Source organism: Anomalospiza imberbis, chromosome 27 (assembly GCF_031753505.1).
Source record: "Anomalospiza imberbis isolate Cuckoo-Finch-1a 21T00152 chromosome 27, ASM3175350v1, whole genome shotgun sequence".
NCBI lineage: Eukaryota > Metazoa > Chordata > Aves > Passeriformes > Viduidae > Anomalospiza > Anomalospiza imberbis.
In genome coordinates this window covers 3,054,775-3,604,639 of record NC_089707.1, presented here as the reverse complement: position 1 = coordinate 3,604,639, position 549,865 = coordinate 3,054,775, and the positions used below count along the sequence as shown (strand labels likewise).

The 549,865-nt window shown below is 52.4% G+C and overlaps 36 protein-coding genes, 1 long non-coding RNA gene and 2 other non-coding genes across 69 annotated transcripts; 17 read left to right on the top strand and 22 right to left on the bottom strand.

The window, feature by feature from the left end:
• Window positions 1-3,696: 3,696 nt before the first annotated feature.
• On the bottom strand, window positions 3,697-5,031 carry LOC137462871 (uncharacterized). The gene is made up of 2 exons (XR_010993796.1): window positions 4,815-5,031; window positions 3,697-3,965 (listed from the first exon to the last, which is right to left on the bottom strand). It is a non-coding gene; the product is annotated as an uncharacterized lncRNA (long non-coding RNA).
• Window positions 5,032-107,641: 102,610 nt separating this feature from the next.
• TINCR (TINCR ubiquitin domain containing) lies at window positions 107,642-108,709 on the bottom strand. Its single transcript, XM_068173839.1, is given in 2 exon segments — window positions 107,642-108,131; window positions 108,133-108,709. Coding segments are annotated over 2 exon segments (447 nt in total). The 5' UTR covers window positions 108,256-108,709; the 3' UTR covers window positions 107,642-107,807.
• A 10,399-nt stretch (window positions 108,710-119,108) lies between these two features.
• On the top strand, window positions 119,109-139,034 carry TPM4 (tropomyosin 4). 6 transcript variants are annotated; one of them, XM_068174071.1, is made up of 10 exons: window positions 119,109-119,448; window positions 121,378-121,503; window positions 124,384-124,517; window positions 124,782-124,899; window positions 125,321-125,391; window positions 125,611-125,686; window positions 125,980-126,042; window positions 126,128-126,197; window positions 127,415-127,475; window positions 138,860-139,034. In XM_068174071.1, exons 1-10 carry the CDS (start codon window positions 119,335-119,337, stop codon window positions 139,017-139,019), a joined length of 993 nt encoding a protein of 330 aa, XP_068030172.1. In that variant the 5' UTR covers window positions 119,109-119,334; the 3' UTR covers window positions 139,020-139,034. The 6 variants fall into 6 exon arrangements, with proteins under 6 accessions (XP_068030172.1, XP_068030175.1, XP_068030174.1 ...); XM_068174074.1 differs by lacking the exon at window positions 138,860-139,034 and having other exon boundaries at window positions 119,112-119,448; window positions 127,415-127,531; XM_068174073.1 differs by lacking the exons at window positions 127,415-127,475; window positions 138,860-139,034 and adding an exon at window positions 126,712-126,942 and having other exon boundaries at window positions 119,115-119,448.
• Window positions 128,026-136,248, top strand: RAB8A (RAB8A, member RAS oncogene family). Of its 2 annotated transcripts, none has more exons than XM_068174079.1 (8): window positions 128,026-128,187; window positions 128,450-128,510; window positions 128,756-128,816; window positions 129,683-129,760; window positions 130,186-130,275; window positions 130,948-131,013; window positions 131,368-131,418; window positions 135,472-136,248. In XM_068174079.1, the coding sequence occupies exons 1-8, from the start codon at window positions 128,028-128,030 to the stop codon at window positions 135,574-135,576; spliced, it is 672 nt and encodes a 223-aa protein (XP_068030180.1). In that variant the 5' UTR covers window positions 128,026-128,027; the 3' UTR covers window positions 135,577-136,248. The 2 variants fall into 2 exon arrangements, with proteins under 2 accessions (XP_068030180.1, XP_068030179.1); XM_068174078.1 differs by having other exon boundaries at window positions 128,027-128,187; window positions 132,321-136,248.
• Window positions 134,299-140,669, bottom strand: CIB3 (calcium and integrin binding family member 3). Of its 2 annotated transcripts, XM_068174080.1 has the most exons (6): window positions 140,020-140,669; window positions 139,669-139,703; window positions 138,789-138,900; window positions 138,303-138,450; window positions 137,377-137,572; window positions 134,299-136,880 (listed from the first exon to the last, which is right to left on the bottom strand). In XM_068174080.1, the coding sequence occupies exons 1-6, from the start codon at window positions 140,068-140,070 to the stop codon at window positions 136,859-136,861; spliced, it is 564 nt and encodes a 187-aa protein (XP_068030181.1). In that variant the 5' UTR covers window positions 140,071-140,669; the 3' UTR covers window positions 134,299-136,858. The 2 variants fall into 2 exon arrangements, with proteins under 2 accessions (XP_068030181.1, XP_068030182.1); XM_068174081.1 differs by lacking the exon at window positions 139,669-139,703 and having other exon boundaries at window positions 140,020-140,045.
• Window positions 140,670-142,678: 2,009 nt separating this feature from the next.
• Window positions 142,679-143,583, top strand: FAM32A (family with sequence similarity 32 member A). The gene is made up of 4 exons (XM_068174082.1): window positions 142,679-142,829; window positions 142,951-143,089; window positions 143,183-143,236; window positions 143,393-143,583. Exons 1-4 carry the CDS (start codon window positions 142,753-142,755, stop codon window positions 143,459-143,461), a joined length of 339 nt encoding a protein of 112 aa, XP_068030183.1. The 5' UTR covers window positions 142,679-142,752; the 3' UTR covers window positions 143,462-143,583.
• Window positions 143,584-144,605: 1,022 nt separating this feature from the next.
• On the top strand, window positions 144,606-154,170 carry AP1M1 (adaptor related protein complex 1 subunit mu 1). The gene is made up of 12 exons (XM_068174068.1): window positions 144,606-144,754; window positions 145,275-145,431; window positions 145,813-145,880; window positions 146,419-146,549; window positions 146,682-146,829; window positions 147,260-147,386; window positions 148,094-148,236; window positions 148,914-148,985; window positions 149,268-149,426; window positions 150,546-150,671; window positions 150,865-150,940; window positions 152,043-154,170. Exons 1-12 carry the CDS (start codon window positions 144,713-144,715, stop codon window positions 152,063-152,065), a joined length of 1,272 nt encoding a protein of 423 aa, XP_068030169.1. The 5' UTR covers window positions 144,606-144,712; the 3' UTR covers window positions 152,066-154,170.
• Window positions 154,171-182,661: 28,491 nt separating this feature from the next.
• Window positions 182,662-184,479, top strand: KLF2 (KLF transcription factor 2). Of its 2 annotated transcripts, none has more exons than XM_068174070.1 (3): window positions 182,662-182,817; window positions 182,956-183,847; window positions 184,237-184,479. In XM_068174070.1, the coding sequence occupies exons 1-3, from the start codon at window positions 182,743-182,745 to the stop codon at window positions 184,410-184,412; spliced, it is 1,143 nt and encodes a 380-aa protein (XP_068030171.1). In that variant the 5' UTR covers window positions 182,662-182,742; the 3' UTR covers window positions 184,413-184,479. The 2 variants fall into 2 exon arrangements, with proteins under 2 accessions (XP_068030171.1, XP_068030170.1); XM_068174069.1 differs by having other exon boundaries at window positions 182,718-182,859; window positions 182,914-183,847.
• Window positions 184,480-192,671: 8,192 nt separating this feature from the next.
• On the bottom strand, window positions 192,672-241,168 carry EPS15L1 (epidermal growth factor receptor pathway substrate 15 like 1). Of its 6 annotated transcripts, none has more exons than XM_068174059.1 (25): window positions 241,103-241,168; window positions 235,527-235,568; window positions 235,220-235,309; window positions 234,934-234,981; window positions 234,182-234,277; window positions 232,866-232,928; window positions 231,918-232,043; window positions 230,361-230,420; window positions 229,786-230,022; window positions 229,076-229,233; window positions 228,465-228,621; window positions 227,662-227,724; window positions 226,031-226,116; window positions 225,603-225,675; window positions 224,928-225,089; window positions 223,936-224,133; window positions 223,511-223,675; window positions 221,492-221,618; window positions 221,320-221,370; window positions 220,784-220,920; window positions 219,700-219,760; window positions 219,243-219,325; window positions 217,611-217,743; window positions 202,519-202,724; window positions 192,672-198,015 (listed from the first exon to the last, which is right to left on the bottom strand). In XM_068174059.1, the coding sequence occupies exons 1-25, from the start codon at window positions 241,103-241,105 to the stop codon at window positions 197,869-197,871; spliced, it is 2,772 nt and encodes a 923-aa protein (XP_068030160.1). In that variant the 5' UTR covers window positions 241,106-241,168; the 3' UTR covers window positions 192,672-197,868. The 6 variants fall into 6 exon arrangements, with proteins under 6 accessions (XP_068030160.1, XP_068030159.1, XP_068030161.1 ...); XM_068174058.1 differs by lacking the exon at window positions 241,103-241,168 and adding an exon at window positions 239,851-239,947; XM_068174060.1 differs by lacking the exon at window positions 241,103-241,168 and adding an exon at window positions 239,851-239,947 and having other exon boundaries at window positions 220,844-220,920.
• A 779-nt stretch (window positions 241,169-241,947) lies between these two features.
• On the top strand, window positions 241,948-248,378 carry C27H19orf44 (chromosome 27 C19orf44 homolog). The gene is made up of 8 exons (XM_068174066.1): window positions 241,948-242,232; window positions 242,965-243,576; window positions 244,154-244,538; window positions 245,101-245,177; window positions 245,260-245,716; window positions 246,887-246,982; window positions 247,105-247,271; window positions 247,612-248,378. The coding sequence occupies exons 1-8, from the start codon at window positions 242,194-242,196 to the stop codon at window positions 247,687-247,689; spliced, it is 1,911 nt and encodes a 636-aa protein (XP_068030167.1). The 5' UTR covers window positions 241,948-242,193; the 3' UTR covers window positions 247,690-248,378.
• On the bottom strand, window positions 248,256-261,115 carry CHERP (calcium homeostasis endoplasmic reticulum protein). Of its 2 annotated transcripts, XM_068174065.1 has the most exons (18): window positions 260,993-261,115; window positions 260,718-260,891; window positions 259,916-260,097; window positions 258,969-259,106; window positions 258,593-258,744; window positions 258,137-258,248; window positions 257,700-257,789; window positions 256,866-257,103; window positions 256,405-256,583; window positions 255,595-255,991; window positions 253,561-253,799; window positions 252,601-252,734; window positions 252,243-252,329; window positions 251,630-251,779; window positions 251,398-251,514; window positions 250,816-250,910; window positions 250,098-250,283; window positions 248,256-248,955 (listed from the first exon to the last, which is right to left on the bottom strand). In XM_068174065.1, the coding sequence occupies exons 1-18, from the start codon at window positions 261,015-261,017 to the stop codon at window positions 248,951-248,953; spliced, it is 2,700 nt and encodes an 899-aa protein (XP_068030166.1). In that variant the 5' UTR covers window positions 261,018-261,115; the 3' UTR covers window positions 248,256-248,950. The 2 variants fall into 2 exon arrangements, with proteins under 2 accessions (XP_068030166.1, XP_068030165.1); XM_068174064.1 differs by lacking the exon at window positions 248,256-248,955 and having other exon boundaries at window positions 250,090-250,283.
• A 5,595-nt stretch (window positions 261,116-266,710) lies between these two features.
• Window positions 266,711-282,194, top strand: ABCA7 (ATP binding cassette subfamily A member 7). 2 transcript variants are annotated; one of them, XM_068174004.1, is made up of 51 exons: window positions 266,711-266,785; window positions 268,175-268,454; window positions 268,570-268,663; window positions 268,855-268,996; window positions 269,079-269,206; window positions 269,280-269,401; window positions 269,475-269,669; window positions 269,756-269,845; window positions 269,945-270,170; window positions 270,256-270,395; window positions 270,472-270,588; window positions 270,694-270,873; window positions 270,950-271,158; window positions 271,257-271,433; window positions 271,632-271,854; window positions 271,958-272,179; window positions 272,290-272,494; window positions 272,563-272,679; window positions 272,854-273,025; window positions 273,175-273,306; window positions 273,391-273,530; window positions 273,607-273,744; window positions 273,863-274,074; window positions 274,200-274,272; window positions 274,525-274,727; window positions 274,842-274,890; window positions 275,094-275,156; window positions 275,594-275,611; window positions 275,759-275,913; window positions 276,000-276,124; window positions 276,200-276,298; window positions 276,482-276,677; window positions 276,798-276,892; window positions 277,070-277,102; window positions 277,433-277,538; window positions 277,621-277,695; window positions 277,925-278,094; window positions 278,161-278,338; window positions 278,424-278,539; window positions 278,693-278,837; window positions 278,925-279,048; window positions 279,137-279,269; window positions 279,875-279,995; window positions 280,093-280,155; window positions 280,232-280,338; window positions 280,576-280,717; window positions 280,787-280,921; window positions 280,998-281,101; window positions 281,232-281,324; window positions 281,407-281,644; window positions 281,720-282,194. In XM_068174004.1, exons 2-51 carry the CDS (start codon window positions 268,389-268,391, stop codon window positions 281,858-281,860), a joined length of 6,747 nt encoding a protein of 2,248 aa, XP_068030105.1. In that variant the 5' UTR covers window positions 266,711-266,785; window positions 268,175-268,388; the 3' UTR covers window positions 281,861-282,194. The 2 variants fall into 2 exon arrangements, with proteins under 2 accessions (XP_068030105.1, XP_068030106.1); XM_068174005.1 differs by lacking the exon at window positions 275,594-275,611.
• A 311-nt stretch (window positions 282,195-282,505) lies between these two features.
• On the bottom strand, window positions 282,506-282,612 carry LOC137463219 (U6 spliceosomal RNA). The gene has a single exon (XR_010993861.1). It is a non-coding gene; the product is annotated as a U6 spliceosomal RNA (small nuclear RNA).
• Window positions 282,613-282,905: 293 nt separating this feature from the next.
• On the top strand, window positions 282,906-295,141 carry TMEM259 (transmembrane protein 259). Of its 2 annotated transcripts, none has more exons than XM_068174012.1 (11): window positions 282,906-283,529; window positions 285,295-285,564; window positions 285,858-285,969; window positions 288,130-288,240; window positions 289,128-289,250; window positions 289,571-289,671; window positions 290,515-290,572; window positions 290,892-290,975; window positions 291,466-291,598; window positions 291,955-292,054; window positions 292,720-295,141. In XM_068174012.1, exons 1-11 carry the CDS (start codon window positions 283,305-283,307, stop codon window positions 293,521-293,523), a joined length of 2,121 nt encoding a protein of 706 aa, XP_068030113.1. In that variant the 5' UTR covers window positions 282,906-283,304; the 3' UTR covers window positions 293,524-295,141. The 2 variants fall into 2 exon arrangements, with proteins under 2 accessions (XP_068030113.1, XP_068030112.1); XM_068174011.1 differs by having other exon boundaries at window positions 285,858-286,023.
• Window positions 295,142-295,286: 145 nt separating this feature from the next.
• Window positions 295,287-301,539, bottom strand: GRIN3B (glutamate ionotropic receptor NMDA type subunit 3B). Of its 2 annotated transcripts, XM_068174008.1 has the most exons (10): window positions 301,045-301,539; window positions 299,712-300,310; window positions 298,222-299,272; window positions 297,667-297,812; window positions 297,356-297,471; window positions 297,066-297,217; window positions 296,822-296,986; window positions 296,534-296,601; window positions 296,084-296,419; window positions 295,287-295,686 (listed from the first exon to the last, which is right to left on the bottom strand). In XM_068174008.1, the coding sequence occupies exons 1-10, from the start codon at window positions 301,522-301,524 to the stop codon at window positions 295,650-295,652; spliced, it is 3,150 nt and encodes a 1,049-aa protein (XP_068030109.1). In that variant the 5' UTR covers window positions 301,525-301,539; the 3' UTR covers window positions 295,287-295,649. The 2 variants fall into 2 exon arrangements, with proteins under 2 accessions (XP_068030109.1, XP_068030107.1); XM_068174006.1 differs by having other exon boundaries at window positions 296,084-296,601.
• A 2,272-nt stretch (window positions 301,540-303,811) lies between these two features.
• Window positions 303,812-312,438, bottom strand: WDR18 (WD repeat domain 18). The gene is given in 11 exon segments (XM_068173764.1): window positions 303,812-304,089; window positions 304,360-304,428; window positions 304,941-304,973; window positions 304,975-305,108; window positions 307,910-308,034; window positions 308,137-308,201; window positions 308,402-308,545; window positions 309,120-309,261; window positions 310,101-310,234; window positions 311,571-311,681; window positions 312,165-312,438. Coding segments are annotated over 11 exon segments (1,299 nt in total). The 5' UTR covers window positions 312,375-312,438; the 3' UTR covers window positions 303,812-303,957.
• Window positions 312,439-314,377: 1,939 nt separating this feature from the next.
• On the bottom strand, window positions 314,378-334,813 carry ARID3A (AT-rich interaction domain 3A). Its single transcript, XM_068174016.1, has 9 exons — window positions 334,642-334,813; window positions 331,288-332,226; window positions 330,440-330,755; window positions 319,030-319,102; window positions 317,805-317,988; window positions 317,360-317,607; window positions 316,749-317,045; window positions 316,584-316,670; window positions 314,378-316,477 (listed from the first exon to the last, which is right to left on the bottom strand). The coding sequence occupies exons 2-9, from the start codon at window positions 331,704-331,706 to the stop codon at window positions 316,281-316,283; spliced, it is 1,821 nt and encodes a 606-aa protein (XP_068030117.1). The 5' UTR covers window positions 331,707-332,226; window positions 334,642-334,813; the 3' UTR covers window positions 314,378-316,280.
• Window positions 334,814-335,281: 468 nt separating this feature from the next.
• On the top strand, window positions 335,282-341,347 carry R3HDM4 (R3H domain containing 4). The gene is made up of 8 exons (XM_068174027.1): window positions 335,282-335,438; window positions 337,632-337,786; window positions 337,918-338,036; window positions 338,513-338,636; window positions 339,048-339,133; window positions 340,057-340,142; window positions 340,457-340,512; window positions 341,165-341,347. Exons 1-8 carry the CDS (start codon window positions 335,395-335,397, stop codon window positions 341,266-341,268), a joined length of 774 nt encoding a protein of 257 aa, XP_068030128.1. The 5' UTR covers window positions 335,282-335,394; the 3' UTR covers window positions 341,269-341,347.
• A 919-nt stretch (window positions 341,348-342,266) lies between these two features.
• On the bottom strand, window positions 342,267-342,373 carry LOC137463220 (U6 spliceosomal RNA). Its single transcript, XR_010993862.1, has one exon. It is a non-coding gene; the product is annotated as a U6 spliceosomal RNA (small nuclear RNA).
• Window positions 342,374-342,985: 612 nt separating this feature from the next.
• On the top strand, window positions 342,986-351,477 carry MED16 (mediator complex subunit 16). The gene is made up of 14 exons (XM_068174009.1): window positions 342,986-343,139; window positions 343,490-343,597; window positions 343,726-343,895; window positions 344,411-344,842; window positions 345,108-345,213; window positions 345,845-346,000; window positions 346,999-347,210; window positions 347,455-347,661; window positions 348,091-348,301; window positions 348,486-348,619; window positions 348,986-349,178; window positions 349,397-349,613; window positions 349,962-350,045; window positions 350,775-351,477. The coding sequence occupies exons 1-14, from the start codon at window positions 343,004-343,006 to the stop codon at window positions 350,899-350,901; spliced, it is 2,493 nt and encodes an 830-aa protein (XP_068030110.1). The 5' UTR covers window positions 342,986-343,003; the 3' UTR covers window positions 350,902-351,477.
• A 1,318-nt stretch (window positions 351,478-352,795) lies between these two features.
• LOC137463085 (complement factor D-like) lies at window positions 352,796-438,748 on the bottom strand. The gene is made up of 6 exons (XM_068174026.1): window positions 438,732-438,748; window positions 354,845-354,949; window positions 354,509-354,662; window positions 354,116-354,260; window positions 353,473-353,730; window positions 352,796-353,283 (listed from the first exon to the last, which is right to left on the bottom strand). Exons 2-6 carry the CDS (start codon window positions 354,909-354,911, stop codon window positions 353,110-353,112), a joined length of 798 nt encoding a protein of 265 aa, XP_068030127.1. The 5' UTR covers window positions 354,912-354,949; window positions 438,732-438,748; the 3' UTR covers window positions 352,796-353,109.
• PLPPR3 (phospholipid phosphatase related 3) lies at window positions 357,022-361,463 on the top strand. Its single transcript, XM_068174013.1, has 8 exons — window positions 357,022-357,271; window positions 357,953-358,071; window positions 358,225-358,410; window positions 358,546-358,675; window positions 358,874-359,069; window positions 359,145-359,202; window positions 359,411-359,584; window positions 359,839-361,463. The coding sequence occupies exons 2-8, from the start codon at window positions 357,997-357,999 to the stop codon at window positions 361,099-361,101; spliced, it is 2,082 nt and encodes a 693-aa protein (XP_068030114.1). The 5' UTR covers window positions 357,022-357,271; window positions 357,953-357,996; the 3' UTR covers window positions 361,102-361,463.
• Window positions 364,502-392,188, bottom strand: PTBP1 (polypyrimidine tract binding protein 1). Of its 3 annotated transcripts, XM_068174018.1 has the most exons (16): window positions 392,023-392,050; window positions 391,003-391,062; window positions 388,147-388,177; window positions 378,490-378,568; window positions 377,812-377,984; window positions 376,715-376,861; window positions 375,649-375,819; window positions 374,826-374,936; window positions 374,358-374,532; window positions 373,031-373,105; window positions 371,638-371,783; window positions 369,082-369,115; window positions 368,483-368,575; window positions 367,961-368,177; window positions 367,662-367,739; window positions 364,502-367,336 (listed from the first exon to the last, which is right to left on the bottom strand). In XM_068174018.1, the coding sequence occupies exons 4-16, from the start codon at window positions 378,512-378,514 to the stop codon at window positions 367,204-367,206; spliced, it is 1,578 nt and encodes a 525-aa protein (XP_068030119.1). In that variant the 5' UTR covers window positions 378,515-378,568; window positions 388,147-388,177; window positions 391,003-391,062; window positions 392,023-392,050; the 3' UTR covers window positions 364,502-367,203. The 3 variants fall into 3 exon arrangements, with proteins under 3 accessions (XP_068030119.1, XP_068030118.1, XP_068030120.1); XM_068174017.1 differs by lacking the exon at window positions 391,003-391,062 and having other exon boundaries at window positions 392,023-392,188; XM_068174019.1 differs by lacking the exons at window positions 388,147-388,177; window positions 391,003-391,062 and having other exon boundaries at window positions 392,023-392,154.
• LOC137463081 (uncharacterized protein KIAA1958 homolog) lies at window positions 392,596-413,166 on the top strand. The gene is made up of 6 exons (XM_068174014.1): window positions 392,596-392,683; window positions 402,156-402,236; window positions 407,972-408,056; window positions 408,259-409,426; window positions 410,972-412,374; window positions 412,998-413,166. Exons 3-5 carry the CDS (start codon window positions 408,054-408,056, stop codon window positions 411,814-411,816), a joined length of 2,016 nt encoding a protein of 671 aa, XP_068030115.1. The 5' UTR covers window positions 392,596-392,683; window positions 402,156-402,236; window positions 407,972-408,053; the 3' UTR covers window positions 411,817-412,374; window positions 412,998-413,166.
• MISP (mitotic spindle positioning) lies at window positions 414,520-420,705 on the bottom strand. Its single transcript, XM_068174010.1, is given in 6 exon segments — window positions 414,520-415,162; window positions 415,424-415,462; window positions 415,877-416,088; window positions 416,510-418,580; window positions 418,583-418,626; window positions 420,684-420,705. Coding segments are annotated over 6 exon segments (2,460 nt in total). The 5' UTR covers window positions 420,691-420,705; the 3' UTR covers window positions 414,520-415,075.
• Window positions 422,244-437,541, bottom strand: PALM (paralemmin). Of its 5 annotated transcripts, none has more exons than XM_068174024.1 (9): window positions 437,347-437,541; window positions 430,529-430,577; window positions 429,503-429,583; window positions 429,296-429,426; window positions 428,020-428,140; window positions 427,841-427,862; window positions 427,514-427,603; window positions 426,407-426,538; window positions 422,244-425,105 (listed from the first exon to the last, which is right to left on the bottom strand). In XM_068174024.1, exons 1-9 carry the CDS (start codon window positions 437,349-437,351, stop codon window positions 424,540-424,542), a joined length of 1,197 nt encoding a protein of 398 aa, XP_068030125.1. In that variant the 5' UTR covers window positions 437,352-437,541; the 3' UTR covers window positions 422,244-424,539. The 5 variants fall into 5 exon arrangements, with proteins under 5 accessions (XP_068030125.1, XP_068030121.1, XP_068030122.1 ...); XM_068174020.1 differs by having other exon boundaries at window positions 427,514-427,576; window positions 437,347-437,516; XM_068174021.1 differs by lacking the exon at window positions 426,407-426,538 and having other exon boundaries at window positions 437,347-437,515.
• PRSS57 (serine protease 57) lies at window positions 437,647-440,251 on the top strand. The gene is made up of 5 exons (XM_068174028.1): window positions 437,647-438,556; window positions 438,642-438,795; window positions 438,966-439,110; window positions 439,586-439,846; window positions 439,930-440,251. Exons 1-5 carry the CDS (start codon window positions 438,196-438,198, stop codon window positions 440,107-440,109), a joined length of 1,101 nt encoding a protein of 366 aa, XP_068030129.1. The 5' UTR covers window positions 437,647-438,195; the 3' UTR covers window positions 440,110-440,251.
• A 1,809-nt stretch (window positions 440,252-442,060) lies between these two features.
• On the bottom strand, window positions 442,061-449,817 carry FSTL3 (follistatin like 3). The gene is made up of 5 exons (XM_068173835.1): window positions 449,670-449,817; window positions 447,535-447,720; window positions 444,566-444,781; window positions 443,312-443,539; window positions 442,061-443,221 (listed from the first exon to the last, which is right to left on the bottom strand). The coding sequence occupies exons 1-5, from the start codon at window positions 449,725-449,727 to the stop codon at window positions 443,169-443,171; spliced, it is 741 nt and encodes a 246-aa protein (XP_068029936.1). The 5' UTR covers window positions 449,728-449,817; the 3' UTR covers window positions 442,061-443,168.
• A 7,604-nt stretch (window positions 449,818-457,421) lies between these two features.
• Window positions 457,422-467,551, top strand: RNF126 (ring finger protein 126). Of its 2 annotated transcripts, none has more exons than XM_068173793.1 (9): window positions 457,422-457,577; window positions 460,244-460,302; window positions 461,564-461,627; window positions 462,117-462,358; window positions 462,909-462,977; window positions 463,061-463,130; window positions 463,345-463,438; window positions 463,877-463,992; window positions 467,398-467,551. In XM_068173793.1, exons 1-9 carry the CDS (start codon window positions 457,503-457,505, stop codon window positions 467,428-467,430), a joined length of 822 nt encoding a protein of 273 aa, XP_068029894.1. In that variant the 5' UTR covers window positions 457,422-457,502; the 3' UTR covers window positions 467,431-467,551. The 2 variants fall into 2 exon arrangements, with proteins under 2 accessions (XP_068029894.1, XP_068029893.1); XM_068173792.1 differs by lacking the exon at window positions 467,398-467,551 and adding an exon at window positions 464,218-465,035 and having other exon boundaries at window positions 457,424-457,577.
• FGF22 (fibroblast growth factor 22) lies at window positions 467,063-470,979 on the bottom strand. 4 transcript variants are annotated; one of them, XM_068173798.1, is made up of 3 exons: window positions 470,742-470,979; window positions 467,858-467,961; window positions 467,063-467,617 (listed from the first exon to the last, which is right to left on the bottom strand). In XM_068173798.1, the coding sequence occupies exons 1-3, from the start codon at window positions 470,977-470,979 to the stop codon at window positions 467,423-467,425; spliced, it is 537 nt and encodes a 178-aa protein (XP_068029899.1). In that variant the 3' UTR covers window positions 467,063-467,422. The 4 variants fall into 4 exon arrangements, with proteins under 4 accessions (XP_068029899.1, XP_068029900.1, XP_068029897.1 ...); XM_068173799.1 differs by having other exon boundaries at window positions 467,063-467,614; XM_068173796.1 differs by having other exon boundaries at window positions 467,862-467,961.
• POLRMT (RNA polymerase mitochondrial) lies at window positions 470,930-485,387 on the top strand. 2 transcript variants are annotated; one of them, XM_068173789.1, is made up of 21 exons: window positions 470,930-471,233; window positions 472,251-472,346; window positions 472,639-473,267; window positions 473,579-473,709; window positions 474,711-474,897; window positions 475,322-475,471; window positions 475,587-475,754; window positions 476,084-476,254; window positions 476,661-476,900; window positions 477,135-477,914; window positions 478,204-478,326; window positions 479,964-480,086; window positions 480,975-481,154; window positions 481,258-481,344; window positions 481,614-481,727; window positions 482,302-482,351; window positions 482,623-482,721; window positions 483,043-483,115; window positions 483,574-483,656; window positions 484,029-484,108; window positions 484,683-485,387. In XM_068173789.1, the coding sequence occupies exons 1-21, from the start codon at window positions 470,954-470,956 to the stop codon at window positions 484,730-484,732; spliced, it is 3,894 nt and encodes a 1,297-aa protein (XP_068029890.1). In that variant the 5' UTR covers window positions 470,930-470,953; the 3' UTR covers window positions 484,733-485,387. The 2 variants fall into 2 exon arrangements, with proteins under 2 accessions (XP_068029890.1, XP_068029891.1); XM_068173790.1 differs by lacking the exon at window positions 470,930-471,233 and adding an exon at window positions 471,518-471,689.
• Window positions 485,388-486,795: 1,408 nt separating this feature from the next.
• HCN2 (hyperpolarization activated cyclic nucleotide gated potassium and sodium channel 2) lies at window positions 486,796-497,060 on the bottom strand. Its single transcript, XM_068173791.1, has 8 exons — window positions 496,577-497,060; window positions 490,893-491,316; window positions 490,024-490,185; window positions 489,164-489,382; window positions 488,850-488,996; window positions 488,348-488,588; window positions 488,009-488,173; window positions 486,796-487,876 (listed from the first exon to the last, which is right to left on the bottom strand). Exons 1-8 carry the CDS (start codon window positions 497,023-497,025, stop codon window positions 486,924-486,926), a joined length of 2,760 nt encoding a protein of 919 aa, XP_068029892.1. The 5' UTR covers window positions 497,026-497,060; the 3' UTR covers window positions 486,796-486,923.
• A 2,180-nt stretch (window positions 497,061-499,240) lies between these two features.
• Window positions 499,241-511,224, bottom strand: BSG (basigin (Ok blood group)). Of its 2 annotated transcripts, XM_068173795.1 has the most exons (8): window positions 511,068-511,164; window positions 506,816-507,163; window positions 505,198-505,354; window positions 503,905-503,993; window positions 503,331-503,458; window positions 502,466-502,739; window positions 500,572-500,596; window positions 499,241-500,260 (listed from the first exon to the last, which is right to left on the bottom strand). In XM_068173795.1, exons 1-8 carry the CDS (start codon window positions 511,147-511,149, stop codon window positions 500,203-500,205), a joined length of 1,161 nt encoding a protein of 386 aa, XP_068029896.1. In that variant the 5' UTR covers window positions 511,150-511,164; the 3' UTR covers window positions 499,241-500,202. The 2 variants fall into 2 exon arrangements, with proteins under 2 accessions (XP_068029896.1, XP_068029895.1); XM_068173794.1 differs by lacking the exon at window positions 506,816-507,163 and having other exon boundaries at window positions 511,068-511,224.
• A 2,147-nt stretch (window positions 511,225-513,371) lies between these two features.
• Window positions 513,372-517,989, bottom strand: CDC34 (cell division cycle 34, ubiqiutin conjugating enzyme). Of its 2 annotated transcripts, none has more exons than XM_068173810.1 (5): window positions 517,746-517,989; window positions 515,447-515,533; window positions 514,856-514,953; window positions 514,380-514,514; window positions 513,372-514,264 (listed from the first exon to the last, which is right to left on the bottom strand). In XM_068173810.1, exons 1-5 carry the CDS (start codon window positions 517,920-517,922, stop codon window positions 514,054-514,056), a joined length of 708 nt encoding a protein of 235 aa, XP_068029911.1. In that variant the 5' UTR covers window positions 517,923-517,989; the 3' UTR covers window positions 513,372-514,053. The 2 variants fall into 2 exon arrangements, with proteins under 2 accessions (XP_068029911.1, XP_068029910.1); XM_068173809.1 differs by lacking the exon at window positions 517,746-517,989 and adding an exon at window positions 515,627-517,159.
• A 622-nt stretch (window positions 517,990-518,611) lies between these two features.
• On the bottom strand, window positions 518,612-520,051 carry TPGS1 (tubulin polyglutamylase complex subunit 1). Its single transcript, XM_068173808.1, has 2 exons — window positions 519,683-520,051; window positions 518,612-519,605 (listed from the first exon to the last, which is right to left on the bottom strand). The coding sequence occupies exons 1-2, from the start codon at window positions 520,006-520,008 to the stop codon at window positions 519,077-519,079; spliced, it is 855 nt and encodes a 284-aa protein (XP_068029909.1). The 5' UTR covers window positions 520,009-520,051; the 3' UTR covers window positions 518,612-519,076.
• Window positions 520,052-520,075: 24 nt separating this feature from the next.
• On the bottom strand, window positions 520,076-522,885 carry MADCAM1 (mucosal vascular addressin cell adhesion molecule 1). Its single transcript, XM_068173807.1, has 4 exons — window positions 522,752-522,885; window positions 522,277-522,543; window positions 521,841-522,158; window positions 520,076-521,590 (listed from the first exon to the last, which is right to left on the bottom strand). Exons 1-4 carry the CDS (start codon window positions 522,801-522,803, stop codon window positions 521,031-521,033), a joined length of 1,197 nt encoding a protein of 398 aa, XP_068029908.1. The 5' UTR covers window positions 522,804-522,885; the 3' UTR covers window positions 520,076-521,030.
• A 2,585-nt stretch (window positions 522,886-525,470) lies between these two features.
• Window positions 525,471-534,815, bottom strand: LOC137462950 (hippocampus abundant transcript 1 protein-like). Its single transcript, XM_068173804.1, has 12 exons — window positions 534,533-534,815; window positions 533,992-534,087; window positions 533,471-533,533; window positions 532,414-532,541; window positions 531,893-532,007; window positions 531,216-531,434; window positions 530,876-530,989; window positions 530,345-530,416; window positions 529,991-530,103; window positions 529,790-529,887; window positions 529,088-529,254; window positions 525,471-528,999 (listed from the first exon to the last, which is right to left on the bottom strand). Exons 1-12 carry the CDS (start codon window positions 534,614-534,616, stop codon window positions 528,790-528,792), a joined length of 1,479 nt encoding a protein of 492 aa, XP_068029905.1. The 5' UTR covers window positions 534,617-534,815; the 3' UTR covers window positions 525,471-528,789.
• A 2,429-nt stretch (window positions 534,816-537,244) lies between these two features.
• Window positions 537,245-542,669, top strand: SHC2 (SHC adaptor protein 2). Its single transcript, XM_068173803.1, is given in 13 exon segments — window positions 537,245-537,314; window positions 537,317-537,801; window positions 538,240-538,310; window positions 538,693-538,753; window positions 538,936-539,055; window positions 539,149-539,202; window positions 539,370-539,421; window positions 539,579-539,705; window positions 539,849-540,029; window positions 540,114-540,180; window positions 540,270-540,434; window positions 540,663-540,964; window positions 541,145-542,669. Coding segments are annotated over 13 exon segments (1,884 nt in total). The 3' UTR covers window positions 541,274-542,669.
• Window positions 542,670-544,578: 1,909 nt separating this feature from the next.
• On the top strand, window positions 544,579-548,677 carry C2CD4C (C2 calcium dependent domain containing 4C). Its single transcript, XM_068173805.1, has 2 exons — window positions 544,579-544,671; window positions 545,029-548,677. The coding sequence occupies exon 2, from the start codon at window positions 545,048-545,050 to the stop codon at window positions 546,302-546,304; it is 1,257 nt and encodes a 418-aa protein (XP_068029906.1). The 5' UTR covers window positions 544,579-544,671; window positions 545,029-545,047; the 3' UTR covers window positions 546,305-548,677.
• The last annotated feature ends 1,188 nt before the right edge of the window (window positions 548,678-549,865 follow it).

The following is a 549,865-nucleotide window of genomic DNA, read 5'->3' as shown; positions in this document are numbered from 1 at the left end:
TTCCTTTCCTTTCCTTTCCTTTCCTTTCCTTTCCTTTCCTTTCCTTTCCTTTCCTTTCCTTTCCTTTCCTTTCCTTCCTTCCCTTCCCTTCCCTTCCCTTCCCTTCCCTTCCCTTCCCTTCCCTTCCCTTCCTTCCCTTCCCTTCCTTCCCTTCCCTTCCCTTCCCTTCCCTTCCCTTCCCTTCCCTTCCCTTCCCTTCCCTTCCCTTCCCTTCCCTCCCCTTCCCTCCCCTTCCCTCCCCTTCCCCTTCCCTTCCCCTTCCCCTTCCCCTTCCCCTTCCCCTTCCCCTTCCCCTTCCCCTTCCCCTTCCCCTTCCCCTTCCCCCTTCCCCTTCCCCTTCCCCTTCCCCTTCCCCTTCCCCTTCCCCCTTCTGCTGTCTCATGAGTAAATCCAACAAAATTGTGGGAGATTTCTCAGGATTAAGGTCAAATAAAACGTGAAAAGGCAATTGGATTTATTTTATGATTGATTATAGAAGGGGCAGATATTTATTAGCAGCCAACAGGATAACTGTCAAAATGATTCTTTATCAACAGAAAGAACCCCCAGCAGATGAGTCAAACGTTTCCAGCGTTGTGGGAACAAGATTCAGTCAAATACAATTGATGCTGCAAATAAAGATGCCAATGTTAACAGCTACTATATAATTTCAACTGGTCAATCTCTATTTATTTATATATATAAATGTATTATGCTGCTCTTTTTTTTTTTTCACTCTTTAAGGAGTCTCTGCCAATTGCAAATGCTGTGAGTGCCTTTGGTTAGAGGTTGAGTCATCTTGTCTGTTCAGCATCTGATACATGCCAAAGGGAGCAACAAAGAGGCCCCAAAGTCACAGGGAAGGGCCACAGGGCCTGGGAGACCTGCAGCCCTGCTTACTGCCAGGTGAACCTGGAGCAAGGACTTACCTGTTTCTTGACTCAGTTTCCCCAGTTTTCTGTTTGTTTTTGAAGGAGTGCTTTGAACTTGCTGGGTGGAACAGAGCTGGAGGGAACCCTGGAAGCTTTGGGTCCTGCCAGCTCCTGTGCCCACAACAGCCCATCCCCAGCCACCCCAGAGTGATTTTCCCTCTGCAGGTTCCCAAAAAGCCCATTCATGGTGCCAAGGGGTGGCCACAGAGGGTGCTGAGCCTGCTGTGCCTTGCAGCCCTCCCAACACCCCAGCCCTCCCTCCCCCAGGCTGTTCTGGTCCTCCTCCTTCCATCTGTGAGTGGCTCCTATTAGTACAGAGCCATTAAAATTCAAGGTCGGACTTGATTCTATATTGATCATTACCAGGCAAATTAAAGACATCTTTCTCCTGTTCCTCTGGTGTTACAGTGCCAAGAGGCTCCCACTGTTGGCTTTCACAGGAGGCTGCTGCTGCTCAGTGTCTCTTGGATGGGATCTGCTCCAGCCACCAAGGCCTCATGTCTCCTGTTAAAGAGAGATTCTCCAGGTTTTAACAAAAGCAAATTTAAGTCTGAAAGACTGGAAATGCTGTTGGTTAAGGTCTCTGGACTGCAGCTGAATGCAGGAATCCCTGTCAGAAAGGAAAAGTGCAGCATCAGGCCTGGGACAGCTCTCTCCTGTGCAGGGTTTTGGCTTTTCACCAGCACAGTGTGGGACACCTTGAGACTGAGATTTTGCCTCCTCCCCTCCCTGTTCCACCTAAAATCACCAGCACCCCCCCCCTTCTTTCCCAGTGCTTCAGCCCCTGCAGCTCTCAGCCTCTGGTGCCTGCAGGGGATCCCATCCCTGGCCATTTGCAAGGCTGGAGCACATCAAAGCCAGACCTGCAACTGGGAGCTGCTGCCCCGGGCTGTGCAGACACAGCAAAACAATATTCCCTGGCCTGAATGGAGCCCAAACCACTGCCTGGTGCTCTGGCTGTGTAGCTGCTGGCTCCCAGCTCTGTTCCCCCAGGCCGTGCCCCCCTGCAAGCCCCCCTGCCTGGTGCTGCTGTTGAAGCTGCCCTCTCCCTTAGCCCAGCTCTGGGTGACAAATGCCAGCTTTGACCTTACAGGGAGCACTTGGAGGGGAGTCTTGACGCCAGTGTGAGATCAAAAGAGAAACTCTCTGACAAGTCCCTTTGTAAAGCATCAGGACAGCATCTTCCAAATTATTTCTGTTTATACTTTGCCAGTGACTCATGCGTTGATGTTCTGTCCTGTAGGTTACTCTAAAAACAGGAATAATTACACTGCTAATTATCATTTGAATTATTCATTTTGTTTCCTTCTTCCTTTCTCCTGGAAGAGGGAGATGTATTGTCAGTTGTGGCTGTCTTTGTATGGTGTGATTAGATCCTCTCTTGTGCAGTGACAGGAGAGATCTCATCAAAATCTGCTTCCAAAAATGGAACCAGGATGAGGAATTTCACAGCTTTCATCAAGTTAAACACCTCTCCCCTCCAGCAATGTAAATATGAACCTACATCTCCTCATGGTACACACTTATGCACACACTCCTTAACCAAGCACAAAACCACATTCATCCCCTTCATCAAAACAACCCCCTTTCCTCAGCTGGAGGAGAAAGCAGGCTCTAATGAGACTGGGAGCATGTGGCACATGTGTTTGTGTGTGTTTTCCTAATTATCACCTTTCAAGTAAGATTAAACATCTCTCAAAGCTGGACATCTTTCCAATAGGTGAATGAACTCCAGGGCTGATGGTAACATGAAAAATTTTCCCTGTCACAGGCAGACAAACAAATTGTGGGGTGTTTTTTTCTTCCTTAGGAGAAACATTGCAGTGAAATTGTTATTCTCTGGCTGTTGCCAGAAGTCCAGTTGAAGGGAGCCCAGCGTTGTTCTCACTCAGGCTGGGGCAAATCAGGACAAAGCCCAAAGAAGGCTGTGACAGGGAGGAGGTGTGAAGCTGGTTTGAAAGGTAACTTTGGCATCTGATTCTCGCTCTCAGATGGAAGATCTCAAGGTCAGAGCCCTGCTTCGTGGATTCAGCATGGGCTGCGGATGGAGCTGTTCAGTGGCACTGTGTGGGTAGGTACTCCTGAAAGGTGCTCACCTGGAGGATGTGTGCTGGGGACAAACCCTGTGTCATCCCTCTTTTCCCTTCTCCAAGGAATCTGCTCACTTGAGGTGAGATCTGGGGCAAAGTAGCCAGACCTCACCTTGGGGTGAGATGTGCAAGGGAGCAACAGAGCTGCTGGTTTCTGTGTAATTACAATTAAGCCTCTGTGTGTGCGGAGCTGATGATAATTACCTGGACAGGTATTCCTTTCTTCCCCAGGGGATCCCTATTTCATTCCACGTACAGAGAGGAGGACAATGACCCAAAAGGTTGCTCTGTGATTTTTCCCTGCTGTAATTCAGTCTCTTGGCCTCAAGACCCCTGTGCACTGTCCCTTGCCCCGTGACTCTTTCAGGAAAGCAGCTGAGATTTGCTGAGGTCCAACACCCCTGACAACCCAAGAGCTCCTCTGCTGCCACTGCTGAGCAGGGCTGGGGCTGCTCCCAGTGGCTCATCCCCCAGCACCTCCTGCCCTGAACATCCTCCTGCTCCAGCAAAAGCATCTCCCTGCTGTGTTTGTGCAGGGAGGGATGAGCAGCAGCAGCCACTGCGAGGATCCCCATTCCCTCCACGCTTCCTCTCCGAGCAGCACCCGAGGATATCCATTAACTTGTTCCTTTATCAAGGATTCCTTAAGAAGATCTGGCTGCCTGGGAAGCCGAGCGTGTGCTTCAGACAATGTCTGCACTTCACAGCTTTATTTGTTTAACAGGTCTGATAACAGCGCTGCCTGTTGCACCGAGACTGCCCCGTTCAGGCAACAGGCTCGTTCCTTTATCATGCATCAATCTAAACTGATTTCACCCTGGAGACTCTAGAAAAAAAGTGCACAGTCAGGTTGCTCCCCTAACAGCTTTATGTTGATATCAGGTCATTGTTTCACTGTATTTAAATTATCAGAAAAAAAGGACATTATGTCTCTGTCTCTCTCTTTCTCTCCCATTATCCTTTGCTGAAACAAAGACACAGGAATGTGTCAGGGAAAGGATTTATCAAAGCCAACAGTCCAATAGTTTTATTTCCTTCTTGTCAGACACAGGGCCCTTATTCAGCTCTTTTATAGGAACCCTGGATTTGCCAGTCTGGATCAAACCCAATCTCTGTCTACGACAGCAGGCAGTTTTGTTGGCTTCCATGGCAGCACACAAACCCCCTGGAGCTGAGTGCTGGTGGCACCTCAGCCACCAGCAGGAATCCTTCCCACCTTGGGAAGGTGTAGGCAACGCACTGGAGAAATGAGGTTTATGTTCTTTCTGGAGATTTTAATGCCCATCGATGCAGTGCCTTTGCCCTGTGCTTTTGTTTACTCCAGAGGAAAAGCAAATAAATCCTATCAAGGTGGCTAAAAAGGCCATTATTCTGGTTGCAAAGCAGCTTGTGCAAACACTGCTCCGCTGTCAATGGTGTTGCAAGATGGGCAACAGGCTCATGGGAGGGTTTGATCCTTCCCATCGTGACCACTGAATATTTTAACGGTATGTTAAAATAAATTAATTCAATATAATTAATATAATATTTGGACTGTGTGTTATATTTATATGTACGGCCAAACATTCACCAGTTCAGGTTTTTTTTTGCCTTTGGCCCAAACAGAATTCTGAGAGCAAGCATCCCATGGTTAACAGAGAAATGATATCAAACCTTCTGCTGACTGCTCTCCTTGCACAAGCAGGACAACTGGTGTTGCTAACCTGGTTTAAAAACCTCCTCCCACTTCCCTCCCCATCTGCAGCTCCTTCCAGAGGCATGCCAGGGAGCCATTCCCAAGGTTGGATTAGATGTGACAAATAATAATGATTACTCTTATTATTCCTCCTAGATCTGGTCTAAGGCATCATCAGCTAGAGATGTGTCAAAGTGGCAAGACATTATGGCTTGTGTGGGACTCTGAAAAAGCTGGAATTTCTGTCTAAAAATCCATCCTGTCCTGGATAGAAAACCACACATTTTCTGCTGAGACTGTTGCTCCCTTTAGCCTCATTCCCTGAACAGCAGGAGCAGTGATCCCAGCTCCTGGGATCCCTTCTTTGTGACACCCTTGTGTCACCAGGGACACCTTGCAGTGACCACAACCCTGCCTCAGTTTACTGCTTCCTCCCCGTGCTGAGGGTGAAGCTGCTCAGGGAGACTCTCAGAAGTGCATCCAGGGCTTGGCAAGGCTGGAGGAAGTGACCATCCCCAACAGCTCCCCATCCCAACATCTCCCCATCCAAACATCTCCCCATTCCAACATCTCCCCATTCCAACATCTCCCCATCCCCAACATCTCCCCATCCCCAACATCTCCCCATTCCCAGCATCTCCCCATTCCCAACATCTCCCCATCCCCAATATCTCCCCGTCCCCAACATCTCCCCACCCCATCATCTCCCCACCCCATCATCTCCCCACCCCATCATCTCCCCACTCTAACATCTCCCCATCCCAACATCTCCCCATCCCAGCATCTCCCCATCCCAGCGCAGCCTACAGCAGGGATGGGGTCACTTAAATTTCCTCTCCTTGCCTTCCACGCCTGAATATGGAAGCTGAGGAGCAGGAACCATCTGTCCTCAGCTTCTCAGTGCTGACACAACATCCCCCTGACCCCCCAGCTCACACCACAGAGCTGGAAGGAGCAAGGTGGGCCCCGCTGGAAGCAGGGAGAGGAGCAGCAAAGTGGAAACCCCTCTGAGCAAAACAGGCACGGAGGGAAGGGCAGCAGGGACAGGGAGGGAGAGAAGGAGGGAGAGCACTGAGCAGATGGCTGGGGGAGAGATGGTGGAACAGGAGAGAAGCAGACAGATGGAGGACAGAGAGGAGTGGGGTGAGTGACATAAGCAATTCTCTGTGCTTGTTCATATTTAATCAAGAATTTGCTGCTGCCGCTCTTTGCATTTTGGCATTATTTACTTTAGAGGAGCACCTAATCTCTGCCAGGGGCCAGGCCCTGGAGCTGTGCCAGTGCTCAGGGAGCTGGTCCTGCCCCCATCAGCTGTGCCCCAGAGCCAGGGGCCTCTCACTGCTGGAACAGGGCAAGGAACAGAGATGCCTGGGCAACCATCAGGTGTGGAAGGCAAGGAGAGGGAACTTCAGTGGCCCCATCCCTGCTCTAGGGTGTGCTGGGATGGGAGATGTTGGGGATGGGGAGATGTTGGAGATGGGATATGTTGAGATGGGGAGATGTTGGGGATGGGGAGATGTTGGAATGGGGAGATGTTTGGATGGGGAGATGTTGGGATGGGGAGCTGTTGGGGATGGTCACTTCCTCCAGCCTTGCCAAGCCCTGGATGCACTTCTGAGAGTCTCCCTGAGCAGCTTCACCCTCAGCACGGGGAGGAAGCAGTAAACTGAGGCAGGGTGTGGTCACTGCAAGGTGTCCCTGGTGACACAAGGGTGTCACAAAGAAGGGATCCCAGGAGCTGGGATCACTGCTCCTGCTGTTCAGGGAATGAGGCTAAAGGGAGCAACAGTCTCAGCAGAAAATGTGTGGTTTTCTATCCAGGACAGGATGGATTTTTAGACAGAAATTCCAGCTTTTTCAGAGTCCCACACAAGCCATAATGTCTTGCCACTTTGACACATCTCTAGCTGATGATGCCTTAGACCAGATCTAGGAGGAATAATAAGAGTAATCATTATTATTTGTCACATCTAATCCAACCTTATATCCTGTGGGATCTCAGAGCTTGTTAGCAGAGCACAGGGCTAATTCTGCTCATCTCTGCCACCTGCGCCCTGCTCCTCAAGGCAGGGTTTAAAAAACTTGGTGTAAGCCTGTAGCATTCTGGATAAAAATACAAAAATAGCTTTAGCTCCTGGAGCGTCTTCCATTGCAAATGGGAAACTGAGGCACAGTAACTCGCCTCTAGGGGAAACAGTGGTAGAATTAATTACCAATCTAGTTTTGCATCTTCCTGGAGTTAATGTTGCCTGGTAATTTATCAAAAGGAAAAAAAAAATAGAGAGAGAGGAGGTTGTCTAAGGAAATAATATGGGAGGATGGACTTTTCAAAATGAAGCTTTGGCACAATGGTTTCTGCATCACAGTAAGATGAAACCGCCCTCTCCTCTTGTTTTTAAAATATGTTTTAAAGCAATCATTTAATTTCTGGGTGACAAAGACGAAAGCATCTGAAAACCTCTCCAGTTTTCTCTGGCTCCAGTATTTTTTTAAATTGTAATTATGAAACTGTCCCATTATCATATTGTGATGTGGAGCCTTTCAAGTAATGAGAAATTCAAGTGAAGTCTTGATTACCTCCCTTGAGAACTAAATGTGATGGGGAGGACAGAGGAAGGGGGAAGGGAAGACACAGACAAGTTTTATAATAATAAAATAAAGAAAAAAATTAATCACAGATCCATTAGTGTTAATACAAATGCTTTATGACTCACCTCAATCATTTCACATTATTTAATAACAGAAAGTCATTATTTCCTGGGAGAATTAGGATAAAGATTTTGGGGGGCGGGGTGGGTTGTGTGGGTTTTGTGTGGTTTTGGGGTTTTTTTACAATAACTAAAAATTGGGGTTTAGGTGTAGTTAGAGCAAGACAAGGTGTGTGGCAGGGAGATGTTTTAACCCCTCACAGCCATTACCCGTCTTGAGCTTATTGTGCTCCCAGGGATGGACTGGGAAGGTGACCCAAGAAATGGGAGGGTGGCACCCAGGGCACGGGAGAACATCCCAAGGCCCTCCCTGGGCAGTTCTCAGGGCAGCTGAACCCCTCAGCTGGGTCTGGCCGTGCCTCAGGGTGGGTGTTGGATTTGCAGGAGCAGGGGGGCTCAGCTGAGCGGTGAGATTGGTCAGGTGGTCAGTGCAGCACACCTGGGGCATCCCATGATGAGACACTTGTGGCTCCCCCTGTGAGCCTCTCAGGCTCTTTTTGTTGACCTCACATCTGCCTCCCAGACTTTAAGCGTGCTTTCTCTCTTCTTGTGTCCAGAGACGGTGCTACGCTCATTAATGTGGCTTTTAAATCGCTTGCTGTCTGCCTTCTGGCCAGTGTTAGGAAAGGATTGATTTTTATAGACAAGGCACCCCTAGAATGAAGGGAGGTGCCATGCTCCTGGCCAGGTGGGCAGTTCACAGCTGTACCCAAAAATACAGGAACCTCCTAGTGCTGGCCAAGACACCCTGCACTAATTGCAGTGGTCCAGAGCAAGCCAGTGTGTCATTTTCCTGGGGATGTAGATAGGGGAAAGATGGAAGAGGATAAGCAGGATATTGCTCCCATGCAGGCTGTTCTCCCCACCCTGTGGGGCTGTGGATAGCACAGGAATGTTATCCCCAGCTGTAGCTGATCCCTGTGTGCTCCTGGGAGGTGAGGGGTGAGTCAGCTCCTGGAAGTGGCTTCTCTCTGCAGATGCTGAGTGTCTTAGGTTGGAAATGGGGCTGTGTATTCTATTCCCATCTGTCAGACGTGGGGCAGTTATCTGCTGTTCAGTGGCCAGGTTTTTTTTATCTTTTCCACAACCAATCCTCCCTCCAGGAGATATCTTCTGTTCATGGGCCATTAATTATTAACTATTAATTATCTTCTGTTCATGGCCACTGAGTGTCCCTGCAGGGCTGAGAAAATTCCATCATCCCATGGGGAGATGCTCTGCCCATGGGGAGGAGCCAAGCATTCCTACCTGGATACAATCTGACCTTGGGAACACCACAGCAGCCTTTGCCCACTGCATTCCCAGAGGAGCAGCTTTCTTCCCCACTGCATTCCCAGAGGAAGCCCAGGCCCATCCACACCAGCCCTGGAGCTTCAGAGGAAAACTCCACCCTTGTCCAGGATCCCTGCTCCGGCAGAAGCACAGCTGGCACTGCAGGAGGGCTGAGCCACCATGGGATGGGACTGCTGCCACCACCCTGACCCACAGGGTGTCAGGGCCTGTTCTGACTCTGGCAGGGGTGTTTTGTATCACTGCATTGTTTATTTTATTTTTTTATTTCTTCCCCAATAAAGAACTGTTATTACTGCTCCCATATCTTTGCCTGAGAGCCCCTTAATTTCAAAATTATAATAATTCAGAGGGAGGGGCTTTACATTTTCCATTTCAGGGAAGGCTCCTGCCTTCCTTAGTACACACCTGGCTTTTCAAACCCAGACACTGAGTTAGAAGGGGCAGGAGCATCTCCCAGCACATAAGGTGGAGCAGCACAAGGGTGCTCTCTACTGATCCAGCTCTTCAGGCTGGGGGAGCTCACCTGAACTGCTGAGGGTGACAGGAGCTGTGCTTCCCACAAGGCAGGTTTCAACCAGATGGTTCTGTGCTACCTGCACACAACCCAGTAAACTCCAGCTCAGTCTGGAATCACTCCACTTTCCCATGCCTCAGTTTCCCCATCTGTAAAATGGAGATAAGTCATTTGATTCAGGTGTATGCTTGTGTAAAATGCCACAACACCTGACTGGAAAGCACTGCTTCTTGAAAATCTACCCTTCCACCTAAAAAGAAGGTTAAATTATATATATATTTCCACCAAACCCAGTTAAAACAGGATTTCTGTCTTATACTTGCAGGTTTGTGAGTGTCGACTTTATAACAGCTTGAGATGACTTGCTGTTGAAACTGAAGCTGATTATAGAATTAATATCTTCCTGCCCCATCAGGTACTGCTGCTGTGGGGTCCTGGGTGCTTTATGTGCTCAGGTCAAAATTCAGTGTGTGCCTTGAAATGCTCACAGACAATAAGCAAAGGAGGAATTATTCCTTTCACCTCATTGTGAGGAGCAGAAGGACAGAAGCAAAGGTAATTTTCTGGGGAGTTCAGCTTTGGTGCCAGGGAAGGTGCTGACTTCTGTGTGTCTCAGGTAATATTTTAAAGAAGAAAAAAATTCCATCCTTTCTGTCTAAGGAGAGACCAGCTGCTTAATCCAACCATGGGAAACATGGCATGTAACTGTTGAGTGAGGGCTGGGAAAAGATCCTGAGGACGCCTTGCCAGTGTCTGTTTACCTGAGCACTGTAATTGCTCAAGCTGTTTGCTACTCAAGGAGTTGAGAATGTGTCAGAGGCAAACAGGACACCCAGTTTTCAGTGGAAAGTTAACTTTTCCGATTGCCATTGAAAGCTTGGTTCTTTTGACCTAATTTCACACTCCAAGGGTTAACTGCTCTCTGTGGTACAGCAGCCCTCCAGTGAGTGCAGCCAGACAATGCCATTTAAGTGAATATTCCTAGCCTACAGAAGTCCTGGAGATAGCTCCATCTTGCTCACAGCAGGTGTTACATTAGCTGCTCAAACCATATTCCAGTAAATTAGAGCTGGGCTGATTTAGACAATCACTGGGTCATTCTTTCCTCCAATTCCCTGTCTCACACAGAGATAACAGCAGCTGGGGGAAAGCAGAGCTGTGGACGAATAGCAGTTTGCTTGCTTATTAGGGGTTAGATGCAGTCCTGAGTCTGTGATTTGCAGTTCACGACTGATACTAGCAACAAAAGCCTCCAAGTTAAATGATGTGGTATTTGTTTCAGGCCTAATAAAGACACTTAAACAAGCACCAGGCACTTTCTTCCTCAGAGGACAGTCAATGCATTAAAATGCCTTTATAAACCAGGATGAAGCATATGGTGAGCAGGAATTTAGAGGTGAGGGCTGGTCAGTCCCTGTGTGAAAGCGTGGCCAGAGCCCCAGACTAGGGGTCAGACCCTCTAAATCTGTGGTGTTTGCTGGATGGCTTCAGATGTTTGTCTTCCTCTCCACAGCCTTGAGCGTTTGCAGTGGTTTTGTAAAGCTTTTGCAGTGGTTTTGTACATCACCTAGAGCCAGAGGAACCTGATTTTCATCTGGCCTCTGAATAGAAGAATAAACTGCTGCTATTGGAATGATCTGACCTGCTCGTGTCAGCTAGTGAGTAAGCAAGAGAGCTTACAACCCTCCTGCAGCCCTTTTATGTGATTTGCTTTTTTCTTCAGTCAGAAACGTGTTCTTTAGGAACTGGGTGAAGTGATATCAGAGAAGTGTTGTACCAAGGAGTTTTGCAGGTGTTCAGAGCCCTTTTTTTTGGCCCAGTTTCAGCCTCCAGTCCAACCAAATATTAAGCAAATGCTTAAACACAAGTTCTCCCTCAGTGTCTGTGACTGAATAGATTCTTGGAGCTGAGCTGCCCCAAGGGAGGGCTGATGCTGCTCCCCAAGGCAGCCAAGCCATGACCTCTTTTTTTCTCACATTGTAATATCCCTGGCAATGTAAAAATGCAGCATAAATGCTGTGAGAAGCAGTGACTGCAGGTGTGCAACAGCTTCAAGGGATTAAGAACTGGGAGGAAGCAGCAGAAGACAGGAGCCAAGGTGAAGTATAAGTGCCTGTAACTTAAAGGGGAAAAGGCTGTTTTCTTAGCTCCGGAGGATTGGTTGCTGCTTACCTTGATTTTTTTTCAGCTCTGGTGTGAAATACTGTATTTCAGAAGGTGTGTCCAAGGCAGGGAACTGCTCTAAGCTTCAGCATACAAATAGAAAGGGCACCACAGAGAGAATTATTTATCTCTCCTATTCCCATTGCTCTCTTTAAAACTCACTGTAATGATGTTGCTGTGACCCAGGCCTCTGTAATACGTGCCTCAGGTAACATAGATTGATATATAAATACCTGAGTTTATTACACTTGAAAGACCTTTTGAAAACTCAGGGGGAGAGAGAAATTGTGGGATCTAATCTACTGTCCCTGAGGGAGAAAATTAGTCCATGGGTAGTGCCAAACGATGCAGCAGCATTTGGATGCTGCAGGAAAAGAGTGTTTATGAAATGGGTCAGTTCTGTCCTGGAGACAGCACTGAGGCAAGTGGGATTCAGCTCTGGAACCCCATTTTTAGGCTTGCCACCCTCTTGAAATGGCACAGGTTCTCCTAAAGCCCTGTTGTGTTTAGGTCTGGGCTGGCTGCAGCCTGCTCTGGTGTCAAGGGGTGAAGAGGGACATTTCCTCTGGCACCAGGTAAGCAAAGAGCCGTGGAGACTGTGCATCAGCAGGTGCAGAATCACACAAAGGTCTCACTGGGAATAAGGTAAAAAACCCTCACCCTCCTAGCTGCCTGTGCCCTAGGCATTTTCCAGTGCTCAGGGCAGAGGCCGAAGGTTGTTACCATTGAGTCAGAGATGACACGCAGTCAGATCAGAAGGCAAAGTGGCAAAAAGCCCCCTTTAGTTCATCCTCTCTTCTTTTATAGCTTAGTTTGCTACAGGTGGACCTGACTGGTCATTTAATCAATACATTTCACCTGATAGGTTAATTAAAAAGACACCCATTTGTAAACACTCTTATGGGAAAACCAGAAAAACAGATTATTAGAAAAACCCTACCTGCAGGTTGTTTTAATATTTGGCTATCATTGTTTATCTCCAGCTCCCTAAAGCTTCCCAGGCTGATTCTGGGAAAACTTACCTAGTTTTTTCTCTCTCTGACCAGGCTGTCACATCTGCAGAAAACATTGACTGCAATGAGTGTGACAGTGCTCTGTAGCTGCCTGTTCTGCCTGGCTCTGGTGACCTCAGCTGGTCTGATAAATTTTTCTCACGTTAAATCATGTTGCACCCATGATTATAAAGGTTCTTGCTACTACCAAGTCGTAAAGTTCTGAAGGATTCGTTTTTAGAGCCTTGTTTAAAAGTGACAAACACGATCCTGTGGTTTCCTCTTGAGCAACAACATTTACCCCAGGGACTGGTTGGGCTATGAGACCTCCTTCTCTGTGATGCCTCAACTTGCCTGGCTGCTCCTGTGCGTGTGAAATCCTCCTGGTTTGAGCTGGTAGCAATTCATACTCTGTCTGTTTTAGCACAGCAGAGGCCTGAGTTCCAGGGCATGGGGGATGAGCAGCCACTGCCTCCAGAGCTCCTGTGACACTGGGAGCTCTCACCTGTGAGCCTGCACAGCTCCAGTCGTGATCCAGGGGAAAATCTCGTTCCTGGGGCTTTGCACAAACGGGACCTCCAGTGGCAGCACCTCCCTCTGAGCTGAGCCCTGCTGAGCCCGGGGAAGGGGATTCTTGGTGGCACAGCAGCACTGACTGGGGACCAGACCTTGCAGCAGAAGTTGGAAGCAGAAATGTAGCCAGAACTGCATTAAGTGATTTTAAAAGTGCTCTTTAACACAGGACATAATTACCCTGAAACTCATTGCCACAGGAAGCCACTGAGGCCGGGCACTTAACAAGAGTCACCAAAGACAGGGGCACTGCTACAAAATGGCAAAAGTATAGCAAAATAATTTAAAAATATATATAAATATTTTAATATATATATAAATAATATATTAAAATTATATATATTATATATAATTATACATTATATGTATAATTATATATAGAATATATAATATATATAATTATATATTATATATATTATATATATTATATATAATTATACATTATATGTATAATTATCTATAGAATATAAAATATATATAATTATATATTATATATTATATATTATATATTATATATTATATATTATATAAATATTTATAAATAATCTATATAAAATATATAACTATATATATATATAATTTTTAATATATATTTTTTAAAAATATATAAAAATATGATGATACATTTTGCTGCAGGTTTATTAAACCACACATTTAGGCCAGTCTCTTCCTGGTAGAGTCCAGGATGCTACTTAATGTGAGGAGGAGAACAAGCAGTTTGGCAGCTGCTCACACAAGGGGAGTGTGTTTGACACAGACCTGATCTCCTCGTGCCTGGCTCACTGTCACAGCTCAGTCACTGCCTCTCCACACTGTGGCAAAGAAATCTTCATAGTTGATGAACAATAAAAGTGGGATCACAAAGTTGAAACCAGTTTTCTTACCCCTAAAGAGGAATACATTTCCCAGGTCATTACATTTTTGGTTCATGCGCTGAGGGTTTCTCTCCCTGGGAAGTTTTTACAGAAGATTGAATCTGATCATTGAAAAGCTCATCTGGAAAACAGGTTAGATGCAAGAATAAAATGCCTCCCTGCTTCTCTCTTCTTTCTTCTTTGTACACCCAGAGAGAAAAAAAATGATGGTTTAGCAGGTTTTAATTATCATTTACTGCCTGGGTGAAATCTCAAGCCTCCCTTTCTGGGTTCATCTCTAAAGAATGGGTCTTAACTTCTCATTACCTGCTTGAGGTGAGTGGGTGATTGAGGCACAGATTTCCCCACAGAAGCTGTGAGTTCCTCTCATTCCTCCTGAGCTTCTGCTTCAGTGTTGGAGGATTGATGGGCCTCCTTTTAATAGCTGGGTTTTTCCTTTGGTTATGGATTGAGAACCTGAATTTATGCCTTCCTTCCTCTGTGCTTATCTTTCAAGAGAGTAAAATATCCACAGAGACTGGAAGATTCCCATGTAGGAATACAACAGTGGAATGTTGCTGCTGATGGTGGGAGGAAAGAGGAGCTGAGATTTCAGCTCTCAGCTCAGTGTTTGCAAGTGCAGAAAATATCTCCTCCTGTGCAGATGCTGCCAGCCCTAGCAGGGCCTCGTTTCAGCCCCTGAGCAGCCCTGGTTTATGGCCCAGCAGGAGCCAATTCCAAGACCACTGTTGGCAGGTTTGTTGCCCCCAGAGCAGGAGAGGAGCCCTGCCCAGCTGGGCTTTCTGAGCAGACAAGTGGCACTGCTGGCAGCTCTGCTTTGTGGCCAGCTTCCCTTCGGGAAATGAGATGAGCTCACAGTCTTGTTCCATCTCTTAGTTCTTCCCAGCCTGGACTGGTTCTGAGCTGGAAGAAGGCTCTTCCACCCTTCAGCAGCCTTTTCTGGTGGATTGTCTTCAGCAGCACCTTTCAGGTCAATGTTCCCAGGAGCAGGTGCTGCTCCCACCAAGGCGCCCTCAGCTCTCCCTGTGGCCAGGAGGATGTAGTTAAATGTAAAATGGAAAGTACAAATTGTATACTAAGAGTTGTACATAGAGGAAACAAGGTTCGTTTTTTTTTTCAGAACAAGAGGACACAGTCTCAAGCTACATCAGGGAAGGTACGGGTTGGATATTAGGAAAAAAATTTTCACCAAAATAATAAAGTACTGGAATTGTCTTCCCAGGGAGGTGGTGGAATCACCATCTCTGGATGTGTTTAAAAAAAGACTGGACGTGGCACTTGGTGCTATAATCTAATTGAGGTGTTAGGGCATGGGTTGGACTTGATGATCGTAGAGGTCTCTTCCAACTTCATTGTTCTGTGATTCTGTGATCTGACAAAGCCCTTTAGCTGTGCTGAAATGCAGATTGCTGATAATGTCCAGTATTGGGGAAGATGAAACAGGAAAGCTTTATAAATATGATTGCTTGGTAAAATATTTTGAGAATGTGGAAACCATAAGCAAAATTGAAATGAAAGCAAGCTTTGAGATACTAAGCCTTAGTTAATGAATAAATAGAAAACAATAGTATAATTAGTTGAAGGTAATCTTTTTTTGATTAAACAATACTTTCTGCTTACAGGCAAGTCTAAGGGTCAAAGCAGACCCTACTAGCTTAGCAGAAAGGGTCCAAAGAGTAATTTTTAGGGTTTAAAATGTAACACAGTAGAGTAATGTCATGATTCTTATAAGTTGTATGTAAATGCTATAAGATTTGTATCTTGTACTAGATTAGTTAGTAAAAATTAAAATATTCAGCACAGAAGAATGGAAATTTGTATTTGTAATGGAAATTTCCTCCTCTTGCTCCCTCTCTTCCCTCTTGCTCTTTGAGGTCTCTCTTTCGGGCCTGCTCCGAGCTGTGGCTGGCAGCTCCAAACAAAGCCCCGACACCCACACCCTTTGCAATAAACCACAGATTCCAAGACCTGGCTTCAGAGATCTCTCGTCTCCGTCCATCCCAACCATCCTAGCCACCCCCACTCCTACAGTCCAGGCTGTAGGGTCAGTGCCAGCACAGGCTTTTTGCTTAAGTGTTGCACCTGATGATCCTTATGGCATTTTTCTGTGATGTTTAGGGGCTGTAACTTGGGCATGAACTGAATCCACCAGGTTCCTGTCGCTATTGGACATGAAATGAGTACACAGAAGCTAGGTGAGTTCAAAAGAGAAAAAGAGCCAATTTTATTTCTGATTTTGCAATATACAGAATTCCAAAAGTGGCAGTGGATTGGAGGGTGAAATTGCCACCTCTCCAACCACACAGGTCAAACCAACAGTCCATCAATTCTCTCCTCCCACAAAGAAGAATGCAAAACAATCATTATTTACATGAACAGTGTGTGAGAACTCCAGTAGAAACATGTAAACATTATCAGAAGGCTAAAGAAGTTTTATGAGAACTTTAAAACTTTTAAAAGAACTGTAAAAGAAAACTTAACACTTTTGAAAGTCAGGGCAACAGGTTCCCGTCCCTGTTAAACTGATCCTGTCCTCCACAGGAATTTGATCACAGACACAGTGAGATGCAAAGAGAGGGGACTTGGTGATGTTCCTGCATGTTCTGGGGTCACTGATGCTGAAGAGGTGACAAGTGGGGATTGTTCTGGTTGCCAACGTAAACAATGTGCTGAGCAGAGGTGAACAGGTGAACAAGGAGGTGTTTAACCCCTTTTGGCCCTTTTGGAACCCTGCAAAGGCACTGAGTAGGAGAAATGGGTGTTTCAGCTAAGCGTAGATATTGTTCCTGCAAGGTGATTCTCGAGAATCCCATAGCATTGCTCACTTCACACCAGCAAAAGGTAATGTTACAAATTCAAATGATTAAATTTGCACCTGGAGATACAAATCAGGACTCCTGAGAGCTAGGAGATATCAGACACCTTATCAGGAGACAGCAGTGGCAGGCTGAGACCCCAAGGTGCCAGTGTGGTGTAGGTGCCAGCTGTCAAACCAGTGTGGGTCTGGCTGTCAGCTGTGAGGGCAGGTGAGTCCTGGTGGCAGGAAAAGTCACCTTACCTGGCTGAGCGTGCTGAGCCACGTCCCTGGAAGTCAAAATAAACTGAGAACCCCTGCAGGGGTCTGTGCTGAATTGTGACTGTGCATGTAGGAGCTTGTCCCTGCCCCAAGGGTGGGGGAAAGGTGAGGCTTCAGTGGCCAAGCACCAGGGAGGAAGGTGAGCCAGGCCTTGCTAGGAGCTGTTTAAAGTTGCTGGCACTTTTAAAGCCAGGCCCAGCCTGCACCAAAATGCTGTGAAAGAGTCCTGGAGGGTGGGTAGAGTTAATGTGAAAGCTGCCCTGTCAGTGCCTGCTTTTATTCCCTGCACTGCAAACACTTGTTCTGGTTATAAATGGATCCATGAAGAATTTATTTCTTTTGCTGTTTCTGGGTTCTGTATTCCTCTGCTTATGTTTTTGAGCATAGAGGGATATCACTCTTGCTTTGTGCTTTGCTGTCCATCTCCTTCCTGTGCACTTTTTCTTTCTCTCCTACAGCAGAGCCATTTAGGCATCCATAAAACTCCCATAAAATTTTCTCTCCCACAACTTTTGCAGGAGCAGAAAAATGTCTGCTTCGCTTCACAGACATTCTGATGCGGGGGGGAACAGACTTTATGTTAAAAAAATGAACAGTGAGTAAAATAACAAGCCCAGAGAAAAAGGGCAGCTTTGGCAGAGCTGACATACTCCCACCAGCTCACCCTCAGAGCAATTACCCCATGTAAATCTCCCTTTTTTCAAAGAGAGCCAAAGAGAGCCAAAACCATCACCAGTCACTTCAGCTTATGTCCTGCATGGAGAAATAGCCCTGGTATTAACACAGCTGGGTGTGGGCCAGATGCCTGTGCATGGAAACATATTTAAACCATTGAATAAGCAGGGTATAAACAAGAATTTTCAAAGTTTGGTGGTTTTTGCAGCTCCGGGCAACACGAATTAGAGTCTACAGTTATTAAGTTCCCATCTGGTGGCTTCTTTATGAAGGAATGATATTTGCATGTTTCCAGCAGAGAAAAGCTGTTTTTAGTTCAGATAAAATGGAACATTTTGCGACAGTATGGGAAATAACAGACGATGCTGATTTTAGCAACTGGGGTTGTAGGTTTCACCAGCTGCCCTTTAAAAAAATTATTTATCTTTAAGTAATGTTTTTCCAAGCGCTCTTAACACCCATTGATTTGGAAGACTTTGGTCAGAGGAAATGATGGCATCCTGCAGAGAAAGAAAATAGCCCATTGGGTCATCTGCTCTAAGTGCTGGACCTCAGTGCATTTTTTCCCCCTCTAACTTGAGCAATATTTGGTGCTGGTGTAGCCACAGGTTATCAAAATGCAAGAGGATCTGATGATTTTCTTTCTTGCAGGAGAGGGGTGAGCAGGAAGGACTGGCAGCTGCTGCACTGCACTGCAGCTGTGGGGACTGTGAACATTCCCAAACACACAAGGCAGGAACTGCATGGATTAACCTAGAAGGAAGGCAGTGACTGGCTTGTTTTGAAATATCCTGCTCCACCACTGCAAACTGAGTGTAGTTCTGGAACCAGACACAGTTTCTAAACCAGCCTGTTCAGGCAGACAGTGCCAGCTTCGAGCCTTGAAAACCATAAATACAGCTTGGCCACCACACCACTGCTCACACACAAGTGCTTTCCCACCCAAACAGCTGCTCTGCTGTCACAGCCAAGAGCTAAAGGAACAGAGCTGGGGAGCAGGAAGCTGTGCCCAGGCTCAAAGCAGGGCCAGCATCACCTCCCCACCCTGAACTCAGGTAAGCAGCTGCAGTGGAGTTTAGGGGGGAGAAGGGAAGGGGTTTTGGGGTTTGCAGGGAGAGGAGAGTGAAATCTGCATGTGAGATTCGCAGTGGAACCACAGACTTGTTTAGGTTGGAAAAGGTCTCAAAGATCATCAGCACACCCAGCTCTTTCATTTCCCAGCTGTTCCCAATGTTTCCCTCCTAACATGGGTTAGGCCAGCCCCAAGTGTCATATCTGCACATCTTTTAAATCCTTCTAAGGATGGTGACTTTACCTGCCTATGGCAGGGCTGGAGAACATTTTGGTGAAGAAATATTCCCTAATACTCAGTGTAAACCTCCCCTGGGCCAGCCTGAGGCCGTTCCCTCTCCTCCTGTCCCTGTTCCGTGGAGCAGAGCCCGACCTCCCAGGCTGTCCCCTCCTGTCAGCAGTTGTGCAGAGCCACAAGGTCCCCCCTGAGCCTCCTTTTCTCCAGGCTCAGCCCCTTTCCAGCTCCCTCAGCTGCTCCTGGTGCCCCAGACCCTTCCCAGCTCTGTTTCTTTTCCTGGACATGCTCCAGCTCCTCAATGTCTTGCTTGGCATAAGGAGCCCAAAACTGCCCCCAGGATTTGAGGTGCAGCCTCAGCAGTGCCCAGCACAGGGAGATGATCTTTTCCCAGGTCCTGCTGGCTGTGTTATTGCTGATACAATCAACACAAGTCTCTGAATGTGTGTTTGCACTACCCTTTTTTCAGCCTTGGTGTAACAGCACCAGCACTGCCCTGCACTCCAGAACTCTGCAAGGCTGGAATTTTTTTATAGCAATTGAAGCTATTTGCAGCCTTCTGATAGTGAAGTGTTTTAGAAGGCAGCAAGTATCTTATTCCCTGAGAAATCTCTGGCTTCCCTCCAAGTCTTATAAAATCTTTGGGGTATTGCTAGGTTTGAACAGTGGCCTTTGGGGGAAGGTTTGTCTTTGCCATGCTCCTGCTCTCCTCTTCTCTAGGAAGGCACAGCTCATGGTGTATTTAAGACTTCTGCCAGTGGTGCTAGTAGTGTCCAAGAGAGCCCATGTGTGGGAATTCCCTCAGCTCTTTTCTCTTGCTCCTGTTCTAAAATAATTCTTAATCCTTCCTGCAGCACTGAAGAAGCTTGGACTGGCTCTGTGTGCAGTGCTGTGGCCTCCACATTTCTCCAGGACCTTTCTGGGCACAGCTTGGGGATTCACTCGGCTACTGGTGACAGGTCCTGGAATAAGAATGGTGCTGCCAATACACGTGCAAAAGAAGTCAGTGCTCTGCAGGGTACTCCTGAGGGCTGTCTGTGGCATTCACATCCTCTGGACACAGAGACACGATTCTGGCTCTCAGGAGAAGCACAGAGAGAAGAAGAGAAAACAATCTTTATCTCTGCTCCTTTGTTTTCCCCATGTGGAATGTGGTGTGGAGATTGTTCACCTGCAGTGGTGGCTGGGTTGGATCCTGGTGAAGGTTGTTTGGGGTCAGTGACCAATGGGACCCAGCTGTGGCTCGGGCTCTCAGCAGAGTCACGAGTTTGAGTTAGTTAGAGAGGTAAGTAAGAAGTAAGTATGTAGAATAGGATAATCTCTCTTTAAATAGTATATTAATGTACTAGAGTATAGTTTTAAAAAAGCTATCCTTCAGCCTTCTGACCTGGAGCAGACATCATCATTTCTTCCCTGCATCCAGGGTTTGCTGCATTTTTACTATAGCTGTCCAGTTAGACTTTTCTTCTTCTTGCCTCCTTCAAGGTTTTCTGTTCATGGAGAAACACGTGAAGCAACAAGTCTACAGTTCTGAGTGGCCTGGGACTGCTCTTCCCCCAGGTATGAACAACCAGACAGTGCCCAAAAGTGTGACAGTGCCAGTTGTGTGTGATCCTGGATCCTGCAGGCTGCCTCCTTCCAGGCCCTGGCAATGGAGAGTCCTGAGCCACTGGGCTTGTTTCACTTTTAACCACAGCCCAGCAGATCCCACGCTTTGCTCGAGGCTGGCTGGGCTGCTCTGCAGATGATCCTGGGATGTTCTGACAGTGCAGAGAGCCATTATTCCGAGCTCTTGCCAATCACCAGACTGCTGCCAGTCCGTGTCAAATGAAGCATCCCAGGCCCTGTCACATTAAATCCAGCAGCTCTTTCATTTACAGCAGAGCAGTTTGTTTATTTGTGTCCCTTCCTCTCCTTTTGGGATGCCACACTCAATCTCCTCTGGGGTTTGCTCTGCTTGTGTAAGGCCTGTGACCCCAGTGAGGCTCAGTGCCCCTTGAAGGACCCCTCGCCCTGGGGCAAGCACGGTGGTGGTGTTTTGAGAAGAGAAGGGGAAAGCCCAGAGTCCTGGTGTGGCTGAGAGTGTGCTTCCAGAGCAGTCACACACGAGTCCAAGGGCAGAACGTGTCAGCCTGAGGCCTCCCATGGCTGCTGGGCTCTGCTGTAAATGAGAAGAAATGATGCAGAGTCGTGGCACATCTGGCTGCCCCAAAAGGCTGTGCAGCACCTCTGTGCCTCCCTTTCTCTGCCCTGAGGACAGGAAGGGTGAGTGAGTGTGGATGCAACAGTTTAGTCAGAGAGAGAGAAACCAGATAAACTTTCCCAGGAATTGTTCTGGGGAGTTTGGAGAAGGCTGAGAGAAAGAATTGAAGCACTCTTGCAGCTGGTGTTTTGAACAGTTGTTTTCTCACAAGATCTTTACCAAAAGGTGTCTTCTTAATTAACCAATGGTGTTCATTAAATGACTAATCAGGTCCATCTGTGTCAGGAGGGTGTCTAAAAGAATGGGTTTCTAATAAACTCGGATATTAGCCTTCTGAGAAGACCTAAAATCTGTGTCACTCATCCACCCATTCCTGACTCAACGGTAACCAGTGAGGAGCAGCTCATTCTCTGGGGAAAGGAAGGTCAAGAGAGGTGCTGTGCCCACATGGACTGGGAAGGGGAATGGTGAAATTTCAGCTGAGGACACAGAGCTCACTTTCTCCACCAGCATTTGGGTACAGAGCTGGATTTTTCCAAGCAGGATTGCTTTTTCCAAGCAGGATTTATCCAAGGCAGGATTGCCAGTGAGACAGTGCCCCTGATGCTGATCCTGAGCAGCTCCTGTCCTCTGCAGCCTCTCCCTGCCCCACCAAGCATGGCAGTGCTGCAGCAGCTGGGTGGAAGGAGTGGGAGTGCTCTTGGAGCAAGGGTTTCTCTCTGATTCCCAGAGGAGAATTTTCAAAATCTCAATTCACGCATGGACTGCAGGTGGACGGTGCAGAGAAAGGGCTGTACAGAATGCAGAAAAGAAGGGAAAATGGTCATGCACTGGCTGGAAACATGATTATGGGGAGGAATCAGGGTCCTGCAGATGATATTCCTCCCTCATCAGCACAAATTCTCCTGTTCTTGCAGGAAACCTCTTAAATCAAGCCTCTCTGTGCAAAGGCTGTGAAGTCTGGTCAGCTTCTCTTCAATTCTTAGCTTGGGAACAGGAAAAAAAAAGAGATTATTTGGGGTTTTTTATTTATAATGCATCTACAATAAAAAGTGGTTCATTTCTTGTCATTGCTTGCTTTGGTGTCTAATTTGCCTCCTTTAGGATTTGAACTGAAATATTATGATGGGAATGTTTTTCTCTTTACAAGAACTAAAAGCAAATGCACAGTTAAAAGACAGAATTCCAGGGCTTCCAATCATTTGACAGAAAGAAGTATGTGAGCCAAATTAACTGAGCTTCCTCATTACTGGTGTCACTTTGTGCGCTGGCTGGATGCTCTTGAATTCAGCCCTGATCCATTACAAGAAATACTCTCCTTACCTTTCTTGTGAGGGCCCTCAAGCTGATTAAAAGCAAAAGGGATTTCCACTATCGTCCTTTTCTCCTTGAAGAGTGGCTTTTATCTGTTGCTGCTTGTTTCACAAGAGAGTTTCTGGTTGTTTCATGGTTATTGTGCAAATCCATGGGGAGAGCTTCCCTATGGATGAATGGAGATCTTTTCAAGGAAGAAAGATGTCTACTGCTTTTAAGGGGTGTCACACAAATCCCCATTTGAGGTGTGGTTTCCATACCAATGTCCCTTTAAGAAAGAGCAAGGATAAATCCAGCTTCATTATCCACGTCCAACAAGCTGCCTGGCGACATCCTTCCCTCTCATGACACAGAGCAGTGATTGACTCTCTGGGTGACTCTGCTTGCAGCTGAAGCCACATCCAGTAACTGGGAGCCCAGGGAGCCTCTGCAGTCTCCATGGAGACAGCACACTTACAACTTAATGTGATCAACAGATGCTGCAATAATCTTGAAAGATGGAGAAAATGTTTCAAACCGAGTGTTGTTTATGGTGGTTCAGTGGATGTTCAAATTTGCTGTGTTATGACTGAGCTCCATGTAAACACACACTCTGGAAAACACACAGATGTGTGTGCGAGCATGAGGGGAGAATCTCTCATGTGGCTGAAGCAGGAGGAAGTGGGCAAGCACTTCTCTGTTCTCAGCTTCTGCCCTTGGGGAGGTCACCTTCCCTCGCTGTTGGAGCCCAGTTTGTCTAAAATGGGGCAGTGCCAGCCACCCAGGTAATGGCTGCAACATCTTTTATGCTCTGGGGTGGATGAGTGTAATGAGATGAAACTAGTGAGACTCTGATGGATGAGCCTCTAATCTCAGTGATTTGAACAGGGATCTCCCTCTGTGCTGCATGACCTAATGCTGGAGCTGACGTCAAGATATGCAGAGCAGATTTATATTTCTGCTTGATTTTCCTGTGAAATCTCTAATGAGTGATCATTTCCCGCTGAATCTCATAAGCTGTTGTAAAGAAATGACCTGTTTTCTGTCTTCCCTGCTCTGATATTGGTGCAGCCCCTTTTACTGTCACATCTGGACCCTCACACCAGTCCCAGAGGGAGGGAGATGCACTCCTCAAACAGGAGGAAGGGCATGCAGATGCTAGTTCCACATCAGAAAAATTCCTGGAGCATTACTACCAGAAAGGATGTTCCAGATGTAAGAGCTGGCTCAGCCTTCATTTCACTGACTGGCTGGTAAGATAAAAATTCATGCTGTACTTGTTTCTTATTCTTTCCCCAAGCATCCTCTGCTGGCCACTCCTGGAGACGGGCTGCCAAAACCACACTGCCAGGCAAACTTTATTTATAAGCATACAAACGCTTGAATTAGTGGGTTGAAATGCATCAGGACAAGGCCCCAAAGGCAATTCATCAGCACTTTGATGAGGACCACTTTTGCAAATACTCTCAGTGCCTCTATCCCTCCCCTTTGAAGGGAAAACACAGCTGAATAGGAACTCCAAAAGTTCTGCATGATGTGGTATCCTCCAACAGGGGACAAGTTCTGGCTGCACTGAAGCTTTGCTGGTCATGTTTCATGTAGCTGAAAGCCTCTGCAGATGGGCAGTGTGAAAAACGTCTTCACTCTCCTGTGAAAATGTAAAAAGTTTAATAAAGGACAATAGGAGACAAGGACCATAGAGCCAAGGTTGTTATTGCCAGGTGCATTTTGGCATTCAGCCAGAGCACACCTGCTATTTTGGAAACACCCTTTGGATACCATTTCTATTGCACCAACCTGTTAAAATTCACAATTATGCACAGTAAACTTTTCCCCAAACTAGTTTACATGTTCCAAGAACTGCTTAGCATGGCTCCTCCTTGGGTCTGCCTTTTTAGAGCATGCACGTTCCTTGGGTGTGGTTTTAGTCCTTCTTTTGTCACCTCCAGGTTTTGGGTCTTGGCCCACAGAGTCTTCAGTCAGTGAGTGCTGATAATTGGCAGATCTGTACAGGTGTCCTCATCCTGTGTTCATGGGATGTTATCCCATCCCAGCAGGCATTTTAACACCAGCACACTGATATCAGCTCTTTCACCAAGCTTAATTAACAACAAGAATAAAAATTATATCTTTATAACAAAGTTACTTTAACACTACACATATAAAATCCATTTTCATATTTGTGAAAAGCCAATATTATGATATCTATCTATAACAGGCAGTGCTTAGGGCCTTCATCTACACAGCTGCATTAAGGAGGGGGCACCTTTGCATTAAGGGGAACACCCATGGGGCCTTCAGCAGAGCAGGATGCAGTCCCTCCCCCCAGCTGCTGATTTTCCTCCCACCCAGGGCCAACCTTTGCTTGCAAGGCTCTTAGCCAGCCTGGCTCCTTGGCTGTACTCTTGTCCTTGAATAAAGGTGCTCAGCACTGTGAGCTCTCCCCTCACCATGCACCCAGGGGTCAAGAATTTCCAGGGAGAGACCTCTACTGACACTTTTGGGGCATCCAGCCCTGGAGAGATCCTCACCCAAGCAGTCACCTCATCCAGCCACTGCTTCCCAGGTGACTGTACAGGAACTGTAACCCATAGAGCAGCCATAAATATCAGTAAGAATTATTGATCAGGGTCTGTCTCCAAATAATGACAGAAATGCATCTCCTTTCCAAACAGACAGGACACCTAATCCAGTGAAAGGAATTCCTTGTTGAAATCCTGGATAGGCCCATAAGATCAGCCTGATTATTTTTTGAAACCTTGGTTCTTCCAAATAAGACTGAAAATTGAATTAGCTCAGAGAGAGACAGCCCTGGCCAATCACTCAGGGAAGCTGAAGGACAGCTTATTGATTTTCATGTTTCAGAAAAATTAAATGATATCCCTTTTTGTTATTTAAAATGCTGCTTAAGCAATTTAGTAATGTGATGTTGGAGGCTCAGTTCCAGGCTTTGAATCAGCTGAAGGAGGGGGAGGAATTTCCCTTGACAAGAGAGTTAGGTGGAAGAAAGATTTAGTATAATTGCCTTCCCTTCCAAATAATTGATAGGGACCAAAAGAATGGCTATATTTTGCTGGCTTCCTTTCCTGCATACCATTTATAAAAATATAGTAATTAATTATGTAAATAGTTGATTTATAATCAGCAACACTGGTGGTTAATTGATTTTTTTGTGAGTGTGAATTTATATGACAGAGAAATACTGATAAGGTGATTATACTGTCCTGGCAGGCCAGGGAGGGAGGAGGTGGTCTGGTGAGCCTCAGCAGAAGGATTTTTGGTCCTTTCTTTGGGAATTTAAGTCTTCTCCAACTGCTTGGGACCCTGTGTGTCCAGAAGAGACTCCTTCCTCCAAGGGTGTGTGGAAAGAGAGAGGTTTCCAGGAGCTGCTGTCTCCTTTAGCTGAGAATGAGCTCAGCTCAGCTGCTTCTGAAGGGCTTGTGTGGAGAGTGTCACCCCTTCCCAACCTCTGCAGTGCTGCTGGAATTAAACTGTGCTGCATGATTTCTTTTCCCTGCTGCCCCACCCCTTCCCTTCCTATTGTTTCAGGCAAATCTTTCAGAAACAGCTCTTAATAAAATGAATGTGCAGTTATAAATAAAATATCTTCTCCTCCTTCTCCCCTCCAACCTCAAATCGTGAACCTTGCCTGAGCAGGAGAATGGGAATGGGAATGGGAGTGGGAATGAAATGGAAATGGGAATGGGAATGGCAATGGGAATGGGAATGGGAATGGGAATGGGAGTGGGAATGAAATGGAAATGGGAATGGAAATTGAATGGGAATGGTATGGGAATTGGAGTGGGAATGGGAATGGGAATGGAATAGAATGGGAATTCAGTGGGAATGGAAATGGGAATGGAATGGAATGGGAATTGAATGGAAATGGGAATGGAAATTGAATGGGAATGGGAATGGAATGGGAATTGGAGTGGGAATGGGAATGGGAATTGGAATGGCAATGGGAATGGCAATGAGAATGGGAAAGGGAATGGAAATAGAATGGGAATGGAATATTTCCAAATGCCATGGTGGCTGTAAGGTGATGTTTGTGCTGTTTCCAAGGCACTCATCTCATGCAGGAGCAGCTTGAGGACACCTGGCTGGTCTTTGTCCTTCAGCATGGAGGGAGGGAAGGTGTGGAGTGAGCTGAGTCTCCTTAAGATTATCTGAATGCCACTACAGCTGTTTCCATCCCCAGCCCAGGTGGGTTTTGTGCCTTTCTTAGCTGAGGCAAAGAAAGGCACAAAACAAAAAAAAGGTACAAGAAAGAAATTTTACTCAGCCTTTCTTGGCTGAGGGTAAAAATGCTCCTCCATCCCAGGGGCTGCCAGTGTGGAGGGAAGCTCTCTGTGTCTTTCTCCCTCTCCCACTTCCTGCAGTGCTGCAGGATTTAGGATCAGCCTTGAGCTTATCCAGAAAGCTCCATCCAACTGGGCAAAGGGCTCCTGCCTTGAGCCTGGCCTCTCCCTGTGTGCTGCAGGTGATTGGGAAGTTGGGTGCTGTGTAAATCCACCCGTGCTGCCTGAAGTTCCTTGACCTTCAACTAAGACCTGAGCTCCCTCTTTTCTGTGATGAGTCGACGCTATTAATTGGAAATCCAATTTTGGAGGAGAGCCAGGCTAATGCTGAGCCAGCATCACTTGGCTCTGCAGGCAGGATATAGGACATGCCTTGGTCTATCTATAGCCAGGGAAAGTCAGCTTGTTCTGCCTTATTGCAGGGGAAAGTGGGGTAAATAGGTCCCAGTTCCTCACCAGTCTGGCACCTCACACAGTTCTACTTTTTCCTATTTCTAGTTTGAAGCAATAAAAACTGTACAACAGAACTGCCAAGCAAAGTTTTTTTTTTTTTTTTTTTTTTTTTTTTCACTCAGACAGAAAACAGGATAAAAAGGATAAAATGGCATCATTCCTCTGCAAGGAGAGCATCCCATTGAGGTCCCTCCAGCATGGGTGAAGAGCACTCAGTGAAGGTCCTTCCACCCCAAAAACCGACCTTGGGGCAAGTTCATCCCCCCTCAGAGGGGCTGGTCCTGCCCCCCTTGGCTGATTCAGAGCACAGTTGTGAACTGTTGGATGAGATGGAAAATGAGCTGCTCCCTGGAGTGCTTGCTGCTCACACACGTGGAACATGAGATCACACTGCTGTGTCCCAAACAGGGACAGTGTATCCTCAAAAGGCAGAGCAGCTGCAGAGCTTCCTCTCAGAGGAGCCTGTTTTGTTACACCACCCAAGGGGCAAACAAGACATGCAGACCCTGGAGAGCAGCCCCTCCACTCTCAAAAGCCACACTTAGCAGAGACCTCACAGCCAGAAAAGTGGCTTTTACAGACATCCAAGCTGTCCCGGAATTCCAGAATGGTGATGTCGGAGTCCAGGACATCCCTCTGGCTGCCCTGGCTGTTTCCAGACCCTGGCAGGGGATTCGGATACCTTGGCACAAAGTCAAAAACACCTGTGGCTTCGATTTTAGCCCGTGGGAAAAGCTGTCAATTTTGTATGAGGAATCACAAGTCACAAGGGTTTGAGTAGTGTGATATTTGAGTTAACACAGGGTGGAAAAGTAGAATTTTGGGATTTTTAGAATGGGGTTCAGGGGGTACAAGATGGATTTGGGCGTGTCCTGACCTTCTTCTCCTTCTTCTTGCCCTCCATGGGCTGGTGTGATGGTGACACTTTTCTATTGATTTCAGGTGGAGACACACTGTCCAATATAAATTATAGATATTGGCATGCTATTGTAAACAGTCTGTACGTAACTTTTGATATAAAAGGTAAACACTGCCCTAGAGGGCAGACAGAATGCCGTGGCCTCCTTGCTAGACAGAGCTCAGCAGGTCAGAGAAAGAATGTTCTAGATAAGAAAAAATAAACAACCTTGAGAACGCGATCCGAAGCATTCCAGACTCCTTCTTTGGCTGTCTCGAGCTAGGAAGCAAAGACTCTTTATGATCTCGGGTTGACCTCGACCTTCTGAACCCCGAAACGTCGACATGGTTTGGGTTGGAAGGGCCCGTGGGTATCCCATGGTGTGGAAGGGTCTGAGGGGCAGTGGGTCACTCTTGCAGTGGTCAGTCCTGGGCTCAGACACAGCTCTGTCAGGCAGCCCGGTGCTGGCAATGAGCACTGAGGTGTGACAGGGGCTGACAAGGGCTGTGCTGAGCCAGAGCTGATCAAACTCAATCTGATTAATACTAACTGCTTATACAGTGTGTCAGGCCCAAACGTGTATCCAATATTAATTAATCCTCTCAACTGCCCTGGGAAGTGGGGAGGAAAGGAAATTTGTATCTGTTTTTAAAGGAAGAAAAGGGGAATATTTGATTTGGTTCCTGGGCTGTGGCTTCCCTGGCCCAATGCTTGCCTGGTGCTTTCTAGCACAGATGGCCCAAAGTTCCCCTCCTTTTTTCTCCTGGGGATGGGGCAGAGAGCTCCAGGGAAGGACCTGCACCCACAGCTGTCCCAGCCCCAAGGAGCTGAGCAGGGTCAGGGACATCTCAGTGCCTGGGGCAGACCTGGCCTGGGACCAGAACTTTGTGGCAGGTCGCAAACCAGCCCTAGCACGAAGTTCCTGATGTCCCCTCCAGAGCCTGGCAGCCTCTTGGCAACTGGCACTCAAAGCTTGGGGGGTTTTCCCCTTCTCCCACCATTCTGCCATCCATGTATGCACAGATGACTGATACAGAGCTGTTGTAAAGGGTTATTAAAGATTGAGGGTTTTTTTTTTTTCTCTTTCTCTCCCTTTGATTGATGCATGAGCAGACCTATACAGATGTGATAAGGTCAAATGTAAATTTAATCAGTTTTGTTAATTTTTCTTTTTTAATTCCTGTGTGATGCATAAACAGATCAGAGTGTTGGGAAGAAGCTGGCAGCGGGGGAAGCCTGTGATAACTTTCTCTCAGCTTCTGTCCAAATAATTTTAATGACAGACTGCTGAACTGCAGGGGTTCCAGAGCTTTGCAGGAAATCCTGGGCACAAGAGCTTTTAGACCCAGGAATTCCTGGAAAGCACCAGAAAATTCCTACCAATTTCCCACAGCACAGCATCACATCCAGCCCTAAAACAGGTCTGAAAAGGACACACTGTACATCCTGCCCTCAGCTCTGCCTGGTGCTCTTTCTCTTTTGGGAGGTGAAGGTCGGGTGCTTCAAAGAGGGGCCTTGCAGAAACACAGGTGCCTGGTGTTGGTAGCCACTCTCAAAAGGATTAGCCCTGGTTTCCCTGTGCTCCTGCTCAGCAAAGCAAGGCTGCAGTGTGGGAGGCTGGTGGGGTTTTGGCACGCTGCTGAGCCACAGGGACAACTTTGGGGCTCAGAAACAGCAGTGAGACAGTGGGGTGGGCAGGACTTGCAGCCACACTGGAGGTGAAATGCTGATGTCTTAGTCAGTGTGATGCTCCAAAACCCACCCTCTGCCATTGCCTCCCCCCTAAGCAGAGCAGGCTCTGCTGCAGACCAGCCCTGACAGGTGCCACGGTTGTGTGTGGCACCTGTCAGGTACTTCAGTTTGTACTTCAGTTTTATCTGATGAGTTTGGGCTGCTTAGAGTCAAGTGAATGCATCAGCCCCAGTCCCTTCATCATCTTCATAGCCCTCATGGACCAGCTCCAGGAGCTCCACGTCTGTCCCCTCCTGAGGAGCTCAGAACTAGACAGAGCTCTCCAGATTTGCCTCACCAGGACTGAGAATCACAGAATCACAGAACAATGAGGTTGGAAGAGACCTCTAAGATCATCAAGTCCAACCCATGCCCTGACACCTCAATTAGATTATAGCACCAAGTGCCACGTCCAGTCTTTTTTTAAACACATCTAGAGATGGTGATTCCACCACCTCCCTGGGAAGACAATTCCAGTACTTTATTATTTTGGTGAAAAAATTTCTTTGTAATATCCAACCTGTACCTTCCCTGACGTAGCCTGAGACTGTGTCCTCTTGTTCTGTCAGTGCTGCTCGGTGGAAGAGACCGACCCCACCTGTCTCCAACCTCCCTTCAGGAAGTTGTAGAGAGCAACAAGGTCACCTCTAAGTCTCCTCTTCTCCAGGCTAAACAACCCCAGCTCCTTAAACGTTCCTCACAGGGCTTGTGTTCCAAGCCCCTCACCAACCTTGTTGCCTCCTCTGGACGTGGGTGGGATCCCCTCCCTGATAGACACAGCATCCCAAAAGATGACTGCAGCAATGATGAGGACTTTGCGGGAGAAGAGTTCAGCCATATGGCCACGGGCCAAGCAATGCTGTTTACCCTCAGGCAAAAGAGCAATCTGTGGCCTGTTTGTTTGCTTTGCTGTATTTATAGCTGCAGCCAAAGTGCCCATGCTGGAGGGAAGAGCTGCCAAGTGCAGGCCAGCACTGGGTGGATGGTGCTGTAGGAGCTGGGGCTGATGCACTGCGTGTGCCTTGGCACAGAGCTGCTGCCTCAGCTGGGTCTCGCCCCCACCGAGCCCAGCCACGGGGCAGAGCCTGGCTCTGGATTTAAGAACAGGCTTGGCTCTGGCGTGACTGTCAGTGTAGACACATCCTGGATGTTTCCATGGCTGGGGGAAACAAAGCCTTTGGCTGTGCTTGCCTTCACACCCCGTGCAGATGCAGCTGTCTCTGCTCACGAGCAGATGGCGTGGGGAGAGCAGGGATCTCAGGTGAGTGGGGCTGGGAGGCACACGGAGACACGAGTGTGAAGAGATACATCCTTGCCTTGTCACAATATTGGGATGTCTAGCCAAAGCAGAACAGAAGGGATTGCAGAAGCCGGCAGCTCCCCAGGTGACAGCACGTGGGTCCCTGTGTAGGGATGTGTGTGCCCTGAGGGCCCTGCAAACAATAACAGGAACATTTAAATGCCATAAAGCTCGTTTTATCAGGGAGATGGTTTCTACTGAAAGAGGCTGTTGTGCACGGTTCCTTTGATGGGTCTCGGCAGATAGCACCAATTATAAAATTATTAACGAACCAATGTGCTCCTTTGCTCCAATTAAATGATAAGAGGCAAAGCAAAGGGGCAGATTTTTATCATTATCAGATTACAGGCCCATATTGTGCTGATAATAAAGCGGGCACGTCCTAATGCGTTACCTCCAATATGGCTCCTTAGATCATTGTTTGGCTGTAGAAGAAATAAAAAGAACTTTGCAAAAGCAATAATAATGTGGAAGTGTCTTTATCACAGGCCATTCCAGGGAGTGTAACAAAAAGAGCCCACAATGACTCAGGCCAATGACAATGAGGATAATAAGAACATCAGGAGTGGGGAGGGTGCCCACACAGCAGAGCACTGGGCCGGAACATCTCGAGTCTGCTCAAGAGATAAAGCCTTGAGAGGGAGCTCACTTCAATCGGGGAGGCAGTTCACTGCAGCCTCTGGAAAAGTGAAAAGAGCCACAGGAGGAGGAAGAAAGGAATATTAAAAGCTTTTCAGGGGGTGGAAGGAGTGTTTCTCTCCTATTCTTTTTCCCATGTGAAGTTGGGGAGGATTCTGGATGCAGCTACAAATACACGGCCCCTCTTTCACTGCCTGAAATCTGATGTTCCAGAGGTGATAAAATGCAATTAGGCAGTGTAGTACTAATTCAGCTGCCATGTGATATGCTGAAGGAGGAGAATACCAACTGCAAGGGAGGAGAGACAGAATGAGTTTCCCCTTCCTGACCCTGAAGCAATCATACCTAGAAGCCTGAAAGCTGATTTTATTTTCCTCTCTGCAGGTGAGAGACAGCAGTTTAAAAGAGTCCTACTCTGACTCTGCCTTGCTATGTGTTAGGTTGTTAGGCTGGTAAAATATGTAGGGGATGTGATTCCCTTCCTGTACTGACATAAATCAGAAGTCACTCTAGCTGTGCTGATTTACACAAGCTGAGGGTTTGCCTTACCAAAATTATAACATCATAAAGCCAGTGAGGAGGAAAGGTCAAGCCTGTCATATCTGTCTCAAAGCATGATGATATCAGCCATGAAGCTGTGATCATGACTGATCAGGGAACCTCGTCATTACGTGATTAATTATTATTAATTATTATTTATTACTCTAGCACCAGGGAGCCCTTGTCATATCTATGTTAAGTTCCCTTGAACCTGGATCCCCTCCAAGTTTTCTGAAGTCCCTGAGCTTGCAAAGCAAAGCTGCTGATCTTGTAGGAACAGGTCCTGGAGTTTAATGCTCCCAGGACCTACAGTCCTCAAAGGAAAAGTGCCATAATGTGTGTGCTGCTTGGACTGGGAGGAGAGGGGTCCTGGAAAAGTGTAACTGGGGAATAATGGTGGTGTGGAAATGGTGAGCTAGAGTTCTGCTTCTGCTTCATTCAGGGATAGTTCTTGGAGTGGGGCTGGGGAGACTACAGGCTCGTGTGCTTCTAGTTATCCATCCCTAATGATCAGACCAAAGCACCTCCGAGGGCTAATTCCAGGGAATTTTGCTCTCATCTTCACCAATGTAAGGCACCTCTCTCCTGTCAGTGAGCTGGGTTGGATTTACAGCCAGTGTAACAGAGGGTGGAAATCTCTGCACTGAATTCCTGCCAGCTCTTTTCTGAGTGCCCCAGCAGAGACTCCAGAACAAATGATATTGGCCTTCCTGGGCATCAGAGGGGCTGCTTTAAAGGCAAATTAATGTTATCTCTATGCCACATCAAGGAGGTAAAGGACTGTTTCCTTGTCCTGGTGCAGCACCAACATGTGCAGTTTTACAGCCCCAGCCTGTTGGCTGCTGATTCTGTTTTCACTACCTGTTATTTACAACCCTGCACACAACAAGGTCTATTTTATTCACTTCTATGTTTTTGCTTCCTGGGAAGATCTTCAGCCACGAGCTGAATCAGCAGAACCTCTAGTCAAAATGGGGAGCTTCTGTCCCTGCAAGACATTGAAACTGATGGGAGAGAACTCTTTCCTTTCAGTGTACCACATCACTCTGGTTTGTTTCCCATCTTTCCCTGCAAGCAGGAAGCAGCCCTCTTGAATATAATTTCTATTGAAAGCAAATGGTGTCTGTGTCTGATTAGTTCTGGCTTGAGGCTGTATCAACAAGCTCACTGTTGGTCCTGCATTTGCAGCCTGGAATATTTTAGGGCACTTGAGTCTGACAGATTCATGTTTATTACATTAAACCATTCTATCATTGACAGCAAGAGGCAGTGGGGAAAAAAACACAAACAGTGGTGTAAAACACCACTGGTGGCAAAGAGGTCAAACCCTGCAGCCTTCACTCAGAGCACTGGAAAGTCTGAATCTGCTCCTGTCCAGAGCCTGCTCCTGCCTCTGCTCTAGGAGGTGTCCAAGCTGTGGGAGAAGGGCCAGGCTCATGCACTCTGATGGTGCTGATCAGGAGAAACCCCTCTGCAATCAGTGGGATTAGACTGAGAGCCAGCACTGGGGAAGTGAGGGTCAGCCCAGGCAGGTCCTGCTGTGCTGTGCACACCAGGGACTCTTTGTCCCCTTTTAACCCAGAGCAGAGCCCTTCCACCCTTCCAGGAGCTACGTTTCAAGTCCTCTGGGTCAGCAAATAAGACTTGAAAGACAAGGATGGAGCTCTGAGGGGAAGTGGTTTTGCTTTTATTTTATTCTTTTGCTGAGTGGTTTCTGTAACTACAACTGAACAAACAGAGTAAGTCACTTTTCCCCAAAAAAGCCCAGGGCCTCAAGACAGGGCAGGATTCTGTTCACATTTCCTCTCTGGGGACAGGGTTTCCATTACACCCCTCTGCCTCACTCTGGCAGCCTACAAAGGTCTTGAAAGGATTGGAAAATGTCCCCTGCCAGCTTCCCTTGCCCAGAAGAGCTCCTGGCTCACACAGGGCTGGCACGAAGCCTTGGGCTGCCCCAGGAACCTCTGCTCTGTGGGAAATCCCAAGGAGGGGAGCTGTGGTCTTTATCAAAACAAAGGTGTACATTTCAAAACCCGCCATGGAAGGGAAAATACCAGCCCCAACCAGAAAAATGTTTAGTAGCAATCAGACTGTTTCATTTAAAACCAGCCAGAGTCTGGCAGCCTCCTCCATGATTTTTCTTTCTTGTTTAACATTCAGAAGTCTCCAAGGAATTTGCTGGTAGAATTTGCTGTGCTTCACCACCGGTCTCCAGAGTGACTGTAACAGGCAATGTGTGGCCTGACTTTGTCACTCTGCCCATCCTGTCGTTCTGATAGAATAATCAGAATAATCCTTAATATTGCCCAGAAGTAGCCTGTGCCTGGGGCTCCTGCAGGTGTTTCACCTGTGCTATTGGCAGCTGCACCAAATGGGAAAGACAAGGAGCCCAAGGAAAGGCAGGTGCTGAAGGTAGGCAGAAGTGAGCTGGAAGTTAAGAACTTTAACCCAAAATACTTGTTTAGGTTTTCCTTGCCAGCAAAGGTGAGACATGCAAACTCCCAGAGTACAGGTGTACTATTCTGTGGGGGTGAATAATAGTTTGGGGACCTGAGAGCAAGTGGATTCCTGGACTTGATTAGGGAAAAGGGTTGGTGCTACTTATCCCAAGTGGTTTGCTGTGTGGGGTCCCTGGGAACTGTATCTTTACCTTCATTTCATGGATGGAAAACAACTAGAGAAGTGACAAGAGTAGATTTGGGATGGAACATCTCAGCTGCATTTCAGGCCTCCTGAATCCCAGGCCTGTTCCTTGTCCTTTAGTCAGCACTGCCCTCCTTGCTGCATGCAGATTGTCCAAATCCAGTCCAAGGCTCTGCTTACAGTCCAAGCCATTTGCAAATGTAAAGAAGAGACAACAAACTAGATGAAAGCCAATCAGAAACTAAGCAAAGTCCATTAAGACCATCCTTGGTAACTCTCCATTTAGCCTGTTCTTTAAAGAAACTGGCTGAACATCTGAGATGTGTTTTCTCTGTCGACAGATAACTCTGAAAGCAGAACCCAGACTCCAAAGAGCTTTAAGCTTTCTTAAAAGGAAGCAAAAGACTCTGTGTCGTGCCACATAAGACATTAATCATTAAAAGTTACGCAGATGACTGGGGAAAGAGGCCATTTGTTACAGGAGGGAAAAGAGAGAATTTAGTAGGGATTTTTTTTTTTTTTTTTTTGCTGTGCTGCCAGGAGAGCCAATTCCCATCTGTGGGTTTGATGCATTGTTTCATAAGTAACAGTGCTGGTTTTGCACAGGAGCAGCTCTCAGAAACCATAACGTTTAAAGCAGAATGAAATGTATTGCAGGAGAGAGGTTTTCTGTGCTATTTTTGCTCTTGGTGGAGAAGGATGTGTCTCAGAAAGTTGCTCTCCCCAATGCCCTCTGATCCTGCACCAAAGACATCAGTTCATTTGTGGTCCTCGTATCAAATGTTGCTCTATGCACCATAGACCACCTCTGGGATATTTTTGTCTTCAAAAACTGTTGCCATTGCAGAAAGTGAGCCAGAAAATACACACATTGTGTTGTCCTGGGCAAGAGATGTTATTTTTGTTCTTTCTTTCTTCTTTGGTATGCGCCTTTGTGAAAGCAAAAGCAATTAGGGCTAATGGAACTTGCTGTTTGTGGGCAGGAAAGAGTGCACAGCACTGGGAGCACTGGAAAATGCAGCTGTCGTGGGGATCCTGGAATTATGCTGCTGTAGAGCAACAAGTTCTGGATATAGAGCAGTTTCCCAAAGGTGGTTCCCAAGACAGAGAGCCATGCTGTGAAACCTGGTCACCATCGTCCACAAAATGACTCAGGTGATGTCCCAGAGTGGGGAATTCTACATTTGGCCTCTCAATGGCTTTTTGACTACAGTGGGAGGTACTGTAGACTGAGTTGGAGATACTGTAGTCTGCTCTTGTTAGGAGGAAGCTAATGCTGAAGTCAAGAATCCTTGAGGCAATTTTCCTTGCATGGATGTACAAAGGTCTGGATTTTAGATCAGGGGAGAAACCCCACAGCCTAAAGCAACAGCTCCAAACTTTTCATACATAAACACAACTCAGAAACATGTTCTGTGTGCCTGCCTCCCCACAAGACACACATGGTTGTGTTTGGCTTTCCTCTGCTACTCCTTTTATCACTCCCTCTCCAAATTAAACAAGGAATTCTCCTCAAAGTATTCCACTCAGGGCAGTTCTGCATTTCCTTCTTATTTTCAGTGAGTGCATGCACTTATCTGCAGCTCTTACTGAGGAGTAACAGTTAAAGCCTTCCAGTTTCAGTGTGGTTTATCCCAATCTGGAGTAAAAGCCTGACCTTCCCATTAGAGATCCTGCTTTGAATGCAGGAAATATTCCCAGAATGCTGCGTTACCCTCTGGCACATTTATCTCTCCATGGGCATAATCAAAGCTCCAGCTATTGCTGCTCCACCATCTAGCACAGCTCCTCCAAATGATAATATTTTTCTCATCTTAAAACAACTCGAACAAGCATGACTAAGTACCCAGCAGGTCAGTTGGGAGTAATCAGGTTTCTGCCTTTGTCTTTCATTATGAGCAGTGCCTGGAAGGCATATCGGGGTCTCTGCATCACAAAATCAGGCTTTGGGGGAGTTGCCATTAATGGCTGGGGTGTCTTGGCTTTTCTCTTAATCTCCTATCACAAGATTAGCTAATGTCTGTGAAGCCCGGGAGGATTGGGTAATGATAAGGCATCATCAGGAGTGATGGAAAGATAAGTATTGTTCTCTAAGAAGCCAATAGGGTTTCTTCTGAAATAACCATCTCCTGCTCTCTGCAAGGGTCTTCTCACACAGGCCCCCACCCCAGAGGGTTCCCCTGAGTCCTCCCACCTGCGATGGGGCACAGCAGAGCCACGGGGTGGGGGTTGGTACCCGTGGAGATGGTGCTGGTGTGAGTGTGAGCAGCCCCAACCCTCCTGCCCAGCCTGGGCAGCCTCTGGCTCCGGGCTTCCAATTCCATGTGTGGCTGGAGATCATCCTCCTTGTGTGGGGCATCATCAGCCCCTCTGGCAGAGGTGGATTTTTCCTTTTCCCTGCTCCACAGAGGGCTGGAGGAGCAGAGCAAACATCCTGCTGGGTGTCTGTGCCTCGGCACTCGGAGCAGTTTGAGACATTCCTTTCAGTCAGCTGCTTATAACCTGTCTCATCTGAGACAGTCACCCACAGTGCGTGCACATTCCCAGCTGTTCCAGTGGAAAATGACTCTGATTCCTCTAATCTGCCTCTCCCCACGACTACAGCTCAGGGCTCCCTGGGGCAATTATTTCTTCAGAGCTGATGCTTTGGAGAAGAATCGTTCATACCCCGCCAAGCAAGTGTCAGGTCTCCAGCAGAGCAGGAAGGGCAGAAGCAGCCATCCTAAAACAGCTGGTGGTTTGGAACTGAGGAATTCGAAATGGCTTCAAGGTTTCCTTCACATTTTGGTGGTAGCAGCACAAGCCACAAAGGAGAGGGGATGGGAAAGCAGTGACTCCCCAACCACAGCATCTTCAGGGTTAGATTTGGGCTGCTCCCCTCTTCCAGGGATTCCAGCACACAGGACATGGGGCCAGTCCTGCTGGTTCTCCTTCCTCCTGCTTTTCTTTCTGTCATGGGCATGGTTACCTTGGATTCACTCTTTGGATTCACTCTGTGCTGCTGACTATCCAGTTTATTATCAGCTTGTAATTGTTTTGTCTTCTCTGATCTTTTGTTCACCTGTGATGAGTGTACAATCAGATTTGCTCTGCTCTGACATGAGTTACAGGCCTTTTGAACCCAGACTCATTACAGTTTCTTCCTTCTTCAAGTAAATTGGTTCCCATAGAGGTGTCCACTAGTGTAGACTCCCTTCACTATGTGAATCACATCTTCCCAGCTGACAGATGGATTGCTCGAGGCTTTGTGGTCATTGTGCCAGCCTTAGAAGTTTGGGGGTGATTGTGTTCCCAACCTGGTCAACTTGCTTTTGTTGTTTCCTGGCATGTTTCTTTTTCCACTCGATATATTAGTGACTGATGTCCAGCCTTCCACTTGACCCCTCTCATCCTGCTGTGAGGGAATATCACTGTGTTACGGTTTGACGCTGGCGCAATGCCAGCGCCTTCATGAAAACGTATTTTCTCAAATAAATGTTGTGAGATGTGATTAGGAACAGAGCAGAGTAGGTTTAAGTTTAATAACAAAGGAAAAAAAAAACTTTATTAAACTAATATTACTATAAAAGACACACACTCACTTTAGGATGAAAACTTTTTAAAACACTCTTCTTTTTCTTACTCAATTTCTAAAAAACTACAGTATCTACTACTTGGGATTTTTGATTAAGTTGTTACTCTGTAGATAATTAATACTTAGTTAAGGGAGAGAGGAGTTTTTCTCGTGCTATAGACCCCCAGGAAACACAGCTGTGACCTCTGGTGTTTCTGTGTCACACATGGCACTGCTTGGAGAAAATTTGTCAGTGTGACACACTGTTACCTATGAGCTGAGTTGCACTTTTGAGGCCCCTTCCTGGCCGATATTAGTGTGAGGAGATGCCCCCAGCCTTCACTGCAGCTCAGTGAGGAATGGATTCCTGAACAGGAGCTGAAACCTGCAAGGCACTGCACCATTGCACCTGATTGTTTTTATTTTTCTACATAATTGTACAGAGAACAGTGCAACCCAAAGAGAATTGGAAGGATTATGCTTGAGAGACTGTGCTGAAAGGGGCTGGTGAGTACAGCTGAGGTGAGGCCAGTGAACCCAGAGTGCCACTGTGCCCTGTGCTGCCTGGAAATCCCTGCCTGGTACACCCTGCAAGGGCTGGGGTGACATTTCAAATGTGCACAGCTCAACAAGGGTGGATTAAACTCAGCTTCATTTTCAGAGGCTTCTGCAGCCCTTTCCTGGCTAGCAAAAATGCTTGGGAATTTGGCCAGTAACTGTGTTAATTGGCTAGTGTGGTGGGTATTTATTTGAATGTCAATTTGAATCAATTAAAAAAAAAATTCTTAGTATGAAACTGAATAGTGAAGCAGTAGTACAATCAGACATTTTTAGCAGAGAGAAATGCTTTTTTATTACTTAAAACAAGCTTAAATTAACAACTGCAGATAATGATTCCCTGGAGCTAGATAAGGGGTTGAGGATCATTGCTCTCAGTGATGACAGGCTACTCACTAAATTTGGTGAGTTATGTTTCGAGTTGAGGTTTTATAGCTCAGATATATTGTCTCCAAGTGAGTGAGACTTGGTTGACTGGCAAGCCAAATGACTCACAAGTTGACCTGAAGAATAGCTTTACCCCCTCAGCCTCCGCTGGCTAAATAATGTTTGGAAACCACCAGCTACGTGACAAATTATAAGAATCATCTGACTTGAAGACGTGGAAAAGATGAGTGTGTTCTGGAGACAAAGCATCTTGTGTCCCAGGTTTTTGGCAGAGGAGCTGAGTGCTGATGTCATTGGGATGTGAGGAGAGTGATATCTATTTTGGGAAGACAGGTCTGGGATCATGCCATGATGACAAGAACAGACTGAGGGTGTCCCTTGCAGCTCCTTGCTGATCCATCTCCTCCCCACGGGCACTCTGCCCTGCTCTGGCTGAAAATCCACCCAGCAAAAAACTGGTTTGTTTTCCTTCTGAGCTGATCCCACTCTCCCAGCCCTTCTCTCAGCCTGTCCACACACCTGGATGGGTCAGCACGGTGCAGGACAGCGAGAGGACAGGGGGGAAGAGGAGAGCCTGGATGCAATTGGCTGCATTTGCCACTGAAGGGTCCATCAGGCAAAGGCTCAGCTCAGTTCTTTCGTTGCCTGCATATGCATTTGAGCAGAGTGATGCTACCCACTGCTTTCCAGAGGGTTCAGTGCCAATGCATGAGACTGCACTTAGATCAGAAGTGGGGTTTCAGTGGTGTTCTGCCTCAATAGCAGCTTTGTGAGACAAGATGAGAGTTGGTTTGTGATGAAAAGCTAAAAATATCAAACAACTCTGGCAAAATGAGGATGGCCAGTTACAGCAAACCTTCATGGAGACATTTGTCCCACCACAGGGTGCCTGTGGCCAGCCCAGAACAGGTGCCAGAGTCCAGCTGCAGGGCACCAGAAAATCCTAGAATCATTTAGAATCAGTCACATTTTCATCCAAATGTCACAGAGGGAAAGTTTCTTTCATGTTTCTGGTATATTTAATGGTGTCTGAGCTTAAAATAAACCTACTAAAGGCTCAGCTTCACCTTGGATTGCAGCTGCCCTGTAATTATTTGCATTGGTAAGAGTGGTGCAATTCACTCACATTTCATTTATGCCCACACCAAGGCAGGCAGCAGCAGGGGAATGTGGCCTCTTTTCCCACAAGAAACTCTGATATTTCTAGCTCCAAGTGCAATTGGACGCTGATGCAGGGTTTTGTGAGTCCTGTTTGCCTCTACATAGAAGAAGAAAAAGTAATTCTTAATTCAAGTGAAACTAGCAGTGAAAACAGAGCAATTTGCATTGAAACCTCCATTTACATAGGTAGAAAAACTCCATTTAAAGCTGCCTGGTCTGCTGTGCCCCTTGGCTGGGGTACCCCGAGGTGTGCACAGCCCAAAAATGAGCTGGGGCTGGTGGAACACCCAGCCAGGGATTGCTGGTGACTCCCACGTCCACGGGCTGCACATTATTTGTTACTTGGCCTGGAAATATTTGTGAGGGGACCCTTATCCCTGCTAGGATTTACTGGAGTCTGTCTCACTGTGAACAGCCCCTGCTGATGCTGTTAGATAAAAACCAGCCCGGGTAAATCCAGTGCAGACAAGGATACACCAGAGAAACACAGACTAAAGCCTGTCAGATTTCTTTTTATTTATGTTGATTTCTACACACATAAAGCAGCTCTGCAAGGCTTTGAAGGAGCCAGGGAGATTCATGTTGTATCCCCCCATACCCTCAGGAGCTGCATGCAAAGCGACACGCTGGGTTTTGACAGCAAGGATTGAGCCCACAGCCTCAGGTAAAAGCTAAATTATTTGAGCAAGAGAAACAATCCACAGCCTGTGAAAAACAGCTTAGAGCCACTCAGATCTGAAATACAGAAAGCTTGAGCCAGCTCTTACTGAAGCCAGTGGGTGTGGGTTACTGAAGCAGTGGGCTTGGCTGCCAGGAGATGGCCAGTTGTGGCAGCAACTCTCTGGCCACAGAGAGAAACACAACTTTCCCAGACATCATACTCGTCAGAAAAGTCTGTGAGAAGATCAGAAAAGAAGAATAAAAACCAATTCTTAACTTACAACACCTAGTGTTGCGAACATGTAGAATGTGTTCTAGAGATTTGTTTAGCAAAGGGTGGTTTCTTAATTAACCAGTAGTGATAGTGTTTAGATTGGAGGACCAATTAAGGCCACCTGTGTGGATATTCTCAGTTTAGTCAGAGAGAGAAAGAGAAAGATTTCTGCTAGGCTAAGCCTGGGAAAAAGTCTGAGAGGAATGTAAACAATCTATTATCTTGCTTTCCGTTCATGTTGTTTATAGATATGTTCTGCCACACTGCCCTAAGTCCAGTGTACCAATCAGGTGAAATGTTTTTACTTTAAGACCAATAGAATTAATATTCACAATGTTCTCTGTAAAAGAGAGAAGTGCTCTTAAACACTCATTTTACCATCTAAAATCGTGCGAGTCATTTCGCCCGTCCCTGACTCAACAGCGTCACACCTGTAGCGAACTAAGATATAAAAGAGCAATGGGTTTCCTAATAATTATCATTAATCAACCTTCTGTAATACAGGGAGTCTGTAAAACAACAACCAGCTCCCACCTCTGAGGTCTGCAGGTACCCAGGAAAAAGGGGCTGATCCACACACAAGTGTCTAAGAGCCATCTGTGGTTGCATGTCTAAAGCAGAGCTCTTAGTTTATTACATTCCAAGGAACAAACTGCCCTCGTCCTCCTTCCTTCAGCGCGTGGGACAGGGGCTGGCTGTCCCTACAACACCTACCCCCAATCTTGTTTCCATGTGCACAAGTAATTCCCTTTCAGTGAAAGGCTGCTGGAGCTGTTCCCTGTCCATCAGCCTGATAGTGGTGATTTATTGGTGAGATACAGAACTATTTCTGTCTTATCAACCAGGAGCACAACGCTCAGGAGCTGCTGTTCCTCAGTCAGGCCCAGGAGGATTCATAGCTGGGGGAGCCATGGCCTCTCCTGGCAATCTGGGGAACTTTGCTGTCCCCATGAGATGCATCTGTAGCTCATGCTGTTTCTTCCAGACCTAGGACTGCAAACATTTCACGTGTTGGGGCAAGAATAAAGCCTGTCTTTCTCAGCAAATATAAGCCCTGCATTATCTACAGTGCCTCTGACTCAAAATCTCCGCCTTTTAATTTCTGCTTCCTTCTCTTCAGTCATCCAGAAGAGCACCAGTGGATCCTGGATTCACTGCAGCCACCTGGTGAGGCTGAGGCGTCAGCTCTGGATGCTCTGGAGCTCCAGAGGCCCCTGTGTCCAGGAGGAGGGTGCTGGGTGAGCAGGAGCAGCTCCAGGGTAAGTGCTGGCAGCAGGAGCACAACGTCTCTGCTCTCTGGCTGGCACCCACACTGCCTCTCCCTCTAATCCCATGGCTAATGCTTCCTTAATTTGCTCATGGGTAAAGTCCTTGACATCTCTCCACTGAATTCTGGTTTAATTGTGTGAGCTCCCCTGACAATGCCATTCACTGACATAAGGCCTAGTAGAAAATGTTGATTTCTGGGTTGCCTGTAAGGGTGGTGGTGATGCTCCATATGGCAGTGACTGTGACTGTCACCTATAGCAGGTGACACTCCACGCTTCAACTGCTGAGTGAACAGAAACAGGCAGTGCTCCTGTCAGTGATGAGGGTGGGGAAAATGAGGCAGAGGACAGCTAAAGCTGATTCCCTGTTAGCAGAGTGGAAGAGAAAAGGAAAACATGGGATTTCCCCCTTAAAAAAGCCCTGGGACTTCGAAATTTTTTTTCCCAAAGAAATAATTTCTTTATTTTCTTTGCAAAAAAAGTCCCACGAAAGGACAAGTTTTTAATTTCAGGAACATTTGCTTTTAGGATCTTTCTGAAAGCCCCAAACAAAAGTTGAGCGGTCTGGACGCAATTTTTCAATACTTTGGAATGAATGACTAATGTTAAGTATTATAACACTTAACATTATTAACACACTGATTATTTGGGAGGAGAGATGAAGTTCCTGGATGCCCAAAGCATCTCCACCCCTGGAAGTGCTCAAGGCCAGGCCAGGTTGTTCTGAGCAACCTGCTCTACTGGAAGGTGTCCCAGCCTATGGCAAGGACACCTTTTTATATTCCTAACCTTTTTATATTCCTACAGGGTGGCACAAATGAGGTTTAAATTCCCTTCCAACCCAGGCCAGTCCATGATTCTGTGGCGTGTCACTGTGCCAGCAGGATTAGAAATCCTGAGGCTGAGGGCAGCTCACTCTGGGGACAAGGGGGGAGGTGGCACTGAGAATGTTTTGGAGCAAAGGTCTGTAGCAAAACCCCTTTTTCTGGGTGTTTTTCTGCATGTCTGGGACTGCACTGGTGCTGCCATGGCTGACACTGATGGAGAGGATGTGTTTCCCCATTAGAATTTCACTGACAGCCAAGTGATTTCCACTTTTGCTGGTAGTTCCAGGTCCCCTGTGGTTAAGTGAGGACTTTGGAGGTTAAAATCTGTCAGGTCTGGATCAAGGTCAGGGGACCTGCTTTTGATTCTAAAGATTTTAATTAACTTTGCACCACGTAGAACCTGGGCATGCTTGAAAAGAAATATAGATAAATTTTACATTCAAATATTTGAATAGTGTCTATATATTATGGTGGAGGTAAAAAGCCCTGTTCAGGCAAGCTGCAGGAAGAGAAGAGATTTGCATAGTAGAATAATTGGTTTTGCAAATAAATCTGGTTCTTGAAATTTGTAGATTAGCAATAATATGTCTCCAGATGAGAAGGAAAGGTCATGGATGAATAAAGCAACAATTAAACTTTCAGGAGATTATTAAACTAAACACAAACCTGGCTAAATGCATATGAGAGAATGTCAATAAAGGACAGGACTGGCCTGTCAGGACTTGTGAGCCTCCAGGATATTAATGTTACTTGGAGATCTTTTCTTCGCATGCAGCTGCTCTTCTTGAAGTAACAGCCTTTGCAGATTCCTCCCTAATCTGGACAATCCATTAAATAACCCAGTTAATTTAAGCCATTCAAATCCAATAAGGCTGGTGTGTAATGCTATAAAACTCTAAACAAAATCCTTGGAGAATTACCACGTTAACTGCTGCCCTGCAGGCTCCATCCCTGCCTGGTGCTGGAGAGAAGGTGCCTCACAGGGAGACAAGGAGGTCTCAGCACAGGGCAGGGAATACTGAAATTGTGAAAGGTGGGGTTTGTTCTGAGTCTGAAAGCAAAAAAAAAGAACAAAACTAAAAAGCAGTACTTTCCAAATGGACCATGAAATAGATCTTTTATGACAAGGGGAATAAAGGATGGTGGAAATTCTCATTTTAAAGTAGTGTCCAGACCACCCCTTCAACTTTTGTTTGAGGCTTTCAGAAAGATCCTAAAATCAAATGTTCCTGAAATTAAAAACTTGTCCTTTCATGGGGACCATTTTTTTACAAAGAAATCATTTCTTTGGAAAAACAATTTAAAAGTCCCAGGGTTGTTTTGTTTTTTGGTTTTTTTTTTTGTTTTTTTTTTTGAGGAGAATGTTCCATGTTCTCCTTTTCTCCTGCACCTCTGCTAACAGACAGCATGGGAGGCACTGGGCTGACCATGCTCCAGACACCTTCCAGTCCTCTGAAAAGGTGGAAAAAATCAGATGCAGTGTGGGAACCCAGCACATCCCTCTGGCTGCCCTGGCTGTCTCCAGACCCTCGTAGGGGGCTCGGAGACCTTGGCAAGAAGTCAAAAACACCTGTGGCTTCCATTTTAGCCCGTGGAAAAAGCTGCCAACTCTGTGTGAGGAATTACAAGTCACAGGGGTTTGAGTAGTGTGGTAGTTGAGTTAACACAGGGTGGAAAAGGAGAATTTTAGGGTTTTAAAATAAGGGATTCAAGGGGACAAGATGGAGGGATTTGGGCGTGTCCTGACCTTCTTCTCCTTCTCCTTGCCCTCCATGTGTTGCTGTGATGGTGACACTTTTCTGTTGGTTTAAGGTACAGACACACTGCCCAACAGAAATGACAGACATTGGCACGTTACTGTAACCGTGGCACACGGAGTTTTGGTATAAAATGTGAACACTGCCCTGAGGGCAGACAGAATGCCATGGCCGACCTGCTGGACAGAGCTCAGCAGGGCAGAGAGAGAATGTTCTAGATAAGGGAAAATAAACAATCTGGAGAAGCTGATCCTACTCATCCAGACTCCTCCTTTGGCTGCTCGGGCTGGGAGGAAAAGACTTTTTACAATCTCAGGGTCATTTTGACCACCAGACCCCCGAGAATGCAGGAGGTGGTGAAAAAGCCCTGGTGCTCAGCACTGTGTGAGCAGGAGGAATCACACACCTTCTCCAGCCCATTGCACCAAAGGTGGAACCTCCAGCAGGATGGGACTCCCTGGGTCCTGCCTGTCCTCACCTACCACAGCACCTCTGCTCCCAGGGAAAAAAGGGCAGTGGGAGCAGAGGGAAGGAAAGCTTTCAATGATTTTTTAATTCCCTCTCTCTCCCAGATCTCAGGAGGGGAAGACAAGGTGGAGAAATAAGGGTCCCAGTGGATTTTACTGGACCAAGGCTCAGCCCTTACCAAGCTTTCCCAAGCCTGGTGCCCTTGGGGTAGGGAAGCCTCCTCTTCCAAGTGTGTTTTGCCTCTAAATGTCAGGCCTGGATCACCCCACACTGTAAATGGCTGCCTGTTGCCTGGTTTTCTGAGCAGCTTCTCTCCCTCCCTTCCCTTGCACACAGACACTGTGGGTGACTAAAAACACAATACACACAGGGAGCCCTTCTCCTAGGAACTGAGCCCAGACATGAAACAACCCTGCCACGACAAAACACACCACCACATACCTCATTTTCCCCTTGGGGATGGTGGAGGAGCTGCCTATGACAGATGTGAGTCATATTGCTGGGTGCAGGTCTGGGAGATGCTCAGAAATTCACTTGAGGAGGGCAAGGAAAGGATCAGAGGGAGCAGTAACTCTCTGTGATGCAGTGCTCCTCCTTGTGAGCTCCGAGGGTGCTTTCCAAAGGAAGACAGTGTCAGGATCCTTGTTTTAAGAGGGGCATAAATTCTGCAAGGCCACACAGCCTCCAGTGTCAGAGCAAGGGTGAGAGCCAGGGCTACCCAGCCTTGCACTGTGCCCGGGGCCATTGTGGTGGTAAAATTTTGGATCACTTCCACGAATGCAAAACCAGGACAGCCATGCTGCCCCAGCCACCCTCTGACCAGCAGCCTTACTGTCTGAGCAAAACACTGCAAAACCCACAGGTTCAGCCTGCAAAATCCAGGCTTTCTTTTCTTTAATTGTGTTCTCTGCAGAGAGATCAGGGGGGAATAGCTGCCCTGCTCCTCAGGACAGGAGCATGGACACGCACAGGCTTGTTCAGGGCATTCAGCTCCTTAAAAGGATTCATTTATATGTAAAATTATATTAGCCTTTATTGGCTGTCTCCACAGACCCTCCCAGCACAGACAGACCTAAACCTTGAAGTGCCATTAATCTTTGGTGTGCTGCTGACCTTCAGCAGAGGATTTCTGTTGTTCTCTTTCCCCAGGAGCCCTGGCAGCACCTGCAGCAGCTGGTGCTGATCTTCCTGGAGTGGGAAGGAAAACAAGGGGTTCAAGGCACCTTCAGTGCACTGACAGCTGAGCACTGCGCTGCTTTTCCCTGTGCAGGAGATAATCAAGTCCTGGAACAGTGGGGAGGGCCAGGAAAATTCCTGCTGCAGTTCCTGCCAGGGCAGAGCTGCCAGACAGAGCCAAGGCAGTGGTGCTGTGTCTCTGCAGTGCCTGGCACAGGAGCTGCCTCTGCCCATGGGTCAGGGGCACCAGAGGCAGCCAAAGGTGATGATGAGGTGAGGCTGAGAGCAACCAGAAACTCAGTAATAGTTCTACTGCAGATTTGTGATCTGAGGCTCAGGGGTAATAAAAGTCAATCCAAATTTATGAGTGTCAATAAATGGGTGCATTCGTGTTGGGAGGCACTGGGTCTTTGAAGGAGACAGTGGCAAAATCTGTGTTTCTCTCAAGGTTAAAGGTGCCTTTTTGGGACTGGGGAGCCACAACCACCTCACCTGGTGAGCAGTTTTCCCTGGCAGCTCTGGAGATCTCTGGGTGCTGGGAAAGAGGCAACTTGGGAGGGAAACCCAAGGCAGAACTTGAAGCATCCTGTCCACCTGAGGCTCAGGGAGGGGCTACTGCAAGGATCCCTCTGGCTCAGCCCCTGCTGGGGTGGTGTGCAGTAAGGTTTGAGATGACATTTCAGATATTCCCTTCATTACAGTGTCTGCCAATCCTCATCAAATATGGAATTTTGCCATTTCCCTTGTAGCCTTTTTGAGACCTCTGCCTCTGTCAGATTGGAGTTGAATTGGCCAGTGAGTTCAGAATTATGGGGGAATAAGGCAAAAAGGAAAGGATATAAATGCACACACGAGTGTGCACACACGCTGATCACTTAAACTTGATAAGAGACCATGCTGAAATTAAATCAATTTGGCAATTTGTTGGCTCTACTGAGAGCAGGTGACGAGTTGGAAACTGGCTGTTTTAGGAAAGAGGAGAGCTGTATTGTTGCTGCTCGTGTCAAACCACATCACATCCCCCCTTCCCGTGCTGGCATGAGGGCAGCACGGGACACTCTGGGGCTGTGCTGTCTGCAGCCATGTCCTGCTCCTGGCCCCTACCCTCACTGCTCGTGTCTCTGGCCTGACTCAGGCTTCCTGCGTCACATGGAACCTTTGCAGATGCCAGAGCTGTGGCACTGTTTACAGAGAGGAACATGCTGTCTGCCTGAATTAATTCTCCCTTGCGCTCAGGCAGGATTGATCTTTGGAGGGGGTACCACGGGGAGCAGAAATAGATGCTGGAGTCTCTTGCCATTTGCACCTGAGGAAAGCACAAGGCACACTCAGAAATCAGCAGTGCTACATCAAGCTGACACTGCCATGGCCAGGAACTGCCTCTATTAAAGGCACTTCTGAAGGAGATGCTGCAGTCTTTCAGCAGAGAGAGGCTGCAGAGGACTAAGGGGAAAAGGTCCCCCTAATAACTTACTTGCTGAGTGGATGCAGGGACAGAAATCTCCATCCTGCCTGAAGAGTTCCTGGAGAAGCAATCCTGTGAATCAAAAATGGTCTTTGCTACCCTTTTTCTATACCAGAGCAGAGCTGCATCCCTTCACCTCTGCTATCACCTGCCACTTTCTGCCAGGTTTCAGACGTTGAAGACAAAAGAGATTTTATTTTTCGTCCCTCAGTCTTTGGGTGAGAGCCATCAGAAAGCAAACGAGGCAGAGTCAGTGACACAAAAGTTGTCAGCACTTGCTTGGTGAGCACATTGAAGCTGGGTCAGGTGTGAAGCAGGATTCGGTGGTGAAGGTGTTTCGTTCTTAGTCCCTGAAGAGCACCTGAGGTCTTGGGGGAGGGAGGGATTGTCCCACTCTGCTCTGCTCTGTGCTGGCCACACCTCCAGTGCTGGGGGCACTTTGGGCACCACAAGGTCAGAAGGATCCAAAGCTGTTGGACAGTGTCCCAAGGAGGGACACGGAGCTGGGAAGGGTCTGAGGAGCGGCTGAGGGCACTTGGCTCGTTCAGCTGCAGCACAGGAGACTGAGGGGAGGCTCCTCGGGGGCTGCAGCTCCTCCTGAGGGGAGGCAGAGGGGCAGGGGCTGAGCTCTGCTCTGGGACAGGGACAGGAGCCCAGGAAGGGCTGGAGCTGGGCCAGGGCTTGGCACGGAGCTCAGGGAAAGGTTCTTCCCCTCGAGGGTGCTGGCACTGCCCAGGCTCCCCAGGGAATGGTCCCGGCCCCAAGGCTGCCAGAGCTGCAGGAGCGTTTGGACAGCGCTGCCAGGGATGCTCAGGGTGGGGTGTTGGGGTGCCTGGGCAGGGACAGGGCTGATGATCCCCGAGGGTCCCTTCCAGCTCAGGATATTCCATGATTCTGTGACCCACACACACCCCAAAAAATCAGAGGCTGCTTTTAGAAACGTGTGGCATTCACATCCTCTGGACAGAGAGACACGATTCTGGCTCTCAGGAGAAGCACAGAGAGAAGAAGAGAAAACAATCTTTATCTCTGCTCCTTTGTTTTGCCCATGTGGAATGTGGTGTGGAGATTGTTCACCTGCAGTGGTGGCTAGGTTGGATCCTGGTGAAGGTTGTTTGGGGTCAGTGACCAATGGGACCCAGCTGTGGCTCGGGCTCTCAGCAGAGTCACGAGTTTGAGTTAGTTAGAGAGGTAAGTAAGAAGTAAGTATGTAGAATAGGATAGTCTCTCTTTAAATAGTATATTAATGTAATAGAGTATAGTTTTAATAAAGCTATCCTTCAGCCTTCTGATCTGGAGCAGACATCATCATTTCTTCCCTGAGCTGGGCTTTGCTGCATTTTTTACTATAGAAACGTTCACATGTGAATCACGGCCTCTCACTGCATGTTACTTTTGCATCAGATGGGAAACCATAAGGAGGTTTTCATAACCATCATTAGGAATTTGCTTTAGGAAAAATATCCTGAGAGTCAGTGTGGCTTGTTAGATAGCCAGACTGTGAGACAGCTGGGCTGAGGGCAGCGTGGAAATTGCTCTTCTGCCTAAGGAGTGCAGCTGAGTGAGAAATCTCTCATTTGTTTCTGGCTTTAACTGGAGGAAACTGGAGAGTGATGGGTATGGGGGGAGGGCCACCTGAAACAAAGTTTTTTCCATTATCCCTTGCCCAATAGAAGTAATTGGCCTCAAAGAATTGTGTTTGTTCCCCATTAAAAAAAAAGATTCTGTTGCTTTCTTGGATGCATTTACCATGTTACTGCAGTTCCAAACAAAATGCCCTTTTTTCAAAGCAAAGTATTGAGATGGTTTTGGTCTGGTTCCTTCAAAAAAGGAATTTTCCCACACTGCCATTTTGACCTAAGTGCATGAACAGTTCTTGCTGACCTGCAACCCAAAGTGCATTTAATTTTCAGAAAGTGGGGGAAAAAAACCCCAGGCAGTCTCTGAGGGATTAAATGTTTGGCCTGACTGAGTAATTGTTCCATCAAAACATCGGGTGAGAGATGCTGTCAGAGAACCTCCCATTTCATTGGCTGGGCCTTCCCTTTTGTATTTTGTTTTCTTGTTTGAGGACCTTCCCTTTTGTATTTTGTTTTCTTGTTTGAGGACCTTCCCTTTTGTATTTTGTTTTCTTATTTGTACCTGGCTGTGGCAGACACAGCAAGGTCAGGGCGTTTCATACAGTCAAGGAGCAAACTCACCAAGTCCTCACCATCCCTCGCCCTGCCCTGGATGTGACACTCCCTGGGGCTCCCTGGAGTTCCTGGGAATCCCAGGAGGTGGGATGCCCCTGTCTGAGGCTGGAGGACTGCCATCAAAGAGATGCTTTTGGGCTGGTTTCGGTGAATTTGTTGGTGGAAACCCATCAGTGCTCACTGCTGGGCTCCTCCTTACCTTTCTGCTTCTTTCTTTCTTTTGCAAACCCACAGTCAAAGCCCACTGTGCGAGCCCAGGGGTTCTGCCTGGGTGTTGGGGGCAGCAGAAGGGTTGGAGCACATGCTGTTTCTGCGTTTCTGCTTGAGCTGGCAGAGTGCTAGCGAGAGACAAGCCTTTGAAAAGCATAAAGCCTTCCAGGGGAACACTCAACAGGGATCACTGCTGTAGTTGGAGGTGCCGCATTCTCCACTGCACACAACATGTGGGCAAGCCCAGGGGCCCAGTGACTGCACCACCAAGGAGAGCTCCAAGTCAAGGATCATCATCTAATTACTCCATGCAACGCTTGGCAAGGTTATTTTTATCTCAAGCCCTTCAGAACATACATAATCATTCCACCTTAAGTCTTTCAAAACTTGGTCTCTATGGAAACCCTGATACAAACGACTGCTCCTTTCCTTTCAGAACGTCTGAGCTGTGCTGCAGCCTCCCCGTGTGTGTGGCCACACATCCCCGTGTACGTGCCCACCCCACGCTGATTTCCATCCTTTCCCACTGCTCTTCCTCTCCACCCTTCAGATAATAGTGCTTGGGGTTTATTTCTTCCAAGCACTGCATATTTAGATCTGCAAACCTCCAAGGAATCTTTGTTTCCAAACCAGAGGGAGGTGGGAGTGAGAGGGAAAGTAGAAATCTTCGTGGTGCTCGAGCTGACGTTCAGCTTGCTCTTGTGGGATTTGGGCAGAAAACTGTAGGATGCTGCTCATGGCTCCCTGAGCCATCCAAACGGAGTTTAAGGTATGGAAAAGCCACTTTTCCAATAATCCTCTCATATTCATGAGCAGTTGTTACTGGTTTCTCTGCATTTCGCTTGTGAACACCAGAGGGCCACGTTTGGTGGGGAAAAGAGGCTGCCAGCGACTTTGGGAAGGGAAGAGAGGGAAAGTGACTGGAAAAAACACTGAGCTTAAGTGCGCTTGTGGCTCTGAGATGGTCGGGCTGGGGTAGGATGCAGTGCCTGACTGAAGATCAGCTGCACCCGAGGCCCACAGCAGCAGCTTCCCTTCTGCTGGTCTGCTCCTCTGCCAGTCCCACCACTGGGACAGATGAACACATTTTGGATTTAACAAACCTGTCCTCCCAGCACTCAGTGCTGTCATTTCCTTTCTCCGCTGTGGGAAACTGAAGCATGGGCAGGTTGAGGTTTTGATCCACTACAGGACAAAAAAAAAAAAATTAGCCTTAGAATATTGTTTTTAAGCAACTGTACTTGTGGATGGCGACCTACAGCAGCACTGAGTTGCCTCAGGTCTCATGAGTGTGCCATCAGGAGATTTTCCTCTCTGTTCCTGGAAGATCTCTGCTTTTTTAGGTGCCTGCCTTTTCTTCGTGCTGGGGACAGCTGTGAGGGTCAGGGATGTGGCTGGCACATCCAGGGGGGTTGAGCAGGCTGGGCAGGTGGCAGAAGGGCTCTGCAAGCAGGGCCAGCTGCAGGCACCCTGCAGGCAGCAGCTGTGCAGCCCCTGCTCCACCCTGTGAGTAACTGCACAGCAGGGACACAGCAGGGACATACCAGGGACATAGCAGGGAGCAGCAGGGACCAGCAGGGACACACCAGGGAGCACCAGGAACACACCAGGAACACACCAGGGACACACCAGGGAGCACCAGGAACACACCAGGGAGCAGCAGGGACACACCAGGGACACACCAGGGATCACCAGGGATCACCAGGAACACACCAGGGAGCAGCAGGGACACAGCAGGGACACAGCAGGGACACACCAGGGACACACCAGGGACACACCAGGGACATAGCAGGGACACACCAGGGAGCAGCAGGGACACACCAGGGAGCAGCAGGGAGAACCAGGGAGCACCAGGGACCAGCACGGACACACCAGGGAGCAGCAGGGACCAGCAGGGACACACCAGGGAGCACCAGGAACACACCAGGGACACACCAGGGATCACCAGGAACACACCAGGGACACACCAGGGAGCAGCAGGGACACAGCAGGGAGTACCAGGGACACACCAGGGACACACCAGGGAGCAGCAGGGACACACCAGGGAGCAGCAGGGAGAACCAGGGAGCACCAGGGACCAGCAGGGACACACCAAGGAGCAGCAGGTACACACCAGGGACACACCAGGGACACACCAGGGATCACCACGGAGCACCAGGGAGCAGCAGGGACACAGCAGGGAGCACCAGGAACACAGCAGGGAGCACCAGGGAGCACCAGGGACACATCAAGGACACACCAGGGAGCACCACGGAGCACCAGGGAGCAGCAGGGACACACCAGGGAGCACCAGGAACACAGCAGGGAGCACCAGGGAGCACCAGGGAGCACCAGGGAGCAGAAGGGACACACCAGGGACACACCAGGGATCACCACGGAGCACCAGGGACACACCAGGGAGCACCAGGGAGCAGAAGGGACACACCAGGGACACACCAGGGATCACCATGGAGCAGCAGGGACACACCAGGGAGCACCAGGGAGCAGCAGGGACACACCAGGGAGCAGCAGGGAGCACCAGCCCTGCATGGCCCAGTCACCCTCTCCCCTTGTTAAATCTGCTCTCTGGGAAGGAGGCCACTGAACACGACAGTGACTCCTGTGGGCTGCTGGGTTTGTTAAAGCTGCTGCCACGTGCCTTCTGGAGAGCACTCTGCTTCCCTGTACGTGCTGGTAGGAGAGGGTATCACAGGGGGTGCTAGAGCTTCACCCTAGACCTGCTCAACCCTCGTGTTGATGGAAGATGTCTCTACCTGCACCATGTGCTGCTGGGCAGGAGTGAGGCTGAGAGCTGGAGAAAACCCTCTGAGAATAAGTCAGAATTGAATGGCTTTGAGCAGGGGCAGTGTCCTCCAAGGACAGCTGTCTTTTTCCTAAGAACTGGTCTTCTAAGCCTTCAGCTAATTAATTCCCTGCTTCTCCCCTGTCCTTCCACCCTTCCAGGCCAGCTGAATGGCTGCAGGACATCCAGGCAGATCTGGCTCCCTCACCCTCCTCCCTGTTCCAGTCTCCTCTTTGGGAAACTTTCAGAGCTTCTGCAGCAATTTGAGCCCTGCTAATGAGGTCTTTGAGCCAGACCTTATGAGCTCTAAGAGGAACCCATCACACTCAAGATAGCCCAGCTACTCTGAATGGCATAAAATTAGCAGGATGGCTTTTGAGGTAGTGTTGGAAACAGAAAAAGGTTTAATAAAAGGCAAAATAATGAAGGTCTTACTGAGAAAAGCTGAGCCAGGGGCGAGAGGTTCTTGCTTCTGCTAAAACACATCACAAAAGCGATTATTTCTTTTGTTCTCTTCCTTTTCTAGTGAATTACCTAGGTGGGACCTCTTCACCTCTGCCCAATTGGACAGCCCCAGGTCTGAGATGAAGTCCCAAAGGTCCTATGAGGTGTCTTCATACCAAATAGAGAAGAGAAACTTGTGGGCTTTTTGCCTTTTTAAGCAGACCAAGAATAATTTGGTCCCTCCATCAACAGGGAGGGACCACATTCCTGCACTGTGCCCTCATTTGAGTGTCCCATTTGCTGACAAGTCCATAAGGACCTGCCTGCCACCACCCCCAGAAGGCTGCCAGTGAGGAGGGTGGCCCATCCTGCAGGCAGAGGAGGCTGGTCTGCATGCTCAGTAGAAAAGGCAATTTCATTGTCTGCAGCCCTGGCTGGGAACCAGAGCTGGCACCAGAGGTTGTTTTTATGAATGACACCCGGGCAAAATAGAACTGGTAGCAGCTTGGGTGGGATTTATATTTCATCTGTCCCCTCTCATTCTTGGATTGGCAAAGTGGCAGGTGCAGAGTGGTGGCCTGTGGCTCGCTGTGGGTCACACCAGGGTGCCTGGCACACATCTGGGCTGTGCTCCCATGCTCTGCACGTCCAAAGAGCCACCAGCTGGCACAGAGACAGGGCTCAGGGTCTCTGTAGCACATTCCATGTGGACTGCTGGCATGCCAGACACTCAGATCCACAGAGTCATTGAGGTTGGAAAAGGCCTCCAAGGCTGTCGAGTCCAAGCTTTGACCTAATCCCACCGTGCCCTCCAATGATATCATGAAGTGCAACTTCTTGAACAAAAGTGCCTTGCTGACCAGGGTGTAGTGAGAAAGCCTAGAAAATGAGAGGGTTTTAAGAAACAGGTAAAACCAGATCACCTTCAAATTGCCCTCACTGGGCTGGTACATGTTTGATCTCTGCAGAGCCCTGCAGAGCTTGCAGCCTTTTGAGAGCGGGCAGTGCTTGGTCTTCTACACAATCAACCAGAAACTGGACCAGCAACACCAAAGACTTCATAGAGACACTCAGCATCTCAGTCTGTGAAGAAATCCTGTCTCAGGGGTATTTAGGCAGCATTCAAGAACCACTGCTTGTTTTCTGTTGTGAGCACAAGTGCCACTCGTTGCTGCTGCACAGAAGCACAGCAGAGGTTAAACTCCAGAGCTTGAGCATAAAGTCCCTGCCTTGGCTTCTGCTGCTGCAGCAGGCTCAGTTTCTCAGGCTGAGTGAGCTTTTCCAAGCTGCCAGAGTTATTTAGGAGCTCAAAGGTAAGTTCATGGAGTGCAGCAAGTTGTGCACCCTCTCCTTTGTGCAGCCATGCTGCAAGGCAAGGGGAGTTAGCTGAGGTTTGAACCAGGAGCAGCTCCCAAGCTGTCAGATCAGGGCTAAAACACTTTTCTGGCCTAGAAAAGGGGGCACCCAGAATGACCCTTTGCTCTGGCTCCATAAACATGCCCCAATCCCACAAAAGCCCTGAGAACCCCAGCAGGATTGTCCATGCTGGTCTCCAGTGGGATGAATGCTCTCACTGAATCTGGCTGGAAGGTTTTTCCCCCAAGAACCTTATTCAGAGTGAGAAAAATGCCAAGGCAAGATTTCTTAATTTGATCTTTAATTAGAAGAGGGAGAAATTAAGGCAAGAAAGGGGTAAAACTCTGGCAAATCAGAAGAGAATAGGCAGAATAGGAGAATAGGCACCCCCACAACCTTGGGGTGCTGCTCAGCCCAGCTGAGAGGCTGTTCTGGCCCGTGGGTTTATGGAGCAGAGCCTTGCCCTGTTTACAGAGATGAAGCACTTTCCAAGGTGACTCATTCACCTTGAATTGGAGGCAGCTCTCCTCACTGCTGTGCTGGAGAAATGTGTAAAGACCAGTGGCCTTCCCTTACCTGTTGAGATGATATCACTTGCCAGAAACAGCATCCAATTTCCTGATCCTTTGTTTGAACAACAAACAAATAAGATATGAGCACTGGAGCTACAGGCACATCTTCTTCATAAATATTGAGAGGCACGAGGCTCTGGCATTAAACATCCAACTCTAAATAATGCCTCGAGCCAGAGCTGTTACCCACTACCTTGAATACAGCCCCACTCCATCAGCAGGTTACAATAATAACAAATAAAACACGGAATTATAGCTGTGCAATACTTGAAAATGAGCCTGTCACTTTGCGTCTGGGCTGGAAATCAATCACCAAGTCTTGGAATCAGGTTCTGCTATTAAGGGCTGGAAGCAGGAAAGATTAAAGACATGTCCATGAGAGTCTCTTTCCTCAGGTATGCTGATCTTCCACAATTCTGAATGGATTTTTTTCCTTTCCTTTGCTGTGATTTCTCTCCTTGTCTGAGGGTTATCCTTTGGGGCTGTTATTATTAACTAGTACAAGTTAAAAGGATCTGTCTCATAGATGGGAAGGGAAGAGGGAGATTAAATTGATTTGACTTTGTAGGTAGGGTAACAGGCACATGCAAGACTCCCACTCTCTTACACAGCAGCAAAATGGGGGAGCTGATGGAACCCCAAAAGGTTTGCAGGTTTGCAACACCCTTTCCACTGACTGCAATCCCATTGCCTGCATCTCTTCTGTGGAATGCTCTTGGGTGTTGTAGGTTGGGCTTCAGAGCCAGTTCCACCAAAAGATCTCTGGAGAGCAGGACGAAGTCAGAGCAGTGCTGTGTTGAGGGCACCACAGGACATTGGCACCCTGAAATCCACCCAGTGCATCCCTGTAAATGGCATTTTGTTTTCTGTCATGAGAAACATGCCCACAACCAGGGAAGGAGTGAAATATCTTTGTGCAGGAACTAAATTTGCAGGGATCCAACACCTCTTGGCAGCTGTTCTTCAAGGTTCCAAGTGACACTTCCTCCTCTTACTTTCTTCTGACTATTTAAAAGAGGCTTTTTCCCTCCACTCCCATCAGCCCATGGTGGCTAGAGCAGGGGAAGGGGGTGTTCTGAGGTGGGCAGGAGCCCGACCAGCTCGAGGGGAAGGGGATTCCATCTCCCTGAGTGACAGCATTTGCCTCTGGCTGTGCCAAGCAGCACGTGCTGGAAGCACAGGCAGGGCTCTGCACCACTCAACAGGCTCCTCTGTTTAAATATCTTGTAAACTTACAAAACAAGGTGCTTTTTGCCTTTACTCTTCCCTCCCTCTGCTTCCCCATTGAGTGCTTTGAAGGAGCTTTGTTTTAACTAAACAGCATTTTACATTTCACGCAGAACCATCGTGTTCACAGCGTTTGTTTTCCCTCTGCCGTGACAGGCTCTGACATTATTTTGACGAGAAGATTCTTCAACATTTTGAAATTATGTTCAGTCTTCCCTTGCTTGGGGTTGCTTTTAAACTCTCTGAGCTTCAGCAGCCCCATAGCAGCTCCTGAGGGAATCTGCTGGAATCTGGGGAGCCCCAGTGACCAATTCCCTTTTCCTCTTCGCTTAGCAGTCTGCAAAGGGCCTACAAGATTTTGTCCACCCAGGGAAATTCCCTCATGTGGTTGTGCTGGATGGATTATTCTGCTGTAGATATGTGGGATTAGTGGCCTGCAGAGCTGAATTTTGATTGGAATAGTAAATCCTTGCCATATAGGCAAATCCTCATGGAGAAACACTTCCTGACCACAGAAGATAGGAAGAAAGCTGCTTTGCCAAATACAAGGAAAACCTTCACTGTCCTGGCAAAAGGCCACAATATAAATGATTCCTTCATTGCAGGGGCAAAGGTGTGTGGGGGCAATGTGTGGGTGGGTGTGAGGAGGGGAAGAAGGTCATGTTTTCTCAGGTCTGATCAACATGAGGTTCCCAGCAAAGTTGGCTTGAGAGTTTCTGTGCAGGGACTGGTTTTGGAGCAAGTTTCAGCCTGACTGTAGCCTGATTTCACAGCCTGATTCTGTAGCCTTTCCTCTGCAGCAGTTTCCCCCCGTAGCTGAGGCTGTCTGGCAGAACTGGAGGTCTGGGGGATGTCTCCAGGGCACATCTTTCAACTGCTGACACCTGAGGCTCGGTGCTTCTGCTCCCTTCTGCCAACACCTGACTTGTGTCACTTGTTGTCCAGTACACAAAGATGCAGTTGCCCATCAGGGTCTTGAAACCAGTCCCAATGGACCCCATAATCAATACAAACCCCAGTCATGGGTTCTTCAGCTTCATCAAACTGGTGGCTGTCCTAAAGACCTGTTTGGGAATGCAGGAAGAGTGTCCTGCAACCAGCTGCCCCGCAACCAGCTTTGGGGAGGTGAGTGTCCTCCCAGTGTTGCCCTGTTGCCATGAATTCAATTCCCTTTGCTTTCACTGATATCAGGAATTTAATTCTGTCTTCCTCTGGGGTGGGCAAAAAAACAGGGGAGGAAGAAAGGGAAGGCAAGGAAGGTGCTTAAAGACCAGTAGCTGCATTTTGTGCTTGAAATTGGAAGCTTTTCAAAGCCTTCCAAAGGAGCTTAGAGGAGTCCGCAGGTAGGACATGCTTTTAAATTTCCTGGCATCTCTTAATCATTAGCTGCATCCAAGGGGAATTAAAGGATGTCAATCAACATAAGTTATTCTTCAAGGGAGCATCAGCAGGGTGGGCAGTTTTTATTGTAACTTGAGCAGGAAATTGAAATATCAGCATCGGACTGTGAAATACACCATTGCAGAGAAATCTTCTTCATAATGCAGGAGGAGGAATGGAAAGGAGATTACACACTATTAGTCCCACTAGAATTTTGCCCTTAATCTGACTTAAATTCAAAAACTTGTTTGGAAGTGTTAACAGTTGTACCATAAAATGGAGGGGTGTGTTACACTACGACACGAAATAACTTACAGAAGCATGTCATGTAAAAGAGGGAAGAAAAAGAACCAAAAGAGAGATTTTATTTTCTGACTCCACTGTATATAGAATATCAAAAGTGGCATTGGATTGGAGGATAAAATTGCCACCTTTCCAACCACACTGGTCAAACCAACAGCCCATCGATTCTCTCCTCCCACAAAGAAGAATGCAAAACAATCATTGTTTATATGAAGTGTGAGAAAGTTCCACTAGAAACGGGTAAACATCAGAAGGCATGGAAAACTTTTAGAAGAACTTTAAAACTCTCAAAAGAACAGGGCAACAGGGGTATCACAGGCATGTGGCACCCGAAGTTTTGGGACCTGCGGGGTCTCAGCACAGAACAGCTGAGGTTCACATGTCCCAGGTGCGCTCACCTGCCCTGTCGCAGCAGAGCAAGGTGGTCTTCACTGGGGGACTGTGGCCCTTTGTGGGGCAGAACAGCAAACTCAGAGCACAGGACAGTGCTGGAGTGTCGGGATCTGTGATATTTAAATGCTCGCAAAATTGTAGAAAGTCTCTGTCTTTCAGCCCCGCTGCCAAAGAAGGAGTCGTAATTCGTCTGTGCTGGTTTTCAAGGTTGTTTATTTCTCCTTATCTAAAATATTTTCTCTCTGGCCTGCAGCAGGTCTGCCCTGCAGGACAGCGTGCGGGGCTCTGCCCCTCAGTGGGAATTACAAACATTATATACCAAAAACTACGTGTGCTATATTTACAATAAGGTGCCAGTACCTATCACCCATGTTGAACAGTGTGTGCCCAGCCCAAACCAACAGAAAAATGCCAACACCACAGTGAAACATGGAGGGCATGAAGAAGAAGAAAAAGGACAAGGCACGCCCAGTTTCCTCCATCTTGCCCCCTTTGAACCCCTTCTCTAGAATCCTAAAATTCTACTTTTGCACCCGTGCCACACTAATTACTACTTATATCAAACACTCAGAGCTTGGAATTCATCCTGAAAGACTGAAAACCTTTCCATGGACAGAGATCAGAGACAGTGTCTCTCGGGGCTCTGTACAGGGGGCTCCTGACCCCCTGCCAGGGTCCCAGACCTCCCAGGGCAGCCAGAGGGATGCCCTGGATTCCCACACTGGGGTGCCACGTGGCAGGGCTGGCCATCCTCATGTCCCACCTTGTCACTCTGTCCCTTTCTGGGCCATATCCTTTCTTCTCAGGCCTCAAAGCTACATCATACAGCAAGGCGAATCTAGAGTCACATTAGGGGTGTTTGTTTCAATCTGAGGCACCTGAATACTCTGTTCAATTGGATCCTTAATATTTTGAAAGTAGGGAGCGCTGTCCTTCCGTCAGAACAAAATAATGACATTTGGTTAACACTCAGGGAAAGAAAATTCCAAGAAAACATCTTCCTAGCCCTAATGGATTGTTTTGTTTCTATTGTGCATAATCATTTTGCCCAATAACATTGAAAGATTTCATTTGGGCTTTTATTGTATTAAAATATTAACTGCAGAATATAAAAATATAATAAAACCTTAGCATTAATATTTTAATACAATCCAGAGGTTGAAACAAAACATTAAAACTGCAGAGGAGGAGTAGGGTGGGGAGGGCCGTGTATAGACTAGGGAGATTTATGCACATCTTCAGCCAGGTCTGTCTCCTCTGCATCCCAATTATCTTGACTGGACCTGGGCAGGCCTGCTGCTTCCTCAGCATCTGGGAAGCTCCTTCTTTCTTTAGATTTAGGAAGAGGCTGGGGCAAGAAGGAAAAAAAAAAGCGTCCTCACTATTTTTGTAAATGAGTGACTCCTGATCTTTAAGTTCACACCAAGGAGACGGATGCACACAGAGGCTCTGTGCTCCAGGGCACTGTGAAGAATGTCACTGAGCTTGGAGTGCATGGAAGAAGAAATTTCCTTGCAGGGAGAGAGTTTATATCTACAGTATGTCAAGAGGAAAAGGAAAGAGAAAGAAAGCTCTCTGAGGGGTAATTTTTATAGCATGCATTGAGAGAAGAGACAAAGTTTGCAGGCTCCCAACAGCTGATGATCTGTTATTGCTGCACAATTCCTGTTACCTTTCTGCTCGGAAGAATATGAACGGTTCAGAGCAAATGAAGGCATAATGTTATTTACCAGCCCTGGCCTTATTAGGGACATTCATTCTCTTGCTCACAACCTGCCCTTTTATTTTGAAGGGAGCAAGGACGTGGGCAGATGTGTGGTGAGATTATTTACTCTGCCTCAGGTGTTCCCAGCCCACTTGGGATTTGGGGATCTGCTCTTGGTGGATCTGCACAGGGCTGGTGGCTGCACACACAGCCAGAAGAGCTGGAAATCAAAGCTGTGTCTCAGACACTGACAGTCCCCCAGAGGAGAATTGATTTCAGTGGGAGCTGCCAGGGAGCCAGGGCAAGGAAGGGCTCATACACAGGGTTCATGTTCTTTAGGTGTGCCCTAAAGACACAATTAGTAACTGGCCCCACTGGGCAGTAATGAAATATCCACTGAGGCTGGAAACTAGTTGGACCGTTTGAACCAATAAGCCCTGAATTTCCCCCTTAAGGTGTCCACTGCTTACAGAATTAAGCCTTACTTTACTGGGCAGAAGATTAATGGGTTGGAGAAGCCTCAAGAAATCTGCCTTGTCCCTTTTCTCTCAGGCATGGTATCTGTGGTCATGGATTTTCTGGTCTTTGCTATCTGCTGTCCTTATGCCAGGTTTCCTGGTGGGGGGCAGAACCTGGGACTTTTTCTTAAATTTCCAGTCAAAGCCTGGGAGTTTTGTCCTCTGGTTTGCTCAGAGGTGAGCTCCAGCCACAGAAACAGAGCTTTGGAGAGGCACCGTGCTTCCAGTGAGGTTTGATGCTGTATTTAACCCCTGCTGAGGAGAAGACTTTGAACAAGGAACTTCTTTTGACCTTTGGTTTTGCTTCTGAAGCTTTGTTCTCCAGACAGTGACTGATGATGGGTGAATAAAACTCCTGGAAAGTGGCCAAAGCCTCAAAGAAAGCAAGGAGCTTTAAACTAGAGCTACAGACCCACAGCAGGAAAGTGCTGAGGGACTTTGGGAGGGAGGGACACCTGGGACACTGCCTGGCAGCAGGTGACACTGTGTGCCACGTCCAGCCTGGCCACACCGCTCAGCCAGGCCAGGGGGACTGGTCACTGCATCTCCCATCCCTGCAGCCCTCTTCTTCTTCATCCTCACAGCTCAGGCTGCTCCAGTGCAGGGTTTGCAGGGCTGCCAGGGCTGTGGGCTCTGGCGGAGGCTGGGAATGCCCCTCAGACACCTCCCAGAGTGGGTTAGCCAGGGCTGGGTCAGAGCCTCTCAAACCCTCCGAGCTCATCCACTGCCAGCCTGGAAAATCCACTTTTCCCAGCCTGGGAAATCCACTTTGCACCGCTTTCCATTAGAGACTCCTCACCACCAGCTGCTGGGGCCGTGTTGGAGCCAGCTGAGGAGCGAGGAGGAGCCCCATGATTTCCTCTATTGGAAATCACAAGAGGGAAAGGCACGGGAGATGATGGAAGCAGTGCTGATCAGAAGAGGCTCTGCCTTGGAATCGTTATCACCTATTTCATGCCTTTCCTTGGACATTCCTGGATACATGGCAGCAGATTCCTGGAGCAGCAGCGTGGCTGTTTCACACAGCAACTGCCCTCATCAGATCCTCAGAGGTGGCAGTTTGAAGCACACAACCTTTGCGCTTTGGGGGTCACTTTTGGGGTCATGCTGGACCTGGCAGAGCTTCCAAGGAGCCGGGCTGAGTCCCCACCCAAGGCAGCTCATGTGGAGTGAGTCCGTTTGGAGCCATTTGTTGCTCTCCTCTGGTGCCTCAGGAACTTGGGAGGAGCAGATCAGTCACAGATAACTGGGATCTCCAGCACATTTGTGCCAGAAATCTGCCAGCTTATAATTAGCCTCTATGAATAATTCATGGCAGACACTGCATCCATCAGACCTGACAGCCATAATCGTTTTGCCAGCAAAATATGGGGTTTGTCTTATTTGTGAAAATTATTCAAGCAGAGTTTTTTTGTTTTGTTTTGTTTTGTTTTGTTTTAAATAAAAAAGGGAAGGGTACGTGTGTCCATGCCTGTATATAAATCTGTACATATATATCTTATGTACAAATATTAAATATTTGTACATAATATATATAAAATATATATATATAATATAAAATAAAAACAGATCTATCCCCCAGACACACACACATGCATGCTCACTGTATTATAGAATCTCTGTTTGGATGTCATGGATCAAACCTATCAGTGATGTAATTGATTAGGGCAATGGGATTGCAGCAGGAATGAAGACATATTTATATCTGCTCTCTTTTACAGTCTAAAAATACACTGTAACTCTGAATGGATGTGTTTTTAGGCTGATAGGTGAGTTTTTAGGGAGCTGTATTTAGAAATACCTCCAGTCTCATATTTTGTTGTTATTTTTGGAAAGCAGGGAAGGAGATCAGAATCTTGGGGTCCTGTCAGGAGCCTTCAGATGTCCTGTCTCTTTAATGCTCCATCACACTCTCTTTCTCTCTCTCTCTCTCTCTCTCTGTGCTTTCATTCTTAAATACGGGATGTGTCCAGGCTTTATTAATTTATAACAATAGCTGATGGTGCTGGGGAATGAATGGGGCTAGGAAATATCTGACATGGCAATTAGGACTGCTATCACATGAGGTCTGATTTTTGCTGGAAGGCAATTTGCTGTAAACCACGAAGGTTAATTAATTGCCAGGGTTGGGTTGGGGGGTGGGAGGGAGAGGAAGGGAAAAAAAAAATAAAAAGAAAAAGAAAAACCCCACACAAATGATTTGGTCAACAATTCTCTTCCTGCCACGGTGTAAATCTGGAGCAGAGCCCTGATGTTTGCATGGTTATCTGTTGTATACGACAAAGCCCTTTCAAGCATGCTGAGGATGGTATTGGATGCAAAGGTGGGTATCACAGACCAGCAGTTTCCTCAAAACACAGCCTCTATTTATTGCTGCACAGTCTAATTCCAGAGGCACACCTCAGGGTCAGTGGTGTTTCTCTCCACTGGAAGGGAGATGGTGCAGCCCAAGAGGCACCAGGCTGTCTGCAGGTGTCACAGGGCTTTCAGTCCAGTTGTGTCAGGATGATGAACAATCCATGTTTTCTCCTCTTGCTTTTTGGCTTTTTGCTTTTCTCCCTGCTCCTCTGAGTTGTGCTGCTCAACCCTTTGATGTCACTGCAGTTAAGTGCAGGGTTGGGTCAATGCAAACAGGGCTGAAAGAGCTGGGAATGATCTCAAGGGTGGAAAGAGGTTTAGTCTAGGGGAGCTGGTAAGGGATGAACTGCTAGTCAGCAGGGTGGAGCAGGAGACAGGATGTTCAGGTTCTGCCTCTGCACACCCTTGGGAAAGCCCACCTGATCACAAAGAGCACAGACCCCCCACAAACACATTTTGTGTGGACCTCAGAAAACACTGGGGAAATGGGCAAAGTCACAGCCCTGGCACAGCATCCCCAGGCTGCTCTGATGCCTTGTGAAGGCTGAGCTAGAGCCCAGGCTGGACAGAGCTAAAGAATAAAGCAGGGATTTATTAAAAGGCCTCCATGGATCCACCTTGGGCAGCACCAGAGCCCAGCCAGGGTTGCACCCAAGATGAACCAAAATGGTCCCAAAATGCACGAGCGCTCACGGGGGCTCTCACTGTGATCAGCTCTGCTCCATGGGCACATTGGAGTTCATTGTCCAATTCCAGCTCCAGCCCATGCAGTCCCATCCTGCTTGTTTTTCTCTCTCCAGCCCACGTTGTTTGTGCTCTTGGCCCTGAGATTGGGATCATTTGTCCTTGGTCCCCAGCTGGAGAAGGAATTGTTTTGTCTCCCTGCTCTGTGAAGAGAGCTCACCATCCCCTAATACGAAGCCCAGACCCACACACTAAAGCAGCACAGAATCTGAAAAATATAAAAACTAAAACCTGAGGCATCATCTGGACCCCAGGAAGGGAGCAGACACGCTGGCCCCAGAGCAGGCTGCTGGATGTGACTCCATCCCAACTCGCCTTTGCCTGCCAGCAGCTTTAAAGCAAGGCAGTGGAGGGTGACCTCAGTGATGCTCTGCAGTGACAAACAGCAGCAGGAGAGGCACTGGCAGAAGGTCACTTGTGTTTCCAGCTCCTTTCCCCATCTCTGCTCACTGATCCCCACCTGCTAACACACTGCTCAAATGACTGATCCAAGTAGAAGTGACAGCTCCTGGCAACACATCACAAGCCTGAAAATTCAACCCAGGTCCTCCAAAATGTTCAGCTGCCTGTTAGGTGAATTCTCGCTGCTGCCCCTCTCTCCTCATCCACAGCACAATGCTGGAGGAGGACAGAGCACAACACCCTCTGAGTGCTCTTGCTCTAGCAGGGCACATGGCCATGCCTGGGGGCTGGGGGGAAGGTCTGTCTGTCACAGCAGGCAGCTTAGGGCTGTTCCTCTGAGAGAGCCCCTGTCACAGCCTAGATTTGGTGCACAAACCCATCTCTTCCTCCCCATCTCCAGAGGAGGTGATCACAGCCATTGGGTTCAGGCTGTTTTGCAGCCAGGAGGGACACAGGTACACTTCAGGGCCAGGTGTATTTATCTGTATGTGCTCCCAGCCCAGCAGCATGAGCTCTGAGTGAGGTTACGGGGATGTGGAGAAGGATGGGATGTGCAAGTGAGGGTGGAAGCACGTCCCTGGGCATGCACGAGGAGCCAGAACACGATGTGGAGAGGAAGCAGGTGAGTGGAGGGCCGGGTGGCTGTGTGAGTGTTGTGTCTGCACAAGGGCTCCCAGCGGCCCCATTATAAAGAACACAGAGCACTGGAACCCCAGTTGCTTTTTTCCTCTCAGCCAGCATTTAAATGCCAGCACACTAATAAACATGATGCATTATTTAAAAGCCACCATGCTTGACCCTACCAGGAGCTTTTCAACCTCCTGAATGTCAAGGAGAAAGAAGTTGCTGTTTCACTGATGACTGGTGAGTCAACTTCCTTCTCATTAATGCGACCAAGGTGAGAGGCAAAGAGCTGCTGAGGGTGGGCGTGGGTGCATGAGGGGACAGCCAGGAAACCATCACAGTCACCCCAGTGGAGCAACCCATGGAGCTGATGCTCGGGACTGGGAAAGGTGCATGAGGAGAAGCTCAGTCCTCGGGGAAGGAATACAAGCCTAGGAGCTCTTAGAAGATGTTCAGTGCTGTCAAGGTGAGTCTGTTGTTTGGGCTTGGTGGTCCTTGGTGCTGGCACTGACTCACCAGTCAGGCTGACGTGTCTGCCCATCCTCAGAGCAAAAAGGCCACAATCTGCGGTTGCAGTGCCCACTAGGGCTGGACACATGCAGGGCTGGTGTGGGAAGAGGTGCTGGGTCCTCTGGAGCTGCTCCTCAGCAATATTTCACCTGCTTCCCCTCTCCATTTTCTTGGGGCAAAGCAAGTTTGACTGTGGGTTTTACACTGCTGGTTTACCAAGCTGCAAACCCTTCTTCCTTTCACTCACTCAGCTCTTACCAGGCAGCATATTCTTCTTCCCTGGGTATGGGGAAAGGAGCTGGTAGGAGAAAAGTGCAGAATTTACTGGGTGATGGCTCACATTACCAAGGCAAATGTGTGCAGTGGGGCAGCAGCATGAACAGCCATGGCAGATCCTCACTGCCAACATTACAGGGATTTCCAGATGAGAATTAATGGACTTTCCTTGGCTAGCGTAGGAGAAAATGTTCTACGTGTGGTTGTTTATTATTTCTGTTACAGTCCCTGTTCTTGCTTATTGCTTCCATCTGTTGGCATCAAGCTATTGGCTCTTGTCTCATCACTGGGATGTAAACCCTTCACGGGCAGGGAGCATGGTTTGGTGAGAGGCAGAACAAAGGCACCAGAGAAATGTAAGTGTTTAAAGACTGGGGTGCCTTAGAATCAGTTCCAGAGAGGAACTCAGGTACTTAATGCCCAGAGGTTTCATTTGGGAGGAAACATGTTTGATGGCCTGAAATATTAAATGCATAAATTGCTACCCTTTAAGTCTTGTGAAGTCATTTGCTCCAGAACAAGGTCTCTCCAGCTGGTGCCTTGGGACATCGTTACCTTTGTTGCTCAGGGTTTTTGGGGCACCAATCCACCCAGACCAACTCCTGCTTAAAGACCACTTGAAGTCCTACTTGGGCATAAGTTGTTCTGCTAACTCTGTGCTTAATGCTGCCAGATTAGACAGGACAGGATCAGGCAGGCCAGCTGGGAGATGCAGAACCATTGTGGAAAATAAAGCCACTCTCCAGGCTGTGTCTGCATGCAGTCAAAGAAATGAGGGCTGTTTTTGAGGGGGCCATGGGACTGGAAGATTCCACACACAAAACTCTCTGTCCATGCAGGTGAGCACTGTCCCTCCACTACCACAAAGGATTCTCTGGACAATCCCATGCCAGTGCCATGAGCAGTGCCATTTATCCACAGTACTCTGGGCAACTTGGCAGGAATGGGAGATGCTGCACTAGCTTGTGTGCTGTTTTATAAATTTTAATCCTCACTTTGAATTTTCCAGCAGAATGGGTTTGTTCTGCCTCTGGGCTGGAGGGAAACTACTTTTCATTACCCTGGAAACATGAAGACGACAGATCCGTCTTTCATTGGCAAGAGGGAGAGGATGAGAGAGAAGTACATGACAAAAAAGCATGAGGGGGAAGACCAAAGCAATAAAAAGAACTTTCAGAGGTGGCATCTTGACCTGTTGCTTCAAGGCTGGGAGCAGGGAGAGTGCTGAATCTACCACCAGTGCTCAGGATTTCCCAGCACTTGCCGGACTCTCCCATATCAGCTGACTCACGGGAGTAATTTTCCTCAACTTTGACAATAGAGCAATGGGTGATGGAATAATGTTAATATCTGCTTGCTCCCTTCCCAGCTTTTTATCCCATCCTCAGCCTTTTACCTCATTTAAACCTGGGGAGTTGTGTATGCAGAGCACACCCAAAGGTCAAAGAGAGGCTCTATGAGGAACTGACTGAGGTGCTGGACAACAGCTCGTGCCTGACACTGTAGAAGGGAACAGGAGGAATCCAGATATACGCACATAGAAGCCCCTTCCTCTCCAGGGAGCCCAGGAGGACACGGGGGCAATATCCCTGCTGCAAGTCAAGCTCACATCCCGTAGTTAATAGCCTTTGACAGAGTGGAAAAGGGGGGTTCTTGTCCAAGCAGCCAAATAAGAAACCAAATGCTAAGCCTAACAACAACATCGACCCTAACCTTAACCATAACCATAACCCTAACCCTAAACCTAAACGTAAACTTAAACATAACGCCAGCCCTAACCCAAATTCTGCCCCATTCCAAATCCTAACTCTAAAAAATACCTTAACTCTAACCTTAACCATAACCCTAATCCTAAACCTAACCCTACCTGTAATCCTAACACTGACCCTAGTTCTGATTCGAAACCCAATCCCAACCCTAAACCTAATCCTAATTCCAACACTAACCCTAGCCCGAACCCTAACACTTTCCCTAATGCTAACACGTGCCCTAACCCTAAACCCAGCCCTACTCCTAACCCTAAGCATAACCCTAAACCTAGCCCGAACCTTTACCCTAACCCTAACCTTTACCCTAACCCTAATGCTCATCCTAACTCGAACCCTAACCCGAACCCTAACCCTAACCCTGGCCCTAATCCTAATCCTAGCTCTACCCTAGCCCTAACCCCCAGTGGGACCCTGACCTTGGACACCAGACACAGAGGACAGGGAAGGGATTGGGCTCTGGATCTCTGTGCTGTTCCTGCAGACAGCCAGCAGTGCACGTGCCCTTGGCTCCAGGTGAAGCTGGAGCATTTCTGGGTGTTCTGGCAGCTTCAGAACAAACTGGAGAAGTTTTCTCTTCTGCATTCTGGAGTCTGGCACAAGCAACTGGGAGAGACCTCGTCATGAGTGTGACCCTTACACATCCACACTGCGAAGTTTGAACTTGGGACAGGGATCTGCACTCAGCTCCTGAGTTACTTGGTGTCATCCCTTGTCCTGGGGGGTACAGGGCAAGGAAATCCCAAAGAATGCCTTTTCTTTTGCTGTGAGCTGAGAGCTCTGGAGAAGACAAACCACTCTTTAGTGTCTTGGTGAGCTTATAATTAAATTATTCAAATAAAATAATGTCGATTTCTGTCCCTCCCACTGAAATTGCAGGAGTTAGACTCAGGTATATTCTTTTTTCCTGATGGAAATTTGAGTGAAGAGCAGGTGGAAAGGACACTGCCATGCAACATCCAGCTGCTTAACACCAGGATATGTAGTTCCTGCCCCACTAAGTTCCCTGAGCTCACCTCCTGGTTCCATGCCTTGATAATTCCCCTTCCTGCACTTTATCTCCCTTCTGCCCTCCAAAGCACCAGCTCATATTAATCTCCTCTCTCCTTGCTGAGTTGCAAAGTGTTTAAAGGTGAGAACTCCATTTTCTTGCTCTTATGAAGTCCCTGTGCTTTCCTGGCACCATGCAAATAAATACATGGTAAGGAGCAGGTGCCTCTCATCCACACTACTCCCAGGGACAGGGAACCTGGGGCTCACCCCAGAGCTTGCAGGAGTGCCATGGGAAAGGTGTAGAATCACAGAATAGTTTGGTTTGGTGGGATCTTAAAGTAGTCCCGCCCCTGCCATGGGCAGGGACACCTCCCAGTGCCCCAGGCTGCTCCAAGCCCTGTCCAACCTGGCCTTGGACACTTCCAGGGATGGAGCAGCCACAGCTTCTCTGGGAAACCTGTGCCAATATGTTCCCCTTTCCTTGCTAGGCAGCTTTGTTCTCCATCTGCCCCCCTCTCTACCTCGCACTGCTCCTCCCTGCTCCCACAGCTCTGCCTTTCTCTCTCCAATTTCCCACTTGTCGCAGTCCTGTGTCACTGCCTGCCATCAGCATCCTGCTCCTCCCAGCACTGCTCTGAGAGTGGCCTCGGCTCCTCTACAGTCCAGGGAGCAAGAGAAAACAGCAAGAAAACCTTTCCCTTGAGGAAGGATGATCACAGTGTGGGCCAGGTAAAAGTTGTTGGTTTGGTGGGGATCGGAGCAGCTGCATGTGCTGAGAGCTGCAGGCTGCAGCACAGCTCTGAGCTGAGCTGGATTTTAACCTGCCACTGCCATCTGCGGGGCTGTCGGTGCCAGCAGCAGAGCCTGGCAGTCCCTGGAGGATGCTGAGCTCTGCTGTGGTTATCATCCTCTTCCTCCAGGAAGTTTGCAGTCCCTTTTCCCTCCCTTGCCCTGATGCTGGAGCAGTGTCAGTGCAGCTGCCAGGCAGAGTAGCAGCAGCAAGAGACAAGTGTAGCAAATGCTGTTTGACAGCGTGGTTTGGATGCATTTCAGGTGAAAAGACTAAAATAACCCCGAGCCTGTTTGATCCTGGATGTACCTGCCTTCCATATTCATGTTCCTGCGCCTCCATGTCATTACGGGATTAAAGCATCATTAGCACACGAGGAAAGCCTTTGATAACACTCTGCCCTGTGCTCCTCCTTGTCTTTCCTTCTCACATTTCTCCTACCCCCTCCTCTTTCTTTTTTTCCCCCCATTTACTCTCTCCCTCTCCCTTTTTAAAATTTTTTTTTTAATTAATCTAGTCTTTTTTTACCTTCCTTCATTTTTCTTCCCAGTCATTTAATAGATGATCTGGAGCAACATCTCACCAAATACAGGGGAAATAACTGATTCTGACTGTTCTTGCACCACTGGGGATATCGGTTTCAGTGTGACAAACTGGAGGCAGCATCACCCAGTGCAAATCTGTGCAGCTGTATCCAGATCCACTGAGGCTGAGTTGGTGCCAAGAGGGTGGGGAACACAGGCAGGTCCCAGGCATAGGGTTCTGGTGTCAATCCAGGAATTATTCCACTGGCTTTGGGAAAGCTGCTTCAGATTTATACCAGGAAAGCAGTGATCAGTACATGGTGCTCAACATCCCCTTCCCAACTCGTTACTGAAAGCTGCGGCGTTCTGAGCAGCTGCTGAAGAATGCCAGGAGTATTTTTAATAAGGGTGCTGAGACCAATCTACTCCTGTATGGCAAACGTGACAGCAATTTAGATGGAAAGCCTCTGTTTTCCAGACAGACACTCAGCCAGTTAGTGCAAACAAAAAGGCACTTGTAACTCCAGTCCTTTAATCTTACTCCTTGCTTGGTGATAGATAAGGCGTTTTGACATCAAATTGCACTAATATGGTGCTCTGAAGATTAGCACTGTGGACAATGCTCGTCGTCTGGCTCTCCCTGATATGGTTTCTGAGTGTAGCAAGGTCTAGTGGTCAAAGCAGGGATGCTGGTATGGAAAATGGGCTGTTCTCACACTCCTCCTGCCTCTAACTTCCAGTCTGCCAGTGGCTGACCTTGCCTCTTGGTTTTTGCTGTTGTAAAATGGGCATAAAAGATACTAATTGGCAGGGTGGGGAGCTCGTTAGGGGATGGCTAATGATTATTGGCTTGAAACTTACAGAGAAGAGTGGAAAAGAAACAGAAGCAAGGTTTTGCAATGAGTGTGGGATGGAGGAACAGCTTCTCTAGAGATTCCAGAGCTGTTTCCTACATATGTTCTCATTCCTCTCATTTGAACTAAGGGACAAAAAACGTAAGGTCAAGGGATTTGCTCAAGGTCATGTGGGAAATCTGGAATGAACCCAAGTGTTGCAGGTGCTGGGTTGTGCTGCCTGTTCACAGACAGGCTGTAAAGGCTGCCACCACACACAAACCCTCCCCATCCGGGGTGCACTGGGCAGAGCTGGGACCAGGGCAGCAGAACCACAGCAGCAGACCCAGGGCAGCAGAACCAGAGCAGCAGAACCAGGGCAGCAGAACCAGAGCAGCAGACCCAGGGCAGCAGAACCAGAGCAGCAGAACCACAGCAGCAGAACCAGAGCAGCAGAACCAGAGCAGCAGACCCAGGGCAGCAGACCCAGGGCAGCAGAACCAGGGCAGCAGAACCACAGCAGCAGAACCAGGGCAGCAGAACCAGAGCAGCAGATCCACAGCAGCAGAACCAGGGCAGCAGAACCAGAGCAGCAGACCCAGGGCAGCAGAACCAGAGCAGCAGAACCAGAGCAGCAGAACCAGAGCAGCAGATCCACAGCAGCAGACCCAGGGCAGCAGATCCACGGCAGCAGAACCAGAGCAGCAGATCCACGGCAGCAGAACCAGAGCAGCAGATCCACAGCAGCAGAACCAGGGCAGCAGAACCAGAGCAGCAGACCCAGAGCAGCAGAACCAGAGCAGCAGACCCAGGGCAGCAGAACCAGAGCAGCAGAACCAGAGCAGCAGATCCACAGCAGCAGACCCAGGGCAGCAGATCCACGGCAGCAGAACCAGAGCAGCAGATCCACGGCAGCAGAACCAGAGCAGCAGATCCACAGCAGCAGAACCAGGGCAGCAGAACCAGAGCAGCAGAACCAGGGCAGCAGAACCAGAGCAGCAGATCCACAGCAGCAGATCCAGGGCAGCAGATCCACGGCAGCAGAACCAGGGCAGCAGAACCAGAGCAACAGATCCAGGGCAGCAGAACCAGAGCTGCACTGGATGGGGAGAAACGACGGCACAGTTGCTCTGTTTCTGCACATCCCATGTGAGGCCAAGGAATGTAGAGACTGGGCTAAATTCTGCTCTGTTTCCTTCCATTTATACCCAAAGCAGCCTCTGGGAGATGGGTGCAGGCTTGAAAATGACAGGAGCTTGGAGCTACTGTGCGACTTCTCAGGCTGGCCTGGGATAAACAGAGCTCTCCAGGTGCTGCTGTGTGCAGGAGCCTGGTGCCAGGCTGTCCAGCGGGACAGGGCAGTGACACAGAGCTGTCCCTGAGAAAGCTGCCTCTGCAGCACTCCCCCGGGCTGTGCCAGAGCTCTGTCCCACACCTGGACTGGTCACACCTGACAGAGGCAGCCAGGGGATGGAGGGGGGGGAGCAGGGGTGAAGCCTGACAGCTCTGTGTCAGCTCTGGCCACAGCACAGGGCCACAGAGGGGAACGGAGCTCATCAAACTGAAACTGGGAAGGTTTCCAAAATCTTGTCTTCGTGAAGCAACAGCGTGCAGGTTTGCATAAATATCTCTAAAATTCATCAAACAGCTCAAATGAAATACACTAAGGAAGGAACCACTTCTGCATTTAAATCTGCACACAGTTGCTCCCATGCCTTTGAAATCCAGCGATGCCCACCCCTCCATCAGCCCAGGAGCAAGGTATATTCCAGATGGTTCCCCCATCCTAAAAACTGCACTGCACAGCCGATTAAATTCTGCTTGTTGTAATTAAGCCCGACACAATTAGCTGTCAAGCAGGGCACTCATCTGTTTTATGTTGCAATCTCTTCAACAGGCAAGGCTGCTAGACAAGATTGTCACTTTTCGAAAAGATTTTCATTAGTTACCCTGGGCTCTGTGTCAGACACTGAAATATAAAAATCTGTTCTGTAGCCAAGTCAGGGAAATTCTCATTTAATGTTCCACACGGTATTATGAAAGTAATGTACTCTGAAAATGAATGCATTTTGGAACATTTTGGGAGAAATGCAATTTGTCTCCTAAGTAATAACTGCATGTTCATGAATTTACTGATTTTTTTTTCAATATGCCTTTCATAAAGTTGGGAAGACTTTTTCTGACCTAAAATGAGAGGAAGAGAAACTGTTGATTTTAGTGCTAGTCTCCTTCCCTCCCTCTCTCCCTCCCTCTTTCTTTCATTCATTCCTTCTTTCTTTTCCATCACTTCTGTGCACTCTCATTGTAAGGACCAGGCACTGTCCAATGGATGTGGGAGCTTGGCATGGAAGAAATATGTAGCTCAGAAATGGAAAAAATTAAATAATTGTGATTGATGAGGATCAAGGGAGCTCCATCTTTCCATTACTTTGAGAACAGAGAGCAAGAAATCCCCTATTTCTCCTCAGAGTCCCCCAGCCAGGAGATACAGTTTTCCCAAGTCTGGTGGGAAAGTGAATTTTCTGCATTGCTAATGGCAGAGGATAAGTGGGGGTCAAAAACAGTCATGGATGCATCTCACCACCAAAATTCAGATTTGCAGTCAGAGAAAAGTATTCCAAGCTAGTGGAGCCTTCTCCTTTCCTTATAAATAGATGCTGGATTCTAGGACAAACTCTTCAGCTCTCTCCAGGCAGTGCACTGCCTCCCTCTGCTCCAGCTGGTGTGAAATTGTACCTTCAGTTCCAGGGCTGAAGCATCCAGAGTGCATTCAGATCCAAAGGCCTGTGCTGGGGACCTTGCCCAGGCAGGATGACAAGAAGCAGAGCTGAAGCAGTGGCTGAGCTCCCATCAGAAGAGAAATAGATGAGTCAGAGATCCTGGGTTCAATTAGGCAGGAATTTGGTGGAGGGGAAGATGAAACACCAGATTAATGGCAACAAGTTGGTAAATAAGAAAATGAACGGGGAATTACAGTGATAATTGGGGCAGTAGTCGTCAGCTGGCATGAGTGAGCTCGGCAAACTTCTGCACTTACTTCAGTAGTTGCAGTATGATGTGGTGCAGAGCTGGGTGAGCAGCAGGGCTTGGGTGGTGGTCACTGCATCCCTCCCAGGGTAGAAATGAATCTCCTCTGATCTGTGATTGCCCCACACGCTGTACTCAGGGCTCTGTGTGCCCTCTGAACGGGAACAAGTAGAATGGCATGCAGCACTGTCTTGATATGCCTGTACAAATTGGGGTTGTCAGTTTATATATTGAGATGAAATATAGTTCTCAGCTCATAAGAAGTTATGTGCTGGAGTTTGAACCCTGCTGCGACAAGCATTACCCGGCTTTGTTTTCTGCCTGTTATTGGCCATTAACTCCCCAGGCAGACTCTCTGATTCAGCACTCAAGTGGCTTTAATCAGGCTGCACTTACCTTCCTCGGGAAGGAATAAAGTCCATTCAAATTAACACCACTTTATCTGCAGATAGGAGAACCCCCACACCAATTTCAGTGTGTGTTTTAAAGCCTTGCCTTCCATGGCACCCCTTTTCCTCACTCAATTTCCTTTACAGTGAGGCCTTTCCTTGTAAAAAACCTCACCTTTTCCCAGGAGCAGTTCTGGAAGTTGTCTCATTCCTGCCCTGGGTGCCTGCACAGGGCTGGGAGCTCGGAGCTGGAGTGGAGCCCAGTCCAATAGGCAGAAGGGCAAGAAAAACTCCAGAGGAGCACGAGACAGAGCAAATAACAGCAGAGGGGTGAGCAGAAAACACTCCCTTAATTGAGCTGGGGGAGAAGACAGGGCAGTGGTGAGAACAGAGCTGGCAGATCTTCGTTTGGGAGAGCAGAGAGCCCACCACCCATGCGGATCCAAGGAGCCCCTGGCCACCAGGGAGCTGAAGAGGGGCGGCTGGCAGAGCAGGACCTGCAGGGCTGGCCACAGCTGCTCCAGAGCTGCAACGCTCTGAAATGCAACGCTCCGAGCACTCCTTCTGCAAAAAGCAGAGTGGCTGCTGGCAGAGCAGGGGCTGCAGGGCTGGCCACAGCTGCTCCAGAGCTGCAATGCTCCAGAGCTGCAACACTCTGGAGTTGCAATGCTCCGAGCACTCCTGCTGCAAAGGGCAGAGTGGCTGCTGGCCGAGGGATGCAGGGCTGGCCACAGCTGCTCCAGAGCTGCAACGCTCTGAAATGCAACGCTCCGAGCACTCCTGCTGCAAAGGGCAGAGTGGCTGCTGGCAGAGGGCTGCAGGGCTGGCCACAGCTGCTCCAGAGCTGCAATGCTCCAAGCTGCAACGCTCCGAGCACTCCTGCTGCAAAGAGAACCTGCACCCCTGCTGCAGGGCTGGCCACAGCTTCTCCAAGCTGCAATATTCCGAGCACTCTTGCGGCGAAGGGCAGAGTGGCTGCTGGCAGAGCAGGGGCTGCAGGGCCGGCCACTGCTGCTCCAGAGCTGCAAGGCTCCGGACCTGCAACGCTCTGGAGCTGCAACGCTCTGAAATGCAATGCTTGGAGCACTCTTGCTGCAAAAAGCAGAGTGGCTGCTGGCAGAGCAGGGGCTGCAGGGCCGGCCACGGCTGCTCCAGAGCTGCAATACTCCGAGCTGCAATACTCTAGAGCTGCAATGCTTCTAGCTGCAAAACTCCAGAGCTGCAACACTTCGAGCACTCCCACTGCAAAAAGCAGAGTGGCTGCTGGCAGAGCAGGGCCTGCAGGGCCGGCCACGGCTACTCCAGAGCTGCAAGGCTCCGAGCCGCAATACTCTGGAGCTGCAATGTTCCGAGCTGCAACACTCTGGAGCTGCAACACTCTGAGCACTCTTGCTGCAAAGGGCAGAGCAGCTGCTGGCAGAGCAGGGGGATGCAGGGCTGGCCACGGCTGCTCCAGAGCTGCAACGCTCCAAGCTGCAACACTCTGGAGCTGCAACGCTCGGAGCACTCCTGCTGCAAGGAGCAGCTCCGGGGCTTTTCCCCTCTGGAGTCCCCCCTGCTGCAGCCAGGGGTGGGACGGGGCAGCACAGAGCAAAGCAGGGCTCTCTCTTGTGCCCGAAAGGCTGCCCAGAAGGATGGCCCATGCCCCTGGCAGCGGTGGGGCACAGCGCTGCGGGGTCACAGTGACAGCCCGAGGCAACCGAGTCAACGCGGGGCACCAGAGAGCCCAAGGTCCACGCCTGGCACTCTGGGCACCTGCTGCCACCCTGAGCACCACTGCAGCCCAGCTGTTGGACACGAAATGAGAACACAGGAACTTGGTAAGTTCAAAAGAAAAAAAGAGCCAGTTTTATTCGAACATCTGGTATTTATAGAATTCCAAAGGTGAGCGTGGATTGGAGGATGGGATTGCCACCTCTCCAACCGCACTGGACCAAAGATCAATCAATCAATCAATCAATCAATTAATCAATCATTTCTCTCCACCCACTATCTAAATATCTAAACTATTCTATTTATACATGAAATTGTGTGGGAACTCTGACTCTCAAAACATTACGTAAATATGTAAACATTATCAGGGTGTAAACATATGTAAACATGATCATAATGTAAACATTATCAGAAGGCTGAAGAAGTTCTATGAGAACTTTAAAACTTTCAAAAGAACTATAAAAGAAAACTTAACACTTTTAAAAATCAGGGCAACACAGCTGCTGAGGCTTTAGCATTGCAGGGAAAAGGCTCATGTCTTTTTTTTACACCAGGATGGGGTGCCCGGATCTGTGAGCAGCCACAGATGCTGGGCAGCTCGGCTGATTTTTTTTTTTTTGTGTCTGTTTCGCCCTTTCCTCCCTCTATTCATATTTGTCAGCAGGAGTTCTTCCCTTTCTAGTCCCTCCCTAGTCCCTCCCTTCCCCTGTTGTGGTTTAATGATGGGGGTCAGGAAGAGATCACTGGAAGAAAAAAGCCTCCAGGTACTGGAATAAAGCTGCAGGTGCTGCTTGCTGCAGGCTGGGGCACACAGGCAGCTTCCTTTGGGTTTGCTATAGATACTTATCATAATATTGGCTTGTCACAAATATGAAAATGGATTTTATATGTGTAGTGTTAAAGTAACTTTGTTATAAAGATATAATTTTTATTCTTGTTGTTAATTAAGCTTGGTGAAAGAGCTGATATCAGTGTGCTGGTGTTAAAATGCCTGCTGGGATGGGATAACATCCCATGAACACAGGATGAGGACACCTGTACAGATCTGCCAATTATCAGCATTCACCATCTGAAGACTCTGTGGGCCAAGACCCAGAACCTGGAGGTGACAAAAGAAGGACTAAAACCACACCCAAGGAACGTGCATGCTCTAAAAAGGCAGACCCAAGGAGGAGCCATGCTAAGCAGTTCTTGGAACATGTAAACTAGTTTGGGGAAAAGTTTACTCTGCATAATTGTTTATGAATATGCAACAGGCTGATGTAAGGAAAAAGGTATTTAAGGGGTGTCCCTGAAGGTAACAGGGTGCTCTTGGCTCATGCCATAACGACCTTGGCTCTATGGTCCTCGACTCCTACTGTCCTTTATAAAACTTTTTACATTTTCACAGGAGAGTGAAGGTGTTTTTCACAGGGTTCTTGTCTGGCTTTGGTTTGGGATGGCACATAAGCAGAGCTGCAGCATTTACCCCTGTGAGTCCCAGCCCATGCTTGAGGAGACTCTCTGCCCTTTTGCTTCCTCCTCAGCATCTCCCTGATGAAGGCAGAGAGTCCTGGTTTGGCACAGCAGACCTTCAACCACAGCACACTGCACAGCTCCCTGACACATCCAGAGCCGTCTTTAGGTCTCACTGAAACCCCACACGGGGGAGGCTTTTATCACAGGGACCTCCTACAACATCACAAAGCCCAAACTATCACCCCCGCTCTCCAAAAAGAGCCTGACGACATGGGTGAGCAGCTCTCTGTTGTCTTTCAGGTGAGCAAATTTAAATATGTAAGTCTGCCTGACAGTTTCAATTATTATTTTTAAGGGTGCTACAAGAGAGAAAAAAAAAAGAGATTTATCACAAAAGATTACTTTGATGAAGGGAGGGAGAAGGACGGGGGAACACTAGAATGTTTTATTTATGGGAAAACTGCAAATTACCTTAATAAATTCCTTTACTAAGCTGTGTCAGCTACTAAAACATTGTTCTTTGTGGGTGAATAACTTTTAATTTGAGTGTTCTAGTATTCAGCAGAGTGAGGTAATGGATTAGCAATTGCCTGTATTGTAAATGTCATCTTGGCATAATTAGGGTGATTATTGTTAACCAGTGGAGTTTAGTATTTATCTGTCACTGGGTGAGGGAATATAACAAAGCCCCAATTAGTTATAAATGCTGGTGGGTGGTGGGGATGGAACAGCCTTGGAAATGTTATTTTTGTTTTAAATTTATTTTAGTGTTTATTTGGTTTTAACATTGGCATTAATGTGATCTCCCTGACCAGAGGGATGGAGAACCACGTGCACACACAGATGCCATGTGTGTCAGGGCAGGAATTACAGCAGAAAAGATGGCAAAAGTGGGGTCAGCTCTTCAATTCACTGCACAGGCCAGGGGCTGCTGCTTGTCCAAACTGTCCTCCACTGTGCCCAGCTGGGAATACGTATAATCCCTGAATCCACCCAGTCCTGCAGGCTCAGGAAAGCATAAAAAAGTGTAAAGAAAGCTTTTTTAACTGACCCCATCCTGATGTCTCCTTTCCTGATCCACTCACCTTTGTCCCTTTGCCCTCATAGCTTTAAACTGCCAGAGGGCAGGGTTAGATTGGATATTAGGAAGAAATTCCTGGCAGTGAGGCCCTGGCACAGGGTGCCCAGAGCAGCTGGGGCTGCCCCTGGATCCCTGGCAGTGCCCAGGGCCAGGTTGGACAGGGCTTGGAGCAGCCTGGGGCAGTGGAAGGTGTCCGTGCCCATGGCAGGAGTGGCACTGGGTGAGGTTTAAGGTCCCTTCCCACCCAAACCATTCCATGATTCTTTGCCTTTGAAGAAGACACACTTGCCCTTCAAATGGCAAAATGAGCATTTGATCAGTGTAACAATCACTGCCTGAGAAACGGGAGCAGAGAAGCAGCAGAAGTTTCCACCAGTAGAAGAGGGTGTTAAGCTGCTGGGAAGGTACCAAACATTAGCTTACAGCCACCAGTGGTGCCTCTGCTCCCTCCGTTCCCAAACACCTGCACCCACAGGTTGCAGTGCAGCTCACTTTCCAAAGCCAGCCCCAAAGCTGTCCAGGGGCTGCAGCCCTGGGCCATCCCCTGTCACCCTGCTCTTTTAAAAGTTTTAAAGTTCTTCTAAAAGTTTTCTATGCCTTCTGATGTTTAAATATTTCCACTGGAGTTCTCACACACTGTTCATGTAAATAATGATTTTGCATTCTTCTTTGTGGGAGGAGAGAATTGTTGGACTGTTGGTTTGACCAGTGTGGTTGGAGAGGTGGCAATTTCACCCTCCAATCCACTGCCACTTTTGGAATTCTGTATATTGCAAAGTCAGAAATAAAGTCTCCTCCTTTTGCTTCCTTTTGCTCTTTCCATCTTAGTGTGAGTGCATGAGTTATTTTGTGTCACAGTGCAACAATCCCCTCTGATGCACCCCAGGCTCTGTGCCAGCAACAACTTTTAAATCTTAATTCCCATTTAGGCTCCCCACTGCTCGTTCACTTCTCCCACCACTGTTGTCCTGATTTTTAAAAGTGTTACGTTTTCTTTTATAGTTCTTTTGAAAGTTTTAAAGTTCTCATAGAACTTCTTCAGCCTTCTGATAATGTTTACATTATGATCATGTTTACATATGTTTACACCCTGATAATGTTTACATATTTACGTAATGTTTTGAGAGTCAGAGTTCCCACACAATTTCATGTATAAATAGAATAGTTTAGATATTTAGATAGTGGGTGGAGAGAATTGATTGATTCATTGATTGATTGATTGATTGATTGATCTTTGGTCCAGTGCGGTTGGAGAGGCGGCAATCCCATCCTCCAATCCACGCTCACCTTTGGAATTCTATAAATACCAGATGTTCGAATAAAACTGGCTCTTTTTCTCTTTTGAACTTACCAAGTTCCTGTGTTCTCATTTCGTGCCCTACAGCTACACACCACCCTGTACCTGCTGGTCAAATGGATTCTTGGAGAGGAAGTGGGCTGAGCTCAGCTCTGCAAGGGAAGGGATGTAAAACCCTATTACAGCGGCTGTGAAGCAGTTTTCCCCTTTGGAATCCTCATCTCCTTTCCCCCACAGGGCAGTCAGCAGCTGGCTCAAGGCTCCAGGGTTAATGTCCTTATCTGGCCTAATAGAACGGGGGATATTGCTATCACTCACAGATATTTCAAATCCTTCCTCTTAATCCTGACAAGCTCTTGCCCTTAATAACTTCAGTGGGACTTTTGCCAGAGCAAAGACTGTCAAGTCAGATTCTCAAATTAAATGCAAAGCAAAGCAGGAAGGGAAGTTCAAGGTGATGGGGGGTTTCTTTCCTTTGTGCTTTTTATGGATGCTCATAGCTGGAAACTGGGGTTTTTTCCCTTGTGATTATCTAAATGATGGATGAGTCAAACGTCCCGAGAAATGTTTCCAGACCCAGAGACACAAGTGACAGAGGATGAACTGAGCAAAGCCATCAGAGGCTGAGAAAAGACAGAGAAAGAAGACTTGGAGAGCTGATAGGGAAATAAAAGACTCAGTGGAAAGAAGGAGCTTTCAGAGGAAAGCAGGGATCATGTGCTTTGCGAAGCTTACACAGAAAGAGTTTATACATTTTTAATTAATGGTTATTTAAGTACATTGTAATAATTAGTTGGGTCAGACAACAGGTTGCTGTGGTCACAGTATCTTGGGTGGGAGCTCTTTAAATTCTTTGGAAACTTCTGGCAGTGCTCTGTCCCTTGTGCACAGATTATCTCCGTTTTCTTTAAAAATGAGAGGAGTATTTCTGTACTCTGAGCATGGCACAAAACCTGGAAAATATGAAGATGAGAGCCAAAAAGCAAATAAAAGCCTGGCTGTTGTTTGAAGATGTTCTGTGCTTGCTGGGATGCTCCTGTGCTGGAGAGGGAAGAGCTCTGATCGATGGCCACGGGCTTCAAGCACTGCTGGTGAGCTCAGGAGACAAGGAGCAGCAAGAACAGCAGATGTGAGCTGCTCTTAGGAAGAATGACCATTTTCCTGCACCTTTTTCTAAGTGCATTAGAGGCCATGGGATCCCTCTGGGCACCAGAAACAGGATGGCTCTTTCTCTGCCCAGCCCAGCACCAGGTGAAGTTTGGCCCCTGGGAGCTCAGACCCCTCTAAATCTATTTGTTTTCTCTATTTGTTTTCTCCCAGGGTGCAGAAACTCAGCTTTTTCGCCCAAGGAAGGAACTGATGTCACCACTGGAAAATCTGTGACATCTCTGGGAGGATCTGGGAGCCTGTGGCCACAGCAGAGCACTCTGCAGCAATCAGAGTCTTGCCAATAAAAACAGGAGTTGAGCTGGTTTTGGAGTGGCTGTGACCTGGATTTACTCCCCAGATGATTGCCCGTTGGAAACTATATAAAATCTGTAAATATTCAGTAAGCCTAACTTAGATCTCAATTATACCTGAAGCCCATAAATCAGGGTGTGGGTTTTGTTTGTTTATTTGTTTGTTTGTTTGTTTGTTTTAATTGCCTTTTTGCAAATGCAGCCAAAGTTCTGCAATTATTTACTTAGATTCATCTGGGAGTTTACCAATTTACGGTGATTTACCAGTACAAATATTTTTCAAAGAAAAAGGTTTCCCCTTTCTCTGTAAATATTCTGCAGCTGGCCTTTATAGGGGAAAAAAAAGATGTTTCAGCCCAAGTAGGAAAAAATATAAAAATCTATAAGCATTTTATAGAACTCATCAAGTACAATTTTAGTTTTGTTTTACAGAGAATCAGGACTTTCTATTCTCTTCAGTATCTATGGGAAGGTCAATATTACTCCTGTAAATTCAGCAGCAGCAAGGTTTTTTACTTGGCCATGTCCACTTTGTGTGGAAAGTCAATAGATACACTCAGAGCAATTCCTGAACAGAACAGGAGAGATCAAAAGGGAATTTTTGAGAGGTTGAGCTATGAACTGAAACAGAATCTAATTCCTGAAAGGCTTGATCCAGCCCCAACTAAAAAAACAGGAAATTGCTTAGAGGAATAGGAAATTTCACTAGAAACAGGAGCTGCCCTTCACCGAGAGACAAGCCGGGATCTGGAGGAGCCCTAGAAGCTGCCACCTCCTCACCCTGCTCCACCTGGATCACAGCAGCCCCTGGAGAACACAGAGATTGCTCAGCATGAGTGGAGTGGGAGCCTGGGCTCAGCAGCACCACTGAACCCTGGTAATCCTCACCTCAGCTGTGTCCCGTGTATCAGGCATGCCTGGAGGCAGGATGGCAGTGCCAGGGACACGTGATGGCAGTGCCAGGGACAGGTGATGGCAGTTCCAGGGACACGTGATGGCAGTGCCAGGGACATGTGATGGCAATGTTGGGCTCAGATGATGGCAATGCCAGGGACATGTGATGGCAATGCCAGGGACACGTGATGGCAGTGCCAGGGACAGGTGATGGCAGTTCCAGGGACACGTGATGGCAGTGCCAGGGACATGTGACGGCAATGTTGGGCTCAGATGATGGCAATGCCAGGGACATGTGATGGCAATGCCAGGGACACGTGATGGCAGTGCCAGAGACAGGTGATGGCAGTTCCAGGGACACGTGATGGCAGTGCCAGGGACATGTGATGGCAATGTTGGGCTCAGATGATGGCAATGCCAGGGAAACATGATGGCAATGTCAGGGACACGTGATGGCAATGCTGGGCTCAGATGATGGCGATGCCATGGAAACATGATGGCAATGCTGGGCTCAGATGATGGCGATGCCATGGAAACATGATGGCAATGCCAGGCTCAGATGATGGCAGTGCCAGGGACACGTGATGGCAATGCTGGGCTCAGATGATGGCAATGCCATGGAAACATGATGGCAATGCCAGGGACACGTGATGGCAATGCCATGGAAACACGATGGCAATGCCAGGGACACGTGATGGCAGTGCCAGGGACAGGTGATGGCAATGCCAGGGAAACATGATGGCAATGCCAGGGACATGTGATGGCAGTGCCAGGGAAACATGATGCCCGTGCAAGGAAAACATGATGGCAATGCCAGGCTCAGATGATGGCAGTGCCATGGAAACATGATGGCAATGCCAGGCTCAGATGATGGCAGTGCCAGGGACAGGTGATGGCAGTGCCAGGCTCAGATGATGGCAGTGCCAGGGACAGGTGATGGCAATGCTGGGCTCAGATGATGGCAATGCCATGGAAACACGATGGCAATGCCAGGCTCAGATGGTGGCAATGCCATGGACACGTGATGGCAATGCCATGGAACCATGATGGCAGTGCCAGGGACAGGTGATGGCAATGCCAGGGACATGTGATGGCAATGCCAGGGACATGTGATGGCAATGCCAGGGAAACATGATGGCAATGCCAGGGACACGTGATGGCAATGTCGGGCTCAGATGATGGCAGTGCCATGGACACGTGATGGCAATGCCAGGGAAACATGATGGCAATGCCAGGGACACATGATGGCAATGCCAGGCTCAGATGATGGCAGTGCCAGGCTCACATGGTGGCAAGTGGAGCTGTCAGCTCGGGGCCCCTCCGTGCAGGTTCTGCAGGGAGAGCAGAGCTGGCACCACACAGGTGTGAAAATTTAAGTTTCATAAAGGACGGTTGGAGACAAGGACCACAGAGCAAAGTTATTACAGCCAAGAGCACACTGTGACCTTCAGGGATGCTCCTTAAATACTTTTTCCCTTACATCAGCCTGTTGCATGTCCATAAACTGGTTTACATATTCCAGGAACTATTTTACATGGCTCCTCCTTGGGTCTGCCTTTTTAGAGCATGCACGTTCCTTGGGTGTGGTTTTAGTCCTTCTTTTGTCACCTCCAGGTTTTGGGCCTAGTCCACAGAGTCTTCAGTCAGTGAGTGCTGATAATTGGCAGATCTGTACAGGTGTCCTCATCCTGTGTTCATGGGATGTTATCCCATCCCAGCAGGCATTTTAACACCAGCACACTGATATCAGCTATTTCATTAAGCTTAATTAACAACAGGAACAAAAATTATATCTTTATAGCAAAGTTACTTTAACATTACACATATAAAATCCATTTTAATATTTGTGAAAATCCAATATTATATATTATGTTATGTTCTGTTCTGTTCTGTTCTGTTCTATTATGTTATGTTATATTATTATATTATATTATTATTATATTATATTTTAAATGTATCTATAACACAGGCCCTTCGCTCTGCTCTGCCCAGCTCCCACAGAAACGTCCCCACACTGCAGCCAGCAGGGACACATGTCAAAAAGGCTGGAGGGAAAAACCAGCCATGTCTGCAACTGTCAATGCCAACAGTCCTCCTGTAATAACAGCAAAAATCCAATATGGGCAGATGAAAGTGGCTGAAGTAAGCTGCTCACATCTAGAGGCACCAGAGGGAAGTGTTGCTTCGCTCCCCCCAGCCCTTCCATTTCAGTGTTGCCACTTGGCTCAGATAATTCACTTTTAATAGTCTGGTTACAAATGAGATTGTGAAGGAAGCACGTGGCTGAGAGCAGGGATTTCTGAGTCACATTCTCATTTCCCCCTCGTGCCTCCCAGGCCTTTAATAAACTACAAAGAGACATTAAGAAAACACTAAGAACTCTTTATCTGCTGAGATTTGGGAACTGGTGCAGCAAGCAGGCAGTAATGGATTCCATGTATCTGCCACACATCCTGGAGGCAGCGGCTGAACGAGGGGGACGGGAAGTTCAGCTGCTCAGGACAGAGAGTGCCCAGATGAGGAGGCTGGAGGAGGAAGGAAAGCAGTGGCTGAGGTTGGGTGAACATGGTTTCTCTCAGTCGTGCTCATGCCCCATCCCCTGGAAAACCCACAGGTGTGGCATTCACATCCTCTGGACACAGAGACACGATTCTGTCTCTCAGGAGAAGCACAGAGAGAAGAAGAGAAAACAATCTTTATCTCTGCTCCTTTGTTTTCCCCATGTGGAATGTGGTGTGGAGATTGTTCACCTGCAGTGGTGGCTGGGTTGGATCCTGGTGAAGGTTGTTTGGGGTCAGTGACCAATGGGACCCAGCTGTGGCTCGGGCTCTCAGCAGAGTCACGAGTTTGAGTTAGTTAGAGAGGTAAGTAAGAAGTAAGTATGTAGAAGAGGATAGTCTCTCTTTAAATAGTATATTAATGTAATAGAGTATAGTTTTAATAAAGCTATCCTTCAGCCTTCTAACCTGGAGCAGACATCATCATTTCTTCCCCAAGCTGGGGTCGCCTTTTTCACGATACACAGGGAATTAAGAAGCTGTCCTTGGTGCTTTGAGACATCTTCCACATCACCCCCAAACTGTGTCACTGGGGCCAAGTCAAATCACAGCAGGAAAAAGGGAAGAGGAAAGGGACCACATCCTACCTTTGCCCATAACACCAGTTCAGCAGATAACTGCAGGTAGTGGGAAAATCAGATGGAAGGAACAGATAAATGTCCCCCCAAGGCAAAGAAATCAATGCAAAAATCAAGTTGAAGTTAAAAACACATACAGAGAACTAATTACAGAAAGAGAGCTGAGCCTGGAGTGGGTGAAAGTCCTTGCTGAAGGAAATGTCTCAAGCAGGTAAATGGAGCAGTTGGCCTCAATGGCTTGGGTTATTTATTTTATTTTTTCTCTTTCTTCATGTAGGTCAGATGTCCTCCTGAGGGGGTTTCTCTTAACTTCCCTCTTAGGATCTCAATTACACACTCTACACAGATTAACAACAACAACAGATAATAGAACAGTTAGAGCAAAAGAACCTCAGAGGAAAACATAGTGCACTTAGACCAGAACAAATAGGAAGGGCTCAGGAGAAGGAAAATCAATGTGGCTGATATTTATTACACTCTTTATGGAGGGAGATGGGACTCAACCAGAGCCCATTTAGAGTTCTGTTCCACTTGGATTTTGCCATAAACAAAAGTAATGAGTCCAGCTCTTCATTACACTTTTTTTTGCCCAGCACATTTTAATTAGGGTTAAGAAAACACACAGGGAGGGGAAAAAAAAAAAAAAAGACAAGAAAAAGTAAGGACAAAGAAAAAAAGTGATAAAAATCTCCAGCTAATTCAAAATTTACTATCAGTTCTGCTCAGGCTTCAGTTGGATCTTCCAAAAGCAACATTCCCTTTCATTTGGATTGGGTAGTTTCTCTTCAAACAGCCTTTTTATGCTACACATGAAGAGAAAACAAACAGCCATGAGCAGGGAGGAGAAAGGGAAATAAAGAAGGCAAACAATGCAATATGTATGGAATCTAACACAACACAGAATCCCACACGGGGAGGCAGGAATGGGTCGTGGTGACTGTAATTCAGCACTAGTGGGAACAGCACAGAAAAAGCAAAGGCAGAGGAAAAGCACGTTGTGAGTAACAAAATGCTCTTTGCTTTCAGCCACAGGTGTGCCCAGACACTCTGAGCCATGCAGCAGGACTGCCCCGGACCCTGTGTGTGCACTGACACACTTCCATTGTCCCCAGGATCCCAGTGAGGGATTGCATGTCCATGGCGTGGGGCACAGGACCCTCTGGTGGGGAGCAGGCTCTCACCTACTCTTGCCCATGCTGACTAGCATGTCAAAGTCAAATATGTTTGCATGCAAGTGCCTGCAGTCACCCACAAAATGTGTTCTGCCTGCTTGAGCCATCCGATTCCACGACTGACTTTGCCTGGACTCAGTGGAGATTGATGGTGCTGGGATCGGACTGCGGTCAAGGAATTGGAAATCTGATTTGAGGTGAGTCCTGCTTCAAGTACAGCTCAAATTCAAATTATTCCAGTTGTGACAGAGAGGGGGAAGAGAAACAGAGTAGGTGAAATAATAGCGACTGCTAGCTAAGATAAGCCAGGCAAGACAAAATATTAATTCTGATTCTGTTAGCACACCAAACACAGAGAGATGTAATTCCATCCACCTGTCCACACCAGAGAACATTACTGTCACCCATGGTGCATAATTCAGGGGTGATAAATCATTAAAACCAGGTAGAAATGGTGACATTCTGCTATTAGATGCCATTGATAGTAAGCCTGTCTGAGACAGCAAGATTCTCAGTGTTAGTGGCTCACATTCCTTTGCAGCCGGAGCTGCGGGCTGGCTCTGAAGCTCCCAAGGGTCACAAGCCTCCCTGATAGTGGGGAACATTTCCAGCCCCCTGCACAAGCCCAGCTGAACATGACCCATCTCCTCAAGCTCACACTGTGCCCACATGTCCATGCTCTTGCTCCAAAGGGGGGATGAGATGGCTTCGGAGCTGGAGGTGGAACTCTGCCCTGCTGTGCTCTGCTGGCTGCCAGCTCTGCCAGTGACTCGCTGTGTCATCTTGAGCAATCACCAGGGCTAGACACAGCCCCTTCCTATCTGATGGCTCCTACAGGTGTTCTCATTAACCTCATTAGCTAATGAGCCAAAGCCATCACACAAGTCTGCAGATGAGACTCGCCTGGTGTCTTGGAACAGGAGTATTGCTCCACCAGCCCTCAGTGTTCCATCCAGCATGATCAGAAGTCTCTTCCTAAGGCTTGCCAGCACAGCAGGGGTAAAAGGAAATTGGACTGGGCTCACTGCTTGGAAAACAGAGGTTTTGCAGGTGAAACACGAGGAGTTCAAATCAGGATGGAGATGGAACTGTTCCCTACTCTGTGAAATTACTGCGCTTTGGGAGAAGGGCAGAGCCCATTTATGGAGCATCCTCAGCTTGTCATTTTCCCTGCTGCTCCAATCACTTTGGGCTACCCTGAAGAAGTGTAATCATAACCAAACACAAAAGAAAGCCAGGGGAAAAAAATCTCCTGGTTTAGGGAAGTAGGGAAACCTGGGACTCAAGCTGTGTCTGTGCAGGAGCTGGAGAAAGCTGCAGCTTTCTACAGCCACCTGGAGCTTAATTGCCACTTAAAGGAATTATCTTCTGCCTTTATCCCTAAGAAAAAACAATTATTTGTAGGGAGCAGACAGACAGGGAAGCACACTGGAAATTGCTTTGTAGACCAGCTTCCTCTCCTTTCCCCTCATTCAAAGTGACAGAAAATAGAAACAATAATTCAGTCAAGAGCACCAGGAAGAAGAAGAAGTGCTGGGGAGAGCATGAGCTTCCAGAAACTGGGATGGGAAAGGCCACTTGCATCTCCTGGTCTCGTGTTCCTTCCTCAAGCACCTGCAGCTGTTCCATGGCCTGGCCCTCCATCTCACCAAGGGCACCCCTCCTGTGTCACCTCTGAGTGCAGCTTGTGTTGCCTTTGGCATTATCACAATTAATTCTTTTAGGGAATCCTCCCAGCGTTTGCCAGCCCAGCGCCTTCCCTGGAATTCTGTCAGGAGGAGTATTTCTTCTCTCCTTTTAGGAGAAAAAGCAGCTCTGTCCTCTTTCATCCACACGAAATGAGCTCCTGGCTGTGGGAGAAAGGCACTGCACTGGCAGGCCTGAAAAGTGACAACCCACTATTAAAGTACGAAAGAGTCACCTCCCCAGTGATGGTGCTGGCTTGGCAGCAGGAGACTCCTCTCTCCCAGCATCCTTTCACTGTACTAAAAGCTTCAGAGGAAGCTGTGAGCAGCCAGCACTGAGCAGATCTAGCCAAGCCCATCCAGAGCTTAGAGCCTGGTTTAAACCTGAATTGTGTTTTTTCTACACTCGTCGTTGTCATACAGCCTTGCCTCATGACTTTGTGTCCAGAGTCCTCCTGAGCAGCTCTCCGAGCCCTTGCTAACGAGTTCAGGGCTAGACCTTTTTTCCCTTATTTTCTCCTTTTATTCCCCATGTTAGTGTCTCATTAGTCTATGGGTTGTTCTCCTTACTCCCACATCTGCCTTGTGTCCCTGTCTCTTCTTGATCCGAGCACATCTGTACACATCAACCCAGAAACATCATCTGTTGCACTCTCAGCATTTGGCATTTGCTTTTAGAAGCACTAAAAACATTTAAATAATCCAGACTCTTCCATAGCACCACATTCTCCATTTGGCAATCAGCAAAGACTTTCTATTTTTTTTTTAACTTTTTTTTCACAGTGGAATATTTTTATTCAAACCACCCAGCGTTTCCTGCACACACCCTGGGAGGCAGAGCAGGAGATCAGTGGGAAAGGTCTCAAATTAACAGCATTAAAAGGGATTGATAGAAGAACAGCACTGGGTCAGGAAGTCTTGTTCTAGACATCCATATCCCAAAGAATAAGCTTGGAATTTTAGAAAAATCTGATTTTTTTAAATTTTATTTTTGCCGTGTTTTTTTTGTTTTGTTTTTTGTTTTTGTTTTGTTTTTTTTTTGTTTTTTTTTTTTTTTTTTAGGAAATAATATGTTTCCTTCATTAACTATTCCCCTGGTCAAAAAGCTTCATTCCTAGCAGTTTCTTTCTTTCATTTTCTTGCCCCTGATCCTCAGCTCAGGTATATCAGAATCTTTTTACAGAAGACAATAGACATGCATCTGCTTATGTGAGCTAAAGATCTGGCCCAAATCTCAGTCTATATTACAAATAACATCCAAAGAGATTCTTGGCAAATGAAGAAGGGAAAATAAAAGTCGTTTTGTACTGTGAAATTTCCCAGGAATAAAACAAAGGCACAGTCAAAACTATTCAAATGACATTTCAGGAGATCAGTCACAGAATCCATTAATGCATTTCTTTTTAACAAATGGAGTTTGCAAATTTACTCTGGGTTTACAGGCTAACCTGTTCTATTGCCATCATGGCAAACCTGATTCGTGCTGTAAGAGCCAGCTCAGTGTTCACAGAGTCTCTGGGAGGAAAGGGACAGAATTCCTCCCAACATAACAGGGTTTAATCAGAATAATGACTTAAATAAGAATCTTATCGAGGTTGTATCAGCTCTTGAAGGCATGTTATATGCATATGCAAGCAAGTCAGGCATATACCCACCAAAAATCACTTGATTTTTCAGAAAATAAGATCAGAATCAAGTGTAGGGTCTCACAACCCTACTGGAATAAAGCAGTGCCATTCCCTGGGGAAAGCAGTTCTGAAATCAATGTGACTCAGTAAATCTCTCTACAGCACAGCCAGTCCACAGCATTTATAGCTAAATCTTGCAGCTACAAGCTTGGGCCTGATTCCCCACTGCATGGTGTGAGCAGTAAATTATAATTATTCCCACTTTTAAGGTCCCTGCCTAAAGAGTTTTACTCCTATAAACGCAAAAACCTGCCCCCCATCTTCTTGTATTGCTGGAGCAGAAAATGTCTCTGCAATTGTGATTCTCTCTTGACTGTTTGGTGGCCCCATTACATCCACCTCAATATCAGCTTTATTCTCGTGTGCACTTGGATCATTCACAGGCAGTGAGTAAAGACCAGTGATGCAGCTGAGACTCTCCAAGGAGGTTGGAAAATTGACTTTAGCTGGTTCCCCAGGATTATGGATATTTGCAAAGCCCTCAGGAGCAGAGACTGAGGAGAGGCAGAGGGGCAGGGGCTGAGCTCTGCTCTGGGACAGGGACAGGAGCCCAGGAAGGGCTGGAGCTGGGCCAGGGCTTGGCACGGAGCTCAGGGAAAGGTTCTTCCCCCCGAGGGTGCTGGCACTGCCCAGGCTCCCCAGGGAATGGTCCCAGCCCTGTCAGAGCTCCCAGGGATGCTCAGGGTGGGATTGCTGGGGGTCTGTGCAGGGCCAGGGGCTGATTAATGATCCCTGTGGGTCCCTCCCAGCTCAGGACGTTCCACGATTCCATTCTGACTGCATGTGGTGCAATCCTTCAGAGAGCTGGGACTGGGCTGAGACCCAGCTTCTTCTCATTAAAGCTCTCTCTCTGCTTCCAAGTTCAGCCATGCCAGCTTCGCTGGCATGATGGAATGAGCCTGTGGTACATGGCAAACAGAGTTAGAGAGGCTGTGATAATGAGTAAGCTGGAGCTGCTCTTTGTGTATCAACACCACCCCTGGCAGGTGCCTCCTGGCTGTGGGGATTCATTCCAGGTGATGCTGTGAAGGACAGAAACAAGGCAGAACAGACATTGCATTCCACACAGGGTCTGCAGCAGTGAGAAAGATCTCACAAATTAGGCAGAGCTCACCTGCAGGAATCATAGAATCCCAGAATGGTTTGGGTTTGAAGGGACCTTAAAGATCATTTAGTGCCCAGCACCTGCCATGGGCAGGAATGCCACTCACCAGAGCAGGTTGCTCAGGGCCCCATCCGACCTGGCCCGGAACACAGGCTTAGGAATAAGCCTAAGCACAAGTAAGCCATAATAATCACCTGCATTTACAATATAAAGCTATTAAAGGCTCTCTAATTTCATTAGAGAGCCTTTAGTAGCTTTATATTGTAAATGCAGGTGAACCCGGCAGGAAGAAATGCTGATGTCTGATTCCAGTTCAGAAGGCTGAATGATTTCTTTATTATAAATATACTATAATATATGAATATACTATTTAAAGGAGATACTAAAACTACAAACCTGCTTTTTTAAACTACCATATCTCACTAACTCACAACTCGTGCCCCTCTCTGAGAGTGCAGCCACAGGTGGGTTGGATTGGCCATCAGCTCAAACAATCCTCACCAGAATCCAACCAAGCAATCACCCCAGGTAAACAACTCTCCAAACACATTCCACATGGGAAAATCAAGGAGCAGAAATAGAAATTGTTTTCTCTTTCTTTTCTCTGTGCTGCTCTATGAAAAATCCTGAAAGAAAGAAGAATGTCCCCGGGACACTTTATAAAATCAGGAAAGTATGTATTTTATCAATTTACAGGTGGGAAAGCAATGACTCTGAGAGGGAGTGGCTGGCACATTCAGATCCTGTGGTTGAACCCACATGTGCTCTGTTGCTAATGGTGCAGCAAAGGGTGCTCAGGTACATCTCAGGTTGAACATCCACACATCACAGCAACCACAGACAGGGGCCACTTGTGAAAACCCTGCCCAGTTAATTTCCTGAGGATCACACGGAAAATCAGTGACAGAGAAACAGAAAAACAAAGACTGCTGACCACAGAGCTCCCCCAGCTCTTCTCCCCATGAGGCTGATTTCAGGTCTGACATCAGGCTCTAGCCAGTCCCTTTTTTCAGGCAGTTACCCAGCTTTCAGAAAACTCTTTACCTTTGATACACTCTCCATAACTGTTATTACCATGTTTGCCTCAAGATTTCTATTTGAATACTGGCTTTGCCCTTCCCTGAACCCATTGACTTAGGGCTTTCGTTTGTCTGCGTGTCTTCCTCTCCTCCTCTTGTTTTAATTAAGATGCATTTTACTAATTATCTGAAGAGAAACATGAGCACAGATTAAAAACTGGATTAAGTAAGAAGCTGGGGTACACGAGAATCAAGGCAAGGGTTGATGTGGCCGTGCTCTTGCTCAGATATTGTTTTTTTCCAGGGGCTTTCACTCAGGGAGTCAAATTTGTTGCTCAGGCATTAATTAACCCTCTTGCTTTCCCATGAAGAGTACCCACAGGTTCCCATGTTCCCCTTGCCTGTGGAAACAGAGTGTGACACAATTCCCTAATAAATTCATTGGATTGCCTATTAGATCCGTTAGGGAGGGGTCTGGCTCCATTCTGACCATCTGCCTGGAGAAAGAAAGAGTGAAAGAATGACAATATTTTGCTGATCTACTGAAGGGTGAATCCTGTGCATCCTGGGAAACTGCTGGAGAGAGGGCAATGAATTTGCCTTTGGGATTTCCCTCCTTTGGGGAAATCAAAATAGTTTTGTCAAGATCTGTCCCCCCATGAGCTCAATCCTGCTGCTCTAAAGTGTGAGCACAGAGGAGCAGGAGCAAGTTTAAGTGACTCTAAACCCAAGCTCCGTACTTCATATTCATCATTTAGAATCTGCAAATGCTAGTGAGAGCAAGGCTTATTTGTTGATGCCTGTTTGCAGGGGTTTATTCCTTTGAAAAGGCTAATCAGCCAACTGCTTAAATATAAAGGAAAAGGGAGAAAATATTCAAAGCTATTCAGATGAGGTGCCATGGTTTGAGTTTTGATGTCAGTGTGCAGCCAACTGACAAATGCTGAGCCACAGTCTGGTGTAAATCCAGATGAATTCCACTAGAATCAACAGACTTCCTTCCAATTTATTCTGATGTAACAGAGAGCATGATATTTCCATTCAGATTTACATTAGATTTGTTTCCTGTTTTCCATAATTCAGTCAGTTTCCATTGTGTACAAAAGCAGCGTGGGCCAGATCTTGATCTTATTTGCATCAGATGAAAACAGTTGTTTCAAATGGAGCTACACTGAATTTATAATTACATAAATAAGAGCAGAATCTGATCTATTCCAAGGGAGAATTTCCCAGGGTGTTGCTGTGTGAGAGCACTCCTGCTGTGGTGATCAGGTGCTTTGCCATTGATTTCAATGGAGAAATTTCATCTAAATCCCGGAGTGAAGCCCCAAGCTTGAGCTGCTTTGCACACCCAAGGTCTAGAAGCCCCTCGTTCCTCCAGAAGATCAGCCAATAACCTCCATCACCTCATGGCCTGACTCACAAACACCATGGATGGCCTGAGGAAAGCATCAGGATGGAAAGAGCTCAGCCTTGCCAGGCACAAATCCTCCTCCAAAGACAGATTTCATTTGTCACACACGTTCTTTATAACCCAAGTGCTCCATGTTGACTTTGCTTCCTACTGAGTTTCCTCCCTTGAGGCCCTTCTGAGTCCCCTTGTTCCATTTGAATTGGAATTTTAGGAGCAGCGCAGTTATTCCCTGGCAGATCAGACTGCCTGTTTCAGCAGCCACACTACCAGTAATGGATTGGGTTATTACTAATAACCAATAAGAGTGTTATTCCCAGCAACATGTGTAATCAAGTGGATTTACTCCTCCCCATTGAAGCTGCTTATTCCACTGCTAGCAGGAAAATAAGGCCATTTCAAGTCATTTATGGTGGCTGCAAAGGCTTTTCTGAGTAGATATACAAGTTATGTTGCCATAGCTTCTAGGAGGACTGTGAACTCAGCTCATCCATCTGGCTTCACCACGCCTCACACTTGTTCCTTGCTGTCCTCTGGAAGCCAGCATCCCCATGAGATATGGACAGGCATTGTTCTCACTTCGGGTCTCACAGGTAGGGCACAAGCTCAGGTAACCCTTACAACACTGACCTCCAGCTCTAACACTTGGATATTCCACCTCAGTTCTCAAGGATGAGAAAACGTTCAGCTTCATTCTTTGTTACCCATGGCCTAGGGAAATGCAAAGCAGATCTGCAGTAAAAGCAGCTGTATCAACAAAATATCATTTTACATGGCTATGACTTGCCATTTGAAATGAAAACATACTTCTTCCATTTGACTTTTCAGGCTCCTGTGTGTTTAATTCCACAGTAAATTTAGATTCCTTTACAAATCTAAATATTTCTCTTCATTTACAATATTTAGCACCAAACATGGGAAAACAGTGACAAGAACAACTGCAATGACACCAGTGACAGCATCACAATTACAAGGCCATCAGGATTAGGAGCACATTATGTGGCAGACTGAAATTTCAGCATCTCTGTGCTTCTCTCTCATCCCAGCCCCTGTGCAGAGAATGGCAATTACCCCATGGTTTGGCCTGTAGGATATAAAACAGAGCCTTGAAAAAACAAGGCAATCATCAAATTTCCAGTGTGGGTGGAATCTGTTAGGTTTGCACACACACACACACACTATCAGGGCTGCCAGTGCCTAAAGGCAGCCTTACTTCGAGCTGGTGCCTATAAAACACAAAGGCAAGACAGATTCTCTCCCCCTGATCCTTCACAGAGCAGGAGCAGAAGCCATCACACCATAACAAAGGCTGACATAACCACTTATTGGGGATTTTGTTCCCCACAGCTTTTATTCCACTGTGTGATTTGCATTACAACTGGATCCGAATTGTCCATTTTAGCAGGCAAAGAGCAATCTGGTACAGATTATAACATGTGAGGCAAAGCTGTGGTGTCACAAAATAGGTACTACCAGGCAAAGGCAGCCTTTGACACCAGCTGATTAAACAACAATTCCACTGCCTGCAATTAACAGGAGCCCCCCCACAAAAAAAAAAACCCAGTACAGAGGAAGTCTGCTGAAACAAAGCAAAAGTGCCAGAAATCCTTTCACTGGTGCTTCCTGACAGCAGCACTGAGCTGAGATGGTGCCACTGTCCTTGGAGAAGGGACCCCTGGAAGTTATCACAGCGGCCAGGTAATCATTGCTATAAGCTTTATGTATTACAGAAGGTTGATTAATATGTTTTTATTAAGAAACCCGTTGCTCTTTTATAGACTCTTTTCACTGCAGGTTGGCTTAATTGGGTTTTTACTTAAAAAACTATTGTGATTGGTTAATTAAGAAAGTACTTTTTGGTGGACAAATCTTTATAACACATTTTGCATGTTTCCAATACTAGGTGTAGCAAGTTAAGATAAGAATTGTTTCTCATTCTTTTCTCTGATCTTCTCACACTTTTCCCAAATCGATGCCTGGGAAAGTTGTGTTTCTCTCTGCTGGCACAGGACGTGACACACCCAGGGGCTGTGGGGGAGGCAAGAGCCCCTGCCAGGCTCTGCTGGTCCCACTGGGAGCCCTGGGAGGTGACGAGACCCCAGACACAGCAGAGCCCCAGCAAGAAGTGGTGTGTGGCCCTGAAAAGCAAAGCCTGGGGCTGAAACCCTTGAAGGACAGCACTTCCAGGAGGGAATGTCACACAGGCTGGGGGGGACAATGGGACAGAGCTGCCCCGAGCCCTGCAGGGAAATGAGGAGCGGCTGCCGTGGGCTGGAGAGTGTCTGCAAGGGTTCTGGGGGAGGGAAATCCATCATGAAGTGGCCTCAAAGGACAGTGACAGCCTGCTTGAGACCCTGGGAGTTCGGCCACTGCGTTGAATTCTCCCGGATGTGGAAAACCCGTGGTATTCCCAGAGCTGCTAGCGCAGACTCATTGATTAGTAGGCAGGGCAGGAAATTAAATGAGGTGGGTGAATTAAAGCCAGACTTCACAAGCTGCATCTGTTCCTCCATTCCCTCTGGATACAACACTGATGGAACTTTAAAAAGTAAATTTAGAGAGGAAAGCTGCCAGGGTGATGGCCCTGTAAACTGAAACATTTGATGCATGCATGTCTCAGGTACAGGAGAAGCACAGAGGAGCCTCTGGAACATGCCCCAGCCTGAGCTGCCTGACTGGAGCACAGCTCCTGCTGGAGATGACCTGCCTGGGCTTGTCTTGTGCTCACGAAGCTCAGGAGAAGGAGCTGCTGGAAAGGCCTGGCTGCAGCTCCAAGCAGGAGGTAAACAGCAGTGCTTTGGATAATCCTGTCTGTGATGCTCCAGCAGGAGCAGGATCCCAAAGGTAAACAGTCCCAACAAGCAGCAGTCCCATCCACAGAGCAGCACGGTGAAGTTTCAAACTTCTCCATCTTGCAGTACACTCAGGAATAATTCACACAGCTTCCAGTGCTGCTCCTTGGTCTTGTCCACACCTGTGTTCACAGACAAGGGAAACATCAATTTCACAATAGTTCTTACTGTCAGTGTCTTTTCTGGTATCCAGGCAGCTCCCCACACCACCACAGTTAATTTAGTCGTTACAGATATTCCCCTGAGCTGCAAAAAGCCTTCCAGAGCTGACCAGAGCTGCCAGCTACAGGCAGGAGGTGTTAGAGTAGATCCTGGACCTCATCCAGCTCAGGTCAGTTTGCCTTTTGCAGAAAGGCAAATCTCCAAAGAGCCTGGTTGGTTTTGAAGGACCTAGCAAAGCAAGGAGAGACAGGACATCTCAAATAAAAGACTTATTTTTCCCCTATGTGTGTCCAGAAGAGGATTGGAAACATCCCTCTGCTCATTTGGTGATCCAACGTTCTTGGCCAGACTCAGGTAAACCCCCAGTGTCTAAATTCCACTATAAAAAGTGGCTTCCACCTACTCTGACAGCAGCTGAGAGGTGTGATCCCACCACTCAGCAAACATAAGGATACCTGCAACCAGGAGGAAGAGGCAGCATGGGGAAGACAAGTAGAAGAGGCAGTGTAAAACCACTGAGTAAAAGAGATAATCCCTCTGTCTTCCCAGCACTGGGACTGGAAATGTTAGGGAACAGCTGGAGCTGTGTCAGGGGGGTTTAGACTGGATGTTGGGGAAAGATCTTCCCCCAGAGGGTGCTGGGCACTGCCCAGGCTCCCCAGGGAATGGTCCCAGCCCTGAGGCTGCCAGAGCTCCAGGAGCTCTCAGGGATGCTCAGGGTGGGATTGCTGGGGTGTCTGTGCAGGGCCAGGGGTTGGGCTGGATGATCCCTGTGGGTCCCTCCCAACTCAGAGTATTTCATGATTCATCACTAAAGAGTTGCACAGTTCTATTAGCAAAGCATTAAACAAATCCCCTGCAGTGAAAAACAACACAATAAACAGGCAAAGAAAGAAAGAAAAAAAAAAAAAACAAGTCAGTTCTTGTTCCTCAGAGCACAGCCCCTGTTCTCAAGTGTCTTCCATTGGATTGTGGCATAGAGGAGAAAAGCAGAAATACCTCAAATAGATCCAGTTAGTTTTACCTCTTTTTCTGCTGGTCCTGTGGCTCTTTCTAGATGGTCTGTGGTTTTTTTCCTACTCTTTGCCATGTGATGAGATGCATCATTTGAAGGACAGCAACCAAACCAGCTCTTCCTGCTCTGAAGAAAGGCAGCAACTGCACTTAGAATAAAAGATTGTCAGGCAGATTTGAAGTGTCAATCAAAGCCTATCTCTGAAAAAAACATTAGTCCAGGCAGCTCCCCACACCACCACGGTTAATTTAGTCTTTCCAGATATCCCCCTGAGCTGCAAAAAGCCTTCCAAAGTTGACCAGAGCTGCCAGCTACAGGCAGGAGGTGTTAGAGTAGATACTGGACCTAATTCAGCTCAGGTCAGTTTGCCTTTTGCAGAGCAAAAGACTGTGATTATCAAGCCCAGGGAAGCAAATCCTGTCTCCCAGGCTTTGTGAAGCAAACTGTACCTTTTACTAGACGAGGGGCATGGATTTAGAACTCTGTTGCTCAGTGTGTCCCATCTCCAGTGGCACACATCCACTTTAATATTATTATTCTAATTTTAATTATTATTTATGACTACACCCAGGGCTGTGTGAGGCACTTTCCAAGCACTCAGGAAAGTACTGGCTGTGCTCCAAGAAATTCATTATTTCAGGATAGACACGTAGAGGCACTGCATGGAGTGGCAGAACTGCTGACCCAACAGCACCAGGACCTGCCTTGTTGGGTGACCTTGGAAAACTCACATTCCTTCTTCCCACACTTAGTCCCACCCCACTCTTTGTCCATCCCATTTGCTTGTAAGATGTTCAGCTGTGACCTTGTTTGGGTTTTTGTCTCAGAATCTCTTTCTGTGCAAAGTCCAAGTATGTTCCTGGGGGGAATGTTTTTGTTCTTTGGGAAAAAGAAAATTTAAAATTCTATTTTCCATAGCATTTTTTCAGATGCTTGTGTTGGAAAAAGATAATCAAATGTTTTCTCATGACAAAAAAAAACCAGAAAATACAGATTTAGGGTGTTTGGTAAGAGTTGCCAGTCACTGGAATTTTCTGGGGAAAATACTGTATGGATGTGAAACATCCATTTTGTTTTCCTGAAAATAAGTTTGAACCTAAAAATCAAGTTGTTCTGTGAGTAAGGAACTGGTGAAACCCGTTCTTTGTCTGATTTGTATTACAACTGCTTTTTATTTCTTCTTTTTTTTGGTGCTCCCAGCTTACTGCAATATCCTCAGGGCACCTGATGCCCTCCAGACCTTCCCAGCAAAATCCTTGGCTGCTCCAGCAGCTTCTTGCTTTGCAGGAAAGGGGTAGGAAGTGCAGGGGCTGGTTTGAAGCTGGGCAGGAACTGATTGACCAGTCAAATCTAAATGCCAGCTGGTCACCTGGCTGCTGCATCCCAAAATAGGCAGGGAGCAAGAGGTGTAATTACCTTTCCTTCAATAGAATATTAACTTAAATGTCTCTCCTCTATCCAGCTGCTGTTTGTTCATGAAAATTGCAGGAATGCTGGGTCTGTGAGACCTCTCTCTTTTTCCATCAGATTGGGTTGAATCAGGTCAGCTGGTTCAGAAGTTATTGGAGCAGGGGAAAGTGAGGGACCAGCTGCAGATAGAAGAACACAAGGAGGCTCATTGCTGTAGAAACCCTGGCTCCAAAATGAGGCAGTTTTGGTGTACCTGTGGGTCCCTGAGATCTGCTGAGGTGGTGGCTGTACCAGAGGCCAACCAGTACCTGTCCTTTGGACACAGAGAGGCTGCCAAGCTCCAGGACTGTCTCTAGTGCACTGATCACTTTTTGCTGCACAAAGCCTGGTAACCTGGAAATGGGGCTCCACTGTACAGAAAGAGTTCTGGAGCCCAGACAGTCCATGACCTGAGTAATTTACACCTGGATGGACAGGCTGAAAGGGAAAAATAATTATCTCACACTTACATGTAGGAAAACAGAAGCCAAGACCAGCAACTTACTGCAGAATCTGGAGAAGGAGTCAGAAGGAGGCTCAGATGTCCCATGTCCCCATCTAGGGCCCTAAGCAAAGTCCTCCTCAGCTCCTTGTTGCTCCTCTGCCCAGGCAGAAATCCCCTTTCCTGGGCATTTCACTGATTCATTGCTCTCAGGAGCTGAGCCAGTCTCACCACACTCCTCCGTTGGCAGCTGGGTCCCCATGGCATGCTGATGAGGAAACACTATTTGTTGTTTTGTTTGGGTTAATTATTCATGGGCACCATGCTGGAAACACTTGGAGCTGCTTTCTGAACAGTCCTTGAGCTGGTGTGCAGGAAGGGACTTACCAACACTGGTGGCCAGGCTGCCTTTCCATGGGCAAGCTCTCTTCCATCTGCTTCCCTTCAGCCCTTGTCACACTCCCCATCCCTCATGGCTTTGGCTGTGCTCTTTGGCGTTATCTGAATAAAAAAAAAAAGGCAAATACTTGGAGCACTACAGAGATGCAATCAAAAATGGCATTTGACCAAGCAGGCACTGACCCTGACATGTAGAGAATGTAAACCTCATCCTCTGGCTGGTTTTGTTCTTCAATCCCACTATGTAACTCAGAATAAGCCACTTGCAGCGTTTCAAACCTGTTTATCCTTCCACAGAAGATGCCTTCACCCTCCTTCAGATAATCCACAGCTGTCTGGAAGCCTTTATCTCATAAGCAAGGCTCTTCCTCTTTAGTGCCTGCTCCTGGAAATCCATTTTTCATCTTAGAACAAGGGCAGTCTGTAGCTTTAGGAGCACTTTGAGAATGTTTGCAGTAAGACAGAGCTCGAGCTGCTCTCAACACATTCACCCTAAGGCATGAGCACTAAATGGTGGCTTTCTGGGGTTGTGGGTCTATCAACATCTTCTGACAGGGGTCCAGACCCTCCATACAAGGGCTAAACTTAGCAAAGTAGAATTATTTTCTAAGTTACCCTTCTGAAACCCTTAGAAATCACCCAGTGCTATCCCCTGGGGTCTCCAGACCAGAGCCTAAAGCTCTTCCAAGTTTGTAGGGGTACCTCTTCGGGGCTGGGATTTGCTTGGAAAGCTTATTATCCCACCTTGGACTGCAAAAGGAGCAGGGCTGAGTCTTTTGACTCCTGTGAATTGCTATTTGCAATTATGTTTTCATTTTATGACAAGAATCTGAGCCTGTGCTGCAAATACTTCATCAGATCTTAGAGAATTTCAAAGTCTGTGGGGCAGGAGTTTTTGCTGTGCTCTAGCAAAGGAGCAGTCTAGTGAGGCTGATATCAGTCACTGGCTGGGTTTTCTGTAAAACCCAGAACATTATTCAAATTTCAGCACTTTCTTCTTCACTTGAGATTTCAGGGGATTTTGATAGCCAAGGGTTTGCTGTGAGCCCACCCTGTAACACATCTGTCCCATAAAACACCATGGCACAGGAGAGGGGAATTTATCCCAGCTGGGCAAAATCCTCACCTGATACAAATCAGCACAACTACAGAGAAGTCCAGTAAGCTGGGCCATATCACACCAGAAAGAAACCTAGGATGGTACTTCCCATTCATTAATTCTTTGCCTAGAACCAAGACAGACCCCTGGGGGACACATTAGCTCAGTTTCATCTGCTGCAATCCCATGCAACTGCACAGGGAGGAATTCAAATCCTGTGGAGCACATTCCCTATCAATGTTTTAACAAAAACCCCCTGTGTTTTTGTCAAACGAGCTTCTTGGGCTGAACAGTAAGTAAATGAGCTAAATACAGGTGTGACTCTCGGACCTGTGTGCTGTGAGGTGTCAGCAGAGGTAACTGCACTAATGCTTGCAGAACTTAAAAATCACTTAACTGAGGACACCAGAAGAGAGCTTGGCCCGTGAATAATACACATAAATACTACCTTCAGCCACTGAGATGTAGTCAGCCCCCCCATCTGGCTGTTGCCTCAGTAACACATCTCTAGGAGGATATTTTTAAGCCAGTATTATTTATCTGGTAGGTGGAAGCAGACCTGTTAAGGCCATGCCAGGTCAGCATATGTCTAAGCATGTACTGAAGAACTTAATTAGCTCTCCCTGAGAAGAGAGACTCCCAGTGCTATTTAAAGGATCGTTATCCCACTGTGAGATGCCTCAGAGCCTGCTGCTAGGCCTCAGCTTAACAGGGCAAGGCTGTAAAAGTTGGATGGGGGTGAAAAGTCTCCCCTCCATGCTGAGGAGTAATTGCTGAGCAACTGCAGGAGCGGGAGGGTCAGTGCAAAGAGCAGGCATCACAAAACCACACTGAAACTCAGAGTAAAGAACTTACTTCAGGGTCTAACTGTGTAGATGCCATTACTTTTTGTTGCTGGAGGTCCAACATCACCTGCCGTGCTCGGTGACTGCGTGCCAGGCAATCCCAGTGACAGCGAGCAGGGCTGACAGGGCAGTGATGTAGGTGTGGAGTGAGCCACTGCTGAGTGCCTGTCATTGGTCCTTGTGTCACCGCGGAGTCAAACACAGGCAGGAGCTTAGCATCAGCTAAACTGGACCTTGTGCAAGTGGCTCAGTCATAGTCCAAAAAATCAGACACTCTAAACTGAATGCCAAGATGGGAATGCCATGGGCTCCCCAAGGATGGATGGGTTTGTTATTCTGACAGGAGGTAAAATATCCATCCTTGAGTGTGGGAATCCCGGGCATCCCTCTGGCTGCCCGGGAAGGTCTGGGACCCTGGCAGGGGGTCAGGAGCCCCCCTCTACAGAGCCGCGAGAGACACTGTCTCTGATCTCTGTCCATGGAAAAGAGTTTTCAATCTTTCAGGATGAATTCCAAGCTCTGAGTGTTTGATATAAGTAGTAATTAGCGTGGCACGGGTGCAAAAGTAGAATTTTAGGGTTCTAGGTAAGGGGTTCAAAGGGGGCAAGATGGAGGAAACTGGGCGTGCCTTGTCCTTTTTCTTCTTCTTCACGCCCTCCACGTTTCACTGTGGTGTTGGCATTTTTCTGTTGGTTTGGGCTGGGCACACACTGTTCAACATGGGTGATAGGTACTGGCACCTTATTGTAAATGTAGCACACGTAGTTTTTGGTATATAATGTTTGTAATTCCCACTGAGGGGCAGAGCCCCGCACGCTGTCCTGCAGGACAGACCTGCTGCAGGCCAGAGAGAAAATATTTTAGATAAGGAGAAATAAACAACCTTGAAAACCAGCACAGACGAATTACGACTCCTTCTTTGGCAGCGGGGCTGAAAGACAGAGACTTTCTACAATCTCTGGATCATTTAAATATCTCAGATCCCGGCACTTGAGCAGATGGACCTTTGGAGAACTAGACTGAGCAGCCTCTGAAGAATAAAACAGGTTCCCAAGCATGTCAAACTTCTATAAGGACTGGCACTCACAGGGGACACTGAGGCTGGATTGCAGGAGAGGGAGGAACCTGGACATACTTTTTTTGACCTAAGAGTGGCTACAATATACAACGAGGGACCCTGGCCTGCTCTTGGAGCTGTCAGGAGCTTTTCCTAGATGAGTTGTTATGGTAACTGAGCTAATGCCCTGAGATAGATGCTTTCAGGTGGCTCCAGGCCAGAAAATCAACACCAATAGATTCCAGATAATAGACTTCTGCTGAACTCAGTGCTGGTGTCTACTTTATTTAACCTATTCACCAATGACCTCCTGAACTCCATTCTCCAGGCAAGCTACATATGATGAGAAAAGCTGCCTGGCCTCAATGAACCTCAGCTTCCAAAAGGCTGAGGAGACCCATGTCCTGTGGCTGTAAATCAAATGTGCCTGGGACATCCTCCTGGGACATTTAGAGGACAGCTGGCACACAATGGCCAAGGTTTTCCTATTAAATTCTTACTCTCCAAACCTGTGTGGATACATCCAGGCATCCCATAAGGAGCAGTCCCTGGCCTGTGCTGGCTCCTGAAATGCACCTGGACTGAGCCAAAAATTGCAGTGCAATACTCCATCATTGTAACAGAGAGAAGTCCGGGCACTGCTTAATTTATCAGCACAGACCTTGCCTGGTTGGCTGCTAGAGGAGACTGCAGGAGAGGAGCCTGGAACCAAGAGCAAAGGCTCTGTCAATGTGCTTGTGCTTATACCACATACAGATCCAGCTGGAGCTGGGCAGCCACACTGGGCAGGTCTAAGGATCACCCTGGGTCAGCCACTGACATCCTCTGTTTGAAACAGCTCATGGGTTAAGTACAGGATTCACCAAGGCAATATTCCTCCACCTCCCACTGAACATCAAAACACAGCCAATAAATGATCAGCAAGGAGCAGCTAATTCCATGTGCCCACTACCCAGCCCTGCTGCTCACTGCCCCATTGTCACCATAAGGGTCAGGAACGGGTACAAGTGACACAAACTCTAGGCCAGAAGGCTGAGAGGCTAGAAGCCCCAACTTTAGTGAAACCACTTCTTTTATACCCTGGTCCGATACAGGTGGATCTGACTGGTCATTTAATCAATACATTTCACATGATTGGCTAATTAACAAGACACCCATTTGTAAACAAGCTTATGGGCAAAGCAGCTTATTACCAAACACCAGGTGCAGATTGGTTAGAATTCTTGCTCTCCAGCTCCCTAAAGTCTCCCAGGCCGATTCATGGGAAAACTTATCTAGCTTTCTTTCTCTCTGACTGCCTCCACATCCCAGGGGTGGCTCTGTTCATTGGTGCTCCAATGCAGCCAGCAAGGAGCTCCCAGGCAGCTCGCTGCAGCAGACAAAATTCGGGAAGAGTGGTGCCAGTTTCAGAACTCCCACGTCACCACCAGACCAGCTGAGCAGCTCCCTGGCTCTGGGGCCCTGCGCCGCCTCCAGAGCGAGCCAAACGGGTTCTGCCGTGGTGTGGTCCACAGTGCCAGCACTGATCATGCCTTGGGCGTTTGGGACAGCCTGTTGTATGCCCATGGATGCTTTTGCATCCATGCTGGGTGGCTGTTCTGCTCATGCCAAGACTCACTGCTGGTCTCCTGTTAGGCACTGATGGCTTCAACACCAGATGCTGGCCCGTGGCCACTGAGCTGGGGAATTTCTCTGCTTGTTTATTCCCATTTCAACTGTTGCTTTGCTTGTTTTACCCACTGGCAAACCATGTTATTGTAATACGTCACTCTCTAGGGCAGAAACTGTTTTTCAGCGAGTTCTTTGCTCTGCCTCTACTGCAACAGGATTGCAATTTCAGTCAGCACAGAAGTAATGTGATTAACAGGCTCTGCACAAAGGGGAATTGCATCCTAGGTGGATGTGATATCTGCAGTTCTGGCCAGCCCATGTGTTTTCCCAGGGCAAGAGGTCATGTTGACTGATCTCCAAAACGGCTTGCTCGAACTTTTAAACATTAAGGTCTAAATAAATTTTCAGCATTAGCTGGTATGCTGATCCCTTTCCTGCCAAGCTGCCGCTTTAAGTGAATTTTTATGACTACGTTACAAACCCCAGAAAGTACGAACAAGAACTGGAAATGCTGACTTGGCCTTTGCTAAATGCCAATTATCTACAAAGGCATTAGGCAGGGAGGGGAGGATGAAAAATAGGGTCATTTTCATGTTTTCTCTGGTTCAAAGCAAACTGTCCCGTGAGCCCATTGTAGGAACACACAGCATGCAGAGTGACCATTAATATTTATAGGCACGACACTGAGCTGCAGACCTTGGCAATCACAGCAAATCCACTTTTGGAATTAATAGCGCTCTGTTTGGCTGGTACCTCCGTACACAAGAGTAAGTAGGAGACATCAAGATTCTCAGGGAGAACTGAAGAAGTAGATGGGAAGGGGTCCACACTTTACTGAGTTGGTGAAACACTAAAACCAACCCTTCAATCCTCAGGACTGCTGGCCAAATGCAGCAGAAATTTCACTGTTCTCTCTGCTCCTGCGGCTCCCAGACACCCCAACAGTGCATGGGCTACTCTTGTTATAGTCCCCATGGTTATTCACTGTTGCCCAGCTGATACAGACCAGTGCATTTCCAAAGACACTATTGGTGCAACGTGGATTTATAATGCCTAAAGATCTGCCTGAGTGCTCTTAAGACTCAAATTGGTACTGTAATCTCAGTTACAATGCAGCTTTTTCCTACCCTGTACCCATTGGCAGTGAGAGACAGACATCTAAAATCCTCTAAAACCTCTCTGTGCTGAAGACCTGGCAAGGTGCTGAGTCACAACCTGCCCTCAGCCCGGGATTGTCCCATGCAGGGCGGTGACTGGCCACACATCTCAGCAATATCTAAGGGAACTATCCTACCAACAGCTCAGTCACCCCATGAACCTTTAGAGAAACGTGTCCCCAGTACCTGGGCATTTACCAAAATGCCTTTGGGAGTGGGTGAGGTTGGCACAACTCAATAATCCTTTATGTCAAAAAAAAAAAAAAAAAAAATCAAGGAGACATGACTTCAGGTAGAGACTGGGCACTCCCCATGTTGCACCCAGCCCTGAAAAAAGCAATAGGAGCTTGGCCAAAGGTGCTAGTTTAGGAACCAGGAAAGTTTGCAGGAAATCCAAGGAAAAAATATTAGAAATCCCACTCCCTTTTTAATGTACTCACAAAAATTGAGCTGGGACTTTGAGCAACAGACTCTAGATTTTCAAAAATGGCCAGTGACTTCATCTGGGCCCTCTGAACTCAGCACACCAGGGCAGGATCTCCTGGTGAGTTTTGCATTGCTGCAGTTACACCCTGCTTCTGCAGCATGTGGGAAGGAGCCCAGCACACTATGGAAACCAGGCATCTACCAAACAAGCATCAGTATGTGCACTCCATCAACTCAGACCCTCCAAATCCCTTTTTAACTTCCAAAAATTCAGACTGTAAAATTAGGAAAATAAATACTGGAAACAACAACAAATAGAAGTGCTTCTGCCATTAAAAACCAGGTGAAAAGGAGGAGCTGAGCCAAGTTAATCAGAGAACTGAAATGAGATGTTGGAGAAAAGGGCCGTGGGTGACTTGGGGTTTGCAGTTAGCTGAGTGATGTGAAATCTCTTGTGTCTGGCTGAGCTCTGAAAGGAAACGCTTTATTAAATCTTCTTTGTGTGAGATTTCAAGCTGCCTCTGGACTGGAAAATAGGACCATTCCAGCATGTGGGATATAATCAGGAACTGAAGTCTTTAGTGCAGGGTTTTCTGCAGAGGAAACTCTGATCAGCATCGACACATAACTCAGAGGGCCCAGGATTTAGAAAGATGAATTAGACACCACATACCCACAACATACCTCTTCTACCCAGTATCCCCAAAATGCTTCACAGAATTAATCACGCTGGCAGCAACAACCCAGCATTAGGAAAGACAGTGCAGGTGGACATAAATTCACCACACTGAATCAAAACTGTCCTGTGGGCCAGTGAGTCCAAGGTCCATTATCTCAGCTTTCATCCCCACTAGAACACAGTGCTTGCCGTGATTGATCTCCCATGGCCTGGCTCTCCTGGGAGTCTCTAGTCTCACTGTACTTTCTGCTGTGATTCAGACACATTTTGAGCAGCTGCAGCCTCTTGCCATCCCTGTCCACACTGCTCGTGCTTTGCTGTAAGCTGGCTCGCAGCGCTTCTCGTGTCACAGCAGGACTCTGCCACCCCCAAACACCTGCAGAAAGCATTTGCCACATAGAAGCAGGGAGACACAGGCACAAGAGGACAACTGAGAGGTTCAGAACACTCTCCCATGTCGCACAGTCTCCCCTGCCCTTTTTCTTGTCGTGTTTCTCTCTCTGTGCTTGGCCACATACCCAGGAAAACGAGACCTGACCAGAGACAGGACAAGCAGCAGCAACCAGATTTCCTCCTCTGAACTGCTTGTTTCACAGCACAGCATGTCTGGATATGAACAGCCTGGAGTCTTGATCCTGCTGGAAATGGCAGGATTTGAGTTCCTGGTCTGCCTTCCATGAACCCCGACAAGAAAGTGTCCCAAGGGGCTGAGACACACCGAGCATTCCCCTTCCTTTGCACCACCCCCACGGCAGACGAGCTCCTTGCCTACCTTTTATTGCTGACAAGGAGGAGGACAGAACCATTCTGGATATTGGCTTCTTTGAGGGTCTCGTGCTCCTCGAGCTGCCTGGAGTTGTAATAAAATGTCTTCTTCCAGGAAGTGATGCCCTCCCGGACCAAGAGAGCCCGTAGGTCCATCACCGTGTCCCTGGGCCTGACTGTCAGGGGCATCATCAGGTCCTCATCAGCCAGGTGCACCTTAATGTGGTACCTCTTCCATCGAGACAGGCTCCTGCGCAGCGTGTCCATCCTCTCCAGCTCAGCAGGGCCAGTGTGGCAGAGCAGAGCATCCAGCTGGGAGATCAGCAAAGCAGGGACGTGGCTCTGAAGAGGTTGGCTGCTGCAAACAGCTTAAAACGTCCTGCCAAACCTGTTTCTCCCAGTTGCCACGCTGCATGCTTCACATTCCAGGGAAGAGCTCACCTGGCTCCATGAGCCTGCTGGCTGGGAAACATCTCCATGAATCATTTCCACACACCCCTAAATCCCATAATAATTACAATGTCTTCAAAAGTGCTCTTCATTCCAATGGCTGGCAGAGGACTTTTAAAGTCAGATCTCCACAGACATTAGAAACGTGGGTGCATGTGAGAAATGAATGGGTTTAGCAACCTCATGTCTCCTGCTCTAAAAAGCTGCCAGCTGGGGAGAAGATCAGTTAGCAAAGTAGGCATTTAGCAACCTCACAGCTATTTAACATGGCCACTTTAATGAAGAGAAGTACAGCTGCATTGTGACAAATTCCTCACGGAGGAGAGCCACCCTATAGAGCCTGGCTGTGTGAACAACTCTCATCATTGCAGTGCAGATTCCCTCAGGAGACCTGCACTGTTACTGCTCACAAACAATCTGGGACCCTCCAGAAGGGGTAGGACTCACTCACTCACTGCTCGTCATATCCCCATACATCTGATATTGACTCACATGAGCTCCTCGATGGTTCATGGTCTTGATTTCCTCTTCCTTTCACACCGCTGTCTAATTGCAGGGCTGATGGTATCCTGTGTCAGTGGGATCAGCACCCCTGGGCTGCAGGCACAAACAGCTGGCACAGAGGCCTTGAGGTGCCAAGAGGAACCAGCCATACTTTGGGAAATACAATGCCACCTCTGAAAGGAAGGAGTTGATGTCAGCCACGGGCTGTAATTGACTGATCCTGCAAGGCAGTCTCTGGCAGTCACAAGATGATACTTCAGAGCAAACACTGTGAAGATAAGGAAGCCTTTTTTGCTCTTTTTCTCAAAAAGATCAAGTCACCCTCTTATCTTGTAGGTAACTTTTATGCAGCCCATATTACAGGCTTTAATTCCCTCGTCCATTCTTCTCAACATAGACCAGTATTTTCAGACCAAAGTACTGCAAGACTGTTGAGTTCAGGGTCTGCTCTTCACTAAAAAGGAGCTGCACTTGCCCAGCAGATAACAAAACAGTCTGATTTTCAGATAAGGCAGCAGTCAGCTCCCACTGAGAATAAGAGAAGTGTCCACTCTCCCATGGGGGAACAAGGAGGTTTCCACCTTTCTTCCACACCTCCCTTTTCCCTCCCCAGTGCGTTATGTCTCTGCCAAGAACAGCAGCAAATATCTTCTTGCACCACAACCACAGGCAGTGGAGACTTCCCTGTGAGAATTGAGAAGAACTGAAACTTCCATTGCAGCATTTCATTTCAGCTTGGGTCACTCCAAAAGTATGATTGCTTTGGTGGGGTCTGGGATTCTTGGGTCCTTGCTCTGCCACTGAGTTGCTGCAAAGGCGTGAGATGAGTCATGTCATGCTTGGTGTTTGTGTTTACTCACCTCATGACTGCAGTATGGTGTAACACGTGTTCCTTAAGCACCTTGTGGGAAACAGGAACTGCGTTCAGCACAGTCATGGTTTGGGAGCATTCAAGGATGCCTGGATTTACAAATATGCCAATAACCTTGAAGACAGAACAACATTTCCCCTATGAGAGATGGAGAAATTGAGGGATAAAGCTGTTAAAACCAAGAAAAGGCAAAAGGTCAGGCTCTGGTCCCCATATCCAGGTACCTCAGTGAGGGCTCTCATTTTCAGAGACCTGCAGAAACCCTCAAGCCCAGGGCCTGGTGATTCCTTCTCCACTGGGGTGACATTCACTTAGGGAGCCAAACTTCATCCCTGGTGTAAAGCCAGAGTCTCAGGGGTAAAGCAAGGGTCTGATCCAATTCCCAGAGCCATCCAAGGGCAGCCTCTCATTGACAGCAGCCAGACCTGGAACAGCCCCCAGACACACCGTGCTCTGATGGCTCTGGCCAGCAGAATTTGCCCAGTGAGTGCCAAGGGGAGCATAAGGCATTCTCACTTCAGCAGAGCCTGTCTGGTGTCAGCGAGTCCATCAGCTCCATCCTTCTAGCATACGTGACAGCCTGACAGTTGCCAAATACCTCCCTCAGACACCTTTCAGACAGATCCTGTTTATTTTTAGGACAGCTCTTTCCCATCAAGGCTCAGATGCAAATCATTAAAGAGAAGGGGGGGATGGTGGCAGGAAGAAAGCAGCTATAATTTTTATTTCTTTGCCTATGATGTGGTTGCAAGCTTTCCTCATGTACCCCCATCTGCCCACATTGGGACCCTTCATTTTATGAAAAGCGATGATATCCCAGCCTATGAAAGCAGCATAAGGAGAAGCATAGCAGTGAAGTCAGCTTATGAAATATTGAAGCAATGAAATCCTCACGGAACACGTGAATGCCTAATGCCAGTTTCAATTAATTCTGGATTTTTCATTAAACCACTATTAAAAGCAAAAGGACAGCAGAAATAAGGGAAATTGACTTGAGCAGTATATTAAATACCTTAGTTTTGCTTGAGGATGTTTTATTATCTGTCCAAAGCAATTATTTCACCGGCTCCTGACGGTTTGTAGGCTAAACAGAGGTATAGGGTAAAGTTCTAGATGGTCTTTCCTCAAAATTATTTTAATTTCTGTCCCCTAGCCTGCACCTGGCAGCCTGTCTCTGGTGATGTCTCTGGTATGTCATATCTGAAGGATAAGACATGGAGTCAGAGTTCTGGGAATCCGTAATAAAGTGTCATTCTGGCATTATTTACAAATCAAATAAAAACTTGTTGACTTAAGCTTTTCCTCATATTGAGGGCAAACAAAAGACATGCAAATATTCAGAGACATTCATTAGGAAAGCCTGAAAAGCAATTTAAAACCCAGGTGGGCTGTGATTTCTTTTACGGACAGAAGAAATAAAGCAACAGCATTTATAAAATGCCTCCTCTTCTGTTCTCAGAGCTTCCTTACTCCACAGACTAGAGCAAAAGAGAAACACCTGCCTAAATTAGGTGCTTCGTTAAGATGTCTCAAGATGGTTGAGATGATCTCGGGCCTTATAACTTCTCATAATGACAGAATAGAGACATTCATTTCTTAGGCAGGTGGGTTTTTGGTGGGGGTGGTTGTTTGACAGTGGCTGTTTTGCTGTTTGCTGTGCTGCTCTCCTTGAAAAGGGCAAGAGAGAAGTGGGGTGCTGCTCAGTGAGAAAATTAAGGTTTTGATAAGGAAATAAAGGTTTCAATAGGGAAATAAAGGTTTCTTTATTTTCTGGTAGCAATCACAGGGAAACTGAAACATCTGGGAGAAATCTGATGCTGATTCCCCTGGCAGAACCTGTAAGTCTTTGAGGAAATCACTCAGCCAGTGCTGTCGTTCTGCCAAGGCAGACCCTGTGCTGTTCCCTGAAGCCCTCTGATCCCAGGACCTGTGGTCAGTAGTGCTGAACACTAAGGATTTTCCTCTGATGTCTCTTTGGGGACACTTTGTGTTTGGAAGCAGAGAGAGAGCAAGGGATGAAGCATGAGAGGTGACCACCCTGCTCAGGCTGACCAGACTTTACACCTGCAGTCCTACAGCACTGGGTACTAAAGAGGGGCTTTTTGTCAGAGTCCCAAAAAGACTCAGTTCAGCTGGTGGGCACATTCTCAACCCAAACACTGTTCTCCTGCTCCATTAACCAAAGGTGCAGAGGAAAGGCTGCAGCATTGTGAGCTCTGACACCCAAACTAGGTGCTGGGGAGCAGGAGGCTGGGAAAGGTTCATTCATAGAGTGAACAGCTGTGCAGGCTTAACAGTGATAAAACAAGGTTATAATCTTCAGTCCAATATGCAGCTGTCACCTAATTATTCAGTTCCTCAGGTGATGGAGCAGCTTAAGGCACTGGTATTTATATTTCTGAAGTACCAGAGGCCCCAACTAGAGATGTACCACCGCGTGCCAAGATGAGTAAGGACTTTCCTATCACTCAGTGCTTCTCTCCTCCTGAGATGTGCTTGGTTATGAAATGACTGGGCTCACTTTATATGTCAACTTACATCTCCAGCAAATGAACAAAGAGATAATAAATGATTAATAAATGCTTTGAGAAATTAGTAATTAAATGCAACAGCTTTTTAAGAGTCCAAAGGATAAGGACAAAATATGTAAGCCCAAGTGATAAGGCTTTCTCCTGATACAACTTATCTGCAGCACACTGCTCACATCTGCAAGAGGGCTTAGGAACACTAGTAACTTCTTGTGCACCAGCAAAAAAGAGCCTTTCTGTGATAGAGGAGCACTTCTCCTGGGGATTAAGACAAAATCCTCTTTGTTTAGACATTTTAAATCCAGAAAAGCTGGAAGGTGCTTACTTTAATGTGTATGGGAGGTATGACTGTCAAGCAGAGCCCCAGCCTCCCATCCTTGCCTGGCATGGGGGAAGGTGTCAACATCTTCCTGCCCTGTTCTAAGCCACAATCAGGAGCTCTCCACCTGCTCCACCAGTATAATAGATGGGTTTTTTTTTTTTAAAGATGGTACTGTCATTCTTTCTGCTACAAGTGAGGATTTGTGCCAGTAACAGAGCTGAAGTCACCAAGTAAAGCAGATCCTGCTGCAAGTATCCAAATCAGATTCCAAAAGGCCCCACAACTGCTCTGGGCAGCTGCCCAGCAAAAATATTGCACCACTGGGAGCTGGTGGATTGTTTGGCATGGAATGGAACTTCAAACAGGCTCCAGGAAAAAAAAATAGTATTTATATTTAGTTTTGAAGGAGCAAACCTGACTGGGTTTGGAACACAAATGAACCTGCAAGTTTTCTGAGCAAAAGTTGGATGTGAGTTGGTGACATTTTCTGGTGGAAAAGGCAATGTGAAGGAAAAAAGCCCTGGTAATGCACATGTTAAATGAACCAGTCAAGTGCAGACAATGGAAAAGCTGAAAAATTGATATGGAGGAAAGCATTTTGTGGTGGTAGCTATTTCTCACTGCAGTTCTTTATAAAGTCCCAGATGGGAGATTCATGGCCCTCAGAAGAAGTGTGTATCCTTGGGCTTTGGCCTGAGGCAGCCCATGACTCACTCGCCAGAGAGGGTTGGCTATAAGCAAGACAACGAAATGGTGGTGGAAACAGCACAACAAAAGACAAATGAGTTAACTGATGGAAGAGCAAAAAAAAAAAAAAAAAAAAAAAACCCCAAACCTCTGCACACAAAGGAGGGCCTGGATGGAGTGACAGAGAGAATGTTTGTGCCACTGAGGACTCAGAGGAGCTGCCATCCCAGGCAGCCAGCTCCACTTCTTTCAGGCGAAACAAATTCAGGTGCCTCCGTCTTCAAAAGTGAGATGGGTGGAAATAGAAAAAAATGTGAGGCTCTATGAGCCATTCCAGCTGCAGCACCGTCATTTTTCAGAGGATCAAGGAAGAGACACAATCTGTGGATCTGCATTGCCATCTAACGGCAAGGCAGAGCTGGAAGCATTGGCTGGGGCCCAGCAATGGGCTGGAAGAGTAAAAAACAAGGAGGAGATGGCCCGCAGGGATAGATAGTCCTGTGCCCTAAATGCAAATCCTGCCTCTGCAGCTGAAAGGTCTCGCTGATGAAGACCAGTCCAGAGAAAAGCAGGGCAGCCAAAATCTTCTGGTAGAGGCTGCTGATTCCTTCTTTTCCAGGATCCTCTCCATCCTGCATTAGTCAGAAATATTAGCATGGATTTAGGGTGGTATTTGCTTTCTTCTGCTGTACCCTGTTCTTCTAATGCTGGCAGTGAGACAGGCTTCCCAAGCAGGGGTGTATTTCAGGTATCGAGTGAATTCTGCCATCCTATTCAAAACAGTGTAAAATTCATTATCTCAGGTGTTCAAAGATCCTGCTGGGAAATGCAGGTCACTGGGATTACTAAAGAAAAGAGGTAGATTTCCCTTGGATCGAGGCACAGGAAAAGCAGATGTACTATTTTCATCACACTCAGCCCAGTGTTCATCCGTGGTCAGTAATGGATACTTAATGAGAATGTATTTCAGGCTGGTACTGGCACACACACTGAAAAGGGTGAAGGGAGAACCCACAGAGCAAAAAATTCACTGAGATGTGAGGGTTTACACATCTTGTCATTTAAAAGGAAATGTCAGCAAGAGACAAGTTTGATGTTCAGTCTAGTGCCACCTTTTCTACTGATACACCACATTATATCGTTTCTACAACAGAAAATTTACAAGAGAGTGGATTGTTAGGAGATACTTATGTTAGTAAAATTAAGGAATTTGGTAAAGGGTTGTCAACAGCTTCTTTCTTCTGCTTTGAATTGCTTCTAGCCTTGATACATGCAGCTTTGTATATGAGGGGTAGGAGCTCAATCAGTGTGAAAGAGAAGAAGGAGATCTTTTATGACCGAAGTTTGGAGCAGAGAAGGAGCTGCCGGAGAAACTGGGGAATATAAAGTGTCTGTTTTTCCCAGCTAGAGAAATGGGCCTTGTTGTGGGTCTCAGCTAACTGCTGGGCCACAAAAAAAAGGAGTAGGGATTGACAGCAGAGAAAATGTTGAGACCTGCCAGACTTCAGGCCACAGGTCTGACCACCCCCAGTCTGTTCAGATGCCTGCTGTGACAAGCTTCCCATGCAGCCTGCTGCCAAAGGAATGAGCACACTCTCCAACAATCCAACTTCATTTCCTTCTGGTATCCTCTCATATTTACACACCAACCTTGCCAAGCTTTGCTCAGCCCAAACAATTCCTCAGAAAGAAAAGGAAAAACAAAGGAACCCTTACAGCCTGTAAAGCACCTTCCTGCCTGCCTGAAAAAAAAAAAAAAATAAAATAAAATAAATGGTTTAGAGTGCTCTTCTTTCTCTCTTGGTTGCTCACTGTTTCCCAAGCTAATGAAAACCAGAGGCTGTGGGACTGACAGGATTATCATCACTGAATTCTTCAGGTGTTTCTCTCCAGTTCATGAAGCAGGGAAGGGAAGAAGGGCATGCACCTGGTTGAAGGGTATAGAGACTGACATGTTTCTTGATGTTCCTTTCTAAATGTGGCTCTGAGTCATGCAACAGCATTGATTAGAAAAATTATCTTCCTCAGTTCAAGTAGAAAGGAAAAAGAATCGTGTTCGGTGTTTGCTTCCCCAGCCCTGAATCCAAGCCTGTCCGAAGCTGTGGCAGGAAGGGGGCTGGTGAGCCGACTGGAAAACCACTTGTGCTTCTCTCAGTCATAGAAATTATGAAGAGAGCAGCCACAGGAACAGCTCAAAATGCACACCTAAGGGTACAAGCAGCTGTTGTCCCAAGGAGCAGCACGCACAGCCTCGCATCAGCCTCCATTCCACAAGTTCCTACATGTGCTGGGTCAAACAGGGCTAACACAGTCCTTCCCACTCCATTGCCCTCCCTTGTGTCTTCAAACTACACCCTAAAAGCTGCTCCTCTGAGTCAGAGAGCCTGCGGCACATCCAGCCTCGTGGCACGCAGGACCTCGAGGTGAAACAGCTCCGGAGGCAGGATGGCAGCGGCGGCATGACTGAGGGAAGGAAGCCCTGGAGGAGCCATAAAACACAGCCAGCTGCTTGGAACAGACAGCAGCAGTGTGAGCTGGACCACCGGGCTGCGGCCAGCTGAGGAAAGTTACTAAAGGTGTATCTTGTCCCAGAGAAATCTTGTGGGGGTCCTGTGCTCACGCTGCGCTCACCAGCACTGAGCCTCGCTCAGCTCCTTGTTGTCATCCCCAAACCCCTGCAGAGCCCCTGCTGCCCTCCACCAGCAAACTCCCACGGCAGGAGGGCAAGGAGAAGTGCAAATTGTTGTAAACGTCAATCGCTTGGTTTTTAAAATTTTAAAAGTTTAATAATAATAAAATGGTTATAAAAATAGTAATACAATTAGAGTAATGAAAATTTAGAGTTAGGACAATTACAAGACAATAAAAAGCAAAGAATTACGGACGTCCGGATGCTCTCGGGCACTTAAGCCCGATAAGCATGCCTTGTGAACAAAGGAATAATCTTTAAAAGCAGTAGCCTGTTGCATATTCATACATCTCATACATGATGCATAAATTCCTTGCAAATTAAGAACTTTTCTGGTTTTTGTCAACCTCTTCCCCTTAATCCTGGTGGTTCCATAAAGACGGAGAGAAGGTGGAAGAATGTTTGTCTTTTCCGATAAGGAGGCAGTAATTCTTTATGGGCCCCCATCATTGTCATCTCTGTGTGAAGAGTTTCTTCATTATCTCATCTCTTGCTTGAGCTAGTAAAAAAAAAACCCACATACATAGGCTCTATTTTAACTACAAAACTACATTTACCATACTATTAAAATGTTAATACAGCACTTCTAATCAATATAACATAATACATATAGTATTCCATTTAATATTTGCGAAAAGCCAATCATAAAACATGCATTTTTCACACAAATGATTGTGATTAATGTGGTTTATAGGGCTGTAATTATATTTCTCAAGGTTTGGAAACACTGATAAAACAACGCTTCACCCCTACGCCTTAAACCCGCTCCAGACTGAGGTCCTATGTGATTTTACCTTCCACTGTTCAAATCACAGAATAGCTTAAAAGTCATCGGAATTAGACTTAAAAAAAAAAAAAAATGCCCAGGGGCCGCCTTGCTACAGAGGCACCCGGAAAAATCACACTTAATTTCCTGAGGTGTTCAGAGGGATACGGGCGCATACCAAGTGCCAGCACTAGTTTCCAAACACTGAACCTAGAGCTGTTAGAAATTCCGAATTTCTTTCTAACATTAAATCAAAAACGAACGAAGAAGAAGAAGAAGATAAAGAAAGGGTGAAACACACACACACACAAAAGAAGCAGAGCGCCGGGGCCGGGGCCGTCCCCACAGCCCGCCGGCAGCCGCGGCCCGCGGGCGCCGCCATCTTGGCGCCGCCATCTTGGCGCCGCCTCAGCGCCGCCCCTGAGGGCTCCCGGCAGCCATCTTGGGGTGCGGGGCGGGCTGGGTTTTTGTAAAATTCATTCATTTTGATTTCAACAGCAGCAACAAATCGTTGTCGTGTTTTAACCCCAGCTGGCTGCCGAGCACCGTGTAGCCACTCGCTCGCCCACGAGCGGAATCAGAGAGAAATGAGAAGGGTAAAAGCTGGAGAACTCCTGGGGTGAAGGAAAGGCAGTTTAATAGGGGAAACTAAAGCTGTGCGCGCAAGCAAAGGAAAATAGGGATTAATTCACTGCTGCCCGTGGGCAGGTGCTGCGCACTCCAGGAGAACAGGGCCACATCCCATGGAATGGTGACATGGGAAGACAAATGCCATCGCTCCAAAAGTGCCCCATTTGCTCCTCCTTCCCCCCATTTATATCCTGAGTGGGATGTCAGGTCTGGAATACCCTGGCTCTGGAATACCCTGGCTGTGTCCCCTCCCAGTCTCTCAGGCACCCCCAGCCCCCTCCCCAGCTTGGTCCCGTAAGTGGCAGGAAAGGCCCTGGCTCTGTGCAAGCTCAGCAATAACAAAAGCATCTCTATATTCTCAACCCTGTGTTCAGAAAAAATCCAAAACACAGCCCAGCACCAGCCACTGGGAAGGAAATTAACTCTATCACAGCCGCAGGCATTGTGCTGGTGTTGGCTTCGTGTCCGCTCTACCATCATATTTAGCTCAATAAAGGTCAGATTTTTCCTTAAAAGCCTCTCCCAAAGGCCTTTCAGTGCCGTGCCAGCTCAGCCCCGGAGGATGGGGAAGTTCTGGGTCTTGTGCCGAGTGTCCTGGTGCCCTCATGGCCCGGAGGCTGTAGGCGCTGGGGCTGAGGGGCTGTGCAGGGAGCTGGGGCTGGGAGTGACGTGGGAAGGGAGCACGGGGCTGCAGAGAGCGGAGCACGGCAGAACTGAGCAGGGAAGGGGCATGGTGTGGTCAGCGGGGCCTGGACTGGGCAAAGAACTGGGGAATGTGAAGGGTAGATACCAGGAAAGGGTTCTTTCACCCCCAGAGGGTGGTTGGGCACTGGACATATTGCCCAGGGGACGGCGCCCAGGCTGCCAGAGCTCCAGGAGTGTTTGGGCAACGCTCTCAGGCACAGGGTGGGCTATCTGTGCAGAGCCAGGAGTTGGACTGGATGATCCCTGTGGGACCCATCTCAGTAAATTCTATGGCTCTATGCAGGTGCCAGGGTAGCAAAGTCAGAAACTGGCTCTGGAAGGTGCCGTACATCAGAATATCAGAACATCAGAGCAGTCAGGACAAGGCTGTGTGGGGCTGGGAGGCTCAGCAAGAGCTTGTGAAGGGATGGAATGGTTTTGGGGACGTGTTTAATAGAGCTGCAAAAGGAAGCAGAGCTCATTCTGGGGCTGTTGGATGCTCTGCTTGGTGTCCTCTGTCAGTGGAGATATTCCTGCCCTCCCCAGAGCCTGCTCTTCCCTGGCAGAGTGAAGGTGACTGCTTCATACAGCAGAAGGAATAATTTACAGTGTTCATCAGACTGCAACTTCAGGTGTTGTTCAGTTCCCCAAGTATTTATTGAGGGAAATTTCAAGGACAGGCACTCAAACTCACTGAGTTTGCCTTGAGCCTGAACTTGACATCTAAATTTGAGTTCTGTTATGCGTTATACTATCACACATTATAGCTAGTTCCTTAACACCAGTGCTTATTTTTACAGCAAAAACCTCTGCTGTCTTATATCCTGCATCTTTTTATAACTTAAATTTAGCCTCCTCTTAAGCATAGATTTTTTTTTAATTATTTATTTTATGTCTGGATTTATTTTGGAGTAACGTAAAGAGATCCTTCCCTTCATTAGCCTCATGCCTTTATTCCAGGAAGGCAGGCCATCCCCAAGATCTGCTGGGTTGGTTAATTGCTCTGCACACACAAAGGGGAGCTAATCAGCTTTTCTTCAAGCATGTGTTCATATGTCAACACTTTTGCTTCTGTCAGAAGCTTAAAAATGGAAACAGTTTTCTCTTTAAGAAAACAGGACCCAAATAAGGAGATGGAGTGGTGAAGATTCCTCTAGTGAGTCTGTTCCAGCTCATTCCTTAGAAAGGCTGTGGATGGAGTACCGGAGAAGAGGCCAATAGATCTGGGTTTTGTCCAGGGGGCTCTGGGTTTAAAGCTCTCTAAAACCACTTGTAGCTCATTTTCCCTGTGACTTGCCTGGGTGCAACTTCTTTCTCTGTCCAAGCTGTTAAAAATCTAACATTTTACTAATAAGATTATTTTAGTTGCGTGACAGATCCAGCCTGCCCTTGAGCAAAAATGGAAGCTATCAAGAAAAAGATGCAGATGTTGAAGTTAGACAAGGAGAATGCCATTGACAGAGCAGAGCAGGCTGAGACGGATAAGAAGGCAGCTGAGGACAAATGCAAGCAGGTAAGTGGAAATAAAATCACTGGCTGTGTGTGTGCTGTGGAAATAAGTGTAACAAAATACTGTGTGGCAATGTTCTGATTCAGAAAGCAAAATAATTTGAAGTCAGTTTTCTGTTAATCTTCTTTTGAAGTTTTTTGCCTTTTTGTTATGGTTCTACAGTCAGGACTAGGCTGTAACTTCTCAGCCCTCTGTCTTTCCAAAATTAACATCATCCACAGATTATTAACAGTACTTTGTCTAAGTTTTCTTGAATCTTACATAATTGTCCTAAATTTCTCATGCTTTAATTCCATGCAAAAGGCCTTTACATATTTAAAATCAAAGCTGTAAACCCTGACACCTGTAGGACTAGTGCTAATAGAGTTGGCTGTGTCTAAACATTAATTAAGCCTCTCCTTGAAATGAATTAATAAAGTTCACTTCAAGTTCTTGGTGCAGATAGTGCCCCTTAGAGGTAACAGCTGAGACTCAACAGGAGATATGTTCTCTTATTTTTTGTGTCAAGAATAATGGAAAATATCTTAATTTGAATGCTGTTCTTTTAACTGAATTCTAATGATAACATTTTCATATTCTTTTGCTTTTCAATGTCTTTATTCTGGGTGTCTGTCTCCTATTTGAGCTTTAATATTTCCAGAATGATCTTGAAATGTTAGCTGAGTACATTCAAGTTTTTATAGCACTTCTAGTAAAAGTACCACATCTTTCCCTTTCACGTTCTCTAAATTTGTCTGCTTCTACATCTTCCACGCTGCTCTAATATGTTATAAGCATTCATCTGGCCTAATATTTCTTCTTCTTTAGAAAAAATAAATCTTTGATCTTACTCCTCTTTTCTGAATTGTCTCAAAATTTTCAGCTTCTTTTTTAATGTGGGCACAGTACTCAAATAATTACTTTAATATTCATACACAAAGCCAGCATCTGCTTCATGCTGCTCACTGTCCCTCTGTCAGAACCAAGCAAGGTTTGCAGTTCTCTCACACTGTCTGGTTATTCTCTGCAACACAACAACATTCCAGAGCAGCACACTACCAAAAATGTCTTTAAAACTATCAGTGAAACTAAAATGAAGGAAGTACGCCAAAACACAAACTATTTTGGTAGAGTAAATTTCTGTGAAGGTGAAGCTAAATGGATAAATCACTGTCTCAACAGACTGAGCTGTTTTGTGTTGCAAATGAAAGGATGAAGCAGATGGGTTTGCAGGCCCACCCTTATCAGCAGCAGGCCTTTGATAAGGCGAATTCTTCCCCTTATCACTCATGCACAAGGGAGCATGAGACTGTCACTAAACAGCCTCCCAGCAGGTTATAAATAGCACCATTCTAGTGAACAGTATGGATTTATATGGTATGGAGGAGTCTGAGCTTGGGCCACAGTTAGAGAATAATCCAGGTGGGAAGGGACCTCCCGAGCTCCCACCTAGAGCAAGGCCAGCCCTGTTCCCTCCCACATCCAGAGTACCTCGTTTGGGTTGAAGTGTCCTGAAGCACACACACAGATCATTAAGGAAGGACCACTAATTTTTTTCAGCTGTACAGGAATTGAATAGTTTCCGGGAAAATCACCAGGTAATAGTGTTAGAACAAACAGTAAAAGGACATAATTTAAAAACATCTCGAATTATGCTGCAAAACTGCTGCAGGGTATCAAAAAAACCTAAGTGAGGTGGAAAAGGGCTTATACCAAGATCCTGTGTGTGTGGTGGCAGGCAGTGTTACTCAAGGATGACATGTTTTTAATGATCCTTCCCTGGCAACTGCTACCAGTCATTCTCAGGCTGCTATCACTAGCAGAACTTTGATCTGGTCTTTTGCGGCTTTTTGTATGCTATATTGGCTTAAAACTAATAGTAAAGAGTGGTTTTATATTAAACTGTAACTGATACATCGGTATGCTCACGTTGGGGATTTTTTCTCTTGAAAGGTAGAAGATGAGCTGGTAGCTCTGCAGAAGAAGCTGAAAGGAACTGAAGATGAGCTGGATAAATACTCAGAGGCTCTCAAAGATGCCCAGGAAAAACTCGAGCAGGCTGAGAAGAAGGCCACCGATGTATGTATCCATGGCTAACACTTGCCTGTAACTCTGCTCGGTGTATTTTGTATGCACTTCACTGGCTGTATGCATTTTTGCCGGGGGACAGAAAGGCGGGGTTACAGGGTTTTAGAAGGTACAAGGTTTTGATCGCCTCTCCCCTCTGCTAAAGGGAGCGGGGCTGTTCTGCACCGAGACCATGGCACCCGCAGCTGCCCCCGGGAACCGGCACCACTTGAGGCTCCATGGGTACCCGGAGGGGACCTGGTGGGACCCCGGGGAACCTGCAGGGAGCTCTTTAGGAAAGGAGAAATCCCCTTTAACAGAACTAAGCAAAATGGTGCCTTTTGAAGGAAAATGGGACGGCAGCAGGACTATGGATGCCCTTTGCCTTCATCCCCGCGCCAGGGCTAAAGGCCAGTCCAGGCTCCCCGCCACGCCCGCCCCGTCGTGGCAGTGGCGTGAAAGCCTCCCCTTTGTGGGGCGGGGGGGCCCGGGCAGCATCCCGCGGGGGGCAGCATCCCGCGGGGGGCAGCATCCCGCGGGGGGCAGCATCCCCCGGGCCGGGCCGGGCCGGGCCGGGCCGGGCCGGGCCGTGCCGGGCAGGGCGGCCCCGGGCGCGCCCGTCCCGGCCGTGCCCGCGCCGCTCCTCAGCGCTACGTCACCACCTCCACCTCCAGCCGCGTGACGTCACCGGGCCATTGAAAGGCGCGGGCCCGCCACGTGCAGCACCTCCGCGCCCAGCCCGCCGTCCGCGCCGCGCCCATGGCCGCGCCGAGCTCCCTGGAAGCCGTCAAGAGGAAGATCCAGTGCCTGCAGCAACAGGCGGATGAGGCGGAGGATCGCGCGCAGGTCCTCCAGCGGGAGCTGGACCTGGAACGGGACCTGCGGGAGAAAGTGAGACCGCCCGGGCTGCCTGCTCGCCTCTCTCGGTCGCTCTCTCCCGGGCTGCTCCTTCCTTCCTGTCTCTGGCTCTCTCTCGCTGGGGCGCGCCCGGCTCTTCCCCGCTGCGGGAGGACGGCTTGGCCGCCGGCTGCCTCCATCCCTCGGCTGTCCCCGCGCTGCTCCGCTCCACTCCGCACTCACCGCCCGCGGGAGCCGCCGGCGCTGCCGCAGCGCCGCGCCCGCACCAGCCCGGTCCGGCCCGGCCCGTCCCGCGGGAGAACCGGGCGCGGCGGCGGCGGCTCGCCCGTCGCTTATCGCGCTTTGGGGCTCATTCCTGCGGAAAAGGCGTTCGAGCACCGATCGGCACTGGGGAGCGGTTCAGAGTTTAGTAGGAAATGGCTGGTTAATTAGGCAAAAGCGCTGCATGACACCGAGCGGGGAGTTCCCGCCTCTCGGCGCCGCACCGCTGGCTTCAGCACAGCTGGGAAATGTCCGAACTGCTGAAAAATAACTTTCCGTCCTGGTTTTCACAGAGAAATGCGAATTCTCCGCTAGCGTGCGGCTCTCCCGGGGTTGGACAGCTGGTTTCACTTAGATTTGTGTGCGATCAGCCTTCCCGGCATCTTCCTGCTATTTTATCACATGTCAGCGAGTTAGTTTTACCGTATAAGGACTGCGGGCTGCTGCTGGGAGAGGTGGAGCCAGGCTCACCCCAGATTCCCAGTGGCCCCGACTCCATAACTTTGGAATCTTGCTGAATTAAAATGTGACTTAAAAGTGCCCTGTCTAGTGGAAGGAGTTGCTGCCACAGAACAGATGCCAGTTTTGTACATGATCGATGCCTTGTGTATAAATCGGGAAGTTAAACACTGCACTGGGTAAAAACAGAGGAAATGTTGGATAATTTATGACTAGAGGAATCCTGTCAGCTTCCATTTGGATCAGCCACTGAACTCCTTTCCAAGATGGCTCAGAAGTGAATGGAAACCACTTCCTCCAGCTTAGGAGTGGTCAGTGACCATATTTGCTAAGCTGCAGCAAAACGCTTTTTTTTTTTTTTTCCCAAAGTGTTTTAACATACAGTGTAAAACAGTTGCCCCTCCAGAGTCTATATTCCATAAAAGTGTTTGGGGAATAAAAAATCTAATCTTGTATATGGCAATCCTCAGATTGGGGGACAATACAGTGCACAAGCTGGCAGTTAATAAAGCAGGGCTCTATTTTCCTTCAAAAACAAGCAATTAAAGGAGCTGAATCTTAATAAACACATATTTATGGACACCAATTTGTCCATGTTGTCTGTATCGAGCATTTCTCCCAACAGTCTCTTCCATTTATTAAGTAGTCTATCTTTTATACATTTATGGTGCTCCAGTTACTGTGCAGTTTATTCAGTAATACACAAACAGATCTTATTACTGAGGAATGCATCCTGCCTAATTCCTTAAGTACTGCAGGAAGCAAAGTTAACTTATTTTAAGAATAGATCTGATTTTGTCCCAAAAAAGCCTGACTGTGCCATGCTGAGGCCACTGTCTGTGCCCAGCTGACCACGTCGATTCTCCAGTGTCTGCAGGCTGGGGAGCCAGGATGGATCAGGAACTGGCTCCAGCTTCACAGCGAGCTGTGGCAGGGCGTCACTGAAACCAAGGGCAGAGAAACCAGCAGTGAAGGTTTTGGAACTAAGCCATCATGGAAACAGTTCGTTTTTTAAGTTTGGATAGTGCTCCAAAAATACCCCGATCTTTTTGCAATCCTGTAGATTTCCTTTTTGTGTGGCAGGAATGATAAGTGCCATTAAAAAAAGAAAGGACAGGCACACACTCCATACCTTGACATTCCTGAGATGCCAGAGTTTAAGCAAACAAAAAAGCAGAGGCAGAAGGGCCCCTGAGCTCCCCTGCACGTCCCAGGGAGATGCTGTTGTAGTTGTAAGGAAACTGATTTGCTGGGGGCGGTTGCCAGCAGCAAGTGCCCTGTCTAACCCCAGCTCTGGGCCATTGTTCCACGCAGGCCGAAGGTGAGGTGGCAGCTCTGAACAGACGCATCCAGCTCGTGGAAGAGGAGTTGGATCGTGCCCAGGAACGACTGGCCACAGCCCTGCAGAAACTGGAGGAGGCTGAGAAAGCAGCAGATGAGAGCGAGAGGTACGCTCCTTTTTTATTTTCTGTTGTTAAAAAAATGAATATATGTGAATAAAACATTCCTGTGTAATTAAGTATCTGCATGTGCTACTGCAGGTCAGAGACTTTAAACTTTTTTACAAGCTTGGTTGGGTAATTCTGTTAGCCTTGATGAACACGATGGTCATAATGGGCTGCTTTTAGTTTACAAATATCAAGTTCCACGTTGTGAAGTTGAGATACAAGTGCCAAAATGCTTCTCAGTTAAACATGCTTTGACTTCTGCAGAGGAATGAAGGTTATTGAGAACAGAGCGATGAAAGATGAAGAGAAAATGGAAATTCAGGAAATGCAGTTGAAGGAGGCCAAGCACATTGCTGAAGAAGCCGACCGCAAGTATGAGGAGGTAAAAGGGAGAAGGAAATGGTGAAATACAGGAGAGCCGTGAACAGTAACACTGCTCTTCAGTCTAGTCACTGTGTTCAGTTGGCACTGGGTGATGCTTCATCCTTGGAACATTGCCAGCAAGGAGGAATTTTAATAGTGATTTGCAGCATCTTAGGTACCTAATGCTAAAAATACTGCAAAATGTAACTAAGTGGGGAGGGCTGTTACATCTGTGGGTGCATGCTTTAACCCAATTTCCTTGCTCCAGAGGAAGCAGGAGCAGAGTACTTCTGAGTGCTGTCTGAAATCTGTAAGGAAGTTGTCCCACCCTGTGGCAGGGGGTGGAACTAGATGATTTTTGAGGTCACTCCCAACCCAGGCCGTGCTGTGATTCTGTGAACTGCACGCTGGCCTGATGACTGGCTGTCGTCTTTTTACAGGTTGCCCGTAAACTGGTTATTTTGGAGGGTGAACTGGAAAGAGCTGAGGAGCGTGCAGAGGTGTCTGAAGTGTGAGTAACTTTTTAGAATATAGGAAATACCAACACTACATTTCATTAAAAATAATCTCCTGGTAGGCAGGCAGGTAGTCAGTACTTGCAGAAAAGTTTGTCTGTACACTACATACCTGGTTTTCTTCTTTCAGACTTACTTCCTCCCTTGTGTTTTTTAGACTCCTCCAAATCATAACAAGAACACTAGTAATTCATACTTCTATTTTCCCCTTCTAGTAAATGCAGTGACCTCGAAGAGGAGTTAAAGAACGTCACAAACAACCTGAAATCTTTGGAAGCTCAGTCTGAAAAGGTTGGTTCTTTCAGTAAACTAAAGGATATGAGCCAAGCCAAACCTTGCAAATAGAATTCATAGAAATAAACCAGAAATACAAAGGAAATGAGAGCTTTTACCTGCCTGCTTGTGGATACCACTCCATCAGTTCTGCCCAAACAATCCTGAAGGTCTGCAGGAGAGCAGAAAAGCACGGAAATGGTGTTTGCAGCTGTTGTAAAAGGAAGAGTGCTTATAAATAGGTCACAGTTTCAAAAACATTTATTATTGTTGCTACCACTTCCCTTAAAGAGTGTTTATTGTTTTCACAGTACTCAGAAAAAGAAGATAAATATGAAGAAGAAATCAAGATTCTCTCTGACAAGCTGAAGGAAGTAAGTTTGGCCATCCCCATGCTGGATGCATCTTTGGGCATAATCTTTCTAGGAGCATCCAGTGATGCTGTTTCAACTTTTTTAGGCTGAAACTCGTGCAGAATTTGCAGAGAGAACTGTTGCCAAACTGGAAAAGTCTATTGATGACCTGGAAGGTATGGAATGAGTCAAGTTTCTTTAACAGTGGTCAGTTTCATATCAGAGAACAAATTCTAGGAGTGGGTGGTGGATTTAATGGGAAAGAACAGCAGCACTGGTCAGGCATATGGGTGTGATGTGTCCACTGGGCACCTGCCCATTGTGGTGGAAGTTCTCCTGAAAAAGGTTTCCTTCCATAAAGTTGGTAACAATTACCTGATTTTGGCCAACTAACAGACAGAGGGACTCAAGGGCTCAGGATCCCCACCCTACTTTATCTGCTTACTGGAAAACAATTGTGAGATTACAAAAAGACAGAAAGTTCACCCAGGGGAAACTTCTGACCAGGCAGCTTTGTGGGTGTTTTGCTTTCCTTCTGATACTCAAATACGCCTCTGTTTTCTTCTTTTGTTTTCCTCCCCAACTGCTTTGGCTGCTGTTGCCTTTTGCCTGTCTCCGTTCTCCTCCTGTGGCCTCTTCTCTTCCCTGCATTTCTTGCTGGCCTGTTCCTGCTGCCCTCGTGCCTGACAGACGAGCTCTACGCTCAGAAGCTGAAGTACAAAGCCATCAGTGAGGAGCTCGACCATGCCCTCAACGACATGACCTCTTTGTGACCTGCCCCTGTGTGGGGACACGGGGCTCCCACTCACTGTGTTTTCTCAAGCTTTTCTTGCCTGTAATCCCTGTCACTCCTGTGCCACTTTACAAGCCACCCTCCCACCTCTGTGGGAACTCAATAAAACATGATACCTCTACCTTTCATCTTGCAGGGTTTACTTCTGTATAATCAGCTCAAATACAGTGGTGATGACACCAGAAACACATTCAGCTCCTCGTGTGGGGCTGGGCAAGACACGGTCAGGACGGGGCAGGACCTGGCTCTGGCAAACACTTGAATTTTAGTGTTCCCTTTAGTCAGTGAAAAGCTTTAAGTGCATTCAGTGTCTACTCGTGCTCCACCATTCTGGTTAAAAACCTCTCAGTCCAAGGAGAAGCCAGGCTGAGGCCTATAAATGACACAGTGACACATTAAAACACAGGTGTTTCACGTTCCATGAGACGTGTCCAAAAACCTCCCTTAAGCACAGCAATTACAAAAAATCAGCCCCATTTTGATGATGTAGGTATAAAGGTGTCTTAAATGTGAAGGTAAGTTACCCCAGGTTTTATTTAAAGAGAAAAGGCTGTAAAATAACATGGATTTAAATCTTGTGCTTTTCTTCTTTCTCACCAGAAAAACTTGCTCAAGCCAAAGAGGAGAACCTGGGCTTGCACCAGACACTGGACCAGACGCTAAACGAACTGAACTGTATATGAGCGGCGCAGAGCTGGCGGCAGCCAGCGGCAGCCAGCCCTGCCCCTGCCTCGCTCCTCTCTCCTTTCTCTCTCTGTATCCTGGAAAAGCCACTTAAGTTATGACCGGCACAGCCGCCCCACGGGCTCCGGGCAGCGCTCGGGGCCGGGGAGCCCCCGCCGCGTGTGCCAGGGCCGCCGCGTGTGCCGCGCCGTGGCTGTTCTCACGGTTCCGTAGTCCTCTCCTATAAACCCCGGTAGAAGCTGCACCCGAGCGGTGGCGCCACCTCCGCTGCCGTTTCTTATTAAACAATTTCTCACAGTACCGAGGCCTCGTGTGGATTTTTGTAGCGTTCGGGGGGCGTGACGTCACGGCGCGGGCAGGTACGGGAGTGACGTCACTATATCACCGCCTGGCTTCGCCTGTGCGTAGCCGGAAATGACGGAACACCGACGGGGCGGACCGATAGCCAATCGCAGCGCCGCTTACACCCGTGTCTGGGCCGCCAGCCAATGGCGTGCCGGCTCCGTGCGCTCTCCGCCGGGCTGGGCCAATGAGCGTGTGGCGGGCGGGGCCGGCGCCCACCAACATGGCGAAGACCTACGATTACCTGTTCAAGCTGCTGCTGATCGGCGACTCGGGCGTGGGCAAGACCTGCGCGCTGTTCCGCTTCTCCGAGGACGCCTTCAACGCCACCTTCATCTCCACCATCGGTGAGCGCCGCCCGGCCGCCAATCCCGGCCGCGCCGCGCCGCACACCGGGGTCCCGCGCGGGGCTTGGGCCGCGGCAGCCGCGGGGCGGGCTCTGCCGTGCCGGGGCGCTCCGGACTGGGCTGGGGCCAGAGCCCCGCGAGCTGGCCGGTGCCGGGGAGGGAGCGCTGAGGGACGGGACACCGAGCAGCGGAATTGAGAGCAAAGCTTTGGGTTTGGCCGTTCGGCGGGACCTGTGAGTAAAGGGATTGGTTCTCCTTTCAGGAATCGACTTTAAAATTAGAACGATAGAACTCGATGGCAAGAGAATCAAGCTGCAGATCTGGTAAGGCTCCTCTGCTGCAGCGAGCGTCTGGTCGCTGGGGCTGTGTGCTGTGCGTGGGGAGGTTGGCTTCGGTTCGCTTCGGTTCCGATCCGGTTGTGCTGCTCGGTGGTTTGTGGTGCTTTAGAAGCCGAAAGGCAGTTCCTGGTGCTCTGAAGACTGGTTCAAATTAATGGAAGGCTTTTGGTGCTGTGAACTGGAGCTGAGCGGGAGCGGTTGGCGTGAGCCCCGTGTTGTGTCTGTTGCAGGGACACGGCCGGGCAGGAGCGGTTCCGGACCATCACCACCGCCTACTACCGGGGAGCCATGGTAGGGGCAGGTCGGGGCTCTGGGACGGGCGGCTGACAATCCCGGGTGGCTCTGGCGGGGAACACTCACAGCATGCTGCTCTGCCTGGCTGCACACCCACAGCTCTGCTCCTGAACAAGCGCTGCTGGAGCTGTGCTGGGATGGTGGATAACACCCTTTTCTTGGCTTAGAGATGGGGTAACTGAGAGGCGTTTTAAAAACTTTTATTTCATTTTCAGTCTCATGAGAAGGGTGAGACAATACACAATAAAGCTTTCCTCTAACCAGAACCTTGTGATGGTTTGTTTCTCTGTTTACTTGTGGCTTTTTAGATGTTATAATTCAAGCCATCACAATCAGAAGCCAACTATTTCCTAATTACGATACGCTGTAAGTGTTTCTTGGCTTATCAACTTTTTACCACACCATGTTGTAGATACCTTAAAACCAATCATCTACAACTGCCCCTCATAGGTCCCACTACAATATATCTCCCATAATTCTATTTCTCCAAAGTATCTAGTCTTATATACAAGACCATCTTTTGAAGCTTTTTTCTAGCTTCATTTCTCTCTCGACAATATCTATTCTATACTACAGTATTTCTAAGTCAGCATTTCTTATCTCAAAGTTTGCATACTGATGCATACTGTGTGGGCCTTCTGTCTCTGAGAGCTCTCTACAAATCCATTTCCCACATTGGGACGATCTGGGACTTTGCAAAGGCAGCTTCCCCCATGTTTCACTCTATAAATACATGTCCTGCACACCTTATCTCACTGCTCTTAGCTGGGAACCAGTTGTTAAAAATAGCCACCGTTGAGTTGTTCCTCTCTGCTATGGATAAACCTTTAACTCCTGCTGAAACAGTCTTTCTTTACCTTCAGGGCATTATGCTAGTGTATGACATCACCAACGAAAAGTCTTTTGAAAATATTCGGAACTGGGTGAGGAATATTGAAGAGGTAATTTCTCTCTTTCCTTATTACTGACTGTTAAAGGTGTCATTCCTTCCTCTGAAAGTAATTGAAGTTTAATTGCTTCGGAAGCATTACATTTTGTCATGTGCTGCGGGGTACTTGGAAGAAAAGTGGGATGGAAATCAGTAATAGCTTTTGGAATGCTTTGGCTGATTGTGATTTGTTGTGAGGGCTGTAGCCCCTGTACTTCTGAGGGCACCTAATGTGACAATTTCCTGCCACAACAATTGATCCAGGAACTGCCATGGTGCAGGTTACATGCTGGGAAGAAGGGTTGGGGGAGCCTGGAAATCTGTGGAAGATTCTCAGGACTGGCATCTCTGTGTTGGGTACTCAGTGGGTGCCTCAGCTGTCTGACAATGTTTATCTACAAAAGCCAAGCCCAAGTTTCTGGTCTGTGTTTGTCTCAGCACGCCTCTCCAGATGTTGAAAAAATGATCCTGGGGAACAAATGTGATGCAAATGACAAAAGACAAGTCTCTAGAGAGCAAGGGGAGAAGGTAAGTGCCGTGGCTTCCATGTATTTTGACTTAGGCTTTTCAGAATCCAAAACCTGGCCTGCTGATTGTCTGCACGTGCCGTGGCACCCCAGAGCTGTTCCTGAGTGCAGTGACTGCACATTCCCCAAGCTGCCATGGCAGTGCTTCTCCCCACTGGCATCAACAGCAGAACCTGTGTTAAGGATTCTTGTCAATTATCTAACAGATGCAAGGCAACCAGCAGGACTTCTCTAAAAGGATGCTAGAGTTGGACATGGAGAAAATGTCTGTTTTGGCTGAAAGCCACTGAGACAAGGTAGATGGGATTGTCTTTTCTGATGTCAGATGTTACTTAGTCGAGCAGAGTTTTTTCTGCGCTGTGGTTGTTATGAGACTGACATGGTATCTATGCAAGAAACAAATGAAAAATAGCAAGTTAAAAAGTGTGCAGAGTGTAAAAGAGCAGAGCAAAGGCAGTGAGAACAGATGACAATTGCAGTGGGAGTTAGTTCCTAATTTTTGCAAGTTGTTCTGCAGTGGAATTTAGTTCCTAATTTCTGCAAGTTGTTCTGGGGATTTGGAGTAAATTCCCGACTCCACTGCTGGTGGCAGCAGGGACAGATGCTGTGCCCAGGGCTGTGTTTGGAGCTGTTCCTGCAGTTGTTCAATAACATGCAATATGCTTTTGTTCAGCTTGCTGCAAGTTTCGGGATTAAATTCATGGAGACCAGTGCAAAAGCAAATATAAACATAGAGAATGTAAGTACTGATGCCTTTCTCTTGTATTTATTGTCCTCTTTGTGCAAACCAGCAGTGTGGGCAGTTGCCCATGCTGGTGGGATGCAGAACTCCATGGCTGGGTACCACAGATGCGTTGTTAAGCACTTCCCTGCAGCACAGACCCTGGCTGGGGGTGGCAGTGTGGCTTTGGGGTTCACAAAGAAGATTGTGGAGCTAGAGAAGGAGCATTAAAACCTGGAGCAGAGGGGGAAATACTGATAGCCTAACGTTCTTTTATAGTATGTCAAAACTTGGGAAGGCAGCTCATTGCTATACAAAACTGTTAGAAAACATTTTATACCCTGTAACACTGAACTGTTTGACTTGTCACAGGCATTTTTCACTCTTGCAAGAGATATCAAAGCAAAAATGGACAAGAAGTTGGTGAGTAACTTTGATTTCATCCATGCTGGATTTAAATTGGAAAAAAAAAAGCAACCCAAAAGCCACATTGCAAGAACTGTTTCACAATGTATAAAAAAATGTGTCATAGGCTCTTTCATGAAGGACCCCTGGAAGTTCTAGAAATGTATTTTTAGTTTGTCAAGCTGTGCTCTGACGTTGGCTGTCTCTTCATTTCAGGAATTAGCTGCAATGGTTGAGGTTTTCTAAATAAAATTATCTGTTATTTGTTTTATCAAAAGTCAGGTGAGGGGCGGAGCAGTTTAATGATACTTATCACTCTTGCAGTCTGAAAATCATATAAATTAGAGATAGAGGAGGCAGACATCATACTTCAGGGTAGAAACTTCAAACACTTTAAGAATAGGTAAAGAATTAATAGGTTTGGATAATCCTTGCACGAATATCCTGAGCAGCAATTGGGTTGTGTTTTTATAACAAATAAATGCACAGTGATGTTGGATTGTTCCTTAAGGAATATGAAAGGAAGCTAATGAAGTCTCTTTCTACTCTTACTGATATTTCCACCTTCATGTGACCAGACATGAACTGATGCAGTGGGATATTTTGGCTCTTGCTGATGATGCCTAGGCCTTCCAACAACATGCCCTGTAGTTTATTGGTTTTTAGTCTCAGCTGTCCTTGAGTTGATGGAAGCTGAGGCATAGGCGCAGTGTGAGCTGATTGAAGCCAAAAGCTGCAGATGCAGTTCTCCAGTTTTTGGTTGTGGCTGGTGTAACACTCAGATAAATGAGTGAAGCCTCTTACTGATTGTGGGAAAGGTTCTTGTGTATGTCAGGCTTGGTTAAGAGTGACCAGATGAAGTATGGATGGAAGAATCTGTTAAGTATAAATAAGTAACTGGATATTCTTTCCATCTTCAGGAAGGCAATAGCCCTCAAGGCAGCAACCAGGGAGTCAAAATCACACAAGACCAGCAAAAGAAAAGCAGCTTTTTCCGATGTGTTCTTCTGTGAGGGACACGGCCTTAATCCGAGCTGGACTGTGCCTGTGCTAAGTGAGGTTTCCTCTTTCTGTGGACTTAGTGCTCCCAACATACCTTGTCACTCTGTGACCATCTGAATAAGAAATGGCTTATTTTGGTAATTGTCTGACTCTTCAATTTTGGAGATGAAACAAGTTTATTTTTGTCAGATTGCCACTGGGCATGTGTATTGTCTAGCAGAGGAAGAGCAGAGCACATGTGACCTGGGATGCAGCACCATTGCTTCAGTCTTCATTCGTATCTGTCACGTATGCAGTTTAGAAAGATGAAGTTGTGATCAAAATAAGAAGCCTAAATACCACTGTTAATGAAGTACAGGTGTACATACATGGTACTTGTGCGTATCCAGTGTGTAGCTGCACATGGAACAGTGGCGTGAGACCATCCCAGAAATGCACCAAGGTGAGCAGTGCAGGCTGATGCCTTCCCAGGAGGTACGAGGGAGCTTTCTGCAGCTCCACCTCTTTACTACTACAGAGAAACTCCTTCATCTGCCTGTCTCTTACTCAGCTGTGTTACTCTAGACAATCCACAAGTACAATTGAAGTTTTAAAAAAATTCTCCTCAAAGGAATCTCTATTTTTTTAAAAAAAGAATGTGTGCTGTACATAGAATGGGTCCTTACCATTGGCAATTCATCCACGTTAGACTTGACTGTGCTTATTTAAGTACTCCAGACATTCAGACATGTTTAACAGGATCCGTTGGCTACACTGAGTCCTGTACAGATGATCTGATATCTGTTCTTGGAGAACCGGGGTCAGGCAGGGACCCTTACACAAATTGTCACCTTACAATGGGTGGCTTTACCACTCTCCAGCTGGGAATGACTCCAGACCTATCATGACAGAGTAGGTAGGTTTAAATCATGACAAGGAAACGTATTGCACTGCTCCCAGTCATGTGTTCCCAAACACACTTGCTCACATATGCAAATAAATGTTGCACATCAGAACACTTTGTGAAAAGACACTGGCTTGGACTGAGACTGGCCTTGCTGCTGGGTGTGGATCACTGCAGCCATCAGCCTGCTCACAGCTTGTGTCAGTGCACGTCCAGCCCTCCCAGAGCAGCCTGTTACTCATTCCCACAAACCCAGCCCAGTACATTCCCATGTGTGGAAGGCCAGAGCCAAGTACACCTCCTCAGTGGGTGCTGCTCACAGGGCAGGGGCTGCAAGCCTGACTCTGGATTAGACTGACAGAAGGAGCCAGTAAGAGCATCAGCCTCCAAGGCTGTTGCCCAGGGATTGCAGTGATGGTGTACCTGCCCCAGTGCACACACCAGCTGGGTCCTGCAGCTCGCTGGAACTGAAACATGCTTTGTTTACATTGACAACTGCACTTAAGGGTAAAATTAAAGTTGATTTTGAAGTTGTGGAATTTACTCACCAGTTTTGTTCTCTTCAAGTTTGTGGTATTGAACTCTGGGCCTCAGAGTAGAGCTAATAAGTGTCGCTGTGGATAAATATCTCTTGGGTTCACAATTAAACTGTATAAATCTGCAGCATGCAGTTGGGCCCAGCAGGAATACTGCCTGTTCTAAAGTGGAGGAAGATTTCACTCTGTAAGTTGCTGGTTCATAGAAATGCATTTTAGATGCATTTAGATGATCTCTGTCCTGATTAAAGCTTTCATCTAACCAGAACCTTATGATGGTTTGGTTCTTTGTTTACCTGTGGCTTTTCAGCATGAGGACTTGATGAACATGCCCTGTAGTGGATTTACACATAGATGTATTTGTAGGATAAAAACCATGTTAAGTTACTGAGGAGGCTTCTAGACAGTGTAGTTAACACAGACCTGTAGACTGGACAAGCAGCACCTCTGTCTTGAGCTAAGGATGTTTTTAAACAGTTTGTGTGTGCTTCAAGAAATGATTGAGGCACAACTGGGGTGGTGATAAGACAGGTTGAATTTCCTACATAACTCTGTAACAATTTGCTTCTGGCTTAGTAATAACTGTGGATTGTCTTGCATCTGTATTGTGCTTTATACAGCCAGATGCCGAGCCAGATTTATTTTTCAGAGTGACTGGAAAAATTGGTGTTTATCTGACTTGATACCATGGGTCTGCCACAATGCTATTTCTTGCCTGTGGACTGTATCAATAACTCATCCCAAGATGGGAAAGCAAACCATATTCATTTACAAGTGGGTAAAACGTGAAGGATGGTATTGTGATTTTTCACTTATTTTCTAAATCTGAAGTTTCTCTTGCATTCAGAATTCTTTGTACATGAATAACTTCTGTTTAAACTTACGCTGGTTGTTGCATGTGTTTATGTACCTAATTATAACATTATTTCCTTTGAAATGGTTGGGTTTATGAAAAACAACATTATTGCTTGATCTCAGGAAGTCTCATGCAGTTACTGTGACTACAGTCATCACTGTACTTCTGGGTATGAAGGCTCTACACAGACATGAAATCTGTGTAAGCAACATGAAACCTAAAATGCAAGTCTCAGAGAGGAAAAGGTTAAAGACACTGCACTGCACATGGGCTTAGCTATGTGTCACCAAACACAGGCATCAAATCTAGGAGAAGTACAGTGTGTTTCCTTCACATCATTCAATTACTGTGTTTATTAAGTATGAATGTAATGGAAAATGCGATTGTCAGAGAGGTACTCTGTAAATACATACATCATCTACATGTGTCTAAGCTTTCTTCAACTAAGGAGGAAAAAATCAGAAATTGGGTAAAAAACCTGTAAAACTGAGGAATTGAAGTAGGTCTGCAAAACTAACTGTGCTTACTACACATTCTCAGTGTCTAAATACCACTAAAATGTCAGGTAATTGATTAACATTTGTTTTGTAGAGAAACAAAGCCACTTTTGAGCATGTCCTCAAATTCCCTTATTTTAGTGAGTATCATGGAATTCTGTGGTTGACCTTATTTTTGAGGCTGTTTGCACATTCATCGCTCTTTGGGGTGGAGACCTGTCAGTCTGTCAATAAATGGTGGAGCTGCTGTTCTAACACTTATTTAACACCTGTGTTATCTTTGTCCTGTGCTGACAGGCACAGCTCATGTTTCCTGACATCCAAACCTTATGCCAGCATCAGACTTCCAGCCTCAGATTTATAAATCCTATGGATTATTGTAAGTCTCTTTACTGCTGCTGAAAATTATTTGGTCTCTCCTTTCCTGTGAGATGCTGATCATCTCCCTGATGATTGCTAAGGGGTTATTGTGGTGGAGTGTTTGGCTGATGATCATGCTCAAAACTGCCATGATTTCTTGTTCTCTTGGACTTGCCAGGGGAATGCACAAACAGCTGTGTGAGGATGGGCTCCTTTGTACTTGTAGAAGTTGTAGGGCTTGGGAAGAATGATGACTAACTTGTGTCTTCATTTCTAGCTTAACTAAGGATCTGTTCAAAGGAATGTGAATGGTAACTGCAGCCTGAGTGTTCCAGGCTGCCTTATTCCTGACCCATCCTTCACTGATCCCCGGAGTTGCTGTGGTTAATAAAGGTAACTGGCTGGTTAACTGGTCTCTCCAGCCTTTCTGCAGGAATCACCTGCTCTACATTGAGTGTGAGTTGGGACTTAAGAGTTTGTTTTGAAGGGAATTTAATGCATCCCAAAATTTGTAAAAATAACTGTAAATTGTATTTTTCAAATGATCACTTTTGGCTGCCACCCTTCCCACATTAGAACTGCTTTCTTAAACACTTCTCATTGATTTTCATGTTTGTATTAAAACAAAACTGTTGTTTATTACAGTATGTCTGTTTTTACTCTCTTGTACAGGACCCTAAGCACTGCATAAATAAACTTCTTATGAAAAGAGAATTTTACAACCTTAAGTTTTCAGTCCTATTCATCATTTGTGCGTAGGGACCCTGGTGGGTGTGGAAAATAGAGGATTTCTGAAAATGGAGAAGAGGGACAGGACCTGGGGTGGACTCTTTTGTCTGTAAACTATGCTGACTTTTTCATTGTAAATCCTGCACTGTGGGAGAATATTTCAGGAATTGATTCATTGGACCATTTATTAAGACCATAAATAATCAGAGGAGTTACTTATGGTTTTGAAACTAAAGGGATTTTTACTGGTTAAGGCATTTTTGGGTGATTTTTTAGAGGTTTTAGTTTGATACAAGTTTCTTTACTTCCTGGTGGTATCTGAACTTGGAAAAAAAATACTTCCCTTCTGACAGTCCATGCCAGGTTTGCTCTAGCTGAGGGTGGGGAGTAGACATTTTGCTAAATTACAAGGAAATCCTGATGAAGAGCTTAAGGAATTGTTCCTCTTAAAGAGATAAATGAAAAACAGTTCTCTGAGTGGTTCAGTTACCAGAAGTTGTCCTCGTTGCCCCTCTCAGCTTGTGTTCTCGTGGCTGGTAATCTCAGGTGTAGTAACAGTTGTTGAAAGCACTCCCATCCCTGTGGTTGACTAGATTCAGATTCGAATATGAAAGGTGCTGTTAAAAACAGAAGTCATGATCACTTATGTATCACCGTTTAAAGGATTTACTACAATTAATTGTAGGACTCTGTGATAAATTGGAAACTTTATTTTCAAAGGATTTGCAAAGATGAGGTACATTAAATAAATGCAAGATTTGAGTGCTGGTTTGTGTAAGATGTGCATCAGAAACCACATTAACACTATGTTAAGTACTGAGTGAGCAAATCTCATACATTTATCAATGCAGCCTAAGTGCTAATACTAACTTTTTAAGTTACAAGGACCTTGTATCATGTAAAAAGTACTTTGGAAGTTCAAAAGCAAGTCAAGAAGCCTCCAGACTTTTTCAAACATCTATTTTTGCAGTGTTTGCAGTGGGCAGCTCTGCTACAACCTGCCACAGAAGAGTGGTGATCTGCAAACGCATAGGAGATGTAAACACACACTTCAGAGCCTTCTGACAAGGAAACTAAGAGAATTTTGGGTTAGAAATTAAAAGCAGAAATTACCTGAGGAAATCTGGAGCTCGTACGATCATATGCTGAAAGTCTGCCAAGGACAGCTTGCCATCATTGTCCACATCAGCCTCATAAATCACCTTTTCACACACAAGGCTGACTTCTTCCTGGGTCAGTTCATTTCGGGTTAATTTGTTAACAGTTTTCTCTAGATCTGATTTGCATATGTAATCATCATTGTTGAAGTCTGACAAAGGAGACAAAGTTAATTTAAAGTGACAAAAGTCATCATTTTACATGGTTGTTTGCCAAGACCCAGTAGAAGGGTTTGGTTCCCAGGCTGTGATGGATTTTTATCAGTAGAACTCTCAAATCAGAAATGAAGTTACCTCTATGTATTTGTAAAAGAAATGAGCTACAAAATAAAAATCTCTTAATTTTTTTCTTTTCATACAAAGGGTAGTTTAATGGCTAAGCATAGCCTAGCCACCATTAAAGCATTCCAGCAAAATTGTGTTGGTTTGAAATATTGTTTCTCTTTAGCTGATCATAAAGAAAGTAACTGTAAATACACGTTTAAAAAAATCTTTACATTTGTCCTTGGAGAAAAAAAACCTGCAGTGTGCTTCCCTGCCTCCCCCTCCCAAACCCACCCTACAGATTCATGGGCAGCCAAATCCCCTGTGCTGTACTTTTCCAAGCAGCCCCTCAGACAGAAATATTTCTTAATGTTTATCAGCTCTTGAAAACTGCAGGTAATTTCAAGTTGTAAATTTGGTGGTAAATCTTAATACCAAATAAATTAGAGACAAAAGGATAAAGAAAACCAGAAGTTTTTAGAGGAGGGAGAAAAACATTCAAGTGGAATTAAAAGAAATGGTAACTAAAAATCACTATGCTGACAAAGTGAGGATTTTGCAGCCATACAGGAAGCTGCAGGATTTCCTCACTTAATTTTTATGCATGTCTCCACTCACCATAAATTTTAAAAGCATAATAAGCTTTCAAGTCTCGGGGAGCCATTTCACTTAGCACAGAAAACATGTCCAGAAAATCATCCAAAGTCATATTGCCATCGCCGTGCTCTGAGAACACCTCTGCTATCCGCTGGCGGAATGGGTTGTCCTGGGAAACAGCACAGGAGCAAGGGAAGGTCATCCTTACTAGCATTCATTTCAGTGCAGGCAAGGCAAGTGGAGTGAGATTATTTTAGTTGAAACACGTTTTTGGCAATTTCTCCCCTTTCTGCCTTTAAGTTCTTGTCTAATGCTGTGTCAGAAGCAGACACAGCCACACCCTCTTTAACCTTTGTGCTGTTTCAGCATGTTTTCTGGGAATTACTAGAAGCTTCCAGAAAGCCCAAATTCATTTCTATGGCAGCCTCCCAGCAATTAGTCCTGGATGAATTATTCAAGAAGGGTAGATGAAACTGAAATGTGTCACTCGAGTCGTGTGCTCGGTACCTTGAGCTCTGGCATGCTGCCGATGAGCTCGTAGGGGAGTGTCACAGCTGGTTTGTCCGAGTAGTCAAGGGGAACGAGCTGCGGGGCCAGATCTCGGTACCTGTGAAACAGCCTGAGACAGAGAGAAAGGCTTGTTGGCTCTTTGGACTTCTGAGAACAAGGTGGTTTGCTTTTCCACCTCATTTTTCACGCTTTGCATCCATTACCAGATGGAGATCAGTCACTAAGTAACAGTACGTTTTTGTTGGAACAACCGTTATTAAAACAACATAGTGTAACTGGTGAAAAATACAAAGCTTCGTTATAGAACTGTTAGGTGAAAATGCTTACACAGGACATGCAGCCAAACCCTTATGAGAGGAGAATAAATTCATGTTTTCAGAGAGGACTCTCAGTCCCACCCGATCCTGCCTTTATCAGATCCTTTGGCCAGAGATTAAATAGGGAGTTCGGTGAGGCTCGGCAAAAATGTGTCTTGGAGCAGCAGTGTGATCATTTACAAGAAAACATGAAGAAAACACAATCATTAAGGTTTTCATAAACCAGCAAAGTATTCCAAAGAGTAACAGTACACTTGGAAGCATCTGTCTGAAAACCGTGTGAGAAAACCGTGGATGTCGCTGCCACTAAGATGTAATTAATTACATTTATTTCTAATAAATAGAGAGGGACTAGTACATTAATACAAAATTTAGAATTCTGGCTCAGTTGGTTTGTAAATGAAAAAAAGCCAACAAAAATGCTCAGATTGCTCCAAAGTATCACTTTAAGTTTGAGTAAATCTATTTAAAAATTATTTTTTAAATATTTTACCCCATACGTAACCTGCCTTTACAGCAATCTCTGCCCTTTATTCACATCATGCATACAGAAGACTCACCTCAGAATTTCTTTCCTTGTGAAAAATGTGCAGTCCTATGGAGTAAGAAAAGGTATAACACGAAATGACAGTTTTTAGCATGCATTGGCCCAAACTTTTCCCATGCAGTGACTTAAATGAATTTATACTGTAGTGTATGTGTAAGCATTAAAGATTTATTTTTGGCATACAATTAGGCGTATTTTATAACCCTTCCTTTTGATATAAAAATCAAACTATGTTACTAAAATCTTTGCTGCAATTCAGTACGTCTATTTATTAATTTTTAAAAGATGTTGTTCTAAAAAACCCAGCAACACCTTTGCCATTATTCAATGTCCTGCCCAAAGAGCCATTTAGTTTGCTTTATACCTGATATGCATCCAGTTGCTCTTGAGTGAAAATGGTTTGCTTGTTGCCCATTTTGAGCTGGGAATACTGACTCTTGTCAGTTCTTTCCTCAAAGGCACCTTTAGAGCTCCTCTGGATATTCAGTTATTAAAAGCTGCAACAATGAGGCTCAGGTACAGCAGAGGATCAGGTAACCAACTGGTACAGGCTGCAAAGTATCATAATAGGAGCATTTCATCAAATCTTTAGTCTGGCTGCTTGAGGCTCTTATCCAGCAGCATTCACCCGTCTCCTGTGTGCACCACGAAGACTCGGGTTACAGGATTTAGCCAAATAAGTAATAGCTGCTCATTAGTGCCCTTCAGCTGCAGGTAGACCCAGTGGACCCTGCTTTTTCATGCCTTCAGATATGGTGAATGAACTGAAAAGTGTTAGTAGTGTTTTCCTCCTTTAAAATTTAGCACCAAATGATGGGAATTTGGTAGCCCCTCCTCCTTTCCGTCTCATATTTTATAGGGTCAGAATTATAAATGTTGGAAAAGCCCTTTTGGATCATTAATGCAGCACTGCCAAGGTCACCACTATTCCATGTCCCCAAGTGCCACATCCGCATGTTTTTTGAACACTTCCAGGGATGGTGACTTCACCACTGTCCTGGGCAGCCTGTGCCAGTATTTTCCTTTAATGCACATTGTTAAAATACACTAATGCTGATGGTAGCTTGTACTGGAGGTAGTACCCATCAAGTCCGCTCACTCCCTTCCTTCTGCATCATCTGCTGATGTACGTTACTACTAATTAATGGTGATTAGCATGACATCCATCCATACTGATACATACATGGCCTTTGCACTGAAAAGACGTGTGAGCGTATAGTTCATACATGTGAACAGAAATGTGATGCTATGAAAGGCTGTATGAAAGATGAAAAACTAGTGGGGAAAAAAGGAGGAACTGGAACAGGCTGCTTTTTTATGGATCTGTAAAGTTTCTATTTCTGGGTCACTGGTTTCCTCTGGCTGGTGGAAATCTGTTCCTGGGGCAGGCTTGCTCCTCAGAGCATCTTCACATAGCAAAAATGATCTGGAATGGTTCTGTTCAGAGTGCAACAAAAAGTGTGGGGAGGGATGGGGCTGGTCTCTCCTGGTGTAGCCTGGATCTCCGGGTGTTCTCCTCAAGGCGATTCCATCTTGTTGTCCTCAAAATCACATTTATTATGTGGTGTGCAACAAGCCAATAATTACACACTTGAGAGAGATATTATTTGCACAAGCCTGGATGCTTGGTGGGTTTCCACAAATCCAACACACCCCACTGGACTTTCCACGCCATTATTTACAAAAGTTCAGAGTTAGTCTTTTTCCAAGGTCAGCCCCTATATTAAGATTATTTTGTAATTTCCATACAAGTTAGCCAATCCCCAGCTAACTTCTCCACATTCAATGGGGAAGGGTCTGCACCTGGGCAAGATCTTTTTGACCCTGAGGCATGATCTTAAGTATTATAATGAAGATAGTTCAGCTGTAGGATATACAGACCTTGAGTCCTTTGCCAAATTATCGGTGTATGCACACACATACATCAGCATTTTGATTTACTCATCTCTAAAGATTGTTAATTCCCATATGTCGTTGACTAAGGGCTGCTAGCTGCTGTCTTCCCACTCATTATGTCTCATTTCTTGCTGATTAGGTTTGAAAGTATACAAAGAGTTTACATTTAAATAAAAATCTAAATTAAAATATCTTGATATACTCCACATTTTGCAAGTCCAGCTTCGGTTCCCCTCACGGAGATACCCCCGGACTGGGCTCACTGCCGGTTCCCCTCACGGAGGTGCAAGGCGGCTCATGGCCGCCTCGGTTCCCCTCACGGAGGGGCTGATCCCCCTCACGGAGGTGCAAGACGGCTTATGGCAGCCCCGGTTCCCCTCACGGAGGGGCAGATCCCCCTCACGGAGGTGCAAAGCGGCTTATGGCAGTCTCGGTTCCCCTCACAGAGCGGCCGGTCCCCGCCACGGAGGTGCGAGGCGGCTCATGGTCGCCTCGGTTCCCCTCACGGAGGGGCTGATTCCTCTCACGGAGGTGCAAAGCGGCTTATGGCAGCCCCGGTTCCCCTCACGGAGGGGCGGGGCGGGGGTCGTTCCCGTTCCCCATCACGAAGGTGCAAGTGGGCTTATGGCAGTCTCGGTTCCCTTCTGATAGGGGCCGGTCACCCTCACGGAGGTGCGAGGCAGCTCACGGCCGCCTGGGCTTCCCTCACGGAGGGGCCGGTCCCCGCACGGAGGTGCAAGCCGCCTGGGCTCCCCTGACGGAGGGGCCGGTCTCCGCACGGAGGTGCAAGCCGCCTGGGCTCCCCTCACGGAGCGGCCGGTCCCCGCACGGAGGTGCAAGCCGCCTGGGCTCCCCTCACGGAGGGGCCGGTCTCCGCACGGAGGTGCAAGCCGCCTGGGTTCCCCTCACGGAGCGGCCGGTCCTCGCACGGAGGTGCAAGCCGCCCGGGTTCCCCTCACGGAGCGGCCGGTCCCCGCACGGAGGTGCAAGCCGCCTGGGCTCCCCTCACGGAGGGGCCGGTCCCCTCACGGAAGTGCAAGCCGCCTGGGCTCCCCTCACGGAGGGGCCGGTCCCCGCACGGAGGTGCAAGCCGCCTGGGTTCCCCTCACGGAGGGGCCGGGCGGGGCTCGAGCGCGGCTCCCGGAGCCGGCCGTGCCGTTGCGGCGGTGCCGGCAGGGGGCGCGGGCGCGGCCGTTCCGCCATGGCGGATTACGAGGCGGTGCAGCGCGGTCCGCTGCGGCTGAAGGGCAGCGGCGGGGCCCTGGGGGCCGGCAAACGGTGAGGGGGGTCGAGGGGAACCGGGGGAGAACGGGGGGCGGTGAGGAGGGGCCGGGAGAACGGTGGGCGAGGAGGGGACACACAGCCCCGGGGCTGAGCGCTGACCGGGCGCTTCCCGCAGGAAGAAGAAGAAGGCGAAAGACAAGGCCCAGATCCTGGAGCAGATCGTGAGCAGCAAGAAGCAGGAGGAGGAGAAGAAGCGCGGGCTGGACAAGCGGACCCCGGCGCAGGTGGCCTACGAGAAGATGCAGGAGAAGCGGGTAAGGCTTTAAAAACCGCCGCCACCCCTGGGGTGCGGCCGCTGAGGGGGCTGCGAGTGCCGGGAGTAACCGGCCCTTCTGTGTCTCCTACAGCAAATGGAGCGGATCCTGAAGAAGGCGTCGAAAACCCACAAGCAGCGAGTGGAGGTGAGCAAAACCATCCCGCGTTCCTCAGACCGGCGTGTTTGTTGTTGGGCTGAAGGAACTGTTCCGCCTTGTGAAACACAAGCCGGGACGCACGGGGGCTTATGGTTCAATTTGGTGATGTCAGCACCCTGTTTTCTTTCTCTTTCCCTCCCCCAGGACTTCAACAGGCACTTGGATACTCTGACTGAGCATTACGACATTCCCAAAGTCAGCTGGACTAAATGACCGGGCTGCTTTTCACTGCTCTGGAGCTGGAGTCGTGTTTTGTTTGTGTCAAGCAGGGTTGCCATGTAAATCTGTCTTTTCTCCATATTGTCTAATACATCTTCTGAGCTTTTATGACTTTATACTGTCTTATCTTATAGACTTGTTTTTTTAAAACCAAACATCCAGCAATGTCTCCTCTGGGCTGAGGAGCTCTGGTTTACGTCGATACAGAGGGCTGGTTTTTTTTGTGTTTATAGTGAGATTAAGGCCAAAACTAATTGCTGTGAGCCAGATGGAAAACATTCCTTTATTTCTTTGGTTCTAACAGTTCTCCCTTTTTGAAGTGGAGAGTCTGGCAGTCTCACATTTAAGTTTCTGTTGTAAGTTATGTGAATTGTATAATTACTTTCTATCAAGTTCTGTCAGAGGCCATGTTGAAAAATGTGAAATATGTAAAATTGTTTTAGGAAAGGATATTCTTAGGTATTTGATCTTTGTATACTTTCAAACCTAACCGGCAAGAAGGGAGGTTTAATCCATGGAATAGGGAGCAGCCAACAAGCTCTGAGCGATGTCCAAGTTTCAACAGCTGATGTGCAGGATTTCTGGGATCCCACCGAGCATCCAGGCTTGTGCAGCTCTGAAATAAATAATCAGTGTGTCTCTCGAGTGTCTAATTACTGCCTTGCTGTGCACCGGGTACTGAATCCGATTTTTGTGGAAAACAGTATCATTTCTATCTTGAGTATCAACAGTATCATTTCTATCTTGAGTATCAACAGTATCATTTCTGTCTTTCAGAGGGGTCTGCTGCAACTTGTAAATTCGGTGTCATTTATTAAAACGCGGCTTTCATCCCTTTTCCGGTGCTGATACACGTATGAAATGGGGCGTGTGGAGTTCGAGTCTTACCCCTCTGAGGGATGACATGTATCATGGTGTTCGAACTCCTAACGCGCCGCTTAAACCGGGATATTGTTCTTAACCCGAATGAGTTTTTCCGCCGCGGGCGCCGTTGAGCCCTGGCTCCTCAGCGGGTGTCCGGGGCCCCACGTCAGCCTGGGCGGGCTGGAGCCGCCCGGCCCGCCGCGGGGGCTGTGCCAGCGCTCCCGGGACGGGCGCGGGGGAAAAGCACGCCGGGACTATTTAACGGCGCCGTCCGCTCGCGGTGTCCTTCCGCCGCTGCGCGCAGCCGCCGGTGCGGCCGGTGGCGTCACTTCCCGCGGAAGCGGAAGCGGAAGGCGGGCGGGACGCGGCCCGGCCGGGGCGATGTCGGCCAGCGCCGTCTATGTGCTGGACCTGAAGGGGAAGGTGAGGCCCGGCGCGGAGCTGGGGGCTCCGCTCCCCCAGCTGGGGGTTCTGCCAGGGCTGCGGGGGCCGCGTTCCGCTTCCCGGGCTGCCAGCCCCGGGTTAGCCGAGCGGGGACAGGGGAGCTGTGGGGAGCTGTGGCCTGCAGCCCCTCGCCGGTAGAGATGTTGGGTGAGGCGGCATCCCCGGGGTAGTCTCTGCCGGTATCGTAGCCGCTTTGCCTCAGAGGAGTTGCGTGTTTTCTTATCCTAAAATCATTCTTAGAGCCTGAGCACTAATAGAGGAAGGATAGGTCTGGAAAATACTAATACATGGCTTTGCAATTAAATGTTGGTATTTGCGTTTTAATTGGCAGAGTGCTTCGGCATTGTGATGCTTCGGCATTGTGATTTGCACTTACAAATGCAGAGAGGCTCGAGGGAAGCTGGATTATTTTAGAGGGGTTTTTGAAGCATTCGTGTGTCTTGCATGATAAAGCCCTTGTGAAAGAGAAAAAAGAAGGATTTGGTTGCTTTCCTTATAGGTCCTGATCTGTCGGAATTATCGTGGAGATGTGGACATGTCAGAGGTGGAACATTTTATGCCAATCCTTATGGAAAAGGAAGAAGAGGGGACGCTTTCTCCTATCCTAGCACATGGAGGAGTTCGTTTCATGTGGATTAAACATAACAACCTGTATCGTATCCTTTGTGCTGCAGATGTGCTCACCTGCCAAGGCTTGCTGGTTTGGTTTTTATTTTAATGTCAAAATGCAAGTTGGAGAATGGGTGAAGTGGTGTAAAGAGGCTATATTCAGTGAAGTAAGTTATATTAAACAGGGGTTTTGTGCTTTACATAGTGTCTTATATACTAGCAGCACAAGGTCGGGAAAAGTGTTGTAATTTTACTCTAATTAATGATTTCCTGAATGTTTATTTTCATATGTCCCTAGAGCATAGGTGCTGGTAAGTAGTTAATGCAGAATTCTTCCAGGCAACTCCAAGTGCCTTAAATTAGGCTTTTTTTAAAATGGTCTTAGTAAACTTATTTTAAAATGCACATTCCTGAACATCCTTTATCAGTTGTTGCAACTTCTAAGAAAAATGCTTGTGTTTCACTGGTGTTTTCATTTTTATATAAAGTAGTTCAGGTGAGTATATTTCAGAAGTAATTTTTATGTTCTGTCTAAATAGAAGTGCATAGAGCTTTCACATTTTTTAAGAACTTCAACAACAGCATTTTTACTTTATATTTGATTATTTTGTAGAGCTGTCTTCTTAACCACTAATAAGGGCACTGATATTTTGTAGCTGTGTAGGCAGAGGATGGGGGCACAGTGCTGTAAGTAGTTACACAAGACCTGAGCACCTGGAGGAGACTGGGAATTGGTGCATGTGTTGTGGTGCTTCACACAGATCCTGTGTTTGCCTCATCTGTACCTCTTGAGAAAAATATATTCTCCAGAATAGATATTTTTCATAATAGTTTCTTCTAGGATTCTCTGTATCTGTTTTAATTGTGGTGAGTTTCCTGGGGCTGATCTGAGCAGAATGCCGTTTGGGAAGTATGGGGTTGGGGTTGGAACTTTACAAGATTATTATTTTAGATGCAGGAATACCTTCTCTGTGTGCTCTGCTGCCTCAGTTAATGTCTTTCTTCTCCCTCTCCCTCCTCTTGTTGTATTTCAGGTTTTTTCTGAATATTTCAAGGAGTTGGAAGAAGAGAGCATTAGGGATAATTTTGTTATTATTTATGAGTTGTTAGATGAGCTTATGGATTTTGGTTATCCACAAACCACTGATAGTAAAATTTTACAAGAGTAAGTATCACTCAACAGTGACAAAGCCCTTGGAATGTTTTGAGCCTTTTTCCATAGGCAAACAAATGTTTCAATGTGTTCTAATTATCAGAAATATTATTTTTTTTCCATGCCAATTTTCTGGTTGTGAAGGTACATCACTCAGGAAGGCCACAAACTTGAAACTGGAGCCCCACGCCCACCTGCCACTGTTACAAACGCTGTTTCATGGAGATCAGAAGGGATAAAATACAGGAAAAACGAGGTGTTCCTGGATGTCATAGAGTCTGTTAACCTTTTGGTGGGTACCTTGGACTTCAACTTTTGTGTAAGAATTGTAGTAGGAAGTGTTAAAAAGGGCTTTTTGTGTGAAAACCTGCAATAAAAAGTCTGACTGTGGATGGTGTGCTGTGACACTCAAAGCAATGTAATCATTAAGTTCCCATTAAATCATTAATTAAGTAATGTAATAATAATGAAGTAATGTAATCATTAAGGAAATCCAGTACAAATAATGCTTTAATTGTGTGTATTGCTGATTTTTGGATATATCCTTTTATCCTCTATCTGTGCTGCTTCACATCCCTGATTTAATTCACTCTGCTGGATTAATTCCTGATAAGAAACACATCCAAGAAAACCCAGGGCATGGGGATAGGGTGGGAGTGTTTCTTGTATGTCACAGCATACCACATCAGAGAAGTCTTACCTCCCTCTTCATCTTTGTTCAGGTCAGTGCCAACGGGAACGTGTTACGGAGCGAGATAGTTGGATCCATTAAAATGAGAGTTTTCCTCTCAGGAATGCCAGAGCTGCGCCTTGGCTTGAATGACAAAGTTCTCTTTGATAACACAGGCCGTGAGTGTTGCACTATCATGACAATCATCACAGATGCTGTCAGGAGTTTTGAGTTCTGGGATGCCTGGGGAGCATGGTAATCACAGAATCGTGAAGGTTGGAAAAGCCCTCTGAAATCATGAGGTCCAACTGCTGAGCACCACTAAGCCGTGTCCCCAGGTGCCACATCCACAGGCCTTTTGAACACTTCCAGGGCTGGTGACCCCACCAGTGCCCTGGGCAGCCTGTGCCAATGCATGACCATCCTTTCAGTGAAGAAAGTTTCCCAGAATATAACCTAAACCTCCAGTGGCACAACTTGAGGCCATTTCCTCTTGTCCTGTCCCGTGTTGCCCGGGAGCAGAGCCTGACCCCACCTGGCTCCATGCTCCTGTCAGGGAGTTGTGGAGAGTGAGAAGGCTCCCCCCGAACCTACTTTTCTCCAGGCTGAGTCCCCCCATCTCCCTCAGCTGCTCCTTGTGCTCCAGCCTCTTCCCCAGCTCCATTTCCTTTTCTGGACACACTTCAACCCCTCAATGTTTTCCTTGTTGTGAGGAGTCCAAAACTGATGGCAGGATTGGAGGTGCCTCAGCAGTGCCCAGCACAGGGGGATAGTCACTGCCCTGATCCTAGAAGGTTGGCTAAAAGGAAGGAATGTCAGCAGGCAGCATCTGTGCTGTGGCAAGACTTGGGGCCATAGTTTGTGTGACCTGTGTGTTTCCTGCTAGGTGGGAAAAGTAAATCAGTGGAACTGGAAGACGTGAAGTTCCACCAGTGTGTTCGTCTCTCTCGCTTTGAAAACGACAGGACAATCTCCTTCATTCCACCTGATGGAGAGTTTGAGCTCATGTCGTATCGTCTCAATACCCACGTGAGTCTGGATGTTTGCCTTTTTAAAATGAGAATGGTTTAGGTTGTAGCCACAATAGCTTTCCCTTTTTATTTTTTTTTTTTTTTTTCATAAAACATGGGCAGCACATGGATCTTCGAGTCAGCTGTTAATAGCAAAACGTGGTGCTCACTCCTTCTGGAGGAAGAAGAAGGTTTAGACTTAGCAATAAGTCTCTGTATTTTCAACTGCTTTTGAAATACTGTGTTTTTAATCTAACTGCACAATGTCAGTGTAACACTTCGTTGTGCTTGTTAACAGCAGTATTTATGGCACTTTGTTTTATTGGAGTATGCCAGCCATGGTGACAAAGGTGGCATGTCAAAAAATTCAATCTAGAGAAGGTCTATAGCAAAGAAATAGTTCAGTCCCTAGTATGTAAAAATATCAAATATTTTCTAATGCAAGTGTTTGTTATTAGGGATTAATCTGAGACATACATTTTTAAGCCTATAATTGTTGTACATTTGCTCATTGGTATATAATTGCTTGCTCATTTGTATAATTATTTCTTAAAAACCACAATTCTATCATTTTGAACACCCCAGGCTGCATTTTCTGTGTGGTTCACATATTGAGTGTAGCTTTAAGGGAAAGCAACATTTTAGTGACTCTGTCAGAATAAAACTCAGAGCTGTGATGTGTTTTTTCACCACCAGGTAAAGCCCCTGATCTGGATTGAGTCTGTGATTGAGAAACATTCCCACAGCCGCATCGAGTACATGATCAAGGTCAGACATCCTTAAGTAATCATGGCTAATTTTAGTCTTCTTTTGTTTGTTTTCAAAGCTTGATGAGCAGTATATGCATTTTTGTGCAAGTATTCAGGATTTCTGTGGGACTTGGATACCTTTGAAGACTTCATTTGTCAGTTATGATCTCAGTTCCAGTTCTGGTTCTCAGGATACAGGTTGGGGTGGAGGGGAGCTGTGTGTCTCACAGCTCTCTGAGCTCACCAGCATCATGGAAATACTTAGACCCTGCTTTTCTGCTTTATTGTTTTTCTTCTTTAGGCAAAGAGTCAATTTAAGCGTCGATCAACTGCCAACAATGTGGAGATTCACATCCCAGTTCCAAATGATGCAGATTCGCCAAAGTTCAAAACCACTGTTGGAAGTGTCAAATGGGTTCCAGAGAACAGTGAAATTGTCTGGTCCATTAAATCTTTTCCAGTAAGTGTTATTTTTTGCTCTTACCACCAAAGAGTGTAATAATTACTTAACACTAATATTTCATTCACGTTTAGACTCTGCCTAAAGCAAATCCTATTGGTATCAGACAAGTAGCAGTGTCTCCTCTTTTTTCCTCTTTTTTCCTCTTTTTTCCTCTTTTTTCCTCTTTTTTCCTCTTTTTTCCTCTTTTTTCCTCTTTTTTCCTCTTTTTTCCTCTTTTTTCCTCTTTTTTCCTCTTTTTTCCTCTTTTTTCCTCTTTTTTCCTCTTTTTTCCTCTTTTTTCCTCTTTTTTCCTCTTTTTTCCTCTTTTTTCCTCTTTTTTCCTCTTTTTTCCTCTTTTTTCCTCTTTTTTCCTCTTTTTTCCTCTTTTTTCCTCTTTTTTCCTCTTTTTTCCTCTTTTTTCCTCTTTTTTCCTCTTTTTTCCTCTTTTTTCCTCTTTTTTCCTCTTTTTTCCTCTTTTTTCCTCTTTTTTCCTCTTTTTTCCTCTTTTTTCCTCTTTTTTCCTCTTTTTTCCTCTTTTTTCCTCTTTTTTCCTCTTTTTTCCTCTTTTTTCCTCTTTTTTCCTCTTTTTTCCTCTTTTTTCCTCTTTTTTCCATGGATGAAAGATTGGAACTTGCTAATAGATGTAGTTTATATTTATTTCACTTGGACACTTGGATATTTTTTCAGAATCCGGGCAGAGAGCACATTTTTGAGTGATGTCTCTGGGTGGTGTAATCCTTGGCCTGGCCTTAGCAGCAGCTGTTTGAGTTTTGTCAGGCTCTGCTTCTTGGGTGGTTCCATGAGCATGAGGTCTGTCCCCTGCTAATGGTGTGATAGTAGTGCAGCTGTGTGTCACTATTTGTTCTCAATTTATGACTATGAGGCTGGAAAAAAAATTAATTATGCCTCAGGCTGGATCTGCTTGTTTTTTTTTTTTTTTTTTTTTTTTTTTTTTTTTTTTTTTTTTTTTTAAAAAGGATTTTTAAAATTAAAATATATGTCACTTTGAGGCCCTGGAGAAGAGCTGGAATACATAGTGGAGTTCAGCAGTTTGATGTTAAGAAAGCTACTTGTATTGTTGCAAGTTTTTTATTATTTTTTTTTGCTTCAAAAAAAAAAAATGTCCCTTTTGGATAGGGTGGAAAAGAATACCTGATGAGAGCTCACTTTGGACTTCCAAGTGTGGAAGCTGAAGACAAGGAAGGAAAACCTCCCATCAGTGTAAAGTTTGAGATTCCCTATTTCACCACTTCAGGAATCCAGGTCAGTGATTGAAAACAGAAATACTGATAAATTCACATGCTGCCCTCTAACACACGAGCTGTTTCTCATCCTGATGATTCCTGTTCAGTTTTATCCCCAAGACAGATTTTTACCCATAAAAGGGTCAGGTTTTTTGCTAAATGCTGCTTTGTCAGCATGGGAGGCTTTATGTCTTACAAATCTTTCTTTCCAGGTTCGTTACTTAAAGATAATTGAGAAGAGTGGCTACCAGGCTTTGCCCTGGGTCCGGTACATCACCCAGAATGGAGGTGAGAGGAAGGGAATACTTTGTTTCTGCAGAATAAACCTGCCCATTGAAGCTCCTGTTTTTGAGTCTGGAACTATCTGCTTTAGATACACAGTAGATTAAAATGCACTGTTTCTTTTCTAGTCCCCTCTTTGGGGGATTAGAATGGAGGTGAGAGGAAGGGAATATTTTCTTTCTCCAGATATAACCTACAAATTGAAGCTCCTGTTTTTGAGTATGGAACTATCTGGTTTACATACACAGTAAATTAAACTACACTGTTGATTTTTTAGTTCCCTTTTTGGTGTAGTAATGAAAGACCCAGTGGGGTAGAGTGGTCATGCTGTTCAAATATTTTCTAATTGAGCTGGAATTTGGTAAATTTAAAAACAAAGATGACATTAGCAGTATGCTCACACATATCATTCTGCCAGCTTTAAAATGTATAAGACACTGTCTAGTAAAAAATACTAGATTCTTAGCAAGCAAAAATGATGGGATTTGGTTTTGTTGGGGATTTTTGTTGCTGTGGTGGCATTGTTGTTGTCATTTGGGTGTTTTTTTTTTTTTTTGTTTAGTTAGTTTGTTTTTCACTTTTTTTTGTTTCTGTTTTTATGAGTAATTTTTTCCTGGCATTTAAGCATGACTGCCCACAATTGCCTTGCTTCTCATGGCCATTCTAAGCAAAGATTTGAGTTTATTTTATAGAATTGTTGAATCCCAGACTGGTTTGGATGGGAAGGGACCTTAAAGCTCATCTTGTTCCACCCCTGCCATTGGGCAGGGACACCTTCCACTGTCCCAGGCTGCTCCCAGCCCCATCCAGCCTGGCCTTGGACACTTCCAGGGATCCAGGGGCAGCCACAGCTTCCCTGGGCACCCAGGGCCTCACCCCCACACAGGAAAGAATTTATTCCTAATATCCCATCTAACCCTTCCCTCCTTCAGTTGAAGGCTATTCCCCCTCTCAGTGTTTTATTGCTATTTGCACATTCTTTTAATAATATATATTAATACAAGAATGCATTTTATCACTTTATCCCAAATTGCTGCTCTGCTTTACTCCTTTGAATGAGAGAAATGATTAAAATTGGGTTTTTGTTGTTTTTTTTCCCCCTTTACAGACTACCAGCTCCGAACACAGTAAAACACCTCACAGGCACCACAGACAACAAACCTTCAGGCCTAGAATTCATTTGCAGAAGCTTCTGTGGTCCTGAGAGCTGTGAATGTTGTTGCCAAGGGTCTCGTTTCTGCAATCTTGGATTGACAGAAGAAAGATTGGAAATTTATTGATTTCAATAATGTGTTTGAGCTTTTGAACCATTAGTATTGATTGTGTGAATATTTATTTCATTCTTAGAACATGCTGATCTTGCTGCTAAATGCTAATTACATTAGGAGTAGCAGTTACATTGAGGAGCCAGGAATCCAGAATGAACCTTGGGAATGTCTTGTCGATGCCTTGTCCGTTACAGTCACAGAGTTTCTAGTATTTGTATTTTAGGATCCCTAAAGACATTGGCAGCATTATGCTACAAATTAGGGACAGGATTGTGCAATTAAATGACTGCTGAACACTTAGTTGTATTTAGCCCAAGGTATTTATTTTTTTTTTCTGGGCATTTGGGTGCCTTAACTCATTCATAGCTCTGTTAACTTAAAAAAAAAAAAATTACAGAATACGAGTTGAAATTATCTGAAGTCAAAAAACACCATTACCTTTTCTTTTTTTTTTTTTTTTTTTTGCATGGTTTCAAAGGAATTAATCTGAGAGAACAGCTTCAAGTGAAAGGTTTGGAAACAAAAATAGAGATCTGTTAAAGACTAAGTTAACTGAGAACAAGAGATGACAGGAGTAAATGCCTGTGGGAGAGTCTCTGGAAGCAGGATTGCTGGCTCCAGGCAGTCAGAATGCAGAGGAAAGAGTTCCAACCTTGTGACACCCCAGGGCCTGGAAACCCTCTGCCAACTGACCAGTACATGCTTTTTCAAATTTCTGTTGATCAAACGTGTTCCCAATTGTCATATGTAGGCATGAAGCCTTAGATTAGGGATTCAAAGACCAAAACACTTCGAGAGGTAATGTAATTTGGTAGGAAGATTGGGTGCTTTTGATTATTTTTCCAGATAATTGTAACATACTCCAAGCTCTTCCTGGAAGTTACTGTGAAAGAAGAGGCCGACAAAAACACAGTTGCCATCTTTCTTCCAGCTTGCCTTTTGTGTTAATTTAGGGCAAATACTTCCCCTTTCTGCTATAGTTTGCTAGAATTAACTACATTTGCCCTAAGGAGAGATGTTTTCTCAGTCTTTTCTGTTTGTAAGCAGCTATTACTGTATCTTCCTGGCAGAATGAATAACAGTTTGCAATGTTATTCTTACAGGTATTATTTTTTTTTACATGCCATTTAATTTTTTTCTGAGAAGCTACAATTGGCATGGGTGTACATAGTTATTTTAGGTTTTGGTGAGGTGTTTTTTTTTTTTTTCCAGGAAAATTGTGACGGTTATCAGTATTTTCTTTACACAACTTTCAGGATGTTTTAGGTTGAATTTAGTACTCCTGAGAGGTGCTAAACTTACACCATCAAAATCTAAATATCTATGTCTGCAGATGTGATGTGATAATACACTGTGTGCAAAATTCTCCACTGGTGGGAGAGTCCAGGAGTGTCCACAAAGAGTGAGAAGGTATTTCAGTCACTGTCCTCACTGAATCCTTGTTGACTGTACATACGTACACCTGTGTGTACAATTAGCCAAAAATCAGCTAAACTCCCCCCAGGCTGCAGCTGCTGTGACATCACAGAAGATATGCCTCAGGAAATCTAATGTCTGGTGGTGTTTGGCAACAACCACACACCCAGTTTTTGGCAACCATGGGTGTGGACAGGTGTATTCTGACTCTGTTTGTCACCCAAAAATCTTGATGTTGAAATGGAATCATCTTGTTCAAGATTTCAGTTCCACTACTCATTTTCATTTGAACAATTAAGCTTATGACTGGACTAAAACTTTTTATATTAAAACTGTTGACAAATCACTTTCTGCTGACTTTATTTTTCCAAGTGTTTGCTCTAATTATGCCTGTAAAATGTGACTCTCCATAGCTTTGTTTTCCTCTTGAAGTTTGGATCTTGTGGACCAGAACCATGTTTTCTCCTATTTTGTTGCAGTTTGACTGTTTTGATGATGGGGCATCAGCCATGCTTGTCCAGAAGGTAATAAAGGGCAGAAAGTCCTCTTTGACTCAGTTGTACTTTGCCTGATTCTTTTTCAGTTTGATCTACACCAGGTAGTAGCCTCTAATCTCAGCGTATGCTCACCTCTTATAATGTGAAGCCTGGATAAGTGGAGCAGAACTTTATAAAAGCAAAAAGTAACGATATTTGTTTACCAAATTCTGAAAAAAAAATCACTTTCCTATTCTCAACAAAATCCACCCATGCACAATAAAATTGACACTCAGAAAGCAAAATTCCCCCCCCCTCCTTTTCATGGCCGCCTCCTGAAATTCCAAACAGCGCAGGGTGTAACCCAGACCCAACCTGCCCCCACCCTGAATTTGGGCTGCCCTGACAGTCCCAAGTGCACCCTGCAAACTGACATCAGGAACCTGGGCTGGCCACTTTTCTTTCCCAGGGAAAAGGGCTGGTGTTTGTGTTCAAGAGCCCTGCGGCCCGGAGTGGGCAGCTGCCTCCTGAAATTCCGAATTGCTCAGGGTGGAGCCCATAAACAACCTACCTCCACTTCCAATCTGAGCTTCCCTGACAGTCCCAATCGCATCCTGCAAACTGACATCAGGAGCCTGGGGTGGTGGTATTGGTGCTGGGAGCCCCAGCGCCTGGGGAGAATGATGTCTGAACTCCAATGGTTTCAGAAGTCTAATTAATTATTTTATTATACTATAATTATATTACACTAACAAGAACTAACTAACTAGAAAACCCGTGACTCTCTCCTGAGAGTCCCGACACAGTGTGGATCCAACTGGTCAATGAATCCAAACACCAGCACCAGAATCCAATCAAACAATCACCTCGGGTAAACAATCTCCAAATCACATTCCACATGGGCACAAACAGGAGCAGCGAATGAGATAAGCATTGGTTTGATTCTCTTTTCTCAGCCTCTCTCAGGAGAACTCCTGAGAAAGCTAAGTCTCCCTCTGTTCAGAGGGCATGTGAATAGCACATGGTGAGTTTGGTTTCACAAGGAAAAGGGCTGGCGTTTGTGTTCAGGGGCCTGTGGCCCTGAGTGTGGCCACTCACTGTTGCACTGCGGATGCCTGTGTAGCTGCACTGGCAAAAAGACAGAAACAAGGGATGTTATTCCAGCACTTGATCTACCAGGAGGGCAGGTTTGGGTGAGACACTGAGATGAAACTTCCCTGGGAGGTTGGAGAGACCCCTGGATCCCTGGAAGTGTCCAAGGCTGGACAGGTCTTGGAGCCACCTGGGAATTTGGAAGGTGTCCCATGTAGAATGAGATGGGCTGTAATATCTCCTCCAACACAAACTACTCTGTGATCCTATGAGTAATTTTTTTCCCACAAGTTTTGTTCTTATCTGTTAAATCTTTATCTCACTGAACTTCGTTCTCTGCTTAATGTGGTAAAATGTAAATATCTTGGTTTGCCACCATGTTATAGGTAAGTGCCTGATACAAAAGACTTTTAAAAGAGGATTTGCATGATTGAAGCGTCTAACCTGTGTTTTCAGCTCGCTGTGGTTTCATAGTTGTGTTGGCAGTTGGCTGGATATGCTCGCAGCAGAAACATTCCCTGTCCCTCCCCAGGCGTGCAGACCTGTCTCTTCATTACGCGCCATTTAATTGCTCCTTGATTAGATAATTGTCTCTGCAGGTGCGTCAGCGGCGCTCCCTGTGCGAGTGGTTTCATTTCCTGTAGTAGTGCGTGTGTGTAACTCAATGAGAGAAGTACAAACACGCCTTGGAGCCGCTGCCCTGGCCGCTCTGCCAGAAGATGGCATTCCCAGCACGCTGCTCCCAGTACAGACCAGCAAGAGTGCTGCGAACGGTATGTACCCAACGTGCCTTGATTTTGGAAGGCACAACTATTTTAGTGACTCTGAGTGCATTAAAAACCGCCCAAAACATGTAATTAAATTGTTTTTTTAGCCTTATGCAGTGTGATTTTTTTTTTCCTTTTTTATTTTGGAGTTGAGCAACTTCGCAATGTAGCTGGATAGTTTTAACATTCTTAATTCTTGCTTTTTCTCTCCATGTGGCTGATACTGGTACTCCTGCAACGTGCAGTAGGGAGATTGGTGCCAAGGGAAGGGATGACCCGGTGCAGCATCACAGGAGCAATTACTCGGGGTTGTACATTGGTTCTGGGTCACAAATTAAACTTCAGCTGCTGGTCTGAAAGTTCCTGTGTGATATGATATAATATTAAAAAAAAAAAAAATAGGACCTTTTCACCCTCCACACACTTGATTAGCTCTAGAGAAAACTGGTTTTGTCTCGAGAAATTAAGTTAGAACCTACTTCCCAATCAAGTAAAATGGGTGCCTTAGAAAAGCTTCATTCCACCTTGGTCTTCCAGCTGAAGAGTCTTTTCTTATGTGTTTTTAAGGTTTTCCTACTCTTCCTTCTCTCTTGGCAACTCTTTCTGCTGGAATACTGTTTGGACTGCTTATATTTGCTTCCCAGTTCTAGTTTAAGCTGGTTTTGTCTATAAAACATCCTTACACATAAAGAGAAACCATGAGACTTTATCTGGAGTGGATTTGCCTCTGGTTAGGCGATTGCACCTGTTTATTTCTGACTTATTTCTGTGAAAATAAAAAGGCTAAACCTTGGCACCTCAGTCTTTATCTTGTGCCAAATGCAGTGTTGCAATATGTTCAGTGCTTTTTTTTTCCCCTCTGTGGTTGACACCCACTGCTGTTTGTAATTTCAGCAGACCTGGCAAGGTTGATGGCCTTGCAGAAAACAGCATGGGAGAGCAAAGTTAAGGGACAATATGAATAATCTTAATTGCCACGGTAATTAACTATACAACAATGTTATTTACACTACAGGAGAAGTCAAAACGTAAACAAACAATTGTGAAACTTTTTTCCACGGAATTTTGTGCAGTTCGATGTGTTCTCTAAGTCATGCCCTCCCTACACACAGACAAAACTTGTTTCTCCTGTAGTTACAGCACGTTGGCTTGACTCAGCATTTGTGAAAGCACACTTGCAGCTCGCTGCAGGCAGATGCAGGAGATTCCCTTTTGTAGCTATTGCACATTAGGGATTTAGTGAAAACTCCGTGAAAAATATTGCACGTTAGGGAATTAGTGAAAAACTTTGAGGCTTTGGGAGCTCCAGCACAGGAAGGACATGGACCTGTTGGAACAAGTCCAGAGGAGGCCACCAAGATGATCAGAGGGATGGAGCAGCTCTGCTGTGAGGAAAGGCTGGGAGAATCCCAATTCCAAATCTTTGGGGTGACCTAACTGTGACCTCCCAGTATCTGACAGGAGCCCACAAGAGAGTCTGGAGTGACAGGACAAGGGGCAATGGCATCACACTGACAGAGAGAAGGTTTAGACTGGATATTAGGAAAAAAAAAATTGGTTTTGAGGCCCTGGCACAGGTTTCCAAAGAATCTGCCCTATCCCTGGGAATATTCAAGACTAGGTTTGATGGGGCTTGGAGCAACCTGGTCTAGTAGAAGGTGTCCCTGCCCATGGCAGGGGATAGAACAAGATGGGTTTTAAGGTCCTTGTAAGATTCCTGTGTTGTGCCTGTGACCTCCCAGGCTTTGACACTGCAGGGCTGTGTGGGCTCTTCTGAGTGTCATCACTGCTCTGGGCAGCAGCACATCTGGCTCTGTTCCTTCACACCAGCTCCCAAAGAGAAAGATGTAGGGATTTTTTAAGAGATAGGAGTTATAGCTAAACTGGGATCTGTATTTGTTCTCCTGGAAATGAAGGAGTGCTGTTTTATCAGGATGCATCCCGGACTGAGTTCCCAAGACACCTAAAACTGAGACCTTCCACAGCCCTGCCAAATCCATGGCATTTCACTGCAAGACTAAAGCCACTTTTCCCACTTCAGCTGTTCTGCTGCTCTGCGATTGTTGACAAACTCATTAAACCAGAGGACTTGGATAATTTTGAGTTTAACATCAGAGATTGTGCCCAGTTTATAACCTCTCCTCATCTCTTTCCTCCGACTCTGCATCTCTTTATGTCCATCTGGTCTTAAGTCCTGCCCTGACAGCTGCAGCATTGCATCAATGAAACTTCATTTTGCTGTAGGTGGAATTACTCTGAGCTGGAATTGTTGGACTGGATCACGGAGCCTCCAAGTTTGTTTGTGGGCTAATGGTCAAATAAATAAACAGAAACAGACCTGAATCAAATGATCAGCAACGTGAAGAACAAGATGCTCCTAGAGTCAGCATGCTGGGCTACAGCCCGTTCTGGAGAAAGTTTTGTAGGCTTAGTTCAAATCTTGGCTGTGGATTTGTACCTTGGATCAAAGTTTTGTTGCAGGCCCTTCTCCAATATAAAGCAAAGAAACATAAAACAACAAATATCTAGTGAAATCCAAACACAATCTGCTCTATGTTATGCTACAAAAATGAATGAACTCTGCCTCCCACCCACTCCCACTGTGACTTGCTGTGAATAAGCACCACTCAAAGGAAACCACTGCAAAAAGTTCTGCCTCTTTCCAGCAGGAATAACAATGGAGCAGGGAAGAATGCTGACTAGCTTTACCTCTGCTATTCCAGTTGGGCAGGTGTAGGTGAAGAGCAATGGGGTGTTTAAAAACCATTGAAAGGACTCACTCTTAGCACTGAACTGAAGCCCAAATATTCAATATATAGGCTTTATATTCAATTATAAGGCTTTAAAAATGTTTTTTTCCTAGTAAGTTAGGAAAAGCTACCTTTTCCATCCTTCTCAAGGAATGTCCTGTACCTCATCTGAGAATTTCTTAGACCATCTGAGGCAGCATGGTGGTTGCACCACAGATTTTGAGGGATAGAAGAGTATCTAGGGAAATCAGGCACGAAGGGTAAATCCACCCATTTGTTATTTATGGATCCTCAAGCCACTGGGTTACAGGTCACTGATGTACCTGTTGGATTTCAGGGAAAGCTTTGCACAGTGATTCTTCATGGGCACACTGGATTGCACTGATGAGAACTGGGTGTTGCTCCAAATCAGAAAGAGGGCAAATCTTGATCTGAGTTTTCCCACTTTAAGTAGTTAAAGAGGCCACAGAAGCTGCTGGCTCCTCCCCAGCAGAGAATGAAGAATTCAACTATCCCACCAAGTTCAGAAGCAAGCAGGGGCACTGAGTTTCCTGTAGTACCAAGATCTAGGGGGCTTTACATAAGCTGTGGCAAATACCTGTTGGATGGTGGGTATAGGAGATCTCAAATGTGTGTTAGAAACAGCCAGTTATTGAGAGGTAATGCAACACCCAAATTCAGGTGCTGTTTTATATTTTCAAGAAGTCCTTTCTTAAAAATCCTGGAATGCTGCTCCAAGCTGTACCTGTCACTGCTGCTGTCTGGCCAAGGAAATGGGACAAAACTGCACAGGCAAGAAAGGTTTGAAGACATTTCAGTATAAAAGTTGAGGGGAAAGCTTGAGGGAAAGGATGATGAAGGAGGATTTTTCAGAAATGCTGACATTATAAACAAAAAAAAAATCTGCTTTTTCATCTTCAAACACAAAAAAGCAGTCTATAAAGTTGAAAAGGAGCATGTTTTAAATGGACAAAACATATTATTAGTGTAGAATTCCACCTTTGCACTGTATTTGTTTAGAAAAGGACTTATCAGTCAAGCACTGCCCTGCATCAGAGGTAGGAACCTGTTGCTCCTCTATGTTTCAGTCCCTAATTACTCTGACCAATAACGAGCACATGGCTGCAGAACAAGTGTTTATTTTCTTGCTTGCTTATTTATTTAAACAAAAGCACAAGAAGAGAGGCTTCTGCGTGTGGTGGACTCTACAATTGTTAAAGTTTCCAAGAGGTCACAAGGGTGCCAGATAACATTAGCAGCTAAGTGCTGTGTTGTCCTGTTGTGTTATCAACAGGAAACATCTTTACCAGCACAGGAACTACAGCTTTGTAATTGGCCTGGTGCAAGAACATGACAGTATTTTCTCATCCTATCAGGACTCGGATATTTTGGGAACTGGTATATAAAGCTTGCAGCACACAGTGTCTCTTGGACATTAGGAACAGGTTCATGTCAGAAATCAGTGTGCTTTGCTATTTTAGTAGTTGCTATAGTTGCAGCATGAATTTTCTTGCCCTGCATGGTTCAGGATGGTATTTCATTACAGTCCATATGTGTATTTTTATTATTTGAGTGCAGATGGACGTGTTTAAAGGAATTAATATGGTGATATAAGCCTTGTAAAGAAGCCTTTAGCATATAAACAACAAATCCATAAATCATATCAATGCAGGCCATGTTTAGCTTTCATTAAATACTCATAGACTTCTATGGTGAAAGATTGAGCTCTATCCAAGCAAATTTCAGATTCACTGGATGATAAAATGTTATATTTGGGCTCTGAAATGAGCAGAGTTCTGCATGATCCATGTGTTGAACAGAGCAGCCCTTCTGCCTCACACAGTTAATGGCAAAAAAAGTGCAGCAACATCTCTAACTAGTGTTAGATCAGAGCAAGGAGTGTTTCAATGGAGCTGTAAAGAGCTCTTTTGGAGGGGGGCCAATATTGCAATTAATATTCTGTGTGGAATTACACCACTTGTTGATTATAGCAAGCCTCACTTGGCCCATTTGATAAAGCTGGAGTGGGTTTTTCCACAGCTGTCGTCACTGTTTTCATCCAAAGTAACTGTAACTACCAAGAAGGAAAAACGACACCAAACACACAGCCTGAGGACTGCCCAAATTTTTCCTAAAAAGTGCATAATGAGAAATTCTAATAACTTGAGGGTGGTTTTGATCCTTCAGAATAATCAGTGCTACACAACCTTTATGCACTATTGCATGTTGCCCTTGGAGACCTCACAAAGCCAGATTTTCAAACTTCCACTCTTATTAAAATTTTTCTTAAATGTCTCTTGACATCAGAAATCAAAGATATCTTTTGTATAGCAATTTTTTTGGTAAATATGGACAAAAGGATCATTTAGTTACCAATAAAACTGGCTTCTACGACGAGAAAAGTCAGGATTTTCTTTCCATTTTATTCTATGTAGTACACACTAAAAAAAAAAAAACCAATCCAAACTAGAAGTCTGCAGGCCTGTTTGAGCACTTTCCTGGCCACAGAAGCTTCATTTGGTCCTCACTGATGCCTGTCTCAAAACATCCTGACATCTCCCAGCAAAGCCAGGGGCAGGAGCTGCAGCACTTGAAGGCTCAGGACTGCAGTGCAAAATCATGTCCCCAAACTTATCTCCCATGTATTGTGTCAAATACCCAAAATATCAGGGGCTGATGATGGCAGGTGTTATTTTGGGGGGGTGACACAGTCATAGATGGGGAACTGAGAGGTTTTTTCCTCCCTCTTGCTCACTCTTGAAACATGCTGGTGGAGGTGGTGGGAAGGAGGGAACATTTTGGTCTTCCTGACTGAAGTGTTGGAGTGCCCAAACTCTCTGAGGCAGCAGCTTTCTCTTTTCCAAGCAGGATTTTGTGACAGCAAAGCCAGAGGGGTTCAGATTAATGAAGTGACATTTTTTTTTGTAGCAAATACAAGATGATGGGTTTTTTTTAATTGGGATGAGAACGTGAATTCAGCAGAGAAAAGAAAGAGCAGCTGCAATGCCTGGAAGTTAAAGAAAAGTCAAGCTAGAGGAGTTGGCTTCCAGGAGAGCATTTGTTTGTATGCAAGCATTTGCTGATGGAATTGATGCAGGGGAGAGCTCAGAGTCCTTTGTGAAGATGGGGGAGAACTTCCACCAAAAAACACACCTCTTCCAAAAATTGCAGCCCCAGAACTGCTGCCACAGGTCCTGTCCTCAGGCGTGGTCTGCAGGTGATGCTCTCAAGGACTGCAGGAGCTCCTCACCTCCAAAACATCAGCGTAATCCTTCCTAGAGTCTTCTCCCCACGCCGAGCTCATCAAAGCCCGTGCCCTCACAGCACCACCACCTCCACACCCGCTTCAAGTTTCCTGCAGGTGCCCTGGGACATCCCCAGCTGTGACTCCCCACACGCTGAGTCAAGGCACAGCAGGGCAGGGAGGGAGGCTGGGCTGGGTGCAGGATCATTTCTGCTCTCGGGGAACCTCTCACCCACGTTTCCTGCACGAATCCTGGGTGAGAGTGCTGTCTCTGCGAGGGCAGGGGAAAGCCAGTGGGTGGGAAAGTGCAGTGGCACATGGTGCGTCCCATTCTGCCTTGTTGGGCAGCTGGTACCAGAAATGTTCTGCTCCCTGCCCTGGATCCACACCCACAGCTGTGAATGCTGTGAATTTTGAGCACCAGGTATTTTTCCCTTTCTCCTCCAGGCCGTTGGTTCTCCTGTCCCTTGCCATATGGGTTAGAAGCTGCTGGCTTGGTGCTTGTGTGGGGGATGCTGGCCTCACATCTCCTGGCTTCTGACCATTTCCTCTCCCCAAAGCCACGGAGTGAGAGAGAAAATAAATGTTACAGCTGCTTTTCCCTGCAGCCATCGTGCAGCTCTGAAGGGAGGCTCTCAGCCTGCTGTTTGTGGCCCAGCATTTAATGGTGCCCCATGTCAGATCCCTTCAGCAATAGCCTTTGGTTCAGAGCCATTAAACAGCTCCATCAACAGAGGAAAGGTTTAAATAGCACATTGTGGGTTCAGGAGCATCTCGGGGCACAGGAGGAATTAAGAGGTCAGTCATGATGGATCACAATTGTCAATCACAATGAATCTCCTCTAAGATCTTATTCCTGGCAGTGTCCAGGTGTTCCAGAAGGTAATTTGGACAGCAGGGCACTGCCCCAAGCCCATGTCCTACAAAACCCCTGTCCTACAAAGCCCCTACCCTGTAAAGCAGAGTTTAAAGGACTTGGGATACACCTGCTTGAACCTGGGGAATGGGCCACGACTGAGCTGTGCCAAGCAAAGATTCATGCCTTGGTGGAGCCAGGCAGAAGGGGCTGCTGGTTCCAGGAGGTACCAGTGAGGTATCTGATGCCTCAGGTTTGAGCTTTTCTATTTTTCAGATTCTGAGCTGCTTTAGTGTGTGGGTCTGGGCTTCATATCAGGGGATGGTGAGCTCTCTGCACAGAGCAGGGAGACAAAACAATTCCTTCTCCAGCTGGGGACCAAGGACAAATGATCCAAATCTCAGGCCCAAGAGCACAAACAACGTGGGCTGGAGAGAGAAAAACAAGCAGGATGGGACTGCATGGGCTAAAGCTGGAATGGGACAATGAACTGCAATGTGCCAATGGAGCAGAGCTGATCACAGTGAGAGCCCCCGGGAGCGCTCGTGCATTTTGTGACCATTTTGGTTCATCTTGGGTGCAGCCCTGGCTGGGCTCTTGTGCTGCCCAAGGTGGATCCATGAAGGCCTTTTAACAAATCCCTGCTTTATTCTTTAGCTCTGTCCAGCCTGGGCTCTAGCTCAGCCTTCACAAGGCATCAGTTCAGAGCTGGTGGTGAAGGAAGCGTGAGCACAGCTGCCCTTGGCTCGTGAGGAGGGTGAGCCATCCTCCCCAGCATGAGCAAACCAAGCCTTCTGCAGGGCTTGGAGAGGCTGCAAAGCGCCGTGTGGGCAGCACCCTCAGGGTGCTGAGGTGCCTGAGGCTGCGACTCTTTGCTTCTCTGGTTTTTTGGGTGGCTCCACCACTGCTTTTATCTTGGTCTGCGACAGGGGAAGGACAATTGTAGCTAATTCCCACGGGCCTGAAAGAGCAGCAGTGAAATAAATTGGAAAGCCTCCTCAGAGAAAGGCAGAGAACTGGTGCTACCAGCGTGGCTGAAAGTGAAAGGGCTGAAGGAGCCTTTGGCCCACATAGGGAGGGAACCATCTTCTTGTTTTTCTGATACTCTTGAAAAGAAAGAAACAGCTGCTTTTCATTTTCTGTGTAAAACAGCACCCGTCAGTGCCAGAGCTGCTGTAGCAGCCCCACCATGCTGCATGAAGCTGGGCTGAGCCCCTCTCTCAGGGGTACTGGGGGCACCATTCCGCAAGAGCAGGCACAGGGGCTAGGGCACAGTGGTGGGAAAATGGCCTGAATTTTAGATCTTCTTAAAAAAAACCCCACCATATATTCAGCTTGTTTGGAGGTTATTGCCTTTTTAGCCATTGTTAGAGTGAAAGCAATTGGGCACATAATAATTCCCACACTGTGGCATTGAACCTCTGCCCTAACAAGGAGCCATCACTGCGCATGGTGCAAAGGATAAATTAACTTTTTCTATTATTCCCTTGAAAAACATACACTCTTGCAGTCTTCTGTGAAGATACCTTCGGGCAAAACAGATTATTTTGACTTTGGACAGCATCATTCACGAAACACTACACCACAAGTTTGGTCTGAAGAAAACCACACATGATTTGACTCTTTTTATCTCAAATCGGCGGCGGAGAGCTCGGTGCGGTTACAGTTCTCCTCATTTCTCAGAAGAGATGATCATATTTAATCACTGTGTCAGTTGGCACAAACACCATGTTTGTAGTGAAATGCTAAAAAACAGCACATTTATCTTGCCCTCGATCAAGATTTGTACGATAGAAGCTCTTAACGTTAAAACTCATCAGTAATGAAATGTTTGAAGGGCTCAGCTACCCAGCTTGTTTACTGCAGCTTATTTTAAAGAATGGTCTGATCTCTCCTGCCTAATATAACAAATACAGCATCAGTAATCTCCACCCAAGGGCATTCATTCCTTGGCAGGCTTCACTTTGGCTCTAAGATATTATTTCTGGACTTTTTTGAGGGAATGACAACTACTAACTTGCTTCACTGAGCAGCACATTTCAGAATCCAGAGCGCCTGTAGGGGTTGCCTCACAGCATGTCCTTACCAGCTGCACTGGTGCAGGAGCCAAGAGTCATTTGGAGGGGAAGAGAGGATTGGAAGAGGACTGTGATTCCCCCTGTGACCCACACCAGAGGGGCCAGAGAGTTTCTCCTGTGTTTCCTGCAGTGAATCCATCACGTCTGCTGGGAGTGCTGCAGCTCTCAGTGGCTGCTCTGGGTGCTGTTACATCACCTGCTGCTCCTAGGACTGACCTGCCCTGATTCGTGTCATTTCATTGGCACCCACTCCTGCTGTGCTACTGAGGAGTCCTAAGCACATAAAACCTCCCCTGCACCAGAGAACGAGCAAGAAAATCAGTCCTTGCCTAAAGAGCTCGCTTGTCACTCACGTTTAAATCCAGCTGGGTTTGTGTCTCCCCTGTACAGCACTGTCAGTGACAGCACAGGCCCCAGGAGACTGGCAGTGCCACTGGAGAGGTGCATGGAGTTTTGTTTGTGCTCAGGCTGCAGTTTCAAAGGCGACAGTAAGTTTGGAACATTGCTTTTCTGTCAAAAAGGCAGTTTGAGCTCTCAGAAAACCAACAGGAGGAGGGGACAGCTCCAAGTCTCACTGCCTGGCACGCAGAGCTGTCCTGTCCTCCTCCAGGAGCATCTTCCCTGGCCATAGCAGCAGCCTCCAAAGCAGCTCCAAAGGCAAAAAGGGGCATTGCTGATAGTCAGTGTAGCTGAGAGCATGTCAGTTCAAACCCTCCCTCGGGTGCTGCTCAGCAGCTCGGGGCTGTGGCACCATTGCTTTCGTAGAGCGTTGAGTTTCGGTGGTTTCCAACGACTTGTTCGGTTGATATGAAATTGTGGAGGAGTTGAAAACTCAGCTGTGCCCTAGGCCAAGCAGACCAATGAAGAGCCATGCAAGGCCTGCACCTTGTCCCTGAACAAGTTGTCACACGCCCAAAGCTGCCAGTTTCCCTCCTGCCACTGAAACCCCAGCGCCAGCAACTCCTGGAAGGTGTGCACTCATGTTCTGCAGGATCATCCATCTGCAGAAGCTTCTGGGATGAAAAATGAAGCTGCTCCTCTGCTGCCACAAGCCCATTTACTCAGGAAGTGCTACCACAGAGCCAGAGGCAGTGACAAGATGGAAAAAGAACAGCACCGGCATGGCATCCCATCACAACGACCCTTCCCACAGCACAGCTGAGCCAAGGCATCATTGGAGGGGTGATGCTTGTAAGCAAAAACCCCAGTCAGGCACAGCCTCCCACATGAGCTTGATGAGATTCATGTCCATGGGGTAGCTACATGAACCTTGCACTTTTTTCTTCCACCTTTTGAAGGCTGGAGCTTTGGGCAGGTTGTTTGGGGAGGTTGAACTGGGGTGTGCTTGTTTTGTGCTATTTGATGCTGAGCTTGTGGTGGTTTCTGGTGTATTTATAAACGTGAAATGGATTTATTATATAACAAGGGTGTTTGTTTTTCCTAAAAAATATATGGAAACAATTTCAAAAACCTGAATTATGGCTAAATAGCTTCTTTTTGCACAGATGACTCTGGTCCTTCTCCTCTTGTAGCCTTCCTTCAGTGCCCTTTTCAGAAAAAATCTTTGGATTTATATATATGTGTGTATGTACATGTAAATATAGCTTATACAGAGATGGCTTGTATCTTTTAAATATATAAAAATATATATATCATTTAATCAGAATGCAATGACTTCACTATGCTTGCTCTAAAACACAGCTAAAAATGAGTTATAATATATAAAAAAATAAAATTTCTGTAAATTTCTATCAGACAGGAAGCTGGATCTTTGCTAATATTAATGAATTCAGCACCTCATGATTACTACCCATGGCACTATAGAAAACAAGAGACATTCACATTTCACCATGGCACTGGCATTTTACTGTAATTGGGAAGATTTTCTCTCTTTGGAGGCTTTCCCCTCCCCTCTCAGAAGGGAATTGAGTGTCCCATCAGATTAAACAGAGAGCTAATGCTCATATGGCTGATTTACTACTCTGCTACTGCATTGATTGAACCCAGATACAAATCCTAAGGACAAAGTTATACATCCTGAAGCATTAAAAAAATCCTTTATTTCTGTTGTCATCCTGTACTGAACTATTCTGAGTGCTTCAGGAAGGCTAAAGTTCTTTGGACATGCACATTTGGGCTGGATTGGGAAAGAAGAATCTACAAAGATAAATCTACACAAACAAAAAAAACTGTTGCTGTGCTATGGCCCCCAGTCTGGGAATATAGGGAAAGGGCAGCTCAAGCAAATATTGGTTGAAAAAAGAAAAAAAAATAAAAAAGGGAAAAGAAAAATTAAAAGGAAAAAGAAAAAGAAAAGGAAAAAGAAAAGGAAAAAGAAAAGGAAAAAGAAAAGGAAAAAGAAAAGGAAAAGGAAAAAGAAAAAGAAAAAGAAAAGTAAACTCGGGGAGGGAGTTGGTCATACACATATCTTGAATTTTTTCTGCAGGTAAAAAACTTTTCTTTCAGTTTCAAAGCTACTCATGTCCTTTACTACAGAGATGTGGCTGTCCACAGCCCCTTGAGGTTTTCTGATCAACCCTTGGGCTGCTGGAGGTGAGAGCAGGGATTTCCATGGAGAGAACTGACAGTACAGACCTGCAAACCAGCCCGGGAGAATTCCATTACAGCCTTGAGATGCAAGTAAAGCAACAGCAAAGGCAAGTCACCCCAGCCTTTGAAATGCCAGTTTACAGCGTGAGCAGGGAAAAATAACACTTTGTTAACTTCTTGTTTAGGAAAAAAAGCAGCAGAGCACTTCCTTTAATGACACATTAGCTGACAGTGGTGCTTTTATGACTCTTTCCTAGTCACTGATGAATCACTGGATGGAAGTGTGAGGACAGACTGTTCTTAATCCAAGGGTTTCAGTCCAGTGGTTCAGTGTCACCCAAAACAAGGTGCTTCTCTTGCTCCTGCTCTCTCTCATGTCATTGTCATCAGCAGTTCTTCCTGCCCAAGTCCTTGATGAGCCCAGGATCACCTCTGATCACCCTGGGGTCTGTGTGCCACCAGCAGCTCCCAGACCAGGCTCCCAGTGCCCCCACAGCTCCTGCTTCCCACCAGACAAGCCAAGGAGTCTCCAGACTTCACCAGGCATTTTTCCCCTTGTATTGCCTCCTAATGCAGTTCATATGTTTAGGCATTACCCTTCACAGACATCCATTCTTTCCAAGTCCCTTACATTTTAGATTATATATCCTTGGTTTTGATCCTTTGCATCAGAAAATAGGGTTTTTTGAAGCTTAATAGTGAGGGTTCAGTGCATCTGCCAGAGTTCCTGGCACAGCCAGCATCCTGCAGGAGCAATTACTTTCCAGTGAGTCTCTAAAATTGCTTATTTACTTCCACTTGTAGGCCAAAAATACTTTAAAATCAGGACAGTTTTTTCCAGTTACACAATCACCCAAAATATCTTGAATACATAGACTTCCACTGTGGTTCAATAGTCAATCTGAAAATAGCCAAAACAGTTTGTAAAGCATGTTAAAAGTGTTCTCTCCCAGAATCCAGCCTTTAGAAGTGCAGCTCTATGGTCCAAGTCAACCAACGTCACGAAGCAAAATCAATTCCCCTGATTTTATAAGAACACAGGGGAAAAGAGACAGCAAAGGAGAGGGCAGCCAGTCTGTGGTGCTCTTTAGCAGCTTCCTGGGCAGAATTATCACAACCAGCCACTTCCAGAATGTCCTTTCATGTCTATTCATGTTGGCTTTATTTGCTGCTCTTGGTAAAACAAAGCCAGAGTTGGTTTCTGACCAGCCATGAGATTTAGGATATTTTTCCATTAGAGCTTTTTAATTAATTAGAGTGAGTTTAGAGCATTAAGTGTGGGGCATCTGCTGCTCCTACCACTTTCATTGATCAAAAGCATTGATAAACCTGCTCTGGACTACAGTAGTTTAAGAATCAGAACCCTTCTCTGTCTTGAAGGTACAGGTAACAAAGTGTGCAGTGATCTTGTAAAGCTCTCCAGAAAATCTTCTAAAGATCTCAAGGCACTCTGCAAAGTGAGGCTCCATTTGTTTTCCTTACTCATGCATATTTTAAACTCCCTTTTAAGTTTCAACGGTTTGCATGGGTGTAATTCAGAACAGACTGGGGCCTTACATATTTTGCATACCAACAAGTTATGCGAGTCCAATTTCTGAAAAAAAAAAAAAAAAAGAAAAGATTATATGAGCATTATGATGCAGCTGTGGAGTAGCTCACTGGAAAAAAAATAATAACACAACAAATCCTGAAGGATTCACTTTGTAATTTTAAATGGATGTTCACAAATGAGAGCAAGCTTTGTGTTCATCAGCAATGTGCAGAAAGGAATCAGCCTCTCTCCAAACCTACTGAAGAACCATGGTCTTAATTTGTAGGTTTAATTAATTTGTAGGCACCCATATATGTGTGTGTGTGTGTATATATGTATATATACATATATATATATATATATGTGATCTAGACTTTAAATGTTATTGAAAAAGTAGAAGTAGTGTGATAAACCTATATTTTTTTTATATATGTCATCTAGATTTTAAATGATATTGGGAAAATAGAAATAGCATGATAAACCTATATATATATATATATATGCATTTTTAAATATGTAATCAAGACTTTAAATGATATTGAAAAAGTAGAAATAGCATGATAAACCTATATAAATATATATATGTATCTAGACTTTAAATATGTAATCAAGACTTTAAATGATATTGAAAAAGTAGAAATAGCATGACAAACCTATATATCTATATTTTTAAAAATATATGTCATCTAGACTTTAAATGATATTGAAAAAGTAGAAATAGCATGATAAACCTATAAATATATTTTTATATATGTGATCTACACTTTAAATGATACTGAAAAAGTAGCAATAGCATGATAAACCTATAAATATATTTTTATATATGTGATCTACACTTTAAATGATACTGAAAAAGTAGCAATAGCATGATAAACCTATAAATATATTTTTATATATGTGATCTACACTTTAAATTATATTGAAAAAGTAGCAATAGCATGATAAACCTATATACATATTTTTATGTATGTCATCTACACTTTAAATGATACTGAAAAAGTAGAAATAGCATGATAAACCTTCAAAGCTGAAAGAAAAAAGAACCTGTGTTTTAACTTAGCGTTGAGTATTTATACAGCCGGCACCGTTTAGTCCGGCATGTTTGAGTGAGTGCAAGTCTGTGGTTGCAGTTGTGTATAAAAATACTGCAGCCTGCTCCTGCTTTAGGAACTAAACTTCGGTTCCCAATAGCTCCCTCTGTAATTCTCTTTCCAAATAAAAGGACGAACTATTCCTGGCTCGTAACGGTGTATTTCTGTGGCTTCTTGGACTATAATGAAGGCAGTCTGGAATGTTAAAAATTACATACTCAATGCCAGTTCTGAAGCCACGGTAATTTAGGCTTTAAATGTTTTGAAGTTTACATTTTGAGTCTGTTATTGTACAACTTTTTAATTAAAATGTTGCTGTAGTCCAGATCACTAATGCTTCTTGCTCAAAGATCCATTAACATCCATCTTAAAACCACTTTGTAAGGAACTTGATAATTTTGGTATTGAGGGCTAAGGCCATCTGCTTGGAAAATTATTTGGTTTTTATTTGGCTCCTTCTAATTGTAGAAATTCAAAGACATCTTTGATATCCACTGGATTCCAACAATGGAAACATCAGTTCTCTTTCTGTAAATGCTTCAGATCTGTCTCTGCTGTAGACTTAATCTTGATGCAGTTCAAGAAATAATCTGCCAAGCTTGTCACCCAGGAATCAGGGCTGGATTTTCCTGCAGAGCCAATATGTACCATTGATGCACACTATCATCTCTATGTTCTCCCATTGGAATGCTACTAAATAAATCAGAAAAACGTGACATGCTCACTTCTAGATGTCCTCTTAACCCAGTAACAGCTATTCTTAGGATTAATAGCTCCACGGACTCTTCTTGTTACCATCTGTAGCAGAGAGTTTGTAGACATTTGTGCTTGAAATATGCTTTCACATTTATATCCTGTGGACAATGAAGTGAGACTTAAACCTGACCTTCACTCTCAAGTTAAAATTCCTCTCATACCCTTGGCTTGGTGAAAATTCTGCATGTTGAGGGGGAAGTCAGAGCTTTCCAGGTGTTTCTTGTGCCAAAAACCTCAGAAATCTATTTACATTTAGTTCAGGTTTAGATAATTTTGGTATTGAGGGCCTAAGGCCATCTGCTTATAAAGCTGTCTGGGTTTTATTTGGCTCCTTCTAATTGTAATTCCTGTACAATGTAAAATCATAAGCTTTTGTTGTATTTGCATTTACTAATCGTTGGGCAATAATAACAATTCCCAGTGTAGCATCCATGGGGTTCTTGCAGGACTGCAAACGTTGCCTAAATGCTTAGAGAGAGAGCTCTGGGCAGCTCTAAGGTAGTAAGGAAACAAAATCCTTTCCTATCTGAAACAGCCACTCAGCCAAAAGGTACATTTGAAAAATAGAGTGGACCTCACTAGTCTCTGCCTCTGAAGGCTTCAGACTTTGATTTTTGTCATCCCACACCTCAATATTATGTACTAAGAGAAACAAACCCCCTCTGACATGACCATTGGCATGAGCTGCCTTCACAGCAACCACACGCTTCGGCACCCAGCGCATCTCTTGCTGTGACACAGAATCCTGCGTTGCACCTGATTTTTGGCTATGAATTTAGGTTTTCAGGTGTAAGCAAAAATGAGGTGTTATTATTTCCACCTAATCAAGTCAAAACCAGTTTCACTTTCTTTGAAGCTTTTTATCTCCCTACAACTGGATTTGAATCTCTGACTTCACCACCACAACCCCAGAGCCATAACCACAAGGCCACATGGTTGCAGAGCTGTTTTTGGAGGTGGTAGTGATGTGAGTTATTTTAGAAGCTGCTAGCTATAAATTTCAGTTATATTTGAAGGAGGGTTAAGTGAGCTTTGAAAATCCTTGGTGAGTCTGTCCTTCAGTGACTAGCAGGCAATTACTGAGGCTGCTGGCAGGAGTGGGAATGGAAGGATCATCCTGCAGCTTCTACCAGAAACCACCGAGTACAAACAAGCAGCAATTGTGAACGGCTCAACTGATTGTCCTTGTTGGTATTGCTGTCCCAAGATGGGCTGTGACGCAGAGAGTCAATCTGCACAAAGTCACTTTTTCATTATAGTGAGCTCCAAATAGCATCAAAACAAGTAGTTTTTAGATCTCTGGGCTGTGCATGATAAACGCAGCCCAACCACCTTGGCTCTTTTTTAAAAAGGTTTCACCCTGACCCTTCGGTTCATGAGGCATTTTTGCACTGCTGGCTTCCTGCCTGAAAATAAACGTGAATCTGCTATTCCATACCACTTGTTCCATAAACTACAAGGGCAAATGCTGGGAGCTATGACTGGAACCATTTCATATTTGCAAAATAAGGATCGCTTGCCAAAATGATACGCAGGATTTAAAAGCCTCACTCGCCAAGATCCATTGAAAAGAGCAGCCTTGGCACAGCCAAAACCTCATTGTTGGGTATGATGTGAGATAAAAGCCCCAAAAAGCAACAACTGAACTGCACAATGAGTTCCTAAAAGCTAAAAAAAAAAAAAAAATGTGGAATTCAATTCTTTGACATGTAGGAACTGTTTACACTTCTCTGTTCTCATAAGAGTAACTTTCAACTGCACAAGTTAGCCACATCTGTGTGAAATGCAGATAAATCAGGGAGTAGAGTGATTTCAATCAGAATAAGGGTCATAGTAGAGATGGTGGCTGAGAGATGGTGGGAGTTACTTGCTCAAGATCATGCTTGATACACTCAGCTCCCTGTTGAGTGTTTCCTTGTGGCTGGTACAGCAAAGCACAGCAGTTTGAGCAGTGTAACCGAGACGCTCATGACACAGATGAGCTTTCCCACTGGAGATGCTCTCACACAACAGCCAAGCTCCAAAGGAAAGGCAGAGGGCAAAAATGCTGCTGCCACACAAACCCCACAGAGGTGGTCAGCCTCAAAAACAGAGTAATAGAAATAACCTAGTGGTTCAGGGCACAACTAAGGTAATCCTTTAAGGAGAAAAGAGAAGATAATTCCTTGGATTTGTGGAACTGCAATAGAATTAGCTACAGTTGCCTTTAGCGGGGTGAGAACTGGCCTTATCATCCCAGGGAGGGATGAATTTTCCATTATTTTCTCCTTCAAGCACAGAGCCTTCTCTGAGCCATTTCTGCGCCTATATAAGCTGGGGATGATTAAAATTGGGAGGAGAGAACAAAAACACCTTACTGAGGTGTTTGTGACTGCCCAGAAAATGGGCAAGTCAGGGAAATCCTCCTGCTCCAGTGAAGTTGCTCCCACCAACCACTCTGAGACGAACACTGGGACTACAAAAAAAGACATTAAGAAGTTACTGATGGCTCCTTTTCATGCCCAGGGCAAAAAATAACCTTTAAGGTGATGCTGATGCAGAAAAGGACGTGAAATACTATAAATACTCCTAGAAAATCAGTAAGTCCCACCAGCCTAATGATGTGGATTTATCACCTATGATTCCAGGTCATTTTTACTCACAGATACAAGAAGTCACTTAACATTAAGATTTCTTAGGATGCTGTACAATGGCAACTCAGGAATAAAACAGCATTCTCAGCCACGAAACCAGATCTATTTTGATACTTGAAAGCAACTTTGGAAGTAGGAGTCCCTTTGGAATTGAAGTGAAAACCCTGCAAGAAAAAAATTCAATACAATTTACGTTACATGTAAAAGGCATGTGGGAAGTCAGCGATAAAGTGCAGCTGACCTCTCCTGCTGTCTCTCAGGAAATCAGAACTCAGTCGTGCCTGTTATAACTATTATTTAAAAGTTGGGGAATGGCAGCATTTAGAGACTTGTGGACAGAGGTCTTTCAGTGAGGAACTCACAACAGCCATTTTGTCCTGGTTTCCAGGAAGAAAAGGTTGCTCCTGGAGCCTAAGAAAACTGTCACGAAATTCTCGAAGGAAAAAAGAAAACATAAAAATCCAAACAAACAAAGAAAACATTTCACTAGAACCCATCTTTGGAAAAATATAAAAATATTTTTCCACCCAGAGAAATAACTATAAATAATGTTTGAACTATTAAAAGAGTGAACGCAGAAAAAGGCTATTTACATAGGAGTGTTTTGTGCTGTTTCAGTCTAATTTGTCACTGATGTAGGAGCCTCATACGTTAGCTGGAGGAAATCCAGAGTTTTCAAAGGTTTTCTGTCAGGGCTTGAAAAGCTGCCAGTTTTTTTAATGGAGCCGAGCAGTCTCAGGCCTGTTGTTCTCAAAGATTTTGTGAGCCAGGGCTGAATGTTAGCAGGAAACAGAGCCAAGTGGGCTTCCTGAGCGTCTGAGAGAGGAAACACTGTAATAAGCATGGAGGCTGTGGTTAAAAATAACTCTGGTATATAAAGGCTGCAAGGATCCCCTCTCGCTCACACTCGCCGCTGCCTCTTGGCTGCAGCTTCCCGCTGACTCCATGTGAATGAGATGCTTTGCCATCCCCTCGGAGCAGGTGGTTTTTAAGCAGAAAAAGACAGAAAACAGCCCACGGAGAAGCTGAGCACAAGGCAGCTCTTATTGAGTTTCCAGCAAGCAGGATCCAGGCTTTATTTCGAGAGCGTTGTCAGGCTGAGCTGTGCCACGGACACGGAGAGTTTCAGTGTCTAACTTTAGGCTGAAGTAAAAGTTATGTTAGAAAAAAAAAAAAAACAAAACCCAAAAAACTCGGGTTTTTTTTCTGTGATATGAAACCTGAAAAGGGGAACAAGGCGAATCGTGGAAGGTTCTTGAGCAATAGGTGAAAGGGCCCCCCTAAATTGTTACCATCAGGCCCAGTGTGGCTTGGACCACTTCTGCTAGAGAAGGTTTAGTCCTACCCTGTGCCCCCCTCGCCCAGCTGGAGGAGATGCATGTGGCAACCACAAGCTGCAGGATTGGCCACCCACCATCAATCAGAGCTCTGCAGTCCCCCTGCCTCAGTTTCTCACCCTGCTTCTCCTCACCAAATTCATTTGGCATGGGATTAGGCCCATCTTTTCTCTCAAATAAGTGATTTTCCTTGCAAATGTGGGATAAAACCCACGCTGGTTATTTGGTAAATTAAGGCACCTTTTTCCCTGCTGTAACCTGACACTAACAGCCCCATGCAGTCCATGCTGAACACTTCTTTGTAGCTCACATTATGCTGTAATTGGCAAAACACATTCTTCCCAGGCTTGTGTTTTTATTACAAACATTTATTTGGCGCTTTATGTGGCAAATGAAAGGAGAATTTCACAACTCATTCTACAAAGTTGCATTGTATCAGGCTGTCCCTTGAAAAAGCATTTTATTGCTCAAGAATGGCTGTAACCGTTCAAGGGGTTTCAACAGCGTTGTACTCTTCAGCTACAATTTTTTTATATACTACAGCACCAAATATTAATAATTTTGATCAGTGTTAACCCTGACAACTGGCACTTGATTCAGCAGTGGGTGTGACATTCCTCACAGGCATCAGCTGAACAATTTGGAGCAAAAGTTCAGGTGTGTGGAAGAAAATAAGCTTAAGTTTTGTTTCTGAATAGCATTTTCTGTGAAACATTTTCTATGAAAGTATTTTCTGTGAAACACAAAGCACTGTTCCTAAGCTCAGACATAGCCAGGAATTTAAATATATAAATATCCTAAAATGTAGGCATTAATAGCTCAAGGGAAAAAAATTATCACAACAAAGGACACCAGCATCTGGAAAAAAGTCTATCCCGAAATATCCCACTGAAGTTTCAAAGCTTGAGCATAATTATATAAATAATTGTGATCATGGAAAAAAATTATATACCATACTGAATATTTCAGTGATCTAAGTCTGCAAGGACTTGAGAGGCCAGGAAGACAAATGAAATCAGCTGCTCTGTATATACAGCCTGTCCTGCAGAGGTGCCTGTCTTCCTCTCACTGGCCAATTCATGCCTCTGATTCACACTTCCATGTATTCAAACAGGGAAAGTCATTCCAGGCAGCCAGCAATGCCAATTAGCAGCGTCACGGTTAATGAAATGCTTGCTCCAATGTTTCCCATTACTTTACTCTGGGACATATGACTAATAAATCACACAGGTGCAGCACAAAGATGGTATTTTATAAAGGAGAACCAAACCCCACATGTTCATCACGCTAAACAAGGCTTTGCAACCTACACCCCACATGAGCTCCCACTTTGTATATTTGGTGAATAAAGCTCCACTTACCAGGTCCAACCATAACCTATAACCATGTTTTACTGGCCAACAAGGGAAACAGCCCCAAAGCCTTCCTCACTCCTCAGTAATTCTCTTCTGTTTAAGCTTTGTCCAGTCTTCTCTCCCACTCCCCCAGTTAAAACATGGAAACTTCAAAGTGGCAAAAAACTCTGCTGAGAAGGGCACCTGCATCTGTGCTGACTCAGACTGCAACAGATCTCACAAATTAAAAAGAGGAAAAAAAGCAGCTGATTAGGGCTTTGATGTCCCCTCAAACAGATTTTTTTTTCCCCCTGCATTTATTAAACCTCAAACACAGTTCTCACTTCTAAACCCAGTCAACTTGGCACATCTGACAACACTCGCTGTCCTAAGTGGACATGACAGATAAGACACCATTTCCCTTTCCCTGCTGTCATCTCCAACCAGTTATACAAATTTTCTATTAAAAATGGAGGCCAGGAACAACACAAGCAGTATGAACACTCAAAGTGTAACCCTCCTGTATTCCAGAATTAAATGAGTTTCATCTTCTTGGATTCCCAATGTTGTAGAGCCCATTAAATATTTGTTAACCATAAAAGTAATTTTTCTGAATGAAATCACACAGGTGCTTCTGCCCTATGCTCCTGTTATTCCATGACCCAACTGGCCATTTCTTCACTAAATATTTGCTTCTGTAATCTAAAGTATTTGGCAGCAACTGAAAACTACTTGTCATGATCAGTGACTGACATTTCAAGCAGTTTTGCTAATATGATTCAACATGCTTGCCAAGTTTTGGAAACTGTGGTATCACTTCACAGTTCTGTAAGAAGAAAAAAAAAATTTCAAAAAAATTTCAAACGTGTTTTTAATTGCCAGCTGAAAGGGACATCTGCAGAACAACATATGGGCATTCAGCACACGTCAGTAAAAGCTGGCAGAAACACAGCTACATACCTAATCAAAGCTGATCATTTAAAAAGTGGCATATGTTATTTAGGTTTGAAGAGTCCCCAGATCAAAAATTACAAAAAATCATTTACAGCTGAACACTATCATTCTTCACACAGCAAATTCAAGTAGCAATACATAATTACCTCAATTATATTCACTAAATATCTGAATTTTTGCATGATTTATTCAACCATGAACATATTTTCTTGCATATTTCTGAGAAAAGTTTTATTTATATAGTTTGACTTACGTATTGAAATGGAATTTAAGCTGGTTTTCCTCTGCATTGATGGGAGTCTGCCTTGCTAAAGCAGGTTGGAACTATCAGAACTTGACTTTTGCTAATCTTTTGGGAGCTAAGTTAATAAGGCTTTCACTAAGATTGCCATCACAGGGAATGGAAGGGATAGAACTGCCAATAATCACATTGAGAAAGCAGAAGTGCTAAAAAATATTTCTGTTCTCTCTTTGGGAAAAAGCCAGATGCTGTATCGAGATCAGACAATAATGATGTTGAAATACTTTCCATTACAGTAACTAAGGAGGATGTTAAAACAACTGCTACTCATCTCAAACAGTATTAAGTTGCCAGGTCTGGGTAATTTAGAAGTGAATGTTTCCAAAGAACCAACTAAGGACATATCCAGATGGTTAATGTTTATTATCAATTCATTTCAGAGCAGTGGGGAAGCCCCAGGTGACTTGGAGAATGTTAATATTATGTCAATATTGCAACAGGGTAAACAGAATGACCTAGATATGCCTGTCAGTGTTACATAAACCTGGGCAGAGACAGGGAGGACTTGAGACATAAAAAGAATTCTAAGTAAAGATGGTTTGGTTACTGGTGGTGGTTTGAATAAGTACGTGCCTGGGTGCAGTGTGATTTTCACAGTAGGAAAGAAGCACATGACAAATTAACATGGTGTGCACATGCAGACTGGTCCAGCCACAGGCCAGGACATCTGGAAATGGAATTTAGATTTTAATCAGGTAGGTTTATTGGTTCTTGATCTCTTTTATCAATGCTTGCCATTCAATGTTGTTAACAATAACCTGGAAGCAAACAGAAATTGTTTCTGATAAAGCCCTAGATGACAAGGATCACAGAAGTGCAACATAATTTGAAGAACATGTCATTGTTAAAGGATTATTTTAACTATCCAGGAAGACACAAACCCCACTCATGGCAATACAGGGAAGCTGAAGGCCACAGTTCTAGGAATGGAACATGCAAGCTGCTTTTTGGCAAGGACAAAAATAGGTTCCTACATAGGCCAACAGGGAATTATTCAGAAAAACCGGGACACCAAAATTGCTCTGCTCTCAGACATCCTGATTGATGGTGTCTTTCACAGCCTCTACCTTCCTGTGCAACCCTAAACCAGCTGCCTTTCTCCCAGTGGTTCCAGTTCTCTCTTGATGCTCCCTAGCCCTTCCACCAGCATTCCCATCAGGTCTCCCAGGGCTTTGCTCCACCTTCCAGTCTTCCCCCACATCCCATGTGCTCTGCTTTCAGCACTCTCATAAATTCAACCTTCTCAAGAAGCCTGGCAGCCAGCACTGAGTGCAGAGGGTGCTGCTGGCCTGGACTGGGGAGCTGAGAGAGTATCATGGAATCCCAGCATGGTTTGGATTTGAAGGGACCCCAAAGCCCATCCAGTGCCAGCCCTGCCATGGCAGGGACACCTTCCACCGTCCCAGGCTGCTCCAAGCCCTGTCCAGCCTGGCCTCGGGCACTGCCAGGGATCCAGGGACAGCCACAGCTGCTCTGGGCACCCTGTGCCAGGGCCTGCCCACCCTCCCAGGGAACAATTCCTTCCCAAAATCCCATCCATCCCTGCCCTCTGGCAGTGGGAAGCCATTCCCTGTGTCCTGGCTCTCCATGGCACAAAGCTGGGGGAGAGGAGGCCTTTGCCAAGCAGCTACTCAGCAGAAGACCATGACAAAGGGCACAAATCAAATCCTTAAAGAGAAGTGACTCATGTTTTGTCTGCTACTCCACTTTTCCAGTGCTCAAACCTCAAGAAAGACTATGGAAATAGCTCAGAGGAGAATCACTAAGGAAAAAAAAGTATTAAAGGAAAATAGGTTTTCCTAAAAACCTAATGAGCCACTTCAGCTCATCAAAGAGATGGCTCACCTTCATCTGTCAGTCCCTGCATGGGAATCAGCTCCAGTCATGAAAAGTCTGGTCAAAAAGGCTCGTTTCTCCAATTCAGTCCTGATGTTACTTTATTCAGACAAAAGACCTACAGGATTAAATCACTCTCCCCAAATTAAGATGCGTGTCTCTGACACATACCTGTATATTTCATTTTATGTGGTTGTTTACATCATTTTATCAACTTCCTTGACAGCAGATTCTAAAATGTGCCTACTCAGAACCTGCAGTTAAAAATAGAACAGAAATGTGTAGTCAACAGAACGGTGACAATTTGAGACAGGCAGGGAAATCCTCTGTCTCATTTCAATATGAGGGGTTGGTCATGGTGTTACCTGTACTGCGTACTCTAGGTGCCAGGAGGTGTCATTTTCAGGTGGTTTACCCTGGTATTACTATTATTACTCGTTTGCTCTAGGTGCAATCAGGACTTTCTGAGAACAATCCCTGAGAAAGGAGCTTTTTGTTTTTTTGAGTTCTGTAGTGACTCAGAGCTGGGGCAGCCAGGTGACCCGGGTATTGCACCAACCCACCCAGCATCGAGCTTCAGTGGGCACAGCCCTGCACAGCCTTGGGTTCTTCTATTAACGTGCAAAACCTTGATTGCAATTCCTTTAAAAGGTTCTCCTTGATCTAAAAGCAACAGGAGACAGCAGCAGCAACACCTAGGAAAATGAACTTTGCCATATAAAAAACGGCTGAGTCCGTGTTTACTTTGGCTGGAAGACAAATCACACATCATTTAGCTCTCCTCTACCCACAGAAGATTAACAAATACTTTCTAATCTCACATTCTTCACATTTATACACCAGTGGCATCACTCCTGATCTATGCTAAGTGAGATCACTGCCAGGATCTTGTGTTTAGGTATTTAAAATAAGAGTTGTGAGCAGCAAAAAGCCAGAAAATGTCAGCACAACTGTCACAGACCGAGTGGAAGGTCATGGCAAAGTTGTTCTCAATTTGTGCAGAACCAGTGACTCACAAGGTAAATAAATTCTCACATTTGTCTCCCCACGTTTAGTGCAGCTCTCAATGTTTAGCCTAGCTGCTTTTCTTGAAAACAAAAAGAAACTAAAGGCAGTGAATTTATTATTTTGAGTGCTTGGCTTTCATCCTCTCTGCCCACTAAACTTTTCCTTTACACAAAGAAAATGCAGAGTTTGGTGATGGAGCCATAAACAAAGTCCTTCCAGTGTCTGCTGGAAGGCAGCATCCAACTGGAGCTCCTCGGTGAAACCTACACGTCCAGTTGTATATCCTAGAAACAAAATATTTTGTTATAGCTTTGCTGAAATCACAAGCACATAAACTGACACAGACATTCAGGGTGTGTTATCAAGGGAGTATTCACATTCATTCTGAATTCATCAGAGTGTATTTTCTTGGCTGACTCACAGCCCCATATATACGTATCATTCACTTAAGGACGTTTTATTAGAGGAAAAGAGTTTACATTGAAAGATTACACAAGTGTGACATTACAGAGCCATGAGTCACACATCTTTGTGTACAGCGTTACCATGCATTCAGCGTGTTGATTCTGCTCCAGTCACAGAAGTTTGGCTGCTCCTTCTGGCCAACCTGTGAACTTTTAGAATGAAAACTATAGAAAGTTAAACAAGAGATATTCCTGATTTTAAAACACGTGTAGCTATTGAAACGATCATTTACTCGCCCTAGCAACTGAGTTTTCCCAAGGTGGTTAAACACAGCCACAAGGCTGGGATGGGCTCTGGTGAACAGGCTCAAAGTGCTTGGGAGAACCAGAGCCCATCAAGGGCATTGCTCCTTCCCCTAAATGTGAGAGCTGTTCTCCTGCACCCTCCTGATTTCCAGCTCACATAGAAACCCCTCTAAAAGTGATTGCAAAGGAAATATGGAGGGGGAAAGGAGAAAGCATAGCTCTTTCTTTGAGCAGGCTCTCAAAGAATCAGTCTGTCCCTTGACAGATCATAGTTTTTTCCCCTTTCAGATCTGTCACTTTTGCTCCTGGATGATGGCCAAGCAGCCATGATCCTCAGAAACAGGAGTCTGGAGCATGTTATCAGAAGTTATTGGAGAATTGCTCCTTCAGAGTCAGCATCTGAGCTAGAGGCCAAGGTAAGGGAGAAGAACAATCTTCCCTTCTGAAAAATCAAGACCATAAATTGCTTACAACCAGCAGAGATCACAGAAGCTACGTGCATTTTTTCTCTCATAATGTCACATTGCAGCATTGATTTTGGCAATCTTTGTGCAGCAAATGGAAATTCTGCTACAGATCTGGACTTCCATTGAATGCAAAACTCCAGCGAAGACCGTACAGGAGTGGCATCAAATACCTTTCTGCCAGCACCAAGATGCATCTGGGACTTTTAGGGTGACCAGTGCCAAGAGACCCCATCATCAGCTCAGCAGCTTACCCACAGGAGCAGGGCATGTCTCTCTCCCCCACTGTGCTCCTGACACCTTCCACTCTTCTTCCACCTTCTTTTTCTGAGTTTGCTCCACATGCCCCTGGGATGAGGCTGGGTTGTGGGGCAGCTGCTCTGAGGTGTTGGGTGATCAAACCCCTAATTCCTGGTGTTTTTCTTAGTGTCCCCAGGGCAAGGACCCCTCAGTGCTCCCCATCCCACAGCATAGTCCCTGTTGAAGCTTGTAGCTATCAGTGTCCCCTCATGTCACAGATGGTCCCTCGGTGTTTCCAGATCAGGAAAAAGGGCAGGTTCCAGGTCAAGGGCAGTCCTTGCTGCCCTCCACCCCCACAGCACAGGGTCCCCTCGTGTCGGGAAGGGTCCTGTAGGTGTTTCCAGGGCAGGGTCCCCTGCAGCCCCTCATCCCACCCAAGTCCCTCACGGTGTCTCTTAGCACAGCACAGGGTCCCTCAGAGTCCCTGCAGCGGGGACTTAGAGATCCTTTGGCGTTCCCCCAGCTCACTTGTGGCAGAGACCCCTCAGTGTCCTGCCTCCGGCCGCTGTCCGAGCCGGGGGTCGCGGCTCTCCGGACACTGCCCGAGCCGGGGGTCGCGGCTCTCCGGCCGCTGTCCGAGCCGGGGGTCGCGGCTCTCCGGACACTGCCCGAGCCGGGGGTCGCGGCTCTCCGGACACTGCCCGAGCCGGGGGTCGCGGCTCTCCGGACACTATCCGAGCCGGGGGTCGCGGCTCTCCGGACACTATCCGAGCCGGGGGTCGCGGCTCTCCGGACACTGTCCGAGCCGGGGGTCGCGGCTCTCCGGCCGCTGTTCCAGCCGGGGGTCGCGGCTCCCGGGCCGGCCCCGATCCCGCCGCCGAGGGGAGGGCGGCGAAGGGGGCCCGTCCCAGCTCCGCTCCGCCCTGCTCGGGCTGGGACCGCCGCCGCTGCCGTGTCCTTTTATACCGGGGCTAAATTTAGGCTGCGCCCGAGCCGCTGCCTCCCTCCCGCCCCGTCCGGGACGGACGCGTTTCCTCCGCTCCTGCAATTGGCCTGAGGCCGCCCGCGCCCGCGTTATAAGGTGCGGAGGGCGGCCGGCCGCGCTCGTCCCGCACCATGGCGCTGAGCGACACCGCCCTGCCCTCCTTCGCCACCTTCGCCAGCCCCTGCCGCGAGAAAGCCCTGCACGAAGTGAGTGTCCCCCGCGCTCAGCACCGACGGCTCGGCGCACCGGTGGGCGGCCGAGCCGCGCCCCGAGTCCGTCCCCCCCTCCCCCGGTTCCCCCAGGCGAACGGCACCTCTAACCCTCTCCCTTTTCTCTCTCCCCAGAGGTGGAAGTGTGAGCAGGAGGCCAAGACCCCCGCCGGCACCTGGGGCGGCCTCTCCCCACGCAAAGAGGATGAGGATCTCAACAACGTGCTGGATTTTATCCTTTCCATGGGCAGCGACGGCTACGGCCAGGGCGCTGCCGGCGGGGACTATCCCCCTGCCCAAGGCGAAAGCGGTGGCTTTTACCAGACAAACCCGTCCCCGGGATGCTACAATGCCCTGGAGCAGGGGAGCCCCCCGCCCTACAACGCCGGCATCGTGCCGGAGATGATGCGTTCCGAGATGGACTCCAACTACTGCCCTCCTGGCAGCGTCCACGGCCGCTTCTTTGTGACACCCACCTTCGGGGGCCCGCAGTTCGTTGAGAACATTAAGCCCGAGCCCGACATGGACAATTATGGACCGGTCCTGGGTCTGGTGCCCCAGGCTTGCCCGAAGATCAAGCAGGAGGGGAACGCGACCTGCATGATGGCCTACGAGCAGCCCCGGGTGGCCAGCTCCCCGCAGATCCCTGGGGCAGAGACGCCCCCGCTGAGCCCCGACGATCTCATGGTGAATGACTGCCACACGCAGATGATGTGCCCCTCGTCCGTGTCCTACCAGCAGAGTTACCACCCGGCCTCCGGCTTCCACCACCCGCAGACCCACCTCCAGTACCAGAACACCTCCCAGTTCGGCCTTTTCGAGGACAGCCTGCCCTTACAGCCCTCGGCTCCGAGGGGTATGCTCACCCCTCCTTCCTCCCCTCTGGAGCTGCTGGACTCCAAACCAAAGCGGGGACGCCGGTCCTGGCCGAGGAAGAGGACGGCCACTCACACGTGCAGCTATGCCGGCTGTGGGAAGACCTACACCAAGAGCTCACACCTGAAGGCCCACCTCAGGACACACACAGGTAAATGTTGCCGCTGGCCTTCGTGCGGGGATGTGCTGTGTGCCGGCTGGGATAGCCCAGTTTGCAGCCTGGGCATTTTTTACCCTGTAGTCTGTTAAATTCACGGCTGGTGGTCAGGTCTGTAACATCTAGGTGTTTACCTGTGTAGTCAAAGCTTCTCTAAGGGCTTCTAAAGCCCTTTCTCCAAAGATTTTCACTGCAGGTATAGGTGAAAATCTTTGGAGAAAGGGCTTTATGGCAAAGGAATTTCTAGTCATTTAGCTTAAAAGCACTTGCATCTTGCCGTGGAAGGGCTCGGTAGCGAATAAAGGGATACGCTACAACAAAACTCGCAGGTTGCCTGGTGTGTGGAGCCATGCTGAGTCACGCTCTCCGATTTCCCCAAACAGGTGAAAAGCCCTACCACTGCAACTGGGAAGGCTGCGGTTGGAAGTTCGCGCGCTCCGACGAGCTCACCCGTCACTACCGCAAGCACACGGGGCACCGACCCTTCCAGTGCCACCTCTGCGACAGGGCCTTCTCCAGGTCAGACCACCTGGCTCTGCACATGAAGCGGCACATGTAGCCCCAGGGAGCCCGCCCTGCCCACTGCGGACCTTATTTAACTGCTCAGGTGCAGAAGCGTTAAAAATCTGTAGCTGGTACTACATAGGGAGGCACCGACCGACGCTCCAGGACGGACACGGAGGATGCGACACGAGGAGGCTCAGCCAGGCATCTCCTGCAGGGAATCTGCCCTGGCTGAGTCAGTGACCTGCCCGTCCCGGTCAGGAGAACAGGGGTTAATTTATGCAGCTTCTGTGAAGGGTAAACTCCATAAGACTCCATACAGATTGTATAGAAGAAGCTGTAAATATGTTTGTTTTTTTTTTTTTTTCCCCAATTCTAACTGCCCATTCCTAAGCTTTACAAGACAATGTTTGTATGGAAACTGCCTGAAGTTGACCCTAGAAGAGGTAAAATGAATGTTACTGTAGCTAACATTGTTAGTTTAGATCTCAGTTGAAGGCATGGCTAAGAGAACACTCCTCTTGTTAGACTGTTTGGTTCACAGGTGCAATAGTATTCTTGTTTGCCATGATCTACACTAGAAGTACAGGGCTTGATGTCTTGTAAGAAAATAACCTATTTACTGTAATTTTTTTATATATTGTAAATAATTTTATACAATGAGAAATATTGTATATGTAAATAGAAGACAAATAGGTATTTTGCCTATTTTCTGTTTTTATAAAAAACATAATTTTTCAATGTTTGAAAACATTTCATCTTTTTAATAAAATAAGATTTTAATTACTGTGACTTTTATTCTCCTTTGAGATATCCCTGTTACTTTTTCCCTGATGGCTGGACCAGCAACCACCTGATTGTGTTGCAAATTATCAACAACTGTAATAAGACACTTAAAAAAATCTGAGCCAAGGATTTGTCTGAAATAGATAACAGAGTGAGTAAGGTATTCTCAGTGGTAAATAAGACATAGTACAGCGCTTTATCAAAAAATCAAATAGGAAAGTAAATGATATTCAAAATATACTTCCTAAAAATGGTTAAGTAAGCAACACTGTAATTTCAGTCTCATTTCTAGTTTATGCTAGACTATTTTAATGGCATTCTTAATGTTTTCCAGATGCAGTTATAGTTTTGCCAGCAGTGTGTGGGTTTTTACTATAAATTTAAACACTGCATTTTTGTAATTATGGGGGCTTATTTTAAGGCATTCTTGTACATAAATTATCCTTGTTCTCAAGAGCTCAGTGCAGAATTCCAATGGAACAGTAGTGGAATTCAAGCATGAATTCACAACACAGGTTAAAATGCGTTCATAACTCATTCCCCAAAACTTAAATTTGCTTAATAATTTGTAGTGCCACCTAGATTTCAGGAGTTAAGACACTTATTAATGATTTTGGGGGGGAATCAGCCAGGAATCGAGATTCTAATTGCAATTCTAATAGAAAACTAATTGCAAGTAAACTGGATACTGCAACAGCTATAGCAGTAAAGACAGCTACAAAAGTCAAACTGAGCCCCCAGAAAAATTCTTCACAGCTGTAACGGAGCAGGCAGTAAATCCAAGCAGTTGTTCTGACAGTCTGATGGGCATCCTCTGTCTTTACAGCTCCTGTGTTGTGGTGAGTTTTGATACTTGTGTATCACTGCTAATCAAATATGCAGATTCAGCTTAATACTGCTGCATTTTTTATCCTTAACGTATGGATTCTTGGAACTTGGTTTTAATCAAGATTGTGACCATTTTTTCTGACTTTACGTGTTCGAATACACAAGAATGAAATCAACATGAATGCATTTAGAGTAACTACAAATATAGCTGTTCTTCTGTGAAAGCAAAGGCTGGAGTTCTTCATGCGGAACAGATGTATTTTGGGCTTCTAATCATTGGCATGGAAGAACGAGTTCCACATTTCACTTTTGTAGTTCTTTCAAAGTGAAATATAAGGGAGCTTCAGCGTTTCTTCATCAAAAACAAAACTCATTTATTTGCTAGAAAAAATAAATTGCACAATCTAATTCCAGAAAGTGAGGATGACTTAAAGATGTTCTAAACTTGGCACATTCATTGTTGCAACAGTTCTAGGTATTTCCTTCTCTTTCCCCATAGCTGAATATTTTCATATTTCAGCATGTCCTTTGGACTTTAAGAAGACAACTTTTAAAATTCTTACCCTCATCTCTTCATACTCTCCTTGCTTTTTCTGAAGAACTAGAAATGGTTATAGTCGTTCCCAGTTTTCAGCATTCCCAGTTTTTGTTATAACCCAGGTTTCAGTAACACAGTGCAAGCTTAAACGATTCCCTTTTTTGTGATGCAATTTAAAAGACAAAGAGGTGTGACGCCTCAGCCCCATATCTGCCTTGGGAAGGGCCCAGCCACAGCTTTCCAGTGATGGAGATCTTGGAAGCATCACAACATCACAGCACACTTATCTGGCTCTGCTTGTCCCCAGCCCTCTCCTGACCTCTGGCTGGTCTGACCAGTTTCCTTCTCTTCCAAATCCTCAGCCTGGAGAAGAGAAGGCTCCAAGGAGAGCTCAGAGCCCCTTCCAGTGCCTGGAGGGACTCCAGGAGAGCTGGAGAGGGACTTTAGACAAGGGCTCAGGTGACAGGACACAGGGAATGTCTTCACACAGCCAGAGAGCAGGGTTAGATGGGACATTGGGAAAAAATTCTTCCCTGTGAGGGTGGTGAGGGACTGGAATAGAATCCCCAGAGAAATTGTGACTGCCTCATCCCTGGAAATGTTCAAAGCCAGCTTGGACGAGGTTTGGGGCAACCTGATCTAGTGGAAGGTGTCCCTGCCATGGCAGGGGTGGAACAGGATGGACTTTAAGCTCCCTTCCAACCCAAACCATTCTGGGATTCTGTGATTCAGGACAGCTGCAGGCACTGAGTGGCACGAAGGCATTATGTGCTGCTCAGGGCCTTTGTGCAGAAATAAATGTCACCACAGTCACCAACCCTTAAAAAACCCTCATGTGGCTACTCTGCAGCACCCCCCACACTGGGTGCTTCTCCTCCTCCTCCTCCTCCTCCAGTGCCTCAGCATGGGAGCATCCAAATCTGCCTTTGCTCCAGGTGAGAGTCTGGCTGTGAGGGTTATCACCTCTGCTGCCTCTGCTCCTGCTCACTAAAAAGTCTTCAGATAAGACAGTTTATATCTGCTGTCAGGCAGACATTTGTGTTACCAAATAGTGCTCAGACCCTGATGAGCAGTGGAGATGTGGAAAGAGAAGCAGGTGGTGCTCTCTGAGTTTTCAGATTTGTGACTCAACTGAAAATAGAGCACAGGAATCCTCATACATAAATATAAAAGACCTCATATAAAAATTATATAAAGTCAGTCCTCTGAATGTGGGAAGGGATGGGGGGACAAAACACTTATAAAAGTTCACAAGAAACTTTCTTGTCATTGTTTAAGGGAGGGCATCTGTGATAATAGATGTGTGGTCTTTACAGGAAACTGCACGTTCTTGAATCTTGAGATCATCTCGTAGCAGAAAAAAAAGAGATGCTGATCTCATTCTTCTCACATTCTATTATGAGTAATTGTCAACTCTCTTTTTTTTCCCCCCTTTCTTTAATTGTTCTAAATGAGCATCCAAAGATACTCTGTAATTCCAGTGATCTACCCAGCCTCTGCTAGTCAGCAGGAAACCACGAATGTTCCACATCTTCTAATAACTGACCGTCAGGTTGTCATCTCTTAAGTAACTTTGTTCTAATTAACCATCTGCCTCCCAGGCAGCATCCAGTGAGCACAACCTGCAGCTATGGAGGATTTGATTTTGACATACCGGGGAAAGGAAAAAACTACAGAAGTTGTATTTAAACCTGATGGGAGGAAATGTAGAGTCCATTGAAAACAAGATTTTCACACATATTAATATAAGATACCACAGCCATGGGCTCCATATTGTTGTAAGATGAGTTGGAGCAGTTTAAGTGCAGAAACAAGCAAATCCTGCACAATGATCCCAGTGAAAACTTTAGTAAATATTGCTAAACTCAGGTACCATCCAGAGCAGTCACTGCTCAAAGTCGGCTCATTCCACGTGGGGTTTCAGAGCATTGTGTTTCACTCTGCTGAAAAAGGTTTTTCCTTACCCACTGACCTGAGAAGAGTGAGTTAAACTCCTCTGAGATGGGACCTCACCGTCAGAACACACTGCAATTCTGAAACAGCCCAGAGCAGGACCAGGTCCAGCCGCTGCAGAGCTCAGTGTGGCTCGGTCACCTTTTGGCTCTTGAAGGTGACACAGCGCCCTGTGCTCACCCAGCACCAATCCAGAACCAATCCAGCACTGGTGAAACAGCCCAGCAGCACCCCAGCACCTCCCCAGCACCACCCCAGCACCCTGTGCATACCCAGCAGCACCCCAGCACCACCCCAGCACCCTGTGCATACCCAGCACCACACCAGTACCAATCCAGCACTGGTGAAACACCCCAGCACCAATCCAGCACCTCCCCAGCACCACCCCAGCACCCTGTGCATACCCAGCAGCACCCCAGCACCAATCCAGCACCACCCCAGCACCACCCCAGCACCCTGTGCATACCCAGCAGCACCCCAGCACCAATCCAGCACCTCCCCAGCACCACCCCAGCACCCTGTGCATACCCAGCAGCACCCCAGCACCTCCCCAGCACCACCCCAGCACCACCCCAGCACCCTGTGCATACCCAGCAGCACCCCAGCACCAATCCAGAACCAATCCAGCACTGGTTAAACACCCCAGCACCAATCCAGCACCACCCCAGCACCACCCCAGCACCCTGTGCATACCCAGCAGCACCCCAGCACCTCCCCAGCACCACCCCAGCACCACACCAGCAGCCTGTGCAAACCCAGCACCATCCTAGCACCCTGTGAAACAGTCCAGCAGCATCACCCCAGCACACTGGGCATACCCAGCAGCACCCCAGCACCAATCCAGCACCACCTCAGCACCACCCCAGCACCAATCCAGCATCACCCCAGCACCCTGTGCATACCCAGCACCAATCCAGAACCAATCCAGCACTGGTGAAGCAGCCCAGCAGCACCTCAGCACCAATCCAGCATCACCCCAGCACCCTGTGCATACCCAGCACCAATCCAGAACCAATCCAGCACTGGTGAAGCAGCCCAGCAGCACCCCAGCACCAATCCAGCACCAATCCAGCACCACCCCAGCACCCTGTGCATACCCAGCACCAATCCAGAACCAATCCAGCACTGGTGAAGCAGCCCAGCACCATCCCAGCACCAATCCAGCACCACATCCGCACCACCCCAGCACACTGTGCATCCCCAGCATCATCCCAGCACCACCACAGCACCACAGCAGCACCCTGTGAAACAGCCCAGCAGCACCACCCCAGCACCCTGTGCACAACCAGCACCCAGCAAGCCAGCAGGCAGGACACTTCCAAATCTCTCTTTTTTTAACCCTAAAGTGGAAGGCTGGACTAGAAACCCTCTGGCTTTTCTGGAAGTTTATTTTAGATTCAGTATTGTAGCTAATCACATCTGGGAGAGAAGATTTAGTGCTGGACATGGCTCACCTCATGAAGGATGGGGCATTTCAACCTGTGTGAGCCCTTGGTTACTCACAGCCATTTACAAACTGCCTGAAAACATTGCCTGGCTCTAAACTTTGGTCTTCCATCCACAAGAATGCCAAAATAAGTTTGTCCACTCTTTAAATTATAGGATTGTGTGGTTCTGTGGTTTTCTGTGGTAGAAGCTCTGTGGTTCCTTAAGCTATTTTGTGCACCTCTAACACAGAGTAGCTGTTAGGCTTTGCTTAAATTGAATTTTTGAAGCCAGAACCCCAAGCTCTAGCAATTTCTTTTGCTATATTTAGAAAAAACAACTACAACAAAGTCATGTAGCCATCACTATAGTAACTAGCAAAAAATGCATCCCAAACCCCATGGAATTTAACAGGGAGAAAGCCATCCCCATTGCTAGCATCCAAAACCTACTTGGTGGCATCTACAAACTTTAAAATTCCTGGGTGTCCTGGAAGCAGCTGCTCTCAGCTGGGCCTGTCCCAGGTCCTGCCTGTGCAAGACATGCCCTACATGCTGTGAGTGAAGCAGTCAGAGCTTTGAACTCTGGCACTGCAGCAGCTCCTCTGCCATGGCCTGGGCTCTGGCAGTGCCTCCCACTGATCTGGAGGAGTAATTGGTTTGCAAGCCAAACCCCAGTAACCTGAAGCACACAGCCACGCTCACTTCACAGGCCCTGGAGGTGACTTGTTCAATGTTCTGGTTCCCAGAGGCCCCATAAAGCTCTGTATCACTCGATCCCAAACCCGTTCCCTGGCACTTTGGCTGAGATTGGGAGCAGCCCCTGCCACAAACCAGCACCTTCCACTTGCATCACACAAAGGATGCACGGGTTTATCCTGAACTTGTTAGGCAGAAAATATATTTGATTTACTCTTTTGAGGTCTGATTTTTCAGCCACAATTATTTGATCTTACAATATTTACTGCAGACACTAAAGAGGAACCATAAGGACTGCTTTATAGAATGAAGAAGGGGTTAACTTTACCAAAACCTCCTTTCTATGCACAAGGAGAGCAGAAGCAACCAAGTTTTCATTTACTCTGTAACCACTGTTAGCATTAGTTACCTGCTTATTTACCTGCTCCCATTGTAAATCCTTTTAGCAAATCAGAAGTTTTCTGCCTGTTGTCGTGGGCATAAATTCAGCAAGACAGAAACTGCAGGTGAACTTACCTGGTACAGGTTTATAACTAAGTAGGGTATTGCTTCAAATCACTTTTATTTTAGTTTCTTCTTACAGCTCAGAGCATACCTGGAGTTCTGACTCATTATGTCACAAAGAAATATCTGGAATATCATTTTGGATATGATCTCCTGTGATATTTAATATATTAGGTGAATAACTACTTAGCCTGAGGCTTAAACACAAAACAAAAAACACACAAAAATATCCTCAGATCCCAACAATCACTTTTTTACAGCCTGTGTGCAATAACAGCATGAGTTTTGTTATCTTAATGATTTTAGATTATATTTGCAAAATAAGGGATATAGAGTGCCTGGATGTCCTTTCTGTGGAAGCAAGGGATAGGCAGAGTGCACAGGGCTTTTTCATTCTGAAAATTGTGATCAAGGGCCTTAATGGGAAGTTAAAAAGCAGAAATATATTATGTATGCTGCTGGCAGAGCCCCGTGAGATTTCATCGATTGGGAAGGCTACAGTAATTTTATGAGATGCTGCATCAGCACCAATAAAAAGTTTTAATTGTGGTCATAACATTGAAAAAAAACCAAACCAACCAGACAGGAGGGAAAAGGTACTCAGAGTGACTACTGATAGTGATGTACAGCAGATGAGAGATTCAGCAATTCCAGAGATAAACCTGACAGCAATTCCAGCGTGGGAGCTCAGAATTCCAAAGTAGAGCTGGGCCTGGGACACATTTAGGTTCAGTCAATAAATGATACATAAATAAATGTTTAACAGTTGGCCTCAGACCTTGGACAGCCTTTAGGGTGAAATTTCCACATCCTGAACACAATGGTGATGCTTTTCTTCCCTTCCCTTCCCAGTGAAGGGGCTCTTTCTCAGGCCATGCTGGGTCCAGGGGGCTCCTTTCAGATTAAGCCCAGACAATGTGGATGAGGAAAGCATTTGGGAAAGCACAGGGATGAGAAAGCTGTGTATGTCAGACCCCAGAAACTCAAGTGGGAGCAACACATGGAGGGCTGGGTCATGGTTTTACGAGAGATGAGAAGCACGACACGATGAGAATTGGGTAGGGATTGTGCCCCTCTGGGACACGCTGCAGTCAAATCCTCCAGAATGGGAATGTACTAAAAATAACTGCAGGGAAACCTGCCTTGGCAACCTGCTGCTCACTCTGGCCAGGTGAGCAGGAGCAGCCAGTGAAAAGCTGGGAGAAGAATGAGTCAAAGTGAGTAAATGAACAGCCCAGCAGTGAGGTGTGTTTTTCCAGGCAGCCAAAGGTTGTCTCCAGTGATCTCCCCAGCCACTCCCAGTGTGAATTGCCAGACACCCAGCACTGCTGCACACAGATCGCTTGGGAAGGGTGTGGTGCTGGATTTGGGACCGGTCTGCTCAACCCAAATCTGCCTGGGACAAGGAAGAAAGGGAAGGACAGGAGGGAAAACAGTGCAGAGGGCACCAGCCAACAAGAAAAAGATTTCAGTGCAGAGAATAGAGCTGTTCTTCAAAGCAAGATTCACAAATTTAACATAAAAACTTGTGAAATTGTGGACCAAAAAAAAAAGTAAAGAAAGAGTGCTGAAATCTCAGAGCTCCAAAAAGTAACTTTCATTTATTATATTAAACAATAACATTTCTCTTATTATATTAAACAATAAACACATGAGATGGGTTAAAATTAAAATACCTTACAATTTGTTATAACATTTGAAAGATAAATATAACCACAATAATGTACATATTTGGAGATATTAGTCAGATTTAGGTCAACATTGCAGTTTCCACTTTGTGTTTCCACCTTTTCAGGTCAGACTGAAGAATGATATATTAAAAGGGACACCAGAAGAGCACTCTGTACTTGCAACAGCAGAAGGAACCACAGTCACTAGGAGTTTTCCTTTGAAACTTAAAGGGAGCGGCAGAAGTTGGAAAAATGAAAATTCTATTTTATAACAAATTAGCTTTTATTTATAAAACTTTCAAGTAAAAAGAGCAGTATATCAACTGATCAAACAGGTGTGTCAATGAATTATAGTTAACACATTTACTCTAAAAATAAATCCTCTATGATTCCATCATACTCCAAGCAAAATTCCTTTCTAAGAAAAGATGGTTGTTGTGAAGTCTACATAGATGCAATATATAACCAAATATATAACCAAAAACTTGGCTGTTCCACTAGTACAGGATGATAATTGAATTAGATCATCAACAGCAAAGATCAATTCACATCAAGAGAGTTCCAGCTCTAAATGAGGATTAAGCAGAAATGAAATTCCTGAGAAGGAAGAATAAAATGCGGAAGAAAGGAGAAATCAAACTCTTACACAAGGGAAAGCAACAATTCTACTTGGACCAAAACTCCTTGGGCCACGGTTCTACAGAACAAATATTCTCCTCAATGGAGAAACACTAAAGAAGAAATAGTAACCCCAAAAGGATTATAAGAAGAATTCAAGAAAAGTGCGTTATCCTTGAGCGTAAGATGACATGACAATTTCTACAATAGTGCCAACAGATTTCACAGATGGGAATTCAAAATTAAAAGGCTTTACATAGACACAGCTTGGAATTTCCTACACTTTGAGAGCACAGTACATGGAACAAGATACAGGAAGGAGTGATGACCCTCACAGGGCAGAGGTTCCATGAAGAAAAAGTTGCCTATATAGAAATATTTCCTACAGCATCATTGTGGAAGTATGACTTTTATGAGCATCTGTTTTTATTGCAGGGGGACTGGGAGGTTTTGCAGCGAGACAATTTGAAGGTAACCGAGGGAAAGCACTCAAGGCAAATGTGAACACACAGTTCTGTGAGGGGCAATGTGGTAATTCAATATCTGTGCCCTGTGTGCACTGTCTGCACGTGCAGGTTGGATGTGAATAATTGTCTGTCTGTCCTGTTTAACTGCTGTGCCTCAGTGCCCTGTGCAATGCACCAGTCATTCCAGCAGTGTATATTCCATATAAAACACGTGTGCCACCATAAAACCCTGCCAAACTCTGAGTGATTGCCCAAGGTAGCACAGAGTCTAATAATTTATCTAAGTAGAAAGAAGAATCACCCCCACTCTTTCCTCTAAGCCAAATATGCAATGGATATTTGTTCCTCCTGAAGTAAAAGCTTAGGTGGAAATGGAGGAAAAACAGAACTGGAATCCAGATGGCAATTATGTGCAACCAATCTAACTGGAATGAAGCAAGAAAAACACGTTTTCCACCTTTGCCTGTGACTGTTTGGGGTGTGTGTATGGGAACAGCTCCCCACAAATAATTTTTTAAAAGGAAAAAAAAGAGGGAAGAGGGAAACTATGAGCAAACATAGGAGAAAATTCACTGCCTCAGCCCAGAGAAGAAAGATGACATGCAAGATCAGCAGTTGAGCCTACATTCCAAACAAATACTACAAAGAATGTGAAATAACATCCAGTGCAGATAATTACTACTTTCTGCCAGGGTTCTCTTACACCTGGCACAGCTAATGAACACAGTTTTTCATGTCAGTGAAAGAAATCTCCATACAAATTGATTAGAAATAATTTCTCCTCTTTTCTTTAACCAGGACTTTGAAACTCTCAGAGCCAGGAGCTAATCTGGATTTCTGTAAAGCTTCCAATTCTGTACCCATCTGTGGGTACAGAATTCATACATACACACAAGCTTCAATATATAGACTATATATGCATATTCTACATATTCACTGTATATACACATTTTATGTACAGCACAAGGAACTATATACTGGACATAGCATGTGGACATGTATATACACACACTATGATTACATTATACAATACTCTATATATATATATATATATTTGTATATATACACATAGACACAAATAATATGGATCTCACTGTACACTGTATATGCACTGGGGGTATTCACATTTTCCATATCTTACACTGTATGTATTTTCTCTGCCCAAATAGCAACAGGTCTGTTTGTGCTTTAAATTTCACTGGTCTGGAGGAAGAAGAGCAATGTCTTGCAAAGTTTTGCCTCGAAGAGCAAGTGCAGGTATTGTACAAACACTGAGTTACAGCATAGGGAAAGAATGTGGGGAATCTTCCTTTTTATATGGAAAACTGTATTAAATACAAAGTGAGAAATCACAGCTAGGTTTTCTTCCACTGCAGTGACAACATTTTGAATCAAGAGTGTTTCAGTAAATTTAAGGTTCCTAAACTTAATAGTGTGCATAGACAATATGTTGTGTTCTGTCCCTGTTCATTTGTTGATATGCAGTTACTGTCCAAGCAAAGATGTGGAAGAGTCAATAAGGAAATACAAAAACGAGCCCAAACGCTCTACAGAATGCTGGATTAATTCACATTTCTGCCTCCCTGCTGGACATCTTGAAAACATCATCTCCTTGGCCTAGAAGCATCATAAAGGCAGTGTTTTAGGGCCCTGACAAAGCAGCAGAAAGTCTTGTTATGGTACAGAACTTCAAAAATGCATCAAGCTATTTAGTCATGCACCTGTCCCACTGGAGTGGCATCATCCCACCCAGATCTGGTATTACTCTCAAAATTTTATTGTAGCAGAAGAGACACCACAAGGACTCAGGTCCAAGTGAACAGGAGGATCTTACACACGGGTACAGTTTGCATAACTGCACTGAGAATCCTGCAGCCACTTGCTTTTGAAAATTGCTCTTTCACTGCAAAAGTTTTATCATGTTACCTAAAGACAGACACAAGTCAGCTCTAAGAGATTTCGAGTTCTAGACACCAACAGAAGAGAGAAATTTTTGTGTTTTAGTATGTTTGATCTTGTAATCAAGCATATATTAGAGAAAAAAAATATTGCAGTGGGAGGGGAGTTCAAATCAGGTTCTTCAAGATTAGAAATAGCTTCTATTGCATCCCTAAGGGCTCATTAAAGGACAGCATTAAAGACCATGATATGGCTGGTTTTGGTATTAGAAATAAATCTTCTCTCCTTCTGAGGAGAATAAATGGTTTACATTATTTGTAGTACCATTAGCACAGGAGACACACAGTAAAAGGGAGTTGTGACTCCTAAAAATAACATCCTAAACACAAATAGATGTGTGTGTCTGCACACCCACCCATCCACCTACCTCCCCACAAAAGCCTGAGACTCCAAATGCCATGTCCTGGCTGCATTTCAGAGCTGAAAGCCACCAAGGTGCTAAAAATGATCCAATCTGACTCCTCTGTGTCAGGAAAGCATCCAGGATAAGGCAATCCCAACAGAACAGGGAAAGATTGTTTTCAGTCACTGAGCAGGCACTGTCATTGTGGCATGAAAATAAAAGTAAGGAAGCAAGGACATAAAAAATAGAAATGCATTAAAGATGATGAAGGAATATCACATTAAAAAAAAAAAAAGAGAAAATGTTGTAAGATAAGGGCCACATCAGTAAGAACACAGAATGTAAAGCTTTTGTATTCCCAGAGAACAAAGGGCAGGAAAGAAGACTGAGGACATTTAAAAATGCTGAGCTAGATCCCTACTCCATGAGACAGAAAACTCCAAGGCAAACACAACTGAAGTTTTAGAATTCCTGTCATCAGAAAAGGCATTTCTAGTAAGCAAATTAAATTCACAGACTTATTTTTTCTATGACATGTCAAACACATTCTGTGTTGTCTTTTCCAGGTAGAAGCATTCAGTGCATACAAAACCTGTTCCTACCTGGTCTGAGTCCTGCAACCTGGATTTTAGAGCCAACCCAGACAGCTCTGTCAGAACTGATGTGTGAATGTGTATTTGGCAACTAAAATCTGATTCAACTTGGCTTCATTTCAGCTACAGCTGCTTGATCTGCAACCCCAGAGAGGTGGAACTGAAGAAGCAGAGGTAGAGACTGTCCCAGAGAGTCACTTGGCTAACACAACCTAGTCTGTGTGCTGGCAGCTGGAGAAAATGAGGGTACAGTGAGTGGTAGGGGTGAGCACTCCTCAAACATGGCAACTTTTCCACCACTTCATTTCTTGATGTCACATTAAAGCAGCACCCAAATGTGTATCACCGTCTTGCAATCCCATTTGCGTACAATAAAGCAAATTTTTACTTCATAATTTAACTGCTAAATTATTTACCCATTTACTATAACTGAATTAATCCCCACTTTTAGTCTTATACAATAATTAAAAATCAATGCAGACAAATGTTTAAATTAGAAGAACTACTGATTTCTAGAGTCTTCAAATTGGTACTGTTTTATAGAGTTCACTGTATCCATCATATATAAATTGTCAGATTCTTTTGTAAAAGCCACAACTTCTGGATAAAAAGGGATCATCTACTAATGAATTTAGGCTTTGATATAGATGATGCAGAAGAAGTACTGATTAGCCTACCATGAATTATTAAATAAATGTAACAAGTGAAAGCTAATTCTATAAATATTCTCTTTTTATGACAGTTTCTTTGAAATCCACACTGCAGCCTCAAAGACCCAGTGGAATTCAGTGGAATTAAAAAAAAAAAAAAAACAGATTCACAAGCTGCAGTTTACTCTATGCAACATTTGTGTTTCGGATAAAGAAACTTTCAGTACCTTAGGATTACACGTTAGAGTTCTGGCAAGCAATAAATTTTCTCTAGAACATATAATACAGCTTATACAGTGTTTCCTGCAGATGATGCACTCAGGAATCCACACAGAGCCTGGTCAGACACAACCGGCCAGTCCTGTTTAGCTCAGAAGGTGACTAAAATTATTTTCACAAATATAAACCAAGGATTTAATATTTTTATAAAAGCTTTGTTCCAAGGTTTCTCTCGAACAGGGTGGAGGTCAAGACCCTCTTTAAGAGTTTGGCATGTCAGCCTTACTGAGAGCAATGGCCAACTCAAGGTCTTCTTGTTCTTGTCTCCTCAACCGAGCCAGTCTTTCCTGCTCTGCTTTTTCACTCTCTCTCTTCGCCCAGGCCAGCTGCTGTTCCTCATTTCCAAACTACAAAATGAAAATGGAAAATGAATTAATGAAGTAACCAACCAACAAATTATGCAAAAAAAAAAAAAATACAAAGAATCAGACTTATTAAATATACAGCTGAAGTACACCAGTTCTAGATTGACATAGAAATTCACTCACTGGTTTCCTCACTTCATCCTTTATTTCCTTAATTTCTTCCTCCTTCACTTCCTCCCTTGATTTATTTCCTTCATTTCTCCTTCCTTTACCTCCTTACTTAATTTCCTTAGTTTCTTCCTCCTCCCACCTGGAAATTAACTCACATGGGATGCAAGTCCCTGCATCTGTGGCTCAGTTGGGTATGAAAACTGCCAAAAAAAACCCCTCCACAAGCACAAAAAAAAGGAAGTTAATGGTTTGGAAGCACAGCAACTACAACCATTTTTAAGAATAAATAGCTGGTAATGCTAATAGTTATTTATTCTTGTGTAACTGCACAACAGAGAGTTTTGTTGTGGTAGTTCCTGCTAAGGGTGAGGGGTTTGATTTTGGACACTGCTGACGTGTGGGAAGTTTCATCACCGAATCAAAAGTTACCCGAAGTGCTTCTGTTGCTGTTCATAAAATACACACAGAGTTTCACCAGTAAGAAATAATGTGAGAGAATCCAGTTTACTTCAGCAGAGAACACTAAGAAAATATCACACTTTATAACATTCAGCTCCTAAACCTGTTTGGGCTCCCCAAAACACAAGCACAGTGCAGCAAAACATGTCCAAAATGATATTCTAGCATTTACCAGTGAAGGATGCAAAAGTTTACTTGTTTGAACTTTTTGAACAAAATCTGAAACTGTTTTATTGAAATCATAGCAATTTCAAACTCAAATATAATCTGTTCCCAGCTAATTTTAGCATTTGCTGAGGAGGAGGATGGGAACAGCTGCATGCAAATGTTTGCATTAAAGCCCACTTCTAAAATCTGCTTTTTGGTTTTTGTTTTTGTTTTGGTTTGGGGTTTTTTGAGGATTTTTTTTTCAGTGTGTGTGCAGGAAAACATATTATTTGAGGAGAAAAATTTCAGCTGGATGTATACTGCAAAAATTCCTTGTGGCCCAGGGCATGGTGACTCTGAGCACATTCTGCTGTGCCATGGCACAAACGAACACAGCTACACCTGCCCAGACCAGCCTGAAATATTGAACTGAGTGTTAAAATGAGTGCTAAACCCTGCCTAGCTGCATAAACATTTGTGATGGTCCCACCCCAGCCTCCTCCTCCACTCTTCAGTGTATCTGTAATTTTTATTTTTTATGTATTTTGAAATAAATCTATTTGAATTTCTTTTAACCCAAGGCAAATTCTCATTCACTCATAATTTAATCACGCCTCTGGATGTTCATCGTAATTTTTTTTTCTTCCAGTATGACTTTAGCGATGATTTGATGAAAAAAAACCTTTTCTTCATGCAATATCTCTGCTTTCATTGCTATAAAAATTTAGATGAGAATCTTTGCATTTGATGCTACTGAAATACAACAGAAGTGCAACACCTTTTGATATTTTACTTTTAAAATGGATAGACCCTACTACATTCCTCATTTAAATAATGTCAGCTGCTAGGTAAGATTGAAAAGCTGATTAAGATTTTTAATGGATTATTTTTTTCAAGGTAAAGACAGATACAAATGGAAGCAGGAATTCTCTGCTTAGTCCAGGAATTTAGGCAGATCCAACAGCTGGGATGGAAAATGAATGGTTACTATTTTCAGAAATACAAGATGCTTTGGTCAAACTATTTGGGATATTTTTTTAATGTTGAGAATCCAGTTTTACTTCTATGGCTTCCATTCCAGGATAAGGCTTCCAAAGTTTAAGAGAGCCCCAATTATAACTTGTTTATGGGACACAAGTTATATTTTTGCAGTTAAAAGTGCTGAGTGGAAAAAAAAAGGCAAAATAGGCAAGTGATTCATTGGAAACAAATCTGGATGTGCCTTATTACAAGTGGTTGGCACAAAGTACAATTTTCAGGAGATAACTCTCACCATTGAGTAGTGAAATAAATACAGAACAGTTCATTAATGCCACAGATTCTTGCACAGATTGTCTCTCAAAAGTCAATTTACGGGTAATTTAATACAATAACAATTTTTTGCATATGTCCAGGTTTCAACAAGTCTATAAATATGTGTGACACATGTAATTGCTTTAAACCCTTCCTTTCCTTTTTCAGAAGTACAGTCAGAACCAAGGCATAGCTGAAACCAGCAGACTGCAGCAAGACTAATCAAATCACAAAAAGCTCCACTAATTTGTGTGTACTCAATTTCCAGCTTGTTCTGAGACAAAAAGCTTAGTGCTTAATGTTCTGTTTCTCAGCAGAAAAATGGCTTTTCTTGTTGTTCTGTAAACTGCAGCTGGAACCCAGAAATACCTGAAATCTGAGCTGCCAGAAGACTGTTTTGTTCCAATGAATCATATTTAATGGCAGCAACAAAGTTAAGGATGCAATAAAAAAAATACACAAACTCTGGGTGCATGAATTTGCCAGTGTGTCAAAAAACCACCAGATTTTCCTACTAAAATACAGTGAAGGTTCTCATGTTCTTTCTTGCAACAGTCAAGGATTTCAATTAAAAATCAGGTTGCTTGATTATTCAGTTCTACATGATTCTGTTCTCAGATTCCACGGATTCAAAGTAGACATCAAAAACCTTCTGTAAGTAAAACTGATTTTCATTTCCATTTTGAATAAAGTTTCCCAACCACGAGGCAAAGAGAAGCAGAATATTCTCAATCATTTAAAGGTAACTGGTACATTTAAAACATTGTGCAGAAGGATTAGAAATTGTCAAGTGTAGCAGCATAATTGTGTCACAGAAAAGGAAAAAACCCCATGAATTGAGAAGAAAAGGGATCAAATTTGTCTTTTCAGCCAAATTCAGTCAACATTTCTTTTTTTCCCTACAGGAGGAGAAATTATTTCAGAAAACTGATTTTAAAAATGATTTCATTTGATGAAATGCCATTTAACAGGAATTATTAAGTGGCTACTGCTCATTATCTCATTTTTTCTACTTGTTCCTTATCTTCTAAAGTTAATCTGAGCTGAGAACCTGGTGGCACAGCAAATTTGACCCTGGAGCACCCACTAGGATTGGGATCAGAGATTTTGGTTAATCATTTGATACAATCAATCAGAGTAAACCATGGTTTAACTTGAGAAATACAGTCTGGAAAGTAAGATGACAACTGGGTAACAGTCATTCCATTCCATCATTTGTCTTTCATTGTGGGAAGAAATTAGATGTTGTTGAAGAAACTTCAGATAAAGCAGGTTTTGTGTCTTATTTTTATTAAGAATGTCACCAGTTTGTATACAATCAGAATTTAACTGTGCAAATCCAACTAGCTGTGGTCAAACATACAACAAATCTTGAACTTGGACGTTTCAAAAGTGATAAATTAAAGCCCTGAGGCCAACTAAAGTCTGCACAGATGACCTCAGCTAACAATATCAAATAGGAAAATGATACACATTTAATATTAAATAATAACTACGGGAAAAAAAAACCCAAAACATTAAAAAGAAACAAAGAAAGATTCAGCTTAAATATCTCCCCTTGTTGAACACTGACCTGTGTCCAGCAGGGTTAAGGAACAGAGTAAGTTTGCAATTTTACTGCGTGGCAACATGAGAAAACAAAAACATGTGAAAGGAGGAAGAAGCCTGAGGCTGTGGATGGAACAGATTCTATCCACTTCTGGAAGCAATAAGAACCACACCACCATTGCATTTACAATGGTTCCCAATTCCAGCACTAAAACCAAAGCCAGGCTTTGGAAACCCCAATATTTTTAATTGAATGGGGACCTGGCTTTGCTTCCAAACCTTCTGGGTCTGTCTTCTGGAGTGCAGTGTGGACCTTTCTATCTTGGTTCTACAAAACCATTTTGTTTTCTCTGTCTTTTCTACAACATCAGTAACAGGAACAAAATTCAACAGCTAAATTTTCAATTTCTGTCTCAATTTCTGTGTCTCTCCATGACCACATTCCATCATATACAGCAAATGTCAGAATTGTCTCCACAAACAGTTACAAGTACTTATTAGAAACTTTCCCTTCAAGGATTTGCTTCTCAGGATATGGTGAAATTGCTAGAGAAATGTTCAATATCAATTGGTTTTGAGTCTTTACATCATTGGCTCCCAAAAATCCATTTACAAAATAGCCTCCATGCAACAAAAACAATACACAGATTCTGCTACAAAGAATTTGAGAGTAAAGGCACACTGTACTAAAATAATTTAAATGCACGTAAACCCTTGAAAATTTAGTATGAAACTTCTTTTTTATTGAAATAACGCCTTTTTATTACAGAAATATTAATACAAAAAAAAACCAATGAGGACAGCATGAAGGTACTGAGAGACAGAAGGCAGGGAACAGTAGGTTTGCAGGTAAGACAAAAAACCCAACAGAGATTGCTGCAAGCAGAGCAGAAAGTGGTTTGCTCAGAGACAAGGAACTTAACTTACAGAGCTGAAGTCTGCAAACCCCAAGGAAGAGTCTTTAGAAGTTTTACTTGAAGAGGAGGGAGCAAATGGATCTTTTCCACTAAATGGGTCCCCAAACCCCTTTTTACTTTGAAACAGGTCACTGCTGTCAGCCCCAAACGGCTGGAATGGATCATGGGGCTTGGGAAAATCTGCAGACCCAAGGTGGCTTACAGGAGTACTTTTACCTGGAAAGTTTAGGGAAAAAAAAAAAAAGGAGAAAAAGAGAAGTTACTTACCATGGACAATGCAAAGCCCTGAAATAGGAAACTGTGCTGATACACTTAAGTATCATCCATACTTCCTGGGGTGGGTGAAAATTAAACCAAATATAATGGTGTTCATTTCTCAGTGCAAATCATCTAAAACAGTTGTTTTATTTAAATGGATTTATTATCTTATACATACCAAAATATTAATACCATCAAGATTTTAAATGATGAAACCCATTATAAAGACATTTCATCAGAAAAAAAAATTGACAAGTATGACTTTGATTTTCCAGGATTAGAGATATTTCAAGTTTAAGTTTGGTATTATATAGAAGACAAAATAAAAAACCATCACTAAAGATAAGTCATATTAAATTAGGATTAAAGAGTAACTTAGCTGTCACTTTGCAGAATGCCTACATTCTGCTTTTTTTCCTGGAACTGGTTTATCCTTCTACCGCCACATACACAAAGAAAAGGAGGCTGATTAAGAAATCACCTCTCTCTGGGGTGTTTGCTCCACAACCCACCTTTTGTAGGTGACTGTTTGTTCTTATATTCCACCCCAACAACAAATGACATCACAGAAATTATTGTGTATGCTCATAAATATTATGTGTATATTTCATTTGTTGCAATTAAAGCCTCAATGGGTGATTAATTCCCCTTGCCAAAAGACTACTTTGTGAGGTCAAATGACTAAACAGATAGATATATTTCTTCTCCTCCTGCCCCACCTTAAAAGAAAAAGATTGCTCCTGAGAAGTGTTCGTCCAGCTTCCAGGGAAAATATTCCTTGGGTGAACATTCTTGATTGCAATATGTACTTGATAAAGGAAAATCTAGAAATATTCTTAAAATAAACAAATACTTACAACTCTCTGCATAATAACCTGAATTTCATATATTATTTGTAGCAATAAAGCTGTTTTGAAATATCCAATTATTTGAACTATAATTTAATAGGAATCTTATCAGTCATTCCCATTATGATATACATACTAGGAAAGCACAGAGAAATGGAATCAAACCCCAAATTTCAGAGTGTACTTGGCACACCTAAGTCATAGCCTGGGAGCTTTTCAGAAAGCACTTTGGAATATGCTCACGAACTTCACAATATGTGCTCCGATCTGTGGAAATACTTTTATCAAAGGGAAATAAAGATCAGCAAACTTGCACTGAATAAATGACCTATCCAGCAACTTCCAGTAAATCCCAGCTCAGCCTCTCCTACCCCAGGGCCAGCCAAAAGCCATCCTCCCTTGCACTCAGCTGGCCTCTGCTCCCCAGAGTCAGAGGCACGTGTGGACAGGGAGCTGAAGGAATTGGGTGTCCAGGGAGCTGAGAAAATCAGGTTTACATGGATCTGAAGGAATTGGGTATTCAGGGAACTGAGAAAATCAGGTTTTCATGGAGCTGAAGGATTTGGGTGTCCAGGGAACTGAGAAAATCAGGTTTTCATGGAGCTGAAGGAATTGGGTGTCCAGGGAACTGAGAAAATCAGGTTTACATGGAACTGAGGAAATCAGGTTTACATGGAGCTGAAGGATTTGGGTGTCCAAGGAACTGAGAAAATCAGGTTTACATGGAACTGAGGAAATCAGGTTTACATGGAGCTGAAGGATTTGGGTGTCCAGGGAGCTGAGAAAATCAGGTTTTCATGGAGCTGAAGGATTTGGGTGTCCAGGGAGCTGAGAAAATCAGGTTTTCATGGAGCTGAGGGAATTGGGTGTCCAGGGAACTGAGAAAATCAGGTTTACATGGAGCTGAGAGAATCAGGTTTATATGGAGTGAAGGAATTGGGTGTCCAGGGAACTGAGGGAATCAGGTTTATATGGAACTGAAGGAATCAGATTTACATGAAGCTGAGGGAATCATGTTTATATAGAACTCAGAAAATCAGGTTTACATGGAGCTGAGGGAATCGATCAGGTTTACATGGAGCTGAGGGAATCACACAGACTCTTATTAGTGCAGTGTCAACGTCAGACTCAGGTGCAATACTGGCACCACTGGCAGGCATCGAGCTGCGTGCAAAGTGGGAAGCAAGCAAGTCCCCAGCTGAACAAACAGACAGAGAGAGACATGGAATACAAGGCACATGCAGAAAGAGATAGAACTGGATTTGTTTAGTCCTGACAGTGTTTGAGGGGAACTTGATCATAGTCCTGCAAGTCTTCCATCAGCAAAAAGGTGAATGGATTTAAACTGGACAAAAAGAGATTCACATCAGAAAATCCACAACATTTTTAGAACTTAAGGATACTCCAGAGTGCCCAGGGAACTTACAACATTCACAGAATCAGAGAACATCCTGAGTTGGAAGGGATCACCCAGTCCAACCCCTGGCCCTGCACAGGCACCACAACAATCCCACCCTGTGCCTGGGAGCATTGTCCAAATGCTCCCCGAGCCCTGGCAGCCCTGGGGCCATGACCATTGCTCTGGGGAGACATTCTATCAACACATCCACGAGGTTTGAGAAGGTTTCTAGAAATAACACTGGTTTGGCTGCCTTGAAGCTGGAAGATAAAGGAGATCTCTTAAAGCTCACCCCAGCACTATTTTCCATGGTTTAATACGTGCTCCACCCTGGATAACCTATGTGACATAGACAGATCCCCGTGGCAGCAGCCACCTGTGTGACTCCTAAAGAGAGGCAGATCAGGCCAGGGCTTTGTCCTTCATGGAAGGAAGTGACAGATTAATCAGGAAATTGTTCTCCTCACAAGCACAAACCCTCCCTCACCACACCTGCCCCTCCACAGGGCAGTTTTGCTCTCTGGAATGGAGTGTTGCACTTCCATCCTGCCCATCCTGGTGGCCTCTAGATCCCACCACTGCCACAGCCATCCCATGCCAGGGGACATGCAAGCCTGGCAAGGGATGAGCAACTTAGCATCCACAGAAAAGAGCAACTTATTTTAACTTGTTTTAAATTATAGTCATGGAATTCCAGAATGGTTTGGGTTGGAAGGTACCTTAAAGCTCATCCAGTTTTAACCCCCTGCTGTGGACAGGGACACCTTCCACTAGATTGGGCTGCTCCAAGCTCCATCCAAACTGGCCTTGGAGAATTACAAAGAGAATTAAAGTATCTGCATTTCCAACTTTTGGTCAAGGCAAAACAAGAACCCTCTAAGTTATTTCCCCTTCCTCTATTGCCAATAACCAGCAAGGAAATTGCCCCTCATACTTCACCCTGTATTGCCCAAAACCAATTTGGATTGATGGAGGTAAAACTGACCCATTTTAAGCTGCTTTTTTCTTAGGTTAAGTCTTCTGCTAGCGAAACCACTTTGTGGAATTGGTGACTGTTAACACAAATGCTGGGTTTGCAACGTATTTGTTCAGCAAGACTGTTTTTTCTAGGTGGCCTGTTTAAGGTTTTTGCACAAAGCCCTAGGTGGTTTTGAACCTGCACAGAGCATCAGGGTTTCTCGTGCTTCATCTTCACAAAAGATCACAAAGAATCACTTTGTTGTAGAGGAAATGTCACCATGTAATGAGAGTTACTGCTAATGATATTGAAAGCTTTCATTTTACACACTGAGTGCCATTTTCTTCAGATTTTTAGATGTTAAAGAATAGAACAAGGTGGTAATTTTTCTATTTTGAGAAAAAAAAAATGAGAGGGAAACCCTTATGCAATCAGGTTTATCTTTTGCAGAGCAATTTTAAGAGCAGCACCTACTCTGAATACATCAACCACGAGGTTGATGATCCACGAGGACCATCAAGTCCAACTCCAAGTCCAAATCTCTCTCTCTTTTAGTGCCCTTTGTACGTTGTTCACAGTTTGCTTTATCCTGCCACACTCTGCAAACGTGGCTTTGAGGCCTGGCAGAAGTTTGTTTGGTTCAGTTAGATGTTCAAATTTACTCAATTATTAGCCACAAATTAGAAAGAACAACACCAGCATTATTTTTCTGATGTCTTTGCTGACTTACAGCAAGTGTAAGTCTCCCATTGTAGTGTGTGTACACTTAATTACACAAAGATTTTTGTAGTCCCGTGTTTAGTGTGTCCAGAATGTGGGTATGGGATTTCTGCAAAATAAAGCAAAAGTACCCAAACCACAGTAAAAGGTTATCAGCTGTACTGATGGACATTGGTAAAATACTGCAAAATATAGTCATAACTGAGATTGCATTATCTTCCATTTGCTGGAAAATGTTGTATCTGTACATGACTCTGCTCATCGCTCTGAGGTATGGCAGGCCAACAGTTGTAACCCTTATTTGATTTTTCTGCTAATAGTTTCAGGGGAAAGAAGTTCAGAAAAAAGCAAAACAGGTCCTATTCTGAAACCACAGCAGTTTCAGCAGTTACCCAAGTGGTGCACCCAAACCACACCGAGGACTCACTTCAGCAAAAAGAGATGATGAACAAAATGGTTTACCACAGCAAGTGCTGTTACTTACAGTGAACTCCACCCATACAAAGGGCTTATCTCATTTCATACCCCACAGCTAACATGAGTTTGGAGGGCTGAGATCTATATTTCAAAGCAAATATAACCTCACTGGTAGCATGCAAACACAAAATTTGTCTTATTGAATTACAAGGTATTGACAACAAAGTGAAATATTTAGAACTGCCTTAATATTCTATGTTTCAGTGCTGGGCCTGACTTTCTGCTTAGAAGAAGATCTTGTTAATTGATGAGAAGCAGCATTTTTCCTGCCTTTGAAGCCTGGATGGATCATGCTCATGGGCAAACAGGAGAGAGTGGAAATGACACAACTTTAAACTTTCACTAAACAAGGGCTTTTTCCAGAATACTTTCTAAACTGAAAGGTAGCCTTTAAGAAGTCAGAGTTGTGCTGCAGAGGATAAGGAGTGATAAGGTGATTTAAGTCCATACCTGTGATTATACCTGAGCATACAATCTCAGGACTTCCACCTCTCCTGTTTTTTCACATGGCAGAAGAAGCCTCAGGTGCCTCCCAGCACATCTTTCTCCTGGCAGTTTACCAAATTTACATCTCATTCCCAACTTACTCAGCATGTTTTCCACCATCCTGTTAAGATTATCCAGCTCCTCCAGTGATGCAGAGTAACACCTTGATAAACTGAACTCACAGAAAAAATTACTAGTTTCAAACTTTGCCTGGAGGTTAGTTACATAAAACTAAATTTTCTACAGAATACTTGGGAGCTCTTTGTCTTCAACAGGGACTATTTCAAACTCAACTATTTGATAATGTTCTTTGCAAAAAATCACAACATGTTTTTTTGCAACAGAAGGGAGAAGTTTTCCCTTGCCAAACCCCCTCAGAACTGTTTTTGCTTAGTATTTGCAAAGTCTGCACAATGAGTTCACCAAAAACTTCTGCTTAAGAGAAACATTCTGACAATCTACAAACATCTTGAAAGGTGAGAAATCGTTACACATTCAGCCCAACAATCTGCTCTGAAACAGCTTCTGGACAACCTCTTTCAACCATCAGTACTGAAATATCTTGACTCTCAGAGGCCAGCATAAACAAGAGAATCAAAGCGTGAATGGAATTTTTAGCTTGTGGCCAGGCAGGTGCTCCACCCATGAGTCATTTATCCTACACAACAAGGGATGCCTGTGCTCTAATGCAACTGTCAGGTCTTCTAGAAGGCATGAAAAATAAAAAAACTTTTCCTGTCAGTCACAACTTTGAGGCTGATTTTCTCACTCTCGGCTACAGATAAGGGGAAAAAATAAAGGTAAACAGGCACCAGGGTACTTGTGAATAACTCTGGGTGCTGAAAAAGTTCTAAGGAAACAGGTGTGTGGTATCCTGCACAAATAAACATCCCAACACTCCTGTCATCTCACAATGAGTAAAGAACAGACCTCTACATACCCTGCTCTAGATCAAATGACTGATACCCATAACTTCAATAAATCCACATAATTTAGAGTTAAATCTAAATTAAATCAAGGGAATTATATTACTTTTTTTTTTCTCATTAACACAATCATTTCTTTTGTTCCTAACTCCTGATTACCTCCACTATACCTAACATGGCTTCTTTCTTTTAAAATTCATCTGACTAAATACATAGAGCAAATTTCTACATGGGGACACTGTACATGGTCCAAGTTAGAAAAAAAAGTCCACAAAAATCTGATGTGTTTAAACACTAAGTATTCACAAGAAATCATTTTCTTTCAAGAACTGAACTCAGTAAATGCACAAGACAAAGCATTCAGACTTTGGCCTGCATTTACAAGGAAGATACAAGCAAATTGTACAGTCTTGAACAAATTGTAAAGTCTTAATTTTGATGCAGTTGAGACAAACTCACATCTCAGGCAAACACACGACTAAAACCCATTTATATGTGCAACTCAAAAAGCAGCAAAGATCTAAGCTTTCTTTACCACACTGGAAAGTGTCAACATGAGGTCAATGTGCACTGCCAGTGCTCTTGGGCTGCCTTAAAGATGAGAAATAAGTCTAAAATTGCAAAAACAGTCAAACCATAAAATGCCTTAAATTTAGAGAAGTGACACATACAAAAAAGAACTATATTTATCGTTGGCATGAAGGAGGAGGAAGCATCAAACACAAAGGAAGGGAGCAGCAGAAGCTGCACAAACATTGCCTGCACTGCCCTGAGCTGAGCCAGCAGCTGGTTACACACAGAAGGAGCAAGAGGCTTCTGAAATGGTCCCAGGGGTACAAAAGACACCCCCAAAGAGTGAATATAAAACTTTCAGTTGGACAGTCCTGGTCCAAAGAAACCTGGAACACGTCTGCATGTGTGTGATTATCTGGGTACCTAATCACTAAAGCTTTGAGGTCAAAGTGCCTCTTGCAGGATCCCTCCATAACCATGAGCACTTGAGTGGGCAAATCCATCTGCAATTTCCCCTGCAAGCTCCCTGCACCACAGGAACAGAACAAAAAGATGCTCTGCTGGTAATTTTTCGTGCACTTCTAGCTTCTCTGGGGCTGACAACCACCTTCTGCAACCATACTTCAAAGGACAGGCAAAGGATGGCCACCTCAAATTAGGGAATTAGTGTTTCTGTAGGTGATGGATTACAACATTCAGCACAGCTCTAAGTTTGCAGACTGGTTCAATAAACACAATATTAAGATCCTGAAGACCTCTTAAGATCTTAAACCTATGACCCATTTTCATGTTTTTAAGCTACCAACATGTTCAGATATCATTTATCAGCCAACTGGCAAGATGAAAAACCAGGAGTTTATCAGCCAGATTTTCCTTGAATCAGCCTTTTCTGTCTTTTTTGGTAGGACAGCAAAATACATCTAGCAGTCTTGTAATTAGTGATTTGGTGAAATACTTCACCCTAACACCTTGATTGATTGAATTAATCAGTAACATCATTAATATTCTTTTGTAATAATTTCTAGTCACTCAATCACTCTGCAAACCTTTGTGTTTGCGCTGAGGTCTGGAGCTGCACAGAGCCAGGTCCCTCTGAGGGATCAGGGTCATGCTTCCTAACCCAAGGCAGGCTACTGTCCCCTTTATTTTTTCAGTATTTTAACATTTCAAAACCATAACAAGTAATAAAAACACTGTGAGAACAACACTGAAGCCCTAAACTCAAAAAGGTTAATACAGAGGTGTTAACCACTAACCTCTGAAAAGCCAATATTCAGTTACCATTATAGATAGACCAGAGCTACAAAATATAAATGGATCACTAAACAGAGCTGAAGTTTTTTGACAAACTCCCCATGTACAGTGTGGAATAGTAATTTACCAATGGAATTTATTTTAACACCTCTATTTCAAATAGCAGCTAAGTAACCCCACTAATTTATTTCTTATATAGGATGAAATCAATATGTTATTCCTTTAAATTTCCTCAAGAGGGGCTGTGGACTCCTCATCCCTGGAATTGTTCAGGGCCAGTCTGGAACAACCTGGTCTAGTGGAAGGTGTTCCTGCCCAAGGCAGGGTGGTTGGAACTGGATGATTTTTAATGTCCCTTCCAACACCTATCAGTCTGAGATTCTCTGATTCTATATATTCCAAGTTACATTGTATTTTTCAGCTATTTATACATTGGCACCCCAAAGAAAAACTCAATTTTTTAAGTGCACAAGCATTCTAAAAGTTCATTATTAACATAATATTCACTACATCTATTAATCACTAATATACAATAATAAATTACTTATACATGCTAAACATTATTTTAATAATAAAAATTATTAAAATAATTGTGTTTATTAAATAATCATTGCAAGAAAGCATCACACTGAAACTGAAAAGTGTATTTTCTTCCTGTGTTTTTAGGACTTTTATTATTTCAAGGTTAGAAAGGTGAAAACCACTATAAGCAAGCAATAAGAATTTAGGAAAGGTTGAAGGTTCTTCCATTAATATCACAGAACCCCAGAATGGTTTGAATGGGAAGGAGCTTAAAGCTTAAAGGTAAGAGTGCTGCCAGCACAAGTCATGGAAACACCGAGGGTGCCAGTTTGGAGGCTTCAGGGTGACTTTTGCATGAGAAGCCATTTTGAACCTACTGCCAGTTCTAGGGTTCTCCACGCATCCTGAAATTTGGGCACTTCATCCACCACTCCTGGAATCTGGATTAAGAGCCAGAATCACATTCATCCAAGAACTTGTTGATGGCAAAAAAATGTTGTCTCTGAGCTTCTCCAGCAACCATGTGTACCTGGACCATCATTAGTTGAGCAGGGCTAGTAACATTTGTTTGGAGGATGCCAACTGTCATTTTAGCACCTTGCAGGAATACTGAGTGGTGGGTATGAAACATGGGTCACTGAATGCACCAGCAGCCTTAAAGGCACTAAACTATCTCTCTGACTTAAGTGTGTTACCTCTCCCATCCCTAAGTAGGCCTACAGGAACAGTCAGTGCTAAAACCCAAGACAACGCAAGGTATCCCTGGGAACTGATTGCATCCTACAACTTGGTGTGCCTTGTCCCCTTGGAAGCCAGGTCAGACACACTCCCGCTGTGGCTGATGGGGAAGGAACTCTCATGTCTGAAAGGGTGCACAGGAGGCAGATACAGCACCACACCTGTGTCTTCTCCTCACATCCTTAATGAACAGCATCACTAAGGCAGGGCTGTAACAGCAGGGGTCAAGTGTTGCTCATCCTCCCTGGATATAAGAGAGGCTTTCCTCAGGAACTCAAGGGCCTGACAAGGAGTCCAGAGCATAGAGAGTAATGTGTCAGATGCTTGTCAGTAGTGGTTAATCTCACTGGTTAACAGCGCTGCTATAACCGCAATGTGGAATGCATGGGGCTGTGCCGAAAGGAAGTGGTAAGGGTGGGGCATGAGCTCTAGGTCCCACGATCAAAGCACTAGAGCATTTTACTTATAACCCAATCACTGACACCCACACAGCAACTTCCTGTACTTTAAAAAAAAAAAAAAAAAGAAAAAGAAAAAAAAATCTGTTTCTCTCTTTCTGTAATCAACAACTTTTACCTAGAAACTAGTTAGCGGCGAACTCTGACTGATTTCAATCTGCAGCTCACAGCAGAAAACATAATTTTTAATCTGTGAGAACCTACGAAAGCCATTTTAACTGACAGGTTTCAGTCTACCAGTTCTTTCATATTTTTTTTTATCCTTAATTACACTGAAGTCGCATAAAGGTTGAGAACCTCCATAAGAAATATAAAGCAATCAGAAGTTTGGTAGTGCTGACCAGCACAGGCAGTCCTCTGCCAGCAAATAAAATGTACTTCTATAAAACTCAGCAATGTTCTAGGGGAATTTGAGAAAATAATGTGCAGTGGAACGTAGATCCTTGTCACAGGGCACCTTTGTTTAAGAATGCTGAGATACTTTAGTATTATTTTCTTTCTCTTTATCCCAGTTCATTACACAAAGCACTGGCATTCCTTCGGTGCTTTTTTGAGCATTATTCAAGATATAACATCAATAAATTTACAAAACGTTCCACTCCTCTCCAAAGAAACCTGCAAGTTCTCCAGTAGCACCTGGTGAACATCAAATTACTCCAGCCAAGTCCTAGGGGAGCCCTATGAAACCTAATGTCCCTTAGGACCTTCATGGAGATGAATACCTTCCTGAAGAACACGCACACACTCTCTTGGGGATTTTCATTAGAAGAGTCTTGTCAGAAGAGCTAAAGAACTTTTTCTTGGCTGATCTTCCTCAACCTAAAGAGAATCTTAAAGCATGCATGGGACAGAGATAGTGATGTTCCAAATCTTTTCATGAGACAGTAAGTTGGAGCTTTGAGGTACATTAGTATCTAGATTTGCTCCTTCTGGAACACCTTCTCCTTGCTGTTCTCTACTGGGATTCACTGAGTTATTAACCTTCCTCCAATTCTCTTTAAAGATTCTGCACTTAACCTCCAAAAAGTTACACTGAATAAATACTCAATAGAGTATTTTACCATAAAAAGAAGCATGAGATTTCTCTTGGACCAAGCAAGGATCAGATTTGGCCTTTGAAACATCTAAAAGATCTTGACAGACTGGTCAACAATAGAGTAAGAAACAAAGAAAATTATTTATGATGAACAAAACTAGCATAAAGCTGAGATTTTCCCTAAAATACTAATCTAATTAAATAATCTTGTGATTGCCACACCCTCTCTTAATCTTCGTATTCAAGAAGGGAAAGATATGGATCTGAAGGGTGCCTAATCCATGCCACACAATAAGGGTTTACCTATCCCTGCCTGATAGTACCAACCAGAGAAAGCTGTGAACTGAACTATCTGCTAATACCCTCAGATCACAGCTGTTCCTCAATGTTCCAGCTGTGAAAAAACCCAAATATCAACTAAAACCAAAACAACCAACCCATTTTCACTTTACAAGCAGAACAGGTCAGGATGTGTAGGACCAGACCTGATGACCCACTGCAATCCTGCTACTGACAACCCCAGCAGCAGCAGAGAAGTTTCTCTACACGCTGTGCAAAGACTATGTCCAGAACCTGGATATGAGAGCAGCTTCCCTGAACCACTAACTCTTTTTAGAGGTCTTTCCAGGTACATCTGCAGGCCTTTTGCTCTGACCATTCACTATATGGTAAACAGAAGTTGTGTCCAAAAGGCTCCGTTTCAGGACCTGTGCTCTACAACTTCCCCATGAAGGATTTGGATGTGGGACTGGAAGGCAGACTTAAGTAAGTTTGGTGATGACATGCACTTGGGAGGAGCTGTTGACTCCCTTGAAGGCAGAGATGTGCTGCACAGAGATCTTGACAAAGGAAAGGGCTGGGCAATCCCCAACTTAACACGTCAAGTGCCAGATCCTGCCCCTGTGCCAGGGCAGCCCTGGAAGCATGGACGGACTGGGGAACAAGAGGCTGTGGACCAGCCATATGGAAAGGGACCTGGGAGTCCTTGGTTGGTGGCAAGTTGGATCTGAGTCACCAGTGTGCCCTAGCAGCTCAAAGTGTCACCATGTTCTGGAGGACACCAGGTCTGGTATGACCAGCCTGGCAAGGGAGGGATTGTCCCACTCTGCTCTGCACTGGGGCAGCCTCACCTCCAGTGCTGGGGGCACTTTGGGCACCACAAGGTCAGAAGGATCCAAAGCTGTTGGAGAGTGTCCCAAGGAGGGACACGGAGCTGGGAAGGGTCTGAGGAGCGGCTGAGGGCACTTGGCTCATTCAGCTGCAGCACAGGAGACTGAGGGGAGGCTCCTCGGGGGCTGCAGCTCCTCCCGAGGGGAGGCAGAGGGGCAGGGGCTGAGCTCTGCTCTGGGACAGGGACAGGAGCCCAGGAAGGGCTGGAGCTGGGCCAGGGCTTGGCATGGAGCTCAGGGAAAGGTTCTTCCCCCCGAGGGTGCTGGCACTGCCCAGGCTCCCCAGGGCAGAGCTCAAGAAGTGCTTGGACAATGTTTTCAGCCCTTCAGGGGGTGAGATTGTTGGGGTATCCTGTGCAGGGCCAGCAATTTGGCTCCATGATCCTTATAGATCCCTTCCAACTCAGGACATGCCATGATTTTAAGTGTTTCCCTGATCCTGTGCTCAGCTCCAAGGGTTTGCTCTTTGTTTTCATGAAGGAATGAGTCTTGATGCCAAACTCCTCATTCATCTGAACAAAAGAGAGACGCATGGGCAAGGTGAGAACTGTGGCACACTTTGGTCCAGGATATTGTGCAATCCCTCAACGGGATATCAGACAATGTCTGCATGTCACATGCAAAAGCTTCACGTAAAGAAAAGCACCAAATCAGGGCTAATCAGGAACAATCCCTGGTGGATCCTGTTTAGTTTCCACCATCAACTGCCTGGGAAATCAGACAGCTTCCAATGCTCTGCAAAAGTATTTCTATTTTCTACTTGACTGCAGAGGTATGAGGACAAGTAATGTTTCCTTTCAGAGCTTTTTGCACCTGCCTACCAAAATGCAATCAAACCACAAAAGTGTTTTTCAATATGAAATACCCTCCCAACAGAAAGAACAGTTTTACTAAAAAGAGTACGAGCATGGAACAGAAAGGCAAATTACAGGTTTGTCTGGTAATAATTAGCATTTATTCATCCTTCAGCAAGATCTTTATCATTTACTTGTTTTTTAATTAAAGAGACCAATAAGAAAGGTAAGAAACAACGGAAGCATCTTTCTGTTGTTTGGTTGCTGAGCCCATTCTAACATACATTTTATGTCTGTATCTCTTGCTACAATCACACTATATTACTATATAATTTCTCATGCTTTAAGTAACCACTGAAGATTGCCTTAGTTGTGGAAGGAAGGGAGGAGTAGAACTGCATAAACACACGAGGCTCATTTGCTTTAAAAAAAACCCTGTTGTTTCCTCCTTAGCCTATTTTATCATAACAACATTTGCTTTTGGTAGAGCAGCGGAACCTCACAAATATTTTATCTCCCTAAAGGGGGGGGAAGAGAAACACTTAAACCATTTTTAACCCACTGATTAAAGGCTGAGTGCACATGTCTAAATTAAAAACATATTAATACAGCTGTATATTCCTCAAATTCCTCAAACTGTACAAAAGAGGGAATGAGAACACAGAAATCCAAAAACCCTTAAGTAGGTAAGTCAGTACTCACCTTTCCTGCTACTATTACACTGCATTTGCTAAGAGTAATCATGTTTCTAACAAGAAATAGAAAGAAACCACATATAAGATATTACAAGGGTATATCTAGTTTTTATTTGAATCATCCAGCTTTATATAGGCCCCATTAACTCTAAAATATTTTATGTCGACTTTTTCTTTTGAAAGAGGGCCACTTGCATTCTTTTCTTGAAAACCAAATAAAGAAAAATAACATCATTCAAAATGTCAAATAAGATTCCCTTCAGCTTTCTATTTCTCCTTTTATTCATGTCTGTCCTAGTGATTGATATTTGTCTACATGACATATTATGTGGGGTTTTTTTTAATTACTGAAAACTCTTTAGTACCTCAGTACTAGAAAATACACAAAGCAAGCATGGAACAAACTTCTTCAAGGGCTTTTCCACAATCCTAGAGCATTTCCTGACAAGTTTGCATCTCTACTCACCTACCAAAAACCTCTCATTTGTTGCTTTCAGGGTTTTAGGGTGCACCATCATCTCTTTAAGCAATAAAATCACAGCAATAGGAACAAAGTAATGCTGCTGCAATGGTCTGCTTATAAGTCTACTGTGTGAAATGGTATCTTTCATATCTTGGATCCATTTATGGGATAGGTAACGACATTAAGGATACCCTGGTAATAAGTAAGCACTTTTCACATTATCCAAGGAGTTTGTTGTAGAATAACTGGTTTGCAAAACCAGCCAGATCAACAATACCTGTCACAAACAGGCTACCTGCTCTGCTCCAAAATGCACCAGCAGAAAGGCAGAGAATCCACACACTGCAGGAGACATTAATGATGGATCTGTTCTCTTTGTACTATGCTTCCTAATACAGTCTGTGGATATATAAATACATTATGATCAATGTGTTTAATGCAAAATTCTGTGTCTATCCACAAGCAGCATCTAGCTTCTCTTGTTTTTTTTGAGCCAACTGAAAGTTCCCTCTTGGTATCAAATGAACTCTACCATTGTTGTTAAAAGGAGACTTGAAACTACATGGCTTCAGTTCTTTAAACAGTTTCACTGGTAGCTGAATATCTTGAAAACAACTGCAGGGAGAAGAGAAATTGAAGCTCCACTAAGAGAGATCTTATTTTCAATTCATGAGATTTTTATATCTCCCAGATTTCCATAAATAACAGACTTGAAGCAGGAACAAAGCCATACATACTCAGAAAGTGTCTTCTGTTTAATGTGCAAATGCAAGAATGATCCTACCTGGACAGACAGATCAGGACAGGTCTAACAGTGTACCCTGTTAGTACCTAGTGGCAGAAGCCTCAGGAAGAACATCAAAACAAGACAAGGCTGCAGCCACAGTCATACTGCCCTGCTACTCAGCTACAAAGAAGCTAGAGCCAGTGTTTTGGCTTTTGGGACACCCCATTGCCTCTGTTTCTTCTGAGAATTATCTAGAGGTTTTTTAAGACTATTTAAACTTTTTTGCATTCACCATATTCTCTGGCAAACATAGAAATAAATCCCGAATTTAGATTTCCATATAAAAACAAACCTCTTTATTTTAAAGATGCCATTTACTAATCTTATGTGTTGCCCACTTAGAAAATACAGGTTTTTTCCTCCTGTTTTTTCCTGCCACATGTGATTTTACAGATCTGTAATAGCACTCTCTCATCATCTGTTTTCCACTTTGAAGAGTTTCAGTCTGGTTTACTGATAATTTTGTCATTTTACCAATAACTTCACATCTTCCTCCATGGTTGAAATATAAGATAGACAGTAGACTGTCAACTTGTTCTTACATCCAGCAATACACTGTAAATTGAAAGAAGCAGCTTTTAAAAGAAGAAAACCTCCTTACCACTGGGTGGCTTGGGTCGTGGAGGGACATTTTTCTTGGGTGGTAATGCTGGTGTGTCTGATTTGCTTTTGAAAGGGTCATCTGTGAATCCTGCCCCTCCAAAAGAGGAGGCAAAGGGGTCTGAAGCTACTGACTACATGAGAAAAAAGAAAAGAAAAGGGATGTAAGCACGCTGGAGAACACTTGTGGTTTCATGAAGCTACAGGTTAAGTCAAGTAAAAGCATTAACTTCAAAACCTGAGGGCAGATGTACAGAATTGTCACTGGTGTAGGAGGCTCATGCCCAATGACAGAGGGGTTAAGATTCCATTAACATTCTAAAGACCTTATGATTTAATCATTTAAGTACTTCCAGAACTTTTAGTCCTAGCAAAAAAGCTGATGAGGAAATAAAAGGAAGTAAAAGTTTACTTTTTACTATTTGGTAATGAACAGTCACACCACAGCCTGACCTTCACTCTAATAAACAGAACCATGACAGAACCCGGAAAAACACTGCAGACGGGATAACTTTATTCCAAACTTTTCTGAAGTTACACATAGGTATTTGACTTTTTAGTCAAAACCTTAGGGAATATCCAAAAGCATGTGTTTAAATCTTCCTATATTCAGACAGTTTTTCTAAAGGACTCTCTTATTGATTAAGAAGCACATAAGTATTATGCCATGCAGGGAAATTTATCATTGTGAAATGAAGAAAGAGGAATTTTGTGAGCAAAGGTAAAAATTGCAGTCAAACCTTTGCTAAAATTTCTGCCTCAAGCCAGCCATGTCTATTGGTAAAGGCTGTTGCCATCTAGTGGAGAGCTAAAACCCTCCTCAAAATAGTAAAAGTTAGGGGAGGGAAAAAACCACCAAGAAATATAATTAGTCAAAGTGAAATGATAACCTATTTTATTTTTAACATTTACTCCACAGTGTTCAAGTGTTACTGCAGAACTAATGTAAGGAGTTGGGCACTGATGTTAACTGTAAATTCCAAACTCCACCTCAGGAAAGCAGACCAAGACCTTTCCAATTATCCATTTTTTTCATGTGTGTCCTGAACCTTTTCCTTCATCTGCTATTTAAAATGAACAGAAATTGCACATTTAAAACATGGGAGAGACTGATTGACTGTTCAGAGTGAAGTAAGGTTAGGTTACATATTTAGTAGCACAGTATTTTGTTAATAGTTGGACTCAATCGTAGAGGCCTTATCCTTAATTAATTAATATCCAACCTTAATGATTTTATGGTAAGTTTAGAAACAAGTCAGGATACTTACTATGAAGTAACCAAAAAGCAAATTCCAGGACTTAGACAAAGGCTGGATACTGAAATACATTAATATCTGCAACAACTATCTCTTCTTACAAGTTAAAACTACAAGTTAATTTATTTTCTTGATCAGGTTCTTGAAAATATTTGTGAAAAGTCTATTTGTCCCTACTGAATCTACCAGTCTTAGTAAGACTTTGCCATATCTGACAGGGCTGGAAAATTCTTTGCTATATAGCTGGCGAGGCTGATTGGAAAAAAATGAACAAAACTAGATTGTCAGCTGAAAAATTACAATCATATCACACTCTTTTAAAAAAGTGTCTCTACATATATTTTTAAAAGGACAGTTGCTTTCCTTTTAACCTTTACCTTTGACATCTGACTGAAGTCTGCAAACCCCTCACCACCACTGAAAGCACCACTTCCAAATGGATCCAGTGTTCCAAATGGATCTGGAACAGATAAGCAGAAAAAAAAAAGTTATTTTGAATAACACTTAAGAATTACAAGGAATGCTTGGTGGTGCCAATGAAGCACAAAACTAGGCAGGTGATTAAAAAACACCTGCATTTTGACCTGCCATGAGATGTTCAAAGAGAATTCCATAAAACAATAGGTTTTCTGCCAGTTGTTTGGAGGGAAAATATGAGAAGAAAAACGTGACATACATAGTGCCACACAGACAGCCTTCATGAACTGCAACAAGACCATGCTGCTTGTTGCCAATGGTTCACCAGACTCTTTATTCTCAACTCTTATATTTGATTCTTTTCTCATAAAAAGATACCTCATTATTCATCTTCACGTGAAAATGTTTACTTCTTACCTGGACCTTTTGAAGAGATACTGGAAGACGTAAAAGGATCAGTGCTTTCAAAAGGGTCAGGCTAAATAAGAACAGAAATACATCATTATTTTTCTGCTGGATTGTGCACTTACCATTTTATGCCTATCAAAATCTCTTGCTTTAAGACAAATAGTTTCAGACCATTCTTTTCAGTGGACAGAGTAGGATAAAATCAACTGATTATATGGAATTTATATTAGTAGTGCATTTGGCTATTGATAGCCTTAAACACAACACCAGGTACCTACAAGTGAGAAAAACATCCCACTGAAATATATGCAACATTAGTTACCAGGGCAAAATATGAAAATACACCCAAAAGTGTTTAGTCTTTAAGCAACAGACAGAATATTCGGGTCATGCATTTATATAATTATTATTTTACAGAGTCTGTATACTGCTTCTTTTTAAACAGATGGTTTTAGAGCTGCTCTTCAGTTTGACAAGTCAGCTTTTATTTAAGTACAACCCTATACTGCAAGACAAATTAACTTCCCACAGACTGAATCTGGTCTTGGGTAGCAACACTCAATGAACTGCATAAGAATGAGGGAAATACTAATAAAAACAAGACCAGGAAATTCATACTCCCCCCCAGACAAGCACACACATGTATATCAGGACAGCTCAGAACTGCAACTATGGCTGTAACAAGCACGTTCTGTGCAGTCCCTCCACTGTGCTGGCTCCAGGGTCTGCTGAGGGCTCAGGAATCCTTTAGCCAGAGCAGCTCCTCCATCCCTTTCACTATGTGACTGAAGAAATCTATGGGATGGAGGGAATGGTGGGAATGAGTGGGTGCTGCTGGTTTGAAATTCCCAACAGAGAGAAAAAATATCCACCTAAAAGTACCTTCACGGTGAATGTATCTCATTATCATGGAACCAGAGAGAACACTGCTGATTGCCTAAGCAATCCATACTTACATTTTAAGAATACAATTAATGATATTTCATCAGTTAGGAAAAAATTATTTTGTGTTATTTCACTCCTTTTAGCTTTCAGACAATAAGCCTGTCAATAGTAAAGAAATCTATTAAGTGTAGATTTAAAAATTACTGACCTTTGAGGGTAAAGTGGGGGTTTTTGTGAATGGATCTGAGGTAAATGGGTCACTCTTCACCTGTTTCTTGAAGAAATCCTCTGGGGCAGTACTACGAAATGGGTCACTTTCCTTAAATGGATCTCCTCCAAAGGGATCTAGAAGGAGCATGAAAAGGTAAATAGAATGTAGCACTAGTGTGTCTATTAAAGAACTTCCTATATTTGACCTCACACTCACTGATACAATTTTTCTTACACAAACACACTGTTTTGATAAATCTGACAGACTTCCAGAGACATCTCTACAGGGGGTATTTACTAAGTTTGAGCAAGTACGGGTTTATATGAAGCTTTCAGGCTTCATAAGTAGTTCCACACTCCTCATTAAACACATTGATTCTGAATACACACCCTATTGGGTTTCTATGTTCCCACATGCAAAACAAAATTCTGAAGCCAAGGAAACCTTTAAGCTTCCTTTGTGTTTGTAGATCTTTGTGTTTGGCTACAAATTGTTTATGCCACATCTGTCCTGTCATTAAAAAGGGCTATTACCTGCTGGAGCAGGTGGTTGTTCTGCAAAAGGATCATGCTGGAATGGGTCACCTATGCAGAAGAGAAAAACAATTTCTTTTATCTACTATTTAGTAAGATGATAAAAGTTTGTGAAAATATAATTTACTCAACAACTGATCTTCAAGGTCCTAGATAAGCATTTGTCACTTACTGCCTTTGAAGGGGTCTGCTCCCTTAAATGGATCAGATTTGAAAGGATCTTCTGACTGGAATGGGTCTGTATGCAATTCTTGTGTATTATTGGTAAACATCAAGGCTTTATTCTTAAATGGATCATCCTAAAAATTAAGAGGAGAAACATCAGAGGAGCTTGTCATGATAAAAATAAAAATGCCCAGTTACCCATTTAGCAGAAATTGTATGCTATCTTGGTTCCTGTTTAACAGTCTTTAAAATTACTTCCTAAAGAACTTTCTGAATATGTGACTTCTAAGTAGAAGTAATTACACAGCAGAAGGAAATGTGTACCCCAAGGCTACACAGAACACCAAAAGATAACAGTACATCTAGCAATTCAGTGTTTAACTGTTGCCCATATTAATATATTCAACTCTCAAACACTTAAATAACAAAAGTAAACCAACCCCGAACATCACACTATCAAAAAATTCTCCCCCCCATTAGAGCTCAGCTTCACGTAAGATACTTCTTTAAAAGGAAAGGATATAAAAATAATCTGTGGACTGCAAATACAACAAATTACTACTGAGTAGTCAGATACTAGATTGCTTCTTGTTAACTCATCTTTGAGCTTAAAGCTCCAAACACTGATTTCCCATGATAAAGCACTTCATGCAGGACGAGTCACCCCAACATTTTGATGACAGAGTTTTCCCAGCAGAGGCCAAATCTACATTTGTCAAGTTGCAGAAAATACCCTGCATGAACAAGCAGCAAACTGAAGTTATGAAACCCCTTCATGACAATCATTTTCATGATACCCCTGGCTTGGGTCTTGTTTGAAGGTCTCTGATGAAACCCCAAGTGCAGACAGCATCTGCACAGCAGAATTCCAGGGACAATGAGAGCCCTTCCATCCCAGCAAAAGGAAACAACTACCCACTTACACTGCCCCCAACACCAGAAAGAGACAGCATTTCTTTCATCCCTTTACAAGATGCAAATGAAAACATCCTAATTAATAGTTTTCAGAACACAGGGAGGGAGGTGGGGATAGAAGGAAGAGGAAGGAAGAATTGAGAAACAGGAAAGTGGCACAATGGTTTAAAAAAATTGCTATGAACATAGACTGATATTTTCTGCCAGTAAGTGGCTCCTATGTTTTGCAAGAAAACATCTGGAAGTTTTCACTGGAAATTTAATATATTTATGCAAGCCATGCAAGCACAGAAACTAAGCACTAAAGTACTTTAGTACATGTTTCTCAATGCACTGCTCTTTTTTATCTACACTGTTCTTCTTTTGAGCAGTTTGTTTTTACAGAGCAAGTGTGAAGTACTGCATAAAGGAAGCAATGCCTGGCAAATATTTATTAACACATTATATATTCAACTTCATATTAAACCCATAGCAAATACTGTGCTTACAACAGTAAACATGTTTCCGTAATGAGGAAGGGCCACATAGATGTGCAAGCAGAATCAAGCAAGTATGCAACTTCTATCTTGTCATATTTAAGACAAGAAATAGGGTTAAAAAACAAAAGAAAATTCTTGTGTTTTAGAGGAATATTTAATACCCAAATCAACATTAGATACCCAAAAGAAATTGACTCAAAAAATGTTTAAGAACTTGGAAGATTTTAAGATCTGGGAAAAAATACTGATTAAATGAGAAAGATGATGCTGAAATTATTTAAGCAAAAGAGAACCATCCTTTTGGAAAGGGAGCATGAGATATGTAATAAATATAGCTCAACGTAAAGCAGAAATTTGTAGAGCTTCCTTTGGAAATAAGAAGGAAATACATGATAAAGGAAAATTTACAGCAAAAGAAGGTTTCACCTTAGTAATTGGAGAAGGAAAAATGCAAGAAAAATGAAACACTAAACTGGAAATAAAGCCCCTCCTCTGTCCTGAGACTGACCATGTGACAGGTTACAAATCCACAAGACCATGTGCCAAATACCAGCTAAACAATACTTCAGATAAGGTACAAGTCAGAAGCTTAATTAGTGTAAAATATACTAAATAACAGTATTTTTTTTTACCATAGCTCCATAATTGCTTCTTTCTGTCTGCCCAAGGCCTTCACTCATGTCTGCTAAATTTGTCAGACTCCCACCATGAATCCCATTGAGAGCTTCATTGTATTCTTCAATGCTCTTATTCATTTCCTGATGGCTCTCTTGCAGCTGAGAGAGTTTACTTCTTGCCTGAGAAGGAAAAATGCTTTAGCATGTTACACACTCAAGAACACTGTCTGTCATTCTTACACTCTCCTTAAACACTGGTGGCCTGAGTGTGGCATTTTAGTCCCACAGGAATTGAATGCTTCCTGACTCAAACCAGGAATTTACCTACTAAACACCAGTCAAAAAGGCTTATTTCATGAACCGGGACTTTTTCCTCCTCTGAAAAATAATTTTTCAACTCATTTCAAGAAGCAAAAAATTGTATAAAGCACAGTGAATACCTGGTTTATTTCTTCCTGGGTCGATTTTAAAGATTTGATTATTGTTTCAAGCTGCACTTTTCCAGCCTGGATACTCTGCTCCAGCTGAGTCTCTTCTTGCTGGAGGCGATTCAGCTCTGCTTTTGCTCTATTAAGGTCATCTTCCTGTAATTTTAAATCTGATTCCTGAGACTGAATCTGCATTTTTAGTGATGAAATCTGAAACAACACAGTAGAAAAACCAGAGTGAAATTCAGAATAAATGGGGCTTATTAAATGGTGAATTTACAGTAAGTAATACAAAGTGGTACAGCAACCTATCAACTACTAAGGAAAATATTTAGAACTTAATATGAAGTTATGCTGCTTCTGCTGTTTCACAAAATCCTTGATAAAAGCACATTCAATAAAACCTATCAATATTGTTTTAAATCAGAGAAATATCCCACTACTTATAAAGGTAAAGCTGTTTCCTAGATGTTCACCTTCAGAACTTGGTCCCATTCAAACATTTATCAACTAGTTTAATGTTCATTTTAAGAGTTAAAATTACAGAGTTGCTTATAATCTTCCTTATACACTTTCTTCTGTGACTTCCTTACACAGAAGTTTCTACCTTAAGGTAACAACCTATTTCCATTGGCAATTGCATCCACCTGAAAACTGAATCCTGATGACATTCAGAGTGATCAAAACCAGCACCACTGCCATGGACTGTCTCATGGCTTAGGAGTACTGATTTTCAACTGCCCTACTAGGCTGAATAAATGTTTAATATATTCTCAGAACAACAATTCCTGTAGAAAGGAACCCCTGGAGATCATCGGGTCCAACTTTTCTTTTATGACCTTTAGGGAAGGTATTAAGAATAGCAAAATCCTTTCTTGGACATCTGTATTTGTGTAAAAATTGCTATTTATGGTAAAAAGAAAGTTTATTCATTAAATAAATAGAATTTCCCTCAACAGAAGGCATTTTACCCTTGAGCAGGTCCAGAATTAACATCCACTTACCACCTGTGTTTCTTCCTGGCATTTCTGCCTTACATCATTCAGCATATCTTTCAGTTTGGCTTTCTGCTGGTCCATCTCATCCAGGCGGTCTTGGGCATCTTGTTTTTGAGCCTCCAGCTCTTGCAAGTTACTTGTTTCCCTATCTAAATCATTTTGCAGCTCCTGAAGAAAATTCCACAACTTGTAACTCATATTTAGCTGTTGTCTTAAGGAAGCATCAGCCACAGACAACTTAGCAAAATTCAGAATATTTTCTATATCATATATGCTACACCTTGCATTGGCCTATTTTGTTTCTGCAGGAACTTGTGTAAGACATCAGAAAATAAATCACTGCTCACAACAAAGAAAAGGGACTGTGACACAGAGCACATGGCATTGAGTTATCCTAATTGTCAAAACCAACACTCTCTAAACATTGATTTCCTAAATTACATGTTAGCTAAACATTAACAAAAAAGACATTCAAACTGTTCACATATACTATGCTTATACTAGCCAGCATCAGATGAAAACATTTCTGATGGAGAACAGTAAAATAATTTTTTCTGCCAGTTAGAGGAAAATCCCAACAAAGAAAGTGAGAGAAAGAATGATAGAATGACAGAAAAAATGCTAAATTGCCACATATTACTTAGATTAACATGGAAACTATTGATGAGAAATGGTTTTTACCTGAACTTCATTGGTTTTCTGTCTGATTGATTCTTCCTTTTCCCTGATGTCTTGCTCCAGAGAATATTTTTCTCTGTCAGATAAACAAGAACATGCGTTTGTGATTAGTTAAATAATACAACACACACGCAAAAATCAATTAAATATTATTCTGGAAACACCAGATAAAAATGCCAGCCTGTATTCTCATGTATTCTTTAAAGGAGAAAAGGTGCATAGGTATCAATTATTCTTTGAAAAATGCCATCTGTGCCCATCATCCATCTTCTGAAGTCACCTGATAGACCTGTAGGGTACCACTAGGAAATTCAGCCCCAATTACAGCAACAAATAATGACAAAATGACTAAGAGAAAATAAACTGACACATCAGTACTACAGACTTAGTTATTCTACACCACGGCTTTGTTAACAGTCCACAACTATTACCTCTGCAGCTGGGCAATTTCTTGACTAATATCATCCAGCTCCTTCACCCCTGTAAATTCTCCTGATCCAACAGAACTTGCACTATCCTGTTAAGAATGAAACAATCTATTAAAATGTCAAGTTGTAACAGAAGCTCTTTCTTTAACAAAGGCTGAGGACAGAGGTGGGATACAAAATCCTCATTATTTGCATTTGCAAAATTCCATAAGAGACATCAAATTATTCTGTAACAAGCAAGGAACATGCCACACAATTCTACCCATGAGACAGGACAATTTTTAATATGCCTGTTTAACAGACAGGACAGTTGAACACACAGCAATGAAAGGACAGGCACAATGCCAACTAGGAAATTGCAGACTGTGCTAGAATTAAAATTCAAAACATAAAACTCAGTTCTGCTAGAGTCAATAGTAAAGTTTACAGGGGACTTAATGAAATCAGATTGTAATTCCAGTCTTCTAGAGCCCTGTCACAAATCAATGGCAATTTCTGCAATAATACCCCATTTCCTCTAGGTTGTTTCTACATTCATTCAAGCATAGATTAGGGAAGATACAGAGGGCATCCTCTGCCTTCTAGATAAGAAAAGATGCCAGCATTAGGTACAAAACTGGTTGTTTTTATATTGTTATTATAAAAAGGATTGCTCTTTGGAAAAAAAAAGCAATTGAAAAAAAAAGCTCAAAAAAAAACCACAACTGAGGAAAAACTGCAGCACTGAACTTACTGCTAGTATGGCAAACCAGGAGACCTACAACTTTTATATAGCATTTCAAAAAGAAGAATGCAGAGTTTGCCTGCTTCACTCACTTTGTGTCTGCTGTGATAACAGCACAGAAAGCATGGCTTTATTAAATATTAAAAAACAAACAAGAACCCAACCAACAAGCCAAGACCAGCAGAGTGAGATGTGACATTTTTGTGGAAACAATAGGTGAATATACAGTTTCAATAATTTAATTAAGTCCTCACTTTTGGGGGATAGTCCTCACTTTTTGGTATTATGCCATTAAGTAATCACAAATAACAACAACAATACAGACTAATTCTTCAAATCAAAAATCACTTTTATACTGTCAGGCCAGATACAGATTTGCTGGGAGACCTCTGCTGAATGCTGGACAGGATCACAGCCACGTGTCACCCAACATGACTATGAAATAAATTAAAATGAGCTGCTGCACTGGTTAGGATAAGAGTCCCTTAACTAAGCTCACAAGAGCATACAGTTTATTTTATCTTATGCTCAGCTAAACACATACTACACGGAAAAAATAAATTGCAATTAACTGAAAATAGCAGGAAGCTTAAAGCTCTCACACCAAGATGTATTTACTGCTCACAGCTGCTGAGAACTAGTCCAGGAGTAATTTCTACAGCACTGAGCTGCCTGTCCCAGAACTTCCTGCCAGATCAATACATCTCCAGTTGTTGAAGGAAGGAACATCACCAGGTTGGCAGACACTGCTGGGCACTTCACATTGCTGTGACATTATCACCACACCAAGAGCAAGAGGCACAGAACTCAAGAGCAGAGACAGGCAAAGGTGTAGAAACAAAAACTTTTTTGAAGTTACAAAAAGCATGCATTAGAAATGTGCATTCCTTTGGACACTGCCATTACTCACCCGTCGCATTTCTGTTAGGGCAGAGATCTCAGTTCCTACAGGGGTCAAGTAACCTGATAGAGTCTATAGGAAAAGGATATAGGAAAAACCTTAGGAGGACCATAGCAAGAGCAATAATTAAAATATATTTCGAGTTCTGAAGGTTTCTGGTTAGGGAAAGCAAAGAAAAGCAAAGGAAAACACAGTATAATTTATAGAAAAGGTGAATGTAGTGACATGACAGAAGTATTTCTTCAATTCAGTTTCAGACAGGCACTGACATGCTATCAAGGAAAGGAACAAAGCAGGGTCAGCAAAGGATCAGATGCTCCAGTAAAGTGGTTACAGCAGCGATGGATACAGGACTGTGGACTGCTACAAAGGATGAATCCCAGAAACTAGGAAATCATCACTCCTCATCTAGCCATATTTTTTTGTTTGTTTGTTTCCATGGGAGGAATTAGTGCTGATCACAGTCAGGGACAGGCTGCTCAACCAGCTTTTAATATCTGCTGTTACAAGTTCCCTGACTCAACCTTGTGTGTGACAAAGGATTATTTATTATGCTAGATTTCTTCCAGCATTATTACTCCTTAGTTTATGGAATATTTTACTGCATTTTTCTTTACTTACTATCTTAGTTGTTTAAAAAATAGCTATATTTTCAAATGTTAAAAGAATTTTGTAAGAGGAGATAAGAAAAAATATTTGCAGTTCTTTATCATATTACTAAAAAAAAAAAACCCACATAAAATTCATACTCAAAGCCCATTACTTTTAAAACACATAAGTTCAGTGTTATCTACAACAAATTGCTGACTTACCTGGATGGGTGTGTTTCTGTCTGAGGGAGGGATCATATCTGGAGTTAACACTTGTGGAGGATCAATCCCTTTGCTGACCTTCTGCTGAATGAAATACATGGCGAGTGCAAACTGATCTTTGCTGAGCTTTCCCATCTGTCTCGTGTCTGCCAAAGACCTGATAAAAAACAGATCATACTTACAAACAAGAAAATCTTATTTCTGCACTACTAAAAAGGCTGAAATACATATATACATGTAATTTGTTCTTGGTTCATCCTCATCAGAGCTTACTTATTCTAGTCAGATTTCCATAAACAGTGCAGTATTTTATTAGACATATTTAACTGAATAGAGTAGTGTTAGTCTGAGAAAATATTTAGAGCACTAGAACTTCAAAAGACAATCACAATTCACAGACTGACCTATTGCCCTCCTCCCAGAAAAGCAAAGGGAGTATTTATTTCTCTCTTCATTTCCATATAGCATACATATTGCAGTATGTGGACAAGTAAAAGAAGTTGGGGGTTTTTGTTTGTTTCTGGCGTTTTTTTTTAATGTTAGGATCATGTTCTGAATCTGAGTTCCCAGATCAGAAAGTTACAAAAATACTGCTAGTACGAAATTCTTACCATATATGTGCTAGGAGATTCTGAGATAGACCTGAATGCATAAAAATGTCCTTTACTTCTTGGCCACTCACAAACCCATCCATGTCTGTGTCTGTTTTTAAGAATATTTCATCATATCGTACTTTTTCAGACACTGGTACCACCCAATTCACAGCTGGCTGCAAAACAAAGGTTGGTATTTCAAAAGAACAGAAAGAGTCTTTATGAACACACCGAGTATATATGACATTATCCAGAGCTGGATGTGCTGAACATCTTGCACACTCCAGTCTGACTAGTAAATAAGTATTTTCACTGCATGGTTTAACTTCACACGTTTTATTTGAATAAAAACATTGATAAAGAGCTATTCATCAGTGGAAAAGCATTAATTCTTCAGAAATACAGACCCAACTAGGCATATAAAGTCCTCATGCTAATAGCAGGAGATTTGGAAGTAGATGAATGATTTCTTTGGTATTAAAGCAGATACACAAACAAAACCTTTCTATGGTTTCACTTTCTACATAAAGTGAAAATTCCCCCTAAGATTTGCTACCTCGTGATCACTGATTAAAATTCACCCAATGTTCCTCCAAGTCTTACCATTCTCATTTCACCCTCCCTACCCAAATCACCCAAACACAAGGCAGAAAATCAAAAAATGTATTTCTTTTTCCTACAGCTTAAAAATGCACAAATCTACAAAAATAAGAAAGAAAGGCATGTACCTGTGCTGGTTTGATGCTGTGCTTGGGAGACAAGTTCCCTATGCTGTTCAGACTGGTGGCACTGCCATGGGATGGGGTGGAACGGAGGCTGTCTTTTGGGGGAGGACTTGCAGGGAGAACAGGAACTGCACCAGGAAAGACCGATGTCTTCTTTCTTTTAGAAGGTGGTATGAGAGAAGGGGGCAATTGTGAAGGAACTGACTCTTTCTCAAGAGCTCTATAAACCAAATGCATTGCCTGCAAAGGCAAAAAGGTCAGATAACATTTACAATTATTAGAAAAATCAACAAGATCTTTTGTGTCAGTCATTTACATATTAGTAAAACAAAGACAGTAAGACTAGAAATGCAAACCAGAACAATTAATTTTGAATGTAATTCCAACAAGTTTAATCTTGACACAGGCCAAGAGTCAGTAGATGAACTTGAGGAAGGTCATTAAATAGCTCCATGTGAACAATTTAGATCAGAAGAGTTGACTGTAGCATAGAAAGCTGCAAAGCTCTTGAGAAAGAAATGAGCTATTTGCTTCAACAGACAGACTAGGCAGTGAATTGAGAATTTAAAGCAACCTACCACAGCAAATTCATCCTTGTCCAGGTGACCATCTTTATCAATATCACTGAGATCCCAGACCTACAGCAATTAAGATTAAAAAATTATTTGCAGACCAAGTAACACTTTAGGTATTCATTGTATTACCATGCCCTCTAAAGACTCCTCATAGATTTTGGGGAAGATCATTTTAGTTATACTACCCATCTAAACATTCTCTGATGAAACAGGCTGGATTAGAGTTTTCTGGCCACATGAATCACCACTGGCTCTAACAAATTCTGGCTGCAACACAGGCAGGTTTTTCATCTTTCTGTGATGCAATTACAGAGTCATCAAGCTGAGTAAAAGCATTCAGAGGTGACTTTCAGAACTGCCCAGAGGGTGTGGGCTAGCAAATCATTCAAATTCCTCACAAGAAAGTTCAACAGAAAATTCAATACATCTCTAACTCCTATTCCATTCCTAGATGATTAGGGTTTTCTACTAAAAACTAAAACTATGTGCAGCTCCCTCTGGCCCCTTGAATTTCCTGTTGGAGAGAATTTAAGCATTTATCAACTTTAGTTCATTATTGGGTGAGGCACAGTCAATAAAACTTGCAGAAGATTTAGAGAGATACAAAACTTTGTGAACTCCAACACAGCACTGTTTAATCATCAGTATGACCTGGAGACAGTAGAGCCCACAAAAAGCCAAGACTTGAGGCTCAGTTGTGAGAACTCTGCTTTATCACTGGACCCTTAACAAATTTAAACTCCTTGATTAGTCCTTTGTCCATTTCCTCAGTGCCTTATCTTGTTCACAAACTTTTCTGGAAGAGGCAAAAGCTTCCTGAATTTCTATTGTGACAATAACAAGATAAAATCCGAAGCCTTTCAAGACTTCACAATACTCAAGTACAGAATTAAAACAAATCATACTTAGATGTTGTAGATAATACAGAGCAAGAGGCACTTCTTCCTGAAGAGATAGAAGTATGTAACGCAGACAGAACTCTTACACAGAATGTACTCAGAAATATCAATATGCAAAGCATTAAAGAGTGTGTTTTTAATGGAGGCAGAAAAATACTTTAAGGTCTGCTTCCCTTGCAAATATACAATACAAATATACAAAACTCAGACCTTGGAAGTATTTATAAGTACAGATGAAAGAAAAACCAACTTGAGAATTTGCACTATGAATAAAGGAGGATGTTTTAAGGTATTCTCCTGTACAAAGGCTGGATTTAATGGTACGTCTAATAACTCATATTTGTAAAAATGACAAAACAGCAGAATCTAATGTTCTAACAGCTATTATGGTTCAGAAAAGCTTTTTCTTGTTTTTAAGCAACCAAAATCAAATTTCCAGCTCTTAAGTGAATAGAGAGACAATGAAGCCAATCTACGCTAGGGCTGAAATTACTACTCTTACTCTAAGTGGAAGACTTCAGAGTCTTAATGTTCCTGCTTTATAGCATGCACATGATGCAAAATCTCAGCCAATCCCAATCTCTGTTGATAAATTACATTTTTAACATTGCAACTACAAGAAGTTATATAGAGAGTAGCTAAATCTAAACAACTTACTTACCCTTCCGAGGATGTCAAGAGGTAGCTTTGAATTCATCAGTACTGGTTTTACTTTGTCTCCTGAAAGTAAACCATTTACTGGCAAAAGGCTTTCAAAAATACCATCAAACTTTGCTTTTTCTTCCACCTAGTTGGTAAGAAATAGTCTGAATAAGTAAAAAAGTGTGTCTGTGTGAGTAATGAAAATGAGATCTTGCAAGAAATTAAGACTGGTCAGTAATGTATCCATCCTAAATTTCCAAGCTTTCTTGCAAGTGCCACTGTACTGTATTTAAGTGTAAGCCCATACAGAATGCTTTGAAATTAAGCTCCTAAATCTAAAGGTTATGACAGCTGGGAAATTTTACCAGGCAGCAGACAAGGCGTACTTCTGTTTTAAAGTAACTTTGATAAACGCTATAGAACTAAAACTTATTCTTCCCACTTTAAAGTACATGTAACTACAAGTTTTTTTATTAAATTTGTACTTTTGGAAATATTTGGAGTTGAAAATTACCTAAGTATAAATATCTCCACATATGCATCAAAGGTTATTTTTTCCAAATTATATATATTGCTTGTATCGTTGAATACTAATTAGAAACTAGGAATTCAAGCTTTAAACTAATAATTCAGACTGGATGTGGTGAAATACTTTGCTGTTCCCAGTGGGGTTCCTTTATACAAACAAAGTGCCTAATTGTAGGATTCTGGAAGAAATCCAGGCAGAAGATTAAAATTAATTTTCTTAAAAACATCCCACCAGTGGTTGCCAAGGGGCTGTTTAATACTTATTGCATATCTAAAACTACACCTTGGTGTCCTCTGTTGTGCACAGGTTTGCACAGAAAGGGAGGATTACTGAAATGGGAAATACATTTGATACAAAATTCTCTCACTGGGAAAATTACACACAAGAAAAGTATTTCTTTCTAAGAAATGGATGGAATGTGTTCTCTTTTACACTTACCCTAACAGCCCAGTGAGTCTCTGTTGAGGGTGGTGTGATCAGCAAAGGACTGCTAGTGTCATGCTAAAAATGAGAAAAATTTTTATTTATATATATATAAATAGATAAATATACACACTTCTGTCTCTAGTACTTACTAACTGCACTAAGTTTGAGATGGTTATAGACTTGAAGCTTAACTACACTGAGGAAAATAGGCTGCATATGTACCTAAACAGAAGTCACACTCATTTTATAGCATTACAGTACTTGGGTAAGGACATCCAGTAGATGCACTCAGTATCCAAACACAGAACCAACACAAGACAAAGAGGTTCTGCAGCACCTAGTGCAGGGCAAAGCTGCAGTCATGCCTTTTACTACTCATTCCTGTTGACCCAGCCCCAAAATAATCTTTTTTGTTTCCATTTTTTAGATGAATTCAGAGTTCAGCAACATCAGCTTTCTGACCAAGCTGACCAGACTTAAACTCACTTTGGTTTTGCAGTCCAGGAAGGGGCTGGTTTCTTGTCACTCAGCATGACAAGACTGAAAGATTCAGTCTTTCTGACCGATTTACCTAAATGACTGCATCTCTGTGATGAAGCAGACCAGACAAAATGGGTTCAAGGGATAAAAATAGCACAGCTCCCTATCTACCCGTCACCACATGTGATGACATCACCATCATCCAAGAGGATTCTGTAATTTGGTGACATCTGCTCATGAAGGACCTACCCAAGAATGTCAACACTGGCAGAGACAAAAATGGTCCCTTCCTGACCAAGCTGACCAGACTTAAACTCACTTTGGTTTTGCAAAGTCCAGGAAGGGACTGGTTTCTTGTCACTCAGCGTGACAAGACTGAAAGATTCAGTCTTTCTGACCGATTTACCTAAATGACTGCATCTCTGTGATGAAGCAGACCAGACAAAATGGGTTCACGGGATAAAAATAGCACAGCTCCCTATCTACCTGTCACCACATGTGATAACATCACCATCATCCAAGAGGATTCTGTAATTTGGTGACATCTGCTTATGAAGGACCAACCCAAGACTGTCAACACTGGCAGAGACAAAAATGGTCCCTTCCTGACCAAGCTGACCAGACTTAAACTCACTTTGGTTTTGCAAAGTCCAGGAAGGGGCTGGTTTCTTGTCACTCAGCGTGACAAGACTGCGGCAGCCCTGGCTGCTGTGTCCTAAGGAACTGTTTGACAGCAGCCTGAAGCCCCAGAACCATGACATTTATGAAACAGAAGATTATTCCAATGTTCCAACTGAAGCCTTAATTCTCATACAACACATACCTGCATTTAAGTGGATACTACTTACAAATTTAGGAGGTGGCACAGTCAAATTCAGACTGCTCAGGTTTACATCGTGGCCGTTCTGTGCACACGCTACAAGGCGCAACGCAACGTAGAAACCCTACAAACAATTGTGCTGTCTATTAAAAAACAGTTTCAATCACAAAAAAATAACCCACTTACCATTTTTACTAACACTGTATATGTGCAACTCAGTAAAAAAGAACTCTCACATGTACAGCCCCATAATGGCAACTACCCCTTTGCTTTTAAGGATGAGTCAGGAAAAATTTTACAGTAACAGGAAACCAAGAGGGGAAAAGTGGAAGTTAGTTTTTATGAAGAACTCTCTCCTAATTAAAATACAACAATTTTTCTTCAAAGTTAGTAATGTTTTGAAAGAGTTCATTTGTATCTACAAGTAACTTGCTATTTGGTATTCCGAGACATTTTTAGTAAAAATGCTAGATTTTTTCATGCACAAAAATCGTCTAAAATCAAATTACAGTTTTCATTTGTGACTCAATGACTGTGTACCTACACAGTACACACGCTGATTATTTACAAAACAAAAGAGATACAGAAAATTAGAACCAAACTTCTCCTGCAGCCTCACTGAGTAATACACTCGGATATGAGCAGTGCTGGGGAAAAAATTCACCTTGTAAACAAAAACTCAACCCTGACAAAATAACTACTAGTGGTGCTGGGGCTTGATTGAAACAAGGCTAATCTGGGAAAGGTAATACAGGAAGTTTACATGAACATTTCATTTACCTGTTTATCTAAGTATCCTTTACCCTCTGGGTCAGCCAAATCCCATATCTGTGGAGATACAAAATAAAAGCTGCTGTGAATTTCAAAGAAAACTTGACTCAACAGTTCCTACTGTATGTCTTCTTAAAGTGCTCATTCAGCTTTCAAGTAATGACACACAATGTTACTGAATTGTTGAGTTAACAACAAAAATGTTACACAAAAACCAAATTTTCTTTTTAAATTTTTTTTTCGCTTAGAAGAAGTGTACAGACAAGTACTGCATTATCCAATTCCTTCAACTTACTTTTCCAAGGATGATATCAGAGAGACCAGATTTTTTAAGAAACAGAGCAGCTTCACTTGCCCCAACTCTCCCTGTGTATGTTGGATCTACCTGAAGGAGAAAAATTAACATTTAATTGAAACATGGCTGTTGTGAAAGCAGATTTAAGAAATGCAATGTCTCTTGCCTCTAGATCAAAAGGAGTTACAGAAACTATATCACCACTCAGAATTCACACAGTTTTAGCACTGCAATGGGAAAAAAAAGAGAAGGAAATCTTAGGGAAGAAGAAACTGCACGTTATTTTTACTTTTTTTAAAGAACATACCTGTTTGTAATATGTTTCATATATTGGATTCCCAGTAGAAAACTGAAACACAAGCAAGAAAACAGAATAAACAACCATCAGAACTGACAGGAAAAGAAACATGTAGCACTTTGTGTATCACTTCTATTGAAAACCTAAAATAGTGTGTTAATTTGCTGTGTTACAAATTGGACACTTGAAATTTAAGTGTGGATAACAGTGATCCACCAAGACCACAGACTACTGCCATCTCTTAGAACTTCTCATTCATCAGGATTCCTACCTCTCCTCACACTTTTACTTAGTGACACTACATAGGGATAAGGTTTTGAAGAACAGCTTTGAATTATTTGCTGAAGTATTTCAGATCTCAGTATGAGAAGGACTGATAACAAAGCTTTCAACACAATGCTGATCTGACTACCTCCTGCACCCTATACATCCTTATAGACTATTTTCAGCAAACAATTATACACACACACACACAGAGCCCTGTGCCTGTGTTAACACATTTTCAAGACTAGGATCTCAAACTGAAACAGAGTAAACAAAAAAACAAAAAAAAAAACCCAAATAAATATGTATATATATGTAAAATTAATGGCAAAATAACAACTCTCACAATTGCCTGGCAGTGCTTTTGGAGGATTTCAACTTGGTGTAAGGAGTGCATTACACAAAAGCTGCAGACCCAAGGGAAACCCTGCCTTTTCAGTGTACTAAACAAGCAGATCCCAGTTCCTCTTGCTGACATTCCAAGCAAATGGCAACTGGAATGCCAAAAGATGCATTCTATCATCTTTTAAAATCTATCTTCTCACACATCTCCTAGAGTTGCCACATGAGTTCTAGCCCTGTGCAGGTTATCCCTCCACACTGTTCTCCTCAGCCTCAATGCCAACAGCAAAACCAATCTGATCAAAAACAGGTCAGTCCTTAGACCATTCAGAGGCTTTAAAAAGAAAGCAACAAAACAACACAATAAAGAGTTTAATGAGCAAAACACAGAGATGTCACAGAACCTGCTTGGGACAACAACTCTCCACCTCCAGGACAGCAGTTAGACACCTGAAAAGGAGTATTTCACACTAAGTCCCATCACTACTATGTCCCCTCCCAGATGTCACCTTCCTCCTAGTCATCCTCATGGATTTCCAGATGTTCTGCTTACTCTGAGAGGAAGGAAGGCGGGAACATAATGAAAGAAAAGACCAATCAAGAACACGAAAATTGTATTTTATGCCAAGAGAACCTTCCTGTGAGTTTACAATAAACATACTAACTCTTCATTTAAGGAGCTATCCATAATAACTAAGTTCTCTGAACCGAGCACAAGCAAACACTGACTCTCTGAAGATTACAGCTCTATTTGAATAGTAAAATCCTGCATTTTCAGAACAGTTTCCTAAGCATCTTAAATGTACTTCACTTATATACATCAGAAAACAAGCTGCTGCATTTTCCAACATCAGCACCGTCTGGAAGCTCTTGCTCTTCCTGATGGCGGACAGGATTTCAGAAGGATGCTGCAGACATAACTCATAAATCTGACTATTCTTTGTGCTGGCACGTAAATGATCAGCACATATAAGCATTGTGTTCCTGTCCAAGCAGGAAACACATCATTCAGAGAAAAGGTGGAAGTAGGAAATAGCCTGTTCCACTCTGAATAAAACCCAGCATGTTTTCAGCCAACTATCACCAAACTATACAGCTCTTGTTTATCAGAAAGCTCAGACAAGAGAGTCAACCACCAACTACAAGCTCCTCTAAGCGATGCAGTGAGTGACCTAGAGCATGCAGAGACTGGATTTGTACCAAGACAGAGAGCAAACCGCTCCAGCAGCAGGACTGAATGATCTCATCCCATCAGCAGACATTCCTGTCACCCCCATTTGATACTGTCAGCCATGATGTGGAGCTGACTTACCTGACAGAGGTGACAGGAAGCAAACTGATGTGCTTCAATGCTGTGAAATTTCTTCTACAGCAAATTATTCACCCAAGCTCTGCTGGGAAGCACTTCAAGATCAATTCTCTACTTGCAGAATTTTACAAAGATTCAGTCTTTCTGACCGATTTACCTAAATGACTGCATCTCTGTGATGAAGCAGACCAGACAAAATGGGTTCAAGGGATAAAAATAGCACAGCTCCCTATCTACCCGTCACCACATGTGATGACATCACCATCATCCAAGAGGATTCTGTAATTTGGTGACATCTGCTCATGAAGGACCAACCCAAGAATGTCAACACTGGCAGAGACAAAAATTTTGAAGAGCACACCGTTGATGATGTCAAAGCATAACCTGTTAGAGAGGTTCAGTTTGACTAACAGTGTATTCACCCCGTGGATCCTGTGCCAGTCTATACTCCCCAAAACACCTCTGACCAATGCTTTAGGCCATCCCCCAAACAGACCCTTCAGAGCCCTAGTGCCTTGTTGTTGAATCTCCAAGTTGACTTCTTGTTCAGAAGTTGAAGCCTTGAGCCTGCACACTCCCAGCAGATCAGCACACTGTGTTTGTGGTACGCAGTGCACACGCATGGATATTGCTCCAAGTCCCTAAGAGCAGCTCTGGCAAAAAGGCACGAGTGAGCACCAGCCACCAGAACAATTAATTCTCTTTCCTGAGGTCATCTCGGGGTCACAAAGAGCTCTGGATCGCATTAATTATTTTAAATAAATTATTCTTTTTATGATAAATGATTAATGATAAAATATTTTAAGCGGCTTGAATTACCCATACTGTTTGCAGCTCTTAATATGTTGGTATCAATAGTCTTATTTTATATTTTTCTGAGTGGACACGCCTCAGTGTTACAACACATGTACCCTCTCCTATTCAGTCTAATTCCATTTCTGGCATTTACTCTAATTAGCACACATCTCCTTAGTAATCACAAAACTGAGGCTATTAGAGGAGGAAGTTCATTACTTTAAAGGAAATTCTGTTTACAGCTAGATTACTCTTCACAGTTCAATATACAAAACCAAGTTTTAGAACTACAATGCTTCCACTGAATTGGTTGCAAAACACTATAAAAATAACAGATATGTTTACAGAATGTGGTCTTTATCCCCCTAAACATAACATTTTCTATCAAAAGGAATACCATTGATGGCAGCCTCTCAAAGATCAATGAGAAGCTAAACAATAGAGAAACTGGATTTCTAGAGTAAGTATTTGATTTTTACCAATATATTACAGAAGTTTCACAACTACAAAACCTTTCACATCCACAGTCTATTTGTCTTACAAATTTTGCACCACATTAATCACTTGAAAATATTTGATAACAGTTTGTGTGCACATGGATGTTAGTAAGACACATAGCAAGTTATGTTATCCAAGCATCACAAAACTCCACTGAGAGATAAATTTTTAGAGTATCACAATTCAAAGATCATTATTAAAAGGAAATCGATATATTTAAATAATTTGAACTACTAGTAGGAGTCATTCAGAATGCCTGACTGGCGTAGGCGCAGTATAGAAAACAGTTTTGGTTTTAAGACATTGAAGGTAGTGGGGTGGTGTTGCTTTTCTTTTTGCTTTAAAGCAAATAAGTAAACTGACTCTCTTCACAGGGCCATGGAAAATAATAAGCAGCGATCACACTGCTTAGGCTTGAATTATTTGGGTGAGAAATCAATCAAAAAAATTGTAACAACAGAAATCGACCCAGTGACCCCAAGCATTCCACCAGAGCTGGAAACAGCCTCTCCCAAGGGTCAGGGATAAGCGTCCTGAACCCTGCCCTGCAGAAGCTTCTCCTCCTCCTGACAGGCGAACGCCTCCCGCTCATCCCTCAGCCCCTTCCCGCTGTCCCCGCGCCTCCTGAACACCCCACACGGTCACGGCACCCTGGCACCGCAGCTCAGCAGTTCCAGGCGGCACCAACCCCCCGCTACCAACAGCAAAACGGGGTGACGTGCGGAGCACCAGCCCTCTTGCCTTCAAACCCCCGGCCCACGGTAATCCCGGCGGCTCGGGCTGGGGAAGCGCCAGGAGACCCTCAGCCCCTCCCCAGGGACGCAGCTCCGGGGCCTCCATGAGGGGAGGGCGCCGGCGCAGCCTGCGGCCCCCCAGCAGCGCCCGCCCCGGCCCCGCGGCACGGCGGGGGCCGCTCGCCGCCCTTGCCCTGCCCGGGTCCCGCTCCCCGCCGCGCCCCGACCCTCATTCCCCGCGGGGCCGAGCCCGTCCCGGGCACAGGGCCTGTAGCTAGCGCCAATCCCAGCCCGGCTGCACCCGGCTACGATGCAGCCCTGCTGCCGCTCCCCGCGGCCGCCCGGCCGCTCCGCCGGTGCGGGGGGCCGCGCGTCCCCGGCAGCCCGGTACCTGCTGGCTGAGGGGGATGAGCGCCGCCATCTTCCTCCCGCTGGGTCGGGCCGCGGCCGGGGCGGAGCGAGGGGCGGGAGGCGGCGGCACGGCCGGGCCGGGCTGGGCGAGGCGGTGGCGGCGGCTGAGGAGGTGCTCGAGAGCCGCCGGCGAGCGGCCGCGGCTGTGTCGGGGCCCGGCAGGCGCTCCCCGACGGCAGCGCCGCCGCTCGCAGCGCCCCACAGTCACGGAGTCGTTTAGAACGGATGAGACCTCTTAGGACATTGAGTCCAGCCTTTGACAGGTGAGGCAGAGCACCGAGTGCCACGTCCTGTCCCTCCCTAAACACCTGCAGGGACGGGGACTTCACCGCCGCCTCCCTGGGCAGTCACACAAACGCAAAAGGAGCGAGGTTTGAATGGAGCGCGGTGGAGCACCGAGTCCCACGTCCCTGCTCCAGCAGGGCCATCCCAGAGCACAGGGCGCGGGATTGTGTCCACAAATTCTGGAATGTCTCCGGCGAGGGATTGCAGTCTGTTCCAGTGCTCGGACACTGCGCAGTAAAGATGTTCTTCCTCATGTTCGGGTGGAACTCCTCGTCGTCGGTTTCTGCCTGCTGCCTCTTGTCCCGTTGCTGTTCCATGCTCTGACCCCTCCCTGCAGGCACTGACAGACAGGGTTCCTCTCTATAAAATATATTATAAATATCCTTCCCCATTGCTCTGTCCCTTCCAGAGTCGTCTTTGCTCTCTAATTTTTTTTTCTTAAACTATTGCTCAAAGTATCTTTCCTCCGTAGTCCTTTCTCTCTCCTGCTATTCCTCAGCCTGTTTTACATTCATTTCCTTTTCATGACCATAAAAAAAAATTCATTTTTATGCACCAATATCTTCTCAATCAGATTAGACAAGGAATCTTTAAAATGTGGAAATAAAGAACAAAAACACACATGGGAATTTCATGTTCATTTCTCCCCATGTTCCATCTCCAAAATCTTTTGCATAAACCTCAGCATCTGTTATCAAGAAATTGTCAAATAATCATGCCTTCCTCCTTCACTTTGGAAGAAAAACAGAAAAAAAACCCAGGAAGTCTGTTTTCTTAAGAGCCCTTGGATTACCCATCTCATTTGGTTTCCATTCCCCCAGGATGAACGACATGTTTGGAATAAAATCAGGCAAAGAAAGTGGCTCAAGGTGTTCCCCTAGCTAGGAGTTTCCTAATAGGAAATTATTTATAAAATGTATAGAGGAATCCTGACTACAGTATAATACCATTCTGCGTTATTATTATTCTTCATCCCAAAATTCAGGTCCTCAGCACTAGTTCCACCATGGGTTCAGGTTCATCCCAATCCTTTAAAAGACACAGGAAAATTAAAAAAGCAAAACCAGTGCACAGTTCAACTATATTAAAAAGAAAATAAATAATCCACTAACACAGAATGAGGAGAGCAAATCACCTCAGGTGTGATTTAGATAATAAATTTGGTCATTTAGGTCATAAATTCGGATTCATTCATCCCAGTCTGTGGGCTTCTTTGCTCGTTAATTTTCCTCAGTGGTAAACAATCTAAATCATCTTGTGGGTTGCCAGATGCATTTAGTTATCAATTTTTATTTCGTAAGTCTGATCTGGAATTTTAATTGAAATATATAATCGGAGTATATAGCTGTGTATATCTGTCAGCCAGGGTTTTAGAGATAGCAAGGAAAAGTTTTTAAGAACCTCAAACTCAAATCTTAGGGACTGACTTACAGCAGAATGATATCACTAGAAAGTACTAGAAAATTAACCTAGAAAAATAAAAAAAAAAAAACTAGCCCAAATAAAAACGATCCATGGCAGAAGCTCAATAGTTATATAATTGTATTACAACTATATAATGGTGTAAGATATGCCAAATTTCACTGTGACACGCAAAATACAAGTTTCGCCAAGTCCCTGGAAGCAACACACAGGTACAAAGGGCAGGTAATAGCCTACGATATGTTGTTTCAGTGAGGGGGTCTTAACGCAAATCCTGCGGAACAACTGGATTAATTCCCAGCTCGCTCCAATAATTAGCAAATCGCGGGTTTATAAAAATCCCTATTTATTGACCCCGAGGCATGCTGGGGCTTGTAGTCGGGGCTCCCGCTGCCGGCGGCTGTAAACCTGCTTGTGATTGGCTGGCCGCGCCGAATCGCTGCTCGGAGCCAATGAGTGGGCGGGATATTGGGGAGTCGCGGACTCCAGGACCCGGCCGCGCACCGCCCGGCCCAGAGAAGCCTCCGCCGCCTGGGGCTGGGCGGACCCGACGGCGTTCTCTCCGACCCTGTCCCGTCCGTCCTGCGCCGTTCAGCTCTGTCTTGTCCCTTCCCGGATGGCCGCGATCTCTCGGGCACCCGCGGGCCGAGGGCAGGTGAGGCACCGGCGCCCTGTCTCAGTCAGTGCCTGGGCAGCCTCGGCGCGGGCCGGTGTTTGTGGGGGCAGCCTCGGCGCGGGCCGGTGTTTGTGTGGGCAGCCTCGGCGCGGGCCGGTGTTTGTGTGGGCAGCCTCGGCGCGGGCCGGTGTTTGTGTGGGCAGCCTCGGCACGGGCCGGTGTTTGTGTGGGCAGCCTCGGCACGGGCCGGTGTTTGTGTGGGCAGCCTCGGCACGGGCCGGTGTTTGTGTGGGCAGCCTCGGCGCGGGCCGGTGTTTGTGTGGGCAGCCTCGGCGCGGGCCGGTGTTTGTGTGGGCAGCCTCGGCGCGGGCCGGTGTTTGTGTGGGCAGCCTCGGCACGGGCCGGTGTTTGTGCGCTGTGTGGGGAGGGATCTGTACAAGCCCTTTCCTATAGCTCCCTACCCAAGGGTGCAGCCGGGTAGCGACCAGCTCTGCTCCAGGGAACCAGCGACAGGACATGGGGACAGTCTTAAGCTGTGCCACGGGAGGTTTAGGTTGGAAATCAGAAAGGATTTCTTCACAGAAAGGGTGGTCGGGCATTGGAAGGGGCTGCCCGCGGAGTCGCCGTCCCTGTGGAGTCACCATCCCTGGCGATGTTGGAGGAAAGTCTGGATGTGGCACTCAGTGCTTTGGTCAGGTTAACAAGGTGGGGATCAGTCACAAGCTGATGGTAGCTCATTCCTAAGGTCAGCGACTCTGTGATTCTTGGCAGGCCCACAGCCATGTACCCCGCAGGAGCAGCACCCGCGGTGAGCTCACGGCGGTGGACGCGGAGCTGGGGAGCGCTGGGAGAGCTCCGTCCCACCACGGCGGGCTCCTGAAGGTGTGCGATGGAAACGCTGGAGGGATGCAGCGCGGCCAGAGGCCGGGAGGCGCCGTGAGGGCAGGGAGCAGCCGTACAGCCCCGAGCACTCCGCGCAGCGCCGCCCGCACGCGGCTGAGCTCGGTCCTGGACAAAGTGGCACAACTGGAAAGCAAAATCATGGGTCAAAAAAAGCACCTGGAATTGCAGAACACTGACTCGGGCCTGAAGCCTTTGGCTGAGGAGTGCACCTCGTCTGCCTCTGGGCATGAAGGTGGTGCTAGGGGCAGGAAGTACTGGAAGAATTATGGTAGCACCAGTGGGAATGGGACCCGCAGGGATGCCTGTTCTGAGGAAGGGGAGAGCATGCAAAGCCCTAAAAGGAGTGTTATGGTTAAACAACAGCTTGATCTGGATAGTGATGAAGAGGAAATGAGAGAATTGATGGAGAGCTCTTCGGGGTTTTCCAGTGGACGTGGGAATCTGAAGGTTCTGGGAAGTGATGCTCAGTGGGGTAGAAAGGTAAATACAAACTTTGCTGGATTATGTATTTTTATTAATGCTTTTATGTAATTGTTTTAATTGGTTGATGTCTTTTTATTTAGATAACACCAGCAACTAAACTATAAATTTGCATTTGTGTCTTGCTCATGATAGGATTCAGGTTCACATCTTAACATCTTAAAATTATTAATTAAATTTTACCCACAATGATTTGTTCTCCCTTTAGCAATCTACACATAACAATGAAGTATCACATGAATCTCTTTATAATTTTCTTCAAAGCACATCCTTGCTTGTCCAGATTTTTTGGAGGCGGCCGCCCACTCAGGGCCACAGGCCCCTGGAGACAAAACCAGCTTTTTTCCCTGGGAAAGAAAAGTGGCCAGCCCAGGTTCCTGATGTCAGTTTGTAGGGTTCCCTTGGGACTGTCAGGGCAGCAGAGGTTTGAGGTGGGGGCACGTTGGGTCTGGGACACATCTTTGATGGTTTGGATTTTTTGGAGGCGGCTGGCCACTCAGGGCCACAGCCCCTGGAGACAAAGACCAGCCCTTTTCCCTGGGAAAGAAAACTCACCACCCCTGGTTCCTGATGTCAGTTTGCAGGGTGCGCTTGGGACTGTCAGGGCAGCAAGACTCCAGTTCCATCAGGAAAGGCTTCTCCACCTCGTAAGGAAGTTTCACCAGCAGAGTTTTCTAAAGCATCTTCTTTTCACAACAAAGACTCAGCGAAAAGTGTGTTTGGTAGAATTAATTCATCAGCCCCTTCACCCACCAGCAGAAACCTGTCAGGTCATACCACGAGATCTCGATTGCTGTCATCTTCCATGAAAAACAACACTGTAAAGAGTGCTCTGTCTCAAGCAGGCTACACCAAGCAAATCCAAGAATCCCTTGAAAGTGACAGAAGTGAAATAAAGTCATTAGATGAATTATTTTCTGAAGGAGCTGATGCAGAAGATCTATCCAGCAGCAGCTTGAAATGTAAGTTTTCTGACATACTGTCTCAGTAGACTCAGTATGAATTGTACTGATAATCTCCTGATAAATTCTCTTAATAAACATGGGCAAATAGTCACTTTGAAAGGATTCACTGGTGAAATTTCACATAGACCAAGGCCTGATCAAAGTAATTATCTTGATCTGTTTCTTTTTTCTAGTGTTATAGGTTTGTATTTTTCTTAGCTTTTGACTTAATGGGTTCAGATTAATGATGCTGCCCTGGGTGACATCATGATGTCAAAACAATTAGAACATTTAGAGTAGTTTTCCTGTATCAGTGGCACATTGTACCAATGGGTCAGAGTGAGAACAGCTGGAAATGAGGGGCAGCAAAAATCTCTTTAACTTCAGGAACATCAGCTGATCAAAGGAGGAAATTTTAGGAGTTTCTATGAAGTTAAAGAATCAGTGACTGATTGCTATTACTTTTTAGTACTGAACTAGGAAGGTAGTACTGATTTTTTTCCCCACTTTTCTCACTTACAGGAAAGTGTACTGTAATTTTCATGCAAATTTCTCATGTGTAGGTGTCATTTGTTTGCAGACTTTGGACTGAATATCCTGAGCCTCGATGATTTGGCACCAGATACTACCAGTAAGGCAGAAGAATTAAAGCAGAAAGTAAGTAGAAATTCCCCACTAGCACATATTCCCAGTCTGCCTTTGGTAGAGTGTGGAGGTTCTAAAATAAATAATTTTACAGGAAAAAAACATTCCATTTACTCAAGAATCAAAGAAATATGTGAAAAAAGATACATTGCTGGTGGAAGAGGACCAGGCTGCTCTAAAAATGACCAGTGCAATAACTGTTGTGAGTGATTCTTCTGAAGAGGACGTTGAAAAATGTGTCTCTGAAGCTGAAATCTCTGAACATTTAAGTGGAGTTTCCTCAGCTTTCCCTCCACACAAACAGGATTATCTTAATCAGAATGAGAGTACTGTTAATTCAGAATATTCTGAAGACTTTGAAAGGTCTCTGTCTACAACAGACAGGCGATCTGTAGAGAGCCATGCTGAGAGCTGCAGTTCTGGAGCACACCCATCTTCGGGGTCATCCCCGTTGGTCACCCCAGGGCAGCACAGCCGGGGGCACCGAGTGACCGTCACAGAAAGCGCAGTGCAGACAGCAGAGCCTCCCTTCACCTCCTGCTGGGCCAAGGGTGAGTTCAGCACTTACTGCCCTCCTTAGGCAGGCTTTACACTTCCATATATGCCAGCCCAGTCAGCCTGGAGAGACTTCTTTGTGGATGTGACAGCCTGGTCAGAGAGTGAGAAAACTAGATAAGTTTTCCCAGAATCGGCCTGGGAGACTTTAGGGAGCTGGAGATAAACAATGACAGACAAATATTTAAAAACAACCTGCAGGTGTTGTTTTTCCTACTCTCTGTTTTCTTGTTATTCTCAAAGATTGTTTATAAAAGGGCGTCTTGTTAATTAGGTGGAATGTATTAACTAAATAACCAATCAAATCCACCTGTATTGGAACAATGTATAAAAAGGAGCAGTCTGAAATAAATGAGCACTATATACACCACTCAAACTTCTGATGACTTTATGTCATTTCTTACTAAACAGTAACACTTCTTCAGTGACAGCTTCCCCTCACTGGTGCTAAATAAAAAAAATTCTAAAGTAAAGCCCAGCACTTTAATCTGCTGTCTACATGGGATTGAATATCATAATAAGGAATGTTTTTTGCTTAAAAATACCCCCCACAGGACCTGAGGCTGGATGAGCAAGTGTTAGTGACAGAGCTCACAATAGCACGAGTAGTACTCTCAAATGAAAGGCAATATTCTGTTATCTTTACTATTGTAAATGATAGCATTATTAGTGCTGGTATTGGTAGTGTTACTAAAGTGATTGCTCATTCAGAGTTCTTTTGCATTGTACTTCTTTCTTGGGAAAGCATTATGGCCCCACGACAGGATCAGATATGAGCTTTCACATCCTGAGGACTAGCTCCCTGCCTACATCTCTTTACTAAAAGGAAAAAGTGCTAAGAGCCACCATTCCTTGCCACACCCGAGGACAAAGTAGAAACTTGAGTGTGCTTGAAAACAGCAGCATTGAGTACAAAAGTCTTTACTTTTGCTCTGCCTAGGGTTAGAAAAGGTGCCTTCTGCAATGGTGTTGTGAGCCTAATAGTAAAGAAACTGTGGAAGTTGTATAACTATGTCAACGTGTTTTTGGCTGACAGAGTTCTCCTGTTAGGCTGTACAGTGGTTTTAGGGCAGCTGCTGTCCCAAGAAACTGCAGAAGAGCTAAGCAGCAGCACTAAACCTTTCCCCTCTGCCCGGGCAGTAATTGTGATGCTATCCTATGCACAGCAAACCCCGCTGCAGTGCTCGGCCCCGCTCTGGGAACCAGCTACATCGATCCAGTGCCAATTGCCAGTCACGTGATCAGCGTGGATGCAGTAGAAGGTACCAAACCCACATTTGTTCTTCTTTCTTACTCCATTTTCTGCACCTGAGCCTGGCTTGCTTTGCTCAGCCCTTGCTGGCAGCCGTGCCTCACCGCAGTGCACCCTGTCCCTTTCTCACAGCCCTGACCGCATACAGCCCCTCGGTCCTCGTCTTGCACGCCATGTGCAAGCAGCACCTGATGCTGACCCAGCAGTTTGTGGAGAGCGTTCACCACCTTCACACAGCCCTCGTGGAGTCACTGGAGCATGAGAAGTTCCACTACCATACCCTGGAAGAGGCTAAAGAGGTATTTATGACAAACCAGAGACTGAGCGTGTATTCCTTTCCAAACGCTTGTGGTACTTGCAGCAAACCTAATTTCTCTGCATATGATTAATTAATAAGTTTAAAAGAAAAAGACTGAAGTCCTGCTGGAGGGCATAGTTTTTAAAGATTAAGGTTTCTGCTGTAGCATTTAGCTGTCCTCAAATGAGCAGGGATCATTCAGATGCTGCAACAGAAGGGTCACTTTTTGTTGCTAGTACAGAAACGTGCAGGTATCTTTAGTTGCTTTCTACTATTTAATAAATAATAATCTACATAATGAAGACATTAGCTTATTAACTTTTTTTTTTTTTTTTTTGCAGTACATCAAGAATAACAAATCCCCACCTCTAACAATTGAGCAAGCACTTGAAGAAATTCGGAGAGCCCAGGAGAAATAACTGCTTGGACAGTTATTGAACTTTAAGTGACATTTATATTCACAGCTCTAAGGCTGAAACAAGAAACCTTTCCAAGTTGCACAGATAAAAGGTTAAAAACTGTACTGGAAGGATTCATACAAACTGCTATGTTAGTATAAAGTAGTTAGTACAAGTTGCTAATTATTATATATCATTTACTTTTCTATACCTGAATGTTTTACTTATGTACACCATACAGGGATATGCAGGAACCTTCAGCCAGACTATATCAGCAAAAGAGACATCAAGGTAACACTTCTGTCTAGTGGGACTACGATAAGTCATCACAGTGCATGCATTTATCCAGTGAATTGTGAGATCTGTGATCTCACCTATGATGGTGGTAGAAGTGAAAGTCTGTACTACAGCCCCTGACAAATACAACCACGGCAGAAAATTACCATATCCTGACTTCAGTGCCATCATCCAAACAGCTTTTCTATATAATCAGCCTTGTCAGATTACAACAAAACCAAACACACACTTGGCTGTGTTTATGAAGAGAAATTCCAAACAAGGTACAGGAAATCTCAGCTGAATCTTTATTTTAAAAAAATTGTTTATTGGAAGGCAAAACAACAACATTCACAAGTTGGTAACATACAGGTGTTGTATGCTGATTCACAGACAGGTACAGTTCCACAACTACAGTAGATCTACCACAAACTGATATTCCACCTTATTAACTGAATGGTTTTAACAGGGTTTTTGCTCTACAAACAAACAACTGGAAAAGGGAACCGCCACGCAGACCTGGGGAGTGGAAGTGCAGTGTAAGGGCCTAACAGCTCTAGCTGGTGGTCTCTGGAAACAGTTACAAAAGGTTTGTTTCTTTTTTTCATTTAGATTCCATCAAGTTTCCAAGAACATCTCATTGATAGAAACGTGTAGAGCAGAGAAAATGGATTCTCTTTCTATTGAACTAATTAGCTTTTATTAAAGGGTATATACAAAAATATAAAAAGCTCAAAGACCGTGTTCCGTTACAAAGCATCGCCCATCCCTCAGAGTGCTGGGAAAGCTACCAGAGAACTGCCCCTTGTGTCCTGCCCCGAGTGGCGGCTGCAGCAGCTGCTGGGCGGGGCCTGGAGGTGGGTGGAAGGTTCTAAAAGCTTGCACAGTGCTCAGAGGTCACCTGCACTGGAACTAGATGCTTCATTCCCCATTTAGACATTAGGATACACTGCTCAGCATCAGTCTGACTTGATCCCAAGGCAGCACCCCTCCACTTCAAACAGAATTAACCTTTTGAGAGAAATAAACATACATTATGGAACTAGAGAATGTACAACCACATCAGATAATGTCTGTATTCCACAGGAATGAATGAGGCACAGTCCTGCACCAGGAACAGCCTGAGTGGGGTTTAATTCTACTATAAAATGGGGAACTAATTAGGAAGTTTTGCAAGATAAATGGAAATTTTTAAACTTGCTAGACATGTCATAGTAACAACTGGCATTTTTTAAGCCCTAATTGACAAGTGTTGAAGTACGTCATAGCTTTCCATTTTTCACCATAGTTTTAAAAGTAATTCATTTGTCACTTCCTCCAGACTTTAATCCGGATTTCTAAAAGTTTAATGTTTTGCAGAAGATGCAAGATATCTTTCTTCAGAGAGTCTTACTCAGGTGGTGAAGGGTCTTGTGTTTCACACTTCACTGAAACAATAGGGAGAAGAGTTCTTACACATTCCACAGTTACCTAAGCTGTCTGAAGTGTTTGGTGGAATGAGGGTTCTGTTAATAAGGAATTTTTCCTTATGGGCATTATTTGAACCCATTTGATTGCACAGATATAGAGGAAGAAGTGACATTTCATTGAGCATGCCAGCTTTTTCCTTTTAGCTGTTGGCAAGTGCCAATGTTCAGCGTATCACAGACTCTGCAAAAATCCATCATTTGGGTAATTGTCTTTTTCTGAACCCTTCCTGCACTACAGGGAATTTATTACCAATTCTGGCTTTGGCAGAACGTGACACTAATGGTAGGAAACTCTGAATAGGGCAGGGGTAAACAGTAAGCATGGCCTTGGTTCCAACCACAAGGACCTCCCTGCTGTGGCAGCTGTCCCTTGTGTGGCACAGCTGCCCCTCCACTAACTTTGTGACTGCTCCAAGTTTTTGTGGGGCAACATCCAAAGATGCAGATGCTCAATATTGCAGCCAGGAAGTGACTTACACAGAACACATGAATGAATTAGCATTCCAGAAATGCCTAAACAGGAAAACCTGCTGGGTTAATCAGAGTACATGTCCACTTACCTGTTGTTTTACTGTATCAGTTACATTAGAAAAAATTAAGAGTTACTGATATTTTGATTTGGGTTTGCAAAAATCACTTTCAAGTCCATAGAGGTTTCTAAATTGCTGAGAAACATTCACTTACATTCATCCCTGGCCTTCATGCGTGCGATAAATGAGTAACTTTTATTTCTTCTGTAGTTTTCATAAGGGTCGTCCAATGCAACTCCCACTCCTTTGTACTGATCCCATTTGTCTCGGATATCACCTCCTTTAATTGGATCTTGAATTCCTTGTTCCTTGGCTCCCAATCCACCAGATCCACTCCATCCTGCAGCAAGGATACAACATTGCAATCCTTTCACTGTTTTTTTATTATTAGAATTGTGAAGACAAACACGGACATTTTGGAAACAACCAAAGACAGCATCAGTTTGATAAAGCAGGATGGGAACAGATAACCTGAAACAACACATGAACTGTCCCATTTATTTCAAAAGCATTAATATGCAGAGATTCTAGGAGCTGACTGCAGCAGTATCCCTAAAAACTGTTAGGAGGATAAGAAGAAAGGCAGTGCAAGTTCAATCTGTCCAGCCAACGCTGCTGACCTGCACTGCAGGGAGATAAAATACTTTGGGTAGGGTGAGTTCTATCTGAAGCCAAGCTCACATCCCTGTCTTTCTGTATCTTTCTCAGAAAGGCAACTATCATTGCTCCATATACTTACATCTCTTAATATTTTTATGCTGACCTTGGAATGCCAAGGAATAATTCCTTATGACCATGCATTAATTATATCTAAGACTTCAGTGTCTAATTTTGTTTCCTGGCTTGTGTAAGATTCTAGAACAGCATCTTACCCATTTTCACTAGCATTTGATGGCCTTTATTTTCTTCTCCAAGTCTCGATTCTGGTATAGGAGGCCCGGAACTGGAGCCCAAACCAGCAGAAGAACTAAGAAAATAAGAACAAATTAAGAACCAGTGATACGATTCTGACACAAAACGCAGTCAGTTCTATTCTGTTAAACATTAACAGCCAACACAATTCCCTCCACTCTACTAAGCTATTCTTTATTAAAGCCATCAGTTTATGCAGTTATTGAGGTGCCAGAAACACATCACCTGCTTCTCGGCACAAGGGAAATCAAACACTGTACTCTTCCCAGTGGAGCACGTAGAGAATTACTCCTGCTCCCAATGAAGGCATACACAGACTTCACACTTGCACGCAGTTTTGTTGAAATAAAAAGCCACCACAATAAAGTAATATTCTCTCTACAAGCCCATAGAGCAGATAAATTGTTTCTAAATCTGCTCTCCATCATCTTTTCTGCTCTTTGTTGAAACGCTAATTCTCGCCTGGTAACGAGGCAGTGCCCCTGCAGGCTCTCTGTTCAAACAGCCCAGGTAAAAGGAGACGGGACCAAAGCAGAGCTTACGGAGGAGTGGGGCTGCGAGAGCGGGAACGGCGCCGCCTTCCTGGCGAGTACGATTTGGAGCGAGACCGCGACCGAGACCGCGATCGGCTGTGAGAGGAGCGGGACCTGCTCCGGCTTCTGAAAGGGAGAGCACACGAGTTACCAGAGCAACCCCCGCAGATCCTTGGGCCAGCCTCCAGGGCTGGGGTTCTCCAACTCCCCCACTTCCAAGGTTCAGCCCCCTGTGCCCTACCTGGACTGTGAGCGAGAATAGGATCGCGATCGAGAGCAAGAGCGGGAGCGGGATCTCGAGTAGGAGCCAGATGATTTTGAAGATCGTGAGTGAGACCGGGAAGATGAACGACCTCGGCTTTTAGACCGACTGCGAGACCGAGAGGGCCCACTGCACAAATGAGCAGAGAAACTCCAGTGAGATTCCACGGAGAAGCACCAGGAACACAAACCTACTCCTGATCAAATTCAAATTACACACAAGCACTGCTTCTGCAGTGAAAGTGAAAGCTTGAGTGTAAAAAACTGTTTCACAGAATCACAAAGCGGTTTGAGTTGGAAGGGACCTTAAAGCTCATCCAGTTCCAACTTCTGCCATTGGGCAGGGACACCTTCCTCAAGACCAGGCTGCTCCAAGCCCCATTTAACCTGGCCTCGGGCACTTCCAGGGATGGGGCAGCCATAGCTGCTCTGGGCAACCCATGCCATGTCCATTTTCTGCAGATTAGACAGAAATCCCAGCACAATGAAACTCACTTATTCCATCAGCATGTTGCTGAACAGACTTTCCCTCTGCATTTAGCCCAAGCACCTTGAACAGCACACAGCAGAAGGTGGCACACAGGAACTCTCACCTGTTTCTCTTCTCTTGACCTTTCCTCCGCCTTGCTCTCATTTTAGCTCTGAAGAATTCGTACAGTCCGTTCTGCTCCCATCCTTCACTGCAACAAATCAACCACACAGAACCCACACGTGTGAATTCCACTTCAGTGCTGACCTTAAGGATTTTCACCTGATTTTGTACAGAACAAAGGGTCTGGGCAAAACTGTCTTGCAAATCTCAGTATAAGATCAAACAGCAAGTGCAGTTGCAATACAAGAAGAGCATTAGGAGAACCAAGACACAGGCAAAAGAGAGGGAGGCACTTGGTGGTCTGAGGCACCTTCTTAGGGCATTTTCTTTACCGTTTTATTGGCTACACCTATTCTTACCTGTTTCTAGGCCTGTCATGAGATGGTGGACTATAAAATGCCTCAACTGCAGCCAGGAGTCTCTCACTGGGGGGCATTGGAGGTGGAAGACGTATATCTTTAGGATCTAAAGGTTTATACTCATGATCTTCAAGCTGCCGGAAACAAAACAAATTACATTTGTGTCATGTGTCATGGGGTGGCTACCTGAAGAGTTAAATACAGATTTAGCTGTGTAGAGATCTCAAATTTCAATACTGGATAAAAAATGATCTGGAAATAAGGATTCTGCAGATGACCCAATGCTTCCTCGTGCTATCATTATTGTGAGCTCTCTGAGAAAAGCCTGCACTGCACAGGTTGCAGTTTCAAGTGGGTCACCAGGTAGATAAAATGCAGATCTCATCCACCTTTGTGCTAATGTGTCTGCATGGAAGCCAGGCACAAACTGGTGTATGAGAATAACACAAAGAGATGGAAGAGGCTTATTTGGTCATCTCAAATACAGAATACACAAATGTAAATATCCCTGAAGATGCCGATACAGGTATGTTTCCTGTTCTCTATCATTCTTTGTCTATATAATATTGATACTGTAAAATGTCTTCAAGAGAATTCTGATTATGAAGAGTTAGTACAGTGCCCCCATCAGACCTGTGAGGTCTCTCTGTCCCTCTGGAAATCACTGGGGATTTCCATTTCCTACAAACAGGGGTCAGACTTTCAAGTATAATTTACTCTTTCAAGCTGTGAGTTCAACCAGCTTCCTCTAGCACACAACACACAAAAATTCTCACCATTTTCACTAGCTAGTCCCCCAAACTACTCCTGCTCTTATACCCTACACAACTGGTTTGTTGGATGGAAGGATTTGAAATCATACACATTGATGTTGAACTGTCCCTAACAACAACAAGAGGTTTGGGATCTGTTAATCCCACCAGTGTCCTGGTTTGAATGAGTCCCATAGCAAGCACTTACTTTGACAAGTGGAGCCATCAGGCCAGCAGGAAGATCGAAGTAGGGAACATTTGGCACCAGGCTGGGATCATCGTGGTTCATGTGAGGGGGCCCTTGGCGCCGCATGTGAGGGGGCTGCCCGTTAAATCCATGTGGGGGAGGCCCAAAGTCAGGGTGCTGTGGCCCTCCCCAGGGAGGATGCTCGCTGATACCGGGATGAGGCAATCTGTGACCAGGATGATGATGAGGAGGTCCAATTTCTGCAGAGTGGGAGGGTTAAAATGTTTTATTTAGCTGTCAAGGAAGGAAGGCAATCAGAGATGTTACTTCAATTACTGCATTTATCCTAAAACCCAATCTCAGCAGATCCAGGAAAGCACCAGAACTGAAGGACCAGAGGCTGGCTACAGGTCCACACTCAAGAAAACCCTGCAGTGCATTTACCTCCCTGGCCACAGCAACCACTCTCTAGACAACAGGATATTTCAGCCCCAAGCCACTGCTTCCTTTGGGACATACTGTGGTCAAAAGGACCACAAAAAAGACACAGTCAAGAACAAAATGTTTCAGACGCAGCAGGGCAGCTACTGGTGGGATTGATTTCTGAAGCTAAGTGCACAATCGTGGCTCAGCTTGGACCTGTAATTAGCTTTGTCTCTCTGCTAAATCAACATATATGAAGAAATACATATGACAGCAATTAACTGTCATCATTGGGTGACAAGAAATTAATTTGGAGAAGAGGTAGAGATAATAATTCTGTTAAAACAGGGAACTGAGTGACACTCATCCAACCACTGATGGACAAACGCCATGAACGCCAGGAGACCCTGCTGAACTCACTGCACTCTATGGAGAAAAATGCAAGACTGAAAATCAACACCATTTGCAGCAGAATTAACAGTTTTTCCAGAAAAAGCCATTGCAGCCACTTCCCAGTTTCGAGCTGGTACTATTTGACTGTCATCAGAACTTGAGTAGAGTCTGTATCGACCATGATTCACTGCTTTCCTAATTTTAACCATCTGGTTTAGTAGATCCCTTCCTCCAACAACTTTGCATCAAACAACAGGGATTTTAAATCACCACTAGAATCCAAAACCGAGCATCTAATTCTAAACTCCCTTGGACAAGAGGGAATTCTCCCTTTCTCCCTACTCACTACCACAGTTCTTAAGAGAAACACCCAAGCAATAAAACTCAAGGGAAAAAAAGGGAACAATCTCTACTAAAGAAATTAAACTCAATCCTAAATATATAAACTCTAATCCACTGGTTTTCAACCATTTTTGGACTTGTAAAATTGAGAAACTTTTAGGATTAACGTAGCAACTCCTACACAGAAACATCATCTATTTTCTAAATGACTTGTCACACAGAACCAGGGTGATCTTTGGCCTTCACACTGACAAGGATCATTCCAGAGTAACAATAACTCCTGCAGGTGAAATGGAAACTACCTCTGGCCAGGCAGGCCAGCAGCAGGTTCCAACAGGAGAACAGACCCAATGAGGAGGAAGAACGGGAGGTAGGGATCACTGCACCACACACACTACCAAGCCACACGACATTAAAGGCACAAAACTAGAGAGCTTGGCAGTCAAAATAAAAAGAAATAACAAATGAGTGTACACACAGGAACAAGTCCTTTCAGCCTTCCTCTTAACTTCCTCCATCTACTCAGGTCACAGCTCTCATCAGCTCTCACCTACGGGCTGATGTGCAGGTGATCAAATTTACAAGAAAATGCTGCTTCTCACCTTTGAACTTACTACTTTTAAAGGGAAGTAGTTGCAAAAGAGGTGCCTGTAGAGATGCTGACTTGAATTTGGACTACAATTTCTTATCCATTAGGGAAGACTCAAAAAGCAAGGAAGAATCCAACTGTGCATGCGTTTCCTACTGAGTTCTTAGCAGTAGCTCCCAAAACTAAACATTTCTTAGTAAAATCACAAGAGTCCACCAAGGATAAACTGTCACCCCAAATCACTAAATAATTTTGTAATGGCAATCAGCATTACAACGTAAGAAAACCTGGCCTGGTACACACTTTACCTTGAGGAAAATCCCCCTGGGGGTAATCAAAACGATGAGGATAAGGAGGCCTTTCAAAGGGATGGCGAGGTGGAAAATCATCCTGCATGAAGCGAGGTGGAAAGCGGTTGAAATTATGCGGATGCGGGGGCTGGTTGAATTGGGGATGTTGCTGATGTGGAGGAAATGGGCCTCTGAAGTGAGGTGGCCGCTGCATTCGAAATGGAGGTTCCCTCTGACCCCCACCCCATGGAGGCTGTTCATGCTGGTTGTTCCACGGTGCTTCAAACTGGTTGTTCCAAGAAGGATCAGGCTGGTTGTTCCAAGGGGTCTCTCGCTGATTGTTCCAGCCTTGATCTCTCTGTTCGTTCCACATGCCTTCGTGGTTGTTATTCCAGGGAGGACAGTGAGGTGGTCCCTGGAGGTGAAGGACAGAAGCCTGGTCATTTGGTTACAGGAATGAAGAACACAGTAACATACTTCTTGAGGAAATATAGCCCATAGGCAACATGCACAAGTGAAAGAACATTTCAAATACGAGTCTGAATGACTGCGGCTTCAGAAAAAAGATGGGAAAAGACCAACCTGTTACTGAACCAAAGAGCTCTTGTTCATAGGAATAGAAATATGATTAACATGATTAATATGATTAAAGGCAAAAGCCTTTAACTGCACTCAGAGTGATAATGGCATTGAAATCTGGATTTCTAACTTTCACAGCTTCTTTCTAGCTTTTCACTGCACTTCCACAACCAAGGTGGTCATTCCCTACCTCCATAACCAAGACAGTCATTCTGAACTTCCACATCTGTTTTCAGAACTGTTTCTTACCTGTTGTTGACCCCATGGCGCAACAGGGTGAGGTTGGTCAAACCAGGGTGGTTTATTTGGGGGAATCTGGTCATGAGATCCAGGCCCACGTGGTCCACCCGAGGCAGGATCCTGCACTCCAGACCCAGTTGTGTCATACTCTGTAGAACCAGCCAGAGGCAGCTGAGATTTACCATCATCTGGAACAATTTAGAGACTATTGTCAGCATCAAATTCACTTGCAGTTAATAAAACACCAGCACACCAGGCTCCAGATGAATTCCTTCTGCAGAAATCTAATTACTGGGAGACAGGATTTCTGATCCATTTTACACTCATCTCTTTGGTTCTTTTTATACTCAAGCATCAGCCTGCAGACGCTGCAAGGCTCTGAACAGATTCAAGCTTTTGCCTGAACCAACCAGCAGTGCATTGTGCCTCATTATTATAAAGGGAGGGGAAAAAAAAAATCAGCTCAGTACCTGCTTGTGTGACTGGAACAGATGGTGGAGCTGAGGCTGGGGCTGCTGTGGGGGCTTGAGGTGGGGGTGTTGATTTCACCTCGTTCTCTAGTGGGGGTATTTGGATCTGCTGTTGCTGCTGCTGCTGTGTTAAACTGTTCACAAACTCCTCGTGTTGAGTTTTCAGGTTCTGAATCTGCTGTTGGAAAGCCACTTGCACAGGCTGGACAACCGTTGCATATTCAGTGATCAAATTTGCCTGATAAAAGAAATGAAGGAGAACAAGTGAACACCGCACCTATAATACCTACCCTACCCACTTGTTCAGAATTCCCTGTATTGCCCTTCCCAAAAAACACATGAGGATGCAGGATGAGGGTGGCAGAACCACCCAGTCTCATTATGAAGCTTTGTGGAAATTTCCAAAATATTCTCTGCAGCCTGGAACCCACCATCTTTAGTACTGTCTTTCCAATACAGCTCAAATCAACAGCATTCATTATTAATAATAAAAAAGGAAACTTTCCTGCTGCCACAACAATTTTTATATTCAATGTATCCAATTTAAAGCCATGTTTGCTTGTTTCTTTTTAACCAAACACTCCCTGCTATACAAGACACTGTCAAATATGTACAGGACTGTATCAGTCTGTATCCTGTATCCAGGAACATATCAGCACCTGGATTATTAAATGTTTGAAATAACAAGGTTATATTTTACATTATTTTTTGTAATCTCTTGGAAGCAACTTCAAAGGAGGGGATGGGGGACAGAAATTAACATTATCCTTTGAAAAGGAAAGTAATTTTCAGAATATTTGCATAAATAAGAAAACTGATATTTTTGTGGCTAACCTGGTACTGGCCAAGTCCAAGAGCTGGGCTTTGTAACTGCTGAATAATGGACTCATCAAAGTACCCATTTTTCTCCCATAGCTGAAGAAGCTGCATGAATAAGAGTGAAAGGGTCTTAGAAATTATGAACAATCAAAGAAAAACTGAGCTACAGCATTTTTGTGTCTTCAGCTTTTCATAAGACCTAGGATTTTCATATTTATTTTGAATGACTAAAGATTCAGATACATTCATCATTGTGATAACTCTTAAATGAAGCCTAGGTACTTTGAAGTTCTATTTTAAATGTGAACTACAGCACCTGCTATAATAGACTTTATTAAGACAATCAGACCAGAAAAATCTCAGTGATCTTCTTGCAGCTGCCTAGTTGTGAATTTACATAGCACCAACCTAACAAAGCAAAAGTCACAGTTAAACCAGAACCAGATACTCACTCTGGCAATTTTCTGTTGCTTATCCTCCTCCACTGCTAGAAAACTGGTACAATAAATAGGCACAACCACCTTCTGTAAAGCAGCCAGAAGATCTCGTGCTTGCTTCCGCTGGCTTCAAGAAAATAATTAGAAGAAGAAAAGTTATCTTTTTCACTCTAACATTAAGTGCATTGGAATATGCAATTCACCTCAACTTCTGCTATACTAAAAGTAGTGGAATCACAAAATAGAGAGTTGTCTCCCTAACAACTTTATTGTAAAATTTTGTCTGGAGGAAAAATACAGTAGGTAAAATGGTTTTACCTAAATTTGATTACTAAAGCACTAGATCAAATCAATTAATATGTTAAAAAGATGAAGTGACTAGTCAAACCAATGAACCAACACTGTATCTAGAAGAGAATCTTCCTGAAATTAACCAAAAGAGCAAACTGAAACCCAGAACTGAATTCTTACCAGTGATGCAAAACATCATTGATTAAGTAGATGAGGTGCAGGCGCAGCTCGAAGTGAGCTCCTTCCGCCGTTATCCGGTTCCGCAGGTGCCCGGCCATCAACTCACAGTGTGCAGGAGACTTGGCATTACTAAACATCCAGTTCTTGCCAGCCTTAGAAAAGCAAATTTTAAAATATTTTAAGTCAGTTTGATGCGTTCCCACAACATGGGCTTCCTCTAGTTGTGAACTAACTGCAGGAAGGGGACTTTTCAGGTAACAGCTTTCATTTTACCTGCCACACAACACAGATATAAAGCTGTTAGTGTACAGAGAATCTCAAAATTCAAAGGAACCCACAGCACCACCAAACCCCTGTGCAGATTCAGATCACTTACTGAGATTGCATCTTTCGTGCAAGTGTCAATTATTGGCTGCAACAAGTTGTCAAATTCATTCATATCTAACTGGGTTTCCTCCAAAACCTTTTGCATTTGTTGCTCGATTGCAAGGGCTACTGCTGATGTGACTTGTTCCTGATAAAAAACAAACAAACAAAAAAAAAACAAAAAAAAAACCCAGAAGCAAACAAAAAAGAGAAAGAATTACATTATATCTAAAATTCCTTTAAAGAATGAAGCTGATGTATCCTTATCCTGTTGGACCTAAGTGGCTATCTCAAGGACCAAAATTCTTTACAAGCAGTGTGACCTCATGAAAGTGTTTCACTTGAAATGGTTCTGGAAAGACTCTTCATATTTTTACAGAGAAGTCCAGTTTATTTCTACTTCTAAAATCTATCATGTAATAAAAAATAATTGTAAGAAGCTCCTAAACGTAAGGAACATAACCAAAGCACAGGGAACTCTTCAGTTTTGTTTTCGGCAGCTTTAACAGCTAAACATCTCCTGCAAAAATCAGTTAGTTGATAGCACACAGTTCCTCTCCATCCCTAATCACATCTAAGTGGGAATATTACAAACTGGAACATCTTGCAGTTCCCAGCAATCTGCAGCGTTAAACCAAGGTTAAAGCAGCCACAATTCATTCCATTCTAAAACTAACAAGATTTTCCAAAGAGCAAATAGAAGGTTCTAATTACAGATCACTCATCCCATAATAATATAATCCATATGCAATGATAACCCAACCTACACACCAGATACATCCATTCCAGGGGAACGATGGCATTTGCCACACAACAAAAACAAGGAGAGCAACATCCCTTCTCCTCACCTCCAGCACCGCTGAGCGGCAAACCATCCTCTCTCCCCCTTCACTCCTAATTGCTGCAGCCACTGACACAGGCCAGGACACACGAGATGAGTGTCGATCTCAAACCAACCTGTCTCATAGCGAGGAGATGCTGCTCCTGCTGCTGCAGGTTCCACTGACTCTGCTGGATGAGCTCCTCCACAGATGGGGTGCCCTGAGGGGCCGGGATGGGCGCAGCCGGCGGGAGCGATGGCTGTGGCAGGGGCTGGATCTGTGCGGAAGCCTCGATATCTTGGCTTTGCTTGCACAACACTATCAGACAGAATAAACTTGGAATGTAAAGCTCCCAGAGAAACCTGCTACCACCAGCCCACGGGTGAAAATGGCACCGGCTCCAAACAGACCCTCACTCTGAGGGGGTGAGAGGGGTCTCCAGAGCTGCTTGGACAACGCTCTCAAACACTTGCTGGGATTCTTGGGGTGTCCTGCGCAGGGCCAGGAGTTGGACTCGATGATCCTGATGGGTCCCTTCCAACTCAGCACACCCTATGATTCTACACTTAACGCAAAATCACGGGCGGACGGTGCCAAAGAGGAGAGCCAGCAACTCCCTGTGCACTTCCAGAGGGACGACTGCAGGACAAGCCGAGCTCCGGCTCTGCAGCTGCTGAGCTCGGTCTCACCACGCTGCCCGTCCCTGCGGCTCCCCCTGCCCGCCCCCAACCCACCCGCGGGGCCGTGAGGAGCCGCGGGCAGCGCCGAGCCAACCACCGGGAACGCCGAGCGCAGGAAGAGGCTGCCAGGCGGTCCCGGCGGAGCAGGACGAGGCCAGGAGAGACAAAAGTGTCTCCGCCGGCCGACCCCGAGACAGCCGACCCCGGGGAGGGAGGCAGCCCCGAGCCGGCCCTGCCCGAGCCGCAGGCCCCACTCACGCTGCTGCTGCTCCAGGGCCAGCTTGTACTTGTAGTAGCCGTAGAAGTCGCCCCCGAAGAGGAAGGAGAATTTGGGGTTCTCCTTCTGCTTCTCCATCGTCATCTTCTCGAACTCGGGCCCGTTCCGCGCCACAAACTGCGCCAGCTTGTCGATGACATTCCGCAGCTCCTGGTCTGTGGGGACGCAGCGCCGTCACTCCCCACCGCTCTCCCCGCTCCCTCCCCGTTCCCGCGGCCGCCCCCCGTTCCCCCCGAAGGCCCCGGCCGCCCCTCACCCTCGGGCGGCAGCGGCATCTCCATGGCCGCGGCTCCCCGGCCCGCTGGGCCGCGCCGCGCGGCCCGCCCGACAGCTGCGACACCCGCGCGCCCGCGCTTTACGGCCCCGTCGCCGTGGAGACGGCGCGCGGCGGCGGTCACGCGGGGCGTGAGGGGAGGGGGCGGCGACAATTAAATAACGATTAAAAATTGACAATCAAACCGCGAAGTGTGCGGCTTTGTCCCTTTTTTTGTTGTTCGGTTGAGGTCGGCATTGAAGGTATTTGAGATGGTGTTTTGCGTTCAGGCTAAATTTTATTTTTTTTTAATTTATGTTACAGTCTCGCTAGTAGTGAGTTGTGTAGTATTCTACTAATGAGTTATAAATCGGCTAATTGTTTTTTTTTTCCTACAAGGTCTTTCAAGGTTTAACTAAGTAATTAAGAAATAACACAAATTATTTTTTATTTCTAATTCAATAACTAATCACTCGAACTCGGCAATTTTCTAATTACAAAATGCTACCTAAACTCGTGAAGAAGTTTCTGCCTTAAAACTATTATTTTGCTCTCTCTATATATATATATGTTAATATATTCTAAAAGTCTAAACTCCAAGTTTTCTACCCCGTGATATTACACATTTTTATTTAAACTACACACCCTTAATCTCAGTGCTGTCAATTTTGGAAGCTTTTTCTACTACACGTTTAGTACAGTTAATTTATTTTGTGTGTGTGTGTTCCATTGGAACATTTTAAGTTTTGGCCTCTCAAAAAGGGTTCCAATGCAATTAAAGTCAGTGGAATAGAGTCAGTGGAATACAGTCAGTGGAATAAATAAAGTCAGTGGAATAAAGTCAGTGGAATAAAATCAATGAAATACAGTCAGTGGAATAAATACAGTCAGTGGAATACAGTCAGTGAAATAGAGTCAGTGGAATAAATAAAGTCAGTGGAATAAAGTCAATTAAATAAATAAAGTCAGTGGAATGAATACAGTCAGTGAAATACAGTCAGTGAAATGCAGTCAGTGGAATAAATAAAGTCAGTGAAATAAAGTCAATGAAATAAATACAGTCAGTGGAATACAGTCAGTGGAATACAGTCAGTGAAATAAATACAGTCAGTGAAATAAATACAGTCAGTGAAATACAGTCAGTGAAATAAATACAGTCAGTGAAATACAGTCAGTGAAATAAATAAAGTCAGTGGAATAAAGTCAATGAAATAAATAAAGTCAGTGGAATAAAGTCAATGAAATAAATAAAGTCAGTGGAATAAAGTCAGTGGAATACAGTCAGTGAAATACAGTCAGCGGAATAAAATCAATTAAATACAGTCAGTGAAATACAGTCAGCGGAATAAATAAAGTCAGTGAAATAAATAAAGTCAGTGGAATAAATACAGTCAGTGGAATACAGTCAGTGAAAAAAGTCAGTGAAATAGAGTCAGTGGAATAAATAAAGTCAGTGGAATAAAGTCAATGAAATACAGTCAGTGGAATAAAATCAATGAAATACAGTCAGTGGAATACAGTCAATGAAATACAGTCAGTGAAATAAATACAGTCAGTGGAATAAAGTCAGTGGAATAAAGTCAGTGAAATACAGTCAGCGGAATAAAATCAATGAAATACAGTCAGTGAAATACAGTCAGTGGAATAAATAAAGTCAGTGGAATAAATACAGTCAGTGGAATACCGTCAGTGGAATAAATAAAGTCAGTGGAATAAATAAAGTCAGTGGAATAAAGTCAGTGAAATAAATAAAATCAATGAAATACAGTCAGTGGAATACAGTCAGTGGAATAAATAAAGTCAGTGGAATAAAGTCAATGAAATACAGTCAGTGAAATAAAGTCAGTGAAATACAGTCAGTGAAATGAAGTCAGTGAAATACAGTCAATGAAATACAGTCAGTGGAATACAGTCAGTGAAATAAAATCAATGAAATACAGTCAGTGGAATAGAGTCAATGGAATAAATAAAGTCAGTGGAATAAAGTCAATGAAATAAATAAAGTCAGTGGAATGAATACAGTCAGTGGAATACAGTCAGTGGAATACATAAAGTCAGTGGAATACATAAAGTCAGTGGAATAAATACAGTCAGTGGAATACAGTCAGTGGAATAAATACAGTCAGTGGAATACAGTCAATGGAATAAATACAGTCAGTGGAATACAGTCAGTGGAATAAATAAAATCAATGAAATACAGTCAGTGGAATAAATAAAGTCAATGAAATACAGTCAGTGGAATACAGTCAGTGGAATAAATACAGTCAGTGGAATACAGTCAGTGGAATACAGTCAGTGGAATAAATAAAGTCAATGAAATACAGTCAGTGGAATACAGTCAGTGAAATAAATAAAATCAATGAAATACAGTCAGTGAAATACAGTCAGTGGAATACAGTCAGTGGAATAAATAAAATCAATGAAATACAGTCAGTGGAATACAGTCAGTGGAATACAGTCAGTGGCATAAACAGTTATATACAGAATAAAGTCTCAGGGTTCTCAGGTGGGCACCTGAAATGGGTGGGAGATTGTTTTGCGTTACTCACTCTGAAAATGAGATTATATTTCATTTCACAAGTGAGATGTGAAGAGATTCCTTGGTGCCTGAGCAGCGTGCTTGAACCCCTCCACAGAAAATTAATTTAATTAATTAAAATTAAATTCAACCAGCAGAAAATAACAAAGTACTACAGAATTTTTTCGGAGACTGATAAAGGATCAATAGTGCTGAACTTGATAACCTCTTTGTGCTCAGTGCTGAGAGTTACCTGTGCTCAGGGATTTTTGTAAGTAAATACTTTTGTCATGTACAGATAAAAGCATCTTGTATGCTTTTCATTCATAAATGTTTAACATAATATAATATAATGTAATATAATATAATGTAATGTAATGTAATCAATATAATATAATATAATGTAATATATCTATTCAGAAATGTAATATTTATATTATATTATATTATATTACATATTGTATTGTGTTGTATTATGTTATATTGTATTGTATTATGTTATGTTATGTTATATTTATTATATTATATTATATTATATTATATTATATTATATTATATTATATTATATTATATTAATTATACAACATATAATTATATAATACATTATATATAATATATATAATATACACATTATATGTAATGCATATATATAATGATATATACATTATATATCGTGAATAGAATAGAATAGGTCTATTCTGAAATGTAATATATTATCTATATTATATTATATTATATAACATTTTATATTAATATTACAGTATATAACTTTATAATACATTATATAATTATACAATACATTATATATAATATATATAATATATACATTATATGTAATGCATATATATAATGACACATACATTATATATCATCTATATAATAGAATAGAATAGAATATAGATAATATAATATATATATGATATGTTATAATTGAGTTCTTGGTCTTAAAAGCCAGAGACAAAATCAACACTTAATCTCATTTATTTAGCATTGTTTCACCATGGAGGACAATCCAAACCATACCTAGACACCGTGGGCATGATGCAAAAAAAGGAACGTGGATGTGCGGAAAGCTCAGCGGAGAGCAAACTGAACCTAACAGAATAAAATACCGCTCAAACAAAGAGCAATGCCAACAAAGCCCACAGAATAAAATACCGCTCAAACAAAGAGCAATGCCAACAAAGCCCACAGATAAAAAGCCTGGCGTCCCCATGCTGGCAATTTTTCTTTCAATAAACTCAGCTCTCTGAAGTTTGGTGCTGTAATTCAAGCGAGTTCAGTTTCTGTGGAAAGGGAATAATGCAAATCTACGCCCAGCATCCCTTTCCCACTGAGCCTTGGCCCTGGGAGCAGCTTCCCCCAGGAGTGCCCGAGGGGTTTGGGACCCATCCCACCTGGGGACACAGCGCCCAGCCCATCCAGCACAGCTTTGGCATCCCGGGGGACCACATAGAGCACGAGCTTTATTCCGTGAAACAGGATCGCAGAGAGCCTCCAGCCCCAGGAGAGGGTTTGGGAGAGTTTGAGAGCCTCAAACTCATCCCACACAGAGCTGGGGCCCAGGTATCAGTGCTGAAAGGATCCAGGGAAGAGGATGAGCCTCAGGTCCCTCTTCCACCTCAAGGCGCAGCAGCTCCAGGTGTGACCAGCCGTGTCCCCTTCTCTGCCCCTCAGCCCTACCCGAACATCCATCGCTCCCTCCATCCTCCCTGTTAAAAACCACAATCCCGGTACTGGAAGTGATTTCAGCATTTATTGTGATGAAAAGAAAGGCCTAAAGCAAGGGGGCCCGCGGGTGAGCGTCGAGGATGCTGCAGCGCCGGCGCTGCGTCTTTGGAGCAGCGATGTCCCGATGTTCCAGGTGGAGCGGCACGGGTTGAGTGGGTCAGACACCCTTTTTATCCTATTTTTTTTTTTTTTTGTCCCTTTGGATTGGTTTCTTTTTGGATCCTTCATTTGCGTGAAGGTTTAAGGCGCTCGATTGGCCCATGACACTTCTGTCCAGGCTGGCTCGTTTCGCTTGGGGGTGGTGCACTTTACCTAGGCGTAATATGGTACGTAGAGTACCGCATTTCTTACAATTTGGACCCCTTTTACCCCCTTTAGACCCCTTTTACCATAACCAAACCAACAGTACCCGCTTCACAACTATCACCAATTTCACAATACTTTCTAACCTATTTTTAACACTCCCCCCTGCCCACCTGTGACTCCCCCGCAGCAGCAGGTGGGACCCGAACACCTGGGGACAGTGCAGCCCTCGGAGCACCACATAAAGCCAGCAGGGACAACGCCTGTGAGCTGCGGGGTGTCACAAAGGGGCTGGGGGCTGAGGGTGGCACAGAGGATGGGGGCAGCTGAGCGGCAGAAGGTGGGTTTAGGAGCAAAAGGGGGGCTCCTGGCAGGGCAGCCCGAGCTGTGAGTGGGGCAGGCTGGGGTTGGGAGGAATCCTGCGCCGTTCGGGATTTTAGGAGGTCGCAGCCCACTCGGGGCCGCAGCCCCCTGGACACGAACGCCGGCCCTTTTCCATGGGAAACAAAAGTCACCACCCCCGTTTCCTGATGTGACTTTGCAGGAGGCGCTGCCCGAGCTGGAGGTGGTGGAAGCTTTGGTCGGGCGGTGTCCGAGTGCAGCCGGTGCCCATCGACGTCTCCCCCCCGCACCCCGTGCGGTTTTTAATGCAGATGCTCTCAGACTGAAACCTTTTATTAAAAAAAAAATAAAAGCCCTTTCAACATGAACAGGAGCTGGTCTCTGCTGCAGGCTGCTTGTCAGGGCTCTCTGTGCCTGGGGGGCTGCGAGCTGCTGCAGACCTGGGTGAGACCCCCGAAATTCCAGAGTGCTGGGGCGGGATGCTGCGCGTCCCAGGGGGAGGAGCGGGAGCCGGGAGCGGGCTGCGGAGTTAACAGATGTGCGGCTGAGAAATGAGTGATTAACAATGCCAACGGGACAGGACGGGACGTGCCTCTCCGGGAAGGGATCCACCTTTTTTGGGGCGAAATGCTGCTTTTCGAGGAGCCGCGCTGCTCCGTGGGGCTCCCAGGGGTGGGGTGGGGTGGGGTGGGGTGGGGTGGGGTGGGGCGGGGCGGGGCGGGGTGGGGTGGGGTGGGGCGGGGCGGGGCGGGGCTCCTACTCCCCCCACACCTCCCTGTCCCTTTAAGAGCAGGCTCCCGTGACGTCACGCCCACGGCTACTTTGTAGCGCGGGGAGGGCGGGGCCTGCGCGCGCCCGGCGGAGCCGCGGGGTCTCTTAAAGAGGCCGCGCAGCAGCATCAGGTAACGGGGGTCCCGGGCCGGGGCTGCGAGACGGGAGAAGAAAGAGGGGAGGCTGTGTCCTGGCTGCTGGTCTCGGCCGGATGCGGCCGCTCAGCGTCCCCCCGAGGCTCTTAATGCCTCCCCGCACCCCCCCTTGGCTATCCCCGTGTCCCCATCGTAGCCCCGAACTGTCCCCATGTTCCCTCTGGACTGTCGTCATGGTCCCTTCGAGCTGTCCCCATGTCCCCCCCGAGTTGTCCGTATCTCCCCCGGGCTGTCCCCACGTCTTCCCGGCCCGTCTGCCCCCCGGTGACTCCGCACCCCGCCCAGAGCGGGGCTCCGTGCGGCCGAACCGGGCTGGGGGACGCGGGGTTGGAGGGCACCGGGGCCGGGAGCTGCCGGTCCGGCGGTTGCCGGGGTCGCGGGGTCCACCTAGCTCCCGGTTGCAGCGATGCTGCGCGTTTGTCCTCGTGGGATGAGTGAGCAGATTCCCACGCGAGTCTCCCGGGAGGATCCAGGGATTCTGTGGTTGTTTTGTCCCGAAAAGAGCCGCCGCCCCCGCGGGGCTGGGGCTCCCCCGGACCGGCAATTCCGCAGCACGCTCCGGTTCCAGCGGATGGAGACACTCAGACACCTCTGCCTCCCCGTGCCACTCCCACCTGGCAGCTGCTTCGTTCTCTCCGTGTCACCCCATCTGACCCTTGTGCATCCCCGGAGGAATCCTGCCCCCGGACCCACTCGTGTCCGGCCCCGCAGGCCGATTAGGCGGATTTCCCAGCTAGGATCCTAATCCCGCTGCCCCGTGCCCGTTTATCCCGGCTGCGCCCGGGACCCGGCTTAGCCCCGGGCGCGGGCGGTGGCGGCGAGCGCAGGGCGGCGGGTGAGTGAGCGGCTTCCCCGGGCCCGGGGAAAAACGAGGGGCAAGTCGGGGGTGGTGGTGTCCCAGGCTCGCGGTGACCGGGGAGCCGCCCCGGAGCTCGGTTCTCCCGGGGCGTGGGCGGGTGCACCGGGCGGATCGCTGCGGGTTGGGTCGTGCCGCCGCCGCTACCGGGCTCGTCAGTGAGCCGCCTTGGCAGAGCTTTGCTGCCGGGCCCCGGAGCTGCTGGCCCCGCTCCAGGAGTGGGTGAATTCCCAGAAACTGGCGGAGACGCGGCTGCTACCGGCGGGATCCGGGTGTCGGAGCTCGTGCCTCGAGCCCACTGCACCGGAGCGATTCCGTTCCTGGGCTGATGAGAGCCCCACCCACATCCCTCTCACGGGGAAACTGAGGCACGGGCCGGTACCTCTCCTGGGCTGCCCAGCTCGTCTAGAGCTACTCAGGGAGTGCCGGACTGCTCCCTGTGCCCGGCGAGGGCAGTGAATCGTGCTCCTGGACAGAGCTCGTGCCCAATTCTGGTGCTTTTGGTTTAGGAAAGAATGTGATTTGAGCCTTTAGCTGCGGAAAGGAGCTTTGCTGCCGGAATGTTGCCGGCCACGGAGCTCAGCCCTGTGCCCGGCACCGTGCCCAGGGTGTGATAAGCCCCGAAGCAGAAGGAAGTGAAAGCCCAGCTGTCGCCCTCAGCTTGGGGCTGCCCCCCCTGCTCTCACCCGCAACCGGAGCCGAGCGGGGCCCGCGACCCCCGCGATGGCCGTGGGCACCCAGCTGGGGCTGCTGCTCTGGAAGAACTTCACCTACCGCCGGCGGCAGCGGGTGAGTGGGCGATTGGCGTGGGGCTACCCAGAGCCGCTGGTGCCTGGCACAGGGGCAGGCAGAGCCCTGGACACTGATGGGGACCGGGACCCCACCAACCTTGCGTCTCCCCCAGATCCAGCTGGCTATCGAGATCCTGTGGCCCCTCTTCCTCTTCCTTATCTTGATCTCAGTGCGGCGATCCCACCCGCCCTTCAAGCAGCATGAGTGTGAGTGACCCCCGCAGGACCCCCTGAGCCAGCTAAGACCCCTCAGTGTGCCCCTGTACGGGAGCCCTTCGGGGTGACAAACACGGGAGGTGGTCACAGCGTGGGGGCTCGCTGGCATCTCCCTGCTCGGGCGCGTGTGGGGTCCCGGGGGTCCTGCACTCCCCCCCTGAACCTGCCTCCCTCTCCCTCAGGCCACTTTCCCAACAAGGCGCTGCCGTCTGCGGGGACCCTGCCCTGGCTGCAGGGCATCATCTGCAACATGAACAACCCCTGCTTCCGGCACCCCACGGCGGGAGAGGCCCCTGGCGTGGTGGGCAACTTCGATGGCTCCATGTGAGCGGCGGGGCTGGGGAGCTGCGGGGCAGAGCGGGGCTGGCCCGGGGTCTCATTGCCCGCCCCATGTCCCATGTCACAGCGTCTCCCGTCTCCTGACCGAAGTCCGGCAGGTCCTGCTCCGCGGGCACGGGCAGCGGCTCCTGCGCAGCTTCGCCCGGCTCCTGCCCGCCCTGCGCCGGCTCCGGGACAGCGGGAACCAGCGGAGGGGTGAGCACCGGGGGTGGGTGTGGGGGGGGGTGCCCGGGGAGCCAGACCCCTTGTCTGACCCCTGCTCCCCCAGCTCTGCCGGTGAGGGAATACTTGAGAGAGGACGAGACCTTCTCCCGGTTCCTGCGGACCAACACATCTCTGCCCCCGGCGCTGGTGGATGAGCTGATGGGGGCTCGGCTCAGCCCCCGCATCGTGAGTGTGGTCCCGGTGCCTCCTCCCGGCGCCCACTCCCGGTGACCGCATCACGACTGCCCTCTCCTTCCAGTTCTCCCTGGCGAGCATTCGCCTGCCGCTAAAGGCTCTGGTCTGCAACGCCTCGGTCCTGGGGGGGTTCCTGGTGGGCGGCGATGCCGACTCCACCCAGAGCCTGCAGCGAGGACTGTGCGCGCTGCCCAGCTCCCAGCTCCGTGCCATGGAGGGCTCCTTCCTCTCCCAGATGGACTTCCCACGACTCCTGACGGTGAGCCCCCAGCGCGGCCGGGTGCTGGAAGGCACCGAGGCAGAGACCCTGGCAGGACTGTGACCCCCTTCTCGTGCCCCTTGTAGGAACAGCTGAGCTCAGAGATGGGCGGAATCTCTGGCACCGTGGAAGCTTTGGGCAGCTTCCTGCGGGATGCAGCATCCCTGATGGAGGAGGTACACCCCTCATTCCCTTGCCCCCTGCCCATCCCCACCGTGCCCTTGGGTGCCCCTGTCCCTCACTGCCCCTCTCCACTCTCATCCCACTCTCCCCAGGTCTCCTCCATGACCAGCCTGGCCGAGCTGCGTCAGGAGATTGTGGGGTTGAGGGCCCCCAACACCAGCACGGGCGCCTTCACAGCCCTGTCACGCATCGCCTGTGGCCACCCCGAGGGCGGGGGGCTCAGGATCCCCTCCCTCAACTGGTACGAGGACAATGATGTCAAAGCCTTCCTGGACCGGAACAGCTCAGAGCAGAGACCCGTGGCCTCAGGCAGCACCAGTGAGTGGGGAGCTGTGGGAGGATCAGCCAGGGGCTGTGGCGGGCAGTGGGGGCTGGTGGTGAGGGCTCAGCTCTGCACCCCCAGGTCCCTTCTGCCGGGAGCTGCTCCGCAGCCTGGAGTCCAGCCCCCTCTCACAGATCTTCTGGCGGGGGATCAAGCCCCTCTTTGTGGGGAAGATCCTGTACACCCCACCTGGGCCCGGCCCCGACAGTGTCATGGCTGAGGTGAGTGGGGGCTGTGGGGGGCCTGGAGGGGTTTGGGGAGGTCTCATCCCAAATCTGCCTCGCCTCCCTCACACAGGTGAATCGGACCTTCCGGGAGCTGGCAGTGCTGGGGGAGTTGGGGGGTGCCTGGCAGGAGCTGGGACCCCGAATCTACACCCTCCTCAACAGCAGCCTGGAGATGCAGGTGCTCCAGGTGTGTGACCCCAGGCTGCTCCCATTGGGAACAGGGTTGCTGTGGGGTGCAAGATGGAAGGAGCGGGGTGGGATGCATGGCCTCCCATACCCTGGTGCTTTTCAGGACCTGCTGCTGGCCCCGAACACAGCCCAGCTCCTGGATGGGTTCCTCAACGGCACCTCCTGGAAGCTGCCGGAGCTGGTCACATTCCTGACAGGGCCAGTGGGGGGACCAGGCCTCACGTGGCACCAGGTGTACGCTGATGTGGACGCAGTCCTGAGCACGCTGTCACAGTTCATGGAGGTGTGTGTCACCCCGCTGTGGGGGGCTGGCCCCTTGCACCACCTGTGCCCACTGAGCCCTACCTGCCCTCCCACAGTGTGTCTGCCTGGACAAGATCGAGGCAGTGGCCACCGAGGAGCAGCTGGTAGCCCGAGCCCTGGAGCTGCTGGAGGAGCAGCAGTTTTGGGCAGCAGTGGTCTTCCAGCCCCCCATCAATGCCACGGCCCCCGGACTGCCACCCCATGTCCGCTACAAAATCCGCATGGACATTGATGACGTCACGAGAACCAACAAGATCAAGGACAGGTTGGGGGATGCCCCCCCTGCCTGTCTCCATGGCCAGCCAGGCACCCTGTGCTCATTGCCAGGAGATCCCTGGTCCCAGCACCATACTCTGCCCCCAGGTTTTGGGACCCAGGCCCCGCAGCTGACCCCTTCAGTGACCTGCGCTACATCTGGGGGGGCTTCGTCTACATTCAGGACCTGGTGGAGCAGGCGGTGGTGCGGGTGCAGACTGGGGCTGCCCCACGGACAGGGGTCTATGTCCAGCAGATGCCCTACCCCTGCTACGTGGATGATGTGTAAGTGGGCAGGGGCAGCCCCAGACCCTGGGACCGTTGGGTGACCCTCCTGCTGCCAGTGGGGACACATCCAAGCATCCTGCAGCATCGCTGCACCAGGGAGATGGCACAGGGCTGGTCGTGCCCTGGTGCCCCTGGCCCAAGAGTGGCCCCGGGAGTGTTGAGCTAAGGGTGGAATGGCTGGTGGTGTCTCCCCAGGTTCTTGAGGGTCCTGAACCGCTCGCTGCCTCTCTTCATGACACTGGCCTGGATCTACTCAGTGGCCATGATCATCAAGGGGGTGGTGCACGAGAAGGAGACGCGTCTCAAGGAGACCATGAAAACCATGGGGCTGAGCAGTGGGATCCTCTGGCTCAGCTGGTTCCTCAGCAGCTTCATTCCCTTCCTCCTCAGCTCTGCCCTCCTTGTCCTCATCCTCAAGGCAGGTTGCAGGTCTCAGGGGACAGCATGGGTGACACAGGGAACATCAGGGCTGGGAGCCAGCCTGCGGGGCTCCACAGGCTCCAACCTGCCTCCATCCACAGCTGGGAAACATCCTGCCCTACAGCGACCCAGCAGTCATCTTCCTCTTCCTCAGCACCTTCTCAGTGGCCACCATCAGCCAGTGCTTCCTCATCAGCATCTTCTTCCCCCGTGCCAACCTGGCCTCGGCGTGCGGTGGCATCATTTACTTCTCGCTGTACCTGCCCTACGTGCTGTGCGTCGCCTGGCGCGACTACATCACCTTCCCAATCCGTGTCTTTGTGGTGAGCCCGGAGCTGCCCCTCTGCAGTGCCCCTGCTGCTCTGGGTGGGGGGCTTTGGGCTGCATCTCCCAGGCCAATCTTTGCCCACACTGCCTTTCTGGCTGTCCTCAGAGCCTGCTGTCCCCCGTGGCCTTCGGCTTCGGCTGCGATTACTTCTCCCTCTACGAGGAGCAGGGGGTGGGCATCCAGTGGCACAACCTGGCTGCCAGCCCCGTGCCAGGAGACCCGTACAGCTTCGCTGCAGCCATGGGGCTGCTGCTGCTGGACGCTGTCCTCTACGGCCTGGCCACCTGGTACCTCGAGGGTGTCTTCCCAGGTGAGTGCAGCTCCCGTGATCCCCAGCTGCCACTCAGCCCTGGCCCCACTTAACCCCTTCTGCTGCAGGTCAGTACGGGATCCCCAAGCCCTGGAATTTCCCCTTCCTGAAGAGCTACTGGTTTGGAGAGTCACCCTCATCTGGGCACTCCCTGTACCACACCAGACCCAACACTGCACCCCAAGGTGAGTCCCTGCCCACCCTGGAGCTGCTTGGCTGAGGGCAGTGGCCGTGGAGCAGGGCTGGAGCCCTCCAGCCCAGGCCTTGGTCCCCATTGGAGGGCCCTGCACCCCATGGCAAGGGGTCCTGCCCCCAGCAAGGGGTCCTGGCCGGGGATGTGACCCCTTGGTGGCTTCCAGTGCTGGTGGAGGAGCCGCCTGCCGACCTCCAGCCTGGCGTCTCCATCCGCAACCTGGTGAAGGTCTATGGCAGCAGTGGCCGTGCTGCTGTCAATGGGCTGAGCCTGGACTTCTACGAGGGGCAGATCACATCCTTCCTGGGCCACAACGGCGCTGGAAAGACCACCACCATGTGAGCCACAGAGGGGCTGCGTGGCCATGGCTGGGGACAGGAGCTGAGCCTGACCCTGTCCCCACCTGGTCCCCACACGGGACAGGGTACCCTGGCCCCAAGCCCTGCTGCCCCTGTGCTCCATGACCCGCTTTTCTCACCACTTCCAGGTCCATCCTGACTGGCCTCCTGCCGCCCACCTCGGGCACTGCCTATATCCTGGGCTGGGACATCCGCTCTGACATCGACAGCATCCGCAAATCCATGGGGATGTGTCCCCAGCACAACGTGCTCTTTGACATGTAGGCAGGGCTGGGGTGGTGTGGGGAGTGAAGCAATCACTCAGTCCCTGTGCCCCTCACCCTGCCTTTCCCCCCGCCCCACAGCCTGACGGTGGAGGAGCACGTCTGGTTCTACGGGCGGCTGAAGGGGCTCTCGGAGCAGCAGGTGCAGGAGGAGATGGAGCAGCTGCTGCAGGACACGGGGCTGCCCCACAAGCGCCGGGAGCAGACCAGGAACCTCTCGGGTGCGTGTGGGGGTCAGGCTGGGTGCCCGAGCAGGGCTCAGTGGCCCCGAGCCCCACCAACGCTGTCCCTCTGCAGGCGGGATGCAGCGGAAGCTCTCGGTGGCCATCGCCTTCGTGGGCGGCTCCCGGGTGGTCATCCTGGATGAGCCCACGGCCGGCGTTGACCCCTTCTCCCGCCGCAGCATCTGGGAGCTGCTGCTCAAGTACCGCAAAGGTCAGGGTTGGACGTCCCCACTTCACCCTCTGAGCCCCCCAGCCTGGGGCGGGCTGGGGGCTGTGCTGGTGGGGGGTTGGGCAGGGAGTGGGGGGTCAAGCCCATTCCTGGTCCCCAGGCCGCACCATCATCCTGTCCACCCACTACATGGATGAGGCAGAGCTCCTGGGGGACCGCACCGCCATCATCTCACAGGGCCAGCTCTGCTGCTGCGGGTCACCCCTCTTCCTCAAGGCCAGGCTTGGCACCGGCTACCACCTCACCCTGGTGAAGCGGGAGAGGAGCGGCACAGGCGGCAACGCTGGCACTGCCCCCGGTGTCACCAAAAAGGTGGGTCCCTCGGCCCTGATGATCACCCCCCAAAGGGCAGCCAGTGTCTCCGTCCTGGGTATTGGGGGGCACTGGGGGCCAGGTCCTGCTGTGCAGTGCCAGGCTCCAGCCACCCTTTCCTGCAGGACGGCAGTGACTCGGAGCACAGCAGTGACACAGGCCTGGGCAGCGAGCGGGGCAGTGACGCCAGTGCCGTGGGTGAGCGCTTTGTCCCCTCACAGTGCCACCCCCAGCTGCTCCCCAAACATCTGCCGTCAGCCAGGGAGCCTGGGGGAGCACAGCCCTGCATCTGGCCCCTCTCCTCCTTTCACTGGAGGTGCAGAAGGGGATCTCCATCCTCTCCATCTCCCCAGGGACCCTCAGGCTGGGATGCCAGGCACATGGAGCTGTGGCCAGCTGTGCCGGCCTGTGGCTCCTGCCCTGGGTTTCCAGCCCTCTCCATCCCTCCAGATGTGGCCCAGCTGTCGGCGCTGATCCAGAAGCTGGTCCCTGGCTCCCGGCTGGTGGAGGACATCGGGCACGAGGTGCTCTTCGTCCTGCCCTACAGTGGGGCCAGGGACGGGGCCTTCGGGGAGCTGTTCCGTGAGCTGGACGCACGCCTGGGGGAACTGGGGGTCTCCAGCTACGGCATCTCTGACACCACCCTGGAAGAGGTACCCAGGGGGGCTGTGGTCAAGGGGCTCCTGAGGTGCCTGTGACCAGGGGGTTTCCCTCATTGGGCTGTGGGTGCTGGTGTGTGTTTAACACCAGCCCTCCCACACCCCCAGATCTTCCTGAAGGTGGCCGAGGACACAGCGCTGGACACTGACACCACAGGTAAAACCCCTCAGTCCTGGCTGGAGCTGAGCTCTGGGGTACAGGGGGGCTGGGGAGGTGCTCAGCAGCCCAGAGCAGTGGGGTGAGGTGTCCCCAGCACCCTGCCAGGGCTGGGGGCCCTGCTGGGAGCACCTGTGGATGCAGAGAGGTGTCAGAGCCTGTGGCCTTGGTCCTGCCCTGGCATCTTGTCCTCATTTTGTCAGGCACCATGAAAGGAGCAGTCCCTGGCGAGATGGGGGATGGGGATGTGGCCGATGGAGAGATGGGTAAGGACGGGGGAGGTGGGACCCCTGAGCTGCTGCTGAGTGCTCCCCACCTCCAGCCCCTGGGCTGGGTGATGGCACATGTCCATCTGGGCAGCTGTCCATCCCAGCAGGCATCCCTTTGGGCACGTGTCCCTTCGAGCAGGGGGATACTCAGGGACCCTCGTGCAGCATAGCTACCTGCCAGTTTTGGGGTGTCCCCAGAGCAAAGATCTGGGATGAGGATGGGTTTGGGGAAGCCCAGGTCTGTGCGGGAGTTGGGATAGGATATGAAATCCCTGGAGGCATATCCAGCCCCCTTATCCTGGAGGGAGAACTGGCATGGGGACAGCCACGGGAGTCTGGGGGGGCTGTGATGGTTTGGGGCACCAGCCCTGTCCTGGGTGGGCGCTGACCCCCACGCTGCTATAACCCCTCTCTCCTCTCCTTTACACTGTGAGCCAAAGGAGCCCGGCGAGGTAGGAGCCGGGGGCTGTTTGGGGGGGCTAGGGGGTCCTGCATGCAACATCCCCTCCCTGCCGGGGCGGGGGGATGGCCCTGCCAGCACCGTTCCCCGCACCCCGCCTGGCACGAGTCCCTTGCCAGACCCGTCTCTGCCCCGGCAGCGGAGGAGCCCCGGGAGACGGACCTGCTGCGGGGGGCGGCGGGGCAGGCCTGCGGCAGGGTGAGGGGCTGGGCGCTCACCGGCCGCCAGCTCCGCGCTCTCTTCACCAAGAGGATGCTCCACGCTCGGCGCAGCACCCGCGGCTTCTTCGCGCAGGTGGGGCCGTGGGGAGGGGATGGGGCAGGGCACGGGGCAGGATGGGGCAGAGCCAACCCTGATCCCCCCACCCCCGGCCTCCTCAGATCGTCCTCCCCGCCGTCTTCGTCTGCATCGCGCTGCTCTTCAGCCTCATCGTGCCGCCCTTCGGGAGGTACCCGCCGCTGCAGCTCCAGCCCTGGATGTACGGGCAGCAGTTCACCTTTTTCAGGTGTGTCCCCAGCCCTCTGCCCGCCGTGTCCCTGGTCCGCCACTGCCACCAGCTCACTGCCGTGTCTCCTGGCAGCAACGACGCCCCGGGAGACCCCGACACAGCCCGGCTGCTGGACGTGCTCCTGGCTGAGCCCGGCTTCGGCACCAAGTGCATGAAGGAAGAGGGGAAGGCGTGAGTGTCCGCGGGACGGGGGCAGCCGGGGTTTGGTGCCCACCCCAGTGCCCACCTGCCCACGGAGCAGCTCTGCCACCTGGTGTGATGCTGTGGGACCCCCAAGGTGCCCACGGTGGGTCCCGGTGCCCCTGGCTCCCACCACGCTGGTAACGGGGGTGTCTCTCTCTCCCCGTGTGCCAGGACAGGGCTGTGCCCACCAGCTTCCCACCCCGATGGCTTCTCGGCCCCCTCAGCCCCCCCCTCCCTGCTGGAAGTGCTGCAGCGTGGGAACTGGTCACGGGCCCAGCCATCCCCCCCGTGTCAGTGCAGTGGGCCGGGAGCACACAGGATGCTGCCTGAGTGTCCTGAGGGGGCTGGGGGGCTCCCACCACCCCAGGTAACCCCCAGGCTAGCAGGGGCAGCCCCAGGGCTCTGTCACTGCTGGATGTGGGGCAGGTGATGCTCTGGGGATGCCACAGGGCTGCCTGTCCTTCCAGCCCATCTGTCCATCCCACAGGTGCAGAGGGGCACAGGGGACATCCTTCAGAACCTGACGGGCAGGAACATCTCTGACTACCTGGTGAAGACCTATCCCCAGATCATCCGTCAGGAGTGAGTGCTGGGGCTGGCAACACCAGGGGCACTGTGGGGACACCAAGGGAACACCCCAAGGACACCTGGGGGAAGGGGACACTGCTGGGGACTTGTGGCTGGGGGGGCAGGTACTGCCCTAATGTCCCCTCGGGGAGTTTCTCTCTCCTCTGACTCCCCCCACCTCATTTCTTTCAGGCTGAGGAACAAGAAGTGGGTGAATGAGCAGAGGTGAGCTGGGCAGGGGCTGGGGCCTGGCACGGCCAGGGATGGAGGGAGACAGGAGATCCCTGGTAGGTCTGGGGAGAGCTTGAGTGGTCCCTGGGCAGAGCCATCATCCAGGTGCCTTCAGCCCTCTGCTGTGGGTCCCTTACTCTGGCACCTGGGTGAGTGGAGGGTTGAGTTTGCACAAGGGTGGCAGTGGGGAATGGGGGTCAGGTTTCATAGAATTGTAGAATCTCCTGGGGTGGAAGGGACCCACGTGGATCCTCAAGCCCAGTTCCTGGCACGCTGGCAGTGGGAGTCTCTCTGGCAGGTTTGGGAGCCCCGTTTCTCCTGCAGGTACGGCGGCTTCTCCCTGGGTGCTGGCAGCTCCCAGGCCCTGCCGTCAGCAGCAGAGGTGGATCAGGCGGTGCTGGAGCTCCGGGTGCTGCTCAACATCACCCTGGTACAGCTGGACTCAGCCCCTGGCTCAGCTCTGGGGTCCCAGTGCTGGGAGACCCCTCCTCACCCTGTGCTCCTGCACCCAGGGCAGCCCCTCGGATCGGCTCCTGGCCAACCTCAGCCGCTTCATCGAGGGTTTGGATGCCCACAGGAATATCAAGGTATGCCCAGGGCGGAGGGTGCCTCAGGGGTGAGAGGGATGTGATAGTGGTGTCCCCTCAAGGGGTGGAGCAGCCCAAGAAGGACTGAGTGTGGCTGGGGCTGGAGGGGAGCAGGAGCCCAGTGGGGAGTAGGGGTGCTCCTGGTGGGAGCGGGTGCTGCAGGCACAGCCAGGGGCAGTGCCAGGTTGGGTGGGGGGCTCTGAGCTGCCCGGCCCTCCCCATGCTGCAGGTCTGGTTCAACAACAAGGGCTGGCACGCCATGGTCTCCTTCCTCAACGTGGCCAGCAATGGGCTGCTGCGAGCCCGGCTGCCCCCCGGCACCGACCCTGCGCGCTTCGGCATCACGGCCACCAACCACCCCCTCAACCTCACCAAGGAGCAGCTCTCAGAGGCCGCCCTGTGAGTGTGGGGATGGGGGTCCCGCAGCCCCCTCTGGCCCCCGCTGAGCTCTCCCCTCCTCGGCAGGATGGCCACCTCTGTGGACGTGCTGGTCTCCATCTGCGTGATCTTCGCCATGTCCTTCGTCCCGGCCAGCTTCGTCGTCTTCCTCATTGAGGAGCGGGTCAGCAAGGCCAAGCACCTTCAGTTTGTCAGCGGGATGAAGCCCATCACCTACTGGCTGGGCAACTTCGCCTGGGACATGGTGGGGATGGGGATGGGGACAGGGACCAGTTCCAAGGGGTCTGGTCCCACCCCTGACCCTTTTCCTTGCTTTTCCATCCCCACAGTGCAACTACCTGGTCCCCGCACTGCTGGTCATCCTCATCTTCCTCTGCTTCCAGCAGGAATCCTACGTGTCCTCGGCCAACCTGCCCTCCCTGGTGCTGCTGCTGCTGCTCTACGGGTGATGGGGCAGCAGAGCCCAGCAGGGGCGAGGGGGTTGTGGGGCTGGGGGCAGCCGGGGTGAGGGGTTGTGGTGCTTGGGAGGGTGGGTGCACTCTCAAGCCCCCCAGGTTGGGAAGTGCACCTTGGCCAGCCCTTGCTCTCCCCCCTGCAGATGGTCCATCACCCCCCTGATGTATCCAGCCTCCTTCCTCTTCAGCATCCCCAGCACCGCCTACGTGGCCCTGACCTGCATCAACCTCTTCATCGGCATCAACGGCAGCGTGGCCACCTTTGTGCTGGAGCTCTTCGTGGACCAGGTGAGCCTTGGGGTGTCCTGCACCCCCCATCCCTTCCCTGCAGTGCCAATGCCAGCTCCCCCACCCGTCTCCTTGCTGCCCCATCAGAACCTCAATGACATCAACCGCGTCCTGAAGAAGGTTTTCCTCATCTTCCCCCACTTCTGCTTGGGCCGAGGCCTCATTGACATGGTGAAGAACCAGGCAATGGCTGATGCCTTTGAGAGGTTTGGTGAGTCCGGGGGTGTCAGGGCTGCTCACCCTCCCCAAAGCCCGGCACAGGGGTCCCCTATTCCTACAGCCCCTCTGGCTGCTTGCAGGGGACAAGCGCTTCGTGTCCCCCCTCTCCTGGGACCTGGCGGGGAAGAACATGTTTGCCATGGCCATCGAGGGCATCGTCTTCTTCCTCTTCACCCTCCTGCTGCAGTACCACCGCTTCTTCCTGCACCTGGGGTGAGTGCTGGCTGGGGGGGTACAGAATCCCAGAATCACTGAGAATCAGAATTCACAGAATCACCAGGTTGGAAGAGGGCTTTAAGATCATTGAGTCCATCCCATGTCCTAACACCACCTCAGCTAGACCATGGCACTGAGTGCCACATCAAGGCTTTTTCTAAACACATCCAGGGATGGTGATTCCACCACCTCCCCAGGCAGATGATTCCTCTACTTTATCATTCTTTCCATAAAAAAACTTTTGCCTAATATCCAACCTAAATTTCCCTTGGTGCAGCTTGAGACTGTGTCCTCTGGTTCTGTCAGTGCTGCCTGCAGAAGGAGACCAACCCCACCTGAGCACAGCCACCTTTCAGGAATTTGTAGAGAGTGATAAGGTCACCTCTGAGTCTCCTTTCCTCCAGGCTAAACACCCCCAGCTCCTTCAGTCATTCCTTATAGGGCTTGTGTTCCAAGCCCCTCACCAGCCTCGTTGCCTTCCTTTGGATGTGTTCAAGCATATCAATGTCCTTCCTAAACTGGGTACAGAACTGGACACAGTACCCTGAGGGTGCTCAAGGACATGGACAGCCCTGGATGTGCCCTTGCCACTGTTTCCACAGCCCACGGGCTCTGGAGCTGCCCTCGCTGGGAGATGAGGACAGGGACGTGGCCAGGGAGCGGGCGAGGGTGGGCAGCATCCCCCCACACGGCCACCTCCTGCTTCTGAAGGACCTGACCAAGGTGGGTGCGTGGGGCTGGACCCTGCTGTGAGCTCCAGCCCACCCAGAGCCCCTGGCAGTGACAGGAGGGAGCACCCAGGGCCACCTCTCCCACGCAGGTGTACCGGCGCAGGAAGGCTCCGGCCGTGGACCGGCTCTGCGTGGCCATCCCCCCCGGAGAGGTGCGGGACAGATGGACAGACAGACAGCTCTGTGGGCAGGGCCAGGGCTGCCAGTGACCCTGCTCTGCCCACACAGTGCTTTGGCCTCCTGGGGGTGAATGGGGCCGGGAAAACCTCCACCTTCAAGATGCTGACAGGGGACACAGAGGTGACGCTGGGGGAGGCCTGGCTGAAGGGGCACAGGTGGGTGAATGCAGGGACTCCACGGCTTGGCTCCCTCTCCCTGTCGCCACAGCACCTATGCCATCATCTCTGTCCCCACCCTGTGCTCTTCCTAGCCCTTTGCCCTGCAGCCTGTTTCATCCTCATCCTCATCCTTGCAGCTGCTCTTCCCTATTCCCACAGCATCCCTGGCACACGTCCCCATCCCACAGCGTGCTCACCTGTCCCCATCCTGTGCTCACCTGTCCCATCCCACAGTGTGCTCACCGACCTCCAGTCTGTCCACCAGCACATGGGTTACTGTCCCCAGTTTGATGCCATCACAGACCTGCTGACAGGCCAGGAGCACCTGGAGTTCTACAGCCGCCTGCGTGGGATCCCGGAGGAGGAGACCCCCAGGGTAGGGCCTGTACCCTGTCCTCCCCAGCCCAGGGGGAGCCCGCACCCTCACCCCCTCTGTGTCTCGCAGGCGGCTCAGTGGGGCATCACCGCTCTGGGGCTGGGCCCGCACGCAGACCGGCCGGCGGGCAAGTACAGCGGTGGCAACAAGCGCAAGCTCTCCACGGCCATCGCCCTCCTCGGCTGTCCCCCCGTGGTTTTCCTGGTGAGGGTGGCATTGGGATGCCCCACGGCAGCACCAGGGTCCTGCCCAGGCTGACCCTGGGCCGGGACCGTTGCAGGATGAGCCCACAACGGGGATGGACCCACAAGCGCGGAGGTTCCTGTGGGAGCGCATCCTTGGCGTTATCCGGGACGGCCGGTCCGTGGTGCTCACGTCCCACAGGTGAGTCCCCACCCGGGGCCTGCAGCCCCCCAAAGGGGAGCACTCCTATAGAGGAGCAGCCTATTCCTGTGGGAACCCCCTGGAGGGGAGTGTCCCTCTGCCCTGGGGGGGCTCACACGTGTCCCCCCAGCATGGAGGAGTGTGAGGCGCTCTGCACCAGGATGGCCATCATGGTCAACGGCCGCTTCCGCTGCCTGGGCAGCGTCCAGCACCTCAAGAACAGGTACCGGCTCGGGGGGCTAAGGGGGTCTCCTGAGGGTGGTGGCCACGGCCAGTCCTCACAGCAGTGTCCCCTGTCCCCGCAGGTTTGGGGACGGATACACGGTGGTGGTGCGGGCGGGGGGCCCTGGCCCAGCGGCGGTGCAGACCCTGCTGCAGCAGCACTTCCCCGGCATCGTGCTGCGGGAGCAGCACGGGGGGCTGCTGCAGTACCACCTGCCTGCCCGTGTCACCTCCCTGGCCACCGTCTTCAGCCTTCTGGCCGCCCACCGTGGTCCCTGCCACATAGAGGACTACTCCGTGTCCCAGACCACGCTGGACCAGGTGACAGGGGAGGCAGTGTGAGGGCGTGCTGGCCCTGTCCCATGGGTGCTGTCTCTCATCCTGCCGTTCCTGCAGGTCTTCATGCACTTTGCCCAGGAGCAGAGCGATGGCGACGCCGGGGAGGTCACAGCCCCAGGGCAGGATGCGGCCCCCAGCCCCGGGAGGAGGCTGAGCAGGTTCCTGGAGGACGACAGCTACCAGGAGAGCGCTGTCTGAGTGGGCCACGGTGTCCCGTGGACCCCCAGAGCCCCCTCTCTGGTTGTCACCGCAGCCTGGGTCACAGGGCTTTGGGGTACTGCAGCCCCCCAGAGCTGCACAGAAGAGGCCTGGGCACATCGTGCCCGCTGGCACGGTGTCACCATCGCATGGGACAGTGGGTGCTGGGGAGGGGTCAGAGTGCCAGGACAGAGCTGGCCCCGGCTCCCTGCGGGGGCCTGAGCTGGATGGGGGGCCTGGGGCTGGCCTTGGGACCCCACTGCTCCCCACCGGAGCCAAGCTTGCTGTAACAGAGCAATTCAATAAAAACCCGCGGTACTGCCGGCGGGCTCCATTGCCCTCGCCACAACGCGACAGCGGTGCGCGACAGGGCAGGGGCACAGCGGGACACGGGCAGCGCCGCGTCCATAAAAAACTTTTCCTAACATCCAACCCCAATTTCCCTTGGCACAGCTTAAGGCCAGGTCCTCTCCTTCTGCCGCCTGCTGCCTGGAAACCTGTGGGCCGATGTGTCAGGGCCGCGCCTGGGGGGGCTCCCCCGACTTCGCGGCGGGGCTGGAGCGCCCCGGGGCGACAAAAGGGTCCACCCGGGGAGGGGGTTTGATATCGTGCCCGGGGGAAAGAAATAAAAAAAAAAAGAAAAGAAAAAATATGGAACGCTTCACGAATTTGCGTGTCATCCTTGCGCAGGGGCCATGCTAATCTTCTCTGTATCGTTCCAATTTTAGTATATGTGCTGCCGAAGCGAGCACGAACTGCCCCGCACCCGCAGCGCTATTTAAACCTCCCACTCTTGACAACTCTTACCTTAGCACGATGTTCTCTTTCGAGGTCCCTGCGCCTTTCTCCATAGGATCGCTCTCCCGGGAGAAGCGTGCTGATTTTCCGTCCTAAACTTCGCGCTTTGCTGAAATGTTTTGCCTTTTCGAGGCCGAGCGGCCGCCCGGAGGGGCCCGCGCGCGCGCGGAGCATGGCGGGAAATGCCCTCATTTGCATGGAGGCGGGGCCGGGCCGGAGCGTGTCCTCCACCGTCCCGTCGTGCCCGGGGCGCACGCGCGTGAGCCGCCGTGGCCGGCGGAGGAAAATGGCGGCGGAGCGCTGAGGGACGGGACGGGACCGCGCCGGGACAGCTGAGCCGCTCGCCGCGCCCGGGCCGCGCCGCGCCTCCCCGCCCCGCCGAGGGACGCCCATGGCCGCGGGGACATCCCGGCAGCCACGTCCCTGATGCGTCTGCTCCGGCCGCGTAACTGCCGGGCCCCGCTGAACGTCCAGGCCTGACCCGTCGGGCCTGACCCACCGCCGCCCCGAGGCGTCTGCGCCGGGCAGGGGCCGGGGAAGGGGACGGAGGGCCCCTCCGCAGCGCCCGCCCGGCCCCAGCCCCGGCCCGGCCCGCGGAGGAGCAGCAGCCTTTTCGGGCCCAGCCCTCACCGGCCGCGCCGTCAGGATGTCCGAGAACCAGCCGAACGCCAACAACCACCACCCGGCCAACAACGCCGGGGCCGCCGGCGGCAACAACCGGGGCGTCCGCAACCCCAACCTCAACCAAAACCCCCTGATCAACGTGCGGGACCGCCTCTTCCACGCGCTGTTCTTCAAGATGGCAGTGACCTACGCGCGCCTCTTCCCTCCCTCCTTCCGCCGCGTCTTCGAGTTCTTCGTTCTTCTCAAGGTGAGGGGCAGCTCCTCCTGCCAGGCTCAGGGCAGGAGTTTCTTTAGGAGCACCAAAAGTCGCGCCTCCGCCGGAGGTAGCAGGCTGTGCTTGGACCGCGCACACCGAGCTGTCCCCGGAGCTCCCGTGGGTCCCTCCTGTGAGGGAGGCATTAGTCTCCGTGGTGGTCCCGGTGTTCCCTGCACTCCGGAACTCTTCCACATCTGTAAATCCAAAAGAAATTGCTGAGCCAGCTTGCTGGGCAGCCAGGCTGGCAGGAGAGGTTTCATTTTCTGTTTCCTAGCAATGGCACTTTTTGGATACATTTCCCACATGACCTGCAGGACTGTTGGAGTTTTGCTGGAGTGTTGTCTTTTCTGGAAGCAGTTCAGGCACAGCCCTGTTTCTTTCAGCAGTGCCAGGGATGTGTCACTGTGCTCTGGGGTGGCCCCACCTGCCTGCTGGGTGATGGGGACCTGTCAACGTCCCCTCAGGTCAAATCCTGCTCCACGGCTTCCAAGGTGGGAAATTAGAGAAAGGAGAAGGGGAGAGCGGCTTGCCATGCAACAGCAGCACACTCCTCTGGGTTTCAGCAAGAAAACATTCAGCACAGCTTGTCTCATGCTGCACAGATACGTTTTCTACCCTTTCAGCAGACATTTGGGTTTTTCATATCCCTGTTGCCTCTCCCATTTGTGCATCTGCATCCTGGCAAATCAGCTTGGACAGGGATGGTGCTAAAGGTGCAGTGGTCAGGCAGAGTGGCTGGGACCAGTTTGTTTTGCTTCTGCCTCTGGTCCCAGCTCCTCCCAGAGAAGGAAAAACTTCCTCAGGGCTCTGTGGAGAGCAGCCTGCAGGGTCAGGGGTCAGCAGCCTGCTCCCAGCTCTCCTCCAGCTGCTGGCAGGAGGGAAGTGGGAGCCCACATTCCCATCCCGAGCCCTGGAATTACCCCTGGCTCTTCTGTGGCTCCTGCAACCAGGGAGGTGGCTCTGCTTTACCTTCCCTCACATATCCCTGTGCAGCTCCTCTGCAGAGTGATGTTTACCAGGCTGTTTGCTCATCACAAATAGGTCAGGACGGCAGGGCTGATGAGGACAGAGCCGTGCAGGGTGGCTGGGAAGGGCAGTCTGAGCTCAGCTGTGCTCAGAACTCTGAACTTTGGACGTCTCTGTTCGCTCCAGGGAACAAGTGTTTTTAGTCCACCCTGCTTTGCTGTGGTTCATGGCTGTTCCTGGGATGGAGGCAGGACGGGGAGCTGTGGCGCTGTGTGCACGGCCTTGAGGGCCAGCTCAACCTCCCTGAGGCAGGACCTGTTCTTTGGGACAACGGATCTGATCAGGAGGGTGTTGGCTTTGCTTAGAGTTTTCTTTATTCTGTCTTTTCAAAGCTAGGCAGGCTTCTCTAGGTTTCAGCAGGAAGCTCTTTGTGCTGAGGAGGGAAGGGCTGGAAGGCACGGACATGTTTCCATTTCTTTCAGCGTCCCTCATGGCCTCGTCCCACACTGGTGCTGTGTGTGGTCGGTTTTGGGGACGCTGTTGGATGCAGGACCTGTGCTTTCAGAAGGCTGTCACTGTCAGCTCTCATGAGCAGGAGCAGTTTGGTGCCCTTGGTGCGTTCCCTGCTGGAGCTGCCAAGGTCTGGCTGCTGCCTTGTTGATGCAGGGAAGCATCAAACCTCTTGTCCACTTGCCAGTCCACTCACCCATATTCTGGTGTTTCACAGGCAGAGAAGAGTTGGTGATAACTAGGGGGCCTGACAGTGTCTGCCTTGTCTCCTGCCCTTTAGGCTCTGTTTGTGCTCTTCATCCTGGCCTACATCCACATCGCCTTCTCCCGCTCTCCCATCAACTGCCTGGAGCACGTGCGGGATAAGTGGCCCCGCGATGGCATCTTGCGGGTGGAAATCCAGCGCAACTCCAGCCGGGCCCCCATCTTCCTGCAGTTCTGCGGGGTCGACAAGTTCCCAGGAATGGTGGTTGAGTCCACGACTGAGGAAGAGGAGGAGGAGGAGGAGGAAGAAATGACTGTGGATATGTTTGAAAACAGCTCCATCAAGGTGAGGACGCGCTCTCTGTGTGCGCTGGAGAGAGGAGCCTGGGTGATGGGCTGGGGAGAAGTCTTGGTTGGAAGGAAGTCTGTGTGTGATCCCTTGGTCTCCTGGAAACAAAGCCTGTTCCTTGGCTGCTCCTGCGTCCCCACATTGTCCTCTGATGGTTAACACAGAAAGGAAAGCCAGAGCAAATGTCCTTTTGGAGGGGGGGGTAGGCCCTTGTGTGGATAGAGAGAGCATGGCAGGTGAGAGGTGAAGAGGCTGCTGATGTGGCTTTCCCTACTCTTGTTTTCCAACAGTTTGAGCTGGATATCGAGCCCAAGGTGTTCCTCAAGCCATCCCGGGTGAGCAGCACTGAGCTGCCTCACAACGACAGCCAGGAGTTCTCGTTTAGTGACGCAGCCACTAAAGGTATGCAGCCTCTGCGGGAGACTGTGTCCGAGTTTGAGATGCTAGCCCGAGCAGGTAATCACACCTTCACTGCTACCTGTGCTCCTCCTTCCTCCCATCATCATCCTCCCCACACATCCCGGCCTGGCTCCTTGGGGCACCTGCACAGTGACCTTAAATGTCTTCCCAATGTGTTTACCTGGGGATAATCCTGTCAGTACTAACAGCAAACCTACAGCAAGCTCTGCCCTGAGGCTGAGGGGTGCCTGGATTAGAAAATTTGCCACGCCAAGAGGCTTCAGATCAACCACAGGTGAATGAAGGCTCTTGGCCTGGCAGGTTCCTGTGGTGATCGGTGTTAGGTATCTCAGATGAGCCTGAACCCGAGTTCTGATCCATTCACTGTCCTTTGCAATCCACAGGGACCTCCTGACAGTGGCATTTCTTCTAGCATGAGCAGGGTTTGAGCTGTGTTCTGGGTGCTGAGCCAACACCAGCACTTGGAGCAGCCAATTTGCTACAATTAATTAATCCCAAAAGCCACCCAGCGGGTTTTGGTGGATTGCAATACTGCACTGCTGTTCCACTTGGATGTTCCCTGGCCTTATCCCACCCTTTTCCTGCCTGACCTAAGCTGCTCAGGACTTGTAAACTCCAGAGGGAGATTTAGTAGCTTTGTATTATTTAAAATGGAATTCCAGTGTGGAAAAACTTCTGTTTCTAGTGGTTAAGGTAGGAAATCTACTAAGGAATATTTATCTTAAAATAGAGACGTGGACTTAGATTCTTTGGTTTTCTCCACAAAATTTCCTAGAGGTTGGCCTCTTTCACCACACTGTTGTCCCTGTGAAGGCTGGAATTCTTTGCTCTACAGACACACTGGGGTTGTGGCTGTGGAGGAGGATGAGACTGGACACTGTCTTGTTCCTTGGTCTTGCAGTGGATTTGCTTGATGCTCATCCAGAGCTCATTAGTCCTGAATTAAAGGTCATTAAGACCAGAGAGCAGTAAATGTTTTTGGTGCAGGACCTTTATTGCTGGTGCCCGGTTTCTGAGAAGAGTCACGTTGTGCTGGGCTGGGGCACTGGTGGGAAGTCCCTTGTTTTGCTGAATGCCTGGTTGGAAACGATCCAGAAAAGGAGAGGAAGAGAACAGGCTGTTTCCCAGATTAGTTACAAAATTCACATCTTTAATTCAGTCCCAAATACCTGATCTTACTGTTTTTTCCAGGATTTCTGTCTTCTCAGTGCACCAAATTTTATGTTTAGTCAGAATATTTTATCATGAAAAAAAATTTTATTATACAAAGGAAGTAATTGTTTGTTGATATTTAAACCCTTGATTTCCTTTTGAGCTTAAAAGTGTTTATAATGGAAACAAAAGACAAACCAAACAGCCCAGCTTGTGTTTGCTGCCCAATAAGGGGATCAGGAGATCTCTGTCAGTGCTGGGTCAGGGGTGTGTCTGTTCAGTTCTTGTGTCCCTTTAACTGTCACTGTGGTGCTGGGAGCTGCCTGACAGCTGCCTCCCCCCTCCTGGAGATACACCCTGGCAGTCTGAAAGAGCAGGGATTAAATTGCTTGGCTCTGGCTTAGCGGGAGGTTTTGTCCTTTCAGAGATGATGTAGCAAAAAAGCATCTCATTGGAGCCTTTCTTGCAAAAAAACAAAAACCAAACCGGGGAAACTTCAGGCACCACCGGTTTTTGGGAAAGCTGTAATTGCTGCTGCCTTCAGTTCTGACATGTAATTGCAGCAGTGACCTCAGTCCCCTGGGAAGTGCAGGGCTCTTGCCTCTGGAGCATTTACTTGGTGTTCAGCAGGTGTAAAGTGGATTTTCCTGCTGGTTCCCAAACAACATGGGAAGCAGAAATTGAGCAAAGCAAGAACAATTGGCGCTGGGCTTGCCAGGCAAAGATGTGGGCAGATTCTGGAACTGCTGCCCTGAAGCTTTCCCAGAAGTCCCACATTAAAAACTGAGGTCAAGGGCTGTAATTCCAAAGAGTTTGTATTGATTTATGTTTAATTGGTTGAGGGAAGCCTAGAGCCCACATTTGCAACCAGTTTCCTTTTCAAGAACATGATGGGAGGGAGGGAGGGAACCCAGAGGGGCTGTTTCTTTGTGCTGGCTGTTTGCAGATGTGGTTGTTGAGTCTCCCTGTCTCCCTGTGTCTGTCTCCCAGTGTGGCCACAGGAGGAGTACATTGTGGAATACTCTCTGGAATACGGCTTCCTGCGCCTGTCCCAGAGCACACGGCAGCGCCTCAGCATCCCCGTCATGGTGGTGACCCTGGGTGAGTGGGAGGCAGCCCAAGCAGGGGCTCAGGGGTGGGTACCTGCAGTGCAGAGACCTCCACACCATCTCTGGGAACTCTTCCTGAAGATGATGGTGCTCACTTCCCACGCAGGAGAGCGGCGTTGTGCAGCCTGTCTGCCTTTAGTAGGTCACAGCTTTTCAGGAGGAGCTTTCTGAAATGGTGGAGCCTGGTTCAGTGAGCCCTGATGTCATGCCCAGCACAGTTTTCCCACGAGGAGCAGGGAAGAGCTCTCTCCCTGGCAGAAGGCACTGAAGATCTGAGCAGCAGAGTTAGAGCCTGGTGGCCAGAGCAGCTGTGCAGGAGCTGGGGACAGTGCTCACAGATCTGTCACACTGTGTGTGCTGCTGTGCCCTTGTGAGCACCAGCAGGTCATCTCCCCAGACAGTGTTCTCTTCTCCTGGCATTTGCTCTGTTAAAGCCTGTCCAAGTCAGGAACACAGCCTCAGACCTTCTCGTGCCTGTGAGCCTCTGTATCTGTTAGTGCAGCAATCAGAGAGGAGCTCATCACTTTTCCCACTCAAGCTGAAGCAGAGCTGGATGGGGGTTAAGCAGATTTCCAGTGAGTAATGAGCAGTCAGGGTGAGCCCCAGAGATAGGCCAAGCCTAGAGGGCAAATTCCCTTTGTGTCTGTGCCAGCACAGAGTGTGACATCCCTGACAATCCTTAAGGCCCTACTGCCATTTGCACTTTAGTGTGGCTGGATCTGTCAGGGGGTGAGATTTTCCCTCCCGGTCCTCCCAAGTTTGGTTTTACTGCCCCAGGTCCACATGCAGATGCAGCTCTGGTGACACAAGTATCCCTCACCTTGTGCTTTTGTGGCTCCAGGTGTGCACAGTGTGAAAGGCTTTTTGTGTTCTCTCTAGATCCTACGAGGGATCAGTGCTTTGGGGACAGGTTCAGCCGCCTGCTGCTGGACGAGTTCCTGGGCTACGATGATATCCTAATGTCAAGTGTCAAAGCTTTAGCTGAAAACGAGGAAAACAAAGGTAAGGCCTGGAGGAGTCTCAGCAGCGGCTGCTTGGAGCAGTGGGTGTTTGTTCTGTGCATGCCTGACTATCATCTTCTGACTATTGATTAATCTGTAATGCAGGGAGCAGCTCCCTGTGTTACTGTCAAGGACAAAATGAGAGAGGCAGGAGGGGAGAGATGTCTGGAAACGTGATTTCCTCCCACCTCACCGCCCTGCATGACAATGAGTGCTGCCCTGAGGATTTGCTCCAAATCCTGCTTCTTTAGCAGGCACTGGAGCTTGGTTCTTAGTATGTGGCTTAATCACACTGAGCTTGTGTTTGTGCTTTTTCTCCAGGTTTCCTTCGCAACGTGGTGTCTGGGGAGCATTATCGCTTTGTCAGCATGTGGATGGCCAGGACATCCTACCTGGCAGCCTTCGTCATCATGGTCATCTTCGTAAGTCACTGCGAGCTGGACGGTGCCTGGCCTCAGCCTGGTGCTGGGCAGTGAGTGGTTGGTGTTACAGCGGAGCTCTCTCTGCTTTTAAAGTGTAGTTGGTGGAGGATCAGGCCCTAATCTGGGGCATGTTTTTGTTTGGGTTTTTTTTTACAGTTCCTGACATCCACCAGTGAAATGAACAGTAGAGCTGACTTAAAATGCAGTGTTGTTTTTGTTGTCAAAAGGGAGCTGCTGTTCATTTCTAAGTGTCCTTAAAACACTCCAGCTGTCAGTACAGGGTGCAGACATTTGTCCTCTGAGACTTTTAAGAACAGCCCAGACTGATTTGCCAGGAGTGATCAAGATAAAACCAAGTGATGATGTGTGAGACAAGGTGTTTTCAGATACACATCAGACAAGATCCCAAGCCATAACTACTCCATGTTTGTTGTCTTGGGTGGCTGTGGGTGACTGTCACTTTTTGTGTGGCTGTCCCACCCATGGGGCAGGTCTGTGCACAGTCACACTGTGGGCACTGAGGAGAAACCGAGTGCAGGGAGGAGCGGGATGGAGCACAGGAAAATCCCTGCTCCCAGCTCTGTGGGTTGGTGTGGCCCCAGCGCAAACATTCAGGGTTGGTCCCTTTACAAACAAATCCCTTACTGTCTGTTCCCCTGCAGCAGCACAGAGATTAATTGCTGTTTGTGAAGCTCTAATTACTCTTTGGGAAATGGCTCTGCACAGCTCCAGCTAATGAATGTGGGATGTGCAAGCCCAGGCTCGCCTGGGTCTGTGTGATTCCAAGCGACTCCCTGCACCCATGGGGCTCTAATCTGCCTCCCCTTCTCTCTCCTGTTCCAGACTCTCTCTGTCTCGATGCTGCTGCGCTACTCACACCATCAAATCTTTGTCTTCATTGGTAAGGACTGGCTGAGGGGTTTGGGTTGTGCTGGGCACTGTGCCTGCTCCAGCATAGGGTGTTGTAGAGTCACAGCAGGTTTGGGTTGGAAGGACCTTGAGGATCATTAGTTCCAGTTTAGAAGAGTCCTACCTGTAGCTGCACGGGGAGTACATCCTTCTGCTCCCAGTCACTGCACTTGCCAGAGCTTATTCTCTTGTCCTGAAAAGTATTGGCTGGGGACAGAGGATGTGGCTGCACTGAGCAGACAGTACTGTGGGGTGGAGGGTTCTGTGGCCCTCCATCCTCTCCGTGCCTCAGCGTGTGTTTCCTCTTGCAGTTGACCTGTTACAGATGCTGGAGATGAACATGACCATTGCGTTCCCTGCTGCTCCACTCCTCACTGTCATCCTGGCTCTGGTCGGTAAGGACTTGCTTCACTGCTTGTGTCTGCAGCACATCCCTCTGGGATCTGTGGGAAGTCTCATTCCCTGTTCCAAGCTGGCCGCAGCAGGTGGTTACTGTGGCTGCTCATCACAAGGCAGAAGGCTCTGGAATTTGATGGCACAGTGAGCTCCATTGTCCTTCTGGGTTCCCTGGAAAAGCAGCAGTTTGTTGGGAAATCCCAGAATCCAAAGCTTTGTCTGTCCCCGGAGCTTGTTGCAGACTTGCACTTTGTGGCCACGTTGCATTTGTACAATTTTAATTTAAAAAGCAGCAGAATCTCCCAAAATGCGTGCTGCGGGATGCAGCTGATTGTGGGACGTGGCAGACAGAGCGTTCTTGGCTGTAGCTGCTACCATAAGCAGAGCCCAGTTACCTGCCCTGGGCAGGTGCAGTCACAGGCCTGCTCTGAGGTGACAGAGGACCCCTTCCCATGCCCTGCCATGTGTTGATGTCCCCTCTGTCCCCAGGTATGGAGGCCATAATGTCTGAGTTCTTCAATGACACCACAACTGCTTTCTACATCATCCTCATCGTGTGGCTGGCGGACCAGTACGACGCGATCTGCTGCCACACCAACACCAGCAAGAGGCACTGGCTCAGGTAAGGGCTGGCTGTGGCCACATTCCCTCTGCCTGTCCTCCCCAGCTGCTCTGAGTCCTTCCCAGCACCCCAGGCACAACAGCCTCCACTCCTAAGGGCATTATTTGTGTGGCTGCTTGGGGCCGCCCCACGCATCACAGGGTCCAAAGTGCGATTCTTCCCATTTGGGTTTGGGCCTGGATCTTGGAATCGCCTTGATCTTCCTCAGCCTCTTGTTTTGTCCTGTTCATAGACAAGGCAACTCTAATTATCTGTTAATGATCTGTGTCACCCCCGTGAAGCGATGCAGCTCAGGCTGGTGTTGGGAGGAGAAGGGAGCTCATCTTTTTCATTATTTTTCTTGCCTTCTTGTCCAGATTCTTCTACTTGTACCACTTTGCCTTCTACGCCTACCACTACCGCTTCAACGGGCAGTACAGCAGCCTGGCACTTGTCACCTCCTGGCTCTTCATCCAGGTGAGTCCCTGCAGGGCTGCTGCACCTTGGAGGGCTTAGTCAAACTTCTTCTCGAGCTGGGTTGGAGGGAGGGATCCTTATTTCAGTAAGAGATGGAATTAAGCCTGGTTTGGAAATGGAGCAGCAGAATGAGGCTGTGGAAGAGGGGAGGTTTGGATTGCTGCCTCCAGTCCAGCCGTGGGACTGACAATAACCTGATGCCATGTGGGTGTTGGGAACGATTGCTGTCCTGTCCTCCTGGAGTAAATCCTGGGGAGGGTCTGCCTTGCAGAGGAGCTGTTCTGGTCTGTGAAGTGAGGATACTGGCAAGACCAGCTCCAAGCTTATGTCTGATATCCTGGATCAAGCATACCTGTTGGGTGTCTTTGGTTGTTGACCTGCTGCAGGGTGGGGACAGAGAATAGAGGATGGGCCAGAGGAATGCTGTCATTCTTCTTTTCCCGGCCTTTGAAAGGGAAGAGGGGTTGTACTCTGTTGCTTGTCTTCAGAGAGAAACTATAAAGCAGCTTGCGGTAGTCATAGTGGAAGGGATAAGTCTTTCCAAACTTGCTGCTGACCTTCTGGGTGTCATAGCAGCAGGATTCTTCAGGAGAAGCTTGGTTTTCTTGGGATATCATGACCTGTGACCCAGGCCCAGGGTGACACCTTTCCCTTTCCTCCGCCAGCACTCGATGATTTACTTCTTCCACCACTACGAGCTGCCAGCCATCCTGCAGCAGATCCGGATCCAGGAGATGCTGCTGCAGAACCAGCAGGTCGGGCAGGGCACCCAGACCACGCTGCAGGACAACCTCAACAACAACACCACGGCTGCCCCAGTTGAGGCTGGGGGCCGCCGAGCCCCGCTGGCCACCGGGCCCCTCGGGGAGGGCAGCGGTCCGGCCGCCCTGACCCCCGGCGAGGCCTCCAGCGTCATCGCCGCCGCCGCCTCCGTGGGCAGTGACCTGAACTGGGTGGCCGAGACGGCCGCCATCGTGACAGAGGCCTCGTTTCTGTCTGACCTGAGCACGACCCTCCTGGAGCCTGCCGTGGTGCACGAAGCCGTGGCCAACGGGACCCCTCAGGAGGCGGCCATGGCCTCCGGGTTGGTCGCCCGCATCAGGGTCAGCAGCGACCACCCGGAGACGGCCATGGGCTCCATCACCATCGAGGTCACCTCGACGTCCGTGGTGGCTGCAGCAGATGCTTCCCCCGCTGCTGGGGCTGCCCCCCTTGCCCCGCTGCAGGAGGGGATGGTCCCCAGCCCATCCCTTCCCAAGCAGACTGAGGCTCTCGAGGGCTCAAACAGCCGAGTGAAACCCAGTGGCAAAAACTGCACGGGCAGCAGCAGCGTGGCAGAGCCCCTGCCAGCCCTGGGGGGGGACAGTGACCAGGACAGAGGTCTGGAGGACCGGGGGGAGAGGAGCCCCTGCCCAGCACCAGCAGAGAGAACGCCCAGCTCAGAGCCAAGCTCCAGGAACCTGTCCTGAGCCCTGTTGCTGTCACTCTGGACTGCCAGGAAGGCATTTGGATTTTGTTTGTTACTATTTCTCACTTCACCATCATCCTTAACCCATGGATCCCTCTGAGCAGAGCTGGAGCAGCTGGGACAGAGCAGGGCTGCTGTGACCTCCCTCCCCTAGGAAAGGCACTGGGGGGCTGTGGGAAGGATGAGGTTTTGGTCCCCTGGCCCACACGGCTCCAGGGCTCCTCTGAGGCCACAGGTGAGCCAGCTACCTGATCCTGCCCTGCCCTGCTCATGCCCTGGCTTTTCCATGTCCCCCTATCCCTGGCTTTGCCCCTGCAGCTGCGTTTGCAGTCCAGGTGCTGATCCCAGGTGGGAGCTGACCTGGGACAGGCCACTGGCGTGGCAGCTTTGTGGTTAGAGTAGGAGTGGATAGAACAGGCAGAGTGTCCAGCCCCTCTGGGAGAGCCACAGAGGCGATTCCTGGTCACCTTTCCTGTGGGGAGGAGGAGCTTTTACCTTCCCCAGGCACAAAGTCTGCCCAGGCTAGGGCACAACCAAAGCAGAAAGCTGCAGTTCAGCCCCTTTTTCCTGTCCTTAAACTTCCCTCGGTGGTTGGGTTGGGAGGTGGAAGGTGCTGTGTCCAGGTGAGAGCTGCCATCCCAGGAGCCATGAGTGATGCTTGGAGGGAGCTGTGCTGCAGTGGGTGTCTGGAGAGGTGTGGGGTGAGGGCAGCAGCTCTGTCCTGCACAGCTCTGCTCTGGGTGAGGCAGCTGCTTTCCAGTGCCTTGTCCCTCCTGGGGGACACGTCTGTGTTTAGGATCAGCCCCATCCCAGAGGAGAGAGTGGCTCCTCATGCCTGGATTGTTGCATGAGCTGGTTTAGCAAAGAACCAAAACACTAAAGCCAAGACATTTCAGCTGGTTTTCCCACATTTCCTTGGCAGTGGAGGAGAGGCTGGCAGAACCTGACCTCTGCCAAGAGGCTGTGCTGGGGGGCTGCCTGTGGACCCCTGCAGAGGGGCCAGATCCGTGCCAGGATGTGCTGGAAGGAGGGTTTGTACAGGGAGGTGGAGCAGAGTGAGGCAGGATGAAGCTCTGGGCGAACCATGGTGGGACAGGGCAGGGACAGGAGGTGACATGTGGGCACTTAGCTCTTGGGGACAGCTGGGTCCCTGCACAGATGTCCTGAGTTCAGTGTTTTCCCCTGTGGCTGAGCAGTGTCTGGAGTCCATCCCCCTCGGAGGGCTCCCTTAGATTCAGTGTTACCTTATCAACACGAGGGGGCTCAGAGCCCCTTCCTCACCCCTCTGCCTTTCCCACCTGGGTGCCCCCTTTTTGTTTTTTTCCTTTTTACCTGGAGCAGCTGTGGTACTGCTCTAGAGCAGGGGGGACTCTGCTGTGACCAGCAGGTCAAGTCTTGCTGCTGCCAGCACTCCTGAGAAGGGGCCTTGTGGTCAACTGGCTCCCAGCCTCTGGAGTGCCAGGAATGACCCTAGGCTTTTCAGAGGAGTGGGTGGGAGGGGAAGGGGGGACACCAAACCAAATGATTTGTTGAATGAAGAGTAGAGTTCATTCTATTTAATTAATGTACAAAATGTGTTTGTATATAATAATAAATATTATCTCTTAACAGCTCCTGCAGCGCTACCCCATGTCCTGCCCCTGGCTGTGCTGGGCTGATGTGTGGGAGTCCTGGGGGCAGGGGGGTGCAGCGAGGTGAATGCTCAATCCTGGGGGTGCCTCCTCCTGCCGTCCTGGGCTGTCCCCATGTGTCCCCTTGCAGTGTGCAGGGGCGGTGGCAGGGCAGAGGGCCGAGCACCAGCCCTGTCCCGGCCATGCTCGGTGGTGCTGGGCAGCCTCCGTGCCAGGGGAGGGGCTGCAGGGCTCCGGCTCCTCCGCAGCCGCCTGTAGTGGCATGGGGAGCTGTTCCTTATCCTCAGGGGGGCAGAGCCCTGAGCCGCAGACTGTCCCACTCCCTGTGCAGCGTTTCCATCCCTCACCCTCCGCCCGAGGAAGGCTCCGCTTCTGCTTTGCGGTGGCTCTGGGATCAGCCCGGTTTTGGAGCTGGAGCTGCCTCTCCAGAGGGACGTTCCGGTCTCGGCCTGTCCTGCCCCATCCGTGTGGGAGCTTCCTCTGCCTCCTCCTCCTCCTAATCACGGCCGTCCTGCGGCGGGGCTGAGCTGGGCCTGCGGAGGAAGGAGGGGAAGGGGAAGGGTTGCTCTCAGCCCCCTGGCTGCATTTGGGGAAGAGGAAACGCAGACTTCGTCTTCCTTCGTCATCTTTATTTACGTGGTGTAAAAACAGAGCAGGGGCGCGGGGCTGAGCTTTGTCCAGGCACTGCGGGGACCTCTCACCCCAACTCAACCCCCCAAAAAGAGCCTCCGGGCCCCCCAAACCCCCACTGCCAGCAGAAGGGACGAGGGGAGGAGACAAAGGCCTCAGAGCTGGGGCAGCCCCAGGACATCCCCCGCTCCCTTTTTTCCTTCCTCTCCCCGTCTGAGCCGGACGAGCGGGTTCCCAGCCCTGCCCCGGCAGAGCAGCCTGTCCTGGGCTGTTTTGCGGGGTCCCTGCCCCTCGCCTCACCTCTCCTCCCGGTCTTCCTCGGTGGCCAGCGGGGCGGGCAGGGGCCGGCCGCCCTTGCTGGTGCCCAGCACGGACACCAGCTCGCTCTTCCTCAGCAGCGCCGCCCGCAGCTGGTCCCGCATCTCCTGGATCTTCTCCTCCAGCTCCCGCAGCTCGTTCTCTCCTGCCGCTCTGTCCGGGGGCTGCGGCGGCCGCCCGTTCCCGGGGTGCCACGGAGGGGACCCCTCAGCCTCGGGGGGGGCTTTGTCCAGCTGGAAGCGCACCCGCCGTGCCTCCTTCCGCAGGGCGCCCCAGGGCTGCGCTGCCGCCGGTGCCGACCTCGGCTGGGGCTCGCACCTGTGTGGGGGAGGGCTGAAATGGCACCTGGCTGCTGTGGGGTCCCTCTGCAGCCCCACAGAGCTCAGGGAGGAGGAGGAGGAGAGCGGGGCAGGCTCCCAGTCCCAGCTGTACCTCTGCTCCAACTTCAGCTGCTGGCTCTTCCGCTCCTCCGTGCCCATATGGAGAGCCCGATGGATTTTCTGTGGGGAACATGGCAAGAGTGAGCTGGGGGATGGTCTGGAGGTTAACAGGCCAGGGATTGATTGGAGGGTGATGGTCTGGAGGTGATGGCTCAGGGTTTAAACGGGGGTTGGTGGTGCGGGGCTGGAGAAGGGCAGAGGTGGTGCAATTTAAGAGGGAGCAGCGACACGGGGTGAGGGGTCTTTGGGGCGCTGTGTGAGCCCCCTCCCCTGGTCCCACCTGGCTCGTGTGCAGCCAGTAGTTGAATTTCTTCTTGCGCCGGATGCGCGGCAGGACGAGGCGGTAGAAGACGTGCTCGCCCAGCGAGGTGAGGAGGGAGCCGCTCAGCCCGATGCACAGCAGCACGAACAGCCCCGAGAAGTGGTAGATGCCCATCTGCAGGGTCTGCGGGCGGCAGGGGGTGTGGGCTGGGCTGCGGGGGGGGTCAGACCCCAGAGCCCCCCCGGCCGAGGCGCCGCCGCACCTCAGTGACGGCGAAGACGCGTTTGCCGCAGGGCACCATCTTGTACCACTTGTCGTGCAGGAGGTCGATGAACCCCGAGGACTTGTAGCGGCTGATGAACTCGGACACGTTGGAGGTCAGCGGCGAGTTCTGGGGGAGGCCGATGCCGTAACCTGGCCCCGGTGAGAGGGGGAGAGAGGGGCAGTGCTGGGACGGGGGATGCAGCCCCCAGTGCCCACCATGGAGGGGGCACGACCCCAGCCCAGTCACACACAGAGCGGAACCCCCTTCCCAGCACAGCCCCCCCGAACCTTCGATGGCGAAGGGTTTGCCCACAGTGAGCAGTTTGCAGTCGGAGTCGATGGAGACCTCATAATCCAGCAGTGACTTGTCCATGATGAAGGCGTTGAGCTTGGCAGGCTCTGTCCTGTACCAGCATGGGGGGGATGCTCAGGGAGGGGCTGCTCCCCCTTGCCCAGTGTCCCCCCAGCCTGACACCCCTCCCAGAAGTGGGGGGCTCATGTGCACAGGCTCATATGCACAGGCTCCAGGGCCGGAGCAAAAGATGGCCTGGAAAGGGTAAAAGGTGGGGGGAACCCCTCATGCTCTCCCTGCCCCTCACTTGAGCATGGTGACGCCGTCGGGGGTGGTGGGGACGTTGTAGCGCCGCATGTACTCGTGCATCTCGGGGAAGCTCTTCTTGATGTACTCCTCAGCACTGCTCTCCCACACTGTGCCAAAGCGGAAGCCCTGTGAGGGGTGATGGAGCTGGAAGGAGGCACCAGAGCATCAGCACCCCTGGCCCCAGGAATGTGTCCCCGCTCCCTGGGGATGTGTCCCCAGCCCTGAGTCCCAGGCAGGGTGTCTGGGCAGCCCCAGAAGTGCAGCAGCTCTTGAGGGTGTCTGGGAAAGAGCTTTCCCAAGAGCAGCCTCAGCCTGAACTCAGCCCACTTCCCCCTGCCCTGGAGCTGAGGCTGGGATTTAACACCAGTGGGATACACACACAAAGCTTTCTGCAGGTCTCAAAGACCCCTCCACTCTTAGGAGGGGCCAAGATGCAGGACTGGGGCTGGAGAGAAGAAGGAAGGTGCAAAAGGAAGGACAGCACCCCCCTCAGCCCCTTCCCTGGCCTTCAGCCCTCTCCCAGCCCATCTGAAGCAGCAGGACATTCGCCCACCTTTGGGTCGTGGATGCCCGAGAGCTCCTCGAAGGTCTTGTCCCCCACCATGACAGCTGCCAGGTTGGCCGTGTAGCTGGAGAGCACCAGGAGGCAGAAGATGGCCCAGAGGTTCATGAGGAAGCGGCCGGTGCAGCACTTGGGCGTCTTGCTGGAGACAGTGCGCCCAAAGAGGATGGCGTAGCAGAGGTTGAGGGCTGAGGAGTAGGAGAAGATCTTCATGCGGTTGCGCCCGTGGGGGGTCATTCCGTAGGGGCTCTTCCACTCGTAGAGGGTGAGGAAGAGTGCGGTCATGTGCAGTGCCACGAAGATGCCCACCCACATGGTCCAGTGCAGGGGCCACATGAAGGCTCCGATGGGCGACGCCGTGTCCTTGGTCCTCACCAGGATGCCCAGGCTGGTGGAGAAGAAGGGGCTGGTGAAGTCGATGACTTTGCTCCGCGCCGAGTTGATGCTGAAGGAGGTGACGGCCATGTGGGCCGTGCCACTGAGCAGGTCCCCCACCAGCCCTGTCCAGCGCCCGTTCTTCCAGGCCCCGTATTTCCCATCGCCCACGATGTAGAGCTCGAAATCAAAGGCCATGTCCTCGGCCAGCTTCTCCAGCAGGTCGATGCAGTACCCATAGCAGCATTTCTTGTACTCCTGTGGCACTGATCCGTTGCCACTGCCAATCTTCTCAAAGAGGGCGTCCAGCACGGCCGAGTCGTTTGTGCCTGGGTCCAGGCAGAGCTGCCCGGCCGGGCAGTTCCCTTCCTCATCCACCTCCCTGGTGAAGACGAAGGGGTGCTCCACCAATGTCACCACCCGCAGCCGCGTGCGGGCCCCCTCGGCCGCCTCGCCGGGGCTCTTGTGCTGCCGCTGGCTCTGCCACACGACCTCCTCCAGCTCCAGCTTGCCGTGGCTCCAGGTGCCCACTGTCATCCAGGTGGGGACCCCCTGTGAGTCCCTACGCAGGCTCCAGATGCGGAACTGCTGCTCTGGCCTCACCAATGCCGTGTTCTCCACGCGCACCAGCCCCGTCTGGCCCTGGAAGGACGTGTTGGCCAGGAACCTGCCAAGGAAAGGGTTTCACTGCTCCAGTGTTCAGGGTCAGCAGGCACCAAGGGATGAGGCTGGGAGCTGGGAGCGGGATGTGCCCGACCTGGGCAAGGACAAGGGCAAGGAGGAGCAGCAGGATCCGGCCCCGCTGCACTGCCCCGCAGCTTGCTGTGCTGCCAGGGCTAAGTGTTATTAATATTTATAGAGTGACCGTGCTCGGGCAGTGTTAAGGAGATCTGAAGTGACACATCCCCCCTGTGCAGCACTAGCCATGTCCTCAGGGTCTGAGCCCCATGGTGGTGGCTGCATACGCTGGGGACAGCACTGCACTGAACCCAGGGGTCCCCTGCTCGGCCCTTACCCCATCCTGGGTCTGGGGCAGAACCCTCCCATGCACCCCAATACCACAGAGCCAGGATGGGGGAAAAGGGGAGCCCCCAGCACCCCCTTACCGAGCAAGGAAGAGCCCCGGGGACTCGCCGCCTGCCTGGTGCCTCTCATTGCAGTTGCCAGTGGTCTGCAGCTGTGTGGGGTCAGGGAGGCCGCGGGCAGCGTGGGCAATGGCCTGGGATACCAGTCCCACCGTGTCCTGCACGAAGAGCTCCAGCGGTGGCCGGCTCACCTCCCCAAAGGCCAGCAGTCCTGGGGGCAGGCCCTCGGTCTGCAGCTCACTGGTGCTGAGCGGGAAGCCCAGCATCCAGTGGAATTCCTGCGGTGGCAGCCCCAGTTCCTCAGCCGCCTGGAAGACGAGTCGAGCACGGTGCAGGTCACAGCCCAGCATCAGCACTGGGCTGGAGAGGGTCCTGACACGGTCCCCATGCTGCTGCAGGTAACGGGTGGCCCTGGGCTCATCCAGGTAGCCCAGGTCCAGGACAGTGCGGAGGAAGAGCTGGGAACGCTGGGCCCAGAGGTCGAGGAAGCCGTCAATGTCCCAGGGGTGGCAGAGCACCAGGCTGGTCTCCTGCCAGTCGTTGGCCTGCAGGACGCTCACCAGCACATCCACCAGCGTCTCCGGGGAGCTCTGCCGGTCCATGTGGAAGTGGAAGGGGCTCTGCCAACACACAAGGGTCGTGGCTGTGCCTCCACCCGCGGGAAGAGCCCAGAGGCAGTGGCCAGACATGGACTGACCTGCCCTGAGGTCATCCCGCACTCCCTGCCCATCCCCTGCCCAGTTCCTGTCTGGGATCCACTGCCAGGACACATCCCAGAGCCCTTTGGAGACAGAATGGAGTGGGGACTGGGGCCGAGGGTTGCAGAGCTTCCAGAGAAGCCAAGGAACTTACCTTGGAGTGAAAGCTGGAATTGGGTCTGGGATAGAGCTGGGCAAGGGGCCAGGAGAGAGCTGAGATGGGAGCTGGCATAGAGCCAGGAGAGGGCTGGAATGAGGGCCAAGAAGGGGCTGGAATAGAGCTGAGATGGGAGACAGAGAGCCCGGATGGGACACAGGATGAGGCTGGGGTAGAGGCAGGATGGAGGTGGGAATGAGGATGGGAGAGAAGATAGAGGGAGAAGAGAGTAGGGATGGAGCCCGGAGGTAGTCGGGATGCAGCAAGGATGAGTGGTTGGGATTCCGAATTGGAGCTGGAATCGGAGCCAGGATCGGAGGCAGGTCCGACCTGAGAGGAGGACCCGCGGAACAGAGCCGGTCGAGACGGGGATCGAGATAGAGCTGGTGTGGATCCGGGACTGGGATCAGGACAGGAGCACGGACGGAAGCAACGACGGAGCCGGCGAGCAGGGACAGGAGCGGGGACGTGTGCGCAGTGCCGGCGCTGCGGGTCTCACCTGCGCTCGGAAAGGCAGCGGCCAGCGGGTGTCCAGGATGCTGACGAAGGGGACCTGGAGGGCGGCGGCGAGGAAGTCGAGCTGGAGCAGCTCCCGGCGGGAGCGGGGCAGCGCCAGGACGGCGGCCACGCCGCGCCCCGCCAGCGCCCCGCACAGCCACCGCGCCAGCGAGCCGGGGTCCCGCGCCGCCGGGCCGCCCCCCACCACCTCCAGGCTGAGGTTGTGGGGCAGCGTCACCTCCCCGGGGCTCCCCCCGGGGCCGGTACCGGTACCGGTACCGGTACCGGCGGCTCGGGCCAGCGCGGCGCGGAGCCGGGCGCGGGCGGGCGCGGGCGGCAGCAGCGCTCCGAGGCGCACGGTGGGTCCGGGGCTGGGGCTGAGGCCGGGGCCGATGGGGGCCGCGACGCGGCAGGGATGCGGGTGTCCCCCCGCCGCCCCCAGAGCCGCCGCCAGCAGCCAGAGCGCCCGCAGCCCCGCCATGCACCCCGCACCGGCCCCGCACCGGCCCCGCCGCTCTGCGCTCCGCCGGGGACGGCTCCGGCTACGCGCAGGGACCTCCGGCCGGGTCCCGCCGGGGCCACCCCTCCCCGGGTAGAGCCGAGGCCCCGCAGCCCCCGGTGCGCGGCGGGTCACGCCGGACCCGGCCCACGCAGCGCCGGACCCGCCCGCAGCCGCCCCGTCCACGCCCACGCAGAGCGCGGGTCCCCCCCTCCCTGCACCCCGCAGCAAGCGGGCCCCCACCCGCGCGGTGCTGCCGTCCGACGGCTGCCACCGTGGGGTCCCCTGGCACAGAAATGCCCGCTGACGCCAGGGTGGTCCCAGCTACCTCTGGATCACCTGGATGTTCCTCCTCTTCCTCCTCCTCATCCGCCTCCTCCGGCCCCCGACGAAAAGCCCCTCGGGTCGGTCCCGAGCCGTGAACTGCCGCCTCCATCCCGGTAAATGCCCCCATCCCGAGCCCTCTATCCCTCCTCGATCTGAGGTGCAGCTTCCATGTCGGGGGGTCCCGAGGCCAAGCGGTTCCAGGGCTGAGCGATTCCTTCTGCTGCATGGGGAAGGGGAGAAGGGCAGCAGCGGTGCAGCCTTCCTCTGCTGAGGGAGGGGATGCGGGGTCACCCTCCTCATCCTCAGCAGGGAAACTGAGGCTCAACCCAGCCCAAGGGCCCCCGCCACCAGCACACAAACACCAGCAACCGGGGCCGGAGCCACGCTAAATTAATAAGGAAAAATGAAGGATGGAGCCAACATCCATCTGGCAAAAAGTATTGATTCATGTAATATTGATAAATGTAATGAGTCACGGCTAATGAATTCTCCTGCGGAGCTGGACCTGCAGGCAGGGCTGGACTCCCCCTGACCACGGGGCTCCTTGGCAGCTCCTCCTCACAGGGATAAGCACAGGAGAGCCCCCACTGTCCACACAGGAGGGGCAGCAGGGTCTTGGAATGAAAAAGCCCTCTCAAACACCAGGCACAGCACAGGGGGGGCTCTCTGGGAGGCCCCCTCCTCCCTTCTGCTCTAAGTGCGGCACCCCAACAGGAACCCCACTGGTGGGACTGGGGACGTGTGGGATGACTGGGAGGGAGCACTGGGGTCTGGGCTTGGCTGGGGGCTGCATCCCTGGGGGGTCTCAGAGGGCTCCCTGCAGCAGGGATGTGCCCCCATCTCTTGCCCCACCGCAGCCCCTGGCTCTGGGTGACAGTCCATGCTGCAGCTGATGAATGTTGATCCAAAACGTTGGGAGGAAGAGGAGGAGCAGAAGAGGAAGGGAAAGGAACAGCTCCAGTGATTAAGCTAAAAGCATCTTCTCAGGAACTGGCGGGAGCTGGGGATGCTCAGATGCTCAGGTTTTAAAATGCACTTTAAATCATCTGCACTTGGTGTATTGAAGGAGGAGGGGGGGATGACAGAGAGGGATGACCAGGGGACACCTCAACACCCTGCAGGGACAGGGAAGGACCCTTGCGGCAAAGGCAACTGGGCAGTTTGGGCATAAGGAAGCACTTTCCCACTCCCAGTGGGCAGCAGTGATAGGTAGTCAAGGTCTGTGGCCGTGCAAAGGCTGTTAAAGAAACCAACGCGGGCATCTTTCACTATAAAAACCAAATCTTTTATGTAAAAAATAAACCTAAACAAAACCCACAACCCCCGCTGCCATGCTGTGACAATACAAAAGGCCGAGTCCCCAAACACCGTGAAAACAAGAGTCGTTGGATCCAAATATATATAAATTGTTGACTGATGAGATTGGAAATAGCACCTTGCTGGTTCCCCCGCCCCTCCCAAGAGTGACCCTGCGCCCCAAAACCACCACCTGTGCTCCAAGTCCAGGGACTCCAAGCCTGCCAGACAGAGCAGGAGCCCCATCCTCAGCCCTGGTAGCCAGGGACCCCCCAGCATGTCACAGCACCCGCACTGCACCCCTGGAGCAGGAGCCACTCAGCCCCTGCTGTCCAGAGCGTGGGGTCCGGTGGCACTGAGCAGCAATCCCCAGGACAAGGGTGAGCAGAAGGGGGGTCTCCAAAATCCAATCTCAAACCGGTATTGAGAGAAAAAACACTTTTCTGTCTGCACTGCAGGGTCAAGTAACGAAAAGAAACAAAAAAGGGGCAGGGGAAGAAACGGGGAATGAGCAGGAGCTGCATCCTGAGCCCTCCCAGGAGCCGGCGACGCTCCTCCTGCAGCGGCTGCCCGAGCGCCCCCCGGCCCCGAATCGGAGTGTGCTGTCCCTGTGCTGTCCCCTCGCGGTCCCCGCCGGTCTCAGTCCCGTGTCACGGAGCAGGCGGCGTGTGCCGGGTCAGGGGAAGGTGAGCCGGTGCTCGCAGCCGGCTGGGCGGTGCCCGAGGGCGGGCGGTTCTTCCCCAGGAGCCGGACAGGGAGAGGCGGAGGGGTGCGAGGGCGGGGGGAGCCTCTTCACTTGGCTGGTTTGGTGATGATGCGAGTGGAGAAGTCAAAGAGGTCCTTGTTGATTTTCCGGAGGTTGCTCACCTCCTCCTCCAGCTCGCTCACCTGGATCGTCAGGTGCTCCTGGTCTCCCACCAGGTTCTGTGACACGAAAACACAACAGACAAGTGTCAGGGCCTCAGCTCTGACAGGCACAGACTGCTGCTCCTTCCCTAGCAGTAAACACCAAACCCTTTGGTCCCCTCCCTCCTCCTTCTCAAAGTGCAGCCCCTCCTGCTCATATCACCAGCAGATTTCAGAGCTCTTTTCCCCTGTGTCCCAACTTGCTCTGGGCCTCACGAGTCAGATCAGCTGACAAGGATCCCCCTCAAGGGGTCAGTACCCAACTCCCAGCCTGGGAGCAGCTCTCACCTTTTCCCTCGTCGAGTACATCTGCGAGTACATCCTCTCTGCCTTCTCCAGGTAGCTCTGCCCAGGCTCCTGCAGGGACCAGAATGGAGGGGTTGCTAGAGCAGACACAGACCCTCTCCCCATGCCCCTGGACTGGGCTCCCCATGGGAGGGACCCTGGGTGATCCATCCTGCTGTCCCCTCTGTCAGCCAAACAGCCCCTTGGCCTGCTGCCACCAAGCCAACAGGGAGCTTATCCATCAGCTCTGGCAGGACTGTCACTGTCACTTGTCCAGAGGCAGACGCTGGCAGAGGGGAGCAGCTCTGGGACCACTGGCAGAGAGGCTGGGATGGGCAGGACACTGATGGTGTGTGACCCTCCCTGCCTGGGGACAGCCATGCTGGGACCAAGGAAATGGTGGGACAGCAGAGCCAGCCCATCACGCTGCGGCACGGGGCTGGGAGGACAAATGACTGCAGCAGCCAGGATGGGGAGGAACGGGAGCAGGAACGGGTTTCTCCAGCTGGAGGAGAAGCTTTGCTCCAGCACAACCCCTCCCAGATGTCTGTCCCCCCTCCCCAGCTGCCCACGCCCCCCAGTACCTGCTGGTGCAGCCCCAGGCGCAGCGTCACCCCCCTCAGCGCCCGGCTCGTCGCTGCTCTCGGTGCCGTGCAGGTGTCTGCTGAACTTGGGCAGGGGCACGCTGGGCTTCCCGTCGGGGTTGAACATGTTGGCAGGCGCCAGCACGATGAAGGCGTTTGTCACTGGACCTGCGTGGGGACAGAGGGGACAGGTCAGGCTGGACCCTGGTGGGTTTGAGAGGCAGGGGCTTTGGGCAGCCCCGAGAACAGCGAGTATGACCCTGGCACAGACACTGGCCAGGATTCTTCACCCTCCCAGCAGCTCTCCCTGCCCGGGGCTGCAGCTCTCCAGGCTGGTTGTGACCCCCAGGGGAGCAGAGCCCAGCCTCCCCCCACCCTGAGCTGCCATCCATCAGCAGCTCCGTGCTGCCACGATCCACGGCAGAGCTGATGAGCGCGTTAATTACTGCATTGCATTAATTACTGCACTTACCCACGGCTGCTGCCGCCCCCTCCCAGCTCCTGCTTGCTGTGAGCTCCCACCGCTGTCCCCCACGCCCTGTCAGGCACAGCAGCCCCCAGCCCCCCTCCAGCAGGCAGAGCAGCTCGGCCACCACTACCACAGCCTGACCATCCATTTCCCCTAGCCAAAGGCAAAGTGAAGATGGTCCACATGCACCTGAGAGGGGCTGCCAGTGCCATGGAGAAGGGTGCAGGGTGAGGGAGGGGACATGGCGGGGCCTAGGGAGGCTCAGAGCTGCTGGAGGATTTTGGTCTCTGCAGAGCAGACAGACACAAGCAGCTCTGACATGGACGAGGGCTCTGTCATCACCATTTACCCTTCCAGAGCCTGCTCCTAAATCTGATCCTCCCAGGATTCAAGGTTGGGTCCCACCAGCAGAGCAGCAGCTCTGCTGAGTGCCTGGCCCCAAAGCTGTTCCTGGCCAACTCTGATGGCTTCACTCCCTCCTGAAAGACCAGATGATTGTGCTCCTGAAGAAGTGCCCATCACTGAGACTCCCACTGCTCATTGAGCAGCTCGAGAGGAAAGGTGGAGAAGAGAAAATCGCAGGAGTGAACCCAGAGTTCCCCAAACCTGGTCACCACCTGGACACAGCCCCCACAGCCACTCTGGGGCCCCAGTGCAGATGCAGGTCCTGTACCAGATCACCTTGCCCCAAGGCCTGGGGCAGCGAGCAGTGGGTGACCCTGGGCCAGCCTGGGCATGGAGACCAGGCTTAGCTAGGGGGGAAACAAATAACCCAGCTTCCAAGAGAGAGCTGCCAGCAGCACACATCAGCCAGAGCGTCCTGGGATGGCCTTGCAAGGGGAGCCCTCGGGGATAGTGTGCCATGCTGTGTTTGCAGAGACAAGGATGGAGCTCGTGTGACAGGATGGGAATTGAGGCCTGGAGGGATTTGGGGGCAGCACTGGCTCCCAGCCTCATCTCACAGATCTCCTGCTTCCCCCCGGCGTGGTGGCAGCCACACAGAATGACCAGGAGCAGCCCTGCCTCGCCAGCACTGCCACAGCTCATTACCCGGGAGAGCAGCCTGACTTCTCAAAGTCCACCCGCTCTGCCCCTGCCAAGGACAAGCCACCCTTGGTACACAGCCCCCCACACCCGGCCTGCTTGCCTGGCCCTGAGCCACACTCCAGCTCCTTGGATTTATTTGCAGCAGTGTTGAGGGGAGGGCAGGGGGTCCTGTGTGTCCCCAGCCACCTCCGTGCCCGGCAAGCGGAGGGACCGCGCTGTCCCGAGGACAGCCAGAGGCTGCTGTCACATCACCATGCCAGAGCCCTGTCACCTCTGCCCTGCGGAGGGAGCAGGACATACTGGAGGGGCAGCAGGGACAGACCTTGCTGGGGGGCTCACGCCTCGGCACAGAGAGGCCAAGGGGGGACAGGGATCCATGGAGAGGGGGCTGGGTTGGGGCAGCAGATTCCCCCACACTGGGAGGCTGCAGGACAGCTCGAGGGTGCTGGACTCTCAGCCTGTTCCTGAGCACACGCAGTCATGCCAGTGCCAAGGCTGCCAGGGAAACCAAATTCCTGCCCACAGGCAGCAGAGAGCCAGCAGAGACTGCAGAGCACCCACAGCTTGGGGTCAGCCTGGTCCTGCTCCTCCTGGGAAGAGCCTGGTCTGTCCATTCCTCCCTGCAGCCTCAGGAGGACTCCAATGCCCGGCTCACAGCCAAAGCCTGGCCCCCCTCCTCGGATGACTCACAGCTCCATTTGGTCTGTTTTCACCCTCTAGTGCCAGCGGCACCAGGCTGGATGGGCGCTGCAGTGGGTCCCAATTAGGGATGGTGCTTGGCAGCCAAAGGGAGGAGGAGAAGGGTCTGCAGGCAGCCTGGCTTCCAGAGACTGCCCTGAGGCAACAGCTCAAGCACCACAGAGGAACAGGGACTGGCTGTCCCCAGCATCACCTTTGGGAGGGGTTTGGGTCATGCCCAAGGCAGCCCCACTGGTCACTGCAGCACCAGGGGCCAGAAACCATCACAGCTGGGGGAGGAACAGAGTTAACAACAGGAGGAGTAAATCCCCCACTGCTCTGAGGTACCCAAATGCTGCTCCTGCAATTTGCTGGAGCCATCAGACTGAAATCCCAGACAGCTGCTCATATGGGATTCACTTCAGGCCCCATGAGCTCACGGGCACTCACTGCCGGGGTCACAGAGCTGTCTCCCCTCCAGACACAGCTGGGGTGTATGTGGGGTGACTGCTCCCTTGGGAAAACAAGGAGGAGGATCCCGTGTGGCCTCAGCGACAGGATGAAATCCATGACTCACTCCTGACAGTGCACAAGGGGTTGTTAACACATGGAGCAAGGTCAGGCACCACTCCAGACAGCTGAGGCTCCCTCCAACGCCTCTGCCCTTCCCAGGGCGTGAAGCAAGGGGCAGAAACACACCTGGAGTGCCCAGGGCAGTACAGGTGAGACACTGGGCCTCTGGCAGTGAGGATCCTGGAGATAAGGACATTCCTACCTTTGTGATTCATCGTCTTCAGGCACTGCTTGCTCTGGATGTCCCACAGCCGGACAGTTTCATCATGAGAGCCCGAGAGCAGGAGGCTGCCGTCTGTGGAGACTGACAGACACGTCACCTGGTTCCTGGAATGAGGAAGAGGATGTGTAAACTCAGGATGACCCCAGGACTGCCAGAAGCTGGTGAGGTGGGCAGGTGGTGGCTGGCAGGTATGTCTGGTTCCTCACCTGTGCCCTTTAAAGACCTTCCCGTTCTCCCGCTCTGTCTGGAAGGTCCGGTCTCTCTGAACCGGCTGCAGAAATGAAAGAAGGAAGGGAAAGGGGTTAAAATTCAGGAAGGCTGAATCCAGCAGGTTCATCACCATGTCTAGAGGGGGCAGAGGAGACACAGGGGAACCAGGCCCTCCCGTGCCCTGGCAGGTCACACCAGTCCCAGCAGGGAGGTGACAGTGGCTCACGGTGACAGGGCACACCTGCAGCACCACCCACTCACCCAGGCGCAGAGGTCGACCTGGAAGATGGACCCGTCCATGCCCCCGCAGAACATGTGGTACTCAGAGAGGTCCAGAGTCACAGCCATGATCCCCACGTCGAAGAGCACGGAAAGCAGGAGCTCCCCAGATGAGATTTCCCAGAGCTGGAGTGAGAGGGGACGGGAGAATCAGGGGTGAGAATGTTAACGGTTAATGACGGGATTGGAGGAACACTGACATCCTGGAATCCCCCACTGGCATTCCACACCAGCATCCCCTCCTGGCTGTAGCTGGGAAACTGTGTCCAAGGCAGAACCAAGGCAGAATCCAGGATCAGCCTCTCTGAGCAGGCGAGAAGTTTCCCAGGCAGCTTCAAAACAGCTTTGAACCCTCTCTGAGGCCATCCTGCCCCCAGGACATTCCCTGCCCCACAGGCTCCAGCCTGCTCCACTCCCTATGGACATCAGCAATGGAAAATGCAGGAGCTGACCCCAGCATTCCCAGGACAACAGGGACTGCAGCAGTCCAGCCTGGGGGCAGGTGCAGAGAAACTGCTGTTGTTGGAGAGGCAGAGCCCAGGTCTGGCAGCTCTGAGTCATTGCAGAGACAGCCAAGAAATTAAACCACTGCAACCCGGCAAAGCTTCGGGACAGCTTGGGGACAGGGACAGCTTCCTGCTACCTGGCAGGAGCCCGGCTGTGACCCCGCAGGGTCTGGCGCCTCCGAAATGAGCCTCACCTTGGCTGTCTGGTCGAGGGAGGCGGTGGCAGCCCGTGCCAGGGGCCCTCCGAAGCCGCAGCACAGGTCGGTGATGGGGAGGCTGTGCCGGGACCAGACGTGCCGGGGGTCAGGGATCTGGGAGGGCTCTGCCTGCAACACGCTGTGGGGAGAGCAGAGACAGGCAGGTCAGCCAGTGTCAGCGTTCAGGAGCACCCATAGTCACGGGATATGATTATATGCAGGTGCTTTTATTGCAGAGCTCTGGGAATCAGGGGTACAGACCCAAATCTCACTCCGACATGGCTTTCGAGCTGAACGTATTTCAGAGTCTATCATTATATAACTTGCATATTAATTATTAAACTTATATTGTTCTATTGTATACATTGACTTTATCCAAGCATGAATTTCTCATGATCTTTCTCAAGCCCCTGACCACAGTTTCCCATGATTATTCTTACAATTAAACGGTAATTATATTTGATTACTAAACAATCCTCACATCTAACAATTCCATCATTTATCATATACCAGCTACACAGGTGCAGTTACAGCAAGTATAAGGCCTATACTTTCCCAGGGTATTTTCCCAGGGCCTACTAAGCTTAGTTTTCCTTCTAACTCCCCAGATCCCCATGATTTTAAACCCTTTTACTATCACCAGGACAGAGCCCCTTGGGGAGCTGGGCCAGGCTCTGATCTCACTGGGAATGCCTCTCCTGGCTGCAGGGACCAAGTGGGACACGGGAGCTGCTGGCAGCCATGGCACACAGATACCGAGGCTGAGATCCCTATCCCAAAGGGACAAAGACCACGTGTAAAGGGAACAATTCCCTCTGTGTCACCCAAGGAAAGAAGTCAGAACCATTTGCCTGTTCCCAAGAAGCACAGGTGAGACCCCAAGGAAAGGCTCCCTGCCCGCAAGGAGGGCACAGACACAGCTGTGGGCTTAGAGGGATCTCCTGCTCCAAAATCCCTGTGCCCCCCAGCCCCCCTTACTTGTAGAGGTTCCACACCAGGGCCAGGCAGTCCTTGGCCCCTGAGAGGAAGTGGCTGCTGTCATCAGTGAAGCAGAGGCACGTGAGGTCCTGGTAGTGTCGGTTCAGGATGGCGAGGAGGTTCCCGTTGGACACCTGGAGTGAGGGGAAGGGCAGGAGGCTGTCAAGGATGTCTTGGGATAATGCACCCTTGGTGCAGTGAGAAGGGTGGGTTCTGTTGCCCACGCGAGCCTGTTGGCACCTCAGGACAGTGACTGACACCACTGAGGTACAGCTGGAACAGCAGCCTGCACTCAGGACCTCGGGGAAATGCAGGCAGTGGAAGAGGTCCTGGCACATTAACTCTGGGACCCAGGGATGCCAGAGCTGCTCCTCTGGTCAAGTCACGAGCGTGCAGTAAAGATTTCTTGTTCACTCTTAATATTCATATTACTTTGGTGGCTTCTTCCCTCCTCCCACAGGTCCTCAGGAGGTGGCACGGGGGTTAGGAGAGCTGCAGGACAACCCCGGGGTGGCTCGTGGTCCTGGGCCAGCAGAGGCTTTAGGGTGGACAAGGAATTCCCCAAGCCTGGAGCATTTCTTATTAAAAGGCAACACTGCAGATGGGGAGGGAACCAAGAAGAGAAAAAGCCTCAAATAAAATAAGAGTCTGCTTCTTCCCATGGTCTGAATTATACCAAAAAATCAAACCAAACCTCAGTTCAAGGGGTTTCACAGACAGCACAAAACCCAGCTCTAGGGGCTGGTTCCAGCTCCATGATGGTTTCCATGGAGCCTCTCCAACGTGCCAGAGGGACAGTGCCATACTCTGGAGCATATCTGTGGGTGACAGGAGCTGGAGCAGGACCCAGCTTGGAGCACCACAGGCAGCAGCTCCCACTGCAGGCTCAGCCTCAGGGATTTTTTTCTAGCTACAAGCAGATTGGTACAAACAAACCCTGATGAGTTCAGGTAGAGCCACTCACACCATGATGCTCAAACCTCCCCTGGCACGGGGAGCTCTCCAAGTGAGGCATCCTGGGGTTTAATCCCAGGCTCGGGACAAGATACTGCTTTTATTTTCTCATTGGTGTGCTGGGAACGCAGTGTAATCCCAAATTAATCCAGCAGCAACTAACCAGCAGGACAATGACCAGAGCACAGCAGGGGCTGCTGGCACTCTGGGCACACACAAATACGCAGCTCAAATGTGGGAGAAGTGCCGAAGGAAAACCAGGTCCTGTGCTGCTGCCTTGTAGGAGCAATGCCCGACCCCTGCAGCATCAGAGATGCTTGGAAAGAGGAGAAGGAGGCAGAGCGAAGCCTCTCCCTGAATTCCTCCCACTCCTACTTCAATGAGCTGCCCCACAGCACAGCCTTCACCTGCTGTGCCCACCTGGGATCAGGATTTACAGACATCTGAGGGATGGGGACACTCCCCGACGGTGCAGGTGCGAGCCTGCGTGGCCCCAGTGCCCCAGCACGCCCGTACCTCCCACAGGTAGATGCTCTCGGCGACGCCCGCCAGGATGTAGAGCCCGTTGGGAGAGGCCGTCAGGCAGGTCACAGGCCCGGGACAGATGATCTTCTGCTGCAGCTGGTCCTGGGACAGACAGAGCACAGCGAGGGCTCGCACAGGGGAAGGGGCGGCAAGCAGGGCCCCCCAACATGAGGTCACTGTGGGGGTCTCTGCGAAGAGAGGGATGGGGGGCACCTGCCCGTGGTGATGGGGGTCGGAATGGAGGGAGGGGAGGCCTGAGGGTACAGGGGACAGGGGGGGTCTCTGTGGAGAGAGGGGCCATGGGGGCCTCCGCAGAGAATTGGGCCGTGAAGGGGTGTCTGAGCACAGAGGGGAGTCTCCACGAAAAGCGGGGCCATGGGGGGTCTTTGTGGGGAGAGGGGCCATGGCGGGGTCTGACCATGGATTTGGGGGGGCTCTGCGGACGGAAGGGCTCCTCATCACAGGGCCGGGGGGTCCGCGGGGACGGTGGCCCCGTCACATCCCCCACGGGGCCAGGAGTCCCCCCGTGAGGCCAGGGGCGTCCCCCGAGCCCAGGCCGCCCGGGCCCGCCCGCCGCGCCGGTACCTTCCTCTGGAGCTCCCAGACGTTGATGTAGCTCTTGCCGAGCTGGGCCCCCAGCAGGTGCTCGCCGCCCAGCAGCGCCAGCCCGCGTGGGCCGCTGTTGCCGCCGCGGTACCCGGGCAGGGCCGAGCCCGAGTGCAGCTCCCAGACCGAGCAGTTGCACAGCGGCCCCGCCGCGTCCGACACCAGCGCCACCTCCATGGGCGCCGCCATCTTCGCGGTCCGCCAGGGCCACAGAGAGCGCGGCCGCGGCCCAGAGCGCCGCCTCCCCCGCCCGGCGCCGACCAATCAGCAGCGGCGCCGCCGCGGCCGAGCGGGGCGGGAGCTGCGCACGCGGCAGGAAGCTCAGCAGGGCCCGCCCCGGTCGGGGCTGGATGGGTGACCCGGGACGCCGCGTGTGCCGTGGGGACACCCCGGAGGTTTCTGGGCACCCTGTGGATACCCCAAAACCCTGCGGACCCCCCCCAGCCCCGTGGGGACCCTCCGGACATCCCAGAGCTTCGTGGGGACCCCCCATGAGCGCCCCACAAAAAGCAAGGGTGCTCCGGATACCTCCCGATCCTGCGGGGGCACCCTGTGGATCCCCCCTAACCCTACAAGACCCCCCAACAGGGACCGCATGGACACCCCAAAATCCTACAGGCACCCCATAGCTTCGGGGGAACCCCAAGAGCACCCCACAAAAGAACACCCCACAAAACCGGGGGTGCCCCGGATTCCTCCCAATCCTATGGACACCCCACAATCCTACAGGCACCCCATAGCTTTGGGGGAACCCCAAGAGCACCCCACAAAAGAGCACCCCACAAAACCGGGGGTGCCCCGGATTCCTCCCAATCCCATGGACACCCCACAATCCTATGGACACCCCACAATCCTATGGGCACCCCATAGCTTTGGGGGAACCCCAAGAGCACCCCACAAAACCGGGGGTGCCCCGGATTCCTCCCAATCCTATGGACACCCCACAGCTTTGGGGGAACCCCAAGAGCACCCCACAAAACCCGGGGTGCCCCCGGATTCCTCCCAATCCCATGGACACCCCACAATCCTACAGGAACCCCATAGCTTCGGGGGAACCCCAAGAGCACCCCACAAAACCGGGGGTCCCCCGGATTCCTCCCAATCCATACTATGGACACCCCACAATCCTACAGGCACCCCATAGCTTCGGGGGAACCCCAAGAGCACCCCACAAAAGAACACCCCACAAAACCGGGGGTGCCCCGGATTCCTCCCAATCCTATGGACACCCCACAATCCTACAGGCACCCCATAGCTTCGGGGGAACCCCAAGAGCACCCCACAAAACCGGGGGTGCCCCGGATTCCTCCCAAACCTATGGACACCCCACAATCCTACAGGCACCCCATAGCTTCGGGGGAACCCCAAGAGCACCCCACAAAAGAACACCCCACAAAACCGGGGGTGCCCCGGATTCCTCCCAATCCAATGGACACCCCACAATCCTACAGGAACCCCATAGCTTCGGGGGGAACCCCAAGAGCACCCCACAAAACCCGGGGTGCCCCGGATTCCTCCCAATCCTATGGACACCCCAAAATCCTACAGGCACCCCATAGCTTCGGGGGGAACCCCAAGAGCACCCCACAAAAGAGCACCCCACAAAACCGGGGGTGCCCCGGATTCCTCCCAATCCTATGGACACCCCACAGCTTTGGGGGCACCCCAAGAGCACCCCACAAAACCCGGGGTGCCCCGGATTCCTCCCAATCCCATGGACACCCCACAATCCTACAGGCACCCCATAGCTTTGGGGGAACCCCAAGAGCACCCCACAAAACTAGGAGTGCGCATCTCAATCCTATCGTCACCCCATAAATCCATTCCTACCCCAAATCCATAAGGAAATCCTATGGAAACCCCACAGCCCCGTGAGCAAGAAACCCCAAACAACACAACTTTTTTTTTTTTTTTTTTTTTTTTTTTTAATATTTCTTCACTTTACAGGGTTACAATTGTCTTAAATATTCTGACGTTTAAATACAATCTGTATAATAATGTTATTATAAAATGTAAACTTTCAGTGTTTTTTAAGTTTATTTTCTCCTTTTTTTTTTTTTAATTTTTTTTAAATTTTTTTTTTTTTAATAATAATCAAAAAGTCTCAATACCTGAATGTTTTGCAAAACTGAAATCTTTCACCGGTGGCCCCGGGTGCGCCCGAGGCCACCGTGCTCAGAGGTAGAATGTGGTTTATTTTTTTATTCCTTTTTTTTCTTTTTTTTTTTTTGTCTTTTGTGGTTTTTTTCTTTTCTCATTTTCCTTTTTTACCTGAGTTAAGATATGCAACGCTGGGGGGAGGAGGGCGGCTGCAGCTGGGGCCGCTCCTTTAGTTTAATTTTCTTTCCAAACCCCCCCCCCCCCCAAAAAAAAAAAAAAAAAACTGATTTAGGCTCTTTTTTATTATTTTTAAATCGATATGCAAAAAAGTAAAATAAAGTGGAAAGTCACCCGCTCTCAAAAACAAAAACAAAGGGAGGGGCAGGGAAAGGAGGGGAGGGAAAATAATAAAAATTAAAAAAAAAAAAAGCCCAAAACAACCCAAAATAGTGACTGTACAATGCAAAAAAATCACTAAGAAAATCTAAGCCTGCCCTGGGCATGAAAATTCCCCCTTGGAATTTCTCCTTATGGGGAGCTGGGCTGGACCCCAACAGCAGCAGGAGCTGGATGGAGCCTCCCAGGCCCCCCCAAAAAAGGGTCCATGGAGCCACCGAGGGGATTCCAGCACGGAAAAAACAACAAAAAAAAAAAAAAACAAAACAAAAAAAAATTGGCTGAAAACAACAAAAAGCTGGAAAAAAAAATACCCCAAATCCCCTGAGATCGCCACTTCCCCGAGTGAAATTAAAAATAAAAGGGGAGGGGGGAGGTGCCACCAGCCTGGACCCCCCCTCCAGGGGCACCTGGGGAAGGGGGGAAAAACCCTGTGCTCCAGGTGGGAACCTGAGAACGGAGATACCGAGGGGTTTTCGGGGGTTTCGGTATCGGCTTGGATTGTGTCTCACGCAGATGTGGGTGAATATTTCCTTTTTTTAAATTTTTTTTTTTTTTTTGGGGGGGGGGGGGAGGGGGGAAATAGTAAAAAAAAAAAGCAAAAAAAAAAAAAAACAAACCTGAGATTGTAGAGGGTTAAAATAAATCCTCAGGTCCTTCGGGTTGTCCGTGAGCTCCGGAGCGTCCTGCAGCTCCGAGCATCCCCATCCTCTGGATCCTGCTTGGTTTTGGAGGAAATAAGCCCAAATTGGCTTTAAACAGTAGTTTTATGCAGGGGGAGGAATAAAAATTAGGATTTGCCGGTGGGGGAAGGAGCAGAGCTGGACCCAACCACCGATAAGGAGAGGAGAAAGGAGATTCCAACTTTTTTCCAAGCTCCCATTTTCCCTGATGAAGACTAATATATATCATTTGCATGTTAAAAGATTGATTTTTTTTTTTAAGAGAATAAAATAGAAGCTATTTACAACAAAACAATCAAAAACAACCTCTTAAAATCCTGCAGAGAGTGGAGTTCCCAAAACAAAGGAGGGAAAAGGATGGAAATGAATAAAATATCTCCCTATTTCCAATTTATTTTTTTTTTTTTAGGATTTTTGTTTGTTTTTTTTTTTCCTTTAGAATTCCGGGGGGTTTCGCTAGAGCTCGCGTCGGCAGGCGTCCGTGCGTCTGTCTGGAGGTAACACGAGTTAAAAAATAACAATAATTATAATAATAATAATAATAAATGTACAGTGCAAAGTGTGATGTGAGTGAGGTAAACGGTCCCGGAGCGGCGCAGCCGGACAGCCGGCGGCTCCGGCAAAACCCCCCGGGCTAAAGCTTTTCTGCCTGGAAAAGGAAAATCCAACAACACGAGAACAAGGGCAGAACCCATCGAGAGCCTGGTAAGACCCCGGAGAAACCCTGGCAAGACCTCGGGCGAGACCCTCGGTGAGACCCAGGCGAGATCTCAATGAAACCCTGGTGAGATCCCGGTGAAATCCTGTTGAGACCCCAGAGAGAGCCTGGCAAGACCTCGGGCGAGACCCCGGCGAGACCGCGGGAGACCCCGGCGAGCCCCGGTGCGACCCCGTCCCCCCGCGAGGCTCGGGGGCGTTAAGGCGAAGCGCTGTTGGAGGTAGAGCTGGGGGGCACGGCCAGGCCGGCCGGGGCGGGGGGCGCGTTCCCACCGCCGCTCCCCACCCCGCTGCCGCCGCTGCTCCGGCTGCTGCCACCGTTGCCTTTGCTGTAGGCAGAGGAGGAGGAGGAGGAGGAGGAGGAGGAAGGGCCGGGCGTCTGGGCGAACAGCACACCTGGGGAGAGAGCAAAGCTGTGCTGTGAGACGGGGTGGAGGGCGGCGGGAGCGTGGCCCGGGGCAGCCCCCCGGCCACGGCAGCGCTGCCCGGGGGAGCCCCTCACCTGTGTAGACGATGCCGTTGATCTCCACGGACATGCTGATGCTGTTGGTGCCGTTGCTGCTGGCGGCAGCGGCGTCCGGGCGGTTCTCTGCCGGGGAGAGCCGCGTTACGGAGCCCGCCGGGGCCGGGAGCTCGGCCGGGGCGAGAGGCCGGGGCCGGCACTGACCTGGCGAGCGCGTGCCCTGGCTGTTGATGCGGATGCTCATGGGCAGCTGGGCCGTCATGGCCAGGAGGTTCTGCTGCAGCGCCCGCTGCATCAGCCGCTGCTGCTCGTCCGTCACCAGCGCCAGCTTCTTCTCCGGGGGCTCCCCCGACTCCAGCTTCTCCCGCAGCTGCTCCAGCGCCGCGGCCTGGGCGGCCGCCGCCACCTGCACCGCGGCCGCCTGCGCCGCCACCACGGGGTGACCGGCCAGGGAGACCGGGAGCCGGCTGGGCATGGAGATGGGGATGGGAGAGTCCTCCTCTGCCGGGGGAGCGGGTGTCAGGGATGGGGGCACAGGGGTAGGTGGGTGCCACCACCCCAGGCTGTCCCCGGCCCTGGCACAACAGTTTGGCGCCCTGCTGTCCCTCCAAAGGTCAGAGATGGGTGATTGGAATCAGGGTCCCTGGGCTGAGCCCTGGAGCCCAAGGAGGGGAGAGGAGCATCACTCCCCTGCCCGCTTCCCCCAGCTCTCCCCGTTATTATTGAATCTCCAGGGGTTAGGAGGGGGCTCAGCTTGCAACCGGACCCCGTGGCAGCCAAACCTTGGAGCAGGCAGACCCCAGAACAATCATTACCTTTCTTGATCTTCTGGCCCGGCGTGATGGCCCCGCCGTTGGTGGCAGACGCCAGCCCCAGCGCCGGCACTGGCAGCTTGGGCGAGGAGAGGAGGCCGTGGGTGCCGCCGGGCGAGTAGGCGAAGAGGGAGCCGCCGAAGCCCTGCCGCCGGCCCTCCCGCCGGTTGCTGTCGATGGCCGCCTGCAGCTCGTTGGGGTTGCTCAGCCCGCGCTTCTCACACTCGTAGGGGTACAGGTACTTCATGTACCTGCGGCCAGACGGGACACGGGCGGGGATGGTGAGGGTGACGCAGTGGCTGGGCACCCCTTCCCGTGTGCCACCCCGTTGCTCCCTCCCCACTGCTCCCACACAGGGCTGTGCTGAGCCTCCATCCCCGGCACGGGGCAGAGGGACCCCCAAGGACTCGCCCCTCTCCCCTCCCCTCCCCTCCGAGCCCCCGCTCACTGGGTGCGCAGGGTGAAGGCCGCGCTGGTGATGGAGGTGGGCAGGCTCAGCCCCTTGGTGATCTCCCGCCACAGCTTCTTGTTGATGACCTCCACCAGACCCCCCTTCTCGGTCACCAGCGTGTACAGCATGTACAGATCCAGCACCTGCTTGGCCATGATGGGGATCCGGTTCACGGGGGTCCCTGGGGAGCGGCGGGAGGAGAGAGCGGCTCTGGGGTGCTGCTGTCTTACCCAAAGTGGGGGCGCAGCTGCTGAGACCCCTGCGGGGCAGTGGAGGGGCTGGGGGGCTCATGCTCCTCCCTCCCCTTCCACTGTCCCCTTCTTCCCCCACCCCGGGGCCCTCCCGCCGAGATCAGCCCCGAACAAAGGAAACAGAAACTCGCAGTTTCCAGCCACAGCCCCGTCGTGGCTGAGCCGGTTCCTCGGGCTGAGCCGGCACCCGGCAACGCGGGTTATTTATAACGGGGGCGGCACGATCCGGCTGCGAGGGTCTCCTGTGAGCCGGGGGTTGAGGAGGGGGCTGGCAGCACCTGCTCCCTCATCGGGGTCCCCACCCTCCCAGCCCTGTGGTGAGGGGGCTCTGGGGGACCTCAATGGATGCAGGTGGGCCATGATGGTGGGGGGACCACAGGGGACACAGCCAGGGGACAGGACAGAGGCAGGGGAACCCTGGGGGACCCAGCCAGCAGCCCCAGCCCCCCTGTGCAAGCACTCGTGCCTTCCCAGCGCTGTCTGACAAAGGGCCGGAGCCAGCCCTGTGTCAGCACTTCCAGAGCTGTTTTCCACGCAGGAACCAGATCCTCGAGCAGCACGCTTGGCTTTAGCCCTTCCCAGCCCCTGTCCCCCCAACCGTGGCCTCTCCCTGGGCAGAGAGAGGGGACAGCGAGGGGCCTTGCCCCCTGCAATAACCCAGGGAATGGGCAGAGGGGGCACACAGCCAGGGGTGTTGTGTGGGGAGGGGCTGCAGGTCTGGGTGCGATGGGTGAAGGGAGGGGGCCGCAGGCTCTGCATCCAGCCCAGCAGGTTTGACCCTGCTGCGCTGAAGGGTTAAAGATTAACCAGCAGCTCAGCCGGAGCCGTGACCTCAGGGCACTAACGAGGGGCAAGGAAATGAGCCCCTGGCCCTTGGGGGGGATGTGGGGGGTGCAAGGTGGGTGTGGTGGAGCACGGTGGGCACAGAGTGGGTGTGGGGGCACAGGGTGGGTGCACGGCTGGATACTCACCTCGTTTCTGCATGAAGCTGAAGAGGTCGTCCAGGAATTCCTTCCTCCTGGGGTCACCATCCAGCTCGTACAGCTGCATAAGAAGAGAGAGATGCTCAGAAAAATCCTTAACCCGTGTGTCCCCCAACCTGAGACCCCTGGCTTCCACTGCAGCAGCCGTGTGGCACAAAGGACACCAAATGGCTCGGGGGTCCCTGCAGAGGTCCAGGGGGTTCCTGCAGCTTGGACTGACCTTGTGCCCCACTGTGCCATTCCCTGCCCGCCCTGCTCGGAGCTCAGCTCCGGGATGCAGGTGCTGGGATCACGGCTGGAGCGGCTCCCAGGCTGCCAGCACCGTGCTCGGCCCCGGCTCCTCCCGGGAACGCTGATCCCGGTTATTTTTAGCATCCGCTGCCTGCTCAGCACAGCGTGGTCCCTCCACGCTTGGGGTGCCACAGAGAGCCATGGCCAGGAGCCAGTGCCTCATGTGCCTTGACATGAGCCTGTGTGCCATCGCCCTGCAGGGACATGTCCTGCACTGGGAAAGGCAGAGCTGGGCCAGGCTCTGACATGCTGCACCTCAATCACCAGCTCTGCTTGGGGCATCTTCAGCCGGGACCCCCCACCCCGCCGGCCCGGCACATTCCTGCCTGATTTATGGCGCAGGATCGGCCGGTTGGAGCGCCCGGCACGCCGGCGGCACACACCACGCCACGCCAAGCGGCCTCTCCCGAAGCCCAGCGCTGTTTCTGCCCGGAGGCGGGTGGATAATCCCCCAGCATCCCGGGAAGGGGGTTGGAGCAGGGGCTGTGGGGGCAGGTGTTGTCGGGGGTGGCGGCCACAGGTCCGCTTTCCTCAATGACAACTCTGAACAACTGCCAGTGGGGCTGGGAGGGGTCTATAAATACCCCCCATAACACGCCAGGCACGCACTGCGGGGACACCGCTGCCGGTCACTGGGTCACCCATGTGCCCGCTCCCTCCACGGCTACGCCCTGTGGCACCAGGACCGTGGGCAGGTGGATGGGTGGGCATCGTCCTGGCTCGAGCCCCCTCCTCCTGCAGCCCTGCAGGGAGGATCCGGATCCCACAGGGCCTGACTCGCCCGCCGGCGCCGATCAAAGGGATCAATGGGGCCGCACGATAAGCGGGACCATAAACCCCCCCCCAGTTCCCCTGGGAAACTTGGCAGGCTCGACCAGCCCCTTGCACACCCCCAGGGCAAGGGCAGGAGCCACCAGCACCACCGGCAGAGACCCTCAAAGCCCCTCTCCCACCCCAGCACCCCAGCAAGGCGTCTGGTGTGGGAGTGCTGTGGGGGGAGTGAGCCATGGCACAGCAGCAGCACTGTGATTTTTGGGGCTGAGCTGCACAGGGCTACTTGCGCCAGCTGAGGGATGCTGGGCTGGTGCCAATCCAGCCTCCCCGGTTTCCTTGAGCAGCTCCAAAAGCCACACACAGAGAAAGGGCTTCCCCGGCGCCCGATCCTGCGGGGTGCGGAGCCATCCTGGGAAGCGCTGGTTCATCCACTGCCAAGACCCTCGGGGTCATGATCCACCACCACCCCCTCCCGCGGACTCAGTCCCGAGAGGAATGGACGCGTTTAAGAGGATGAAAGAAAATTAACTGTCAGCTGAGGAGAGCGTGGCCGGCCAGGACAGGGGGATTAGTGGCCGCGGCAGGCGGCTGCCCCACCAGCCCCGGTGGTCTCATGCCGAGCTCAGCTGGCTGCAGCCACTCTCACCCCTGCCCAACTGCGATGAGGCCATGGGGGTCCCCAGGGATGGTGAGCAGAGGGATCCCCGTTTTGGAACCTTGCCAGCACACCCGCCACGGCTGCCGGGCAAAGGATGTCGCACAAGCTGCTGCTGACGGTTACCGGCGAGACTTTGACAGCTTCGCTGCACTTGGCAGCTGCTCATTGACCACTGCAGTGCCAAGCAGAGAAACAGGCTCCCCTTGGGACCCCCCAAACCCTGGTTTAGCTCTGCCACTGCCATCAGAACCAACTGCCAGTGATGGGCACCTGCCCAAGGTGCTCATCCGGCAGCACGGTGGGGTGAGGACATGCCCGGCCATGGCCGGGACGTGCCCGTTGTGCACTGTGGTGTGTGACAGAGTGCATTTGCCAAGCTGCCCCTGTCCTCCCTTACCACCCCTATTCCCCCTCGAGCACAGGCAGGACACGGAAGGGGACAGAGATGAGTGACTCCCAGCTGCCCCTCGCAGGATTTCCTTGCATTGACGCCATCCGCAGCCAACGGCAAAGCAGCCGGCGCCCCGAGAGCCCCAACGGCAGCGCAGGACAGCTGGGACAGCGGGGCTCAAAATGCAAATTGAGGAACAGAAACGTTCTGGTTTTGGCAGCGTGCGAAACCCAACGCGCAGCTGAGCTTGGCACAGGCTGGCGGCTGCTGGCACTGCTGCACCGAAATCAGCAGGTGCTGAGTCTTATGCCTGCTTGGTGCTGATCCCTGCCCCGTGCCTGTGCCCTGCTTCCTGCTCTCAACCCTGGTTTCTGCTCAGCTCAAGGCCAGCTCCTCGCAGGGACACGCAGCGTCTCGGTGCTCGGTGCAAAGGTACCGGCGTGCAGGAGCCGCAGGCAAGGCCGCCCTGTGCCGCTGAGTCAATACATTTATGTCTCATAATTAGGGAGGTGGAAACGACTTAATCCATAATGCAGCTGCCCCAGGAATATCCTCTTACCGTGGGGTCCCTACGGCAGGGTGCGGTGCCAGGGGACGCTGCGGCACAGCCACCCCAGCCTGGCTGGGGGGAGCAGGAGATGCCCCCCACCTCCCTGGGAGTCCCCTGGGCTGGGGGAACGTGACTCCACGCACCCAGTGCCCCCAGTGCTGACCCACCCCAGAGTGAGTGCTTGATGCCAGCGGCACGGCTGGCTCTGGGCACAGTGTCCAGCCCACCTGGCCGCAGTGCAGCCCCCTCGGCCCCCGGCCGGCTGAGGACACGGAGCCAGATGGCCGTTGCCAGCAGATCTATAATTAAGTGGAGGAGGAATTAGGCAGGCGGTGGGCGGGTGGCCCTGACCCCGGCCCAGCGCCCCGGCAGGATGCCGGCCCGGCGTTTGGTGTGGATGACCGGATTAATGTTTCAAACCAGATTACAGGAAAATCCCAACCCGCTGGCTTTCAAAGGGCAGGCGGGAGGCGGCCCCTTGGCAATGCCAGGAATGCGGGAGAGCCCTCGGCACGGGCCGGGCTCGGTTCGTACCGGGGGTCCAAAACCCCCCCACCTCCACGGGCTGGGGCAAGGGGGACAATCACAAGTAGGAGGGGAAGCGCCATTTCACAAAGCTCCGGGAATGCCGGGGGTCATGCTGGTGCCAGGCAAATCCCCCTTTCGGCAGGAGTCCCTTGTCTGCCCCATGAGGGTCATGGAGGAGTTCGTGTCCCTGCATCCCGCGACGGAGTTAAAAACACCTCCCCTTCCCCCCCGCTTGGCTTCAGGTTTTCAGGCTTCAGGAATTAATTTTCAAGTTTCTTTTCCATTGCCAGGAAGTGGCAACACTCTCGGTTTTCCTCCTTCTCTCCAAAACCGGTCTGGGACGTGCACACCGTGACGTGAGCCTGGACTGGGGACAAGACCCAAGGGCCACTGCAGCAGAGATGGGGGCTGGTGGCAGCCTCCACCTTCCAGGGGCTAAACTCCCCCAAATTCCTGTATTTAAGGAAAAAACACAACGCAGGCAGCGGCGGGGAGAGCCCACCCTGTCTCGGCAGGTAGCAGGACCAGCGGTGAGAGGCTGAGGGGCTACTTCTCTCCTTTTCTTTCCTTCCTTCCTCTGGCAGCCCCCGGGGATGCATCCCTTTGTCCAGCGGACAGCCGAGGGGCCACGCTGGGCTGGGGAAGAGCCCGCGCACACTAACGAGTTCTTCAACGAAGAATAAACACATTTATGGCGCGTTTCCCGTCCCACTCCCAGCCCATACACAGCCCCCGGCCTCTGGCACGCCGGGACCCGCAGTGGGGTCGCAGAGGGCACTTATTCAGAATAAGAAAGTCATTTGTAAAAACCAGAGCCAAGGACTGACGAGGGCCCCGGGCCGCGGCGTTTCGGAGGCGCTGGGGATGTGATTTCCAGTAAGGCGGTGGCTGACTCAGGGCTGGGGGTGCCCAAGGCAGCAGCCCCTCTCCAGGAACAGCCCCCCCGGCTTGGGGTGCAGGGTTTGCTGGGGCCAATCCCTCCCGGTGAAGGGCAAAGGGAGCGTCCAGCCCCGGAGCAGATTCCTACGCAGATAAAGCGCTCGGCTTAGGTACAGGTCACCCCTGGCTGTCCCCATCCCTAATCCCCTGCGAGCCCCCCAGGGCACAACCCCCCGTGGGAAGGGGCTGCTGGGGGCAGGGACGTGCGTGCCCCCTCCCCAAAATCTCCCAACACTTTGCTCAACATGTGCTGGCTGGAGCCTCGCCCACATGGCCAGGGCCGGCGGGGACTCCACTGACCGGCCCGGCGGGATTCCTGCCGCCGGAGCATGGCCGGGCTGGGGGGCCGCTTCCGCGGGGGCAGCTGGGGAGGGGGCCCGGGAGCTTCCCGTCGGCACCATTGTTCACACCAGTTCCCAGCATTGTCCCCTCCGCGGGGGACACCGCAGGTGCCTCTTTGCACCAGCGCCTCCTCCTCGGGCCGGGGGACCCGGTGGGCACAAGGATCCATCCGTGACAAACCCAGTCCCGATCCCCCGCCATCGGCACGGGAGGCTGGGGGTCCCCGAGACCACCCGGGCCCCCCGTGCCCACCTCCTCCCCACACAGGCCGGGGGAAGGAGTCATGCGGGTGACCCTGGGGGTACGCGGGCGGTGTCACGGCACGGCGGGTGTCACGGCACGGCGGGTGTCCCCGAGCGGCGGAGGGGACGCTGAATGGGCGAATTAGTCACCGTTTAACCTCGCTGACCCCCCATTGTCAGTGCGCTGTCGGCCGCCCTCCCCACCACGGCCGTGCCGCCGTGCCCGGCCAGCCGGCGGCTCCCAGGATCCCAGGATCCGTGTCCCAGCCGCGGGCCGGGCTGACACCGGCTCCCGGGACGGCTGTGCCGCTGCTGTTTGCTCCCTTCCCACAGAGGAGGAAGCGATTCCTGCTGCCGTGGCGTTCCCAAAGGCAGCTCGCTGCTGGGCGGCAGCGAGCCAGGCTCTGGATGGAATCAAAAGTGGTTCCGTGTCTGAATGCAGACGTGTGGCACAGGCTGGTGAGGGGTCACGGAGAACTGGGGTGCTGGGGCTGTTGCCTCGGCGGGCCGAGCCGCTGGCTGGATGGGAGCCAGCCCGGCAGCTCTCCCGGCCCTTGCTGTGTGCGTGCTGGTGCATGCCCTTGACACATGCTTGCTATCACACCGGACCTTGTACAAATATTAATCCAGTGGAGTCAGGCGCTGTTGAGAAAGCTTGTCCGAGAAAGGACACCAGGCTAGCTCCAGCCACCAGGGAGAGCCAGGGTGGGTGAGCTATGCAGCGCTGAGCTGGGGAAATGTGGCCAGAGCAGCCAACTCAAACTCTTGGGGCACCTGGTGAGCCCCCAGCTTGGGCTGTCCCCCCTGTGTGACTCCCAAGCCTCGCAGGGTAGAAGCCCCTGAAGGCTGGAGGACCAAGACCCTCATTCAGGACCTGACCCGGGTGAGGTTGCAGCAGCGGCAGCAGCGAGGCCTGGAAGCCAAGACGGGGGTTTAAATTCCACCATATGTAAATGATCGTCTTAGAAGGGGATCGCGGTAAGCCCCGGCAGATGAGTCACCGGGGCTTCCACCGCCCGCTGGGATTTGGCTAATTGCAAATCTGTTCCTGAAATGCGAGGTCCTGCACCTCTGCCCTCCGTCAGCACCGCGGTGGGGGTCCCTGGGGTCTCGTGGGCAGGGCCAGGGGGCACGGAACGCCTGGGAACCCCACTGCAGAGCCGCTGGAGGAGCTGGAAGGGGTCCAGCAGCCACAGATGGGGTTGACAGGAGGCAGCTGTGGGCTGTCAGCCCCGGGAACCATCACCGCTGAGCTGCTCTAGCACTGCCGAAACCTCACGGTTTCCTCGCACTGAGAGGAGGGGGTGGTGGTGGGCACTGTGATGGCACCACAGTGACAGACCCCATCCCACTGTGGCACCCGAGCAGGTGGCAGCGTGGGACAGCATGTCCCAGGTGCTGCAATCTCTAAAATCAGGCACTGGTGCCCAAGTGGGATGCTCCACAGTGGATGTGCACAGGTGGGGAAACAGAGGCAGGAGGTGAAGTCCTTTGCTGAAGGGGTTTAGGGCTGGTACCTGCCTGGGTGCTCCCACTGCCACCTGTACCAGGCTGAGACCCCGAGCCAGCTGCTGTGGGGGGACAGGGAAGCCCTTTCCCAAAGGACTGCTGCCACAGAAGTGACTCGGCCACTCCCTCCCCGTGGGACACACGGGGAGCAGGGAACCCTCCTCAGGGGTGAGCCCCGGCCTGCAGCAGCCCCAGCACGGGGTGGATTATGCTGAGCTCCAGCCAGAGCGGGAACCCAGGCACAGGCAGATTAAGGGTCAAGGAGAGGGTCAGGAGCTGGGCCAGGAGCTGCACCCTGAGCCCCCAGTCTGGCTGCCGCAGGGGCTCAGATCAGGGGGCCCCCCAGCCCCAAACATCCCCCACCCTGGCCCCTGATTGCAGCACGTCCGGCTGGGCCCTGGGACCAGCTGCCATTTCTCCTGCGGTTTGGGCCAGAAATAGGGTGATGGAGCAATGCTGCCCTTGCCCAACGCTGTGGTGGGGGCGGGGGGCTCTGCTGACAAAGGCCCCACTCCCTGCACTGCTCTTTTCTTTTTTTTTTTTTTTTCTTTCTCCTTTTAAATAAACCCTGTTAGTTCAGCTGTGCCGAGAGGGGAGGCGGCCGCCACCTCCGCAGCCCTTGAGTCAGCCCGGGGGGCTGGGGTGTGGAGGGAACAGGGCTCTGGGAGGGTCCAGGCATGGGGGAAATGGGGCTTTGTGGGGACACAAGCAAGTGATGCCCCCGCTGTGGGGAGCCGGCCCAGCTCCCGAGACGAGGGGTGTCGGGGGCATGGTCCAGCTGGGTGAAGGCACTGTCTGGGCACCTCGAGCAGAAAGGACGTGTCCCCTGTCCCTCAACCTCATTAATCATCCTGGGTCTTGTTTGGAGAAATGGCTTCATGAGTGCTCAGATGCCGGGACCAGCACCTGTGAGCACCCAGGCGTCTGGCTGGGGGAGGCACTCGGCGGCTAAGCCGCTCTCGCCGAGAAGTCCCTGACCTCTGGCCAGGGATCTGGTGGGATTACAGCCCCGGGAATGCTCCCTGAGCTCTATGAGCCAATTACTGCGCCGGATCCCCGGCTGGGAGCACCCCTCGGCACGCCGGGCAGCAGTGCGGGGTGAGAGGGGGGTGAGCAGGGAGGACGCAGCCCTTTTCCCAGGGCAGTGGTGACTCCCCCACTGCCCCCAAAGTCCTGTCCTGCTCAGATCCCCTCTTGCCTGTGTTATCTGCTCCTGGCCTGGCCAGGCACCGCAATCACCTCTGCGGCACAGCAGCGCCCAACCAGGGGCCCCAGGGCACTCCCCCTTATCTGGGAGCCAAACTGCCTCTGGGTGGGGGGCAGTGGCCCCCGGCCGTGTGATGACACTCGGGTCCCCCTTCCCTGCGCCCGGGCCCCCTCACCCTCCCTGGGGGCGGCTCATCCACTCGGCTGGCTAATGCAATAAAGCTCTAATCAATATTTTAAAGAAAGTAAATGGACCCTCCCGCCCTCGTTAAGAGGCCACGGGGCCCCTGCTCAGGCCCCACGCCCCCAGCTGGCTTTGGGCTTTGAAAAGGAGAATAATCCACGGGAGAAAGGGGTTCAGAGGAGATCCCCCACGCCTTAACCAGCTCCTGGGGATTCAGAGGAGGTATGGGCTCTCTGCTCCTGCAGACCCTCCTGGAAAATCCCAGCTCCACCAGCCATGTGTGCAGGGCTGGTCTGGGCAGAGGGGGGTCCGGTTTCACCCACCCCCGCAGCCCTGCCGAGGTCGCCGAGTTGCTTTCGGTTTATTTTTCCCCCACCACTGCACTTTGAAACGCCCTATCTCGGGCTGCGCTGCACCACGCGAGATAAGAGCTGAGGTTTTCGCGCCCGTGTGCCACCGGCACGGCTCCGATGTCCCCAACACAAGAAACCTCTTGCCCCACTAAAGCAGCAGCACTCCCTGAAACCCCCCTGTCTGGCACAGCCTCCCACTGGCACTGTGGTGACTTCTTAAATCCTTCCTGAAGCAGAAATGGGGTGTTAAGCATCAGCCTGAGGCAGCCACTGCAAGACACCCCAAAAGGGAGCACCCAAAATGGAGAACCCCAGAGGGAGAGTGGTGGCTGCTGCAGCAAGATGAACACAGGGAGATGGATTCCGCAAGCTCCTGCGATGTGGGACAGGGTACTGGCGTGCAGGGCGCCGTGCCTGAGGGAGCACCGGCAGCACAGGAAACTCCAAAAGAGGTAGAGGCTGGAAACTCCAGCTCCAGGGGCTGCCACTCCACCAGGGGCTCCCACTCCTCCCACTCCCAGTATTAGTGGGGAGCAGTAATAGAAATAATGAAACATAAAGACCGGAGCAGGGATCTTGGGGGGCAGCAGCAGAGCCCTCACAGTGCTGGGGTACAGAACTCCGAGCAGTTTTACCCCAAGCAGCCCTTTGCTGCCAGGAGCTTGCTGGATTTTTAGCCATTTCCCATGGGGAGCCTCTTACCACCCAGAAAATGCCCCCTTTCCCCCCCCACCCCAAGGAGCCACGGTGCCCTTGGCAACTGCTGCCCCCGAGTTCCCGGTTGCGCCGGGGGCTCCTTTGTTCTGCTGCCCGCGCCGGCAGCGCCCGGGTCAGGCTGAGCTGACCTCTGCCTGTGCAGTAGCCATCCCCGGGGACGGGGAGGTGCCACGCGCCGGCTCCCTAACCTCCCTCACCTCCATAACTCTTCCTCACGCCCTCCCCTTCCTCCTCCCTTGAACTGGGCCCCATCCTCCTGCCTCCGGCCCCCCACGGCTCAGCCGAGCACCAGTTCACAGGAATCTGTCCCAGATGGGTCAATAAAACCTGGCAGTGGAGGATGGGGGCTGCCAGGGTTGGGGTGTGGAGACAGGCACGGGGGCTTGGATGGGGGAACTGCCCAGTGAGAACGGAGTTCTCAAGCACGGAGACCCATGGGCCAAGGATGCCGGCAGCACCAGCGCAACCAGAGCTGAATCCAAACTGGATCCAAACTCCCAGCTGGGAGAACTGGACAACCAGGGAAGTTAAAAGGTTGGTGGAAGAGAGGGGCTGCTGCCAGTGCTGAGAAGCTCCTTGGCAGAAATAAACAGCAACCCCAAAAGAGCCCATCCCTCACAGAGCAGGCAGGCAGAACACTGGCACAGCCATGCACAGCACCACGTCCCTGCTGGCTCACCCACACAGGGACCCTGCTGTGCTCCAGCATCCCGGAGCTGCCAGGGTTCCCCCTAAGGCGCCTCCACGCCAGCGAGGAGCGGGGATGGGGTACGGCATCCCCTGCCCCGTGCTGCCCTCGCTGTTTACATTCCTGCTGCTCCTTCCCAGGCCGCGCCAGCTGGGCTGGGATGGAGCCCGGCGGCACGCGCTGGAGGCCAGCCAGGAGGAGCTCCCGGCCAGCACCGGCTGCGCCAGCAACCCCCTGGCCCCGGTCCAGGGGCCGCGATCCAAGCGCGGTCGCACGGGCTGACGTGCCGGGGAAAGCCTCTCCGGGCCCAGCGCGTCGCCTCCGCTCCTCCACCCACGGAGGCTCTCCAACCCCCTCCGGCTGCTTCCACGACTCACCACCGAGCCGGGCTCTTCCCAGGGACCCCAGAAGTGACACGGAGGGAGAGGGAGTGCTCAGGGAGAGAGGGCACAGCTTGGGGGGCCGGGAAAGCGCTGGGAACGGGGCTGGTGTTCCCAAGTGCTGTGGCTGTGATAGGGGACCTGGCAGAGGCTACGGCCTGGGCCACGGCACTGACACGCTGACGAACAGGAAGATCAGAGCTGCGGTATTGAAAAGCCTTTTCACAGCTACGAGTTCACGGCCCCGGCCCCTCGCTCCCCGGCAGCAGGAAGCACAAGAGAGAGAAACCACAAGAAGAGCAGGTAGCCTGGGTGCAGCAAGGGATGTCACCACTCGGAGGGATGATCCACTTGGAGTCACCCAACCAGGGAAAGGGCGAGACTGAGCCCAGCACTACAATGAGGGATGTGCAGGGCAGGAGCATCCCTCCATCCCTACAGCTGGGCAGGAGCATCCCTCCATCCCTACAGCTGGACAGGAGCATCCCTCCATCCCTACAGCTGGACAGGAGCATCCCTCCATCCCTACAGCTGGACAGGAGCATCCCTCCATCCCTACAGCTGGACAGGAGCATCCCTCCATCCCTACAGCTGGACAGGAGCATCCCTCCATCCCTACAGCTGGACAGGAGCATCCCTCCATCCCTACAGCTGGACAAGAGCATCCCTCCATACCCACAGCCAGGCAGCACCAGGAGGATGGCCACATGCTCCGTGCTTGCTGGTGCTCCCTTCGCCAGCCCTTTTCTGAGCCTGCCCACACCCACATGTGCCAGCAGATCCCAGCAGCTCCTTCCTCCATGTCGGAAGGGATGTGACAGCCTCCTGAAGGTGAAGGGGCAGAGGTGGTCGCATCCCTCCTGAAAGGCCACCATGCCCTGGCCGCTCCATCTGGGTCCCATCTGCTGCTGCTGGTCCTGCCCCTTCCCCCAGCCCCAAACTCCGATGCATTTAAACACACATCAAAGGTGCCGGGCAGCCCCCGGGGAGCCCCGGCTGCAGCACGTTTTCTTCTATCAGCAAGAGCGGACTGCAGCCAGCTCTGGCACCAGGAGAGTGGGAATGTGCTGGCCTCGTTGCCTGGGGAAGGCAATGAAGGGGATAGCCAGGTGTTTTCTCCCTGGTTTCACTCTTTTCATGGCATTTTGGCAGCAGCAGGGGTGCAGCTCTGCCCCCCACCATGCATCCACGGGGCCAGAGTCGTCCTGCCAGGCATCAGCTCTGTAGTGATGGTGATGGGAGACAGACAGGTCCCCACGGAAAATGGCTTGGGGAGAGTTGAGAAGAGGAGAACCGTAAGATCCATCAGATTTGCAAGTATGGGGTGATTTTTTCATAATTTTCAGCAGGAATCCTCCCACATCCCTGCAGCAAACCCAACCACACTGCATGCCTGTGGCAGAACAACCCGGACACAGGATCCACTCGGAGTCACCCAACCAGGGAAGGGGCGAGACTGAGCCCAGCACTAAAACCCCGGAGAAATCCCACGCATTCCTAATGACAACAGCAGCTGCATCCGAGGAGAACACTGCCGGAGGCGGCACTGCCAGAGGCATCTCCCCACGCTCGCGAGGACACACGGCTGCGCAGGAGCAGGAGAGGGATGGCAGGGCAGGGACACGCGTGTCTCGGTGGGCACATACCTGCTTGAACTGCTCCTCGTAGGTCCAGTCGCCGTGGTCAGGTGCTGGTGGTGGGGGCTGAGCGTGGCCTAGGCCGGGGGGCAACCGCTCCTGTCCCCCTGGCAGCCGTGGTGGCTCCCCCCGGTAGTGCTGGGGTGCTGGGGGCTTGCGGAGCAGCAGGGATCCCGCACCCGCCCGCACCGCCTCTGCTGAGCTGAGCCCTTCCTCTCCCATGTCGTCTTCTTCCTCATAGTCTTCCTCTTCCTCCTCCTCCTCTTCTTCCTCTTCCTCCTCACCCAGGTCCTCTTCAAAGTCATCTTCATCCCATTTGCCCTTTCTGGAGTCAGGAGGAAAGGAGAGGTTTGGTCCCACGCTGGTTCCAAAGGCCCGTCCCTCTCTCCTGCCCGCCCCAGCTGTGGGGCTGGGACCACCCACCCAGCACACAGTGGAGCCCCGGTACAGCCCATCGGTGGGGGCAGCTCTGCGTGGCATGGCCGGCCCCCAGTATCCCAGGAGCAACTCTGCCATGGACTTCTGCCAGATGGCTCCTGGCCTGCCCCTGCCCTGAAAGGATGCACGCTGGAGGCAGCCGAAGGTCGTGCATAATTTAACACTAGCCTGGGGTCCTCTGTCCCAGCCCCTGGCTGCTGGGCAGAGATGGCATGTCATGCCAACCCAGCACGAGGAACCGCTGCCACAGAGCCGAGCCGCTGCTCTCAGCACCTCCTGCTCTGAAATATCCCAATAGCTCTAATCCACAACCTGCCCCAAGCCACAGGATCCCCGCAGCCTCCCCAGCACGCTGTGCCCAAACCCACCAACGTTGTGCCCCTTCCCCAAACCCATGAGAGCTGCCCGAGTACACTCACAGCTCCTCCTCCTCCTCAGAGCCCATCTCCTGCTGGTACCCGCCACCATCTTCCTCCTCGCCGTGCTCCTCCTCTTCATCCTCCTCGGAGCCTTGGCTTTCATCCGACAGCCCCGGGCTGGGTGAGTGGCTGAGGCCGGCGGCGGCCGCCCGCATGGCAGCCAGGGCGGCCATCTGTGCCCGCTGGATGTGCGCGCTCTCAGGCTCCGCTCCCTCCTCCGAGGGCGCCGGGGCTGGATCCTGCCCACGGCCCCGGGTGCTGGCAGGGGGCTGCCCCTGGGGCTGCGAGGGCTGCGCCGGGGGGGACGTGCAGCGGGGAGGCTGCTGCTGCTGCTGCTCCTGCTGCCGCGCTTCCAGCGCCTGCTGCAGCCGTGCGCGCTGCTGCCGCTGCAGGTTCTCCATCACCGCCTGCAGCTTCATGGCTCTGCCGGCAGGCGGGGGGTCCCCGGGGGGGCGGGGGGCGATGCACCCAGGGGGCAGTGCCCGGGGGGCAGCGCCCGGCAGGCTGCCGCGCTCCAGCGGGGCTGGGGGCCAAAGCTGGGCAGCGCCGGGGGGAGGCAGCCCTGGAGGGGGCTGCCGGGGGGTGAGGGCAGTGCCGTCGGGGTGTCAGGGCAGGAGCTGACACTGGGTTAGGAAAGAAGGACGTGCTCCTTGACCCCACTCAGGCTTGGTCCGATGTCTCCTTGGCTTAAGAGCTATGGTGTGGCCCAGGCTCAGTGCTGCCTGTTGGGATTGGGGTGCTGCTGTTGTTGGGGGGGGTGTCCCAGGTAGTCTCCAAAACTCCTCCTCAGGCTCAGCAGGCAGCAGCTGGAGCACGGCGCATCACCCTTTCCCTTGCAGACCTGGCACTTTCTGGGGCTGGCAGCCTCAGGGTCCCCTGCTCACAGTCGGTGTCCCTAATCCTCAGCTGGGTCAGTGTCCGGCAGGCGTCGGCGCAAACCTGTGGGAGAAGTAGAGGAGAGGGTCAGTGGAGCTGGGGGCAGGAGCTGGTGAGCAGGAAGGAGTTAAAGACAGCGCAGGAGCCTCATTAATCTCCAGCTAATGAGATAGGGTGGCTGGGCCTGCTGCTGGAGGGGGAAGGGGCCTGCCGGACCCGATAGCCCTGCCCGGCCCTGCAGGCAGCGGATACCGGTGGACCCACGCCCCGCAGATAACAGGCCCTGGAGAGAGACGTCCACCAGGTCCCCCACAGGGGACAAGGCCCATCCCCAGCAGGGACACACAGCATGGGGAGCACTGGGCTCATCGTGATGGCACTGGGGTGTGGGCAGCACTGGGGTCTGCGCTGCACAGCGGAGGGGCCCCAAAGCACCCCGGGGCAGATCCCAGGGGATGGACAGGCAGAGCCTTGAAACCCTGGCAAACAGGCTCAGCCAACCGTCCCCAGAGCCCCCTTGCTCCCCTTCCCTGGGGGCTGGGAGTCCTCCAAGGACACGTGAGGCTGCCACCAGCCCATCTCTGCTTTGCCCCACTGGAAAACGCCGAGGGGATCAGCACATAACAGCTGGGCCCTGCGGAACCCCCACACCCCAGCACCCTGGTCTGGACCTCTTCTAGCACTGGGCTCCCAAGCCCCGGTGTGGCCGGCAGCCCCGGTGTGGCCGGCCAGCTCCCAGCTGTGACCTCGCCTGCACTGAAGGAGCTCACCGCAGCACCGCGGTCGTGCCGCGTTCGCGCAAACCCCGTTTCAGCTGCCCGGGGGCACACACCGCACGACCCTCACGGGGACTGACCGTGGGGCCGGACCCGGGGGCTGCGGGGCCAGGACAGCCGGCAGCGCGCCGGGGCCGGCAGCTACGCCACGATCCCGCGCATTCTGGAAAGAGGAACCTGCTGCCAGTGTGGGCCGGGGCCGCGGACGATCGGGCGGGAGCCGCTTCCCCCACGCCTCGCCGCGGCAGCATCCGCTCCCGGCCCGGCCGGGCTCGGCTCACGCTACCGGACGGACACGTCGCCACCGTCACGGCAACCTCAGCAGCCACCGCCTCCACCGGGAGCCAGCAGAGGCGCGGCACAAGAGGGCCAGCAGTGCCCGTGCCTCAGTTTCCTCGACTCCGATCAGCGCCGTCTGGCCCCCGCGGAGGAGAGGTCGCGGCAGGGACGCTCCCCGCCCCGGAGCAGCCGCTCGCCAGCCGCGGCCGCGCTCCTGCCCTGCCCCGCACCTGAACCCCGTCCCCTGCGCCATCCCCGAGCGAACCGGAGCGAGACCGAGCCGGGCACGTGCTCCTCGCCGCCGCTGTGGCTCTGCCGGGCCACGACTCATCCCCGGGTGACACGGTGCCAGCACCAGGTGCGGAGCTGCCTCCTCGAGCACGGCGGGCCGCGGCCGCGCCGGAGCCACGCTGCCAACTTCTCCACGGGGAAGCCGGAGTGGTGAGGCCACAGCCGGGGCCCCGTGGCACCCCGGCCCGGCGGCCACGGTGACCTTGAGCCGTGCCCCTTTGTCCCTCCGGTCGCTCGGGGCCACGGGGCCCGGTGCGTCCCCGCCGTGGGGCGGTGGCGGGGGTCCCGCGAGGGATTCGAGGCGGCGTCACCCGCGTCCCCGGGGCAGGTGCTGGGGAGCGACAGCGGCTAAAAATAGGCAGCGCGGGTGTGACGGAAGGCCCTTTGTGCCACCGACACCGGGGCTGGGCTGGCCGCGGCCGGACACCCCCAGGCGGGCTCCCGGCATTGCCGGGAAGGGCTCCGGGGGTGTCGTGGAGGCTGAGGGAGGAAGAGGAGGAGAAGGACAGGGAGGCCGGGCCCGGTGGGTGCCGTCCCCGGGGACGGACGGGGCTGGGGACCCGAGGCGAACATGAGTCCCATCCCCAAAACTGAGCCCAGCCCCGCTCCCGGCGGCACGTGGCACCGGCGGCCCTCAGAAGGACCGGGCACGGAGGCGGCGGGGCCCAAATGGGCCCTGGTGCCACGAACGGGGGGAAACGGCCGCCCCCGACACGGAGAGGCGAGCCTGGGTCGGTCCGGCCTGGTCCCTCCACCGTCCGGACCCCGGGAGACCGCGGGCCTGGGGAGGGGGGGGGGGGGCACAGGGCGGGGCCACGGGGCTCTGCTCGGCCCGGAGAGCAGCGCCCGGGGAGAACGGAGAGTCAAGGCCGAGAACGGCCGCGGGGGAGGAACCCCAGCCCCGCGTGGGAGAGGCGCCCGGTAACCGGCCGCGGGGGGAGCGGGCGTCACGCTCCCGCCCGGCACCGGCAGCGGAGGGCCCAACCCACCTCGGAGAGGCGACCCGTCCTGGGCTCCGGTCCCCGCTCCCGCCCAGCCCCCGACTACCGGTCCCGGCTACGGCCGCAGCGGGGGTCCCGTTCTTGATGTCGACCCCATCCGCGGGACCGTTGCGGCGGCGCGTCCCCCTTACCCGGTACAGGCCGTGCGCCGCGAAGCCGCATAGCAGCCGCGGCCGCCCGGGCTCGGGCTCGGGCTCGGCGGGGCCGGTGCGCGCGGGGCCCGCGGCGCTGCTCTCCCCGCGGGCGGGCGGGCGGCGGGCGGGCGGCGGGACCCGGCCCCGCCCCGCGCCGCCCCGCCCCGCGCCGCCATTGGCCCGCCGCGCCCGGAGCGCCCCGCCCCTCCCCGCCCCGCGCTGTCATTGGCCCGTGGCTCCGGGAGCGCCCCGCCCCCCGCCGCCATTGGTCGGCATGCAAATGTTGCGCGCGGCGGGGGCGCGGCCGCAGCGCCGCCTCGCGGACGGGCGGGGGAACGGCGCCGTGCAGGGCGCGGGCCCCGGTAGAGCCGCGGAGGGGGGGCGGTTAACGGGGGGAACGGGGGGGTTAACGGGGGTTAACGGAGGTTAACGAGGCTTTTCCGGTGGTTAACTGGAGGCTCGCGGGGGCTAACGGAGGAGCTATCGGGGGACAACAGGGATTCACGCGGCGTTAATGGGGTCCGGCAGGCGTCGCGCCCCGGTTCCTGGGGCTCCCCGAAGCACCCCCGGTGCCCCACCTCCCGCGACGCCCGGGGCGGGATTCCCGTGTCCCCGCCCCCGTGACGTCACTTCCAGCGGGCGGTGCCGGGCCCGGTGCCGCCGGTGCGGGCCGGGGGTGGAGGCGGCGGAGGGAGGTCCCGGTCCCGGTCCCGGTCACCGTCCCGGTTCCGATCCCAGTCCCAGCGCGCCATGGTGGTGCTGCGGGGCGGCGCGGGCCCCGAGGAGCCGTTCCCGTGAGTGCGAGCCCGGGGCCGGGCGGGCCGTGGGGCGGTCGGGCCGGGCAGGAGCCCCCCGGGCTGTCAGTGCGGGCGGGGAGCGGCGGCGGCGCCTCCTGGGACAGCCCGTCCCCGGCTCCCCGGCCCCGGGGGCGGTGTCAGAGCGGAGCCCGGCACCGGCAGAATGAGCCTTATAATTAGTGTTTATCCCTCGAGGTCACGGTGCTCCCGGTCACCGGGGCTGGCCATCCGGGCCGGGCTTCCTCGTGGTGCCGGGGGTGGGCTGGAGCCCCCCGCTCCTGCACGGGGATACCGGGGGCCCGGGACGCTGCGGGACGGAGCTGACCCTGACAGCCCCGGCTGTCCCGCGGCGACTTCGCTCTGCAGGTCCGTGCCGCGTTCTGCTGCCAAAGGGTAAATGACAGGAATAGGTCCGAAATCCCCCGGCAGACAACAAGTTCCTCTTCCAGGCGCGTTCCCTGCCTGGGAACGGGACGTGGAGGTGAAGCCACGAATCCGCGCTCCGGTGTCCCCGCAGCTGCCAGGCCCATTGCCCCGGGGTTACGGTTTGCTGTGGTCCCCCAGGAATGACCTCTCCTGGGGTCCCATGTCAGCCTGGCACGGGACCCTGGCTCAGAGGGTACCGATGCCTGTCCGACACCGGTCACTCGCTCTGGGGGCACTGGCCCGAGGTCACTGTGCCCTGTGAACCTCCAGGTTGGCACTGGGTGGAGGTGGCAGTGCCAGGGCAGACGTGGCAGTGCCGGGTGCCAGGGCAGCCACGAACAGCCTTCAGGAGGAGAGTCGAGTGTGGCTCAGCCTGTTCCCCTCCCACGGGGCTCGGGGGGTCCTGGGGGTGCTCCCACCCTGCTGACACTGGTTTTTGACATCTCTTTCTGGAGCCGTGCTGGCTCCAGGGAGTGCCGGGCTTGCAGCTGTGTACTCAAACCCCCCGAGCTGGGGCCAGCGTAAGGTGACTCCCTCTGTTTATTCAGGTTTTTGTAACCGTCTTTGTATCACAACTTGATCCACCAGCCCTGGTTGCTCGCTGTGGCAGGTTGGGTTACTGCTCCCCACCCGTCCTCTGGGCATTGCCTTGATACCTGAGTCTCTTTTATTCTTTCCAAACCCACCTTTGCCACTGTTTTCTCTCCGGCTGGGAAGGGATGGTTGTTTTTTTACCCCCCGCCACCAGCCAAGACTGTATCGCTCCCCCGATGCAGGCAAAGGGAAAAAAAAAATCAGGGTTTTGGCAAGGGCAAGCAGCTGGCTGTTGGCCCGGGCTGCAATCGGACAGCACAACCTGCTCTGCCCTGTGCCCAGATCAGCTCTGTCGGGACCTGATTGCAGCACTGGGGCTCCCATGAGGCCTAGAATGCTGGAAAGGAGGGGACACGGTGGGGACACGGCCCTGTGGATGGAGCAAGGCCGTGGTGCCGCCGTGGCAGCGGTAACCGTGGTCGCTCTGGGCAGCCGTGCTGCAGCTCCTCGTCCTGCATGGACAGTCCTGCGGGTTGTTTCGGGGGTGTTGATTTTCTCCCCCACCTTCTGCTGCGCCAAAGGAAACCCACACAACCCTGAGGGGAAGCTTCTTCGCAAGTGAAGGCAGTGAAACTTCCTGTCTTTGGTGTTTAGTAAACTTTGAAACCCAAGCAGTTGCGTTCAGCACCCGGCGAGCTTCTCGCTCGTGGTGTGGCTTCATTTTCCCATAAAATGCCTCAGTTGTTTTGGTCATTGCTAAGCTGTGCCTGTGACTAATCAATGCCCTGACCATGTTGTGAACATGTGAGCAGCTTTGGGTGCCCCCAGGAGCTGGCAGTGCCAGGCTGGGGTGGTGTTCCTGCTGCCCTCAACAAGGAGTGCCAGGGTCAGTGCCAATCCACTCAGGATGATTGGTGAGCGTGAGGTGCAGCAGGGGCCCAGCAGGAATGGATCCATCGTTTTGCTTCCTGTGTGGCACGGTTAATTGCCCGGGTTAATTACCCAGGTTAATTACCCGGTCCTTCCAGTGCTGACACACAGCTGCTTTGAGCAGAGCCAGCCCTTGGAGGTGACGGTGACCCGAGGGGGACAGGCCCCGTGGGAGGAGGCGATGCCAGTTGCAGTAACAACGGGACTGATGCTCTGCTGCCCCATCTCCCCCCATCCTCCCGCTGCTGTGGCTGCCCCAGGCCCCTCAGGTGGGCTCATCCCTCCCGCTGTGTCCCCCAGGAGGATCGAGGACTGCCTGCCCCTGCTGGAGGACTCCCCGTCCAAGCGGTTCTCGCCGTCCAAGAGGAAGCAGTATTACATCAACAAAGCCATCCGCAACTCCGACCTCATCCCGAGGGCCAAGGGCCGCAAGAGCCTCCAGAGGCTGGAGAACAGTAAGGACCAGGGCAGGGTCTCTTCCCCAGGGCAGCCTCCCCTGAACTGTGTGGCAAGCGGGGATGTACTGCGGGCAAGGGGCCTCTCTGGAGGTGCTTCCTCCCCTCTCAGGCTTTGCTCTTCGCCCCAGCTCGCTACCTGATGACGCTGCTGGAGCAGGATGACTGCGGGAGCGACGAGGGCGAGCTCACCCACTCGGCCACCCCCAGCATCTTCACCGAGGCGTGTAACAATGAGACCTATGTGGAGGTGGGTACACACCCACTGGCTTGGGGACACTGGCGTGGCATGTCATGCTTGTACCTCACTCCTCCATCCCTCTGCCTCCCTGGCCTGAGCTGCTGCACCCCAGCTTCTGCCCGGTCTGGTGTCAGGTTGGGATCTGTGGGATCTGCTGCCGTGCGTGCCGGGGGGTGATGGGGTCCTAGGGTGGGGGAATCTCCAGGCAGATCCTCTCATGGAGAGCTGTGGCTGCAGAGCAGCGGGTGCCTGGTGAGCTGCAGCACTTCCTCTGGCACAAGCCCCTTGCCAAACCCCCGTTGCCTCACGCTGGCCCTGTAACCGGGTGTTTTGAAACGTGGCCTCTCCCTGGTGTGGCACTCAGGGCCACCCCTGGGGACAAGAGGGTGAGGAGGGGGCTCATGGGGTGTGGGGAGGGGCCCCCCTGCACTGCCAGGCGCTCCCCACAGACCTCTGCAGTGGGGCTTGGTGGCTTGTGTTGTCAGATCTGGAACGACTTCATGAACCGGTCGGGAGAAGAGCAGGAGCGGGTCCTGCTCTACCTGGAGGAGGAGGCCAGGAAGAAGCACAGGAGGAAGCTGCCTGTCAAGAATGAAGAGAAGTGGAAAGGTGCTGGGAGGGGACGCAGGGTGGGGACAGCCTCTCCCTTTCCTTCCTTGTGTACATTCTGGGAGGGCTGCACCCACTCCCTGTTAATGGTGGGGCCAGGGGATGCCTGAGCCCACCCCCTGGGTGTGGCAGTGGGGGGGGTTATGCCTGCAGACCCCCACCATGGACCAGGGAGGGTTTGTGGGAGCCAGAAGTGGCTGGGATGATGGCACAGCAGCCATCCCCTAATGTCACAGCCCCAAATCTCTGCACCCCCGAACCTCCTGTGCTGGGGAGGGCATTGCTGGTTTAGGGGTGACTGTGAAGGGGGCCCTGCTTGGCAGCTGGAGGGGGACGCTGGCTCCTCCCAAAAAGTGACACTGCGGGCTCTGGAGCTGTGAGCTGTGTCCAAATCCCTTCTCCCTTGTCCAGAGCTGCCTGCCTACACACCCCAGGAGTGCTTCCAGCGCATCAGCCGCCGCCTGCGCGCCACCCTGAAGCGGGGCCGGATCCCCATGGTGAGCTGGGGGCCTGGGGCAGCAGGGCTGGGGCTGGCAGGGGTCCCTCCACAGCCGTGGCCCCAGAGCTGTGCCCTGACCCTGTGCAGGGCAGGGCCAAATTTCAGGGGAGCTCCTGGAAACGCACTCCGGTGCTCGTGTGACCCCGCAGTGGTGGCTGCTTGCAGGCAGACATCCAGCTCCCACATGGGGTTTCCTGGCTCAGTTCAGATTTTTCTGGCAGCTACAGGGCTTTTTTTAGTGGTAGTTTCCCAGTCTCTGTGCAATGACAGCAGGTGACAGGTGAAACCAGGCGTGTTTATGCATGGGGACAGCAGTGGAGCCTTTGGGGTCTTCACAGTGACCCACACAAGGCTGTCTGGGGAAACTCCAGTGTATTTTGAAAGGGGGTAAAAGTGCACCAACTGCTGAGCAGGAAGGAGAGAGGTGAGTGCAGCCCTGCACTGCCTGCCCAGACACTTGCTCTACCAGCCCTGGGGGTGCTGGCTCCCTGCTCCCTCTGCTCTGTGGGGCTCTGTTTGTTTTCCTGGTGCTAATTAGAGCCTCTAAATTCAGCCTGGGCTCCTCCTGCCCACTGCCTTGTTTGTCTTCAAATGAGACACGTGTGCTGCTCGTCTCTGGGGTCACAGAGCTCTGCAGACCAGCAGAGCACTGAGCTTTGACTGTTGGGAGGCACGAGGCTCCCCTGGCTGCTGTGAACACGAGGGATGGTGCCAGCCCTTGGCACACACAGTGTGGAGTTGGCAGGAGCTGGATCCTTCCCTGCCTCAGGGGCTGGAGATGGGAGATGTCTCCTCTCCCTGCTGTCTCCCGTCCAAATAACTTGCCCGGGAGCTGCTGGCAGTAAGTCTTGGGGAGTCATTTGTGCCAGGGCTGTGCCCACCACTGTCCCTTCCTCGCTGAGCCCCTGCCTCTCCTCACAGGGGACGCTGGAGGGGCTGGAGGAGGAGCTGCTGGCCTTCTTCTCTGTCACCCCCCACTCCGTCTACACAGCACTGATGGATAACAGGTATTTCCCCATCTCGGGGTCCTGGGCTCTGGGGTTCCCCGTGCCCCAGGGCCACCCCAGGCTGCAGAGGGGCTTTGGGAGCACAGGACACCCCTTGGCCTCCCCTCAGCCGGGCCTGGGTCTCCACCTGGGGACGCCCACCTGGCCTGGTCCCCGTGGAGCCCCTGGGGGAGGGAAGCCCCCGGGGATCCCTGCGCAGGCCCTTGTGGCACTGTGTGCTCCCCATCTGCTCTGCGGGTCCCTGGGGAGGATGGAGGGCAGGGCAGCCCGTGGGAGACGCTGGTCAGGCTCTAACCCTGTCCCCTGTCCCCCAGCTTTGAGCGGCTCCTGCTCCACGCACTCTGCCAGTACATGGATCTCGTCTCTGCCAGTAAGAGCCGCGTGTCTGCTTGGTTTTAGTTTTGATTTTGATTTTGTTTTTGTTTTTCCCCTTCCCTCCATCACTATCTCTCCTCTCCAGCTCAGCCTTTTCCTCCCTTCCTCCTGCCGGCCCCACCTCGCCCTGGGGCTCACTGATAACCCCGCGGTCCCACCCCTGCCTGCTTCCTCCCCACCAATGCCTCCACGGCTGGCTGCAGCCGCACACCCGGGGGTCGGCGGGACCCAGCTCTGACGGGAAATTTGGGTGGTCCAAAGCAAGAATCTGCTCGCGGGGTTCCCTCTCCTGCAGCTGCTTCCTCCTCCCGAGGAGCAGCCGTGCTCTCGTACTGCCCTGAGCGTCCCCAAAGGTTTTGTTGCCACGGCAGAGAAGGCATCAGGCTCCATCCCTCCAGAGGAGGCTCCGCTGCCGAGCGTTTCATTAGGAGCCGCTTGTGGCAATCAGCCTGAGCGCTAATGATGGGGAGCGAGCCCGTGGTGCCGGCAGGGACTCGGCTGGGGACGGAGGGGACAGAAAACGGGGGAGCCTGCGCTCACCACGAGCCCCAGGGAGGAGGGGAGGGCGGTGGCTGGGCTGGGAGCGCCTGTTGGAGACCCCCGAGGAGGGGAGCAGGCATGTGCTGACCGCTCCGTCCCACCCGCAGGTTCGGACATCGAAGGGAAACGTCAGATGAAAGTGAGCAACAAACACCGCGTGTTCCTGCCCCCGGAGCTGCTGCTCTCAGACTACCTGGGGCAGATGAGCTGATGCCCCCAGAGCTGCCCTGCCCCTCCTGTGTCCGCTGCAGCCTCTCCCGGACCCTCGGCCCTTCCTTCCCCTGCTCCAGCAGCCGCTGCCCGGCGGGGCAGAGCCGGGGGTTGGCGGCTGTGCCCTTCGGTGCGCTGGGAGCGGGGCGGGCAGCACGGCCCCGGCTGCGGGGCAGGTGCCTCTCGCCCGCCCCGCTCCCCGCGCAGCCCTCCTGGAGCTGTTGGTGTGTCTGTTCATAACCCAGGTGTTTTTAAAAATAATCAGGCGGGGCCAGCCTCCCTCTGGCGCTGACGCTCGTGGGGTGATCTCGGTCCAGATTTTTCTGCGGTGAAACAGCTCCCGGCGGCTGCTGAGCAATCGCTGAGCCGGCGGAAGAGCCTGGGGGCTGCCGCGTTCCCGCAGCCCCGTGCCCACCGGGTGTCCAGGGGGGCTCGGCCCCCTCGGCCGGGGCGGGGCGTGGGGAGCTCCGGGTGCTTTTACCCCACGCCCTGTGCCCTGCCCGCACGACGGGGCTGTTTTTAAGTGTAATATAGCTTGTGTTTTTTTATCACGTGTGTGTATATTGACATGTGTGTGTGTGTGTGTGTGTGTGCGTGCTGGAGGGGTGCAGTCCCCTTCGGGGCTGTCTCTGCTTTTCCACAGCTGCCATGGGGGCAGATTTTTGGGGGTCCCTCTGTGTGCCCCCCCCCCCGCCTCCCTGGCACGTGCCAAGGGTCGCTCGCAGGGCGTGCCCCGGGGATCTTTGCCGGTTGCTCTGTCCCGCGATGACACCGACTGCCATTAACCGTGGGCACCCCCAGAGCCGGGCGGGGAGCCCCTCGCCCCTCCTTCGCTGGCGCGGCTGGGCTGCGGGCGCGTTCAGAAACAATAAAAACGGTGCTCCCCCTCCTCCGGCTCTGTCTCTCCGTGGGGACGGGGAGGAGGAGGCTTTTGGGGGGCGGGGGTGGGGGGGCACCCGGTTGGGCGCGGGATGGAAAATGTGGGTGCGGGGAGGTGCGAAAAATATGGAACGCTTCACGAATTTGCGTGTCATCCTTGCGCAGGGGCCATGCTAATCTTCTCTGTATCGTTCCAATTTTAGTATATGTGCTGCCGAAGCAAGCACGAACTGCCCTCCGCCCGCAGCGCTATTTGAAGCCTTGAGGAAATAACATTTTTCACATAGGGTGATCGAGGTGCGGCTCGATACGAAATGCAGAATGAGCCTCCCAAGTGTTTCTCAGTCTTTTTCTCCCTTATTTCGCTCGGGTTTTCCCAAAAGTGTCCGAAATCTGCCGGTTATGTTGGCTATGGCTGCCCGGTGGCTTCTGGGTAGTTTGTTATGCTAATTAGAGCCGCTGGCTGGATCTCTGGGGGTGTCCGCGGCAGTGCCTGAGCGCGCGGCGCAGGCGCGGGACGGGCAGCCCGCGCAGGGGCCGGGGTCCTGGGGAGCGGCGGGAGGCGGCGGGCGCCGGTGAGTGCGGCCGGGCCGGGCCGGGCCCCCGGGAACCTCCGGCACCTCCCCGGGGAGGGGGGACGACCCTCCCGCCCGCCGTAGGGTCGGTACCCGCGGGCCGCTCCCTCCGCCTCCCCCCCCCGGGACCGCCGGGGTTTCTCCCGGTGCGGGGCTGTTCCCACCCGTGCCCCGAGAGCTGTGCCCCCCCCGCCATGGCCCCTGAGGCTGGGGGCTCCCGGTGTGACCGGCCTTGTGTCGCCCCCAGGCAGGGCCCAGGCTGTCCCGTGTCGGGCCGCCGGGATGGACCTGGCCTACGTGTGCGAGTGGGAGAAGAAGCCCAAGAGCAACCACTGCCCCTCCATCCCCCTGGTGTGCGCCTGGTCCTGCCGCAACCTCATCGCCTTCACCACGGACCTCCGCAATGAGGAGGAGAAAGGTACCGCGAGCCCCTCGGGAAATCCCTCCTGGCAGCTCCCGGTGCTCCCGGGAGGGGCCCGGATCCGTTGGGCCGGAGCTCTGCCCTGCCCCTGGCAGCTGCCGCCTGCTGCTCCTCCTTTTCCTTCCATCCCTCCGCCTCTGGCGGTGTCTCACACGCGTTTGTTTCCCCTAAACCAGGACCGACATCTCTAAACTACACCACGCTGGTGTCTGGCCCCTCACTGAGTTCCCAGCACAGTTGCTACGCTGCCCCAAATCATTTCTATAAAACATTTTATGTTTGCCCTGCATCAGCTGAGGCTCAGGAGCGGTGACAAGGGACAGGGAGTCACTTCTCTGTTCACACAGATCTCACCCACATGGTCCATATCATCGACACCGAGCACCCCTGGGACGTCTACTCTGTGAACTCGGGCCACACCGAAGTCATCACGTGCTTGGAGTGGGATCAGTCAGGTGAGCTGGGCTCCCTCCTCCTTGTCACCGTGTCCCACCCCTGCCGTGCATGTCCCGAAGCCATGGGCTGTCATTCCCTGTGGGGTTTTGCCTGTCCCCCCTGTTGTCACGCAGTGTCATTGGCACAGGCTCCAGGCTGCTCTCGGCAGATGCTGATGGCCACATCAAGTGCTGGAGCATGACAGATCACCTGGCCAACAGCTGGGAGAACACGGTGGGCAGCGTGGTGGAGGGGGACCCGGTGGTGGCCCTGTCCTGGCTGCACAACGGCGTCAAGCTGGCTCTGCACGTGGAGAAGGTTTGTCTCAGCTCCGTGAGGGATCTGGGCTGGAGCTCTGCCTCAGGGCTTGGCAAAGAACTCAGGATCCTGCCTGTGTTCCGTGCTCTGGGCTCTCTTGTGGCCTTGGGGAGTTTTTCCAGTCCAAGAGAAGTCAGGTTCCTGGTTCCTGCTGAGTTCTGAGGGGGGTTGGAGCCTTGTTTCTTTTGGTGTTTCAGATGTGTCTCCCCTAGTCTGGTACCTCAGTTCTAGGCAGGAGCATGGAGATAGAGCAGTTCTTTCCTTACCCGTGGTGACTCAGAGCAAATGCATTCGGGGTGCTGAGGTTTGAGCTGGGCATCTGGGCACAGACATGAGCTCTTCGTGTGTGATCCTGCAGACTCTGAAAGCCCAAAGCTGCCAAGCACAAGTTCCCTGCTTGTGTTTTCTTAACTCCTGGCATGTCCCACATAAATCCTGCCCTTCTCCCACCAGAAGAGCTCCGCAGGCACAAATGTTGGCTGCAAACACTTAGGTTTTGTTGACCTTTGTTACAGTCTGGAGCCTCGAACTTCGGCGAGAAGTTTTCCCGGGTGAAATTCTCTCCGTCGCTGACGCTGTTTGGTGGGAAGCCCATGGAGGGCTGGATTGCTGTGACCATCAGCGGGCTGGTCACCGTGTCCCTCCTCAAGCCCAACGGGCAGGTGCTGACGGCCACCGAGAGCCTGTGCCGCCTCCGCTGCCGCGTGGCCTTGGCCGACATCGCCTTCACGGGCGGGGGCAACATCGTGGTGGCCACGTCTGATGGCAGCAGCACGTCCCCCGTGCAGTTCTACAAGGTGTGTGTCAGCGTGGTGAACGAGAAGTGCAAGATCGACACCGAGATCCTGCCGTCCCTCTTCATGCGCTGCACCACCGACCCCGCGCGCAAGGACAAGTACCCGGCCATCACCCACCTGAAATTCCTGGCTCGGGACATGTCAGAGCAGGTGGGCAGCTGCTCTTTGCTCCACCCGGCCTTCCTCGGAGGGTCTGGAGGTGACCAGCATGTCCTGCAATACCCTTGGCATTCCTAGTTGCCCTTCTGGTGCGGCTGGAATTAGGGACCTCGCCTCCCACTGATTTGATCCTCTGCTTTTTGCCGCTGGAGCATGACCTGAATGGGAGCAGAACCTTAGAAATGGGAGGGTGAGAATGACCAGGGCAGTGTCCTCCCTGTTGTGAAGCTTGTGATGGGGGGGCTCTGTTCCACAGGTGCTGCTTTGTGCCTCCAACCAAAACAACAGCATCGTGGAGTGCTGGTCCCTTAGGAAGGAGGGCCTGCCTGTCAACAACATCTTCCAGCAAATCTCTCCTGTGGGTAAGTGTCTGTTCTGGCGACTCTCAAGAACAGGAGCTCGGTCTGAGGGAAAAAGCAGCACAGTTTCTCACATCCGTTATCCCATATATGAGATTACTCAGAATCTCATGTTTATTTTCAGGTGTTCTCAGTCCATTCTGTGTGTTTGCATCATAGGCAGCAACTTGCAGTTTCCAGGAAGGGGTTTGGTTGTTGCTTCATCAAAGGCATTTTTTTGTGTTTTGCTGCACAGCCGCCCTTCCTGCCACCAGTGGAGCAAAGGCTCCCAAAGGACCAGGATTGAGCAGCAGAGCTGGATTAATCCCCTGCCCCGGCTGCCTGGGCTCCACCTGATCTCAGATAGAACAGAATTAATCAGGGCAGTTTGTTTGGTGAAATATAAAGGATTATTGTATATAAGGATCTTAGTCACCCTCAGCAGAGCTTCCCATCAAGAGAGATTTAGCAAAACATGTTGTTTGTATAATTCAGGGAAAAAATAGGGAACTATGAGGGAAATATACTGGAAATATATGGGAAATATACCAGTGCCTGCTCTGTGATCCTGCTTGGGGGAGCCCGGGCAGAAATGGGGGCAGATTTTCTGATCTCTCTGGGACAAAACCCTCCCTCATTTGCTTATTTTCCCCAGTGGGAGACAAGCAGCCCATGATCCTGAAGTGGCGGATCCTGTCTGCCACCAACGACCTGGACCGGGTGTCGGCCGTGGCGCTGCCAAAGCTGCCAATCTCCCTGACCAACACCGATCTAAAGGTGGCAAACGACACCAAGTTCTTCCCTGGACTGGGTGAGGAGTTCCTGTTGTCTTCATCCTAAACACATGACTTTTGCTTGAAATGTCACTACACACTGCACTTGATCTTGGCTGGACAGTGTTCAGGCAGAAAGGGACCTGGGGGTGCTGGTCGACAGCCGGTTGAATATGAGCCAGCAATGTGCCTTGGTGGCCAAGAAGGCCAATGGCATCCTGGCCTGCATTAGGAATTGTGTGACCAGCAGGAGCAGGGAGGTCATTCTTCCCCTTTATTTGGCGCTGGTGAGACCGCATCTTGAGTGCTGTGCCCAGTTCTGGCCCCGCAGTTTAGGAAGGACATTGAGATGCTTGAGTGCGTCCAGAGGAGGGCAGCAAGGCTGGTGAGGGGCTTGGAACACAAGCCCTGTGAGGAACGTTTGAAGGAGCTGGGGTTGTTTAGCCTGGAGAAGAGGAGGCTCAGAGGTGACCTTGTTGCTCTCTACAACTTCCTGAAGGGAGGCTGGAGACAGGTGGGGGTCGGTCTCTTCCACCGGGCAGCACTGACAGAACAAGAGGACACAGTCTCAGGCTACGTCAGGGAAGGTACAGGTTGGATATTACGAAGAAATTTTTCACCAAAAGAATAACAAAGTACTGGAATTGTCTTCCCAGGGAGGTGGTGGAATCACCATCTCTGGATGTGTTTAAAAAAAGACTGGACGTGGCACTTGGTGCTATAATCTAATTGAGGTGTCAGGGCATGGGTTGGACTTGATGATCTTAGAGGTCTCTTCCAACCTCATTGTTCTGTGATTCTGTGATTCTGTCACCACCTGAGCTGTAGGTGAAGTAAAGCATGTGGAATGCTGAGGGAAGACTTTCAAAGAGGAGGTGTTCCCAGCCATCCCATTGTGGGAAGAGGCTGTGCAATGCTGTGAGCCCCCAGCCCTTTGGCTTCTCCATAGGCTTCCGTGGTGGCCACTGCTTTGGCTGAAGGCTCTGCCACGCTGGGAGGAGCTGCTTGCTCAGCCTCACTTGTCTCCTGTCCCCAGGCCTGGCCTTGGCTTTCCATGATGGCAGTGTCCACATCGTGCACCGGCTGTCCCTGCAGATGATGGCCGTGTTCTACGGCTCCTCCTCGCAGCGCCCCGTGGATGAGCCGGCCCTCAAGCGCCCGCGCACCACAGGGCCCCTGGTGCACTTCAAGGCCATGCAGCTCTCCTGGACATCACTGGCCCTGGCTGGTGTGGACAGTCATGGGAAGGTTGGTGCTCTCTTACGGTGGGGTTATTTCTCACCCAGGCTCTCTGAGGGGTGATGGGTTGCTCAGGAAACACTGGGAATTCCAGCTGTGAGATCTGTATTGGAAAGGGATGTATCCCATCAGTGTCCGAAACTGTCACTAGGTCAGGGTTGAGCTTCATTGGCCCCCAAGTTGTGTTGTAGCTTTGTGGGACAATTTTAAGCCCACTCCTGAAGCCAGTTTCCCTTTGGTTTCTCCCTTCAAGCTGAGCATGCTCCGCATCTCCCCCTCCATGGGCCACGTGCTGGACATGAACATGTCCCTGCGGCACTTGCTGTTCCTGTTGGAGTACTGCATGGTGACTGGCTACGACTGGTGGGACATCCTGCTCCACGTCCAGCCCAGCATGGTGCAGAACCTGGTGGAGAAGCTGCACGAGGAGTACATGCGTCAGAACGCGGCCCTGCAGCAGGTGGCTGGGTGGGAGCTCTGGGCTCACTCCCAGGGTGGGCATGGTGAGGGCTCAGGGACTTGGAGTGGGGACAGCCAGTGCCGGTCCTCAGGACAGCGGTGGCTCTGCCTGGCTGCGCTCTCTGAGCGCCCTGCTCGGGCAGTGATGGAGCTGGGAAGAGCTTCCACGTCAGCAGCATTCACTTTCACTGATATCAGCGGGGTCTTAGCTGTTGGAAACTTGGGGTGAGATGGTGAAATCTATTTTTGGCAGATTCTGGGAACAGCAGCACGTGCCCAGCACAGTGCTCACGTGCGTGGCAGTCACTGCTCCTGTCACTCCTGCAGCAGAAAGGGAGAGCAGAGAATAAAGCAGCAGCAGCAGCTCTAATGAGCTTATGCTAATTCCTGCCTTTTCTTGTGCCTTTTGCTGCGTTTCCCCGTGGCTCAGGTGCTCTCCACACGCATCGTTGCCATGAAGGCGTCGCTGTGCAAGCTCTCCTCCAGCACCATCGCCCGTGTGTGTGACTACCACGCCAAGCTCTTCCTCATCGCCATCAGCTGCACCCTGAAGTCGCTGCTGCGCCCACACTTCCTCAACACCCCTGACAAGAGCCCCGGGGACCGGCTCACCGAGATCTGCTCCAAGATCACGGATGTAGGTACTGACTGCTCACAGCATCCTGCGCCGCGTTCCCAGCGTTTGGGGTTGGACTGTTCCCTGTGGTGTCACAGTCTCATAGTAACTCCTGGGTTTGAGGAGGAGGACAAGGGTGACCTCCGCAGGGAGGGTGTGAGGTTCGGATCCATCTTCCTGAGCCAGGCAATGTCTTGGCTCTCTTCCAGACATTGACAAGGTGATGATTAACCTGAAGACGGAAGAGTTTGTCCTGGAGATGACGACATTGCAGTCCCTGCAGCAGCTCATCCAGTGGGTGGGGGATTTTGTGCTCTACCTGCTGGCCAGCCTTCCCAACCAGGTGAGGCCTGGAGTGCCAGGAACACGCTGAGAGGACAAAAACACCCATGGGCAGTGCTGGGGAGCTTTGTCAGGGCACATAGGGCCGCATGTCCCTGTCAGCACAGGCACTGGGGAGGAGTAAGGAGCAGCAGAATTAGAGAATGGCCCTTCCCATGCTCATCTGGGTCTGGTGACCAGCACGGTACCTGGGGGATTTGGGGACACTTCTCTTGCAGCTCTGCAGAGGTGTCCCCTTCAGGTGACCCTCCACCATCCCCAGCAGTGGGTTCTGTAGGCTGTGTGCTGCTGGAAGCAGGAGCTGTCTGGATGCAGTGTGGTGGCTGGGGCTGGTGCCACCCCCACCCACGCCGCTGTCCCCCCGCAGGGCTCCCCGGTGCGCCCTGGCCACAGCTTCCTGCGCGACGGCGCGTCCCTCGGCATGTTCCGGGAGCTGATGGTGGTGATCCGCATCTGGGGGCTGCTGAAGCCCAGCTGCCTCCCCGTGTACACGGCAACCTCAGACACCCAGGACAGCATGTCCCTGCTTTTCCGGCTCCTGACCAAGCTCTGGCTGTGCTGTGAGTGTGGCCGGTTCCCTGAACAGTAATTCCTGCAGCAGTGGGGTGGGACGTGACTCCGAGGGGGTCTGGCACACTGAGAAAGGGCAAGTGCAGCTGCCAAAGTTATTGTTTTCCAGGCTGACTTGGCAGTGGAGGAGGAGGCTGCACGCAGCTCTCTGGAGGTCTGAGAGAGAAATGTAAAGGTCACGGGGTTTTTTCCTTCATTTCCCACGCAGGTCGTGAGGAAAATCACATCACAGAGCCTGATGATGCCCTGATCGATGAGTGCTGCCTCCTGCCCAGCCAGCTGCTCATTCCCAACATTGACTGGCTGCCCATCAACGATGGCATCATCAGCAAGCTGCAGAACAAGCAGCTGGTCCGGCTGCAGTTTGGGAAGGCTCCCGGGCTCGTTGGCCACACTGTCTCTTCCCAGTTCGATGCCTTTGTCAGGTACAAACCCCTGGAAAGAGTCAGTGCCGTGGTGAGGAGTCTTGGCAGCTCTTAGGTTTGGCTTGTCTCCTTGCTGCTGTGACCCAAGAGCAATTTGTCCTCTCTGCTCAAATCCCTTTCTCAGCTTCTGATGGGCTGGGAATTTTAAGTACTGAAAAGTGATAGCAAATGGGGGGAAAAACCCCATTAATTAATGTGATTAATTGTGTCGTTGTGACAACGAATCTCGTGGCACTGGGTGGGTAATTGGGCAGAACCTCTGCCAAGTTGGCCAGTGAGGTACAGCTCCCTGTCCTGGGGGCAGCTCGTGAAAAGTGACACTAGGAAAGTCCTGCTCTCCCTCCCCAGGGCCCCTGGACAGCCCAAAATTGACCACCTGAGACGGCTGCACCTGGGTGCGTACCCAACAGAGGAATGCAAGTCCTGTACCAGGTAAGTGACACTTGGACTGTCCTGTGTCCTTCAGGAGCTCTCTGAAGATGGCTGGGGCTGTAGTTAAGGTGTCCCCAACCTGGGATGCCCATGTCATTGTCAGAGAGTGGCACTGTTGCATTCTGGCCCTTGGGTTAAAAATCAGATCAGATAAAGCTCTTAAAGTAATCTGGCCTGGAGGAGACCCTACAGCAACTCCTTTATGTGATGCCCAGTTCTGTGGGTCTGGTCATTAAAGCACCTGTGTGGTCATGGCAGGGCTGGAGGAGGAATCACCCAGCTGCCCCTGCTCCTCTTTTGGGGTCATCTTTTCACCAGGCTTGCATTTCATGCTGCCCTACTCATCCACCCTCATGGGAGAGCCTGGATTTCAGGATAATGGCTCAGGGAACAAACATCCATCTAAGTCATGTGATTGAATTAGCTTTAATTACTGATTTTAATAGAAAGCCTCTGTAGCAGATCATTTTTGTGAGATGACTGTCAGTTGTTTCATGTATAAACAGCAGCTGGGGCTGTTCCTTGCCAGGCTCCAGCTCCAGCAGAGCCCTCAGCGGGATTGTTGCTTGCTGGTTTCAGCTGGTTTTGGTGCTCACAAGTGTCATCTGCAGATGACAGGAGCTGGTTTCCCCCATGGATACCCAGATCCCTGTGTGATCCATGCAGCTCCCCAGCAGTGCTGGCTCTGCACAGCCCCCCGGGCTGGCTGCACCCTCCATGTCCCCCCAGGTGTGGCTGTGTCACCATGCTGAAGTCGCCCAACAAGGTGACAGCAGTGAAGCAGTGGGAGCAGCGCTGGATCAAGAACTGCCTGTGTGGGGGACTGTGGAGGAAGATGCCCCTCAGCTACTCCTGAGCTCTTCCCGGGGTGCAGTGGGGGCCAAGAGTTGCACAGGACTCCCTTCATGGAGGTTTTGGGACAAGGGAATGGCAGCTCCTCTTCCTCATGCTGGAAAAGCTACTGCTGCTCGCCCTTGTTTGAGCTGTGCTGGAAAGCAGAGCTGAGGGAGCTGTGCTTTTACCAGGGAAGAGCTGGAAAGGAATGCCAGAGGTTTCCCCATCATTTGGGGCCCGGAAGGGGAGAGCCTGGCTGTGTTTTGTGTCTGTGCCAGCAGAGCAGCAATGTTCTGGCAGCTGCCCTGGCCTGGGCAGAGAGTGGTGATGGGGCAGCTGGCAAGGAATAAAGTCCCAGCTGAGGGGAGCACAGCTGGTACCTCACATCCATCCTCACATCCATGCTGTGCCTTCGGCTGCTTGGGAAGTGCCACATGGGCTGGGCACTCCTGATCCCTCAGCAAACTTGTCCCTGAGACAGGAGTTGGCTCCTGTGTGCCCATCAGTGTTGGATGGGAGCAGGAATATGAGTGCCGCTGCCTGAACCCTCCTTTTGCCTCTTGCTGTTGTAAATAAAAATTCTCCTGATTTTGTACAGAACCAAGTGGTTTGTTTCTGTGGTGTGACGTGGCTGCCCAGTGTGGGGCCAGGGCATCTGTCAGGAAAGGAACCAGCATCGTTGGAAAAAGGGCAAGGGGAAACGGACGTTTTCAAGGTTCGCCTTACGGACACTCGAGGAAAAAACATCAGTTCCCTGGGGTTGTGCAAGCCTCCAGCTTCAGCAAGGCTGGACACTTGAGCATGCCAGAGGAGGAGCATTCCTGGTGCAGCCAAAAATCGTTCCAGACTTTTGCCCTCCCTTGCCCTCAGCTGCTGCTGCCCTGGGCAGGAAATCACAACCTCCTGGAGCCAGCGTGGCTGTGCCTGGGGAGCCCCAGCCCCGGGGGTGATCTGCGCCCGCTCCTCTCCCACAGGTCCTTCAGCTCCTAGGGGGATAAGCCTGGAGCCTTCTGCTGCTGCATCCCAGCCAGCAATTCCAGGTCCCCACAGACCGTTTAAGAGGGGGAGTGAGCCAGTCTTAGTACATTCCTTTCCCTCTGGAACCATGATTTCATTATTCTTGAGAACTGGAGCTGGTGACAGAGTTCATCCCTCGACTCCAGCAAATGTTTCGCTGCACAGAGCTGTGAGAGCTGTACAGACCTCTCCCCCTCTCTGCTCTGCTGGTAATTAGGGACAATCAAATGGCTAATTAGGAAACTGCACCTTATTAAGGCTCTTTTCTCCTGTAAGTAAAACTCAAACCGGGCCCTCTGTGAGCTCCTCATAGAACAGGTTTGGGATTATTAATGTTTGATTTGGAGCAGGGAGCAGCAGCACAGCAGGGGGATGGAGACACATTCGTGTCCCCCTCAGGCCCCTGCTGACCACAGATCTCCTGGGGAGGGACTGGAAGGGTCTGGCAGTGCCCTGGGCTGTGCTGCTGCCCTGCTCCCAGCTCTTGTGCCTTGGCCCTGCTCCTTCCAAAGACAGGGCAGTGGGAGAACAGGGCTCTGGGGGTGACCAGGGTTGTGGTGGGAAGATGGCTCTGCCCTGCCCCTCAAGAGGGTCCCAGTGAGCATCCTGCTGGGTTCCAGCACGGATCCCACCGTGCGAGCCAGAGCTGCCACTGCCATATCAGCAACAGGCAGATCCTGCTTTCCCAAATATTCACACAATGACCCTGCGGGAGGTCCCAGATCTCGATCATATTGTGGCCACACTGCAGGATGTGTCCCCTGCTCCCAGCCAAGGCCATTCCCAAGGGTACAACCTCAGCATGTCCCACCTCATGTCCAGCTCCCCCCTGGGCAGGGCCTCCTGCACAGACCCCCCCCAGCTCCCACCTTCACCCCACTCCTCCAGCCCAACAGCTCTGCAGGAATCATCATCACTTTATTGCAGCGGTCGCAGGCAGCATTCTGGGCACCTTCAGCAAAGCCTGTTGAGGGCTGTGACCCCCAGTTCTCCCCCACGTGGGCCCTGGACTTTGTGAGTGGGGAGCCAGGGACCCCCTTCCTTGGTTCCTCACCAGTCCCCTGGCCCAGCCCTCCTCTTGGCTTGTGGGGACACCCTGGCAGCAGGGTGAGCAGCAGTGGGAGCCCGTGGCATGCAGTGGGGCCGCACTGTGTGTGCTCCGGCCGTGCTGGCAGCAGCAAGCCGTGGCATGGAGCAGGCCCCTGGGGTGCCCTCAGCGAGTGTCCCCCTCCCCTTCGGCAGAAGCCATGACCCTGTCGATCCAGGCTGCGTAGGGGGCGATGCGGGTGTAGATGGCCGGTTTCTTGTAGTTGCCACAGACACGGGAGCCGGCCGTGACCACCCCCTCGGCCACCCCGCCACAGACCAGGGGTCCACCGGAGTCTCCCTGCAGGACCAGACCTCATCAGTATGGCCAAGGCTTTGCTAGGACACCCCAGCACAGGGGGCACCCACCCTGGGGACGCTGTCCCCTCCTGCTCCGCAGCCCCTCTCCCAGGCTCTGGGCATTGTGCCCTGTTGTCCCCTCCCAGCCCTCCGGGAGCCGGGCCGTGGATCCGAGGAGGGTGTGTGGTACCTTGCAGGTGTCCTTCCTGCGGGAGTCGGTGCACATCATGTTCTGGGTGATGGTGCCGTCGTGGCGCGTGCGGTGGTTGCAGACGTCGCGGCTGATCACCGGCCGCTCCACCTGGTGCAGCTTGTCCGGCCGGGTGCCGCTGTGGTCCGTGGTGCCCCATCCCGCCACCTCGCACACCGTGTCGGCCGCCACGTCCCTGTCCTCCCGCTGGAAGGGCAGCACCCGCACGTCCGCGTTCAGCTCCGCTTTCTCCTCCAGCTGCCACAAAGCCAGAGGGGACCCAGGTCACAGGGACAGCTGTGTCCAGGACCCAGCAGGGCACAGTGAGCCCAGCCCTGACACTGAGACCACCCTTCTCAGCCATGCTCAGGGCTTCGCCTCCTGGTTGGAGCCCCAGGGTGCAGCCAGAGACCAGAGCTGGAGCTATGAGGAACATGGAGGCATTTGGACAAAGGTCTTTGGTGGGGGAAGCAGGGATGGTCCCGTTGCACAGGGAGGGATGGACAGGGGAACCAGGCCCAGGCTGACCGTGAGGACTTCCTCCGGCCAGTCAGTGACCCTGCAGGGTCCCAAGGGACAGTGGGATTTGCAGGAACGGGGCCGTGCCTGGTGGGGAGGAGGGTCCCATCAGCCACCAGCCCACCTGGAGGAGGAGAAGGTCGTCCTTGTTGTTGTGGATGTTGCTGCCAGGGTGGGGGAACTGGGTGCGCACTTGGTACAGGCGTTTGTGGGGCTCCGGTTCCGTCAGCGAGTGGGCTCCCAGCAGCACCTGGAAGAGTTTGCCATCCCTGGAAGAGAGTTAGAGTGTGGGACAAACAGCCCGGGCGTGTCACTGCACCCAGCCATGGAAATGGGGTGCTGTGGGGGGTTGGAGAGCCCAGCAGGGAGCTCCGGGAGGTCCTACAGCCGCTGCCCAGTCCTCTCTGCAGGTGGGAGCTGAGTCCCACGCTCTGAATGGGGGTTGATGCTCCAGAGTGGGATTTGGTCTTAGTCCAGCAGCCCCCCCAGCCATGCACTGACCCCCACCCCCACTCACGTCTCCTCGATGCAGTGGGCAGCGCTCAGCACCCACTGCTCGGCGATGAGGAAGCCCCCACAGACGTGCTGCCCGTCCAGCTGCAGCGAGGCCATGTACGGCTTCAGGTGGGGCCGGGCTTCGGAGCCCCTCAGGATCCGTCCCCGGGGCTGCCCTGCAGGAGAGAGGCCGGCTCAGCTGAGGGGCATGGAAAAGTGTCACTCCCGTGGTCCCTTCCCAGGATCCCTGAACCCCTCCTTGTGGGCTGCACCAGCACCTGGCTGCAGGTGGAGGCAGGAACTGGGGATCTGGGCAGGCACCCCCGTGCCATGTCACTGCCCTGGGGGGTGCACTCACCATTCACTGGGGCCCAGAGGAGCAGCAGCAGAGCGAGGACAAGGACGGGAGCAGGGCTTGGCCCCATGGCTGCAGAGCCCGGCGATGCCTCTGCCCGGCTGGGGGGTGTGCAGGGGTTTTGGGGTGCGCGGGGGCTGCGGGGTCTGCGGGGCGGGCGCTGCTCAGCCGGGGCTGGGGCTGGGACTCGCTTTTATGTCCAGTTTGGGGCGGCGGGGGGGCAGGAAAAGGGGGAGCGGAGGGAGCGGGGGGGTTTCCGTAGCGTGGGCTGAATGTTTTGAAATATTCAGCTTATAAAAGGGGTCAAGGGTTCCCGGCACAAACAGCGCGGGAGGAGGAAACAGCCCGGCCCAGCTGCCGGCCCTGGCACCCGCCGCCGGGGATTTCTGCGCCAGGGTTTAAAATGCCGAAGAAGTTCAGGCTTTTGGCAAAAGAAGGCTCCGGCAAATTCTCTCCCCGCCCTCCCAGGAGCAGGGGCCCCCGGCCGGCCTGGGGGGCCGGTGCTTGGTGGGTGCTGGGTGCCAGCCCGGGAGGTGCCCAGGGATACAAACCCGTCCCCTCACCCCTGCCCCGAAGGGGTTCCTGCAGGGCTGGGGGCGGCGGTGGTGGCAGGGGTGATGGCAGCGACAGGGGCGGCGTCCGGGACGCCGGTGGCGGTGGCAGCCCCGGTCCCCTCTGCCTTTCTCCCCGGTGCCACTAAGCGGAGCCACCGCCTCGGCTCCCGCCCGGTCCCGGCGCGTCCCCGAGCTCGGAGCCGCCCGGAGCCCCTTCCCGGGCTCGCCCCCGGTGCCTCTCACCGCGCCTCGAGATCTCGCTGCCCTCGCACCTTACCGGGATGGCCACCGGCCACCGTGGCTACCCACGGCTGGGTCCGGCCGCGCTCCCGATAGCGCAGCTGGGACCGAGCAGGGCTCCAGGGGACACCCCGCGAGGGGCTGGAGCCCACCCTCTCCTTGTTTTCCTGCTCCACGAGCTTTGACAGCTCCGAGCTGCCGCATTCCCTTTGTCCGGCTGCACAGACGCCCAATCGCCCCCACCTCTGACCCTCCGAGCCCCCAGGCCAACGGACCCGTGGTCAGCGGGTGGCCGGACACATCGGCGAGGAGGGGGCCGGGCGCTGGGGGTCCCCGGAGGCTCAGGTGTCCCTCGGTAGTGGTGGCTTCGCCTCCCCGCTGTCCCCACGTGCTGGTGGCACACGCTGGGCTGGGGTGGGAGCACGCAGTGTGGTGGCGTTGTGGGAGGGGGCTGAGCCCGGCTCAAAGCAGGGATTTTCCGCAGGGAGAGCAGCTTAATCGCAGCTTCCAGGGATTCGGGATTTCGATGTTAAATACGCCGGGAGATTTCTGCCCACTTAGGGCCAAAAATGGAACAAGGGCACCATGTGGAGCCCGGGCTGCTCAGACCCCGGACAGGACCATGAGAGGGTGGTTTTGGGGAACAAGTGAGTGTGAGGTGCAGGGAATGGGGTACAGGGTGGGATGTGGGGTAGGGCACAGCCGGGATCCTCCGCAGAGCGAGGGCAGGGGCAGGTGGGGCCGGGGGGTTGCTGCCTCTGCCAGGAGGCGCCGGGAGCCTCCAGAAAGCAAAGGGAGCTGCACCCACCTCCCCAGGCCCAAATTTGGGAGACACAATGCTCCTGCTCGAGGAGTCCCTGGCACAAGGCTCCTGCTGAGGGTGGCCCCCGGCACTGTCCCTGGGGCTACTCGTGAGCTTGGGTCCAGGAGTGTCCTGAGCCACTCCCCGAAGCCCTCGGATGCCACGGGCAGGGCAGGCACTCGCCGGCCGACAGAGCCCAGGTGGGGGCTGGCAGAGCTCTGGGGCAGTGAGTTTGGGGGTCACGCACCCCCATGGTGTGGCAGCCCCGCTTGGCCACCCCTCGGGTCCCCACAAGCCAAGGCAGGGAAGGGAGCTCTGCCGGGCAGGAGGGGCAGTGGGCACCCCCCCGCAGCACAGGGGGACAAGGATGGATCGGGGCGTCGGCGGTGGAAGCAGCCCGGGTCGGGGGCGGCCCCGGGACCCCCCGGGCCCCTCGGTGCCTGGGCATGGTCCGGGATGCGGAGCGGTGCGGAGAGAGGTCGGTCCCACGGCTGTCCTCGGCCCCGCCCGGCCCTTTGTCTCGCCTCGTTCCCCCCCTCGACCTTCCGACCCTCTCCCAAACCCTCCAGACCCCCATCCCTGGACCGGCGGGGGCTCGGCGGGGGCTCGGCGGGGGCTCGGCGGCCCGGGAGGGGCCGGGGGCAGCGGGGCGGAGCGGGGGGCGGCGGGCGAGGGAGGAGGAGAAGGAGGAGGAGGAGGAGGCGGCGGGGGCGGAGGAAGCCGCCGCTCCCCGCGCTCCGCCGAGGCAGGAGCATCCCGGATCCCGGGGACATCCCCCCCTCGCCGCCGCTACCGCCGCCCCCTGCCCCGCTGCGCCCCGGGGCCGCCGCTGAGGTGAGTGGGGCGCACGGACCGGCACAAAGGGCCGCTCCTCCTCCCCCGACACCCCCTCCCATCCCTCGGCCCCGACCCCCGCCCGCGGCTGCGGCACGGTCCCTGCGAAGGGGAGGTTCCCCGCTGCGCCCCCGCCCTCCCGGTTATACCCCCGGTCAATCCCCCGTTCTTTCCCCCCCTTCACTGCCCCTCGTCGCTCCATCCCCGTTATCCTCCCCTCCTCATTTCGCAGCCCGGGCTCGGTGCAATCTCGAGGGGCTGGGCCGGGAGGGTTCGGGGAGCCCCATCCCCGGCCCGGCTCTGCGGGCGGCACACCCCCTCTGCACGCCCTCCGCAGCAGCCTCGCCGCTTGTCGCGGTAGTGACCGCCTGTCGCGACAGACGAGCCTCCGCCTCACCTGTTGTCACAGCCCCCGGCTCGGCTCGGCACCCCCCGGGGAGCTGGGGGCCACCCCTCCGGGGTGCTGGCACCCCCAGTTCCAGCTGTGTCTCTCTGGTGAGCGGGGGCAGTGCTGTGACCTGGGGGTGGCCGGGAGTGACATGGGCTGCCCGTACCCCTGCAGGGTAGGATGGTGGCTCGGGGGTGCCCCTACCCCTGCAGGGTCAGGGACTTGGAGGGGTGACCAAGGGTGACCATGGCTGCTCACCTCCCTGCTATGAGGTGACACTCGTGCCCCCACAGGGTGGAGGCACAGCCCGGTGGGACCCCTGCACCTGCCCAGGACCATGATCCCCCCCAAGGAGAAAGCCCGTGCCCCCAAGGACAGCATGACACTCCTGCCCTGCTTCTACTTCGTGGAGGTGGGTGTGGGGTGGGTGGGCACAGCGTGGGGGCTGTGCAGGGGGCTCTGTCCCGGGCCCTGGCACAGCGGGTCGGGTTCTGTGCCCCGTTCTGGTGGGGCTGTGCTGTGCCATTGCTCCGGGGGTCGTTGGTCCCCACTCTCTCCCCCACAGCTGCCCATCGTGGCCTCCTCCGTTGTGACGCTCTATTTCCTGGAGCTGACGGACCTCTTCAAGCCGGCCAAGGTGGGCTTCCAGTGCCATGACCGGGCGCTCTCCATGCCCTACGTGGAGACCAACGAGGAGCTCATCCCGCTGCTGATGCTGCTCAGCCTGGCCTTCGCCGCGCCCGCTGCCTCGGTGCGTCCGGGCTTGTCCCGTGCTGGGGGTCGGGACAGAGCTGGGTATTGGGGTCCCGGTGCCTGGCGGTGTCCATCATCCATCGGGTGGCTCTGCCCAACCCCAGTCCTGCCTGAGCCAGCGGTTCCTTCCCAGATCATGGTCGGGGAGGGCATGGTGTACTGCCTGCAGTCCCGGCTGAAGGGCCGCGCCGGTGCCGAGGGCAGCATCAACGCTGGTGGCTGCAATTTCAACTCCTTCCTGCGCCGCACCGTCAGGTTTGTGGGTACGTTGTGCCACAGCCTGGACAGAACCTGAGGGCTGGAGGCGATGTGGGGCCACCCTGGCTGTGAGACCCTGTGGGTCTGGCCCCACCCAGACCCTGGACACTGCAGCAGACCCATCCCAGTGGGTGCTCCAGGGCTGGGTGAGTCCTGGTTTGCCCGACATGGGTGACCCACTGTCCCATTCCTGCCATCCCCAGGCGTTCACGTGTTCGGGCTCTGTGCTACAGCCCTGGTGACAGACGTCATCCAGCTGGCCACAGGCTACCACGCTCCCTTCTTCCTGACCGTCTGCAAGCCCAACTACACACTGCTGGGCACCCCCTGTGACGCCAACCCCTACATCACCCAGGACATCTGCTCAGGCACCGACAAGCATGCCATCCTCTCTGCCAGGTGCGTGCCAGGGGAGCCCTGTGCCACGCTGCCAGCTCTCCTGCCCTGTCTCAACCACGTCCCTTCTCCCTGCAGGAAAACCTTCCCATCCCAGCATGCCACACTCTCGGCTTTTGCTGCTGTCTATGTGTCGGTGAGTTCCCAGCACTGCCTGGCACAAGCTGGCTTGGCACAAGTCCCATGCCATGGGCAGCTGTGTCCCTCTCCTGCTGGCATGGACAAGCTCTGCCCAATATTCCTGTGCCCATGCTGGGTGTGTGCGCTGGCACCTGCCGTCGCACATGCACCCAAGAGCTCTGTGCATGGCCAAGGTCGTGACTAACAGCCTGTTCCTGCCCCAGATGTATTTCAACTCCATCATCTCAGACAGCACCAAGCTCCTCAAGCCTATCCTGGTCTTTGCCTTCGCCATCGCTGCCGGCATCTGCGGCCTGACCCAGATCACCCAGTACCGCAGCCACCCCGCCGACGTCTACGTGGGCTTCCTGATCGGCGCTGGCATTGCCGCGTACCTGGTGGGTGCTGGTCCTGCCCTTGGCCCAGGGAGGGGGCTGGGGGATGCTGCTGGGGCCATTTGACTCCACACTCTCCAGAGCAGCTGTGGCTACCCCATCCTTGGAAGTGTTCAAGGCCAGGCTGGACAGGGCTTGGAGCAACCTGGTTTAGTGGAAGTTGTCCCTGCCTGTGGCAGGGACAGTGGACTAGATGACCTTTAAAAGTCCGTTCCAACACAAACCATTCTAGGATTCTGTGGTTCCCCTTCCCGCAGGCTTTCCATGCTGTTGGCAACTTCCGTGCCCCAACGGAGCGGGTCCCGACGCAGGCACCGGCCAAGGACGCACTGCGGGCACTGACACAGCGGGGCCACGATTCTGTCTACCACCAGAACAAATCGGTGAGCACCGACGAGCTGAACCCGCAGGCGCGGCTGGAGGAGGCGGCACGGCCGGTGCCGCGCGAAAAGAACTCGCTGGGCAGCCTGAAGCGGGCCAGTGTGGACGTGGACCTGCTGGCCCCCCGCAGCCCCATGGGCAAGGAGAACATGGTGACCTTCAGCAACACCCTGCCCCGCGTCAACACCCCCTCCATGGACGACCCTGCGCGGCGCCACATGACCATCCACGTCCCCGTGGACGCCTCCCGCTCTAAGCAGCTCATCACGGAGTGGAAGCAGAAGTCGCTGGAGGGCCGGAGCATGACGCTGGCGGAGGAGGCGGCGCAGGGCCGGGCTGTGGGGGAGCCCAGCGAGGACGTGCCCCCCTCCCTGTACCCCACGGTGCAGGCGCGCTCAGCCGAGCGGGCGGCCATGGGGCCCCGCGTGCTCATCCAGCCCCGGCCGGGCGCCTCGCAGCTGGTGCACATCCCCGAGGAGAGCCAGGCAGGCGCTGGGGCCACGGCCGGCAGCGGGGCGGCCGTGCGGGCCAAGTGGGTGATGGTGGCAGAGAAAGGGGGAGCGCAGAGGGTGGCCAACCCCCCGCGCCTGATGCAGGTCATTGCCATGTCCAAGCAGCAGAGCCTTGTCTCTGTCACCCCCAAGCACTCGGAGACGTCCTCGTCCTCCACCAGCTCTGACTCCTCGCAGTACCGCTCGCCCTCCGAGCGGGACAGCTCCAGCATCATCACCATCGACGCCCACGCCCCTCACCACCCTGTTGTCCACCTCTCTGCTGGCAATGGGCCCTGGGAGTGGAAGTCGGGGCCGAAGGGGCCAGAGGGGCCAGATACCTACGAGCTGGGTGAGGTGGGGAAGGATTTCCACGGCTTCCGCCCAGCCAAGAGCGCCGGTGTCTCCCCTGGCTCCTCTGTCAGCGACATGGAGCAGGATGAGCCACGCTACGGCAGCCTGGCCGCCATCCCGGGGGCAGCAGGGGGTGGTGGGGAGCGGGTGGAGGCCCCCCCTGAAGGGCTGCTGGCCACAGCCAGCCGCGACTCCACGCTGCGGAGGAAGCCGGCCGAGCGGGACGGGGCGGTGGACAGCGAGGTGGACCTGTACTACAAGAAGATGCAGGCAGGCCGCAGGTTTAAGGACTGAGCCCCGCTGCCTTGCCGGGGCCCCACAGCCCTGCCCTGATCTGGGGGGGCTCTGTGATACCGGGGACCCTCTGCGGGGGATGGCAGGATGGGGCTGGCTTTGCTCTCGAGCAGCACGGCCACGCTGGTCCTGAGCCAGCTGAGACATCTCTGGGACCCCCGGCATGGGACCCCACTCCTGCTCAGGCAGCTGGTGGGGCTCTGCTCGCCCACAGGCTGTGGGGCTGGGCAGCTCCAAGCACTTTTGACTTTTTTTCTCTCTAACACTGGTGCTGACATTTCCGAGGGGTTATTTTATTCTGGCTCTGGAAGAAGATGTCTGTAGGAGGGTGGGGAGGGACAAATGGTGCTGAAGGGCTTTGCGGGGGGACTAGATTAAGGGGTTTAACAGGGGGAAGAGGCTGCTGTGGGGCAGCAGGCCATAGCTCCTGTGGGGGTTTGTGGGTGCTGGGGGTCCTGTGACACCCCCCCCATCCAGCACCCCCGGTCTGTGTGAGGGAGCCTGAGGGTGGACAGACTGGGGGATTGGGGAGGGGGCTGCCCTGCGCTGTGGCTCTGGGCGTGAGAGGCTGTAAATACTGCAGGGACTGGAGGAGAGGGGGGTGATGGGGTGGGGGTGCAGTGGGGGCTGAGCTCTGCCCCAGGAGGAGCAGCCCTGGGCTGCAGCCGAGGTCTGGGGGGAGCAGGGAGGGGATCTCCAGGCTGCGAATGTCGGGCAACAGCTGGAGCTACTGTGGTTTGAAAAGCAAATAAACACGTGGATGTTCCCTGGCTGGGTTATTTTGGCAGGTGGGGCAGCTGAATCCCACGAGTTGGGGGTGGGGGATAGGACCAGGGCTCCGTGGGAGTTCCCAGCCCCGGGCAGCAGTGGCAGGGGCGTCCCCCCCCACCACAGGACACTGTGCCGATAGCACCAAACTGCCACTGCCAATTGGATTAACAGTGGATATCCCAAAGCCTTTGCCTTGCAAACATATGGATTATCCACATAACCCTGACTCGGTGCTGGAAAAGCCACCCGGGATTAGCAGGAGGATTGTGGCAGCAGCTCGTGGTGTGCGGGGTTGTGGGGGGCCCTGGGGGGTGGGAGACGAGGGAGTCCAACTCCAACCAGCTCGAGAGCCCTGGGGCTGCTCCATCCAGCCGTGGTGCGGGTGACCCAGAGAGGTGACCCGGAGCCGCTGGCCAAGGTCAGCGGGATTGACGCCACGCTCCGGCGGTCCTTGGTGGGGGTCGGGGCGATGCGGGGGCTCCCAGCCCAGCAGCCCCACGTCGCCCCCGCGCTCACGGCTCATTGCGGTGCCGATGGCGTCACACGCCGCTTCCCGCCGCCTCTGACCCAGCGGTTTCCATGGCAACTGACAGCCCCGCATCGCTCTCGTAGTCTCGGGCAACCCCCCAGCCCCGCACCCGCTCTCGCAGCCCCGACTGGCCTCGGGCAGCCCCCCAGCAGCCGCTGCTGCATCGCCTGGGGACCCGCGGGGTCGGGAGGGAGCGGGACCATCCTCATCCTCATCCTCATCCTCATCCTCCCTCCACCCCCCCACCTCAGGTTGCAGCAGGAGGGGCTGTCAGCCCCCACCTCATCAGCTCCAGCCTGGAACTCTGCCTCGGCACCACACGTGTCCGGTGTCCCGGCCTTTTCCGCTGGGGACACCCTCTGCCAGGAGTCCCCGGCACGTCCGCGTGTCCCCCGGGTGAGCCCCAGGGGCAGGGCCCTCCTTTGTGACACACAAAGGGTTCAGCCCCACTCCCGGCCCCGCCCCGGGGCTCGCTTTACGATTTGGGATTCCCAAATCGCTCCCCGATTTAGGGTTCCTGCTTTGGGGTTCCGGCTGGCAGCTAACTCCCTTTCTGCACCCCTGGTGCTGAGGGCGGGTGTAAGGCCGGGCTTTAGGGTGCTCACCCCGCGGGCAGCACCTTCCCCAAGGCCGGGCTTTAGGGTGCTCACCCCGCGGGCAGCATCTTCCCCAAGACCGGGCTTTAGGGTGCTCACCCCGCGGGCAGCACCTTCCCCAAGGCCGGGCTTTAGGGTGCTCAGTCTGCGGGCAGCACCTTCCCCAAGACCGGGCTTTAGGGTGCTCACCCCGCGGGCAGCATCTTCCCCAAGGCCGGGCTTTAGGGTGCTCACCCCACAGGCAGCATGTTCCCCAGGGCCGGGCTTTAGGGTGCTCACCCCACAGGCAGCATCTTCCCCAGGGCCGGGCTTTAGGGTGCTCACCCCGCGGGCAGCACCTTCCCCCGGCTCCGGGCAGGGGCTGGAAGAGCCCTTTGGTGCGGAGCCCACCCCTGCAGCAGCTCCCACCTCCTCTGCGTTTTCCCGTTACAGTGTCGGGCAGTTTGGTCAGAGCCGGCCCGGGGTGCGGGCTCTGCCGTGTCTGGGGCACGGCCCGTCCCGGGGCCGGGCTGGGGGTGGGAGGGGGATGGAAGAGCAGAGCCGGGGCAGGACGCGACCCCCCGCAAGCCACCGCTGTTCCCATGGGGACCGCATCCATCGCTGCCACCCCGGTCGGATCTTTCAGCCGCACCAGCAGCCGATCAGTGTCCGAGGGGCCAGGGAAGGGCACAGGGATGCCCGCGATGGTTGCAAAGCCTGGGCTGGGCCCCAGAGAACTCAGGGAAGCAACCCCGGAGCGGTGACCCTGCTCACTCTTGAGGGGCAGCAACGCATCGCCCTCGGCCCAGCTTTCACAGGCAGAGGCAGCTGTTACAAATCCCATTAGCCTTTCAAGGAACAACAGTGGTCCCTTTCAGCAGCCCCCGGCTCCGGCAGGACCCCCTCGGTTACCCTGGAGCCAGAGGGCCGTGCAAACGCCTGTGGAATACGCTGGAGCCTAATGCCAGCTCAGCCCAGAGGGATGGGCCACAACGGCAGCTCCAGGTGGGGATCAGCTCCCCCCAGGACTCGGTGACTTTGGGACAGGAGTTTGAGCAGAGCTGAGCGTACAGAACCAGATCCCTAAGGAAGCACTACGCTCCTGAGGGAGGTCATGGAGAGATGGGAATTGCACCTCATCCCACAGGATGGAGAATGCCACATCCAGCCCCACAGCTACAGCACAGGACTACAGAGAGGAGGGTTTGACTCAAAGTGGGTTATTTTTCATGGATATTAGCCAGAACATATGGAAAGTTTAGGAACATGAAGTAACAAAGTGCTGGAGTGTGACACAGGCAGGGCATCACTGAGGGCCTGGCAGCCTCAGGCCTTGGGGCTCCAGCCTGGCACGGAGAGGCCGGAGGGCCAGACCCCATCCCATGGCTCCATGGAGACAGGGACACGCACTGCCAGCCCAGAGTGTGTGAAAAGTCAAAGTTAAATAAAATGAGGCAGCTGGAATTACATGAGAAGGAAAAATCAGAAGCAAAACAGGCACAATAAAGAGGAGGAAGATCAGGAGTGAAGGATACAGAAGAATTTATTGAAAGCACAAGTACAGACTGGGCACCAACTGCTTCTACAATCTCAACAGGAAATAATGGAGCTACAGAAAGGTACAAAGGTTGTTATAAAATAGTTTTAATTTCATTTCATTTTGCATTACAAACATTCTTTGAAAGAGGCAATGGAATTCTGATGGTGTGTACACTTCCCCTCCCCACCCACCTTCCACAATACTGAACCTGGAATTGCTGTTATCAAAATATACAATACATCTGGTCACCATAAAAAACTGGGTTTTGCTGCCCCTCATGTCTTACAACAGGTATAAAAAAATTATAAATATGTACACCCTTAGTTACTCACATTCTTTACATGCAAACACAGGATCCGAAGGGAGCACCCGCCGTGCTAGGGGGGCCTGGTTACCCCAAATCCATCTGTGATTTCCATGGGACACCCAGAGTGTCCCGGCCGGGGCCCGGCCCCGGGAGCCTCCCCAGCGCTGGGGAGGGTGATGGGGGGCACTGACCAGTCACCCCAGTGCTGCTGGGCTGGGTCCCCTGTGGCAGGTGTTTCACTAGGGAAGGGGACGAGCCAACAGCCACAGAGACCCCTGGCTGTGCGCTCCTGCAGGATGATGGCAGGGCCCTGGGGAGCTTTGCAGGGGCAGATCCCTGGCTCCAGCACAGCTCACCCAGATGTAGAGGTACCCAAGAGCAGCTGGGGTGATGCTGTCAGCGGGGGTCTTGCCCTCCTCGGGGGTACCCAGCACACCACAGCACCAGCCGGACCCTCACTCAGACCTCACATGCTTCTCCAGCATAATTCATATCCTTGAGAGTCCAGGGAGGAACTACAGAAAGTTAAGACTTTTCCAAACACTCAGTGCTAGGCAAGTCAAGAGCTCCCACACCAAGCAAGGAAATCAGAACTTGCAACACTAAGACAATTAAAAAACAAACTTTGGTCCACAATTTGCAGAAAAACCCTGAAAAAAAGTACAAGATTCTTGTTATTTTGCATCCGAACAGGTTGCAGGTTAGAGGGAAATGTAAGGCAACATCGGATCACACGGAATAGAAGGCAGAATGGCCCGGGAAAGAGTTGTAAGCCAGAAAAAAAAATAAAAATTGTTGTATCATTGGGAAAAACTGATCTGCTGCATTCTACTTTTAATAAATTCCCTTCCTAGAACAACATCTGGGCTTATAGGTTCAAAAGGTAAAAAAAAAAAATCTTTAGCCTGGGTCCTTTTCCTTCTATTTCTGAGCTGTTTTGTGCTCATTCTCTCACACCCTCGGCTCTGCTCATCCTCAGCCACGACCTCAGCCTGGAAACTACTCCTGCCCTACAGCTTCAATTACAAAACAAAGAAAATAAAGTACAGTATACACGGGTAATACCACAAAGGAGTAAATTTAGATTACGTTTATACCATCTTATCATTCTATAAAAGGTACTTAAAACTATTTCTTTTGCATATAAAGAGATTAGAATATTTGGTCAACTGGAAATATTGCTAGGCACAGAGGACAGCAACGGCATCAAAGTATAATACAAGGATTCAAACAAAAGCTCAAATGCTGAAGACATGCTCTAAGAACGACGGCGGAGCTACAGCAGCCTCGTTAATCTCCAATTAGGGGCACAGTGGTACCTCTTGCAGGCACCTTTCTAATTGTGGGGTATCCAAGGATTCTCCAAATCCTAGCCAAGCATTTAGGTATATACACACACAATTTTGACAAACTGATTTATCTTCACAAGTGTCCCACAGCGGCTCTTTTGTCCCTCGCCAATGCTCTGTGAGGGCAGAGCCCGCGGGCTCGCTCCTGACACTGGAATGTGATTTGGCCTTGGGAATGCTCCCCCACCCAGACCTTTGCTCAGCCATAAAGGCTCTCAGGTAACTCCCACCTGAGCTCGCAGGTGGCAATGACCCACGAGCAGACTGGGAAGCGGCACAGGGCACACGTGCAGATCGACACACACACGGGGCAGCGGAGAACGACTGCCCTGAGTCACAGCCCATAATTGCCTTTATTCACTTTGCCAGCTCCCCCAGCTGATCGTCAGCCAGAGCCGCTCCCCCCCTCAGCTCTGCCCATCCCCTCCCTGCAGCTCGGATGTTTTCCCCGAAGAAGTTGAAAGTTTAAGGCACAGGACAGCAGGTGCACAGGTAAGGTGGGATCAACGCAACTGAGTGTTGTGCTGGGCAGGTTGGGAGCTCCTGGTCACCACAATCCTGACTCCAAGGCGCTACAGTGAATTCACACAGTGGTTTTAGGTCTTTCAAGGCATGGATGGGTAAGGAAATTAAACAAGGCATCAATGTGAAACCTGATAAAACTTGTTGGGATCTGCTTTTTGGGGGAGGAGGAGCAGGAGGGGAGGGGAATTTCCCAGAGCAGGTTCCATAGTGTAAACTTGAACTTGTGATTTTTATTGGAACAGTCAAGATTGTTACCCATCACCGCAAGGTTAGCAAGAGGAATTAATTTTCTTTTTTTTTTAAAAACCGGTAAACTGATTTCTCTTTAAAAAAATAAAATCTCTGGTCTTTTAAGGTCACTTCAGCTGCATTTTAAAGTGGCTTTTTTTTTTTTTTTTTTTTCTGGAATGATGGAAGTTGAAACCCTGGTGTCCAGCCTTTTAAGGTCAAGGCTGAACCCCAGAGGTTTTAAGTCAAGTCCATTTTTACTCAGGCCTTCCCAAGCTCTAAATGGTGGACTTGGAGAAGGACACACGCAGGTGATGGTTCTCCCCCAGGTCATGATTGTGGAGGTCAATGAGAGACTGAATGGCTTCTTCCACAGAGCCCATCTGGATCAGAGCCATTTTACGGTCCTTCCTGACAAGACACAAGTTTCAGGCATGTTTAATTCCAGGAGCAGGAGCTTCCCCAACTTGATCCAAGTTCTCCCACCTAGCAAAGAATGAACCCCGCAGGTACCTGCAGCACAATCTTTAGAGGAGTATCTCTGTGGCAAGCACATGTAGCCCTACTGCTCATTCGGTGCTCAACACAAGGTTACTCAGGAATTCTTTATTCCACAGTCAAACACTGTTAGTAAGGATTCTGCTCACCTTTGAGCCTTCTGACTGGAACCAAGTACTGCCACCCTTCCCACATGAAAAGCCCAGAGTAAGGAGAGGACATAATAGAAAACACTTACTGGAAGAATTTGAATCCTTTGACCATCCCACCATTGCTTGAAAATAACAACTTAAGGTCTTCTTCAGTTACTGAAGGTCTGAAATAAAAAAAAAAATCCCAGTCAAACAGACATTGGCAGACCAAGGTAATCTCGAAAAACTAATTTTCATGATAGAGTTTTTAAAATTCCCTACCAGCAGCCTCTGGGCATGGCAAGACAATGGAACAGGGAGCTGAGTGAGCTCTCCTGACAGCAACACCGAGGCCACAAACACTTCAATACTCAGCCACACAGGAACTCTCCCTGCAGATACTTACGGAATATTGGACAGATGAAGAGTGGCAGAAGGGGGAAAGATGTTTTGGAAATTTTTGGAGCCTGGCTTCTTGAAACGATGTAGAGGAGAAGTCCCATAGTCCTTGGTCAGGCCGTGGTCCTCCTGGTTCTCACGGGGCAGCTGCACTGTCTGGTGCTTGGACAGCGTGATACGAATCGGCTTCCCGTGGAGCTTCTGCCCATTCAAGTGGCTCATGGCTGCAAGGGGAGGACAGACCTGACTGCAGGGTACTTCAGTTTTGTCCAGACATGAATTCAAGGCCAGAATTTCACTGCCATCGCAGGCACCACACCCTGCAGGGTCCCTCTGCTTCACTGTGTTCTTTGCCTACTTCCCTCTCGCACCCACGAGCCACCCCAGCCCCAGAGCTGCCCCACAGTCACACCCCACAAGGCCTGGATACATTTGGGTCTTCTGCTGGAAAAAAAGAAAGTGCCAAAAATAAAGTTTTAACTACCCGTTTTGTCCCTAACCGCCCAGAGTCTGACCCTGCCAAGCTTACCAAGCTGGGCCTGGTTCCCATCAGCCATCTGAACCAGGGCATTATCTTTCTTATTAAATAAAATCTTCACCCTCTGCACATCACCATAGACTCCTTCAAAGAGGGAGGAAACAAGAACAGTCTTAGGCAGGGAAAGAAAAAGTCTAATTCAACTTAACATCAGCTAATCAATCCAACAGCAAAAACATCCATTCCCAACCAGAACTGATCTCATTCCAACCATGGCTACAATATTCTGCTCTAATTAAGGGAATTCTTATATAGCAGAATAATAATGGAACAATACATTAAAGAAAAGACATTGGGTTTCAGCAAAAAGCCAAAATCTTACTGCCAGGAGACTGGACAATTTTGCATGCTCTCACAATTTAAAACTCTTATCAAAGACATGCAAAGCAATAACCCATGCAGAACTGAACCAAAACCAAAAGCAAACTAAATTAAACAGCAAACTAAGTAAACAATGTAAAACCAAAATTATGCATTCAAAACAAAAAAAAAAAAAAAGGCAAACTGCAAACTGTACATTTCTGAAGTATCAAAAAGTAATCTCAAATAAATGAAAAACAAGGTAATAAAAAGTGTGAATAATAACATACCGAAAAGAATAAAGAGGCATTGGGGTGTAACTCTCTTTAGAGAACAGCAGAGCAAGGCAGCGGAGGGACAGGGAAGAGGTAAGGAATCGAAGGGGAGAGCGAGGTTGCACAAATCGTCCACAACGAGGAAGGGCAGAGTCCCCGCAGGAAATGGCGAAATTGGTTGATGGATGATGAAGTTTTCAAGATGGTTAATATTGAAGGGCAGGTTGGTTTCCGAAGAGCAGGGTTTGTTTTATTTTTTTTTTTTTTTTTTTTTTTTTTTTGGAAGGGGAATGTTTTTATTTTTTTGTTTCAAGCAACAACAGGAAGCAGAAGTACCGTGCAGTCAGTTGGCAAAGAAATTCCGGATCGGGGGAAGAAAAAAAATTCAGGGATGGGGAGAAAAGAAAAAAGTAGCAAAAAACACAGGTCAGTAAATACATAAGGAATATGTAGTGTTCCATCAGTCAGATTTATAGAATTCTACATACAATAACTTGCTTACAGAAACAGTTAATAGGTTTTACCTAGTGGAACACAATGATAAAGAAAAGGCATTTTTACTTCAGATATACAAAGGAGTAAGAGACAGTATCCCCCCAGAGTGACTTCAACAGGCTGCAATAACCAATTCAATTGCAGTGGCATTCCCTAAAATTCGACTAAAAATATTTTCTCTGTTTACAATTATTGACTTCATGGACCAAGTCACAAACAGCTTCATTTGCTGCTTTGGGGTCAGGAACTGCAGGAAGCAATCCACGCCATAACACTTGGCTGGAAAAAAAACAAGGAATGTCCACCTTGGATATCAACCACTGCTTTAAACAAACAGATCATGTGGATGAGCAGCTGTACTGCCACAAATCCCACTCCAAGGTCTGCTGGAAACACTCAGATAAGGAGCTGGTACCTTGTTTGTGGAGAACTGTTCCCTTCCTGCTCTGTGGCCTGACCTCACTGTGCAGAAATTCCAAGTGCTGGGTCACCACAAGCTGAAATGGATGGACTGCTCCCACTCTTGTGGAAGAAAAAATGGAGCTATTTCAGCTCCCACGATTCCCACTCAGGAAAACCCCATGGCAGAGCAGTCACTCTGGGCAATACTGTCTCTTTACTAACTGGTTGTGGCACAGGTAAGTTTCTACAACACTGATTACACAGGCAGTGGAAAAAGTTTCATGTCTGTTAGTTTACAGCTTCAGTCCAAGTCCCAAAGTCTCTCTAGCCCAAAGACAAGCTGGATGGAGAGTGAAGAGCTCCTCAAAAAAAACGCAGGGCATGAAGTAACTGCTTGCTCCTGCCTAAACAGAGCTGTGAGAAATCTGAGAGGTGCAGCACAGCCTCTTGTCCTGCCACTACCATCCAGGCACCCAACAGCTTCCTGGGAACACACACTTGGAAGCATCACACTGGTCAGGTATAATGATGCCTGCAATTATCAGGGTAGAACAAACCAGAGATGAGAGTCCCTGGAATGGCAGAGCAGTTTCCAGGCAGCATGAGCAGCAAATCCCAAAACTGTTCCACAGCCCCTGCTGTTATTTCATGCCCTGGAGAGAACAGCAATGACAGGTAAGAGCAGTCTGAAACATGATCCAATTGGTTCATCTCATTAAGAGTTAAAACATTTTGATCATTCATCACATCCAGGCTTCCCCTTTGATCCAAAGAGGTTTTGTGGTGACTCTGCCATCACTGGTAAGTTTTACAGCTTTGCAAAGTGCTATTAAGGTGTGTGCACAGTCCCACCAGTTACAGCTCCTCAGCAGAGCCTCATCACTCTGCTGAACACCAGAGGTTCTACACTTTCAATCCAACCAGATCCAGGGGCTGACTGAAGGAAAATTCAAGCCCCCTGTATCCAATTCCCTTATCGTGCTGTCTTTCATTAAACAAGGTTTTTTTCAACTATTGCTTGCATTATTTTTAGAGAAATCGAAATATTTCAACTCACTCAGTTAAGCAGAATTGAAAATGTAAACTGTGAGCTGTTAAGGGGTTTAGCTAAGGAAAAACTTCCAGGAATCCTGGAAGGGGGAAATGTGCAAGCACATGGCAGAGGAAATACTGCACAGGTACAAGGTCAAGCTAGCAGGGATTCAGACACTACACAGAAAGAGCAAAGGTCAGCATGAAGCCTCTCTGTAGTTCTGAATTAATGTATTAAAAACTACAACATGCCAAGGAAAAGGAATGGACATGGCTATTTTGTGACCCAAATGACACTATTCCATGGGAATGGTGGGGAGACTCCACACAGAAGAGGGAGGAAGGGACAGGCATTGTAGTCTTGGGGGACAAGAGCAGGCAGGCAGCATCCTTGGCTTTGAACCAAGGAAGAGCAATTTCAATCTGAGATGGACTTTCCCATTTCCCTTCAGCAACTAGAGTACTGCTCTGCCCTGCAACTGGGGCTGTCAGAGCACAGCAGCGGCTGCTCTAGCAGTGCTGCTTCCTTTGGATACAGCAGGATTTCACTTTCAATGAATTTCAGCCCAATCCGTGTTCAGAAAGTGAAAGCAGAGATAACAGGAAGGAGAACAAAAAAAGTAAAGTCAGGACTGCACTAACCTCTGGGATCAGATTGCTAACCAGCAGCACGGAGTGCCCTGTCCCAGACAGGCCGGGAATGGCAATCCGTCCTGCTGCAGCCGCCGCAGCTGCTGCTGGAATAGCCAAAGGAGCTAGTGCTCCAGGAACACTTGGAACTGTCAGGCCTGGAAATTAAAGAATATTAACCAGTAAAGAATTAACAGCATGTACTCTAGTGTATTTGCTGCACCAGAAGGGAGAACAGCACACTCTCTGAACCATGCATCATTCCCAAAAGTGCCCATGTAATCCTAAGGGCAACAGGAGCCTCCGCTTCTGGTGCTGCAGGAAATGTTCTGGATTCTAAGGGGATTTGCTCTTGCAGTGCCTGGTGCTGAGCAGGTGCCCCAGCACTCTCGAGCGTGTTTCACAAGCAGCGGATGAGCACAAAGCCTCAGCTCTGCTGTGCAGGACAGGTGTCACACACGGGGCATGGGGAGGGTCCATCCAACCAGGGCATGCACAATGTGCTCTCATCACGCATGCAACCACCAGGTACCCTGTGCCACGATCACCCAGCTCTCCTGAGCTGGATTGACAGGCATTCTGGATTGACAGGCATTCCTAGACAGCTCCCAGTACCAGCTGGCACCTCCTGTACCAGCCCTTCAAGGGCAAGAGCTTTAGAGCTCAAGAAACAACTGCTAGCAGTCAATTCCATGGATTAATACCCAAAGCAGACCTTCTTGTTTTCTCAGAAGGGCTGGATGCTACCAAAACAGCAACACCTCAACAGCCCACTCTGCTTGTTTGTCATAAGCAAGGAAATTCCATCATGTTCCCAGAGAGCCAACATGGCTTAGAATGCTGAAAACCACAGCAAGGCTTGTTTAGGCTGGCACTCCTGCAAGCATGTTCAGCACCTCCAAGTTTTCAGACTCTTGGCTACTTCTGGAAGCAGCAATGATCTTTTACCTACAGCATGAGCTGTGAACTTCAAAGTTCACCTTAAATATCAGCTTTCTCAAAATATTTAGGAAAAAAAATGACAGATTCCTTGCTTCTGACCACATTTATAGCTGTCAAATAGAGGTCCCAATCTCTGTAATGACATGAGGAAATTCAAACCACAAGAACTTGTATCTCCTCACCGCTTCCCCATATTATTTCAAAGTTTGCCTTTACTGTTTCTCCCATCCTGCTTTATGCATTTCTTCCCATCACCAGGACATTGCCCAGAGGTGCTACAGCTGCACTCAGCATTCCTATCTGAGGTGATGTACTGGATCACCAGTCCCTTCCATGTCTAAATGCCAGTATTTAGAATTTACACGGCTAACCTAAACAAAACCATCACTACCTTGATTTAAAACATGAAGATGCTTCAGCTACAGAAAACCTACATAAAATTTCAACTTATGAAATACAGTACCTGTAGCCTGAGGAATGGCAAAAGTAGGAGGAAATCCAGCTCCAGCATATGGAGGAGAGATTATTCCTGGGGCACCTGGGAAAGACAAACACATTATTAAAAGATGCCCAACAGCAGGAAAACTCTAAATTTCACCAAACAGTGTAATAGTCTGAGTTGGAAGAGACCAACAAGGATTATCAAGTCCAGGTCTTGGCTCTACATAGGACAGACCCAACAATCCCATCGTGTGGTGCAGAGTGCTGTCCAAATGCTTCTCCAACTCTGTCAGGCTTGGTGTTGCGACCACTGCCCTGGGAAGCCTGTTAAGTGCCCAGACACCCTCTGGGTGAAGAACTTTTTTCCTTATATCTAACCTAAACCTCCCTAAACTTAGCCAAAATGCCTTGATCTGTCCTTCAACAGAAGCATTTAGTTGAAAGCTAAACCCTAAAACACAACCAGCAATTCAAAAATGCCTCTCATGTAACAATAAGACTTCCAGAGAACACCGAAATAATTCTTGGGCAAACACCAGGTGGCATCAGAGGCACCGACCACAGGATTTGGCACTAATCTGATCCTCAATGATCCCCAAATGTTCTGCCTCAGTTACACTCTATTCAAAGTTTTTGACCAAATACACCAGGGAGACATCCCCTCCCGTTCTCCTGACACACTGTCCCAAACGACTGTGCTTGAGATTGCCCAAAAAATCACTAACAGAGCTATAAGCAAAAGTTCTATTTAATATTAAACTACAAAGCACAACAATTGGCAAAATTCGTTGGCAAGATTCACTCTACTTACAAAGGACAACTAAGGCACAAGAAGGGAAAGCAAGCAACAACAAAACCAAACAAAATCCAGGCAATCAAAACAGAAAGCAATCGAAGTCTACCTAGGTGTGTGTGTGTACAAAAAACAGTGTAAACAATGATGAAAAGGAATGCTGCCTAAAGCTCAACAATACTCAAACTTAACAGTACTTTAACTTGACTTAGATCTAAATTTAGAGCTTAACTGTTACAATCTATAAGAGAAATAACAGCATTTAGCCTAAATTATAACTCTAAGTTGACCTAGTTTTCAGATTTGCTACAGTAAATATGCAAAGGGTGTGCAGACAGAAAACAGTCAGTGCAAGATAAGGAACCTTTGGAAAAAATATCCCTCAGAAAGAGCTGAGCCCAGGTGGTGTTTGCAAGGACAGGCCTAACAAGCACTTCTCAGAGCACAGTGAGACTGAAAAGAAGTCAGGGGTGTGCGGGTGGGAGGGTTCACCATGACACACACACACACCCCCATCAGCTGGCTTTGTCCTGTTCCCAACTTGCTGAACACTCACCAAAAGCAGCTGCCATGGTCTGGTCCAGAGTGGGCTGGCTGTCCCCAGAGGGCAGGTCTGGGCGGGTGTAGTCTCTGCTCTTGTCGTTATTGTACTTTACATTGAGACTTGTGAGCTTGGAGAAGTCGATGCGCAGCGTGCAGCAGGCGTTGTAGATGTTCTGTCCATCCAGAGACTGCGAGGAAACAAAACCAGTCCTCACCCAAATGCATTCAGACCAAGCTCACAGCTATTGCTCTCTGGAGAGAGAAGGTGTTAGGCCATCCCACAGCTCCACCTGAGAGCAGGAATGTCATGTGGAGACAGCTCTGCTTCATTCAGCCCCTCCAGCAGCCTCCAAGTCACATATGGGAGCAACTCCCTCCCACTCATGCTCTGTCCTTGGGGTAATGCTGGTGTCAGCCCACCCTGAGCTTGGATTAAACAAGGCAAACCCAACTGAGAGTAATCCAGGTATGCAGCACTCACCAGTTTGGCATGCTGAGCACTCATGGGGTCAGCATATTGCAACAGGGCCTGAAACTGGTGGTTCTTCGTGAATGTGATGATTTTCAACACTGTACCAAATTTGGAAAAGATCTGCAAGATAATATTTGCATATCTTATCACATTTCCAGTAAGACAATTTCATATTGATCTCTTATTACAAGCAGAAACAAAAGTTCTTTCAGCCTGTCAGCTTTCAACTGCAGCACTGAAGGTTTTAAACCACACTGTGGGCATTGCTTGACTGGCATCATGGCATTGGCCTAGAACACACCAGAGTGGCTCAACTGCTCCCTAAGTACAGGTTGTTTATTCTGGGTTATTAAACAGGAATATTCACAAACACCTTCAGGAACTCAACCTCTTCCAGGAATTTCAGGAATTCTTAAATGCAGTCAGGCTTGCAGTTTAAGCATGAAGATAACATTAAGCAATCGCAGCAGACAGAGGCAACTTTCCAAAATGGCCACTGCCTAAATAGCTCCTGGACACTGTATTTGTTTCCCTGGCCCCAGCAGAAGGATGAGGAGCAGCTACTTTTGCTAAAACTTAATCTGAAGAACTGTAATTGATCCAATAAAATGGACCAGGACTCAAATCTCTGGAAATTAAAATCATGCAAGACTGGGGGACCAAAACTAGCAGCATCTTCTGCAGGTATAAGGTCTCCAGAGAAGTCTGACAGCTCTGTCCAGAACTTGCATTGCACAAACACAAACCAGACTTTGCAACTACACCAACACATCAGTCACTGCTGCCCCTTCCTCCAGGACGATCTTCAAACAGTTGTGGCGACATGTTTTACCTGGTGCAGAACATCTAGAGTGACAGGGTAGAAGAGATTCTCCACAATGATCCTCAGGACAGGGCTCTGGCCAGCCATCGCCATCCCCGCATCGACGGCCGCAGCCGTGGCGGCCAGCGCCACGGCCCCGGCCTGCACCTGGGTCACGGCTTGCAGAGCTGCTTGGGCACGCTGCAGGACCACAAAAAGCTGTCAGACCCACACTTCTGCTTCCAAAAAACACACAGTCAGCTCTCCTTGAGCTCCCTCTCTGCAAACAGCCTGCTGGACTCAGCAGTGAGCAGAACAGCCACATGCGGCTCCAAAGGCTGGGGCACATTTGAGACAGTGCCCATAAAGACCACCCCAACCAGAAAGGGCAAAGCAGAAATACCAACTAAATCAACCATGCAGTACCTATGCTATGGCAAAACCTTGCTCTGCATAAACTGATGCAGCAATATTATCCCATTTTTTAGAAAAAGAGAAAACCAGGGATTTTCTGAATGCATCTCCACAATCCTAGACAAGGTGATGAGACTGAAAGATTGATGTACATTTGCCACAGGGATCCGGAAGTGAGAAGTGCCTGGGGGTTCTGCAGAGCCCTCTAACACACAGAACTCTCATGCTCCAGCTGTGAGAGACACCCAACAGCAGCATTCCATCTGAACAGCACTGGCTGCTCTGATCCTGACTGGAATCAGCTCGAGAAGTGAGAGCAGACAAAGGGGATGTACTGGCAGCCACAAACTTGAACTTCTTTCCAGTGTTCCTGTCCCAAAAGGGGCTGAGCTGAAACTAGGAACTTTTTCCCCTCTGCAGAGCATGTGGTGCAGATACCCTTGAGACCCACTGGGTTCAGGTGCTGCCACCTCAAAGCTGCACCTACCAGCACCAGGCTGTGCTCTACCACAGGTGAGTTCTGCCCCATCATGGCTGCACTTGATAGAAATCTTTTAAGCATTAGAAACAAACATCCTAAAGCACCAGATGTTACTCAAGTCCATGGATCTCAAGCCAGCAGCAGAGATCTGACTATGTGTGTCCCCCCTCCCTGGGATGACAATGCAGAGAACAAACTGACTGCTTGGTTTGGAGAGTTGTCTGTCTTCAGCTCCTTATGGTTGGAGAACTGGATGTAGATGGGCTGGCTCCGGAGCACCGGAGTGACTGTGGTGTAGTAGTTCACCATGGTGTTGGCTGTCTCCTCCGTGTTCATCTCTAGGAAAGCCTGGGAAGTGAAACCCAACACGGACACGTCACACCAGGACAGCACCAGGTCACACCGAACCTCCGTCAGAGCCGTAATGGGATTTATTTTTCACAATTGCATTTACACATGTGGTTTTGCACACAGAACTGGTTAAAATCCAACTATAAGTAGAACAAATCAGGATCTTCCCTCTCCAGACTGATTTAATGCCAAGCTTCAGTCACACCCTAAGATCTCCATGCTGTCTGTACTTAGATGTAAGTGTCTGCAAGAACATAAAAATACAGCAACAATCCAGCCTCTTCACTTCTCTCCAGGGCAGGAAGCCCCCCCATTGCTCCACACCCTTAGAGGCTTCTCTCCTTCAGAAGAGAAACGTAAAGGATTGTAGCAAGTCACTGCAGTAAGCACTTGCATATAATCACACCATGCAATATATGAGAGGCACCTTTTCATAATTAAGATTAAAGACAATATTTTAAGCAATTATTAAAGTTGGCTTGCTTTTTTACTCCTTAATTTGCAAGACAATTTTAGTTACCAAATTAGTGCACACCGCCTGCATTACCTAAGAGTTTTTCAGCCATACCCAGCTCATTTACTAGATCTGTAAAGGTGTCCTCAATATGCCACGTTACACAGTGGTAACTCAGCTGTCAAGCAAGCCTGAGTGAAAAAGGCCAACTCATGGTACTGCTGTTCAAATAATCCCTGGCCTGCAATTTCCAAACCAGGCCTAACGCTAATTATAAGTGACAACCTGTAATTATGGACTGAGCTTCTTCTGCAGCCTGAAAGTGGTATTTTCTACAGCTCATGGGATAATCACAGAAAACTAAAATAGGAGTATGCAGAAGTTATTGACTCGTAACACACGGCAGCTGTTTAAACAACGTGGAGCTGGTTTCCTGATGGCAAACTTATCAAGCCTTTGACACAACCCATGCTTCCAGTTATGGAGACAATACCTGGTTTTTTCCTTTCAACATCAGAAGATTGGTGACCTTGCCAAAGGGTAAGCCCAAAGAAATGACCTCTGCCTCCGTGACGTCACTGGGGAGCTTGCGGACGTGGATTACTCGGGATGGGATCCCGGCACTTCTGTTATCACCTTTGAACTTTTTGCTGTCGTTTCCATTAGCTGTAAGAAGCAAGAATTACTGCTGATGAGAAGGGTCTGGAAGAAGAAGCATGCATCTCCCACTGCTGACCCACAGGCTCTGCTCCCCAGCCAGTTACTGCACTATTACAGAGAAATTTCCATAGTCTAAGTTAACTTGAGTCTGAGGATACACGGTTTTACTCTTTTTTTCCCCCAAATTACATGATGGGAGTGACACAGCCAAATGCCACTGCAATGGAATCAATTCTCCAGTGGCCATTTGCTAGTTTGTGTAAAGCACACACCTACCCACCCATATTTTTAGTGCAAGTCTGAGCCACTTATCCCAGACTGGTGCTTTATTCCTTTCCACCTGGCCTGGTGCTGTTGGCAGACATCTATTATTATTATTATCCAGCACCGTCCCACAAAAGGCCTAGTAAGTACTAAAAATAAAGAGATTTTAAAATTATGACTAAGAAGAAAAATCCAGGCCTCCTTGCAGTACTTATAAATTGCTGTGCTTGTTTCCATGCAATATTACCTGCAGAAGGAGAGTTGCTGCTCATGATAAAGGGTCCGTTAGTAGTAACACAAGGAGAGAAAAGCTCCTCAGCTGCCCGCTGGAAGAGAACAGATGACAGGTAAATGGACAGCATTTTACTCAATTCTATCCAGGCACTCCTAAAGCAGAACAACTGAGAAAGCTGGAGAAGAGTTGAACACAATTGTAAGTGAAAACATACTGAGAGTGGGCAGTAAAGCTCACCTCCATGAATTAAATATCAGTCAGATCCAGTTTGGTAATGGAGCAGCACTATCCCATATCTCTTTTCAGCTCAGCATTAGGGATCTCAGGGCTGGAGTGTGTGAAGCCACTACACGCAGCACTGTGCACCAACAGGCACCTTCTCCTGTCATACGTGGCAAAACAGGTTTCTGACTACTCCCATCCCACAGAATTTTCACTCTGAAGCTGCCAAAACTATTAGTAATGACATGGCAATTATGAATCAAAGCTGTGCATTTTGTGCCCCATTCCTGGAAGTGCTCATACCCAGGCTGGACAGGGCTTGGAGCACCCTGACCTGGTAGAAGGTATCTTCTGATACAGCAATCCCTGTAAAGTCACCTAAACCACTTCAACTGACTGGTTCAACCCAAGTATTAGATAGAAAAAAACTCTACTAAGACAAAAGCAATCGTGCCTATGAATGACTTCGTAGCACAATCTATACTTGCATACACATGTGACAATCAGCATGGCTTAATTTCAAGTAAATTACATGGAAGACTTCAAATTCCATTGTAAACTGTGAGCAAACATGATACTACAGATCTAACACACAAGAGAACTTTATCACTTTTTACATTACTCTTCCACAGAGGCGCCACACCAAAAAGCTTTCATCCACAGAAAAAAGCTCAGAACTCATCCCTGCCTTGGCAGCTCCCACCCACCTCAATGGAAACGTACCCTGCTCCACAGCATGGCACCAGAAACCCTTATCTTCCACACACCCTGTATCTGGTGGCACCTGCAGAAACAGGAGCCGTGCAACAACAAAAGCTCTGAGCGCTCCCCCAGCAGACAGGCTGGGAAAGTAGGTCACCGAGAGCCCCAGAACACCCAGCTACAGACACACGGTTTAGGTTATTTTCTTTCCCCCTCAAATCTTGAATTTCTTGTTTGACTACTCACTGCCAGCTCTTCAAAGAGGCTTCCAGGACTTTGATGTCCCGAAGATGAGAATTAGGCCAGGTTCCAAGCCGCGGTTCATGAGCTGCTGCTGGTCACCTGCAAGCACTGACCAGCTCCCCACCAAGGCTCTGGCCTGGGCCTCCTCCTCCTCACATGGCACAGTCATTAGGAATGGGCCTTTTAACAGCTGTTCTAATTAGCACTTCGATTCCTGAGTGCAGCAAGAGGCAAGCTGGGCTGGGAGGCTATTAGACTGTGATCCCATCCTTTGATGACTCAAATTAAGGCATAATTCGAAGGCTAGAAAAAATCCTCTGGTTTGCTGTTAGAACACTCTTGTGCCTGCACTGCTGCTGCCACTCCAGGTATGGCTTTCTGTGCCACAGCCAGGGATACACCTGGCAGCTACTGACAATAACCACTCACCAAAGCACTGCCCTACCCACATAATCAGGTGTTTCTGGCTTTATGAAAGCCTTTGCATCAGGCCTTAACGGGACTTGAGTATTTTAAAGCATCTTCTTAAATACTAACTTGTAAAATTCTGCACATCCAAAACTTTTCCAGTACAAATTGGTGTGCCTGTGCAAACATAGTGGGGAGCTCCTGCAATCCATCATGGAAACGCTGGGAGAATGAGCCACATATTTGGCTCTCATGGAGGCAACACTAAGAAACTATAAACTGGAAAAACAAGCATTTATACCATAATGGAAAGAATTTAGCTTCCCTAATGGCTTGTTTAAAATAGACATTTTCTTGTGTATTTGAGAACTTCCTCACAGACAAGGATGTCACTGCAGCCAGGCTCCATGTCTCTTTAAGGAGAGCAATTTCCAATCCACTCCCCTCTTATCTTGGAGACAGCCTGTGCTGCCCACTGCGAACAGAGCCGGGAGGCAGAGGGGGGATGATTGTTCAACATCAAAAGCAGCAGCAGTCAATTTGTAAGCTTCCCAGCTGGAAGTACATGCAAACGAGGAGGGAAGACTGCCATGGTTGGAAAAAGGCAGTTATTCAGTTATTCCAAAGTCTTTTCTCTATGCACAGAAGTTTAAAGATGGTACATGTAGTGCTGTGCAGTCACACCGAAGTTATTGCCCACATCTCCCAGTGCAGGAGTGGCTGCTGAAGTGTGACAGGAGCAGACTCAAGAGCCCCAAGGAGCCTCAGTGGTCACCCTGTGCTGCCATGCCCATGCCTCCCCAGCACAAGGAAGCTGCATGAACCATGACTTTTCATCAGCGGGTGCTCTTCCTCCATTCCTGTTGGAGCTGATATCGGATAACCACAGGAAATAGTTGCTTTTTTGAAACTACCAAACTCGAGGCAACTGAAACACAGTTCTTTCTCTATGACCATGCCCACAATAATGAGCACTCAACAGCCTCCATCAGCTCTTTGCCCTTATACTGCAGGGATCACCAGTCTCTTTCCAGATTCTTTTCTGTCTTTTCCTTCAGTACATGTTTGAAACACTAAAGAGATTCTTTAAAACCATGGTATAAATTCAAATGTTTCATACCAAGTACCCAAGTCAGTAGAGGCAGAGGAACCAAAGCAAGCCTGGTTGGTTGAACAGGTTTAAAAGAGCTTCTCACCAACAATGCACCCACTGGGTATTTTGAATTATACTGGGAAAAACAGGAGAGAGGTTAATGATTCTGAAGTTTTATATAATTTAAGTTTAAAATGGAAGAAACCCAGCCAAGGGCTGTGAGGGTGCTTGGTGCTCAGCTCTATCCACTCACAGCACTTCTCTCCCAGTTGCACTCTCTCTGAGTCGCTCAGGGAGGCCCAGCTGCACTTCAAGACACAATTCTCCAACCCCCAGCTCCCATCCCTGCTCACAGAGCCATTAATTACACTGACATTTCTGCTCAGCCATTCTTTCACAGCTGGTATTTTTATGACGAGATTAACACAAGCCACAGTGCACTCACAGCACATCAAATTCCTCATTTGAACTAACAAATCTCCTCTTCATGTTGACTGAAAACAACCACTTCTGGAGTTACACAGCCAGATCCTACCTAGAGTAGGGTAGGGCTGTTTCCACCACACAAATCCCCTGTCAGCAGCACACTGGCACCAGGGAAACCCTGCTGGGAGGGGTTTCCATGCCAGCAGCCTCCTCTGGCCTGATGCTCCAGGCTACAGAAGGCCCCTTGCCCAAGCTGCACTAATTTAATCACACACCGTGCTCCAGGCAGCCCTGCTGCCAACAATTCCCTCATTCTCTTTTCAGACACAGGGAGAGGCAGGCTGCTGCAAGGTACAGCTTAACATTTCATATCTCCCCCAGTTGTATTTTTAACCACGCCCCAAACTCTAAGCCTTGCCTTGCTTTAAAGTTTTAACAAGTAAAGACTAAGAATTTTTAGTCTGTGCAGGCTCTTACTTAAAGAGCAACAGCTCATTCACATACACTACATACTGCCTCACTGCCAGTAGGATTTTACCTGGCTTACAATACTTTGGAATGAAGCCAGAGATTGTCTCAGCTTCTATCAGCACACCTAGAAGTGCTACAGAAATTCCCAGCTGCCCTATATAATCCTTTATCTACTTAAGATCCAGCACTTATTTTAAATGGATTACAGTAAGTCAACTGCATCCTGCCTGTGCAAAAGGCTAGCAACAAACACAAACTAAACCACCATAAAAATACTCATTTCAAGTCAAACACATGATATAAATCAACTTTCAGGCAGAAAGCAAAATTAAAGCAAAGGCAAAAAGACCACGTGGGAAGGAAGGGGACAATGACCAAAAAGGCCAGAAGCCACAGGCTGGTCAAGCTCAAGATCTACAAAAACATGTTTCTCTCCATGCTTCAATGAGGAAGCCCTACAGAACAGCAGGACTATCTCTGGATGTGGAGCACCTTACACTGCTCTGACAGACTTGGGATAGCAGTACTTTGAGAGGGAAAAGGTGGATTTTGGAGGCAAGCAGGCCATCAGCTAACAGACACTTACAGAAAGCAAAGCAGGGAACAGCAGCACCTGGAAACCCCCTCTGAAAAGAAATCAAAAAATCTGTCCTGTAAGAAGCCAGAGCACATGGGCATTGTTGTTCTTCACTTTCTCTGCTTTTGGAAAAATATTGTAGAGCAAATAAAAGACCACTGTAATATTTTTTAAAAAATTACTCAGACCACTGAGCTCACAAAAACCCTCTGCTCTGATCAAAGAGGAAAGAAAATGCCTCTGAGCACAGGAGGAGCAAGTGGCTCATCAGGGGCTGTCCGAGGTCAGTCCCAGAGGGATGCAGGAATGCTCTGATCCTTCAGTTCACAGCTCAAATCTCTGTGAAGAAACTATTAAGAGAAATCCAGTCTGATGACATCATCATCACACTCATGTTACATTCCAACATTTTTTGCTGAGAGATTCAAGATTCAAGAATGGAACTAAATTTAAACTACTAGGAAGGATGCCAGTTTTCCTTGCCTTCCACCAAAGACTCCTGTCCAGCACAGCTCACTTATGTTTCCCCCTATTCCCCTCTCCTGCCTCCAGCACTCTTTAGTCACTTAAAAGTAGTGTGAAAAACATTCCAGTTTGGGTCACAAACAAACCATGAGTCAACTTTTTTTGTGAAACACTTCTAAGAACACACACACCTGCATCCCCAACAGTCTCCAGGAAGCTGGGAGGTTAAGGCCAACACAAAGCAACTTCCAAGATTCCACAGTGTGATGATGCTGCTCCCACTTAGGTGTCACTCACACACTGGACACACAATTTATCATTTGATCAGAACCAAAGCAGTTGGGATCAATTTAGTTCACTAAATTGTTCATGGCTGATGTACCAATTCAAACCCAAGAACACATATACCATTAATCAAATTAAGTCCAACCCAGCAGTCAGCATATTCCATAGACAGTGGATCTGTGGCAGAGGCATCAGCCTATCTGGCAGGCACAGGGGACACTTATTTTCAACCCACGCTCTGCTCAGCCAACACCAGTCACCTGCCACTTCAGGCTTTTAAAACTGTTACAGCCTCCCTCTTGCCTGGACAAGATCGAGGCTGATATCCCTACAAAGCAGCCAATGGCAAGCTCAACACTGGGATCCCCAATGGCACACACACGCTCCCGGCCCCTTTGAAGCTGGGTGAGACAGAGCATGGCAGTTTCCTCACACAATTCTGCTGCAAGTGCCAGCACCGTTTCTAGAGGTTGCAGACAGGCTCTGGAGTTCCTAAAAGCCGCCAGACCCTCTAGTGCTGCACCTGCTCACCCCGTGTGCTTTGGCGATGAGCTCTATTAGAGCTCGAGCACACGGCAGCCTCACAGCAAAGCCGGATCCTCAACCCACTCATCCCTCAGCCCCTCCTAACTTTCTTTCTCAGTCTTTGCTACTATGGAGACACCCTGCGAAACAAACCTGCCCTTTGAGCAAATAAAAGGTGTGGCCAGTTTAAATAGCCCAAAATTCCTAAACTCCAAGTGCTGCAGCAATGCAGTCATGCTGGCTCAGTAGGGCAGCACACGCCCAGGCTTTATGATCCACCGCTCCCAAGCTGAAATTTAACTACTTAACCTTGAGTTTTCAAGTCATTGCCACGGAGCAGAGAGGCCTTGGCAAAGCTCAACAGAAATCCTATCAGGGAGAAATAGTGCTGGATGAGTCACTCCAGGAACACAGAACACATGGAAGGACATTTCTGCCCCATCTGTCAGGGGGCCAGTGGAACACAGGGGTTTAGCAGGAGCTCTCCAGGCAGCACAACTGCACCTGAACTGTGGCTGTGCAGAGGCAGCACCACAAATGGGATGGCTCAAACACTGGCACAGCACTCAATGTGCTCTCACAGGAAGCTTGAAAGAGTTGTACCAGAGCCATGGGGAATGTGTAAATAAATAATACTTCCTCTTCTTGCTGGTGTGAGAGGACAACATATGTAGCACCAGCATACCTGCATTTTCCAGTCTGATAGTACCTGAAACAGATGTCAGAGACCAGAGTCCATCCCTACAACTTAAAAATGTGCAGTTGAGTTCACATGTATTAAATATTCTCCTATTTTTTTAATCATCACAGATTGAAATCAAAGCAAGCCTGAGGTTTAAATCCAGTATTTTCTAAAACAGTTTTATTAACAGATATATGACTTGAAGACCCAGGTGCACAAAGCAGCATGCAGCACTCTCAGGTGAGATGGAGCTATTGGGCACACCCAGGTGACCAGATGCCACCTAGCAGCCACTGGCATCCCTGTCCCCTGCCACCGACATGTGGTTCCCATGTGTGCTCACGCCTGATGGGGAGGCCACAAGAGCCAGCTTGTTGCAGCCTCTAACTAAAACCATAGGAGGGGACTGGAATTTCCTCACAACATTCTTGGCCCACTGCCTGAAGCCATAATTACTGTTCCCATGGCAAAGATCCTGGCTTCACCACAAATCACTTCTATGCAGTCAGCCTGTATCACACTCCAGCAAAGCCTGTTTTAAAAATTAACTTCTCAAATGCCACACAACTGTACTTTTGGTTTCTGGAAGGGAAATCTTTCAAGCAGAGTTGGACTTAGCCAAGAAAGTATGTGGATTATTCAGCACCTAAACTATTCTGAGACTTTTCCAATCACCAAAATGTAATTTCACTTAAAGAACAGCGACGTGTCACAGTTCAAACTCTCTCTAAAGGAACAGTGATATGCAGGGAAATTAAACAAAGGGCAAGGAGACACAACAGAGTGAGACCTTGATCAGACTTCTTGCAAGAGGCAACTGCAGGGTCAAAGAGCACCTCAGAGCTCAAACACCATGCCTCCATCTTAGGGCCATACTTCCTTCCCTTTCAGACAGCAGTGAAATTATAGGAAGAAATAAGTCTTAGATCATGTGTTTCTGATCTGCAGGACATTCCAGAAGGCTGTGCATCAGGAATCCCCACACCAGAATGGCAATGAGCTTCCTAAACAAATGCACATACTTTAAACTAAGGAGCCTGGAATGGCTACTACAATTACACCTGATTAAAAACAAGACCATTGGGCAGTACAGTACTCAGAAGAGTAAGCCCTTGGAACACCTGGGGGCTTCTTTAGTTAGAGAAACTAAATTTAATTAAGACCTCAGAAAAGTTAGTAAGTGGGTGTAAATACTCTTGATATGTAAATTAAGGATGTGAGAAAAAATTTTTAAAAGCCAGCAGTCTGCCTTTTAAAGCAATAATGTTGAGCAAACTGAAAAAAAAAAACTTTCATAAAGTCTTCAACTTCCAAGTTAAGCTCAGCACTCACAGCAAGAAGACACCAAGAGGCCACTGGGAGTTTGCTGTGACACATTGCTCAGCAGTGGTTTGAGTCACAGGCACTTTTCCTACTTGTCTGAGCCAGCTTTGGGACATTCCAGTCACGGTATCAGATCATGGACAAGGTTACTGGGGGCTCAGGAGCATGTCACTGAGCATAGCAAGAGCTGACAGATTTTGGGGACTATTATCTTCCAAAATCCAAACAAATTCCTACCTTCTGTGTACATCAGGAATGAGTAAATTTACACCTCAGATTAAAAACCATTTTCCAGCTCCGATCTCCATGTGTGATTTGGTAGTTCAGCCAGGAAGCTCTCATGAGCACAGGTGACAGAGTGGACACCTGAGTCTGTGCTGGATCCCAGCGCAGGGGAAGCTGTCTGACATTGCTTACCCAGGCAGAGGATGGGAGCACAGGAGAAGCTTTACTTTGCTCTCAGATGTGCACAGACTCCAATTTACCTACAGAAACTCGCGACACGTTACATCCAAACACTAACGAAGGGAATCCTATTACAAGAGCTAGACCTGCATATTCAATGACTTAAACACAATCAGATAACGTGGCTACAACAAAAATCAGTTGAAAGCTTACCTTTACCAAGATGATTCAGCTTTCCTCCTTGCTTCTGCCACTCTTTAAATTTAGATTCAACTTTCTTTAAACCTGCCTCTCTTACTTGACAAGAAACCTCAAGTTCCATGCACAATTTAGTCTCACCCCTCCCTACCTGCTGTCTGGCCAGCCCAGCCGTGGGTACAATGCTGTCCCATGCCAGAGGTGAAGGCACTCAGAGGGGATTGCTCCCAGACCTCATCTGAGTGCAACCAGGGTCTGGAATCCCCCCAGATGGGTACAATGAGGCGGGCAATCCCACACCTCAAAATTCCAAGCTTCACTGAGATCTACAACTACAGTTTCAGAAGCTTCCTGGTTAAGTTTAGTTATGTAAAACCACTTTTAAAAAAGTTACAAATTACACATTGTTAAAAAGCAGGGGACCTTAACCGACATTAACCAGTTTCCCAGCAGACATTCTATCAAACTGCTCTAGGGATGCCTTGGTCCACCTTTCATAATGGCTATGAACTATTAACCAACCTTATTTTCCAGGCTCAAGCCTCTCCTCCTCGTATCCGATGGCAAACTGAGCTCCTTGCATCAGTCAGCAGTTTTACTCGAACCAGACACTATTATTAATTCAAATTTGAGATTCCTGCAGGAGGAAAAGTAGGAGCGACCTTTTCCCCACAGCTGTTAGAGCCCCTTCAGACCCCCAAAGCACTGCCAATCTGTCTGTGCTTAACACAGATCATTCTATACTTCCAACACAAAGCTCTGCTGGTCAGCAGCACTTTCTGTGTGATGCTCTTACCCCATTCTGTAGGGCTGCTGGTGCTCCCAGTGTACCAGCTCTGCTCCACATCAGCCCCATCCCACAGCATCACTTCCCTGGCCCTCCCGAGTGGCCACTCCTGGCTCTCAGTCTCTGGCAGCTCTTGGTCACTGCCTCCCCATGTGCCACTCAGCCACACTGCCAACACACACAAACAGGGCTGAGTTCACTGCAGTCCTGACCCCAGAGTTACAACATTGGCCAAATCAAACCCTAACCCCTCAGCCCACTCTGGCCTTGCACGTTCCAGCTCGGTGTTTCAGGGCACCGGTGCTGATCCCGTGAACGTGACGCCTGTTCCACCCGTGGCCGATAAGGAGCCTCCTGTCAGCACTTTGAGTTTAGGGCTAAGGCTGCCCTTTCCAAACCTGAGACTAGAAGGGCAAAGGTCATATTTACTGTACCCACAGGAGATAAAAATCAGCTGCTAAACCGTCCCTTTTGTGGCAGAAGGATTTTTGACATATAACTGAGCAGGAATTCACACAAACAAAGGAAATGGAGTTCTCCAAAGGAAAAGGACCAGTTTCTTCATGGAGAAGCATTGTCTAGCACACAAGTAACAAGCATGGCTTGACATTTTAGCAAGGGAAAGGACTGTTTCTAAGTGCAATAAAGTCGACTGTCAATGCCTAAATGACAAGAGCTAAATGCTGAGCCATATCATAAGTTTTAAATGCACATGAAACTGAATTACCTTCTGGTTAAAACTGATTTATATGGTACCAGAAATAACCCTTTACAGCTGAAGATCTACATTGGGTGAGGCTAAAACCAGGTCAGATGCTGAGCAGTGTAAAAAGAGAGAAAAAGTGAGAAGTGCCTACCTTTGTACCAACTGTTATATCTTGGACAATGCTGTAGAAAAAAGAAAGAAAAGGATTAAAAAAGTTAGATAGGTTTGCCACAAAAATCCAGCATAGTTTACAGTAGTAAGAAAAAAGCAAGTCAAAGTGCACAGTTGTCTTTGCAGGTGAGCCAAGGACAGTTTATACAAGGAAAAATTATTAGATGGTGATGGTGGAGACCCAAGACCCAGCAGTGCCAGAAAACTGCAGCTCTCCCACTCCCTACAGCAGCACCTGCTCCTCCTGCAAGGGCACGGGGTGGGGGTGAACCCCCCCAAGCACAGCAACGTGACCTCAACTCTGACCACACCGAGAGGAAAAGCATCACGAGTCAGCTTTGTCAACAACATCCCCTTCTGAGGTTCCTGTCCCAGACACCCACAGAGCCCCAGCCAGGCTCTAGCACGGCTGAAGAGACCAAAACCAGAGCTCTGGTGGTCCCAGGGACAGAGCCCACTGTGTCCCAGCAGAGAAGTAGCCAGGGCTCACAGCAGCCCTCATGCCACACCAGCACTGCCAGAGCAGGGCCACACCAACAGAGTGCCCAGAGGTCGAGGCAACCCCAGCCTGGGGTACACCCTACATAGGATTATTCTATCAATTCTACAAAAAAAAACAGTTATTAAACTCTACCTTAGACACTTAAGCCTCCTAAAATGAAGACTTTCTGATTAACTAAGATGAAAAAGAGCACCACACCACATCCTGTCAGCACTGAACACTCTTACCAGAACACACACCTCCTTATAGCAATGTCCACCAATGCAGTCAGAATGGCTTGCCTACAGCCTGGCATGTTGGACCCGGGTGATCTTCCAGAGCCTTAGAGCATCTCCATGTTACTGTTTCATGGGAGTGCTCCAGACAGCTTAAGAATTTAGTTATACCCTTGTACTGGTGATGGTATTTTTTTCTAATAAATTCAAACCCCCTGCAAAGCAGCAACACAAAATGTAGAGCAGAAGGGAACCCTTTGGACTGCCATGGACACAGCCCTGCCTGGTTCAACTCCTCTCAAATAGCTGCTCTTAATTCCAGAGCACAGGAGGCAGCAGTGGCCAGCTGACTGACCTGCAACAGCTCCAAAGAGCAGGGTAACACCCAGCAGGTTGGGCAGTCCTTCTTGTACCAGCAATAAGAAACCTGAAGTACTCAAGTACAACTCTACATAGTGATTTATGCGAGAAAACTTGCATTTACTAGTTCTTGCTTGCCTCCCCTCCTGCAGCAATTCTTAACTTGCACCAAAGTCCTGTCCGATCTCGTGAGGCTGCTCGAGTGTCCCCAGAACCGCAGCCCAGCAGGAGCCAGCTCAGCTCCTCACACTTCCTCTTCCCCCCAGCCTGCCGTGTCATCATAACCCTGCTCTGCAGCTGGAGCCACAGCCCGGTCCAACGGCTGCTGCGGGAAGCCACTCGATAGTTCTGTATTTTCCAGGGAAGTCCTGGGAGAAGGCCGAGTCCGACACCGCTGCACGGGCCCGGCGCTGGTCACCCACCGGGCAGATGGGTTGGCTGCACTCGAGGGTCAGCTCTAATGAACTAATGAAACCCATCTGCATGGAGCACTTCAAGGAACCAGCATCCCTTAAACACAGCGCACATTCCACAGCTAACACATAAACACTAATCCAGGCATTTCCAGAACCTTAAAAAAACTACTGCCAACAAAGCACAGTAAGAACAGGGAATGCCCCACATTTCCCAAACTCCCAAACTTACCCCAGAGCAGTTTCTCCCACTTCCTGTTCCTCCTGTGGGCCTCTCACACAGGAAATGTTTTACACAAAGTGCCTTAGCAGGGGATGGCATTTAGAAGTATGCAACAGGAAGAGTCATTTTATTTGCCAAGAACTATCGATTCCTGGGATATTGTTGTAAACCACTTGATAACACATTTCACAGGAAACAAGCTTCAGTATTTCAGAACTTTTATTCAAGAAAAAGTGCAGCGTATTTCCAGTTCACACACCCCGTCAGTAAATTATCCCAAACTTTCTTCTGTCCTGCACATCAGCCTTCAGGAGGGGATTAAAACTCTTCCGAGTTCCAGAAGGTGAGGCAATAAAGCCCTTCATAAAAATTATTTTTCCCGTGGAAAAATGGGATAATTCCTATGCAAAAGGACAAAAAATTAAGCAGCACCAGTAAAACCTCCAGGTCATTTTCCAAAGCAGGACTGCCCATAAGGACTCCTCGCATGTTTTAACAAAGCAACTTATTCAAAGGGGATCATTTGGGCACGGCTCAGGATCATTTTTGGGAGAAGGAGATGGGAGCAGCCTTGAGCCAGGGGCCACTCGCTGCCAACTCAGCAAGAACCTAAAACTATTTTCCGAAGCAGCTTTTGAAGTTTCAGCAGGAGACACTTTTACAGGGCAAATCGATTCTGCACCGGGATCGCCAAAAGATGAGGGGCAACCGAGTCTCATGTGTTGTAACTACAACTTCTACATTCAAATAGCAACTACTTTAACATGCACAATACATCCGCCTTCCCTGAAACTACGGCTGATAACAAACCGATTTTTGCCACTAGAATGTGTGATCTCATGTGCTGAGAATTTGTTGAGTTTGTTAGTTTGTTGGTTTGGTTTTTTTTTTTTTTTTTTTAATAGTATCATTCAACACGATGAGCAACTGGTTAAAAGCAGCACAGCGATCCTGGACTGCAAAAATTGTAAGATACAGTACTTTTATGGGTTTTAAGATGAAAACAACATTGAGACGCCACTTTTCAGCGTGTAAAAAAGCCCAGACATGTGACTACGCCCAGACCAGTGTTCTGAGGCAGAAAGCGAGAAGGCACTAATTTGGGCTTCCCGTACTTACTTACGGCTCTGGGAAAACAAACTGCTTACTCGGAGGCCTTTAGAAATATTTTAACTACTGCGCGCTAGAAGAAACAAAAAACCACATCACTAAAAAAAACCCCACGCCAGACAGGAGAAAAGAAGCACGGAGCGCTCGTTTTCGAGAGAGATCCCCTGAGATAAAACACCCGCTTCAGAGCGAACTCTGCCGCAGAGAGGCCCCGCCGGGCGGTGGTGAAAGAGGAATCGACGCAGCCCAAGATAAAAGTTGAGCTCTGGAAACTCCCCGAGTCCCAGCGTGCGGAGGGAAGTTTTTCTTTCCCGGAGTTGCGCGGGACAACGGGAGCGGGGCCGGGCCCGCGGCTGTACCTGCGGCGGTCAGGTGAGGCGGCGAAGGAGCCCTGCCCGCCCTCCTCCCCCCTGCGAAACTCGGGCGAGCGAGAACCGGTCACAAAAGGAACCCAGCGAGAGCCCCCCCCGCCCCCGCCCGCGGAAGCGCCAGACAATGGCAGGGAGCGCGGCCGTGAATCACCGCCCGCCGCCCCGCCAGGTGCGCCCGCCCCGCCCGCTCCACCCCCGCGGGGCCGCGCCCGGGCCCCCCCACCCGCCCCCGCGGCGCTCCCGGGCCGCCGCCCCCGGACTAGCCCCGACTGTTCCCCGTGAGCCCCCCAGGCCGGCAGCCCCAGAGCCCCCCCCTCGGCCGGGACCCCCGGAGCCCCTCCGGGCGGGACCCCCGAGCTCTCCCCGGCCGGGACCCGCGGTGCGGTGGGAGCGCACGCGGGGCCGGCTCGCACGAGGCGGCGCACCGGGCCCGCCCCCGCTTCCCCCGCCGCCCGTGGGGAGGGGGCCGGGCAAGGGGGGGTGGGGGGCAGCCCCCACACGAGGGCCCCCCCCGCCGCCCGCCCGCCCTGGCCGCGCCCGTGGGCCCCCCACAGGTATCGCCCCAGCCCCCGGCGCGGGTGCTCGACCCGGGTGCCCCCGCACCACGGGAGGGGCCCGGCAGCGCCGCTCGCGGCCCCGTCGCGGCGCCGGGCGGGACTCACCCGTCCATTGCACACGGAGACGACCCGTCGGGAGCGGAGTGGAGGCGCCGCAATAGCGGGACGAGCGAGACCGCTCCGTGTTATAGACTCACAAAATGGCGGCGCCGCCCGGCCCGCCTCGCCCGCGCCGGCGCTCCATTGGCCGGCGGAGCTGTCACCCTGATGGGGGGGCGGGGCCGCCCGCCTCCCGGGGTTGGCGCCCTGGCTCCCCGCGCGAAGCCGATTGGCCGCGCGCGGGGCAAGGGGCGGGGCGAGTGGACGGTGCGCGGCGCCATTCGGTAGGCGGAGGGAGGCGGCGGGGAGGAGCCATCTTCAGAGCGGGAAGGAGGCCGGGATGAGGCCCAGAGGCGCCATCTTGATTGGGGGCAGGGCATCGGAGGCGCGGCGTTGGGCGCCATCTTGGGTACGGGCAAGCGGGTCCCCCGCGTGCGCGTTGCGCGGGCCGGGGCCGCGCGGGCGGCTCGGCCGCGCCGCCATGTTGGGGGCGGGCAGGGAAGCCACGCGCCGCCGCCATCCCGTGTGAGGGGCGTCCGCCCGCGGCGCTCCTCGGGGTTCGCGCAGGGCTTAAAGTACAGGAGTGTGTGTGATCGCAGTTAATGTCTTAAGGATAAAGATTACCAGAGAGTGAGAGAGAGAGAGAGAGAGAGAGAGATCTCGTGAGGTAAGACGTTAAACGTACCTGCCGGTCTGGGACTCAGGTACCGTTGGGACGTTTTGCTGCCCAGCTCTGTGGCCCATCAGGGGCACTTCAGTGCAGAATTAGATCGGCTTGTCTCACTCTTAATGTCGGTCATTGCCTGCAGGCCCCACTTGTGCAGGGATTCGTATGTATTCCGAGGATTTGGGGCTTGTCAAGCCTCTGGAAGATTGGCTTTGCAAGTGCTGGGCTACTTCTGGTGAATTTCAACCGACTGTGGTGGCGTTGTGTGAGATCCTTCTGTGGCTCCCGCAGGGTGACCCGGGCAAGCGTGCGGGTCTGTGCCCATGCCCGACCGTCGGGCACAGCTGGATCCTCCCCACCCCTGCTCCGTGGATGAAACTCTCTAAATGCAGTATTTGCTCCCTGGGGATTCCAGTGGCAGTTGCCCGTTCTCTGAGCCTCACTTGCCGTACCCCCACGGGGATTAATTGGTCCGTTTCTAGCTGATCTCTAGTTCTGTCCTCAGCCAGGCTCCTCTGCCCTGCCAGCTTTTCCAACCAGGGCTTTTCTGTGAATATATTTGGTAGTTTTGCCAAAGTACCTCTGCCAGTGATAACCTGGGCTGTGACATGGCTGTGTATGTGAGGGCTCAGAAAATTATTTTAAAAATAAGAGTGCAAATGAAATCCCTGGGCAGTGTTTCTGCTTTGTGTCAGGGAGCTCTGGCAGGTACAGACATGCATTTTGCATTCTCGTGGTTCTCTCAAGTGCAAACTTGACACGCGAGTAGGGAAGAGAAAAATCTGGAAGTGAAGTGGTCTGTTTTCTCCCAAACACGTGTTGCTGTGCTAGGTTCTCTGGCCAGAGCCCTCATTTCTTATTGGAGCAGTGCTCAGGGGTTTCAGTGGCCAGGGTCAGACATTGCCTGCCTGCCTCACTCTTGTCACCTTCTGTGAAATGCAGGAGCTTCCCTTGGGCTTGGGTGTTTCCAGGAGCTGAGAACTCTGATTCCCGAATCTTTGGGTTACTGGGCCTCCAGTTTGGCCCATGTGGAGTTTAAAACTGAGGAAAAGTGTGTTGTGACCTATTGCTGAGGGCAATTAAACCCATCTGAAACCACTGGCTCCTGCATATGAAAGGCTCAGCTGCTGCCTCAGATAAGAGATTTACAACTTCGATGAGGCAAAGAATGGGAAAATGATGAGATTATAGATCCACTGTAGCTGAGAGCCAGAGAGATAAAGTGATGTGATCAAAGAGAGCAGGAATTTAGCTGCCAACACAAGCTCCCTGTCTCCCTTGAACTGTGCCTGGTTTAAGGTGTATTTCCCATGGAGGTGTTTCTTCCATAAGTAAGGAATCCCTTGATGTTAGAGGATGCTGTGGAGATAGAATCAGTTGTTTTGTTGGTTTTTTTTTTTTTTCAATGTGGGGTATTTCTGTACCCTAAGGAAGAGTACCCTGAGCACCCCACAACGACTGAAAACATTCATTAACACTCATCACTGATCACAGGCCGGGCCAGGGTCTGATTTTCTAGTTGCTGCTGAGTTTATGGCATGTGCAGGTATTCCAGGTGCTTTTCAGGTATGTTTGGCAGAGTAAACAGGTAAATTCCACCACAGGATTCCTGATTTCCAAAGGCCTTTCCTTTGCAGGTTTGGTCTGACTTGAAAGCCTCTTTAAGGTTTGTGCAAGCTCACCCTGATTTTCCACAGTTCTTGCAGAAATGATGATTGAGCAACATTTTATCAGCCATTTTCCTGCAATAGGAAGATAATTTTTTAGACAACATCTGTTCAGGTACTATGGGACTACAAGTGACTAGTGACACTGTTGTGGTTTTCTCAGGGCCAAAGGGGAAAATACTTTTAAGAACAAATTTAAGCTTGATATGAAAACACAGCGGGGAGCAGGACCAGCCCCTGTGTGTCCTTGTGTTTGTTTTGAAAAACAAACCCAGATGAAAATGACCATATGAAAAAAAATAGGAGGGCAAAGGGAAAAAAAAAAGAATCAGCTTCTTTTGTATGATCCTACAGCAGTGTCCCACGTCCCACCCTGGTTCTGGCTCTGGTTCCTCTGGCCGGGAAGGGCTCTGGGGCACACCCAGCTTATTCCCTTTTTGAACCCTTCCTGCATGTGTTATCTTTTGGCATTTAATTCACCAGCAGGGAAGAAAAACTCTGAAACAAAACCGACCCTTTCCTGCCTGTTCCTTTTGTATTGTTACACAGCTCCCCAGCCCGTGTGGGGTCATGGACGCTTCTCTTTTCAACTGTGTCCTTCACAAACTGGCAAAACTCTTCCCCTTCTCCTTCCTCTTCCACCCAACGTTTCTGCCAGCAGTTTGAAAACCAAAAACAGGGGCCCAGTTCATGAGCCCAAACACTGGGGCACACTGGATGCTGCTGCCAGCGAGTTGTTTTCCTGGAAGTTCCTCTCCTGCCTCATTATTCCCATCAAGGCCCTAAACCAGGGAAGTCTCACAGAAACCAGGGAGCAGGCGGTGTCTCCAATCCTTCTGCTTCTCTCTGTGGCTTTTATTTATTTTCAACCCCTCTCAGCGAACACGGCGGTTTTATTTCAAAGCGTATTGGCAGCTTCAGCAGCATCTCATGGTGCCAGAACATTCTTCAGTGCATCGTTCATGATGCCACATCACCGCTCTGGGAATGGTTAGTGCAGGGCGGGCGGAGCAGGAGCACAATCCCTGCAGGGTTTGTCAGTCCAGCAGACACGTCTGGCTCTGACCCACGGCCTCCCCTCCTCGTGCCTGAGAGAAGGGACCAGGAGAGGGACCCAAAGTGCCTCTGCAGCTGGGGTGCTTGGAGGAGGAGGGGTGGGAGAGCTGGCTGTGTTAGTTCCAGCATCTGGGAGAGGTGCAGCTCATACCTGCACACACGTGGCTTTCCGAGCAGGACACAGCATGAATGAGGGGAGTGATTCTTCCATTGATCTACGAGAGTTCGGCAGTGTGGAGTGCTATCAAAGAGTGTTCTGACTGGTAGTTGATAAATAAATGGGTTTGGAATTGAGCTTAATGTGCTGTCAGTAATAAAAAGAAGTGTTCTTGGAGACTGATTTTTTTACAAGGACCTGGACAAGGGGGAATGACTCCGTGATTCTGTGATTCCTAACCTGTGTATGAGCTCCCTGAGCGGGGTGTCTGTGACAGCTCTGCCACCACAGCAGCGTGAGGCCTCCTGTGCAGGGCCAGAGCTGAGCAGGTGAGAAATGCTCTGCAAGGCAAGAGAACTGCACCTGGGCATTGTTTGTGTTGCCATTGCACACCCTGAGTCCACTTTCTACAGCTGTGGGTATTTCATGCTGCAAGCACCTACATGAACTTCGAATTTGAAGGAGAATCACAAGAGCTCACATTTTACATCTTTCCTTCTTTTTAATTCACGACACAAGAGACTTCTCTGTATTTCTCCATGTTATTTCAGCACTTCCCTGTCCCCACGGCTCCTCCCGATGCTCTGGGGTGACTCATTTCCTGTGTGGGACGAAGCAGCCATTTCCTGGCTGTTCAACACAACAGTTTTTTCCCTCCTAGTTGGGGTTAGAGTGCTGAAGATTAGGCTATGGTTTGATGAATCTCTTGATTAATCTGTGGCCTGATTATACCCCCTGCAACTCATCCCAGAGCTGCTGCTCTTCCCCAGAAGTCACCTGGCAGCACCTGGGGCTCATGGCTGCCCCTGCTCTCCTGGGCACCAGGGTCCCTGATTTGGACTCTCACCTTAAATTCATCACTCTAACAGTGCCATCCTTCCAGTTACTGCAAACCAGATTTTCTCTTCATTCAACCCATTTCAGCTCATAATAAACAAGATTTTGAAAAAGCACCACAAGGCAAAGCCACTGATCTCACAGCACAGGTCAAAGCCAGAAATTTTGATTTATCCCCTAAGTGCTACCAAAGTTGCTTATTGTCATTTGAGAAATCCAGATAAAACCTGTGCTGTGTTAGACACAAGCTATCAGAAGGCTGGGTTGGTTCCTATATTGATTCTGTGCCCATCATTCCAGTTCTTCCCTCCAACCTGTGCTCCTAATTTCCTGAGCCACTTCTTATTCCCATCCCGTGCTGTGGCGAACCTGTGCACAGCTCTTGGAGCTCAGACATTGCCTGGCCATTGGAATGCCAGCCTGAGGTGTCACAGCACTTTCAGCAGATTTTTACTACTGGATTTTCAATTTTTCTTTTAATCTTATTGGAAAATTTGGACTCATCAGCCTGCCATAGACCTGGAATGTTGGGGAAGAAACCCCCCACACAGTAGGGATGCTGCCCTGGAGTCTGAATGGAGCACATGTGGAGGGCTGAGCCCTGAATAATTCATACCTGCAATGATTTATTCATGCCCAAAGCTGGATACCTCCCTGTGACTTTCCATTATCTCAAAGAGAAGGTGGGTTCCGATTCCATTCCACTGTCCCCAGCCTGGTGCCAGCTCCTGTGCTGAACTGACATCTCTGCTCAGCACAAACAGGCAACTCCCGCCCTTCAGTGCCACAGCCGTGGCCCCTGACACCCAAACTGAAATGTAGGGACAGGTCCTTACACATTTTTCAGAAAGGACAGTGAGTGAGCAAGCAGGTAAAGCTCTTTTCCACGGATACACAAGGAAAGTGAGACCCTGAGGTCACGATGCTTGCATGACAAAAGGTCACTTTCTGAGCATGGAAAGCAGACAGGCCCTGACTTGGTGATGTGACACCATCGAGCTGAGCTCACTCTCCACCAGAAATTGCAGTGTTTTCCACTGTAAAGTTACAGATTCAGACAGAGTTGATGCCACATTGCAGGATGCTTTTCTGCCTTTCCAGAAACCTTGCAAGAAAGCCTGGACGAAGAGAGCAGCAGCACAGGCTCATCTTTCCTGCCTCCTGTGTGCTTTCAGAAAATACCATCAGGAGAGTTTTACAGGGCCACGCTCTGAGTTCCTGACCTGGGGGAGGATTCTGCAAGACATTCAAATTCCGTCTGTCTAGAAAGGCTGAAAGATGATCCAGTGTTTCAGAGAGTCTCCAGACCCCCAGGCAGCGCTGCTCCTCACTGTCTGGTGTGAAATTTCCTAATAGTTTAACCTGGAATCCTGACTTTTTTTGTCCTTGAAATAGGCTCTGCATCAGCATAATTAAAAACGTCAAAGAGGCTTGAGAGCCTCTCCAAGTTGCTAAAAATGAATGTGAATTTCCTCCCTGCAGCCTCACTCCTCTCTCCCTTGCTCTGGCCTCAGCTTTTCTGAGTGCCTGGTTCCAGCCCCTCAGCATAGTTTGCATTCCACTGCCAAGAATGAACATTTATTTATACAAACAACCCTTCTTCCAAGCACATCTCCAGCTATCCCAGGGCAGGGAAGTAAATGCCATTGCTCATCTATCCATAGCTCCAGCTCTGCATTTCCTTCTTGCTTTAGTCAGGGGTTTGTTTGCAGAGAGAGCTGAGTGCCATTCTGTTGCTTCCTTTCTGCTGCCATTTTGGCCTGAGAAGCTCCTTCCCTTCCTTACAATGATTTGGTTTTGTGATCATTTTAAGGATAATGCCAATTTCCTGATCAGCCTCTCAAGGGGGCTCAGTGGCTCAGCAACAATTTCCAGAGCTGGAACCTGAGGGGCTCTGCAGGACTTTGAGAGTACTCAGCCCCCCAGATCTGCTTCTCTCCCAGCACACTATGACCTGGTGTTCCCAGTCTGGGCCACTGTGCTTTACTGGTTCTCCCAGCAGTGCGGGTGGAGCTCAGAGGGAAGTGGAGCAGCTGCTCCCAGATGAGCAGTGCTGCAGGGCAGAGGGGAGGCAGGTGCAGCTCATGCATTATTGCTGCAGCGTCTCCATGTCTCCATCGCTCACCTGCCAGGCTCTGTGATTGTTCCTGAAACCTTAGCTCTGCCCCTCTGTCCACAGGTGTCTCCTGTTGCATCTGCCATTCAAATGGATATGGCACAGATGCCAGATGATTCCAGACAGGAGAATGTCACAGTCTGAGCACAGGTCATTTAAATGAAAAAGGGCCCTGACAGAGAGGCACCTGCAGAGCATCTAGGGATGCTCCCTCGGGTGTGGAGCCTGCCTGCTGCTTGCTCCCTGCTCTGAACACAGGATTTTACAGGTAGAAATCGCAGCAACATTTGAAGAGGTGTCCACAGTATAAAGTGTGTGTGTCCCCAGAGCACACAAGTCACACAGGTATGTGTGCCCCCACCTCAGTCACGTGGATCACATAGGTGTGTACAGCCCAGTACTGCCCATGTGTTCCTCCATGTTTGTGTCTGCAGTCCCTAATCTGTGCTGTGGTTCCCCTGGAGCTGAGGGGGACACGAGAGACTCCAAAGGCTGAAGGAACAAGATGACAAGAGGGATTGCCCAAATTCTGCTCCCCCCCCCCCCCAAATCCTGTATTTTGGTGCCACACATGGCCAGTCAGAAGCCTCAGCTGTGCAGCTTGTTTCCACACTGAGTCAAGAACAAAGATGTCCAAACACCGCCAGCTCAGAGAGGATGGGTACAGCCATGCTCTGTGCCCAGAGAGGATGGGTACAGCCATGCTCTGTGCCCAGAGAGGATGGGGATAGCCATGTTCTGTTCCCGGAGAGGATGGGGACAGCCATGCTCTGTGCCCAGAGAGGATGGGGATAGCCATGTTCTGTTCCCGGAGAGGATGGGTACAGCCATGCTCTGTGCCCGGAGAGGATGGGGACAGCCATGCTCTGTGCCCGGAGAGGATGGGTACAGCCATGCTCTGTGCCCGGAGAGGATGGGTACAGCCATGCTCTGTGCCCAGAGAGGATGGGGATAGCCATGTTCTGTTCCCGGAGAGGATGGGGACAGCCATGCTCTGTGCCCAGAGAGGATGGGGATAGCCATGTTCTGTTCCCGGAGAGGATGGGTACAGCCATGCTCTGTGCCCGGAGAGGATGGGGACAGCCATGCTCTGTGCCCGGAGAGGATGGGTACAGCCATGCTCTGTGCCCGGAGAGGATGGGTACAGCCATGCTCTGTGCCCGGAGAGGATGGGTACAGCCATGCTCTGTGTCCGGAGAGGATGGGTACAGCCATGCTCTGTGTCCGGAGAGGATGGGTACAGCCATGCTCTGTGCCCGGAGAGGATGGGTACAGCCATGCTCTGTGCCCAGAGAGGATGGGGATAGCCATGTTCTGTTCCCGGAGAGGATGGGGACAGCCATGCTCTGTGCCCAGAGAGGATGGGGATAGCCATGTTCTGTTCCCGGAGAGGATGGGTACAGCCATGCTCTGTGCCCGGAGAGGATGGGGACAGCCATGCTCTGTGCCCGGAGAGGATGGGTACAGCCATGCTCTGTGCCCGGAGAGGATGGGTACAGCCATGCTCTGTGCCCGGAGAGGATGGGTACAGCCATGCTCTGTGTCCAGAGAGGATGGGTACAGCCATGCTCTGTGTCCGGAGAGGATGGGTACAGCCATGCTCTGTGTCCGGAGAGGATGGGTACAGCCATGCTCTGTGCCCGGAGAGGATGGGTACAGCCATGCTCTGTGCCCAGAGAGGATGGGTACAGCCATGCTCTGTGCCCAGAGAGGATGGGTACAGCCATGCTCTGTGCCCGGAGAGGATGGGGATAGCCATGCTCTGTGTCCAGAGAGGATGGGTACAGCCATGCTCTGTGTCCAGAGAGGATGGGTACAGCCATGCTCTGTGCCCAGAGAGGATGGGTACAGCCATGCTCTGTGCCCAGAGAGGATGGGGATAGCCATGCTCTGTGTCCAGAGAGGATGGGTACAGCCATGCTCTGTGCCCAGAGAGGATGGGGACAGCCATGTTCTGTTCCCAGAGAGGATGGGGACAGCCATGCTCTGTGCCCGCCCGTGAGCCCCATTGTCATCCCAGCCAAGATCGACATCATTTCCCCAGGGCTGCAGCTCTATTAAACACAAAGCTTCAAATTATTTCCTACTTGGATCAAAGATGTGTTTGTTCCAGTGGCACTTAAGTTTAAAAGGCAGTGCTGGGGATGAATGAAAGCTTCCCAGAGGCAGCTGCTGTGGCTCAGTTGGTTTGTCAGTGCTGTAGTTATGCTGTGGGCATCTCATGGTGGCCAGCCCATATGTTCCTGAAGGATGTTGTGCGGGGGAACAGCTCAGGGAAGCCTTTGCTCTATGGTAAGGGGCTTTTGCTTTCATGGTGTGAAAGTTTGCTCATGCTTCAGATGGTGAAAGTGTTCAGGAATCTCACATTCTGATTCCAGACTCAAAGCCAGAGCACTCTGGATCAAACTGGGTGCAAGTGCATGAAGACTCACATTGGCCTATGTGCAGAACCATGGAATTGGTGGTTTGATTGTAGTCTGGGGTCTGGGTGAGCAACCTGCTCCCTAAATGCCGTCTTCTGGTCTGGATTGTACAGCAGATGCTCCCTGTGACAGACAGGAGGTGAAGGAAGCCCTCTGGAGTATGAAACGAACCATTAAAAGAACATGAAGGCAGGAACATGCAGCTTGTGAAGTCAGGGAGAACTGAGAACACTAGTGATGCCAAAGGAACAAAAGAAACTCAATATCCTTTAGAAGTTTTAATATTTAATTGGTGAGCTCTCTGATACCAGGGCAGTGAGTGTGGCAGGCAATGACAGGGGCCCGTGCAGGGGGTGTCTCATGGGGCCCCAGCATCCTCAAAACACAGGCACAGGGGTTCCTTGTGGGCAGAACCATCAGTGCTGTGTGCAGCTCCCTGCTCTGCACCACAGCACTGAATTCCTGGTTTTGGGTAAAACCAGCATCACCACGGCCCAAAAGAGACTCCCACTGCCTGGCAACAGGTCTGGAAGTTGGGGATGTATCGGTCCTGGCTCCCTCCTGTGCAGGTACTGCCTGCACCTTCAGTCAGAGGAGCATTTCCATGAACTCACTCACTCTCCCTGTGGAGCTAAGTTCCCTCCAGAGGGGCAGTTCAGGTACATTTTCTTACTTGAAGGTCAGGGCACAAAAATACATGATAATACTTTATTTATTGAGAAAATACTTTGTTCCATAGTGCAAGATGACAAGTTCCTTCTGCAGCAGGTGGAAGTCAGTTCTCAGAATCCTTCCCTCAGGAGCACTTTCAGCTGAGAACTCCAGATCCAAACCACCCATTGGCTCTGGTTTCTCTGGAATCTGTTGAGTGGAGTTGCTTGGTTTGCTCCTCCTCATGCTCTGGGCAGGGTGTTATGGCTGCAGCTCTCCTGGATCCAAGGCCAAGTGTGTGTTTCTTGTCCAAAGCATCATCCAGCTGTGCGGTTTTCATCCCTAAGGCTCAGCTGTCCTCTCGAGGAGTGGGGGACAGCAATGGGGAGCCACTCTCCAGATCCTGCCAATCTTGGCTGCTACCCCAGGTGGCCACTCAGAGCCCAACAAAACTGAGGGCTCTCAGGGCAGAGAGCTTTGCTCGTGGCTTCCATCCCACCCCAGGGATTGGCAGGTTGCTCTGAGTTCCCTTTCCTAACAAACACCCGTCTCCCCTCTCTCCTAGGCTGCCCTGTGCCCTGGATGAGATCTTGTCCTTGGGCAGTGCTGTGCTCTGTGGGAGGCTGCCTGCCTGACCTTGGAGCAGGTAAGGGAGACAGGCACACATCAAAACAAGGACAGAGTAGAAAATTGAGCAGGAGCCAAGGCTCCAAAGGTGGGAGCCTCTGAGTCTCACAGATGGCATCACCAGGGATCATAAACAAATGCATCTGTTGGTGACCAAAATCCAACATCGGGGGGATGTGGCTCCTTTTGTGCTCCCCATGCCAGAGATCCAGCAGGGACTGGAACAAGCCCTCCCACAGCCAGGGAGCTTCCCCTTCCCTGCAAGGTACTTTGTTACTAACGCTGTTACCAACATTGTTTTTTCCTGCCTCCAGGAGCCATTTCCCATCACGTCCCAGCAAACCTCTGTAAACACCTGGGGTGCAGAAACAAACATGAGCCTGGTGCTGGTGACACTGAGTCCTGCACCCCAGGCTGAGTCACCTCATCTTCAGAGGCTTTAGACAGGGGTGGGATGGAGCTGAGGTGTCAGTCACTAAAGATGGTTTGTATTGCAAAAGAAGTGGGTTAGCATGTCCCATTGTGAACAATTACATCTAATTACAAGTCACAATAATTTATTTAATAACAAATTGCTGCCACACTCCAGCCAGAGCGTGCTGGGGGAACACGTGAGCTCCGGTCTGTGGGCAGGTGGGACAGCAGGGGAGAGGGTCTGGCTCAGCTCAGGGAGGGGCAGGTGCCAGGCCCCAAAACCGGGGTAAAACTCTGGGTGTTGTGTCCTGTTCCCAGCAGTGGTGTGTGGGTTTGGATTAGGTTGGATCGGTTTGGTTCAGTTTAGCAGATAGTTGACGAAACACCTTGTGTCATACGATGATTTTAGTTAAACTTTAAAAGGCTGCTCAGAAATGTAAAAAACCTCAACAAACTTCCTGACAATTAAATGAAGCAGGATTTGCGCCCTCCCCTCGCCAGCCCCAGCTGTTCGCTTTGGCTGTTTGGTACCGGTGGAGCAGCACCGACCGAGCCCGGCCCGGGGACTCGCTTCTCTCGGCCCTGCCGCACCGGTGCGGGCTCTGCCTGCGGCGCTCCGGTTCCCGGCAGCACCCGGCGGGGCCGGGGCGAGCACCGGGGGCTGAGCGCCCCCTGCCGGTACCGGGGCCGAGCGCCCTCCGCCGGTACCGGAGCCGAGCTCCCCCTGCCGGTACCGGGCGGCTGCGGCCGCGGGGAGCAGGAACAAGAGGGTTCCCGTTCCACGTCGTTCCCGGGTGATTGGCGAGCCCGGCGCGCTCAAACACGGCTGTACCGGGAGGACCAAAGGTGCTCGTGCAGCGGGAGGTACCGGAGCCACCCGGTGCCCGGCGCTTGGCGACAAACCCCGAGAGCAGCGGGTGAAGCAGCGATGCTCCTGCACGGGCCTTCTGGTCCCCAGCAGCTGGTGGGCCGGGTGAGGGGACAGATCACTGTCGCACGACCAGCGACCAGCGGTGGGGGACATGTCAATCGCCATGGCTGGGCTGTGCTGGTCACGTCCGGGTGCTTATGTGCCACAGTTTGCACATGGAATCGTGGGGCCAGTCCAGCCAGCTGTCCCCAGGGCACTGGCACAGGTGTGAGGTGCCCCCAGACTCCACCTTGACCACTGTGTCAGTGACGCTGCAGCATTTCCTGCCCAGGTCACAGATTTGGCCATTGCTGATTGCAGCTTTCCAACTTCCTCCTGGGAAATTCAATATGAGCTCCTATTAATAGAAGTTCATGGTTTCCAATGAATTTTTTCCTTCACTCAGGCTGGTTTGGTGGCTGATCCCTGTTGGTGGCCCAGGCAGTGTCGTGCCAGCTGCCCGTGGCTTTTATTAGCATTTTTCAGAGGCCTTGATTTAGTGCTCACAGTTGCATCCCAGGCCAGTGGCTCCGGAACGCAGCCCCTCAGGAGCAGAGATAATTAGAACTCAGGGAAAAAGTGGTGTCCGAGTCTTTGAACAAAAAAGGTCTTGTTTAAGGAATGTGGTGCTGGAGGCCAGTGTTTGCCAGCAGGGTCTGTCTCCAGCTTGGAGCTGGTGCCTGCAGTCAGATCCTGCCTCCCACAGACACTCCGGGTGGGATTTTCTGGGAGCAGCTCTCAAAATGGAGGCATGGTGCCCTGTAGCAAGTACAGGATGTATCCTGGGAATTGTATTTCTGCAAACAGGGCAGGAGGGGCTGGGGAAGGATGTGGGGAAGCAGGAAGAGAGCTGAAGAGGTGCTCAGAAGATTCTTGTACAGGGCAGATGAGGAGGGAAACAAACAACGCAGAGAACAGGAAAACCGATGTGCTAGGAAATGATGGATCCATCCCCCGGGCTCCTGCTAAGGAGGGTGGGACGAGCTCCATGATTTCTGGCAGCCATGAGCTGCAGCTGCTCCACTCAGCTCCTGTCCTGCAGCCAGATGTGTTTGAGTGCAGCTTCAGCCCTTCCTTCCCTGACACAGCCCCAGCAGTGCCTCCATGCTCTGGCAATGCCGCACACGTGTGTTTGGGGGCTGTCCCAGGTCCCCTCAGCTCCAGGCAGGGTTTCCCAAGGGAGTGGGGAAGGGGGCAGGAGTCAAGTTTAAGCACTGCTGTTCTGTATCCTGTTGTTTTCCTACCAGGATTGTTGCAGTTTCCTGCACTGTCTTATCTGGAGCGGGGAAATCAGCGCTCTCCAGTTCTCCGGCTCTGTGCGTGTCCCAGGTTCTAATCTGCAAAACAGGCGTTGGAGCCCGTGAGAGGCACCAGCCAGGGCTGCCACAGGGCACTGGGACAAGGTCAGAGAGGGCAAAGGGCTTTTAGTGCCTCCAAATTAGTGTCTTTATGTAGTGCTCCTGTTTGCACAAGGGGTTCAGGCCTTCAGCACAACTGGGAGGGGGAGAGAGGAAGATCCCAGTGGTGAAATTCTCAGGTCACTCTGTGTCTGACAGACCTTACAGGAGGATAAATCTCAGAAAGTGCTGAGTTTGCTTCCCCCCCACCAAGGACTCAAAGGACACACATAAAGTCTTAAAACCGAAAAAAGCATTTCCGTGTTTCAGTCAGCCCAAAGTTCAGTCTCCCCTGAAGTGCTGGAGGCTCTTGTGAAATTACCTGGCCACATTTTCTGGAATACAGAGGTGAAATCAGCACCCACAGCACTGAGGCCTGGAAAGCTGTGCAGAGCAGGGCCTGAGAAAGCCAAACCTTGTAGATAAAAAAAAAGGGAACCCCCCCAAAAAAAACCAACCAAAAAACCCCACAAAAAAAAAAAAACCTTTTTTTTTTTTTTCCCAAGAGGGAGACTGAACTCACCTAGCTGTAGGTTTTAGCAGTAGACTGAATTCCCTGTGGGTTAAAAAAAATTAAAATCCTTTACTGTACAGCTCTGGAATGTCCTGTTTTCCTGCAGAAAGGTGTGGGTCCTGTACACAGTGTCCATTATCAGATGGGAGCCTCTCCTGGAAAGAGGATTAACCCACAACATCACTCCCAGCCACACAGACACTGAATCAGGCACAAGGCTTCAAAACAAACCTCAGCCCCAAACTCTAAGCCCAGACTCTTCTTCACAGGGGTCCCAGGTAAAAACTGTGGCAATGATCAGGGTGGATTTTTATTATTCAAAGGGAAGACACATACGCCAGTTCAGCCTTTGGGGGAAGGACAGTGGTCATTTTTCTCACTCAGCTGTGACTGTGAATCCAGACTGATTCCACTTGCCATTCCTTTGAGGGAATCTCAGCTGCTGGAAGTCTGAAGGCTACAGCAGCCTAAGGGGTCTGTAGCTGAGCACCAGAGCCAGTGCTGGCAACTAAATAGCAAGACAAAAAAAAAGGCTTTTCTTTCAAAGAGATCAGGAAGAGGAAGACATGTGCTTGGAGATAAGGAAAGATAAAAGCATTCCATTTGCAGAGGCCTGTGATAGGGATCAAGATGTTCATCTGCCAAGTCAGTAATTTTGTGGCCTATGACCATGCGGAGCTTCCGTTCCTGTTACCTTTTCCCACACTGACTGAAGGCACCAGATTGTTGGCATGGAAGTTCCTTTGAGTCTGTCTTAATGGCTCAGCCCTTTTGGGGAATTGCACAGGCTGAACTTGAAGATAAAACTCTCTTTTGCTTCAGGAGGGAAAATGGTTCTTCCCCAAGTTCAGCTTGTAGGGGCTCAGTGGGAGCAGGCTGTGAACTCCCTGGCCTGGGGAGGTGGGAACAGGTCAAACACCTCTGGGGAGAAGCTTGGGCAGAGCCTGTGAGGAGTCAGGGCAGCTGAAATGGCCATTGGAGATTACTCCCTGCCCTGTTTGCTGGGGTTCAGCAGGAGTGAGCTCACAGGAACAGTAGATCCCATACAAGGCCTTGATTAACATCAGGAGCTCAGATTGCATTTGCTGCTTCCAAAAAGGCTTTTATTGTCTGATTTTTTGTTAAAGCAGCAGCAGCAGATTTCAGTAAAAAATTCTCAGTAAATCCCGCCTTTGCACATTCCACGTGCTGGCACGTGCAACAGCCAAGCATTTGGGCTAAAATTATCTGTGCTATCATTAGGAAGGAACATATGGATTGATGGAACCTAAGTGCAGAAAGGAGCTGTGTGCTGTGCTGCAGGCTCACCCCAAAGGGAGCAGTTCCTGTGCCTCCTGATCAGTGTGACCTGTTCTCTTTGGACAGGAGAGCCAGTGTGTTGGGCTGGTGCTGGATGGGCACCAAAGGCACTGGACACCCAGGGCATTGGGCACTGAGGGCACTGGGCACAGCACTGCCACAGGGCCAGCACTCACAGCCATTCCTGCCCCTGTGCTGCTGGCTTCACCCTCAGCCAGCACCCTCAATTTGCACCTCAGCCAGCCTTCACCCTCACCCTCTGACTACCAGACTCCTGAGATAAATCCCTGTGGACAAGCACCATGTCCATGGATTGCAGAGCAGCCCTACAGCTGTCAGCTGGGATGGGCTTCTCCCATGTTGCCCAGCTCTCTGGGAGAGCAGGAGCCCCGGGGCTGGAGCTCCTGTGCCTGCTCAGGTGTGCTCAGGGGTGCTCAGGTGTGCTCACAGACTGCCAGCCAGGGCCTGTTCTCCCCAAGAGCTGTGTTCCATGTAGGCCAGAACTGCTCAAAAAACTGCTCAAAGAATCACTTTATACAAGGTTCTCGTGTCCAGCTTTTTCAGCCTTGCCTCTTTAACCATCACTAATTGCAAAACTTTTAATTAATCGTGGACTGAGATGCAAGTGTGCAGTGTCAGTGATGGCTCCTGGGCTGCCATGGTGCTGAGGGCATGCTGCATGTTCCCTGTGACACAGAAACAGGGATGACTTCCAGACTGCTGCATGGAGCCTTCCAAACAGATGGGAGAGTTTCAGATTTAGTCTCTAATATAAATACAAGTTGCATGTGCAAGTCCTTCAGTTGGGAAACTGCCTCTTGTTACTGTTTGCAAAGTCAAAGAATGTCAGGCTGAACCAGCCTCACTATTCCTTGTTCTCTCTCTGCAGTTCAGCACTTGGAGACACAGAGCTTGCCAACCCCTGAGCGCTGAAGGAATGGCTTGCAGAGTTCAGTTTGTAAAATTCTATTTTCAGTGTTTATATTTCGTTTCCGTTTTGTTGGTGTTGCAGAGGCTGATCCTGCAAATATTTACCCCAGTCAGGTTTTGTGTGTAGAGCTCCTGGGAGTGCAGTAGGAGCTCAGCCCGGGGAGGGCACAGGCCTGCAGTGGGCTGAGCATGGAGAAATTCAGTTGCATCTTCTGGTCAGGGTTTTTATATATATATATACTTATACACTTATCCATGTATATAGCACACGCATGTGATGATCCTTTCAGGTTCTGAGAGAGAAAGGCCATTCAAAGCATCACTTACTGATCCCCACCTGAGAGAAGGCTCAGTGAGACAGAAAGCAGCAGCATGGTGAGTGTTCTGTTACAGCATAAATGATAGCACAGACAAGAAAGAAAGAATAATTTGATTTTTAAAAGGAGTCCTGAGATGAGATTGCTGGTCTACAATTATTGCAGTGTTGGGGAGGGACAGAAACAGCCCCAGAACTGCTCTTGTCTGCACATCCTCTCTCACTCACACACTAAAGGTGTTCTCTCCAACACCTTTACAGAGTGAGAGCAGCAGTGACAGAAGGGGCGGCAGTACCAGTTCCCTTCAAGTGGATCTCTCCAACCTTGTGATCTGGGCGCACACTCATGGGACCATATGCAACCAGATCCCAGCCCTGGAATTTATGCAGAACACAGATCACGTGAGCAATGACAACGCTGTGCTGTGGATGTGCAGAGCTGGACATGCCTATCACTGGCACTGTGGGAAGTCACACAACAGAGGTGAAGAAGTGACTGAGGCTGTAGGAAGGAGAAAGAGGTTCCTGTCTTCTGAGTCTTTGGCAAGAGAATCCAGCTTTGAGGAAAAGAGGCTCAAGCTGACCCCATCACCTTTTGAGATGGATCAAGGAGATTCTGGGAGCACAGGGCCATGTGGCAGACACCAAGGGGTCACTGAGCAGAAGGCTGACAGTGCCTACACAATGAATAACGAGCCCAAGGGGAGTCAAAATAGCAGGAAACCCAAAACATTATTCTCTGCAGCAGAGCAGCACTTCTCAATGTCTGGTAATAGAGTCCAGACTGGCGAACAAGATGTGAAGTCCGAAAGTGACGACATACAGATCATCATCTCTGATGAAGAGCAGTATGAGGCAGATGAAGACAACCAAGGAGACAGAATCAGCCCAGATAATGTGTCAGAGCCATCTGCTGAGGAGTTGCAGATGCACCACTGCCAGAAGATGGCATTGCACCAGCCAACAGCCTCCCAAAAACCTGCCTTTGCCCCCACGGCAAAGCCACCCCTAGCCCGTGCCTACATTCTGGAGACTCCTGCCAGCAACTCAGAGGACCTGAGCAGGAACATCCTGAGGCTGGCTCCTTCCACTGCTGCAGGGCCCACAGCTGAAACTTCCACAGCAAGGAGCCTCCCGGGGTCCGCAGCACCAAAGGAATGTTTCAAACCCCTTCCTGTCCCCAGCACTGAAGCCAAGGCCCAGCTTGAATCACAGCCCTCGGTGATATTCTTTGAGCTCCAAGCCACTGCTGCTGTTCAGCAACATCTCCAGACGAGCCCTCAAGAGCGTGGCACACCGGGAACGGGCTCCAGTGAGAACAGTGGTGAGAAGGTGGATGAGGACAGCGAGACATCAGAATCTGGGCAGACACCTTGTTCTTCAGCCTTCTGGAGTCCAGAGAGCCATCCACCTGCAGCTTCAAATGGAGGTAAGACAGCGTGGAGTTCTGTGCCTGCAGGGGTATGGGGGTGTTCCATTAATCACTTTCCTAAAATATCCAAGGAGGGTGAGTTCACATCACTGCCAAGATCTGTACTGCAGCATCTAAGTAAATCTCTTGGATTTGGGGCACTCCTGTTTCTGCTCGAGGGGACTACAAAGCTCCCTGCCTAAAGAAATTGGTACTTCTGTGGGGAATGCCCTTCTCTGGGGTACCCAAAGGTGTTCTTGGCTGTGCCCCAGCCCCAACATCCCAATTTGACTGCTTTGGTCTTCCATTTTACCCAATACCAACACACAGTATGTTGGCTGTACTTGAGAGAGTCCCTGTGAGAAACTGGAGCTAGAGCAGGGAACTCAGTTCTCAAGAGAAGGAAACAAGAGGCAGTAACACAGAGAAATTGTGGCCAAAGCTCTGGCTGCACCAAGGCCAGTGGTAAAACCTCCCAGCCCTGGCAGTGGCAGCAGAGTGTCAGTCCTGGGTAGGAAATGCAGGACTCCACATACTGCTTTAGTCCTCTCAAGAATGAAGGTTTTTGTATGTGCTGTCCTGCAGCACAGGTGCCTGGGCATGTCCTTGCAAAGGGCAGGGGTTGCTGAGGCAGCAGTTGGGGTCTGCCTGGGATGTGCTTACAGCACCAGTGCTGGTCCTGAAAAGGCTTAGGAGTTGTTGTTCCTTGTGGAGCCATAACCACACAAACTGTCACAGTTGGGGTTTGGGAGCAGTATTTTACTATTTTCATAACTGACATCATGTGTCATGTGAAGGGATTGGGAATTCTTCTGGGAATGTCTGTAGTAGCTGTTTCTGCCAAGGTAACTGGCTCATGGCTCAGAGGAGGCCTCAGCATTATTGATTCATGAGCTGTTCCTCTCTGCACCTGGAGCAGTCAGTACAAAACAGGCCAAAACCCCAAACCAGTGAGACAGCCATCAGTCTTTTAGGATGACAACTAAGCCTGTAAAAAAGAACCTGGTGCAAAAAGGGGAATCTCTAGGTGTTGGCTCATGAGCCCTTTTCCATCACCCCATCCTCAGCCCTGGACGAGTCACAGGCGAGCAGATGGAGCTTTCCAGCAATCCAAAGAATTAATTTCTCATGCTACATTGAACTAGGTAGATGTGGTATTGCCATGGCAACTTGAGAGAGAGCCCAACTAGAATCCTGGCAATCCTTTAAACAAAATCATAGTACACTTTTACTCACCTGTTTGTTCTCCCTCACCATCCACTCCAACCTTTGGTTCATGCTGTTATTTCACAGTGAAAGGGAAATTTCCCTGTATGGCAGTGAGCAGGGCCAGCTGCCAAGGGAGAGGGAACACGAAGGAGCCCGACTTTCCCTGGAAATCTGGGCACTGCTGTCTTGTGGAAAACACAAATATGACCCACAGTTCTAGGGGAAGGGGTTTGGGAGAGTCCTGTCTTCTCTGAATGGCTTCCAGAAGGCAGGTAGACACTATTCTGTATCTCCTTGTGTTTTACTGATCTTTGTGGATTCTTCCTGTCCACAAAGCTGTGTCTTGTCTTTTAGATGTGCTGAAGAAGCAGGAGAAAAAGAAAAGCTCTACAACTGGAGACATAAAAGTGCTTGAAGAGTGGCTGAAGTTGCACCACCCCTCCGAGATGCGCAAGATCCACATGCTGCCTCCTGCAGAACTCGACCACTACCTGGTCTCGTTCTTCAGCTCTGCCAAGAAACAGAATGGCATGGATTTTTCTGCCAATTCCTTAAGCTTGTTCCGGTGCAACATCAACCGGTACCTCCAGGCCCACAACTACCAGTACAACATACTGAGAGGGCCAGAGTTCAGAGCCTCTCAGGAAATCTATAAATTAAAGTATTGGTACCTGTATCAAAAGAAGGAGGAAGGGTGGAATGTTGTGGAGAACCTGACAGATGAAGATGTGGAAAACCTTATTAAGAAGGGAATTTTAAGCAAGACAGACCCTCAGGGCTTGCTGCAGCTCATGTTCACCAACCTCATTAGGGGGTTTGGGGCAATCACCCACCACCAGGCCCACCAGCTGCACTGGGGACAGGTGGTGCTGAGGAAGACCAAAGGAGAGGTGGAGTACTTGGAGTGGAAGGATGATCTGAGTCCCAGGGGAAACGAAGGGAAGCTAAGCCCACAGCTCTTTGCCAAGCCTGAGTATCCAGAGAGCTGCCCGGTCGCCAGTTACAAGGAGTATGCCAGGAAGAGGCCACCAGACATGCTGGATGACAACCACCCTCTTTACCTGTCTCCCAAGTCAATGTGCTCCGTCTGGGACAAAGTGTGGTACAGCAGGAAGGCACTGTCAAACGCCAAAATTGATAAGATCTTGAAACTTATTACCCAGGAAGTCAAAGGAGCCGTAAGGAAGAGCAAGAGATAGGGGTGTCCCTTCAGCTTGGCCCCTTCAACCACTCCAAGGCTGCTCTAAAACACAATCCTACTGCAATATTTGGTGTCGGTGGAGAACAAACATCCTTCTGCTGGGCTTCACCTTGGCACTGAAGGTACCTACAGATCTGCAATGCCTTGACTTTCAGGGAAGTTCTTTTGTTGTTGTTTCTGTTACTGGAATTGATAATTCAGTGAGTTAATGAGAGTCTTCAGTTTCACATTTGCCAAACAAGTTAATGTTCTACCGCATGGTCAATGCTGTTAGAAACCACCACTGCTGATACAGAGAGGGCTTGGGGGTGGCAGAGCCTGGCCAGCAGCATCAGCCGCACCCACATTTTGAGGCTGACACCCCACACAGCTCAGGCTGGGGCACAGACCTGCGGAGAAGGATGAGCGACATGAGGAGAGTGATGACACTGCCAATCCCAACCTTGCAGGAACGCTTCTGACAAGGTTCAGGTCATTTCCCTTAGGGAAAGAGTCGTAGATTGAAGAAGTTGCGGCTGTTTTAAGAAGTTATTTAAAGTGTCTGACAATTGTTGCAGTGTGATGCTACCTTAGAAGTATTTGGGCTTATCCCAGGTGTGTCAATCACTCCGCCTTTCCCCACCCTGATCCCTGCTGAGCACTGTCTGTCACTCCTGGCATTCCAGCAGTGCATTTAGTGATTGCGTAGATTCAAAAGATGCCCTCTGCCCCCGGGGGGCATTGGGCCATCCAGGTGTCCTTTGTCCCTTGAGACCTCCTCTCCCATATCTGGTTGGTGGGCTCCCTATGCCTTCCCTCCTCCCCTCCCCCGGGTAAAAGGATGGACAACCACGCGGTCCAGGGAGTTTTGTTGGAGCTCAGAGGCCTGTGGGCCAGAATAAAAGCTCTGGATTAAAACCCTCCATCAGAACCGACTCCTTTCCTTCACCATAGCCTTAAAGCCTTTCCGGCAGAGGGAATCCTGAGGGAGCCGACCCTCTGCGAGAGGAAGCTCCATCCTGCTGCCACCGGAGCTCTGGCATGTCTGGACTTGTCTCCAGGTGCCCAGCTGCAACATCCAGCTAGCCAAAGGTGTCTCTGGGGTGAAACACCACAGTGGCTGCTATTTGGTTCAGCAGCAGGGCCAGACAAGCCAAGGCACATCCCGTCCTCAGTAACACCAATAGACAATGTTGGAAGGTTTTATGGTTAAGTGGTTTCCCTGGAGTGCAAAACACAACTCCACAAAAGCACTGGGAGGTGTCCTCAGCTCTGCTCAGCTGCCCCAGCACTGTTTAGTGCCTCTTACAGCTCGGTCAGGTTTTTGGTTGCATTGTTGGCAGAGCCAAACAAAAGAACCTTTAATTCAGTTCTGTGTGTGAAGAGGAGGTGATGCTTTCCTGGACCACTGGTGTGTTCCCTGTTGTGCTCAGTCTCCCCATCTCCCAGCCCAGTGGCACAGAGCTTTGGGCTCTTTAAAGCCCTGTGAGCCATTCCCATGGTGTCAAACAAAGCCTTGGGGGTCAAGCTCTTTGCCCCAGTTGGTCCCATTCAACCAACTGAACATCAGGAAGTAACTTAAGGACGTTTGAAGAGACAGAAAACCAGACAAACTCAGGTGCTGGAGGGCGCCTGCCGGCTCCTCTTGTGCTTTGGAGCACCGGTGGCATCACCATGACACCACGACTGAGCAGCTGTACCGAGGGTCCCGCTGCTCCCGGGTGACCCGGCCGTGGTCACACCTCTGGTCCCCGCTTCCCTCAGCCCCCAGACCACCCCGGCTCGGGCTCTTTCCTCCCTGTTGCTGATCGGTTCGGCCCACACCCAAGGCTCGGGAACGAGCGGCTGCTGACGAGAAGAGCAGGTTGCACCATCTGCCCGCTGTCCTGTCACAGCACCTGGGCACTTCCATGGGGCTCCACCGGGGAAACCCCCGGGCAGCGCCCACCGAGCGGGGCAGGGTCCGCACCGGGAACCCCGTCAGCACCGGCAGAGCAGGGTCTGGGTCTCAGAGGGGTCAGTACTGGGACCCCGTTAGCGCTTGCAGAGTGGGGTCGGTACCGAGGTCCCTACGGGTCTGTACCGGGCTCTCGGCGGACCCGTACCGGACCCCAGTCAGTGCTTGTGGACGGGGCCGGTACCGGGGTCCCGGCGGGTCCGTACCGGACCCCGGTCAGCGCTGGTGGAGGGGGCCGGTACCGGGGTCCCGGCGGGTCCGTACCGGACCCCAGTCAGCGCTTGCAGAGAGGTCGGTGCCGAGGTCCCGGTGGGTCCGTACCGGACTCCGGTCAGCGCTTGTGGACGGGGCCGGTACCGGGGTCCCGGCGGGTCCGTACCGGACCCCGGTCAGCGCTTGTGGACGGGGCCGGTACCGGGGTCCCGGCGGGTCCGTACCGGACCCCGCGGGCGCTGCCCGGGAGCCCCCTAGCGGGGGCGGGCGGACGGGCACGGACAGCAGCGCGGTTGGGGTCGAACGGGACTTTCAAGCCCACCCGGTGCCATCCCCCGGTGCTACCCTCCAGTGCCGCCCCCGCCCCCCGCAGGGACTCCTCCCACCAGCCCCGGTGCTCCGAGGCCCGCCCGGTAGGACCCCGGTGCTCCCCCAGCTGCAGCCCCCGGAAGGCTCCAGCCCCAGCCCCGCATCTCAACCACGGGGGCTCCTCTGAAACACCGGAGCAAAACCAGTGGAGCAGGTGGACAGAACAGGCCTGGAAGACCGAGGGAGTATAACAACGCTTTAATAAATTAGCAAAATAAACAGCATTTATATTTATTTATTTATATATTTTTTTATATTCCATTGCTGCATCTCCATGGATCACAGGAGTTAAACCAATGTTGATTCCCAAGTCCCATGGCAACACTGATCCAGAGGCCTCAGTTCAGGTACCCCAAGGGAATGCTCAGCCTAGCGGTACTTAAAAACCTAAAACCACTGAGAAATAAAACAGCTTTTTCATAAGCCTGAGACACAGCTCTCGAGGGGCAAAGTGAATTATCGGGTGATTTCACCTGGCTGGCTCCAGGCGGAAGTGATTAAAAAGAAACTGATCCAATTTTTTCCCTCTTAAGAAAAAAAAGTGTTCCTCCACCCCACAGGGAGGAGGAGGAAGGAGCTGATCTATTGCATGGGAGGATTATCAGTTTAACAATAAACCAGATTGATTTGCAGGGTTCAAGTCTCTGATTGTTGTGATGGCCAAGGGTGGAACAGATCGAGTATTTAGGTCATGCATCAGCTGGTTGTGATCAGGGCCGGCCCCCAACCCGGGGGTCCCTCAGTCCTCATCCCGGACATACTGCCCGGCCTCCCAGCGCTGGGCCATGACGCTCTTGTGGCGAAACACTCGGGTGCTTTCCACCACCTGCAGAGACCAGAACGTGCAGGATCTTTATAAATAAGAGACTTTCATAACAATCTGATTTGCAGAGCTGTCCCCCCTCCCCCCCACCAGCTCCCCAGCCCATTTTGCCTGACTCAGTGTCCACCCAAGTGGTCCCCGTGGCCCTGTGGGAGCCAGGACCATCCTGTCCACCCCTGTCCATCCCACAAGCCTCCAGGAGTGTGGGGAGCCGGGGAACGCAGGAGGTGTCAGGGCAGCCCCCGCGTTCATGAAGGGCTTTACCTCTGTGTTGACCTTGTCAACGGGTTCAATGCCTGCATACTGTGGAAAGAGGAAAACACGATTAGATAATGGCAGCCTGGCAGGGGAATATCCAGAGGCTGCTGGATCTGGCTCCCAGCAGGGGCACAGGAGAAGCAAGGGAAGGCAGCACATGCAGCCAAGCCCTCCCTGGGGTTGGGGGAACATCCCAGGCCAGGATCCCCCACAGGAGGAAGCTGCTGCTCCTCTCCAGTCCCACCCAGTGCTGGCAGTTCTGAACAGCAGGTGCTGCCTGGGGGGTTCACATGGTCCCTTGATGGTGCCAGCACTGCTGGATCTCCCACCGAGCTGAGCAGCTGGATCTCCAGCTCCAGGTGGGAGTCAGGAACAGCTACTTCCAGCCCCAGAGCCACCAGTATTCCCCCAGGCTGAAGCCCCCCAACCACTTGGCACAAGCAGGGTGGGCATGTTCACCTTTCCATCCTCCTTCACCCTCCTCCTCCGCTCCTCGAAGGGGCTGGAACACGACGAGTCAGGGGTGAGGGTCTCTGCACTGCCCTGGGAGGAACTGGTCACTCTCAGTGGGGTGAAGGATGAGATCAGCCCCAGGATCCCCGTCTGGTGTGAGGCAGGAGAGGAGGCAGGAGACTCGGACACTGAGTAGTTGCCACTGGCACCTGAGGCAGCTTTGAGAGAAAGAGCATTGGGGGTGGGGGGGGGGGGGTGACCTCAGTTCCACTCCCAGGGGGTGGAGACCCACAGGAGCATCAAGCTCCTGCCACAAACCTGCCTCCATAGCAGGTCCAGCAGGTTTGGTCATAGCTGGGACCCCATGCCTGGGGCCCAGCCAGGGACTGCAGGGACAAGGGGTAAAATGCATTAGCTGGGCCCTTCCAGCCCTGTTTGCTGCTGTAATGTGACACAAACTCATCGAGACCTGAGCAGCTCTGGAATCCTGCAGAGCCTATTCCTCCCCAGCAGCAGTTCTGCTGACTCCAGTGTGCTGGTATCAAGTTCTCCCAGGACAACTTGCTACCAGCACACAGGAATCCTTACAGGCATCCCACTAAATCATTTCTCTGCCACTCTGTCCCTCTGCTCCCTTACCAGAGCTGTGCCGAGAGCGGGAGCCCTCCTGGGCAACAGCATTGCTGTAGGTGTCCATCAGCCGCCGCCGCTGCTCCTGGAGCTCCTCTTCCCTCTGCAGGTCACTCCGGATCTCCTCCTCGATCAGCGCCGATGTCTGCGGCTTCCATGTCCGCAGCCGGTACTGCTCCTCCCGGCTGTCCTCCCTCCGCAGCGGGCTCTGTGTCCCCATGTCCTCCACGAAGGACACCTTGGGCTTCCAGAAGGAGAGGTTCAAGTACTCTCTGGGCAGGACAGCAGTGCTGGCAGGGCTCGGGGTGGAGCCGGGAAGCTTTCCTCCCCAGGAATCCTCGCTCCCCCATTTGCTGGCGCTGGCGGAAACGTGCTGGGACACCAAGGGCTGCTCCCGGCTCCTCTCGCTGGCGGCGAAGCGCGGCTGGGACAGCTGGAAGTGGGCGATGCTCGCTGTGTAGCTGGGAATGCTTCTCCCAGCCGTGGTGTCTTCTGCGGGACTGGGGCTCGAGGGCTGCTCCACCACAAGCTCTTTAACCCAGCTCCTCCTCTCCTCTGCCCGCTTCAGGGGAGTGGGCTTCTGTGGGGGGGCTTCGTCCTGCTCGAACACCCTCCTGCGCTCCTCCAGCTCCTGCTGCGTCCCCCTGTCATACGCCCCCAGCAGCCTCCCCTGCCTCTTCAGGTCTTCCTCACGCTTTGTTTCCTGTTCAATTTCCCTCTGGACGTAAAGGGAAGCACGGCCTCTGTCCTTCCCTTTCCTGCCTGGGCCGGGAGACATGTGAATGTTGAGGACAGGCTTGGTCTGGATCTCCACCAGCTCGCTGCTGGAGGTCAGCCGCTGGATCCCCCTTTCCTTCCAGAGGTTCTCCTCCCTTTCCATCGCCATGCGGATCTCCCGCTCGATGGGTGTCTCATTGCTGACCCTCGTCTCCTTGCCCATCCCATTGCTGCTGGCCCTCAGATCCACATTGAAGGTCTCGTTGGAGGTGCTTCCATCGCTGGCGTAGCCCGCAGTGGCTTCGTTATACATCTCACCCAAGCCAGAGTCCAGGTCTTCTCTGGACCATGCTTTGGTCAGGATGGATGTCTTCCCGATGGGATATGACCTTTCTGTGTGAGCTTTTCTGGGAGTATAAGCCTCCTCTTTCTCGGGTGTCTTGTATGAGGACACACCATCAACCTGGTAAACGCTCTTGTCTGTCCTGCTCTGGCTTGACGCACCGGCACTGCTGTAGCCTCTCGTACCCTTTGTGGCCAAATCGGGGCTATACCACTCTTCTCTGGAGACTTTTGTCACTGACTCTGGCCTTGGGGACATGGCCTGCTGCCCTGGGCTGAAAAATGAGCCCGGGTTGGTCTTCTCCAGCATCAGGAACTGCTGCCGAGCCGCAGAGAAGTTGATCTGCTCCGTGTCAATATTCTCAGGGTCAACGGGCGTTGCAGCCCTGCCTGGGGAAGATTTGTCAAACCAGATGGCAAAGCTTGTGGGGACACTGCCTGTGTGCCTGCCTTCACCTTGGCTGCCCACGCCCGTGCTGATGGAGCCCAGCTCATCCATGGAGCTCCACCTCTCCGCAATGGTGGAGCTTTTCCTCATCACCTGGCTCCGGATGACCTCTTTCCTCTCATCTTCGAGCTCCCTGGCTTTCTCAGGTGAGATGTTGGGTGGAGGGACCCTGTACAGGTCTTGCTCATCATCATCATAGAGCTTTGAGGGTTTCCTCTCACCCTTGTAAGCCCGGAGGTCATACAGGCTTCCTGATCTCACCACCTCTAGCTTGGACTCCCTGTCTGGGGACGGGGTCCAGACATCTCTTCCACCCTCCAGGAAATAGGAGGGTGACTGGGACCTCCTCTTCCAGCTGTAGCCATTTTCCACCCTCTGGATGCTGTGCTGAGCAGAGCCAAACACATCATCATCACTGTTGGCCCTCAGGTCTGCCAGCGAGTCGTGCCTGTGCGAGGCCTGTGGGAGCTGGAACACAAGGTGCCTGGTGACCCTGTCCATCTCCTGGGAAGAGTCACTCCTGTGCCAGCCTTGTCCCAGACAGGGGCCACTGCTCAGTTTTGAGGTCACCCTCGGAGTCCCAGTTCAGCAGAGGCCAAGGGTCTTGACCTGGCTGGCCCTGCAAGCAGGAGGGGAGAGCAGCCATTAAGAACAGCAGAAGGAGCAGAGGTTGAGATGCAGCCCCTCTCCCAGCCTGGTACCACTGTCCTCAGCGTGGGACAGAAACTGCCACACCAGCCTGCCCCATGTGGGACAGGAGCAGCCAGAGCACAAAGCACCATTCCCAACAGGAGCTGCCACAGAACCCAGAAGTCCACCCCACCTCTGTCCCCCAGCCTGGCCGGGTTCTGAGGGAGCACAGCCAAACCTGCCCAGGCAGTCAGTGCTGCCTGCACCGCCAAAGGCAGCAAGACCTCAGCCACAAGCTCCTGGTGACACCACATCCAGCTGGGCACCGCTCCAGGCACGGACAGCCTCGGGCCTCTCCACGTGCACTGGGCACGGAGGGACCTCCAGTCCCGGGCAGCACCGGCAGGGAGAGGCAGTGCCAGTGCCTGGGCCACTCCTGCATGGAGTATCTTCTTGTGCCGTTTACAGAAAGGAGCCTCCAAATAGCCCAGCTCTAGAAACAGTAGGGTCATAAAAACAGTTTCATGGCTCATAAAACGAGGGGACTTTAACCCCCCTGGCACACAGGGCAGGAGTGAACAGCCCCAACCTCGGGGTCAACCCTCCAGAGCCGGCTGGAACAGCGGATGCCAGACAGGGAGGGGCAGCACAGGTGGGTCCCCCATGAGACAGCAGCTGCCACCCCATCGCAGACGCCATCCCTGGCTCCAGAACTGGTGACACACATGTCACCTGCAGACAAGCTGGATGTGCCTGGAGCCAGCACCACATCCTGTGCCACTATTTGCCGAGATTTAGCCCCGGCTTTTCCGTCACCTGTCACTCCTGTGAGCCCTAGCAGGTCAGGGTGTGTCACCGCTGGGCACCGCTCCCGGGCACTCACGGCCTCCTGGGAGTATGCAGCAAAATTGGAGCAAGGCCACAGTGACAGCAGGGGCAGCCCAGAGCCTGGGGCCACGGTCCTGGCAAGCACAGCTGAGGCTGGCCCAGGTGGAGGCAGGTGCCCGGTGTTCCCTGCATCCGGAGCATCCTGGCTCATCCCCAGGATGATGAGCACTCTCTGCCTGCCTCCTTCCTGCAGCGATTCTGGTGACCTCCAGCCCTCCTGGGATGCGCCATCCTCCCACAAAGCAAGCGGGGCTGGGCCCCAGCCAGGAGCTTTTTAAACCTTTCCTGGGGCAGGAGCGCGTGGCTCTCATTAGCTGGGACATCCTGGCCAGCCCCAGGAGATGCCTCACCGCTGGAACTGCTGCCCAGCCCTGTGCCCAGCCCTGGTGGCTCAGCCTCTCTTCCTGAAGCTGTGCCCAGCTGAAATTACCTTTTAATTCCCCTGCTGTGATTCACTCTTGCTCTTTTATTGCCCCCAGTGACGAGGATAATGAAAACCATCTGCCCACGCCTCTTACCATGTTTGGGGGGGACGAAATCCCGGCTCGAAGGGGTCCCCCTCACCGGGGAGCACTGGCGGCCGGCGCAGGAGGGGAGCAGGGACACAGAAACCAGCTGGGCTGTTATCAGGGCTCCCTGCCGGCTCTGCGCAAGCGGAACGGCCCCTCCCAGAGCTGCACCCAAAACATTCTACCTCCCTCAGCTCCGTCTGGTGCTGTGGGACTGCAGGGGCTCGGGGCTCCTGGGCTTGCCTCCCCCATGCTGGGCTGCCCCCAGCCCAGCCAAGCACCGTGGGAGGTGCTGGGCAGAGCAGATGACATTGCCACCAGTCTGGCCTGGGACCCCCACCATAAGGAGATATCTGGGGCACCTTCCAGGGTCCCCCCATCTCGGGGGGTCTGCACAGGGCTACACAGCTGCAGTGCCCCCACCCTGTGCCCACCCTGAGCCATGGGCTGCCCCCAGACCAGCTGATGCACACGAACATCCCAGCACGTGTCCAGTGTCCCTGAGCTGCCCACCCCAGACAGCGCCAGCCCTCACTGCTCACCCTCACTGCCACCATCCCTGCGTGGGCACCGCTCCCTCCGAAGCCAGGGGGACACAGCGTCCCCCCCGTGCCTGGTGCTGCCCTCGCCCCCAGCACGCTGCACTTACTGTCCATGGAGCTGGCAGGGCAGGGGTCCCCATGCTCCGGGGAGGCCACACGGGGCACCCAGCTGAGCTGTGTCTGCTGGGGCGTGCCCGGGGTGGCAGCGGTGGGGTGTGGGGGGGTGCAGGAGGGTGGCTGCGAGGCCCTGATAAGCTCAGCACCAGGGAGCTGTGGGGAATTCCAAGAACCACGTTGGGCTCAGCGCGCTGTCCCCAAATTCCTGTGCTGCCGTCGCCTTGCTGCAGCTGGTCCTGTGCCCGGGGGGCTGCCCTTGGCCCCGACCCGTGGGACTCACTCTTGCCCTGATGCACCGACGTGCCAACACACCCAAGTGCCAATGCACCAACGTGCCTCAATCCACTGGCAGCGCGGTGTGGCCGTGCAGCCACACACCTTGCTCCAGGCGCTTTCTGCCCCTCCGTGAACGGCACAGAGGAGCCCTGAAGCCTCAGCCAGAACCTGCATGTCCAGTTCTCCCCCCACGGAGGACATGGCAGAGCAGGGAATGGCAGAGGAGCCCTGAGCCAGGAGCAGCCCGGGCTCTCCTGTCACACCACGGGGCCTCCCAGCTGATAACCCCGTGTTTGCACAGGCCAGTACCCTCGCTGCCACAGCAGCCCTGGCACTGCTGGGCCCAGCTCCTCGCAGCAGGGCAGCTCCCTCCTTCCCCGGGGACACGCCACCTGCTCTGGATAGCTCTGGCACCTGCCAGGATAAAGGCAGGGCTGTGGCACAGTGTCCTTGGTGCCCTTGGTGCCTGGATCTGGCTGGATCCCAGTGGAGTGGGCGACATCACCAGTGCCCAGAACTGCCCTCCCTCCTGGCACGGGGCGTCACAGCCAAGCGGGAGATGCCGTGCCAAGACGCTCAGCCCTGTGCTGTGGGACATCCCTGTCCTCGTCCTCTCTGCCCCCACTGAAGCCCACTCGTGCCAGGAAGCCCCTCCCGGCCCCGCTGCTGCCCGAGCACGGCATTGGTGTCAGACAGACCCCGGCTCGCCCCAGCTGCGGGTGCTGGGGGTCCCACTTACCCCCTCGGTGCCCCCGTTCCCGCTGGGGCTGGCACTGCCTGGCCTGGGGACGCCGGTGGCTGCGGCTGCCAGGCTGTTCTGCGTTTCCGGGCAGGTGAGCGGAGCCTGTTTTACCCTGGGGCTGAGCCAAAGTCCACAGGTGATGCCAAGGAGCCAGGAGCACTCCACGCCCGCCGCAGGGTGTGTGTTGGCGCCCGGGCTGGCACCGGCGAGGGTTGAGGCCCCACTGCCCCAGGAGAGAGCCCTGGAATCTCAGCCCTGAGCAGAAGCAGGACCTGCACCAGCCTGGGGATGGACAGAGACCCGTGGCCACGTGGTGATGGCACCTGGGGGCATCCAGGAAACCATGTCCCCTTTACCTGGGCAGCATCGCCCCTCATCCCTTTCCTCGCAGCATCCTGGGTGCCACATAACCCTCTCTCCCCACATCCTCTGCCCACAGAGTGAGGGAACAGCAGAACCCATCCCAAACCTTCCACCCCCATCCTCCCAGGATCCCCAGCCCAGCCTCCTCCCACCATCGGTGGCTCCAGGCTGGTTGTTCACACAGTTTATTTGCTCGGTTTGGGTGTTTTACAAACAACGGGGTGGGGGGGATGGGATGGGAAAGGGAAGGGAATTCAAACGGCTTCGGCACAAGTGAAAAGCTCAGGGGCACGGGAAGTGCACTTCAGCAGAGCTGGGCGGGGGACAGGGGGCTGTGGGATGGGGTGGGGACGATGCCAAGCCCACCGCCCACTCTTTTCACACCCCAGCCCCGGCCCGGGGGCCAGGGCCTGCTGCCCACCGCCCCAGGGGCCAGACTGGGCTGGGGGTCAAAGCCAACCGAGGGGCAGGGGGTGCCAAGGGTGGGAGGAAGCCCCAGCTTGGGGCTGGGAGGATTGCAGGGCCCAGGGTGGGATGGGGTGGGTGGTGTTGGCCCCTGATGTGGGGTGGCAAGAGGTGACACTCCCCCCAGGACTATGGGGGCAGATGCCCTGTGGCACCCAGCCCTGGCCCTGCTCTGCAGCAATGGGGCTCCAGCGATGCCCAGCAGTGGATGGGGCAGGAGAGGCCCCCCCTTCCCCTGGCAGTGCCCTCCCACAGCCCCCCTTCCCCAGCCCTGCCTCTCCCAGGGGCTGTGGGTGCCTGGCCAGGGCTCAGGACAGGGGTGGCACCATGAGCCCTGCCCCCCTCAGCCCTGCAATGACTCTGCTGGGGGGACAACTGCAGCCTGGGCGGTAACTGGGGGACAACGGGGACGTCATGGGGACAGGGGGGCATCACTGCTCACACAAGGGGAGTGTGGGGGAAGGAAGGCCCATCCTTGGGGGAGCTGAGCCCCGTCCCTGGCTGCTCGACCACCGGTGTCCTGGTGGGCTGGGCAGCTTGGATGCTGCTCCACACACGTTTTGGGCGATCCCTGGGGACTTGCCCAGCCTCACAGCAGAAGGAACCCTCTCACACTTGATCAAGGACCCTGCACCCTGCCCAAAGCTCCTGGACAAGTATCTGGGCACTTCCAGTGTGGCTGCTGCAGCTCAGGGCCAGCTGATGTGGGCACTGGGGAGCAAAAACCATGGGGGTCCCCCCTGCCTGTCCCAGCTGGTCTCAGTGGGGAGAAAACGCTGGTGCTGGTGGTAAAATCCCCACTGAAGGGCTGGGGTGCAGGGTGGGGCAGCAGGGAGGCTGCCCTCTGTGGGACACCAGACCCCTGGAAGCTCCCAGTGCCACTACTGGGGTGAACTGGGCTGCCCCACTCCCCTGGGGGACCCAAAGCTGCAGCCCAGCACCCCAGAATGTGGCTCTGCAAAGCTGCTGCTGCTGAGTGGCAGAGGCAGGAAGGGGACAGGATGCTGGGCCACGCTCCTGCTGCCACGAGGACACACAGGACCCCCACCCCATTCCTGCCCCACAAGGCTGGGTCCCCAAGGTTGCCTTCCCTCGCTGGCGTTGCCCCAGGAGGACACGGGCACCGGCCACAGCACAGTTCAGCCCCCTCAGCTGGCAGAGCCCAGTGGTACCAGCCGGCAGCCGAGACAGAGGAGTGGCTGTCACTGCCAGCACCAGAGTGAGGGGCTCCAACACGCGGGGCTGAGCCCGGGAGGAGCAGAGCAGGCCTGGGGACAGGCTGGGTGACCCTGCAGGAGCCCCACGTGGCCCCGGCCATTACCACAGCCGAGTACCAGGGAGGGGACGGATGCTGCCCTCGATGCCCTCCCCTTGCCTGGACACGCTCTGTCCCCGAGGGCTTGGGGAGCGCGGGACCGCAGGGATGAGGACACGAGATGGAGCAGAGATGTCCGTGGGCAGCCAGCGGCCAACAGAGCCAGGCCTTTCCCCGCTGGAGAAGGGGATGATGGAGGCACAGAGGGAGAGGCTGGCACAGGGCCGGCTCCGATGCCCACCGTGGGCTGGGCCAAGAGTGGGTCCCGCAGGTGGCGGCTCCCGGGGAGTCATCTACGGACACAGCGTCGTCCTCCGATCCCCTGCCCGGCGGCTCCATCCCCCGACGGCGGGTGGGACCACGTCGGTGACAGAGGGAAAGGCCCCGGTGCCGGTGGCAGGTGGGGATGAGGCCGGGCCGTGGTGGGGTGGGCGCACTGTGGGGCGAGGGGGCGTCACTAATAAATACCACAGGCAGTGCTGGTGGGGGGCGGCACGGGGCTGGCATCGGGCAGATGGGGAGAGCGTTGCCACGGCCACCGCTCGCCGCTGCCCGCTGCGGCCCCATTGGCACCACGTTGGATGTCCCCGGTTCTGCAGAAAGAGGGTCTGTGTCCGGTGGGGGGGAAGCCCGGCGTGCCGGGCCTGGCGAGCGGGGGCCGGGGCGGAGGGGGCTCGGCGGGGGCTCACATCACCGTGCAGCACTTGCAGCGCTGCTTCTTCACGTCTGTCTCCTGCTCGGCCTCCTTGGCATCTGTGGCGTTGGCACCCGGCTTCTGCCCGCCCGCACCCTCCTCGCCCAGCGGCTGGGCGGCCGCCGGCTCCAGGGCGGTGCCGTTGGGCGGCGTGTGGTCCTTGTGTGCCGGCTCCGGCTTGCTCTCGGCATCCTCAATCACCACCAGCTCTGCCTTGATGGTGCCCTCCAGCCCCAGCACCTTCTTGGTCTCGTTCTCATCCTCCACGTTCTGGTAGCCCATGAAGATCATGGTGACGGGTTGCTCCTGGCTGGGCTCTGTCCCCTCGCCCGGTGGCACCTTCGCTTGCAGCCCCGTGATCTCCCGCCGCGGCGTCGGCTTCTGGCTGCCCGGGGCGCTGCCGCCCCCCTTGCCAGCCTTGGCTGGGGTCTGGCGCCCGGCAGCTTCACTCAGGGTGGCCTCGTCCGCCTTGTGCAGGAGCTCGTCGACCTCGGAGGAGCTGAGGGGGTGGGCCCCGTTCTGCAGGGCCCCGTCCTCGGCACTCACCGCATGCACCACTGTGGGGACAAGAGCAGGGAGGGTGAGGGGCTTGGGATGGGGGCACGAGATGACCTGGCAAAGCTCCTGCTGGCATGACCCACGCAGCCCCAGCTCCCGTGTGGTCACAGAGCAGCCCCTTCCCCTCTCCAAAGGTCCTGCCACTGAGGCTGGTACTCCACAGCATCCCAACCCTCCCCTCAGCGGAGCTGCTGCCAGACCCTCTCTCATCACCTGGCTCCTGCCCGGCAGCAGCCAGGGAGACCAAAATAGAAGCCCATTGGAAGGAGCTGTTCCCAGAGCCTCGGGCTCAGCGAGCCCTGCGGGAGCCACGGCTGTTTGCCAGGCCACGGAGAGCCGGCCAAGCTGCCCATGGCAGGACGGCGTCTGCTGGCAGCTGGCTCGGCCAGGCTGGCGTGACACTTTGCAGCAGGTCACCACTGCCACCTCTGAGACCCCAGTGATGCTCGGCAGTCGCTGCCCCACTGTGTTCCCACCACATCCAGCAGGACCATTGCACCTGGTGGCCCCGTGCCCAGAGGAGATGGGGCTCTCCCACCCCGGCGCCGTGCCGGCTGTTGTGGCACTGGAGGCAGAGCTGTGCGTCATGGCCAGAGTGGCCAAGGGCTCGTTGCGTTTTCCACTTGACCTGGGGCATGATGTGATGGCCAGTGCAGCTGCCTCAGTGGGCAGCCAGTGAGTGAGGGACAGTGACCAGCCTGGCAGGGCCAGCACGGCCATGGCCACACGGAGGGGGTTGAATGGGAGCGCTGTGTTTTCCTTGAAGAGGGGGGTTGTTCCACTCAGCCACCACAGTTCCCACTAGGATGCCCCACTTCCATGGCTGGTCCTTGCCACCACGATGGTCCCTTGGGTTTCACGAGGCCCTCTGGAGCGGGTTCCCAGATGTTCCCAAATGCAGGAGCTGCGGACAGAGACCAGTCCCTAGTGCTACACTTCTACTATACCCATCAGCCATGCTCCCTGCTGCCAGCCTGGGGGACAGGTGCTAGTGCACATTCCCTGCTCATGGGACAGGCTCCTGAGTCTTGGACACCACAGATCCTCTTCTCTGCTCTCCAGCAGTGCAGGGTCACGATGTGCAAACCAGGGCTGACCCATCTGAACCATCCACACTATGCTGCCATGACGATCCTGCAATCCACTGGACTGGGGTTGGTGAGGGACGGCCCTCACAGAGCTGGCAAAGCTGTCAGGAGCAGCCCCCGCACTTCCTCACCCTGCTGGGGGCCTGCTGGGATGTCCGGGTGGCCGCTCCCTCGGCCCCTGCCACCGGCCAGCGGTGTGGGCTGGCCCGTACCTTTCAGCTCATCCTCGTACACTTTGACCCCCTGCAGACAGTGGTTCTGGGGGAGCATGGTGGTGCTGGACAGGACCTTGGTCTCCCCAGTCACTCTGTCCTTCTCCACTGTGATCTCCACCGAGTACATGGCTGAGACAAAGAGGACAGCGCGTGTTACGGTGGCCCTGGCCCTCCCCGGCCCTTGCTCTGCGGCTGGCGGCGGGACGGCACGTGGCGGTAGCGCTGTGGTGCCCAGCAGGGCTCAGTGGTGCCCAGCAGGGTTCAGCGGTGCCCAGCAGGGCTCAGCGGTGTTAGCAAGGCAGCAGCGAGGAGCGGTGAATGGCAGAGGCAGGTGTGACATCCCTGGCACATCCCTCCTCTCAGTACCCGTGTCCATCCTGGTGCTGCTGGCATCACCTTACCTCCACGGCTGCTGTGGTTCTCGGGCTGAGCCGTGTCCATCTGTCCAGGCAGGGAGCAGTGCTGCCCGTGGGGCCTGGGCCGGGAGCCAGGTTCATGCTCAAGGAGGGGCAACCCCCACTGAGGGTGCTGGCGCTGGGACAGCCCCTCTGCCCCCCACAGGATGGGTGATTCTTGGCATCTCTCCTTCCACTCCTGGCCAGCCCCTGCTAGCAGCAGGGTCCCCTCAGCCCTGTGCATGGTGCTTAGCTCCGAGGATCCCAAGGTGGGCTCTGCCCTATGCTGGTGCCATGGTTTGGTCTGAGCCACTGCCCCAAAGCAGAGCAAACCCCTCCAGCAGCAGAGCTGGCTGCAGCCCCCCCAGCTCAGGCAGCCTGGCCCCGTGTGCCCTGTAGCTCCCTGTGGCTGGCACTCTGCTGCCTCGCCCCTGCACAGAGAAGCTGCAAACAGAGCGGGAAGGATGAAACTGGAGCAGAGACATGGAACAGGGCTGAGGCAGAAGGGCCCTGAGCCACAAACCAACTGTGGGGTGAAAGCAAAACCAAACCCTGTGATTGCAATGAGGGATGTTCTCTGCCCTGGGCTTGGAAAGGCATCGAGCGGCACGGCGGGGAGCGGCTGCGGTGGCAGTGAGCTGAGGGCGGTGCGGAGGGGAGGGGGAAGCAGCCTGGAAGGAGCGCTCCTCCCAGGGCAGCGGGCACCTACCCGCCTTCATCATTTCACTGCCTTCCACTGCCTTCACGGGGCTGCTGGAGACCCTCTTGTCGGCTGGAGATGGAGAGGAGAGACGAGCGCCTGAGCCCAAACGATCGCCTGGTGTGCCCACGGGTCCCAGGGAGGGCAGCGTGTCCCCCCCATGGCTGCCACCTGGGAGGGCTCCCCCACCACAGGGTGCCACTGCCCGGGAGGGGACACGGGAGGGGACATGGGGACAGGGCTCTTGTCTGGCTGTCCCCACCCATCTGGCCTCAGGGCAGCAGGAGGGCATGGCTGGTGCTGAAACACGGCTGAGGGGGATCAGGATTCACCTACCCTTAACTGTGCCCAGGGGACTCTGCAAAACAGAAGGGAGAGGTTATAGGAGCTTCCAGGACCTGCCACAGACCCGCTGCCTGCACACCCACCACCCGCACACCCACCCATCCCCACCAGGGCCAGGGACCCTGACCCCACTACGGGCAGCCCTGCCCATATGCAGCAGTCGTGCCCACCTTCTGCGTGTTGGGGACAGCCTCAGGCTTCTTCTCCTCCTTGGCTGCTGCCTCTGCCAGGTTCTCCTTGGTCGAAGCCACTGAGCTGCTGTTCTCCAGCATCTCCAGCTCCTTCTCCAGCCTGCAGGGAAAGTCAGGGCTGAGAGGCCGAGGGAGTGTGGGACAGGTAACTGTGGCGCAGGCAGCCACAGCAGACCTGTGAACACAGGCCAGCAACACAGTGCAGGGCAGAGGGGAGACACAGATTGTCCCCTGGGCACACAACGTGCACAGACTTTGGCATGGCCATTACTGTCTCTTTGCAGAACAAAAGCCAATGGGTTCAGCACTGAGTGGATGGCACAGACCCTGCCATGGGCACTGGGCAGGGGGACCGACCCCTGCACACTGGTGGTCCCTCACTTGGTGGCCAGAGCGAGGCTGCTCCATCATCGTTCCGCTCCTGCGCGTGTCCCTCCAAACCTGGCTGAGCTTTCACGAGGACAACCTCCTGTTCTCAGCCACCAGCCTGGCAGCACAGCCCCACTGGGATGTAGCAGAGGTCTGGGGAGTCCCCACGGATTGGCGAGGCGGCTGCTGCCCCCGGCAGCCTCCCCCGGGCTCCTCACCCGGCGCCGGCGAGGAATGCACCGCGCCATTAGCCGGACACAAAGGCCCCTTCGTGCCTGACCCCTCTCTGCACCGATGCTCGGTAATTAGCGGCACCGCCGTGACTGATTGCATTCCTGCTGCGCTGCCGGGACACCTCCGAGCCGGGGCTCGGCCCCGCCTGCGGCTGTCCAGGGACGAGGGGGGTGGGCAGGGGCTGAGCCATCTCCCTTCTCAACCTCCCCCAGCCGCCCCTTCCCAAGAGCTGGGCCACCACGATGAGGACAGAAGTCTGTGGGAGCCAGCACTGTGCCATCGAGGGTGCTGGGCACCCAGCAGCCCCCCGGGCATCCCAATTCAAGGCTCCCCACCCTGTAGCTCCCACTGATACCCGACACAGACGCAGAGCACAGCTGGGGATGACCATGTCCAGAGGGGCCACAGGGCTGGGCAGGCTCTGGACAAAAGTTGGCAAGAACCCAGGCAGGGTTCAGGCTCCAGGGTGAGCCCCAGCAGCACTGTGGGGGCACCTCCTCTCCCAGCAGTTCCAAGCTCAGTGTGTCCTGCCTCGTACCCAGCACATGGGATCCTCCTGAATCTCAGCACCCACCTGCCCAGGGGTCTCTGGAGGGACTTGGGTGCTATCTAACTGCACCCCAAACATCTAGCCCCACACTGGCTCTGTTACCTCTGGATGGTTTCCTCCAGCTCCTTGGTCTTCACCTCATCCTCCTGCATCTGTTTCTTCATGGCCTCTTCCTCCTCGGAGGCAGAAGCTGGGGCCCCCTCCAGGAGCCATCTCTCCCGCAGAGCCTTGGACTGGGGAGCAGAAGGGGGTCACGGTCCTGCCCTCCCCAGCCGGGGAGGCAGCCTGGGGTTCCCGGGGGATCCTCACCTTGAGATGCTGCAGCTGCCGCCTGTCATCCTCGAGCTGCCGCCTTTTGTTCTCGATCTCCGTCTGACGCTTCCGCTTCTCCTGGAGGGACAGGAGCGGCGGAGCCGGGGTCGGCGCGGGGAGGGGGTGTGCGCCGGGCATTGCCGGGCAGGGAGGAGCAGTGCCAAGGGGCTGCCCCCAGGGACGGGGGTTTGCGGGACCAGCCTCGGGAACACCCCACAGCAAGCCTGGTATCAAGTCCCTGCCTTCTCTGGGACTAACTGAGGCATTGAGGGTGGAGAGAAATTGGGGCAGAGCCTGGGCTCTGTTCACCATCTCAAAATGTCACCTTCCCTTCGGCCGGCCCCACTGAGCGAGCTGCCAGCGCGGGGGAAACAGCCCCCGCAGCCTCTACCTCGTCCCCCCCTCCCTGCCACCCGTCCTGGGGCTGCTCCAGATCATTTCAGCAGAGTCAGACCCAGCCCGGACGCGTCACCCGGCGCTTTCTGCTCTGGTCCAGAACAATTTGCCCTTTGTGCAGCAGAGATCGGCTGGTTGCCGGCTGGGCTGGGCAGTGGGGCTGCACTGTGTTCAACCAGCCCCGTGCCCTGCTCTGAGCTGGGAGGGGTCGCTCAGCAGGGCCCCCAACTGCTCCCTAATTAATATAATTACTAGTGCCCATACCAGGCATGGCTGGAGAGCACCATCCTCAGCCCTTCCTGGGGAAGGGAGGCGGGGAATCATCACTCATTTCCCTCACTTGGGGCTCATCAAGGCGCTGCTTCGTTAATTAAACCTCCCAGCTGCCTGTTGCTTGCTCTGTCCCTGTTTCAACCCTGCAGCCAAGCCATGACACCCCAAGAAGAGCCCCCACAGGGACACACTGGCATGGGCCATTCTGAGTCCTCGTTCAGCTGCTGGAGACCCCCTGGTCTGTGGCTGAGCACCTGCCCCAGCTCTCCTGCACCTGCACCCTCCTCCCCGCTGGTGTCTGCCCCGTGTGCTGCAGGTGACGACGCAGGGATGCTGGCCTGAGCAGGGACTCACCGCGATGGCCTGCAGCCTCTCCTGCTGAAGGGTGCTGGCCTCCACGACCCTGCAGAGAGCAGAGAGCAGCTGTGAGGAGTGACACCAGTGGCAGGTCACTAGGACACCGTGCAAGCAGCAAACCAGACACTGTGGTACACGGACAAAGGCTGAGCCCTCCCCTTTTACCAGCTGCTTCCTCCTCGCTACCCTGGAGCCAAGCACCCCTCGCTGCACGGCTCCTCCAGGCACCCCTTGGCCCCTTCCCAAATCCCCCGGGCCAGGCGCCTTGCCCAGCCCCTGGAGCACTCATGTCATGCAGACCCACTCCTGCCGTGGCGCAGATGGAAACCGTGAGCACGGAGGGGCTGGAGCAGGACGCTTCTGGCCGCCCTGCGTTCCAATCTGGCTCACGCTTTCCATTCCAAGCCCATTTCTTGGCTGCTGACACCTTTCCCCGACTGTGACCTTTCCGGGCTGCGCACACAGGCACACGCACGCCCGCGTGCACAGACAGACACACTGACACACTCAGGCACACACGACAGCAGGCTCTGCTCCCCATGGCATCCGTGTTCCGGGCCCAGCACCTGTCTCTGCAGCACAGCCCTGCCAGGATGCTGCCGGCGGCAGCCGCCTCTCTGGCCTGGCACAGCTCTCCCAGGTGCACTGGAGTGCTGCAAGGAGGGGTTATTCCCCAACCCCGCCGCCACCTGCCCACGTACCCGCCTTCCTATGTCCCCATGGTGTGGTGACCCGGCCGGTGCAGCCAGCAGCACAGCCCCCGGGGCCCGGCAGGAGCCCCCAGGCCGCGGAGCACCAGGTGCAGGTTCAGTGCTGGAAGCCGCAGCGGGGCCGGGGTGGCTGGTGGGGCCGGCTGGGACCGGGATGCTCCAGCGCCACAGGAGCCGCTGGCTGCTCGCCAGACGGTGCTAACGAAGTGCTGAGCTGTGGCAGTAATTAGGGTGGGAGGCACTGAGGTATTGTCAGGCGATGGATCATCTCCGCTTGCTTCCTAGAGCAAGGGCCAGAGAGGTGGACTCCGTGCTCCCAGGGAGGGAGTTTGCCCAAGGTGGTTTTACACACAGGGTGGGCTCGGGGTGCTGAGCCCCACACATGACACCCTGGACTCTGACCTTACGTGCCACCATGTATGTGCCCTCACACGGGCTTCCCACGACTCAAACAGGCTCTGCAGGGTGAGAGGAGTCCCTGCCTTCACCTGCTCCCTCTCCTCGAAGTCAGCAATTAACCGGGAGCTGCTCAGAGCCGCCGTCCTCCCCTCACCCCACACCCTGGGGATCCCAGCGATGCGCAAAATCCAGGCCAGGAAAACAAACGGGGAAGGTGTCGCTTTTGTGGTGGTTATTTTTGTGCTGTTTGCAGCGACGCTGTGACTGTTTCACCGGCGCAGGCGCACGGCACTGCTGTCACACCCGTGTCCCGTGTGTCCCTCACCAGCCCCACACATCCAGGGCTGCCCATCATCACGGGCTCCCTCCTGGTCTGGGGCCACAGGACCCCTCAGTCCAGCCCTTGGCACCCCACACTCACAGGGCTGAACTGGGCCCTGTTTCTCTCCTGGATCTTGCCCTGTTCCATGGATCCAAACTTTTACAGCATTCCTGAAACATTCTGTTCTGCTTTTCCTCCCTCCTCCATCCTCTTTATTTTCCATTATTTGCTGCAGTCTCCACATTCCCAGGTCAGACGCCAGGAATCTTCCTGGCCCAGGGAGAGACGCAGAACAGGCTGGATGCCCCTCGCTGCAATCTCTCAGCCTGCTTAGACCCTGCCCTGGGGGCTCTGAGCCATCCAGGGGGGCTGAGCAGGGAGCACCCCGGCACCCCCAGTCCCTGCCTGCTGGGACCTGGTGCTGAGGTGGAGGCAGGGGGTCCCACGCTCCCCAAAACCCCATCGTGCCTGCCATGACCTGCCTCTGGGGTCGGTGTGACGGGGCCCCGCTGCCGCCGGCCCTTGTGACTAATGAAGGCGGTTCCCTGGCAATGGTTCCCTGGCAACAGTGCCATGGCAACGGCGCTATGGCAACGGGCGAGTGCCAAGGGGATGTGGGGGGACACTCAAGGGGATGTGGGGGGATACTCGTGGTGGCAGAGGGACCACAGGGCCCCCCCAGGGCCGGGGTGCCCTCCCCAGGCCTGGCACCCCATGGCATCACTGGGGCTTCCTAAGGGGTTCTGGCGCTCCTGATCCATGCTGGGTGCCGGCAGGGGTGGGAAGGTGATCCCAGGGCCACCGAGCTCCTCAGGAACCACAAGGAGCAGGGAGAAGGAGCCCTGGGAGCTCCCAGCAGCAGTCCCCAGGCCCGAGGCCGGACCCACACACACACGTGTGAGCACACGCACGCCCGTGCACTCGCCCGTGCTCTCCCTGGGCTCTCCAGCTCTTTCCAGCCCTGCTGATGCTGCCGTTTCCCACCATCACAAGGGAAGCCCGTGACCTTTTGTCTCCTCCCGCCTGACATGAAACAATAATGTTTATTTGCCTTCCTCCGTTTTTTCCCATTAGCTCATCCAAATGTGTGAAGAGCCGTTTCAAGCTGCTCCTCTGCTCCCCTGACCTCCTCTCCCTCCCCACCCACTCAGCTCCAAGCTGGGGGAACGCAGGAGAGCGTCCTGCATGGGCACCACCCCGTACAGGCCCAGGGTGTGTGGTGAAGGCACCAATCGAGGGATCAGCGCTGATTTCCAGCTCCATTCTCATGCCAGGAGCCGGGCCCGGAGCGACGCGGCCGTGGGGAGGCTGCAAAGCTCTGTCACAAAGCCATTAACAGCGGGGCCGGGATCGAACGCCCCCGATGGCAGGCGCGGGAGGGAAGGGAGGGGAGGGGGAGGGGAGGGGAGGGGGCTGCAGCCGCCCCGGGGCCGCCATGCATCGACCATGAAGGCAAATGCATCAGAGGCAGCGGCTCGGGCAAGGATGGCCACAAATGTGCGCGGCCAAGGAGCCGCGTGGCCAGCACAGGGTCGGGACCCTGCTCAGGTCCCGCTACAGGGGGGCTGCTCCTGCCCTGCCCCACACTGTCTGCCTCCTCCTGCTGCTGCTGCAACCCCCAGTGTCCATCCCACTCCTTCCAGCTGCCTTCCCCACTGCCTGCGCAGCCTCAGCCATCGCCGCTGCCCGGGGAGGGGACAGGGACAGGGGGAGGCGGGGGGGGAGGAGATGGCAGCCCCAGGCTCCCGAAAACGCAGATGCATTAGAGCAAGCGGAGCTGTCTGATTGATTCTTCGGGCTGAGACGTGGGCTGGGAGTGCCAGGAGAAAATGGATCCCATGAATATTTGATGAACGGAGGCTTGGGGAGGGAGTTTGATTGGAAAATTACAGATCTTTCAAACAATGGTTCAAGTGCCCTCCAAACACTTGGGTTCTCAGCTCCCTTCCAGTTAGAGGAGCAAGGCTCCACCAGGAAACTCCCCCCACGATTCATGAATGAGAGTGGAGCCGGCCGCTCCCCACCCCCAGGAGCACCGGCCGGCCAGGACAGGCAGTCCTGGCACTAGCCAGGATGTGGCACCTGTCTCCTGCCACCAGCCATCCCTGGGTTCCTGTTCCTGTGTGCCGGCATGGCTTTCCCACAGCAATGCCACAGACACACATGATGTTCCAAGGAGCCAGCAGGAAGGTGGATCCAGGCACGGGCACCCCTGTGAGCCCTGGCAGCCCACAGGGAGCTCAGTCCTCGGCGGCAAGCCTGGGGGCTGGGCCCAACCCACGTCAGGAAACACCTGTCTGGGGCAGGATCCACCCGGCTCCTCTCCCTCCTCCGGGCTCGTCCTTGCCCCTGACACCGGCTCCTGTCTGGGACCTGGGGGCTGCTTGTCTCCGGATGCAGTGAAGAGACTCAGGAATCTGGGCTGCGCCTCCAGCCCCAGTCCTGGCGCCTCCACTCAGCCCTGTCCCAGGGCACAGCAGCTCCTCAGCTTTCCTGGGGCACCTCCACTGCTGGAGGCCCGGCTCGGCTCCCAGCACAGCTCCCAGCACAGCTCCAGCCACATGAACCCCCAGCCCCTTGGGAATGGGGCTGTTTCTGGCCAGGAAGCAGGAACACCAACACCAGCAACTTCCCAGGAAACCTGCTCCAGTTCCTCCCAGTTCCTCCCAGCAAAGCAGGTCCAGCCAAGAGGCCCCGTCATGCAGCTGAGCTCTGAACCCCATGATCTGCCAGCCCCAAGCAGGGCTGGGTGCTGTTGTGGGCTCATCTGTGGTGGAACTTTATGGCCTCCTCTGGGAGAGCTGCTCCAGCTGGACACAGGGACAGGACAGAGCTGACTCCTTCTGGTTCCTTGCTGGCCAGGAGGCAGCGGGGTCTGGCCTGGGTTTTACTTCTCCCTGGATGCCAGCAGAGAGCAAGGGCTTGAGTCCCTTCCCAAAGGACTCATGAGTTATTTCTCAGGCAGAAATCTCCCTCCTTCCCCTGGGTACAACTGTCACCTTCGGATCAGGGAAGGCAGGACCAGGAGAGCCCTCGCTCCAAGGAGACCCTCAAAGCCAAGGGGCGGGCAGCAACTGAGGCAAACCACCAGAGCAGCCAGATGTGAGATGCAGGATCTCCAGCTGGTCACGAGCACTGACAGCAGCGGGAGCAGAGGGCACAAGAGCAGCTCCAGTGGGACCAGCACAGCCTTTACCAGAGTTGGAAAGTTTCTGCCAAATCTCTATGGGCACCAGTGGATTGTGGCAGCCAGGACCCTCCTCCAGCCACTGCCCGTGCCAAGGCAAAGCAGCAGCCAGGGCAAAGGCAGCAGTGCCCGCCCCAACACCCGTTGGCTGCCGCAGAGCCAGGCCAACAGCAGGGCATCGCCTCGCCATGTCCCCAGCTGCCCTGGGGCCCCCCAAATCCTCCAGCCCCACGGCCAGGCTCTGGAGCTGTGTGGCTGGAGGGGTCCTGTTGTTTTGTTCTGTGGTTGTGCCGCCCACCCGCGGTCACTCACGCAGTTTCAGTCAAAAGAAAGAGACGTGAGCAGGTCCAGTGTACAGAGCTGGCAGGGGAAACCCTTTGCACCCCTCCATGAGCTCTTGGGCCCTTGCTGGTAGGGCTGGTCCAGAGCAGCGTGAATGTGGAGCCCAGGGGCAGGAGCCACCAACCTGTCCAGCACCATCCCCCACCTCAGCCCCAGGAGAGCCCGAGTCCAGCCCGGCAGCTCCTCACCCCCTCCCCAGGGCACGTCACACCCCTCGGCTCTGCCCTTCCCCTCGCTGCTGCCTTTTGGCAAATCACTCTCGTTTTCCTCCCCAAAGAGGCTCTTTCCTGTAGGGACAGTGGCGCCGTGGAGCTACCCGAAGCCTTGACCCTGCCTCTGGCCCCTCCAGCAGCACGGGGAGCCACTCTGCCTCCCCAGCCCCGCAGCTGCTGCACCCCAATCTCCAAAACATCCCTGCATCCCCACTGGTGCTCCCAGCTCAGTTCCAGCCCCAAATCAGCCAGAGCCCCCGCTGACTCCAGGACACCCCCAGGACACCCCCAGGACACCCCTCGCCAGTGCCCCATGGCCTCTTGGGGCTCCCAGGTGGGAGACAGGCTGTGCTGAGAGGGACCTGTTGAGCACCCGTTGTCTCGGTAGCCGGTGGCAAGTGCATCGCTGCAAGGTGAGGTGCCCACGAGGAGCAGAGGGTGGCTGACCCCGAGCTGCCTGGAGGAACACCCAGTGCCAAAACCAGGCAGCTGCTGGGGTGTTCACCGTGGTGAGCACCAGAGCCACGGGAGGGAAGGAAAGGCCTGGGTGAGACAGGGCCAGCGCTGGCTTCCAGCACCTCCAGCAGCCCCCCAGCCCTGTACCCTCCTGGCAGCAGCTGCTGGTGTCCCTAAAGGGGCAAAACCAGCACGGGCGTAGGACAGTCCGTGGCCACAAGCCCCTAGTGGCCTCTGCCTGTTCCGTCCTTCCCCCACCCGCCCGGCTCCAAGCTCCCAGCGACCGGTCAGGGCCCCACCGCAGCACACAAAGGATGAGGCCGGGGTCCAAGAGTGTCCGTCTGTCCAGACTTCTCTGCTGGGACCCGGTTCACGAGGATCACCCGGCCACAGCCGGTTCCCTGGGCAGGGGCTGGGGGTGCAGTGCAGGGAGGGGTCCGCAGCTCTTTCCACCCACTCACCCCACCACACGCAGCAGCAACAACAGGTTCAAAACACAAAAATAAACGCCCTCCCCACCCCCCGCTTCCTGCACCTCCGCCAGCCCCGACACCCCTCGCACCCTGTGCACCCCCGCAGCCACACCGGGGCCTCTGCTGCTGCCCCCCGAGCCGGCCCTCCAGCACCCCACGGCGGGGCAGGGGCCGGGGAGGGGCCGCACCTGCTGAGCGGCACCGGGGGGAAGGAGGCCCCGGAATCGGGGTCCCGAGCCCCAGAACCGAGGGGGTGGGAGCCCCCTGTATTGGGGTTCTGAGCCCCAGTATCTGGCGGGATGTGAGCCCCCAGTTTTGGGGTCACAAGCACAGGAACGGAGGGGGATGCGAGCCCCACCCCCGGTTTTGGGGTCCCAAGCGTCAGCATAGGGGGATACAAACCTCTAGTACTGGAGTCCTGCATCCCCAGAATCAGGGGGATGCGAGCCTCCGGTTTTGGGGTGCTGAGTGCTCAGGAGCAGGGGGATATGAGACCCCAGGTTCGAACTCCCCAGCCCCGGCTTCGGGGGTGTACGAGCCCCCGGTACGAGCTCCGTGAACCGGCGGAGCGAGCTTCCCGCAGCCTCGGCGCGGGGGTCCCGAGCCCCGGCCCCCGCTCCCCGCTCCCCCCTCCCCGGTACTGCGGTCTCAGCCGGCGGGGCCCGGGGGAGCCGGGGCCCGGTGCCGGGGTCCCGGCGCGGCTCCGGTACTCACTCCATGGTCCCGGCGGCGGCTCCAGGGGGGGCGGGGGGCGGCGGAGCGGGGCCGGCGGCCGCCGGCGTCCCGGCGCTCAGGGCCCGGCGGGCGGCGGCATCCCCGGCGGGGCTGCGGGATGCGCAGGGATGTCGGGACCGCGCCGGTGCTCCCGCCTCCCTCCCGCACAGCTCCGTCTGCCGGGCGCGCCCCGCCACTGCCGCCGCCCATCACCCGGCCTCGGGGCGCGCCGGGGTTTCGTCTGCTCCTGGGGGTCCCAGCTGGGCCCCGGCCCTCGCCCGGCCTCAGGGGGCCCCCGGAGCTGTGGCTGCTGCTGGGGGTCCCGAAGCGGCTCCTGGCTGTGCAGTGCCTGGTGCGGGGGCGGGTTGGAGGGGCTGCATTGAGAGCCCCTCCATGAACACAGCCTCTGCCAGTGTGTAACTCCCTCCTGTGAATGCAGCCACTCCGTCCTGCCCCACTCCAGGAACCACCGACTCTTTGCTCCCCCTTTCCACTCCCCTGTTTCCCAACCCAACGGCCATAATGGGCAAACTGCCGCAGGAAGCCCTAAGCCACCCTCCGTTGGGAAATCTGCCCGCTGCCGGGCAAGAACTCTGCACTTGGCCCCAAAGCAAGCCGGGCTCTGCAGTGAGGGTCAACGTATCCGCCTGCTTCCATGCCCCCCACCCCCTACACCCCTTTTTTCATTCCAGGTTGATGCAGAGCAGGGGGAGGAAACTGCCCCTCTGCCCACAGCATCATCCCAGAGCCACCGGGGCTCTGGAGGGGCTGCAAGAGGTGTCGGATGGGACCACAGCACAGTCCCTGTGTCACCCACAGCAGTCCCGGGGACACTGTCGAGTCTGAGAGATGTCCTGGGGCCCCGCTGCTGCCACCTCCCTGCTGAGAGGGGTTTCATCCCAGTTAGCTCAAGGCACAAGAGGAATCAGGGCTGAGAAGCTGCTCTGCTCCTCATCTCCCACTCCGGGGGAAGCTGCACGGAGCTCCCCGACCCCTGAATTGCACAAAGCAGCAACACCCGGAGGAGGAAGCAGGAGGGAAATACCCGCCCCCATCCCAAGGCTCAGCCCCTGGAGGGATTTAAGCACCCCCAACCCGAGCAGCCCCAGCGGCGGTGGCAGTGGCCCACTCTGTGCCACCATGGTCACAGCGGGGCTCTTCATCCTCAGCCTGGGAGGCTCCATCCTGCTCCCAGCTCTGGCCCCGGCAGGTAATGAGAGAACTGGGGTGCCAGGGCAGATCCCCAGGGTGGGAGACAGGAACCCTGGGCTCCAGCGATCACCTGCACCCACCAGGCACCCAGGGGAGCCAGATCATCGGGGGAAAGGCGGCAGCACCCCATTCCCGGCCCTTCATCGCCTCCATCCAGATGGATGGGGAGCACGTCTGCGGGGGCTTCCTGGTGTGGCCCAAGTGGGTGATGACAGCTGCCCACTGCTTCATTCCCAGGTGAGCCTTGTCCCCACGTGGGACACGTGCCCTCTGGACACGGTGTGGGCCCTTCTAACCAATAACCCCATCCCAAGGGGTTAAGCTGCCCCCTCCCACCTGTGACCCCCTTGAGTCCCCCGATGGCCACCAGCCACAGCAGCGCCCTCTCAGCCCCGCCTTGGCCACAGGCGCAGCCCCTCGGTGCGCGTGGTGCTGGGAGCCCAGCGGCTGCAGGAGCCCGAGGAGTCCCAACAGATCTTCAGCGTGGCCGAGTCCATCGCCCACCCACTCTACAACCCCCGCGCCACGGACAACGACATCCGCCTGCTCCGGGTGAGCCTGCACCGGGCACCCAGCGGCCGGGCAGGGGGGTATCCCGCAGCCTGGGGTGCGAGAGGGAGGTGGGGTACCCCACGGCCCCACGGCCCCCGGGGCACTGGGAGGGAGGTTGGGGTGCCCCACGGCCCCGAGACACTGGGAGGAGGTGGGGTGCCCCACGAGGGGCCGAGCCGACACTAGATGTCAGTGCTTCTCCGGAGAAGCAGGACGGCTCCATGGGATGTGATGGAGGCACTGAGGACACACCGACCCCGGCCGGGTCAGCGGCTCCCGGGCAGCCAGTCTCTACAGCAGACTGGGACCAGCGCACAGGGGCTGACAGGGAGGGTCCCAGCCTCTGCAGAGGGAAGGGCAGGGCTGGGGAGGTCAGCAGGAGCGGTGAGCTGGGGTGGGAGGGAGAGCCAGGCAGGAGCAGCTGGAGGGCTTTGCCCCATCAGCAAAGCCACCCACGCCCTCGCTGCCCACCCAGCTGAACGGGTCGGCCACGCTGAACAAGTACGTGAAGCGGATCCGCCTGCCCTCCCCGCACATCGACCTGAAGCCCGGCACTGTCTGCTCCGTGATGGGCTGGGGGGACACCTCCAACTTTGGAGACCAGCCCACCGAGCTGATGGAGACCAACACCACCATCATCAAGAGAAGCCTCTGCCGGACGCTGTGGAGGGGCAAGGTCTCGGCCAACATGCTGTGCGGGGCCAGCCGCAACACCACGCTGCAGGGAGTCTGTGCCGTGAGTGCACCCCCGAGCCCCTGCCCCACACTGTCCCCCTCTGGGAGACCCTCAGATCTCCCTCCCACCCCCTCATTTTACAGGGTGACTCCGGGGGACCCCTGGTCTTCAAGGACAAGGTTCATGGCATTGTCTCCTTCTCTGGGCAGAGATGTGGGGACCGCCGGTTCCCTGACATCTACACCAAGATCTCCAACTACATTGACTGGGTGCATCACGTTGTGCGAGGGTTCCGCCGTCGGAAGGGGTGGCTGAAGCCCTAGGGTGGCTGGGAGTCCTGGGGGCAGGCGGGCTGTGGGAAGAGGGGCTGAGATGTCTCATGGGAGGGGAGAAAAGGGCCAGAACTTCCACATCCTCCAGCTCTGGAGGGGCTGGGAGCTGATGCTCAGGGCTCCTTGACCCAGGTCAGGGTCAGCTCCTCTCTGCCCATTATGTACCCCCTAGGCTACACCAGAAGCCCATCCCACATCCTCTCGCAGTGGCAACATTTACCTTCCTCAATAAACCCTCACTCCCCATCCCACTGCTCCCCCTCTGTGTTTTGGTCCCCCTGACTTGTCCTGGACATGTGTGGATGGAGCAGGGGATGCAGGAGGGAGGGGAGTGCAGGCTCTGTCCCAGAGGAGCCAGGATCTGCATCCAGCTGCTGCCACCCCAGAAACATCCCCAGCTGCCTTCCCGCCGGGGTGTGGCTCCCCATCCCGTCCCAGCCCGTCTCATCCCATCCCATCCCGCCTCATCCTGTTCCATCCCGTCCCACACCGCACCCTCCCCACCGCGCGACGTGACCCCCCAAAGAGGGGAACCACAGACACCCCCCGGGGGCAGGCGGGCTCCCAGCTGCGCTGGGCTGGCGGAGCCCACAGGGATCCCGTCTCGGGAGCCTCACCCGCCTCCCCCGCGCACCGACGGGCGCTCGCCCCGCCGGAGCTGGGTGCCCGCAGTGGCCGGAGACGTGTGGGTCTCAGCTGAGACACGTGTGCCTCTGCCCGGTGTCTCCGGGGACAGACCCAGACATTCCCTGCTCCTGGCTGTTTGTTTTATCTGCAAATTGCTGGCACAAATTGCCGCGGCTGCTGCAGGGCCTTGCACGGGGTCAGGAGATGCAAGCCGCGGGCATCGGCGGCCTTGGGGACATCCAGCAGAGGACAGATCCCTGCCAGGCTGCCAGCCTCCAAAGAAGCCCCAAATCCCAGTGGGGTGCGGGCAGTGACAGCGTGGGGCAGAGACCCCCTGGAATGCCGGGACAGCACTGCCAGCCCGAGGGCATCCGCGCTGGCAGGGAGCCTGGAGAGCCGGCGCCTGTCCCGGCTTGTCCCAGACCACCCAAAAACCGGTGGGAAGGCGGCGCCTGACTCACAGCCGTGTTTTGGAAGCTGAAATCTCCCGCTCATCACAGGAGCTGCCGTTGCCGCCGCAGCCCGTGCCCGCGGGCTGGGCACGGAGCCACCCGCCAGCCGCTCCGGGGGCCAAGCCCTGCGGCGGGGCGGGCAGGACCGGGAGCTGCCGTGGGCAGGAAGCGCTGCGGGCGGCCGTGGAGGAACCCAGGCCACACACCACCGCCTGTGGTGGCACCTAGAAAGGCATGGGCAGTGTTTTGAGAACTCCTGGACACCCACCCTCAAAAGCAGGGGGACACTGCTGAGCTGGGCGAGCAGAGAGGGGCTCTAGCAGAACCCTCCATGCCCACCCTGGGTTGCCTGAGATGTCTTTTCCGACCTAAATGGCTCCACGATTCTCTGTGATGCGCTCCTGGGCTGGTGATGGCTCTGAGGGGATTGGCCGGGGGTCAGGGGCGGTGCCATGCCGGCCCCCGGCACAGGGGATGCGGCCGAAGATCCGGCAGCAGTTCCTGTGGAGCTCAGCACGCCAAGCCGCAGGCTGCTGCCCGGGAAACATCCCACATCGGGACCCAATTACCGGCAGGAATTGTTTTGTGAAATACCAAACCCTCATGGCACGGCCCGAGATTGGGAACAGATTTATCTGCCGAGCGGGTTTGCTCTTCCCCGCTCTCCCCTTCCCTCCCACCGCACGGAGCAGCCTCTGCTGGGCTGGAAAACCCCAGCATGGAGCTGAAGCAGATGGGATGCAGCTTCTCATGGCTGCGGGGGGCTCCCCACATCCCCAAATCCTGGTGTGGATGCACAGCCCCAAGGAGAACAACGTTTCCTGCGACCCCAGAACCCGCCAACAAAGCCAGACACGCACCACTGTTTATTCTGGTTTTTAATTGTAATCCAAATCATAACACAGCCGTAAAATGCCCCAACAATATGGAATAGGGAATGTGGATGTTTCCAAAGCGTTTACCTCAGGGGTCAGAACCCAGTCATACAAAAATAGAAAATAAGGTATTTTTATATATAATATATATATGATATTTATATAAAGTCAAGAGCTTTTTGGTGTCAGAGCTGAGCTGGTATTTACACAGGTGACAACGGAAGAAATGAGAGAAGGAGTAAAAATAAATACAGGTGTGGGCAGAGCAGGGGGTGCGGGGCCACGCAGCCACACTGAGGGGTCCTGGAGGGGGACAGGGCCAGCTCCCCCCGCAGCCCGGGCTGTGCCCAAAGCTGTTCTGGCAGGCAGGAGTTAGGGGGGCTGGGGGCAGCTACCCCAGGCGATGGGCTTTAGGCAGGAGGATGGTTGTGCCCCCCAGTCAGGGCTGCCACTGCGCCAGCCCTCCGGGCACCGGCGTCGCCTCCAAAGATGGTGCGAGCCTGGTCTGAATGGGCCTAGGAAAACCTAAACTGAAATCCATTTGAACACACACATGCTGAAACTTTAGGAGACAATAACATACATGTATTTTTTATATATATATATATATAAAAATATATATCTATCTCTCTCCAATCTGATGCAGCGTGCACTGCCTTTCCTGCCACTGGCAGCTGGGGCCGAGCCCCTCAGGGAAGGCGAAAGTGCAGATTCCCTCTAGACCTCGAGGTCCTGGCCAGAAACGTCAACAGAGTACCGAGAATTAATCCAAAAATAAATAGGCCCAGGGCTGCCGGCCAAGGACACGTGGGGGGGGGCCCACGGACACCCCTCCACACCGCACTGGCAGCAGGGGAGGGCACCGGCCACTCTGCCGGGCACCAGAGCATCCCAGGGCATCTCGGCCTGGCTCCTTGGCCATGAGCCCCCTCCCCTGCTCCCTGGCTGGCAGGATGGGAATCGAGCCCCCTGCGACTGCTAAACATACACAGGGATAAATAAGGATCTTTTTATCTTAATAAATATCAGGTATATGGTTTGTACAATATACACATAATGCCCCTGTCTCCCAGCTCCGGCTCGGCCGAGGGACGATTCACACATAGTTCTCCTCCACGCTGTCCGTCTCCGCGGAGAATTTGGCCGCAGCTGGAAACAGAGGGAAGTGGTGAGGGGGGTGTGAGGGGCGAGCGGGCGCTGGGGGTCCGTGCCTGCTGCCCCCTGCCCCGCCCTGCTCACCTGAGCAGCTCCCGTAGTGGCGCACGCCGATGGAGCGGCCGCGGTGGCAGGTGGCTCGCCGCAGGTGGCACGCCGAGGGGTAGGTGACGTTGTTGTTGCCGCAGAGGGCGTGGTCCAGGCTGGTGGGCTCTGGGCAGGGGGCCGTCCGGCACATCACACAGTGGGCACTGCCTGTCTGGTCCACCACGCAGGTGTGCGTGCCAGGACACACCACGCTGGAGCAGGACTCTGCAGGGAAGCACAGGGTTGGAGTGACCCCAGGGGTGGCCATGCCCTTTCCACAGCTACTTCACCCCAGGCAGGCTTTGGGCATCATCCCAGGGAAACCCAGTCCCCTCCCTCCTTTTGCTACCAGGGGACAGAGCAGAGCCAGAGGCCGGAGGGTCCTGATCTCCCCATCAGTGCTGTTCCCAAGGCCAGGGGCTGGCGGGGGCCGGCATCCTGAGCGCAAGGGAGCTCATGACCTTGAGTCCCCAGGCTCGGCCCTGGCCAGAGCTTTGCCACGCGGGAGGAGCTGAGCCCCAGCTGCAGCAGTGGAGTGCGGGGCTGAGCCCGCTCGGCGCAGCGGGACCTGGCTGGGCCAGCGGCCGCACGCAGGTGCCTTGGCAGGGAAGCAGCAGCCACTGCGGCCAGGCTGGCAGCTGCTGTGCTGGCCGCGGTGAGAGTGAAGGGCAGGGTCACCCTGGACCAGACCCAGCACTGGAACGAGGGCGCACGGGGGTGGAGGGAGCCTGAGCAGCAGGATCAGGCCCTGCACAGGGCTCTGCTGGGGAGGGTGGAGGCTCGTGCACCCCCATCGTCCCTCCACCCTCCTCTCTTTCCCTGATGGATTGGAAGATTTGGCATCTGCAGCTCCCAACTCCCATTTCTTGCCCCGCGTTTCCCTGCGCAGCCCAGAGCTCGACAGGCAAAGCCTTCCAGAAAGGAGGGCTGGAAAAATAACCATAATCCTTCTGACAGCTCTTGGCAGGGCTGGGTGGATCGCTGCACTCTTTACAAAAGAGGAAAAAAAGGGGCTTGACGTTTGTAAATGACATTTTAGGGACTGTTACTGCTCAGCCTGTGGCAAGGGTGAACCCCATTGCACCAACAAGCTGCTTGAGGGGACATTTCCCCTCAAGGGACAATGAGACCCGTGTCCTGCAGGGCCCTATAGCAGGACAGACCTTCCCTCCTTGTACCACAGGGAATGGGGGCAGGACAGGGACAGGATGGGGATGGGAGGCAGTGGGGTAGGGGCACGACTGCACCTACTTTTGCATTTCCCCTGGTACATCACTTCGAGGTCGGGGTGGTCTCTGCACTTGGCTGTCAGCAGGTCACACTCGTCCCGGTAGGTGTAGCCATCGGAGCCACAGACCTGCAGCTTGCGGGGCAGGCTGGAGCAGTCGGGGGCACAGGCACACTGGGGACGCCCGTGCTTCATCTTGCAGACCTTGTCGGGGCCGCACACCACCCCCTCGCAGCTCTCTGCAGACAGAGGACAGCAGCACATGAGTGGGCTGTCACCCAGCAGGGAAGGCTCCGTGCTGCCCGGGCCCCACAGTGTGACACCGAGTGGGACAGGGTGTCCCCCTTGTGGTCCCAAACGCCCCCCGGGTGACGGCACGCGTGCTGACGCCGAGCTGTCCCAGCAGCATCTGGATCTGCTCAGCTCTGCCAAGGAGCAGGTCGTTGGCTGCGGCTCCACGCAATCCTCCAGCGCTCGCCCCAGCCGGAGCCCCGGCTCCGCTCAGCACCAGCTCACTCCTTCCCATCTATTTATTCTTTGGAAGGAGACATTTCTTTTTCTTGTGCAATGGAAAAATCTATCTCTACAAGGCCTCAGTTCCTCCAGAAGGAGCCGGGCTTCGCGAGTTGTCCGGGCGATGGGGAATGCCGCTCCCAGCAGACAATGCCCGGCCCTGTCTCGCTCCGTGACTGGAACACAAGAGCGGGAGGCAGCAGCCAGCGCCGCTCCCCAGACAGGCAGATGCTTTGTCCCCCCAGGTCACCTCCCGGCCAGCGCGGGGGCCAGGTTCAGGGGGTTCTGCCAGTGCCCCAGGACCGTGCCCACGCCGGCGGGGATGGAGTGAGGCCGCCAGCTCCAAGCAGGGGCCCATCCTGGTGTCCAGGGGCCCAGACACTGGTGCCTCTGCAAGGACAGGCAAAAGGGTCAGCAGCAGGGACTCTCCTTTGGAATCCCCTTTGCCACCTAAAGCACACACGTCCCTCACCCCAAAAATGCCCCCAAAGCTCCCAGGACACAGGCACTGCTGGGGCCCAGCAGCACCCACCAAAAGGAACACAGGGCAGGACCAAAATGCTTCCCAAGATGGGGATTCACCCCCAGCAGGAAGGATCCCCGCAGACAGGGTGTGTGCTGGGAGCTCTGGGAGGTACAGAGGGGGATTTCCCTGTGGGAGATGGGCCACCTTAGGAGACATGGAGGAGGAGGAGGAGCGGGGGGAGAAAAAGAAAGAGGAGGAGGAGGAGAAGAAGAAGGAAGAAGGGGAAATTCCCTGTCTGCTTGGCCCAGCTGTCCCTGGGGAAAATTCCCTGCTAGGAAACACTTTCCTATTTTGCTCCCTGATTTCCATAGCTGGGGCTTGTTCCAGGGAAGCGAAGGCCGAGACTGGGGGACCCCAGGACAGAGCAGGGCAACTCCATGTCCCAAGGCTGCCAGAGCAAACAAGACCCTATCACCCTCCACTCTGATGTTGGCAGCAGTGCAGAATCCAATCATCCAGACTATCCCAGCAAGGGATGGTTGGAGCAGTTGGAAAATCTGCCCGTGACCCCAGGCCTGGAGCCTGGCTTCCCCCTGCACTGGGTCCTTGGGGGGACACCGTGTCCCCAGCAGCTGGAGCCAGGAATTTCACCTCCCCCCAGAGACCCATTTGCAGAGCCCCCAGGGTCAGGCCAGCACCATCCCTGGCCGCCCCGGCTGCAGTCCACTTTATCCTGGAGTAACCTCTCCCAGCCTCTCAAGCCCGGGGAGTGGGAGCACAGCTCCTCTTATCCACCCTCTTCCAAGGCCTCTGGAGCCTGGTGAGGAGCAGCACCAGCTCCATCTGGATGGGACAGGCAGGGGCTGGCTGAGGGTGGGGAGTTGTGGTGCACGTGCTGGCCAGGCTCTGCAGCGGTTTCCTCAAAACTCCTGCTGCCAGACGCCAACAAACCCCAGGAACCACAGCCCCCACCATGGTCTGTGGCCACTGTCAGCCCTCCCCGGGTCCCCCAGACTCCTAGCAGAGATAAGTGAGGCGAGTGCAGACTCCTGGTTGAGGGCTGCCTGTCCCCACTGCACTTTGCCTCCAGCACAGGGGAGCCCCTGGAGAGGGTCCCAGTGCTCCCAGCTCCCTCCAAGCAGGGCCGGGGCTGGGGCCAGGATCTCAGTCAGCTTTTAGCTGGCACAGTGTGCAGCCCCAAGCTGCAGCAGGATGGGCCTGAGGGCCTGCCATTGCAGCAGTGCTGAGGGGTGCAGGGCGCTGGGGGAAGTGGTTTTGTTAAAAACCTTTTCCCCTTTAAGCAAATAACAACATGACCTTCCAAAGCCCTGCTCCTGCCTCCTGCGGGCAGCAGGTCCTTGAGCGTGTTCTCACACAGCCACGCAAGTGCTGGAGGAGCCGCAGCTCCGGCACACGCCAAAACATCTGGCGGGGCTGGAACTCACAGCTGGAGAGTTTCCACTTCTGGAACTGCCCGTTACATAAAGCCATTTCACACACGCGCTGGGAGGAGCGAGGGGCAACGGAGGGGAAGAAATAGATCTTTTTTCCTTAGAAAAACCTGACAAAGTTTCCTTCTGAGCAGCCGTGGTGAGGGCAGGGGAGGGAGGCCCCAGCGCAGAGGGGTTAACTTGGGAACAGCCAGCTCCAGATCCTCTCCCTGCACTTGGCTGCCCGGCCAAGACCTGGGTCATGCATCCCTCTCCACTGGGAGAGCAACTAAAATACACTCAAAACGAGAGCAGCTGAGAGACACAGGCTGTCCCGCCAGCCCTGATCCACAGCAGCATCCATCCAGGAGCTGCAGCAGCAGGAGCATGGGGTCAGCAGTCCCTGGGGTCCCTGTGCTGTCCCAGACCACCAAGGAGAGCCCTGTCTGGTGAGGGGCAGCCCAGCTCCGTGCTGCTGCATCACCCGCAGCTGCAGACTCAGAGTATTGCCCCCAGGGCTCCACGCATTCCCCATGGGGAGAGCTCAGCCCCACAGCAGCCCCTCACTCCCCAGCATCCTCACCTTTGCAGGGGTGGCAGGTCACCAGCCCCAGGAAGCCCAGCAGGCTGATCTTGTTGCCTGGGTAGGTGTAATTAGACCAGGCCACGTCCACATTGCCGTTGGCACAGCATTCCTCCCACGTCACGCCTGTCTTCAGGATCATGGTGCACTTGGCCTCCTTCCCCTGTTGCAGCCAGCAGATTCCACCTGTGGAGAGGGCAGAGGGTGAGAGATCCCTGCTGTGCCAGGTCCCCTCTGAAGGGCAGTGAGATCCTGGCTGTGGCTGGACCATCTTGGGGCAGAGGCACAGGGATCACTCCAGTGCCTGGGACAAGTTGGGGAAAGTAGAGATGCTCTGTGTTGGCTCCTGTGGCACAAGAGCTGTCCCAGAGCAGGCATCCCCAAGGGTCCCTGGCATGGCAACTCAGTGCCCTCATGGCCACCCCAATGCTTCTGCCAGCCCTCTCCTGCCAACAGGCTCCAAATCCAGTGCTTGGAGCACAGGGATGGACCAGTTATCCCAGCACTCCCCGTGATGCTCTGGGAGATGCCCAGCTTTCCAGTCAGGATCTGGGCTTGTAGCTTGCCTCTCCCTTGCTTGCTTGCCTCTCTGCCCAATTCCTGCCTGGTCCCACAGAGAGGGGGTCCCAGCCCAGGGCAGCAGAGTGGGGCTGTGGGTGGCTGCTGTGAGGGCTGGATCTCCTGGCATGTGCCACTGGCCCCACAGAGGGATGGAACTGTTCCCTGACACGGGAGCCTGACACCCACAGCCTCTGCAAGGAGCATCTGAGCCAGTGGCTGGAGCACAGGGCACTTGCCCCAGCCCTTGGGTCTGGGCCAGACCCGCGGCACTGATCCCTCTGACTCAAAAGCCTGTTTGTTCCGTGACCCACCAGCGAATCAGTTAGATGATTTTTTTTTTTTTTTTTTTTTTTTTTGTGAGTGATTTCTTTGCAATTTCCGCCTCTGCAAACCAGCCTCTTGTGACGCTTATTTGGGTTCGTGCTCTCATTAGCTGTGCTTGAGGTTTGCTAAACGGCGAAAGATGGAAGGGAGGGATGGGGGCAGGGACGGGTCTTGCGCTGCCAGGCGGGAGTCGCTCCCCTCCTGAGCAGGATTCACCCGGCTCCAAAGCGGAGCCCGCCCCCGCCCTAGACCCTCTGTGCCCCCCTCTTTCCCCACGCACACGATTCTGGTTCGGTCACAAGTACGTGGGGCTCCCAGCCCGGCTGCATCGCGGGACAGCCGTGGATGGAGCAAAGCCTCGGGCTGCGGGAACCAGCGCCTGGACACCTCGGGCAGCACCAGCCGCTCCAGCACGCGGGTTTATCCTCCACGCATTTGTCCAATTGCTCTTCCAAGCTCAATTTCCCGTTACAACACAGCGCGGTCCCCACTCCCCACGGAACATTCAGCATCGTGCGAGGGGAAGGTGGAAACTCCCGCGCCGCTGCGGGAAAGGCGACACCGGCGGCACCGCACGGCTCCGAGGCGCTGGGAAGGGCTGATAGAGCCCCCGTCCGGGCTCTCGGGACGGCCTCTCACTCTGTCCCGACACCGCCCAGGCACGGCGAAAGCCGCTAGCACCGGCAGCGGAACCGGGAGGGTCCAAGCTCCGAACTCCACTCCCCGGTCATGGACCGGCCCCGCTCCCGGCCCGTCCCACCGGGGGCGCGCAGTCCCCAGCCGACTCTGCCGCCCGCAGCCCGGGAACAGGGATCCCCCGGGACACAGATCCCGGTGCGGGATGCCGGGAACGGGCAGCGGCATCGCCGCGATCCGGGACGCGGCTGCGAAGCCGGGCGGGACCCGGTGGTCGCTCCCGCCGCGCAGCCACGGGACCCGCCCGACGGAGGGACGGCGGCGACCGGGACACCCGAGCGACACCGCCGGGCACCCGGCAGCCGCCGCTCCGCTCGGTAAAGCGGGTTTGCGCCGCCGAAAGCCCGGCATCCGCCCGGCGGGACGGGACAGCGGAGCCCGGGACTGCCGCCCGATAACGGCGCCGCGACCCCGGGCCGGGCCGCCCCCGCCCCGAACACCTGCCGGCGGGAGCGGCGTTACCGGCGGGAGCGGCGTTACCGGCGGCCGCGGCGGAGCGGGCGGACGGACTGCGCCGGGACCCCCGCGGGGACCGGGACCCCCGTGGCTCTTACCGTGCGCGGCGGCGGGGCTGCAGAGCGCCAGCAGGCAGAGCGCCAGCCGCAGCGGCATGGCCGGGCCGGGCGGGACGGGCCGGGACGGGCCGGGGCGCTCCGGTGACCTGTTGCTGTGAGGCGGCGGCGAGGCCGACGGAGCTATAAAGCGGCGGGGCGGCGTGAATCACCGGGCGGGGCGGCGCGGGGGGGCCGGGGCGGGGGCAGCGGCGGTGGAGTCGGGGGGCAGCGAGGGGGATGAGCGCGGGGGGGCGGCGGGAGGCAGTGAGGGTCTGATCGTCACCGAGTGGGCGGGGGGGTTGTGTCCGTGCGTCCCCCGGAGAGGGCGGGGACCGGCACCCCCGCACTGAGATGGGTCGGGGGAGGTTTGGGGGTGATCTCCGTGATCGGGGTGGAGCGGAGCAGAGCAGTGTCTGGACACGCCCCGAGGCGTGGGGGACCCCAGAGCGCTCCCCTGCCCGACCCTGTGCTGCCCGCACGGCTGTGCCTTCCCCACCCATCCTCGCATGAACCCGAACCTGCCTCCTCCCCAGGCAGCCCCGGCTGGCAGCAGGGGTACGGTGTGGGCTGTCTCATCTATGGCTCCTTTCATCTCTGCTCCCCAAACGCTCCCACAGCTCGGCTGGTACCCAACATCACTCCCAGCACACAGAGGGAAACTGAGGCACCACCCTGAGCCTTGCCAGGCAAGGAGAGGAAGGAGAAGAATTGTGGGGCCATACCCCTGTGGCATGTGCTGCCCCTGTGTTCCACAGATGTCCCCATCACCACGAGAACTGCTTCGTCTGGCTCCTGAACAGTTCCCCTGGGCTGGGGAACTGCAGCTGGGCCAGCGCTGCCAGGCTTTCAGAGGAACCCAGGCTTTGTGGGGCTCCTACAGGACAGGGGAGGGCAGCAGAGAACCCAGGGCAAGGCAGTGCAGGTTTGCCCTTGCTCCTTGCTTGGTGCCACCGCAAAGAGATCACCCACATGTCTGCAGGGGGGTCAGGATGCACCAGGGACCGTCACCCCGCTCCTGAGGCAGAGCACTGGGGACACGGGGCTCTCTGCCACAGGCCAGGCCTTGTCCAGCTCCCGACCACGCAGCTGAGGAACGTTTCACCCCGTGCACTGGCCCCAGCTGAGGTCATGTTTTCGGCAGGGCTGAGCCGGGCTCTTTCAGAGAGGGGCCCTGGCCGCAAGGCCCACGGGACCCTGCACCACCCCTCCGGCCCAGCAGCAGCCTCCTGGCTCCGAGTGGTGCCAGCACAGCACGAGCAGCTTGGTTTGGCGTGGGATGGGGCTGGACACAGCTTTAGTCCAGTGGGACACGGAGCAGCCTGGGTTCCATGACAGGGGGAGCGGGTGCAATGCCGTGTGCCAGCACGGACAGAGAGCAGTGTCACTGGCACTGCCACATCTCCATCCCTCCCTCCATCCCTCCAGCCAGCATGCAGGCTCTCACCAAGGCAGATCTTCCTTCCCTTCTCCACTTACAGCCCTTTGCACCCCCAGGAAGGGGTCAGGAAAGGGGAGGGCTGGGTTTACCCAGATGGCATTGGTGCCATGCGCAGGTACAGCAGCCCTGCAGCACCTGGCACCTCCTGACAGTGTGAGGTGGGGACAGTGACCGTGCGACAGTGGAGGGTCCCGGAGGGAAGGACAGGGCCAGCAGCCCCTGGCCACCAGGCTCCCAGTGTGCTGCTGGCCCTGGCCCTGACCCTGGCGCTGCTCCTGGCCCTGTCCTGGCTGGCGTGACCCAGGCTGGCTCGGCCGCCTTGGAGCAGTTGCCCATGTAAGGGCAGAGGGCTGGGGAGCCAAACTTCCAAGCGGGATGTCCATGAGCGAGTGGGTGGTGATGCACTCGCTCACTCACATGCTCCAGGATGCGAGAGGAGCTCGCAGAGGCCAGGAAGGGATTTTCCTTGGCTGCGAGTGGGGTTGCACAACCGCAGTCTCTGGCAGGGAAGGGGTCAGACCTCGCTCGGAGCAGCCAGGCTCCTGATATAAAGGCAGGAGGAGTCTGGTGGCCAGGAGGGAAGTGAGCCCCTGGGCCAAAGGGTGCTCAGAGTCCTGATGAGGCTGCCCTGCTGCCAGAAAAACCATGCTGGGGGCTCTGCTTGCCACTGTCCTGGCTGTGCCTGAAACAACTTGCCTGTGGTGATACCACAATGCTGGTTCTCAAGCAAAGCTGGCAGCAAAATTCCACTGCCCAGTCCCATGCACAGGGTGATGCTGTCTCCCTGAACCGCACGGACAGCCCAGGGCATGACTGAGCCCTAGCAGCACCCACGGAGTGAGTGGGGTGAGGAGCTGGCCTGGGAGCTGCGGGAAAGCAGCCCTACAGCACCCAAAGGGAGAGAGAGGAAGGAAACCCTGGGCCAGGGCTGGGGGCAGCGAGAGGCGCTGGAGCAGGGACAAAGGAGCCCTTTGGAGCACAGTGAATGGTGGTTTCACATCTGATCTTTCCTCTGGGCACTGGTGCCACGCTGGGTCAAGGCTGCAGCAGGATTTCAGGACAAGGTTCAAACCCAAACATTCTCCCCCCAACTCCAGCTGCTGCATGCTGCTGCTGGGCTCCTTTAAGGAGGGAATCTCGCCTCTCTCATCAGTTCAGGCTAATTAAACTCTGCTAAACCAATTAGAGCTGTAATTTGCAACAAGACGTTCTATTGAGAAGAAGAGCCCTGGGTCAGGGCAGAGGTTTCATACCGCCGGTGTGGATCTGTGGGCAGGTGTTGGCCAGGGCCCTGGATGTTGCCATTTCCCTGTCGGAGCAAGGTGATCCTGGCCCCATTCCTCTCCTCACAGCAGTGGGATGCCCCAGTTTCTCTCGTGCAAGCAGAGATGCTGCCAAACACCGCAGTGGGGAGAGGGGCTGCTGGTGGGGGCTCCACAGCCCCAGCTCAGGTTTATCCATGAGCCCGCGGGACCCTCGGGGACAGGCTCAGCACAGCAGGGCCAGCACGAGAGCTCAGTGTGCACCCAGTGAGGGGGGACAGGACCAAATCTCGGTCCCATCCCTTGGAGCACATGGCGGGTGGCCAGAGCAAGGTGTGAGCCGAGGGCACGGCCCCGCGGCTGCTGCCGGCAGCCCTGACCCTGGGGCGGGATTTTCTCCTGTATCCTCACGGCTCCAGCCCAGTGAATTGACTCAGTGCTTGTTTGGGGAGAGAGTGTCAGGACGGCACCTTGATGGGCTCGCTCCACCCCCAGCGCTGACACGGAGCTTCGCCCCACGCCCCGGGGCAGCAGCGTCACCGCTCAGTGCCTCAGTTTCCCCATCTGCTGAGGCGAGATAATGCTCCTCTTCTTGATCCTGCACTATCTCCCAGGAAGGTTGCAGGAATTAGTTTGCTAATGTTTGCAAAGAGCTTTGAAGATGAAAAGCCATGAACAAATGCCAAGAAGTGCTGAGCTGGATTCTCCTCGCCAAGTAATCGTTTCATGTTGCTGGGACACTTCCACTCCTGTGGATGAAGGAAGGCAGGGCGGGAGCGCCAGCATTCAGGGAGGGCTGGGAGGCTGACATACATTCCCAAGACCTGCGCCTCCAAATCTGATCACCCATTCTGTTTGATTCCTGATCAAATCCTGATCCCTCCTGCTGATGCCCAGACCCCCTCCCTGCTGCTGGCACCAGCATCCCCAGCACCCTGCAGGCCCCAGCACCACAGGAAGCATCACCCTGGGGGGCTTCACTCCCATTCCCCTTCTCAGAAATGTCCTCCTCCTCTCTAGTGCTTTGGGTGCCTCCAGCAAGAGCTGCACTTGCCCAACCCCTCTTCTTTTTGAATCTTTGGTCTCAGTGCCACCAGCTCTGCCCTGAACTGATGGGAGATGCACTGAGCTCTGTCCATGCTGAGGAAATGCCAGTGCTTGGAGCCAGGAGGTGCAAGCAACATGGAACGGAGACTGGGAAGGCTGGGATGTAGGAAAGCAGCAACGAGAGCCAGCAAGGTCATCCCATCCCATCCCATCCCATCCCATCCCATCCCATCCCATCCTGCAGAAGCCACCTGTGACAACACCTGTCCCTCTCAGCCAGGAGCAGCTGTCTCATGGCTCCAGTTCCACCTCTCCTATCCACGCACGCTGATTTCCAGCCACCTTAGCGAGCTCCTTACGGGGGTGATCCCGTTGCCCACATGGCTGAGCCTGGTGGGGCTGGCCTGGTGGTGACACAGGCTCTGCGTGTGTGTGTTTGTGTGTGTTTGTGTGTGTAAACAAGCTGTGAGTCAGCGCCGGCGGCCGTGCGGGCTCCCAGCGCGAGCGCTGCCTCCGCCGTGGCGAAGGGCAGGAGCAACACGAGCCTGGAGGGAAGAGCTGGCAGCGCCGTGGAACGTCGGGCAACCGAGTGGGGCTGAACTGGGTCCAGCAGAGCTGGGAGTCGGGAAAACCTCCCTGGTCATTAAAGTCTCCTGGCTCCTTGGTGAGGCTGGGGAGAGGCGCTGCCGGAGGAAGCAGAGCTGCACCGGGAAGGGCAGCGGCTGCTCCACTGATCTTCGCTCCTGGAGCAAGGTGCTGGTTATTGGGGTGGGACAGACGGGCTGGTGGCTGCCCTGCTCCCATGCCAGCCATGGGGAGGACCTGGACCCCATTGGCTCTACAATCCCAGCATCCCGGCCTTGCCAGCCTGGTGGATCCCCATCCCATGGGCCTCTAAAGAGCAGAGCCACCACAGGTCACATCCTCCCCCGAGCTCACATCTGCCACACAGCCCTTGTCAGCCAAAGAGCCTCATTGCTTGGCCCAGGCTGGCAGTTGTTAGAAAAGCATGTTTTTCACATTAAAATTTCCCCTGAAGAACAATGGTTTAAACCAAGCATAAAAAAGGAAAGAATCCAAAAAGAAAAAAAGAGAAAGGAAAATTTTTGGTGGAGACTAAAAGCAGTCCCCTGGGACCATGAACTTCCCCTGAGCTACTCTGCTCTGGCTGCTCCCAGGGGAAAGTGAACCACTGGGACAGCACAGCTGGGCCAGGGAAGGACCACCAGGATGCCACCAGCCCTTCTGATCCAGGGATCAGAGCCATGGAGGGTTGGGGACCACCCTCCAGCAGCGTCCCCCAGCCCTCACAGCCTGGTGGTGCTGAGGACGGGGCTCAGCCTGTGCCGCTGCTCCTGGGTCACCGTGAGCTGCTGGATCACTGCCAGATGGGATCCGGACCCGCAGCCTGGAGGTGTGAGGCTCCAGGAGATGAGGTGGGGGATGTAAATCTCTCGATCTGTCTGAGCAAATTCAAAGGAGACCGATTCAAATCCGCCGTGACACGACTGGCTCGAGGCGGGTAGACAATCCCGGCAGTGTCTGTAAGGAATCTCGCTGCTTTCCTTTGAGTGGCCTCCAATTTATTAATTAAAATAGGCAATTATATATGATGTGGGGTGGAGGGGAGCAGGGAGACCAGCTGCACCAGTTATTCTCACTTGGCAGGAATTGCTCTGGGAGCTGCTCTGGCTGCAGGAGGTGCTTGTGCTTCCCAGGGCTCAAGGCAGAGCCTGGGATGAGCCCGTGCCCAGAGCTGCCCCTGTGCCTCCAACACCTGGGCAGTGTGGGGGTTTCAGCTCCAGTCACCACTTTCTTTAGGAACACAGGGTCCAGAGGCCAGGAGGAATCCCCTCCACTGCTCAGCCCACATGGGATGGTGTCTGAGCTGCCGGAGGAGCCTCCCACCCTGTCCCAACCCCTCAGACAATGGGAGCCCTGTGAGATTTTCCGCTGCCCTTCCCAAGCGGGGTGGCTGATTTGGGAGTGGGCTCTGTCTAACGATGACTCGATCCTACCTGGGGAGGTGTCACCTCCTCGTCAGCCCTCTCGGGTGAGGGTGCAGTTTGCCTTTCTGCAGCACCGTGGGAAAATCCTTCCCTGGGTGACTCAAATTTGCTCCTGACCAGACACAGCTTCCTCGGAGGCAGCAGAAAGAAGGGGCACAGGCAAACACAGAACCCCCAATCTTCGGGTGCCCGAGCAGCATCAGAGATGGGGTCTCCATGGGATTCTCATGCCCTTTGTGGGGAGGAATCATGGCTGGGACCAAAGTCAGGGCATGGGGCTGTCTGGGAGCCTCAGCCCCCAGAGAAGGGCGATCCCATCTCCACGGTCAGCACCAGCAGTGAGGGATGGGCAGGGGCCTCTGGCCGTAGATCTGAGTCAGAGGCTGCTGACTCCCCAAGAGATGAGTGAGGGGCTTTTGGGAGACCATTCCCACTGCCGTGTGCCCGCAGCACCGGGACTGCAGCTGCTCTGCTGCCCTTATCTCCATGTGCATCCACATCCGCTGCCATTTGCATCCCAACGAGTGTTGCCACGTTCAGCTTCCACAGCTCCTGCGTCAGGGAATTCCAGAGGGACAAAGTCAGTGGAGCCGGATCCTTCCCCCCCTCATCCCACAGGCACCCGGCACCCATTTGATCAAGTGGCAACTTGTCCTCCGACGGTGAAACAGGGCTCTGGAGAACCGCGGGGAAGGAGCTTCCCTTGGGGTGTGAAATGCCCCATCCGGAGCCGCGGGCTCCACGCTGAGGCTCCGGGCTCTGTCTGGCTCCCGGCTGGACCACGACGCACTGTCTGGACCCACCTCCTCCTGAATAAAAGAGTTACGGGAGCAGCAGTTTGCTCATTGCCTGTAAATAAATGCCAACGTGCCTTATCGGCGGCCGGGATCATCGCTCAGCCACTGGACTCTGCCGATCTGTGCCACAGCTGCAATTCCCACACCAGCACCGAGCCCTCCCAGCTGCTGACCGCTGACCCAGCCTTCAAGAGCTGTGTGCCACCAGCGTCCAGTCCTCGTCCCCGCTCTGCCGGAGCTTTCCACGGCTCCTGAGCTCCTTCGCAAATCCCTCCCCGGCTCCATCACCCGGCAAAGCTGGAGCAGCAAATCCTGGGATGAAGATGCCACCTGCTGGGAGCGGGGCTGGTGTCGCCAAGACCCTACAGCCCCGCTCTGCAGAACTCTTAAAATCCCGCAGTTCTGCCGCTCCAGTCCCGCCCCGCAGCCTCGCCATCCCCCTCCCCCAAAACCGCACTGCGTGGATACCCCAAAATTTCTCCACTTACACGACCCCAAAACCCTGGCTCGGCAGTGGCACTCAACAGCCCCTGAGGCTTGGGACCCCAGGGAGGGCCAGGCAGAGCCTCTGCTCTCTCAAAAGCTGCAGCCTGGGCAAAACGCTGGCCCTGAACCCAGCTGCAGGTGGGATTCTCAGGTCCCAAAAATCGAGATTCCACCTCTCAACCCCAAAAACCTTCCCAGCACCCTCCAGCATCCAAGGGGCAAGGTCTGGGAGAAGCACGCAGCCTGAGAGTGTTCTGCCAAAATGGAACATTCCGGTTCCTTTGGGGCTATTGCATCGTGAAGCAGCTCCCCGGATTTTCACTGAGAATACCCCTTTTTCCTCCTTTCGGGGGACTCAGCCTCTCCCCAGCTCATTTTTTCCTCTTCTTTTAAAAACTAAATAAATAAATCAGCTTTTGAGCTGATGTTTTAAAGCTCGGGGGTCCGGTGGGGCTGAGGGAGGGATCAGGGAGCCCGGGGGCGGAGGGGACGAAGGAAGGATGGAGGGAGTGAAGGAAGGATTGGGGGGGTTCCCGGAATGGGGGGGGTTCCCGGAATGGGGGGGGTTCCCGGAATCGGGGATCCAGTCCCGCCGCTTCCCCGGCCACGCCCCATTGCCTTATATGGCCATGTCACGCCCACTCAGTTAATACGACAAAGCTCCGCCCCCAACGGGCCACGCCCCCTCAGCCCTTTCTCCCCTTCGCGTTTCCGCCACGCGCTGTCCCCTGTCCCCCCTCGGCCGCCGTCGGCGCCGCGGCGCGCGCGGGGGGCGGGGCCGGCGGGTAGGGAAGATGGCGGAGGCGTCGCCGCAGCCGGGCCGGTTCTTCTGCCACTGCTGCTCGGCCGAGATCGCCCCGCGCCTGCCCGTGAGCGGGGGACCGGGGAGGGCCGCCGGGGAAGGGCGGAAGCGCGGGCAGAGCCGGGCGGGGGCCCCCAGGGGGCGGGCACGTGGGGGCGAGGCCTGAGGGGCCCAGGGGGCCTGAGCGGCGGGGAGGCGGGGGCTGCCCTGTGGGGCTCCGCCCGTGGCACCGGGGCTGGGGGGCGTTGAGAGGGGCTGGAGGAGGTGTGCGTAGCGAGGGAACGGGGCCGCGGCGACGAGGGGAGAGGGTCTGCGGAGGGAACGGGCCAGCATGGCCGAGGGGCAGCAGCTGGGCGAGCCGCGGCGGGGGCGGCGCGGCGGGACGGGCCCTCGGCCCTGTTGTGCCCGGATGGGGGGCCCGCGGCGGTTCGAGCGCTCCGGCCGCTCCACGGGGAGCGACGGGGCTCCACCGCGGAGTCGGTCTGGGCCGGCTCTGACACCCCCGGGCCCAGCTGTGACACCCCCAGCCCGAGCAGCCTGATCCATCCGGTGCCGGGTGAAGCAGCGCGGGGCGGTGGGGGCTTCCCGGTCGTCTTTTAATGAACACGACAAAAGCCCCGCGGTGGGGGCGGCTGGGGCGCAGGGAGGTGCACGGCAATACGTAGGTAGAAGTGCTGTGTAGGCACCTGGGCAGGTGCTTTAATCACGCACCAAAATCCGGTGTGTGTGGAGCTCGTCCTGGTGTGGGTGGAAAAGGAGTGTGGGCTGTTGGGGAGGATCTGGTGGATCAGTTGTTCCCCTGCTTGGCTTCCTGAGATGTTAAATGTGATTTGGAGAGTGCTGCTGGTCTCTTTATCCTGACACTTTTCACAGCACCTTGTCCCAAAAGTCATTGCTGGTTGCTGGCACTCAACTTGAAAAGCCTCTGAGGACAAGCAGAGCTGTGCCTGCCGGGGGTGGCTGGTTTGTGACGTGTGATTTGTCCTTTTGCCCTCTCCTTCGGGCCAGGGTGGGCCATGCTGGGGCTCCCAGCTCATGTGTAAGAGTGAGGGCAAACTCATTGAGCTGAGCACACGTGGGCTGCGGGCAGGAGCCAGGAGGTAACCCAGAAAATCTGTTCTTTATTTCTGTTCAAACACCCCGTGCTGGGCTGTGCTCACATCTGGTTGTGTGCATTTGGCTGGGCACACCTGGCTGTGCCAGCTGGGCACTCTTGGCCAGACAGGACCAGGCAGGGAGCAGGTCCAGTGTCTGGGGACTCAGGTCTGTGAGTTCATGAGCTTATTTTGGGGATCCAGGTTCCCTCAGGCTTCACCCGGGTTTCACTCACCCTCTGCAGGCGCAGTAACCAGCGCTGCCAAAGGGACTCAAACAGCCCGAGGAACAACAAACTTTGACATTTGTGCTGTTCCAGCTGCAGAGGAATGTGCTGATCCCTGTGCTGGGAGCTGGCTGGGAGCTCACAGGCACACACACAACACACAGCAGCTCCCTGGAGCAGGGTGCTCAGGCCATGGTCACTCGCCTCCATGCCACGTGTGTCCCCTCCAGTTTGTGCTGGTGGGAAGCAACGCAGAGGGGGTTTTGTGTGCTCACACAGGAGACCCTGAGCTCAGAGCTGGTGTCAGTGGTGCAGACATGGTTGTTCCACAGCAGCAGACAGGGAGTCCTGCGTGGGAGAGGGAGCAGCCACCTCTCCCAGTTCCTGAGCTCAGAGCTCCCATATCTCCCTGGGCAGACGGGGCACATGCAAGGGCTCCAAGCTGTGCTCCTTCCTTGGGGCCTTATTGGGGTCAGCTGTAGGGGCCAGAGGAGTGACCCCAAGGGCCTTATCAACAGCCTCAGCTCCTTGGGGGAATCCCTCAGTCTGGCTCAGGGCTGTGCCAATTCCAACGCAGCAGCAAAAGGAAATGCCATTATTTTTAGAAGCTCTTAAATGCCTTCTGTGCTGAGCCAGGCTCTGCCAGCACAGGGATTTGGGGTGGTGTGTGCCCAGCATGGGGTAGGGGATGGGATTGGCTCAGTGCTGCTTCTTGAGCACTGGGAAGTGAAACAGTTCCCTTTCAGGGTCTCCAGTGCTCTGGGCTGTTCTGCCCAGGACAGGTTGTAGAGGATAAATTCCTCACTAACCCCAGGAATCGTGAGGAGGTGGCTGTCACAGGGGCTGCACACTCAGCCTGTCTGTCCTGGCATGCTCAGTGCCAGGGGCCAGGGGTGGTGACTGGTCTCTGTAGTGAGCTCTGGGTGAGGGAGTGTGAGGTCCTGGCTGCACAACAACCCGGAGTGTCCCTGTGTGCTGTGAACCCAAGGCTGTGTTGGTGACAAGGACCCTTCAGCCTCCCCGAGCACCACGACCTTGCTGAGTCCCTGCTGCCATTCCCGCGTTGTTTCCTGCTCCCCAAAACACGCAGCTGGACCAAAGTTTGAGGGCTGCTGCACAGGGAGCATTGGGGGTTTTCACTTTCACTTCACTGGAGCTGCATCAGCTGGTACCTAATGCTGTGTCTGTACTGGGAATTAATCAGCATCACTCTCATCATTCTTAAGCTGAGCTCACACAGGCTCAGGCCGAGCTCTGGCCTCAGTGGCTCAGGAAGGCAAATGTTGGGGTTTGGGGTCACTCTGGCTCTGGGACCATGGCATGTGCTGGGGATTGCAGACTGCAGGACCTCCCACCCTGTCACACCCTGAGGTGCCATCTCCTTCTCTCACCCGGTGTCTCTTCTCCTGCAGGACTACATCTGCCCACGCTGTGAGTCTGGTTTTATTGAAGAGCTTCCTGAGGAGCCAAGGTAATGTGCTGCCCTAGGGGCTGGTGCTCCAGTGAGCCCAGGTTACTTTGCTCTCTTCCTAGTTCAAAGGCAATGTTTGATATAAAATGCACCGTTTCTATTGCTTCTGCCCCAGCTTTAGCTCATCTTTCCTCACTTTTGGAATACAGTGCTTTGTTGGCAGAGTTAGCATGCGCAGGCCAATCTGCCATGGCAATGCTGAATGCCCAGTGTCTCAGCTGGGGGGTGGGGCAGGAATGGTTTGATTTCAGACAAACATAAAGAAGTGGTAGGGAGGCTTTCCCCATGCTTTGTGGTGGCTCTGACCTGATCTGAGTCATCAGGGCAGAGATAACCCCAGAGAGAGGCATCTGGGAATGGTGAGCGCACGGACACCGCAGTGTAAGCAGTGACTGTGTTGGGGATGAACAGCAAAATGTTGTGGCTGAGACTTTGGACTCTGCCCTGGAGCAGTGAGGTCTGTGTTTCTGTGCCGCTCTGCTGCCGCTGGTGGCAGGAGCAGCAGGAATGTCTTAAAATGTTTCAGTCGTGTTTGTGGGGCCCCAGCTGTGAGCAGCTCCAGGACAGGCTGTGGGCAGTGCAGGGGCCAGGGCAGTGGGTGTTGCTGCCTGCTGATGGTGGTGCATGGCCTGGGGCTTCTGCACTGGGCAGGTGATGTTTGGTTTGACCACCAACCCTGGAGCCTGAAAATCCATTCTGGCTGATCCTGACTGTTTTGGTGATTCCCTGTGACCTTGAGAGAGTCACATAGTTGTTGAATCTCAGCGGTTTTGGTACCATAAATGCAAAGCTTGGTTCTGAGCAGAAAATGTTCCTGCAGCTCTGAAAGCAGACAACAGTTAGAGTTTTCCCAATATCCTGAGCTGCTGGGTTACGTGCCTCTGCAGTAGAGAAGTTCCTTTGATTCAAGATTAGACTTCTGTGTCTTGGGGTCACAGCGATCAGCGTTTGTGCCTTAAGTCTTCCTGGGGCTCTGGAGGATTAGCTGGTGTGTTTGAGATGGATTGTGGGGAAAATCCTCGCTTGGCATCGTGGTTCAGGCACTTCTCTGCAGCCTGTGAGCTCTAATAGGGTAGGGAAAAATGGGTGGGGATGCTGGAAAATGAAAGGTTTGGGGAGGGAAGATTGATCTGGGCAATTAGAAAATCAGCAGCTGAGGGAGGACCAGGTTCTGTTGAGCTGCCTCTGCCCTGGGATGGGAGGGGGGCAGAAAAGCCTTGGAAGCTGCTATGAGATTACCAGTGCTCTTCATTCTCCATAGGAATGCTGACAATGAGACCAGCTCCTCTACGTCAGCCACTGATCAGAGCAGGCATCCTTTTGAGGTGAGCAAGTCCTTTCTCTCTTCCAACACCTTCCGCTTTGCTGTTGGATTGAGTATTTTTCCAACAGTGCATTGTTTAAACGTTTCCCAGATCATGACAGAATTTGGAAAGGAGGAATTAATATCCTCCACATGCTGCTCCTGAAATCTCCACATACCATATTTTTACTGCGTGTGTTACATAGGACCATCACTCACAGCTGATTCCCGTCGTGAGGGGGCTCAGCAGGATTTGGGTGTGTTGCTATGCAGTAGCCTCAGCTCGGAAGCAGCAGTGACACACCAAAGAGAAACCAGGGAACTGTGATTATTTCTGCCTTTGTGTGCAGTTCCAGTGTCTGTTCCTCACCGAGCTGCTGCCGAGGGCGCTGGTCCCAGCGCCACCCCAGGCCTGGGCTTGGCTGTGGGCAGCTGCAGGGACACCGTGGGAGCCGCGGGCCGTTCCTCCTCTTGTCACAGTCCGTTCTCTGCATTCCCTCCCTCCCTCCAGAACGTGGATCAGCACTTGTTCACCTTGCCCCCGGGCTATGGCCAGTTTGCTTTCGGGTTCTTTGACGACAGCTTTGAGTTTCCCTTCGGGTCCAACGCGCAGCCAGAAGACAACCGGGACTCGGAGAACCGGCGGGAGCGTGAGCACCAGTCCCGGCACCGCTACGGTGCCCGGCAGCCCCGCGCCCGCCTGGCCACGCGCCGAGCCTCGGGCAGGCACGAGGGCGTCCCCACGCTGGAAGGGTGAGAACCACTCTGGCCCCTGAGCAGGGAACCCTGTTGTTTCTCACCTTTTCTCCTGGCTTATGGGAGCATCATTCCAAAGCTGTCCAGAACTGCCATGGGTGCCATTTGTGTCCCACGTAAGCCTGTTGGCAGCTCCTGCTTGGGGTCTGTTGGGGTTGTTTCAGCTGAGTGGTGACATGGACTGTGCTTGGGAGTTTGTTCTGTAGTGGGAAAATATTCCCTGGTCATTGCCAGGTGTTGCAAAAATGTTGTACTTGCTGTGAGGGGAAACAAAAGAGAACAGCAGACAGTGTTTGTGTAAGTGCATCCTGGGAGCCATTCACCATCATGTCAGGAATTGTCCCCTTATGAATCAAATACTGAAACTTTATCAGTGGCTGATCACTCCCTAAGCTGCCATTGCAATTGCTGTAGGGTATTTTTAATTGCCCCCAACAATGTGTAGTATTCAGCTTACTCAATCTCTCCCTCCATGCTGGGGTGCTGGGCTGGGAGCCAGCAAACTTTAATTCTTACACAATCCTGTTTTTTTTTTTTTTTCTTTCAGAATTATCCAGCAGCTGGTCAATGGAATTATTGCACCGACCACAATTCCAAACCTAGGCCTGGGCCCTTGGTGAGTTGGAGGATGTGCTGCTCTCTCTGACAGTGTCTCGTTGGTGCTCCAGGATGAACTCACTTGCTGTCCTTGCTCTTCAGGGGAGTCCTGCACTCAAATCCGATGGACTACGCCTGGGGTGCCAACGGGCTGGATGCGATTATCACACAGGTAAAACTGGGATTCACCACAGTCTCCATCCTCCTGTGCAGTGCTGCAGCAGGGGCAGCTCCTGTGGTGGTGCAGGGAATGAGGGGCTGGGGGACTGAAATGGGAAGGGGCCCACAGTGCGGGGTCCAGGTGCCCTGGCTCAGGAAACGAGTGGATTCTGTGTGCTGCTGAGCTCACCTCTCTCTTCTGCCTGCCTGGCTGGTTGTTTTTCCAGTTACTGAATCAGTTTGAAAACACTGGACCGCCGCCAGCGGACAAAGAGAAGATCCAGGCCCTCCCCACCATACAGATCACACAGGAGCACGTAGGTACGTGTCTGCTCCATGGAATTGTGCACAGGGTGCTCACTGGAACTCTCTGTAATGTTTTCTTGGGACTTGAATTTTGTCTGTTTGTACCTTTGAGGCATAAAACATTTCAAAGCAGGCAGAGAGCTGAAGGGGCTCTGTTACACTCACACAAAAAAAAGAGCAGTGTAGGCTGGACAGATTTGCCCTGGGGAGATTGTGAGAGGTTCAGTGTGGACAGAGATGGAAAAGCAGAAGGGAAGGGAAGGATGAGGCATACTCTGGGTAGGGGGAGTTAGAATGATGATGTGGGGACTGCAGAGCACTTAGCTTTCCTTCTGACAGGGATGGAGCAGTGCTGGGGAAGGGGAGAGGGATGATGAGCCCTGAGTCGGGGGCTTTGCCTGTCATTCTCTCCTCCTTTGCTCAGCTGGGCTTGGCTTTCCCTATGCCATGCAGATTCCGGGTTGGAGTGCCCTGTGTGTAAGGAAGACTACACAGTCGGGGAGAACGTGCGGCAGTTACCGTGCAATCACCTGTTCCATGACGGCTGCATCGTCCCGTGGCTGGAGCAGGTGAGTGCGGGGCACTGCCTGGGGTGTGCAGCACTGGGGGCTTTGTCTGGTCCTGCTCCCCTCTGTAAATATTTTCCTACCTCTATGATGAGGCCTGAGCACAAGCAGCCTGTGGTCAGAGGATGGAGTGTCATCCCAGCCCATTCCTCGAGTGCTGCTCCCCTGTTGTGTTTCTAATCCCGTTTCCCGTATTTCTTGTTTTGTTTTTTTGTCTGCTCCCCAAAGCATGACACGTGTCCCGTCTGCCGGAAAAGTTTAAGTGGACAAAACACTGCCACAAACCCCCCAGGACTCACAGGGATGAACTTCTCGTCATCCTCCTCCTCCTCCTCTTCCTCCAGCTCACCAAGTAATGAAAACTCATCGAACAACTCATGAATCTTAACGCACCCTCTGTCCCCGGGGCCCTTCCACTGTTCCCCCTCCCTCCCTGGCCACCACAAGCAGCCAAAGGGGCTTCCAGAGCAGAGCGAGGGGAGGGGACGAGGCAGGAGCAGTGCCCCCAGAATTTCCTTTTGATTTCTGAAGACACGGAGACTCTGGGTCCTTCAGAGATGAGAAGCCTCAAGTTCTGTGATGAAAAAGGGGGGAAAGAGCTCTGTCTGTCAATAAAAACATCCTCTTTGCGTGGACTTTACCCATTGCAGTGCGAGGCTGCTGCGCTCCCCGGCTGGGAACCCCGAGGTGCTGAGCGAGTGGTTGAATCCCGAATGGAAATGGTGTTTGTATGGGTTTGAATTTGAGATCCCTTTCTTTTATTTCTTTTGCTCCTCCTCCCCTTGGATACTATCTTTTCTGCTTTGGAGATTGACGTCTAAAATGGAAGTATAAGGATGCTGCCTCCCCCCAGGATCACCATCTGGGGAGGACGAATAGCTGTCACTGAAACAGGAACTCTCAAGTAGACCCTGGGATCTTTCCCTGTCCCATCTCGAGTCCCTTTTATTTCTCTTTATAACCTCGCCCGCTGATACTCAACACTGAAAGGGGTTTTTATAATCTTAAATTATTACTGTTGTCAATAAATGGACATTTCAGCTCTGCGAGCCATTATGCATGATTTGAGGAAAGCTACAGGGTAAGCTCTGAGGCCACCAAGCTGTCCTGCCTTCCCCGGACAGGCTGGGCCTCTCTGAGCCCTCCTGCGTGCTGGGAGTTCCGTTGGGAGCCACTGCCAGCCTGTGGATCACTGCACAGGTAGCCAAGGATCACAGCTGGAAGCATCCTCGCCTGGTGTTTTCTATTTTTTACACCTTCTTCCCCCTACAGTCCTGCCCCCCTCACAGCCAGGGCAGGCTGTTCTGCTGGGCCGACACAGGACTGGGTGTGCAGCAAAACGAGGACCAGCAAATCTCATTGTGACCGAGTAATTACCAGGAAAACAACATTTTGGAGAAAAAAAAAAATGTATTGCAAAGCTACAAAAAATAGAGCTGATTAAAACAAGGAGAGAGAGAAAAATATCCAGGTATGTTTGTGACTCGGTTTCTGTGACAGAGCTGGAGCTTGGAGAATGACAAGAATGTCACCAGAGCGGGCAGTGACTCCCTGCCATGTCCCTGCTTCCTGGGCCCCGAGGCATGAGAGGAGAAGCTCTCACCATCCATCACTTGGGAGCCCCTTCCCCTCACAGGGACTTGAGGTGGTCAGGAGGTTTCCTAGAGGGCTGGGGGTCCGTGATGGTACCGCATGTTGGGACTGCTCTGTGGCAGAGGCCAGAGCAGACAAGGGAGAACCTTCCCCCATGGGAGCTGCCAGGGAAGTGGGTGGAGGGTTTGACAGTTTGGGGGGTTCCTTGCCTCTTCCTCGGCTTTTGGGGCCCTGGGAGTAGGCTGGGGCTGCTGGGGAAGGTGCTGGCTGCAGCAGAGCTTGGGTGTCTTTTCTAAAGCAGCATCACCCCAGGACCTGGCTCTTCCATGAGCTTCCTGAGAAGATATGGACCTCTTTTAGGAGGGGGAAGGATGCTTTTGTCTGTCTTGGGCCATTTCAGAACACACGAAGTTGGTTTGTTGGAGGAAGTGTCACCAGCTGTGCCAGGGCCGGGGGCTGGCAGGGAACGACTTGCCCGGACTGTTTTTCTTCCTCGGCTTGGCTGGGCAGTGTGGCGGCGCCTTTCATCTCACAGGAGGGTTTATCTCGGGACTGGTGTGTCGGGGTTAATGGCTCATCCTCTGCCAGGGGTTGAGCTAGAAGCCTGGGCTGGTGAGGTGGGTGGCAGCAAGAAGGTCCTGGCTGAACCTGCACGTGTCCATTGGCTGACCCGACACCGAGGAGAGGCTTTGCTGTTTAGTCACCAAAACAAGAGACCTGGAAAAACCTTCCCTCTCCCACTATTTCAGCTGTGATTGGGTTCCTGACTCCCCCAGGCGCTTGGGAATGATTTCTCATGTGTGAGCAGTGCTCAGATGGGTTTCAAGTGGGCCGAGCAACGTCCCGGGTGGGTGCATGGCAGCTGCTGCCCACCTGGCAGGGGCTCACCACAGTCACCACATGGTTAATACAGTGGCTGTTCCCTCTCAGACTCATTTGGAGCTGGTTGGGTCAGAAATGGAACGAGTTTGGTGGTTTTTGCTGGGGCCATTGCTCTGTCTGACGTGACAGTGACCGGGATGCTGGGCCTGGCCACAGCAGGCGTGAGGTGGTGCAGGGATGTACCCTGGCCAGGAGGCTGAGGTGCAGGTGCTATTCCTGGCCATGCTGCCCTCCAGGTGAGGGGCTGGTCCTCACCACTGTCCCAGCTGTGTTTTTGTTGGGGATGAGGATGCGGCGCTGGGCTGCAGGACTGACTGGCACTGGCTGTGGCCAGGGGCAGCCCCGGAGCTGTGTCTGCCTGAGAATCTGGGCTGGCTCCTGCTCCTCCTGCTCCCTCCTTTGTGCCACTGAGCCACCGTGGCTGTTTTCCTGCAGGGTGGGTGGGGGTCGATGAATACCTGGATGTGGCAAAGGATCAGCTGGGTTCCCTGCCAGTGGCAGCAGAGATGACACTGGTGGCTGCAGCCACAACCACGCGGGAGCCAATCCCTCCCATCCCAAGCCAAGTTCACCATCAAAGCTCCGAGACCTGCTCCTGTTCCATACCATGAACACAGCTTTAATTGCCACGGAAGCTCAGACACAGACAACCTGCTGGTACATCCCAGCCCTGCAGAGATGCTATTAGCAGATCCTGGCCCCTGCTCCAGTCACGCTCCCTGGCTCCACCACACTGGCTCTGTGCCGGGGTGTCCTGGTTTAGGGCAAATTTGGGAACAGTGGGAGAGCCACAGCCCTGCACGGCTGAGTCTGGAGCATCTGCCTTCCATATCCCTCCTCTGCCGTGCATTAAAAATAAAGCAATAAATAGCAAAAAATAGATATGTACATAAATAAAATAACATTTTTTTGTTTGGTTTTTTTTTCCTACAGGACCGTCTGGAGCTGCCCACGGTGTTCAGCTGACGAGCATGGGGAGGAAGTGTGTGGAGAGGTGCTGCCGGCGTGTCTTGCCCCCTCGCTGTGGCCTGCCCTTGCTATTGAGCGAGAGGAACATGGGGCGGCCGCGGTGCCGCCAGTGCAGCGACGCGTAGGTGTTGTAGCCGTTCTCTTCGATGCGCTCCGTGAACTTGCAGTTGGGGCTGAACTCCTTCTGGCAGGAGAGGGAAGGGAGTGAGGGGTGGCTATGCTCAGCTTGAGCCCCTCGGACCCCGAGAGTGGGGCAGGGCAGGACCCTGGCTCCTCTCTGGTCCCCAGGGGGCAGAGGGGCTTGGTGGGTGCAGTCCCCTGCTGGGGAGCAGGTCAGGGCACTGGAAACCAGGACCCTGTTCCAACTCTGCCCTGAGCCTCTGACTCTGGTGCAGTCCCTCCCAGGAGGCAGCGTCCGACCTACCGACCCGTAGAGCCTCCCCCGGTTGTTCATGGCCAGGTAGAAGCCCGTGTGCACCGCCCGGATGGCCACGACGCCGACACGCACCGACCGGATCTCCACGATGCCTGCGGGACAGGGAAAGCACGGCATGAGCCAGGGAGGGACGGGCAACCTCCTTGAGGGGCCCTGCCCCAATGTGGCCACTGTGGTGGCCACAGTGTCCCTCCAGAGGGATGGAGTTGCTGATCCTCATCCAGAGCCAGAGCAGCCAGAGGAACAAGGGCTGCAGCCCAAGCTGGCAGTGGGAGGGGGAACCTCTGATCCAAGGAAGGTTTGATCTTTACTCCTCTCCTCCCCGGCTCCAGCCACTTGAAGCGGGGCTGTGTGGGAGCGATGCCAAGCACAATCTCATTTGTGTCCTCCCCTCTTTGGCAGCTCTGCCCGTTCATCCATCCCCAGCGCGCCCGCAGTGCCCTGGGGACCTGATCCGCCTCCCGCAGCGCCCGGCCCCGGTACACGCAGGGCACTGAGGCTGGCGTGGCTCTTGAAAGGGCCAGGTGTGCATGGGGGTGGCAGTGACAGCACACATCGTATTATGGTGAACGAAGGCATGCAGGCAGAGCTCTGCGGGGGCAGGAATAGCCCAGGACAGTGCCGTCCGTGGATGCCCGATTTTCTGGTGGCACAAGCGAGGACAAGCGGCCCCGTGCCCAGCACTGTGGGCTGGCAGGTGGAGGAGCACTGCAGGACATGAGGATGAGCCCGGGGGGGCGGCCGCAGCCGGACTGTGAAGCCACAGCTGGGCTGGCGTGTGTGTGCCCCGACCGCCGAGCTCCGGCTCGGCCGCTAATGGGAAAGGCATGTGGTCAGACCAGCGGCTCTGGCACGGGAAACACCCAGAGCATCATCGGGGCCTCTGGATTCCTGCACTGCCTCACGCCGGCCAGCCCGGAGTGCCGCTGCCCGCCCTGCCGCCCGCCAGGCACACCGCACAGTGGGAAGGGGAGAAGGAATGTCCAGTGAGAGCAATGTGGGCAGGGCAGCAGGAAGGGCTGGAGCCACAGCAGGATCTGCCACTGGGCACCACTGCAGGGGCTGCCCCGGCTGGACAGCGTGGGAGGACACACAGACAGCATGGGGGCTGCAGCCGCTGGGCAAGGGCTTTCATCAACGTCCCGGCGTTGCTGGCATTCCCCGGGCATCACCTGCCTGCGGGAGGCTGGGGGCGGACAGGGTGGATACAGCACTGGGGCAGTTGAGGGCTCCCGAGCGTTCGGCTCCCCCGGGATTTTCATCCCAGCTGCTTCAGTGCTGCCACGGGAAGCCACTGACGAGGGCTGTGGAGGGGAAGGGCTGAGCGAATGCCTGTGAATCCGTCCCACTTGATCACCGTCTGAAGCTGCTGCTATTTATAAGGACTTGCGCTTTTCTAAAAATAACCCCCTTCTGTTCCCAGTGCTCGGGCCGGCTCTGCCGCCCTTTGTTTGCAGGTGCCTGGCCAGTACCTGGTCAGAGGCAGCTCCCAGTGCTCCCAGTCTCACACTCAGCCCCACAGGGGTCTCGAGGAGGCTGGGGCAGATGCAGGGCTTGAGGTGGGGGAGTCCTTGGAAGATCCCCCGCCACCCTAGAGCTGCCAGTGGGGCTGGTCCGGCAGCTTCTGCGAGGGCTGTGGAGCAGAGCCCGCGCCCAGCCCAGGCGCGCACAGATAAGCAGAGTGAACCTCATGTACAGCCCGGAGCTGCTCTGCCTGCCAGGTCCCATGGCCACACCATCGAGGGAACGTGTTGAGGTGCTTTGTGCTGGCAACGTGCCTGGTCGGGACTCCCGACAGCCTCCGACACCACAGGAGGGTTCCCTGGGCTGGGCTTGGCTCCCATGTCCTGTGGCTGCTGGGAGATAGGGCAGGCCCCGCTGGACCAGGACATGGCTGGGAGTGCTGCAGCCCTCCTACCCCAAACCCCAACACCCTGTCAGGGCACCTGCGGGATGCTCAGGCATCCCCTTTTCCAAGGCCCCCAAGATCCCCCTCCTCGTCCAGCTGCTGTCCTGCCAGCCTGGTGCCCCCATCCCTGTCCCAGGGGCTGCGACCCTGCACCCCGATGGGTGGCTGATACCTGGGCACTTGCAGCCCTGAGCCTTGCTGAAGTGATACAGTGACTGCCACGTTCCTGGGGATATTGTCACTCTGCCCACCCAGCTGTCTTGAGTCCCAACCTGCTCTGCAGGCAGCGGCTGCTCCATGGTCCCCTCCAACAGGGATGTTCTGCTGTCCCACATCGGACAGATGCCCCATTCTGGGACCAGCATCACCGCAAAACTTCCTACACCCCCCCCCTCCCCTCAGCCTTTTTCTCCCCCAGTGTGTTAGTGGGGAAAGAGCACATCCTCCAGTCCATGGGGAAGGCAAGGCAGGGGGGGCATCGCGATCCGGCAGGACGAGATGGGACAAAGGAACCCCGAGAGACGCCCTAGGACACCCCAGCCTCTGGGAAAGCAACGTCGGGTCCCCGGGCAGTGCTCGCCGGTGTCCGCACCCCTCTCATGGCTCCCACAGTGCAGTGACGGGGGTGAAGGCAGCCGGCGCCGGTTGCGCTCCCGGAGCGCCGGGGGACAGCGGGGACCCGCCGCTCTCGCGCCCCCGGAGGACTGGGCACTTTGGCTGAGATTTCCCCGGAGGGAAGAGCTGCGGGCTCTCTCCGGGCCGGGCATGGAGGGCTCCCGTCGCCAACCCGAGGCGCCTCCGTCCAGCCTCCGCCCCGGTCCAGCTCCAGCAGCGCCCGCCGCCGCCGCAGCCCCGGCAGCCGGCGGGATCGCGCTCTCGCCCGTCGTGGGCGGGGGGCGGCCCCAGATCCCGGCTCTCCCCCGTTCCCGTCCCGGTCCCGGTCCCGTCCCCGTCCCCACTCACTGCCCGGCCGCTCCCTCCAGCGCGTCCCCTCCACGCCGCCGCTGCCGTCGATGCGCAGGAAGAAGCGGGTGGCGGAGAAGAGCCGCCGCCAGCGCACGTCGCCCTCCAGATGCCCGTAGCTGCGGGGAGGCCGCCGGCCGGTCCCGGTGGCACTGCCCGGCCCCGGCCCCGGCCCCGCCAGCACGGCGAGTGCCCCGGCGAGGCAGGCGGCGATGGCGGCGGGGCCCCCGCGCCTCATGGCGGCGGGCGGCGGGCGACAGGCGGGCAACAGGCGATGGGCCATGGCCACGGCGGCGACCGGCGACCGGCCCCGACGGCGCGAGCGGCCAGGGATGGGCGGCCCGGGGCGGGGCGGCGGCGGCGAACGGGCGGGGCGGGGACTGGGGCGGTGCCTCCCATTCATAAATCGGCACCCCGACGGCTGTCCCGGGTCACCGGCCGCGGTCACTCGCCTACGACCGCGGGGCGCCCGGTTGGGGACCGCACACTCCGGTATCCGCCGTCAGCTGCGATGGGCGGGCAAGGAACGAGCGCCGCGGGCTCAGAGCGTGGGGAGAGGTGGAGGGCGCGGGGCTGCTGTGACCCAGGACCTGGGGACGGCGGTGTCCGTCTGTGGCCCGACCCGAGACACGCCGAGCTCGAGCCGGAGAGACGCGGGTCAGCCGGGCTCCACCGTGTTCCCCGGGCTCCGCCACCGCCCGGACGCTCCGCCGTGTCCCGGGATCCGCGCTCGTCCCGACCCACCCCGTCGGGGCCGCCACGGCCGCCAGGGGGCGCGGTCGCGCTGCCCCATGGGAGCTGTAGTCCGGAGCGGCCGGACTCGCGCTCCCGGCGTGCCCCGCGCCGGCGCGGCGGGATGGCGCATGCGCGGCGGCGCGCGTGGCCCGGGGATGTCGCTGCTGAGGCTGCGGGCGGTGCTGAGGGGCCCGGGCGGGCTGAGGGGGCCCGGTGAGCGGGAACGGGCACCGGAGGGGGCACGGAGGCACCGGGAGGGTGTGGAGGGACCGGCGGGGACACGAGGAGACCGGGACACGGCCCGAGTGTGCGGACGGAGCTGGGCCGGGACGTCCCACGGTCCTGAGCATTCTCTGGGATACACCTGGAAGATGGAAGGGTCTTTTTGCGTCCTGAGCACACCCCAGGGGTAGAGTCGGGGCTGTGGAAGTGTTGGGATGTTGTTGCTCTCCAAAGGACTGATTCGGGGGGTCTGGGTCCTGTCCCAGCTGTGGGATAGCGTCCGCCTGCTCTGGGGGTTTTGGGGTGCTGCCACCCCATTGACAGCGCTGGGGTTTGTGGTGTCCCTGGGGTCATGTTCCTTCTGAGCCTCTGGTTACAGGGGCTGAGGGGTGTCCCTGTCCCTCCTGCCCTCCTGTGCTGCTGCTGAGAAACGTCCCTTGCTCACTCTGTCCACTGTGTCCAGCTGGGGCCATGGGGCAGAGTGGGGGACAGGGAGTGGTTGAGGGTGTGAACTTCCTCTGACCCCCACACCTTTGTGTTCTTCCTCGGCAGGGATTCCATGGAGAATCTTCAGGAGCTACTCCTCTGCCAGCACCAAGGAGAAGGCAAACAGAAATGGCACCTGTGAGAGGTCAGAGCTGCTGGAAGGTGAGTGCTGGGAGAGCTGCAGTGAGCAGACAGCAGTCAGACCAGCCTGGGCTGTTGCTTTTTCCCTGGCAGTGACACTGCTGGGTTCCTGGGATGCTGGGGTGGGCTCCAGCTTGCAGGTAGATCTCAGACAGAGGTTGGTATCTCTGTTTTGGAGCGGGGCTGGCCGAGGAGGGATGAAGTTCTTGTGTGAGCCCTTTTTTCTGAGCATGATCCTGGTACTTCCAGAGTGAGGACAGGACAGAGCCTTTTGCTGTGCCTCATCTCCCATCACCTCTCTGTTTCCCACTAGTGCTGAAAGCTCGAGCGAAGCAGCTCCAAGGCAGTAGCGTCCCAGAGGTGACGGTCAGCAAAGTGGAACTGGCTGCACTGGACAATGACAAGTACCAGGAGGCTGTGGTCCCTGGCCCCAAGGAGAAGCAGCCCGTTCCCAGGGCACGGGGTGATGGCCTGGCCCGGTCCAACACCTGGGCCAAAGATTTGCAGAAGGAGATGTGCAGCCAGCAGCTGAAGATGAAGCAGGAATTGCCCAGTGCTGCCTCCCTGGCTCTGGAGGGCCAGGCCAAGGTAGAGGTCAAGGCAGAGACCAGACCCACAGCAAAAATCATGAAGAGCCCAAAGATCCCAAAGACAAAAGCAGCCACTGCCTGGAACCAGAGCTCTGGCAGCCCTCACAGCAAGCCCAGGGTGGTGGGAGTGAAGGAAGCTGCAGAGCTGAAGAGGCCTCAGAGGATGCCAAAGGACAAGAGTAACCAACAGGTGCTGCAGCAGACCATCCAGTCCAACCTGGAGTGCTTCTTGTTCCTGCAGCAGGCGGAGGAGGCCGAGCGGTACCTCCTGCTGTGCCACAGCTCTCCGGCGAAGAGGAAGGTGCTGGACACCGGTGCCTTCAACATCGTGATGCGCATCTGGGCCAGGAAGGTACCGAGCTGTGGGTGCTTCGGGTGAGAGAGGGGCTGGCTCGTGAGGAACAGCCTCCAGCTGGTTTTACCTCTTCAGCAAGTGTTCAAGCAGTGCTTCTGGCAAGGGGGACTGAGCTGGCATGAGGCCACAGATCCGTGTGAGGTGGCTTGGAGAGGAAGGAAGGAGTGGGGAAAGGGTAGGGTAGACGTGACTAAATCTGAACCAGGAGTAGAGGGGTGTGGAGCTGTGATTCTGGGGCTGCTGGTGTCAGTGTCCACAGCCTCCTTCCCTTCTCAGTGAACACAGCCTCTCTCCTTTCTCACCTGCAGGGCTGCTTGAATCGCCTGGACCGATTGTTTTCCATCCTGGAGGCTGCCGGCCTCCAGCCCAACCTGGACTCCTACGCGGTGGCCCTGGAGTGCATGGGCCGGAACCAGTCACCTCCCAAAGCCATCTTGAGGTAAAACCTGCCTCAGGTGCTGCTGAGCCTTAGGGGCAGCAGCTCCACATGCTGTGCTTGGAGAACTGGGAGGTGCAGCGAGTTGGGGTCAGGAAGAGCTGCCCCTTCTGCGTGCCCACCTGGATGCTCTGAGCCACTTCTCATGGCCAGATTTTGGTGTGGGCAGAGCACCCTCTCTGCCACCCCAGCTGCTGGGGAGTTTGCCTGAGATTGTGCATGGAGAGGAGATGTGGAAGGTGAGAACAGGCACTGTTCCCCCCAGAGCTGGGCTGGGAGAGGCCCTCTCCAGTCAGGGACTCCTGGGTTCCACACCCATTCCAGGCATCTCGCTCCTCCTGGCCCCTCCGTTGCTGCCTGGTGGGAATGGCTTGGATCCTCCGTTTTTATGACACTTCTGTGGAGTTTGCCTGTTTTGGTAGGCTCAGTCACATAGCTGGCTCCTGCAGGGCTCTCCAGAGAGCCTTGGTCAGGAGATTCAGGTAGATTTCACGGAGCCTAACGGACAGGAAAGTGTCAGTACTAAAGTGAGCAGCTGAAAGAGCCCTGGAAGATCCCGCAGGCTGGGCCTAGGGGCAGTGCCTGGGGCTGGAGGCACAGCCAGCTCCTCTTCAGAAGATGCAGAAAGCTTCTGATGCACTAGTGCTGAACCTCAGGGATGTGTCACTGGTCTCTCTGTCCTTTGGCTGCTGACACGTTCTAGATGCCTTCAGGGGAATGTCTCCAGTCAGGTGTCTCTGAGGGGGCAGGCAGTGACTGCTGGACGGTGTGGAGCTGTGTCAGTGCAGCACAGGCTGTGGGGCTGCCTGTGGGCAGCTCGGTCCCGCAGTGCCCGGAGCTCGCCCAGGAAGCTCTGCAGTGGTGCAGGCTGAAGGATGGACACCCGATCCCTGTAACCTGAGGCGGGTGGTGACCTTGTGGGATGGGCTGTGCTGAGGCAGCTTCTGTACAGCATGCTCAGGCCCTTGGGGAAGATCGAGCCTGTCCTGTCTGCCCCTCCTCAGATACCTGCAGAAGCTGAACAACAGTGGCTTCCATGTGGATGAGCTCTTCCAAAAGTGCCTGTTTGAGGAAGATGAGAAGGAGATGGTGCTGTGGGCCATCAGGACTGTCCAGCCCAACTACCAGCTGCCTCCTCCACCCAGCCCCAAGATCTGCAAGTCTTCTCTGCTCCAGGACTTCTATTCCAGAGTAAGCCACAGCCCTCGGGGAGGTGTTGAAGCTGGCTACATGGTGTTCACAGGTGTTCTTAGGTACAGCCCAGGGGAGGGCTAGCAAGAAAAAACCTTTTAACCTGATCTCTGCCCAATAGCCCCCACAAATCATCAAATGAATGACATTACTTACAGGGGAACAGCAAAGCAGAGGGCTTGCAGGGGGCTGGAGATGGCCTCCATGCATGGCAGGGGGTGCTTGGGGAGGTGCTTGGCCATAACACAGGAGCAGAGCAGCCTCTGGGGTTTGTTTGCCAGAGACCTCTGGATCCAGAGGTCCCAGCGAGGTGCTTTCAGCCCACAGTTGTACCACAATTGTTCCTCTTGCAGGGAAGCTGGGAGAATGAGCGTGGCTTCTCCTCCTCCCACTTTTGGCACTGACTGCCTCTCTCCCATTGCAGGAGACGATGGCCTCGTACCCCAAGCTGCATTTCTCCGCGAAGGAGTTGCAGGAGCGCTTCCAGCAGCAGCTGGAGATGGAGCTGAAGAACACCATAACCATCGAGTCAGTGGAGGCAGCCAAGCCCCTGACCCCACAGGCTATCAAAGCGGTAAACTCAGGGGTCTGGGGCAGCCCTCAGGACCTGTGGGTGAGAGCTGAGGGTCCACAAGCCAAAGAGGGGGCAGCTCATGCTGACCAGCTCTCTTCCTTCTTTTTCCCTGCAGCGTGAGCTGCTGGGCACCCTCCGCTCCCAGTGGCACAACGCCATCCTCCAGGCCCTGCAGAATTCCAAGCGCAGCATGGCCAGGCCCAAGAGGCTGTCCAAGTACAGCGTCCTCTACCCCTACCTGTGTCTGCTGCCAGATGAGGATTATGTGGACATCATGCTGCAGGTAGGAGCCTGCCCTACCCTCCCAGGAGTGGGGCTGGACTATCAGCCGTGGGGCTGTCACAGAGCACTGATGTCCTACTTGAGCCAAATGGGAATTTCCTGAGAGGTTTACCAGGTTATTAGCTGCAGGCTGTCTGCTCCCTCTGCAGAGCAGCCAGAGAAATCCATGCTCTGTCCTGGTTGTTTTTGCTTTCTCACCATCTGTTCAGTATCATGGAAATCAGCATCTTTCTGTGCTCCCTGCACAGCAGCTTTAACTCCCGCTCTGTCTCTCTGCTATGTCTCTCTGTTCCTCCTTCCTAAGACCCTTTTTGTCGTCCCCTTTCTCAGATCCTCAATGATCTGTCTCCACAAGGTGAGTCCCTGGCAGTCCTGGCCAGGGAGCTGGGCTCCAAAGTCTACGACAGGTACATCATCCAGAGGAAGCTGCGCAGCGGCCAGCTGGACAAGGTGCAGAAGATCTATGAGAACTACATCCAGCTGCTGGCAAATGACAGCCAGGTAAGGATCCCTTGGAGCCAGGAGTCCCATGCAGGAAAGCTCTGAGCTTTGCAGCGCAGGAGAGGACAAGAGGGGACAAAGGGGCTGAGGCCACTGCCCTGGGCACCTCAAGGGCCAGGGGAGCAGGTTGTTCTCAGAGCTGAGGCAGGCAGGTCTGCAGTCTGGGCAGGAGGGGCAGGATGCTGTGGGGACAGGGTGTCAGCACTGGGGTGTGGCAAGAGAAAGGACTTTGCAGTGCCACCATTCCCGTTCTCACTGTTGGGCTCAGCCCAGCCTCCTCAGCCCTCCTTCCCCAAACACCCCGATCAGGGAGGCCCTTTGGGGACACAAAGATAGGAGAGTCCTCAAAGCCACATCTCAGATTGATCCCCTCCAGCTGACTCCATTTCCTCCTTCCACCTCCCAGCCTAAACAGTACATGCCACGGGAATACTGGGAGAAGCTGGTGGCAGAAGCAGGCTTTGGGCCTTCCCTGAACTTGAAGACCTGCAGCTGGCCGTGTGTGCTCCTCATGCGCCTGGGCATGCACATGCTGGAGCTCCTGGTGAAGGCTGTTAAGGTGCCCAGGAACATCCTCAATCGTCGCCTGGAGTCCAAGCCTATCCCTGTCCTCTACCACGTCTACTCCTTCTACAGTAACTGGCAGGTGAGCCTCATCCCTGGAGCTCTAGGGCTGTGCAGGATACCCCTTCCTCAAAACCAGACCCTTGCAAGGCCCTTCTCTGTCCTTGCTGCCATTCCTGCTCATGGATGCTTTGAGGAGCCCTTGATTCTGTGTGGGTGCTCTCCTTACTTGGCACGATCCTTGTGGAATGGCTGACTGACCACAGGCTCTTCCACACTCCAGCCCTAATCCTCTGCTGCTGATCCTCCTCTCCAGGTTGGGCTGATAAGGCCCCATCCCATCTTCTCTCAGCTTGTGTCAAACGCTGCAGAGACCACGCTGACCTTCAACTCCTCTGCCATGCCCATGCTGTGCCCCCCGGTGCCCTGGACCTCCCCCAGTTTTGGTGCCTTTGTCCTCAACGACACCAAGCTGATGCGTTTCATGGATGAGACCACCCACCACCAGCTGCTCCTGGAGCAGTCTCCCCTCGTGAACCTCCACCCCGTGCTGGATGCCCTGAACCAGCTGGGCAACTGCGCCTGGAAGATCAACCAGCCCGTGCTGGATATTATCATCTCCATCTTCAATGACAAAGGGGATGAGAAGCTGGACATCCCACCCCCCCTCTCTGAGGCTCCCAAGCCTCCCACTCCTTCCAGCAATTCCTCCACCTGGAGCAAGTCCTTCAAGCACGAGGTGTTCCTGTGCAAGAAGAAGACTGCAGAGATGCACAGCCTGCGCATGGACGCGCTCTACAAGCTCTCCATCGCCAACTACGTCAGGGACAAGGTGTTCTGGTTCCCTCACAACATGGACTTCCGTGGCAGGACTTACCCGTGCCCGCCCTATTTCAACCACCTGGGGAACGATGTCACCCGGGCCATCCTGCTCTTCGCAGAGGGGAGGCCGCTGGGGCCCAGGGGACTTGACTGGCTGAAGATCCACCTCATCAACCTGACAGGGCTGAAGAAGAAGAACGCCTTGCAGGAGCGGCTGGAGTATGCCAATGAAATCATGGAGGACATCCTGGACTCGGCTGACCGCCCGCTCACGGTATGTGGGAGCTTCTGGGAAGTGAAATAAAATGGAAATCAGAATCGATTTTGAAGCAAAAACATTTTGAAAGATAGACTTTTGAGAGGCAAAAAGGGAGAAAGCAATGCAGAGATTCCTAAATAACCTGTTTCTGTCTGAAGGCATGATGTAAAACTAGGGAAGTGGAGGCATGGTGGGAGGAGGTGCTCTGCTCAGCGTATCCCAGGTGCTCAGGGGCTCCTACCTGTGATTTGAGGGGCACAGGAGCACTGCCTGCTCCCACCAGCCTGGGCTTTCTCATTCCCAGGGCAGGAAGTGGTGGATGGACACTGATGAGCCCTGGCAAGCCTTGGCATGCTGTATGGAAATCGCCAAAGCCTCAAGGTCCCCAGATCCAGCAGCCTACATCTCTCACTTCCCAGTTCACCAGGTAGGAGCCCAGCAGGTCCTCACGGCCCACGTGAGGCTCAGCAGGGCAGGAAAGGAGCATCCAGATCTCCAGCTCTGCAATCCCTGCTCCACGTGGCTGGGTTTTCTTAGGAATGGAAATGCAGTGTTGGGCATCTTGGCATGGGAACTCTGGTGATTTGCTGCTGCCTGCAGCCATCCATGAGCTGGTACAACCGAGGGCTGCCTCGCTTCCCTTGGTTTGAGCAGAACCCAGCTGGGAGATCGCTGGCAGCTGCTGCAGGGTGAGGGCCAGGCCAGTGTCACCATCTGCAGCCACAGGATCAGGACTGGAATTCGGCCCAGCAGGGCAACACCTGGCTGCCTGGAGTGCTCGGAGCTGTGCTTTGGAGGCCTTTGCTCCACTCCTGCTCCGAGGCTGAAGCCAAGCAGCTCTGCAAGAGCCAATATGGCAGGTCTGGAACTCTGAGGAAGGGCACGGGGAGAGAGGTGGTTGTCCCCCACCTTCAGTGGCCTGTCACCATGTGCCCTGTCCCTGCACAGGTGCTGCTCAGCTCCCTGAAGGCACCTGTCCTCCCTGACTGCACAGGGACAAGGCTGATAGTGGCCATGGGTAAGGGGTGGCTGCTCCTTTCTCTTAGGAGGAGATCAAGTGGCCATGACTGAGTGGGTAGGGCAGCAGTTTTTCTGCCAGTAGTGATAGCCTGGAATATGAATGAGGCAGTCAGGTCTGATATTTTTATGACAGCAAAAGGTCAAGAGAGCAGCTGGGGGTGTGTGGAGGGTGCAGCTAATGAAATATCAGCAAGGACTTCTTCTGGAGGGTACCAGAGTCTGGTTCAGCCTGAGTCATCAGTGCTCAATTAACGGAGCCGTCAGGTCCTGGCGCTGCCTTTCTGCACTGCAGGGAGTGGGGAGAGGGTGCAGGAGAAAGGGGGCCCTGCTTGAGGAACCCGACAGTCCTGGAGAAGCTGTGGCTCCCTGTGAGCACAGGGGGCCAGGACCAGCAGCACGTCTGTGAGAAACATCGCTGCCAGTGCGGTGTGGGGAGAACCAAGATCTTCATGCACCATCATTCAGGTCCTGCCTGTCTCACCCAAGCTGCTCTTGGTTCCAGGAGGGCTGCGAGGGCAGCTGCTGTGGCAGACACTCACCGTGCCTCTGATGCAGCTTTGGAAAATCTGGGTGGGAGCTGGTTTCTGTCAGAGGGATGTTTTCATCTGCTGGCAGTGCAGCTGTCTGGAGTTGCAGAGCCAGCTGGGGCTTCCTGAGGGATCTCTGGCTTGGCCTGCCTTTTCCTGCCTCTGATCCCACTGCTGAGGTTGCTTTGACTGCTGGTTCTTGGGGCTGCTTTTAGCATCCCAGATGTATTCGGTGTTTTCCCAATTTTCTGGTTTTCAATGTTTCCACAGAGCTCTGATGCCTTTGGAAACCCGCAAAGTGGTGATGTGAGGTTTCTGATTTTAAACCTCACACGTCACAATACTTAGGGATGGATCCAGGCAGGAAACCTGGCCAGAAGGCAAATGGTCACTGCTCTGAAGAAGGGGTGGAAATAATGACCACCTGAGCCCAGGGTACCTGTGCATGGGGAGGGGGCAGATGAGCAGGGCTCTGCCCACACGCTAACTCCTTGTTTCCCTCGTGCTCTTCCTGCAGGATGGCTCCTGCAATGGGCTGCAGCACTATGCAGCGCTCGGCCGGGATCTCAGCGGCGCTGCCTCCGTCAACCTGGTGCCCTGTGGGCTCCCTCAGGATGTCTACAGTGCAGTGGCCCAGCAGGTGAGGCACTGTGGGGACACACGGGGTCCTTTTGGACCTGCCTCCTCCTCTTGGTGTGCACAGGGTGACTCCCACTCCCAAGGAGAGGGGTGGGGATGAGTGTGCAGGGGGCTGGGGAGGCATGAGCTGGGCAGAGACAGGGACTGTCTGTCCCCGAGTGGGTTGTGACTGGAGACCTGTCCTCATGGAGGTGGCTGTGAGAAATCCCCTGGGATTTCTGCTGTCCTCACTTGTCCTGAATGAAGCCTGGGAGAACTAGGCTGGAGAGGTGGAAGAGAGTAGTGTGTTTGTTCCTCATCTTGGTAACAGCTGGCTGTCCCATGGGTTATGAGCTTTTTCTTCCTTGAGCTGAGTTGGAGGGAGTGGGTAGAGATTCAGCCTTGGTCCTGCTATGAAGTCTTTGGTTTCTTTGTCAAGATGTGATGTGAAACTTGCCACTGGGAGAGTGCTGAGAGGCTCATTCAGCTGGCATTGGACCCTGCATCTCCCATCTGGGTGTCAGCAGGTTTTATCCAGGCAGCACCACACCAGAGAGCAGGAAGAGTTCATGGAGGTGCAGGGCTTGCTTGGTTATCACTGGGAGGCAGGCAGGAGAACCCAGGTTCTGAGCCACAGTCAAGCTGTGTCCTTGTCCCAGCTGGCACAACCCAGTTGCCAAGGGACAGTGCCGAAGCAGCAGGGAAGGCTCTGCAGGCCCTGTTATCCATGCTGGATCCCTTCAGCAGGTGCCTTCTCTCAACCAGGGTGGTGAAAATGGACTGCGGGGATCCTCATGGGAGCTTGAGCCAGGCAGTGCACAGCTGGGAGGGTCCCACAGGCCACCAGCCACGGAGGGGGCTCGAGCCAGCACGGCTCATGCCAGCCCTAACTGAGAGGCACTCTCCTCAGGTGGAGGAGTTTCGGAAGAAGGATGCTGAGCGGGGGTTGAAGATTGCCCAGGTGCTGCAGGGCTTCATCAGCCGCAAGGTGGTGAAGCAGACGGTGATGACGGTGGTGTACGGGGTCACTCGCTACGGGGGCCGCCTGCAGATAGAGAAACGCCTCAAGGAGATTGATGAGTTCCCCGAGGTAGCATTCCTCTGTGTCCCCCCTCCCTGGATCCTGTCGCTTTCCTCTATGTCTTTGGCTGTCCCTTTGTATGACCCATGGCTCTGCCTCTGGTCTGTGCCAGGAGTACTTGTGGGAAGCATCTCATTATCTGGTGAAGCAGGTGTTCAACAGCATCAAGGAGATGTTCTCAGCAACTCGAGATATCCAGGTAAGGAGCCTGTTGCCCTTCACCTCCACTTTCTCCTCTTCCCTGGTCCATTCATACATAGCCAAGGGGATGCTCCATGGGGAGAGATGGTTGTGCTTGCCCAGAGAGGATCCTCCTGCCCCAGCCCAGAGGTGTGGGATTGTACCAAACTCCCCAGTAAGCACTAGCCTGTCACGGTCTGTGGCAGGAGTGAGGTTGGCCTGTGCTGGGAGGGGATGGGGTCTCCCAGCTCCACACTAACTCCAACTGCTTCCTCCCCTCCTCTGAAGAACTGGCTGACCGAGAGCGCCAAGCTCATCGCCCAGTCGGGCCGGACGGTGGAGTGGGTCACACCGCTGGGGCTCCCCATCATCCAGCCCTACTATCGCTCCAGATCCACTGTGGTGAGTGTCCAGTGTCAGGTCTCATGGCCCACCCTCCCCGTGCCATGGTGGGAGCAGGGAAAAGGCAGCCAGGCTAGGGCCCGGCAGGTTGGCATCACTGGTGGGTGAGCCTGCAGAGCAGGTAGGATCCCTGAGTGCAGGCACATCCTGCAGCCTCATGGCTCCCTGCAGAGCCTGGAGTGTGTGGGTGAGCTGGTGAGGAAGCTCTGTGGCTCCATCCCACTCAGGCAGCTGGGGCACGGGCCGTTCCCCGCTCTGAGAGCCTCCTCAGGGCTCGTGTGACTCAGTCTCGCTGCTGTCACCTCCCACGTGCTGCTGTGCTGACTCACAGCCCCCAGCCCAGCTCCAGCAGCCCTTCTCGGGCCAACTCACCCTGCGAGGGTGAAGGGGTTCAGATGCCTGCCAGCAGCCTCGGGAGGGGAGATGGGCAAAGTGTCACAGGGCAGTGGCAGCTTACATGGTTCTGGGAGACCCTGGAAAGGCACAGGCCCCTCTCCAGAAGCGTGGGGCAGTGCCCAGCCCACCGTGCTGCCAGGCAGTGCAGGGTGACAGCTGGTACCCCCTCTCCCCACAGCTGAATTGTGGCATGCAGCGCTTGAGTGTGAAAAACTCCAACAGCAGCCAGTAAGTACAAAACCATGGCCTGCACTGCACCCCTGCTGGCCTCAGCCTGTGCTCTGAGGACAAGGCCTTCCTATCAGGGAAGCTGTCAAGGAGTGCCAGAGCTCCTGTTGTTGCCCCTGAGCTGCAGAAAGCTGGACAGAGCAGCAGGGCCTTGGGGCCCTTCAGGGCAGCCCCCTCACCCCCAGGCTGGGGTGGCACTGTCTCTGTGCCAGTGCTGTCATCTTTGGCCTTGAAATGCCCCAGCTCCTCTGTGCCCCACTTTGTCCTGCAGGAAACCTGACACTGTGAAGCAGAAAAATGCCTTTCCCCCCAACTTCATCCACTCTCTGGACTCCACACACATGATGCTCACAGCACTGCACTGCCTCAGGTAGGGAGTGGGCAGCTGGGCTCTCACGTGGCTCTTCTGTGGCTCAGGACTCTCCTGGGAGAATATTGCTGGGGCAGGGCACCACATGGGACTGAGGAGTCCCTGCTGGGTGGGCATTTGGGGTTCCTGGCAGAGAAGGAAAGGAGGCAGCAGGACAGGGACAGGGAGAACCTGGGATTGGCCACCTCCCTCTGAAAAGCTGCTGTGCAGGGAGTCCCCCTCTTGTGTGGTCCCTGCTCGTGTCCCAGCCAGAGGTTCTGTGTGGGGTGGTTCCATCACACAGAGGGGTCTCTGCTTCATGGCACCTCTGCCTCCTCGCAGGAAGGGCCTGACCTTCGTCTCAGTCCACGATTGCTACTGGACTCACGCGCTCACCGTGGATGTCATGAACCAGGTAAAAGTGTCTTCCTGGCTCCCTTGTGAGCAAGATCTTGCTGATCTGTGCTCTGGGCCCGTGCCAGGCCTCGCCTCCCCTGGGCTTTGCTCCATAGGCTGATTGATTCACCCGGGTCAGGTGAACCTGGGATGTTTGCTGGCGGTCGCAGCTGATTTCTTGGTGCCCCTTCTCCTCCCACTCTGCAGGGAGTACGTGGGGAGGGTGTGGAAACAGGCACTAAACACAGCACTGGCAGCCAGTGCCCCTGCCCTGCCCTAGGTCTTTCCTAAAGGCTTTTGTGTTAATGAGGGTCGACCTCTGCTTCACATCTCCCCGGGTTGATTCCCTTCACCCTTGTCTGGCAGCACCCCCTTCACACTCCTGCTGCTTTCCCTGCCCCTCACCTCTGACCTGTCACTGGGGGAAGGAGGGAAAACACCTGCTAAGCTGCGCCTCACTGGTGTCTCCCTGGTCAGGTCTGTCGGCAGCAGTTTGTGGCTCTGCACAGTGAGAAGATTCTGCAGGATCTGTCTGAGTTCATGCTGGAGAAGTATTGCAGGTATTCATGACCTGTTGAATTTTCCCCCCCTCCACCTCCCAGAGGTCGTGTCCAGGTGCTCACAGGTTGTGTCACCTGCCTGGGAGTTGCTCTGGGGGGAAGCTGTCCTTCCTTCTTGCCCAACACCCAAATCACCACCAACAGCTGTGTAAAAACCCAGGGCTCTGCACCCTCTGGCTGCAGAACCAGAGGAGGGTTTAGCAGCCTTAGGGGCTGCCCTGGGCTGCTGGGGCTGGGGCTGGGCTCCTGCTCTCACTCTGGGGCACATGGTCTGTTTTGGAAGAGCTGAATCATGTTGTCAGGGGCTGCACTAGGGAGCAGAGGAGGATGTGCCTGGTTCCAGATAACCTGTGTTCATTTGCTTCCTTCTAGCTCATCCAGCTCCAGCACAGAGCCCATAGCCCATTGGCAGAAGAGACTGATGGAGCAGCTGTCAAATGTCCCCAGGACAGGTAGGAGCATGGGACAGGAACATGCAGAGCTCAGGAGTGGTTTGGAGACAAGGGGAATGAGATGGAGTGTCCCCCAAAACCACCAAAAGGCAAAAAGCCAGAGCTGTCTCCTTGGATCAGGTTTCCTCTCCTGTGCTGGACTGCAGAGCCATGGGGCAGAGCAGTCCAGCATGTCCACATTCCCCTGTAGCACTCCTGTGAGTGCTCCCTGCCATCCTCGCTGAATCCCTGGGATTTCCCCCAGGCTGACCCAGCTCTTCCCATCCTGCTCTCGTTCTGCTCCCATCTGTTTCCAACCATGAGCATTTGCTCGGAGATGGGAGCGAGGGACTCGGCATGGTAATTGCCAGGATCTAGATGATATACATGCAATGGGATTAAGGCAATTAGTTTAACTCCTTCTAATCCCTCAGCCCTGTGTCTGCCAGGCCATCTGGCTCTGCCTGACCTCTGTGTGGAGTGGCTCCATGGGCAGCACAGTCCAGGGGCAGGGATCCTTCGTACACTGAAGCCACTTCCCTCTCCCTGTCCATCTTCACCTTGCTCTCCTCTGACCTCTCCTTTGCTCCCTCAGGTGAATTCAACCTGAAGCAAGTGATGGATTCCACATATTTCTTCAGCTGAGCCTGGCAGCCCACAGGGCCCTGGGATACCTCTGGACCTCCAGCCATGCTGGGCACTGGCCTGCAATGCTCTTCTGTCCCGCATCTCCCAGGGAAGAAGGTGCAGCTTCCAGCCCAGCGAGAGCCCTGCCTCACTCTGAGGTGCTGGGGGCTGGGGCAAACTGACTCTGCTGGAGCAGCTGGTGGGGGACAGGGGCTCTGCACTGTTTGCTGTCACTGCTGTCCCGGCACAGGGAGAGGGCACCAAGACCTCCTGAGGGCTGCAGCGCTGGGCTGGGGGCGAAGAGGTGGCAGGGTGGCTGCCCTCAGCCCTCACCCCAGTGCTGTGAGCACTGTCCTTTGCCTGGCTGTTGCCTGTCCTGAGGTGCTGTCCCTCTCCTTCCCTCTCCACCAACAGGCTCACACTTGGAGGGGCAGGCAACTGACCTGGCCACAGCAGGAGCCCCAGCCCTGCTCTTGGCCACAGGGCAGGTGCTGCTCTGTGCTGTGCTCCAGCTCTGGGCACTGTCCTCACTTTCCATAGTGCAGCCTCTGCTCTTCACTCTCTTTTCCAGGGATGAGTTTTTCTGCTGCTCACAGGGGCTCAGGCAGGAAAAACCACGAATTTGGGGGTCAACATGTATAATTTTGTAAATAAAATGTTTTTTGAAATACAAGATGGGACCTGTGTCCTCTGAAATCTTTGCCTGACCCCTGTCTTTGCCAGGGTCACAGGGAGGTGGGATTGCTGCCTCCCAGTCTGGCCCTGTTTTGCTGACTGGTTGGGCACAGGGTGTCACATTCTGAAAATGCTTTTGTAGCAGAAACATGGAATTGTGCCAGTGCAGCTACAGTGGGAACTGGACTCTCACAGGGGCCAACTGCAGCTTTTCCAGCCAGGAGCCTCCCCTTCTCACTGAACTGTGGCTTCCCAGACCTCCTCTCCACCAGGCTGGTGTTGGAGATGGTCAAACCTTGCAACTGGAGCTGTGTTTAGCCCAGTTCTCAGCTGTGCCCTATAACCACAGGCTCACAGTCAACCTGCACCCAGCTTCTTCCTGGCTGCTGCTGGAGCGAGGGGAAAGCTGCTGGCAGAGGCTTTTCACCTTGTGGCTTTCTTGGCAAGGGAGGCAGCTCTTCAAAGGACAAAGCTGCATCCCACAGCCTGAGCTGGGGCTGTGCCCAGTGTTCCGGCTCCCGGGGCGGGCACAAGGAGCGGGAGGCGCGGCAGGGAGGGACGGTGGCGAAGAAGCAGAGCCAGAGTCGTGCGTAGCTCTGTCAGCTGCTGACATTTATTGCACAGGATGGGCTGGATGGGAAAGTGGACGCTTGGAGTGGGGCCCTGTCCCTCCGGCTGCTCGGCCGCAGGGTGCCGGGGCTGGCACGGGCCCCGCGCTCGCGGTACATTCAATGTGGAAGGCTCCAGAGTGCGAGGCAGCGAGGCACACGTGCACACACACACACACACACCTGCACACACACCCACGCACGCACACACAACACACGCACAGGCACCTGGTACGCTCAGTAGGTGCCTGCCCCAGCCCCAGGGCTCGGGCTCCAGCGCCTGCCTCCGTCCTAGCGCTGCCTTTGGGGACATGGGGCCGTGCTCACCCCCAGCCCCAGAGTGGGGGACAGCGTGTTTGTGGGTGCTTACAAGCCTCAGGGCGACCATCCCTCAGACCCTTCCCAACTTACCTCCAGTTCTGGACCATCACCCCTCGCCTTGGGTCTGTGAGAGGGGCGCAGGGACACGCGCGGCGCCGGGGCTGCGCCGACAGCCCCAGGGAGGTGTCCTGCGGGTCACACACAGGGATGTGTTCAGGTCATAGATATCATAAACAGAGTTGGTCATGGCGAGAATGCAGCTGTGGCTTCTATGGGCAGCCGGGGAGGCCAGGGGGCAGCGGGGCTTCGCCGCGGGGAGCAGGCGACAGGGTCAGACTTTGGTCGGAGACGACACACCCGGGGGCTCAGCCCAGTGACCCCGCTGTGGGGAGAGGGCACAGCAGCCCCAGGCCCACCTTCGGCAGCTGCCCCGCTCTGCAGCGGGTGGCAGGAGGGACCAGGGAGCGGGGCTGGCGCCGTGGCGGGGTCAGCAGCCGGTGGTGCGGCCGTGGCCCTCACCCGGCGGCGCAGGGTGGCCACGAGGTGAGGTGGGGCTCCCTGCTGCTGCCCCTCCGGCACGCGTGTCCCCGTGCCCGGCGCGGAGGTCACAAGTTGGAAGACAGCCTGGACTTGGCCGGGTCCGTGTCGGGCGTGCTGGACGCCGAATCCTTGCGGGCCGCCGCCGAGTCCTGCGGCAGGGCGGGCGGCGGTGTCAGCCCCGAGCCCGTGGGCGCTGGGTGGGCCGGGGGCCCCCGCGAGGGTGCCTGGGCCCGCAGCCCGGCCGGAGGGCCGGGGCCTGGCGAGGCGGCGGCCGGGGCCCCTCCGATGGAGGTGCTGGACTCGCGGGCGGAGGCCGGGGGGCTCTGGGTGCTGCCGGCCGCCAGCCCGTGGGGCAGCGAGGGCTGCGAGGCCGAGAGGGGCCGCGAATCCTGGCTGAGGCTGCTGGTGTGCAGCGCCTGTGTGCTCTTGTGGGCGGCCAGGCGCTGGGGCGAGCCGGGCGCTGGCTGCTGGCTGAGGGACAGCTGCGAGCCCAGCGGCCCGGGGGCACCTCCGTAGGCGAACGTCCGGCTGGCCAGCGGGCTTTGGGATGGCGGGCTGGCCGCGGCCGCGGCGAAGGCGCTGGTGGAGGCGGGCAGGGCCGTGGGCTGCGCCGGGTCCTGCGAGGGCGAGGGGTTGGCGTGGGGCACGGGGGGCTGCGGCTGCGGCGGGGGGCTCTGCTGCAGCAGGACGGGGGACACGGCGAAGGGGCTGGGCACGGCCTGGGCGTACTGCAAGCGGCGCATCATGCGGGGCGAGCCCAGCGCCATGGAGCCCACCAGCGGGCTGGCCATCTGCGGGCAGAAGCTCATGGCGACGGCTTGCTGGAGGGTGGCGATGGCAGAGGTGACCTGGGGCTGGACGGGGCTGTACATGGCCGTGTGCTGCTGCAGCTCCGCCTGCTGCACCATCTCCCGGTCGTACTTGACGATCTCCTGGATGATCTCGTTCTCCTGGTTGTTGAAGACACCTGAGTTGAGGTCGTGCTGCACTTTGTGGAGCAGGATCGAGTTCTTCTTCCCTACAGGGAGAAGGCCGGGAGAGGAAGCACCGTGAGACGCTGTACTGGTGCTATGCTGGGTTCCCATGGGAACCATAGCTGCCCCCTTTGCCAAGACACCCCCTCTCCCCGCCAGGTCCCTCTGTGTCCTACCGATGCGGTCAAGACGGTCAATGGCCACAGTCTCAAAAGCCCGTCTCATCATGGGGTACTCCTCCAGCACCTCGTTGAAGTTGTCCACTGAGAGTGAGTAGAGGCGGCAGTAGGTATCTGCACGGACACTGGCCGTGCGCCGGCCACGGGTCAGCAAGCAGATCTCTGGGGAAAAAACAACAGGGCCAAGGTCAGAACTCCACCATCGAGGGCAAAACAGGGCAGGCCAGGAGCAGGGTGTGAGAACCACCATGCAGTGGGTGCCCTGGGACAGCAGAGGCGTCCCAGTGACTCACAGACCCCACGAGGGGACCCAGGCTCAGTCCTGCCAGTGCTCACCCCCAAAGTAGGAGCCGTCGGAGAGTTTCATCTCCTTGTTGCCCTTGGTGAGGATGCTGACCACCCCGTGCTGGATGAAGTACATCTTCTTGCCGATGGTGCCCTCTCGGATGATGTAGTCGCCCGGCTGGAACACCTCAAACTTCAGCTTGGTGAGCATGGCCGTGACGAAGTTGGGGTCGGCGTTGGCAAACAGCGGCATCGAGGCCACCAGCTTGCGGCAGTTGAAGTTCACGATTTCCTGTGGGGAAGTGGGTGAGCCCAGGAAGCTGGGACATGCTCCCCCAGGGACATGCTCCCCACCCCAGTCTCACAGACACCCTGGCATGCAGATTGTGCATGGACACACTCCTATGCGGAGCTGCAAAGCAGCAGCAAGACGTGTTTGACCCCAAGCATGAGCATGGCAGGAGCTGGTGGGACCCACAGCAAGAAGCAGGGGATCCCTTCCCTCAGCAAGGTGGGGTAATCCCCATCCTCCTCTCAGCTCTCCAGCCCTCACCTCACGCAGGGGCTCGTTGAGCTCCCCCAGGATGCTGTCCTCATCAAACATCTTGCCCTGGTAGCGATGCTCGTAGTAGTCGTGGATCTTCTGGCGGAAGTCAGCAGGCAGCTTGTGGAAGGACATGTACTGCTCCACCTGCTTGTACTGTGGGGAGAGCTGGTGTCAGCTGGGACCCTCCACCCACATCCCCACTCCATGGGGCTGGTCCCACTGCATCACCCCACTCCTGCTCCTGACCAGGAACCCTCACCCCACGTGGCTGCAGCTCCAGGAGGGGACAAAGCTGTGGGACCCATCCAGCGCAGTCCTACCTTCTCCTGGTACTGGCGCCGGGAGGAGTCCAGTGACTGGATGAGGGCGGTGGCGTGGCCGATGAACATGGCGTAGCAGGTGGCCCCCACGATCATGCTCAGCATGGTCAGCCAGATGTCCGTCATGCTCTCGGGCGCCTGCTTCCCGTAGCCGATGCAGAGCATGTGGCTCATGGACTTGAAGAGGGCGAAGGAGTACAGCTCACTCCAGGAGTCGTTCTGCAGTGACAGGGACAACAGCTCAGCCATGCACGCGCGCGTGTGTGAGTGTGTGTGTGTGAGCATTGCTCGAGGGTCCAGCGCCCTGGCTCACACCTGGCCACAGCCCCAGTTCTCTCCCAGCAATAGGAAGTTGGTGAAAAGCAAACTTTTCAAACTTTCCAAACTCCCCCGGCGAAGTAGGCAGGGAAGGAAACGGTTGAGACAGGCAGGGGAGGAAGAGGAGGAAGCCAGGCAGAACAGAGCAGAGATGGAAATTTGATGAAACAGGATGAGACAGTCAGGGGGAAAGGGCCATTTGCAGGAGGCTGCAGGGCTGAGAGGGAGCAATTAGAAACAGGAGCCATTATTTATTAATAGCAGCTTTGTGGCTAATGAGCAGGAGAAGGCGGCAGGGGATGAGGCCAAGAGCCCCATGTCAGCATATTCCTCCCACCCTGATCAATCCACTGCTCCAGGTCCTGTGAGACCTCACCAGGGCGACACCGGGGCCGGATGCTCCGTGCACCATGAGGCACCACAGCCCTGGCCCATGGGGGATGGCATCTCCTGGGGCTGGAGGATGGAGGACAGATGACGTGGGGATGGGTGGGGGCCCCGGGCAGCAGGCAGGAGCACGATGTGGGGCAGATGGAACTCACCACCATCCCGTTGATGGAGACCCAGCAGTTCTGGGGAAAATCCTGCAGCATGGGCACCAGGAACTGGAGGCAGCCATCCCAGTGGCAGAGCAGCAGCATCATCCCAATGAGGTTGATGATCCTCATCACTGCGCTGGCCAGGTCGTAGGTCATGTGGAAGATCTGTGGGTGGGTGGCATGGCAGGAGGTGAGCGTGGGGACTGTCCCCCACTGCCCAGCCCTGCTCAGGGCACCGACCTGCATGGCCTCAGCTGGAAGAGGCTCCCGTGGCTGGCCTGGCTCCGGCCTCAAGGTGGCTGTGCTCCACCTGCCTATTTATAGCCGGCGGATGCCGCCACGCTGCCGCCCGGGAAGCGCTAATGGCAGCGAGCCTTGACGAGGATCAGGGAGACACAAATACTCTGGGCACTGAGGAGGGAGCAGGGCAGCTCCCAGGGCACGGGCCAGAGCCACGCAGCAAAGCTGAGCATGTCCCCTCAAAGCAGGGTGGACCCTCAAAGCTGGGGGCCCCACAGGGCTGGGGGCCCCGCTGTCCTCCCCAGTGCTCCCCGAGCTCCTGGTGGGGTAGGGAGCCAGAGGGGAGAGAGCAGGAGGCGCTGAACTGGGCAGGGGGACAGGGTCCTACTGCTGGCAGAGCAGGGGATGGTGTGCCAGCGTGTGCCAGCCATGCTGGCACCCATGGTGGGTGTAACATCACAGCTCAGGGATGCCCCAAACCCTCCAGGGTGGGTCACAGCCACCCACTGGCCCCACACACAGCCCCACAGGTCCTCTGCACCCTGCCAATTTGTCAGGGAACCACTGCACTCCTGCTCCCACTCTTTCCAGCCATCCAGCTGCTGCCAGAGGCTCCCAGAGCAGGTCCTCACCTCCTCCCACTGGTGGATGTAGCGGATGAGCCGGGAGAGGCGGAGCAGCCGCAGGAGGCTGAGGATCTTGGTGAACCGCACGATGCGGAGGGCGCGGGCCGTCTTATAGACCTCCGAGTCTATGCCCTTCTCCACAATGAGGAAAACGTAGTCCACAGGGATGGACGAGACAAAGTCCACCACAAACCAGGTCTTGAGGTACTTCTTCTTGATCTTCTCGGGGTCCAGGATGATTTCTGTGTTGTCCTCAATGACAATCCCTGTCCGGAAGTTCAGCACCAGGTCCATCAGGAAGAAGGTGTCAGAGACCACATTGAACACGATCCAGGGGGCCGTGGTCTCCTCCTTGAAGAAGGTGATGCCCACGGGAATGATGATCAGGTTGCCGACCATGAAGAGCAGCATCGTGAAATCCCAGTAAAATCTGGGGAGCAAGAAGATGTTGGAGGATGTCACCAGCGCCCCAGAGTCCCCTCCACATCAAGGGGACCCAGCCACCATGCCCTGCCCTAAGGGACCAGTGCCACTGGGCTACTGTCACTCTAATGCCACCTCAGCCACAGGAATCTCCTCCCCTCCCCAGAGACCACATCCTGCTTCCCACTCTCCAAACTGCCCCCAGGGTGATCTGGCAGCCAGCAGAGCCCCTGACTGAGGCAGAGGATGAGACTGAGGGCTTTTGCTGGTCTGATTTGGCCCGTGGCAGCACGTCCTGGGGAAGGGGAGAATGATGGCACCAAGCACCAGAGGGGGACATGCCCCAGCTGAGCTGCCCGGAGGCATCCCGGGGGCTGGGGACCCCCAAACAACCGGCAGTGCTCAAGGTCGCGGGTGGAGTCAATATCCGAGAGCCCTGGGAGCAGCCTCCTCTTTCTGCGCTCCCAGAGAGGGACCCAAGGACAGGGGACAGTCCCCAGGGACAGCCAGGGCCACCTCAGCCCGGCTGGGTCGCGTTTTGGGGGGTGCCTGGCTGGGGTCTGCCCGTGGGCCCCGCGGCGTGGGGGCGGTGGAAGGAGCCGCCGCGGCTCCGGTGCAGCGGAGCACGTACGGCTGCAGCTGGCGGCGGCAGCGCCCGCAGCCCCGGCCAGACGCGCGGGCGGTGGGGGGGTGGGCGACCACCTCCGCCCCTGGCCCTGCCTGGGCTGCGCTGCTCCTCCGCCCCCTCCTGCCTCACCCCATCCTTGTCCCCTCTCTCCCGGGCCACCCATGACCTTTCTGAGCATCTGCAAGGTCACAGCAGCTCTGGCACGGCAGGATGAGGCGGAGGCCACCTCGGCCCTGCCTTGCCTGGCCGGGGGGCAGGAGCAGGGGGGACACGCAGGACCCTCGCCCACGCGTCCTGCTCAGCCCACCCTGGAGCTGCAGGATGATGAGCGGGGTGGGGGGGGGTGGGTGCCATGGCCACGCTGTGCCATGGGGGATGAGGGGATGAGGGGACGAGGAGGAGACCCCCACGCACACAGGAAGGGGCGATGGGCCAGGTGCCCACCCCCCCACACCCCCTCCACTGCGCAGACTAGCGCAGGACCAGAAGGAGCTGAGCATCCCAGCTCCTGACCTTTCTCCAATGACACCTTCCTCATGTGAGACATTGCCGTGGCAACCGTGAGTGATGTCACTGCTGCAAAACGATGACTTCACGCCAGGGCGGTCCCCAGGGTACCCTCGCCAGAGGAGCTGTGCCCCCCCTGTGCCCCTACGCCGAGCTCTGGCTGCTGGCACCGAAGAGTCCCTGCTGGACCCCTGGGCTCCCACGCACGGCACGACCTCCCAGGGATGCCGAAATCAGCAGAGCTGCTGTGGGGCTGGATCTGCCCCTAAAGCCCCTGGCAGCTCCCACTCAGACTGACCCTGCTGCGCTGCGTGGGTCCCACAGGGGCATTAGCCATGCAAAGCTGCGAAGAACGAAGATTAAATAACCACGCCAGCTGGGCAAAACTCCCCTCTGGCTCCAATCCCTCTGCAATCTGGCTGAGCCAGGGCAGAATTCGGCCTGCAGAGAAAGATAAACTGCTCCTGATCCCCCACTGCACACAACTGACCCTGTGCGATCGCCCTGGGGACCAGCGTGCCATGCCAATGCTTTCTTCCTGGGAAGGTTCATGTGCACAGAAAAAAGATCCAATCCAGGCTACTAAAAATATCTGAAAACAAATTAATCAGGATCCTCGACACCCCTCCCTCGCTTCTGACCCAATTGTATGACAGTGATGATGACAGGAGATACCCAAAGCCCCTGTGAGAAGCAGCTGCCACCTTCCTGCTCCATCACCCGCCCAAGGCCTGGCACAGTGGTGCTGCTCTGAGGTCCTGGGCAAGATAAGAGTAGGGTCCAAACCCTAGAGGGGGGCATGTATGCCAGGGTGGTCCCTGCTTAACTCCACTGGCAGCACTCAGAGCTCCAGGGATTGCCAGGGTTGATCCAACCTCTCCTGTCTGTGCTGATGCCATGGGACAGACACCCGGTGGGGCAGAGCTCCTTTAGACTCCCCTCTGCCCCTGAGGCCTGAGCCCTTTGGCTCTGATGCAAACCAGGCTGCCTGGTGGGCAGGAGCAGCACGGGACCAGCGAACGATCTGTGTGGGGTTGGTGCAGGATTGAGGCAGGATCGGCACTTTGCAAACTCGCACTAACTACTCATATTCTAAAAATGAGATTGCTGTGAGAAGTGGGTTGTGGAGCCAATGGCAGAAGTTTGCCCAAGCTGATGAGCAGTGGTGGCCGACGCACAGATCCCAGTACAGCCAGTTGTGATGAATGACTGGTGCCCTCTCCCCTGGAAAATCCTTTTACCCTGGGGGGAAGGGGGTATAAAGGCTTTGCAAACTTCTCAAGGACCCAAGCCTTCAGCATCCCCCAAGTCGGTCACAGCCTGTCCTCCCCTTGAGGTGGCTTTCAGCAGCTGCTGACGCTGCAGAGGGAGGGGCCCAGCTCCCAGAACCCTCACCACAGGGAATGGGAACACCAGCACCAGAGCTGTCACACACACCGGCAGCAAGAGCAGCTGGTGAGCCTCATCCCTCTGCTCAGGAGCCCCTGTGGTGGCACCATCCAGGCAGAGGGAAAGCCCCTGGAAGCATTTAAACCTGGGTGAGGAAGGCTCCAGCCAAGCAACACCAGGGACGTGCTCTGGATGCATCTTTGCCCCTGATTCACACGCAGGAACAGCTCTTGCAACAGAAAATCATCCTCAGTGAGAACCTCCTTCTCAGCTCCAACCCCAGTCCCAGCCCAGCCTCGTGGAAGGCTGGAATAACCCCTGAGCAGCCCCTTGGTGGTCACAGGGTGATGGGCACTGCCACCACCTCCAAACCACCAGCTGCAGCTCCTGCAGCTCCCAAAGCAATGCCCCAGGGCTGGTGCAGAAACACCAAAAGAATCAATGAAGGAGTTGGCGCTGGCTTGGCTGTTCCTCCAGAGACCAGAAGTGGCAAAGTCGGTGACAATCATTGCCCAGCACCCAAAAGGAGGTGGCCCTGCTCCAGCACACACTTACAAGGTCTCTTTGATCAAATTTGCAGCTCAGGATCTCACCAGCTGCCCTGATTGCTTCCTCATCATTCAATATTTATGTAAATAGCAACTTTGTTTCCTGGAGCAAATCTGCCCTGAATTATGTGTGAACGATGGCAGCACCATGGCCATGAGGAGCCAGGATTGCTAAATGACACCGATTATGAAATGATGTTGCAGATGGGGAATGATTTTCTCTTAAGATGGGAATTGGGTTTTGCAGGGCAAACACCACCAGGTCACGCTCCATTATCATTACTGGATAAATGCTTTTTTGATTACTTTAAGGCAGGACAACATGGGAGGGAGGCACTCATGTCCCCAACGGGCACAGGCAGAGCGGGTTCCTCAGCCCAGCCTGGCGTGGGCCGATCCTGTTCCTGTGCACGGTTGTGGAGCTGGAGGATGCCATGGTTCTGCCTGCAGCTCCTCCCCACTGGGCAGGGAACTCTCCTACGCCACTTCCAGCATCAAAACACAGGCAGCCACTCTGCCCCAATGGGTTTCAAGTCTCGATAGCAGTTCCAGGAGGATGAAGCCCGTGCAGGGCAGGACAGCCAGGGTGACTCCCCAAGGTCACTCCAGCACCCACCTGCCTGCTGCAAGCACCAGTCCAGGGAGTGATGCTGCTGCACTCGAGAATCCTCTGAGGCCTCAAGCCCACTGCAGGCTCACCGGAGGGAGATCCCCGCTCTTGGCAGCACTGTGCCACCAGTGCCACAGCTCTGCCAGCTCAGAGAAGCAGGGCAGGCTCTGCCCTGGTGCAGGCATGGGGGTCACCTCACTGCCAGCCTCCCCCAACATCCCACAGCTGCCGAGGGTGAGGGAGAGCACAGGGAGTGAGGAAGGGCAAAGTCCTCCAGTTCAGCAGCCCCCAGGATCCACCTGGCACTGCCACCTCTGCTCTGTCACGACAGGGACAGTGGAGGTCCCTCTGCCACAGGACTGGCAGTGGCCAGGCAGTGTGACCACTTCTCACCCAAAATCTGCAGCAGAACCCAGTGCCCAGCCAGGGAGATGAGGAGGGGGCTCCGCTGGGTTCCCATGGCAGGTTCCCAGGGTGGAAGGGCTCAAACCCCTGTGCAGGAAAGTTGGCCCTGAGGGGTGGCCAAAGGCCTCCAACTGCTCCTCTGGAGGATGCCAGAGCAGCCCAGGAGCAGCACACGAGGGTGAAAGCAGGAGGTGAAGGTGCTGGTCCTTGCCCTGAGCCCATGGCCACCTCCACCTGCCTCAGGGAACCCCATCCCACGGGGCCCCATCAGTGTCAGCAGTGAACAGAACCTGAGATCTGCCTCAGGGGGGATCCCCCACTCAGGCATCCAGCAAACCCTCCCTTGAGCCACCCCAAACCTCTCACCAGCACAGCAGCACAACGACTTGGGGCTGAGCCCCTCAGCCTCCCCAGCCTCTGGTCAAAGGCTCCTTCAGCCCCTTTGAGGTCCCTGGACCAGAGTCCTCCCAGTGCTGGCTCAGCAGCAATGCCAGCAGGGTCTCGGCCTCCCCATCCCTGCAGGATGCCATGCTGCCTGCCCAGACAGCGCAGCCATCCCTCCCGGTAGCTTTCACACGACTCGGGAAGCATTTGCCACTCTGGAGCTCTCCAGGGCTCAGGGATGGGAAGGAGATGGAGCTGCAGAGCCTTTCTCCCGGGTTTGTCATTCCTCGCCTGGCAGACACACAGGCTAGATCCTGGGGACTCGAGCCCTCTCAGGAGCCAGAAGAATCCCCCTCAAACCACCGGACCCCAGGGACAGAATCAGGCCTCCTTGGGGGAGGGGGGAGCCTTCACAACGCTCTGCCAGGCAGCGGCAAAGCACGTCCCCCTGCCCAGCCCCAGCCCTGCCCAGGGAGGGGGACACCGAACCCCAGGGAGCTCCGGGGACAGAGCCAAGGCCCGGTGGGGCTCAGGAGGGTCGAGCCGGGCCGAACCTGCCGAGGCCCCGGGAAGGACAAGGGGACGAGGGGATGCCCTTGCTCAGGCACCGCGAGGGCTCCCGGCATCCCCGGAGCAGCGGCGCCGGCTGCGCTGGGGAGGGGGATGCCCGGCTCGTTCCCTCCCGCGCCCGGCGGCGGCTCAAGGTGCCCTCGGCCCGGCCGCACCGGCAGCCCCGCTCCCCGGCCCGGCCCCGCGGGATGCGGGATGCGGCCGAACCGCGCGGGTACCCCCGCACCTGAAGTCGCTGTAGGGGTGGATGATCCAGGCCCCCGCCGACTTGACGCGCTCCTGCTCCCGCTCCACCGCCTTCTGCGAGCCGAACATCCGCAGCGAGAACTTGTTGACGCCGGGCTGGAGCATCGCCCCGAACTGCCGCTGCATGAAGCTGGCCTGGCTCCCGCGGACCTCCTCGGCCGCATCTTCGCTCGCCCCCTCCTCGGCCGCCTTGGCCCCGCCGGGGGATGCGCCGCCGCCGCCGCAGGAGAAGGAGACCTTGGGCTCGCGGGGCGGCTCCGGGCCGGGGCTGCGCGGCGGTTCCCCGCGACGGCACTCGCCGTTCGGGGACCCCTTCCCGCCGCGGCCCCGCGCCCGCCCCGCCGCCGCCGCCCCGCCGCGCTTGGCCCCATCGGCCGCCTCCTCCTCGGCCGCTGCCTCCCCGCCCGCCGCGCCGCGGCCCGCCCGCATCCTGCCGCCGCTGCCGCCGCCGAGGCCACCGGCGGCCGAGTGGCGCCCGCCGCCGCGGCGGGGGCGGGCCGGGGCGGGCCGGGGGCGGGCGGCGGGGCTGGGCTGGGGGCCGGGCGGCTCCGCAGCTCCCCCCGCCGGCACAGCCCTCGCCGGTGGAACCGGCTACCGGGACCGGCCACCGCGACGGGTCATCCACCTTCCGCCCCGACGGCCCCGGACTCCGGCAGCGCAGTCCCCGGTATGGTGCGGTGCGGGGCCGGCCGGTCTCCCCGCGGGGCTCCGCTGCCGCCAGCTCATCCGCACCGCCGCGGAGGGAGCACTGCTTACCTTCGGGCCAGGGATGGACCCCATCGCCGCGCCAGGTTCGGGAGCTCTGCCCTCCCACCGCCCCAAGGACCCGCCGCTCCAGCGCTGAACGCAGCGGGTGGCAGGAGGAATCCCTCGAGGTGTACCCGGCGATGGAGACCCCGGACCGGCGGCCCAGGACAGCGCCAGCACCCGAAGTTGGATACCGGACGCCCACCAAGGGGGCTGACGCTCTGGAAGAACATCGGGACCGGCACCTCCTGCCCTCTGCAACGGGAACGGGCTCGTCCGGCTGCGGCTCCCAGGGGCTGCGGGATCGCTGGAGTGAGGATCCCGGGTGCGCCCCGAGCACCCCCGAGCAGCCGGACACGGGGCCGGAGCCCGCGGCTCCGGGCGAGACCCGTCGGGTCACGGAGCCGCTGGGCAGCGCGGCCGCGGCGGTGGCACCACCTGGTGCCGCGGGACAGAACCGCAGCCGGAGCGCGTCCCGCGGCCGCGGCGGAGCCAGCGCCGTGCCCGGGGCCAGCACCAACAGCCGCGGGCCCTGCGCTGAGCCCCAGGGCAGGAGACAGCCCAAAAGTCGCGCTGCGGACCACAGCGGCCTCGTTCTGCGGCTTCACGCCCCCAGTTCAGCACGGCTGCCTCCAAGAGCAGCCCATTTCTCCAAACCATTCCTAGGGCAGAGCACTGCCACCCCTCAGCTGCCCCCAGCCCATGGGGACACTGATTCAGCCTAACCTGAAGGCGAGGCTGGAGATGCCGGAGCCAAGAAGTGAAGCAGCAGCTCAGGGCTCACCCCGAGGCACCGGGAAGCAGGGGCTGGGCAAGGTCACTGTGGAGCTTGGGACACCACACCAGGGCCTGTTTGTGCCATCCAAGCCCCTGGGCTATGGCACGGCTGTGCCACAGCTCACCAGGACAACTGCAACGCAGCCCAGGGCACCACGATGCCAGCTCCATCCCCTGCCCAGCTCCTGGGGCTGTTGTCCCCCTGTCCCTGCCCAGCCAAAGAAAAGGCACAAAGTGGTGCTTTGTGCTGTGGCCCAGAGCGGGCTCAGACAGGACCCAAAATTCTCATAAAGGAAATTAAACCATGCATTGATTTTTCACCAGGATGGCACAAGGCTGGGGCTGTGAAAGCCTTGCATAACCCATTTACACTGCACAGAGCCACGCTGCCCTCGCTCTGATGGCACAGCAAGGCAGAGGCAGCGGCAGGAGGGAGCCAGCCACCACAGCACCAGGCTGCCAGCACTGCCATCACCTCTCTGGGCACAGGGTGGCCACCACAGCTGTGCTCTCCCTTTGTCACATCCCAGGCAGGGACGAGCACCTGGCTACAGAGCAAGGCCATGGTTCAGTCATGTGCCCAGAACGAAGCACCTTAGGCCAGCTGGGAGCACAGGGTAGCTTCTCTTCAGCCCGTGGACTCTGCTGCCTCACTCCAGGGGCAGGAATGCTGCCAGCAGAGAAGGGACTGCCCACCAGATCCTGTCCTGGCCCCAGGGCCCTGCTCTGTGCACAAAGGTCTCACACCTTTGCTCTCTCCAACCATAAAGGACAGGAAAAAACCAAACCAATCTAGAAAACCTGCTTAGAGAAGTGTGAGACACACAAACGGCAGGGCCTGGGAGGACTCCTCGAGGTTGGGGCTGATCCTTGGCCCCACAGCCACAAGAGCTGAGGAATTGTGGAGCAGGGCAAGGGGAGTCTGTCCCACACAGGCAAGTGTGCCCCAGGCTCCTCCAGGCTCTGCAGAGCAGGGAACACCCTTCCCTCCCTCCATGAAGGTTTTTACACCCATCGAGCTGCATCTCCTCAGCAATTAGAGGGCAGCCAGAGCTGGCACCAAACCCAGACACAGCGTCGTGTTCTGCAGCCAGAGGGACGAGACCAGAGTCCAGAGGTGGAAAAAAAGAGAGAGGAATCATCTTTATTTGTAAAGTGTTAACAGATGGAACAATTCAATGCTAACCAGCAGTAAAAGGTGTTAAGACTCCCCTGAGCACCTGTCTGCTCACAGGCCCCAACGTCACACACGCACCGCGATGGCTCAAGCACAAGCACAAAGCTGTTAAACCTTAAAACCACCCCCAGCCCCGGCTCACCCTGCCCCTCCCCACTGCAGAGACATGAACAACCCATGGAATAAGTTACAGCAATCATTTATCCAGCATCCAGCTCCTGGCTGCACAGTAACCAAGAGCAGCTCGGCAGGAGTTGACTGGGAGTCTGCCCAACAGGGACGTGCCAGGAACGAGCCCTGGCCAGGGAAAGGTGCAGCCTTGCTCCTGGTGACGCACTGGGAAAGACACAGAACCCCTTCCTGAACCCTCTGGTCAGATCAGGTCATCTCCCAACAGCCACCAAAGCAGCTCCTCCCTCACCCCCACGAGCAGGTGGGCCACAGCTGCATTCCCACCCCCCTCCCCACTCTGTACCAACATGAAATAACCAAGGACAGAGACCTAGACTACCAGGAACAAAGGATTTACATTTACAGGTAGAAAAACCCTCCCACGACTCTTAAAAAAAAAAAAAAAAAAAAAACAAAAACTGTATTTTATATTCTACAACTTAAGTTTCCTTAGAAAGTGAAGTAACTGAATCGCAAGGATGCACTAGAGTATTCCATGGTGCTATTTTACCAAAAAAAATTAAAAGAAAATAAAATTGTCCAGACGAGTTCTTCATCTACACATCACCTGGCAGGAGAGAAAGAAAAGCCAGTTAAGATAAACTCTGCTGCACCAGCCCAGTGCAGCTGTGCTGGTAGAGCTGGGCCACAAGGGCTCTGGGAGAAGCCAGAGGCCCTCAGCAGACTCAGATGCTGCAGCTCCTGCTCCAGGCACTCACCTGGCCCTGCTGCTCTTAGTTGGCGTTTCTCTGGCGGACGTTCTTGTCCTTGTGGTTTGTGGCATTGCTCTTCCTGGGAAGGGAGAAGGGGCGTGAGGAAAGGGAGAGCAGAAAGTCGTCCCGCCACCACCCCTCACCCATTAATGTAAGGTCCAAATCAGATCCCAGAGCAGGGTCAGACACCAGTGCCACCTCAGGTATGTGTGGTTTACACGTGGGGACATCAAACGAACCATGGGGGGGGACATCTCCCCCCGCTGAGTATTATCCCACACCAGCCAGCTTTCATCTTTTCATAAAGCTTTTATCTTTGGAGCAGATTCCCTGGCTGGATGAGATCTACCAGTACAAATCTGGCTAAATAGGAACAGGCAAAGTACTCACAGTGGTGCAGAGCCTCCATCATCATCTTCACATTCAGGACAGCACAGAAAGAGAAAACAAAATATAAATAGTCAGGGAATACGACACACAAAGTGACCTCTGCCTCCCATTAAAGCAGTGGAAACTCCATTCCAGGCAGCCATTCCTCCACCACTTAAAACTGGGGAGGGTAGAGCTCCTCTGGTGAGATCTGCTGCCCTGATCCATCCCCTGTGCTCACCCCCATGGCACCAGGACTTGGGATGGCTCCCAGATCCCAGCACACTCACAGCAGGTAAAGGGGAAGCCAAACAGGATGTTTCAGGAATGAGGCTTTAAACAGCAGCAGCAGGAAGCCCTTCTCCCTCCCCACTCGTTGTGATACCAAAACAAACACTGCACACCACGTTCTGAGCAGCACAGCTAAGGAAACACCTCTGCCAACACGTGCCAAGCCCTGCAGCCTTTCACCAGCCCCCTGAGATCTGCCACCTCCCAACAGGAGGCTCCCAGTTGTGTCCTTTGCTCCCCATCACCTCCTCTCCAGCCCTGGCTCCCCTTGAGCCCGGTGCTCTGGGCACTGGGGCTGCCCTGAGCACCAGGATCTGCTCACAGCTGGTGAGAGGAGGCAGGCACACGGCTGGAACTACCTTCTACTTACCACGTGAGGTGGCACCCAGCAGCAGAGAAAGGAAGAGTGGATAGGTAACACCAGCAAGGATATCACCCCAAAGACAGGCCAGACTGTCCCCACCCCACCCCAGGTGACAGGAGGGTCCAGTTCACAGAAAGTACTGGGGGGAACTGGTTCAGACAGACCTCACTGTCACCCTTCAGGAGGGGCAATGCTACAGAGACTTTGGGGCAGAAAGAACCACTTTACACCAGGGAAGTGTAAAGCCATGGGTGTTTACCAAAGGGGTGTGATGCTGTATCCTCATCCATGAGCACCTGGGAGCTTGAGCTCCTCTTGCCAAGGAGCATCAGGACATTTCAGCACATTCACCTGTCTATCAAAGCATCTGCTACAGCTCTGACAGGTCAGCACCCCACAGACCTGGACTGATGCCACCACACCAGATCACACAGTGTTTTTGCTGGGAGATGCAGCTACAACATCATTAAGACAGCATTTGCCTTCCAGCCAGGGGTGTCAGAGGGCAAAACACCTGCTTGTGAAACTGCCTCCAGTGGAATTCTAAGCCCTGCAATCAGAGGAGGGATCTGACCTTTTGCCCCTCTGCTGCACCTCTCCTGAGCCTGCTCCTCGCAGGGGGCCAGGGGCGCCGCAGGATCCCAGGCAGGAAGGATACAGAGCATTCACACCGCATTGTTAACAGCATCAGATAAAGGAGGCCTTGAGCTGACACAATGCAGATCCTCACCGATAAGGAAAGGGAGGAGCTGGTGCTTCCAGAACAGATTAAAGATAGTAACGGGTCTTTGAGATCCAGGATGTGTGGATCTGATGACCCAAAACATCCTGAACTGAACACAAGCCTGGTCTTTCAGAGCCATTGACACAGTCCCTCCCAGTTCTGCAGCACCACAAAAGCTCTAGTACTTCTTTACAAACCACTTTGTCCAGAGTGGGAGCTGCCAAAGCAAATCCAGCCCTGCAGACACTCAAGGGAAGCAGAGGAACTGGTGAGACAAAGGGTCAGGCTGACCTGCACAGCATCCTCTCCTGCTCCAGGTCTCACTGCAGGACTGCCATAAACAGTGCAATTACAGGCAGCTTCATGGCTGAAGTGGCATGGTACAGACTGGTTCCTCAAGTGCCCCGAGTACCCTCAAACCACCCCTCCTCTGAGAGAGGGACCTCAGAACCCCCTACAAGCCCATCCTGCCTGCACCCTGCAAGCTGCAAACCACTAGATCTTCCTGCACAGATTCAAACCCAGCTGCCTCTTACCGTCAGGAACCTCATCTGGCTTCCTCCTCTTCTCATAGATGAAGATGATGGTGACAAGAACGAGGACTTCTGCCACGATGCCCAGGAAGGGCCAGAGCGCTGCCAGGCGGCTGCGGACGCGCAGGCTCACCGTGGCATCGCCGGTGCCGAAGGAGTTGGTGCCATTGCAGAAATAGTCACCCGTGTCCTGCTCAATATCCAGCTTGAGGATGCGCAGCTCTGTCTTGTTGCCACTGGATTTGATGATGTATCGCCCAGAGGCGTTTTCCAGGCGCTGCAGGGAGGAGGAGGAAGAGGGAGCTCAGGGTGATGGGTTTCTCTTGGAGCGAGGTTTTATGAGCTTTTAGAGAAGTTGGCACACTTGAGATAGCTTAGCTACCCCGAGTGGCTTAAAATCAGCAGGATGGCTTTTGAGGTAGTGTTGGAAACAGAAAAAGGTTTAATGAAAGGCAAAATGACAAAGGTCTTACAGAGAAAAACTGAGCTAGGGGCAAGACGTTCTTGCTCCTGCTAAAACACCCCACAAAAGCGATTATTTCCTTTGTTCTCTTCCTTTTCCAGTGAATTACCTAGGTGGGACCTCCTGGCCTCTGCCCTCAGCCCCCGGTCTGAGGTGAAGTCCAACAGGTTCTATGAGGTGTCTTTGTACCAAACTGGGAGAGAAACTTCTGGGCTTTTTGCCTTTTTAAGCAGACAAAGAATGATTAGGTCACTCCGTCAACAAGGGGGCACATTCCTACCTCAGGGCAGTGCTGACTGACCACCACAGAAACCCCGCTGCTGGGCAGCACTGAGCTTTGGAACAATTCTGCTGGCACAAGGACTGGGCAGCAGGAGGGGAGAAGGAGCAAACCACAGCACTTACCCCCTGACCACTTTTGTGCCAGGACCAAGTGGTGACAGCAGGGAAAGAGGGATTCTTGCAGGTCAGCACACCCGTGTCCCCCTCATTCCCATGCTCAGATTTCTTGTATGCTGTCACCTGGGGGGGAACTAGGCAAGAGGAAAAAAATATATAAAATTTGGACATCTCACTATAGAAATCACAGATTTGTGCTTCCTGCAGCCCACCCCACCAGAATCAGCTACCCCAAAACCTCAGTCAGGTTGTTCCTCTCACTAGTTTGGCATTTTTAAAGAGAGAAGTGCATCAGGCTGCTTCAGGAAAGGCTCAAGCAGATTTGTCCAGCAGGTATTATCCCTCTATCCATTATTCCCGTGGGAACATGCCCACAGAAGGCTGGTTTAATGCCAGATCTCAGGGCTGACCCTGCAGACACTGGAATGGCCTGATAACGGCGCTGCCTCCCAGAGAGCAGCCAGATAAAGGCTGGGAGCAGCTTTTCAACCAGCTGAAAAGATACCTCAGCAAAGTGTTCAGGAGGCCACAGCTTCCCCATGCCCCTCCTGAGACCCCAGGAGCAAAGAGATGAAATTACCAGAAATATTCACTTCTCCTTTTATCTGTGGGCTTGCTTCGAAGATGCACTCGTAGATGCCAGAATGCTCCTCCATCTTCCCCTCGATTCTACCAAAAACAGGATTCAGGTAAGCATCCAGCACAACTTACCCAGAGATTCCGACCTCCAGACTCAGGGAATCACACACCCACGAGCATCAGCAGCCTCCTCCATAGCAAATTTCCCCCATTCCAGCAGAATATTTATGCTGCACTTTGTACCTACAGCAAGCCAAGCCTCCACTCTCTCCTCACACACTGAGGGTGGCAGAAGAGGGTTTCACGTGCACCACATCTGTGAGCAGACAGGTGCTCTGTCAAGTCAGTGATCACTGTTCCAGCTCAGTGAAACACAGGGCAAAGCAGCAGCAAAGATCAGCCAGGCCGGGCTGCTCGGGATTGATCCCCTCATAGAGAAAAACTCTCACATTCTCCTTCCTGTAAAGCTGCTGCAATGAGATTTAGTGGATTATGCAGCCCTGCAACAAACATCCCATTCTGCTGCTCAGTAATACCCACTCGAGGGAAGGGGCTCACAGTTTGTCCCATGGCTGCACTGGGACAAGGGGCTGTTTGTTAGTTCTGCCCTGCACGGCGCTTCCCACTTCCAAAAACCACTCAGCTGAGGAATTGAGGTCACGCGAGGGAGGCTGGGTTATAAATACTTTAATCCTTGTTCAGCTCCCTGTTGCTATGGGGAGACAGGCACGTCGGCACTGCCGTACAAAGGGACATGATGCCTCCACAGCTGCTGGGTCACTGCCAGCCAGGCCTGACTGTAATCAGAAAGGAAAGCTCACTGCACTGCCACAATAAGGCCGGTATTCCCGCACCCAGCATGGATCACAGCTCTCCAGCTCCTTCTGGGACTCTGGGAAGGGACACAAAGCCCCAAGGAGAGACAACATGCACTGGAGCCTCTTGCTCCACACACAGGGAGCGGGCAGCTGGTGGCCTGCCCAGAGCAGGGCTCCTTCAAAGCTCTGGGACACTGAGTAACCAGAGTCCAGCTGAACACCTGCTTAAAATCAGGAAATCTCTCTCTAAGAAGGTATTTGTGGCACAAAACTGCCCCTGTCTCCTTTTTCCTGCCCTTCTCCCAATAAAGGAGAGTGTTGGGCATTACCAAAACTCTGTTAAACTCCACAGTCCCAAAGCCCCACCCCACCAGCAGAGCTGCAAGAACTCTGGTTCCAGCTGACAGCAAACACCAGCTGCTTTCTGGGAAAAAAGCCTGCCCGTGCTCAGGGTCTGACCTTGCCCTGACACTCACGTGTAGCTGGTAAAAGCACCCGGGCTGCTGTCCTCCTCCAGGATCTTCTCTTTGTGAATCCACTTGTGGCCCGTGATGGTGGGGTGTGCTCCAGATATGTTACAGCTCAGGGTCAGCTTGCCAGAAGCCTCACTGAAATCAGTTTTAATTTCTGGACCTGCAATCATAAAGAATTGGATTTAAGTTAACCCAGGGTATGGCAGAGCTGACGTGGTGCCCAAGAACCTGCAACGCAAACCCCACAGCTCCTCGTCTCTACTCCCAGCTTCCACTTACCTTCACACAGCTCCCTACCAGACCTGGCCAGCACCAGAGAGTCCCCAACGCCAGGTGACCAGGCCTGAGTGGACCTGGGATGGCCACGCTGGCCCTGCAGCTGCTCCCCCCACGAGCAGGATCCGCTGCCGTGTCCTGCATCACTCAAATCTCCGCTGGCCCTAGCACGGGTGCAGCCCCAGTGCTCAATAAGCAATGGAAAAGGTCACTCTGAAGGGCAGAGCACGGCTCTGCACTGCTGTGAGCCGCCACAGCGCCCGTGTGTCAACACCTCCCAGCACCTGAGCAGCTTCACACACCTCCAGGCGGCACAGAGGGCGGCCAGGACCCTCTGTGCTGGCGCGGAGCAGACAAGATCACGTGGGTTTAGTTAAAACAACTCCAGGGAGAACACAGCGCCGTGGCTCCGAGAGGTCCTGGGCCTCCATGTGCCAGGCAGCAGTAAATTATGCAACCTAAGATGACTCAGGCATTTCTACTTGTAGGAGGCTGTCCGCAGCACCACTGCCCAGCCCCAGTGCCAATACACCTACCCTTCCACCCCATCTCCATCCCAGTTCTTGCCGGGACCGACAGGCATTCTGCATTTCCTCCTATCCAAATTCCACTGGGAGAGGGGTTCTGCTGGAGTTCTGTACTCCTTAGCACATTTCTGCTCTCCTAACTCAGGCATTCATGGGGAGACCTCAGCAGGACTTTAATCCCACTTCCCAGGTTTCTATCTCTGGAAGCAGCCTGGGCGCTCCGGTGCTCACCCGCCCGCTCTGCGGGAGGGAACCCGGCCACGTCCGCAGGACAAGCAACAACATCAACACTCAAGTGTCACACAGACACGGCCATTTCAAAAATGGTTGCATCTCAGACCTCAAAGCAAGATTTCTTTTCCCAACAGTCTGGCTTCACCAGCACGGAAGCGAGCTCAAAGCAGGGCTGCTGGAAGGAGCGGGAGCTGTACGAGCCGCAGGGAAGGGCTGCTGGTCAGTGGTGGTTAGGGCAGAGTCGACCACAGAATCAAGGCTCAATTCTGCAGCCAGCACCAGGGCTCGGAGGCGCTCGGGAATAAGCGGCAGGTTCCAGTTCTTTGGCTCCGGAAAAGGCGCGGGATTGCCGGAGGGCGAATTGATTGGGAAGCCACAACCCTTTTTGAGCAGGGCCATTCCGGGTCAAGTCACAGGTGGTGGGGAGACTGACAGAGGGGGGGAGTCTCTCAGTTCTACAGCTGGGGTGGGAGGGTGGGGGGAGCTTTCGGGAGCCACAGGACACAGGTGCAGGGGTGAGCATGGCAGGAGACTCAAGACACCGGTGTCCGAGCAAGTGCCAAGGCCTCGGTGCGGCCACTCACGTTCGATGACAAAAACGTTCGCCTGGGAACGGATCCACTTGACTTTGGGGCTCTTCGACAAGTGGTTGCGGTCGGGGTCGTTGCTAGCCCGGCACTCATACATGCCCGAGTCGTCGCCCGTGAGGTTGGCGATGGAGATGGTGCTGGTAGAGTGCAGGTTGTAGGTGGCGTTGATTTTGACACGGTCCTGCCGTGCGCCATCCCAGAGCTGAGCATAGGTCTCATTGGGGTCGTTGCCCTCAAACCACCACTGGATCTCAGGGATGGGATTGCCAATCGCCTCGCAGTACAACTCCACGCTGTCCTGAGTCAGTCTCTTTTGAGACAGCGGTGACTTTATAAAACCAGCTATGAGTTGAAGAGGTATTAGTGCAAAGTGTTAGTGCAAAGCAAGAATTCATCTTCCACAAGCAAAAATCACCCTCGGGGACTGAGAAGAGGCTGCAGGCTGTCTCCACGTCAGCACGCTCTTCCCTCCCTCCCCTCCACGCTCTGAACTCCGCCTGAGCAGGCAGGGCTGCTCGCTTGCATTTTGCATTTCCTGCGGCTCCGCTGCAAAACCAGCACTCAGGTGTGTGCCGCTATCCAAACTGGACGCCCCTGTCATCACCCACCTGCTCTGAGGGACAGCCCAAGGCCCCCAAGCACGACGAAAACACTAGATCTGTGTTTCAAAGGCTTATGCAGCCTCCACATTCCCCAGCCTGTGCTCTGGCAAGGTGCTGCACAGCTCACATCACCGTGGAAGGCTGGGCACAGCGAGGCAGCGGGACCCTGACCCAGCCCCCTCACAGCCAGTTTGATTAAGACAGCTGCAAGGGGAAAAGGGCTTCACTGAGCCCCTGTGGCCCCAGGAGGAACGTGTCCATTCCCCCTCGCTGCACAGCCCCGGGCTGCCCGACCGTGATTCGGAGCTGGCCGGGGCCCAGGCCCCCCCCGTCGCTGCGCCGTGGCACAGCCACACGTACCAGCCCCTGGCCTGCCCACACCCTTGTTCCATCCCTCATCCCCCCCAAGGTGCCCAGCAGGAACCCCTGAGCACAACCCTGAGGTAAGAACTTTTTTGGGGGAGGAGGAAAGTCTTGCAGACCGCAAGCTGCCACGAGCCAGGTGAGGAAACTTGTAAATTTGTTGTCACACAAACAGTGAAATCTGAGTTTTCATCTCAGGCAAGACCAGCCTGCAGAGCTGAACTGGTAACCAACACACCAGAGGCACAGGCAGCAGCTGCAGGCTGGAATTTGGGTATTTTTCACTCTGCCCTTGCAGCCAGAGGGCTCAGTGCTGGAATCAGCCAGTCCAAAGGTTGGTCCTGCAGTGGAGCTGCCAAATACCCACGCGCTCCAGGGCAGGCACAGAGCAGCGGCCACAGCCCCAGGAGCCCTTCCCAGGGCAGGCAGGAAGGGAGGCTCAGCAGCTCGGCTTCGGGAAAAACCATCAGGCACAAGTCGAGGTCACTACGTGACTCAGCCCCAGCTAGATTTCAGAAGGAGCTGAGCTTGAGACACATCCTTCCTGTACTAACAGGCAGCTCTCGCACCCCAAGAACCTTCCAGGAATTAATTTGCTCAGTTGTAAGCACTTTGTGATTATAAACAACCTTCCATGGATGCACCATGATGTACAGGCACAGAGGAAGTGGGCTTAGGAGAAGTTTTTGGGGGGTTTTGAAAGCCTGAAGATGTTTTAATGAAAAATCCTAAGGCTGCTTTTTGTGAGAGTAGGAACAAATCAGTGTCACAAACCCAAGTTGGCTCATACTCATGAAAGACACAAGTTAGCCTGTAAGCTAAGCTTGACTCCTAAAGAAATTAATTCCACATTTTTCAAAGGAAAAACCAGCTTCTCCTACTAAAGACTTCTTTGGAAGTCTTGAATAAGCATGGCTGAAAAGAGAAAGGACCCCCCATGGGGGGTTGACAAAGCACTCTTAGGAGAAGGCAGACACTAATTTTTACTGAGCAGGAGGTTCAGGGGTACCCAGAGATATTATGGGATGGGGCTATCTGCTGGGTTCCACTCCCAGAACCACTGACCTGCACACCAGGAGGGTTTTTTTCCACACCACAGGCCTGTGAACAAACACTCCCAACCCTGCCAAGCCCTGGAACTGCCCACAACACTTGTAGGAGCCCGTCTGCTCCAAGTGCAGCCCGAATTAAAGCGGGAGCTGGTAAAGATCAAGGGTTTTACAGCTACAAGGTGATTACTGTGCGCTGACAAAATAAGCTGTGCAAGGTTATTTGCTCCGAGTTAGAGGGTACCTCGTGCAGTTCAAACAGGTTAAAAGGCTCCAGCAAGCAGCAGCAGCAGCGAATACCACTTGCATTCCCATGGGATTAATGCCCTCCCTGTCCCCACCAGAAAGCTGAGAGCAGGAAATCCCAACCGTGGGCTCTCCGGGCTGGGGAAGGTGCCTGTCCAGCCCAAGGCACAGGAGCATGGCCAGCACCAGCCCCCTGGGATCGATCAGGGCTGCTGCCACATTTTCCAGAGGGCGACAGGCTGCAAGTGGAGCGCAGCTCCCAAAGCCCAGACGCTCCTCGCAGAGCTGAGCCCGGATGCTTCCCCGGGCACAGCGTGGTATCCGAGCCAGCAGGACGGCAGGGAAGGCAGAGAGAGCAGATAACATTCTCCAGAGTCACCTTCAAACTAAAAACAACCTCTCCCCCCGCAGAGGGAGGAGTCCTCGGGGTGTTAACAGCAGTGGGACGTGCTCGGGGTGGCTGAGCCCGGCCAGAGCCCCACTGGGTCCATGCTCCTGCCTGGCCTGACCTTTGTTTCTCGGTTTGGGAAGAGGATAATTGGGGATCTAACACTTTTTACCATGTAAAATAGCTGTAAAATCTGACCTTAGGCTTTGCACAGCCAGGTCAAAGTCAGGGTCCCTCCCCTCGAGGGCACAGAGTCCAGGCACACATTGACCCATGCTCCATGGGGTGAGCTGCTACCCACTCTGCTCCATAAAGCCAAACCTAAACGCTGCTGAGAGGCCAAACCCCACTTTCCAGCCCCCACTCCGCTCCCTCGAGGCACCAGCACAGCTCCACACCAAGCCCAGGCATGGCCAGGCAGGACATGGGCATTACACAACTGCTGGGCCAGCTCTTCCTTCCAGGGCTTTTCAAACCCGGGATAGGAACTGCCTTTTGCACATCCCACCGGTGCCAGGCAGGAGGGTGCTGGCAGGAAACCCTCGGAGCCACGGAGCGAGCGGGATGTGGCCAACCTGGGCAGCTCCCGGTGATAAGGGTGAGGTTTAGAAGGCGGCTCTGCCCTGCAGAATCAAAATGCAGTTGTGTAGAAAGAAACTATTGGAGCGCACACTTCGGTTTGCCAGGATCCTCCCACCCTTAGGGTTCGGTTGTACTATGCTGAATTAAGTGCAAATAGGCTGAATTAAGTGCAAATAGGCTGAATTTGTAGCAAATAGGCTACAAATTGTCTAAGTATTCAAAACGCCCGAACAGCCAGCACCAGCTGGTAGCCACTGGCGACCAAACCATTTGCACCTCGTGCACGAGGGCTGGTCCAGAGGCTGCGAGGAGAACACGGCCGGGTTCGCCGTGAGCTCCTTCCTCCCAAACCTGCGAAGGTGAAAGGTGGAGCCCCAGCACAGGGCAGAGCCCGCTCATCCCTGCGGGAAGAGCTTTCCGCGCCCAGCCGGGGGCTGCGGAGCCGCCCCGCACCGGACCCGCTCCGCCCCGGGGATTATCCTGAACATCTTTAGGGCTTAAAGCCCGGGGACCCGTTGCTGCTCCTCAGCAGCGGAAACCGGAGAAGCGGCTGCGGGGAATAAACTCCTCGGTTTTCCTAAGGAGAAAACAACCCAGCACGGCTGAAAGCACCGGCGGACCCCCGGTTAAAGACATCAGCGGGCACGCGGTGCGCCGGGGCATCCTCCGCCCGAGCTCCGGGACTGCCCGACAGCTGTGCCGAGCCCAGCCCGGACCGGCCATTACCCGATAACCCCAGGGCGCCTCCGTTCCCCCGGCCCCGCCCGCCGCGGACGTGCCCCGCCGCAGGCGCCCGCACCGCCGCTCCTCCCCCCACGCCTGCCGCTCCCGGACCCGACCCGGAGCCCACCCGCGGGGCTGGGATTCCGCCAAGGCCCCTCGGAGCCCCCGCAGGACACCCCTCCGTCCAGCCTCCTCCCCCGGAGCCCCCCCAGTGGGCTCCCGCCAACCCCCCGCCACCCCGGGCCGCCCGAATGGAGGCCCCCAGCCCGGAGCCACCCCGGCCCGGTCCGTACTTGTCCCCGCGGCGCCGGCGGCCATCGAGCACAAGACGAGCAGCGCCAGGACCGCGCGCGCTCCCGCCGCGCCCGCCGCCATCTCCGCACGCGCCCCCGCCGCGCCGCGCGCGCGCTATAACCGCGACCGGGGGCACCGGGGAGAGGCGGGGCCAGATCGGGCACCGCCCCCTCGCCCCTCCGGTCGGCCAATCGCACGGCGCTGCGCCCATCAGACCCCGCCCATTCGGGCCGGCGCGGCCAATCAGAGAGGAGATCACACCGAGCGCCTTCTCCTCTCTCCTGGCCCCGCGGGCAGAGCCGGTTCGGGCCGGTCCCGCCCGGCCACGCCCACCGGCCGGGGCAGCCAATGGGGACGCGCGCCGGGGGCGGGGCTGAGGGTCCCGGGGATGGCCCCGGTTGCAGCCGCTGCCCCGGGCGGGTCCGGGACCGCAGAGACGTGGGGGGAGGCAAACAGGTCTGCACGTGTCCGTCCCTGCCGAGCCGGGGCACGCACGCACCGGGGGGAGCGCCGGGACGCACACGCCCCCCAGGTCGTGTGGCTGCTCGGGACGCAGCGTGGGCAGAGTCACGGGGGGGAACCAGCGGGTGGCAGGGCCGGCAGCCGGCACGGAGGCACGGAGGCACGCGGAGGTTCCCGGAGGCTCCCGGGGCCACGCGGGGTGAGGCAGGGCCGCCTGCGGGTCCCCCGCACAGCGGGATGTGTGGGAAAGGAACCGGGCCGCGCTTCCGCAGCGCAGGGAGCCCGGCACAGACAACGGCTCCTGCGGACACCGCGGGGCCGCTGCCAGGGCACAGCAGCCGAGCCGCGCAGCCGGAGCTGGCCCTGTCGCACAGCCCCCTCCGGCCCTCCGCACAGCCCCGCTGCCCGTGCTCAGGGCCGCCCCGAGCTGCAGGGAACGCGGGGCCAGCGGGAGCTGCCTGATAACCCCGAGGGGCTGGGCAGGCAATAACCCACAAGGCAGCTGGGGCTAAGAGGCCTCTGCAGGACAGCAGCTTTGTCTCCAACTCTTCTCCATCCCAGCAGTGAACTCTTGACTGAGTCAGCCATGGAGCAGCCGGGGGTACTGGGCAGGGGGGCAGGAAAAGCCAAAACAATGGGGCCATAGGCGCCAGTCCCCACCACGCTCTCGGCGGGGTTCTGCCAGCTCCTCCCAGGACATTTCTTCCCCATGTCCCGCCCACCCTCATCCACTGGCCGGGCTCCCCCTGCACTGGGGGGGATTTGCAAATACGGCTCCTATGGTGCAGAAATTCGGCAGAGTATGGTGCCCATGGCACCCGCAGGCTGAGGAGCTGGTCTTGATCTGGGTGGCCTCCAGCATCCAGCAGTGGGGAGGGAACTGGCCACAAAGAGCCAGCAGAGGCAGAGGGCACATGGGCACGGCCATGCAGATTTGGGGTGCACAGAGCAGCCCCCCAGGAAAGGAAGGAGAGGCCGGCTGTGAACAAGCAGCCAGGGCTGCTGCTCCATGCCGGCCGGGCCGGGTGACCTTGGAAGCCATTTGCCAGGCCTGAATAAAGCGACAATAATCCTATTCACCTTTTAGCCTCATTTCCTAAGGCAATAAAGCACATGCCCTTGCCGCGTGCAGTCCCAGGTGTCACTCAAGCCCTGATCCCATTTGCACGACTCCAGCCGAGGGAAGTTTTGCTCATTACCCTTCTGATGAGCTTTGTGCAGCAGGAGCAGGAGCCCCAGGCAGGCGCTTTGCCAGGGCCTCATCCCTGCCCGGGCTCCGAGGCTGCTCACCCCCATCCCAGGCGGGTGAGGTGCCGGCAGTGCCCCGGGCTGGGAGCTCACCACAGTCTGGGGAGCTCCCTGCAGCCTCCTGAGCTCGCATGTCCCAGCCAGTTCCAGTCTGTGGGCTCAGGGCACACCCAGCTGGGATCAGAGCAGCTGCAAGGGCCCTGGGCACCCATCAGCTACCACCGAGCACAGCCAGGCACTGCCCAGGCAGGTCTGCTGCCTGCAGAGGATGGAGAAGGCAAACACCTTCCCTGTGCAACACTAGAGGGTTTGGCCCAGGCAGAGACTGAGTGTTGGCCGCAGCTCCAGGGCAGAGGCACTGAATGTTGCCTGGGAAGGGCAGAGATGCTCTCCAGACCAGAAGGAACCCTGCCCAGACCCTCCTGCCCACTCTGCAAGGTGGAAAGAGGGTTACTGTGAGACCCACAGCTGCCCTGCAGCACTGGAGAGTGGCCAGCCCATCCACCCACTGCTCCATGCCAGTCCAGGTCTGACACAAATCCCTTGTAGCCTGGGCACAGACTGGGCAGAACCTTACTCATGCATCACATCCCTTCCCCTGGAAGAACTTTATTAAATAGTGTCAAAAAGAAAAAAAAAAACACAGAAGCAGAAATACTCAGCATGACCCCATCCCTCCCAGCTAGTTCAAAACCACAAACAAACCATCCCCACATGCCCAGTGCTGGTGGCTGCTGGGCAAGTCCTCCCTGGTGCCCCTCTCCCTGTGAGCACATCTCCAGCATCATGGGTGGGGAAGGCAAAAGGGTCCTGTGGGGGCAACCCAGATGGCTGCAGGGTGAACCCTAAAAGATCTTGAAAGCCAAGACAGCACTCACATGCTGCCCCCCCACCAAAGCAACCACTCACTACCCCCACAAGTGCCCCAAATTGCTCCCACCCCATGGGGCTGAAGAGAAGCTGAACATACCCAAATGAGGGGCAGCCAACACCAGGCCTGGTTGTCACTCCTCAACCAAGCAGAGCCACCAGCACCTCAGTTGTTGTGGCTTTGTGAACACCCCCTCTCCACCCGGCCCCCAGGAAGTTTATAAAATAGGGGGTTTATCTTTTCCTACAAAGACAACAATGGGATTTCCTTTGCAACAGCAGAACAGTCTCCCTGCGAGGTAGAGAGTTAATTTCAGGGCTGATAGATCCTAAATTCAAACCAGTTTGTTCTAGTTGAGGTAAAATTCAGTAGTTTATAGGAAGCTTTGCAATGCCAGAGGGCCATCAAGATTCCTCATTGCCGGAGTCATCCTCATCACCATAACAGCTCTCTGCTTCCTCCTCCATCTCATCATCCTCATAATAGTCATCATAAAAGAGGTCTGAGCCCTCATCTGGGGCTGGAGTCTTGGTCTTCACACAGTACTCAGCCAGCGTGGTGGGGACCTTCACTCCGTCCCGCTCAGCATCCACCTTGGTGCCCAGCACTTGCTTCCTGGAAGGCGAGAAGTGGGGGTTGAGAACAGAGCTCTGCACCACAGCCCTCCAGAGCCCGCGTCCCACAGGATCCCAGCACAGCCAGTGCTGCCAGGCCCAGGCTCAGCACGCACCTGATGATGTCTGTGTACTCCCGGTCCTTCCCTTTGCTCTCCTTCCACTTGCGGTACATCACGGAGGCGTCCACGTTGGCTGGGGAAAACGTGTTGGGCTCATTCAGCAGTGAGATCACACTCAGCAGAATGGTTCTGGTGTGCATAAACATGAGCAGGTCAGAGCTGAAACAGGTCAGCAGCACCCCAGCAGTGCCAGCAGCCCCGCTCTGTCCGTGGGAAAGCCTTGTGCTGTCCACAGCAAGGGAGGTCCCAGCAGAGGGGAGCAGGCCGGGCAGGGGGCAGCAGCACATGGGCTGTTGGGCTTACACTCATCCACACACAAGCTCTGGCTGTTCTTCAGCCAATCCAACAGCCTTCACCAGCCCCCTGGCACCTCCTGCAGGCTTTGGAAGCAGGAGGCCATCCCCATCCTCCCACCTTCCCATCCCTGCCCTTGGATGAGCCTCCTGCCTGCAGTCCCCCCCAGCCCTCACCGCACGTTCTGGGTGGGGTTCCAGCGCTCTGATGGCAGCTCCCCGCTCTGCGGGTCATCCACGGGCGGGTGCAGGATGGAGATGCAGACATCACCTGTCTGAAAGCACAAGAGAAATAGGATCCTCAGGAGCTGCTGCCCCAGGATCTCCTCGCTCACTCTTCCCTTTGGCTGAAGCCAGGTGAGGTGACCCAAGCTGTCCCCTGAGTCCCATAGGAGGGACACAAAAGTGGACAAGCACCCCATGACTGCCAGCACTGTCAGGCTGCCCAATGCCCAGCACGCTGTGCCCCTGGCGTGGGCCCCAGGCCCAGGCACGTCGCTTGCCCTGCAGCCACTCTTGGCATAGGCACAGTGTCCCCAGGCGTGGGAGCCATCAGGCCTGCAAAGCCTGGCTGACCTGGAACCTGCACTGGGACAGCAAAGGGCTGTCGTGAGCTCATTAGTGGCGTTCCCTGTGCCAGGCACTCATCGCCAAAGGCACTGAGTGTCCAGTGCCAAAGGCTGGCATTTGCATCCAGTGCCATCACAATAGAGGCACACGTGTCCACTGAGTGTCCAAGAGCATTCCTCGCTGTCCCAGGGGACCTACCTCGTAGATATTGGGGTGCCACATTTTGGTTAGGAACCTGAAGGCAGGAGGAGAGTAGGGGTAGTCGATGGGAAAGCGGAGACGAGCCTGTAGGGGAACAATAAGGAGATGTGAACACCAGCTTGTGAGAAGGAAGGGATGGAAACCACAGAGCTTCTAACAGCTCTGGGGAAAAGGGACCTCTGCCAAGCCCAGCTGGGCACCTGGTGGGACAGAGCCTCTGCACCAGCCAGCTCTGTGGGCAGGACACCAGCCCCAGGGGCAGCACGGACACCGGCCCCAGGGGCACCCTCTCAACACACAGAGTGGGGTGAGCAAAGGGACTGTGACCAGCAGCAGCTCCTTGCCCCCCATCCTGCCCATACCCCCCTGTCCAGCAGGGCCCACTGGTGCTAACCCAGTGATCTTCAATGCAGAGGAACCAGCAGGAGCTCGTGGTGTTAGCACCCAGCACAGGCCACACAGCAGCACACGGAGCCAGGCAGAGAGTCTGGGTCACCCCCAGAGCTGTTGTCAGGGACAGACCGTGGCTGTGCCACTGGAGGAAAGGCTGTTTACCCTTCAGAGCTCACAGGAAGGAAGCATCAGGTGTTTGGTGCTCTGATGAACACACCAAATCTAAAAATAGCCTGTCACTGCTGAGAAGAGACCCAGTCCAAACTGGCCGCAGCGCACAGCTTGGGGGCTAAAAATAAAATCACATGAAGCTCAGGCTGCAGCCCAGGGCTCCAGCAGGGACACTCAGCCACCACCGGCTCCTCCCACAGCTGCCAAACCCACAGGGCTGAGTTTGGGCAAAGAGGGGTTCCCTGTCCATCTCTGAGTGAAGCCTGAGGGGGCACAGGGACCTACAGCAACATCCCACAGTCCTCAGAGGACTGCTCCAACCCACCAGCACCAGGAATCCAAGAGGATGGGGGCAGCTTCTCCCTGTGTGGCTGCACAACCTCCCAGTGACTGATTCAGCTTTCAGCTGTTTCCAGGCCCTGGGAGCAAACTTCCAGATCAAGACTCAACACGACAACTCCTGAATGCTTCTTGCTCCCCCAGTTCACACAGAAGAAAATCCAGACACTGGACCCTTGGCACAGGACATGGGGTGGGAAGAGGGAAAAGTGCAGTGGGGGCCGTGGTGTGTGTGTGTGTGTGGAGTGCAGGGCAGTGGCACTCATCCCCGTGCTGGGCTCTGGCCAAACAGCTGAACATCGCAGAATAATCCCCTTTGTTGTGTCACAGGGGATCAGAACAAAACCAGCCAAGGCAAAGCGATGCCAAAGGGGGCTTGGACAGCAACAACCCCACCCTGCAGTGTACAAACAGGTTGGTGTCCCCACAGGCTGGAGAGGACCCAGGCCCTCTGCTCTCCTCTTACGCACAGTCTCACCAGCACCCTCAGTGCCGAGTTTGGAATCTCTCGAGCACACAACAGGAGCACGAGTGGCTGAAAGGGTGAGAGTTCCGAGGGTCTCACGCCAAAATGCTATGGGGGGGAAACAAAAACCCTCCACTTCAGTGACGAGATGAAACCTGGCTCTGAAGCATCAGCTTTGCCGGCCCGGGAAAACAAACACAGCTAACCCTGGGTGACTCACCCTGTGCATCCCCACCCTGACAGCAACAGGATGAAAACACTCAGTGGAGCAGGGAGGATGAGAAAGAGGAAGAAAACAGCTACCCCAAGTTGCACAACACCTGGGAAGAGCACACACACATCCTGCCGAGGGCGACTGTGCAGTTAGGCCGCCAAACACCTTCTTCCACCTCAAACCCCAAACCAAGCCACGACATTCACTCCCCAACCCAGCTCCCTGCTCCCACCCTGGGCTGTCTCTGCCTTCACTCGGGGGACTTTTGTCTTTTCCTTTCGGTCTGGTAGCAATGCCTCGGATCCTCTCCAGGAGAGGGAACCTCAGCGACCTGGAGCCCACTGTCCTGCACCCTCAGACCCGGGGGGCAGGGGGGTGGTTGAGGCCCCCCCCAAGGGGGAATGATCCTCACAACGAAGGGGACCCTCGGTAGCTTGGCAGCAGCCACCGGCGCACCAGCCCGAAGCACCAGGGACCTCCAGGTGTACCCAGCTCTCCCTGACCCTCGACTCGCCCCCAAACCCGGGAGCAGCTCTGTCACGACCCCCACACCCACGCGGGACACCCCCCCCTCCCCCACAGCCCCCTCACAGGGTCTCACCCCTTCCAAAACTCCTTCCCAAAACACGCAGCACATCTCCCAACACCGCCTGCTCTGCCTTCGTCCCCTCCCCCCACACCCCGAGCCCCCCTCCGCCGCCCCCGCCGCTCACCTTGAAGTACCCGCCCTCGTAGTGGGTGTCCGGGGGGCCGAAGATGGCCACGTCCCAGGTGTACAGGTCCCCTTCGTCCACCAGCCCGACCCGGAACCCCTCCACGGGCTCCTCCTGCAGTCCCTTCAGCTCCAGCAGCAGCGCCTTCTGCGAGCTGGGCACGGGCGGCCGCGCCATGCCGGCCTACCGGGGCTTTGGGGGGCGCAGCGGCCGCTCCGGGGCGCGGGGGGGCGGCGGGACCGGCGCCACGCGGGGCACGGCGGGGGCTGTAGTCCCGTGAGGGGCGTGGCTAATTCGGGTTCCGCCCCTACGGGCGTCGCTGACCAATCAGAGCGCGGGGCGGGGCACGCGGTGGGCGGGGCGGTTCCGCCGGTGCCCCCGGCGCTCCCGGTCGCACCGGCCCACCGAGCGGATCCAGCGATCCAGCGCCACGGGGCTCCCCAGCACACAGAGGCCCGGCCCCGGTCAGGCTGCGGGTGCCACAGCCGTGTGATAATTCACAGCGCTGCCAGGGCAGCACCTGGAACCGGGGCAGCTCAGGCGAACGAACGGCGCGTCCGGCATCGCCGGCTCGCACCTCCCTTCGTGTCACATCCCGTCAGCTGTGCCTGCGTCAGGAGCCGCCTCCCGCAGCCTCACCCAGACCAGCGCCGCGTCCTGCCTGCAGGGAGCAGAACATCCGCCCAACACAACATCCCGAGCCCGCGGGGATCCTCCCACCGGCTCTTCCACCCAGGCGTCCCACAGTCCTGCACCTGCTGCCAACACTAACCCCTGGGCACGGAGCATGCCTCAGGGCTCTGGGCGCTTCTGCAGATCATTGTGGCACTTCATGCTGTCAGGAGGTAAGAAACTGGCCACTAAAAAAATAATAAAAAAGCTTTAATGTCTTACAGCAAACCAGGAATTGAACAGTATAAATAATGATCAGACAAGTTTAAATAAATAATCCCCGGCCTGACACACAGCTGGTCCCAGGGGAAGGGGATGCGTCTCATCCAGAGCCTGCACTCCACATCCCAATCCACCTTAGCCCTCCCCAGCCGCCCCTGTGCAGCCACAGCCCAGCCCCACACTTTGTTCCTTCCGGGTCATTTCACTGCCCAAAGCAGCTCCGTGGGTCACAGCCTCCACGCCAGTCCTGGATAACCCCTGAAAGGGCCAGAGGAGCCACGCAGGGACACGGAGCTGCTGGGCACCATCAGAGCAGGGCAGGCAGTGTGGAAACTGGGAATCTCTCGTTGGGCACACCAGGGCTCTCCAGCCAGCGCCCCGTGCTCACGTCCAGCTCGGAGGGGGCCCCGCAGGGCCAGCGCTGCTCCCACCCGGCATCACTCCACGGGCTTCACCTTGGCTATGAACAGCGCTGTGGCTTTTCTCAGGAACTCCTCCCTGCTCATGGAGGAGCCCAGCTTCCTCTCCTGCAGCGCCTGGTCCATGGCCAGTGCCAGCCTGTCGGGGCCCAGCCGGGAGCCGGCCTCCAGGTAGCGGGCGGGCCGCGAGCCGTGCCCGGCGCCCAGCGCGTCCTCCAGCGCCCGCAGCACCGCCTGGCACAGCCGGCTGTCCGCCGAGTCCCCGGCGCCCAGCACGGCGAACAGCGCGTCGGCCTTGGCCGCGAACTCCAGCAGCACGCAGCAGGTGAGGACGCCGTAGCGGAACACGTCGAACGGGACGGCCTCGTGGTCGCGGCAGCGGACGCGGCGCAGCAGCTCGGCCGCCGCCTCGGCCGGGGCCGCCCCGCGCTGGCAGATGCGCCGCAGCAGCTCGCTGTAGAGCCGCCCATCCACGCCCGCCGCTCGCCGCCGCCCGCCGCACCCCAGCACCTCGTAGGCCGCGCCGGCGTTGCTGTCGAAGGCCGTCCTGTCGCGACAGGGCACAGACACAGAGAGGCGGCCTCGCCCCCCGTCCCCGCCGCCCCCCGCCGCCGCTCGCCGCACCTGTGCGAGTGATGAGCCAGGCACACGTACCACAGCGCCCGGGCCAGGCGCTGCGGCGGCCCCGGGGGCTCCGCCGCCGCCTCCGCCAGCACCAGCCGCTCGAAGTACTCGGCCAGGAAGGTCACGGGCTCGGCGGGCCGCGCCTCCAGCACCTTGAGCAGCGCCTCCCGCACCATGGCCGTGACGCCGGCTCGCAGCAGGAACTCCGCCGCGCTGCCCTCCGCCAGCCCGCCGCCCCCCGGCGCTGCCCGCCCCGGCTCCGGCAGCCCGCTGCCCCCCGCCGGCACCGGGGCGGCGGCCGCTCGCCGCTTCTCGTGCGCCGCCATTTTGGACCGCACTTCCGCCCGGGCCGGAAGTTTTTGTGCCGCCATCTTGCACGCTGGCAGCCAATCGGTGGGCAGGAAGGCAGTGCGAGAACGCCGCCATTGGGCGAGGCCGCGGCCGCCATCTTGAGTGTGGGCAAAGGAGCTGCGTCATCAACGCGGCTGGCGCCGCGGCCGCCATGTCTACTGAGGGCAGGTGCCCCGCCCTTGGCAACCGGGCGGGCGCCGCGGACGCCGCCGGTGTCCTGGGGCCGGTGAGGGGCCGCGGGCCCGGGGCCGTCCAGGCCCAAAGGACACTTGCTCAGGGCTCGAACGGAAACAGCTCTTTATTGGAGTACCGGTGCCACCCGCCCGCCAAGCCCACGCTCCCCCCGGGGTCGCCTCGGGCCTTCTGTCGTGACAGACAAGCGGCCTTCGTGCTCCCGCGCGTCCGCTGGTGCCGGGAGCCCCAAGCACCGGACCCAGCCCAGTGTTCGGTGCCAGCCCGCGGGGATCCAGTCCCGGACGCGTCCCTGTGTCGCCTCTGCTCATTGCCCTTCCAGGCTTTGCCTCCAGCTGCTTCCCCTCCTGCTCCTTCTTGCTGGCCCGGGGCCGGGCGAGGCCAGCGACAGCCAGGGGGACAGCAGGGACACGGCTGGAGGGCCGGGGCCATCAGCCGGCTGATCCCACTCCTAGGACAGCTACTACCGAGATCTGAATCGTTTCCACAGACGTCGGGACACGGCAGCGGTCACGATGAGCCCCAAGAGCGATCCCGCTGTCCCCACAGCAATGGCAGAGCTGAAGGAATCTGCAAACACACGGAGCTGTTATTGCAGCCCGGACAGGAAACGCCGAGGGGTGAGCGAATCACAGAATTCACAGAATCACCAGGTTGGAAGAGACCTACAAGATCATCGAGTCCAACCCATGGCCCCAACACCTCAACTAAACCATGGCATCCCCCCAGCACCAGCTGTGGCACGGACACGAGGGGCTGCAGCCCCACCCAAGCGACGCAGAGCAGGGCAGGGGTCCGCAGATCATCACCACTCACCATCCACCACCGTCACCTCCAGGCTGACCATCTGGGCGCGGTGGCCGAGCAGGACGCACTGGTAGTGGCCCTGGTGCCAGGGCTCGGCGCGGTCCAGCCGCAGCACGGAGCTGCTGCCCGCAGATTCCTCCCTGTACTGCGAGAGGGCTGCGGGGGTCCGGAGCCAGCCCACCGTGGCGTTCCCGGTGCACCGAGCGTGGCACTCGATGCGCAGGGCCCTGCCCCGCATCCCGGTGGGAGGCAGCGACCAGATCTGCAGGCTGCAGGTGGGCATTGTCCCCATAGATGGCCCTGTCACCGCCGTGCCAGAGCCAGGAAGGGGGCTGGTGGCCACACGTGCCATGGGGCTGCCTGCCATGAGGTCCTGGGGCACAGAGGGCTCCGTGGAGGTGACAGCAACCAGAGTGGTTCCAGCGTGGGGCTCCCGCGCTGTGGTGGGATCACCTGCAGGGACACTGGGCCCTGGAGGGAGTGCTGTGGTGGCCACTGGCCTGGCTGTGCTGGGGCTCCCCGTGGAGGTGAGCACGGCTGCTGGCTGCTCCATCACAGCTGCAAACACACAGCGGCCTTGGTCACAGGTGACCTCACTGCAGCCCCAACCTCCTCCAGCCCCGGGCACAGCGAGCAGGAGCAAAGGGGCACTGCCAGGCAGGGATGGGGATGGGAAATTCAGGAGTGGTGCAGAAGTGGGGGCTGCTGCTGCTTGGCAGAGCTGTTCCAAGGAGCACAGGGCAGTGGGGGTTGGCTCCAGGGGATGGGGTACATGCAGGTTGGGGTCCCAGCCCCTCCTGGCACTCACCCTCAGCGCTTGCCACCAGAGATGCCACCCGGCTGAAGGTCTCCTGCCCGACCTGCAGCGTCACCTCGCACCTGAACTCCACCCCTTCTGCCACCTCCGTCCCTGTCACCGACAGGGTGGAAACGATATTCCACAGCTCCTCCTCAGCCTCCTCCTCGCAGTCAACGTTTGGGTTCTGCACCACCTGGTGCCCCCGGTACCAGGTGAGGGCCAGCCCGGAGGGAGGATACAGGTGCATGGCCGAGCAGGTCAGGTTGGCGGGGTGTCCCGGGCGCAGGATGTGGGGAGCTGCCTCCAGCCTCAGCGTTTCTGGGAGGGCTGGAAAGGAGTCAAGGCTGCGTCAAGGGTGATTTTTGGCAGCACAGCGTAGCTCAGGAGGAAAGGGGCTGCCGGGGCTGTGCTGGGAGGCAGTGAGTGACAGCTGGGGAGCGCTTACCGTAGACCTTCAGCGTGACGGTTGTCTGGTAGTGCTGCCCGTGGCAGTTGCCCTGGCAGATCTTCGTGCCCTCCGTGGCCACGGTGGCGTGCCTGATGTGCAGGATGCTGTGGGTGGAGAAGGAGGAGATGGTCCCCAGGGCGGTGTCCAGCCCACTCCACTCCACCTTGCCCCCTGCGCAGGCCAAGGAGCAGTTCAGCTCTGTCGAGCCCCCAAACGGCACCACCGGTTCCTGCGGTGTCACCACCAGCCCGTCAGCGGGGCGACCTGGGCAGGAGGAAAGTGCAGGGTCAGGGATGGGGACAGTCACCAGCACCCAGCAGCTCCGAGCGCCGGGACAGCAGCGACGTGGGGACAGGGTGGCTGTCACGGCTCAGTGACAGCGAGGTCCTGGGGCTGTAGGGCGAAGCAAGGAGAGCAGCAGCACAGTGAGGGATTGGGGGATTAGGGTGGCTCTTGGCCCCGTGGCACTCACCGCTGCAGCCCCACAGCGAGCCGAGGAGGAGGAGGACAGGAGCCGGCTCCATCCCCCACAGGGCAGCAGCAGGACTGGTTTTCCCTTCCTTTTTTCCTTCCCCCTTTCCAGGGAGCGGGTGCCGAAGGCCGGGGCTGTCTCCTTCTGGCCGCCGGTTCCAACCTCAGCCCTTCTTAAGCCCTGTAGGAACCGCCCCCATGAGCACCGGCCCCAGGACCTCCACAACTTCCCGCCCAAGGGGTATTTCCAGAGGGAGGTTTATGATTTTCTTCCAAGTTCGGCTCTTGCACAACACCCAGCCGACGGCCAAGCCGGCAGACCCCCCAAACCCGGGAAAGTCCCTGTCCTGGAGGGTCCCCATGTGCCTGCAGGGGCCCCCATCACCCCACCAGAGAGCCCTGCACAGACACCTGCACCCCGGGATGTGGCTCAGATCTAGCTCTATCCCTGTTTTTTGCAGGCTACATCACTCCCCCAGAGGCCCTGGCAAACCAGCCTTTCCATGACCCCAACAGCTGCTGGGGACACACAGCTGTGGAAAGGGCCCTGTCAGCCCCTGCCCCAAAAGCGGGGCCAGGACCCATGGTCAGCCCTGTTGGCGAGCTGATTATTCCTGTTTATTCCTCAAACAGGGTGTTTTCAGGGATGGAATCAGGTGTTCCTGTGAGGGTTTATCTTGTGGTACAGATGGAGAAAGTGTCACCACCGAGAAGGTGTTGAACACCCTGCATTATCCAACCTCAAGGCCCTCAGCATCTGTCCTGGATCCACGCCAGTCTGGCATCACTCCCTCGTTCCTGCCCAGCTCCCCCTGGAGGGATGAGTCCTGTTCTGCCCCATCCCACCCTGCCAGGCTGCAGCCAAGGCTGGGGAAGGTCCCAAAGGGCTGAGGGAGGAACGTGCCCATCTCTGCACCCAGTGTCATCACAGGACCTGGACATTTCCCATCTGGAAACTGTTCTGAGAGGCAACTCCGTGCACTGGGCGTGCCACGCATCCTTTTAGAAGGTCATGCCACTAATTCTCTTGAGGGTGCAGGAGGCCTCTGAGCAAGGAAAGTGCTTTGTAAACACTTCCCACCAAATGTGCACACTCAGCCGAAGCAGGTGATTAATGATGCTGGGGTTTTTGTTCCTTCTATCCTGTGTTAACAGAGCCACTTCCCGGATTTTCCAGCAGCCACCAGAGCCCCCCTGCCCAACCCTGGGATAAACCACAACCAGGGCTGCTCCCACACTGCCAGGCTCTTCCCAGAAATGTGTCTGGGAACCTTGAGGACACACACGTGGTGCCAGGGTTTCACTTGCCTCTCCCACAACCCTGATTGCGGCACCGGTGCGATGAGAAAACCCCTGAATCAATGTCTGAATGAGAGCTGAGCATTTACACAACCACCTCATCTTAAAAAGAAGCTTCCCCAGACCTTCCTGGACCTCAAGAAATTAGCAGTTATCAGAAAGCCCCACACCTTGTGCTGTACTTTGTTTTAGGGCTTGGAGTGCCCAGAGCTGCCCCAGCCACGCAGAGGAAATTGGAGTCATGGAAACCTGATCATCCTCCAGTTCCAATGGCTCAGCCACACAGCCAGGGGCAGGTCAGGGGACTTGGCCCAGCTCAAGAGTGACGTGGCAGAGCCCCTAGGGCAGCTCTTGGTTCACCCTGAGTAGTGGACCCACCACAACCCCTGTTCCATCACCTGCTTGGGACCTCTCCTCCATGGATTCAGACCTTCCCCCAGCCCAGAGGAGCACAGGAGCTCCCGCTGCCCCGGGCACAGCACAGGGACATCACCAGGTTGCGTGCACAGGGCAGAAGGAGCAAGCTTACGCACCAGCAGTGTTTTCCAGCCCACAGGAAGCCTTTGAAGGAACGAAGGGAATGCTGGTTTTCCAGACTCAGGGGCCTGAACACCTTTCCTGGAAGCCGATTGTGCTTCCTCCCGCAGGGCAGGCGGGGGGATTTGTGCCGGGCAATACTTTGTCCAGAGATGTTGCTCAGGAAACAAAACAGTTCAGTGTGGAGACACAAAGCACCAAGGGACGAGCGCTGGCTCCAGCACAGGATACCCCCGGAGCCCCTCGAGTTGGGGTCTGGCCCCAGGCTGTCACCAGAAGGGACAAGGCTTTGCCACTGCCCTAGGAGCCACCACACCAGGGGAAAGGGTGGTCAATAACATCCTGCCCTGCAACACCTGCCCTTTGTTCTCCAGCAACATCACGTAAGACAAGTTGCAGGTTTTCTCTCAATTAAAGATGGAAACAATAAAACAAAAGCTAGCTCCAGTCTAGAGGAAATGCATACAGAAGCAACAGGCTGTGTAATAGCTCATGTTTCCAGGATACCATCCATCAAGCACCAGTTTCCATCCCAGAGCTGGTTTTGATGTGTTTATATTTTTTGGGATTATATTAGTCACTTACGACCATCCTCAGCCACCACAAAGAGTGTTTAAATGAGTCAGATAAGATCTAAATTAGGCCGGGCTGAAAAATAAGACAATAGAGTCGGGGCTACTAAAAACCAGTCCAGGAGGAGGCTCCAGTGGGGCAGGCAGGAGCCAGGGATCTGCTTCCCATCCTGGGCTGGTGCACAGATTGGCAGCCCCGACCCAGCTCTCCCAAAACTATCCCACATCTTCACATAATTCTCAAGGGGAATTTAAATTCCGGGCAGAAGTTGCCTGGTACCACTGGTGATGGAGAGGAATAAGGACAGAGACTTTTGACACAACAGGAAAGCAGCAGTTTAATAAATAATCCATCAGAGGGAGAGATTAGCCAGTTCCAAACACAACCTGAACTGAAATAAATACATTTTATAGTTAGCTTAAAAAAGAGACACAAACGCACGTGACGGTGAACTGTGAGAGAACAGAGGTGGGGCCAAGTGCCCACGCTTTAAAGATACCACAGCTGTCAACAGCCTTTGGAGTGCAGAAAAAGAATAAAAACAGGGAAGTAAAAAGTTACTACTTTGCAAAATTAATGGCAGAAGAGAAAGCAATGGTGTAACTCAGGTTTTTAATGCAACAAGATAGTTGAAACTCACTTGACCTGCCAGGACTGCTGACAGGCAATTGAGATGATTCTTGCCTTGTGTTTGGGCATTGCTGTTACCATCCCAGGCTTTAAGTCCCTGCAGACAAATCCTGGGAATCCCAATGTTAAACAGCCAGGCTCAGGCACTGCACAGCAGATCAAGCAGATTTTAAGAAAAGACTCCTTTTTAAAAAGTTGCGTTTTCATATAAAGTAACAAGAATTGGCAAAACTAGCTGAATGCTCCACACAGCCTTTCCAGCCTCCACGTGGGACGCTGCGGAAGCACCGGCCCTTCAGAACAAGCTGTTCTTCATTTGGCTCTGGTAACTTCAGCTCCAGCACCGCCTGGCCCAGCTCCTGCTCCGTCACATCAAGGCAGAACAGTGCAGGGGTCACAGCCCTGCGCCGAGGGAAGGGGAGGCACCGGGCCAAGGCCCCACCAAACCAGGTGAGAGGAACCCCAAGAGGGTGGGAAGGGATCCCTGCTTGCTCCCTGCACCTCAGAGAGCCCCTGCTGCCAGGTCTGCACACCAGCACAAGCCACCTTTCTGTTGGTAATGGCACCTGTAGAGGTCCTGCTGCTGCCTGGTGCTGTACCCCCCTCCATCCACCCGCTGCCATATCCCCACCCCAGCTGCCCAGTGCTGGAACCCCACTGGTGCCCAGTGCCATCACTGGTCACCAACCAGGCCACAGCCCCTGACCTGGCAGTCACCTGCTGGCAGCACCTAGCCCCAAGTTTGGGGGCTGACAAAGGGACCAAAACACTCCAGGCCCACGATGCACAAGTCAGCATCACCAGAAGCTCAGGGGTCACATCATGACCTGGGAGGGAAGATTCTGGACAGTTCTGGGGTCTGAGGGGAAGGAGAGGCTGAGAGGACACAGGCAGCAGCAGTGGTGAGAAGGAACAGGACCAGAAACACATTGGTTTCAATAAACTATTCAATAAGGGAGAGGACTTTAAAAAATATATCTCTATATACTTTATATCATATAAATTATGCTCGTCTTTTTGTAACATGTCGCTATATTGTACCCGTGAAGCTCCGAGATAACGATTCCATGTTTTACTTCATCTGTGTGTGAGGGAAAAACCTACTTCAGCTCACTTTAACCCACATAAATCAATGGATTGCCAGGACTCGGGGAAAGTCCCGTCTAAAAAAGGCATTTTTGTGATGAACAGAGGTGGGGGAACTGCTGCCTGGAAGTGCAAGTGACAGGATTTCCTTCAGGATAAAAGCTTGCCATGCACACAAAGTACTGACCATCCCACTAATGTTTGGGAATTGGGAGTGTCACCACAAGGAGCTTGGGAAAAATGGAGTCACTGCAGGTCAAGGAAGTTTCTGCTGGCTCTGCTCCCCAGACCTGCAGCCAGACCCATCTCAGCATCCCTCTGTGTCCCAGCTGCTCCCAGTTCTGAGCACAGGAGCTGCCACCAGGCCAGGTCAATGCAAAACACACTGTCAACTCTTCCACTTAAATACCCACCTCTGATATCCAAATGGCATTTGCAGTTGCTGCTGTGTGTCTGCAAAGATCCACGATGTAAAGGGCCAGCACTGCCTCCCCCTTTGGCTGCTCTCCCCTGGGTAACCTTCCCCAAACCCACAGAGAGGGGACCCAATCCAGAGAACAGCCAAGGCAAGACTGGTTTGGCTGCTGCACCCTCAATTCCTTTAACAAAGGATTCCTGAAGTGTCCTTGGTTTGGTCCTTACTTCCCAGAACTGCTCAGTGCCACCACTTCTTATTTACTCAAATCAGAACAATTGTTTCCTGCCCTCTGCCACATTTCTATAAACAACCACACATTCCCTGTTTGCCTCAGCTCCTTTCACAACGCTCCAAGCACCTCCTGCTCTTTCTGAGCACAGCTGAGCCTGCAGCAGAGGCTGCAGTTCCACTGTTCCATAAACAAAAGCCTCCACAGCAGGCTCAGAAATGCCACATGGAATCCAAACCCCTAAGTCCAAATCAACGCAACCTTCCCCATCAGGATCTATTGGGTTGAGAACAAACCAGCTCTGGACACTCTTTGGGTTTAGCACCAGATGGCAGGAGCCCAGGGGCAAACCAGCATGTTCTGTACAATGCTCAAGGTAAACAGTCATTCCTCTGACCCTTCTCCCAGGAAACCACACATCTCCAAAGTGCTCAGCACAGCCAAGTTGTTTCTCCAACCTGCCAGAGAACTGTATCTCCTAAACAACCCTCACAGCTCCAGGAAAAGATTTCTAAAAAAATTCTTCTACCTACTGCCCGTGGAGGCAACAGGCAAATGCCACCTCAGAGTGACAAGAAAATCAAACAGAACCACAGCTGTGGTGGCCATCCAAGTGTCTGTAATTCATGTAGTTGCCCTTCTCACACCTGCCCATTCTCCCTTGTGTCAGCTGCAACTTCTTCATTTTTATCCTCTTCATCAGAACATTCAGTCAGTAGATTTATATTTTTTTGGTCTGAGTTTCACTTGGGGCAGAATGTGTCCCTCCAGCAGAGAGGGAGCTCAGAGCTCCACTCCCTGTGTTTCACACACACCACGTCCCCTCAGAGTGTCACCAGAGCGTGCTGGGGTGCCAGGGGCCAGCAGCAGGAACAGCTCTGTCAGGGATGGGGCATGCAGCAAATGCCATATTTGATTCCAGGGGCAGCTCAGGGAGCTCCCACCAACCACAGCCCATGCTGGCTCCATCTCCAGCAGCGAGCAGAGGGTTTGGCAGGGCATACTGGGGTCACGCACAAGGGCAGGTTTGCTTTCCAGAACTATCCCTCCAGTGGAGCAGTATCTCCCCTTTCCATCAGCACCAGGTGATACAATTCCATTTTTGCACCAGCTAGGTGTATTTGGCTCGAAGGGAAACCTCATCCCTCCTCAGTAGCTGTTAGTGGCACAGTCTGTTACCTTGGATCCCTCTCTCCCCCTCCCCGAACTCCTGCTGAGTCCGTCCTTGGTGTGGAGTCGAGCCCCAAGGCAGGTCCCCTGTCCCACCTCACACGCTGCTGTCCTCCAGCAGGGGCTCCTTGCCATCTGACCCCCCAGCTGGTGGGCTGTGGGGGTGGGCCTGGGCCCCTGTACTGTGCTTCTTGTGGCTGCCTGACCTCAGTGCCAGGTTGTGTTCCGGAATGAACAGGGCCACCAGCAGCGACAGCAGCACGGAGCACGCCCCGAACAGGAAGGGTGGCCCAGGGATGATGCTGCTCTGTAGAGAGAGAGAGAGAGAGACAGGAATGATTCAAGCATAAGGGCAAACACAGCCCAGCAAACAGAGTGAGAAGCTGAGTAGGTACCTCATCTGTTGGGTTGGCCATGTTGGGTTTGGAGGCCTTGCCCAAAGTTTCCACCTCAGCCATTTCGTTCAACTCCACGTGGAAGAGATAGAAGACAAAACCATAGAGTGCTGGCCCCAGGCCGTTACACAGACCCCGAATTCCAGTGATCATCCCCTGCACCACACCTGGGGACAGAGGGAAGAAGGGGGGAAATGCCTCCAGCTTTCCAAAGAAACTTGTTTTATTCGAGGATACATATTTAGAGATATTTAGAGACAGGATCAAGCACTTGGATCTGGGCTGATGTGCAGGGGAGGGGTTTGCAGATGAGCAGCTTCACTCAGTGCCAGGTTCTAGAAAAATCAGTAATGCTGGGCTTGCTGCTTTGCAGACTGAAATAAGCATGGGCACATCAAGCAACAATTTCTAATTAACTAGAATTTAATTGAGGACTCGGAGATGTACAGCGAGGCAGGCAAAATGCAGCAGCCTCCTCTGCCTGAGAGGGACAACACCAAACACCCACTTGCATGACTTGGGAGTTCCCCAGTAAAGCACCAGCCGTGGTCAAAGATAAGAGTGCCAATACTGCTGTGAGCACAGCGACACTCCACAGCTGGCACAGATGTTCCTGCTCACCCCTCCACCACCATGGCTTTGTGCCAGCTCAGCACCTGCTGGGATGAACCCCCCCCATCAGATGGGTCCCCAAGCACTCACCCTGCTGGTCAGGGTCCGTGCTCCTCGACACCATGGCACTGATGGCTGGGAAGGTGATGCTGGACATGGCAGCCACAGCTCCTGCTGCCCACATCATCCTGGGGAGGAAGGAGGCAGCTGTGAGGAGCAGCCCTGTGCCCTCACCCTGGGCTGCAGGATGGGAGCGGCCACAGAGGGACAGAAATGTGGGCAAACCCTCACCAAGGCTGTGATCCAAAGCCGTACCAGGCAAGCTGCAGGATCTGGAAGCCTAGTCCCAGGAGGATGGTGTTTTTATTTCCTATCGAGCGCATGAGAATTCCCAACACGACTGTCTGGAAAGAAAAACAGGTGTTTTCAAGGCAGGGGCAAAGGAAGAGGGCAACAGCAGGAGACAAGAGGACAGGAAGCTGAGGTACTTTGATGATCCTTATGGGTCCCTCCCTATTTAAGATCTTCTCTGGTTCAAAAGTCTGTGGGGCCACAGGAGTTCTGACAACTCAGCGGTCCCAAAATCAGAAATTTTGGACATTCTTACAGCAGACTACTCAAGCCAACACAGAAATTGTTTCTCACCTGAGCCAGTATAGAAAGAATTCCAACTACACCGATAAAGGCTGCTACAGTCTCTGAGGAAAATCCAATGACCTGTGAAAACATCAAAGAGGGACTTTTCAGGCAGATTTGTACCAGGTGACAAGAGCCCCTCCATCAATGTCACTCATGTTTACTGAACTTGCTTCTCAGGGACCTGCACATTAACAGCCACTGCCTCTGGGCTGCCACAGGAATCAAACAGAAGATTTTCCTCTGGCTGAAAAAACTGTTTTAAATCACTGAGCTCCCCTTGCAGTGCCTGAAGGTGGCACAGCCAGGATGGCCAGGCAGACAGCAGCAAGGAGCCAAGCCAGGCCCTGCCCCTGGCAATGCCTAGAGCAGTCAGCAGGCTCACACATTTTTCAGGAGAGCTGGAACTTACACTGTTTCTTCCAATTTCAGCTTTACTGATTTATTGGCCAAGAAAAGCCACCTTGGGACAGGTGACACAACTCTGATTGGATTTATAGGGCAGGACTTCCTGCACCCAGAGCTTTGACAGAGACTGACCTGTCGTAGGTACAGGAAGAAGCTGGAGTACTGGCCAGCCTCGGGAAGGTAGGAGAGAAAGACGGTGATGCAGATGAGCAGCACTGTGGAGTCCTGACCCACCTTCCTCAAGGACTGCAGGGAGTGAGAAAAAATGTTTTAAAATTTGACTTTATATCACTGAAAAATCTCCAGGTACAAAACCAGCCAAATCAAGGGCTTAAACACCTTAAAAATAAGAAGGACTAAAGCAAACATTAAGCATTACCAGCACACAGGAAAACAGCAGTGTTGGATTTTCTACAAATTTTCTACAGATTTTTGACAAATCCATTTCCCACACAGCAGCAGGCTCACTCACAGCGAATGGGTCAGCTTGTTCCCAGGAGATTGGGGCTCCCCAGGAGACAGGGCGCATCTCTTCAGGCAGTGACTCGGGCACAGCCAGCAGGATGAAGCCAATATCCAGCAAAGCAACCCCTGAAGCCAGCACAACCACCAAGGTGTCACCGTAGGCTTGGGAAAGGTACGCGCCGATGGCCGGGCTGGTGACCAGACTGGCAGCAAACGTGGCTGACACCTGGAAGCACAAAACATTCCTACAGCCTCTTCTTCCTAGAGCCCATTTCCTCCTCGCCAGTGAGCCAGGGGAACTCCTTGTGGCATCTTTGATGGAGAGGTAACTAAGAATTCACAGGGATTCTCTTGGTGCACCTGGGCTAAGTTCTAGCAAAGGGGAATCAAAGCAATTCCTGTATGGTTCTGTCAGTAAAGCTAGAGGAAGGGCAGGATCACACCAAGCATCACAAGCTCCTCTTCCCTGGTGTGGAAAAGGGAAGGGCCAGGCTGGTTTATACAACACAGCCAGCACTCAGGGTGGGCAGAGATCAGCCTCTCCCTCAGAGCTGAAACCCAAACAGAAGGACAGGGAGACTGTATGATCTGTCAATAAATCTCTCACCCTAATTTTATATCTCTCCTACCTGCAAAGCCCCAATTATTTCTTTCAAGAGCCAGGCCAGTGACTCAGCTCCTTACCAGGCCGTACGCCGTGCTGCGCTCATGCTCCTGTGTGATATCAGCAACATAGGCAAAAATCACAGAAAAGGTGACAGCAAACACTCCAGACATGGAAATGACAGCAAAGTACCACCTGCAAGAGCACAAGGCACAGTTAGACAGCAACCACACCACGGTCCACAGCTGCTGAAGCAGAGCCTCTCCCTTGTTTTCTCTCCAGTCCATCCTGTTCCAGTGCACCAGAACAAGAATGTGGACTCTTGGTCTGAAGAGCCCTGAAGTTTCATGACTTATTTTCCCTAACAGAAATAATGCACTGAGCTGGGGAACAAGCACAGAGGACAGACCAGCCCTTGATTCCCAACTGAACCCTCCAGAACCAGACAAGTCAGTCTCTAGGCTGAGCATCTTTGTCCATTCTTGAGATGGATGAGACTCTTCCATCTCATCCTGAAAGGAGCACCTGCAAACCCTCCTCCTTCAGCCTCTTGCTGCTGCCCCTCCTCAGAACCCTGGGGCTCTACTGAGGGTGAACTCACCACGGGCTGATCTTCATCAGAGGAATCGGTGCACACGTGAAGAAGACAGTGAGAAGGAGGAAGGATTTCCTGCCCCAGACATCAGAGAGAGCACCAATCAGTGGGGCACTTAGGAAAGAGAGCAGACCCTGGGATGGACAGACAGACCAGAGACAGAGAAACCCCTCAGTGAGAGCTTTCAACATCAGGAGGAGACAACCCATTCCTGATTGCTACAAGCAGCAATACTGTTACAACAGAGCAGTTTAATAAACTCCCCACATCCTTTTAGGGAGGGAAAAACAAATCCTTGAGCAGCAAGGCCCCACTGAGCACTCCTGCTCCCTGCAGAGCTCTGCTGTGAGCACCCAGGCAGCCCTGCCAGGACCTGGAGAGCTGCTGGCACAGCTCCAGGGAAAAGCTTTCTCGCGTCGGTGGAGACAGGACAGACACAATGAGAAGCCAGGGCCATTAAGCACAAATAAAATTATTCAAGGCCTTCCCATGTCTCCCAAGCCCGAGGCTGGCAGGGCAGAGCCTTTCAGTGCCGGGGCTGTTTTCCAAGATCCTCTTGCCAGAGACAGCCAAGAACTGCCTGTGTTGCCTAATTCCCCAGTCAGAACACAGGACTATTGCCTGTTCACAACTGTTGCCTGCAATTCCGCTCTGGGAATGCTGGTCTAGTGCAAGAAGCTCCCCAGTCCCACCTCCTGCCTGGAGGACACTGAGGCCACTTGGTTTCAGCTTCTATCACTAATACATTTAGATGCCACTGATTTGTCATTCTGTTATGCTCCAGAGGATGGGCACAGGGCTGCTCTCATGCTGATGAGATTATTTCCAGCTGAACCACACAGCTGTTGTAACTCCAGCCCCACGCTGGCAAGCAGCACGTTGTCAGTCCTGCTCAGTAAAATCAGCTGTCCCATGTCTGCGCCCTTCCTTTTGCAGGTTTGCCAGAGCCCCCTCAAAGTGGCCAAATATTGGCTGACACCAGCAAATTATATAGATAATAATGGCTTGTCCTTCTTGCACCCATGGCAGATTTAAAGGAAATCCTGGAAGGAATATTCCTTACCTTGACTCCATGAATCAGACCATTCATCAGGAACGTGTGCTGAGGAAAAGTCTGGTGTAAGACCTGGAGGGAAGACAAACCAAAACTAAATGAAAAAGTCAGAGCTAGCAACTTCTGCAAATTTTCTCTAAGCATCTGCCAGCCAGAGGACTGGAAGGGCACAATCCAGGGAAAAGAGAAATATCCTGCCAACAATTCCACCATGTAAAGAGCTCTTGCCTGCTTTTTCCAGTATGGGAAACCACTGCCTTTAACACTTTCTAGGTCTATAAATCACTCCAGCATGCTCAGAGAGCCTCTACCCATCACCTGAACCCCCTCTGGTTTTACTTTATGCCGCCACATCACTCCTCTGCAGGTCCCTTTGTGCTGTCTCTATGTTTGATTTGCATTTTATATTACCAGACTAATATGGCTAAATGTTTTTTTGCATAACCAAACACTCCTTTTCCACAGTTCCCCAAGGAAAGGTCGTGCTAAGACCTTAATCCCCAGGAGAGTTCCCATGGAGACAAACTCACCGTCAGCATCGGCGTGGTCAGCAGCCCCCAGGCAAAGAACTCCAGGAAAATCACCACCACGGCGTGGTACACGCTGGGCTCCCCGATCCCCTGGCGCTGCAAAACAGAGCAAAGTCAAAAACCTTTCAGCAGCCTCGTCGTGCATTTCAGAGAGCTCACACAGCTGAGCGGGCTCCCGAACACGAGCGAAGGCAGCGGGAGATGCTGTTCTGAACCCTTCTTTCTACAGACAGCCTAGGGTGCTTAAATCCAGCCCCAGGGAATGGGGCATTCCCTGCCCGGGCCCGCGGCGGTTTTGCTGCCCAGGAACGAGGGCGCACGGGGAAAGCGGCGCGGGGCCGGCAGGTGCAGCGCTCATCCACGGGATGCTCCGGCATCCGCCGGCTGCAGCGCGTCCCGGGGCGGTTTGAGGAGCGCGGCCCACCGGGGACAGCCCTCACCTGGCACCGGACAGCGGCACCGCCCGCGCTCCCGTCACCGCCGGTCCCCACCATGCCCCCGCGGCCACTCCGCCCCCGGCAGCCCCCGGCCCCGCGCTCACGCCGGCCCCGTCCCGGATCACGATCTTCTTGGCCAGCAGGACGCTGCGGTTGAGCCGCTTCTTCTTCTTCTTCTCGCCGGTCATGGCGCCGCCGGGCCGCTGCCGATCACCGGCCGCCGCGGCTGCCCCATCCTCCCCGTGGCGGGCCGGGCCTAACCGGACCGGGCCGCGCTGCGCCGAGGCCGAGCCCGAGCCCGGGCCCGGACCCGGCACCGGACCGGCACCGGGCGGGGAGCGCCGGGCCCGGCGCTGAGGGCGGGGGTGGGGAGCGGAGGGGGCGGCCCCGCCCGCTGGCCCCGCCCCCGGACCGGGAACCGGCACTTCCGGCGCGCCGCTCCTCGCGCCTCATTGGCTGCTCTGCCGCTTCCGCATCGGTCGCGCTGGTCTGTGATTGGCTGGGCGGGCCAGGGGGCGGGCATTTCTCGCTGGTTTGGGGCGGGGCCGTGACGTCACAGACCGGCGGTGGCACCGGGAACGGGCGGTGGCGCCGCAGCGATCCGGGGCGCCTCTGGGAGCGGCTGCTGCTCCGTCACGGGCACCGCTCCCGGCTGGAGCAGGCGGGTTGAACAAGGACATGCGGCCGCCCCGGCGGCTCGGGAAGGGCCGCGTCTGCCCCGTCGCGGCTCTCTCGGTACCGAGCTGCTGGCTCTGTCCTCAGCACCGGCATCCCGGGGTGGTGACAGCCAAGCGCCTCCCCAGGACAATCCAATCCCATCCCATCCCATCCCACGAGCCCGGTGCCGCGGGTGGGGAGCTCCATCCCGGTGCCGCCGGGCTTGGGGCGCCTCCTAATTAATCCTGCACGGGCCGGAGAGCGCGTGGTGCTGATTACCTCGGTGCGGGGTCAGAGGAGATTAATTGGGCTCATTAAGACAAGTTTTATGCTCGCCGGGGCCTCTCTGCTCCACCCTGCCCGCTCAAGGTGGCCGCCCCGGGCAGCGGGTGGTGGCCACACACGGGAGGCGACCTGGGATGCCTGGAGGGGTCTCACCGTGGGCCAGCGAGAGGCTGCCAGGGCTCCTGCCAGCCCGCGGAGCGCTAGAGGCTGCGATCCAGCCTTTGTCCACGGAGGTTTTCCTTTAAGTAAGGATTAAACCCCAGGAAAAGTCGCCTCAGGTAACTCCACCTGAAAGATGAAAGTAATCCCCCGATTATCCGGGACTTGTGTGGCAGTGGAGAGCAGCTCCATCTCCCCAGGACTGCCCAGCGTGCCCGGCTGTGCTATCCCCAGGCCCCGGCGTGCCCGTGGTGCCCGCAGTGCTCTGCACGTTGCACACCGTTGGGCAAAACGCCCGTCACCTCCGCAGGGACACGGTGCCCGCCCCCGGGAATGTGCTCCCCCAGGCTGGTCAGGGACCTGAACCCCCCTTGGACCCTCCTGGAGCCGCTTATAAGAGCATGGAGAAGCCAGATTTATTCCAGTGCTCTGCAGCGGCTTAAAAACAAAACCAAGGAGAGAGATCAGAGAGCAGGGAAGCGCTTCCCAACATGGCAACAGCAGATGTAATTCTATTACCTTGATTTATTGATCGCACTTAGAGCAATTACTGGCTCTCACCCCATCACCTGCCAGGGAGCAGGAGACAGAGGAGGAGAGACAAAGGCGGCTGTGTCGTCCAGGGCATGGCCGGCCCCCGGGGAGGCTCCGGTGTTGTTTGTGCCGGTTGCCCCGAGGGCTGGGGGGCTGTTGGACCGAAGAGCTGCCCAAAGAAGCTCCTCGGGAAGCTGAAAACAAGCGCTGAAAGGAGCCTGTGATGCTGTGGGGATGGAGCCCCAGCGTTAAGACCACTTTGGAGGTGGAGGGGGTTGGGGAAAGGTGAGGGTCCCCGGGGCTCCAGCACAGCAGAGCTGCTGTGGGCAGCACTCCAGCCTGGAGTCCTCTGACCCGCTCGAAAAACGCCGCAGCTCCGGGGCAGGAGCAAGGGCGAATCGCTCGATTGAGGTCAGAAAGTCCCTTTAAGGTTTTTGAAGGATTTTTTCCCCCCTGCTTGTTGCAGTTACAAGCAGAAAAAAAACCAAGAAATGCTTGTGCTTTTTACTGCCTGAACCCTCCAGACAGATATAAACAAAGCGGGAGTCAGATCTGGCTTTGGAGGCAGATGAAATCAGAGCGAAAGAGACCAGTGGGCTGGGAGGCACAGAAGTAGGGCATCGAAGCCGGGCCAAGCCCTCCCCCGCCTCCCCGGCCAGCCCTGGGCTTCTGCAGCGCTTCCCGGGAATGCAGAGGTGGAAAGAGCGGAAAATGTCCCTGTTGTGGGCGAGGGCAGTGCCGGGGGCTGCCGGCCGCTTTCGCTCCACCTAACGCAGAACGCGAGCGGCTCACAGCCTGTGCCTCAGCCCCGTGGCTCTGGGAGGGGCTGTCACCCTCCTCTGCCCGCCACCCCCATCCCCTCGCTCCCAACGCTCGTGGCAAAGCTGGAAACTCACAGGGCCGGCGCCAGCCGCGCGGGCTTTGGCGCGGCCGCAGGCCATGGCCAGGGGGTTTAGAGCAGGACGGAGGGCAGAGCGTGGGTGGCTCCGGCCCCACGAGCGGTGCTCGCGAGGGCAGCCCAGGCGTGCGGTGGATGCTGTTGTGCGCGGGGATGCTCGGGTGGGCGGGGATGCTGGGCGGGACGGGGATGCTCTGGCGGCCGCGGGTCCGGGGGGGTGGCGGAGGGGGGGTCGGGGGCGGGGGATGCGGGGCCGGGCGGGCGGCGGAGCAGCGCTCGCACCATGACATCAGCGCGGCGCGGCCCCGGGGGAGCGGGCGGGGGGTGGGAGCCGGCGCGGCGGCAGCGGAGCGGAGCGCGGCCCCGGGCATGCTCCCGGAGCCCAAGTATGACCGCTTCCGCGACGAGCCGCTGACCGCCCCCATGCCGTCGCCGGCCCCCGCGCCGTGCCCCGCGGCGGGCGAGGAGCCCGAGCACGGCACCACCTTCTGCGCGCTGCTGCCGCGGATGCCGCAGTGGAAGTTCCCCGGCTCCAGCGGCTTCCTCGGCCGCGGCCCCGCCGGCGCCGCCCGGGACGCCCCCGCCGCGGCGGAGTCCCCCTCGGGGCTGGCCGCTGTCCTGGGCGCCTGCGAGCCGCTCTGCGCCGCGCCCTGCGCGCTGCCGGGCGGCGGGCGGGCGCGGGGGACGGCGGGGCGGGCGCGGGGGGCGGCGGCGCCGGCGGGAGCCCGGCCCGGCGGCGACGAGTGGAGCCGCAAGGGCAGCTTCATCCGCAAACCGGCGCAGGGCTGGCTGCACCCCGACGAGCGGGTGCTGGGGCCCGGCGTCTCCTACATTGTCCGGGTAAGTCCCACCGGAGCCTGGCGACGCGGGAGGGCGCGGAGACCCCGGCCCCAGGCGTGTGCGGGGCTCGGAGGGTCCGGCCGCTCCTCCCGAGGGCTGCGGGCAGAGCCCTCGCTCGAGTCCCCCCCCACGGCTGGACCGGGGCAGCCGCTCCCGGCGCATCACATCCGTGATGGGGCCGGGGGCCAGGGGCTTGCTGGGCCGTGGTGCCCACCTTGAGACTCCAGCGTTGCCAGCCCCTACGAGGCATCACAAGCTGTAGCACACAGATGGGGTTGTGGGGTCTTAGCACGGGGTCTGGGCACGTGCTGGGATGTTTTGGGGTGGAGGGCGAGAGCTGCTGTGTGATTCCTGGAGCTGGTGTGGAAGGCTCTTGTCCCTAACACCCGGCCTCTCCTCTCCGCTGCCTGCCCTGCTGTGCTGCTTTCCTCCCCACAGTACATGGGGTGCATTGAGGTGCTGCGCTCCATGAGGTCCCTCGACTTCAACACCCGGACACAGGTCACCAGGTACAGCCCAGCAGTCCCACTCTCCTGCACCCCAGTGCCACCCCAAGCCCCCGGTGGCCCTGGGTGCTCTCCCTCCCCAGGGCCCTGTGCAGGGAAGGGAGCACGGGCCCGGGGGAGCCGTGCCCTGCAGGACCCACCCTGCACGCAGGGACACGGACGAAGGGCACTGCTGCAGATCGATGGGTGGAAAGAGGAGAAGGGAGGTGGCCCCAGCTGGGATTACGTACTGGGCCGTGACGTGGGGCAGCGCTGCGGGGAGGCTGCGGCGCCTGGGGCTGTGGGGGCTCGTGCCACCAGACCCCACAGAGCAATGTGGGGGGAAGGCAGCTGGGAAGGGCTGGGGGTCTGGAGCAGTGAGCAGGCCAGGGTCTGTCCATTGCAGGGAAGCCATCAACAGACTATACGAGGCAGTGCCGGGTGTGAAGGGCATCTGGAAGAAGAAGGTACGTTTCCACTCATCTTTGTCCGTCCCTGGGACAAGCCAAGGCTGTGGGACAAGGTACCAGGGGTGCCTGTCCAGTTTGTGGGCCTGGGGCCTCTTGAGGCATCCCCCCCTTTCCTCATTCTCCCAAGGAAGCCTGGTCCTGGTGGTCTTTGTTGCCCTCACCCTCCTCTCCCCTGTCAGGCTCCCAACAAAGCCCTGTTCTCCATCCTGGGCAAAAGCAACCTGCACTTCGCTGGCATGAGCATCGCTGTCAACATCTCCGTTGATGGGCTGAACCTCATGATCCCCACCACGCGCCAGGTGAGTGTTCCTGGGCACACAGTCCTGCTGCCTGCCAGCCTGTGAGCCAGTGGCCCCTTTGCTAATGCTCCCTGGGCCGTGTTCCCCATGCAGATCATCGCCAACCACCACATGCAATCCATCTCCTTCGCCTCCGGTGGGGACATGGTGAGTCATGCACACCCCAGGGTGCTGGGGACAGGGACTGCCAGCTGAGCACAGGGCTGGGTCAGGACGTGGGACTGGGGACGAGCTGTCCTCTCGCCCTGGCACCTCCAGCCCTGCTCCCCACAGAGTAGCAGGACATGAGTGCTGATCTCCTCCTCTGTCTGCAGGATACCACGGATTATGTCGCCTATGTCGCCAAGGACCCCATCAACCAGAGAGGTGACACCGGCCTCCACGCCTGGGGGCTCTGTGGAGGAGGGATGCTCTGGGGGGTGGAGGCTGGAGGAGGACAACACGAAGGGTGGCTCAGGGTGGTCCTGGTGCAGCGATGGCAGTGTGGGGGAAACACTCAAACCGTCCGTCTGTCTGTCCACAGCCTGCCACATCCTGGAGTGCTGCGAGGGGCTGGCACAGAGCGTCATCAGCACGGTGGGACAGGCCTTTGAGCTGCGCTTCAAGCAGTACCTGCACAGCCCCCCCAAGGTGGTGGTACCCCCAGAGAGGTAGGGGGGCGGGGGGCCCTGCTGCACCCCTGTCCCGGGCATGTCCCCTGGCTGGGGGTGGCTCTGGGAACCCCTGTCACTGCAGGGTGTGGGGACGGTCTGAGCCAGGCAGGGTGTCCCCAGCTCACCCATCCCTGCTGCAGGGCGCTGGCTGCAGAGGAGTCAGCCTGGGGGGAGGATGAGGAGGCGGCTGAGCACGACTACTACAACAGCATCCCGGGGAAGGAGCCCCCCCCGGGGGGCCTGGTTGACTCCCGGCTCCGCCACAGCACAGCCCTGGGCCACGTCCGCACTCAGCCCTCCAGCTCTGTCCCCCCCAGCCAGGTGAGCCCCTCAGAGCCGCTGCTGGCCTTGCTGTGGGGGTCCAGGCAGGGCACCCCCCAAGGCTCTTACTGTCTCCTTTCACAGGGCGGGTTAGCAGCCAGACGAGACCCGAGCAGCCAGCTGGGGCCACCCTGGGACCTGGAGAGCCAGGGTGGGTACTGCTGTGGGGGGAAGCCACGAGCTGGGGGGGTCCTTGTGACTCTGCCCAGTCCTGGCCAGTGGTGATGGCCGTCCTCGCAGGCCAGCCCTGCGACGGGTACCTGCAGGCAGACGGCCACACCCTGGGGCCACGGGACTACGAGGAGCACATGTACGTGAACACGCAGAGCCTGGACGCCTGGGAGCCGGAGCTGGTGGCTCATGGGGCGGCAGAGGAGAGCCCCAAAAAGGACCTCTTTGACATGAGTAAGCCACTGCCCCGGGGAAAATGGTGCAGAACCTGCTGTGGAGTGGTCAAGCTGTGCCAGCAGCTGTCTGGGTCACCCACCACAGCCCCAGAGGTGCTGGCACCGGCCGAGTCCACAGCAGTGCCCTGCAGTGCACTGGGGGCCGTGAGCTGGGGTCTGTCCACACCACAGCCCAGCCCTGCCTGGTGCCCTGGTTGTAACACCCCACAACCCCTGGATCCCACAGGGCCATTCGAGGATGCCCTGAAGCTCCACGAGTGCATTGCAGGGGGTGCCACCAGTCCCCCCATTGAGGACCAGTGGCCGAGCCCCCCCACACGGAAGGCCCCAGTCGCCCCCACGGAGGAGCAGCTGCGGCGGGAGCCCTGGTACCACGGGAGGATGAGCCGGCGGGATGCTGAGAGGCTCCTGCAGATGGACGGGGACTTCCTGGTGCGGGACAGCCTCACCAACCCGGGGCAGTACGTGCTGACCGGCATGCACAGCGGGCAGCCCAAGCACCTGCTGCTGGTGGATCCCGAGGGAGTGGTGAGGGCAGGGCACGGGGGGTGAGGGCAGGGCACAGGGTGGGTGATTGGGACCAGGGAAGGGCCAGGGTGTGGGGTGGGTGATGGGGGATGCAGGTGTGGGCGGGCACAGGGTGTTGCAGCTGGATGCTGTATGAGAGGCAACTCTCCTGAGTTGAGGACCACTGTGCCCCGGCCCCAGGTGAGGACCAAGGACGTGCTGTTTGAGAGCATCAGCCACCTCATCAGCCACCACCGGCAGAACGAGCAGCCCATCGTGGCAGCAGAGAGCGAGCTGCACCTCCGCCAGGTTGTACAGAGGAAGCAGTGATGCCAAGGGGGTATGTGAGTCCCCGACCTGCTCCCCGGGCTCTAGACTCACCCTAGGGCAAAACTGGGGTACCTTTGTGCTCCCTTTCTCCAGTTGTGCCTGGACTCCAGGGTCAGGCTCCCCATTTTCCTCTTCAGCAAGGTTGTGTGGTCCCTGGCTCTGCAGGCCCTCCCTGGCTGCTGCCTACCTCTGTCATCTGCATGGGGCGCCCTGCCCAGCTGGACACAAAGACGTTTAATTCCACACTCACAGGTGAAACGCTCTTGGGGTGGGAACTGCTCAGTGGCCTCAGCAGGAGGATTGGAGCCTGAAGCCGTCTCAGGCAGGGCTGCCCCCACTTGCCCCAGCGCTGGAATGGGGGCTGGTGGATATTGCTGTAGCCCCTGGCTTGGCTCTGCCTGTGGGGCCAGGCACAACCATCTCTTGGACGCTGGTGCTGTTGGATGTTCCTGTTGGGGACATCCCTTTTCAGCTGGATTTTCCCCAGGAGTGGCTGCCACATTATGCTCCATGTGGCCCCAAGCCCCTGCAGCCCTCCCCAGGCCAGGGCCAGGATGGAGCTTCTGTGGGAAGGTGCAGGGCAGGGCTGAGCTGCTGGCACTGCCTCACGAGGTGTCCCATGGCCTGTGGGGGCCCCCTGGCCAGCTTGGGGCTTTGGCAGGTTTTTGTGGCACACACAGCCCCCTTTACCTGCCCTGTGTCTGGTGCTGGGCACAGGTTTGTGGTTTGGAATACATTTCTAATTAAACCTGGAAATGAGCAAGGAACACAGGTGGTTCATGCCACCCCTGGGCATGGTGCTGGGACAGGTCTCCATCACCACCAGTTCCTGCCTGGTCTAACCTTGGCCAACCCATCCTGTCCAGTCACACTTACCTCTGCCTCTCTGGGTCACCCTGTCCCCCATGGATCACCAGTGTCCCCCTGGCTTCAGAGTGGCCTTTGGCACCCAGGGCTGGCCCTGCTCGCCCTCTCCTCCTCACACCTGGCAGTTCCCTGCCCTGCTGGCTCCCCTCCTGCCTCCACCTGGAGCAGCACATGGCCACCCACCCATGGGCCTCCTGGGGTGGCTCTGAGTGGCACAAGCCAAGCTGTGACCCACTAGTGAATGTGGCAGCCAGCAGAGCCAGAGCTGTGGGTGGGCCTGGCTGTGGCTCCTGTGTTACAGCCAGCTGGGGGGTCCAGCACCAGTCCTGGCTGCTGGTGGCCTGTTCTGGCTCTGCTCTGCATGCCCAGTGCTGCTGCCAGCACCCACCTCGGGGAGCAGGGTCACCCCAGCACCCTCAGCCCCTCGCTGGGGATGGCTGCTGCCAGACAAGGTGTCCAGGCTGGCCAGTGCCAGCTGAGCCAATGAATAAAATAATCCCCTAAATAAAGCCCAGTAATGAATGCGTAATTTTCCATTGATAGCTGATTCTGCAGGGACATGGTGCTTCCATCTCAGCTGCTATTTTTTGTCGTGGAGTGATGCGTCTGCGAAGATAATTGCACTGTTCCCTCAACAGAGGCAGAGAAAGGCAGTGAGGGCCCTGACTTTCTTATTTCACTGCTGGAGAACCGAGCCTGTGTGGTTCACCTGCTGGCGGTCCCTCGCCCTGCAGCCCCGGGGATGCTGCCCTGAAGGGATGAAGGGCTGGTGGGGTGGATGTTTCAGGGGTTTAACCACTTTGGTTGAGGCTGGTGTGTGGTGCCAATGGGTGCAGGGGGCTCTGTGCCTCAACCCAGACTTGGGTTGAAGGGCTGCTGCTTTTTCAGCCCCTATGATGGGAAGGCTGCAGCATTTCTGGAAGGCTGAGGTGTTTTGGGATGGTTAGGAAGCCACAGAAGAGCAGCTGCAGAGAACGTGGCCTCCTGGCTCTCCTTGGAGATTTTGCTGACCAACCCGTCCCCTGCACTTGTCTCAAATGTGCGGGCAACAGACACGCCCAGGTTTTTCAGGGCGTCCTTGCACAAACCCTTTCCCACAGCAGGCTTCCCTCCTTCCCAGCTTCCAGCAGGTGGTAGCACACTGCCGGCTCCACCAGCTGTGTCCCCAGCTCTGCCAGCCCCTGCCAGCGTCCCCAGCCCTGCCGGAGCGCAGCCAGGCAGCTCCCAGCACCCTGCTCCCCTCCGTGCTCTGCAGGCACCGGCCCCGAGCCGCTCGGGCAGAGCTGGCCCGGCCCCAGCGCTCTTTGTTATCTCAAGGGAACTCAACCATTTCTGCACCTTGTTTACCCGCAGTTTCGCAGGGTGGAGGAAAAGCAAACATCGGCCTTTTGTTCACCAGCTTCCCCTTGCATGAGCCTCGTCCTCCTCCCCCGGGCTCCATCTGCCCTCTCCTCCCTGCAGAACCCGGCTCAGCATTCCGCAGTCAGAGCCCAGGGTCCAGCCAGGACCTCACCGTCCCCTCCCCACTGCTGTCCCTGAGACATCCCAGCCCTCGGTCTGGCTCGGCACGGCCGGACGCTTCTTTTTACCAGCTCCAAGTGTGGATGCGGAGGGAGCCGAGGCCTCCCGCAGCAGCCCCCGCGGAAGGCGCTCACCACACCAGGCTGTTCTTCCTGGCCGTCACTGCCAGCCCTGCACTGCTGAGGAATGATGGTGCTCCCCGGCAGCCTGACGGCATCCACAGGGCAGCAGCTAGGAAGGAACAGCCGCTTGACCCTTTTGTGACACTGTCCCTCTCGGTGCATCCCTGTCCCCACGGCTGTAAATCCCCGGGGGACCGGGGCTGGGCCCGATCACTCGGTTGAGTCTCCCGAGCCCCCGCAACACCGGGGCTTGCTGTGATGCTCCGTGAACCTTCCTGATGTTTTGTCCCGGTGTCCCCAGCCACCACCGCATCCCTCCGGGGGCTGGTGGGTTGTGTGACATGGGGGAGTGTGACATGTGGCACTGCCCCCTCCCAGCTCCTCCAGGGCAATATTAAACCACTCGATGAAGTAACTCCTCAGGCCCCAGACGCTGCTGGCTTCATTCAGTGCTTTGAAATCAAGAGCTGGGCGTGGGGAGCGGCTGCACCCAGAGGGGAACAACCGCGTTCCGGACTGCGGGCCCCGGGAGGGCGGGAGGGGTGGAACGGGGCTGCCGCCGTCCCGATTCCGCTCCTGGCCCCGTCCCACACACGACAGTCCCGTGGGAACACGGCCGGGTGTCCCGGGCCCGGGTTCCTGCACCTCTCGAGCATCAGCACCCCGGGGCCTCACGGTCCCAGTCCCGGTCCCGCTCGGTCTGGGTCCCGGTCCCGGTTCCAGTCCTGGTCGGGCCACGCGCGGCGCACAGAAATGTGGGGGCGCCGCACTCGGAGGATTACGGCGGCGCGGACGAGGAGCGGAGCCGCCGCCGCCACCGCCGCCGTATAAAAGCGCGTCCGCGCCCGCCCCGCCCGGGCTGCGGTGGCGGCGGCGGCTCCGCTCCAGGTGCGGCGGTTCCCGGCAACGTCCCGCTCGCGGCGGCGCCGGTCGGTCGGTCCGTCGGTCCCGGCGTCGCGTCGCGTCTGCCCCGTCCCATCGCATCCCTCGGCGCCGCCGGGTCCCCGTCCCCCGGGTCCCCGATCCCCGCTCCTCGCGGCCGGTGCCTTCGCGCTCCTCCCCGGGCTGGCGGGTCCCCGTGTCCCTCGGCGCGGCCAGTTTCCTCCCGTCCTTGTCCCGTTCCCGCGCCTGCCAGGTCCGGGTCTCTCCGCTCTGCCGCTGGTCGCTCCCGGGGCTTCCGGCTTCGTCCTGCCTCTGCCGGTGCCGGGCACCCGGCGATAGAGTTGCCCCTCGGGTCTCTTCCAGCCGCACACCCGGCAGCAACATGTGGCTCCTGGACCGGCTGCGCGGGGTGGCGGAGAACGGCGGGTCCCGGGGCGCGGGGACTGAGGAGTCCTCGCGGGGGTCCCGCTACAGCAACGTCCTCACCCCCGACAAGATCCCCGACTTTTTCATCCCGCCCAAGCTGAGCGCGGCGCCTGCCGAGGCTGAGGGCTCCGAGGTGCCCGCAGCGGCTGCTCTGGGTGCCTCAGTCTCAGAACAGGACCTGGCCAAGCGCAAGCCCCCGCGCAGCCCCCGCCCGTCCAGCCGCTCCCGGTCCCGGACCACCGGGCGGCACATCATCCAGATCGAGACCGCTGAGGACTGGACCGAGGGGAGCTGCGGCACCAACGTGGACCCGCAGGCACAGACGGCCATGTCGCTGCCCTACGTGCCCAAGGCGCAGACCTCCTACGGCTTTGCCACGCTGATGGAGAGCCCCCACACCCGGCGCAAGGAGTCCCTCTTCCACAGCGAGCACAGCAGCCTCTGCCCCTCGCCCGTCACCTCGCCCAGCGCCCAGCGCAAAGCCAAGCTCAACGGCGAGAGCGGCCGCCGGACACCCGCTGACCTCGGCGCCGCCCTCATGCACCCCGGGCGCTACTTCAGCGGCGGAGAGAGCGACACGTGCTCCTCTGCAGAGTCCTCACCCTTCGGCTCCCCGCTGCTCTCCCGCTCCGTCTCCCTGCTGAAGCTCTTCAGCCAGGAGAGCCAGTCCAAGGTCATCAAGCTGAAGCACTCGGTGGCCCGTAACAGCTCGCTGTCCACTGACGACAGCTCGGCCGACACCAGCCCCAGCGCCCAGCGCCGTGCCAGGAGCGCCCCGGCCGGGACGCAGCCTCCCACCGCCCTGCTGCCCCTGGACCTGCCCGCGGGCCGTGACCGCGAGCACAGCCTGCGGCTGAGCCGGGGCGGGAGCCTGCGCCTGGCTGCCGAGTACGACCCCTCCAACGCCCGGCTGCGTGTGCGCCTCGTCTCCGCCGAGGACCTCTACGATGCCCTCGTCGACCTGCGCAGCATCAACTGCTGCGTCTCGCTGTGCCTCAACCCCGGGAAGCTGCAGAAGCAGCGCAGCACCATTGTCAAGAACAGCCGCAACCCCGTCTTCAACGAGGACTTCTTCTTCGATGGCCTGGGCCCCGGCCACGCCAGGAAGATGTCCCTGAAGCTCAAGGTGGTCAACAAGGGCAGCAGCCTTAAGCGGGACACGCTGCTGGGGGAGAAGGAGCTGCCACTCACCGCCCTCCTGTCCTGCCTGTAGGTACCTGCTACCAGCCCCGGAGGGAACCCTCTCACCTGTGGGGCCGGGGCGAGGGAGGGCGGCCGGCTCTGTCCCCCAGCCCCGCTGGAGGAGGGTTTGGAAGGGCCCCCTGCGGAGGGCCGGGGTCGTGGCAGAGTGTGGGGGTCCCTAGGAATGGTGCTGCTGCGGGGCTCTGCCAACACCAGCTGGCAGCCACAGCCTCTGCCCCTGCTCCCTCCCTGGTCCTGCCCCGGGGCTGCATCTCCTGGAGCCCAGCAGAAAGTGGGGAGCCTCCAGCCCATTCCCCGCCAGGAAGGATGGAAGCACCTGTTGGACTCTTCCTTCCCTGTGCCTGTGGTCTCCAGCTGCCGCCAAGCAGGTTGGAGGTGGGTAAATCTCTGTAGCACACTTACGGCCACCTCTCAAAACCCCAGCACCTGTAGTCAGGTGACAGCTTTAATTTAAAAGACAAGATTCTGGTCTTGGAAACTGCAAAGAAAATACTTCAGGGGTGACCTGAGAGTGGGCCAAGGGCTGTCATCCTGGAGGATGAGTCAGGTTTGTGGCTTTTGAGCCTTTCCTGGACTCAGTCCAGGCCTGTGAGGCTGCAAGGTTGGCTTGGTCTGACACCTGCAGCCTCCCGGGCTGCCCTCCCTGCCCACCCCAGCACTGTCCTCCACTGCTGACCCCCAGTGGGAAACTGCTCATGGAGCTGTGGGGGCTTTGGTTTACCCAAATCCAGGAGGCTGCCTGTGCCTTTCCCCTGCCCACGGGAGGGAGATGCTGGGGGCTGGCACCCCTTGCCCTGGCACACGGATGGTCCCAGGCAGCGTCCCAGCAGATGTGCTTGCTGACAAAAGCTGAGGTGACAGGAGTAGCCCCCACTGAGTGCTGGGGCCATCCTAGGTGAGGCTGAGCAGGGGGGCAGGCTGAGGCTCCACAACCCTCCATCCTCCCTTATCTATGAGGGCAGAGGATCTTTCAAGTGGCTGCACCCACTGGGCAGCAGAGATGTGTCCTGTGGGGCCACCAAGCTCCTGTGCCCAGCGGGATCTGGCTTCTCAAAGTGACTGGCCTGGCTTTCAGTTTCCTTTTTGGGGGGGAACTGGGTGCTCCCAACCCTTCCCATCCCACCCTGTCACCCCCGCTGACTGGCTGGGGACAGTGGGGGCGGGGAGGATGCCAGCCGGGGCATTTCTGCAGGTGGATAAAACACGCTGCGTTGTTGTTTGGTGTGGTGTCACCCTTTGTGTCGGGCTCTGCATGTTTCTGTGCAGGGAGCAGGGTTTGCAGCGCTCCCGTCCCCGCCTGTCGCGTGGACACACACGCACACGTGTCCCCTCTGTGTTAACCTCTGTGGTGGCAGTCCATGTTCCTTCCTTGTCCTTTTGCAGCAGATGGCAGATCTCAGTGTTGACTATTTATATCCGAGGCTGATCTTTCGCAGCGTTTTACTTTGTCTGTAAATATGTTCCAGGTACGCGAGGCATAGTTCTGACCGCGCCGTGTTTGCATGTCGGGGGGATTCAGGGTGATCGTGGCTGTTTGCTGAGCTTGTGGTTGAAAACATGCAGGACATAAGGAGCTGACATGTCCATCCTTCACAGGGAGTTTCCCACTTGAGACTTCCCTGCGCTCCCCCAGGAGCCAGCACGAGGGATGCTCCCCGGCCCCCAAGTGCCCTGGCTCATCCTGGGGGCAGAGGAGGGGGGGATAGGGAGAGGTGTCACATCCCGGGGTGTGGGGTGAATATCCTGCCCCTGAGGAGGTCTGGGGCAGGGAGGGGACCCTGCCCAGCTGGCTGCTGCCTGACAGCCCCAGCACACCTCACCCTGTGCTCCCTGGGGTGCTGCACCTGCAAGGGGCTGGGGGGACCCGGGTGCTGCTGGGCTGGGGGGGACAGGCTGCAAGAAGAGTGGGAGTGGGAGCTGGGATGAAGGCTTTGGTGTTCTGAGAGGTTCGAGGAGTGGCATCCCCCACAGAAAAACCGTGTGCCTTTGGGTTTGGGGGAGGAGAGAGCAAGACCCCGGGCTGCTCCTTGGGTTGAGGTGACCCCAGAGGGAGACCCAAGGGCCTGGGGACACTCATCCTGCCCCACCCCAGCCTGTCCCGGGGCTGTCTTGCTGGAGGTGGGTGTGTGACCATGCAGTGAGCCCCGGGATGAGCTGCTGTGAGCCCTGCTCTGTGCTGGGCAGGTGGTGTGGGAGCCAGGGCTGTTGCTTGGATGGGTCTCTCTGCTGCTGGAGCTATTTTCTATTGTTCCTGCTTTGATATTTCTGTGGCTGGATTTAATGATGTATTTTTGGAGTGAAAAAATATATTAATACCTGAATGGAATGTTTGTTTACAGATGATTTCCTCTTTTTAGTGCAATAAAGTAATTTCTAAAACAGATGCAGGTGTGGCCCTGGCTCCTGCTTTCCCCAAGATATTTCCATTCTTGATGGCTTCCTGTGTGGGGGAGCAGAGCTGGAACCTCAACACTGTCCAGACACAGAGCAGCGCTGCTCTTCTGGGTGCTGCTCGCCTTTCCAAGCAGCCTTCCAGGGGCTCAAGGTGCTTCTGAAGCTCTTCCCCTGGTGCTGTGGGGTGAGGTGGGAGTGAATCTCCTGGGAGAGGTGGGTACATGGGGAAAGGTGCTGTTCCTGCTTGAGGGGGGACTCAGGGCTGTGCTGAGCCACGGCATTGCCAGCTCACAGGGCTGTGCTGAGGGAGAGCCCCTTCCCACACTCTGTGGGTGTCCTTCCTCCTCCTTCTTCCTCCTCCTCACCTGCTCTCCCAGTCTGACCCCTGCAGCTCTTCTCAGCACTGGCGATGAAGAAAATGGTGATGGTTTTGTTCTCACCACTCCCAGGGCTCCCTCGCCCAGCTGACAGCATTCAGGTTGCTTTCTTTTCTCCCCACCTGCCACTTCCAAATCTGTTCCTAGCCAGATGCTGCTGAAGAAAAGAGGAGTGTTTGCCTGTTACCTAAATACCATTTTTCTAATTTCCACAATTTTGATAATTTGTCCTTTTTGGTAGCTATAGAGGCTGGGTGGGAACAGATCTCACCTCTGGCCCCCACAGGGGTGGTGAAAGCAGCTTGCTAGGTGCTAATAATTTAAGTCGTGCTTTTTCTAGAGGTCCAAAGATGCAGCAGTTCGTAACAAAATGAGGCTGATTAAGTTAGTCTGAACCAGAGTGGATGGGGTCAGCCTGAGCACACGAAAATCCCTGGAAAGTGTTCAACATTTGAAGCGCTGGAAGCAGCCCGAGGGGTGGAGAGGGGTATCTTGTGGGGGAAGATTTAACTCTGAATTTGTAATTGAGACACCGTGGGAAGGAAATGCGTCTGCCTCACTGGACCTGGGAGGGCTTGGTCATGCTGAGAGGAGTGCCTGAACTGGGAGCTGCTGCTGGGGAAGAGGGTGATACATCCCCACTGCACAACGCAGCCCCTCGGGTCAGGGGGTGCCCAGGTAAAGCGCAGCCAGGTGAAATTCCGAGCCCAAGGCCAGCTCTGCCCATCGCTGTGCACACCAAGTGATGTCTGAGCCCTGGGAGATTTCCCCTGCACAGGGATTCCTCTGGTCACGGTTCC

Coding starts and splice junctions, on each gene's coding strand:
- ARID3A (XM_068174016.1), bottom strand. CDS start 331,706: ATGAAGCTGCAGGCGGTGATGGAGAACCTGCAGCGGCAGCAGCGCGCA. Junction 317,608..317,804: donor GCCTTCACCCTGCGCACCCA/GTGAGCGGGGGC, acceptor GTCTGGCCGCAG/GTACATGAAGTACCTGTACC. Junction 317,046..317,359: donor GGGCCAGAAGATCAAGAAAG/GTAATGATTGTT, acceptor CTCCCCCGGCAG/AGGAGGACTCTCCCATCCCC.
- PTBP1 (XM_068174017.1), bottom strand. Junction 375,820..376,714: donor ACAACTCTCCAAACCAAGCA/GTCAGTTTGTTC, acceptor GTGGTCCTGCAG/CGTGCCCAAGCAGCTCTGCA. Junction 374,533..374,825: donor GTGCTCAGCATGCCAAACTG/GTGAGTGCTGCA, acceptor GTTTCCTCGCAG/TCTCTGGATGGACAGAACAT.
- RNF126 (XM_068173792.1), top strand. CDS start 457,503: ATGGCGGAGGCGTCGCCGCAGCCGGGCCGGTTCTTCTGCCACTGCTGC. Junction 457,578..460,243: donor AGATCGCCCCGCGCCTGCCC/GTGAGCGGGGGA, acceptor CTTCTCCTGCAG/GACTACATCTGCCCACGCTG. Junction 461,628..462,116: donor AGAGCAGGCATCCTTTTGAG/GTGAGCAAGTCC, acceptor CCCTCCCTCCAG/AACGTGGATCAGCACTTGTT.
- FGF22 (XM_068173796.1), bottom strand. CDS start 470,979: ATGAGGCGCGGGGGCCCCGCCGCCATCGCCGCCTGCCTCGCCGGGGCA. Junction 467,962..470,741: donor CTGGAGGGAGCGGCCGGGCA/GTGAGTGGGGAC, acceptor CCTGTCCCGCAG/GCATCGTGGAGATCCGGTCG. Junction 467,618..467,861: donor AACCGGGGGAGGCTCTACGG/GTCGGTAGGTCG, acceptor CTCTCCTGCCAG/AAGGAGTTCAGCCCCAACTG.
- MADCAM1 (XM_068173807.1), bottom strand. CDS start 522,803: ATGGAGCCGGCTCCTGTCCTCCTCCTCCTCGGCTCGCTGTGGGGCTGC. Junction 522,544..522,751: donor CTCGCTGTGGGGCTGCAGCG/GTGAGTGCCACG, acceptor CCTCCTGCCCAG/GTCGCCCCGCTGACGGGCTG. Junction 522,159..522,276: donor CGTCACGCTGAAGGTCTACG/GTAAGCGCTCCC, acceptor ACTCCTTTCCAG/CCCTCCCAGAAACGCTGAGG.
- CIB3 (XM_068174080.1), bottom strand. CDS start 140,070: ATGGGCAACAAGCAAACCATTTTCACTCAAGAGCAACTGGATGCATAT. Junction 138,901..139,668: donor ACAAGGAAAGAAATTCTGAG/GTGAGTCTTCTG, acceptor TCTCTGTCTCAG/GCTGTTTCACAGGTACCGAG. Junction 136,881..137,376: donor CGAGCTCCAGATTTCCTCAG/GTAATTTCTGCT, acceptor TGTTTTTAACAG/CACCTTTCATATTCGAATCT.
- CDC34 (XM_068173809.1), bottom strand. CDS start 515,809: ATGGGCAGGATGGGGGGCAAGGAGCTGCTGCTGGTCACAGTCCCTTTG. Junction 515,534..515,626: donor CCCAGCTGGGCTTGGCAGAG/GTCCCTTTTCCC, acceptor GTTCCCCTACAG/GCTCGTCTCCGCTTTCCCAT. Junction 514,954..515,446: donor GGCACCCCAATATCTACGAG/GTAGGTCCCCTG, acceptor TTGTGCTTTCAG/ACAGGTGATGTCTGCATCTC.
- AP1M1 (XM_068174068.1), top strand. CDS start 144,713: ATGTCGGCCAGCGCCGTCTATGTGCTGGACCTGAAGGGGAAG. Junction 146,550..146,681: donor GATAGTAAAATTTTACAAGA/GTAAGTATCACT, acceptor CTGGTTGTGAAG/GTACATCACTCAGGAAGGCC. Junction 147,387..148,093: donor TCTCTTTGATAACACAGGCC/GTGAGTGTTGCA, acceptor GTTTCCTGCTAG/GTGGGAAAAGTAAATCAGTG.
- FSTL3 (XM_068173835.1), bottom strand. CDS start 449,727: ATGCCGCTGCGGCTGGCGCTCTGCCTGCTGGCGCTCTGCAGCCCCGCC. Junction 444,782..447,534: donor GACCTGCCACCCCTGCAAAG/GTGAGGATGCTG, acceptor CTCTGTCTGCAG/AGAGCTGCGAGGGGGTGGTG. Junction 443,222..443,311: donor CCACTACGGGAGCTGCTCAG/GTGAGCAGGGCG, acceptor CTCTGTTTCCAG/CTGCGGCCAAATTCTCCGCG.
- RAB8A (XM_068174079.1), top strand. CDS start 128,028: ATGAGCGTGTGGCGGGCGGGGCCGGCGCCCACCAACATGGCGAAGACC. Junction 128,188..128,449: donor CACCTTCATCTCCACCATCG/GTGAGCGCCGCC, acceptor TTCTCCTTTCAG/GAATCGACTTTAAAATTAGA. Junction 128,511..128,755: donor AGAATCAAGCTGCAGATCTG/GTAAGGCTCCTC, acceptor TGTCTGTTGCAG/GGACACGGCCGGGCAGGAGC.
- C27H19orf44 (XM_068174066.1), top strand. CDS start 242,194: ATGGCCGCGATCTCTCGGGCACCCGCGGGCCGAGGGCAG. Junction 245,178..245,259: donor CAGAAGAATTAAAGCAGAAA/GTAAGTAGAAAT, acceptor ATAATTTTACAG/GAAAAAAACATTCCATTTAC. Junction 247,272..247,611: donor CCCTGGAAGAGGCTAAAGAG/GTATTTATGACA, acceptor TTTTTTTTGCAG/TACATCAAGAATAACAAATC.
- TMEM259 (XM_068174011.1), top strand. CDS start 283,305: ATGTCCGAGAACCAGCCGAACGCCAACAACCACCACCCGGCCAACAAC. Junction 290,573..290,891: donor TCAAATCTTTGTCTTCATTG/GTAAGGACTGGC, acceptor TTCCTCTTGCAG/TTGACCTGTTACAGATGCTG. Junction 290,976..291,465: donor TGTCATCCTGGCTCTGGTCG/GTAAGGACTTGC, acceptor CTCTGTCCCCAG/GTATGGAGGCCATAATGTCT.
- HCN2 (XM_068173791.1), bottom strand. CDS start 497,025: ATGCGGGCGGGCCGCGGCGCGGCGGGCGGGGAGGCAGCGGCCGAGGAG. Junction 491,317..496,576: donor CACCCCTACAGCGACTTCAG/GTGCGGGGGTAC, acceptor CTTGCTCCCCAG/ATTTTACTGGGATTTCACGA. Junction 490,186..490,892: donor ACATCCACCAGTGGGAGGAG/GTGAGGACCTGC, acceptor ACCCACCCACAG/ATCTTCCACATGACCTACGA.
- R3HDM4 (XM_068174027.1), top strand. CDS start 335,395: ATGGTGGTGCTGCGGGGCGGCGCGGGCCCCGAGGAGCCGTTCCC. Junction 338,637..339,047: donor GAATGAAGAGAAGTGGAAAG/GTGCTGGGAGGG, acceptor TCCCTTGTCCAG/AGCTGCCTGCCTACACACCC. Junction 339,134..340,056: donor AGCGGGGCCGGATCCCCATG/GTGAGCTGGGGG, acceptor CTCTCCTCACAG/GGGACGCTGGAGGGGCTGGA.
- PRSS57 (XM_068174028.1), top strand. CDS start 438,196: ATGTCCTGGGGCCCCGCTGCTGCCACCTCCCTGCTGAGAGGGGTTTCA. Junction 438,557..438,641: donor CCCAGCTCTGGCCCCGGCAG/GTAATGAGAGAA, acceptor TGCACCCACCAG/GCACCCAGGGGAGCCAGATC. Junction 439,847..439,929: donor CGCTGCAGGGAGTCTGTGCC/GTGAGTGCACCC, acceptor CTCATTTTACAG/GGTGACTCCGGGGGACCCCT.
- FAM32A (XM_068174082.1), top strand. CDS start 142,753: ATGGCGGATTACGAGGCGGTGCAGCGCGGTCCGCTGCGGCTGAAGGGC. Junction 142,830..142,950: donor GCCCTGGGGGCCGGCAAACG/GTGAGGGGGGTC, acceptor CGCTTCCCGCAG/GAAGAAGAAGAAGGCGAAAG. Junction 143,237..143,392: donor CCCACAAGCAGCGAGTGGAG/GTGAGCAAAACC, acceptor TCCCTCCCCCAG/GACTTCAACAGGCACTTGGA.
- KLF2 (XM_068174069.1), top strand. CDS start 182,743: ATGGCGCTGAGCGACACCGCCCTGCCCTCCTTCGCCACCTTCGCCAGC. Junction 182,860..182,913: donor ACCGACGGCTCGGCGCACCG/GTGGGCGGCCGA, acceptor CGGTTCCCCCAG/GCGAACGGCACCTCTAACCC. Junction 183,848..184,236: donor CCACCTCAGGACACACACAG/GTAAATGTTGCC, acceptor TTCCCCAAACAG/GTGAAAAGCCCTACCACTGC.
- BSG (XM_068173795.1), bottom strand. CDS start 511,149: ATGGCGGCGGGCGCGGCGGGAGCGCGCGCGGTCCTGGCGCTGCTCGTC. Junction 505,355..506,815: donor GAACGTTTTTGTCATCGAAC/GTGAGTGGCCGC, acceptor TTATGATTGCAG/GTCCAGAAATTAAAACTGAT. Junction 503,994..505,197: donor GGTGCTTTTACCAGCTACAC/GTGAGTGTCAGG, acceptor TGTTTTTGGTAG/AATCGAGGGGAAGATGGAGG.
- C2CD4C (XM_068173805.1), top strand. CDS start 545,048: ATGTGGCTCCTGGACCGGCTGCGCGGGGTGGCGGAGAACGGCGGGTCC.
- LOC137463085 (XM_068174026.1), bottom strand. CDS start 354,911: ATGGGGCCAAGCCCTGCTCCCGTCCTTGTCCTCGCTCTGCTGCTGCTC. Junction 354,663..354,844: donor CCTCTGGGCCCCAGTGAATG/GTGAGTGCACCC, acceptor TCTCTCCTGCAG/GGCAGCCCCGGGGACGGATC. Junction 353,731..354,115: donor ACGACCTTCTCCTCCTCCAG/GTGGGCTGGTGG, acceptor GCTTTGTGGCAG/CTGGAGGAGAAAGCGGAGCT.
- PLPPR3 (XM_068174013.1), top strand. CDS start 357,997: ATGATCCCCCCCAAGGAGAAAGCCCGTGCCCCCAAGGACAGCATGACA. Junction 358,072..358,224: donor CCTGCTTCTACTTCGTGGAG/GTGGGTGTGGGG, acceptor TCTCCCCCACAG/CTGCCCATCGTGGCCTCCTC. Junction 359,070..359,144: donor CATGCCATCCTCTCTGCCAG/GTGCGTGCCAGG, acceptor TTCTCCCTGCAG/GAAAACCTTCCCATCCCAGC.
- PALM (XM_068174024.1), bottom strand. Junction 429,427..429,502: donor GGCAGCTGCAGCATCTCAAG/GTGAGGATCCCC, acceptor TCTGCTCCCCAG/TCCAAGGCTCTGCGGGAGAG. Junction 427,604..427,840: donor TCCCCTGGGCACAGTTAAGG/GTAGGTGAATCC, acceptor GTTTGGGCTCAG/GCGCTCGTCTCTCCTCTCCA.
- POLRMT (XM_068173789.1), top strand. CDS start 470,954: ATGGCGGCGGGGCCCCCGCGCCTCATGGCGGCGGGCGGCGGGCGACAG. Junction 473,710..474,710: donor CCTCCCAAAGCCATCTTGAG/GTAAAACCTGCC, acceptor GCCCCTCCTCAG/ATACCTGCAGAAGCTGAACA. Junction 483,116..483,573: donor CCGTGGATGTCATGAACCAG/GTAAAAGTGTCT, acceptor CTCCCTGGTCAG/GTCTGTCGGCAGCAGTTTGT.
- MED16 (XM_068174009.1), top strand. CDS start 343,004: ATGGACCTGGCCTACGTGTGCGAGTGGGAGAAGAAGCCCAAGAGCAAC. Junction 343,896..344,410: donor TGGCTCTGCACGTGGAGAAG/GTTTGTCTCAGC, acceptor CCTTTGTTACAG/TCTGGAGCCTCGAACTTCGG. Junction 347,662..348,090: donor AGAACGCGGCCCTGCAGCAG/GTGGCTGGGTGG, acceptor CCCGTGGCTCAG/GTGCTCTCCACACGCATCGT.
- GRIN3B (XM_068174006.1), bottom strand. CDS start 301,524: ATGGCGGGGCTGCGGGCGCTCTGGCTGCTGGCGGCGGCTCTGGGGGCG. Junction 297,472..297,666: donor GACGGCGTCACCATGCTCAA/GTGAGGGGCAGG, acceptor ATGCTGGTACAG/GACAGAGCCTGCCAAGCTCA. Junction 297,218..297,355: donor CAAACCCTTCGCCATCGAAG/GTTCGGGGGGGC, acceptor CACCGGGGCCAG/GTTACGGCATCGGCCTCCCC.
- TPM4 (XM_068174071.1), top strand. CDS start 119,335: ATGGAAGCTATCAAGAAAAAGATGCAGATGTTGAAGTTAGACAAGGAG. Junction 119,449..121,377: donor CTGAGGACAAATGCAAGCAG/GTAAGTGGAAAT, acceptor TTCTCTTGAAAG/GTAGAAGATGAGCTGGTAGC. Junction 127,476..138,859: donor CAGACACTGGACCAGACGCT/AAACGAACTGAA, acceptor AGTAGTCAAGGG/GAACGAGCTGCGGGGCCAGA.
- TPGS1 (XM_068173808.1), bottom strand. CDS start 520,008: ATGGCGGCGCACGAGAAGCGGCGAGCGGCCGCCGCCCCGGTGCCGGCG. Junction 519,606..519,682: donor CTGGCTCATCACTCGCACAG/GTGCGGCGAGCG, acceptor CTGTCGCGACAG/GACGGCCTTCGACAGCAACG.
- EPS15L1 (XM_068174058.1), bottom strand. CDS start 239,880: ATGGCGGCGCTCATCCCCCTCAGCCAGCAG. Junction 226,117..227,661: donor CCCTAACAGAAATGCGACGG/GTGAGTAATGGC, acceptor CATTCTTAACAG/GATAGTGCAAGTTCTGTTGG. Junction 202,725..217,610: donor ACGACCCAAGCCACCCAGTG/GTAAGGAGGTTT, acceptor TAAACTTTCCAG/GTAAAAGTACTCCTGTAAGC.
- ABCA7 (XM_068174004.1), top strand. CDS start 268,389: ATGGCCGTGGGCACCCAGCTGGGGCTGCTGCTCTGGAAGAACTTCACC. Junction 272,680..272,853: donor ACCCAACACTGCACCCCAAG/GTGAGTCCCTGC, acceptor GGTGGCTTCCAG/TGCTGGTGGAGGAGCCGCCT. Junction 281,102..281,231: donor GTGGTGCTCACGTCCCACAG/GTGAGTCCCCAC, acceptor GTGTCCCCCCAG/CATGGAGGAGTGTGAGGCGC.
- CHERP (XM_068174064.1), bottom strand. CDS start 261,017: ATGGAGATGCCGCTGCCGCCCGAGG. Junction 259,107..259,915: donor ATCTCCTCGCTATGAGACAG/GTTGGTTTGAGA, acceptor GTTTTTTATCAG/GAACAAGTCACATCAGCAGT. Junction 257,790..258,136: donor AGCAACAGAAAATTGCCAGA/GTGAGTATCTGG, acceptor TTATTCATGCAG/CTTCTTCAGCTATGGGAGAA.
- LOC137463081 (XM_068174014.1), top strand. Junction 409,427..410,971: donor ACCTGCAGCTTCAAATGGAG/GTAAGACAGCGT, acceptor CTTGTCTTTTAG/ATGTGCTGAAGAAGCAGGAG.
- LOC137462950 (XM_068173804.1), bottom strand. CDS start 534,616: ATGACCGGCGAGAAGAAGAAGAAGAAGCGGCTCAACCGCAGCGTCCTG. Junction 531,435..531,892: donor GCAGCACGGCGTACGGCCTG/GTAAGGAGCTGA, acceptor TTGTGCTTCCAG/GTGTCAGCCACGTTTGCTGC. Junction 529,255..529,789: donor CACGGACCCTGACCAGCAGG/GTGAGTGCTTGG, acceptor CTCTGTCCCCAG/GTGTGGTGCAGGGGATGATC.